General features: G+C 38.6%; 1 protein-coding gene and 3 pseudogenes across 2 annotated transcripts; all 4 read right to left on the bottom strand.

The window, feature by feature from the left end:
* Positions 1-157,116: 157,116 nt before the first annotated feature.
* Positions 157,117-405,925, bottom strand: LOC149249092 (uncharacterized). 2 transcript variants are annotated; one of them, XM_089458634.1, is made up of 8 exons: positions 405,298-405,925; positions 332,626-332,659; positions 332,090-332,326; positions 257,427-257,516; positions 181,263-181,328; positions 181,033-181,124; positions 157,559-157,606; positions 157,117-157,441 (listed from the first exon to the last, which is right to left on the bottom strand). In XM_089458634.1, exons 1-8 carry the CDS (start codon positions 405,702-405,704, stop codon positions 157,327-157,329), a joined length of 1,089 nt encoding a protein of 362 aa, XP_089314760.1. In that variant the 5' UTR covers positions 405,705-405,925; the 3' UTR covers positions 157,117-157,326. The 2 variants fall into 2 exon arrangements, with proteins under 2 accessions (XP_089314760.1, XP_089314761.1); XM_089458635.1 differs by lacking the exon at positions 405,298-405,925 and adding an exon at positions 381,751-382,648.
* Positions 405,926-483,419: 77,494 nt separating this feature from the next.
* LOC149249091 (mannosylglycoprotein endo-beta-mannosidase pseudogene) lies at positions 483,420-484,710 on the bottom strand (annotated as a pseudogene).
* Positions 484,711-485,174: 464 nt separating this feature from the next.
* On the bottom strand, positions 485,175-485,591 carry LOC149249090 (protein DJ-1 homolog D pseudogene; annotated as a pseudogene).
* Positions 485,592-487,924: 2,333 nt separating this feature from the next.
* Positions 487,925-524,713, bottom strand: LOC149249089 (mannosylglycoprotein endo-beta-mannosidase-like; annotated as a pseudogene).
* Between the last annotated feature and the right edge of the window lie 4,157 nt (positions 524,714-528,870).

Raw genomic sequence — 528,870 nt, 5'->3', positions numbered from 1 at the left:
AGTAGTGTGTCAGTGTAGTTTGGTCCCTTTTTAGGTATATATATATATATATATTTAGAAATCCAAAAAACATGTTTTAGACTTTTAGACTTATTTTATATAACATTCAAAAATACAACTTAAACAATGAAAAATTACCACATTGTATTTTAGACTGTCAAAGAAGTTTGCACGTGAAGAAATTTGATCCCTCTGTGCTCATCTTAGATCAGTGCTTAAAATGGATCTATGCTGGTGGATAGAAGTTTTCAATAATAACATGGATTGTAAGGGAGCAACTTAACAGGGGAGAGGGTTGGGTAGTTAAGCATATGATTTATTTTCTGTGGTAAAAAGTGGGAAAATGGGACTAGTAAGAGTAACATTAAAAGTGGAAGTGGAGGAACAGACGTATCTTTCAGGACTGCCGCCTGCCGCTTGCTTCCATTCTTCCTATAATTTTGGGGTCTATGCCCGCTCCGCTCTAACTGGCCTCTCTGCCTCTTCACTATCAGGTACACTTCTTATATAGACACTTAACTCATCTGCATATTTGATACTTTTCTACCTTTCTGGCGCTTGGAACTTCTGGAAGTGGAGGAACAGACGTATCTTTCAGGGCTGCCGCCTGCCGCTTGGTTCCATTCTTCCTATAATTTTGGGGTCTATGCCCGCTCCGCTCTAACTGGCCTCTCTGCCTCTTTACTATCAGATACACTTCTTATATAGACACTTAACTCATCTGCATATTTGATACTTTTCTACTTTTCTGGCGCTTCCTGAATCAGCTCTTTCAGCACTTTCAGATCTTTTTGGGAACTATCCTATTTCTGCATGCACTTTTGGCTCTTTCCGCCTTAGTTGGCTGAGAATATATGCTTCTAAGTCTACATGTTTATTATATATCTTTTGCTCAATATGTCTTGGTATTACTGGCAGAGGCTTTACGCCTTCAATGTACTCCTGAACATCATATCTTATGGCAGAGGCATTTCGCCTTCAATGTACACCTGATCATTATATCTTCTTAATATAATCCATCTAGCTTTTTCTCTTTGAAAAAGAGTAACATTAAAAGTAACACATGAGTTTAAAAAGTTCAAATTGTCCAGCATTGAAGTAAAAAGTTTTTAGTATTATGATGTGTGATATTCATATTTATAAATTATAGTATAGTAGCTAGCTATACAAATTTGATCCCTTTGTGCTCATTTTAGATCAGTGCTTAAAATGGATCTATGCTGGTGGATGTAAGTTTTCAATAATAACATGGATTGTTAAGGGAGCAACTTAACAGGGGAGAGGGTTGGGTAGTTAAGCATATGATTTATTTTCTGTGGTAAAAAGTGGGAAAATGGGACTAGTAAGAGTAACATTAAAAAGTAACACATGAATTTAAAAAGTTCAAATTGTCCAACATTGAAGTAAAAAGTTTTTAGTATTATGATGTATGATATTCATATTTATAAATAATAGTATAGTAGCTAACTATACAAGTTAAATAAAGGCGTCAATTCATAGCAAGCATCAAAACACTTCATTATAGGTTTCAAGTTTACCAAAATAAAAATAAAAAATCATAAAATTAATTAAATTATAACTTCATTTAAAATTACTATTATTATTATTAATAGTAAAAATGATCAATATATAAATGGATCTATGTTGGTGGATATGAGTTTTCAATAATAACATGGATTGTTAACGGATTCTACAACCTAGTATGAGGGTGATACAACCCAGTATGAGGGTGATGTCAATTTTCTTTTACGTATATATTGTATCAAGCTATTGAAAAAAAGAAAGTTTTTTATGGTTAAAACGTTTGAAGTATTGTGTCAATGTAGTTTGGTCCTCTTTTAGGTATATATATATATATATAGAAATCCAACCAACATGTTTTAGACTTTTAGACTTACAAGTTTAAGTTATATATTTTATATAACAATAAAAAATACAACTAACAATGGAAAATTACCCATTGTATTTTAGATTGTCAAAGAAATTTGCACGTGAAGAAATTTGATCCCTTGGGCTCATTTTAAATTCGTGCTTAAAATGGATCTATGCTGGTGGATATAAGTTTTGAATAATAACATGGATTGTTAAGGGAGCAACTTAACAGGGGAGAGGGTTGGGTAGTTAAGCATATGATTTATTTTCTGTGGTAAAAAGTGGGAAATTGGGACTAGTAAGAGGTCCTCCAAAAAAAAGGATGGTTCGGTTCGAGCAGGTGTCACCTATGCTCAGCACAGCAAGAAACAAACTTCCACATGTTTTTCGAGTGTGCTGCCTCTTCTACAATCTGGTACGAGCTCTCTCTCACTTATGGTTTCTCTCATCGGTCTTTTCCTTCTATACAGGATGGCTTCTTCTGGTGGAGCTCACAATGCCCAACCTGGCGTGCTCTCTTCATCCTTACTTGCTGGTTCATCTGGAATTGGAGGAACCAACGTGTCTTCCAGAACACCTGCCAACCTCTACACTCCATTTTGATCTCTATTGCGGGCTTCTTGCCCCCATCGGATTAGCTCGATTCTCTCCACAGGTGGTTTCTCTCCTGATCTGATCCTAAGTTTCTGTAACTCTACAGGCGGTTTCTCTACTGATTTGATCCTATCTTCCTGTATTTTTGCGCCAACTGGGCCATCACTTATCTTTTTTTGTCAATTGCTGGACCCATATATGGTTATTTATCGGGTTATATCTACACTTCTGAAAAGAACAATCCCAAGACACATGTCTTTTTGCGGCCTCTGCGGCCCTTCATTACAGGTTTCTCTCCGTCCTCCTCACGGGGGCCATATCATGTCTTATAATGCTCTTCTCCATCTGCTAAATGTCTCCTCTGAGACATCTGTAATGCTGACTGTTATATTATCTTAATATAATTTATCTTGATTTTTTCCTCTGAAAAAAAAGAGTAACATTAAAAAGTAACACTTGAATTTAAAAAGTTCAAATTGTCCAGTATTGAAGTAAAAAGTTTTTAGTATTTATGATGTATGATATTCATATTTATAAATTATAGTATAGTAGCTAGCTATACAAGTTAAATAAAGGCATCAATTCATAACATGCATCAAAACACTTCATTATAGATTTTAAGTTTACCAAAATTAAAAAAAAAATCATAAAATTAATTAAATTATAACTTTATTTAATATTATTATTATTATTATTAATAGTAAAAATGATCAATATATAAATGGATCTATGCTGGTGGATATAAGTTTTCAATAACAACATGGATTGTTAACGGATTCTACAACCTAGTATGAGGGTGATACAATCCAGAATGAGGGTGATGTCAATTTTTTTTATGTATATATTGTATTAAGCTATTGAAAAAAAAAAGTTCTTATGGTTAAAACGTTTGAAGTAGTGTGTCATTGCATTTTGGTAATTTTTTAGGTATATATATATATATATATATATATATATATATAGAAATCCAACTAACATGTTTTAGATTTTTAAACTTACAAGTTTAAGTTATGTATTTTATATAACATTCAAAAATACAACTTAAACAATGAAAAATTACCCATTGTATTTTAGATTGTCAAAGAAGTTTGCACGTGAAGAAATTTGATCCCTCTGGGCTCATTTTAGATCTGTGCTTAAAATGGATCTATGCTAGTGGATATAAGTTTTCAATAATAACATGGATTGTTAAGGGAGCAACTTAACAGGGGAGAGGGTTGGGTAGTTAAACATATGATTTATTTTCTGTGGTAAAAAGTGGGTGAACTTAAAAAGTTTAAATTGCCCAGCGTTGAAGTAAAAAGTTTTTAGTATTTATGATGTATGATATTCATATTATAAATTATAGTATAGTAGCTAGCCATACAAGTTAAATAAAGAGGTCAATTCATAACAAGCATCAAAACACTTCATTATTTATTTCAAGTTTACCAAATTTAAAAAAAAAAAATCATAAAATTAATTAAATTTTAACTTCATTTAAGATTATTATTTTTATTATTGATAGTAAAAATGATCAATATATAAATGGATCTACAATGGTGGATATAAGTTTTCAATAATAACATGGATTGATAACAAGCATCAAAACACTTCATTATTTATTTCAAGTTTACTAAAATTTAAAAAAAAAATCATAAAATTAATTAAATTTTAACTTCATTTAAAATTATTATTATTATTATTGATAGTAAAAATGATCAATATATAAATGGATCTATGCTGGTGGATATAAGTTTTCAATAATAACATGGATTGTTAAGGGAGCAACTTAACAGGGGAGAGGGTTGGGTAGTTAAGCTTATGATTTATTTTCTGTGGTAAAAAGTGGGAAATGGGACTAGTAAGAATAACACCTGAATTTAAAAAGTAACACATGAATTTAAAAAGTTCAAATTGTCCAGCATTGAAGTAAAAAGTTTTTAGTATTTATGATGTATGATTTTCATATTTATAAATTATAGTATAGTAGCTAGCTATAAAAGTTCAAATTGTCTAGCATTGAAGTAAAAAGTTTTTAGTATTTATGATGTATGATATTCATATTTATAAATTATAATATAGTAGCTAGCTATAAAAGTTCAAATTGCCCATCATTGAAGTAAAAAGTTTTTAGTATTTATGATGTATGATATTCATATTTATAAATTATAGTATAGTAGCTAGCTGTACAAGTTAAATAGCGGGTTCATAACAAGCATCAAAACATTTCATTATAGATTTCAAGTTACCAAAATTTAAAAAAAATCATAAAATTAATTAAAATATAAATTCATTTAAAATTACTATTATTATTATTAATTGTAATTACTATTATTATTATTAATAGTAAAAATGATCAATATATAAGTAAAATACATATGCATTTAAAAAAATATGTAACCAGATTATTAACCATAAAAATTCAACTTCACTTTATCATGAGATTCATAATTTGTAAATAGACTTTGTTACAATACCATAGCTTATAAATACCACATCCCAAAAAAACAGTAACTCATTTAATATGACCATACGATATTTTTTTAACTAATGAATTTAATTAAAAGGGAAAAAGTATAACTACTTTGGAGATAAATCTCAACCTTTGATTTGTGTATATTAATAAGAATATTCTAAAATATTCTATGGAGGTTAAGTTGCTACCATTCATCCAATAATTATTAGTTATTAAATTAAAATTGTATAAGCTTAATAAAAGAATCAAATTTTTAATATAAAAAAATGTAACAAAATATCAAACAGTAATACATTGACAGATATATCACAATCTAGATCCATCGTATTTGATATTTTTGAGGGTCAAGATATTTTTTTTTGCTTTCTTACCATGCTTACTAGATGTTGAATATGATGGATCTAATCTAGTTAAAAAAAAAAAAAGTAGTACATGCATATTAACTATTGGAATAATGTTGAATAAATATCTATGTATAAATAATGAATATGATATTGTTTGTTTCGTTGCTATTTATGTTAGAGTAAAAAAACATTCTTAACAATTTTAGTAAATTTCAAAATTTTGTCCAATTTGAATGTTTCATTTCTTTTTAGTGAGGGTATATGTCTTTCATTGAGGCCTCATGATGTAGTCATTTGTTTAGAAAGTGTCCTATAAGGGATGTGGAACACTATGCATCATGGAGGAGGGGTTCAAGCCCATATTGACATGTGGTGACTTTGGTTTTTCTTCAAAGGATCAAAGATGACTTAGGGTGTTGAATTTTGTAACTATGGTCGGTCTTCATAATGTATATTTTGGCCCTTGATGTTATGTTGATTATCGTAAAGCATGTTCTTCATGCTAGAGTCAATTTTATTTATTTATTTATGAGTCATGTCCTTATGGATTTTTAAAAGAGAACAATTTGAAATTTTGAAATGAATCTTTGGCTCCAAAAATAGTCAAGTCGGCCTAGGCAGAAGGCACACCCATTTGACCCAACAAATCACTATATAAAGATAATTCGACCTCCTCCATAAGGCAACAATTTGATCTCTCTCAAGGAAGAATATTCTAGGCATCCAAGCGAAGGGTAAGGGCAATGAGGATGAAACATGACAAATTCATCTCTCTCTCTCTCTATATCTCGCACATGTTGAGGAACTCTCTCTCTCCAGTTCACATCTTTTTCTAGGCAGTTGCAATTGCAGGGCCGAAATTTTATGGGCAAATTGTAGGGTCAAAATTTTGGGATTTTGCGCAAGTTTTGGGAGGCCAAAATTCGGCCTAGGGTAGAACAAAAGGTCAAGTTGCTGAGTTAAATTGGAGGCTTGACTTGGAGGGTGTTGACTAGGCTTGACCATATATTTGTTGAAGGTTAATTTGACCTAGTTGTTGACTAGAGGTTTAGGTGTGTCTTATTGAAAAGAAGAATTTCTCTATTGAAAAGGTTGCTGGGTTTTTCCTCAAGTGGGTTTTCCTAGGGTAAATCTTGTGTTCTATTTGTGCATTGTGATCTCTACTATTCTATTGTTTTATCTTTGAATTTCTGAAGTATAATTGTTGAATGATATATCGGAAAAATTAAAAGAAGAGCAACATCATTAGAGGTAATTATTAGTTTAAATATTGTGCTCGTATCTATTGCACTTGAAAAATCAACATGGAATCAAATCTTTGGTGAAAGAAGGGACATTGAGATCACCCTTAAAGAAGCTTACATTAAGATCACTACTGTTGAGACCTTCTTGTTGATCTACATCCATGGCTTCCTCTATGAAGTTAGAGAACAAGTTAGAAGGGGCTTCAAACTTAAGAGCTTGGAAAACTAGGATTGATCTTATTCTTGTAAAGAATAAATTTTTGGATATTGTGAAGGGAAAGGTTGTAGAACCAACAAATAATGTAGGAAAAGAGAAGTTCAAGGAAGATGACATCACTATTGTGAGTCTTATTGTGGATTCCCTAAGAGATCACTTGATCTTCTATAATGCAAAGCTTGAAACTTCAAAGGCGGTGTATGATGCCCTAACTAGTCTATTTATAGTCAACAACATTGGTTGAAGAATGAGCTTCGTGATGTGAGGATGACAAATGATGACATCGTGGCCTCATGTTTCGTAAGAATCTCTTAATTAAAAGACCAACTTCAAGCAATTGATGAAGTCATCTCTGAGAAGGAACTTGTGACTACAACACTTAATGGACTACTTAGATCATGGGATGCATTTGAAGCGCATTTCAAAAAGAAGAATGGAGAAGAGAAGTTTGGTTTCCAAAATAGAAAGCCAAAAGGAAGACCCACTCCACAAGGGAATAAAGATATGTCAAAGATTCAATGCTATCATTGTCGTAGATTTGGTCACTATATGAGCCAATGTCCTGAAGGAGAGAATGATAGAAAGAGGAAAGGAAAATAACATGCTTCAACAATAGACATTGATGAACATCCAAAGAAATCTAAAGGTGACAAATATTTCTTTTACTTTTATGCTCTAACAGGTTCTATTGCAGATGATGATGGTATGTGGCTGGTAGATAGTGGTGCTTCAAGACATATGATAGGAGATCATGGCAATCTCACTAGCATGATGGAAATAAGATTAGCACAAAGGGTAGAGCTTGGAGACAACCACAACTATGCAGTCAAAGGAATTGGAAAGACATCCATTGAGCTGGAATCTGGTAACAATGTTCATCTCAACAATGTGCTATATGTGCCAGGTTTGAGAAAGAATTTAGTCTCTATTTCATGTTTAGAAGATAAAGGAGATAGAGTAGCATTTGTTGATGGAAAAGTACTTGTATGGCCTAAGGGATCTGGTACAAATGATGTTAGAGTTATTGGAATTTGTGAAGGAAGATTGTATAGACACTTGGGTCAACCAACACAAGCTTTAGTACATGATGAAATTAATCCATGTGAAATATAGCATAGGATATATGTTCACCTTCATTATAGAGCCTTTCCTACTTTAAGTCAATTTGTTTGAGGTGTGCCTAAATTGCAGATAGAACATGAAGGTGTATGTAAAGGTTGTACATTTGGAAAGAATGTCAAGAAGTAATTTCCAAGTAGTGATAGTAGATCCAAAGAAATTTTAGTTTTGATTCATTCTGATGTATGTGGTCCCATGTCAATGTGTAAGTGAGATCACTTGGAGGGTCCTTATATTATGTAACTTTTATCGATGACTTCTCTGGTAAGACGTGTTTATATCTCATGAAGACTAAGGATGAAGTCTTCACCAAGTTTCAAGAATTCAAGGCTGAAGTAGAGAACTTGACAGGAAAGAAGATCAAGATTTTGACATCTGACAATGGAGGAGAATACACTTCAAAAGAACTTGTTTCCTTTTGTAAAGAAGATGAGATTAAGAGGGAGTTGATTGTCCCCTATAATCCTCAACAAAATGGATTGGCTAAAAGGAAGAACAGGTCCATTGAAGAATATGTAAATGCTATGATGCATTGTCAAGGATCATCTATGTTCTTTTTAAGAGAAGCATCCTTAACAATTGTATACATTCAGAGTAGAATTCCTCGACGAATTTTGGAATATATGACCACTGAAGAAGCATTCACTAGACAAAAGCCAAATCTTGGGCATTTGAGAATCTTTGGTTGCCCTGTTTACATCCATCTTCCTAAGGATAAGAGGAAGAAGCTAGAACCTTCAGGAAAGAAAGGAATATTTGTTGGTTATAATGAATCATCAAAGGCTTATATAATCTACATTCCAGAGCAACGAAAGGTTGAGGTCAGCCAAGATGTTACCTTTGATGAAAAGATTGCATATTGGAAGTCTAAGGAAGTTTCCATGGACTCCAATGATGAAAAATATCACGAGGCTTCTTAGGAATACAATTCAGGTTCTACATGACATCTTAAAGAGCCAGAAGGGCCTTGTGAACCTATTGAACCAGTTGTTGTTCTTGAGATCAGGAAGAGACCAACATGGCTTAGATCTACCTTGGAAGAAGTAGAAGGACATGCAACTCCACATGGCACATCTAGAGAAAGTAAGAAACTTAGAATGTTCTCTAGTTATGCAACTCTTATGACTAATATTATTGATGCAGAACCCTCTGCTTATGAAGAATATGAATGAAGACTACCAATCCATCATGAATAATGATGTATGGGAGATTGTGTCGAGACGTGAAGGGAAGTTAGTGTTGAGTTCCAAATGGATATACAAGATCAAGCATGTTGTAGTTGGAAGCATTGACAAATGCAATGCGTGCTTTATGGCTAGAGGGTTCTCTCAAAAAGAGGGACAAGATTATGATGAGACCTTTGCTCCAGTTTCTAGGTACACCTCTATTAGATATATTATTTCTCTTGTTGCTTATTTGGGTTGGAGTTTACATTAGATGGATGTAAATACAACTTTACTCAATCATGTAATTGAGGAAGAGGTGTACATAGAGAAACTTCAAGGTTTTGAGGTGCATGGGAAGGAGTCTCACATTTGCAGGTTGAAGAAAGCCTTGTATGGACTCAAGCAAGCTCCAAGAGCTTGGTATGCTCAAATTGATAGCTACTTGACAAGACTTGGATTCTCTAAGAGTGATGCTGATCCAAACCTCTATTTCAAGGTTGTGAAGAATGCACCTGTGATTCTATTGCTATATGTTGATGACTTATTTCTGACAGGTGCTGTGCCTCTTGTTATTCAGTGTAAGAGGGGGTTGGCCTTTGATTTTGACATGAAGGATCTTAGCTTGATGCATTATTATTTGGGATTGGAAGTATGGAGAAGCCTGGTGAGATTTTCCTTGGTCAAGGAAAGTATGCTATTGGGATCCTTTAGAGGTTTGACATGATGGACTGTAAATCCATGACAATTCCCATAGTGACTAATTTGAAGAAGTTGAGAGACTCTAAGTCCAATTTGATAGATCCATCCATGTATCGACAATTGATTGGTGCATTGATATATTTGGTTAATACCAGGCCGAACATTTTCTTTGCTGTGAACATGTTGAGCCAGTTCCAGGTGGAACTAAGACATGCACATTGGATTGCAGCAAAGCACATATTGAGATATCTACGTCATACTATAAATTATGGTTTCAGATATGTATCAAACAATGATGTACAACTGCAGGGATATGTAGGAATTTATTGGGTAAGTTCCTCAGGTAGAACACCAAAGGACACCGCTCACAAATAGATCGTAGATCAATACACCAATATTCTTGACGTGGTTAAAACCCTCAAAGAGGGAAACAGTGCACGGCCTGAGCCAACGTGGCCACTTTAGGAAATTTATTAATAAAATAATGAAAATTTACATAAGCTTCTCTCATGAATGGCCACCCTACAAATGGCCCTCCACGCTCTTTAAATAGAGATCATGGACCAATCGGGTGTTAAGCCATGGATCAAGTGTCGGTAATACCGAGGAGAGAATGAACCGTTGGATCACTTCATTTCTAGAACATATCGTGATCGTCGGATTGTAAGTTACAAATGTACATAGTAAAGAAACACACTTTACCTAACTCTACACTGGACCAAGTTATACTTAACTATTTCCTATGTGTCGAAATATCCTAACAGCCCCCCTTAAGAACAACTTGGGATAGGATTGAAGGATGTACAAATATGACACAATTGGAGAAGGAAGGAGGCACTAGAGCCTATCCCCCCTTAGTGACAACTTCCTAAACTCCAACCATAAATTGAAGTTTAGTAAACTTCGCCTGTGTGAAAGCCTTTGTAAAGATGTTTGCAACTTGATCATCGGTTGAACAATATTGCACTTCAAGATCATGGTCATGAATGAGCTTTCTGATGAAGTGCATGTGTAGTTCAATGTGTTTGTTGTGCTAATGTTGGACTGGATCTTTGCATAGTTGAATGGCACTTTGATTATCACACCAAAGTGTAGTCAGATGCTACTGTTGAAAGCCAAACTCTAACAGGATCCGACGAAGCCACATGGATTCCTTACTAGTTTCTACGGTGCCATGATACTCTGCTTCTGCCGAAGAAAGAGAAATGTCACTTTGTTTCTTGCAAGCCCATGTAATAGGTCCAGAACCAAGAGTGAAGACATAACTTGCAATAGACTTCTGATCATCAGGGTCACCAGCCCAATCAGAATCAGTGAAACCAACCAATAAAGGAGATGCTTTTGCACTGTAATGAATCCAAACTGAATTGTACCTCGAACATAACAAAGTATTATTTTAGCTGCTTTCCAATGACTTTCATGTGGGTTTTGTATAAACCGAGCAATAAGGCCAACAACAAAGGAAAGGTCACGACGAGTATGGGTCAGATACAAAAGTTTTCCTACAAGTTGATAATATAAGGTAGCATCAACTTTAGGGGAAGTACAAGTGACTGAAAGTTTAGCTCCAGAATGAAAGGGAGAAGGGGTTGGCTTACAGTCTTCCATGTGAAAGTGGCATAGAAGATCACATGCATACTTGGACTGGGAAAGGGAAATACCTTCCTTGGATTGCAAGACTTGAAGACCAAGAAAATAATGCAAGTGTCCTAAGTCTGTCATTTCAAACTTCTTTTTAAGGTTGGACTTCACATGGTTTATAAGGTTGGGCTCACTACTAGCAAGGATAAGATCATCAAAATAAAGAACAAGAATGATAAGAGATTTATCCCCTTTCTTGGTGTAGACAATATTGTTAGAATGACACCTAGAAAAGCCAGTATCTAAAAGAAAGCTATCCATTTTGGCATACCAAGCCCAAGGGGCTTGCTTGAGACCATAAAGGGATTTCATAAGCCGACATACAAGTCTAGAGTCTGTTTGAATAAATCCAGTAGGTTGTTCCATATAGATTTCTTCATGCAAGTCCCCATACAAGAAGGCAGATTTAACATCCATCTGATGGACTTCCCATTGGAAAGAGGCAGCAAGGGAAAGAACAAGGCGAATAGAGTTTATTTTGGCAACAAGGGAGAAGGTTTCAGTATAGTCAATGCCTTCAACTTGTGAAAAACCCTTAGCAACAAGACAAGCTTTATGTTTATCAACTTTTCCATCTGGTCCATACTTGGTTCTGTAAACCCATTTGCATTTAACAAGTTTTCGTCCCTTTGGAAGAGGAACAAGATCCCATGTATCATTTGCCAATAATGAACGATATTCTTCATTCATAGCTGCGTCCCAATCTGGATGGCCTGAAGCTTCTGCAAAGGTGTTAGGATCATAATTCGCTGAAGCTTGAGCTAGTAAAGAAGAGGCTCTATCGAACTAAGAATGTGTACGTCACCGATCTGTAGGATCACCTACAAGAGCACGGACCCATTTTGGAAGTTGAGGAGCTGAAGGAGGATTGTCATCCTCGCTGTCATCATCTGAAGGAGAAATATTTTCAGAAGTAGAAGGGATAGAGAGATGTGGCACATCCGCCGAACTAGGCTTGTAGGCCGATATATTTTCAGCAAAATTTACATCTCTTCTAATGATAACATTTTTGGACTTAAGTGGAATAAGTCTATATCCTTTGATATCTTCAGAATATCCAACAAAAATACATTTTTTACTCTTAGGTTCTAAAGATTTATGTTTCTCATCTGGAATATGGGCCCATGCTTCACTTCCAAAAACACGAAAGTGACTTATATCTGGTTTAATTGAGCTCCATGCTTCTTCTGGAGTGATATTCCTTTAAAACCTTAGTAGGAGTGTGATTTACTATGTAATTTTCACAGTTAATTGCTTCTGCCCAAAAATTAATACTAAGTCCTTTAGATTGAAGCATACAATTAGCCATTTCCTTTAAGGTGCGATTCTTCCTTTCAGCTACACCTTTTTGTTGTGGAGTATATGGAACAATATGTTGCATTTGAATTCCATTCTCAGTGCAAAAGTTGATGAATTTGTTGTTAACATATTCTCTGCCATTATCAGATCTTAGCTTAAGAATTTGATGTCCAGATTGTTTTTCAACAAAGGCCTTAAAGGTTAAGAACATGTTAAATACTTCACTCTTGAGTTTTAAGAAGTATACCCAAGTGCGTCTGGATAAATCATCAATGAAAGTTAAGAAATACTTGTAACCAGAGAATGAAACAACTGGAAGTGGACCACATAAATCACTATGCACAAGTTGTAAAGGGCTTGAGGAGTGCCAAGAGGCACGTTTTTCAAAACTATCCTAATGATGTTTTCTGAGTACACATCCGAAACAAACACCATCTTTGCAAGATACCATAGGAAGACTTGTCACCATATTTTCTTTACATATATTTTGAAGGGAGCGATAGTTTAAGTGACCAAATCGCTCATGCCAAAGTTTGCTCACTTCATCATTATGAGAAACAAATACCGAGGGAAGAGTTGATGACCCAAAGTTGTTAAACTTATATAACCTTGTAGAATCATCAGCAATTCCAGTAGCTAAAATCTGTCTAGGATCTCTTATGTCCTTAATTACAACATCGTGAGGTGAAAATTCAACAGTTTTACCTTCACCTGAATGAGTTATTTGATATATAGATAGAAGGTTGTAGGATAAGGTTGAAACACATAATACATCATTAAATTGACCATTGTCTAGATAAATAGTTCCAGTCCCTACAACACTAAGAGATTTATCATCACCAACATATATATTTTTGGTGTTACAATCATTTAAAGAAGAAAACATGGCTTTGTTTTTGGCCATGTGATAAGACTCTCCAGATTCAATGAGCCACTCATGAGAATGAGAAGAAGAAGATACATTTAGTGCATAACCAGACCGAGATGCTTGACAACCACATGCAGAAAGTGCTATTCCTGAAGATGAAGTTGAAGTTGAAGAGTGCTCCATGTTGTAGCATTTTTTGGTTTTGATACGATATAATATTTAAAAAATGTTAAGTTAGGATATGGACATAACAATAGTGAATAAAATGTTTTTGAAAATATCTTGATGATGATGTCCATATCAAAGAAAATGTTAGGTTAGATGTCCTAAAAAATCAAGACAAAAAGAAAATGTTAGGTTAGAAAGAAAAGAAAACAAATAAACTCTGAAAGTGAGCAAGTCCAAATGCCACTACTATTTTTCTGCAAAATAATGGTTGTGTGCAGCTTGTCTTAAATGCCACAACCCATGACAGTCAAATAGTTTAATCTTGACTGCTTCATGCTTTAAATTTGATGTTATAGTTAGAGAATAAAGATCTGACCAAACTGTTTAATCTTGGCAGATCAATAGTTAGGTAGAGAATAATAAGGTGCTCATCAATTTAATTTGAGCCCTTGGATGTTATAAGGTTAGAATCAGATAGTTTGCTTTTGTAAATTAAAAAGAAAGGAAAAGGGTTTGCTAGCTTAAATGCACCCATTAAGTGAAGAAAAAATGATAGGATAAGCAAAGGGTAAGTAGAAGAAAGGTTGCAGAAGTTTGATTATTGATTGGACAAAATGTACATTTATCATGTTTCTATGTCCATGAGGCAATTACACAAAGCAAATGAAGGTCTACATGATCAATTAATTAACTTCCATCATCCCCATTCATCCCTATATTACTAATTTCCCATTCCCACTTTCTTTTCATACAATTCATATTCATTCATTTTCCATAAAAATCCCTTTTCCTAAGGTTAAAATCCTTTTTACCTAGGAAAAGTGAAAACCCCATGTTAAATCCCTTTCTACCCGAAAAAACCCACAAAAATATGTTTAGCCTAAGTATTGATGTATATATGCGAAAAGCAAATAACCCACAAAAAGCATTATACTTAGTGTATTTCCCCTTTCCGCATTATATTTCATATATTTCTCCTTTCTGCTTATATTTGATATATTTACCCTCTTCCGCTTATATTTCATATTAATTCTAACTTAGCATATTAAACCCCTAAAAGCCCCTTTCTCGTATATATTAACTCCCTTTAATAAAAAACCTCGAAACCATAAGTTTTATAATAAAACTATGTATTTAATAAAACATCGCATTGGCGGATCGCAAGCCTTTCAATGTGCATGCACTCTTCTCCGATTGCGATATGCAATACGTGATGGATCTGGACCCGACGCAATATATTTCATAATTTAATGCCATATCGCATCCGCCCCTCATCGGAAGTCCCGGCTAAAGCATGACCCTCCGCCATTGCGATCTCTGATATGTGATTGGGACTCGGACCCGATCACATGTCATACATGATTTATTTCCCACGTCGCGTCTTGCCCCTATCATATTCCTTTGCGATGGGCCGTCCTTTGCTATCTCCGATTACGATATGCGATGAACCTAGACCTCATATCATTATCCGCCTGAATTTATATTATTTCAAGTTATGATTTTAACGAAGAGTCTGCCTAAACCTCCATTTTACCCACTAATCTCAGTTTTTAACCCATAATTAAGCGCCATACCACTATAATTAATCATGGGTCCCTCCATACTGCTCTTTCACTCTATCACCGCCCGATTTAAGGCATTCAAATCTAACGGCCCTCGGCAATTTCGGGTTGGCTCTCTGTACGGGCATTACCCACCCGAAAAGTGGTATTCCACTGACCTCCCTTGCTACGTGTTAGGCTCAGATCATATCGGGTGACCCGTCCCAAAATTGCCCGCACTTCATAAGCGGTGCGATGAAAACCAAAACCGCCTCCCGCATAATGACAAAATAGCTACTGCTCATTTTGCACCATAATTCAAATAGAAGATTGCTTCTCTGTTTAGACACATAAATCACCATTTTGCTCTGTTTTGCCTGTTTTCACAGTAAAACCTCCATAAGCCGTTGTGGCCAATAAAACCATCATTTTACCTTCCGATACGCTCTGGACTCCTTCCAATGTCGTTTCAAGCTTAATAAAGCCATTGACCACCTTCTCTGTCCCCCATGTTTTTCTTAACAATTACTGTGTTTTGCAGGTAAAGACTCCTGTTCTAGGCTTACAAAGGAAAAAGCCTGCGTATAGTTGGAAGACAAATACAAAGATCATATCAGATTACTTTACCATGTGACATAAAATCTAAAAGGATTTACTGTTGAAAAACATAGTAAAAACCTGAAATGCACAGTAAAGGTAAAAGAACACAGTAAAGGTTACTCAGCAGGGTCAAAGGATATTTACAGAGTTTAAAGAGTATCAGATGAAAGATCAAATGAAGGAGTCAACCAGCACAAAGGATTCAAACAATCTAGCAGCTTAAAGGGAAAAATATCAAACAACAAAGCCAGCACAACCTGAATAAAAGGGACAACAAGAAGCAGTTCAATAGCTGCCCCTATCTTCTTGCATGAAGATCTTTCCTTTCCTAGAATAAATCTCAATCAGTTTTAGGATATTTTCTTAGTTTCATTATTGTATAAATAAATCTCTTCTCAAGTTATTGTGGGTTCGAAGTTCAAGGCTCAGGGTTCATTGCTTGTAAAGTCTTGACTATTCATTCTACTTTGAACCTGGAAGCCACTTTTGAAGGAAGATTTTCTAGAAACTTGATGTACTCAGTCTTTTTGGAACCTTAATACAAAGTAGAGGATTCTGAATTTGGTTCTACATAGTTTGTGTTATCATGTAAGTTTTTCTAGTTATCAATCATTATGTTTTTCTTCATATGTTTATGACTTATAGAGATATCTAGGTAGGAATAATTGTGTCTCAATTTATTCCTATAAGCTCTTGAAGTGATCATCTATTAAGAGAATGGATTAATGAACTGTCTGTTTAGCTAATCCCCTCTAATAAATAAATCATCAACATCTTGTGTAAGCTTAAATATACTGCCTTGAAACTTTGGAATGTTGTTTAGAAGGTTTTCACACTTATGATTATTCTGTTTTACAGTCTGGAAACTGTGATAATCATATTATTTTCTGTCTTCTTCTCACCACTATTTTGATCTATATCACTGTGTAAAGCTTTATAGAAGCCCTTTGCTAAGATATTAATATTATCCAAAGGATTAAGTATTTCAATTCTTCATTTGTCTTCATTCATTGGTCTTCCAAAACTAAAACCAAAAACCCCAATACAATTATTTTAGATGCTCTGGAATTGGTAGCTGACCTACTACTATCTCAAAGGTACAACATCAGACTGGCGCCATTGCCGGGGATTCGAATTTCATTTAAGTTTCCCTTGGGACAATGATATTGATTCATTCTTTTCCTTTAAATGTGATTAAAGGTTTAGAAAGGTTAAAATCATTCACCTAGGCAACTCCACACTCCCAAGCTGACACCTTTTAAACATACCAAATCTCGTTTAGAAGCTGATATAGTTAGCCCTCTGTCAGATCCTGAAAGGCTTATGAGAAAAGCCAGTTCTAAAAGTGGACACCATCCATATTCTTCTTCCTCTTTAGTCCTACAGTCTGAAGAATTAGAATCATTTGACCCCTATAGTAATATCCCATCTGATCTTGATTACTCCTATTTATCACCTAGGGTTGCTGAACTTCTAAATAGAGGAGTTGATTTTAAGTCAGCCTACCTTATTCATTCATTAGAATCTCATCCAATACCCACACTACCACCAGGATCACCTAAAAATGAATTTGAGTTGGGTGTTGATCTACCAGAATATAAACCCACAGATTTCATATCCCCTACCACCTATCCATTTCCTTCCATTTTTGACCGACCTGAAGCTTCTTCTTCTAAACAATCTGAGGAGACCTTCTCTATATATACCAATCCTCTCTTTGAAACAAAAGAAGGTATTCCTTTACAGGTCCCAAAGCTAGTTCTTAAGACTCCTTTGAAGTCTTTCAGGAGATCTCCTCCTCCTTCACCTCCAACTAGTTTATCAACCCCTAAATCACCATCTTCTTCCTCTACTTCTTCTTCATCCTCTACATCCACACAAACACCTCATACTCCACCTGGACAACCTCATATACCTCAAGCACCTCATACACCACCTACTATCATGGCTTTCCGACCTATTTTACAGGCTAGATATGCTGCCTTAGTCTTACCTAATAACCTTGATGCATTCCCAGCTGGATACTTAAAATACCTTCCCAAGTACAATGGAGAAATTGGTCCCTCAGCTGAGGACCATCTTCAACATTTCCTAGACTTTGCAGAAAACATGAATATTGAACAAGAAAACGTTTATATGAGATTGTTTGTACAATCACTTGAAGGAAATGTGAGGATTTGGTTTAGGAAGTTACCAGCAGCTTCCATTAGAAATTGGGAAGAGCTTACAACCATATTTAAAAATAAATGGGGTGTGAAAAAGGATCCTCTTTACTTCCTCACAGAATTTGAAGAGCTTAAAAGGAACTTCGGTGAACCAATATCAGATTTTATCAAAAGATTCAATAAACTCTATCACAAAATGCCTGCTAATTGTAAGCCCCATGTAGCAGTAGCTAAGTCTAGATTTTCTAAAGCTTTTGATGATGACTTTGCTGTTATGCTACGAGAGAGAACTTCAAGAACTCTTGAAGATATGCAAACAAATGCTATAGAAGTAGAAGCAAATAGGGCAGCCTCAACTTCTTTAAAACTTAAGGAAGAAAAGGCCCAAAGAAAACTAAAATCTGTTCAAGAAGCCTCTAGTTCCTCTAAGACTAAATCAGAAGATTAAAAAATAGATGAAATAACATCTCTTCTTAGAAACCTATCAAATAGGATTTCAAAGATTGAGACCCAACCTAGAACAATACAACAAACAATTACTAGACCTCAAAACCAAAATTAGGGTCAGTATAAAAGAAATCCACCACTACAAACTCTTCAGAGACCTAGCAATGATCAACAGGTTCCTACTCCTATATTGATAGATGATAAACAACCTGATGATAATACTATGACAATTACTGAAGACATTAGTAGTATGGATTCTTCTTCCAATCAAACAACCATCATTCCTCTCTCACAACAAAATCAGGTTCAAGAAGATCAGGAAGCTTCACAGGTTTCTAAATATCATGCTTTCTCTGAATTTTTAATCGCAGAGTTAAACAAGAGGTATGATCTTAGGTCTAGGCCTGGTCTTGGGAGACCTCCAAAGGAAACTCCAATAGTTGATCCACGCACCAAAACTGCTGAAGCTCAAACAACTCTTATTCAGCGCTTAGATCACTCAATTAATACTACCTAAATTGGTAAAAACATTTTGACTACATTTAATGTTGAAAAAGAATTAGAGAGGGTTAAGATCCCAATTCCACTGTCAGAGCTTTCTAAAAACGGTGGTTACAAAAGCCAAGTCACAAAATGGATACAAAATACCTCGGTTGATGTTGAAGGTGATGTCATAAGTCTATAAGATGAAAAACTAGCAGTAGTTTTTGGCCCTAGTTCAGACATGATAGATGAGACAGTGCCTCCTTTCTATGTAACTCTTAAAACAAATGACTCCATGTTGTATAATTGTATGCTTGATTTAGGAGCATCACACAACCTTATGCCAAAATCTATCACGGACCATTTGAAACTCGACAGAACTAGATCCTACCATGACCTATACACCTTTGATTCTAAAAAGGTGCCCTGTTTGGGATTGATCAAGGATATGTGACCCACTTTTATAAATAAGTGAAAGTCACTTTTACAATGGTACTTTATGAGCTACCCATTAAATTGTAACTTAAATAAAAGATAAAGAGACTTTAGAATTATAAGTGACTCACTTTTTATAATGGGTGAGAACACTTTTACATAAAGTAACTTTAAAACATAAATTACATGTGCTTTTTGAAAAAGTAACTCAACAAAAGAAAGACTTGAACCCAAGACCTCTATTCTCATAAAGTAACTTTGGACCAAGTGAGTTAGTTTAAAAGGCTAGTAAGTTTTGGAAAATAGGAAGGGTTTTTTTTTTTGTTTTTTTTAGTCACTGAAGCTTTGGAGTGCGTGCTTACTTAAAAAAGCTCTTTTTGCCTACAAAACAAAAAACCACACAACCCAACATAGAAATGCAAAAAAAAACCAAACCTTATGGCTTGAAGTTAGCTTTCGCCAGAAACTAAATATTTTCCTCAATGTTTCTGATTTTCTGAGATCACAGTAAGGCGCAGTGGAAAAGCGCATACACATGAGAAAAATCCTTCCTTTATGTTTCTAATTTTCCAGATCGCACAGAGTCATGGGGCAAAGAGCATATGTAGAAATGAAAGGTATAGATCCAGTAATAGAAAAAAGAGAGCTAAATAAACTGAAATAAACAGAGAGATGAATAACTAAAACTGAAAATAAAAATTGTATACCTCCAGATCATAAAAATGATGTAGCTGGGGCTACCGGAAACCTTTTCGCGTGAAAAGAAAGGGGTTCCTCACTTGAACAAATGCTCATAACACAATAGAGTAGTCCTGTCGGCTCGAAAGTAGCCAGAAACAGTAGATCTAGGAAACGACAGTCAGATGCAGTTGTACCGACTTCAGATTTGGATCACTAATGGATGCGGCCCTCAAATAGCTCTGATACCATGTAGGAATTTACTAGGTAAGTTCCTCATATAGAACACCAAAGGACACCGCTCAAAAACAGATCACAGATCAATACACTAGTATTCTTGACATGGTTAAAATCCTCAAAGAGGGAAACAGTCCACGACGCGAGCCAACGTGGCCACTTGAAGCAATTTATTAATAAAAGAATGAAAATTTACATAAGCTTCTCTCATGAACGGTCACCCTACAAATGAACCTCCATGTTGTTTAAATAGAGATCATGGACCAATCGGGTGTTAAGCCACATATCAAGTGTCGGTAATACCGAGGAGAGAATGAACCGTCAGATCACTTCATGTTTAGAACATATCGTGACCATCGGATTGTAAATGTACATAGTAAAGAAACACACTTTACCTAACTCTACACTAGATCAAGTAATACTTAACCATTTCCTATGTGTTGGAATATCCTAACAGGATATGCAGATTCTGACTAGGTAGGGAGTGCAAATGACAGGAAAAGTACTTCAAGAGTATGCTTTAGTTGGGATCCACTATGATATCTTAGATGATGAGGAAGCAAAGATCTGTCACACTTAGCACTGCAAAAGCAAAATATATCACAACCAATGAAGCTTGTAATGAAGTAACGTGGCTTCAAAACTTATTTGCAGGATTGTTTGACCATAAGCTCGAACTAACCATTATATATTGTGACAATCAAAGCTGTGTGAAGCCTTCAGATAATCCTGTGTTCTATGATAGGTCGAAGCACATTGAAATCAAGTACCACTACATTCGTAACATGGTGTAGAAGAGAGCAGTAAGACTCGAGTACATCTCCATTGAGGAGTAGACTGTAGGTTTTAACCCCGTAGAGAATTTACCTGCATACGAATTCTAAAACACAGAAAATAAACAATGCGAGAGCATAACACATAAAACACATATACAAAGAGATTTTCCCCTAGATCCCAAAACTGGGACTACCAGCTTGATTTTTCATTATGTTCCTCTCAATGTTACAATACATATCTATACATGCCGAAGCATCCAATACCATGGAACGAAAACCATCGCGTCCAAAACCATGTGTGAAAAATCACGCACAAAACCATAGGTAGGTCCACCCAACCTAATATAGGGTCCAAAAACCTAATATATGGGGTTACATGCACCCCTCAAACCCCCTGTGACCCCCCCGCTACGCAATCCGTACAACGAAAGGGGGGCTCCGCCCCCTTCTAATCCCCTGGTTAACTACGTCGACTAGTCATGGAAATAATATAACACAATCCAACATTTTCCCACTTGTTGTTTTCTTTCCATAGGGGGCCACATGAGAGCTTAGTCATTTATCTAGCCCTGCAACGCCCATTGTTTCTCTACACCAAGAGAACTTCTCAGAGCTCACAGATTTTGTCAATGCATCTGCAGTATTCTTGAAAGTGTCCACCTTTACCAACAACACTTTTTTGTGTTCTATCATATCCATCACAAAGTGATACTGAACATCAATGTGCTTTGTCTTTGAATGATATGCAGGGTTCTTTGCCAAAAAAATTGCATTTTGGCTGTCACAACCTATCCTTATAGCTCCCTGTACTAACCCCATACTTGAACACAATCTCTGCAACCAAACTACTTCCTTGCTTGCATGAGTGACTGCCATGTATTCTGCCTTTGTAGTTGATAGTGCCACTACAGATTGTTTCTTACTCATCCAACTGACTACACCTCCAAATAGGGTAAACACATACCCACTTGTAGATCTTCTTTGATCCAGATCTCCACCCTAGTCTGCATCAACAAAGCCACGAATATCCAACACTTTGTCCAATCCTGGTCTTCCTTGGTAGCACAAACCATAATCACTAGTGCCACGCAAATACCTGAAAACCTGCTTCACTGTTGTCTAGTGCTCCTTCCTTGGTTTTGACATAAACTTGCTCAATACTCCCACTACATGTGTAATGTCTGGTCTAGTATAGACCATCGCATACATTAGGCTGCCGACTGAACTTGCATATGGAACACGGGACATGTCCTCTTCCTCTTCTTGTGTCTTGGGACACTGTTCAACAGATAACTTTACACCTACAGGAATATGAACCTTCACTGGTTTACTATCCTACATATTAAACCTCTGCAATATTGTCTCGACATAATTCCTCTGGTTTAACCAAAGCTTCCTCTTTTTCCGATCTCTTTTAATTTCCATGCCCAACATATAGTTTGCAGCACCAAGATCTTTCATGTCGAATTTGGAGGACAAATGGGTCTTCAAATCCTGGATAATTCTTTGTCATTTCCAACTAGCAACATATCATCCACATACAAGACCAGATAAATAACACGACCACCAATTAATTTAAAATACACATAGTGATTTGCTTTGCTTCTGGTGAAGCCAAGTCCCCGTATGAATGTATCAAATTTCTGATACCACATCCTTAGCGATTGTTTTAACCCATACAAAGACTTCTTTAACTTGCATACCAGTTCTTTCTTACCCTTCACCGCAAAACCTTCAGGTTGCTTCATGTAGATCTCCTCTTCCAGATATCCATGAAGAAATGCTGTCTTCACATCCATCTGTTCTACCTCAAAATCAAAAGCAACAACAACATATAGAAGTAATCTAATATAAGCTACCTTGGCAACATGAGAAAAAATATCACCAAAAACAATTCCCAGCACCTGGGAATAACCTTTTTCTACCAACCGAGCTTTGTATTTCTCCACATTTCCTTTTGCATTTGTCTTCTTCTTGAACACCCATTTGCTGCCAATCGGTTTCCTTCCAGTCGGCAACTCCACTAGATCCCATGCCTCATTTTTGTGCAAAGATGCCATTTCATCAACCACAACCTCTTTCCAGAGTTTTCCATCCTCTGAATCTACTGCTTCCTTCACAGTTCTGGGATCATCATTAGGAATAGATAAAGCAAAATTTGAACAGAAATAAGATGGACTATACCTTTTTGGCTGCCTTCTTTCTCGAACTGATCTTCTCACACCCGAAGTTTGTGGCTCTTCATCTTTTGATTCCTCCTCTGCTGTAGAGTCTGAATCTTCCTCCTTAAGCTCAAACTCTATCTTCTCAGGTTCCTTTGGTTAGACTTCATGTTTAATAACATCTTTCACCTCTCTAAACACCACATCTCGGTTGTACACAACCTTTCTTGTTACTAGGTTCCAAAGCTTATAACCCTTTAAACCATCCTTATACCCAATAAAGATGCACTTTTCAGATTTACTATCCAACTTTGTTCTTTTCTCCTTTGGAACATGTACATATGCATCACATCCAAATACCCTCAGATGTGAAAGAGAGGGTTTCTTACTAGTCCATACCTCTTGTGGAGTCTTATCCTCCAACACTGATGAAGGTGATCTGTTGACTAGGTAACATGCAGTATCCACCGCCTCTTCCCATAATTCTTGTCCTAACTCGGCACCACTGAGCATGCTTCTTGTCCTTTCCATCAGCGTCTTGTTCATTCTTTCTACAACTCCATTTTGCTGAGGTGTATATGGAGTAGTCTTCTGCCGTGCTATACCACACTTCTTACAGAATTCTTCAAATTCCTTACTGCAAAACTATCCACTATTATCTGTCCTTAGCACCTTTATCTTCTTCTCTGTCTGGTTTTCCACCAAAGCCTTGAATTCTTTAAACCTATCAAAGACTTCATATTTCTTCTTAAGGAAATATATCCATGTATTCCTTGAGAAGTCATCTATAAATGATACATAGTACATAAACTTACCCAGTGATGGAACCTTCATAGGTCCAAACACATCACGGTGCACAAGCTCTAATATCTATTTCGCCCTCTTACCACCAGAGGGGAAACTCACCTGATTCTACTTCCCATATACACAATTTTCACAGAAATCAAAATCCAGAGCTATTACTCATACCTTCTACCATACCTTTATCATGAAGTATTCGAAGGCCCTTTTATCCAATATTTCCAAGCCTTTGATGCCACAACATGGTCTTCTCTCCAGAGACCACTAGATTTTCTGCTCTACTTTCAGGAACCACAGAACTGTTGCACCCATCAACAACAGTGCTAACTTGTAGCTTGTACAAAGTTCCAATCCAAACTCCCCGCATCAATACCAGTGCTCCCCTAACCATCTTGCAGGTATCCTTCTCGAACACTGTTTTTACACCCACACCATCTAGCTTGCTTATAGAAATTAGATTTCTGGCCAATGCAGGAATATGCAGAACACTCAGAAGTGTTCTAACCCTTCCACCTTGCAACTTCAACTTTACTTTTCTACGACCAATGATTCTAGCCTTCTTATCATCCCCTAAGAATACATCACCACCATCGTATTTCTCATACTCGCATAACCACTATCTATGGGGAGTGAAGTGAAAGGATGCACCTAAGTTGATCAACCATGCTTCATTATCTACATGTGTACTTGAAGAAGCCAAGTACACATCCCCACCTTCATCTGAGGTGGTTTTTAGCTCTGCAGAAGGAGCATCATCAGATCCATTTCCTTTGTCAGGAGCTTTAGATTTACAGTCCCTTTTGTAGTGCCCTTCCTTTCCGCATTTCCAGCAAACCGCATTTACAGGTTTTCCTGGAGATTTAGATCTCCCACTCAATGACTTCTTTGTTTCTGTTCTAGGATCGTCCTCGTACAGACAAGGCATCACCATTTTGGCTCTCCATATTTTTCCGCCTCATCTCCTCCATTAACAAGGATGAGACTATTTCATCAAACTGCAAGGTAGTTGCATTGATACCTATTGCAATAACCAGACTATCCCACGAATCTGGTAGAGAACACAACAAATTGATGCACTTATCTTCATCTGAAATTTTAATATCAATAGATAATAACTGACTTACCATAGTATTAAATGCATTCAGATGCTCTGTCACCGAGTCTCGATCTTTCGTCCTCAGGTTATATAGCTTTTTCCGTAGGAATAGTTTATTCACCAGAGACTTAGATTGGTACAGAGTCCCTAACTTTTCCCACAAAGACTTCACCGTAGCTTCCCCTGATACATTTAGCAATATTGAATATGAGACACACAATCGTATTGTGCTCTTTACCTTCCGATCCAACTTCTTCCATTCTTCATCGGACACTTCCGTTGGTTTAGTACCTGGATCTACTGCGATCAACTGATCTTTATCCACCAACAGATCCTCCATCTTGAGTTTCCACAACTCAAAAATATGACCATTAAATTTCTCTATCTCTATCTTTCCACTACCCGCCATCTTCTTTTACCACTAGAATCGATCTTGCAGATTACCCACTAAACAGGGTCAACCATAGGCTCGAGCGAAACCCTTTAGCAACAAAGGTGTCCCCTTGAAGCCAAAACAGCTCTGATACCAAATGTAGGTTTTAGACCCGTACAGAAATTACCTGCATATGAATTCTAAAACACAGAAAATAAACAATGCGAAAGCATAACACATAAAACACACGCACAAAACCATAGGTAGGTCCGCCCAACCTAATATAGGGTCCCCATAGAATGGGGTTACCTGCACCCCTCAAACCCCCTATGACCCCCCCTAGCTATGCAATCGACGCAACGAAGGCATGGATCCACCCCCCTTCTAATCCCTTGGTTAACTACGTCATTTAGTCGTGGAAAGAATATAACACAACCCAACATAGACAACTAATATTTTGACAAAGTCTCTGTCCATAGAGAAGTTCATATACTTCAGGGACAAGCTAGGGCTTGTGGAGATTGCCCCTCTAGTTGAGAGGGAGTGCTGATATGATAACATCATGGATAGTCATCCTCCCTGTGTCAAAGATGTTGATCAGCTTGGGAGAATGGTCCTAGAAGCCTAGGATCACTCATCTGAGTGAGTGGATTTTACCATCAAGCTTAGTCTCTCTAGATTAGATGAGGGGCTCATTTAGCATTAGGCTTAGTTTCTCATGTAGAGTAGCCTTTGGAGTTTCACCACGAGTCAAAAATATTGACCAGGATGGTGAACCAAAACTAGTCTAGGTTAGGAGTACCGACCAAGATTATGGGTCATTGGTACTGACCAAAGTTATGATAACTAGTTGATGCTAAATATTATGCCATGTGTCAACCCTCAGTTTTGACCCTTTTTGACCATACATATTCCACCATTTTACTATCCCTTACCACTGTATTATGATTATATTTGTCATATATTTGCCTCTTTTTGCACGCCAAGGTAAATTAATTATGTCTTTTTATTTTTAGAATTTTTAGTAAAACTTGAGCATTAAAATTTCTTTTTGGCAAAAACAAAATTTCCCGTAATGGTTCCATTAAAGTTGTATTTGCATGACACCTGGCCACGAATGAAGGTATATTCGAAAAGTACAGGAATCGAGGATGGAGAGACTCCTATTGGCTCGCTCAAGATCAGTTAGAGCATGCCTGGTCAAAGTGGGTCAAACTTGACCAGTCACTTAGGAAATCATCTGATTTAGGGGAAATTTTGGGATTTTATGGGATCTTTCCATATTTTATGTAACAAAGGGATGATTTTGACCCTATGAGGTGGAATAGGACTCTTGTTAGTTGTTACAACCATTATAGCTGATTTTGTTACATTCTTAGCCAATTTAAGCACAACTACTAAGCAACTATGGGTACTATTATCATTGTGATTGTTATTTTTCTTAATATAATTGAAGACTCACTTTATATTTCTTTTGGATCATTGCTGTGTGATGTGAATGGTGAATTGTTGTAGCTGATTGTTTTAAAGTGTACCAAGCAAAGGTGGAGGGTCCCCATACTAAGCTAAGTACACTATATTGTTGATTGATGTGCATAATTGTGAATATGTTAGTATCTTAATTTTCTATATATTTCTATTGTAATCTCTTGTGAATATTTTCTGTATAAACTCATTAGTATGTCATGGTCATTCAAATATTGGAATTGATTTCTTTTCAGTGATTAGTTTGAATAAGGAAGGACAACCCATGTCTCTAAGTTAGAGCCTCTTCTTTGTGAGCTAAGATTGAATTGAATCAATATTCACTCTTTCCATGCTTTCTTAGAATAGATTTACATGCTTTATTGTTATTCTTTGATGGTATAGATAAGTGAAAATGATGTTGTTGAATGAATATAAGGAATAAGGAAGGACAACCAAGACCTTTGAGACAAGAGCCTCTTCCTTGTCTTCTAAATCAGAATAATATCATTGATCACTCTTCCATATGCTTTCATAGGTTATATTTGAATTTTTTTCCTTATATGTTCTTTTAGAATAGCTTTCTTGCTTTACTAGAAAGAATATTGTTATTTTTTAGACTGTAGTATGTATTCATTTTTGAGCATCTAAGCAATCACTTTTTAAACTAGCTAGATCTAAGATCCATATACTTTGGTGTGTTTCTAAGTTTACCAACCCGGATTGATATTAAAATATATGCTCTAGTTTATCCCAATAAATTGGACTAACACCATGTTCCAGGAGTACCAACCAGTTGTGGCAACTAGTTTATGTTAATGTCAAAGATGTTGACTAGATGATGCTAATTATTAACCTTATGTCTGAGATGTTGACAAGGTTGATGACGATTTGTTATAACTTTTTCATAGAGAAAATTTCAACTTGAGAACATCTATGACAAGCATTATGAATACCTCCTTATTTAAGAGGGTGTTGAATTTTGTAACTATGGTCGGTATTCATAATGTATATTTTGGCCCTTGATGTAAGAATGTTCTTTATGCTGGAGTCAAAAGAAAAATTTATTTTTGAGTCATGTTCTTATGGACTTTTAAAAGAGAAAATTTGAAACTGAATCTTTGGCTCCAAAAATAGTCAAGTCGACCTCCCTCCAAGTCAAGTCGACCCAAGCAGAAGACACAACCATTAAACCAATAGATCACTATATAGACAATTCGACCTCCTCCACAAGGAAACAATTCAATCTCTCTCAGGCAAGAATCTTATGAGAATCCAAGTGAAGGATAAGAAGGACAAGGAGGACGAAAAAGGAGGAAAAATTCATCTCTTTCTCTCTTTATTTAGCTCGCATGTGTGGAGGAATGCTCTCTCTCCAACTCACATTTTTTTCTGGGTAGTTGCAGTTGTAGGGACGAAATGTTTTGGGCAGATTGTAGAGCTGAAATTTTGGGAGGCTGAAATTCAGCCTAGGCCAAAATAGAAGGTTGAGTTACTGAGTTAGATTCGAGTCTTGACTTGGAGGGTGTTTGCCATAGATTTGTTGAAGGTCACTTTGACCTAGTTGTTGACTAGAAGTCTAGGTGTGTCTCTTGTGGAAAATAAGATTTTCTCTATCAAAAAGGTTTTTGGGATTTTCCCCAAGTGGGTTTCCCAGCATAAATCTTATGCTCTCTTTATGCATTGTGATCTCTATTGTTTTATTGTTTTATGGTTGAATCTTTGAAGTGTAATTTATTAATGATATACTGGAAAATGTAAAAGAAGAGCAACATCATTAGAAGTAATTATCAGTTTTCAAAAATATTGTGCTTGTACCTATTGCACTTGAAAAAGCGACATAGGGATGCCTAGGGCTTCGATAATGTTCTTGTAGAGTGGAACTAACCTAGCGAAGTACATTACTTTGGAGGATAGAAGGGTTTCATGGATTTGTGTGATACCATGTTGTGGAATTTCCTTGTGTAATTACATCACCTTGAAGTCATTAGTGTACAACATCATCATTGGAGCTTGACACTTGTACTCTTCAGTGGACATCTTACTTGTGTGGCCTACAAGGGCTTCTGTAAGTTGGTTGTAAGGGTTAGGTCTACATAGTATTTTGGTCTCCCTTACATCTCATATAAATAGAGGAAATAGATGTTGATTTTTGTGTAGCATCGAGAAGTATTATCGCATGGCTAAAGGATCTTCAAGTCGGCCATAGATGCATTATGCAAATTATTTTTTGAAAAGTCAAGTTGGCTAGCTAGTGAAAGGACACGTCCCTTGGGTTGTCACACCCCCTGTACATGTATAAATAAGATGTTAATATGACTCATTTAGAGACCAATGAAGAGAAAATATTTCTCTCTCTTCATCATTTCTATTCATCTTCTTGAGGCTACACGTATGAGAAGGACAATTTTTACCAACAAGTCTGATCTTTGTTTGACCGAACTTTGACTAGAGTTGACCGAGTTGTACTTGACCATAGGAGGGTTGCACGTGTGGACTATTGACTATAGGGCCAAATTTTGATTGCAGGCTAGTTTGATTAGATCGAGTTGACCAACGTTCAATTTTTTATTTTTGGCCGGTTTGACCATCAGATCTTTTGATCAGGATTGACTGGTATTTGACTTGGATTATTGTCATAGATTTCTATATAAATTGCTGATTTGTAAACCTTGCTGAAGAATAATTTCTCCTACAAAAAGTTGCTGGGTTTTCTCCCAAGGTTGGGTTTCCCAGGGTAAAATTATTGTCTCTATTGTGCATGGCTATATTTCTATGATCTTTACTATTTTCACTGCATTTATGATTAAAAAAATTTGGGTGTAATTATTCAATGATGATAGTGGCATGAAAAATACTGTTTGAAAATCATTAGGAAGTAATTATCAGGAAAAAAATTGTATTCCACTGCTCTAGCCTTAGAATTTCAAAAAGAGAGTGTTTCCACAAGACGAGATGTGACTACAAGAAAAGATTGTGAAAATTGTTTCTCTCTCCTCCTCTTAAGTTTTCATTTCTTTCTCTATGTTTCTTGAGGGACTACGATTTTTTGGTCTTCTTGGAGTCTTTTTGAGAATTTTGAAGTTTTATAGTTAAGGTTTATTCCTTGGAGATTAGAGATTAGGGTTCTGAGCAAAAACATTAGGGTGGATTTGTGAAGAAAAACAAAAAAGGAGGATGTCTTGCCTTGAAGGTTGCGTTGGAGAGATTCTTGCAGTTGTATTTTCTTTCTTGAGTTAGAATTTGATGATTTATTGTTAGGGGATTTAGATAGTTGGAGTTTTTGAACTACCTTGAGAAAATGATAGCATATGCACTTTTATTTCATCTTGAGCTTATATATGAAGTTTCTAGTTGTCAACACCTTGTGTTATTTTCACATTTAATTCTCAATGACATGCTTTTATGCATTGTTATTTACAACCATTTATGTTTTGTTGATAGGACATAGGTAAAAGGGAAACGTTTTAATTGATTTTAAATCTAAGGGAGAATATACAAGGTTTATTTTACTATTGCTATACTATAGTAATTACTATTGTAAAAGTGTATTTTCATATTTGATTATTGGCTAATAATTTCACCTAGAAGGGGTTAAATCTTATTTCTTTATTTGGTATCCTTTTTCATTGAATTGCTGATAACTTTAGGGTTGTTTGAATTCAATTATTGTGCTCTTTCCATTGATGTTCTATACTCTAATTTATAGTAGTCCTAAAATTCAAATTCTAGGGCTAAAATCCGTGAAACCTTATATTAAGAAGGTGAATTTTTGTATTAATTACGAGAGTGCATGCGATTTCCACATGAAGGAAATATTTACTACAATTAAAATCCATGCTCATAGGGGACATATTATGTTATCTATGATGGTGTAAAAACAACCATTTGTTATTTATGATGGTGTCCAAAAACACCATTAATGACATTACCATTGAACATTTATAATTGTTGAGCCTTGTTCACCACATTTATTCCTTTTACTTTGTCTATTATATGCTGTAGCAACACTTCTTTTCCTTTGTTTCAAGAGCTTCTATTGAAATTGTAAAACCACTTTGTAGTATATTAGTCATTTCAAATATATTTACGTTGTTAATTGAATATACTAAAAATAAAAGCATGGTGCTGACACTAAGTACTATATTGAGTTATTTCTAGTGATTAGTGAAGGGGGGAGTGACTGTGAATGGTTTTACCTTATTCCCTTTGTTACAAAATGTTTTATAATGTGTGATTCAAGAACATTCACTTTAGTAAATTGGCTTAAAAACCTCAATTGATAAAGCATTTTATTTCATACATAAGAAAGGATAAATAAAATTTTCATTTCATTGGAAATTATTAAATAGAAGAAAAAATGCTATCTATAAATGAAATTGATCTACTTTTGTGGGCCTATTATATGTTTTCTTAGACAACTTGACACATGATTTAAATAGTTGTTTCCCTTTGTGTGGAGTGACACTATTATTAGAGAAGTGAGAGGAAAACTCTACTGCAATATCCATACCATATGTAAATCAATTTTGATCAAATTCAACGCGAGGTTAACTTCTAATTATATGATGGAAGATTTTTCTTTGTTTCCCCTTTTGATCTCATCACAAGCTTGAATGTAGACAATGGATGCTCTCATCATATGACAAGAGATAAGAGAAAATTTATCTCTCTAAAGGAATTCAAGCATGGCATATTATTCTTGGAAATGATACATCAACCAAAGTGATAGGAAAAGTAAAAGCTAGCCTTGATAACAAAAGGACCAATGATTCCAATGTTATACTTGTCAAATATTTAAATCATAACATCTTGAGTGTACGTCAAATAGTTGATAAAGGACATGAAGTCACATTCAAATCTAAAGGATGTAGAATTAGGAAGGAAGACTTGGGAGAATTAATAGAAAAAGAGATAAGGAATCCAGATAATGTATATGTGCTGAAGGGAAGCAACGACAACAATAAGAGATTAAAGAAAATATCTTCTTCACAATATCAGTAAGGAGAAACATCTAGTTGTAGTCCATCACATCATGTCATATTCACAAGGTTCACTGTAGAAGGCATATTGATAGGTCCATAAGAATCCCAGACAAGCACAAAAAATGAAGCACATGTCTAGGGGGAGTCTAGAGAAGCATGCAAGAGGAGGAGCATGCACATTGGGGAGGAACCCTAAAAAACAAAGAAGAATAAATTATAATGATGCATGGAAGAATAATTGGTCACATCATTGACAAGGGGATTATAATTGCACAACTATGAAAGTTTTGTAAGGTATTGATATCAAGTGGGACCTCTCAAAGAAAAGTAGCCAACATTGTCTTAGGGGGAGTATATTGCAATTGTAAGATTATGTTGAAATATAATTCTTTGTTGAAATGTCAAAGGGGGACAATGAAGTTAGTAAGGAAGCATCTAAGCCCTTTTCCATTGATGTCAAAGGGGGAGAGTAAGAAAACATTGGAGATGAGATGAAATGTGTACAAAGATATTGAATATGGAGAGTGAGCAAACAATGATGTTTATTCAGCCCAATAGGGTAAGTGTTTCCAAGTGGCGGTGTTGCCATCAATTACCAATAATATTTGGTGGTGTTTCCATCAATGCCAAAGGGGGAGACTGTTGATCAAGTTGGTAGTGGTTGTCATTGATGTTAAGTCTAAGTCATTGATGTCAAAGCGTTGTTTGTGACAAGTTCATGGGGAGGTTGGTAAATGTGTTGTCATTGATGTGTTAATGTGTGCCACATGCCTAAGTTTAGGCCATGGATGAAGATAATATATTTAAAGGGATTTATTATTCATTTCCTTAGCCTAAATGAGGAAACTAAGTGTTTGGTTAGATAACTCTCTTAGAGAGATTTCCAACAATATATGGTACTTGACCTAAATCCCAAGGAATGAAGATAAAACTCAGTTTGAAGTGCTGTAGTTTAAGCAAGGTTCTAGTTGGTCATAATTCCAACATGGGTCCCTCATCAGAACAACGCCAAAGTTTAAAGAAGCTCAGGAGAAAGTGCGAAGGTTGGCGAGAAATGAAGCGGTAAGCTATTATATTAGCCCTTGATCATAGGGAGCTAGTCTTAAGCACCCAGGTGCTTTTCAGACCACCTGACCCAATTGGTGTCCACACAATAAATGGGTGGTGAGCAAAAAGTAGTGGTTGATAAGGCTCCTGTTCACAACCCTAGTCACAAGGTGCTTGGCCTAGGCACTAAAGTGCTTATTGGACCACTAGGTTTAACCATGTGCACACAAAGAACATAAGAGCGAGGTAGTAGGAAACAAGTCTTGACACATTTTTTGAGGTGCTATGTGGTAGATATATGTAGCGCTTCCACATAGATGCCAGGCAGAAATGACATGGAAAACAAGTGAGTGATGATGTGATAACATGTGAGAGTGAAACGTGGCAGATGGATTTGGCATTTTTTAATGACCAAATGGATTGTTGACGAGTGATACGTGACACTACACATGGAAGGTACACATCAACATAGAACACATGACAAGACTTGATTAGTTGTCCAAGATAATGTGGATGAGACATGGTCGATGATGTGGATGTCACATGGCATGTGATGTGGATGAAATGTGGCATGCGGTGATTGGCACACGTGGACACATAACTCATACTAGTTGGAGTATGTGGACATGACATGACAATTTTGAATTCCCTGGGATCTGTTGTAGGACTTCTTTTAGAAGGTTTTTTTGGGTTAATTGACTTTGGAAAAACAATGGGCCTAACAACCATTGACCATTGCCCACTGCTCAGATAGAATAAGTGTGCATTAGATGAACAGTGATCCAACAACGAGCATAAGACAAAGAGTTTTCCTATCAATCGATAACACATAGAAAGCGACATAGCGGTCCATTGGCGCAACAAGCAATGATCATAAAAACATATTAAAGGTGGTTAAGTCTGCAGTCACACCCTAGTTCATAGGGGGATTTAGTTTGAATGACTGAAGAATAAGTCCATCAACCATCAGGCCATTGGGATATAGCATTGCATGGAGATAAATGATGATCTCGACACCCGAGAATTGACAAAAATGTTAAGATTGTTGTTCTCGTCATCAGTCTTGAGGAGATAATGTTAAGTTCTCACTGTAGCCACGAAAAGTGGTCTGAGTGCCATTAAATTTGTGAAGAGTTATGAATGAGGAGGTAGTTGAGGGAAAGGTTTGATAGAAGGGAGCATGGTTTTGCTAATTTAGTCATGCGATAAATACCATGGATTGATACCCATGGTAAATAAAGGGCCAAAACCATAAAATATGATAATAAAAATGTAGTATGTGTTCAACCTGTGTGTATGATAGAGTTGATCTGTGAATGTAGTGGAAGGTACTGCAGAAGATGTAAATGAGCAAAGTTCCTATTTGAATTAAGCTAAAATAAAAAGGTAGACCTAAATATGGCCTAAATGTGGAATGCAAGCATAGTCTGAATGTGAGATATCGAGGTTGCTATAGAAAAAGTGAGAAAAGAGTTGCCAAAACATATATGAAAAGATGTGACCAGATACGGGCAAGAGAAAGACATGCAAAATAGAGACAATGCCTGCAAATGTGATTGAGTTGAATGTTTATAGTTTGAGCATGTCTAAGATCTAGTTAAATATATATTTGAGTGAGAGTTGTATTAGAAATCTAATAGGTTTGATGTTAAAAATGGAAAGAAATCTTGTGGGTTCGAGTTTGAAAATGGATGAAAGAGGGACCTGCTAGGAAAAGTAGGTTGGTGCTTGAAGATTAGAGGGTTGGTGTCTGCTTTAGGTTGGTTCCTGTAAAGCTCAGGAAGTGGGTTCTTCCTTCAATTTGGTGCTTGTAAAGTTCAGGGGGTTGGTGTCTACTTAAAGTGGGTGCTTGAAAATTTAGGGGATGGATGTCTCCTTCTAGTTGGAGTCAGAAAAGCGGATGTAATAATAGGTTGCAACCTACAATAACATTCAAACATAAGTTTTGTGGTTTTCTCCTTTTATGGGTTTCCACATACATTTGGTGTTTTATTTTTTGCTTACTTGTGTGATTGCTAAATGGTTTGAAATATTGTAAATTGTTAATAATGTTTAAAATTGGACATGATACTGATTCACCCCTTGTTGAATTTTGTAATTATGGCTGGTCTTCATAATGTATATTTTAGCCCTTGATGTATTTATATTTATCAATGTAAAGCATGTTCTTCATGCTAGAGTTAAAATTAAAAAATATTTTTGAGTCATGTCGTTATGGACTTTTTAAAGAGAAAAAAATTGAATTTTTGGCTCCAAATATAGTCAAGTCAGCCTCCCTCCAAATCAAGTCAGCCTAGGAAGAAGAGACACCCATTCAACCCAGTATATCACTATATAAATATAGTTCGACCTCCTCCTCAATGCAACAATTCGATCTCTCTCAAGCAAGAATCTTTTGGGCATCCAAGGAAGGAAAAGAAGGAAAAGGAGGACAAATTCATCTCTTTCTCTCTCCATATAGCTCGCATGTGTGAATGATCTATCTCTTTGCAGTTCACATAATTTTCTAGGGAAGTTGCAGTTACAGGGCCAAATTTTCTAGGCATATGTAGGACCAAAATTTTGGGTTTTTGGGTAGTTACTAGGAGGCTGAATTTCAACTTACGGGAGAACAAGAAGGCTGAATTACTGTATCATATTAGAGGCTTAAATTGGAGGGTGTTGACCATGTTTGAGCATAGATTTCTTGACTTTCAAGTTTGACCTAGTTGTTGACTAGAAGTCTAGGTGTGTCTCTTGTTGAAAATAATAATTTCTTTATTGAAAAGGTTGTTGGGCTTTCCCCCAAGTGGGTTTTCCTAGGGTAAATCTTGTGTTCTCTTTGTCCATTGTGAGCTATATTGTCCTAATGTTTTTATATGGTTGAATTTCTGAAGTGTAGTTTCTTAATGATAGATTGGAAAGATTAAAATATTAAAAGAAGATCAACATCATTAGAAGTAATTATCAGTTTTAAGAAATATTGTGCTTGTATCTATTGCACTTGAAAAATAAACACCCCCCTCTTAGTATAATCATATTTATAACATGATATTGACCCAATGTCAATTTCACTTAACAACATTCTTTAGGTGTAAGTGAAGTATTTTTTCAATTTTCACCAAACATTATTTAGGATACCTTGTACCTTATCATTATTTGTCCGTACCACGAATATGTTTTCACAGTAGCCAATGGATCACCATTTAATGTTGGATCTATGCCTATAGTGTGTGCATCCACATTATCTTCCCATCCCTTGATTTATGATTTGAATTCAATTTTGAGATGTAAAACTATATTTGAATTCATAATTTATACAAAGAAAGAAGGAGATGGATTTAATTGATATTAGAAAATAGTTTCCTATGAATTTATATTACATGGAGCTATAATTAGTATTGCTACTTAAACTATACATCAATAATTACAAAATAACCAGTTACACAACCTAGACTTTATAAGTCAAGAAAATTGCACTCCTTATATAGGAATTGCATGCCTAAATGTTTTTGAAACAATTTTGACATGTAGTATATCATAAAATAACATCTTATGTGTTTAGAAATTACTCAAGATGATCAAATGCATGTTTTTTAAAAAATAAATGAATTTGTATGTAAAAATATGATATTTTAACCAGCCTAAGATGGCTCTATAGAAGGCATGCTAAATCAATCAATGTACACACAATTGACACTCAGAAGTATATGGACATCCTATTTGAGGTCAATACAAACATCAATTTTGGGAATTCTAGGAAATTTATTACTTATATAGTTCCCAACTGCAACGATGATGCCCCCTTCACCAATATCCTGAGTTAGTTTCCCATAATAACATTTTCCAACTTCATTATGTTTTTTCTTTACTCCCTTGGATTCCCACCTAACCCCATTAAGGTGTAGTGATTTTTTTTTGGTCCTTTAGTTGAAGGCCTACTAATTTGTGTAGTTTTCACTTGTTTTGGATATAGAGGAGCCATTCTAACCATTAGATCTGTTGGACATGCTCCTTCAAGACTTTTGTCCTTGTAAATAAAATTGTAAATAAGTAGGAGAATTTGAAGACAAGCATAATCTTGGATAATGAAATGAAGAGTCACTTAGTTCTACAAATTCAATCAAATTTTAATAGAATATCATTAAATTTGGGAGTTACCTCTAACAGTGGTATCAAATCTATCTTAACTCCTTGAATCTTTCCTACTTTATGAAATTATCCCTTATCATATCTGAGCTTTGTAATTCTGTTGGTGTGTGCAATTCTATGCCTGTAAGGACTTTACCCTGCCATATCCACACTCATTTCCACTACTCGACACTTTGATTCCTTTAGTCTCAGCTATGTTCTTACTCCTCATCTGGTGATCCTCACAAGTTTTGTGGTTTCCTACTCCTAGAAGTTGCTTATGTTTTTTATCATCAGTATTTGAGAAATTTCTTGGGCTTTATCTAGTATTGTGTTTGTAATTTTCCATTTCTCATCATCAACATCCCATTTGTATTTATTGGGTAACCACTTGCAATGCATATTTTCCACCATCACATCTAAAAAGAGTTTGAGCCCTCTCATGCTTATTTTTTTTTCTCAACCCATCCACATGTATTTGGTAAGTGACATATTGTGGCGAAAAGTCCTTTTAGATAATTTTTTCAAAGTGCTCACAAAATTCATCTAGTCTTCTTAACCTACAAAGTTGATGAATTGACATGTTGCAAGTTGCAAGATTGACGATGTGTTAATATGTTTTAGTATTGATTTGGGCTACACTGTCCATTTAATTATCAAGCAGGGATAGTAAGCTTGCATGGCCCACTATGCTAGATACACAGGAGGTAAGACCTCACACTTATTACAATGACCTAAAGAAAATCCACAAGTATTTTAGGTCTCATGAGAGGATCTACCTATTAACACAACTCAATTACGTGACACTATAATCACGTAGCTTTTCTATGGGTGAGATTAGTATCACTAGATGTAAATTAGGTAGTTCTTCAACATTCAATTTTGTAGTTGGTATTATTGCAATGCTTGCACATAGGGAAGGGCACAAAATACCTTAAACTATGATTAAATTAAACCATGCAATCATACCAAAAGAAGTTCACACTAGTTGGAAATAAAGTCCACAATACTTGAGAAGTAAAACTACACACTCTTGTAATGGGAATTAAATAACAACTAGGATTCAAGAAAATAATATAAACCTATTTGAAAATAATCAACAAAGAATTATTGGCACTAGAACGTACCTTAAGTGGGCCATGCTCAAGGCTTGACTTGTGCCTATAATATTTCTAATCGCTTAACATCAACAAACTAGCAAGCCAAAAAATTCATATCAAATCGCTAAACAATGAATGAGAATCCAAATAGCCACACACAAAATGATATTGATATATTATGCATGCGAAATATCAGAGTATCATCTCTTTTGCACTTAGAGAACTTGCACACACACATATATAGGATTCATGAATTCTAAATTTAAACACACATAACAATCAAGTTCACTGAGCGAACTGATCAACACTAAAAAATTAAGTTTTTGAACAATTGTCTATTAGTTCTAGCCATGATATAAATAAACAATGCTACAACCCTGTAGATATTTGGGAGTGGAGATTTCCACAATTATTCATATTGCTTGAGACTTCCAATAATTTCAATAGGGAAGATGACTATATGCTCAGCCACTCCTATAAGCCTATAATCCATCAACTTTCTTTTCCTTAAGCCCCTCTACCTCCACCCCCCCACTCGCTCTCCATTCTTTCTTTTCCTATTCGCGCCCCCCCCCCCCCCCCCCCCCCACACTTCTTTAAACCCCCTTAAAAACAAATTTTATTATTTCATTTATAAGGTTGAATTTTTTAACTTTATTTTTTTCCATCTCCAAATAAAAATATATTCCTAAATAATTTTAGCTATTAATCCTATAAATAATATTAATTAAAATTCTTCTTATATTAAAATCATTCCGAGCCTTGACTCTACTTTCTTTATATATATATATATATATATATATAAGCTATTAATCTAAATATATATATTTTTAGGTTATTATAAATAAATTTATTTATAAAACTTTCTCTTTTGTCCCTTACTCTTAAGTCTATTTATTATAATTTAGCTAAACTATAAACCATTTGATAATATTTTTTTTTGGAAATTCTTTTATTTTTTTGAAATTATATATATATATATATATTGACTTAATTTATTATAAATTAAGATTTAAATTTAAATTTCTACACCATGTTTCAAAAGCTTTCACCGGTTAATAATAATTATCAATGGAATATACCTTCTAATTTATTTTCGTCTAATTTCTCATTTATTTATTCATTTATAATGGTATGTATTTCTTTGACCATTAATCTCTGTCATTTCCTTTAAAATTTGTTGACCCTCCATCCCTTGATCGTTCATAATTTTTAAATTTTTAATAATTATTAATATTTTTAATATTTTCGCTCTAGTGACCGCTATGCCAGTCTTTCATTATTTAAAAGGTTGATCAACTCTCACGCTTAATATCTATTTTCTTTCTAGTCCTTGAAGATGGGTGGAGTGTCCACTCGGACAAGGAAAATGTTGGAGTTAATGCTTACATTCCATATTTAAGAAGTTGGTTTGTGATGGTTGAGAAATTCTCTCAACCTCTCTATCTAATTTGGGAATAAGTTGGATCTCAGAAACTCTATTTAATAGAGTAATCTGAATGTAAATCTGTGTGTGAGTGTCTTTGCACATACACCATTTGTGCATAATATATGATTGAGTTTCAGTAATTGTGTTGTTTTAGCTATTTTTATCATGGTATCAGAGCTAGATCTGAACCTGTGTTGTGAGGAGGTGCATCTGGATGTTAATCGGAGCTATTTTTATCACTGGGACTGTCAATTCTGATGCGTCGTTATCCGAGATTTTGCCAGCTGGTTTTCTTGATCAGATCGAAGATAAGGGTGTCGTCGCTTCTAACTGGTCCCGCCATCATCATTTGGCATTGCTATCGCATCGTTCCGTCGGTGGGTTCTTCACGCCCTGTGACTGGAATTCGATCTTGCAAGGTCTCTGCAATGGCGTTCCGCTGTTGAGGTTTCCGCTTCATGCCGACCAGTACACCAACTGCAAGCTCGTATCGGATGAGATGGGAATCGCTATGAAGGTACGACATTCAGGAATCGAAGGAGAAACAATTGGGCGCAAAGAAATTGCGAGGAACGTGTAAAAGCGGACCTACAGTAATCACGTGGCTATGCTGCACTCCTCCTATCTTAGCTACACGGCCAAACAAATTCTTAATTCCGTCTGTGGCGTTTGAAACTGGGCGTTTCTCTGTTCTGCCTGAGCAGCGATCTCCTGAGCGGTGCTGTTTTTGGCCTCCAACATCTTGACTAGAAAAGGTATTATCTTTTATCATGGAGTTTATGGTGTTAGACAAATTCAGTGGTTTGAATTTTCCCTCGTGGAAAGTAAAAATACAACTGCAATTAATGAATAAAAATTTGTGGGGAATAGTGAATGGTTCAGAAGCAACACCTACAGATGCCAAAGAGTTATTTGAATGGAAAAATAGAGATGACAAAGCTAAGTCTATTATTGGACTTGCTCTTTCTGATTCACAATTACATCATGTAGATCTTACTAAAACATCAAAGGAAATATGGGAACATTTGGCTCAATTGTTTGGTGTAAAATCTACAAATGCAAAATTTTCCCTAAAGCTGCAATTATTTAGTCTGAAAATGAATGAGGAGACACCTATGTCCAGTCATATAAATAATTTAATGTCTCTTTTAAGACAATTAAGTGAAGCTGGGACTAAGGTGAAGGATGGAGATGCTAAAGCTGTATTATTAAATAGTCTTCCTTCAAGTTATAGTAATGTTGTTTTCACTTTGAGTCAAATATCTACACAAACATTGCAAGAGACAATTGCAGTACTTCTGGGGGAGGAAAAGCGACTGAAACCAGAGGATGCCGAAGAGAACTCTCATGTATAAAATGCCTTGTGGACAAAGTCAAGGATGAGAAAGAAAAATGCAAACAAAGGTGACATTGAATGCTACTATTGCAACCCGGATGCGGGTGTTAGCACAGGAGAGAGTGCTAGGCCACATGGCTAGCAGGTGATGACACGAGCCAGCCAATGGAAGGATACCAGGGACGCCGCCAAAGACATAAATGTGGAGGCCCCTGCTCAGAACCCTTAATGAAATTAAAGACGGATTGCTGTGAGGGCAGGGTGCATTCATGGCGCTCAAGGTTCAAAGGAATGTTAATGGATTTAAGTTGGATGAAGGTATGGGGTCACGCCATTCTCAGCAAGATAGGCACGCTACGCAGTCAAGCCTGGACATTCTCTGCCTTCAGGCAGACGCTGAGGACTTTGAATTCTCTGCTATTCAAGGAAGGGGCATCAAAGCACTATCTTCAGGTGCCGAGAGGAGAAGCCCTGCATTGGCAGCTCTGTTTCACTCAGCCTGTTCCATTGCCAACATGGCTAGGCCAAGAGAAAGACAGCCGTGCAGACGCGGAACTGGTCGTGGGGGCTCCTCACGCCCTCCAGCAGCGGATGCCCACCACCATTGTTGTTGCTGCTACTGTTATAGACGAGCTGGAACTCCCCACCTGCAGGCATCACAGTTCTTGGATACGGGCAACCCAATTGAAGGACCACCAGCGCTTCCAGCGTTTGGCACCGCAGTGTTTAATTTGGGACACCTCAGTGCACACATTTCAGTCCTCTTCGTTAGGGACACAGAGGAGGATGATGCCGGGTCGAGCAGCAGAGAATCGCCCTCCGATGACCAATCGGGAAGGGCTGAGGAAAAGACAAAGGGAGCACCTGAGAAGGCACCCGCCCAACCTCAAACGCAGGAGGCGTCGACGTCCAAGGCAGGAGAAGAACGGGCAGGACTCCAGGAAGAATATGGTTGGGTCCCGATCATTGAGGAGGAACCGGAGGAGTAGCAGACATTGGCTCTGTCATCCATCTTTTTGTCCAGGTCCAGTTTCAAGGTCTTCTGTCTCGGTCGCTTTCTATGTTTGGGATAAATCAAATGTTTTTGTATGGGTCTTTTAGTTCGTCTGCAGGTCTTTTGTGACTTTGTTTCAGTTAGTAAGTCTTTTCTGGGCGATTGCACATGTCCACGGTCGCCCCTGCGAGGGTGGTTTCTTGTGTCACAGCCCCTGCGTGGGCAATGTTAAATGTTAAAAGGAAAATCTTGATGAGTTTTGAGGCAGCTTGGACACATCTCTTTGCTAAAGCCAGCTGCCAACCCACAGTGCCACAGATGGCCATGGGAAACATGTTTTACTACCTGTAATGATCTTTTGTACATAATATAATTACTTAGCATAGTTTTACTGAGAAAAAAAAAAAATGCTACTATTGCAAGAAAACTGGGCATACAGCGTGGAATTGCAGAAGTCGTGCTAGTGATGTGTTAAAAGGGAAAGAATCAGCAAATATAACCACAGTTGAATACCAATTGAATTCCGATGATGAATTTAATGAAGAGAGTGAACCTATTAAACTCTTTTAAAAATAACCAGCAGTTCAACTATGTGTCTGATGCCAGTACTTAAAGATCAAGTAGCAGTAAGGCTCAATATGGATGGTTGTCCAGATAGTATGGCAGTTGCGGATCTAGGGAAGGATCCCTCATTAGTGGTAGACGTGGAAGTGGTTTCCTAATGAGGTTATGCGACAGATTGGGATGCTGTCCAGTAATTGACTTCGGGAGGTCCTTGATTCGGGAATTGAGGAAGGGAACTTGGGAATCCAACTTGCCAACTACACCTTTCCAAGGGTTATGAGGCAACTTGATCGAGCATCTACTGATAAGCTTGATTATTTTGTTATTTTCATGTAATGTAATCATTAAGGGGGGATGTTGGAGTTAATGCTTACATTCCATATTTAAGAAGTTGGTTTGTGATGGTTGAGAAATTCTCTCAACCTCTCTATCTAATTTGGGAATAAGTTGGATCTCAGAAACTCTATTTAATAGAGTAATCTGAATGTAAATCTGTGTGTGAGTGTCTTTGCACATACACCATTTGTGCATAATATATGATTGAGTTTCAGTAATTGTGTTGTTTTAGGTATTTTTATCAGAAAAGATCCACACAGTTCATATATGAAAGTCTCAAGCAATATGGAAAACCTCCACACAGTTCATATATGAAAATCTCAAGCAACTATATAGATGGTCAAAACTAACCATGTCAAGTGGATCTGATTTTTCGCACGGACCTGTGAGTATTTAGGAAAAAGTATCTCAGTTAAAGTTGCATACAAGACTTGGTTATAACTGTTTGAAGTGCTAGCTATGTGTCAGAATATCAGAAGTATTCCACCAATTTTAAAGAAAAAAATCTTTGAAACCATAACCGATCCATCTATGGTAATTTCACATGCTTATTTGTTGAACCAACAAGCCACAATTTTAAGGAGTCCAAAAATGACGCAACCCTATCCATGTTATTTTGCAAACATGATTCGCCCCCACCAAGGACACATACTTGATCGTGCCTGGTATATAGGCTTGGTTGCAGTGGAAAATCCTCGTATCATAAAAATATCATAGAGACTGTCCTGTTGACATATGGTCGTGGCATATAAGGCCAAAAATTGTCCAGTAGACAAATTATCTCGAATGTTGATTAGTATTCGAAACCTTTATTGTTACAAGCCATTATATATTTGCAAACTATTGTGCAAGATATAATACATGCACCTCCATTTAACTGAACACATCTAAAAATTTCTTCAACAATCCTTTACCCATTTGATTCAAGTGAAAGAGATAAAGCACTAAAGAAAATAAGAATATATATATATATATATATATATATATATATATATATATATATATATATATATATATATATATATATATATATATATATATATATATATATATATATTGAGTGATAATTGACGAAATTAAAGATGATTAAGGGCAAATGATGGAAAGTATATAATAAAAAATGGATATTTTGATAAGCAAAAGAATGCCATATGGAGTACCCATCATCTCCCCCAAACCTATCTAGTTACATGTTCCTATTCAACCTACTTTGTTTCAGGTAGTCTGACATGAATTATACCCCAGTTATAGGTTGGGTGACCAAACCCTCGTATGTTATAGTATCATAGAGTTATGTCCATAAATGTCCAATTAGAACACTCTTCCTCTTTATCCCATTGAGTAGGAGACCTATAAAACTAAGTAGGACACCAAATAAGTGGGTAATGGAACAAAATTTCTATCTCTCTTGATCCATGCTTGAGCAATGAATAAGTGTAGAATGATGCTCAATTAAGAGCTAAACTGAAGTATGGGTAGTAGGTTGTCTTTCCTAATGAAATGTTGGAAGACCTTCCCATATTCCATGGGTGACCACAAGAGATTCTAGGGAGTGGATTCATTCCATCTCATGATACTCAGTAACAACATAATTTTGGTTGTGTCGGATAGTAGCAGAATCCCCAGGATCTTCTCATAGCTATGTTAAATCATTAACCACAAGACCAAGCTATGGGTACTCTTCCCGCACCATTAACTGGGCTTCTAAATCTGTCTTCCCACAAAAGTATAAGTCCCTCTTCCATTTTATCAAGTTAGCAATGTAGGATATCTGGCAGAAAAAAAATTGAATAGATAAAGTTCACATAGTAAATTTTGATATGATGCATTTGAAATATGGTAAAATTCTATGAAATTTTCTAGCCGAATTATCTCATGAGGTTGGTCGTCCTAGATCTGTTTCATTTTAGAATATGCCCATAGTTCATGTAGGAAAATTGGTAAACTCTGGAAGAGATTCAACAAGAAGATATTTCTAGTCCTATTTCACAATTTGTCTCTTTCAATTTTTGTTCCTTTTGATATAGATCTTTCCATTTAGTAATTTGGATTTTCTATTTCTCTTCTTGACCAAGGTATACCAAAAACCGATGTTGCTTTAGCTTCTCATTCACCTTCCTATGAATTTATTTATTAATAATCCCTAAATCAAATAAATCATCTTTTGTTTGCCACTATGGCATATCGGTCTTGAGCTGAAGCAAGGCATAAGTGTTAGTTAAAATGTCATTTAGGATGATGTTGATGACTTGCTGGGATTCCTTAGTATAACCTTCAGTAAAGGTATTTGCTTTACTTTCAAAGTCCTCTTCTTATTATATGGCTTGGAGTAGAGTTCCCAAATTATTTAGCTTGGGATTCTGTTTCTTTAGTTTGGCCTTAATCCTCTTAATTTTCAAAATTAACATTTTGTTTTTCTTAAGTAAAGTTTGATAGCTAGGATTGTAGAATTGAAAGGGTTTAGTGTTTATGACTTTACCTTTTTTATGCTTTCCTTTTGTCGGTTTTTTGCTACTAGCTCCAATTTCAAAGATCGATGGTGCTTCCTCCATAGTGTTTTCAATAGGGTCTGCAACTGTCCTCTTTGTGCACATAATCACAAGGTTCTTCAGTGACAGTCTCAAAATTTGTCTCCTTGGATGCTACTGTTTCTCCTTCTGAGCCAGAAGTTCTAGAGCCATGGGTCAGACCCTCCCCCTTTTGAGATAGCAAAGAGACTCTAGTAGAATATCGACACTTAGTGGTTGAGGGAATCCTTAGATTTAGTTGTCCTTTCCGAATAAAAATAATTGCTCTCGGTTTCCTCCTAATTCCATGTATGAAAAAATCCCAAGGAATCTCCAATCTGTGTAACTATGCTACAATCAACATCTTTATCAACCCTTGGTGATATAGCCTGTAGTGTCCTATCTAGGGTGCTAGACTAGGCTATATTTATTATCGACCAGGATGCGTAGACTTAGAGGCATGCGTCTAAAGTATATAGACATAAAGGATTATTAGCTAAGTGGTTATGATGGTAGGTCATAGGACTTCTTTACGGAAGATTGAGGTATGTTACCTATCACCCAAACACCTAGGTCACTCAGTTAATCTACCTAATTACCACACTGTCACTCAATTCATTTATCAAATTAAAACACTGTGTATCACTTCAAACCAAGATTCCAATCTCCTTACAGAGACACCATGCACGAAACCCTTGTTTAACAAATACTCAGCATTCACTAATATTCATGCAAGCTAAAGACATCTGGAAATTATAAACATACTTTGAAATGAAAACAGAGTTCATAACATTGCTTTAGAAGACAACAAAGGATCGAATCCCTTACAGGATACGATTCAAGATCCCAGTGATGAACTGTTCAAGCGATATCATAAACATAAACCATATGCATTCTATTGAAATCAACAACCAATTCTAATTACTGTGCATGTCATGTAGTACCCTAAGTTGCGAATGAAAAGGAAATAACAGTATACCAGTTTAACGCAGGGCCCATCTGCGTTCCAGAGGTATACTGGACTGTGGTTAACCGATTATAAAATCAACGCAACAAGACAAAGATCGTAACTGCAACTGTGTTCTTGATATTAAGTTCAAACTTTGTTTCAAATGATACAACGATTACCAAAAACATTGATTACACAGGACTGTATTTACATATGTGTTTACAACCCTTACATTTCGAAAACGAATGTACATTCATGATATGGCTGTTGCCGCTTTTATCATGTCGAGATTTTTAAAATGTTTCTATCCTAAACTGATTTCAAAAAGGAACAAAACTAAATCAATTTAGAATGCTTTGCTGTTGCTGCCTTTGTCGCCAACATGCTATACTTTGACCACTGTTGACGGCGCATGTAGGAGGGTCGATTCTGCGCTAGGATAGGTATTCGTCCATGCTTGGACATTCTACTTTTCATCCCTACCCTTCGTTCTAGCCCAGCTGTCATGCCACATGTCAAACAATGAACCAATTACAGGATGTTGGAACTTCCTGTAGCCATTTTACCAAAAATCCCTAATTCTTTAACATAAAACTCCTAAATCAATTTCAATGCATTTTAATAACTATAGGACTATTAACTAATCAATTTCCAAGGGTTCTAAGAGATATATGATGGAAAGAAGTAGGCAAATGATATGTTTTAGGAGGAAACAGGAGGTCATAGGATGGTACCAACATCTCTCCCCGACTTAATGAATTAGCATGTCCTCATGCTAACCCCGAAGTGCTTCCCTTGAACTCTGTCCCTGCCTGGACCTCTGCTGCCTTTAACAATGTGTCCACATTCTTTTTCACCTGGGCATCTTTCTGACCATTGAGCTCCTGCTTTAATCTTTTATATTTTTCTTTGAGGGTCTTCTTCTGGTTGTACCACTTGGTGGCCCATTTACAAATATCCGTTTGCTCAGCCTCAAGTTCACTGATTCGCTCCCTTAACTTTTCATTCTTCTGCTGAGTCTCTTTACTCTGCGCTCGGAGCATCTCATTTTCTTTCTTGATAACCTTTTCTAACATATTAGCCTCCATGAGTTCTTCCTTCAATTTCTCAATTTGTTTCTCCAGTTTCTTCTGTTTCTTAATGGGAGGTGGTGAACCTTTTTCCTGCCTGTTATGGCTTTCAACTTCTATATCAGCTCCTGGTCCTGGTGGTGAGTGGTCACTACTTTCAATATCCATTGGTATAGGTGCATTGGATTCAAGCTGGTCTTCTTGTAACTGGGCTTTCGGTGCTCTCCTTGTTCTTCTTGAATAAGTGGTGAAAATTTTATCTTGCTCTGCCTTCTGAGCATCTTCTTTTCTCATTTTCCTAGTCCTTATGCTGCTCATAGGTGGAGGTACCTTGCTGGCTTTGGATACTGGGATCTCTTCATCGATATCCTTCATGAAACCTGAGTTCTCCTGCAGTTCTTCTTTGTCTTCCTCATCTTTAATTTGATTAGCAGCTAAGAACTCCTTCCACGGTTTCCCTCTTCTCTGCAATTCATGCTCAATAAGAATTTTAATTAAGCCAAAGTGATATAGGCTCTTGTCCTCATTTCCCTTCTACTTTTGTATGGTCTTCGACATCTTGGTTAAGCTTTGTAATAGAAAATATGGTAGGCTGATAACGCATTGCCTTTTCAAGTGTAGCAGTAAATTAATATGGTATAGATAGACAATACTATAACGGCCTTCGCAGGTTACGAATTTTTGGAGAATATAGACCATCTCATCCCAGGGATGCATCAACCAACTCCTTGGAACACCTTTCTTCCAGTTAACTAATGAGACTCTGGATCTAGACATAAATTGAGTCCACGATTTCTCTTTAAATTGCTTTGTTTTAAAGTACTTCTCCCCTTCTGGGCTAATCCCTATTGACTGGGCTATAGTGTCCTCTGAAACCCTGAATGAGAAGTTACCTATCAGGGCTTTCTCTCCATTGAATGTGAAAGCAAATTGTTTGGTAACCTCTTCATTACTTCCATGAAATTTCTCTAAAAAGGGCAACCACTGTATCTCTCTGAGAATCGAAATGCAATCTTCATGATATTGAGAATTGTCAAACATGCTCGGCTGGACCCTATTGGTCATTTTGGCAGAGGGTCGTGCTCTAGCAATTTCAACAAAGAAACTTCAATTTGTTACCTGGTGGTGTCGCTCCCTTAATATCCAGTATGATGCTCGGTCGGTCGACTATCTTGTGATTTTGGTGGGAGTCGAAACCGAATGGTTATATTTCCCTCTTGTGGCGCTCACTGCTTTCAATCCTTGTTGAAACCAAATGGTTATATTTCCCTCGTTGTGGCGCTCACTGCTTTCAATCCTTACTGTGGAAGTCACGGGAGTCAAATGCTAGCGTAAAATAACTGAGAATGATGGTGAAATAACCACTATACTTACTTCATAGCGTATTCATCCTTTGGAACAGAGGAATGGCTGTACCGCTTGTATAGATGTCATCATAGGAGCGCTGGAAGCGTATATGCAATACTGGGGTATGATTTCAGGGAGTCCTCTGAATCATTTGACCACGTCGGGTGGTGGAATCATAATTCGGCCGTGTGGAATACAATGAATAGGCCCAATTTAACATTTGTTCCCTTCCCTTTTTTTTTAAAACACAATCCACCACGTGTCCTATTTCTATTGGTACTCGGCCAAATGGAAGATGTAGATGTTGGTATGACTGTAGGGTGCGGTTAGCATAACAAGGTTGATATGAAAAGGGGTAATGGATTTAGAAGTATGAAATAGGTTGGGGTATGACAGATGATAAGAATTAACAGTGAGATAAGGGATGATGGAAAATGTAGTGCCCTTGAAATCGATCATAACAGTCACAGTCATTAAAATTAACATTAAAAATTAATCTAAGAAATTAAATGTTAAGAATAAGGAACATATTACACTTTTGTTGGTTATTGTTGCATTGGCATGCTGAGTAGGATTGGCATTGGCATTGGCATTGCTGACTATTCCTTGCTGTTCATCACAGGTCCCCTGAATAGATTCGAATGCAACAGGTCCCTCTGAAATCTTGAAGATGTTCATGCAGCTCCTTATATGTATACAGGTTCCTTGAGCTTGAGTATTTGATGGAGTCTTGGTGCCCAACAACCTGTGAATCCTTGTAGAAACTTGATGAAACTTTGTTGAAGTAGTCCTGAAGTAACAGTCTCTTTAACAGGTCCCTTCTATGTGTCTTAAACAGGTCCCATTACTGCTGGTGTTGGTAGCATGGTCTTCTGGACAGAACAGGTCCCCCTGCATAATGTTTATAACTAGGTCCCTCTGAGATAAAACAATGACAAAACAACTTATTTATTGAGATCTGGAATGCTGGAACAAACTGCTTTGAAGATGTATAGTGAGGAGATGAGATAATAAATCTTTAAGAATTTACAATGGAGAGATAAGAGAACAAAATGCTGAATGCTGATGCTTCTCTCCCTGACTAAAGTCTTGACTTGTCCTCAAGTCATTACTCAGTGGATAAATCAAACAGTGAACAAAAGAAAGAGAATTCTTACCCGCCAACGAATTGGTTTTCAAGTAGGAATTCGGGGTTAGAGTGTGCCAGAGGCTAGTTTTCACATCTAACCCATTGTTATTATATTTTTATTTTTATTTTTTTTATATATTTTTTTTAGTTTTTGTTTTGTGTGTTTTTTTTTTTTTAATTTTCTTTTTGAATTTCTAAATTGAAAGGAAATGAACTAAGGCAGGGATACTGCAGCTGAGGGCTGCAGTATCTCAACCTCTCTTTGTTGAGATACTGTTTGGAGAAAATCTTGCTTGCTGATGGGCTTGGTGTATAGTTTCAGGCGATGACCATTGACAGTAAAGGAATGACCTTCTCCATCAATAGTTTTGAGCTTGACTGAACCATTGTCGTAAGCCTGAATAATTTGGTATGGGCCCATCCAATGGGTGGTAAACTTGGCTTTATGATCTCTGAATCTAGAGTCAAAAAGTAAAGCCCAGTCACCTTCCTTGAACTGCTTCTTCTTGATATGTGCATCATGCCACTGCTTCCTTTGTTTTTGCATGAGGATTGTGGTTTCCTCTGCTTGCTGCGTCATTTCATCCAGCTGGTTTAACTGCTGAATTCTTTCTTGTTGTGCTTGGTCCAAGTCAATTTGCAAATCTGCAGCCAGTTTAAAAGTATGTATTTGAAACTCAATAGGAAGCATTACCTCTTTGCCGTACACCAACTGATATGGTGTAAATCCTGTAGTATCCTTCCACGTAATTCTGTAAGCCCAGAGTGCATCTTTGAGCTTCTCTTCCCAATTCTTCCTGTTCATTGCCACAGTTTTAGTAATGATCCCTTCCAAACTTTTGTTTGTGGATTCCACCTGCCCATTGGCCTGTGGATGGTAAGGGGTACTTTTCTTATGCTTGATTTGGTATTTGTCTGTGATGTCCTTCACTAGCTTTGAGGTGAATTGAGTACTTTGATCAGTGACTATTTCCCTTGGTACTCCATACCTGACAAAAATCTCTTCAAAAAGGAAATTTACCACTGTGTGTTCGGTGGCTCTAACCAGTGCTTTTGCTTCAGCCCACTTTGTGACGTAATCAGTACATACTAAGATGTACTTCTTACCATTGGAGGTTGGGTTAATGGGTCCTATAAAGTCTAGAGCCCATTTGTCAAATGGCTCTAGGTGAACTTGGGGCTGAAGGGGCATCTCATATGTAGCTGTTGGCCTGCCCATTCTTTGGTAGCTGTCACAACTCTTCACATACTTCTTGGCATCCTTGAAAATGGATGGCCAGTAGTATCCAAGAGTAAGAACTTTGAATGCTGTCCGCTTAGCTGCAAAATGCCCACCACACGGTTCATCATGGCAAGATTTTAAAATATCAATTACCTCATCATTTCTTACACATCTTCTAATGATCATATCATAACCAGTGTAAAATAAATCGCCATTAAGCCATGAATATCTAGCACTTTGTTTGACTAGTCTCTTCTTTTCCTTTGCAGTAAAGTGTGGAGGTGTCCTTCCTGTAGACAAATAATTGGCCAAATCAGCATACCAAGGATTTACTATGGAAATTGCAAATAAATTTTCATCTGGAAAAGAATCTTCAACCGGAACAACCTCACCTGGATTTTGCAGTCTAGAAAGAAAATCTGCCACCTGGTTCTCTTTGCCTGGTCTATCTAACACTGTGATGTTAAATTCCTGTAACAATAATAACCATCTGGTAACTCTGCCACTAGTTATTGGTTTATTCATTAAATGTCTAATGGCAGAATGATCAGTATGTACAAAGACCTCATAACCAGTTATATAATGTCGGAATTTATTCACAGCATATATGATGGCAAGTGTTTCCTTTTCTGTGACTGTGTAGTTTAACTCTGCAGGTGTTAGATTTTTGCTAATGAAATAAATGGCATAATTACAAGATTCCTCTTTTTGGCCTAATGAGGCACCCACTGCAGTGTCAGATGCATCTGTAAAGATATGAAATGGTAGGCTCCAATTAGGCCCTCTCAAGACTGGTGCGGTTGATAACTTCTTTTTGAGTAGTTCGAATGCTTGTTGGCAGTTCTCATTCCAGTTGAAAAGTACATCTTTGGTTAGAAGTTTAAACAAAGGTAAAGCTATTTTACTAAAATGTTCAATAAACCTTCTGTAATAGCTTGCGTACCCAAGGAAACTTCTTACCTCTCTTTGATTCTGTGGAATTGGCAAATCAACAATGATCTGGATCTTTGCTGGGTCAACTTTGATGCCTTGAAAAGAAATATAGTGGCCTAATACTATCCCTTCGTTTAACATCATAAAGCACTTTTCATTGCTGAGGGACATGTTAGCTTCAATACATCTTTTCAAAACTCTCTCAAGGTTTTCTAATGCATGTTCAAATGAATTGCCATACACTGAAAAATCATCCATGTAAACTTCAACACAATCATGAATTAAATCAGCGAAAATAGCTAACACAGCTCTCTGAAATGTAGCTGAAGCGTTGCAAAGTCCAAATGGAAAAACATTGTAAGCATAAGTGCCCCAAGGATAGGTGAATGTGGTTTTGTCCTGGTCTTCTGAGGCTATCATGATCTGGTTGTAGCCACTGAAACCATCAAGAAAAGAAAATGATGATTTCCCAGCTAGGGTGTCTAACACTTGGTCAATAAATGGTAGTGGGAAATAATCTTTGAGCATTGCTTTGTTCAGCTGTCTGTAATCAACACAAATGTGCCACTTACCATTTTTCTTGGGCACTATAACCAATGGGGATACCCACTGACTGTCAGAAATAGGATATATAAAATTAACTCTCAATAGTTTTTGCAATTCTTCTCTGACAATATCTTGGAGCATGGGGTTCATTCTTCTCTGTGGTTGCCTCACTGGTTTAATGTTGCTATCTGTATAAATATGGTGAGTGCATGTGTCAGGGTGAATCCCATGCATATCGGTGTAGTCCCAAGCAAAGGCTTTCTGGTATTTTCTCAATAGTCGAATCAATTTCTCTTGCTGAGATGAATCTAGGTGATTGCCTATGTTCAGAGTTTTCCCTGGACTAATCTCTATGGTCTGAATCTATGTGTTGGTGATGGATTGAACTGGAAAAATATCGTGAAATGTGGTTTGCAAAGATTGGATGGTGCATGTTTCCTGAAAGTTTTGGGCCAAAAGTACATCTGCAGCATGATATTGGTCATTTCTCAAATTTTCGGAAATATCAGGTTGAGAAAGGAATAATTCTACCAAATCATTATTGTCTTGTTCTTGGAAATCATAGATTTGGTCAATGCTAAAAACAGATTGTACTTCTTCTTTATCATTAAATTTATCATCAAGCCACAAATTGTGTGTTACTGCTGGTGATTGTGCCGATGGATAAAGAGTGAGTTGTTTTCTTTCGGTCCCTCTTGAAATGATCATGTTGCCTGATCGACATCCTATGAATGCATCAGCAGTCGCTAACCATGGTCTACCAAGGATGATAGGGTGCCCTCCTAAATTGGATTTGGGTTGAAGAACTAAGAAATCCACTGGATACTCCCACAAGTCCAGTGAGACAATTATGTCCTCCAAAATCCCTTCAGGAATCACTTTAGACCTATCAGCTAGTTCTAGAACAATCGTTGTATGTTGCAAATTTATGAGCTGGAGTGTTCTCATGGTTTCAAGAGTCATGACATTGATTGCGGCCCCAAGATCTATCAAAGTGTTTGGAATTTGTATGTTGTTAATGATGGTGGTCACTTTGGGAATGCCAGGATCAACATACTTTTCCATGGAGATGGTATTGGTCATAAGGCCTGCTAAATGTCCTATAACATGAATGGTTTGAGGATCAATCCTTTTTCTAGCAGGCTTCTTGAGGCATATGTCTTTGATGGCTTTAGTATAGATGGGAATGTCTTTTATAGCTTGCAGCAGTGGAATTTTTATGTAGACATTCTTGAGTTCATCTAAGAGATCAAACTGTGGTATAGACAGTGGAGGTTTTATTTGGACCAATCGGTCTGGAAAAGGTGGATGCAGTGGTTGCATCTGCTTATCTTTGGTATCATTGTTTGGTTTTCTTTGATTTGTCATTTCATTTTTATTTTCTGTGTTTTCTTCTTGCTTATCTGTTATTGGAGAATCTTTGTGAAGTACCCTACCAGACCTCAAGTTGATATTTTGCAAGGGTAGTGTGGAATATGAGGTTCCCTCTTCTACATTGTAGGCTGGCCTCTCTGCTCTATTATTTGGATTTGGGACAGTTTGAGCAGGAATTTGAGTGGGTCTGGGAGGTTGTGAGTTAGCTGGAAATTGCAGTTGTGGTGGATTTATTGGTGGAGGAGCAGGCAGTGCTTGTTGAGTAGGTTGAGGCTGATAAACAACTTGCTGAGGATACTGTGGATATGGTTGAGAATGTGATGAATATGGCTGTTGGTATTGTTGATATGGTTGTGAATATGGTGGGTATGATTGAGGATATGTATGATAAGATTGAGAGTACTGTTGAGACAGTCTCCATTGTTGTTGTGGTTGGTTTTGGTGCTGCCATGGCATGGGTACATTCCATGAGTTCTGTGCATACATTTGATCATTTATAGGAAATTGCAAATTTTGATTTGGGAACATACCTTGAGGTGCTGGCCTTGGCTGCCATGGTTTCTTTGTGCCCATGTAATACACGTTTTCAATCTCTGCATTGGCTTCCATATTACAGTTCTGCAAAACCTTAACTTTAGGACAGTTAAACATATCATGATGTTCAGTACAGAAAGCACAAACTTGGATGTTTTCTAGTGGGTAGTCTTTTAATGCATGTTTCTTCCGGCATTTTGGGCAGAAAATAGCCATTATCTGATCTTCATCTTCTTGTTTCTTCTTAGCTTTTAAAGTGTCAATTTGGTTCCCTAGGGTGCTTAACAGATCTGTTTTAAACTCTTCTAAAAGATTCCCTATTTCAGCCCTTGTGACACTTGCGGAGGCAGATTTTGTGACTTTGGATGACAGGGTTCTTTTTCCCATTTTAGCTTTGCTCCTTGAATACTTTTCGCACAACTCAGCGATTTCTTCAAAGGGTAAGGCAGAAATGTCACCTTTGCCCATCAAGTTAAGATCATCCATGTATTCCTCTCGAATACCTTTCAAGAATATTGTGCAGATCAGATCAAGAGGCATAGTTCGGTGTTTGGATTTTTGTAATTTGTAGACAAACCGTTCTAAGTATTCCTCTAAGGTTTCATCCTCTTGCTGGCTCATTCTAAAGATATCATCTTTAGAATCTTTGGATCTACAATAAGGCTGATATTTCCTCAGAAATATTCTCCTCATGCCATCCCAATCAACTATAGCATGCTCACCAAGCCTCATGAACCATCTTAAGGCTGATGCCTTTAATGTCGCTGGGAAGAGTCTAAGCCTATGGGCATCATCTGTATAGTCATATGTTCGACATACAATGTCAAACTCGAACAAGAATAAGTCTGGATCTTCCGAAGCCATACCATAGAAGTTTGGTAGCACGGATGGGGGTATGTTTTTCATTTTGATCTCATCATCTTCTTGTGGTTCATGTATAGGAAACTTAAAAGTTGACTCCTCTTCATCTCCCTGTCCTTGATGTGGTACTGATCCAGCTCCTTCCTCAGCCATTCTAATAGGTCTCTCTGTGTCAGTGTCACTTGTTTGAAAGAGGAGATTAAAGAAAGATTGTTCGGTCACTGTGCTACTTTCTCCTTGTGTGGAAGATCTAGGAAAGTGCTTCTTCTGCGATTTATGTGTGAATAAAGTTTGCCTTTCGATGAGAGTAAGTCTCTGTCCTGACTTTTGTTTTTCCTCTAATGCTTGGATGACTTCCTCAGCTGGTGTTGTATTCCCTAAAGAGTCTGCTCCTGATGATGATGGGTTAGTTTTTAGATGGTGGGGGGTTTTTACGAATCTACCCTGACTGTCTCTAAATCTAGGCATAAATGAACATGATTTCTAACTGTGTTTTTGTTTGTTTTTGTTTATTGAATTTTTTTCTTTTTAAATCCTTTAAGTACGCCTCGCCGGCAACGGTGCCAAAATGTAGTGTCCTATCTAGGGTGCTAGACTAGGCTATATTTATTATCGACCAGGATGCGTAGACTTAGAGGCATGCGTCTAAAGTATATAGACATAAAGGATTATTAGCTAAGTGGTTATGATGGTAGGTCACAGGACTTCTTTACGGAAGATTGAGGTATGTTACCTATCACCCAAACACCTAGGTCACTCAGTTAATCTACCTAATTACCACACTGTCACTCAATTCATTTATCAAATTAAAACACTGTGTATCACTTCAAACCAAGATTCCAATCTCCTTACAGAGACACCATGCACGAAACCCTTGTTTAACAAATACTCAGCATTCACTAATATTCATGCAAGCTAAAGACATCTGGAAATTATAAACATACTTTGAAATGAAAACAGAGTTCATAACATTGCTTTAGAAGACAACAAAGGATCGAATCCCTTACAGGATACGATTCACGATCCCAGTGATGAACTGTTCAAGCGATATCATAAACATAAACCATATGCATTCTATTGAAATCAACAACCAATTCTAATTACTGTGCATGTCATGTAATACCCTAAGTTGCGAATGAAAAGGAAATAACAGTATACCAGTTTAACGCAGGGCCCGTCCGCGTTCCAGAGGTATACTGGACTGTGGTTAACCGATTATAAAATCAACGCAACAAGACAAAGATCGTAACTGCAACTGTGTTCTTGATATTAAGTTCAAACTCTGTTTCAAATGATACAACGATTACCAAAAACATTGATTACACAGGACTGTATTTACATATGTGTTTACAACCCTTACATTTCGAAAACGAATGTACATTCATGATATGGCTGTTGCCGCTTTTATCATGTCGAGATTTTTAAAATGTTTCTATCCTAAACTGATTTCAAAAAGGAACAAAACTAAATCAATTTAGAATGCTTTGCTGTTGCTGCCTTTGTCGCCAACATGCTATACTTTGACCACTGTTGACCGCGCATGTAGGAGGGTCGATTCTGCTGTAGGATAGGTATTCGTCCATGCTTGGACATTCTACTTTTCATCCCTACCCTTCGTTCTAGCCCAGCTGTCATGCCACATGTCAAACAATGAACCAATTACAGGATGTTGGAACTTCCTGTAGCCATTTTACCAAAAATCCCTAATTCTTTAACATAAAACTCCTAAATCAATTTCAATGCATTTTAATAACTATAGGACTATTAACTAATCAATTTCCAAGGGTTCTAAGAGATATATGATGGAAAGAAGTAGGCAAATGATATGTTTTAGGAGGAAACAGGAGGTCATAGGATGGTACCAACATAGCCCATGTTCAAGGTTTATTTTTCTTTATCCAAACTAGAGAAAACATTTTCTTTAAGCTTTTCAACATGAAATATGGAATATTGAGTAGTTTATGTCTTGCAAAATGCATTAGAATTTTGATATGGTAATGATAAACTAGACTGAACCTCCCTTTGCATGTTACAAATTTTTGAATGACGTAGATGGAATCTTACCATAAAGGAAACAAAGCTTATCTGCAAATGCCATTTCTCAAGTTTGGAAGGGGAGATGGCACCTACAAGAAAGGGGACTAACATTCCTTGTCAATCTTAAAGTTATTTGTGTTGAGAAATGGCAACAAGAAATTCTAGTTTAATTTTTCCTTGAATTAAACTGTGAATTAAAATCGAATTCTATTCTCATAGCAACTTGTAAATAGTTAATTAAGTTTAATTAACTTAATTAGCTTAGGAATTTCGAGTTGGAAGTCTTTCTGAAGTCATGTATATGTTCTCCCTATATTATAAGGGTCCAGGATGAGTTAAGTATGAGTTGTAATTAGTTAACTCAGTTTATTGAGTTAAGTCCAGTTAAATTAGTTCCAAATTGTTTGAGGAACTAATAGTGAGTTAACAGTCAGTTGGTGCACTAATGCATTAACTAGTGCTACTCCAGTTAACTAAAGATTCCTTCATCAGAAACTCATGCATGTCGATTCTAAGAAAGACCCAGTTGAGACTAGAGTGCATGGACAATGTACTATTTGTTGTATAATTTTCTGAGTTGTACAGATGGTGCATGCAATCAAGAACTGAACCTATAAGGGATTGCATAGTTTTGGATGCACTCATTTCCCTTTAATATGATCTAATCGACCATAGGAATTACACAAGGAAATAGGGACTTGGAGAGCTGCAAAATTGGTTAAGTGTTGGCCAAGAGTTTTCTTGTGAGTTGGAGATTGATTTTACTGAGTGTTGGGATTGTTCTTGTGAGAACAAGCATTGTAATCTCATCTTGATTTTCTGATATATGCAATACAGATAGTGGGGTTTTGAGCTGTGGCTTTCCACAGATATTTATTGTGTTATGTGTATTTTATTCTCTTCCTATTGTCGATTATTATTTTTCTCTATCTTTATGTGCTTTCGCTATAAAGAGTAGAAGTAGATTATTGTCTCTTGCTTTAGTACATTGCATGAGCTTGTGAATATATAGGAAAATATACATGGTATCAGAGCTGAGAATAGTATACTAGAGGAGATTTCGAAGTTTTTGAGTTCAGGGTTACAGGTGAAATTTGAATTTGCATTTCATACTTCAAGATCGACATATGGCATTCTACGATTTCCAGCTCGAGTATTCCTTGGAAGGCAACTCAAATTTTATAGCTTGTAGGGACATGGAGGTTGTGCTAGAAAATAATGGCTTGAAGGAATTCATTGATCAAGAATTCCCCAAGCCAACATCATCAAATGCACAAAACTTGGACGAATGGAAGAAGTGTGTGGCGAAGGCAAGGTAGATAATCTTTGAGGGAGTTCGAGACCACATTGTCTCGAGTCTCCATGGCAAGGAAACTCCACATTCTATGTGGAAAACATTGACGGATTTGTATCAGAACAACAGTGACCAAAGGAAATTGGCACTGAAGGACAAACTTTGAAAAATCAAAATGGAGAAAGGCGAGACTATTTCCAAATACTTGACCAAGTTCACTCAATGTCGTGATGAACTTGGAAGTGTTGGAATCACAGTTTCCGAGGAGGATATGGTGAGTCTTTCTCTTCTCGGACTCCCAAAGAGTTGGCATAGTTATCAGGACTCTATCAATGGTCGGGAGAAACTACCAGATTGTGAACGACTGTGGTCGGATTTGGTGCAAGAGGATATCAGGATGAACACCTGTGATGGCTCTTCATCAAAGACTGATGATGAAGAGAACTATGCCTTAGCGATTAAGGTGAGGAAGGGGAAAGGGAAATATTCCCATTCCAAATCGGATTCTTATCATGGAGTTAAGAAGAAATATATGACGGAAGTTAAATTCTTTCATTGTCATAATATGGGACATTTTGATACAAATTGTCGACTCAAGAAGTCCAAGGATAAGTCCTCAAGAGGAGCGGCGGGTGAAGCTTTTGCCTCTCAATTCGAATTGGAATTTTCCCTCATTGCATGCATGGTGTCATCAATGTTGGGAAGTGTATGGTACTTAGACAGTGGAGCTTTATTCCACATGATTGGTGACAAAGAGTTATTCAGTGACCTGGAGGAGAAATATCTCCGGATGCATATCGATATGGGTGACGATGGGAAGTATAATGTTACTGGATTGGGCACGATTGCTTTTCAGAGGGAGCATGGGGCTCCGCTCACCTGATGAATGTTATGTATGTACCCGGGCTAAAGAAGAACTTGGTATCCATTTCCATGCTTGAGGATAGAGGCTACGATGTGATATTCTCGAAAGGAAAGGCGTTCCTTCCTGACATAGCCACGAGTCAAGTAAAGTGTTAATCTAGGTTGTCATTGATGTCAATATGGCAATATTCTAGACAGTAAACAATGATGTGAAGCCAAGCAGAGTAGATCCATGAAGCAACAGGAGCATGTCAATATGACAATATTCTGGATAGTAAATAATGATGTGAAGCCAAGCAGAGTAGATCCATAAAGCAACAAGAGCAGGAAGAATTCATCGGAAACCACAAGAGCAACAAATCAAGACAATGCAGATCTATCGCATATGCAAAGAGCTATCGGAGTTGAAAGAAGAGCTATCAGAGCAGTGTATCGAAAGTCATAAGAGTAAAAAGATCAGAGATATTGCATGAAATATCGAAGGAGTTAACATAATAGAGGAATAGTGTTATCGGAGGAACACTATCAACAATATTCATCAACGGACCTATTATGTGCCACTACCCAAAACCCCCGATGCGATATCAGTTATGGACCTGAATTTATCAAAAACAGTTTATTAAATAATCTCGTCCACAGTAACTGCAAAATCTTAAGGGATGTCATGATGGAAAACCACCGATTGCGATTGAACTGTGGACCTGACGGAATCATTAAAAAGATATTTAATATCATATGGCATTCGCTCCGGCAAGAATCAGCTATTTCATGTGTAAACCTCCGAAACTACCGATTGTGATTAGAGCTATGACGTGGTGTGTGGGGACCTCCACTAATGTGGCTTTCCATAAATAAACAAATCGATGAATAATTAAATGAAGAATATATAGGTCGGCCTCCCCCCAATAGATGTGTCCTTTGGTTACTGACCCGTCTAAAAACAAGTTCAAACAGTTCACTAAAGGTATGTATCTCAGATATTGATATAAAAAAAGGATCTTGGGCATCAATCATAGAAAAGAAGCACAGTTCACAACTCGTGAACATAAAGCAGCAAAGCAAAGGAGGAATCTGAAGGTCCAGCGAAAGAAGAAGGATGCCGAAGGTCTGATGGATGCAGAAGGAACAATAGAAGCCAAAGGCTGAGCAAAGAAGGAAGATGAAGACTGAGAAGCTGAGGGCCGAAAACTGAGCAAAGAAGAAATCCGCAGGTTGAACAATGAGCAAAGAAGGAAGCCGAAGGTCAGACATTTTTGTTGATTGGGTTAATTATTGAAAAAGCTCGGATCTATGTTTGAACAATAGTTTGTCAATTGAATAGCAGTTTGTCAATTAAACAACAATTTTGTCAATTGAACAACAGTTTTGTCAATTGAATAACAGTTTTGTCAATTGAACAACAGTTCGTCAATTGAACAACAGTTTTTCAATTGAACAACAATTGAACAACACGTGGTCAATTGAACAACAGTTTTCCAATTGAACAACAATTGAACAACACGTGGTCAATTGAACAACAGAAAGTCAATTGAACAACAATTGAACAACACGAAGGTCAATTGAACAGCAGAAGGTCAATTGAATAGCAACTGAACAACAGGGTCAATTGAACAACAATTGAACAATAGGGTCAATTGAACAACAATTGAACAACAGAGTCAATTGAACAACAAGTGAACAACAAGTCAATTGAACAAAAAGTGAACAACAAGTGAATAGCTGTTTGGAAGACCTTTGCATATCATGAAGTGACTTGGGAAAATTGATTGGGTACCATGAAGAACAACGAAGATACCTTCATGTGAAGAGAACAAAGTTGTCATTGATGATGTGATGTGAATGATAAGTTGACAACATTGCTGAAGATTGAAAGGGCTCGTTGAAGAAGATATTAGGAGCCGTGAAGTACAACCAAACATACCTTGACAAAGTGAAAAGATAGGGTTGGAGCCCTATGGGGTTGGTGCCCCAGAATTAGCAAGGTTGGAGCCTTGGAAGTCCAAGTCAGTGCTTGGCAAATACAGGTAGAAGACTAGAAGATTGAGGATTGGTGTCTTTGGAGTCGGTGCTCCTAAACTCAAGGTTGGTGCCTTGGATAGGGTCGAAGCCCTAGAGGTCGGAGCCTCACTAAAGTCCAAGTTGGTGCTTGGAAACAATTATTGTACTCATTCATTTGTTATTGATTCAATTAATAAAAGAATTTATTCTTATCATTGTTTTATTTTTGTGTTCTGAATATAAGTGATCTAACTGGTAAAATTAACAATTGAAAAGGAATACTGATTCACCCCCCCACCCCTCTCATTATTTCCAACAATTGGTATCAGAGCCAGTACCTTCACTCAAAGCCTAACAGCTTGAAGGTTGATCATTAGAACACAAATGGCGAAGCCAAGGAAGAAAGTCTCTAATCCTCCTAAAGATGTGTCTCCCTTAACCACCAAAATTGATGACAATCAATTTGTGGAGGCTCCATTGTTCAATGGAAACTTTGATATATGGGAAGAAAGAATGAGGAATTTCTTAAAGACTCAAGGCATTGAAGTCTGGAAATCAGTGATTGCTGAGAGCATGATGGATGGAAAATCCAAGGAACATAATACAAAAGAAATGAAAGCAATCTTGAATGGGCTAACTGATTCTATGAAGGTCAATTTTGAAAAATGTTCGTCAGCAAAAGGCATATGGGATAAACTTCATGAGCTTCACTCAAAAGGAGCATTGATCATGACCACTAGTCAAGAAGATGATGGAAACCAAGAAGGAAATCCATAACTCATTATAGAAGCTGAAAATGAGAATGATGACATCAAGACTAAAGAAGACCTAGAAGATGAAGAGAATGAAAAATATTTTGAAGAAGATCTCCTCACTAAACTTATGACTGCCATGGAAGAAATTATCATTTTGAAAAAGGAAAACAAGGTACTTAAGAAGAGAGCACTGGCTGGTGACCAAGACCAAACAAGAAAGGAAGCTGACCTTGTCAAGCTTCTAGTACAAGAAAGGGATAAAGAGCTTGCCAAGCTTAAGGAGGAACTTCATCAAAACAAAAGAAATCATCATGAAGAATTCATATCTATGACAAATCAATTGGATAAGGCAAAGAAATAGGAAGGTATCTTGTCAAGCCACCTTGAACAAAGGCACAAAAACTTGAACAAACTTGAAATAGAGATTGGTCAATACAAGGAAGAGGTCTCATCCCTTAGATCTAAACTAGAAGAAGCAAGGAAGCAAGCACAAGGAGCTGAGAAGATTGAAGCTTTGACATTCATAGAAGGACAAGTTGATGAAGCAAAAAAGGAGATAAACATCATGATATGCCAACTAGAAGAAAAGGATGATGACATCACCAAGTTGAAATCAGAAATCACATCTCTTAAGGCCCAATCAAGTGAATCAACTAAGATGAAGGAAGAAATGGAGCTCATAATATCAAAGAAGGATGAAGAATGCAAGAACATGGAAGAAGAAATTGTCTTTCTTAAAAGGGAAGTTGAATTGTTGTATAAGAAACTAAAAAGTCCTCAAACCCTAGATGACATCCTAAGTCATCAAAGGTCTCCTCTTGACAAATTAGGTCTTGGCTATATAGGTGAATCCTCAAGCAAGAATGATGCAGACCCTAATGCTTCAAACAACAAGGATGTAAGGATGTCTGGAAGAAATTTTGATGCTCCCAGTTCCAACAAAGGCAAGGAGAAGAGTCAAGACAACTATGGAAGAAACCCTCCCACAAGAAGAAATGCAGATGGTGTCAAGGATGGAAGAAGCAATGGTTATTATCAAGGAATACCAAAGCAGAAAGGCTTTAGAAGTACATCAAGGAAATGTCCATCTCCCAGGTATCAAATTTTATTTCTTAGTTATTGTTATTCTTGTACAAACTTTGGACACATGGAAAAAGATTGTAGAGCTTATCATAAAGATAATTATTATGGTCCCCGTCAATCTCCAAGAAGCAATTCTGCAAGAAAAAGTCATGAATTTTTGTACATGAACAATATAAAGTGCTTCAAGTGTCATAACATTGGACATATGGCATGAAATTGTAACTTAACTTGGGTTCCTACACAAGCTAGAACCATGCCAGAGAAGAAAGTTTCACAAGTATAGAGGAGAAAATCGATGCAATCTGAAAATCTCCTGAATTCTCCAGCCAACAACACATGTTGTTGACTTGATGAATATATCCTTAATATTTCGAGTATTTGATGATGGGATTTTGCCAAAAGAGATGACGCATATAGTCAGGGGGAGGAATGTTATTATAGTAGCTCGGACTAGTGGACAAAATTCCAACTTATCAATTACAGTATCAGACCAAGACTTGAGTATATTTTTTGTGGTAGATCCCGGTCTGATTCTAATGAACTGAATCTTGGACAACACCACATCTACAACAGCTTGGATCTGTGTCATGACCCCTACAATAGTTTGATCTGTGTCATCTTGTGAAGCTTAGAGCATCTACAACTCAGATCTATTGAACAGTAAGCATTGTTAGCTCTGACAGTGACTTTTTCAAAGGCTCAGATTATTCTTGTAAATCTTGGACAGAAGCTTGGACTACAGGAGGCATAAACACAGTAAACAGGTAGTCAATGAGGGATATTTTTGTGAGAAAACAACTACCAGTAAAAATGATAGTTGAATTAAAACAATATTCTTTAGACCTGTTACTACTCGATCAGTCCTGTAGTGGTAGTCATCTCGGTGGAAGGATCGGTAAGGAGAATCAATTGTAGTGTCTCGGACTAGGAACTGTGGTGTTGGAATCTTGTTGAAGGACTCTTAATTGTTGTGCAGAAGAAGATCTCTTTGAAGACATTCTTAGCCTTGTTGAAGCAGTCTTATAGACATCTTATTGAAGAAGTTTTTTTACTACTTCTTGGAGCAGTAATTTGAAAGGTGGTGAAGGGTAGTATACAACAAATTGGATGGCAGTAACTTAAGGAGAAGAACAGAGAAACAAAGGAAATCAGATCTGAATAAAGATAGCACTTTCAGTGGAAATTTTTCTCTTGATTCGGATTGCGCATGCCTCCCAATTTTGATTGTGGAGACAACAGAATATGGTGTAGAAGCGTAAACACTTGGACTTGGACATTGGTGTCTGTTTTTGAAGCATTGAAGTGGAGAATTCTTTTAAGAATTGTTGAAGCCATGATGAAGAAGTTCTGAGAGATGAAAAAGGGATAATGTGCTAGCTGATTATGAGGAAGAAATCTTTCTATCTTGAGTAAAAAGTAGAGCACCACGACAGGGGGAGTAACATACCCATAAATATCTAATGTTCAAAAAGAGCAGAAGCAGTTTGACAGAGGGATCAACTTGACAGGGGGAGTAGTTCGACAGGGGGAGTCCTTGTGCACTCCTTTTCTATTGATGACAAAGGGGAAGAGAAGAAGAATATTGCCATCAATGACAAAGGGGGAGATTGTTAATCTAGGTTGTCTCAATATGGCAATATTCTAGACATTAAACAATGATGTGAAGCCAAGCAGAGCAGATCCATGAAGCAACAGGAGCATGTCAATATGACAATATTCTAGATAGTCAATAATGATGTGAATCCAAGCAGAGCAGATCCATGAAGAAACAAGAGCAGGAAGAATTCATCAGAAACCACAAGAGCAACAAGTCAAGACAATGTAGATCTATCGCATATGCAAAGAGCTATCGAAGCAGTGTATCGGAAGTCATAAGAGTAAAAATATCAGAGATATTGCATGAAATATCAGAGGATTTAAAATAATGGAGGAATAGTGTTATCGGCAGAACAATATCAACAATATTCATCAATGGACCTATTATGTGCCACTACCCAAAACCCCTGATGCGATATTAGTTACGAACCCGAATTTATCAAAAACATTTTATTAAATAATCGTGTCCGCAGTAACCGCAAAATCTTAACGGATGTCATGATGGAAAACCACCAATTGCGATTGAACTGTGGACCCGACGGAATCATTAAAAAACTATTTAATATCATATGGCATTCGATCCGGTAGGAATCAGCTATTTCATGTGTAAACCTCCGAAAGTACTGATTGTGATTAAAGCTATGACGTGGCATGTGGGGACCTCCACTAATGTGGCTTTCCATAAATAAACAAATTGATGAATAATTAAATGAAGAATATACAGGTCGGCCTCCCCCCAATAGACGTGTCCTTCGGTTACTAACTCGTATAAAAACAAGTTCAAACAGTTCACTAAAGGTATGTATCTCGGATATCGATAAAAAAAAGGATCTTGGGCATCAATCATAGAAAAGAAGCACAATTCAAGTATAGGGAATTTTATATGTTTTTTGATAGTGAATGGGGATGGAGGAGTAGTTAGGGAGCTACATAGTACAATTAGGAGTTAATATGGATTGTGAGGTGAAAGTAAAACAAAAGGCTAAGTTTCAAAAGTAAAACTTAGACACAGGGGTAAATGAGAGTGAGAAGTGATTTTTCACAAGAAATGTGGCTTCTTTTCATTTGAACAAAGCCAACATTTACCTGATATTTCACAGAAATGAGAAGAAATTAGGACTTATTGGGTAGATCCCAAGGTCCTTTAAGGGGATGTTAGTAAGGGACTTTGGGGGGAGTGAAGGGAAGTTAGACATGCTTCCAGCATTCTGCCATCAAACACTGCTTTGCTACCTCTGCCACTGATGAGATGAGCTTCCTTTCTCAAAGCCAAAACTGAAGATGATCTTGCTTTTGCAACCCCAGGCTACCTACCCAGCCTAATACACCTAGCATTTTTTGTTACTTCAGGAAGGGTGCACTTAGACTTGCAAACCCTGATTGCTTTTTCTTTTAAACTGCCTTCCTATCTAAAAACTAGCCTTATTTCTTCCAAGGGCCCAGATTAAGCTGTTGGGTGCCTTCATTCTCTACCTAACTACTAATCTGCCAAGCTTAAACTGTTTGGACAGATACTAATTTTTTCTATCATCTAAGACAAGCAATTTAAACCTAGGGAAACCAAGCTTAGGCTGTTTGGCTTTCCCTTAACTGAGAAATCTTTCAAAAATGGAACTTTTGCAGCATAAAAAAGATGAATATTTTTGGCACTTCCACTGTCAATCATGAAATATGAAACCTGTTGTAATAGGAGGCTAATAGTGGCTCCACTTGGGGATGGCTTTTCCTTGTGAAAAGCCAAGAACATCAAGTCAGACTGCCTTAATCTTCAATTATTTGTTGTATTCTAAAAACTTCCCCTTTGCTGGCTGCTTTATTTATATATATAACAGCAGACTTGAAGAGCTTAGGGCCTTCACTTCGGGCTTCAACTGCATCAAGATGCTATCTAAACAGAAAACTGAAATCCTACCTACCTACCCTAATCAGCACCTGTTTGCTGGTTAGGTAAAATGAAACAACTAGTGCAACCACTTAAGCATTTGTAGAAAGAAACAAATAGTTTGTCTGACCATTGGTGAAATCAAAAACATTGTTTGTTCATGTACCCCCATAATCAAAATTTTGACATATAAAGGCCACTGCTGAAGTACCTGGTCCTCATAGATAAAATATGTTAAAGACTTTGAGTTGAGAAGATCCTCCATGTAATCAGCTACAAGATCAACAAAAGCATCATGTGGGGGAGTTTCTTCTAGGCCTTCTATGTCTGAAGGGACCGCTGCATCCTTAGTAACAAACTCCACAGCCAATACTTCAGTCTTCCGCTTGAAAGCATGATTGACCTCAAGCTGTAAGTCAAGAGGTAGCACAATTTTCTCATGACCCAGAGAAGGCAGATTTCAGAAGAACTCTTTAAGATCAGGAAAATCATATGACTGGATTTGAGAATGCAAAAGTCGAATCTCATTTTCATGTTCTTCCACAACTAAATCAAGAAGACACATTTTGATTTGAGGTTGTTGTATTGCTTTGACCTTTAACAACACCAATCTAAAATAAGTTTCATCAAGTTCATATTCTGATAACAACTTCTTGAATTCATTTACAGCTTGTTTAACTTCATTTTCCACACACCCGGTCATCCTGTCTGACTATTAACACTTTGAAATGGGATTACTTGACTGTAAAACTGCTCAACACTTTGAAAATTTCTCTTTCAGGTTCGCTTCTCCAGTGGAGTCTTGATTGTGAAGATGATGTGGAGTCGCTAGGTGGATGATCAACTTTGGAGTGCCTGATCTCTGTCCACCATCACAGATCAGAACTAAACTTGTAAAAATGGTTGTAAAGGAAATGATGACCTTCTCCAGAGAGCTAGAAAGAAACTCTTGAAGGTTTGTTTCTTTCTGAGGATTGGTCCCCAGTAGAGCTTTCCAACTTGATTTATGAAATTATCTGAGGATTATTCCCCAGTGGAGTCGCCATTATGTTATCACTCAGGTTGTCCTTAAGCTCCTGAAAGGATACGGCCGAGGTAACCACAAACCAATCTTTGGACTGCAGGTTCTAGCCCACCTGCAGTCAGAGAGGGCTCTCTCTTTCTGATTTAGCTTTGTTGATAATGATTTTTGGCTAGCTATTGAGTTCAGGGTTTTTGTTTAAGTTTGGTGGGAAGGATGATGCCTTCAAGTAGAGAGGAAAAACATAGTCTGTTAAATTTCAAACCATTGGGCGTGGAGTCATGGAGTAAGATTGCTGGTGCGTTTGCTTGGTCACAAGAAAGAATATGGAGCAAGCTAGCCGCATATGAAACAATCATTCAAGGTAAAAGATGGATGAAAGGCTACGGAATGAGAGGCAACAAAGAATCTCTCAAACAGGTTAGCAGAGAGAAGATGAATGAATTCTACCTGGGAGCACCTAAGAATTCCTAGATAACAGTCATTCATATATGAAATAGATCAAACATGAGCCATAACAGAATTCATATTTATGTCTAGATCAAGAGGAAAACATTAAGAGACCACAGAATCTGGGCATAGAGTGCAGCTAAGAAATTTCTAAACCAATCCTTTGTTCTGTGACTTGAGCATCTATGAAATTGAAATAACAGAGGGAAGGAGCACTTATTGATTCATAGTGCAGCACAAGAATTCCACATTCAATTCTTCAGAACCATTAATAACACATAAAACAGTCCATTCTCCAAGCTTGTAAGCAGTCTTCGATTATAGAAAAAGTATCAGACATACAGTGCGAGTCTCTTCAGGAATACATTAGCCGACCAACCCTTTTCACAATGCAGAGGGTTGTATATATACAAAAATTGGATACAAAAATATCTAGATGAGAAGTTAATAGGTCATAACTTCTTTACCAACTTCTAAGGAGCGGTTGATGAGAAAGTAAATGCTGAAATAAAGATAAATGTAACAACTGCTCTTTCTGTCAGTGAATATTGACTTTTGAGTACAATTAAGTCGGTTGGGGTTGCGCTTTCACAAAATCCGTGCCTTTAAGCTTGCCGTCCTGACTCTTTGCTTCATCATTGTTTTAGCCTGCCCTGCGCGTTCCTTAATTGCTTTGTTCGGTTCTTTCATGCCTTATCCTGCGCCTGCTGCTGACCTGTAGCTGACTGAGATTTTGAAATAAACAAAAAGAGGCAAAAACTGAAATCACCTGGGCAATACGGCCAGCATTGCCTGCCACCAATCCTCGGGAGGTAATTGATGCTGTTGTATTTTGACAAGTGTCTCATCAGCCTCTGTATACTTGTAATAATTTGGTGGCATTTCAAACAGGTGATTAACTTCATGCTCTATGTAAAATAAGCTTTCCAGCTTGTCATAGAGGGTTTGTCCTGAAGGCGGTCCTGCCTCTGCTGTAGAACTTGATGCAGCAGTAAGCTGATTGGTGACATAATTATTAAGCCTGGTTGCATATTGGTCACGTGTCAACAATTTTCCAGCGCTGGTCAGTAGGCTGGGCAATCCTCTAGTCTGTAATGCTGCAAGCTTTGTGTCGAAATTGTCTACATCCCTCTGTATTTCCCGACATCTTGCTTCCAGAGTTTGCACAAAGATTCTCAACGTGGGCACCCTCTTTACTGTTAATAAGGCCTCTGTTCGGTTCATGATATGCAGCGCTGCCAACTCTTCCTTAGTCTGATGATTCAGAAAATTAATCATTCTGTTGGCCTGCTCAGGCATATTTCCCAATGTTGCTTTGGCTCTCTGAATTTCAAACTTAGCAAGGCCAAGTAATTCTACCTGTTCATACATGGCCTGAATTGACCTCCATTGGCTAGTGATTGACTGATTAATCTTGGCCCACAGGATCTTCTTTATTTCAGCCAGGGTCTTGTCCAAAGACAACTCTTTCTCCAAGGTTTTAATTTTGTCCTTCAGGGCCTTAATTTCCCTTGTTTGCTCAGCCACTGTCATTTTGGACTTATCATATTTTTCTTCCAGTTTGGCCAGCTTTTCTTTGGCCTCCTTTATCTCTGTTGCCTGCAGCTTTAACTCATTGACAGCTCTTGTCAATTCATCCATGCTCATGCCTATTTCAGGTGCTACTGTTGTTGATGTTGTGGCTTCTGTAGCTGTTGTGGTAGTTGCTGGAATATTTGGAGGAGTTACCGCTGCTTGTGCAGATGGAATAGCAACAACAGTTGGAACTGTTTGAGGCAGCTGGGAGGTCGACTCCCCCTGCTTTCCTTGTAGTGCTCTCTCCAACTCCCCTTCCAAATCAATTACTCTCTGGTTCAATTTCATCATCAAATCCAATTGATCCTCAACTTCTTTCTCTTTTTGTATTTCTCCTGTTTGAGGGTGCTCAGTAGGAAGCAACCTCAATCTCTTTTTCAATGCAGCTATATCATCATCTTTCTTTTTCGTAAGGGCCCTCACACCCTTAGGATCCTTAGGATCATGTCCTAAATCAACAATAATGTCCTCTAATGTTTTGATTCTATTGTCTTTGGCTGTGGAGGATAATCTTTCAAAATCCAGTTGAGTGTTAGTATTCTTCAATGATTCCTTCAACTCATGGGCCAATGTGGCCTTCTCTGCAAGGGTGGCATAAACCATTTCCCCTGTTTGCTTATGTAGCTCTATTTGATCCATGGGGTGAATGTCCTTGGCCAGGACCTCTAACCTTGTCTTAACAAAATCTGCAGCTGACTGTGGCTGCTGAATCTTGGGCTTGAAGTGGCTGAGAATCATCTTTTCATGTTTGATGTCAAATGCTGCCATCAATCTTTCCTACTTGGCGGGTGTTTCTTTTAGGAATTGATCATATAGTTGCACTCTAAGTAGCTCATTTTGAGCTTTGATTTCTTTGAAGCTAGCTTTGACGCTAGCTGGTCTCTTGCCTTGTTGTGTGGAGGAAGACACCTCCATGCCGTGCTGTCTGTCTTGCTCTTGCTGAAAAGAGCTTGTAGGTGTGTGCTGGCTTGCTTCCCTTCTTGGGCTTTCTATGACCTCCTCACTGACCTCCTCCTCAATTGGAGGATCAACTCTTTGCCTCTTAGATTCAGGCTGCTGTATAGACCCACTAGCAGGTGTGGAGTCTTCTCGGTCTCGCTTTCTGCCTCTTTCTTCATTGACCGGAGTTTGCAGAGGTGGCACTTGTAGTGCCTCTGTTTGTTGAGGAGGGGTCTGCCCTTGAGTTTTTTCGGTTGAAGTGACTGGCTGTTCAGTGGCCATTGGTTGTTCTGTCTCCATTGGCTCTTTTCCTTTGGCTGTACCTGTTGCTGATGTAGATGCTCCTTGGGCAGCTTGTGAAGCTGCAGCTGTAGATGTGCCTTCTTCCACTTGGTATGGCAACTTTAAAGTCACCTGGCCAGCAGAATCCAAGTCAAGAGTTTTTTCAAGATCTTTAGCAGTTTGCTCCAAAATTTCCTCTTGAGTGAATTCTTCAACTAAAGTGCCTTGTGCCCATGCGTCTTGATTAGCATATTTTTCGATGTGTGGGTTTTTGCAGTGGTCATAGGGTGTCAATCTGTATTTGACCCTTATGGCATTAATAAAGCCAAGCGGGTCATAAGGGACCCACCAGAAACTTCTTTTCAATTTGAGTTGATCCTTGAGTATCAGTTCAGCATCTTGCCACCCTTCCTTCTTGTTCATGATAAAGGGGCCTAGGTGGTCTTTGAATTTGAGTTGTGCCTTCTTCTTGGTGCTGTGAAAATGAGTCAAATCTGAATTTATAAGCTGCCTGTAGTATTCCAAGGCAAACAGCCTCATTGGCACATATCTTGGGAGCCTGTAAGGACAAAGCTCGTAGCTATAGATTCTAATCACAGTGTGGTTCTGATATAGGTACCAGTCACCTACTTTGTAGCTCTTAGATAGCTGCAATAACTTCTGCATCTCATAAGTTATTCTGGGAGGGGGAGCTTTCATCAAGAGGCAGGAGACTGGATAAACGAACTGGTCAATGAACTCACAGTATGAGTAAGGAGAATGCTGGACTTGATGGAAAACAGATGACCAGAAGACAACAGATCTTCTTTCTCCCTTTGAATTCAATTTCTTGATGGGGCATTGGAAGCTTTCGGACTGATAATACATGAGAAAATGATAGATATATGAGGAATATTTGAAAACTCCTTGCCTATCTAGCCTAATGAGCTGGTCATGGATTTTATTTGCTATAAACTTGGCGTAATTATACTCGACAACAGGAGGTTGTCCTTGGCTAAATGAAGACAACAGAACCAACATTGTCTCATCCACATGTTCACTTGTTGTGAAACCCAGCACATAAGATATCATGTCTATAAGTAGCTTACCCACCTCATTGAAATGGTCATATGGGAATGGAGGTGGCTCCTTAGGTTGACAATCTGCCCTCATAAAGGTCTTAGCAATTTTTTCAATCTTGGGGCCAGGGAGCCAAGAGGCTTCTTCCAATAAGTTATTCATGGAGAAGGGCAATAGTATCTGAGTCTGTTTGAAATTCAACATCTGGTTGATGGAGTCAGGTGTGACATGAAAGAGTATGCTCCCAGATGGAGACTTAACTGCCCTCTGAGTTGGCTCATAATTTGCAGCACACAGGTGAATAATTTCAAGAAAAATATTGACAGAGGGGAGGAAATAGTGTGGCAAATTGGACTCCCATATGCCATACATGTCGGATTTATTTATGAAACTGTTTCTCAGCTGGCAGTAGGTATGCAAATGATTTCTGTTTCCAACCAGGTCTTGAATAAGATAGTCTGTATCGGCCAAGGCCATTGACTCAAGTTCTTTACTTGGTGGATTTATGGGAGTGATGTTCAAAGCAGATGGAGAGGCCATTATGCAACTTTTGAATGATTGAGCTGAAACTTCCCTTTTCTTAGTGAATTCTCTAGGGCTAAAGGCTGTGAAGAATAATGCAAAGGGGTAGAGGACAATTACAGTTTCAGAGGACAGACTTAAACATCGGAATAGGGTAAAACAGGGCAATGCTGAGCTACTGCAAGACTTTTCCTGGAGGCCGAGCTCTAAAACAGAACTCGCCAGTGAATTTGTAAGTGGGCACAAGGTTTATGAGGCCTTTTCTGAGGTGAAGGGTTTCCAGTGAGTTTAATGGAGTCTCAGGCGTAGCAGCGTTGCAAATTGGGAAATTTCGCAGGCTTATAGTATGTGCAGTGGATAAAATGAAAGAACAGGAGCGAAAATGGGGGAGATATGACAAATACCTGGTTCAAACAGCGCCAAGAGTGGACGAGCAGGTGCGACGGTAGGCTATGAAGCCGAATTTGCAGGCCGCGGCAGCTCAACTGGATGTTTTAAGCTTTGGGAATGCGAAAATGAATAAAACAGTGAGCCGGAGCCTTCAAATGAACCAATAGAAATGAACTACAACGGTCGTTTGCGCGCTCTTTAAGCAAAAATTGACATTTTGGCGCTTTTGGCGCTTTTTCGGGATGACGTCATCGGCGGGTTCGGGGTATGGATAGATGACGTGGCAGCCGACGGGGCGGTGACGTGGCAATGACACGGTGGTAGGGCGCGGGCACAAAAGGGATGAAGTGGCGGCAACGTGGCACAGCAGCGGAGGCGAGGAGATGACGTCATGGGGCAAACGTGGCACTTACGTCATATGAAGGAGAGCGGTAAGCGGTTTCATGGCGCACTGCTTTAGCGCCCGGGCAGTTTGGGAGGAGGGGGCTCCGCCACACTCGGGAGGGCGACGCGTGGCGGGAGTACGACGGGAAAACCGCCGAACTCCCGGACGCTAACCCTCGGGCTTTCGGCGGGTAAAACACCCGACGAGCGTAGATCTTGGGCGGGCCAAATCTAACGGCTGGCGGGCGGGTAAGTCGGTGGAAGGTTAGGGCAGGGACCCGCCCGCTATTTTATTTAATTATTCATGCGGCGGCGGGGGGGGGGGGGGGGGTTTAAACTTTAATAAAGTGGGTTTTTGGATTTATATGCGCGCGGGGGTCAAACATTTGGTTTAATGTTCAATAAAGCATTTAAACATTTAACCTTTGGGAAAAAATGACTGCGGAGGGCAAAAATATGAGACTTTTGATGAGCGGGGAATTGGGTAAAGGTTATTAGCCCAACGAGAGGTTGGGTTAATTCCGAGGTTAGGAGACAAAAGGGTTAATAGGAGCCCCAAATGGACTGCTATTTCCCGGACTAGAAGACATATGGCTATAGTGCCAAGGGGAGGTTATTTAATATTTTAGGGAATTTTATATGTTTTTTGATAGTGAATGGGGATGGAGGAGTAGTTAGGGAGCTACATAGTACAATTAGGAGTTAATATGGACTGTGGGGTGAAAGTAAAACAGAAGGTTAAGTTTCAAAAGTAAAACTTAGACACAGGGGTAAATGAGAGTGAGAAGTCATTTTTCACAAGAAATGTGGCTTCTTTTCATTTGAACAAAGCCAACATTTACCTTGATATTTCACAGAAATGAGAAGAAATCAGGACTTATTGGGCAGATCCCAAGGTCCTTTAAGGGGATGTTAGTAAGGGACTTTGGGGGGGAGTGAAGGGAAGTTAGACATGCTTCCAGCATTCTGCCATCAAACACTGCTTTGCTACCTCTGCCACTGATGAGATGAGCTTCCTTTCTCAAAGCCAAAACTGAAGATGATCTTGCTTCTGCAACCCCGGGCTACCTACCCAGCCTAATACACCTAGCATTTTTTGTTACTTTAGGAAGGGTGCACTTAGACTTGCAAACCCTGATTGCTTTTTCTTTTAAACTGCCTTCCTATCTAAAAACTAGCCTTATTTCTTCCAAGGGCCCAGATTAAGCTGTTGGGTGCCTTCATTCTCTACCTAACTACTAATCTGCCAAGTTTAAACTATTTGGACGGATACTTATTTTTTCTATCATCTAAGACAAGCAATTTAAACCTAGGGAAACCAAGCTTAGGCTGTTTGGCTTTCCCTTAATTGAGAAATCTTTCAAAAATGGAACTTTTGCAGCATAAAAAAGATGAACATTTTTGGCACTTCCACTGTCAATCATGAAATATGAAACCTGTTGTAACAGGAGGCTAACAGTGGCTCCACTTGTTGATGGCATTTCCTTGTGAAAAGCCAAGAACAGCAGGTCAGACTGCCTTAATCTTCAATTATTTGCTGTATTCTAAAAAATTCCCTTTTGCTGGCTGCTTTATTTATATATATAACAGCAGACTTGAAGAGCTTAGGGCCTTCACTTCGGGCTTCAATTGCATCAAGATGCTATCTAAACAAAAAACTGAAATCCTACCTACCTACCCTAATCAGCACCTGTTTGCTGGTTAGGTAAAATGAAACAACCAGTGCAACCACTTAATCATTTGTAGAAAGAAACAAACAGTTTGTCTGACCGTTGGTGAAATCAAAAACATTGTTTGTTCATGTACCCCCATAATCAAAATTTTGACATATAAAGGCCACTGCTGAAGTACCTGGTCCTCATAGATAAAATATGTTAAAGACTTTGAGTTGAGAAGATCCTCCATGTAATCAGCTACAGGATCAACAAAAGCATCATGTGGGGGAGTTTCTTCTAGGCCTTCTATGTCTGAAGGGACCGCTGCATCCTTAGTAACAAACTCCACAATCAATACTTCAGTCTTCCTCTTGAAAGCATGATTGACCTCAAGCTGTAAGTCAGGAGGTAGCACAATTTTCTCATGACCCGGAGAAGGCAGATTTCGGAAGAACTCTTTAAGATCAGGAAAATCGTATGACTGGATTTGAGAATGCAAAAGTCCAATCACATTTACATGTTCTTCCACAACTAAATCAAGAAGACACATTTTGATTTGAGGTTGTTGTATTGCTCTGACCTTTAACAACACCAATCTAAAAAAATTTTCATCAAGTTCATATTCTGATAACAACTTCTTGAATTCATTTAAAGCTTGTTTAACTTCATTTTCCACACACCCGGTCATCCTGTCTGACTATTAACACTTTGAAATGGGATTACTTGACTGTAAAACTGCTCAACACTTTGAAAATTTCTCTTTCAGGTTCGCTTCTCCAGTGGAGTCTTGATTGTGAAGATGATGTGGAGTCGCCAGGTGGATGATCAACTTTGGAGTGCCTGATCTCTGTACACCATCACAGATCAGAACTAAACTTGTAAAAATGGTTGTAAAGGAAACGATGACCTTCTCCAGAGAGCTAGAAAGAAACTCTTGAAGGTTTGTTTCTTTCTGAGGATTGGTCCCCAGTAGAGCTTTCCAACTTGATTTATGAAATTATCTGAGGATTATTCCCCAGTGGAGTCGCCATTATGTTATCACTCAGGTTGTCCTTAAGCTCCTGAAAAGATACAGCCAAGGTAACCACAAACCAATCTTTGGACTGCAGGTTCTAGCCCACCTGCAGTCAGAGAGGGCTCTCTCTTTCTGATTTAGCTTTGTTGATAATGATTTTTGGCTAGCTATTGAGTTCAGGGGTTTTGTTTAAGTTTGGTGGGAAGGATGATGCCTTCAAGTAGAGAGGCAAAACATAGTCTGTTAAATTTCAAACCATTGGGCGTGGAGTCATGGAGTAAGACTGCTGGTGCGTTTTCTTGGTCACAAGAAGGAATATGGAGCAAGCTAGCCGCATATGAAACAATCATTCAAGGTAAAAGATGGATGAAAGGCTAAGGAATGAGAGGCAACAAAGAATCTCTCAAACAGGTTAGCAGAGAGAAGATGAATGAATTCACCTGGGAGCAGCTAAGAATTCCTAGATAACAGTCATTCATATATGAAATAGATCAAATATGAGCCATAACAGAATTCATATTTATGTCTAGATCAAGAGGAAAACATTAAGAGACCACAGAATCTAGGCATAGAGTGCAGCTAAGCAAGTTCTAAATCAATCCTTTGTTCTGTGACTTGAGCATATATGAAATTGAAATAACAAAGGGAAGGAGCACTTATTGATTCATATTGCAGCACAAGAATTCCACATTCAATTCTTCAGAACCATTAATAACACATCAAACAGTCCATTCTCCAAGCTTGTAAGCAGTCTTTGATTATAGAAAAAGTATCAGACATACAGTGCGAGTCTCTTCAGGAATACATTAGCCGACCAATCCTTTTCACAATGCAGAGGGTTGTATGTATACAAAAATTGGATACAAAAATATCTAGATGAGAAGTTAATAGGTCATAACTTCTTTACCAACTTCTAAGGAGCGGTTGATGAGAAAGTAAATGCTGAAATAAAGATAAATATAACAACTGCTCTTTCTGTCAGTGAACATTGACTTTTGAGTACAATTAAGTTGGCTGGGGTTGCGCTTTCACAAAATCCGTGCCTTTAAGCTTGCCGTCTCGGCTCTTTGCTTCGTCACTGTTTTAGCCTGCCCTGCGTGTTCCTTAATTGCTCTGTTCGGTGCTTTCGTGCCTTATCCTGCGCCTACTACTGACCTGTAGCTGACTGAGATTTTGAAATAAACAAAAAGAGGCAAAAACTGAAATCACCTGGGCAATACGGCCAGCATTGCCTGCCACCAATCCTCCGGAGGTAATTGATGCTGTTGTATTTTGACAAGTGTCTCATCGGCCTCTGTATACTTGTAATAATTTGGCGGCATTTCAAATAGGTGATTAACTTCATGCTCCATGTAAAATAATCTTTCCATCCTGTCATAGAGGGTTTGTCCTGAAGGCGGTCCTGCCTCTGCTGTAGAACTTGATGTAGCAGTAAGCTGATTGGTGACATAATTATTAAGCCTGGTTGCATATTGGTCACGTGTCAACAATTTTCCAGCGCTGGTCAGTAGGCTGGGCAATCCTCTAGTCTGTAATGCTGCAAGCTTTGTGTCAAAATTGTCTACATCCCTCTGTATTTCCCGACATCTTGCTTCCAGAGTTTGCACAAAGCTTCTCAATGTGGGCACCCTCTTTACTGTTAATATGGCCTCTGTTCGGTTCATGATATGCAGCGCTGCCAGCTCTTCCTTAGTCTGATGATTCATAAAATTAATCATTCTGTTGGCCTGCTCAGGCATATTTCCCAATGCTGCTTTGGCTCTCTGAATTTCGAACTTAGCAAGGCCAAGTAATTCTACTTGTTCATACATGGCCTAAATTGACCTCCATTGGCTGGTGATTGACTGATTAATCTTGGCCCACAGGATCTTCTTTATTTCAGCCAGGGTCTTGTCCAAAGACAGCTCTTTCTCCAAGGTTTTAATTTTGTCCTTCAGGGCCTTAATTTCCCTTGTTTGCTCAGCCACTGTCATTTTGGACTTATCATATTTTTCTTCCAGTTTGGCCAGCTTTTCTTTGGCCTCCTTTATCTCTGTTGCCTGCAGCTTTAACTCATTGACAGCTCTTGTCAATTCATCAATGCTCATGCCTGTTTTAGGTGCTACTGTTGTTGATGCTGTGGCTTTTGTAGCTGTTGTGGTAGTTGCTAGAATATTTGGAGGAGTTACCGCTGCTTGTGCAGATGGAATAGCAGCAACAGTTGGAACTGTTTGAGGTAGCTGGGAGGTCGACTCTCCCTGCTTTCCTTGTAGTGCTCTCTCCAACTCCCCTTCCAAATCAATTACTCTCTGGTTCAATTTCATCATCAAATCCAATTGATCCTCAGCTTCTTTCTCTTTCTGTATTTCTCCTGTTTGAGGGTGCTCAGTAGGAAGCAACCTCAATCTCTTTTTCAATGCAGCTATATCATCATCTTTCTTTTTCATAAGGGCCCTCACACCCTTAGGATCCTTAGGATCATGTCCTAAATCAACAATAATGTCCTCCAATGTTTTGATTCTATTGTCTTTGGCTGTGGAGGATAATCTTTCAAAATCCAGCTGAGTGTTAGTATTCTTCAATGATTCCTTCAACTCATGGGCCAATGTGGCCTTCTCTGCAAGGGTGGCATAAACCATTTCCCCTGTTTGCTTATGTAGCTCTATTTGATCCATGGGGTGAATGTCCTTGGCCAGGACCTCTAACCTTGTCTTAACAAAATCTGCAGCTGACTGTGGCTGCTGAATCTTGGGCTTGAAGTGGCTGAGAATCATCTTTTCTTGTTTGATGTCAAATGCTGCCATCAATCTTTCCTGCTTGGCGGGTGTTGCTTTTAGGAATTGATCATATAGTTGCACTCTAAGTAGCTCATTTTGAGCTTTGATTTCTTTGAAGCTGGCTTTGACGCTAGCTGGTCTCTTGCCTTGTTGTGTGGAGGAAGACACCTCCATGCCGTGTTGTCTGTCTTGCTCTTGCTGAAAAGAGCTTGTAGGTGTGTGCTGGCTTGCTTCCCTTCTTGGGCTTTCTATGACCTCCTCACTGACCTCCTCCTCAATTGGAGGATCAACTCTTTGCCTCTTAGATTCAGGCTGCTGTGTAGACCCACTAGCAGGTGTGGAGTCTTCTCGGTCTCACTTTCTGCCTCTTTCTTCATTGACCGGAGTTTGCAGAGGTGGCACTTGTAGTGCCTCTGTTTGTTGAGGAGGGGTCTGCCCTTGAGTTTGTTCGGTTGAAGTGATTGGCTGTTCAGTGGCCATTGGTTGTTCTGTCTCCATTGGCTCTTTTCCTTTGGCTGTACCTGTTGCTGATGTAGATGCTCCTTGGGCAGCTTGTGAAGCTGCAGCTATAGATGTGCCCTCTTCCACTTGGTATGGCAGCTTGAAAGTCACCTGGTCAGTAGAATCCAAGTCAAGAGTTTTTTCAAGATCTTTAGCAGTTTGCTCCAAAATTTCCTCTTGAGTGAATTCTTCAACTAAAGTGCCTTGTGCCCATGCGTCTTGATTAGCATATTTTTCGATGTGTGGGTTTTTGCAGTGGTCATAGGGTGTCAATCTGTATTTGACCCTTCTGGCATTAATAAAGCCAAGCGGGTCATAAGGGACCCACCAGAAACTTCTTTTCAATTTGAGTTGATCCTTGAGTATCAGGTCAGCATCTTGCCAACCTTCCTTCTTGTTCATGATGAAGGGGCCTAGGTGGTCTTTGAATTTGAGTTGTGCCTTCTTCTTGGTGCTGTGAAAATGAGTCAAATCTGAATTTATAAGCTGCCTGTAGTATTCCAAGGCAAACAGCCTCATTGGCACATATCTTGGGAGCCTGTAAGGACAAAGCTCGCAGCCATAGATTCTAATCACAGTGTGGTTCTGATATAGGTACCAGTCACCTACTTTGTAGCTCTTAGATAGCTGCAATAACTTCTGCATCTCATAAGTTATTCTGAGAGGGGGAGCTTTCATCAAGAGGCAAGAGACTGGATAAACGAACTGGTCAATGAACTCACAGTATGAGTAAGGAGAATGCTGGACTTGATGGAAAACAGATGACCAGAAGACAACAGATCTTCTTTCTCCCTTTGAATTCAATTTCTTGATGGGGCATTGGAAGCTTTCGGACTGATAATACATGAGCAAATGATAGATATATGAGGAATATTTGAAAACTCCTTTCCTATCTAGCCTAATGAGCTGGTCATGGATTTTATTTGCTATAAACTTGGCGTAATTATACTCGACAGCAGGAGGCTGTCCTTGGCTAAATGAAGACAACAGAACCAACACTGTCTCATCCACATGTTCACTTGTTGTGAAACCCAACACATAAGATATCATGTCTATAAGTTGTTAGCGCTTGAATTTGGCCTCAGGCTGAAAAAGACAAAATCCAAGGCAACATCAAACCACTTAGCCTCGTAGCTAGCCCTACGGGGCAGGAGAGGGCTCTCTCCGGGTCTATCTCGGCAAAAGGTCTTCAAAGGGCGGAGATGACCAATAAAGAACACTGATTTTAGGCTAGTAAACTGATTGAGAAGGTTTGATTTCAGATTTTTAGGGTTTTGGTGGAAAACAGGGGGAGAGCAATTTTGGGTGCGGGGATGGGACACAGCTTTTGCAGAGGTCTTTTTGGGGCAAGGCAGGAGATTGTCTTGATGCCTTTGATTTAAGTGAATGGATGGGAATGACTGGTGAGGAGCTAAAGAGAGCAAGAAACTTTCAAGAGTTCTCTTTAGACAGAGGAAAACATAGATATTAAGCAAACTTAAAGGCAAAGCATATAAATTATGAATTCTACCTTAACACTTCATTTACTTAATGTGCAGAAAAGAAAAGTGGGAAAATGATACACATAACACACTTACAAGTACATGAGAGAAACACACCATCAACACAAATAACCATAGGAATCCCAAAAAGTGCTGCAAAACCCTGGTCTTTCCTTTGCCAAAATTGCAGAGATACAAAGTGTAATACAATAGAAGCTTATCCCTCAAGAGTCCAACCATGAAAATGACTAAGAAAGTACATAATATAGGCAAGCTAACACACTTCCTTGCCTCTAGGGGTCGAGCTCATCATCCTAGGAGCTGTTTCAACCAATTCTAAACTGAGCACTACAATCTAGGCAGTCAAAACAACTTGCCTCTATAAGCTAGGAAACCAATTCATTCATTAAATTTTTGACTTTTTATGAATGAATCTTCTAGAAGAGATAAATAAGTGTCATGACATCATAAAATTACATCAATTACATCAAGGAGGATGAAAAATCACTCCAAAAAGTCAAAACTAGTCAAATCTGCGTTTTGCTGAGCTGTAGGTGAAAATCTGGCAAACTTCCCTGATGCGTAGCGCCCCAATCCTGAACGCGTAGCACGCCTTTGAGCCAAAATTTGAGGCACTTCCCAGTATCCAAATGAGGCAAAAGTAGGCTTGTTGGAAAGGTCTAGATGTCTACTTTCCAGCCCAAGTGGAATTTCTCAATTTGGTGGTCATTTGCCCCTCCAAAATTGCAATCTCCCAAGACTGCTCCCTGTGTGTCCAAAAAGTGGCAAAAAGTCATTTTTTGCATGTTTTTTGACCTTCTGAGGGTTCAAAAACTGATGAAATGTCTTGGTAATTGCTGAGAAAGTGTAATTTGTCATGAAAAATCCAAAAATGCTGAGGTTTTGAGGAATGGACTTGCCCATCTTCAGGGTAGCGCGCGGCGCGCTACGCGTTGAGAGCAAAAACCTGTGTGTGGCACAAAAAAAGTCAAAATTGACCAAAATTGCTCAAAATTTCCTGAAATTTGAGCTGGAAGTGCATCATTGAGCACCAGGCTCCTTCAAGGTAGCCTCAGCCAAAATATGAAGGGGATCGGGCATTTTCCTCCGTTTTAGTGCCTTGGCCAACCGTCCTTTGAGCACCTTCATTCTTGCTTTACACACATGCATTCGAGCCCAATAGTGATTCTTCATGTGTCGGAGCATGTCCTTGTCCCTGTTTGCCTTCGATATCAACCTCTCTAGATGTGTGTTCACCTGAATGAGCATAGAGTTTTGCTCCTTAGGTGTCAAATCACCGGGTCTCTTGCGAGCCAAGTTCCGGTCTTCTCGGATCCTCCGCAACTCATCAAGAGAGTGTTCATCCTCTAATTGCTTGTTGCGCTGCTCTAAATAAGTTATTGTCCAATTTGCCATCTCCAATTTTTGCTGCAACAAGTCATTTTCAGCCCTTAACTGCTAGATGATCTCCTCTGACTCTAGGCTAGGAGAAATGATATCAAGATCAACAACATCTATGCCTGGAACACCTGATGGCCCCTCATCAATCTTGGGTTGCTTGCCTCTCTCTGGTACCTGTGCTGCTATCGAAAGCGAGGCCCCTTCCACCTGATGTGGAGATAACACTCGCTGTGCTGATGAAGAAGGCGAGACCCCTTCCACCTGATGTGGAGATAATACTCGCCGTGCAGATGCAAATAAGACCCTGTGGCCTCTCTGATATGTAACATAAGGAGGAGTGCTGACATGCTCGGGCTCTGGAATATCAAACTGATGTGAAGGCCCTCCCTCATCATGGACAACTTCAGGAGGTGGCTGTGGCACTGTGAACAAGTCACGAGAAATTAAATCCTCCCATGGAATACCCTGTTGTGCCAACTGATGCATGACCACAATCTTGATCAGTGCATAATGATAAATGCTCTTGTGTTGCTGTGCTGGGCTCTTTCTTTGCACCAAGGGCACCATCCTCTCTATATTTCGGCACATGAAAAATGGAATGTTCATCATTCGTACCTGTGTGAAAGGCATCAAAAAACGGATATGGTACGAATACAAACGTGAAAATCTGCCCTCACAAGTGAAATAGCGAATGATGATCTTCATCATAGGTGCATACTCGTCTCTTAAGAATCTGAAGGGAAAAACACTAGTTAGGTACCTCATATATGCAGGTTTGATATATGGATCATAATGAAATCTGTCCAACGGCTGGCGCTTGCTCCATTCTTCTCCAATATTGGGTATCCCTGTTGCTTGAGAAACAATTTCAGGTGACAATGTGAAGTCCACTCCTGCAAGATTCACATGCCCATTGTGCAAATGTAGGACAAACAAGCGGGCCAATTCCTTGTGGTGTTGAATTTGGGAGATTCTTTCACAATATTCATAGCATGATAGATATCGGAAACATGACACTGCAAGTGGACAAGCTTGTATATAAGCCAAAGAGGTGGGTTCCTCCCTGACATGCTGACCACCCTTACCACCCCTGTGATGCCTCCTTGGCACCTCTACCTCTAGTGTTGATTCACGGTCATCACTTTGCTCATAATCTGTTTCGGTTTCTGACATGGTTTTGGAGGCAAGTGACTGAAAAATAATGCTGACTGTGCACCCAATGAACTGTTGTTTTGACTTGTTTAAATGTTGTTACCAAGGGGACAAACACACATGGGAAATGTTAGGGAAAAAGGAAAATTGAGGGGATTAGGGAAAACAAATGTGGAAGGAAATGTTAGGAAAGGAACATGGAACATATACAATCATAATTTGTAGGATTGTAATGGGAAGTAGGGTTTAGGAAATTTACATAGGATTTTAGGAATTAATAAGGTTTAGGGATTTTAATGATTTTTAGTAGGGAAATTATATGATTTGCATGGGAAATGTCAAGGAAAATGGTGAGGAAAATATGGGGAAAGAAGAATGGGAAAATAGGTAACCTTGGGCAGCAAATTTCAATGAAACCCTAACACATTTGCATTTTTAATATTTGATACAGCAAGGTAGGGTTTATTCCATATTAGCATGGCATTTTTGCATTTTCATTGCTCATTCATCTTAGCCAAACCAAAAATCACCATGATTAGAGGCCTACCTGAAAAGATTTGGAGAGAAAAGCAGTTTTGGTGGCTTGCTGGCGATTTCCTGAGCAAGAAACCCAACGCGTAGCGCGCCCAGCCTGATGCGTAGCACGCCTCCCAATGCATAGCGCCTGAGTTAAATTGAACTGGAAACTGCGCGCTGATGCGTAGCGCGCTCCCCAACGCGTAGCGCGCCTCCTCTAATGCGTAGCGCGCTGCTGCAACTGCTCAATTCGCCCAATGAACTTTGAAATCGACTTGACAACTATTCTTTTGGAGTGTTGAGAGGCAAATGAATTACCAATGAGGGATGGCATGCTTTTATAGGATTCCTTTTAATTTTTTACTTGCCCAAAACCCACTTTGTAATGTTTGAATGTTGACACTTTTTGCTTTAATTGGCTCTGACCTTTAATTTCATTTCTTTGAAAAATTGGTTGAAATGATGATTTCTTCTGAAAATTTTTGCAGGGATAGCTTCTGGGATGCTTTGGAAAAGGAGACCAAGGCTGCACTTCAGCATTTGAAGAATTTGAAATTTTGAGAAATTTTACAAAAATGAGATAATGACTTTGTTTTCAAAAACAGAGTTTTTGAGAACAAGGCAAAAATTTAGCTGTACAATGATAAGAAATGTTTAATGAAGGACAAGCCTCTGGCCTACTGGTCCTTGATGACCTCTCAAGACAAAATTAGACTCAACCCTAGACCTAAAACCTAAAAACTTAAAGCAAAATGAATGACCCTTTGAGGACTTTATTTATTTGAAGAAACCTGAACCAGCAGTGCCAAACAAGAGGGGAATAACGACATAAACTCCTTCCACCGAGATTATGGCATGCCTAACGGAATGCAACATGATCACACTGATGAGACACCTAACTATGAAATGCAAAGAGCTTTGATCTCTGGTGGAGGGCTACTAGACCGACTCTAACATAAGTAACTTACCCACCTCATTGAAATGGTCATATGGGAATGGAGGTGGCTCCTTAGGTTGGCAATCTGCCCTCATAAAGGTCTTAGCAATTTTTTCAATCTTGGGGCCAGGGAGCCAAGAGGCTTCTTCCAGTAAGTTATTCATGGAGAAGGGCAATAGTATCTGAGTCTGCTTGAAATTCAACATCTGGTTGATGGAGTCAGGTGTGATATGAAAGAGTATGCTCCCAGATGGAGACTTAATTGCCCTCTGAGTTGGCTCATAATTTGCAGCACACAGGTGAATAATTTCAGGAAAAATATTGACAGAGGAGAGGAAATAGTGTGGCAAATTGGACTCCCATATGCCATACATGTCGGATTTATTTATGAAACTGTTTCTCAGCTGGCAGTAGGTATGCAAATGATTTCTGTTTCCAACCAGGTCTTGAATAAGATAGTCTGTATCGGCCAAGGCCATTGACTCAAGTTCTTTACTTGGTGGATTTATGGGAGTGATGTTCAAAGCAGATGGAGAGGCCATTATGCAACTTTTGAATGATTGAGCTGAAAACTTCCCTTTTCTTAGTGAATTCTCTGGGGCTAGAGACTGTGAAGAATAATGCAAAGGGGCAGAGGACAATTACAGTTTCAGAGGACTGACTTAAACAACGGAATAGGGTAAAACAGGGCAATGATGAGCTGCTGCAAGACTTTTCCTGGAGGCCGAGCTCTAAAACAGAACTTGCCAGTGAATTTGTAAGTGGGCACAAGGTTTACGAGGCCTTTTCTGAGGTGAAGGGTTTCCAGTGAGTTTAATGGAGTCTCAGGCGTAGCAGCGTTGTAAATTGGGAAATTTCGCAGGCTTATAGTATGTGCAGCGGATAAAATGAATGAACAAGAGCGAAAATTGCGGAGATATGACAAATACCTGGTTCAAACAGCATCGAGAGTGGACGAGCAGGTGCGACGGTAGGCTATGAAGCGGAATTTGCAGGCCGGGCAGCTCAACTGGATGTTTTAAGCCTTGGGAAAGCGAAAATGAATAAAACAGTGAGCCGGAGCCTTCAAATGAACCAATAGAAATGAACTACAACGGTCGTTGCGCGCTCTTTAAGCAAAAGTTGACATTTTGGCGCTTTTGGCGCTTTTTCGGGATGACGTCAGAATGATGTCATCGGCGGGTCCGGGGTACGGATAGATGACGTGGCAGCCGACGGGGCGGTGATGTGGCAGTGACACGGTGGCAGGGCGCGGGCACAAAAGGGATGAAGTGGCGGCAACGTGGCACAGCAGCGAAGGTGAGGAGATGACATCATGGGGCAAACGTGGCGCTTACGTCATATGAAAGAGAGCAGTAAGCGGTTTCATGGCACACCGCTTTAGCCCCCAGGTGGTTTGGGAGGAGGGGGCTCTGCCACACTCGAGAGGGTGACGCGTGGCGGGGGTACGACGGGAAAACCGCCGAACTCCCGGACGCTAACCCTCGGGCTTTTGGCGGGTAAAAACACCCGCCGACCGTAGATCTTGGGCGGGCCAGATCTAACGGCTGGCGGGCGGGTAAGTCGGTGGAAGGTTAGGGTGGGGACCCACCCGCTATTTTATTTAATTATTCATGCGGCGGGGGGGGGGGGGGTTTAAACTTTAATAAAGTGGGTTCTTGGATTTATATGCGCGCGGGGGTCAAACATTTAGTTTAATGTTCAATAAAGCATTTAAACATTTAACCTTTGGGAATAATGACTGCGGAGGGTAAAAATACGAGACTTTTGATGAGCGGGGAATTGGGTAAAGGTTATTAGCCCAACGAGAGGTTGGGTTAATTCCGAGGTTAGGAGACAGAAGGGTTAATAGGAGCCCCAAATGGACTGCTATTTCCCGGACTAGAAGACATATGGCTATAGTGCCAAGGGGAGGTTATTTAATATTTTAGGGAATTTTATATGTTTTTTGATAGTGAATGGGGATGGAGGAGTAGTTAGGGAGCTACATAGTACAATTAGGAGTTAATATGGATTGTGAGGTGAAAGTAAAACAGAAGGCTAAGTTTCAAAAGTAAAACTTAGACACAGGGGTAAATGAGAGTGAGAAGTGATTTTTCACAAGAAATGTGGCTTCTTTTCATTTGAACAAAGCCAACATTTACCTTGATATTTCACAGAAATGAGAAGAAATCAGGACTTATTGGGCAGATCCCAAGGTCCTTTAAGGGGATGTTAGTAAGGGACTTTGGGGGGGAGTGAAGGGAAGTTAGACATGCTTCCAGCATTCTGCCATCAAACACTGCTTTGCTACCTCTGCCACTGATGAGATGAGCTTCCTTTCTCAAAGCCAAAACTGAAGATGATCTTGCTTCTGCAACCCCAGGCTACCTACCCAGCCTAATACACCTAGCATTTTTTGTTACTTCAGGAAGGGTGCACTTAGACTTGCAAACCCTGATTGCTTTTTCTTTTAAACTGCCTTCCTATCTAAAAACTAGCCTTATTTCTTCCAAGGGCCCAGATTAAGCTGTTGGGTGCCTTCATTCTCTACCTAACTACTAATCTGCCAAGTTTAAACTGTTTGGAAAGATACTAATTTTTTCTATCATCTAAGACAAGCAATTTAAACCTAGGGAAACCAAGCTTAGGCTGTTTAGCTTTCCCTTAACTGAGAAATCTTTCAAAAATGGAACTTTTGCAGGATAAAAAAGATGAACATTTTTGGCACTTCCACTATCAATCATGAAATATGAAACCTGTTGTAACAGGAGGCTAACAGTGGCTCCACTTGGGGATGGCTTTTCCTTGTGAAAAGCCAAGAACAACAGGTCAGACTGCCTTAATCTTCAATTATTTGCTGTATTCTAAAAACTTCCCCTTTGCTGGCTGCTTTATTTATATATATAACAGCAGACTTGAAGAGCTTAGGGCCTTCACTTCGGGCTTCAACTGCATCAAGCTGCTATCTAAACAGAAAACTGAAATCCTACCTACCTACCCTAATCAGCACCTGTTTGCTGGTTAGGTAAAATGAAACAACCAGTGCAACCACTTAAGCATTTGTAGAAAGAAACAAACAGTTTGTCTGACCGTTGGTGAAATCAAAAACATTGTTTGTTCATGTACCCCCATAATCAAAATTTTGACATAAAAAGGCCACTGCTGAAGTACCTGGTCCTCATAGATAAAATATGTTAAAGACTTTGAGTTGAGAAGATCCTCCATGTAATCAGCTACAAGATCAACAAAAGCATCATGTGGGGGAGTTTCTTCTAGGCCTTCTATGTCTGAAGGGACCGCTACATCCTTAGTAACAAACTCCACAGCTAATACTTCAGTCTTCCTCTTAAAAGCATGATTGACCTCAAGCTGCAAGTCAGGAGGTAGCACAATTTTCTCATGACCCGGAGAAGGCAGATTTTGGAAGAACTCTTTAAGATCAGGAAAATCATATGACTGGATTTGAGAATGCAAAAGTCCAATCTCATTTTCATGTTCTTCCACAACTAAATCAAGAAGACACATTTTGATTTGAGGTTGTTGTATTGCTTTGACCTTTAACAACACCAATCTAAAATTTTTTTCATCAAGTTCATATTCTGATAACAACTTCTTGAATTCATTTAAAGCTTGTTTAACTTCATTTTCCACACACACGGTCATCCTGTCTGACTATTAACACTTTGAAATGGGATTACTTGACTGTAAAACTGCTCAACACTTTGAAAATTTCTCTTTCAGGTTCGCTTCTCCAGTGGAGTCTTGATTGTGAAGATGATGTGGAGTCGCCAGGTGGATGATCAACTTTGGAGTGCCTGATCTCTGTCCACCATCACAGATCAGAACTAAACTTGTAAAAATGGTTGTAAAGGAAACGATGACCTTCTCCAGAGAGCTAGAAAGAAACTCTTGAAGGTCTGTTTCTTTCTAAGGATTGGTCCCCAGTAGAGCTTTCCAACTTGATTTATGAAAATATCTGAGGATTATTCCCCAATGGAGTCGCCATTATGTTATCTCTCAGGTTGTCCTTAAGCTCCTGAAAGGATACGGCCGAGGTAACCACAAACCAATCTTTGGACTGCAAGTTCTAGCCCACCTGCAGTCAGAGAGGGCTCTCTCTTTCTGATTTAGCTTTGTTGATAATGATTTTTGGCTAGCTATTGAGTTCAGGGGTTTTGTTTAAGTTTGGTGGGAAGGATGATGCCTTCAAGTAGAGAGGCAAAACATAGTCTGTTAAATTTCAAACCATTGGGCGTGGAGTCATGGAGTAAGACTGCTGGTGCGTTTTCTTGGTCACAAGAAAGAATATGGAGCAAGCTAGCCGCATATGAAACAATCATTCAAGGTAAAAGATGGATGAAAGGCTAAGGAATGAGAGGCAACAAAAAATCTCTCAAACAGGTTAGCAGAGAGAAGATGAATGAATTCTACCTGGGAGCAGCTAAGAATTCCTAGATAACAGTCATTCATATATGAAATAGATCAAACATGAGCCATAACAGAATTCATATTTATGTCTAGATCAAGAGGAAAACATTAAGAAACCACAGAATCTGGGCATAGAGTGCAGCTAAGCAATTTCTAAACCAATCCTTTGTTCTGTGACTTGAGCATATATGAAATTGAAATAACAGAGGGAAGGAACACTTATTGATTCATATTGCAGCACAAGAATTCCACATTCAATTCTTCAGAACCATTAATAACACATCAAACAGTCCATTCTCCAAGCTTGTAAGCAGTCTTTGATTATAGAAAAAGTATCAGACATACAGTGCGAGTCTCTTCAGGAATACATTAGCCGACCAACCCTTTTCAAAATGCAGAGGGTTGTATATATACAAAAATTGGATACAAAAATATCTAGATGAGAAGTTAATAGGTCATAACTTCTTTACCAACTTCTAAGGAGCGGTTGATGAGAAAGTAAATGCTGAAATAAAGATAAATGTAACAACTGCTCTTTCTGTCAGTGAATATTTACTTTTGAGTACAATTAAGTCGGCTGGGGTTGCGCTTTCAAAAATCCGTGCCTTTAAGCTTGCCGTCCCGGCTCTTTGCTTCGTCACTATTTTAGCCTGCCCTGCGCGTTCCTTAATTTCTATGTTCGGTGCTTTTGTGCCTTATCCTGCGCCTGCTGCTGACCTGTAGCTGACTGAGATTTTGAAATAAACAAAAAGAGGCAAAAACTGAAATCACCTGGGCAATACGGCCAGCATTGCCTGCCACCAATCCTCGAGAGGTAATTGATGTTGTTGTATTTTGACAAGTGTCTCATCGGCCTCTGTATACTTGTAATAATTTGGCGGCATTTCAAACAGGTGATTAACTTCATGCTCCATGTAAAATAAGCTTTCCAGCCTGTCATAGAGGGTTTGTCCTGAAGGCGGCCCTGCCTCTGCTGTAGAACTTGATGCAGCAGTAAGCTGATTGGTGACATAATTATTAAGCCTGGTTGCATATTGGTCACGTGTCAACAATTTTCCAGCGCTGGTCAGTAGGCTGGGCAATCCTCTAGTCTGTAATGCTCCAAGATTTGTGTCAAAATTGTCTACATCCCTTTGTATTTCCCGACATCTTGCTTCCAGAGTTTGCACAAAGCTTCTCAATGTGGGCACCCTCTTTACTGTTAATATGGCCTCTGTTCGGTTCATGATATGCAGCGCTGCCAGCTCTTCCTTAGTCTGATGATTCAGAAAATTAATCATTCTGTTGGCCTGCTCAGGCATATTTCCCAATGCTGCTTTGGCTCTCTGAATTTCGAACTTAGCAAGGCCAAGTAATTCTACCTATTCATACATGGCCTGAATTGACCTCCATTGGCTGGTGATTGACTGATTAATCTTGGCCCACAGGATCTTCTTTATTTCAGCCAGGGTCTTGTCCAAAGACAGCTCTTTCTCCAAGGTTTTAATTTTGTCCTTCAGGGCCTTAATTTCCCTTGTTTGCTCAGCCACTGTCATTTTGGACTTATCATATTTTTCTTCCAGTTTGGCCAGCTTTTCTTTGGCCTCCTTTATCTCTGTTGCCTGCAGCTTTAACTCATTGACAGCTCTTGTCAATTCATCCATGCTCATGCCTGTTTTAGGTGCTACTGTTGTTGATGCTGTGGCTTCTGTAGCTGTTGTGGTAGTTGCTGGAATATTTGGAGGAGTTACCGCTGCTTGTGCAGATGGAATAGCAGCAACAGTTGGAACTGTTTGAGGCAGCTGGGAGGTCGACTCTCCCTGCTTTCCTTGTAGTGCTCTCTCCAACTCCCCTTCCAAATCAATTACTCTTTGATTCAATTTCATCATCAAATCCAATTGATCCTCAGCTTCTTTCTCTTTCTGTATTTCTCATGTTTGAGGGTGCTCAGTAGGAAGCAACCTCAATCTCTTTTTCAATGCAGCTATATCATCATCTTTCTTTTTCATAAGGGCCCTCACACCCTTAGGATCCTTAGGATCATGTCCTAAATCAACAATAATGTCCTCTAATGTTTTGATTCTATTGTCTTTGGCTGTGGAGGATAATCTTTCAAAATCCAGCTGAGTGTTAGTATTCTTCAATGATTCCTTCAACTCATGGGCCAATGGCCTTCTCTGCAAGGGTGGCATAAACCATTTCCCCTGTTTGCTTATGTAGCTCTATTTGATCCATGGGAGAATGTCCTTGGTCAGGACCTCTAACCTTGTCTTAACAAAATCTGCAACTGACTGTGGCTGCTGAATCTTGGGCTTGAGGTGGCTGAGAATCATCTTTTCTTGTTTGATGTCAAATGCTGCCATCAATCTTTCCTGCTTGGCAGGTGTTGCTTTTAGGAATTGATCATATAGTTGCACTCTAAGTAGCTCATTTTGAGCTTTGATTTCTTTGAAGCTGGCTTTGACGCTAGCTGGTCTCTTGCCTTGTTGTGTGGAGGAAGACGCCTCCATGCCGTGCTGTCTGTCTTGATCTTGCTGAAAAGAGCTTGTAGGTGTGTGCTGGCTTGCTTCCCTTCTTGGGATTTCTATGACCTCCTCACTGACCTCCTCCTCAATTGTAGGATCAACTCTTTGCCTCTTAGATTCAGGCTGCTGTATGGACCCACTAGCAGGTGTGGAGTCTTCTCGGTCTCACTTTCTGCCTCTTGCTTCATTGACTGGAGTTTGCAGAGGTGGCACTTGTAGTGCCTTTGTTTGTTGAGGAGGGGTCTGCCCTTGAGTTTTTTCGGTTGAAGTGATTGGCTGTTCAGTGGCCATTGGTTGTTCTGTCTCCATTGGCTCTTTTCCTTTGGCTGTACCTGTTGCTGATGTAGATGCTCCTTGGGCAGCTTGTGAAGCTGCAGCTGTAGATGTGCCTTCTTCCACTTGGTATGGTAGCTTGAAAGTCACCTGGTCAGCAGAATCCAAGTCAAGAGTTTTTTCAAGATCTTTAGCAGTTTGCTCCAAAATTTTCTCTTGAGTGAATTCTTCAACTAAAGTGCCTTGTGCCCATGCGTCTTGATTAGCATATTTTTCGATGTGTGGGTTTTTGCAATGGTCATAGGGTGTCAATCTGTATTTGACCCTTCTGGCATTAATAAAACCAAGCGGGTCATAAGGGACCCACCAGAAACTTCTTTTCAATTCGAGTTGATCCTTGAGTATCAGGTCAGCATCTTGCCAACCTTCCTTCTTGTTCTTGATGAAGGGGCCTAGGTGGCCTTTGAATTTTAGTTGTGACTTCTTCTTGGTGCTGTGAAAATGAGTCAAATATGAATTTATAAGGTGCCTGTAGTATTCCAAGGCAAACAGCCTCATTGGCACATATCTTGGGAGCCTGTAAGGACAAAGCTCACAGCCATAGATTCTAATCATAGTGTGGTTCTGATATAGGTACCAGTCACCTACTTTGTAGCTCTTAGATAGCTGCAATAGCTTCTGCATCTCATAAGTTATTCTGGGAGGGGGAGCTTTCATCAAGAGGTAGGAGACTGGATAAACAAACTGGTCAATGAACTCACAATATGAGTAAGGAGAATGTTGGACTTGATGGAAAATAGATGACCAGAAGACAACAAATCTTCTTTCTCCCTTTGAATTCAATTTCTTGATGGGGCATTGGAAGCTTTCGGACTGATAATACATGAGCAAATGATAGATATATGAGGAATATTTGAAAACTCCTTGCCTATCTAGCCTAATGAGCTGGTCATGGATTTTATTTGCTATAAACTTGGCGTAATTATACTTGACAGCAGGAGGCTGTCCTTGGCTAAATGAAGACAACAGAACCAACACTGTCTCATCCACATGCTCACTTGTTGTGAAACCCAACACATAAGATATCATGTCTATAAGTAACTTACCCACCTCATTGAAATGGTCATATGGGAATGGAGGTGGCTCCTTAGGTTGACAATCTGCCCTCATAAAGGTCTTAGCAATTTTTTCAATCTTGGGGCCAGGGAGCCAAGAGGCTTCTTCCAGTAAGTTATTCATGGAGAAGGGCAATAGTATCTGAGTCTGTTTGAAATTCAACATCTGGTTGATGGAGTCAGGTGTGATATGAAAGAGTATGCTCCCAGATGGAGACTTAACTGCCCTCTGAGTTGGCTCATAATTTGCAGCACACAGGTGAATAATTTCAGGAAAAATATTGACAGAGGGGAGGAAATAGTGTGGCAAATTGGACTCCCATATGCCATACATGTCGGATTTATTTATGAAACTGTTTCTCAGCTGGCAGTAGGTATGCAAATGATTTATGTTTCCAACCAGGTCTTGAATAAGATAGTCTGTATCGGCCAAGGCCATTGACTCAAGTTCTTTACTTGGTGGATTTATGGGAGTGATGTTCAAAGCAGATGGAGAGGCCATTATGCAACTTTTGAATGATTGAGCTGAAACTTCCCTTTTCTTAGTGAATTCTCTGGGGCTAGAGACTGTGAAGAATAATGCAAAGGGGCAGAGGACAATTACAGTTTCAGAGGACTGACTTAAACAGCGGAATAGGGTAAAACAGGGCAATGCTGAGCTGCTGCAAGACTTTTCCTGGAGGCTGAGCTCTAAAACAGAACTCGCCAGTGAATTTGTAAGTGGGCACAAGGTTTACGAGGCCTTTTCTGAGGTGAAGGGTTTCCAGTGAGTTTAATGGAGTCTCAGGCGTAGCAGCGTTGCAAATTGGGAAATTTCGCAGGCTTATAGTATGTGCAGTGGATAAAATGAAAGAACAAGAGCGAAAATGGGGGAGATATGACAAATACCTGGTTCAAATAGCGCCGAGAGTGGACGAGCAGGTGCGACGGTAGGCTATGAAGCAGAATTTGCAGGCCGTGACAGCTCAACTGGATGTTTTACGCCTTGGGAATGCGAAAATGAATAAAATAGTGAACCGAAGCCTTCAAATGAACCAATAGAAATGAACTACAACGGTCGTTTGCGTGCTCTTTAAGCAAAAATTGACATTTTGGCACTTTTCAGGATGACGTCAGCATGACGTCATCGGCGGGTCCGGGGTACGGATAGATGACGTGGCAGCTGACGGGGCGGTGACGTGGCAGTGACACGGTGGCAGGGCGTGGGCACAAAAGGGATGAAGTGGCGGCAACGTGGCACAGCAGCAGAGGTGAGGAGATGACATCATGGGGCAGACGTGGCGCTTACGTCATATAAAGGAGAGCGGTAAGCAGTTTCATGGCGCACCGCTTTAGCGCCTGGGCGGTTTGGGAGGAGGGGGCTCCGCCACACTCGGGAGGGCGACGCGTGGCAGGAGTATGATGGGAAAACCGCCGAACTCCCGGACGCTAACCCTCGGGCTTTTGGCGGGTAAAAACACCCGCCGACCGTAGATCTTGGGCGGGCCAGATCTAACGGCTGGCGGGCGGGTAAGTCGGTGGAAGGTTAGGGCGGGGACCCGCCCGCTATTTTATTTAATTATTCATGTAGCGGGGGGGTTTAAACTTTAATAAAGTGGGTTCTTGGATTTATATGCGCGCGGGGGTCAAACATTTAGTTTAATGTTCAATAAAGCATTTAAACATTTAACCTTTGGGAAAAAATGACTGCGGAGGGCAAAAATACGAGACTTTTGATGAGCGGGGAATTGGGTAAAGGTTATTAGCCCAATGAGAGGTTGGGTTAATTCCGAGGTTAGGAGACAAAAGGGTTAATAGGAGCCCCAAATGGACTGCTATTTCCCGGACTAGAAGACATATGGCTATAGTGCCAAGGAGAGGTTATTTAATATTTTAGGGAATTTTATATGTTTTTTGATAGTGAATGGGGATGGAGGAGTAGTTAGGGAGCTACAGAGTACAATTAGGAGTTAATATGGATTGTGAGGTGAAAGTAAAACAGAAGGCTAAGTTTCAAAAGTAAAACTTAGACACAGGGGTAAATGAGAGTGAGAAGTGATTTTTCACAAGAAATGTGGCTTCTTTGCATTTGAACAAAGCCAACATTTACCTTGATATTTCACAGAAATGAGAAGAAATCAGGACTTATTGGGCAGATCCCAAGGTCCTTTAAGGGGATGTTAGTAAGGGACTTTGGGGGGGAGTGAAGGGAAGTTAGACATGCTTCCAGCATTCTGCCATCAAACACTGCTTTGCTACCTCTGCCACTGATGAGATGAGCTTCCTTTCTCAAAGCCAAAACTGAAGATGATCTTGCTTCTGCAACCCCAGGCTGCCTACCCAGCCTAATACACCTAGCATTTTTTGTTACTTCAGGAAGGTTGCACTTAGACTTGCAAACCCTGATTGCTTTTTCTTTTAAACTGCCTTCCTATCTAAAAACTAGCCTTATTTCTTCCAAGGGCCCAGATTAAGCTGTTGGGTGCCTTCATTCTCTACCTAACTACTAATCTGCCAAGTTTAAACTGTTTGGAAAGATACTAATTTTTTCTATCATCTAAGACAAGCAATTTAAACCTAGGGAAACCAAGCTTAGGCTGTTTAGCTTTCCCTTAACTGAGAAATCTTTCAAAAATGGAACTTTTGCAGGATAAAAAAGATGAACATTTTTGGCACTTCCACTATCAATCATGAAATATGAAACCTGTTGTAACAGGAGGCTAACACATGATATCAAAGCCACTAAGGTTGAATTGGATATTCCTCTGATTGCTTTTCTCAAGGCACTTTATCCTACTTACTCCAATTATCTTGAGTAATTGCAAGCAAATGGAAATCTCAAAGATATTACCTTTGACTCTCTTGTGAAAAAAATTGCTGAAAGAGATAAAGCTTTTGGAAAGAAGACAGCCCCTGAATCTTCTGAAGACGCTGTGTGCCTTGCTCATAAAGAAAAGAATTGTGCCCAAGATTCTTCCAGAGGAAGAGGTGGTCGAAGAGGAAGAGGAAGATATTTCAGAGGTAGGGGGGGCAGACACTCTCAAGGAGAAAAGGCAGATTTGCACTGCATACGCTGCAAAAGAAATGGATCACATGATGCCTCCACATGCAAGTTACCATGGGACAAAATTGAGCAACAAAGAAACCAACCCAAAGGTAAAACTAATGACACAGACAAAGGTAAAGCACCTGAATCCGCTCATTATGTTGTGGCACAATGTAATATTGGAGTAAATGAAGATTTATTTAATGCTTCACTTGCTTCTTGGAAAAATTATTGGTTGCTTGATTCAGGAGCAACTTGCCACATGACTCATAGAAAATATTTTTTTGAAGAATTTACTAACAATGTTGATGGAGCAGTATACTTTGTAGACCAATAAAAACTCAATCCATCACGACTTGGCACAATCAGGCTTAAATTGCCTGGTCTTCCAGACTTCCTTCTGCATCATGTTCTATATCTCCCATAGTTGAAGAGAAACTTGCTGTCCTTGGTCCACATCTGCCAGCAAGGTTACTCCATTCATATGTTTGATGGCAAGCTTGAGGTGAGAAAAGCATCTGACCACTCACTTGTCATGAGGGGGATAAAAGAAGAAAGGCTTCTCAAGTTGCAGGGCACCTCTGCTCGTGCACAACATTTCTCGTACAATTATCATTATGAAGAAGGTACACTTCCAACAAGTTTATTATGGCATGCCAGATTTGGACATTTGAATTATGACAACCTCCACTTGTTGAAGAAAAATGGTGTTACTGGTTTGCCTACAATTCCTAGGAAACTTAAGCAATGTGATGCTTGTATTCTAGGAAAGCATAGCAAAAAGTCTTTTCATGATTCACATTCAAAAGAACATAGAAAACTTGAACTCATTCATTCATATTTATGTGGTCCAATGCATTTTCCTTCTGCAAATGGAAATAAATATATGATGACATTTATTAATGACTACACCATAATGTGTTGGTTTTATTTATTGAAGAACAAATCTGATGCTTTTCAAACATTCAAGAACTTTCATACATGGATTGAAAATGATGCACAATCTCATATTGGCTCTTTTCGCACTAATAATGGAAAAGAATACACTTCAAATTAATTTGAAAACTATCTTCGCCAACATGGGATCAAACATCAAACAACTGTGCCTTTTAATCCCCAACAGAATGGTGTAGCTAAAAGAATGAATAGGACAATCTTAAATATGGTGCGCTCCATGATGTTTTTAAAAAATGTTAAATTGATGTTTTGGGCTGATGCAGTTCTATGTGCTATATATATAAAGAATAGATGTCCATCTAATGCTATCAGAAACAAGACTCCCTATGAAATGTGGTATGGGCACATTCCTTCAGTAAAGCATCTCAGGGTCTTTGGTTCCACCTGTTATGCCTTGATACCAAAGGTACATAGAAACAAACTTGGTGCAAGAAGTCATAAGTGTATCTTCCTGGGGTATTCAAACACCTCTAAAGCATACCGTCTCTATGATGAAGTCAATAAAAAGTTTGTTGTATCTAGAGATGTAATCTTTCTTGAAACATCCAAAACTGACAATGTTGTTGAGCGGCAACTTGATCGCTTGGATAGATTCGCAAATGCAAAATCATTTCAAGAATTTGATAATCAGATTCCACATCTTGAAGGGGGGATTCCTATACTAGATCAACCTGTGGAATCTTCTTCTGAAGCACTCTCTCCCTCGCATGAAACTCCAACAGATGATACTTTAAGTGATGTGACTGATAGAATTGGGAGACTCAATCTTGATTCAGTCCCAACTCAATCAACGGAGCAGTCTGGACCATTTGAGAAAGGTCCCCAAAAGTGGCTAACAAAGACACTTGAAAGTGTTCATCCTGATGAGGTTGGAAAGATAGGAACTAGAAATTCAAACTGGCAAAATGGAGGTGATATAGATGACTCTGATTCACCTGTTGATATGGATGTTTCTTATGATTGTGAATTGAATCTGTCTACAGATTTCGAACCAACCTCCTTCAAAGAAGCTTCTTCTCATGATGAATGGAAAGAATAGATGCAAAAGGAGTATTATGCCTTGATAAAGAATGGCACTTGGAAGCTGGTTGATCCTCCATTAGGAACCAAACCAATTAGCTGCAAGTGGGTCTACAAGAACAAGTATAAAGCTGACGGCTCACTTGACAAGCACAAAGCCAGGATTGTGGAAAAAGGTTTTGCACAGAAGGAAGGGGTCGATTATGAGGAGACTTTTGCCCCCATAGCAAAATGGGTTACCATCCGGACAATCTTTTCCCTAGCAGCTCAGAATGGTTGGAAAGTCCATCAAATGGATGTAAAAACTGCTTTCTTGAATGGAGATCTAAAAGAGAATGTTTTTATGTCCTATCCTGAAAGATTTGTTGTGAAAGGACATGAACATAAAGTATGCAAACTTGTGAAATCCTTGTATGGCCTCAAACAAGCACCACGAGCCTGGTATGAAAAACTAACTGAGCATCTTCTAAAACTCAATTTCAAACATTATGATCTTGATGATGCAACTTTGTTTGTCAAGAAGGTTGGAAAAACAGTTGTATATCTTGTGGTATATGTAGATGATCTTTTGATGACAGGGAACAATGAGAGCTACATTGCATCCATAAAGAAGGAATTGAGGAAAGGTTTTGAAATGACTAATTTGGGCTATGTTCATTACTATCTTGGTATTGAACTAACTTACCATCTGAAGTCCATATTCCTTTCTCAAAATAAGTACATTGGAGATCTATTAATGAACATGTTTGGCGTGACAGAATGCAATCCTCTTACTAGTCCAATGGAACAAAACATAAAGCTCACATCCATTGAAGGAAAAGAATTTGAGGATGCAACAAAGTATAAACATCTTGTAGGAAGTCTCAACTACCTAACTACTACCAGACTAGACATTTCGTTTTCTGTTGGAATCCTCTCCAGGTTTATGCAAAAGCCTTGTGAGGGACATTGGTTTGCTGCAAAAAGAGTTCTAAGGTACTTGAAGGGAACTCAAGACTTTGGTATCAAGTATACACAGGTGGACGACTTCAGCTTGATTGGATGCTCTGATTCAGACTCCAATGGAGACAAAGAAACTGGGGTATCTACTTCAAGTTATGCTATGAGTCTTGGATCAGGAGTTGTCTCCTGGAGATCACGCGAACAATCAGTTCCAGCAGATTCCACAACAGAGGCAAAATATGTGGCAGCAACTGAGGCAACAAAAGAAATTGTGTGGCTCAGGAAAATTCTTGAATATTTGCAGATAAAACAAATACAATCGACTCCACTCATGATTCACAATACCTCGGCAATAAATTTGGCCAAGAACCCAAAGTTCCATGATCGAACGAAGCACATCAATACTAAATATCATATGATTCGACATCATGTTGAGGCCAAAACAATCCATCTCCACCATTGTTCCACTAATGAGCAAATTGCAGACGTCTTCACCAAAGCGCTTGGAGGAGAAAAGCTTGAAAGATTCAGAATGATGCTTGAACTCACCAACATCCCTTCAAATTAAGGGGGGAATGTTGACACCTAATCATCAGGATTGGGTGAATAACTGAAATTGATGTAAATAAATAATAGAAAATATGAAGAGTCACCGAGAGATGAAATGAATAGTCTCTCCCTCATGTATATAATAAAGACCAACCTGAATGACTATCATGAATTGTTTTGAGGAGTTACCCCCTGATCTAACAGAAAGGGTGAGGCCTTCATACCCTTTTTAGAATTTGAGAGATAATAATAGGAAAATAAAGGCTTCTAGCAAGAGTTTTAGGTAAATGTGGATGAAGTGATCTAGGATTTAGGGATAAAAACTTTTAGATAGGTTAAGTAATTTAACAAATATCCAAGTATATGTACTATTTTCTAAGTAAATCTAAACTCTTTGCTTAAAAATATAATTAAATATTGAGAAAGAAAATGCCTAGTGGTTGGCGAAATCATGATGATACCAAGGTTGCTTGATCATTATGCCCACGTTCTCTAAATGTAATCCCATAATCTTCCCTGGAAAAATAATCTTCACATCATTAGGTGCTTTGGTGAAAGATAGGCATGGATAGCCAAACAAATCTTTATTTCTCTCTCTCTATATATATTCTCTTTTTTCCTTCCTTTTTTTCTACTTCCTCTCTCTATCTCTATCTTCCCTCTTTTAGACTTTGCCAGCCAATCACTTGGTTTTCCAGTGAAAGCCTATCCTAATGTGCCTTCGAAAAAGTTTTCACAACAAGAAGGGTTTATTTTCATAGTATCTTTGCCAAAAATAGGGTTTGTAATGCTATTAGGTGCTGGAGGTGCCCAAGACTAGGTTTTCACTGCCAATTTATTTTTTTGACAAAATAGGATTGGAAAATAAAAAATCCATAAGAGAGGATGGACTAACCAACTTCTATATGGCTTCTAAATAAAATTTCTTCTTCAATTACTCAATAAATTCCTCCTTAGATTTAGGCTTCCAACATAGGTTTAATCGATGTCCATTGGCCATCAATGGTGTCCATGCATCGTTGATAGTGCAAAGCCTTACAGATCCATTTTCAAACATAATTTAAAGCTCGTATGGACCTATCCATCGGGTATGAAACTTTCCTTTGAAGTATTTATTTCCCGAATCAAGCAAGAGGGCTCAATATACTTCTTTAAACTACTACTTCTTGATGAACTTATCATGTCATTTAGCTCGTTGATGTTGAATAATAATCACTTGTTGAATGACGTTTTTGACATATTTCATCAAGCTCATTAAGTTGGTCTAAACGATGCTTTTGAGCCTCAGAGAGGTCCATTCTAGCTTGTAGGGATGTCCTTCATGTCTTAACTTCAAATTCAATAGGAAGGACAACCTATTTGCCATATACCAACTCACAAGGCATGAAATTGGTGGCGTTCTTAAAAGTGACTCTATAGGCCCATAGAGCTTCTGAATTTTTTTAGCCCAATCTTTATGACGGTGCTCTATTTTCTTCTCAAGATAGATTCATGAACTTTGTTGGTGACCTCCACCTATCCATTCACCTGAGGATGGTATGGAGTGTACATACAATGTTTTATTTTAATTTTTTAGTGATAGATTGGACCAATTTAGAAGTAAATTGAATCCCTTAATTGGTGATAATCTCTTGTGGTATGCTAAATTAGACAAATATTTCTTCATATAAGAAGTCGGCCACTACATGTTCCATTTTCTTTAGTAGAGCTCTAGCTTCAACTCACTTGGTTACAGAGTCAGTACATACTAGAATGTATGCCTTTTGTCTTAATGGTGGGTTGATAGGCCCTACAAAGTCAAGAGCCCATTTCTCAAAAGGCTTAATCATAACTTGGGATTTTAGAAACATTTCTTCAACCTGTGTTGTCCTTCCCATTCTATGACACTTATTACAACTTCAAACATACTTTTTAGCATCCATGAAAATTTTTGGCCAATAATGCACTTGTCACAGAACTTTGTTTGCAGTCATTTTATCTACAAAGTGCCCCCCACAAGGATCATCATGACATGCTTTCAGGATGTCATAGATTTCATCCTCCCGAACACATTGTCAGATTATATGATCAGTGCCATTTCAGAACAAGTACCATTGAATCCAAGAGTACATAGCACTATTTCTCACAACTTGATGTCGCTTTCTTGGTGACAAGTGTTGTCGAAGTTTATATGTGTCCAAATAATTAACAAATATGAAATCTAAGGCATATTAGTAGATAGGGAAAAAATGGTCATAAGGGAAAACATCTTCTATAGGATTAAACTTCTTAGATAATTAAGTCAAGATAAGAAATGAACAACTAAATTCTCCTTCCCTCGTTTATCAGTGATGGTGATATCAAATTTTTGCAGGAGGAGAAGCCATTTGGTCACTCTACCATGCGTAATAGATTTATTCATGAGATATTGTATGGCAGAGTGATAAATATGTACAAAGATAAGATACCCAATAATATAATAATGAAATTTATTTATTGCATGAACCATGAAAAGGAATTCGTTTTCAGTTATTGTGTAATTTAATGAGGTCGGGGTCAAATTTTAATTGATGTAATAAATGATGTAAGGTTTTTGTTCCTCTTTTTAACCTAATATGACTTCAATGGATGTATATGAGGCATCAATGTGAATATGGAAGGGTAATGACTAGTTAGGGCCCCAAAAAATAGGGGCAAAAGATAATTTTTCTTTAAGAGCATTAAGTGTTGATTGGCATTGGGAACTTTGTAGTTTTTGTTAAAAGATGAAACAATGGGGAAGCTACCTTTATAATTTTTTCTATAAACCTCTGGTAGTATCCCACATAACTCAATAAATTGCAGCCATCCTTTTGTGTAGTTTGGGATGATGACTTAAGGATTACCTTTATTTTGGCAGGATCCACCCAAAGTCCTTCAGGAGAGATATGGTGCCCTAACATGATGCCTTTTGTGAGAAACATTTGAAATTTCTCATTACTAAGAGAGAGATTGGTTTATTGAAACCAAATTAGTACCTTTTTAGGATTCTTCAGAGCTTCTTCAAAGGTTTCCCCATATACTGTAAAATCATCCTATATATCTCAACACAATCATTAGTAAAGTCAGAAAATATTCCAAGAACATCCCGTTAAAAAGTCATTGGAGCATTGTATATTCCAAATAGGAGTACTTGATAAGAGTAAGTTCCCCAAGGGTAAGTGAAAGTAGTTTTCTCATGATATTTAGGAGCCCATTCAATTTGGTTATGGTCATTGAATCTGTCAAGGAAGGAGAAAAAATACTTCCTTGCTAAAATATCCAAAACTTGATCAAAACTTGATAAATGAATGGAAGAGGAAAATAGTCTTTTAGAGTACACTAGTACAAATGGGGAAAAAATAATACATATATTCATCGGCTATTTCACTCATGGTCGTAGAAGATTCAACGCATTAAATTCATAATTTTTATCGGTGACATTGTGTCGAATAGGCGACGTTTTAATATCCGTCAGATATTCAACGACACAGACATCGAATATGCCAAGCCAAAAATGGAAAAACATAGTTCCATCATAAGATGCTTGAATGTTGAATATTTGATGGCTTCTCCTCTATTTCGTTTGACATTAGGCATTGGATAACCGTCGTCATCGCCAAAATGTTTCGACGCTTAACCGTCAGCTATCTGACAAAGAAAATGTTTAATGCTGTTAAAAGGGGTGAAAATTCGATGGTTGGTTCCACCGGATATCTATTGAATATCCGACGAAGGCCAACAATTCGGTGTGACAAATTTTTTATGGATCTGATGGTTGGTTCTGTCGGACAACAGTTGGATATGCAATGATGCCTAGCAGTTCGGTGCGATGAATGTTTTATGGATCCGACAGATAGTTCCTTCTGATCTCCGTCGTATATTTGATGACGGCTTACAATTTCTTGATGATGGGTCATGGTATTGATTCAAAACGTCGAAAAATCAAAATGAAAACTATGGAAGTTCTGAATTCTCATAATCTAAATCCTTACTACATAAATCTCCAAACTGCTTACATTTTTAATCATCGAATAACCTATGACTATTGATTATTAAAAAAAAACATGATTGGATATTTTGCCTACCTTTGTGGGTTCAACACAGCGGATCATAAGGAAGGCATTATGGCCATGTCTTTGAAAACTTCTTAGACTGGCCTAAAAATAAAAATGTTTGAGTTCTAGTATAAATAGCCCTAAGCATGGTCTGAACTGAATGCACAAGTTTACAATACAACAATTAAAGTGATAAAAAATGGGAAGAAATCCTGCAAACCACTGAAAGAATCAGAAAAGAGAAAGTGGATTTTCCAATCTCTTGTTAGATTATTCGTGCAAGGGTGGACCAAAATCCTATCTATTACAACGTTATTGTTACATCATGGAACCAACAAGTATAATTTTAGAAGGGTAAATGCATAAAAAAGAAACAATGTAACTATTCCTATGAAAGAACATGAGACACAAAGCAAGAAACAATTGAAAACATAAAAGAAATGAACACAAGAATTTGGGAAGGAAAATCCTCTTTATTGCTTGGTGTAAAGAGATACAAAATCATCTTAGAGACACTGAAGGGTGTATATAGAGCAATGGCGTTTTATGATTCTCCTAAAGGAAGGGCCCTCTTCCCTATCCTTTGCAAGAAAAATTCTCTCCTCGAAGATGAACTATCTCAATGGAAAGAAATGCTTATTGACTTGGAAATTTTGGATGTATAACTTTGCATAATATTCTATGTTATTTTGGTCCCAACTCCATTGATATTTATAGGACTACGTCCAATCCTTTGTTCCTCATATCTCATTAATGAGATATGAACTAGTGGGAGATAAGAGGAGTCCTTTGGAGCATCCTTAAGGCTAATTCAAGAGTGGATTGCTCAAGATTGAACTATTAGGACTTTTCCTTTTAGTATAGGGAAGATCATTTAATTTAAGGTGGTCCATGAGATATTGAGTAGTCACTTTTGCAGATCTGCATGGCTATTGAAGAAATAGTTGCCACAATATGTGCAAAAACCGTTGAAGTTCCTTTGCACGGTTCAAAATTTTAAATGAAAAATTAGGAACCTTTGGTTTATCCTTGTTCATGATGCTTTTTAGTCTCACTAGTAAACTTGAACATGTCATTTTTTGGTGTTTTGCATTCTTGGTGAGTGAAATTGGGTGTATATAATTTTTCTGTGATAACAATCAACTAATGATATGCACTCTTCCACTCACTTTTGCTACTTTTCCTACCTAACACATACCCTTTCCACATGGAAAGTGGATGGGCATCTACTTATCTAGTAATCAATTGTGTTATTGTGCTTTATTTAATTATCACTCACTAGTACACGATTCCATCGACATAACACCTATCTCCTACACATGGCCCATAGTCGGTCATGCTAATGATATGTGTTTATAGAAAATTATATCACACATAACACTTTGCTATATTCCTACCTTGTACTACAAATGCATTTCCTTGCCATGCATCATCTTTCTTGAGATAATCATGCCATCCACTTTGTCTCTATCTCCCAGGTCACTGATGTAAGGTACAAATCAACCAATATTATTAGTATACCCCATGTATCATTGAAATACATCCCATGATGAATTCTTGAGGAAAACAATGATGGTATCACATAAGGAGATAAGTAATAATAGCCACACCAATGATGATATTCCCACAAATGATGGATGGGTGGGGGATGGTGTATGTATAGATACGCCAAGGATGATATGTACCCCAAAAGGATGAAATCAAAAACTAATAACTAGAGTCGTTCTCATGCTTGGGGAAGAACATCATGATAAAATATCAAAATAACCTATAATTACATGCCATACAATCCAAAAAGTAAATAAAATTTTATGAGAGGAAAAGGTAGAGCGTCAAACATAAAGGGTTAGAGTAGGAGTATAAGGCTAGGGAAAAGATAAAATTCCTGAGTGCTCAATTAGAAATTGATAAGAAGAGGGAGGAAGCCAAGGATTTTACTTAGGCCAAAATAGAAAATGAGGAGATTATAAGAAAAATAGAATAGGAGAAGAAGAGAGCACAAGGAAGGTAGGTTGTTGAGGGATGAAGAAAAGAAAAGGGAAGAATTGTGTAGGCAAGTAGCCATGGAAGAATTAAGAAGGAATGAGTAGGAATATGCTCACCAAAAGGAGGAGGAACATAAAAGGAAAGAATGCTAAAAGTAAGAAGAGGACAAAAGTGGGAGACACAAACAAGGAACCCAATACCCCTATCACACCAATAACAAAATTTTCCAAGGCACACACACCTATTTTCCTCAAGATTGATTGCATAAATGACATCCAGGAGCATGTAGTATCCTTTGAGGAGTACTTCTACTCTAGATAGTAGTGAAGCATTTTTAATATATATATGATGTGAAGAAATATTGCATCTCCTCTATACATGTAAATGGTCAATGAAGTGATGATATGTGACCTATCAACCCCAAACCTTAAGAAAAGGGTGACCAATATGACTTTAATCCTATGATAATTCACTCATACAAATGCATATGTATTCAAATAATTAATTGATGACTTAAATTGACATTGAGGCTTGGTTTCTACTTTAGATGAGTAGATAAAATGAAAGGAATATTCACAAGATGTGGTACTCAATAAACAAGTTGTGGCCTTGAATAAGAAACTTGTGATAGAGATGTAGTGGCTTCCTCACAACCATGTACACTAATCCACCATCATAGTCGAAGTAGAAACACAACATACAAAAAGTTCAGAGCTACATAATAATATTCTACAAGAGACAATGGAGTAGCATCAACAAGAACTATCCATATTGAGGGAGTAGTTGGACTTGACAGATATGGAATGAGTAGGATTGAAGGAATTTCAATACCTGGCTCCAAGATCATCTGATGATTTATGAAAATCTTGACAAAATTTATATATCTAAATGCAAGTTCATTAACTTCACCATGAAGTGGTAGTCAAATTACAAGACAAATGGGAATCATGAAAGGCTAAGTAATGCAAGGTTCAAGAAAACCTATAGAGAATTAAAGAATACCAATCAAAATACAAGGAAAACCCTACAAGCATCACTATATTAGGTTGAAAGGATTTGATAAAATATCAAACCTTCAACAACTCTTGGAAGGAGACTACCCCTAAGTTATATATAAGCTAAAATAAAATGGTATAGCTAGATTGTAGGAGAGCATTGAGCAACTCACCACTAGATCCAACATGGCTACCACAACTGGATTAAATCAAACCTAGGATCAAGAGAAATATGAAGAATATAGTCAAAGATTGGAAGAGAGGGCTAGTGAATTGCACCAATTGAATTGGATTGACTAAGTTTCCCTCTTAAACTTATTCGTCGCTTGTTCAAAATAGGTCCTAAGTCTGACATTTTGTGGAAAAATCATTGAAATGAAGCTAGAATCTATTTCTCAATTTTGAAATAATCTACATAAAATGGAAAGTAAATGTGGTTGAAGATGCACCATCTAGAATAGAATAAGCATTGAATTATATTCCATTACATCTTCAATTCTTGTGTGGTTGGAAGTAGCTCAACATCACTAGCGAGAAGATAATAATAGTAGCCAAAAAATACAATGTCTAAAAGAAGGGAAGAACTCTATGGAACAATGTTAATGGAAGAGAGATATCAATCAAATTTGAAACAACAAATAATAAAGGATTCTCGTATCTCCCCCATAGAGTGACATTTTTTATTCCTTAAAACATGTCAAAGGTTAAAATAATAATTATTTGGGGCAAGAATTAGGATAGATATTCAGAAATTTGTAAGAGAATGTCAGGTATGTAAAATAATGAAGGAGAGACTATCTAGAATCTAAGGTTACCTCAACCCTTACACATAACCAATTATGAGGAAATATATCAATCAAATGGATTACATGTTGACCACATTCTAAATGTAAGTATGCCATTTTTGTTGTCATTGATAGTCTCACAAAATATTTACAATTTTCTTGGAATTCAAAGTACAAATAATACAATCCAAGTAGAATATGTTTTCATGAAATCAACTCATAGGAATGGTATATTTATTGAAGCAATACTGAATAATGGAGATCCAAATTCATAAGAAAATTTTGGAAGGATTAATGGAAGATAATAGAAAAAACACTAGTGTAATTCCCCAAGGATGATCATTGTGTATATTTTACATGTCATGTTTAGGTTGGTGAGCCAGGAAATATTTTAGGGTCTACATGCCCATGCAAATATGACATGGCACACTAAGGTGATGACAAGTGATATTGTGATGGCATGGAAATATGACATATCAAAGATAGGTGGTGGGATGATGACACGAAACCCTATGGTCATGACAAGTGGCAAGTGCATTTGGAATTTTTGGGTGGCCAAGTGGCCCCTTTTTGAGTGACACATGGTAGTGTCATGACTGTGATGTGGTATGATAGGTGGAATAGAGTGATGTGGGAAGTTAGGTGGTAGAGAGTGATGTGGAAAGCTAGGTGGCAGAGAGTTATGTGGCAAGATAAGTGGCAGAGAAATGACATGTCAAATGACATGGAAGGTGATGTGGCTTTTCTCGGGATTTGTACTAGGATGTTGGTTTGGCAAGGATTAACAGTGTTAATGAAATTTGTTTTGGGATTTTTTGATGTTAATCACCTATATGTTAGATCTAGGGTCTCCTAAAATGCCCGTTTTCAATTTACCACTCTATGTTTGTGGGTTTAAGGATTTATATTAATTTATCCCATACTTAGACTAGATTTGCAATGTCGAAAAAAAAATCTTGAAATAAAATGCAATGTAAAAATAAACCATGCGCCTCATAGCCAAGAACTTGGTGAGATAAAGTTAAGAAATACTTGGATGGCTCCAATCCTAGTTAATCTTTCAAATCCATATATGTGAATGAAAGTGCCTGCAAAACAAAGGAAGGAGGAGAAGTTAGATGAGATAAATAATTAATAAAATAGAAGAAAAACCATACCAATGCCTTATGCCCAAATAATGGAGTAAGAGTTTCTCCTACTACCCTGCATGAAAAATGAGAGTTTGTGGTATTTCACTCAAATAAAATCATAACGGTCAAAGAAAGAAAAATACTACATGGTTTTTTTTCATGGAAAAGTTTGTTATTTCACTCTATTTCTCTCATACAAAACTAAAAGAACATGAAAGAAAATAACTAGAAATGAAATAACTCTACCATAAAAACCAGTAGTACATAATGAGAACATCATCATGACAATACATAAGCAAGGGGGAATCCAACTCTCAACAATTCTGGTAGAAATCCGACAACATCTCAATATAACCAAATAATTGTTGAAGAAAATGTAACTAGGTTGGATAGTTATACATGCAATTTTGATCTTTTTACTTGTAAAGAAAAGAAATATTATTTTTGTAAATCATATGAATGAGTTTCTTGCTCATTCCATAGGTCTAGGAAAGTCAAAGAATCAAAATCATGAGCTCTTCTTGAGCATATTTGTAATGTATATGAAGTTACCTAGTTTCTAAAAAAAACCCTCCAAGACCAACATAATCCTCCTGAAGACAAGCAAGCAAAACGATGGAAAAACTCTGTCACGTTGGCCAGAAAAATAATTGAAGTCATGTCAGCTAGCAAAAGAGACACAATGGATCACTTGGTTATGTCATCTCATTATGGAGGCATGACCACTATATATACCCACCTAGGGTCACTGCAAATGAAAAAAATAGAACCTCGCATTCTCTGAAGCAACTCAGATAAGAAAAAGGTCTGCAACTTCGCATATATTGAAGAAGTATATTATCTCGGATGGGATAATTAGGAGTAGGATCTTAGTGATAAGGTACTGTGATACCTTCGCATTCCACTATGAGATCTCAGTTAAGTTCAATATGCTGGAACTCAGATGGGTACTGGACTACGTCTCTTCGCATAAGGATCAATCTTCACTATGATTTCAGATAAGTACTATTATGATGATTACATTATCGACATAAGATTAAAGACAAGGGTCTCGGTGATACTCTCTGCAGTCATAACCTTAAGCATAGTTATGATCTCAATGGTGACTCTGTCTCAAGGATATAATCTCATCGAAGGGGAAGCTATGGTGAAAACAAAGAAGATCTCGATGGTGCAGACACAGTGATGATCTCAGAAAAGGTGCAGTAAGATGATGATGATCTCAACAGTATGAAGAAGAGGATTGATGTCTTGGTATTGGAGTGGCTCAGTCAGTCAAGGATCATGGTGTTGGTTTTCGTCATTTGGAATCTCTAGAAGAAGAGTTTAGTACAGGTTTTCCTCTCCAAGAGGGAGAGGTTTTGGAAGAATGCCTACATCTCGTGTTCTTGTCTCTTTATTTTTGGTATCTATTTGATGAAATAGGAAACACCCACTCTAACAATGTTAAAGAGAAGATTATGTTAACAAGAAAATTAAAAATGTCTCACAAATAGTTATCAAGTCAAGAAGAATCTCATTAACTACATGTGCCTCAGATTCTTCAACATGGTATCGGATCTATGGTTTTAGTCTAAGGAAGGGCATAAAAGAGACACTTAAAAGATCAGTCTTCAACCAGAAATAGCAAGACAAGTCGATATCAATCTCAGTTAAGGTGAAGGAGGACTTCTCTGTAACTTCGTATGAAGAACAGAATTCAGATAGCATACCTTTGAAATCTCTGTGGTAATCACAGTGACACCCTCGTATATATCTGAAAAATATTGGATAAGGAACAATGGTACAGTCTCTTCAACATAAAGGTTCAGGCTTCGAATGATCATCATCACTGTAGTTTCAGATGGATGTCACTGAACTGGCTATAGTCCTGGCATAATCATCATGACAAGGATCTTAGGGATCCCACATTAGCATAAATATGATGATGATGGTATGATGAAACAATCATGATCTCAGTGGATCTAGATACAAACCTCATGAAGACTTCAGTAATATAATGAAGCCTAGGTGGGGATAAAGTATTCAGTCTTGTAGAGATGAAGAGGATCACTGAAGCATTCATGGTCTCGGCATAAATTATAATCTCAGTTTTGATACTAAATTACAAGAGTAAGTATGGGGTTCCTTACTACCATGATCTCAGTCAAACAAAATATTGTTGAAAAAGGCAGTCTCGGTAATAAGACATTCTCTCTATACAAAATTCAGTTACTATCTCTGTCGATGTTATTCGATGGTAAGTTTAGGATCACATCAAAATACCTCTCTACATACTTTGTATGTCCAAGCTTCATAACTCTCTACATACTTTGTATGTACAAGCTTCATAAGTACAATTTCACAACTATATACTTTTCATATCTATAAACATAGCATGATGCTCGATGCTTGGATCAAAGTATGAATTTGTTGGTAATAATTGTAATAAGGTCCACTTGCGGGATAACAGTATCACGAGCATGTCAACAATGTGTTCAAATAGAGAAGGAATCGAAATTACCAAGAATATGAATTAGGAATCAAGATGATCTCAAGATCATAAAGCAGTTTCAGTGATGACAAGATCGAAAATGTCATCGTGCTAGAAGGTCTCCAAAGAATTCTTGGTATAAGAATACTAGCAGTTCATGATGGGCAACTCAAGCAAAGGAAGCATCAAGGTGAAGATCTCCTCTTCACATGCCAAGTAAGTATCTCTCATCTTTAATCAATTTTTGATTTAATGACTTTGGTTTGCAAGGGAATATAAATGTTAGAGGATAGTCATAATCCTCATAACAAGGTCCTTGCATGAAATAAGGACAATAATTATGATCATCATAGATGAATGGAGTCATTGAATAAGGTCTCTTTTGAGTTCATGAAGGTAGGCATTAGGGAAGCTAGTAGAGGAATCATGAATATTATAAGAAAATTCATGTCACTGGATATGATGGAAGAAGCTGAATAAGAGGGAGTAGAAATCTTTAAGTTAGTCTCTCTCTATAAGTCTCTTTTTGGGCTCCTAGATCCTACATAGAATGTGACTACAATATATTATAGGATGTGGTGTAACATCATGAAAGAAACTAGATCTCATGACATCATCATGAGGGTGACTAAATTTTCAAGGATAAGTAAGATACCCCAGTCAACATATTAGGGTTTTATGAAAGAAGACAAGGTGTAGACAACAAATTTGCAGAAGTCAAACGGTGAAAGAAGGCTCATCATACAACAAAAGGGAAACATATGCAAGATATGGATCTTTAAGATCCTCAAGATTCTCTGATGGAATCTTCACTAGAAGATTCACTGATCCAGGGATGAAGCAAGTGTTTCAATAGAAACTCCAACTTGTGAAGTTCATGAATAATGATATGATGACGTAAGATAAATTCAAGGAGTTGAAGATATTTCAATCAAGGAAGATGTTGAAAGAAGCCTGGACAACGTAAAAGGTAAAATGAGGTATGTATACTTGTATTTAATTTTTATAATGAAAAGTCATATGGTTGTAGATCAATACCTCTATCTTGAGAAACATGATCGAAGGAAAAATATCTCCTCCTCTGAAAGGATGCAGAAAGACATAAGTCACACTAGATGACATCAACATAATATGTCCTCATATGAAGTATGAGGTGATTAAATACAATGATGAAAATCTAATTAAAAGATGTTGGGAATGGAATGTGTGAGGAAGGAAGATATCGTGAGATATGCAACCATGATAAAGGAAATCAACATCCAAAATACCAAGAAGATTTGAATAGGAAATCTCTCGGAAATATATGAAGACTATGATGAAAGTATGAAAAATATGAAGACCCTTGAAAATGGATATCTTTGGGAGATATGTTAATATGTGTGTAGGATGATGATACCTATAGAAAGATGTCGTGATGAAGATCCACCTAGTAATGTATGATTTAATTTAATGATATACTTGATTTCTTGAATAATATCTAGATATGTTCATGCAAGGCTACTTACAAGTACAACTAGCATTCATGTGATGAATGGAAGAAGTATGATGAGAAATAAGTAGTCATATGACGAAGGTTCCAGTTATGAAGAAGGCCACTTTCCATGAAGAAAGGAATGACATGATGAACTAATAAGGAAAGTGATCGATGACAGTTTCCTTACAAGAAGGAAGATCAACTAAACTTTCATGACATCAAGGAGAAAAGTTGATCAGGCAGCTAAAGGACCCATGAAGAAGAAGTAGCTAATGTATAGAAAAGTCCCTAGCTAAGAGGGAGCTTGGATTAGATCACCCCCGACTACAAAGGAGTGACAATTGTTTTTTTCTATTTCGTGTGTCATGCACTAGACCAGGACTAACAGTCGTAAGTCTAGGTGAAGGGCATGGATGGAAATGAAGACGCATGATAGAAAAAAAATCATTGTCTTCACCTCGAAAGAAAGAATGGGAGGATTGGGTAGGGAATCCAAGATAAGAGTAGGCAAGAGGACTGATATTCTTTGAGGGTTGGGAATCCAAGATAAGAATAGTCCTATAAGGTCATACTTAGTGAACACCCAAGTGGGTATGTACCTTGAGAGACAATGATGAAGGCATATGTAAATCATTGGTCTCGCCAACATTGTAGCTCATGGTCTCGTTGAGAGATGGAGTTGTTAGTCAAGGCCGTGCACTGTGACAATGCTGGTTGATATGATGTTATACAAATGGGATTACCAATCCGATTCTTCTTACGAGAAATTCTTCAGATTGAGAATGACCAAGTACCATTGTAAATACCTCCCTAGTTAAGAGGGAGCGTTGAATAAAATGTAACTAGGTTCGACATTTATACATGAAATTTTGATCTTTGTACTTGTAAAGAAAATACATATTATTTTTGTAAATCATATGAATGAGTTTCTTGCTCATTCCATAGGTCTAGGAAGTCAAAGAGTCAAAATCATGAGCTCTTCTTTAGCATATTTGTAATGTGTATGAAGTTACCTAGTGTCTAAGAACAACCCTCCAAGACCAACATAATCCTCCTGAAGACAAGCGAGAAAAATGATGGAAAAACTTTGTCACGTTGGCCAGCAAAATAATTGAAGTCATGTTGGGTAGCAAAAGAGACACAATGGATCACTTGGTTATGTCGGCCAATTATGGAGGCATGAACACTATATATACCCACCTATGGTCACTGCAAATGGAAAAAATAGAATCTCACATTCTTTGAAGCAACTCGGATAAGAAAAAGGTCTACAGCTTTGCATATATTGAAGAAGTATATTCTCTCGGATGGGATAATTAGGAGCGGGATATCTGTGATAAGGTACTGTGATACCTTAGCATTCCACTTTGAGATCTCAGTTAAGTTCAATATGCTGGAACTCAGATGGGTACTGGACTATGTCTCTTTGCATAAGGATCAATCTTCATTGTGATTTCAGATAAGTACTATTATGCTAATTACATTTTCGACATAAAACTAAAGACAAGGGTATTGGTGATACTCTCTACAGTCATAACCTTAAGCATAGTTATGATCTCAATGGTGACTCTATCTCAAGGATATAATCTCATCGAAGGGGCAACTATGGTGAAAACAATGAAGATCTCGATGGTGTAGACACATTGATGATCTCGAAAAAGGTGCATTAATATGATGATGATCTCAGTAGTATGAAGAAGATGATTGATGTCTTGGTCTTGGAGTGGCTCAATCAGTCAAGGGTCATGGTCTTGGTGTTCATTAATTGGAATCTCTAGAAGAAGAATTTAGTGTGGGTTTTCCTCTGCAAGAGGGAGAGGTTTTGGCCCTGGCAGAATGCCTACATCTTTTGTTCTTGCCTCTTTGTTTTTGGTAGCTGTTTGATGAAATATGAAACACCCAATCTAATAATGTTAAAGAGAAGGTTGTGCTAACAATAAAGTTAAAAATGTCTCACAAATAACTATCAAGTTAAGAAGAATCTCATTAAGTACATGTGCCTTAGATTCTTCAACAAGAATAATCGATGCAATGCACAAATCCACTTTATTATTTTGTCACTGCTTGACCTATCTTCTTCTAGACTATAGCACATCCCCGCTCATGACTATTATTTATTTAAAAAAGGCACAAACATTGATATAACTCCCACTCGGCTAAGACATACAACACAAATATCAAACAAATTTTGTTGTTTCACCTAAACCCTTACCATTTTGAGCTATTTGCTTCAAATAGTTGTTCCACTTCAACATCCAAATTGATACTAGTTTTCCTACACATATTCATGGGACCATTGAGGCAAACTTAGATTAAATTTAACCAAATATTAAATTTAATTGCATGAATACTTGAATGAGCTCCTCTCAGTTTCAAGAATAAATTGTTGGAGTAGTTTATTCTTGGAGAAAATTAAAGTCAACATTGACTTTGTTGTTGCTTTGTTGGATCAAGGGTGTTTTTCTCCAAGGTTTTCCAAATCCTAATTTATTCTCTACTGAACAGGGCTAACCACATGAAGGTGGAAGTTCTCATGGACCCTTCCCCACCTCACATCATGTTGACATTGATGATGCAGTTGTTGGTGCAGTTGCTAGTTGCAGTGATTGATGGTTGACATTGATGTCAACCTGAACAAAAAAATGATTATGTTTCTTGTGGTTATGCTTCTTGACTTGTTAGTTGTAGGGTGTTTACCTTGGTATTGACATTACAATTATTGGTATTACTATGGTATCATTAACTTGGTATTGGTTTGTTTTTGGTCCAAGTCAACACTTGATATTGGCATGAGAGGTATTAGTATTACCTTGGTATCTGCCTATACTATTGGCTTGGAGATTACCATGGTACAAGGGTCCATGGTATTGGCATAACCATGGTATTGAACCGTGGTATTGACCTGGAGTTTACCATGTTATAGGAGCCCGTGGTATTGGCATAACCATGGTATTTACCTATGGTATTGACTTAGAGTTTACCATGGTACATGGGTCCGTGGTATTGGAATAATCATGGTATTTACCCGTGGTATTGACTTGGAGATTACCATGGTACAACTGTCCATGGTATTGACACAACCATGGTATTCACTTATGGTATTGACTCAGAGATTACATGGTAGATGTGTCCATGGTATTGAGATAACCATGGTATTTTCCCAAGGTATTGATTGGAGATTGTTGAGGATATTTTGACATATATTCTTGTGAGTCAAGAAGCATTGAACCAAAACAACTTCTAGCATATGAATAGAGACCACTATAGAATTGGAATTAATTAATTTAATCATCTTCAGAAATTACAAATATGTGGAGAAATATTGCTCATTTGGTTGGTTCTCTTGTGTGAGAAAATTGTCATAGTGTTTTGGAGAGCCAATGGTGAGGAGTGTGAATTTGTTGTAGCAGAGTGGGCATGGAGGTATAGATGTAGCAATGATAGAAGTATGCATGGCTGAAGATTATTTTTATGCATAAGAAAAGTGATAGGGTTAAAAAGGAGTTTGCTAATGCATTTGTGATTGCAGGGGCATATTTTTTATTTGAGTTTATATGTGATGCTGATATGATTGTGATAGATTGGTTTCAATAGTGTCTCATGTTTTAATATGGCAGTTATATATATTGCATCATTGAGTTTCTGCATCAAGCTTATTTGTATAAAATGTATTGAGGCTTTGTTAGTTGAGGATGATGTATGAAAGTGAGAGAGGGCTATGATTTGAGTTTGATTCAGTGATTGATGTTTTGTGTTGAGAGTTTTGATTATGTGCTATGAATATATTGTTGTTGTGATATTCATGTTGAGCAGCTCAAGGTTCTAGTTTGAAAATGTATGAAAAGTGAACCACATAGAGAAGAGGGTTGGGTGCTTTGGCAATCTAGTATTGAGAATAAATTTCTTCATTAGTCCAATGGGTGTTGGGAAAGGCTTGTTGATCAGATGGGTGTTTGTAGATTCATGAGATGGAGATCAGAGTTCCTTTGAGATATTTTCCATATTGTACTCTCTATGTAATGATTTGCTTTACATATATTAAAATATATTGAGCAACATAACAACAACAAGGGTGGTTTTTGACCTGGAGAGGGTTTTCCACTAGAAATCATGTGTTCCTATGTAATGTAATGATTTGTGTCTCATTGTGAATGTTTATTTCATATGTTATGGCTCTCATGTGTTAATTCTAGTTGAAGTTGCATGTTCAAACATATTGCTTGTTTGTTAAGTAATGAATGGATTAATATATTGGTGAAATAATTGTGAATTGTGGAATTGTTATCACTACTGATTCACCCCCCCCCCAGTAGTGGTCCTGGTTCCAACACATCACTCTCAATTCCCCAGTACCCAATGTATCTACTAGGAAATAGTTGAAAGAAAGACATTAAGATACATAAAGAAACAAATAGAAAACATTCATTCATTCGTACATCCACAAAATATTTTATCTCAATAAATTTTATCACAAAAAATATGTTTACATAATATGAAACAAAGTTGTTCTAATTTTTTTCAATGGAAAATTTGCAACTTTTTATTAAGACAGTCAAAAGTTACACGTGCACATGCCATGAGGCATTCAACCTCTTAGTAAAAAATGTGGTACTCAAAAAATAAGGCTCTAAATAAAAAAGTATAGTAATTTATTACCAAGTTTCTTTCTCTTTTTAAATATGCATTTAGCAAGGACATCTTGATCTTGGTCCCCTTCAACTGTTGTGGGCTATGTATGTCTTGCTACTAACCTGGTCCTACGTCTATGCTGTTGCAAGTGTTGTGGGATTTGTATGTCTTGCTACTAACCTGGTCCTACGTCTATTCTGTTGTAAGTGGGGTCGAGCATCATTTGTAGTAAGAAAGAATTTTTAAATACATATTTATAGTTATTATTATTTCAAGTCTTTTATTAATAAAAAGAGTAGAAGATTGTTCTTTATCTGCTTCGATAGTTGAGGGAAGAAAATTATAGTTACAGTTAAATATAAAATAATTAAAAAGCGTATTCCAAAAAGGAAAAATAAATGGATTCTCGCCAAAAATTCAAAACATATAGTTAAATATAAAATAGTTAAAAAATGTATTCCAAAAAGGACAAATTATTGGATTTCAACCAAAAATATAGAATATATAGGTAAATATAAAATAGTCAAATATAATTAAATATAAAATAGTTAAATACTTAAAAAAACATATTCTAGAAAGGACAAATTACCAGATTCTAGCCAAAAAATATATGGTGAAATTGTGGCTTTAGCAGAAAATGACGTTAAAAAAACACCAAAAAAATTAGTTAAATATAAAATCTATATTTATAGTTAAATATAAAATATAAATATAGGCAGTTAAATTTAAATATAAAATATATATAGACATTTATTGTAATAATAGTGTCATATATTGAAGGATTTAAAAGTAAAAAATTAGAAATAATAGGAGTTGTCTTTAGTGCGACTTTTTGGATTTTCCGGTGTCGTAATCCGACGAAAATATTTGAGGTGAAATCTTTATTTGTGTTATTTAAATTAGCTTTTTGACTATACATATGGATTCAACACCCTGAAAAACCCCTAGGGCACTTCGATTGTGCAGGGGTTACCGATCAAGCTTGTGATTTCAATAAATTCTTGCCGGATTTTAGAAAAAATAGACCGAAAAAGCTTTCAAAAAGTCTCACTAAAGACAACTCGGAAATAATATATTAAAAATATTATTAAATCCTGTGCTAATAAATATTGTGGAACATAGATAAAAGTAAAGTAATATTAAAAAAATGTCTACATGTCATTTTTTTTATTAATTTCTTGATTTTTCCTTCGGAGGCCACTTTTAGGCTGAAATTTCCTCTAATGAAAGGACTTCAAGTTATGCAAAGCAAAGGTATGGTCAAAGGTTTTAGTGGTAACCCTCTACAAGTCTATTTCTATGAACATTGTGTTTATGGGAATTAGAATTTTTTACGTTTCCATTTGGTGCTACAAGGGAAAAAGGAATTATGGAGCTAATTCATAGTGATGTATTTGGACCAGTACTAGTGTAGTTGCTAGGTGACAAGATATATTATATTTGCTTCATTGTTGATTTCTCTAGGATGACATGGGTATATTTCTTGAAAAATAAATCAAATGTTTTTGAGAAGTTTCAAGAATTCAAATATCTTGTGGAGAACAAAACATATAGGAAGATAAAGGTGTTGAGAACTGACAACGGAGGTGAATTTTGTGGTAATGAATTTAGGAAGTTCTACAAACAACATGGAATAGAACACATATGAGTTTTAAAAATACTCCTCAGTAGAATGGAGTTTCAAAATGGATGAATAGGACGTTTCTAGGAAAAGGAAATGAGCATGCTCAATAGTATGGGGTTTGTTAACACAATAAAATTGTACACATGTTGACACAATCCAGAAGACTCTAAAAGGTGACTAGCAGAATGCACATGTGAATATTTTCCAACTAAATACATCATGAAGTTTAAAGAATTAAATTTCTCCTAAGGTCCAAAGTTTATAAAGATAAAAACAATTGATGTCGCGTGACTATTTCTTTGATAAACGCGTGCATGCATAATATCCTTCAAAAGTTGCGCAATCGCAGAAATGGATGACTCAGCTATTCGGGACCACTCCACACACTTGGGGCTAATTCTCTGACATGAGCTCATTCTAGTAGAACCGAATTCAAGTCACCCTGAAGATATGCATCCCTTAACGGAATCATCTTTTCCTACTCATGTGTCATTATCATGCATGAACCAAGAGGGGGAAGATGGATTCAAAAAATTCTATATTAACAAGTCATGGGAGAGCCAAAATACGAGACATTGTTATGTTGGCCAAATTACTATTAGAGTAAACCACCATTCCATTGTTGAAGCCAAAGAAGGGAAGAGCAATAGCATGTTGGTCATATTGCTTCTAAGCAATCCATTATCCTAGTGAGAAAAGAGGAATCCACCATTGGAGAATATTCATACTTCTTTGAAAGAGAGGAGAAATTTGCAAAGAGATTGGAAAAGAAACCCCCTTGCAGAGGATTTTTTAGCACCATAGTTCAAATAATTCTCTTCAAGTGTCTAAGATTCATCTATTGTATTCAACCTCTATTATCAGAAGTCAATAAAGGGAGCTTTTTCCATTATTTTGTTGACTTGTTTGCTCCATTAAGCATTGTTTATGTATTTACCTCTTTCTTTAGTTTATGCTTATGTATGCATTGTTTCCACTATTTACAATGTTGTGTTTATTTAAGTTTTTCCACTAACAACACCAATTCTGCCTGTGATCCTTTGTAGGGAACAATCAACTGCTAAGGAGTTGTCTTTTGGTACACCATTGACACAAAAACACTACCACAGGAATGATGACCATACTATTGTCTTTTCATTAATCTAAAGATTGTTTTTGCAGGACCTTCTCTCTGAAATATCATCCTACAAGGTGCTCAACACCTATCTGGAATTTTTACAAACCTTAGGGACCTGTTCTTAGCCCACATAAGTGAAATTTTCTTTTTCTTTTCCTACTTGCACGGCTTTTTCTCTGACAGATGCGTGCACACATCTGTGTGCGACTAAACTTGTGCAGTCACCAGAAAGCAAAAAAAGAGCCTTGTATTTTCCATTTTCTTAGGTGATTGGCAGTCTTAGTGAATTGTGTTCACCTCTGCATTCTGTATTTTCTATTTAATATCTCTGGTTGCTTTAATAACCTCAATTGGTGGAGTAATTGTAATATTTTTCATTTTTTATTTGCAATACACACATAGCTTAATTAGGGAGAAAAGTAAGTGCCCAAATTCCACATATGTTTTTCAAACTATTTTGCTAAAATTTTCTGCAAATCACATAACTTAATTAGTAAAGAAGCAAGTGACCCATCATCCACAAATCTTACTACTAACCAAAGCATTTAGTTCTTCATTTTTTGGGACTAGGAGAAAATGTTATTAGAGAAAGTAAGTAATCTCTGCTTCCCTTGCGTCTCTTAGATGAACTTGGGCTTGCATATGAAAACTTTCTTAAAATCATTCAAATTTACATCTCCCTTGTTAAACTCCACATAGTTTAATAGGAAAAGAGTAAGTGGCCCATAATCCACAATATATTTCTTTTTCAATGCAAGGAACAATCAACAATTAGTGTAATTAGAAGGATATTGTAAAGGATCACCACATATATGCATCTTATCACACTTTGTATGCTCACTTGCATCACACACTAAGCTTTCATACGCTTTATACTCAAGGGCATCCAGTTTGCGGAGCTTTGGGTACTTAGTCTATTTTTTCTTACAAAATCACTCCATAAGTGAACTAAGACTCCTTAAAAACAACCATAACTTGAACCAACTGAGTTCCCCCAAAGGGGCCACCAAAAAATTTATAGTTTAGGTTAGGACCATTGGGGGTAGGCATCCCATAAGCCTCCATGGTCATGTTACACCTTTGAAACATAATTCTTGACTTTCTAGGGAGCTTAAAAATCCTTCAATCATCCCATGGAAAATAATACCCGAGCATGGCAGAGACCCAATTCAGAGGGGGTTTGACTTAGGTCCAGTGCGTGTGGTACTCTTTGGGGCTACCTAACCCATCTAGTGCTTGGTACTGGTAACTGACTACCAATAAGCTAAAGACTCGAATGCTCACGTGGGACGAAGGTACTTTAATGGCCAAAATCTAGGGAATCCTTTCCCTATATTGACAATGCAGACAACACTTGAGCCTCATTACCATTACCTTGGTTGATTCTTCGGCTACTGGAAAGCGTCGCCAGTTCTTTCGAGATGTTGTCCCATGACCCATCAGAAGATATCTTCACAAGGCCCAGTTACTTTGAGAGTGGTAAGGACGATTAGGTCTACATAGGATCTTTTATCATACACAACAAACACAAAACCTTTTTTCTTGTTTGCTTGATCACATAACTTAAATTATAAAAGGAAAATAACCATTTATATTTTTGCTTGTTTTATGTATGTGATATTATTGCATTTATGCTTATCTCCTTCCCTCACCATATATAAAGTAGCACACATTCTAATCGAAACCATAGGGGTCCCCACGACTCCCCATCGATCTAGACGTTTTTTAAACCTCTCCCCATTACCGGGAGGTGTGCTAGGAATCCTGCCATTTAGGCGTAGAGGACATCGCGCGACCACCACTATTGGATCTTCTTTTATTGGTGCATCTTTTCTCAGGACCCCTCCCCGTCAAAGTACACCCTTCACCACCCTAGAAGGGTCCCTATGTGCTATGCCTTTAGGGACCCCACACACCACTCCTCCGGATAGTCTGCGAGACACCCATTAAGGTAGTTCTCCTGAAACTTCCCCACAGAGGACCACTTTGCATATAGCTATTCGAAATCATTTCACAATGGAAGGTAACTCGCAAATCCCATTTTTAACTTCATTAAACCTACAAGATTTAAGCAAGCTAACCAATGACCTGATCGCCCATGGCTAAAATTGGCCAACTATGCCCACCAGCTCCTTTGGACATTCCAAAGTTCGAAGGAAAACAAGGTGAAGACCCAAGAAACCATGTCATGAATTTTCACCTGTGGTGTTCATCTAATAGTATCACCGACGATACTATTAGATTACGACTATTTCAATGCACCCTGACTGGGGCTGTAGTGAAATGGTACATCAACCAGCCTTTTGCATCACATGGAAACTTTAGCTCATTAGTTATAAATTTCCTCACCTTCTTCTAGCTCCCGGTTGACCATGATTCGTGTCTAGAACTCCTCACCCACTTCAAGCAAACACCCTCTACCCACATATCAGAGCAAAAATATGAATGGCGAAAACGCCATAGCCTGTGCAAAACCCGGTTTGAAGATAAAGTCCTCTTGGACTTATTCTTGAGATCCCTCACATCAGAAATATCCAAAGATGTGGAAAATTCATCCTTGTAGATTGAAGAAGAATCCATCAATAAAGCTCAATAGTTGGAGCTTATTTACACCCAGTCTGGGTACATCTATCATGTGCTTCCAAACGCCCTGCGCCTGCAAACTTATAAAGAGATCCCTGGGGCATCCAATGTTACTGATGGATTGATCAAGTCCATCACCCAAAACCAACTCAGTAACAGCTACCGGTACGCTGGATATTCCTTCAATGGACAATAATTTAATGCTATGCAAAACACACCACCATTACAACATACATGATACTACCCCGGTCAACCCACACCTATGTAGAATACGGTCAACAGGGTTAGCCAAAATCATCCCCCTCAGGGGGGATCATATCCTCCCCCATAGGGAAACCAATACTCCTCTAGGAATACAAACGTAATGTCCTCTTCCCAGAATCCATACATTAACCAGGGAGAAGGAAACCAATATTCTCCTTTCCCCGCACAACAACAGTCGAAGGAGCGACTGAATCTAGCTAACCCCCTGAATGTTGCTAAGAGAAAACCTAAAAATAAACCAAAGGCAGAGCCCGACCAGGGGGGAAGCAACCAACAATAACCCCCATGGGTGCCAGGAAGGGGCAACCCTACCCGAATCAAAACCAGGGATAGACCAACAATAACCCACAAAAACAAGGCAAGAATACAAGTCTACGGACTAATCATTCATGTGCTATTTGTGGGGAATACGATCATTATACCCACCACTGTCCTTAACTTCTTGACTTAAAAATGATGAAAGAAAGTAGGGGGAAAGGAGTTAAAAAAACTGTAGTGATGCAAGACCCCTTCCCCCATTAGGGAGTGGTTAATGCTCAACAACGAGCACCCCACTGTCACCCATTTGGAGGGAACCCCCATGACAATACTAATCATGAAATTTTCATGACAGGAGAACATATCCTCCTGTAAACACGAAACTGAAGTTATGAAGCTCCCCTAGAGCCTAATCCATCCACCTCGACTACAACAATACCTACAGGATTGTTGACCATTCCTCGACCTTCTATAGAATCTATGCCTAAAATGGTCAAAGGACCTTTATGGCACGTGAGACATAACTCAAAAGCTTCTCATAGCTACAACATAGTCGATGACTTAGCACAATCACCATCAGTTATGTCAGCATTAGAAGTCCTACAAACATACCCAACCCAATGGAAAGCCTTAATTTCCTCTCTAGGTGCAATTGACCCATATGATTCTCGCCTAATGGTCTTCGACTTGGATAAAGCTACTCCATAACTACCATCAACCGTTGCTTTCCAAATTCCAGTCTCATTCCAAAACATTAACATTCATCGTTGCATTGTCGATGAAGGGGCCTCCACATGTATCATGTCCAAATCTATTTGGCAGAAACTAGGATCCCCCAAAATCAAGCCTTATGAAATTACACTTAGAGCATACGATGGGTACCCTTCTGCTCCCATTGGTCTATACCCTAGTGTGCCAGTTAAGTTGGCTAGAAAAATTGTGTTAATATACATCGAAGTACTAGACGCCTGGAAGATTACAACATCCTACTAGGCCAAAGCTACATGTACGAGATGCTAGCAGTTGCCTCATCAGTGTTTAGAATAATGATGTTCCCCCATGATGGAAAAATAATTACTATTGATCAACTCACATACTATGAGAAGGAAACCTTACCCACACCTGACGATGTGTTACCCTTAGTCTTGTCTTCTCACAAGTTGATCACTACTTACACTGAGCTTAGCCTTGGCTAGTTTAAGCCATCAACACTCCTAGGGACATTCCCAAGAGACCCTTCGGTGCTACAGAACTTTTCCCAAACACCAGAGCACTGGTGTGCATGATGACCTCATCAAACACCACCCAAAATCAAGAACTAGTTCTGGATGCTAACAACGATGTTGTTACCAATCCAACCTTCTTACCTAATTCCATCACTCATTTTCCCTTCTTATATCCCCCACTTGGTTTTGTCTCACACCAAGTCATCGCAACACTCTCATTGCCCCATATAGATCTCGTAATATCGGTCTAGTATTTGGCCCCATAGGCCACACCAGCAAGCACATGTGTCACTGCAATAGGGGTCAGTCCTATTCCTCCTCAGGACAATGTGACACCCCAAACAACGCCTACTCAGGTAGTGCCCACACCGCAAGTAATGCCTGCACCGACACCAGCCAATGCAAAAACAAGGGATAATAAAAAAGGTAAAAAGGTGGAAGCTTCAAACACTCCCTCCTCTAGGGTCCCTCAACCCTGCGCATTGTGTGAAACAATAGGGAACCCCACCAATAGGTGCCTCAAGTTAAAAGAGCTCAAATCTCTTCTACATGCCCCAAAAGCGCTAGTGAACCCTCCTCCCCTTGTCGGAGAAAAGAACACACCCATGCGTCTTAAGGCATTACGCATCAACCACGCATGTGCCATATGCGCAGATTATGTGCATTATACTCATCATTGCCCCGAAATTCCTCAATATCAGGATGTGTTAGGTGTGCTCACCCAATCTAATACCCTATTACTCTCCACAAAGGATGCCTCCAAAAACATTTTTTATGTTGTAAGGGAAGAAGCTTCTTTCTCCTATCCTTCATCTGGTCCATCAACCTCCTGCCATGATCATAGACAACTTGAACCAAAAACCACCTTTCCAACATTGACTTGCGCATTATGTGATGTACCAGATCATTTGAACAACCAATGCCCTGAATTAAGGGCATTTAACTGATTATATCTGGTACCCCATATTGCTCAAAGCACAAAACCAAGGCATAGGCATCACACTTGTCATATTTGTGCAGTAAATCATCATGTGCGACACTGTCCCCATCTTTCTCGATTCCATTCTTTGTTAGGATTCATGTGGCAGTTCATCGCTGAGAATCCTGATTTAGTCGGATTAGATACTGAACCATCAAATCATTCACCACCATCCAGGAATGAAGCGTCTAGGTCTGTTATATGTGTGTTTGAGGAGAAATAGAAGCCAACAACAAGGTAGGGCCCTTGTCATTTCATCTCCCATCACCACCATCAATCTAGATCAGAAAAAAAAAATGATCTAAAGCCACTTGGAAAATAAGATCACCCATCACATGCGCCCTATGTGATAAACCCAATTGTTTGGTGAATGCATGCTGCGAACTAAGTAATTTCAATGACATCCTTTGCTTAGTGGTCCAAATTCCACACAAGCATATCTCCAACCAAGAGAAAATCACACACTATTATTGTCACATCTTCTCTCAATTACACCACTCAAGGAATTGTTAGTATCTTCCACATTTTTGTGCAGCAAGAACAATGCTAAGGCTAACCCACACCAAGAAGCCACATCATGCCAATAAAAAAACCCCAGAGATGGATACCACTTGATCAGAATCTGGACTAAGGGAAAAAACTTGCTCAAAAACCACAGTTCTCATAATTGCTCAAAAATTGAATGACCACGTCCATGTTGGCGACACGATCCCAGCGCAACTTGTTTCAATCAAAACAAAGTTTGTATGAAAAAGATAAAGACTTCTGTCTGCTTTGTCAAACATGCAAAATTTTGCATACAGGCTGACTGGGATGTTGACTAGGCATTCGTACAGCCCAGTCATCAAAAAGAGTATTCCAAGGAATATTCATTAGAATATTCCAAGGAATATTCATTAGAATATTCCTTTTAATATTCTTGGAATATTTTGATAGGTGGCTCAATCGCATTGTGACAAGTGTCGTCATGTTATTGGTCAATGGAATTTTAGGTGGACCAATGAAAGGCTGACATGTGGCAAGCCCGGAAGCCGCCACGTGCCCTCTCAAAGGTCGGGTAAAATGTTATTTGGGAGGCCCAAGGGGACCAACCCTTATTCTATGGGCGCCATATGACCCAATGCTGATGCATAGGATGCTAACTGGAAGTTGGCAGTAGTTTTAGCAGGTCCAACAAATCCATCATTGCTCCAAGTTTGGCGGGGTTAATTGGAGTTTCTCCATATTTGGTAGATTTTTCCTAGGGAACACTGAAGAAACCATAACTTCTTTAATTTTTGACCAATTTTGGCTCAGAAAGAGTCATTCATAGATGATTTGGATGTTATGAACACAATGGAATAGGTTGTAGAGGTAGAAAGACACTTATGTACGTGATATTTCTACGTTGAAGTTTAAGGAAGCCTAGGGCCACCAGGAGAGGAGGTCAAGCCTAGATCAGCTGAAGTCCAATTGCAGAGCTTGGTAGTCATTTTTTAGGTTTTTGGGTCTTTTGAATCCAATGGAGTAGGTTGCAAAGCCATTGGATTATTACAGGTGCATGTAATCATAGAATTGACCATTAATCCAAAGAGGGCCTAGCCATTGAAGCAGGTCCAAGGAGATGTAGCCCAAGAGGGGTGAACTCCTTTATCAACTTTGTGTTATGAATTAATGTGTTTTATTTCTTTGTAATTTAATTGTTGTATGTGTTTTAAATAGCTAATTAACTTCATAAATTTCTCATAAAAGACACTCAACACTTTATACATAATTCCTCACATTTTGGTTAATTTGAGATGATCCTAAACACATTTTTATTTAATATTGATGAGGGAGCTTGCATAGCATTAACAAGTTTTCCCAACATTCAGATCAAGTTGGTATCAGAACATCCAAATCATCTAGGAATGACTCTTTCTAAGCCAAAATTGGTCGAAAATTGAAGAAGTTATGGTCTCTTCAATTTTCCCTAGGAAAACTCCACCAAATCTAGAGAAACTCCAGTTAACCCTGCCAAATTTGGAGTAGTGTCGGATTTGTCGGACCTGCCAAAACCGCTTCCAACTGTCGGATAACACCTTCTACATCAACACTGGGTCATATGGCGCCCATAGAACCAGGGCTGGCTCCCTACCTCCAAAACTTTGGTGCTTAACATTTAAATATAAAGCGTGCCCATTGTTTGTTAAATGAAATGGTTGTGGCATAGCGGTAAAGCTTGGGGCTTGTGTGGGTGAGGTCGTGGGTTCAACTCCACCAGCCTCCCAAATAACATTTTACCCGACCTTTGAGAGGGCACGTGGCAAGCCTCCGGCCACATGCCCTCTCAAAGGTCGGGTAAAATGTTATTTGGTAGGCCGGTGGAGTTGAACCCACGACCTCACCCACACAAGCCCCAAGCTTTACCACTATGCCACAACCATTTTATTTAACAAACAATGGGTGCGCTTTATATTTAAATGTTAAGCGTAGAAGTTTTGGAGGTAAGAGGTCAGCCCAAGGGGACCAGCCCCAGTTCTATGGGCGCCATACGACCCAGTGATGATGCAGAGGGTGCTAGCTAGCAGTTGGTGGTGGTTTTGGTAGGTCCGAAAATCCGACACTACTCCAAATTTGGCGGGGTTAACTGGAGTTTCTCTAGATTTGGTGGAGTTTTCCTAGGGAAAACTAAAGAGACCATAACTTCTTCAATTTTTTACCAATTTTTGCTCAGGAAGCATCATTCCTAGATGATTTGGATGCTATGAACATAACGGACTAGGTTGTAGAGCAGAAATACACTTTTGTACGTGATATTTCTATGTTGAAGTTTAAGGAAGCCTAGGGCCACCAAGAGAGGAGGTCAAGCCTAGATCAGCTGAAGTCCAATTGCAGAGCTTGGATAGTCATTTTTGGGGTTTTTGGGTCTTTTGAATCCAATAGAGCAGGTTGCAAATCCATTGGAGCACTGCGGATGCATGTAATCAGAGAATTGACCATTAATCCAAAGAGGGCCTAGCCATTGAAGTAGGTCCAAGGAAATGTAGCCTAGGAGGGGTCAAATCATGACATGAGAAGAATGTTAATACTGGAGGATGATGGCATCAAGAAGTGAAAGTGGACAAAAATGAAAAAAAAAAAAATTGTAGCCATTGTAGACCATTTGATGTGTTGACGCCAAGAAGCAAAAGAGATTGCGAATGCATTCTTCCAGATGTGGAATTTGGAAACGTGGAGGTCAAAGAATTGTCATTTATTTTCTTGTTATTACTGATATTGGAACTCATTGCTATAGTTCACTCAGATGGGCTTAACTTGGAAAAGTGATTTCCAAGGAGAAGCTTGCATCGAATGCATGTGTTGGAAAGGAGGAACATGATTCTCAGTGGGAAGGCCATCAGTCAGCTTTCCAAGCACTGAGGAATCGCTTTGGTACAACAGGGTGTTTAATCAGCAAGCGACCAACAAGTGTTGGATTAGGAAAGCAACAAAAAGAAAACATTGATCAACGTAAACTTTGAAACGGGAACTAATACTGTTACCCGTTTCATAGAGATAGCAAAAAAGTAACCTGATTTTGAAAAGGGGTGATGCAGAACACACATGTTTTTTTTAGAGCTTAGTTTTTGGCACTTTAATTTTTTTTATGTACATGACGTTTTAGAATGATAGTGATTTTCATGCTGATTTAAAAAAGTGACTATTCTGCATCACACCCTTTTTTTAAAAGAACTGTTTTTTGACTTTAAATTTTCTAATGTATAAAATGTAAACAATTATTTTGTAAATTTGACAATTTTTGAAGTGGTCATTTTTTTCATATTTTCTTGTTTTTTATTTTAATTTTAATTTTCTTTTAGTGAGGTTTTTATTGTTTTACATTTTTAAATTAGAAGATCGATATTTAGAATTTTCGATATTCTACATATTTATACATCCTTAATTAATTTTTCAATCTACATGAAATAATTGTCTCTAAAAAACAAATATACAAATATATATGAAAAAGACAAAAAAAAAATGTAAAAAAAAAAAAATTATCTCATAAACCATAAAAGAATTTGGAAAAAAACAAAAAAAAAAACAAAATTATATATATATATATATATATAAGTAAGTAAAAATTGAAAAAAAAAAAAAAAAAACCACTAGCAAAAACTAGGAAAACAAACCAATAAAAAAAAAAAAAAAAGAAAGAAAAAAACGAAAAAAGAAAAAGAAGAAGAAGAAAAAAGTAAAATTAATATTAAAAAAAAAAAATTACCTCACAAAACATAAAAGAATTTGGAAAAAAAAAAAAAAAAAAAAAAAAAAAACGAAAAAAAATTAAAATCTATATATAAAATTAAGTAAGTAGCAACAAAAAAAAACAAACAAGTAAAAAAATAAAAATAAAAATAAAAAAAATTAAAAAATTAACGAAAAAAATTAAAAAATTGGAAAAATTAATATTAAAAAATAAAAAATAAATTTAAATTATTTATTAAAAAAAATGCGTATTTTTTATTTAAAAAAATGTAATTATTTTTTATTAAACATACATATTTTATTAAAACAAACAAACAAACAAACAATTTTTATTATTATTATTTTTTTAAACATTTCTATTATTGTTATTATTTTTATTTTTAATTTAAAAATACAAATGAAAAAATAAATAAATAAATAATTAAACCTTCATTTTATATTAAAAAAAAATTACAATTTTTTTAAACAATCTATATATATATATAGATATATATATATAAATATAAATCATAAAAAGTAGTTTAATTTTTTCAAAGCAAATTTTATTTTTAAATTTAAAATTTAAAAAATTATTTAAAAAAAAAAAAGTTGATGTTTTTTTGATATATATTTGGTGGCCCTTTATAAATTTTAATTATAAATATGTTTTTTTTAATTGTTTTTATTAAATATTTATTAATAATTATTATTATATATCTATATATATATATATTATTATTAATTATTATATATATATATATATATATATATATATATAACAATTTTTTTTTAATATTATTAAAAAAAATAAAAAAATTCGGCCCATAGCCGCGCCACCACTGGGCGGTGGGCGGTCCGTTGGGCCATTCCGTGAATCACCCAACGGCCCACCCGCTGCCCGGTGGTGGTGCGGCCGTGGGCCGAGGGCTGCACGGAGCCCCTCGGCCCACGGCCGCGCCACCACAGGGCAGCGGGCGGGCAGTTGGGCGATTCCGGGAATCGCCCAACAGCTCGCCCGCCGCCCGGTGGTGGCACAATCATGGGCCGAATTTTTTTTTTTGAATAAAAATAAAATTAAAAAATATATATATTAAAATTGTTTAATAATTTTTTTTAATTATTAATAAATATTTAATAAAAACAATTTTAAAAAACATATTTATAATTAAAAATTTAAAATGTTTAATTTGGGGCGGTCGTGGGCCCAATTTTTTTTTTTTTAATTATTATTATTATTATTTTATAAAAATAAAAATAAAAATAAATAAATTTAAAATTGTTTAATATTTTTTTTTAATTATTAAATATTTAATTATAAATATGTTTTTTAAAAATTATTAAATACATTTTGTTTAGTTTTATAATTTCTATTAAAATTGTTTAATAATTTATTTTTTTCAAATGAAAAAACAAAATTTCGTTTTAAAAACAAAATTATATTTAAAATTTATTTTTTGGTTTGTTTTTAAATAAATAATGAAAATTTAATAAATTATTATTATTATTATTTTTCAATCAAAAACACATTTCTTTTTTAAGTTTAAAATCTTTTTAATTTAATTTAATTTTTAATTTTTTTTTAATTGGAAAAAACATATTAAGTTTAAAATCTTTTTAATTTTATTTTATTTTAATTGGAAAAAAACATATATTTTTAAAATTTTGATATATATATTTCAAGGTCTCCAGAGCCTCAAGGAATTAAACATAAAAGAAGCTAACGTCATAGGAGATTCCCAGATCATCATCAGCGCAATGGCTACCAAATCCTCAGCTTCGGATCTTAATCTAGCAAGATTGATAACCAGAATCAAAGGCTTGGAAAGCCATTTCCAGAATTTGAGATACTACCATGTGTTGAGAAATCACAATAAAGAGGCGGACAGAGAAGCCAACAAAGCTGTCCTCCTCCCTGCCGGAACCAAGATGAAAGACGGAAAAGAAACATGGGAACCCATTCCATAGCCAGATCACCGTCATGTTTTATTGCTGGTTATTAAATAAATTCGTTTGCATCTTCAAGGGGGGGAAAATCACTGATTTGGATTTCATGGACCCAATTGTACTCAGGAATTCTGCAAGCTCCAGCTGCACACTCAGTCACTACAGAGTGTGGCATCAGGGCAATGAGTTTCCCAATGTAACAAGTTTTTCGGCATTCAGGCCAAGATGAATACAATCAACCCATAACGGTTACTGAGCTTATTTTTGTCTTTTTAGTTTTTTTTAAATGTTTTTAATATTAATTTTACTAGTTTTTATTCTTTTTTTTTTTTTGTTAATTTTTAAATTTTGTTTAATCTAGTTTGTTTATAATTATTATTTTTTTTCGTAGTTTACGTTAATGATTTTTTTAATCTTTCTGTTTTTTCTTTTTTCTTTTTTTCCGAAGAAAATAGCCAACTTTTTATTAAGCAAAATAAAGAGTTACATACTGTGAGCCACTTGCAGTCCAGATGCAAGATTGTTCTGCTGAAGAAAACACAAAAATCACAGTCCTTTTTGACTGTTAGTAGAAAGTTCAGATATCTGACATTCCTCTATTATGGTCATATATATTATTGTTTGTTCTTCCTCCTTAAATGAGTCTTTGAACACTAGACATATATACATTTTTGCTGTTTTGAGGTCTCCTTCAGAGAAAGAAAACAACCTCTTACAAATCTGTTAGCAGTTCTTCAGACGTGCTGTTATGTTCAGTAAGAAAAGGAAAGTATACTTGTGTTCTGACATATAATACTGAAAACAAAATAAAATGTGAAACAGAGAAAGGAAAACTGAGATGACGGACATGTCCATGATCAAAAAGCGAAAAGAGAGAGGATGCCGCTATCACTGAGACTGTTCGAAAGGAGGATCTGTCGAACTGATGGTCTGCCCCTGCCTGTATTCTTCTGTTTTTTCTTTTATATATATATGTATATTTTCCCAAATTCTTTTATGGTTTATGAAACAATTTTTTTTAAACATTTTTTATTTATTTTTTGTCTTTTATATATATTTTTTTACATTTATTTTTTTAAGTAATCATCATTTTTATCTTAATTTCACTAGTTTTTAATTTCTTTTTGTTAATTTTCCCTTCTTTTTTTTTTAATCTAGTTTGTTTTTAATTTTCAATTTTTTTTTTAGTTTTTTGTTAATGTTTTTTTTTTTTTTTTTTACCTACTTAATTTTATAGTTTTTTTTAATGTGTTTTTTTTTTCTTTTCCCAAATTTTTTTATGGTTTACATATTTGTTTGTTTGTTTATTTGTTTTTTTTTTTTTTATAAATATGTTCTTTGTACTATTTATTTGTTTATAATTTGTAATTTTTTACTAGTTTTTTAATTATTATCTTTATAGGTTAATTTAGTTTTTTTTTTTACATTTTTATGATTGATTTTTATTTTTGATGTTTGATTTTTTTTTGTTTTTTATTTTTATTTTATGTTTTGTTTTTAGTATATATTTTTATTTATGTTTTGTTATTTTTATTTTTTTGTTGTGTTTTTTCATTGTTTTAATTTATTTTTATTTTTTATTTTTTTGAAATTTTAATGTTTTTCGGGGTCATGATAAAATATTTACGCTATTATTTCAAAATGTTGAAATTTTACTCCAGCATCAACACTTTTCGTTTTGAGGGTGTTTTTTGCACAAAATTTACCATTGAAAAAAAAATGTTATTCGAACATCAACACTTCGTTTTGAGGGTGTTTTTTGCACATTTTTTGCACAAAAATTTGGTTTTCATCGCCATTTTTAAAACATGTTGAAATTTTACCCTAGAAAAAAAAAGTGTTATTTCAGCATCAACACTTTTCGTTTTTAGCACTGTTTTTGATGTTTTTTCGGGGTTTTTTGGCCAGAGTTCCCGTTTCAAAGTTTACATAGTTATTGGTTGAAGTGCCATGCCATTTGCAAGGCAAGGCATGTCAGTGAACCCAAGTGGTTGTCATGGAGATTTTTCTGAGTAGAATCAATTGATATAACTTGGGAACAAGAAGAGTATTTAGCTCTCATCAGATAACCAACTTTTGTGGGTCCAAAAGGCTGTCAGTGGGAATGAGAGATCGGACTCTGGATTAGGGGCAAAAATTTGTTCAAAAATAGAAGTTCTCAGAATCGCTTGAAAACTGAATGATTGCATCCGTCTCGGCGACACGATCAGGTTGTTTGGGATGTTGACTAGGCATTCGTACAACCCAGCCAGAAAAAAGAATATTCTTTGAATATTCTAACACGTCACTCAATCACATTGTGACAAGTGTCGACATGTTGTTGGTCAATGGCATTTTAGGTGGACCAATGAGAGGTTGCCACATGGAAAGCTTGGAGGCCACCACGTACCCTCTCAAAGGGTGAGTAAAATGTTATTTGGGAGGCCAGTGAAGTTAAACCCACAACTTCACCCACACAAGCCCCAAGCTTTACCATTATGCCACGACCATTTCATTTAACAAACAATGGGCGAGCTTTATATTTAAATGTTAAGCGCTGAAGTTTTGGAGGTAAGGGGCCAGCCCAAGGGGACCAACCCCGGTTCTATGGGCACCATACGACCCAGTGTTAATGCAGAGGGTGCTAGAAGGTAGTTGGCGGTGGTTTTAGTAGGTCCAACAAATCCGACATTGCTCCAAATTTGGCAGGGTTAATTGGAGTTTCTCCAGATTTGGTGGAGTTTTCCTAGGGAAAACTGAAGAGACCATAACTTCTTTAATTTTCGATCAATTTTGGCTCAAAAAGAGTCATTCCTAGATGATTTGGATGGTCTGAAAAAAATGGAATAGGTAGCAGAGGCATAAAGGCACTTATGTACGTGATTTTTCTACGTTGAAGTTTAAGGAAGCCTATGGCCACCAAGAGAGGAGGTCAAACCTAGATCAACTGAAGTCCAATTGCAGAGCTTGGATAGTCATTTTTGGGGTTTTTGGGTCTTTTGAATCTAATGGAGCAAGTTTCAAAGCCATTGGAGCACCATAGTTGCATGTAATTAGATATTTGACCATTAATCCAAAGAGGGCCTAGTCATTGAAGTAGGTCCAAGGAGATGTGGTCCGAGGAGATGTAGCCTAGGAGGGGTGAACTCCTTTATCAACTTTGTGTTATGAATTGCTATGTTTTATTTCTCTACAATTTACTTGTTGTATATGTGTTTTAAACAACTAATTAACCTCATAAATTGATCATAAAAGACACTCAACACTTGACACATAATTTCTCACATTTTGGTTAATTTGAGACGATCCTAAACACATCTTTATTTAATGCTGATGAGGGAGCTTGCATAGAATTAACAAGTTTTCCCAACATTCAGATCACCACCACAGGATATTCCATCTTGTGACATCAATGAGGCATCAACATCCCATACTATGAGAAATATCGCCTCCCATATGATCTACTCGGTTAGTTCTGCACCAGTATGTGGAATATGTACCAATACCTATCATAGCACTAAAGAGGCCCCTATATCACACACATTTTTGCCACGAAAATCCCTCCAGAATAATGAAGCACACAAAAATAGGGTCAAAGCCTCATTCGATCGCAACATCACCCCTCAGACATTTACTGAGGGGGAGTTAGTCCTCTGCTATGATGTTGCCCAAGAAACGGTAGGACCTGGGAAGTTTGAAACCCTGTGGAAGGGCCCATACATCATCAAACACTGCCTCCTTAAGGGGGCATACATATTGTCAGAGCCTGATGGGACTTGCCTAAAAATCCCGTCAATGGTCTCTACCTCAAAAAAATTCACCCATAAAATGCTAGAATAGACATGTATGCACCATGAATTATTTTTTATGATGATCACCTCATCATGGATTCACTCTAAATATCATTCTCTCATCATGTGTCAGTAGATGGATCCTCCACCAGCTTATCATCATGGGTTTGCTGATGGCGCATCTCGATGGTCACAAAACCTCACTGCTACAGCCTAGGCCATATACTCTCCTGACCGGACACCTCGTCTCTTTAATGGACTTTGTATCAGGTCAGCCACCAACAATCAAGAAGAATATGACGTCGTCATAGGCCTCTTGGCCAATGCCCACCACCTAGGTATCCATCACCTGCATGTATTCCTTGATTCCCAGCTAGTTGTATCACAGTTAAACAAGACCTTTCAAGTCTGTGATACACACCTTTTTCGGAAGTATTTGCATGCACAAAGGTTAGCTCGAAATTTTGATCATATCACATTTACACATATACCAAGGGATCAAAATCACACAACTGATCGCATCGCTAATCAAATCCTAGACTGGCATGCATCACATATATATAACCATCAAGATACATAAAACATCAACATAAGATACATCTCAAACAAAATGTAGAAATACTAAAAAAGTATAGATACATGTGACATATCATGAGAGCCGCCAAAAAATAATCTCGTATATACATAAAAAAATATGTATGAGTACAAAAAATATCCACATAGTCCACTGGCTCACGACCAGGATAAATAAGTCAAAAAATATAGGGGAGCATCCTCATAATGGGTGCTTTCCCTGGTACATACATAATCTCATCCAAAAACAAAAAGACCATCAAGTCTATCTAAGGCTCCCGCGGACCAATCTCTGTGTCAGGAGCCAAAATCGGACCAACCAGCACCATCACCATGGCTATACGACGCAAAACTGGTCAGTGCGCTCACTCCCATGACATTGTTGTCTCTACGATGACCTCCCCCAGCCCTGCCCATCCATCAGTGGCCAAACCTCTAGTCAGGGCCTGCGCTCTGCCCTAAGTATCTTAGTAACCCTGCAGCTCAGCCTCTGTAGCTTCCAAATGCACCTCTGAGGTCTAAACCCGCTCACACCATTGCTCTGTGTCCTTGACTATCGTTGTGTTGCTACCCTTTCTAGAGGGTCCACCAATCGCTAACTGACGTCGCTGCGCCCGTCACTCAAGCCCAACTAGTGGCCTTGCAACCCTCAGTATTTGTGGTACGGTTGCATCCCCTGCAACACTTATATATCTAGGATCATGGCCTACCAAATAGGCCAGTGGTCACCCTCACGACCCTGCATCTGCATGTAAAAAAACATGGTATCAATATCACCATAAATAAAACATCATACCAATACATGCAAATAAACATATGTATAAAAATGTGGAAAGCAAAATATACCTACTAATCCCCAGGAATCCCTGGAGGAAGCCCCATGTCTGGATCTCCTCGGAAGTCCACGCCATGATAGAGATACTCCATAATCAACTGAGGATTTGATTTAAACCAATCCTCTACAGTGGCGTTCTAATAACGCCCTGCCACACCACCCCAAGCTCGCGACATCGCAAGTGCCTAGTGGCGTATACGTGGGTCCCTAGCAGGCCCTGCCATCACTACTAAGATCAAACGTATCATAACCACCCTCTCATACATAATACTGTGAAGTACACTCGCATAACAAAAACTCCGAAGTGTACCATGACACACCTGCGTCAATTGAGACAACATCCCCCGATGCAACCACTGAGCCCAATAAAAAAAGTGGCCTACCTGTAGCGGTTGGAGGACCATTATATGTGGCCCCAATGCTCTACAGGGGGATGCTAATCCCACCAACCTCACAATCATCACCAACGCCGCTCGTTCAGCGAGATCCAACACAACCACAATCCTGATGCATCCCTCCTCATACAGGTTATGCCCATAGTGAGCATCACCCTCAACCTATGCCCACCGATGGATATCAACGTGCCCAACTAGCAGTGGATAGGGAAAATCCTCCCCATGAGGGAGAAAAATGGTAACAAAATAAATATCGATACATACTGATATCATCAAATATGTCAAACGAATAACCATAACTTGTCAGTCCACATCCCAAGATCAAATAAAAAAGCGTAGGAACCTATCCTGCGACCTCAAAAGGGGGTTTTGAAGAAACTTCAGAATCCCTTGCTGCACCAGCAACTAGCTAGCAGCTAGATCCCCCACCACATCCACACAGAGGTGCTCCTAGTCTCTCTCCCTCCAAATCATCCTACCATCCAAGATACCATGTATCAAATTTATAGCTCCCCAGGTTATCAAAAAAATAAAAAGTAAAAGAGAAAACCCATTTTTTCTCATAGCCGCATGCCTATGAGTGTGGCAGATGTGATGTTGCGCGCATGTTTCCCCAACAGACGTGCGAAGGGGCGTATGTTAGGCACTAAGCCGTGGCATCCAAGGTGCTAAGGACCGCACGCCTATTTTCCACATAGGCACACAATTCACGTGTATGTGTTTCACACACACGTGTGACCATCGTGCACTTCATTGGCCAAGCCTCAACGACCCCCAAAGGGTTTCGCAGCAAAATAACTGAGGTTGATTTTTGCACAGAATCGCCACACAAAACCTTTATTTTTGCACGGTGACCGCGCGACTCCAAAGGAGTCACCCACGTAGCCAAGAAAAGTCAAACTTAAAAGGTCATACATGTGAAAATTCCTACACTTGAAGGAACCCCTACTGCAACAAATACGAATCTACTTCACCTACTTGATTTTTAACATACATTAACCAAGTTATTCTTCTGAATATTGAAGCAAATTACTTCTACAGCCTACACTAACTAAATGTTTGATCTCATGAAACAGAAAATAGAACAAAGAACAAGATAAATAGGACGCTTATTTTTGGACACAATAGTCCCCGGAAAAACCCAATGGGGAAAAACAGGTGCAACAGTTCTGAGGGTTTATTATTATGCATGAGAAATATTTGAATACAAATCTAGGATGTTCATCTAGCAATCCTTTACAGAGAATATACTAGTGGAAAATCTAAGTGAGTTTTACCTCACTTCACTCTGCAAAATTTCGGTTGATCCAGCACAACAATGGCTAACCCTGACTATTTATGCATTGGCCTTGCGTAGGCTCTACATCAGCCTTTCAGGCCCTGTGCCAGCTTCTATGCCCTCTGCGTCAGCTCTCTCGGCTGTTCTGACAGTTCTGCATTCTGCATGACAGGTAGCTTTTCTGCGCTGCGATGACCCTTCTGGATCTGCGTAGGGACTGCATGGGCACAAACTGGCCCAACTTCAGCCTTTCTCGGCGACTGCGCTACCTCTTTGCAAGATCTCTCCGCCTCTCTGTCAGTATTCTTTGGAAATTCCTTCTCCTAGATTCTCACTACCCCTATGCTGTTGAATGATCACTTAGTTCGAATTTCTCAGCTTCCTATCCCCAGAAATTGAACTCCAGATTAATTCTCTGCCTCTTTGTGTGTGTTTCCAACTGAACCCCAAGCCTCCATTTTATAATTTTCCTATTGAGTCTTTAGAGATTAAGTCTCTAATCAATGGCTAAGCTTAAAACATTACTCGATATACCTTCTAGATCATTCTCGCCCATATTTCGATTAATACCCATTAATATTTTAATTTCCCTAAGTTTAGACTTAGGAACCCCATTAAAAATATTAATTATTTTAATAAAATACAATCAGGGTGGAATTTGACCAAATGGTTTCTCGGTTCTTTAGAACTCATGCGCCTTAGCCTCTCCACCAATTTTCAAGGCTAGAGCACTTCCGATGCTACAAAAACTAGCACTCCCTCTTAGCGAGGAAAGTGGTCTAGCAACAATGTCCACCTGGATGCTGCTCTGTTTCTGAAGCACCACCTTTCTGCACTATTGCGGCCACCAACATTGTGCTACTACTACTACTGCACTGCTTCCCATGACACTGCCACTACCACTTCTGCATCTGTACTACAACTCCCTCTCAAATGTTGCATCTACTATGCTGCTAGTGTTGCCACTTCTGCATCTGTACTACAACTCCCTCTCAAATGTTGCATCTGCTATGCTGCTAGCGCTGCCATTGTTAACACTGCATGTGTACTAAGTTGCTAAGAGAAGCAACTGAAAAAAATCCAAAATTATTTGAACTTAAATATGTTCAACATAATATAATGAATGTTGGAATCTAACTGCTACTAGTCTCTGACCCTCTGAATCTTCTGCGCTGCTGCTGACTTCTGCACTGTGCCAACTGCACTGGTGCCAACCTTGCTCTACGCTGATCATTCTCTGGTCCCAAGCCACTGCATCTATCCTCCAAACAGTCCACTGCATCATCTGACACTAATCCCATCTCGCTACTACTGAATCTTGGGCTCTCGTAGCAAGGAATTGAAACAAGAGGTGGACTCCTCAAGGATCTTGCCCACATGTAGTCCTCTTGACTATAGCTCAATATCGCCCCATCTCCCTCCTGGAGATGCGTGGGCACTCATGGCAAACTCCTCCGCGTCAATCTTTGCTGATGCAGCCTTCGGATCATGTTTCTCATCCTTGTCCTTTTTCTTTAGAGGACACTAGGAGGCATAGTGGCCCATCTCGCCACAACTGAAACATTTCTCCTTCAAAATGTCCTTCTTCTGCTTTGGCTTCTACTATCCCTTCGATGCTAGAGTTGTGTTTTCCTCCTCCTCCTTCGTCTTTGTGCCACTCCCATTGCTGCCTTTGAGTTTGACCTTCACTAGGTCCCTCCTTAACTCCTCTTGTTGAAGAGACACCCACATCTCCTCCCATGAAGGTAGTTTTTCCCTGTCCAATATGCTTTGGACGAAAACTTGTCATTCATCTGAGACTCCATTTAGGGCTATCCTCACCATCCTGATTAGTTGAAGAGTGGACCCCACTGTAGAAAGATGGTCTTTAGTGTCCTGAAGACGTTGAAGATAGAGGTTCACACCTTCTCCTTTCTGCTTCAAGGTCCACTGCAACTTCTTCTCTAAGTACATCTTCCGTTGTTTGGGAGAGCCTTCATACAAAGAATACAAGGCTTCCCACATCTCTTGGGTTGTATCCTTGCCCTGCAAGTGTGAGGCCACATGATCTCAAACTCCATTGAGAATGAGCCTCTTTTCCTTCCCCTGCTCAGCGTTGTACTTCTTCTTTTGATCATTGTCAGTAGGAACATCTACAACACTTTTGACGTAGGCCTCGAGATCATATTCCTCCAGAACAGCTACAATTCTGGTCTTCCATATGACATAGTTGGAGGCTTTATCCAACCTATCCTGATCTCTGAGCCCATGCGATGCCATCTCACCCAAATGTCGAACTGACTCCTCTAGTCACTGCTTAGCACTACTTGACTACTCAGCAAGTGAGAAATTCAAACTTTCTGGCGGAAAGTTATTTGAGGAGAAAATTCCCTTCTACGTGTCTTTGTTATTTTCCAGCGGATTTCTGCCCCGACAGAAACTGCACCCTTCAATTACTATGCTGAGGCTCTACGTCACTCCCTCTGCCTTTGCAAACTCATGAACTGGAAATCGTTACCTCTCTATCATTTCACTCAGAAAGAGATTTCCTCAGATCTGATTCCTGGCAAGGACTGCACAATCCCTTTAAGGGGATTCGAATTGCTGCCAAGTGCAGCTTTCGGCCTCATTACTCAACACCTGATTTGCTCTTCTTGTTTCAAAATCAATGCTCTGATACCATGTGAAAATTCCTATACTTGAAGGAACCCCTGTTGCAGCAAATCTGAATCTACTTCACCTACTTGATTTTTAACCTACATTAACCAAGTTATTCTTCTGAATACTGAAGCAAATTACTTCTGTAGCCTACACTAATTAAATGTTTGATCTCATGAAATAGAAAACAGAAAAAAGAACAAGATACACAAGACACACTTATTTTTGGACACAATAGTCCCCAGAAAAACCAATGTGGAAAAATCGGTGTAATAGTTTTGAGGGTTTATTGTTATGCAGGAGAAATATTTGAATACAAATCTAGGATGCTTATTTAGTAATCCTTTACAGAGAAAATACTGGTGGAAAATCTAAGTGAGTTTTACCTCACTTCACCCTGCAGAATTCCAAATGATCCGGCAAAAGACTGGCTAACCTCGACTATCTACGTTGGCCTTGCGTAGGCTCTACGTCAGCTTCTTTGCCCTCTGCGTCAGCTCTCCGGGCTGTTTCGGTAGTTCTAGCTGTTTCGATAGTTCTAGACTCTACGTGACAAGAAAATTTCCTGCTTTGCGCTGACCCTTCTGGATCTGCGTAGGGATTGTGTGGGCCTAGAATGGCCTAGCGCCAGCCTTTTCCGACTACTACGCTGCCTCTCTCCAAGCTCTCTCCGCCTCCCTGTCAATATTCTCCGGAAAGTCCTTCTCCCAGATTCTCACTACCCCTTTGCTGTTGAATGATCACTTAGTTCAAATTTCTCAACTTCCTAGCCCCATAAATCGAACTGTAGATTAATTCTCTCTCTCTCTTTGTGTGTGTTTCCAAATGAACCCCAAGCTTCCATTTTATACTTTTCCTGTTGAGTCTTCAACGACTGAGATTAAGTCTCTAATAAACGACTAAGATTAAAAAATGACTTGATCCACTTTCAAGATCATTCTCACCCATATTTTGATGAATACCCATTAATATTTTAATTTCCCTAAGTTTAGACTTAAGAACCCCATTAAAAATATTAATTATTTTAATAAAATACAATCGGGGTGGAATTTCACCAAACAGTTTATGGGTTCTTTAAAACTCATGTTCCTTAACCTCTCCACCAATTTTCAAGGCTAGAGCACTTCCGATGCTACCAAAAACTAACAGTACAGGGGACCCCTGTATGGCTTGTCTACGCTAATACTACCAAAATGAAAAAGAGTAGGGTACAAACCCTTTTTAGCTCTCCCCGCGTGCCTCCCTGGTGCTCTAGCTGACGGCAACAACAAGAAAGGTTCCAACACCTCGCTCTGACCCCTACAACTTAGCAATGCAAATGAAGTGATATTTGGCCCCCTTAGCCCTATATATAACCCTTTTCACCATCTTTTGGAGTCCATTACAGAAGCGTGGGACATCCATTGACAAAATTGGAAGAGACTCAAGGATCAATACCACACCATCTTCATCATAGAACTCTTTGTTCCAGTACATGCCAAAACTCATTTTTGGGCCCGTCGCACACTCATAAATTCATGTCAGTTACTCCTCTCGTTCTTTAATTCATAGCATTCAATCAGTCATAGATTATATGTATGTTTTAAACTGATACTTTCACTTGGGGTATTGGTCATGTATATTGCAGGTACATCACACTCGATCCGCTTTGGCCAAACAAGCAAATAACATAACATGTATCATTCTCCACTTAGCATGATAGACTTCCTCTTAAGCTTTGCATATCTTGACATCATTTCTCCAAAATGCATCATAGGGTCCCTTATCTCGACCATGTTTATCACCATTTCACCTCAACATATGATAAACATTTGCGTTGATCGATAGAGACCTCCCACTCATGGCTCGCTTCATGTTTGTAGACCCCTCTTCACTATTAGAGCCATGACCACTAACTCCGCCCTGGGAACCACTCCACTTACATGCCTTGAAGTTCAGCCTCATTATGCTACACTCATTTCACATACACCCCATTTCCCGGGCCATCCCTAGTACTTTACGACAGATCAAGATGGATGCACCTTTGCATCCTACATTTGGCCTATCATTCACATTGCATAGCCCATCTATGTCACTTCATCTGCCTCATCAAACCCAACATGGAGACCAACCAATGGGGCCCCTGCCCTCAGCAAAAAGCACCACACCTCCATACAGATCACCATCATTATGGGGCACCTGCCTCCGTGGTTGTACATCTAAATCACCCTCATATTATTTTGGCAAGCGTACACATAATTTTTTAGGAAATAGACTCCCACCCACATTTTTGTTATTCATGTATTTTACCCAACGATAGTTTCTAGTCACCCTTGGTTGGAGCTTGCACATCACCAACAATCATTTCCCATCTTCACGCTAGTCAGAATATACTCACACCCACCCTGGAAATCCTACTGACTCCAAGGCCATCCCTATCAGTAAACATGTTTTGACTGCTGCTATCTGCACAAAAGCTCCAACCTCAGACCAATTTTCCATATCCCCTTATATCTTTAGCTCTCACTATCATGTCTTATCTGACCCACACTATTATAGTATGTTTACATCTTACATTGATTCCTTGACACAACGTGCTGGGCGATTACCGCTCATTTCCTTTCGACCTCAACATTCGTATTCCAGGATAGGGACAATACCTTCGATACTCCCCCCTTGAAGGGATATCCTCGGGTAGCATAATGGGAATCACTATTGCCTACTGATGTCATCAGTCCCCTTGACATTCGACACCAACACAAGCTTTCATGTCAAGGTCGTGTCGTACTTAGCTACCATTACAATTATTTCATTTAGTCAAAGACCCCCGCATCACTAAGCACCTCATTCAATAGTGCTTACACCATAATACGGGGGAGGTACCCGCAGTCAAAGACCCATGCATACTGCAACACCTCTTTCAATAATGCTTCACCTCTGTTATGCACGGGGGAACCAAATTCAATCTATTTGACCAGGAAGCGCCCTTGAGGGCATCAACAATTATCATCATTAGCTATCAGCACGTCAACCACCATAATGTTGACTGGACAGGACCATTCTTTGTCTGATTGTAATAATTTAAGATTAGTCATCATAACGAGCATGGGACATGCCTGCCTCGTATAGACACATTTTTTCACTCTTTAGGTTTTCACTAGAGCATGGTTACCATTTATACTCAGTCAAGGGGTTTCTCTACTCATCTCCATAACAAGTTATCCTCTCTCTCGAAAATTTTATTAGACTCTTCGTTAGAAAAGAAAATGTGATGTATTTTGGCTATACGTTTGCTCCTAACCTCATACCTCAGGGGGCAACTGTTAACACCAGAAAATCATACACATGTTGGCACAATATAGAAGGCACTAAAAGGTGTCCAAAAAAATGCACAAGTGAAGATTTGCAACTGAATACATCATGAAGTTTAAAGAATTAAATTTCTCCCAAGGACCAAAGTTTATAAAGATAAAAACAATTGATGTCTTGCGACTATTTCTTCGATAAACATGCACGCGAAGAATATCCTTCAAAAGTCGTGCAGTTGCATAAATGGTTGACTCAACAATTCGAGACCACTCCACACACTTGGGGCCGATTCTCTGACATAAGCTCAATCTAGTATAGTCAAATTCAAGTCGCCCTGAAGATATGCTGCCCTCAATGGAATCATATTTTTCTACTTATATGTCATTATCATGCATGAACCAAGAGGGGGAAGATGGATTCAAAAAATTCTATATAAACAGGCCATGGGAGAGCCAAAATATGAGACATTGTTATGTTGACCAAATTTCTATCAGAGAAAACCACCATTCCATTGTTGAAGCCAAAGAAGGGAAGAGCACTAACATGTTGTCCATATTGCTTCTAAGCAATCCATCATCCTAGTGAGAAAAGAGGAATCCACCATTGGAGAGTCTTCATACTTCTTTGAGAAACAGGAGAAACTTGCAAAGTGATTGAGGAAAAGAAACCCCCTTACTGAGGATTTTTTAGAACCATAGCTCAAAGAATTCTCTTCAAGTGTCTAAGATTCATCTATTGTATTCAACCTCTACTACCAACAGTCAATAAAGGGAGTTTTTTCCATTCTTTTTTTGAATTGTTTTCTCCATTGAGCATTGTTTATGTATTTGCATCTTTGTTTAGTTAATGTTTATGTATGAATTGTTTCCACTATTTACAATGTTGTGTTTATTTAAGTCTATCCACTAACAACACCAATTCTGCTTGTGATCCTTTGCAGTGAACAATCAACTACTAAGGAGGTGTCTTTTGGTACACCATTGCCACAAAAACACTATCACAGGGTTGGTACAAGAGTTTTGGGTAGAGGTAGTCAAGATTGTGTTGCCTTGTGAATATGTTTCCATCATCAACGTTGGTTGAAAAAACTCCATATGAAGTCTGGTTTGGTAAAAATCCATCATTAACACATCTCATAGTCTTTGGTTGTGAGGCTTATGTCCATATCCCAAAGGAGAAGAGGACAAAGATGGATAACAAGGAAGTCAAGTGTATTTTCATTGGCTACAAGAATGGAATAAAATGATATAAGCTATGGGATCTAGTGACAAGGAAGATAATTTATAGTTAAGATGTGATAATCAGGGAAGTTAGGTGTACTTCCAATATTAAAAGGACTCCTAAAAAGGAGAAAGGAAAACAAAATATGGTGTTTGACTTGGAGTCAAAAGAAAGTTACTTAAATGACTCGACTAAGTGAGATGAAGAGGAAAAACGTCAAACTTTAGTTCTGAGGAAAGAGGCTAAAAGGTATACTCCACCCCAATTCTAGACTATTTTTATATTGTCTACTATCGATGGTGAACCCAGGACAGTCGAGGAGGTAGTCGATTCAACATAGGGTAAACTCTGGTCGAATCCATAAGAGAAGAAATGGGTTCTTTGCACAAGAATGAGAAATGTGATTTGGTCACCTTATGGAAGGAAGCATATTCATTGCAAGTGGGTGTTCTAGAAAACACTAGACACAACAGGTCAAGTGACGAAGTACAAGGCTAAACTAGTGGTGAAAGGTTATTCCCAAGTCGAGGGGGTAGACTTTGGTGAGATATTTTCCTCTGTTGCAAGATCAATTTCCATTAGAGTATAGATGTATCTCATTGTAGCGTACAATCTAGAAATAAAAAAAAATGGATGCATAGATAGCATTTTTGCATGTTGATTTGGAAGAAGAAATCTAAATGAAAGAGCTTGAAATATTTGTAGTAAAGGGCAAGGAGAAATTGGTCTACAAGCTTAAGAAGTCCTTTTATGGTATAAAGCAATCACCCATGATGTGGTACCAGAAGTTTGACACGTACATCCAAGGATTGGGATTTGTGAGAAGCCAAGTTGATAATTATGTATATCTCAAGTTGAAAGGAAAGTGTTTCATATATGTAGTGTTGTATGTTGATGCCACATTGCTAATGGGGAAGAACATGGGAGTGATAAAAAAAGGTGAAGATTCAACTATCCTCCAAATTTGACATGAAGGATCTTGATGCTGCACATTTCATTCTTGGAATGGAGATCACGAGAGACCACACAATTATGAAAATATGGATAAATGAAGAAGTATGTCGAAACAATTCTGAAGCATTTCAACAGGATTGTAAACCGGTGAAGGTACCAATTCCTATTGGGCCAAGATTAACTTTTGAACAATGTCCAAACAAACAGGAAGAAATAGAGGACATGGCCAATGTTCCATATGCAAGTGTTGTAAGGAGTTTGATGTACGCAATGGTCTGCACTCAACCGGATATTATGCATGCAATGGGAGTATTGAGTGGATACATGACAACATATGGAAAATAGAATTAGTCTGTTGTCAAACGACTATTCAAGTATTTTCATGGCACAAATGATCATGTGATCTGAGACCATGAAGAACCAAGGGATGACAATGAAGTAATTGTGCAAGTATTTGTTGATGTCAATTGCATTGGTGATTTAGACAGAAGAGGTTGACTAGTGAATGTGTTCAAGATGTTTGGTAGAGCTATTAGTTGGATGAGTAGGCGATAGTCAGTCATGGAACTATCAACAATGGAGGTTGAATACATGACAACCACTCATGCAAGCAAGGAAGCATCCAACTTGCAATGATTGTGTTTGGAGATTGGTTTTGCTCAACAAGCAATAAAAATAAGTAGTGATAGTCAAAGTGCAATATTCCTAGCAAAGGACTTGACTTATCATTCAGAGACATAATCTATTGATGTACTTACCATTTCATTAGAGACATGGTAAAAAGCAAGGTGTTGTTGGTAAAAGTAGACATGGTAAAGAATGTTGTAGACATTTTAATAAAGTTGGTGAGTGCTAGTAAATTCTCTTGGTGCAAGGTGGAGTTGGGCTTGGGAGCCCTGGTTCACTAAAAGCACAGTATTAACATTTCATGCAAAGAAGACAAGTGGGAGAAGGTTAAGGTGTTTTTCTATTTGCAAGTAATTTAAGTCGAGTGGAGTTCAATCAGTCAATGGCCTAGTCAAACAAGACAACTAGGAAAAACAAATCGATGAATCAGTGGTTGAATCTAAGAATGATTACCTCGCTTGAAGTTGATGGGAAGGCGAGCAATTGAGGAAATCCAATAGTCAACTAGATCAGTCGAAGGGATCGTAGTTAGGTGCACATGCATAGTCAACTTAGACTAGTGGTTGAAAGGGAATCTACAACAGTCAAAAAATTATTATGAATCTCGAGATTCTCAGGATCTTAACCAATAATCTTCAACCACCTGTATTGATTCGAGATGCTTTCAATTACAGTTTTCATTTTCCTTTAAGTAGAGCATGATGTAAGGTTGATGAGAGATGATGACCTAGGATGAATGTGTTAATCATAGGCGTAGACTAAGCTTGACATTCATTCTAACTTGTTGTAATCTTCAATTGAGAATATAAGAGTGATAGATCTCAAAGGTTAGTTGGATTCCCAAATTAAGTGTTCCTAGAGAAAAATATTTGTGTTGTGTAATTCTTAATGTTGTGTCATTGCTTATTTTATGATCTTTAAGTTCTCTTAGGCTAAGTTAAAGGTTTATGTTTTTTTTTTCTCCGTAAAAACTAGCTAAGTCATATATTAACTGTACAAGTAAAAATTACAGACTGTAAGACGAGTTTTCCAGGGCCTCTGGTAGCACCCTGGGAACCTTGACCAAAATTCTGAAGGCTCCCACGCAGGGAAAGCCTTATCAAAACCATTCAGACCATGCTCGACACTAAAAGCTCCCACGCAGGGGCAGCACCGGATCAAATTTGCAAAAACAGTTCTAGAAATCAACGGACTCCCAGTGGAGCCACAGAAAGAGGACCCAACACATTACTGCCCATGCAGGGGCTAACTGCCAAAAGGGACTGACTCAACAACCAGATAGAAGTGAGCAAGACAGAAGCGCTCGACGTGGACCAATTGAAATTAAGATCAGACCAGAGACAAGGCTTAATTACATATGGCGACGATGCAAGCATCAGCTGCCAGCAAGCAAAACGAAAATGCAAGAGAGAAGTACCCGCGTCTGCGTCTGCGTTAATCCTTGTGATGAGTTGAAGATGAAGGAAGGGTCGCGAAATAGGCATCAGCTTCTTCAGCGAGGCTTTTGTCCTCCACAACATACGCCCAGCCATCCCCCTCTGGTCGTCCCTCCCACATCTTTCTCCATGTCTCTTCATCAATATCTGAGGGAGCTGGCCCCACCGGAGGAGAGGTATCGTGCGGTCCAGCCTCAGACGCTGGTGGCTCCATAGCTGAGCTCTGTTTCCCTGCTTCATGTTCTCCTTTGTCAATTTCTTTGCTTTTGCCTTCCGCTTGCTTCTCCTGCAAGTTCTGAGGGGTGTTCTCCCCATTTCCTTCCCGAAGTTTTGTGAACATGACTGAGATGTGGGCATTGAGCCCTGGGTTGCTCTCAGAACTTTGCAATGTGAAAACCACTGAGCCAAAGGAGGGAAGCTCGGATTTTTCTTCATTAGCGCTCCCAACCTCCAAGAACTGACTGATGGGGAGTGGGGTAGCTCTGGCTCTCCTATGGCAATAGCAGCAGCAGCAGTGGTGATGCTCATCCACTGCTGGGGCTCGCGAGGAGGAACCTCTTGCTGGACCTCTCCTACATGGCTGTCGTTGTCGGAGTTTAACCATGGTGATTCTGAATCTTTTCTTGTGTGTTTGCAGGTGAGCTTGGAGTCGAAGACAGAGCCAATTGTTTCCCAGATCTCTCTCTGGTGCCCAATTTCCTTTCTGAGACCCGTCCCTTGGTAGCAAGGTGGACCAATTCTAGTTCTTACCCTGCAATTGAGCCAATTGCCGCCGTCTACATGACCAGCAACCAGAGTGGCAATGGCAGTGACAGTGACCACGAGAAACCAGGCGTCGAGGTGAACGAAGCTGCCACCGCCTCGGCTCTCTGTAATTTCCCCTCTTCCAAAATTCTTCAGACAATAATTCCTTGCGCACTCCATCGCGCCTGATAAACTCTGCCTTATGCCCTCGAACCAGGCGCGCATTAAGTGCTCTCTGCAGATCCATAAACCTACCACCCTTGCCATTAACTGCATTAACGCAGCTGGGGGGTTCATGTTAAGGTTGACGGCCTTCCCCTGGTGGCCGTATTGTTTACACGGGGCAGCCCATGCGTGGCATGTGGCGTGCCCATCTCTTCCGTCCCTCCACCCGCATCCGGGGTCTCATTGTCCATGTGGATGAGACTCTCACATTCCTGTTTTCTTTGATTATTTGGAATGATGTTCAGGTGTCCCTCAAGGAAGGGCTGATCTGAGTCAACCCCTATGTTGGCAAGAAGATCAGCCACCTTATTACCTTCTCTTTTAGTATGATGAAAAGAGATGGCATTGTAGTTGCCAATTTCCTCCGCCATGCTGCTGAGTCTGGCCTCTAGTCTCCAACTATTGGCTATTTTCCTGGCCTGCGATCCATTCTGGATTCGAATGGCCATGTTTATGAGAATTTGGGAGTCCCCCTCCACTATCAATGGTTGAAGATTGTGTCTCCTTGCAGTGAGAAGTCCTTGCCACATGCCCTCCAGCTCTGCTGAATTGTTGGTGTCCCAACCTAGGTTGCCAAAGTAGATCTGTTGCAGAGTTCCGTGATGATCTCTGATGATTCCTCCAAATCCTGCAGGTCCTGGATTTCCCTTGGATGCGCCATCAAAGTTGAGCTTGTATGAATGAATAGGTGGGGCCTCCCAGCTTTCCTTCTCCTTGCTGTTGCTATTTGCTGCTTGCTGTGTGGTTGGTTCTTGTGTCAGTTGCAGTCCCCAGTTTGATAAGATGTTTTTCTCATTGTCTTCAGTTGGGAGATCTTGTTGGGTCCAGGACTGCAGAAGCATGGTTTCTTGGATGTTGGCGTGCATCCTGTTCCATATGTCCTCCTTATTCAAGCTATAGTTTTTGAATATGCGCCTATTCCGTTCCTTCCAAATATTCCATAGGAGAAAACCTGGAATTATGTTCCACAAGTGGTTAAGCAGACCACTTTTGTAGGGGCTTTTTGGCCATTGCCTAATGGTATTTATTATGCCTCCCATGTCTCTGCAGCGCCTTTGACTTCTGAATTCTATCTTCTCCCATAGTTGAGTAGCAAGCGGACATGAGTCTAGAAGATGCTGCAAGGTTTCTTCATTCTGAAAGCAGTTGTGGCAAATCGAGGGCCCGTGGAAGTTGCGTTTCTGCAATTTGTCCCATGTAAGAATCTTTTTGTGTCCCACCAACCAAAGAAAGTGAGTGATTTTGGGCCATATTTTGAAACTCCAGATTCTAGACCAGAGAGGATCAGGGTTGACGGGAGGATCTTCTAAAAGATTGTAGGCTTCAGAGGTGGAGTAAGAGCCCTTGGGGAGGTAGCCCCATCTGAGAATGTCGTCGTTGTTGTTGTGCCTAATTCTTCTTTTTGCCAATTCAGTGTCAAGGGCCTCTGCTTCCTGCGTTCTGTTGGTGTTGATTATTTGGTTGCTAGAAAGCCAATTCCTGAAGCCTCTTCCCGTTTCCGGATTCCAGTAATGGTGGACTTTGGCATGCCGTTGCTCTTGCCCACCTGGAATAATGGCTGCTGGAAGTACATTGGTTAGTTTGGGAAGTTGGTTCCATGCATCGTACCAGAATCTGGCATGTTGACCATTCCTTATTTCCCAGAAGCTATGTTTCTGAATCAATTGGTGATGCTGCTTGGCCGCATTCCAAATGAGTGAACCTGTGCTTGTGGGCGTGAATCTAATAAGCTCTGCATGCGGCATATTGTTGGTGTATTTGGCGATCCAAATTCTGGCCCATGGTTTGTCCTGATTTGTTAACCATTGCCACCAGATTTTGGCGGTCATGATGATATTGCTGTGCTCAGGGTCTCGGAGGCCAATTCCACCTTTGTGCTTGGGCTTGCTAGTGGTGTCCCATTTTACAAGCGCCCATTTATGGTTGGTAGCTGAACTTCCCCAAAGAAAATTGCGCTGTAAATTTCTCAGCCTTTTCAGGACCCATTTTGGAGCGGCTAGGATGGAGAACAAGTAGAGGGGCATGGCTTGAAGGATGGCTTTAAGGAGCACCGCTCTACTTGCTAAATTGAGGGAGCGGTGCGTCCAAAGGTTTAGTTTAAATTCCATTTTCTCAATAAGACGCCTCCAAGCTGGTTGCTTTATGGCGGAGGCAGTGAGAGGCGCTCCTAGGTAAGTGGAGGGGAGAGAGGCAGTTTGAAAACCCAGAATGCGAGAGACAGCACGTTTGACAGAGGGAGGGGTGTGGAAGAAGAAAATTTGGGATTTGGTGTTATTGATTTGGGTTCCTGAAGCTTTTGAGAAGTCGTTGAGCAGAGATTTCAGACATGAGGCTTCCTGAGCAGAGGGATGGCCATACAGCATGGTGTCGTCCACAAACTGCTGGTGGGAGGAGGCAGGGGAGTTGTGGATTGAGATTCCCCTAATATGGTTGGCTTGCCTAGCTTGCTTGATGTGCCGACCTAGGCCCTCCGCCATTATCACAAATAAGAAGGGGGATAGAGGATCCCCTTGCCTGATGCCCCTGGAGGGTTTGAAGGGGTTAGAGGGCAGCCCATTGACAAGAATGGAGAAGTGGGAGGAGGAGATGAGGCTCATTATCCATCTTACCCAAGTGGCACAGAAGCCAAAGGCTCTCAGCATGTTCTGAATATAGGCCCAGCTGAGTTTGTCAAATGCCTTGGATAAGTCAAGCTTGAGTAACATGCCCGCTTTTTTGGAGAGCTTGAGCGAGTGAATGATCTCATGGGAGAGTATTATACCATCCATTATTTGTCTGCCTTCCACATAGCCTGATTGCTCAGGTGAGATGATCTGAGGGAGAAGGGGCTTGAGTCTGTTGGCGATGACTTTGGTAATGACTTTATAGAGAACATTGCATAGAGCTATGGGCCTGAATTTGTCAGGGGTAGTGGAGTTCTCTTCCTTGGGAATGAGAGTGATGAAGGTAGAGTTTAGAGAGGGCAGCATCCATCGAAGGGCTCGAGATTCTTCTACAATTTGCCAAACCTCTACCTTAATCATATCCCAGAAAGCATGAAAAAAATCAGTGGTAAAGCCATCAGGGCCAGGAGCCTTACCTTCTTTAAGCTGCGCCATTGCTTCATCCACCTCTTGGCTGAGAATCGGGCTCATGAGCAGATCGTTTTGCTCCTCCGTTATTATCCTGGGAATGTTGTTTGTGATTTTCTCGATAGCTGCCTTCCGATCCCCTGATTGTTCTTGGTGGACTTGTTTGAAGTGATTGAGGAGGGTTTCTTCTATTTTCTCATGCTCCTCCTCTTTACCTCCCTCCTGGTTCTGGATGAATGAGATCTTGTTGTGCATTCTTCGTTGCATTGTTGTATTGTGGAAGAATTTGGTGTTACGCTCTCCTTCTTTAAGCCATCTAACCCTTGATTTCTGTCTCCAATAAATTTCTTCTTGCTTTCTCCTTTCTTCAAGTTGATTGTTGATGTGCTTTTCTTTTTCTAGGGTAGCCTCTGTATGCCCTGAATTGATGACTGTCTGGTGGAGTAGCTTGAGCTCCTGATTGAGTTGCTGTTGGGCTTCGAAGATGTTCCCAAAGATCTCCTTATTCCAGTGTTTGAGGTGGCTTTTCAGGTGCCTTAATTTCTGTTGGAGTTTGAACATTTTGGTGCCTTCTGGAGGGACAAAGGAGGCCCAAATAGATTTGACGAAGTCCTTGAATGCCGGGTGGGTTAACCAGAATTTTTCAAATCGAAATGGCTTCCTGGTGCTGCTCCCTGGTCTTTGCCATTGCAGGGCTATTGGCCAGTGATCCGATCCAGAGTGGGCCAGAATCTCCGCATTGAAATCGCCCCCGATGTGCACTGCGTTGTCCGATATCAGAAATCGGTCCAGCTTGGAGGCTATCTGATGCTTCCCTTTTCTGTGATTGCTCCAAGTGTAGATTCCATTACAAAAGGGCATATCAATAAGGGAGGCATTTAGGATGAAATCCTTGAAGTGTTCCACCTCAGGTTCCAATCTGGTTCTACCCCCTGTTTTGTCCTCTAGTTTGGTGATCATATTAAAATCCCCCGCCACAATCCAGAGAGGATGTTGTTTGTTAATGCTGAGGGCCTCGATGGTGTCAAGGAGTATTTTTTTACTGCCTCCATCCTGTGGGAAGTAAACATTAGATAAGTTCCCATGAACCTTTGTGCCTATAATGTGAAAGGCCGCTTGAATGAGATGGTGGGCTGCATGGAAATCAGTGAGAGTTATGGCTTGAGTGTTCCAGGCTATGGCGAGTCCTCCCGAAGCTCCAGTCGCATCCACAGCCACTGATTGGCAGCCCGGCCAGGCCTTGGAGAGTATTCGACCTAGAGTAGCGCTATTGCATTTGGTTTCTTGAAAGAAGCAAATGTGCGGTTTCTCCATCTTTATCATGTTTTTGAGCATTCTATATTTTGCAGGGCCGTTGAGGCCTCTAAGATTCCAAGAGATGAGCTTCATTGATAACTGGGTTGAGAGGGGCTGAAGTATTTCGTAAGCTTCGCATAGTGGCCTGAATCCACTAGGACTTCTCCAAGCTCTATTGTTCTTTGAAGAACTGTTTTCCTTCCTCTTTTTTTGAAATCTTTTGGACGCAGTCTACCATCCCAGGTGCTTCCCGCTTGAATCCCTAACTGATGTTGTTGGTAGACTTTGGAGATGACCATCTCCAACTTTTCTAGGTCAGTTTCAGCGATGGATTCAAACGCCTTTTTCCTACATGCCAACTCTAGTTCATTAATGTCCAGTCCGTGAAGGTCCACATTTTCAGCTTCTTCCTCCATTATTTCTATGACACTGGTGTCTTCCTGTGTAGGCTCTGAAGTCTGGGCGGGCTTCTGTTTCCCGTCTATCTCCATATTCTTGGGGTTATTCATCGGATCCTCCTGATTCCTGGATAAAATGGTTGGTATTATGAAAGGGGTTTTCGAGTTGGGGGGGGGGGGGGGGGGGGGGGGCGGCTTGAGGAGGATGGGAGATCGGCTTTGCTGGGATTTTCCATGGGTCGTTCTTCCGGAATGCTATTGAGGATCTCAAAACTATTTTTGGATGCTTGATCTTTGTGATTATTCTGCTGAGACTTTTGCCCGCTGGCGTTTTTCCGGTGCGAGCGCCTTCTGCTTGTTACTTTGGTGAACCCATCTTGATTGGGCTTGGCGGAGGAGTTCTGAGACAGATCTGGGACATTTAGAGGACAGTCCCTGAATAAGTGCCCCAGAGCATGGCATCGTCTACATCGGAAGGGCACATGCTCATAATCCAAGGGCTGGGTCCATTCTTCATCCCAGTGGGAGAGTGTTATCGATTCTGGTAGCGCTTCATTCAACCTTATGAAGACACATATGCGAGCATATGAAATGAATCTGCGGGATTTGGTTTCTTCGGCCGTCCTGATGTATTCTCCCACACCATTTCCAATTCTTCTGAGTGAATCTTCGTCCCAATATTCATCAGGGAGTCCATATAGTCGGATCCATACTGGTGCCCAGGTTAGGTCTTCTTTATCTGGATTAAATCTGGGTTTCCAGTCTCGCATGTACAGCCCTGCAGCATTGAAGAAATGTGGGCCTGTACCTAACACCCTGAGTTTGTCTTCCACGCAGTAGAAGATGACTGTAAAGAAGCCTTTCGGTCCTAGTTGAAGCTGGACATCTCCCTTTGGTTTCCATTTGGCAGCTATCCAACCAGAGAGAGCTTTTTCCGTTGGCCATAAGCCTATGAATTTCCCTATGATTGCATGCTCTTTCATAAACTCTATTCTAGCATTTACCAGGTGACCTTGTAGTTCGATTCTGGGCCTTTCTGCAGCTACAGGTTTGCAGGTGGCTGAGGTGACTTTTGGCGTCTCCTTTTTGTCGTTTTTCCCTTTGTCCTGAGGTCCATTGTCCTGACCTTGCGGATCTTCCGGCTTGCTGTTCTCTTGCCTTGTTGAGCTTTCATTGTTCAATATTTCTCTGCTAATCGATCCGAAGAAGAGGTCAGAGTCCTTCTCCTGCTGCATTGGGGAGGGCCCTGTCGCCCCCCCCCCCCCCCCCGGTGTTTCCATAGCGCCTGGCTGGCGCAGAGCTGATGCGATGTGGTCTCAGTGCCTGGAATAGGTCAGGGTTTGCAGGAGGCTCCTCTGTCTGGAAGCGCCGTCACGGGTTTCAGAGGAACCCTAGTCGCCTTGCAGAGCCGAGATTTTGATGCCCCTTCGTGATATGATACTTGTTTTCATCAGTTAAAGGTTTATGTTAATTGAGCTTCTAGTATGGTTTAAATGTCTAGTGAACTTTGTATTTGGACTTTCCGCATCCTTACTGTAAATCAGGTACCTTAAGCCCAACAATCATCCTGTAGGACAACCTCTAAGGTTTGCAATGGATTACCTTAGGGTTCATCCAAGACCCATTCTTCATGATTTTCAAGGGAGTTCATAATTTGACTCCATTAGTCCTAAAAAATAATAGGTTCTAGTTTCAATTCCCATTAGTGAATCCTTGAAATCAAAATTGACATTTTATTTCATTGTTTTAGGGTTATATTAGGGTTTATATGCAATTGTTCTTAATTTCTTTAGTCATAATTAGAAGATATGTATAGGGTTTAGTTAGGATTTGTCATAAAAAAATGCATCTTTCTATCATTTATTGCATTTCTAATTGAATTTTCAACTCTCTATTGCTTGATGTCTTGCATTGTTAGGGCTATTATGTGCCCTTTATATTTTATAAAATAATTGTTTATAAAACCCTAATTTAACTCGTATTGTTAACTCCAGCTGATTGCATGTTTGCTTGTTTAAAGGTCATAATTATCTCTATTGTTATTACTTGATACATTGTTGAAAATTGGCATCTTTCACACAAGTTTACACAATGACATCTTTTTCTCTTATTTATAGTGTTTGGAGTACCCTCTTGGCCTATCTTCACTTGATAAACATCACAAATTGTCTTGGATATTTCTCTCACATAAATTTAGAAATTAATTTGATTAAACCTTGTTTTCACCTTGATTGCTTAAACTTGGTATTGGTATGTGTGAACATTGAATAGCTAATATAGGAGGTTGTAGGCTTGATCCCATCTTGCTATAGGATTCCTTGAAGTTACTAGGGAAGCCTCCCTTATGTTAGATTTCATCCTTCACTAAAATGAGGGAAGTGATTACTAAAGTGACAGTGGTAACACTTCCCTATTACACTTGTCTTAGCCCTTGTGAAAGGCTTTGCACTAAGGTGCTAGATATTGTGATAACAAGACTCAAGCACTATTAGAGACTATATAAACAATCATCAATTGCACAAGTCCTTGTTAACAATATATAAAATCTTAAATGAATATGATTTTTATTTAATGTAAATCTTGTGCTAATTCTTTTACTCTATTGAAAATTGCACTTATTGTCATAAGGTCATTATGATTCAAAATGCACATTATAGAAACTTTCAATCAAAGATAAAATCTCATTACTTCGTACCTTTATACTCAAATAAAAAGTAAAGCCTAACTATACAAGGGTAGGTCATTTGTCTACACTGAAATCTAATGAAAATATGTAAAACTTAATAGTATTTTATATATAATTTACAATCGTTACCTTTCTCAATGTCATATTTTCAAAATTTTATGCTAGTATATCATCAAGTTGACTTGCTTATTAATAGATAAATTAAAATTTATATTTGTCTTTTGAAACACAAAATTGCTCCAATGCATTGCCCATGCCATGGTTTGTTGAAAGTGTTGCTTTGTTCAAATTCATACATAGTGATTTGAAAATGTGTTTAAAAGTAAAATATATTGAATTCCAAAAATGATAATATTACTCATGATGAATAGAATATGTGACAACACGTAAGATGATCAAATATTGATCAAATATTTACAAAAAAAATAATACCAATTTATCTCCGGTAGCACGACAATTTCGAAAACGAAGACGACATTTTTGAGTTCAAAATATTTTTTGCTTGCAATGCATATAGCTTATTACAGGTTTCGATATGCATGAGGAAACCATTTTGGGAAATAACGTTGCTTGGCCTTTATAAGCAAAGCATATATTCCATAGCATGGGATACACAAAAGTGCCAACGCAAAATACCTGCAAAACGTTGTTTTGCCTTCCAATAATTAGTGGTTTAGAACACTAAAAGCTTTGTAATGCCGAGGAGCGCTGCAAAAGAAGTATCAGAAACTTGTGCTTATTTAAGAAACATACCATAATGGAGCCCATGGCGTCGAGAGCTCAAGAAATGGATATGGCCACCTAAAACCAACGAGAGCAAAGTGTTTTATTAATAATGATATATAGAAATTACTTATGGAAGGAAGAAAGTACAATGTACCCGAATCCCTTAGTTTAGGATCAGAGATCAATAAACTGGGTCCAACCAACCAAGAAATTGCAGTAAATACTGGAATATCAAAGCTGAGGATTTATAAAAACATTTGGACTAAGCAACTCAAATAGAATGTGAAATTGCATTTTTTTTTTAACCCTCATGCTAGTGCCTATGGATTTTATGGCTTTTAACTGGAACCAAAATTCTTAATGGCACCAAATAAGAGAACGATATTATTGAGCTCATTCTACTGTTCAGTATGAGAAGATGTGTAAGTTTGTCTTTCCACCCTTCCCCTTTAAAAATAAAAATAAAAATTAAAAATTATGTTTTAAATAGAAAAATAATGTATATTCTACAGCTCAGTATGAGGGGATTTGTCTCTCCACCCTTCACCTTCAAAAATAAAAATTATGTTTTAAATAGGAAAATAATGTATGGTAAAATGTTTAAATCTTATACTTTACAAAAATATTTCAACAAGAGATTTAAATAAACTATTTGAAGATCTATATTAACTAATATATGGCGATGTCAATTTTATTAAAAAAAAATAAAAATAAAAAAATTATCAAAATAATACATTTTAACAATGAATCGCACTAGCATGTTCAAAATATGTAGGCAATATTTTCTCCTATGTGATTCCTACTGAAAAGACTCTTCTTAAAATAAAACATTCTAATGTTGTATATAAAAAAATATTCAATGTGGGTTATCAATAAAATATTTTAACAAGAATTAATATGGACATATACTTAAAAATATACTAATAATAAAAAAACCATTTTAATGTGTGTGATAAAGTGTCTAGATATACATGTGCTGTAAATTTTTTTAATGTAAATTAAGTATATATAGGACCAAATAAACATTTTAACCATAATATTTAATTTTTTCATGATATATACATACTTTTTTAAATAAACATTTTAACCATAATATTTAATTTTACCATGATATATACATACTTTTTTTAAATGATATATAATATATACTTTATTTAGCATTCAAAAATGCAATTTAAACAATGAAAAATAATACATTGTATTTTGCATTCTAAAAAAGTTTGCACATGAAAAAATTTGATCTCTCAGCTCATGTTAGATCCGTACTTAAGATAGATCTATACTGTTGGAAGTTTGACAACTAATTATGTAAATTTGAGTAAAATATGTTAATTAGTAACAAGTTAGTTTTATACTAAAACATCGATTATGTAACTGAAGAGGGTCATATAAAACTGATGAATGCTCGAACTATTGTATGGAGAATCATTTATTGATTGAATAGAGATTCCAATCCCTTGCCTCGTGGAAGTTTCTTTGACACTCTGTTAGGGTTTTACCACGTAAATCTTGTGTTATTACTTGTGTGTTTGCATTCAGTTTCCCTGTTAGTTATATTCTTTTCTTGGTCAATGTATAACTACAAATGCCTTCTTTCTTTACTCATTCACCTATTCGAATTACAAATGGTATCGAAGCTTGGATTGATTAAAAATGCCCAAATGTTTTCGTGGAGCGGGCGTTGAGATCCGAGGACCACGCTCAGTAGAGAGGTTGGAGCAGTGGACTATGGTTTCAACTTGGGTATCCTGCATGTAGACTTGGCAGTACCCTTGCTTCTCGAGACGGGGAGAAAGCCCTAAGTTGTTGGCGTGATTGGTGACTTGGAGGGAGGTGAAACCGTTGGTTTGGAAGGCGGTGCGAGGTGAGAGCCCCTGCTACATTTGCAGCGTTCGATTGCGGTGAGGTGAAGACCCGAGGAGTTTGGTCTAGTGCTGTGGGGTAGAGTGAACTGTTGCATCTATGGTGCGGAGGTGCTGATAGTAACCCACTTCTCGTGTGAGGTTTCGCCAAGAATAAAAATCGTGGAGGTGTGTGACAACATGAACTGGTGGCCATTGCAGGCCGAGTGAAGCTCATTCCCCTAGTGTGATCGGGGTTTGGAGACGTTGAATCTGTAAGTTAAAACAAAGAACATTTTTTTTTAACAAGGAAATGTGTGCCTGGATCTGCGTGGACTAGAGCCATCTCTGAGTCAAGTGCTGCCAATATTGTCCAAAACCTGCGTGTGAAGTGAGGCCGCTCTGTCCAGCGTGCTGCCAATACTGTCCATCTCTGTGTGAGGAGAGGAGGACGTGCTACGTGTTTAAAAAAAAGGACCAGATCCATCTCTGCGTGAAAGAGAGGTCCAGTCTGGTGCTGTGTGGTGAGAAGGCTCGAAGTCTGCGTGCTGTAGTAGAGAGGAGTTGTGACTGCGCGCTGCCAGAAGTGCTGCCAGAGTAGAGCCTACATGCTACCAGAGCCCTGGCTTGTGGATCCGGGTAATTTTTTAAATTTGAGAGAAAATTTTTTTTCAGAAATTTGTGAAAAACAAAGGGGTGGATTTGTTTAAATTGAAGGCAAGAAAAAATCAAAGGGTTTTTTCATTAAAATTGAAAGAAAAAAACAAGGGTTTTTTCATTAATTTGAAAGAAAAATTTGTTGAAGGGTTTTTTTTTTTTTTTAAAGGGGAATTATTTTTTAGTACAAAGAGTTTTTTTTTAAGAAAGGAAAAAAATATAAATCCTAGTTGGAAGGTTGAAGATTGAAACCCTAGGAGGAAAAAAATGGCCAAGATGTTGATTGCAAAATTCGAGGTAGAAAAATTCATCAGCAAGAGCAATTTTTCTCTTTGGAAATTGAAAGTTAGGGATCTGCTAGTGCAACAAGGGTTGCACAAGGCATTGGACGGGGCAACTAAGAAACTTGCAACCATCACTGATTCGGACTGGGAGGACTTGGATGCCCGAGCTTTCAGTACCATTAGGTTATGTCTGGCCGATGAAGTTCTCTTCAACATTGTTGAAGAGGGTACAGCTTTAGGTTTATGGGGAAAACTGGAAAAACTCTATATGACAAAGTCGTTAACCAATAGAATTTATCTGAAAAGACAACTGTACAGTCTTCGAATGAAGGAGGGTTCAAAAGTTGCAGAACATTTGAATGTTTTTAATACACTCATATGCCAATTAACAAATATGGAAGTTAAAATTCAGGAAGAAGACAAAGCTATAACCTTGCTGTGTTCTTTGCCCGAATCATGGGACCACTTTGTAACTTCAATCAGCTTGAGCACCGTTGATTCTTTGAAATTTGAATCAGTTGTGGGAGCTCTCTTGTCTGAAGAAGTACGAAGGAAATCCAATACTGAAACAGCTGCATTAGAAGCCATGATAGCTAGAGGACGGTCAAAGGAAAGAGAAGAAAAAACAAGGGGGTCTTCTAGATCTAAATCAAAGGGAAAGAAGTGCAAGGCAAAATGTTGGCACTACAATAAAATTGGACACTTGAAGAAAGACTGTTGGAAACGAAAAGAATCTGATAGCCCGAAGAAGGAAGCAAATAAGGTCGATTCAGGTACGATAGACGAAGTTTTATCTGCTAAAGAATTATGTATGATAGATGAAACTTCACCTGAATGTAATGTCTCTCAGGGTTTAGAAAGTTAGTTGTTAGACTCTGGTGCTTCCCATCACGTGTCCACACAGAAATTGGTTTACTTCATATGAAAATGTAAATGGTAGTTCTGTGTTTATGGGTAATAATGTATCATGCCAGACTGTTGGGATGGGAAATATCAGGATTAAAATGTATAATAACACAGTTAGAACATTAACTAGTGTTAAACATGTACCTGATTTGAAGAAAATTTGATTTCTTTGGGAGCGTTGGATTCAGATGGTTATAAGTTTACAGGTCAGAATGGCGTGCTGAAAGTCTTCAAAGGCGCCCTAGTTGTTATGAAAGCAAAAAAGGTCGGAAATCTTTATAGACTCAAAGGAGGTACTCAGGTCAGTGAAGCAGTGGTTGCGTCAAAAAAGGAAGAAGCAGGTACGCATCTATGGCATCAGCGATTGGGTCACATGAGCGAAAAAAGTCTTTAGATATTGATGAAACGTAAATCTCTTCCCAACTTGAAATCTTTGAAGTTAGATTTCTGTAAACATTGTGTGTATGGAAAACAATGTAAACAGAGATTTAAAACTGGAAATCATAATAGTAAAGATATTTTGGACTATATTCATTCTGATCTGTGGGGACCATCTCCTGTTGTATCATATGGAGGTGCTCTTTATTTTTTAACGTTTATTGATGATTTCTCCCGTAAAGTTTGGGTCTTTATGTTAAAAAGAAACGCTGATGTATTCAATGTCTTTAAACAATTTAAAGCAATGGTAGAGAAAAGAACAGGGAAATCAATTAAATGTTTAAGAATTGACAATGGTGGTGAATTCACTTCAATAGAATTTGAACAATACTGTAAGGATGAAGGAATTATTAGACACAAAACTATTGTTTATACTCCTTAGCAAAATGGTGTTGCTGAACGTATGAATCGGACTCTTATAGAAAGAGCCAGAAGCATGATCAGCAATGCTAACTTGCAAAAGGAGTTGTGGGCAGAAGCAATATCCACTGCTTGTTATTTAGTTAATAGATCACCTTCAATAGCAATTAATTGTAAAATTCTTGAAGAAGTTTGGACAAGTTAGTCTTGTGATTATTCACATTTGAGGATATTTGGTTGTGATGCTTATTCTCTTATTCCTAGAAATCAGTATTCAAAATTAGATCCAAAATCGAAATGTTATGTCTTTGTTGGTTATGACTATGCAGTGAAAGGATACAGGTTGTGGGATACTACATTGCGGAATATAGTCATTAGTAGAGATGTAACATTTGATGAATCTTCTCTTTTAAAATCAAATGTTGAAAGAATTAAACAGGAACAGGTATCGCCAAATCAACAAGTTCAGTTGGAGGCTAGACCTTTCGGTGATAGTCAAGAGGATGGAGAGACTTCTAGAGAAAAAGGTGTTGAAGATACAAAGGAAGCTGTTGAAGTTTCTGAAGCAGTTCAACAACCAGTCACTCTAAGAAGGTCTATAAAGGAAAGAAAAACTCCCAAAAGGTATGAAGATTCTGCTTCATCTTTTGCTTTGATTACTGAAGATGGGGAACCTTCTTGTTATCAGGAAGCAATAGATGATACAAATAGCAAAAAATGGAAAACGGCTATGAAAGAAGAAATGGATTCCTTAGCCAAAAACAACGCCTAGGATCTTGTAGAACTCCCTGAAGGGAGAAGTGTTGTTGGATGCAAGTGGGTCTTCAAACTGAAATGGAAAGTTGATGGAAGTATCGAAAGGTATAAGGCGAGACTGGTAGCAAAAGGATATTCTCATGTTGAAGGTATCGACTTTCATGAGATTTTTTCTCCAGTTGTAAAACTTGTTTCTATTCGTACTGTGTTGGCACTCACTGCATTACTTAACCTTGAGTTAGAACAGTTAGATGTTAAAACAACTTCTCTAGATGGTGATTTGAATGAAGAGATATATATGGAACAACCAGAAGGTTTTGTACAAGGTCGCAGCAGAAGATTAGTTTGCAAACTCAGGAAATTATTGTATGGTCTTAAGCAGTCTCCCAGACAATGGTACAAGAAGTTTGATTCCTTCATGGTGAGCCAGAACTTTATTAGAAGTGAGTATGATCGTTGTGTATACTTCAAAAGTTTCAATGACATATTCATTATCTTAGCTTTGTATGTTGATGATATGCTTATTGCAAGCAAAAGCATGGAAGAGATCAACAAGTTAAAGGCTCATCTTTCTAGGACGTTTGATATGAAGGATCTTGGAGCAGCAAAACATATCTTGGGCATGGAGATACACAGAGACAGGAAAAATGGTAAGCTTTGGTTATCACAGCAGAAGTATGTGGAGAAAGTACTTGAAAAGTTCTGTATGAACAATGTGAAACCTGTTAATGTTCCATTAGCTTCCCATTTTAAGCTTTCTTCAGTTTTGAGTCCTAGAACTGATGAAGAAAAACAGTATATGTCTCATGTACCATATGCAAATGCTGTAGGCAACTTAATGTATGCGATGGTATCTACAAGACCTAACATTTCACATGCAATTGGAGTTGTCAATAGGTTCATGGCAAATCCAGGTGAAGAACATTGGCGAGCAGTGAAATGGGTGCTTCGATATCTAATAGGCACAAGTGACCATTGCATCATCTTTAGTGGTAGTGAAGGATCAATGTGTGGATATGTAGATGTTGATTATGTAGGTGATTTGGACAAAAGAAGATCTACTACAGGTTATGTCTTTACTCTTGCAGGTGGAGCAATTAGTTGGATGTCAAAGCTTCAAGAAACAGTTGCATTGTCCACTACCGAAGCTGAATATATCGCTGCTTCAGATGCCAGTAAAGAAGCAATCTGGTTAAAGGGTCTGCTCAATGAGATTGGAAGGACACAGGAGAAAGTGAATGTACTTTGTGACAATCAAAGTGCTATTCACTTGGTTACAAATCCTGCTTATCACAGCAGAACCAAGCACATTGATGTAAGGTATCATTTTCTGAGACATGTGATCAATGGCGGAAAAATAGCTCTTCAAAAGGTCCATACACGAGAGAATTGTGCAGACATATTCACAAAGCCAGTTACAGTAGAGAAGCTGTGATGGTGTTTAGCTTCTCTTGGCTTGCAGAAAAGATGATGAATGGGCATGGGCAAGGGATTAGGAAAATTGTTGTCAAGGTGGAGTTTGTTGGAAGTTTGACAACTAATTATGTAAATTTGGGTAAACTATGTTAATTAGTAACAAGTTAGTTTTATACTGAAACATTGGTTATGTAACTGAGAAGGGTCATATAAAACTGATGAATGCCCGAACTATTGCATGGAGAATCATTTATTGATTGAATAGACATTCCAATCCCTTGCCCCGTGGATATTTCCTTGACACTCTGTCAGGGTTTTACTATGTAAATCCTGTGTTATTACTTGTGTGTTTGCATTCAGTTTTCCTGTTAGTTATACACTTAAGATGGATCTATACTAGTATTAAAACTTTCCCCTATACTCTTAACTGTAAGTGCAATAATCCAACACATTATGAACTTTAAAAAACACAGTATATTTTCTAAACAAATATCATTCTAAATCATCTACCAGCATTTTGAAAATTGAACTGTTCGAAGGAAACATATAACAATCATATTACATGCAAATGCATTCCTATGTAAGATTACATTACAAGCTCAACGTGGCTTTGATACTTATAATATCATAGTCATCAGCATGGCTTTGATACTTATTATATCATAGTCATCATTTACAAACAGAAGCATGGAATTTATTGAAGAGAGGGTCTTTAATTGATAACATATTTAGAAAATATCACATAAGAATGAATTGGGAGCATTTCCCAAAATTGATTCGGGCATACTTGAAAACCTATATATGTGTAAGAAATACTCTCTAAAATGAAATTAAGGGTAGATAGACTACCGAAGATGACTTTGAAATGGTGAAAGGTTTGATTAGAGAGTAAGAAGGGACCAACTTCTTTCTAAATATACATAAGTTTTTAAAGATAATTCATCTATTTAAAGGCTACTAAGCTTTAAATCAATGGTGCCACCCAATTAGGTCCACTTGGCACCCAATTAGGTCCACTTGTTCAAGTTTGTTTCAAGGGTATTTAGGTTAGAATTAGCCAGGTGCATCGTCATCTTCGTATATTTGGATCTATTCAAAGTGTAAATAAGCTTATTTAAGGTGTATATATCTCTATATGGAACAAATTAAGCCTTACTACGCCATATTTGGTCGCACTGCAATAAATCTAGGACGATCTATCTACTAGAATTGGGACAAATTGATAAAATTTGTATTTCTAGTTGAATGAATAGATAGTTTATGTTTTGTTTTAATTTCGCCACAACAAGCATCCTTTCCATTGTTTATCTTGGGAACACTCATGCCATTCTTATGAACACGGTCTGGAGACTCTAGTAGTTGTGTTTTACGTCTTTCACATCGAATGCCTCTCCATGCAATTTCCCTAGTTAAATGGTCTTTCGTAAAATGTTACATAAATTGATTGAGTAGAAATGTTCTTGTACTTACAACCACGTTTTCTTTTGGCATTGTCAAAAATTGTACCGGTACAGCATATCATCATCATCTCCACCAGTGGGGATACGAGAATACAGTTTCATAATGATCAATTCAAACATAGACAGTTATGTAATGTCACTTGCCTTTTGTATCTGATTTGATGACCTTGGTTGTGCATGAGAGCCAGCTTGCTATATATGATGCTTCCAAGTTGGAGCGCTTGCTCTATGTAAATAATTGTAAGCAGTGTTGAATTCAAACATAGACAGTTATGTAATGTCACTTACCTTCTGTATCTGATTGGATGACCTTGTTACATGGTTGCATTGCAGTGGTCTCCTCATGATTCCCTATCTGCTCCTATTTCAAGTGCTATATACTCATGTGACAACGTCCTAGTTTATGCGAGCTTCTGTGATGGTGCAGTTGGAGTGATTGGATGACCATGTTAGATGGTTGCATTGCAGTGTCCTTCTCATGATTCCCTATAGTTGATACATCTATTTTTTAGATTATACTCATGTGACAGCGTCCTAGTTTATGCGAGCTTCTGTGATGGTGCAGTTGGAGTGATTGGATGACCATGTTAGATGGTTGCATTGCAGTGTCCTCCTCATGATTCCCTATAGTTGATACATCTATTTTTTAGATTTGGATTTTCACAGGGTATATTGTTTGGTTATTTATGCAGCAGTAATGCCTATCCTCTAGTATTTGCATCCCTGCATCACATCCATCCGAACCAATGTTGTGAAAATTGCGATATTATCGTTTTATCGCGAGTTTTTCATCAGAACGAGAATATCGCGAGTAGTACTCGGAATTATTTTTTTTTGCCCGATTTTTTGGAAAAAATTGCGATTTTTTCCCAAAAAATTGTGGGATCTATATATATATATATATATATATATATATTTTTTTATTTTTTTTGAGGAGGAGGTGACCCAAGCTACCCCTGTCACACGTAGAGGACATGGTCTACCTCCTGTAGCTCCTAGTTCTTCAGCTTCTAGAGCACAGCAGACTCCATAGTCTACTGCGGCCTGCCAACTCCACCGACATCTACATCTAGAGGGGCAAAGGAAATCAGTGGCATTAGACTTTAGTTATTTGGTTCATTTCATTGTATATGACATTATGACTCATGATATGAGATACATTATTATATTTTTTGTTGATATTTTGAGGTTGAGTTGGGACTCAGGAGTCAGGACTTACTATTCAGGACATGATTCACTGTTATGTGTGATTTTAGCACTAGAAATGATATTAAACATCTTATATATTAGTTCTTTTATCATATTTATGTGTCAATGTATTTATTTTATGTTGTAAATGGTTTAGATATTAAAAAAATTGAAAAAAAATGAATATTTTTGTACCAAACGGTTTTTTCCTGATTATTACGATTTTTTCTAATTTTTTCCTCGCGCCGATATTATCCCGATAACGATTAGTGCAACATTGATCCGAACCGAACCGAGTCAATTTTCTCTTAAAATAAGAGATGGAGGAGCTCATGTTATTGAGCCTTCAGAGTAAGAAGGGAAATGGGGTGTTGGAACACCCCCAGATAATGGAACTGTCGGATCAAATCCAACATTAAGTAACCACTCTCAAGGTAGTTCAATGGAAACATAAGAAGAATTTGAAGTACACTACTACTTTGTGTCAACCGACTCTTTATTTACAAGAATACCATTATTCAAGAATACCATGAATAATGGTAGCGTTTTGTGAGTGAGTGAAATGCCTCACTTGGTTCCAGTTGTTGAGGCATTCTATCAAGATAGTAATTTTCATCAGATATTGTTCAGCACTGTAGATGGAGGTTAAGCAACTGTAAATGATACCTAAATGAGTATCTCGGTGCAATCCTAGTCACTATATTCTTTCTGGGTCGTGTAAAAATTGAAATTTTGTCATTGGAGCATAATTCATCAATGTTCTTTCCGAGGGTTTCAGTGTCTATTTTTGAAACCCTCCTTTCTACCACGAGTTTTTTTTCCATATGTTCATGTGCATTCAGACCAACCTGGTTTATGCGGAAGCTTTATCATTGTCAGACTCGGGAATATTATATTTATCTACTGAATGACTCTATTGTATTGTTTAAACTTATGGACATATCTATGGAAAGAAAAAAAAAATAGTTGATGGGATAATGTTCATATTTTTCATTGCTGCAGCATGTGTTTCATTTTTTAAGGGGAGAGATCATTCCTTTGGAAGTTGTAATGTGTCTTGTAATATCTCACATTTTGGATATCGGTTTAACAGGAGACCTCATATTGTTTAAACATATTGAGACATATCTATGGAAAGCAAAAATCTTTCAGTTAATGAGATAGTGTTCAGATTTCTCTTCTCCCTTTGGAATTTGTAATGTGTCTTTTTGATGGACTTAAGGGGAGAGATCCTTCCTTACATGTTTCGTTTTTGAAGGGGAGAGATCCTTCCTTTGGAAGTTGTAATGTGTCCTGTATCTCACATTTTGGATATCGGTTTAACAAGAGACCTTATATTGTTTAAACGTATTGAGACATATCTATGGAAATCGATTTTGAAGGGGAGAGATCATTCCTTTGGAAGTTGTAATGTGTCTTGCAATATCTCACATTTTGGATATCGGTTTAACAGAAGGCCTCATATTGTTTAAACATATTGAGACATATCTGTCGAAAGCAAAAATCTTTCAACAGGAGGCCTCATATTGTTTAAACATATTAAGACATATCTATGGGAAGCCAAAATACATAATGGTGCCAAGGTGGATATTGTCCCTCGTGGAACCAAATTTTAATGGATAGAAAAACTAATTATGCTTAGGAGTCTACACAAGTTATAAGAATACATGCTTATAAGCTATATCAGGCATACAACTTCGTTACAAATATGGTGATACTGGCTAATGTAGATATTCACACGTGCATACGAAAAAGAATAACAAACATACAATTTAGAGAAACATAAATTTGAACCCCTAGCAAAAGTCCTATAAAAAATTATAATATACATGGAGACACACAATGAAGATAGAATATGAGGAGAGTTTATAGCGTTTTTGAAGGACGCAGATGTGGAAGCACGTGATTGATTGGTGAGGAAGGGAGGTTAGCAGTGGGATTAATTTGTGGTGTGGGTGATCCATTGTTTAGGGTTGGAAATAGTGATAGTGGTTTTACAAATATTTTATTACATTTTAGTTTTTAGTTATTATATTACTTTTGGAAAATCGAAGTTGAGTGTCTCAAAGTATGCCACCATACAAATTTCTAGGTATCATTGAGCATCTTAACTTTAAAAGGTCATACTTTTTATGCGGATAGTTATTAAACAAGAGATAAAAAAAAATTAAAATTGGTTCCTAGTTAGGGATTATGAACCCTAAACAGCAGTGGATATTCCATTGGATAGTTTGTCATAACAAATATGATAAATTATACTTTAAAATCTGAAATCTACACTATGAGAGTTTATTTCTCTTTAGATTATGGATCTGTAAATTACTATTTATTGCATATGCATGCAAATTATAATTATGCAAAAATAGAAAATAGCGAAATAAAAACTCACAAACCACAATTTGACACAAGATATAACCTGGGAAACATTTTTGAGGGGAAACCCAGCTGGCAGGTGAGGTCACTCTGCTCTTTTTCTTTGAATAGAAAATGGCTATGAGTACAAAGAATTAAGGCCTATGGCCCGTAGGCTACTAAAGTGCACAAATCCTCTCTCACTATCCCTCTCAACTACTTTTTTCGTCTATAGAACAAAAATGCACTCGAAAATAATGGAACCTCTTTTCTTCCCAGTGGCCCGGTTATAACACAACCTGATTGCCTACTAGTGGTTAGGTTTGACTCCCTCAACTCTTAACCATAGTTACAATATGGAATTTTCTAAAGTCTTCTTCATCATGATCATGTGGCTAGCCCCTTTTCCATGAGTAATGCAGGCTGACATGACATCCTTTCGAATTATGGTGGAAAAAAATAGGAACTTCCAAGTGGCATAACTTTTTCATACGAACTATGTAAGGTGATTCTTGCATTGTTGGAAAGGTCTTTGTGTGCACCATAGGTAAAAAAAGTGATGTGCTAAAGCAACAAAGTTTTACCCACAAAAAACGTCATTTGATGCCTCAAAATGCTCCTGAAAGGTTTCAGACCCCAATTTGCCACACTGGGTCCCACTGGTAAAAATGGTCTTGTAAGCTCATTCATCCACTTTTTCCAACTCTGAAAGCATTGAGATGGATGACAAGCAATATAACAATCCAATCTGAATCAGATTAAGAGTGTATGCACAACCATGAGAGCTAGAGGAAAAGATTTGAAAAGTGATATGAACTATATTTTGATTCTAGGTGGATCAGTCCTATATTTTTCATACATAATATTAGAAATATGTTGAATTGCCTTGGAGTCGCCCTCTCATAAGTTGATTGAGTTCTATTTTCAGAGATTGTTAAGTTAAAAAAATGAGACAAACCAATTGTCAAAAAATTGCAAAAAGTCAAACTTACTGTTTATCAAATAAAACAATAAAAAATGAAGCTCACAATTCCCTTGTAGCTTGAAAAGTGTTGCAAGTGCAAAACATGTATAACCCTATAAAAAAAACTTGATTTTCTCACAAGAACTTACATTAATTATAACAAACACAAGAATAGAAAGGTACATTAAAGTCAAACTGATGTACCTAGCTGAAGTGATTCTAAAATAGCTATTCAAATCATGAGCTCGATGGGAAAGATGACAAAGCATAGACATTTCCATCATTTGTTGGAATCGCAATGAGTATTTTTCGTCACTGTCAGGTCTCATGAATGATGCTTTGAGGTTGTCAGATGTCCTATTTATCACCAAGACTCATGAGAACCATATTTAGCCTCTCTTGGACATCACAGGGTACTATTAGTTCTCAACATGCACACAAGAGATGAGAACCCTTGGTGGTATTCAGGGCTCAAGCAGAGTATTGTTTTTTGTTAGAGACTCCCTTCGAAGCAAGTTAACCTTGGTGGTTGTGGATGAGTATGCTATGTTTATGTGGGTTTGGGTCAGAAGTGTTTACCTTGTCCCCAAGGACATTAAATTGTAGTTTGTTACATCCCTCCAGTTTCTTTGTCATTTGCTATTCATGGCCCTAATAGGGACCCCTTTATAGATTTGTATACCAGTATCACCTCGTACTTCGTGGTTGGGGAAGTTATCCTTCTAGGTGACTTAAACACCTACACTAGAGCCCCTCGAAATCCCTCTCCACGACCAGTTAGAGGAATCTTGCATCCAAGAGTTAGATCTAATGTTAGTGGACCTTCATTGGATGTTCGACGATAAGTCGGGACCTTTCACAACCTATGGTCAACACCTTGTGTTAGTTTTTGGTAGCCTAGACAGGTGTTCTAGTCTCTATTGGTGTCTAAGAGGCTAAGGAACACAGAAGGATAATTATCTCCAAGACCTAGAAAAAGTTTCTAAGGAAAATGTCTTAATTAGATTAATTAGCCAATTATTAATTATTTTCCTAACGCTGACTTAGGAAAAGTGGTTAATTAAATCAAATTAATTGAGACAAATTGATTTTTCTCTAGTGACTTCTAGAAAAATCATGAGATGGGTTCAAGATGATCTTAGCCATTGATTGGAGATAGATCGTGGTCGTTAATTCGTCAATGAGAGATTATAAAGAGCAAATCGATGGGGCTTTGGAGATCACTTAGAAGCAACAAATTGCAGTGATAGCAAGGGCATAGTGGAGGACACCAGCAACAAGATTTCAGTAGAGAAATTAAGAAGAGAATTTCCGAAGAAATTCTTCACAAAGATTCCAACATTCTAAGAGAAGGAAGAGGCCAAGTTATTCTGCAAGAGCGAGGTCGATTCAACTAGTGCGCATTGACAGTTTACCCAATGCGAGTTGCAGAGGCTACAGTTTGATTTATATTTGTCAGGGACAACTACCAGAGGAGGTGTGAGTGGCTTCAAAGTGTTGCTAGAGGCAATGTATTTTTCAAAACGAATTTCCAGAGGTTGAGAGAATTTCCAGAGCAGGTTATGTGCATTTTCCAGTTGCCAGTGTGAGTTGCAAGAGGGGGTACGAGTAGCCTGGGAGAGGACAAATTGTTTTTGCAGAAGGAAACTTTGTGTTTCCAATTCGATTTTGCTAGTAGGAGTGGAGAAAAATATTTGTCGGAGCTTAGCCATTGAGAAGCAAGCAGTTGTTGTAATTCTCAATTTGTTAAAGATTTAATAAAAATAAAACCCTCATCTGCAGAACTGGTTTTCCCCACACGGGTTTTTCCAGGGACTATTGTCCAAAAATATCGGCGTCTAAATTTTGTGTGTGGATTATGATCTCAGATCCTGTTATTATTTGTGAAAATTGCAATAGTGATTTTATTTGTTATTTGTCGTTATCAATTTCTGGAGACAAATAATCTGAAATAGATAGAAGAATAATTTCCAGTTGTTGCAATTAAGGAAATTTCACATGGTATCAGAGTAGATCTAAAGTGCAAGGTTTTGCACGAGTAAATCAACGCAGGGCACAGGAAAATAAAGCGAGGGTTTGTAAAACCCATATCAAACCTCACAAGATTCAGATGGTTTTTTCCAGTTCCAAAAGAGTTGAAGTAATGGCCTCAACTAGTTTGAGAGATCAGGAAAGGTTAGATGAAGCCTCTAATTTTGGCGTCTAGAAAGCCAAAATTCTCTTGTTGTTGGAGGACAATGGTCTCAAGGAGTATGCGACTAGTGTGATAGCCATTCCTACGGATCCACAACAACTTTCAACATACAGGAAGGAGGATGCCAAAGCTAGGAGGATTATCCTTGATGGAGTCAAGGACCATATAGTTCCTCATATCGCAGAGTTAGACACAATGAAGAAGATGTGGGACAAAGTTATGAACCTGTACTAGAATGCTACCACCAACAGGAAGTTGATCCTCAGAGAAAAGTTGAGAAACACGAAAATGAACAAAGGAGAAAGCATTGTGAGTTATCTCGATTCTCACCAAAATCAAAGTAGTAAGAGATGTGTTAGCAGTTGTTAGTGATAAACTAGATGATGATGAGATCGTGAGGATCGCATTGAACAAATTCTCAAAGCAGTGGGATGTAATTGCCAATTTATCAATGGATGAGACTAGTTACCAGTTTGGTATCGCTTATGGAGTGATTTCACTCAGGGGGAGCTTAGGTTGAGCCTCGTTAGTGGCAGCAGCAGTGGAAAAACTCAGAAGCGTGAAGATGATGAGAACGTGGCCCTAGCAAGAAAGGGCAAGGCCAAGAAGGGATCGAATAAAGGGTCCAAGGGAGAGAAGAATAAAAAGGACTTGAGTAAAATCACATGTTATGGTTGCGGTCATAATGGCCACTATGTTAGCCAATGTCCTAACCAGAAGAAGGGAAAAAAGAAGAAGGGGAAGAAGCAGAGAACAACTTCAATGGACATTCAGGATTTGTCTTCGAGAATAGAGGACGAGTTCGTTCTCATAGCTTGCCTCTCTAGCTCTACATCTACAGGTGTCTGGTATATCGACAATGGAGCATCAACACATATGATGGGAGTTAGAGAATTATTTTCTAGTTATCAAGAAGAGGAGATGGGCTTCCAGATACAAATGGGGAGCAAGTCCAAGTGTACTCCAGTTGGGAGAGGGACTATCAACATTCAAAGGGAGTCAGGCAAGAGTACTAGGGTTACAGATGTGTTGAATGTGCCAGGTTTAGGAATGAACCTGATTTCAGCTTCTACACTTCAGGACAATGGTTATCATGTCTATTTTGTTGCTTACAAGGTGTATATTAAACACCAGAGTTGGAAGAAGGTGAAACAGATTGGGGTTCGGAGCAACAAGTTTTACAAGTTGTAGTTCGACTCTCAAAAGGCACTGATAAGCAGCAGCAGTAGCAAGGACATGGGAGAACTATGGCATAGGAGGATGTGACACATACACCATGGAGAACTTAGGTTGTTCAAGGAGACAGCGATGGGAGTTTATGAAATCAACACAAAACATGATGATGTGTGCAGAGGGTGCGTGATTGGGAAATGCGCGAAAGAAAGATTCCCAAGGAGTGATAGTAGAGCCAAGGGTTTGCTTGATTTGATACACATTCTGATATATGTGGCCCATTGTCTACAAAATATCTCAGGGGTTATTATTATTTTACAACCTTCATTGACGACTTCTCCAAGAAAACCTGGATATATTTCTTGAAGACAAAGGATGAAGTTTTCAGTCGCTTCCAAGAGTTTAAGGTTCTTGTGGAGAACATGACAGGAAGAAAGATAAAGGTGCTTCATACATATAATGGAGGTGAGTACACAGATAAGGTCTTCACGGGCTTCTATGCGAAGGAGGGCATCAGGAGAGAATGGACAACTCCATACAACCCACCACAGAACATGATTGCAGAGCGGAAGAACAAGATGATAGTTGGAGCAGCCAGGGCGATGTTGTATGACTAGGATTTGCATAAGTTTCTCTGGGTAGAGGCGTGTAGTACAACAATGTATATTCATAACAGAGTTCCTCAAAGGGCACTGGGGAAAATCACACCTGAGGAGACTTTTACAAGAAAGAAGCCAGAGGTTGGACACTTCAGAATCTTTGGCAGTATAACTTATTGCCATGTGCCAGATGACAAACACACTAAGTTGGATAGGACTGCAAAGAAGGGATTTTTCGTTGGATACATCGAAACGTCCAAGGCATATAGGATCTATATTCCTAGCAGCAGGAAGATCATCGTGAGACGGGATGTGAAATTCTAGGAGGAGAAAGCCTTGAAAAGATCTCGTGAGTTACTAGCAAATGATCAGAGTGGGCCAACAAAAGCTCCAATAGTTGAAAAAGGATCTCAATCTCAAGGCATTAGTATGAGTACAGGTGCAGAGGAGAGTTCACAGCAGATGGAGCAATAGGGGAAGAATGAGGAGCATGAAGCTCCACCCACCACCAGCGGAAGAAGAAATAGGAAGTGCTTTGTTAGTTTTTGGAGTAGCAACGAGGAGGTGTTCTAGTTTCTATCGTGTCTAAGAGGCTAAAGAACACGATATCTCCAAAACCCAGAAATTGTTTCGTTAGAAAAGCCTTAGAACTATCTCAATTAGATTAATTAGCCTATAATTAAATATTCCTAAGTCTAACTTAGGAAAAGTGGTTAATTAAACTAAATTAATTGAGGGAGGTCGATTTTGCTCTAAAGACTTCCAGAAAAGTTAATTGACTGAGTCAAAATGATCATAGACATCGATTGAGATGTGATCATGGTCGTTAGTTGCCCAACAAAAGATTATAAGAGCAGGGTCAATGGGGTTGGAGAAGACAGTTTATTAAGAGCAGTTCGACTACCCAATTGCAGTGTCTCAGCAAGGGTGCAGTTGAAGTAAGGGAGAGAGTCAGTAGTAGGGGTTCAGCAGAGATTTGGGAATAGGATTCTAAAGGAGATTTCCTCAATATTTTCGAGTGTCAAAATGACAGGAAAGGGAGGCCAAATTCATTTGCAAAGGAGGCCACATTAGCTAGTGCAAGTAGTCAGTTTTCCTAGTGCGAGTTGCGGGAGAGACCATGTTTCAGTTGCCAGTTGTCAGATCTCTTTACTTGAGGCAGAGCGAGTGGGTCTAGGAGTCAAAGGGAGGCAATACGACTTGCTGTGAAGTAATCCCATTGGTTGAGTGAATTTCCAAAGCCAATAGTGTGCATTTCTGGGCAGAAGTGCGAGTGTTAGGAAGGAATGTGAATTGGCTGGGGAAGGCCAGATCAGTTGCAGAGGGAGATAGTAAGTCTCCATTATATTTTTCAAGTGGAGACTATTATTTGTCAGAGGTTTGCCAGTGTAAGGAAACCAATTGTAATATTTCTCAAATTGTTGAATAATAATAAAACCCTCATCTGTTGCATTGGCTTTCCCTTTAGGGTTTTTCCAGGGACTGTTGTCCAAAAATAACAATGTCAAAATTATTGTGTGTGCATTGTTTTCTCAGTTCCATATTTTATATTCCGTAGAATATTTGTATTTGTGAAGATTGCAGTATTGAATTGTTCGTTATTTGTCATAATATTTATTTCCAGAAGACAAATAAATTGCACAAGTTTGGAGAATAATACCCATTCACTACAATCGTGGAAATTTCACATGGTATCAGAACATATCAGATTAAAGAGGCTCTAGAGCAAGATTGGTGTAGATAGGGAAATCAGAAGCACTAAAGAGAAGATCTGTGCAGGCCAGCCAGGCAGTGCAAATTGCAGAGCCAACATTTCAATTTCCAGTCTAGGGAGGTGATCTGGAGAAAGTGCGAGTTGTATCAATAGCGGGCAACAGGCAATGAGGTTGTCAGAAAGGGTTTTTGGAGGTAAATCATATTTCGCAAAGTAGAACTAGCGCAGAGGGTTTGTAGCAAAAGTGATTTGCAATAGCAGATCAACACAGGGCAAGGAAGAGAAAGCACACAAGGGTTTCAACCCAGTTTATTCATTTCTCTAGTACTCTCAGGGTCAAAGAAGGACGAATACAACCTAGAGAGAGAAGTGTTGATTTGGGGTAGCATCGGATGTGCTCTAGCCACGAAATTTGGTGGAGAGGTTGGGGCACATGAGATCTCCAATACCCAGAAAGGGTTTGGGCAGATTCTAAATAGATCAAGAGATATTAAAATAATTAATATTTTTAATGGAGTCCCTAAGTCTAAACCTAGGGAAAATAAAATATTAATGTGTATTAATATGAATTTGTGTTAGAATGGTCCAAAAGACAAGGATTAAGCCAGATCTAATCTTAGCCGTTGATTAGGGACTTAATCTCGGCCGTTGAGATGTCAATAGGAAAAGTATAAGAGGAAGCTTGAGGTCACTAGGAGAACACACCAGATGATCAGTCATTCTATTCTCTAGAGCGGGGTTTGCTAAGAGAGATAAAATCAGTGATCGAGAGAGCAACTGAGGGGCATTGAGTACAAAGAAACAGAGAAGGCAGAGATTGTGCTAGGAGAGCAACACATCAGCCAAGGAGAGTGACGCAGAGCCAGCAAGGGCTCACGCAGGGCCACGCAAGGCAGCCAAGTGCCGCGCAGAGCACCAGAGGGGCCAGTGTAGCTGACGCAGAGGCTTCTAGAGCTGACGCAAGGCCTCCTGGGGCTGACGCAGGCTAAGAAAGGCTGACGCAGGGCCAGTGTGAGACAGAGAGGGGCTGACGCAGTCCAGATTGGGCAGACGCTAGGGTTGCAGAGCAATTTTGTGCTGATGAGCTGCCGAAAGGGTTTTCCAAGGTTTCAGCCAGGAGATTTCTCTCAAACTGTGAGGTATAGCTGCTAAGGAAATTCTTTGTTGGGTAGGCCAATTTCGACACCCAGATTGTACTCTGATATTGCTTAGTAAGAAACCCTCCGATAGCTGCACCAGTTTTCCTGCATTGGGTTTTTCTGGGGACATTGGTCCAAAAATAATGGTGTCATGTGGTGTGTTTATTCTTGTTTCTTTTAGTTGTTGATCTGTAATATGTTGAGCATGCACTGGTGTTTATTTTTAGTATTTACTTTGTAAATAACTTGTTAAAGAAAAATAACAAGTAGGTAGGAATAAATCAGAAAAGGTGCATGAAAGGTTTCTAAACTAAGTAAACTTAGAAACTTCAACAAGAGGGTTGTAGCAAGCAGTACGAATAGCCAATTTACCCAGTTCGCATTGCTAAAGCAGTAATTCCATTTCTAGTACTGGAAGGAGGTGTGAGTAGCTTCAGAGGACAGAGGGAAGCAATGTATTCGTCAGAACGAAGTTCTGGAAGCATTTCTCAGTTGCCAATACGAGTTGCAGGATCTAATGCAAGTTACAACATCTAGTGCAAGCTATAGGCAGAGGATGAGAGTTTGTAGGAGTCTGATTTGGTTATTGCATAGGAAAATTAGTGTTTCTAGATCGATTTGCCAGTTATAGTGAGAACTCTCCAGTTTATAGAGTTTCACAGATTTTCCTGAGATGGCCGCAACAATTGAGGGACCAAGAGAGTTTGGATGGAGCCTCCAACTTTAGCATCTAGAAGGCCAGGATGTTGTTTCTAATGGACGAGTACAGTCTGAAAGAGTTTGCTATAGCAGTTATTATTGTGTCAACAGATCCCATCCAGTTTCATGACTACATAAGGGATAATGAAAAGGTGAAGATGATAATTCTTGATCATATACGAGATCATATTGTTCTAACTTCTGCATATCGCAGAGAAGACTACTGCAAAGATGTGGGATGCCATAGGAAATTTGTACTGGGATCCTTCCGAGAACCAGAAGATGATACTCAAGGAGAGGTTGACAATAGTCAAGTTGAACAAGGGTGAGAACGTAACGAGCTATCTCACCAGGATTCAGTTGGTCAGAGATGAATTTGCAGCAGTTGGAGAGAAGCTAGCAGAAGATGAGCTTGTGTGGATAGCTCTCAATAGGTTTACCAAGGAATGGCGTATGTTCATCCAAGTGATCTATAGGCATGACAAGCTTCCAAATTGGGAATGCCTGTGGAGTGATTTCACCCAAAAGGACCTGAGGCTCAGCCTCCTCGATGACACTACCAGTAGAAGTGGCAAGGGACTAAAGGTACAGGAGTTGGAGAACGTCGCTCTTACAAGGAAGGGAAAAGCAAAGAAGAGTCCCAACTAGGGACAAGACTCTAAAGGAGAAAAGAAGAAGAAAGATCTGTCAAAGGTCAAGTGTTTCGACAAAGGTGAGCTCGGTCACTGTATCAACCAGCGTTTGAAGAGGAAGGAGGACAAGAAAGGGAAGCAAACAACAGTTTTGGCAGAGATCAAGGATTTGTCTTCCAGATTGGAGGATGAATTCACACTTGATAGCAGTTGTACCTCCAGGAGGAGTATGACACTCCAGTATGTCAAATCGAGCGGTCTGAGGATATAGCAACAAGGAGATCTAGATTGTAGCCAAGGAGGCTTTGATCAATTAGATCAGATCCAATTGTTGCATATGTGATTTCTCAGTTGGATCATTATCTTTGCTACAGGAGCCCAAGCATCATAGTAGCAGTGAATCAGTACATAGAGTTGCAGTGAGAGATCAGAGTAGCACAATGGAAGCACAACATGGTTCAGCTACAACATGTAGCAAGAGAATCAGGGATTGTGTTCAGTGTGGATCAGTTTGGCTACAACATGTTCCTATAGATTAGTAGGCTACAGATATACTCACAAAGGCCTAGGGTAGGGTAAAGTTTGTCTACTTCAGGAAGCAAATGGGTATAGTGGAGAACATCTTCCTCACTAAGAGGGGAAGACCACATGTTGCTGGCCACTGAGCTTTCCATGGAAGCTATGAGCGAAAACTCCTCAAACTGAGAAGTGAACCCCTCCACCTTTGTTGGTGTAGCAACATGATCCTTCTTGGATCTCGTCTTCCTTTTTGGACACTTGGTGGAATAGTGCCCAAACTGATGGCATGAGAAGCACTTCACTTTGTTGAGATCTTTCTTCTTCTTTCCTCCTGAGCTGGACTCAACCACTCCTAGATTTTTCTTGCCCTTGGCCTTGCTCCCTTTGCCAGCTAGGGCAAAGTTTTCCTCTTCCTCAGTCTTCGCATGAGACCCAAATTTAGCTTGCTTCCAGATCTCCTCTTGCACGCAATTACTCCATAGTCTCTCCCAATCTAGAAGCTTTTCTCTGCCACTCATTGCATTAGTGAAGTTTTCCCATGACTTGGGAAAGCCCAATAGTGCAAAACTGACAAGATCTCTATCTGAGATACTCTCCAACCCCAACTAACTCGTCCTTCACTCGGGTGAATCTGGTCAGGTAAGAAATCACAGACTCAGACTTAGTCTTCCTGGTCTCCCTCGAACCCTGGTATAGCTATAAGATAGTTTTCCACATGGCCTGAGTTGTCTTCTTTCCGAAAAGGTGAGGTATGATGTGATCCTTGACTCCTTCAAGAATTATTCTTTTGGCCTTTGCTTCCTTATTATGCTAGGCCAGGGTCTTCTAGTTGGGCTAGTGGACTGTCCACAAATTCCCACACTCCTTGCTCCCCAAGCACTACACCAATCCTCTCTTTCCAAGAACAGAAATTTGAGGCCCCTTCAAGGTGGTCCTCAAATCTCAGCCCCAAATACGTCATTCTGCAAGTTCAAACTGCTCAGAACCCTCGAGCAGAGTCTACTTGAAAAACCCTTGCACAAATTATACCTTGGTCACACAGCCATAAACTCTAGCACAACCCTGAAATGAACTGCATCCCCTTTCCTGCATTTTTTATTTGCTCGGGAAAATAACACACTTTCTGATCTTCGATCAGAGACTCACTCTGATACCATGTTAGCTTTCTAAGACTCGGCTGCTAATTTAACAAAAAATTTGAGATGAGAAAACTGAAAACTGAACTCCAAACTCTTATACTAAATATGTTGAGTATTCTAACAAATAATAGTAGCAGAAAATAAAATCACGAAGACACAAGCACACAATAAATAATACACCGGAATTTACCCAGGAAACCCCAAGTGGGGAAAACCTACCTACTTGTGTGTTTTATTATTATTCTGCTCAGCAAAAATCTCAGAAAATTGATTACTAACACTGTGAAAAATTCCCCTTCAATTCGTTGTCCCTCAACACAGTGTTCTGCGTCTTTCTAACCAACTCGGCCTCTACATACGCAGCTATATAGACTCGTACAGGCTATTTGGCCCTCTTGCGTATGCTGACTCGGCCTTGGAAAGCGATCACGCTACTAAAGAAAACCCCAAGGCTATTTGGCCTTTGTCTCTCTGCCACTGAACTAGAATCTCTTCTTGCTGAGCTAAAACACACAAGTCTCTAGTGCGTAATGATTGATAGCAATCTCTGCACCGTTCCCTTTTTATAAAATCAAATTGGCCCATCAAATCAAGTCATTAACTCAAATCGAACTGGCTCATTAACTCAAGTCGAACTGCTGAGATCGATTTACTTTTTGACTATACGAAAATTAGAATTCCTAAGTCAAAATTAAGTGAAAGTATAACTGTGTCTTAGCTTCACTTGTGGGTTCCACTACCAAATTTTGCGCACCTCTAAATTTAGCAGAACCCTTCCATCTCTAACTTCAATTAACAGTGCATTACTTAAGAAAATATTCAGACCTAGGAAATGCATAGAAAAACTAAGCAAAGAGACCATAAATGTATCATGGGAGTTGAACTTCGACTTGAATGGCTATGGATATAAGAAATAATTTTTTCCAGCAATGATACAACTAACCAACAGAAAAGAAATAAGACGAATTAACTTTCTTCAAAAATTTGCAAAAAGAGGCCATTATTTTATCAGCTTAGAAGTTTTTTATTTTCTCAGAAAAAAAGAAAAAGGAAAAATACAAAGTAATTTACCATGTGAAACCACAGGCATGGAGAATCCATTGGAAAATGACGTACACTGCAGTCCACAGCACAAAATATGCACCTCGGAACCAAGGGAATTGCTGTCATCAAAACCAGCTCCACCACATAAGATTTTAAAAGGTGCTGCTTCTTAGAAAGGGAACTTCTAATGTAATCACTTAGCCAAAACCCATACTTTTATCGAAATCTAATTCAGTTAATGCATACATTATACATACCATACTATTGAGACAAGAGTCAACAATAAGAAAGAAGGCGTTAACTGTATGCATACTTCCCATCAACTGCCAAGAAAAGATTAGAAAGAATTTACATCAAGATAGTTATCAAAACTTATACTATAGATGTTATAAACTAATAACAAATGGATATAATAGACATGCATATGGATAAAGGATTATATGGAAATATAGAACAGAGAAAACTATGAGAAAACCACACCAGTGACCATTTCAAGTTTCAGGTGCATACTTATGAAATATTTATACATAATACAACTAAATCTTTTTCATAAGCAAAATAACTGTTGGACTGATGAGATACAGAAAGAGGCGCTTTCTTGGGATCAAAGTTACATCAGGGCATTATCTTCGTGAGTGTGCTAGAAGAATACATACCATGGGCAGAATTACTGTTGTTTATAATGTTAATTAGCAAAAAAAGTGGTAAGAAATAGTGTTTTTGTGCTCTTCAAAAAAGCGTGAACTTTAACAGGGCAGTCCAACAAATTATGTAGGTGCAAATAAAGGATAAAAGCTCTCAAACATGTCAAGTTCCTTGTATCTTATCCCAAATATAACTACTGACAAATATTTGAATGCAAATTCTCTTCCAATTCAGAGTTTATCATTGTAACAACTTATTTGGGGAAAAATATTTTCAATGAAAGCATATTTTGTTCATTCCTTCAGCTGGGTAGCATGCTTCTATACTCTGCCAAAGGCCACCTTCACCATGTTGTGGAACTGTGTTGGTGTTGGAGATATCACATTCATGGGGTTTATATCTTTACTATATGGTTCACATTCAACATTAAGGGGGAAGTTGTGTTGTAATGCCTTTTCTCCAAGGCCTTCTTTTCAAATTAAGTAGGGATGTTGTGAATAGGGCTGACCCTTGTTAAACCTTCCTAACCCCAGCTGCTGGCAAATTGCTAACTAGTAATTACCTTGCAGTTAAATAAATTAAATTGCAGATTACTGAATAAAATGCATTGCTGAGATTTTAACAGGTAAATCAAAGATAAAACAGCAGAAGCAAAAATTAGCCAATCTCATATGCATGCATACAGAAAAATTTGGCCTTAAAATCTGCTGTCCATTAACTTCAGTTCTATAGCATACAAGGGATTCCCTACCTGGGAAATTAAATGCCCATTGAGGAAAATTATGAAAACCTGACTTTAATCAGCTGAGAAAAACCTTCCCTGCTGCAGTTATATGGTCCAGTGTTGCAGGATCCACCCCGGCCCATGCACAGGTGATGGGACCCCAGAGCCGTGCACCATGCAGAACTGTGGCAGAAGTGTCCCCGGAACCACGCTCCCAAAAAACAGAACCACACTTCAGGCTCAATTTGCACAGTTCCTGCAAATTCAGAACTGCCACGTGTTGAACCATTCTCTCATGTGCTGATCTTTGCTTCTGCCATACTTCCTGGATGCTCTCTAGATGCTTCCTAATGGTAATGTTAAATTCTTAAAGTGACAATTGACTCCAAATATTTGAGACTGGTTCTGACCTCATTAAATTTCATATGGAGAAAGTACAATTTTAAATCCCACTCAAAATCTAGCAGACTTTAACAGTTTTCAAGATTTCAGGATCAATGGAATTCCTACATTTCATTAGATTCCATCACATATGAGGGTATGTGATTGGCATTTGATCAATAGCATCAAGCCATATATGTATCCCCGTGTTGGTGGTGTTGATTTTTAAACTCCTTTGTCATGGCCTTAGGAAAAATGTCTCCCTTCACTCAAATCAAAATCATTGATCAGGCATCTTAAGGTTTTTCTACTATATTTTAAGGATTGGATTAGGCAATTTGATCAAAATTGGGTGGTGTTGATTGATGTCCCTAGAGAATCGACGTAGAGACAAAGGCTAGACAAGAGGAGAAGAATGAAGGGTGATACTAGTGATGAGGATCCCAATATAAGTGATGGTGGAACATTGTTTGTCAAGGAGTGGTGGAACATGCATGGCGGTGCTACCCCATAGCTACAATATTTGGCAACATGGGTGCTTTCACAATTGGTGAACACTTCTTCTATAGAGAGGTGTTTAGCAACTAGCTCAATTTATTGTTTTGGACCTTTTGGTCTTCATATTTTGGCATGTAGACGATCTATTTTGTAAATATAACGATTTGATCATGTTATTGTTGACAATTGCTAGATAACCTACTATTTCATTCTACATCTTAATGATCTACTTTCTATTATATGACTTAAAACTATGTATGTTTGTTTGTAATCGATAGAATCTAGATTCTATATGGTTGATGCTCAAATAATTAATCATTAATATACTATGGATGCCATTTCTATCTTATGTACAAATATGCATGCTTTCATATATTCTGCAACTAATTTGGCAGTATGGACATATTTTTTGAATATAAACATATGTATAATAGATGCTTCCAAGATGCTTCGCTTCTGAGGAATTTTGTAAAATGACACTTTCAACACTTTGCTTATCAAAAATGCACCTGCTTCGTACAACATTGGTAATGTCCTTGCCCCTAATCTCTCTTTCTCTACCTGCGTAAATGTGATAGTCTGCAATTTGTAAGACCTTTGCAGGTGGCATGTGTGCATTGTATGGCCCCTACTACACTATCTATGACTTCAAAAGTGTTGCCCGAGCCTCTTCCTATCCTTGCCCACACACGTGTTAAATTCTTGGGAACTGTACAGTTTCTGCCCACCAAACTTGTGTGTTGTACGAACTCAAATCTGCTACAGATCACTCAAGATCTATCCTATGATCTTGTTGGCTGCAAGATCTTTTTCTCTTGCTATCCTTTGCTCTCTTCCTTTGAAATCTGCACACTTGGATAAATGTCCTTTTCCACCCAATCACTGAGATCCTCACTATCTCACTGTGTTGTGCTCACTTGATATGTCTTTTCCTTTCACCTTGTTAGTTTTTGTAGTATTGAATGGTGTTCTAGTCTCAAACTTTGTGGAGAGGCTAAAACACAAGTTCTCCAAAACCCAGAAATTGTTTCTGGAAATTTCACGTAGAGACAACTCAATTAAATTAATTGATCAATAATTTAAAAATGCCTAAGTCTAACTTAGGGAAATCGATTAATTAATAGCAATTAATTGAGAAAGGTGAGAATTCTCCATAAACTCACACTGATTGACTTGGAGATGATCTCAACCATCAATTAAGTTTTAATCTTGGTCGTTGAAGTCTCTGTGAAAATTTCATCTATTGCAGCAACTGGAAATTATTCTCCTAGCTGTAAATTTAACTATGCAGTTTATTTGCTACGACAAACAATGAATAAAATCACAACTGCAATTTTCACCATAAAAATACTGCAGAAAGTAAAGAACAGGAAATTGAGAAATTCTAGCATACACACAAAAATTGTGACACTGTTATTTTTGGACAATTGTCCCCGGAAAAACCCAATGTGGGAAAACCAGTGCAGCAATTGAGGGTTTTATTATTTATGCAGCAGCAGAAATTCTGAGTATAATAAAATGACGTCAAGCATAAATTTCTATCCAAAAAAAAAGAAATATATATATATATATATATGAGGGAATTTACCCTCAAGCAATCCCGCAACAAATTGAGCCTCAGAACTGGCTCTAGAACCCCCTGCATTAGCCTTCTCCGCAGGCCCCACTCGTACTGTCCAGAAGTTGCCTCTAATGTGACATATAGCCTGTTGCTACTACTAGAAGCGATTCTTCTGGCCTCCTAGAACTTTTCCTGGCCTCTGGAAGCTGAATCGAACATCCTTCTTGCAAAATCGAACTGCCTAATTAGGTCAAGCCCCTCCTTGGTTGATCAATTCCACTTCCTTGAGCTAACACTGGGTCCACTTGGTCCCGTGTGGTCCCACAACTTTACAACTTCAACTCCGCAAAGATCACATAAAGACCAGGTCTCCATAAGGATATCTAGGCCTAGGAATCATCTTTATAAGATACATTCCCAAAACCTAGCCTCGAGAATCCTCTTATCCCTTCCTAGTGAGCCTATCACCTTGCTTTCCAAGCAAGAAAGCCACATAATTGAGTCTCTCTTACAAATAGGCCTTGGGAATCACCCTTTATCCTCTCATTGACACATCCATTATTGTGATTCTTCTTATACTGAGTCTCCTCCCGTTGGTGAAAGTCTGTAAAGCACAAGGAGCCTTAGCTGAGGTGACAGTGGGCTATCGCTCCATTGTTACCCTTGACCTAGTAGTTACCCTATAGGATCCCCTCTTAAGATCGCTGCTAGTTTGAGCAGTAACATTTTTTGGCAACATTACCGGGAACACGAGACGTGTGTCTTGTTTCCCTTACAACATCATTGACATATCATTCTTGGTGACTCCATTGGAAGAACAAAGCCCTAGTTCTTCATTGAACTTCAAAGTTAATGCTTGTAGGGTGAAGCAAGCATCTATCAAGGCATTTTAATTCACCCTGGCAACTCCATTTTGATCCTAATATGCAAAATCATGAAAAATGGATTATTGTCAAAGAGAAATTACCCTTGGCTCTCCATTTGCAAAACTCAATGATCAAGATCTTCAAGAACTACAAAAGAATGTGGACAAATATGTTGAGTTTTATGAAGATTTATTGGAAAACATGGATAAGGAATTCATGCTCAAGTTTCATAGGTCAACACAAAAACAACTCTACATAATGATGTGTGCCTATGAGAAGGATCCTAGTTGTCTCTTTGACTTTGTTGCCTAACTTGTGCTTTCAATATTCTGACTGACCTAATCAATGAAAAATATTATAATCAGTTGCAAAGCCCCACACAATGTAGTCAATTGGATGATCAAGGTGACAATGAAGAAAGTTCAAATGTGAAGGATCATCATAAAAGTGAGGAATGTATAGAAGAAGGGTGTTGACACCTAATCCTCATGATTGGGTGAATATAATGTAAATAGATAAATAAGTAATATGAACAGTCATCGGGAGATGAACTGAACAATCTCTCCCTCATGTATTCAATGAAGACCTACCTGAAGCAATAAGCACGAATCAATTTTGGTTGAGGAGTTACTGCCTGGTCTGACATGGTATTAGAGCCAGCTCCATTTTTGGCATAGTCTTGTAACTCCCTTCTGCTAGTTTCATGCAGTCTGTCCACTGTTGGGCTCTCTGTCCCTTTGTCCCCTCCACAGTCACTGCCACTGTCTAAACGCTGCGCATAGACCAGTCCGCCCTCTAACGGTTCTTCTCCGTGGTCTAGCTGGTATTGCTGGAAACCACGTCGCTGAATAGCAGGTGCATGCACAGTGAGATTCGAACCTTGGACTTTCTAAGGTCATGCACAGAATTCCTGTTGGGATCTTAGAAATCATGGATCCGGTACATGAGATTATTCATCCACGCTATCTCCATTCCATCGAATGAATCTCTGCTGCATTGGTAAAGAAAAAAACAGACGTCGGGAAGCCCACACTACCATCGGAGAAGAATAACTCGTTTTACCATCTGTGCAGTAGAGAAATCCTCGAACGAAGATTCACGCGTACGACAATTGCAGACAGTATTTTTGCTACTAAGAGTAAATGTGACAGAGTGAACCGTTTTTTAAAGCTGCATTAAAATTTTGATTACTGTTGTAGCCCGAAATATTTGTAGAGGCGTTTACAGAAGTTTTATGTGGAGTTGGAACAAGTCTACCCTAACAGAAGCGCACTAATGTTTCCAGTGATTTTTTCCTGACTCAGACGTTATTGCCCTAAACTAAGTGAAAAGAAGACGTCACTTAGTGGGATCAAGAAAAATCAAAGTCGGAAGACATAGCAGAGGTATTTTTTTTCTATTCAAAATAACTTCTTTAAAATAAGCAAAATTTACCGAAGTGTTGGGCTTGTTAATTGTTTGTACATTTTCAAGAGGTATATGCACAAAAAAAACTTAAAAAATCCATAATCAATTTTTACAGTACACAGATTTTTGCCAACAGAAGTATTTTTTTTTTACAAAATGCATTCAATCATATCCATGGTGGGAATAGTTCTCACTGGCAAGGACAACTATCCTGAATGGTCCCGGATGATAAAACACACCCTCATTTTCAATGAGTTGTGGAAAGGAGTGTGTGTCGGAGATGGAGACAATGAACCAGTACAGCCTACCTCAGACAAAGAGCTCATCATTTGGGAAAACAAGAACAGCAAAGCTTATGCATTAATCGCAGCATCTGTAAATGAAGAGGTGAGTCGCCATATTTCGTCATATTCAACTGCCTTTGAAGCCTTACAAAAGCTGAAAGAACTCTATGACTCACATTCTGCACTTGAAGTTGTTCAACTCATGATTAAACTCTTCACTCTTGAACTGCAAAATAATGATCCTCTTGCTCTTGCATCTGAAGTAAAGTCTATAATGCATGATATCAAATCCACTAAGGTTGAATTGGATATTCCTCTTATCGCTTTTCTCAAGGCACTTTATCCTACTTACTCCAATTATCTTGAGTCATTGCAAGCAAATGGAAATCTCAAAGATATCACCTTTGACTCTCTTGTGAAAAAGTTTGCTGAAAGAGAGAAAGCTTTTGGAAATAAGATAGCCCTGAATCTTCTGAAGAGGTTGTGTGCCTTACCCATAAAGAAAAGCATCCTGCTCAAGATTCTACAAGAGGAAAAGGTGGTCGAAGAGGAAGAGGAAGATATTTCAGAGGCAGGGGGGCAAACATTCTCAAGAAGAAAAGGTAGATTTGCACTGCATTCACTGCAAAAGAAATGGATCACATGATGCCTCTACATGCAAGCTACCATGGGACAAAATTGAGCAGCAAAGAAACCAACAGAAAGGTAAAACTGATGATACAGATAAAGGTAAAGCACCTGAATCCGCTCACTATGTTGTGGCACAATGTAACATTGGAGTAAATGAAGATTTATTTAATGCTTCACTTGCTTCTTGGAAAAATGATTGGTTGCTTGATTCAGGAGCAACTTGCCACATGACTCATAGAAAAAAAAAAATTGAAGAATTTACTGACAATGTTGATGGAGCAGTATACTTTGCAGACCAATCAAAAATCAAGCCATCAGGGCTTGGCACAATCAGGCTTAAATTGTTTGGTCTTCCAGACTTTCTTCTGCATCATGTTCTATATCTCCCACAGCTCAAGGGAAACTTGTTGTCCTTGGTCCACATTCGCCAGCAAGGTCACTCCATTCATATGTTTTATGGCAAGCTTGAGGTAAGAAAAGCATCTGACCACTCTTGTCATGAGGGGAATAGAAGAAAAAAGGCTTCTCAAGCTGCAAGGAACCTCTGCTCGTGCACAACATTTCTCATACAATTCTCATCATGAAGAAGGTACACTTCCATCAAGTTTATTATGGCATGCTAGATTTGGACATTTTAACTATGACAGCCTCCGCTTGTTGAAGAAAAATGTGTAAAAATTTCTTATTTCCCACCCCGATTTTCAGTTTCCCCTTATTTCTCCCATAATAGTTAAATGCCCTTTTCCATATCCATACATTCAACAACTGAAAAATAAATTTTGCTGAAAACACAAATTCTGAAAATTTTACAGAATGCTGGAAAATGCAGAAATATAAAAATCAGTACATATAAACAGCTATTCAACACATTTAAACACAGTAATTTTTTGTCAAGGTGACCCTGGAAAAACCCCCTACAACTCTTGGGGAAAACCAGTTCGAGAGCTCTTTCTTATTTCTGAAAAATGCTTTTTACAGTGAAAAATATTCAGCAAAAAATCAACAAGTAAACTTTTACCACTGTTGATAATATCGGCGATATTCGGAAATATCGCGATATTTTCGGCAAAACGATATATCGCCGAGAAAATATCGGCAAATATCGGCAAATATCGGCAAAATATCGCGATATTTTGAAAATATCGGCAAAATATCGGCTATATTTAAAAATTTGAAAAAATTATTTTTTATGCTTGCCGATATTTGCCGATATTTTGCCGATATTTTTGCCGATATTGCCGATAAGATATTTTCTGGACCCTCGCCGATATTTTGCCGACACCGATATTTTCAACACTGACTTTTACAACTTATCTCGTTTTCCGTGCCTCACAGCGAACTGGAAAAACTTGTAAACAACAATAAATGTTGTACGTCCTCCTCGATTTCTGTGCCAATTTTCAACCTTAAATTCTGTTGTACAGCCTACCTAGAAAACCGTGCAAGCTGCCAGAAATTCTACTGTACGATTTCCTCGATTTCTATGCCGAAAATCGTTGTGCGGCCTCCTTGAAAATCTATTGTACAGCCTCCTTGAAAATCGTGCCAGCAAACTCAGATTTCTGCTCCTCGATTTCTGTGCAAACTGCTGTACGGCCTCCTTGAAAATCGTGCCCAAAAATCTGCCTTTCACTATATGCTAACTCAGCTGTATGGACTTGCTGGAATGCTGCCTTGGAATGTGTGCCAAGCTGCTGTCTCCTTCTCCTCCCTGCCCAGAAATCTCCCTTGCTCTCTTGCTCTCCTTCTCCCAATCTGCTCATGAAAGAATGAATGAACTTTTCCTCCTTTTCCTCCTTTAATCTAACCCTAAGTGAATTTTTGGGTGATCCCTAAATCCAATGGCTGAAATAGATTGAGATCTAGGGCTAAGATTAAATGCTCATTTAAATCTCACTTTCTATTTTTTAATTCACCCCACTTTAATAAAGACCCACTTAGTCATTTATTTCCAAAGTCACTTTTCTTTTCTAATTTTGCATTGACTTTATTAAAGTCACTTTAAAATTAGACTTTAGTGACTTTATCACTTAAAGTCACTTTTAAATTAGATTTGACTTTATAAAAATTATAAAGTCACTTTAGGAGAAAAATTAAATTCTTTTGGACATTTTTCCCTAGGCCAAAGATCAAAGCCTTAGGGAACCACCTGTCCTCCGGTACCAAATTTCAACAAAATGGTATTGTTGGTTTCCCTACAATCCCTAGGAAGTTTAAGCAATGTGATGCTTGTATTCTAGGAAAGCATAGCAAACAGTGTTTTCATGATTCACATTCAAGAGCACATAGAAAACTTGAACTCATTCATTCAGATTTATGTGGTCCAATGCCTATTCCTTCTGCAAATGGCAATAAATATATGATGACATTTATTGATGACTACACCATAATGTGTTGGGTTTATTTATTGAAGAACAAATCTGATGCTTTTCAAACATTCAAGAATTTTCATAAATGGATTGAAAATGATGCACAATCTCATATTGGGTCTATTCGCACCGATAATGGAAAAGAATACACATCAAATGAATTTGAAAACTATCTTCGCCAACATGGGATCAAACATCAAACAACCGTACCTTATAATCCCCAACAGAATGGTGTAGCTGAAAGAATGAATAGGACAATCTTAAATATGGTACGATCCATGCTCTTCTTAAAAAATGTAAAGATAATGTTTTGTGCTGATGCTGTTCTATGTGCTGCGTATATAAAGAATAGATGTCCATCTAATGCTATTAGAAACAAGACTCCATATGAAATGTGGTATGGGCATGTTCCTTCGGTAAAGCATCTCAGGGTCTTTGGTTCCACCTGTTATGCCTTGATACCAAAGGTACATAGAAACAAACTTGGTGCTAGAAGTCATAAGTGTATCTTCCTGGGGTATTCAAACACCTCCAAAGCATACCATCTCTATGATGAAGTAAATAAAAAGTTTGTTGTATCTAGAGATGTAATTTTTCTTGAATCATCCAAAACTGAGCATGTTGTTGAGCGGCAACTTGATCGCTTAGATAGATTCGCAAAAGCAAAATCATTTCAAGAATTTGATAATCAGATTCCACATCTTGAAGGGGGGATTCCTATACTAGATCAACATGTGGAATCTTCTTCTAAAGAACACTCTCCCCCGCATGAAACCCCAACAACAAATGATGCTTTAAGTGATGTGATTGATAGAATTGGGAGACTCAATCTTGATTCAGTCCCAACTCAATCAACGGAGCAGCCTAGACCATCTGAGAAAGGTCCCCCAAAGTGGCTAACAAAGACACTTGAAAGTGTTCATCCTGATGAGGTTGGAAAGACAGGAACTAGAAATTCAAACCGGCAAAATGGAGGTGATGTGGATGACTCTAATTCACCTGTTGATATGGATGTTTCTTATGATTGTGAATTGAACTTGAATACAGATTTTGAACCAACTTCCTTCAAAGAAGTTGCTTCTCATGATGAGGAAAGAAGCAATGCAAAAGGAGTATGATGCCCTTATAAAGAACGACACTTGGAAGCTGGTTGATCCTCCATTAGGAACCAAACCAATTGGCTGCAAGTGGGTCTACAAGAACAAGTATAAAGCTAATGGCTCACTTGACAAGCACAAAGCTAGGCTCGTGGCAAAAGGTTTTGCACAGAAGGAAGGGGTCGATTATGAGGATACTTTTGCCCCCACAGCAAAATGGGCTACCATCCGGACACTCTTTGCACTAGCAGCTCAGAACGGTTGGAAAGTCCATCAAATGGATGTAAAAACTGCTTTCTTAAATGGAGATCTAAAAGAGAATGTTTTTATGTCTCAGCCTGAAGGATTTGCTGTGAAAGGACATGAACATAAAGTATGAAAACTTGTGAAGTCCTTGTATGGCCTCAAACAAACACCGCGAGCCTGGTATGAAAAACTAACTAAGCATCTTCTGAAACTCAATTTCAAACATTATGATCTTGATGATGCAACTTTATTTGTCAAGAAAGTTGGCAAAACAGTGGTATATCTTATGGTATATGTAGATGATCTTTTGATGACAAGGAACAATGAAAGCTACATTGCATCCATAAAGAAGGAATTGGGGAAAAGTTTTGAAATGACTAATTTGGGCTATGTTCATTACTATCTTGGCATTGAAGTAACCCAACATTCGAAGTCCATATTTCTTTCTCAAAAGAAATACATTAGAGATCTGTTGAACAGGTTTGGCATGACAGAATGCAATCCTCTTACTACTCCAATGGAACAAAACTTAAAGCTCACATCTATTGAAGGAAAAGAATTTGAGGATGCAACAAAGTATAGACAGCTTGTAGGAAGTCTCAACTACCTAACTACTACTAGACCAGACATTTCGTTTGCTGTTAGAATCCTCTCCAGGTTTATGCAAAAGTCTTGTTAGGGACATTGGTCTGCTGCAAAAAGAGTTCTAAGGTACTTGAAGGGAACTCAAGACTTTGGAATCAAGTATACATAGGTGGACGACTTCAACTTGATTGGATACTCTGATTCAGACTTCGATGGAGACGAAGAAACTGGGGTATCTACTTCAGGATATGCTATGAGTCTTGGATCAGGAGTTGTCTCCTGGAGATCACGCAAACAATCAGTTCCAACAGATACCACAACAAAAGCAGAATACGTGGCAGCAACTGAAGCAACAAAATAAATTGTGTGGCTCAGGAAAATTCTTGAAGATTTGCAGGTAAAACAAGTACAATCAACTCCACTCATGATTGACAATACCTCTGCAATAAAGTTGGCAAAGAACCCAAAGTTCCATGATCGAACAAAGCGCATCAATACTAAATATCATCTGATTCGACATCATGTTGAGGCCAAAACAATCCATCTCCGTCATTGTTCCACAAATGAGCAAATTGCAGAGATCTTCACCAAAGCGCTTGGAAGAGAAAATCTTGAACGATTCACAATGATGCTTGGACTCACCAACATCCCTTCAGATTAAGGGGGGGAATGTTGACACCTAATCCTCATGATTGAGTGAATATAATGTAAATAGATAAATAAGTAATATGAACAGTCATTGGGAGATGAACTGAACAGTCTCTCCCTCATGTATTTAATGAAGACCTACCTGAAGGAATAAGCACGAATCAATTTTGGTTGAGGAGTTACTACCTGGTCTGACAAAGGGGATCCATCTAGAGAAGATCATGATAGCCATAATACCACAGAGGACCTTCAAGATGCATACCTAAGGATTGAGAATGTGCATGACATAAGTGAGAGCCCCATTGAAGATCATAAGGATGAACATGATGAAATGGAGGCTTACATTCAAGAAAGGGGGTTTGAAGATGAGTATTGTAGCTTACTATGAAGATGACATTTCTCATTTCTTGTGCATTAATGATGGAAAATGAGATGTGGGAAAAAGTCATTTTCACAGTGACCCAATTTATGACACTGACACAGAAAATGAGGTTGAAATTGATTCTCCTTTTCTCCAAAACATTACTCATAATGATATCCCTACTCACACCATTGAAAGGGAGGATTGTGGTTTTCCCTCACACGAAGAAGGTTTATTGGAAATGACAGGCCCCATTTATGACACTGATGATGACACTGACGAAGGCCTTGTTTTCCCATACCTTCCCAGGATCCCGATAGCATAGCTACATTACCCCTGAGCCCGCACCTTTCCCTTTCTCACATTAGCACCATCATTGATGATCCTTTTTCCCCTCCTAGGTATGATGTTGAGGAAGATCTATCCATTAGTTGTATCCCTCCTCCCACCTCGTACCCTCAGGATTCTGAATATGATCATCATGAGCAACCTACTTGTTGTGTCTCCCCTTGTCATCAGTCTCCCTTTCCTCCCAGTCATGACCCTATGGTGGTCATAAAACATGACATTAATGATGGGGACCATAATGGGGATGATATGCCTGAGGTTGCTATCCACTAGAGGTTTATGAGCTTAATTGTTGATATCTCTATATTTTGGTTGGAAGAAAGGATCCTGTGGTATAGATTGCATCCCTTGGCTCCCTCTTTCCCCGTGATACTCCATGCGTGCTCACTTCATTTTCCCGCCTCCTGCCCTTGTGACCTTCCATGTTGTCATTCCTACCCCTGCCTTTGGATCTATTGCATGACTGAGCATAAGGGCAGTTGCTTTCATATTGACTGGATGATATGCTGGTTACATTGGGTCTATGATTACACTTAGTATTTGGGTGATCTAACATGCATGTTAGGGTAGGATGCATTGCATGCTCATTTTTCTCATTAGAACTAACATCATGTGATATTTTCATGATAGATTAGATGCATTTAAATTAAATTTCCATTTTACTTTCTTGTTGATTTTTATGGCCTAATACTAAGCATGGGTGATCATAAGACACCACAAAAACATGTTTCCCCATGTACCTGGTCTTTGATATGTGCAGGTAACAGGTCTATGGTACCAAGAGATTGTTGGTGTTCTCATGACCTCCCATTTGAGTAGCTACATTCACCTCTCTGAGAGCTCATGTCGTAGTTGGAGCCAAATGTTACCCACCACCCATGGGTAGTGTATATAGGAGAAATTTTTTCTCGTAGATGGTCCTCAGCCGGCAGCCCCTTGCAGCCACCAGATAGCTCGATGTGCCATTATCTCCACCACCTGAGTCAGCCATGTCGTCCCTCACCCACTTGTTAAGATTGTATTTTTGAAGGTGGGCCTCCCAACCCCAAAGGTATGGCTTTTCATTAGTATAGTTGAGTAATTTCCCCTACTTTTCATGGGCACTTTTGGGCATGGATTGGTGGGAGTATTCGGCGGAAAGAGTGGGTTGTTGAGAATTCAATAGGGCAATGAATATGTTAATTCTCTTAAATTGATAATTGCTTGTGTTACCTTTTACTTATTAGCTTTGTTCTTTTATTATTCCAATGTGCAATACATCAAACAACTAAAAAAACAATAAGAAGAGTGACATAATATATAGGTTGCAACCCAGAGCCAAAACCCCTCCTCTTGAGGGAAGAACCCGTAAATCTCTTCTTTATCTTTCAGATATTTCAATTGACAAATACCATGACCTAGACTCAGACAAATACCCTCCAAGATCAAGTCTACCACGACCTCCTGCTGCAATCTCTTCGACCTCCCAATAGATCCAAAAAATTTCTCCCCAGCGACTACTGCAATTGTTGTTGCTTCTCTAGGAGACTTCGATCTCCCTCTAATAGCCTTCCTCTTGACTTCGCTTGCCTCGACTTGAGTCCTAGGGCTAGTAACATGCCCTAAGAGACCTTCGCTTGCCTTCCCTTCTCTTTTGCTTCAAAATTGAACCACTAGAGATCCCAACGCAGAAACCCTAACTTCGATCTTCCCAGAAGAATAGAATAGGCCCAGAACACTTTGACTTCTTTGACTTCCTCTTCTTCGCACTTCCTTCTTCGACTTCTTCTTCTTCTGCTTCTTCGCATAAGAGATGAGTGAGTGAGTGATCCAAATGGAGGATGAGTTCCTCTTATATATAGGCTTCTTCAAGGTTGGGTGTGGCTCTTCATGTAGGCCGACTTGACAGCTCATTAGGCCAACTCGATCTTCGAGGTATTTTGACACTTTAAAGACAAAATTAATTTTTCTTTACACTTTTTGATGTGTCCATAGGGTCTTCAATATATGACAATGACTCTTGTACCTAGGCAAATCCTAGAAGCACTCAATGGGTGCTTGACCTATAAAATAAAAAAACTTGGGCATGAAACTCATGCTCCAATAATAATAATAATTTCTCTTTCATTTTATACTTATGAAGATCGAACCTAGTTACACATTTTCAACACTCCCTCTTAACTAGGGAGGTATTCATAAAAGGTGCATGGTCATTCTCAATCTGAAGAGATCTCATAACAAGAATCGGATTGGTAACCCATCTATCTAGCATCATATTAACTAGCATTGTCACGTAGCAAGGCCTTGACTAACAACTCTATCTCTCCACAAGATCAGAGCACAATGCTAGCGAGACCAATGCTATATATAGACACCATCATCATTGTCTCCCAAGGTACATACCCCACCCGAGTGTTCACAGAGTCTGACCTCCCAATGGACTATTCTTATCTTGGGTAGTTAATCCTCAAAGAATATCGGTCCATGACTACTCTTTTCTTGAATGCTCTACCGCATTCTTAAAGAGTATCGAATGCCAAATGGTTACCCAATCCTCCATTCTTTCTTCCTAAGTGATGACAAGAATGTAATTTCTATCTCTCCCTCTCAATTAGGGAGGACAAATCCACCAAACCAAGATTGTCCCTTAAGTATACAAGCTTCTTGTTCAGAAGTGATTTTGTCAATATGTCAGCTACCTGTTCATCAGTGGAGATACACTGTAGCTGCAACACACCATTTTGTACTAGCTCTCGAATATGGTGATACTTGTTGTTTATATGCTATGTCTTTCCATGAAACACTGGATCCTCAGACAAACAAATACAACTGATGTTATCACAAAATATCACTATAGGGTTCATCGGTCCTTCAAACAAGTTGGATAGAAACTTCCTTAACCATATTGCTTCCCTGCTTACTTCACATGCTGCAACATATTCAGCCTCAGAACTACTCAAAGCAACAATGTATTACTTTTTTCTCATCCATGAGACCATGGAGGATCCTAAACTGAAACATCCTCCCGTAGTGCTTCTTCCATCCTATTCACTGCCTCCCCAGTCGGAATCTATATACCTAATCAATTGGACATTATTCCTTCTATCATATTTCAGACAGTAGTTGATGGTTCCTCACAGATATCTTAGAATATGCTTTGCTGCTATCCAATGATCATGCTTTAGCTCTACTTGGAATTGACTAAGTACATTTACTGCAAAGCATATGTCTGGTAGAGTATTCACCAAGTACATCAATGAGCCAACAAGTTGTCTATACCTGGAAGGATCCACAAGACTTGATTCAAAACTCCTCCGTCTCTTCAAGTTTGTGATCATTAGAGTGGTCATAGGTTTACAGTCCATAATGTTGAAATTCTTTAGAATCTCGATTACATACTTTCCTTGAACCAAATAGATTTCATTCGGTTCTTGCCAGACTTCTATTCCCAAATAGTAATGCACCAACCCAAGATCCTTCATGTCAAATTCTGCTGCCAGTTGCTTCTTACATTCTTTAATTCAACTTTCAACACCTTTCAAGAGAAGATCATCTACATACAGAGGAATAATTACAAGTTCATTGTTTACAACCTTAATATACAAGTGTACGTCAGCAAAACTTTTTGTGAAGCCTATTCTTTGTAGGTAGCATCCATTCTAGCATACCATGCCCTTGGTGCTTGCTTGAGACCATATAATGCTTTCTTCAATCTACAAACATATGCCTTCCTATCTTTGACTTCAAATCACAAGGGTTGTTCTATATAGACTTCGCCGTCTATAGTGCCATTCAGAAACGTAGTCTTGACATCCATTTGGTGGATGTTCCATCCCATCGATGCTGCCAGAGAGACTAATGATCGAATCGTTGTATATCTTGTTGTTGGAGCAAATGTTTCTTCATAGTCGATGCCTTCAAGTTGAGAGAACCCTCTAGCCACAAATCTTGCTTTATACTTATCTATACTTCCATCAACTACATGCTTGATCTTATAGATCCACTTGGAAGTAACCACAGATTTGTCTTCGAGCCTAGGTACGATCTCCCAAACTCCATTCTTCATTATAGATTGATACTCTTCATTCATGGCATCCTTCCATTCTCGATGTTCTACAACCTCTTCAAAGGTGGATGGTTCTACTTCTATTAATTTTGTCATGTATGCAGCATACCCAGAATATTTCTTGGGTCTCTTACTTTCTCTAAATGATCCTTGTGCTGCCCCATGACCTTCTGCATCAAGTAGTGTGGATTTCAACCAATTAGGTATTTTCCTTGTTTCGAGAATGACCACGGGTTGAACAGGTTCACTTGGCCCTTCTTCTTCATGGTGTGATCCTTCTCCTTCCTTGTCAACTTCTTCCTCAAACATCGGAAGTTCTTCATCATCAAAATCTATGAAAAGTTCTTTTGACTTCTTGAATGCTATAATCTCATAAAATATGAACTAACTTCAATGTGATATCCATCTCTCGTATAGATTCTATAGGCCTTTGATGAGTTACTATACCCAACAAAATTCCCCTTCATATCGGAAGGATCCAGCGTCTTTCTTCTGTCCTTTGGTATATGAATATACATAGGACACCTAAAGATTTGAAGATGATCTACAAATGGCTTCTTCCCAGTGAACACTTCTTCCAGAGTCATGTTATCTAGAGATCTATGAGGACATCGATTTTGAATGTAGACCGTTGTCTTGGCTGCCTCTCCCCACAGAAATTTAGGTAGATCTTGATCGTGTAACATTGGTTTTACACTTTCTTCAATGGATATGTTCTTTCTTTCTGCGACTCCATTTTGTTCGAGATTGTATGGGACTATCAACTCCCTCTTAATCCCAGACTCCTTACAGAATGCTATAATCTCTTTAGATGTATATTCTCCTCCATTATCAGATCTTAGTATCTTGATTCTTCTTTCTGTAAGGTTCTCCACTTCAGCTTTGAATTCTTGAAATTTTGTAAATACTTCATCCTTGGTTTTCATTAAGTAAACCCAGTCTTTCTTGAATGATCATCTATGAATGTGACATAGTATAGATGGCCTCCAAGTGATTTTGGAGTCATAGGGCCACATACATCAGAGTGAATAAGATCCAAGATTTCTTTCGACCGTGAAGCACTGCTTCCAAATGGTCTCTTGGTATTCTTACCCAATGCACATCCCTTGCAGACACCTTCATGATCTTCCTCTAAATTCGGGGTTTCATCTACTATGGAATTTAAAGTTAGAAGAATTCTGAAATGTATATGACCAAACCTTCGATGCCAAAGTTCATATGGACTAATCTCAATGTGAACTAGGGCTTGGTTTACAAGAGATATTAATCTGTAAAGCCTTCCTTCTCGGATACCAATAACTTTAGCTTGATCTATGCTTGAGTCCTTTCCCCAAACAACTACCTTTCCATCAATGAAGGCTACTCTATCTCCTTTATCTTCTAAACTTGAAATAGAAAGTAAATTTTTGTGCAAACCTGGAACAAATAGAATGTTGTTGAGGTGGATGTTGCTTCCATCCTTGAGTTTTATGGAAGTTGATCCAATTCCCTTCAACGGATAGCTTTTGTTGTCTCCAAGTTCCACGGAGTAAGTGGACTTTCCTTTTGATAAGGTCTTCAATTGGTTGGAGTGACCAATCATGTGCCTTGATGCACCACTATCAATTACCTAGATGTCTTCGTCTTGGAATGTACCAGAGAGAGCCGAAAAGAGACCTTCATCCCTTTCATTGATTGATGCCTTCTTTGAAAAGAATAAGAGACTCCATGCTTTCTTGATGCCTTTCTTAAGATGGCTTGCAATCTTCTTGATGAACTTCTTCATTGTAGAGAACTTCATGATGCCCTTAGAGAACCAAAGCTCTGAAACCATGTTGAGAATTCAATAGGGCAATGATATGTTAATTCTCTTAACTTGATAACTGCTTGTGTTACCTTTTACTTATTAGTTTTGTTCTTTTATTATTCCAATGTGCAATACATCAAACAGCTACCAAAACAGTAAGAACAGTGACACAATATATAGGTTGCAAGCCAGGGCCAAAACCCCTCCTCTTGAGGGGAAAACCCGTAAATCTCTTCTTTATCTTTCAGATCTTTCAATTGACGAATACCATGACCTAGACTCAGACAAATACCCTCCAAGATCAAGTCTACCACGACCTCCTGCTACAATCTCTTCGACCTCCCAGTAGATCCGAAATTCTGCTCCCCAGCAACTGTTGCAACTGTTGTTGCTTCTCTAGGAGACTTTGATCTCCCTCTAATAGCCTTCCTCTTGACTTTGCTTATCTTGACTTGAGTCTTAGGGCTAGTAAGATGCCCTAAGAGACCTTTTCTTCCCTTCCCTTCTCTTATGCTTCAAATCGAACCACCAGAGATCCTAGGCCAGAAACCCTAACTTCGATCTTTCCTGAAGAATAGAATAGGCCCAAAACACTTCGACTTCTTTGACTTCCTCTTCTTCGCACTTCCTTCTTCGACTTCTTCTTTTGCTTCTTCGCATAAGAGATGAGTGAGTGAGTGATCCAAATGGAGGACGAGTTCCTCTTCTATATAGGCTTCTTCAAGGTTGGGCGCGGCTCTTCATGTAGGCCGACTTGACAGCTCATTAGGCCGACTTGATCTTCGAGGTATTTTGACACTTTAAAGAGAAAATATTTTTTTCTTTACACTTTACAATGTGCCCATAGGGTCTTCAATAATGACAATGACTCTTATACCTAAGACAAACCCTAGAAGCACTCAATGTGTGCTTGACCTATAAAATAAAAGAACTTGCACATGAAACCCATGCTCCAATAATAATAATAATTCTTTTTCAGTTTATATTTACAAGAATACATTTCATACTTATGAAGATCGAACCTAGTTACACATTTTTCAACTTGGGCTAGGTTTGTACTTGATCGGGATCTTGGGGGGAGGCCCCCAAGATCTAAAAAATTGAAATGCCAGAAGAAAAGAGGAGAACACATAGTAAACAAAACCACAAAGAAACTTTTTATTAAAATAGAGAATAACTGTAAAAGCTACATTGTGTTGGACAATATGTCCTTTTACAAAATGCGACTTGTTACTTCTAGCTTTTTTTAGTTACAATACCACAGATAAATTCCATGGGTGGGTAATAGCATGGGTGGATGCCACTTACAATACCATGGGTGGATAAATACCATGGATGGATGAATACTATGGGTGGATGCCACTTACAATACCATGGGTAAATACCATGGATAGATGAATATCATGGGTGGATGCCAATTACAATACCATGGGTAAATTCCATGTGTGGATAAATACCACGGGTGGATAAATACCACAGGTGGATGTCACTTACAATACCATGGGTAGATGAATACCATGGGTGGATGCTCCTTTCCATTCGGATCAGTACTCATTTCCATTGCATGATTTTATGGTTAGCCTTGTATCCTAGTCCCGTGGGATCTCCTTCACTGGCCATTAGCTTTAGGGTTGGCACTACATGGGAAATCCAGATTTTGGTTGTGTAGTCCCACTCCCCGACACCATATACATCACTCCCTTCTACTTATTTTAGCCCCTTTCATCTCTTTTCCCATCCAGGTCCACATGTGTTCATTGGGTCCACATAGGGTTAGCCTCCTACTCCCCTTGTCCACACCTTGGGTCAGGCCTAGAACAATACCGGAGGTTAATGTAGCTAAAAAGAAAAGAAAAAGCATAATTTGGCCACTCTCAATAGGAAATGTACCACAAAATGCAAAAGATGGTCGAGACATACAAATTTAGCATGTGAGCAAAAGCCAAGCATGAGCTCTACCTCTTATTCATGGCCATCACCCTGGTTCCTATGGGTCCTAGATGAGCCCCCTCCATCATTAAGGAACCCATGATTGTCCCAACCCTTGGTGAGTGATGAATTGCCCCACCTTAAGAGGGTATCCATTGCTATATATTGCACAACATGCTCTCATCCCTTGGAGCCTCGAGAAATTATTAAGAAAAATCAAAAGGAAAAAGGCATATGAAAAAGGGTGGAAAAACAAAGGTCAGGGTAATTCATGTACCACAATTTGCTCCCTCCTACACTCATATACCCAGGTGTGGGCTTCCCTTATTATAGCTATCCGTGTACCATGACATGTGGTCAGGATGATTTCCTTGATGCCCACTTCGTTCCATTACCATATCATTTGCCACCTACCACTTGGCGGATGTACCATGGACATGTCACCCCCTTTAAGGGTTGAAACCATCGAATAGGGTCCTTGATTAACCCTTTTATTGAGCTTGGAGACACTTGTACATGCCAAAGTCCACTATGGAAGGGCATGCTACCATGAAGTGCCCCATTGGTTCTATGACTTGTAAGCTCTTTTAATTGATTATTCTAATGATCTATTGTATTGGAGGCAAGGGGATGCATCGGACCTTATGCAAGATTGCAGGTGCGTCTCCATTTGGGGCTTGGTCTTCCTATATGGGGTCCTAGCCCTCCAGAGGGCCACATTGGCACTTGTAGGGTGAGCATTGAGAGCCATGGGCCTCCACCATAGCAAAGAGTACTTCATGGATCCCCAACACCACTCGTTGATTGCTCATGTTCCACCTTTTGGATGAGGATGATGCACCTGGTTCACCATGCCCAATCAGCTCCACACTTGCATCATACACTTGGCAGATGATCCAGGGTCCAAATGAGGGCTTATGTCATCATTCTAGCCTTTACATATGGTTTACAGGCATTTTCGATCCACTTGGAGACCCATGAGGATGTCCTTGTGCCCCCACCCCCACTTGGAGCACCACAGGGATTTGTTTGGAAAACATGGAGCCAACCCCTTGTCCACTATGTTTGAGATCCATTCTCACATCATAGGACCCTCTTGACTTCATTAGGCCTCCTCAAAGGCCCAAGGACTCACTTTATTAATCATTCTACCCTCTTGAGAATCTTGGTGGGCTTGTCACCAAGGGATGTTATTATTGCACATTATTTTATTATTTGGGACTCAATTATGCAAATTAGGCAAATCAAACTCATTAGTAATTGTATAAATACAAGTGAGGTGATTCGTTTTGATCATCATCACTTGGATTGGATTAGTATCTCTTATGAGATTATCGCACTTTTTGCTAAGATGATTTTTTGGAGCTTTTCTTGATGCACTATGATATTTGGATATGCTATTGTCTTTGGAACTTCTTTAATGCGAAGTTGACAAATGGATATACTCTCTCTCTCATGTAAATCGAAATTTCAATGTTATTCTTGTTATCTTACTAATTAACTGCATGTATGTTGTTATCTTTATTCTTGTATAGGTTAAATGTCATGCGAAATTCTTTTGGGACATTGAATAAGTGATTAAATGAATGCGTAGACCTTTAAGGGATTGGGTGAATGTTCCTAGAGGCACCTCTTAAGTTAAAAACTTCGAAACTTTGTCTCCTTCGCAAATTCAAAGTATAAATCTCTATTGATCTAGTTGTTGCCCTTGGAGAGGCTAGCAAAGATCAATTAGGGCTCCTTAGCTCACGAAATTTCATGATCTATGTGTATCTTGACTCGATTAAGCCCATGCAATAAGGCACTCTTCCTCGTATCCCTTTGGTGGTCAACATAACATTTATTTTCTTCGTTTCTTCCAATTCTAGGCCTAACCCCAGAAGGTCTCTTAAGGCATCACACGAAATCATTTGTAGCCATCCAAAACCTTTGAAAATTGGTCCACTACTGCGTTGTAGTTTCCTCAAGAGATCCTCCAAATTTCAAGCAATTCCGACAGTGGAATCCCGAGATACAACAAGCCCCAGCCACAAGAATATTTCTTTCCCTATGTTGATTTTGGGTTAGTGACCTCATTAAGATCATTGCATCTAAATCTCAAAAGAAAATTTGTCCTTTGATCCTCTCCTCTTCTCACCCCTCCTTGGTTGATCAATTCCACTTCCTTGACCTAATTTTGGGTCCACTTGGTCCCGTGTGGTCCCACAACTTTACAACTTCAACACCGCAAAGATCACATAAAGACCAAGTCTCCATAAGGATTTATGGGATTTGTGGTCCCACAACTTTACAACTTCAACACCGCAAAGATCACATAAAGACCAAGTCTCCTAGAGAGCCTATCACCTTGCTTTCCAAGCAAGAAAGCCACACAATTGAGTCTCTTTATGAATAGACCTTGGCAATCACCCTTTACCCTCCCATTGACACATTCATTATTGTGGTTCCTCTTATACTAGGCCTCCTCCCATTGGTGAAATTCCGTAAAGAGCAGGGAGCCTTATCTAAGGTGACAGTGGGCTATCGCTCCATTGTTGCCCTTGACCTAGTAGTTGCCCTATAGGATCCCCTCCTAGGACCCCTGGTAGTTTGAGCGGTAACAAACCCCAAGTCAAGTTTTTGCAGAGATGGCTTCAATAGGACTCCGATCAGGACAAATTAGAGGGTGCATCAAACTATTGTATCCGGAAGGCCAAGATGTCCTTCCTACTAGACGAGTATGGTCTAAAGATGTACGCAGAAATAGTTGTAGTCGTGCCTACAGATGCAGCCCTGCTAGCTACTTACAATAAGGAGATGGCCAAGGCAAAGTGGTTGATTCTCGATGGAGTTCAAGATCATATTGTGTCACATGTTGCGGCAAGAATACAGCCAAATAAATGTGGAACATTATTGCCTCACTATATTAGAATCCTTTCGGGCAGTAGAAGATGTTCCTGAAGGAAAAGCTGAGGAATGTTCGAATGCAAAAGGGTGAAGGAATTGACCCCTTTCTCACCAGAATTCAGCTTATCCATGACGAGCTAGCATCCATAGGAGAAGCGCCTCAAGCTACAGAGCTTTTGCATTTGGCCCTCAACAGTGTAACCGAGTGGGAGACCTTTGTCCAGGGCATTCTAGGATGAGATCAGTTACCTGGGTGGGACCGGATGTGGGCAGATCTAACGCAAGAGGAGATGAGGTGAACTCTAGTAAAGAGTTGCATCAGCGACAGTAGGAGCAAAGGGTCGAAAGGTGTGAACAAGGAAGAAAATATGGCCCTCGCATTGAAAGGGGAAGCAAAAGGTCCTAGTCAAGGACAAGGCTCGCAGGCAGAGAAGAAGAAGAAGAAGGATCTATCCAAGATCAAGTGCCTTTGATGTGGTGAGTTTGACCACTAGTAGTAGTTCAATGTCCTCGAAGCAAGAAGACAAGAAGGAGAAGCAAGATCAAGCGACCACATCTGCAGAGATAGACCAAGTTTCCTCCAAATTGGAGGAACAATTCGCTTTGCATACCTCCAAGAGAGAGGAGGGAGACATCGAGTTCTAGACTCCAAAGTTGCGCAAAGTTGGGCAAGGTCGTTAGAGGAGCAGCAATTGCAATTTACTTCTCACATGGATCATTACCCTTGCTATAGGGACCCACAATATTCAATAGCAAGAGGATCAATGTCAATTGGTGCAGTCAGTTCCAGAGTGAGTTGCAGTCAGATGTTGAGGGGCACAGAGCAATGTTGATAGTAGTGCAGGAAGCACAGTGCAGAGTCGACAATAGCGCAAATATCCCAGTGGGCAGTGCCAAGGCTAGTAGCAGTTAGAGACCTAGGAGACAGTTGCAGCTCAAAGACAGTTGATTCAGTATTTTGATGCTTCTCAATTGCAGTAGCAATAGCAATAGTGAGAGGGAGTGTTAGTTGGGTTGCAATGCAGATGCAAAGATGACAGCAATACAGGATGTACATTGCAGTGTCAGCAACAACACAGATGCAGCGTGGTACAGCTATAATCAGTGACAAATAAATTAGAGTTAGCATACTGGTTGAGGGACAGTGGCAGATAGCTACAGTTGTCAGATATTAGTAGCGTGTATGGAGGATGATGCAAATATAGGGTGTTGTAGCAATGCAACGATAGAGAGAACACCTTCCTCGCTAAGAGGGAGTGTTAGTTTTTGTAGCATCGGATGGTGTTCTAGTCTCAAATTTTGTGGAGGCTAAAACACGTGTTCTCCAAAACCCAGAAATCATTTCTGGAAATTCCACATAGAGACAGCTCAATTAAATTAATTGATCAATAATTGCCGAAGTCTAACTTAGGGAAATCTATTAACTAATATCAATTAATTGAGAAAGGTGAGAATTCTCTAGAAACTCACACAGATCAACTTGTAGATGATCTCAGCCATCGATTAAGTTTTAATCTTGGTCATTGAAGTCTCAACTCGAGATTATAAGAAGAGGTCAATGGGTAGATGGGGAACACACCAGTGGCAGATACTTAGTGATCTAGACAGTTCGATTTTCTAGTGCAGGTGATTAAGCAAGAGAGATCGAGTAGCAGGTGGCAGAGGGGCAAAATAGCAAAATTCCGAAAGAGATTCCAGTTCCATAAGAGTTAGGAGAGGAAGCTGTATTATTTCTCCAGGAAGTTGCACAAGGGTTGTGCAGTGCCTCGAGAGGGGCAATTAGATTCAGCAAATAGAGAGGTCCATTAAACTTCTAGTGGCCGGGAAAATTTCCAGGAGGTCAGGAGAATCACTTCTATAGGCAACTTCAGGCTAGACGCCATCATCAGAGGCAGTCTCTGAGTAGCACGAGTGGGGTTGATGCAAAGGAAGAGCAAAAGCCTGCATAGAAGTGTTCCAAAGCCAGTTCTGAGACTTAGTTTCTTGTGGGATTGCTTGGAGAGGAGGGCCATTCCCCTCAGTTGATTTTGCCAGTATTTCTTTCAGATAGAAACGCTAGTTTGGCATCATTTTATTGAACTCAGAATTTCTATTGTTGCATAATAATAAAACCCTCACTGTTGCACCAGTTTTCTCACATTAGGATTTTCTGGGGACAATTGTCCAAAAACAATGGTGTCATATTTTGTGTGTGCTAGCATTTCTCAGTTTCCAGCATTTTTATTTCCGCGGCGTAGTTTTTATTGTGAAGAAATTGCAGTGTGAATAATTCATTATTTTGTCGTAAACAAAATAAACTGCATAATTCATTTATTAGTTAAAAGAATTTTTTCTAGTCACTGCATTTCAAGGAATTTTCACACACCTAGCCTGGCTTTTATAAGTTTGATTTATTCCCTGAATCCACAACCCTTAGTAATCTCCAAAGTGATCAACAGTTGAAATTAAATCTCAACTTCACTTGAGATGAATAATTGATATTCATCTAATTCACTAATGCAAATAACCTTTGCATTTCATTAGATTACCTTATTTTTTCTTATAAAAAGCAATTAACTAAATAAGCCCTTTAATTAAAGTAATTTTCTAAGGTTAAAGGTCCTTGGATGACTTCCAACATCTAGACACTTAAACATATGTGGAAGTACTTGTTTGATGTTACTATCATCAACACTCCCTCTTAGCGAGGAAGGTATTTCTCGAAGAGCCACCTGGAACTGACTTTCCCTCTAGTCGTGGCACAATATCCAAAGCATCATACTTCACCATGTATTTTCTCCAAACCTCATGGTCAATTGCCTCTTCTATGATGCTTGATCATGTCTTTTCTCCAAACCTCATGGTCAACTGCCTCTTCTATGATGCTACTCATTAATGCCATATCATCTGGAAACTTCTTCAGAGCCCTGTTCTCCCTAAATGAGCTTTGAGGAGCTTCAACACGCACTTCAGCATCCTTTAATGTCTACTTAAACCATTTGGGTCTCCTGATAGAATTGGAAGGTGCTACTCACTCCTCCCCACCAAAAGGTTGACTCCCTGGATTGGAAATCTGTAAATGCTATTCTCCATTCAGAGCCTCCTACTCCTCATCATTTGTTACTGCTAGTGGCAACTCATGAGACTTCCTAGATGCCAAGTTCTCCTCGAACTTAACATCTTTGCTCACAATTGTCTTCCTCTGCACTAATATGAAATCCTATAAATATTTGAAGTTTCATTGTATCCAAAAAATATGTCCTTTCTGGAAGGCTCTAGCTCCATCCTCTTCTCCACAGGCACATGTATGTATACTGAAAAACCAAAGATCCTCAAGTGTCCTGTCTCTAGCTTCACCTCTATGAACGCTTCCTCAATAGTCTTATCTCCCAACATCCCCTGAGGACTCCTATTATGCACATATACTACAGTGTTACATGCCTTTTCCTAGAGAACATAGGCAAATCCTCATCATATATCATGGCCTTGGCAAAACTAATGATGGACCAATTCTTCCTTTCTACAACCTCATTCTGCTGAGGGTTGTATGAGACTACAAGCTCTCTCTTGATCCCTACTTCTTCATAGAAAATACTTGAATTCATTGGAGGTGTACTCACCCCCATTATTTGACCTCAAGAGCTTGATCCTCCTCTCTATCTAGTTCACCCCCCAAAATTGACTAAAGACCTCAACTTTGGTCTTCATGAAGAAGATCCAGGTTTTCCTAGAATAGTCATCAATGAACGGGACATTGTATAGCACTTCCTGCACTAATGGCACTAACATCGGTCCACACACATTTGAATGAATGAGATCTAGGATCCCCTTGGACTTGCTCTCGCTTCTTGGAAAAGTAACCTTGGCATTCTTTCCAAGTGCACATCCTCTACACACACCCTGTTGCTCAACACTGAACTCTAAGAGACTAGTGATAATCTCCCTCAAGATTGGCAATGCCCCGTAGTGGAAGTGTCCCATCTTCTTGTGCCACAACTCGAACAGGTTGTCACTGTCATGTATTAAAGCCAGAACAAATTTACCCCTCAACCCGTATAAGTCGCCCTCTCTATCCTCAATGGCCAATATTGTGTCTAGGTTAGAATCCTCTGGACAAATAAGCACCTGCCCATTCCTGAACATGACTATATATCCTCTGTCCTCCATGACTAATATTGAGAGCAATTTCTCCTTCAGCCCTGATACATACAACATACCCTTGGCCTCCAATCTTCTTCCTGACTCAAGCTAGAACTTAATGGTTCCATCTCCCTTCACTGCATGCTTGGCATCCTCACTAAGCTCCGTATGAATCCCTAATTATTTCTCCATCAAACAGCTAAATAACTCCCATGATTCTTGTTGAAATTTCTAAGTCTATTCGTTAGAAATTTAATCTGTATTCCTCTGGTTTATTTTCTACTTGTTTATTACGAACAAGTTATTTAAAACATATAAATAACGAAATAAACACAATACAGTCTCAACCATCTACAGATCAACAGCAGAAAGAAAACAAACACACAAGTGACACCGTTATTTTTGGACAACTCTTCCCTGGAAAAACCCAACTTGGGAAAATCGGTGCAGCAATTCTCAGGGTTATATTATTATGCAGTATATCCTTGAGTACAACTGGGTGCCAAATTGGCTCACCTGATAGAGAAAAATAACCAGCAGTAATGCCTCTCTATTCAGAAGCACGTATTCAGAAAACCTGCCCCACAAAACCCTCTCCAACAACACTGAAGCACTGCCTCAACCCTCTTGGACCCTGTGTTAGCCTCAGAACCCTCTGCGTCAACCCTCTGAGGAACTACGCAGCCTTTGGGACCCTCTGTGTCACTCCTGTTGCCCTCTACGTGGATGATGCAGGCCCTCTGGCCTCTACGTTGTCTCTGTTGGGCTCTGCGTGGCCTGCTCTGGCTTCCGCGTCTGCCTCTGGCCTCTACGCTAGTCTCTCGGCACTATCTCTACCTCTTTATCCAATACTCATTGCCCCTCGCTGTTGATCACTGATTCGACTTTACTTAGCAACCCCGCTCTAGTAAATCAAATGACTAATCATTCTGGTGTTTCTTCCAACTGACCCTCAAGCCTCCTCTTATACTTTTCCTGTTGGTCCTTCGACGGTCGAGATTACATCTATAATCAACAGCTAAGATTAGATTTGGCTTGATCCATGTCATTTGGAACCTTCTAACCTAGTTTTATATTAATACCCATTAATATTTTATTTTTCCTAAGTTTAGACTTAGGAACTCCATTAAAAATATTAATTATTTTAATACCTCCCAAACCGGTTAGAATCTGCCCAAACCATTTTTGGGTCATGGACATCTCATGTGCTTTAGCCTCTCCACCAATTTTCAGGGCTAGAGCACATCTGATGCTACACCAAATCAACACTTCCTCTTAGCGAGGACTCTGCTCTAGTAATACTCCACACTGAGCATCACTTTGATTATACGGCATCGGTACCTGTGCTGATGCTAGGCCTCCCTGCCCAACATCCTCTGCACTGATGCATCCTATATTGTTGCCCATGGCTCTGCCACTGCCACTGCTGCATTCGTACGATAGCTCCCTCTGCATCCATATTGCTGCTGGTCCTTTCTCCCAACACTGCAACCCCCTCCCATCATGCTGCATCATGCTGCTGCACTGCAACTCAGTTATTGAGAAGTAAGTAATTGATCCACGCAACTTCTAACATCCCTGTCAGGCTAGAAACACTTCCGATGTTGAAGCTCTCTCTACCGCTAACAAGTGCTCCCTCTATTGACCTCTGCACTGCTGCAACAACTCCCTGCATCTCGCACTGTTGCAAACCTCTCTATGCCATCCTGCACTATTGCAACACTCTCTGTACCTCTCACACTGTTGCAGCGTGCTAGCCTCGCGCTACTCGGGGACTCCTGCACTGTAGCACTCTCTGTCGCTTCATCTGCATCCGACTCTATCAACATCCACCAGTCCTACTACTCTCTCTTCGGGGCTCCCGTAGCAAGGTATAATCCAAGAGCTTGGGTACCTCAAGGATCCTACCCGTCATCGCCTGTAGTCTCCCTGACTACAGCGCGATGTCTCCCCACCTCTTCTCTAGAAGTACATGAGCACTCATGGCACAATCGTCATCCTCCTCTACCTCCTTTTCCGCCTTCGCTGGTGTTGCCTTAGAGTCAGACGCCTCACCCTCGTTCTTCTTCCTCGGACATTAGTTCGCATAATGACCCAGTTCCCCATAGTTGAAGCACTTGACCTTGGAGAGGTCCTTTTTCTTCCACTTCTCCTGCTTTCTCGCAGATGCCAAAGCTACATCCTCTTCCTCTTCCTTATTGATCCGGACTCCTTTGCTGCTACCTTCCGTCTTGCTCAACCTTCTGATCTCCTGTTGGCAAAGAGTTGCCCACAATTCTTCCCAATATGGAAGATCCGCCCTGCCCAGTATGCTCTAGAAAAATGTCTCCCACTCCTTGGAGATTGCGTTAAGTGCAATCCTCACCAACATCTCCTCATCCGACATGGCCCCTATGGAAGTCAATTGGTCCCGGATCTCCTTCAACTGACCGAGGAAGTGATTTATCTGCTCCCCCTTCTGCATCTGAAATGACCACAGTTGATTCTCAAGTAACATCTTCCTCTACACAGAAGTATGTTGGTACAATTTCTTCAAGGCGTCCCACATTTCAATTGTCATTTCCTTCTTAGTAATATGTTGGACCACATGATCCTTGACACAATCAAGGATGATGCATTTCGCCTTGGCCATTGCCTCCTCGTACTTCGCATTTTCAGTCGGGTCAACTGGGATCGCCACTATTTTCAAGGCGAAGGCCTTGATGCAATGTCTATCTAGAATGGACAAGATCCTGGCCTTCCAGACCACAAAGTTTGATGCCCTGTCCAGCCTATCCTGATCCCTCAGCCCATTCATGGCCATCTCTCTGCTCTTCTTGTCGACTCCTCCGAGTCTCTCTACTTCCCTCTGGAAGTTCTCTCTTCGACTCCTACTAAGTCTCTCTACTTCCCGCCTGGAAGTTCTCTGCTAGACTCCCTCTGAGTGCCAATTTCCCTTCTAGAAATCCTCCTACCAATCATCAAGTTGGACCTCTCCGATCTTCTGTGCACCTGCAACACTGATCCAGATTCCTTGGCTAGAAATATGCCTCGATAGCGACTCCCTCTACCTTGGTTTTTCCCTGTTATGTACTGTTCTGCCCATAGTACCCCACTAGCTTCACTCCCGCAAACTGCCCACAGCTTCCTATGCCCCAACCACTGAAGGACTGAGCTTCTAGGCTCTATGCAATCCCGACACTAGCAAAAATGCTCCCTCAGCCAACTACGCCAACCCTCGTGGTCTCTGCGTGGCTCTTTGTGAGCCTTTTTCTGCCCTTCTCAGCCTCTGCGCTGGACTTTCTCTGACCCGGACTATGACACAGTTCCTTTGTGTCAACCCTTCTTCTGTCGCTTTCTGCAAGGATCAGCTTCTGTCACTCGGGATAGCTGATTCTGCTACAAATGATCTGCTTCAGCTCTCCTATGATCTACAACCACCTTCTGATCCGATGTTGAAATTTCTAAGTCTATCCGTTAGAAATTTAATCTGTATTCTTCTGGTTTATTTCTTCTACTTGTTAATTACGAACAAGTTATTTAAAACATATAAATAACGAAATAAACACAATACAGTCTCAACCATCTACAGATCAATAGCTGAAAGAAAACAACCACATAAGTGACAACGTTATTTTTGGACAACTCATCCCCGGAAAATCCCAACTTGGGAAAACCAATGCAGCAATTCTGAGGGTTATATTATTATGTAGTAGATCCTTGAATACAATTGGGTGCCAAACTGGCTCACCCGATAAAGAAAAATAACCGGCAATAATGCCTCTCTATTCGAAAGCAGGTATTCAGAAAACCTGCCCCACGAAACCCTCTCCAGCAACACTGAAGCACTGCGTCAACCCTCCTGGCCTCTGCATCAGCCTCAGAACCCTCTGCATCAGCGCTCTGAGGCACTATGCAGCCTCTAGGACCCTCTGCATCACTCCTACTACCCTTTGCGTCAATGATGCAGGCCCTCTGGCCTCTGCGCTGTCTCTGATGGGCTCTGCGTGGCCTGCTCTAGCTTCTGCGTCTGCCTCTACGCTGGTCTCTCAGCACTATCTCTGCCTCTCTGTCCAGTACTCACTGCCCCTCACTGCTGATCACTGATTCAACTTTACTTAGCAACCCCACTCTAGTAAATCGAATAACTGATCACTCTGGTGTTTCTTCCAACTGACCCTCAAGCCTTCTTTTATACTTTTCTTGTTGGTCCTTCAACAGCCGAGATTACATCTCTAATCAACGGCTAAGATTAGATTTGGCTTGATCCATGTCATTTGGAACCTTCTAACCCAGTTTTATATTAATACCCATTAATATTTTATTTTTCCTAAGTTTAGACTTAGGAACTCTATTAAAAATATTAAATATTTTAATATCTCCCAAACCGGTTAGAATTTGCCCAAACCATTTATAGGTCTTGGCGATCTCATGTGCTTTAGCCTCTCCACCAATTTTCATGGCTAGAGCACATCCGATGCTACCCCAAATCAACAATTCTATCATATTGCATGATGCACCATTTTCCAAGTACCAAGCATTCCTGGTGATGGTGTTGATAGGCAGATAGATGACCAATGAGAATCCCTTATTGAACTTTGTTGCAAACTCATCAAGTTGTACCTCTATTGATGTTGTTGTCTGTTGCGACTTCCCCTTCCCCTTCTTATTCTCTAAACACAATGATGCACAGTACCCATTCTTGTGGCAAAAGAAACACTTGATCTTACTCAAGTCTTTCTTCTTCCTCGGCTATAACCCCTCCGTTACCATTGAAACCCTTCCCTTTTCCCTTCTTGGCCTAACTGACTAGGGCCAAGTTCTCCTCTTCATCTCTTTGTCTGTTGGACTTAAACTCCTCTGGAGCCTATTCCCAGATGCAATCATCCCAAAGCCTCTCCCAATTGGGAAGTTTCTCTCAAGCAAAAACTCCATTCACAAATGGTTCCCATGGTTTGGTGAACCCATTCAATGCCACATTAATGAGTTCTCTCTCATCCACTTTCTCCCCAATGGCTGCAAGTTGATCCTGTATCTGGGTGATCATCATAAAGTAGTTGGTAACATTATCAGACCTCAACATCTGGATGTATCTAAGCTTATTCCTCAAGATCATCTTCCTATTCATGTTATCACTCTAGAACAAGTCCACCAGAGCCTTAAACATCTTTGTAGCTGAATGCTTTTTTGCCAAGTGTGTGATCAAATGGATCCTTTATGGCATCCACGATCACTGTTTGGGCTCTGATGTCCTTCCTCTCATGAGTTGCCATGAGTGTTGCATCTATTGGTAGAAGAACAACCTTTTATGTAATCTCCCAAGGTCATGTTCCTTTAAAAGCTTATCCTCACCTTCCAAGATAGGAAGTTATATGCTCCATCCAACCAGTCTTCAAATCTGAGAATGGTTGTTGCCAGACTTAGATTTGATAAAAATATGTCATGTTATAAGTCCTTCTAGCACTCACAAAAATAAAATGCAATTGATTTATAGATTTGCTGCAAGTATCTATGGACCTGTGTTTTGGTCCATTAAAACGCCCTTAAAAAATTAATTTCTGCCTAATCCTTGACTAGTATGACCTCCCTCTTTCCCTCTAAAGAATGACCTCCACCAAATAATTGTTGGTTGATCTATGCAAAACCTAGAAATTGGCCTTCCTCTTATAATGTAAGCTTTGATACCATGTTAAACGTTCCTAATCCTAGCTACTGCAAAATTACTAACTAGTTCTTTTCTAGCAGTTAAATAAAATAAATTGCAGATAACTGCATAAAATACATTGTTGAGATTTTAACAGGAAAATACAAGATAAAACAACAAAAGCAAAAATCGGGCAATCTCATACACATGCATACAGAAAAAATTTCCCTTCAAATTTGTTGTCCATTAACTTCAATTTTACAGCATCCAAGGGCTTCCCTTCTTGGGAAATTAAATGCCCATTGAGGAATATTACAAACAGCAAAACCTGACTTTAATTAGCTAAGAAAAACCATCCCTACTCTTTTTGCAGTTGTACGGTGCCTGCCCACAGTCCATCCTTCTCTGTCCACACACATGTGACAATCCGCAGCTTGTACAGCTTTTATCCATGGTGCATGTGGCCTGTGTAGCCCCTGTTGTGCTGCATGGGACTTCTACAAACTTTCCTTCAGCTTTTATAGACCTATCCAAGCCTCTTCCTATCCCTGGCCATGCACATGTGAAGTTCCTGGACATTATACAACTTATGCTCATTAGACCTGCATGTTGTGTGGACTCAAATCTGCTACAAATCACTCAAGATCTGTCCTTCAAACTTGTTGACTGTTAGATATTTCTCTCTTGTTGTCCCTTGCCTTCTTCCTCTAAAATCTGCACACTTGGATGAATATCTTTTTCCACCCAATCACTGAGAACCTCACTATCTCACTATCTTGTGCTTACTTGATGTGTCTTCTCCCTTCACCTAGCCTTGCTTTTATAAGTTTGAGTTATTGATTGAATCCACAACCCTAATCTCCAAATTGGTTGATAGTTAAGATTAGATCTCAAAATGTCCATTGAGGAAAATTACAAACAACAAAACCTAACTTTTATTACCTGAGAAAAACCCTTCCCTACTCATTGTTGCAATTGTACAATCACTTCCCACGATCTGTCCTTCTCTATCTGCGCACGTGTGACAATCTATGGTGCATTTTACCTGTTTGGCCCCTACTGTGTTGAAGTTTCTAAGTTTACTTAGTTAGAAACCCTCCATGCACTTTATCTGATTTATTCCTACCTACTTGTTATTTTACTTAACAAGTTATTACAATGTAAATACATGCTCAACATATTACAGATCAACAACTAAAAGAAACAGAAACAAACATGCCATATGACACCATTATTTTTGGACTACTGTCCCCGGAAAAACCCAATGTGGGAAAACTGGTGCAGCTATCTGAGGGTTTTCTTATTAAGCAATATGAGAGTACAATTTGGGTGCCGAAACTGACCTACCCAACAAAGAATTTCCTTGGCAGTAATACCTCTCAGTTTCTGACAAATCCCCTGGCTGAAACCCCGGATAATCCTTCCGGCATCTACTCAGCACAAATCTGCCCCAGAAACCCCAGCGTCAGCCTCTCTCTAGACTGCGTCAGCCCCTCTCTGTCCCACGTTGGCTCTGCGTCACCCCGGATGGGTCTGTGTCAGCCCTCTGGCCCTTTGTGTCAACAACGCTGGCCTCTCTGAGGCTCTGCGCAGCTCCCGGTTGCCTCTACGTGGCCCTGCATGATCCCTGGCTGGCTCTGCATCACTCTCCTTGGCTACTGCACTGCTCTCCTGGCACTATCTCTACCTCTCTGTACTCAAATGCCCCTCAGCTGCATCTCCCGATCACTAATTCTATCTCTCTTAGCAAACCCCGCTCTAGAGAATAGAATGACTGATCACTCTGGTGTATTCTCCAAGTGACCCTCAATTCTCCTCTTATACTTTTCTCATTGACATATCAACGGCCGAGATTAAGTCCCTAATCAACGGTTAAGATTAGATTTGGCTTGATCCATGTCTTTTGGACCATTCTAACACAATTTCATATTAATCCACATTAATATTTTAATTTCCCTAAGTTTAGACTTAGGGACTCCATTAAAAATATTAATTATTTTAATATCTCCTGAACAGTTTAGAATCTGCCCAAACCCTTTTTGGGTATTGGAGATCTCATGTGCCCCAACCTCTCCACCAAATTTCGTGGCTAGAGCACATCCGATGCTACCCCAAATCAACATACTGTGCTACATGCGACTTTTGCAAACTTGCTTGCACCTTCTGTAGACCTTCCCAAGCCTCTACCTATCCTTGTCGTTGCACATGTGAAGTTTATGGGCATTATACAGCTTCTACTCACCATACCTGCATGTTGTGTGGACTCAAATCTATTACAGATCACTCAAGCTTTGTCTTTTGATCTTGTTGGTTGCTAGATCTTTCCCTCTTGTTGTCCCTTTCTCTCTTCCTTTGAAATCTACACACATGGATGAATAATATTTTCCACCCAATCATTGAGATCCTCACTATCTCACTATCTTGTGCTTACCTAGGCTTGCTTTTATAAGTTTGAGTTATTGATTGAATCCACAACCCTAATCTCCAAAGTGATTGACAGTTGAGAGCAAATCCCAAAATGCCCGAGGAAAGTTACAAACAACAAAACCTAACTTTAATTAGCCGAGAAAAACCCTTTGCTACTCAGTTTTTGCAGTTGTATGGCCCCTACCAACGGTCTGTCCTTCTTTGTCCACGCATGAGTGACAATCTGCGGCTTGTACAACCTCTTCCCATGGTGCAAGTGGCCTTCATGGCCCTTGTTGTGTTGCATGCTACTTCTGCAAACTTGACTGTGGCTTCTGTAGACCTGCCCAAGCCTCTTCCTATCCCCGCCCATGCACATGTGAAGTTCTTGGGCATTATAGAGCTTCTTCTCACCAAACCTGCATGTTGTGTGGACTCAAATTTGCTACAGATCACTCAAGATCTATCCTTCAATCTTATTGGTTGCTAGATCTTTCTCTCTTATTGTCCCTTGCTCTCTTCCTCTAAAATCCGCACACTTAGATGAATATCCTTTTCCACCCAATCACTGAGATCTTCACTATTTCATTGTCTTGTGCTTCCTTGATGTGTCTTCTCCCTTCACCTAGCCTTGCTTTTATAAGTTTAATTTATTTATAGAATCCACAACCCTAATATCCAAAGTGATTAACAACTGAGATTAGATTTCAACTTCACTTGAGATCAACAGTTGAGATTCATCTAATACACTAATACAAATAATCATTCCATTCCATTAGATTAACTCTCTTTTTCTTATAAAAAGCAAGTACTTAAATAAATCCCTTAATTAAAGTAATTTGCTAGGGCTAAAGGTTCTTGGAAAACTTTCACACTTCTAGACATTTCGACTTGTACAAAATTACTTGTCCAATGCTACTATCATCCTACCTTTGTCCACACTTATGTTGAGTCCCAAACTTGCATCTTCCCTATACACCTTTTCAGCCTTCTTTTCCATTTACTTGACCCACCAAGCTGTCAAATCATTGCATATTAGTTTAAAAAGAACTTATAAAATGGTTTCCTAACTATGTTGTGATTGCCGTTTGATTTAGATTTTTGTTCAATTAGCTGCGGAAACTTGTCACTTTCCGCAGCTAGCTCAAGTTTCCGCAGCCATTTTGTTGAAGACTATGTTACAGGTGTCCAATGGAGAATCCAGCCACATGGGCAAGCTGCAAATGGCATGTACATGGAGTGTGTCCCCTTGGTTCAGCCGAATCACTCACAAACAACCATGGTCAAAGACGGTCAAAGGAGTGGCCAAAACCAAGAGTTTTGTGGTGGCACGGCTCTGTTTTGCTCACGTGAAGTTTTGCGTGGCAAGTTCCTCAATCTCCGGAGGTGTGCTAACACCTGTGGATCAATCCGTGAACCAAATCGAGCAACCACCACTCCATAGATTTATTTGTCATGATTACCATACTGCTAGATCTCAGGACGTGGAGATTTACGTGTCTGTTTGGCAACGTAGAATTTAGGAATCAGTTATAGCATCTTCAGTTATAAATAACGCGTTATCATACGCTTGATAGTTAGCTTTTACATAATCTTGACTGTGTTTACGAGCCCACTGTGCCATGCTCTATTTTTATGTTTTGACTGCACTTTAATATATGAAAAGACAGCATTCTTAAGTTCAATTTGTGACTGAGTATTGATTGGCCGAGGTTGTAGAGGGCCCCTGTACACCAAGGCTCTGTATCTACTGTATAGTTTCTTACTTGCTTTCATTATGTTACTGTTTTTATAATCATTTGCTTGTATATATTACGCTGTCATGATATTCCTGTTAACTGCTGTCCATCTTTTCTTTTATGCTTTCTCATGATTGTTAGCTGATCAGTATTTTTCTTTCAGGTTCCTGTAGGCAGCCCGGGCAAATTACATAGTTTTAATGACTAATGACATGAGATCATCTTGTCCTTTCTGTTGATTCATTTTCTGAGTTTTAATTCCAGCATTGTCATTTCTTTCAGTTCTGCTTTGCTTATTTACTTTTTTGCAACTTAGATATCATATTACTCCTTTGTTTATGATTTCCTTCCTATAGCCAAGCGACTCAAATAGTGAGGAATCAAAATATTACTTGATGTAGTATGATTTAGTTTACTTTCCTGCAAGTTAGTGATTAAATTACTTATGTCATTTTCAGGAATTGAAATATGAATGAGTAGTTAAATCTTAGTTTCATTTTATGCAATTTCATTTCCTGCAATTTAGATCTCATATTACTCAATTTGTTTATGATTACTTCCTATAGCCAGAGCGAGTCGAAAGGTGAAGGGTTAGAATATGAGTTGAAGTAGTGTGATTTAGTTTGCTTTGCTTACAGTCTTTGAATTGCTTTGAGTTCAGTTTTTATTTTCTTTTTATACAGCAGTAAGGATACTGGGCTTCATTATCACTAGTTCACTGTTTTGGTACATTTTTATTTTCTTTTGAGAATCGATTTCATTACAGTCAGTTTGAAACCTTATTTTTGAGAACTTTAAAGTTTGGAAAATCATTGTAGAAATCACCATTGCCATCCATACTTGACTTTCAATTCTGCCATCTCACATTAGGGAATCAACAGAAGATAAACCCAAAAACAAACCAAAAACTCAAAAATGACAAAGAACTAAGAAATCGATTATCTTGCATATACAGTGCACTTCACTTCAGCAGTTTACGACTCTCGGATTGACATTTTAAATAGCAATTTAAGACACACTAAATTGACAAAACAACTTACACGCTCTTTTCTCCACACCTTGAGAGTAATTATGCCTCCTCACTTGGATCTGTTCTCCCACAGACCTGTACTCTCAATCTGATGCACAACATCCCTCAAAACAGGGATAATCCAACTCATGTAAGATTTTGGCCCTCTCCACTTGTACATAGAAAACAAGGAATACCTAACCAAGTATTTAGGGCAGACTTTAGGGATGAATTGCGTTGATTTTCCATGTACCAAAGTAGCCCTAAACTAGGGCATAAAACATTTGCCCTAAATACTTTAGAACAAACCCTTCCATTGTTGTTTTTCCAAGATCTTGGTGTCTAGGATAGAAACTTAAATCACTGATGCTACCAAACCAAGAATCACAACAAAACTACTTTGCACAGCGGAATATAAACAACAGTAAATCTACTAGTGCACAAAATATAGACAACTTTAAAAACAATTTTGTACAATAACCCAACTTCGTTATATTAATCCAACTGAATAATACAACAGTCTAGGGCTCCCATACCAGAGATAATGGCCCTCATACATCCACTGATACAAGATACAAAACTAGGGCTTGGTGTCAGTCCATTGACAACCAATCTACCCTCAACAAGATACTCTGACCATATGGATGATGTAGCACACAATCACAGCTCCTCTCGGTAGTACCTTGTACCTACTCGGTCATTCGACTCAAGATCTGGCACATTGCCTTTATTAACGATCCAAGTCCATCTAGTCACTGAACCTCGACTATCCAATCTGCTCATTAGTTGCGCCTTAGTCCATCAAGGGCACAACACATCCAGACTCTTGTTGAGATGTTCACAACTCCATTTGTGAACAACTCACAACTATCCACTGTTGCTCCTCAACTACTTAGGGACTTCAGCCCACTATAGTCTTCATGTGTTGCTCCAATGAATACTAACATAGGGCACGGAGGGTTGCCAACTATCACTACAAGATGCCCATCTCTCACAATAAACACGGGCTAAAAGGACTGCCCATCTTCTGTTGTAGATTTCCTTCTCCACACACAAGTTTAGGGTTGCTCAAAACTGCTCCTGGCTTATCAGACCCTTGAGCTCAATGACTACCACTCTAACAAGTACTTTTTTCCATCAAAGTGCAGAACACTGAGCTCCAACTTGGGCATTATCATGATGCCCTCCACTAGGCCATAAATTCCCAATCCACTGTCCACACTTGGTCCACTCTCACGCTACCCTCCAATAGACCACAAGTGACCAATACTTCCTGTAGCATCTGCTCCTAGCTAGGGCATCCAACCACCTACGAAACCCTTTCTCTTGGCTGCTAACAGACTTCCAAACTGTCCTCTCCTACGACACTCATCCAACTAGCAAAACAACAAATCAAGAAGGCTAAACATACAGTGTTTAACAGAGATCTTCTGCCCTTCTTGACATAGGATCTTGTGCTTGTAATCTGACATTTTCGGCCCTTCTAGGGTTGACTGTAACTATTGTTGCAGCCCCAAACCCATGACCGAAATACCCCCAAAACACCTTGTTGGGGTCCTCCCTTTATTGCCCCTTAACTTGTTGCTACTCGGCCTCTAATAGGGAGTTGTTCTAGCTCCTTTCCTACCTCGACCTAGCCCAGAATTGCCACAATCCTGATATGGGACAAATCTGTTGCCTATACAAGAGAGAACACACCCAGAAAGCACAAGAATACTACCCAGAAATTCTCCTCCTCCACAACTTTGGCCTGCCGTCACAAGAAACTAAGGCACAAACCAACCCTCTTTCTCTCTTTCGCTATGGCTAGAAATTTGCAGCTACCACAGAGGTAAGTATCATTTGTTGTGCTCTTTTGGATGCTCCAACTAACTCACAATCACCTCATATTTATATCCAACATGAGGTCTCCATCAAATTCGTCTAAGAGGGCTTGTCAATCTATCGTTAGACCTCTTGACACTAGGCCAACTTGACTTCTTCATAAACAAGCCCACATAATATCTTCAAAAATTCATATCTCCACATAGACAACTCAAAATTTCATGATTTTCATTGCGTTGGATTCCTCTCAACATCCTCTATCATCTCCATCCATCACATTGTTGAAGTTTCTAATTCTACCAATTAGAAACCCTCCATGCACTTCACTGATTTATTCCTACCTACTTGTTCTATTACTTAACAAGTTATTTCCAATGTAAACACTGAAAATAAACACCAGTGCATGCTCAACATATTACAGAACATCAACTGAAGGAAACATAAACAATCACACCAAATGACACCATTATTTTTGGACCAATGTCCCCGAAAAACCTAATACGGGAAAACCGGTGCAGCTATCTGAGGGTTTTCTTATTAAGCAATATTAGAGTACAATCTGGGTTCCAAATCTGGCTTACCCAACAGAGAATTTCCTTAGCAGTAGTACCTCTTAGTCTGAGACAAATGTCCTAGCTGAAACCCCGGATAAACCTTCTGGCAGCTCCTCAGCTCCAATCTACCCTAGAAACCCCAGCGTCTGCCTTTCTGGACTGCGTCAGCCTCTCTCTGCCCAGTGCTGGCCCTGTGACACCCTGAATGGGCCTGCATCAACCTCAAGAGGCCTTACATCAGCCTTTTGGCCCTCTGTGTCAACTATGTTGGCCTCTCTGAAGCACTGCGCAGCTCCTGGCTGCCTCTACGTGGCCCTGCGTGATCCATGGCTGCTACTACGTCACTCTCTCTAGCTCTCGCGCTGATCTCCCAACACTATCTCTGCCTCTGTCTCTTTGTACTCACTACCCCTCAGTTTCAACTCCGATCACTGATTCTATCTCTCTTAGCAAACCCCGCTCTAGAGAATAGAATGACTGATCATTGGTGTGCTCTCCAAGTGACCCTCAAGCCTCCTCTTATACTTTTCTCGTTGACATATCAACGGTCGAGATTAAGTCCCTAATCAACTGCTAAGATTAGATCTAGCTTGATCCATGTCTTTTGGACCATTCTAACATGGTTTTATATTAATCCACATTAATATTTTAATTTCCCTAAGTTTAGACTTAGGGACTCCATTAAAAATATTAATTATTTTAATATTTCTCCAACTGTTTAGAATCTGCCCAAATCCTTTCTAGGTATTGGAGATCTCATGTGCCCCAACCTCTCCACCAAATTTCGTGGCTAGAGCACATACGATGCTACCCCAAATCAACACTCCCTCTTAGCGAGGACTGTGCTCTAGCAATACTCCTCACTAAGTATCACCCTGATCATCTGGCATTGGTACCTGTGCTGATGCTAGGTCTTCTTCCCAACATCCTCTGCACTGTTGCATCCTGTACTGCTACCCATCGCCCTGCCACTGCCACTACTGCATCCGTACTGCAACTCACTCTACATCCGTGTTGTTGCTGGTCCTTTCTCCCAACCCTGCATCCGCACTGCAACTCCTCTCATTATGCTGCATCGTGCTGCCCACCACTGCACTGCAACTCAGTTACTGAGAAGTAAGTAACTGATCTCCCAAATTTGACCTCTCTGTTGGGCTAGAGACCCTCCTGATGCTGAAGCTCCCTCTGCCGCTAACAAGTGCTCCATCTATGACCTCTGTGCTGCTACAACAACTCCCTGCATCTCGCACCGTTGCACACTTCTTTGTGCCATCCTGCATTGGTGCAACACTCTCGTGCCTCTCGCACTACTGCAGCCTGCTAGCCTCACGCTGTCTCGGGACTCCTGCATTGTAGCTCTCTCTATTGCTCCATCCGCATCCATCTCTACCCACATCAACCAGTCCTGCTACTCTTCGGGGCTCCTGTAGCAAGGTCTAATCCAAGAGGCTGGGTACCTCAAGGATCCTGCCCCTCATCGCCTATAGTCCGCCTGACTACAGCTCGATGTCTCCCCACTTTCACTCAAGTGGTGCATGTGCACTCATGGCATAGTCATCGTCTGTCTCCACTTCCTTCTCTGCCCTTGCTGGCACTGCCTTAGTCTCAGAAGACTCTCCCTTACTCTTCTTCCTTGGACACTGGGTCGCATAATGACCCAGCTCCCCACAGTGGAAGCACTTGATCTTGGAGAGATCCTTCTTTCACTTTTCTTGCTTTCCCTCAAATGCTAGGGCAACATCTTCCTCCTCTTTGACTCTGATCCCCTTACTGCTGCTTCTCGCCTTCAATTGCCGTCTAATCTCTTCTTCGCGAAGAGTCGCCCACATCTCATCCCAAGGTGGAAGTGTTCCTCTGCCCAGTATACTCTGGACAATACCTCCCAGTCTTCTGACACTACATTCAGGGCTGTCCTCACCATCAATTCCTGATCCTACGTGGCTTCTATGGCAATCAACTGATCTCGGATCTCATTCAATCCTCGGAGGAAGGTGTTAATCGGTTCTCCCTTCTTCATCTGATATGACCTCAACTGATTTTCTAGTAACATTCTTCTCTGCATAGAAGTATGTTGGTACAATTTCTTTAGGGCCTCCCACATCTCATTTGTTGTTTCCTTCTCAGCAATGTGTGGTACTACATGGTCCTTGACCCCATCAAGGATGATGCTCTTGGCCCTCGCCATTGCCTCCTCGTACTTGTCGTTCTCAGCTGGGTCGACTGGGATAGCTATCGTCTTCAAGGCGAAGTGCTTGACACGATTTCTGTCAAGTACAGATAAGATTCTGGCCTTCCAGACTGCAAAGTTTGACACTCCGTCCAGCCTGTCCTGGTCTCTTACTCTGTGTAGTGCCATGATGCTCTTCTACTTCCCTCCTGGAAGTTCTCGATGAGACTCCCTCTGAGTCTCGATTTCCCTCCTAGAAATCCTTTTGCCAATGTCGAGATGCCCCCTACTCTGATCGTCTGTGCAACTACACCACTGATCCGGATTTCTCGGCTAGAAAACCTCGATAGCAACTCCCTTCTCTTGGCCTTTCCCTGTCAGATACTGTTCTAACTACAGTACCTCACCAACTCTACTCTGCAACTTTCCCACGGCCTCCTAAACCCCAGCAATCTGAAGATGAGAGCTCCTAGGCTTTGCGCAATCCCGGCACCAACAACCCGACCTCCTTAGCCAACTGCATTAGCCCTCCTAGCTTCTGCATGGCTCAGCGTGAGTCTCCCTTTGCCTCCCTTGGCCTCTGTGCTGCCTCTTCCTAGCTCACCCTTGATGACGCAGGCACTACGTCACACTTCCCTTGTTGCTGCTCTGCTAGAAATAGCTTCTATCACTCAGGACAACTGTTTTCTGCTGCTATTGCTCCGCTAGGCTAATGTCCTCAGTTCTCTTGTGATCTGCAGCCATGCTCTGACACCATGTTGAAGTTTCTAAGTCTACCAGTTAGAAACCCTCCATGCACTTTACTGATTTATTCCTACCTACTTGTTCTGTTACTTAACAAGTTATTTACAATGTAAATATTGAAAATAAACACTAGTGCATGCTCAACATATTACAGATCATCAACTAAAGGAAACAGAAACAATCACACCAAATGAGACCGTTGTTTTTGGACCAATGTCCCCGGAAAAGCCCAATGCGGGAAATCGGTGTAGCTATCTGAGGGTTTTCTTATTAAGCAATTTCAGAGTACAATCTGGGTGCCAAATCCGGCTTACCCAACAGAGAATTTCCTTGGCAGTAGTACCTCTTAGTCTAAGACAAATGTCCCGGCTAAAACCCCGAATAAACGTTTCGGCAGCTCCTCAACTCCAATCTGCCCTAGAAACCCCAGCATCTGCCTTTTTGTACTGCCTCTGCCTCCCTGCCCAGCACTGGCCCTGTGTCACCCTGAATGGGTTTGCGTCAACCTCGGGAGGCCTTGCGTCAGCCTTCTGGCCCTCTACGTCAGCTACACTGGCCTCTCTGAAAGCACTGCGCAGCTCCTGGCTGCCTCTACGTGGCCCTGTGTGAGCCCTGGCTGCTACTGCATCACCCTCTCTGGCTCCTGCGTTGATCTCACGGCACTATCTCTGCCTCTCTATCTCTTTGTACTCACTGCCCCTTAGCTGCAACTCTGATCACTGATTCTATCTCTCTTAGCAAACCCCACTCTAGAGAATAGAATGACTGATCATCTAGTGTGCTCTCTAAGTGACCCTCAAGCCTCCTCTTATACTTTTCTCGTTGACATATCAACAGTCGAGATTAAGTCCCTAATCAACGGCTAAGATTAGATCTGGCTTGATCCATGTCTTTTGGACCATTCTAACACAGTTTTATATTAATCCACATTAATATTTTAATTTCCCTAAGTTTAGATTTAGGGACTCCATTAAAAATATTAATTATTTTAATATTTCTCAAACTGTTTAGAATCTATCCAAACCCTTTCTGAGTATTGGAGATCTCATGTGCCCCAACCTCTCCACCAAATTTTGTGGCTAGAGGACATCCGATGCTACCCCAAATCTACACACATGTCCAATTCTCTCCATGGTTTTGGCCCCAACATTGATGGGTACTGTTAACCACCATTTTGTGGGTGATACCCCTAGGAGAATTTTTTTTCCTCCAAGATGGCCCTCAGCCAACAACCCCTTGCAGCCACTAGCGAGCTCATTGTGCCATTTCTCTGCCACCTGAGCCAGCCATGTCATTCCTCACCCATCTGCCATGATTGTATGTTTGAAGGTGGGCTTCTCGAACCTAAAGGTATGCCTTATCATGGACACTTATGGGCATGGATTAGTGGGGCGATTCGGCGGAAAGAATGGGCTAGGTCTGTGCCCTTGTCCCCTAAACCCCTTTTGGATATGAACCTTGCATTCTAGTCCCGTGGGATCACTTTTACTGACCATTTGGCTTTACCGATGACATTTCATGGGAAATCTCAATTTTGGTTGCGTTGTCTCGCTCCCTTATCTGCTTATATTACCCGTTTTCCACTCATTATTACCCCATTCATCATCTCTCCCACTTGGGTCCACATTCCTCCACTGGGTCCACATAGGGTTAGCTCGCCCCTTCCCTTTGCCCACACCTTGGGTCATGGCCTGGAATGATGCCCGGAAGTTGATGCAGCTAAAAAGAAAGATAAAAGCATATTTGGCCACATTCAACAGGAAAATGTACCACAAAAAGAAAAAGATGGTCGAGACAAACACATTTAGCACATGGGCAAAAACCAATACATGAGCTCTACCCCATCATCATGGCCATCACCCTAGTTCTTACAAGTTCTATGAACCTCCTTCATTTTAAAGGAACCCATGATTGTCCTAACCCCTTGTGGATAATGAACCGCCCTACCTTAAAGGGGGTATTCACTGCTATATCTTATACATCATGCTCTTACCCCTTGAGCCCCGAGCAGTGAATTAAAGAAAATCATAAAAAGGCAAAAGGCATATAAAGAAGGGTGGAAAAATCAAGGTTGGGGCACCTCATGTACCATGATTTCTCCCTCCTATACATTATAAACCCAAGTGTGGGCTTCCCTCTTATTAGCTACCCTTGTACCCCAGCATGTGACCCAAGGATGCCCCTTTGTCATCCCCTACTTCATTAACTTATCTCTCACATGCCACCACCTTTTGAAGCCTGTACCTTGAATATATTATCCCCTTTTGAAGTAGAAACCACCTAATAGGATTCTTAATTAACCCCATTTGGAGTAGGAGACATTGGCATATCCTGAAGCCCATTATGGAAGGGTAGGCCATTATGAAGTCCCCACTTGTGGTCCATGATTGGTAAGGTTATTTATTCGATTTCTCTAATGAATTAATGTACTTGAAAGCTAGGGGACGCATTGGATCTTATGCAGGATTGCAGATAGTCTCCATCTTAGGTTCAGTGTCCCTATACAGGGTCCCAACCCTCCAGAATGCTACATTGGCACATGTAGGGTTTGTGTTGAGAGCCATGGGCCTCCACAGCAGCAGAAATCATTCCATGGATCCCCACAGCCATTCAGAGATTGCTCGTGGTTCACTTATTGGACGAGGAAGATGCACCTGATCCATCATGCCTAGCTAGCCCAAGATTTTCACCATACACTTGGCATATGATCTAGAACTTGCACGATGATGTGTCATCACCTACACCATCATCCTATCCCTTGCAGGGATCTACAAGCATATTTGATTTTTTGGGAGATCCATGAGGACACTTGTGTGCCCCCACGTCCTTTGGAGCACCACGGGTTATTACAAGGGGCCAACCCCTTTGCCCACTGCTTTTGAGGGTCCTAATCTTCATTATGGCACCCATGGACCTCACTAGGCCTCTTAGAGGGCCCTACTACATGCATAGATTATTACTTGACCTCTTGAGAGGCTTATTTTTTCATTTATGAGCTAGTTTGGTGGGCTTGTCATCAAAAGTTGGATTATTAGAACATTATTTTATTTTTGGGGCTTATGTAGGCCAAGGAGGCTAATTCGAACTCCTCATTAGTGTATAAAGACAAGTGAGATGAGTTCATTTGCTCATCATCACTTTGGATTGGATCTTTTCTCTCTCTTGAGAATTTCACACTTTTTCTAGAGGATGAATTGGAGCTTTATGGATGAATTTTGATGTGTGGATATTGGTCTATCTTGTCTTGGAGCTTCTCTTTTGTCAATTGTGGATGGTTGGATATATTTTATTACATGTGAGTACATGCTTTTAATGTTATTTTTGTTTTAGTTTGTCATATACATTGGACCGAGATTTTTGCTATTTTTAGGGCTAATTGCTGCATGCATTTATTGCTTTAAATTGTGGAATTTTGCCTATATTATAACATCTCTCAATGTATGGGCCATGTAATGTGAACGAAATCTACTAGGGGTAATTTTAATAGCGAATTGACCTTGATAAGACATCTCCCTTGTGCATCGACGTATAAAAGCTGCAAGATTGCTTCTCTTTGACCTAGAAGGCTAGCGAAGTAGTCTTGAGGCCTCCTTGACCAAGAATCAAAGGTCCTCACTCATATTCATCATAGACTCCATTCTCCCAAGACTAAGGCACTGATCTACCAAGATGTGGTCACCTAAAATCACATCTTTTTCACCTTTTCCTAGGTCTAGCCAAGTTGGGTCACCTAGGGCATCATTTTTCCGACAAACTACCCATCCAAAAAGTTTGATCTCTTAGGGTCTCCTGCATTGGTGTTTCCTCAAGACCTCCAAATTTGAAGACATTCCAATAGTGGAGTTGTGAGAAAAGCCAAGCCCTAGCTTCAGGATCAAACTTTTCCCTAGCATCCCATAGGCTAGCACCTTATTGGATCAATTCAAACCTTTAAGTGGATATTCTTTCTTTGATCCATTTCCATACCTTGTCCAGGTTAGGGATAATCATTAGTTGCCATACTCTTCTCCCCTACCCTAGACTAGGTCCACTTGGTCCCGTGTGGTCTTGTTCCTTTGAAAAGACAATTCTTCAAGAACCATCCGGGATACCAATTTCAATAAGGATTTTAGGGATTGGGAAATTCCTTCATAAGTCATATCTCATAAACCTAACCCTTAAATCCTCCCTTCCTTTCCCTAGAAGATATTATACCTTGCTTAGAAAGCAAGCAAGCTCTATCTTTCTAACTCTTCCGGAAAGGGATTATTTGGGGTCACTCCACATCCTTTCATTGACTTATTCTTCATCGGCGACTCCATAATATATCGGGTCTCCTCCCATCGGTGAAAGTTCGTAAATAGAATGGAGCCTTAGCTGAGGTGACAATGGGCTAAGTCTCCATTTGTTGCCCTTGGCCTAGCATTTGCCCTTTAGGGATCCCCCTTAGGTCCCCTGCTAGTTTGAGCAATAACAGGTACAAAACCCAAAGTTTGGGTTTCAAGCCTAGAAAAGACTTTTGTGTGCCAACTTCTCCATAACCCTCAAGCCTAGGGTTTGGAGTACCTTCCAAGCTACAAATCTCAACATCCATCACCTAGCAATGATCAACATTAAGAAGCAATTCAACATACCTTATAACAGAGTTTAACCACCGTTACAAGGTTTCAGTTCTAGAACAAGATATTGAGGTTTTGTTGCCCCTAGTTAGGGCACCTATAACACATACGTCAGCCCTTTTTCTTGGCCTTAAAACCTCCTATGCAACCCTCCCTTCTCTACGTTGTTCCTTGAGTATACATTGTTGATTTTGGGTAGCATCGGATGTGCTCTAGCCTTGAAAATTGGTGGAGAGGCTAAGGCACATGAGATCTCCAAGACCCAAAAATCGTTTGGAGAAATTCCACCCGGATGAGGAATTATTAAAATACTTAATATTTTTAATGAGTTCCTAAGTCTAAACTTAGGAAAATAAAAATATTAATGTGTATTAATAAAATATGGGTGAGAAAATTCTAAGTGACGAGGATCAACTCAGTTCTAATCTCAGCGGTTGATTAGGGACTTAATCTCGATCGTTGATTAGTCCACAGGGAAAGTATAAGAGGAGGCTTGAGGGTCAGTTGGAGACACACCAAGTGATCAAAGAATTCAATTTTCAGGGGCGAGGTTTGCTGAGGAAATCGAGTTAGTGATCAGAATTCAGTGAGGGGCAGTTCAACAAGGGATTTTCATTCGAGGCTGAAGAATACATAGCAGAGAGTTAGCGCAGTGCCTGGAGAGATAGCGCAGGCCCTAGAAGGGCTGAAACCGAAGCAAAAGAGCTGACACAGAGGACGCAGAAGCCGTAGAGGCTGACGCTGCACCATAGAGGCAGCGCTAGGGAGATTCTGTGGGGCACACTAGGAGCAGATCGGCAACTTCTGAGCCAGGAGAGGGTGACGCAGCTCCTGGAGGAGTGATGCAGCTCCAGAGCAGTATTTGGAGCATCTTTCGCTGTCTAGCATAGGGAACAGCCGGAGTCACTGTGGGGTTTGATCATCAGGATGTTGATTTGTCAGAATATCTATCTCTGGATAGAGGTACTACTGCCAAGGATATTCTCTGTTGGGTGAGCCATTTCTGGCACCCTAGTTTTATTCACGAAATCTATTAAATAATACAAACCCTCTATATGCTGCACCGGTTTTCCCGAATTGGGTTTTTCCAAGGACGATTGTCCAAAAATAATGGTGTCCCTTGTGTTATTGTCTCTGTTTATTTCAGTGCGCGATCTGTATATTTGTGAAGCTGCAATAGTGTTTACTTCTATGTTTATGCAATTAAATAATTTGTTAATGTAAAGAACAAGTAGGAGATTGTAAACCAATAATTGCAGTAGGGGTTCCTGATGTGTTAGACTCAGGAATTTTCACATACATGGTCCTTACTCCTGCAACAAACTGGGCCTCATAGCCCTCCTAACCACACATTACAAGGATCTCTGCCCTTTCTCAAAACTAGAACACCTATGACTAGAATCATAGAGGGTTTGCAGACATACGTTTTCCCAAAACTACACCAAAACAACTCAGCCAACAGTCCCTAATCTCGGCCTCAAAAAAACAGAAGAGAAAGATACACACTCGTCCTTTCCTTCACTTCAGATCAACTCCTTAGGTTTACAACTGCCTCAAATTGTCGCTTAGCCCATGATTGAATGCTCTTGGATTGATGGATGAATGAGCTCAACACTTGCCTTCTCTTTATAGTACTCTAAATGGGTTTCTCTAGCCACCTAGGGTCACACCACTTGACCAAAGCTGACCTAAAAAAATTGTTTAAACACTAATAAAACATAAGACAAAAATTCCTTCCATTCATCCAATGCCACGTAATCGATGCCTTTGGTGCCCCTTAACCCTTTAATGGTGCTCCACATGCCTTCAATGACCAAACCATCAAAATCTCCACTAGGCTTCGCACCCACAACTTTGGGTGCAAAACCCACTACTTGGGTACACTGCCCACAAACCACCTATGTGTCAACTTCTCCCAAACCTATTACCCTAGGGTTGTGGGAGTACCTCCCAAGCTACAAAAATCAACACTCCCTCTTAGCAAGGGAGGTACTTCCACTGCATAGAAGTAACCATCATCATTGTTGGCGACACTAGCCCAATTCAGCGTTCACCACTGTAGCATACCCTATAGAACGAACCACACTATCTTGGTAGTGTCTCTGCCTCCTCTCATCAAAACCTGAAGATTTCAAACTTCCATAGGGCATCTCCCTTTAAAGCTAGACTCCCTCCGAGCCTACACAACCTCCACTGGCTCACATTGCTACTAAAGTTATCTCCTTCCAAGGCCAATCCAAGCTGCGGTCGAACACTGGGCCTCATCAACACCGCAACTCAACTTGGCAAACAATCTCATCCTCCTGAGTCAAACACCACATGTGCACATTACTCCACTGTCAGATGTGCAACTTCACAACCCAATGAGGAAACTAGTCTGCCATTATCTTGTCTATCACATGAAGCCAACTCGTCCAAGCCATAGCAACCCTTGAGCAGTCCCAACAAACCATGACACATCATTGGAAGCCCATGATCGACAATCTTCCATACAATAAACTGTTGTTCACCAAGTTCTCCAACAATCCACCAGAACTCCCAACCTATCGCGCCACCTAGCCGGTCGAGACCACATCTTCACATCTTCAACTGAACCTTCTACTCCATGCTCTAGACAATCTTAGCTTCCTCTAAGTTGCTTCGCTGTGCACACTCTAATCCACTGGACCTTCAAATTTGCTTTGATACCATGTTGATTTTTCCACAACACAAGCACTTTGCACAACGGAAAACAATATAGCAGTGAATCACTCTCATGCACTTGACAATTTTTTTTTTATCTTTTAACCCTCAACTTGTTATATTACAAACTTTAATACAACAATCATAGGGCTCTCGTACCAGGGATCATGGCCCTTACATGCAACCCTAATACAAGGACACAACTAGGGCTTGGTGTCAACAACAATGACCACCAATCTTTCCCTGAACAAAGTACACTTGATATACTTGCTGAAGGAGCGCTCTACTCAGTGCTTTCATTCTATGTACCTTGAACACATCTAGCGGGTACTTTGCCTCCCCATCTGCTGATCACTGCAACTTTTGCAGCTTCAAAATGCTTGCATCTCCAACTGCCCAATCTGCCACTATCATCTCTCCCCACTGCTCCAAGAGTGACTGAACATAGAAAACTACAATTCTGCCCACTAGTTGCTCTCCTGCTCCACCAAGAGTGCCAACTCTTAGGGTCTTCACAACTGCCCACTTCTTGCCTCTCTACTGCCCCAAAGAAGACCAAACATAGGGCTCAACAAGTTGCCCTCTTATCACTGGTTTTCCCACCTGCAACCCACTGAACTAGGGCTCACAAATCTACCACCTAACAGTCCCTTCGTTGCTCCAAGGATCACCCAACATGAGGTGGTTGAGCTTCCCACTTGTCAACGTCCTAGCTACTCCAGAATGTTTCTCCTAGGGAACCGATCAAACTGCCCTCTTAAAAGTACCAAGCTTGCACCTTGATCTTTGTACTAGGGCTCAATATCAACTAGCCCTCTTAACTCATTTTTGCTCCTCAAAATATCAGTCCTTAGGGCACATTACCAGTTGCCTCCTAACAGTGATTTCAACCCTCAATCATCACTGTACTTAGGAAACACTGAATTGTTGTTCAAACTCCCATGAACAGACCTCTTTATAATACCTTTAGTTTTTCATGACAGCCTTACAACCATAACCAATTCATCCTACCTCTGTCCACACTTGCACGCTCTTCTGTCCACCTTGAGAGTATTTTTGCCTCCTCACTTAGATCTATTTTCCCACAGACATGTACTCTCAATTTGTTGCACAGCATCTGTCAAAACAAGGATAATCCAACTCATGTACGGTCTTGGGCCTCTCCACTTGTACACAGAAAACAGAGCATACCTCACCAAGTATCTAGGGCTGACTTTAGGGCTGAATTACATTAACTGTGCACGTACAAAAGCAGCCCTAAACAAGGGCATAAAACCTCTATCCTAAATACTTTAGAACAGACCCTTCCATCACCTAGCAACGATCAACATGAAGAAGCAATTCAACATACCTTGTAACAGAGTTTAACCACCCTTACAAGGTCTCGGTTTTGGAACAAGAGACTAAGGTTTTTCAGCCCTAGTTAGGGCACCTGTAATAGTATACGTCGGCCCTTTTTCCTGGCCTCAAAACTTCTTGTGCAACCCTCCCTTCTCTGCGTTGTTCCTTGAGTATACATGGCCCTTACTCCTACAACAAACCAAGCCTCACAACCCTCCTAACCACACATTACAAGGGTCTCAGCCCTTTCTCAAAACCATAACACCTACAACCAAAATCACATAGGGTTTACAGACATAAGTTTTGTAAAAATTTCTGTTTTCCCACCCCGGTTTTCAGTTTCTCCTTATTTCTCCCATGTAGTTAAATGCCCATTCCCATAACCATACATTTAACAGACTGAAAAAAATAAATATTGCTGAAAACACAAATTCTGGAAATTTTTCAGAATGCTGGAAATTGCAGAATTAAAAATCAGCAATCAAAAACAGCCATTAAAACACTGATATTTTTGGTCAACTTGACCCTGGAAAAACCCCCTACAACTCTTGGGGAAAACCAGTTTGAGAGCTCTTCTTTATTTCTGAAAATTGCCTTTTTACAGTGAGAATTATTCAGCAAAAAATCAGCAAGCAAATTTACAACTTATCTCCTTTCCCGTGCCTCTCAGCAATCTGGAAATTACAGCAAACAGAACAGCAATAAATGTTGTACGGCCTCCGTTTTGTGTGCAGAAAAATCAGCAAACTGCTCCTCGATTTTTGTGCAAAAATCTGTCTTTCACTATGTGCTGAATCAGCTGTACAAATCTGCTCAACTGCTGCCTTGGAATGTGTACCAAGCTGCTGTCTCCTTCTCCTCCCTGCTCAAAAATCTCTCTTGCTCTCTTGCTCTCCTTCTCCCAATCTGCTCATGAAAAAATGAATGACCTTTTCCTCATTTTCCTCCTTTAATATAACTCCAAGTGACTTTTGGGTGATCCAAGTGACTTTTGGGTGATCTCTAAATCCAATGGCTGAAATAGATTTAGATCAATGGCTGAGATTAAATGCTCATTTAAATCTCACTTTCTATTTTTTAATTCACCCCACTTTAATAAAGACCCACTTAGTCATTTATTTCCAAAGTCACTTTTCCTTTCTAATTTTTCATTGACTTTATAAAAGTTACTTTAAAATTAGACTTAGTAACTTTATCACTTAAAGTCACTTTTAAATTAGATTTAACTTTATAAAATTATAAAGTCACTTTAGGAGAAAAATTAAATTCTTTTGGACACTTTTCCCTAAGCCAAAGATCAAAGCCTAAGGGAACCACCTGTCCTCCGGTACCAAATTTCAACACTCCCTCTTACCGAGGAAGGTGTTCCTCACCACACCCATCTTGTCTCTGAAGTAGACATGCTTGCCCCGTGGTAAGGCTTTGGTAAGGATATCTGCAACCTGCTCATCAATGGAAATATACTCAAACTTCACAGCTCCCTTCTGAACATAGTCTCTGATGAAATGATATCTGATCCCGATATGCTTTGACCTGTCATGAAATACTGGATTCTCCGTGAGTTTAATGCAACTCTGATTATCACAGTAAATCACTGAAGGTCTCAACGGCTGACCAAATAATCCAAACAACATCTTGCGAAGCCAGATAGCCTCACAACTAGCTAGACTGGCTGCCATATACTCTGCTTCCGCTGAACTCAGTGCTACTGACTGCTGCTTCCGGCTGAACCATGACACTACTGCTGAACCCAACCCAAAACAGCACCCTGAAGTGCTCTTCCTATCAGAAGCACAACTTGCCCAATCAGAATCAGTGTATCCTGCCAATCTCACTCCATCTCCCTGCCTGTAGTCCAGACCATAATCCACTGTCCCCTGCAAGTACCGCAAAATGTGTTTTGCAGCCACCCAGTGAACCTTCCTAGGCTCACACATAAACTGACTCATCGTGTTGACTGCAAAACAGATATCTGGTCTAGTGTTGACCAAATACATCAAGGAACCAATCAGCTGCCTGTACAATGTGGGATCCACCAACTCGGAATCCGAAGCATGAAGCTTCTTCCAGTTGGTGATCATCGGTGTCGACATGGGTCTACAATCCTCCATGTGGAATCTGCTAAGGATGTCCACAATATACTTCCCCTGCCCCAGGAAGAAATGCCCCTCCTCCTGCCACACCTCCAAGCCCAAAAAGTAATGCATCAAGCCGATGTCCTTCATCTCAAACTCCGCCGCAAGATCTCTCTTGCAGTGCTCTATGAGTCTCTCTGCACCTGTAATGATCAAGTCATCCACATACAGCACCAGAATGAGAGGCTCCTCACCAATCACAATAAAGTAAAGGTTCGGATCTGCCTCACTCTTTGTTAAACCCATCCCCTGCAAGTATGTATCTATCCTGGAGTACCAAGCTCTGGGAGCTTGCTTCAGGCCATAAAGGGCCTTCTTCAGTCTGCACACATGGGACTCCTTCCCATGCACCTCAAAGCCCTGTGGCTGCTCAATGTACACCTCCTCCTGTATGAAGCCATTGAGAAATGCGGTCTTCACATCCATCTGGTGGATCTTCCAACCCATCTCTGCTGCTATCGATATAATGGAGCGGATCGAAGTATATCGAGCCACGGGAGCGAAGGTCTCCTCATAATCAACGCCCTCTACCTGGGAGAACCCTCTAGCCACAAACCTCGCTTTGAATTTCTCAATGCTGCCATCTGCAGCATGCTTTACCTTGTAAAGCCATCTGGAAGTAACCACGGATTTGCCCTCGGGCCTCGGCACCACCTCCAAAACATCATTCTTCATGATAGAAGAATACTCCTCCTGCATGGCCTCTCTCCAGACCTGCTGGCTAGCTGCCTCCTCATAGCTAGAAGGCTCAGAGTCAAGGATGATGGTAACCATCGCCATATAGCTACAAAACCTCTCAGGTGGTCTACTCTCTCTGACCGGCCTCTTTGGCTCAGCAACAGATGTGGCATCTCTCAAGGTGTCCTGAAGCCACTTGGGCTTCCTCTTCCCTGAGCGCACTTCTCCCACCGGAGAATGAAACTCCTCCTCATCATCATCATCAATAGCCTGAACTCCTGACTGTCTGTCTGCTGTCCTCCTGCCTGCACCTGAACCTGTAGAAGCTGAGGTACCGTGTGAACTGTCCATCAGTGGACTCCCTAGTGAACTGCTCTGCATGCTGCCCGGAGCACCACCCCTCTAGCTCGATGAGCCACTGCTCACTGACGGACCTGACATCCTCATAGATGTACCTCCTGATCCTTCTGATCCCTACCCACTGGATCCCTGCGACTGACTCAACTGCTGCTGAGGGTCTGGCTGATCCAGATACTCTAACTCCCGTGACCGCCTAAAGGCCCTGTCCTCCTCGAACTTCACATCCCATCTGACAACAACTCTCCTCTGTGCAGGGATGTAAATCCGAAAGGCCTTTGAGGTCTCACTGTAGCCCACAAAGATACCCTTCTCTGCGGTGGGCTCTAGTTTGGTCCTCTTCTCCTTGGGTATATAGGAGTATGTAATGCATCCAAAGATATGAAGATGACCAATATCAGGCTTCTTCCCAGAGAAAGCCTCCTCCGGAGTCATGTGCCCCAAGGCACGATGCGGACTCCTGTTCTACAAGTAAACAGCTGTGTTGCAGGCCTCTGCCCACAAGAACAATGGCAACCCCTGATCATGTAACATGGCTTTGGCAGCCCCTATGATGGATCTGTTCTTCCTCTCTGCAACCCCGTTCTGCTGGGGGTTGTAAGGAACAGTGAACTCCCTCCTAATGCCTGCCTCCGCACAATAGTCAACAAACTCTCCAAGGGTGTACTCTCCTCCATTGTCCGACCTCAAGGACTTGATCTTTCGACCTGTCTGAGTCTCCACAAGAGCTCTGAACTCCTGAAACCGCTTGAAGACCTCACTCTTGGTCTTCAAAAAATAAATTCAGGGTTCTCCTGGAGTGATCATCAATGAATAACACATAGTACTCATATCCACTCAAGGAAACATGAGACATCCGACCGCTCACATCGGAATGAATCAAATCAAGTATCCCCGTCGCTCTGCTGTCACTGCTGGGAAAAGGGGATTTGGCAAACTTGCCCATCGCACAACCTCTGCAAGTATCAAAGTGATCAGTACTGAAATCTGGCACACCTGTAGTGATCTCCCGCAATGTCCTCAAGGCTCCATGATACATATGTCCCATCCTGCGGTGCCAGATCTCACACAGCTCAGAACTGCTAGCTCTGCTGTCGGTACTACTGCTCAATGCCAAAAGGGGTTGGAATGCAAACTTGTACACCTTTGCATGGCGTACACCTATCACTCTAGCTGAATCAGCTGGAGCGCCCCTGGGATACATCAACACCTATCCTTCCCTGAACAGTACCTCATATCCTCTGTCCTCCAAAGCTGAGACGGATATGAGGTTCTTCCTCATCCCTGGCACATAAAGAACCTCTGACACCTTCAAGGGAGGTTTGGACTCCCTTTGAAATGTCACTGTCCCCACCCTGACTGCTCTAACAACTTTGTCATCACCGAGTACTACCTCAATATCAGTGCCACTCTCTGAAAGCTCTGAGAAGTACTCCCGGACTCCTGTCATGTGACGTGAAGCCCCACTGTCCACATACCAGATACCTGTAGATGCTCCGCTAATCGAGGGAAAAGCATGCTCCCTCTGAACCTGTGTGGCAGGTGATCCTGCACTAAAGGACTCACATGTAGTGAACGCAAACTCCCAGTCAAAACGACCTGCAAAGTCCTCAATCTCTGCTGAAGCTGCCCCGTCCTGGTTCTTCCCCTTCTTTTTCTTCTTCTCCGGACACACAACTGCATAGTGTCCCATCTTTTGACAATTCCAACACTTCACCTTGGAATAGTCCTTCTGTGTGTTCCCCTGTTTACCTTTACCTTTGCCTTTGCCCCCACCACTGCTTGTGGAAGCCTGCTTCTTCCCTTTGCCTTTCTTGCCTCCTGCCACCAGTGCTACATCCTCATCCTGCTCAACTGGCTTGGCTGCCCCAAGCTGACCTTTCCTGATCTCTGTCTGAATGCAATCATCCCAAAACCTCTCCCATGTGGGAAGGGTCTCACGTGCACAAACCCCATCAGCAAAGTTCAACCATGAACGGGGGAGGCCATTCACTGCAATCCGCACCAACTCAGTGGGTGGAATGGCCTCTCCAATCGCTGCCAACTCATCTCTCACATTAGTAATCTTTGTGAGATATCCAGCTGCACTATCATTACCCATCTTAATGTTCTTCAGCTTCTCCTTCAGGACCATCTTCCGGTTCTCATTGGTACTCTGGTAGAGATTGGACAATGCTGTCCACATCTCATGGGCATTGCTCTTTCCTCTCACATGAGGAATGCAATGGTCTTTGATTCCGTCTAGAATCAGCCTCTTACCCTTATTGTTCTTCTTTTTATACTCAGCCAACTAAGTAACATCAGTGGGCACAACAACAGGGTTCTGTGCGGTATGCACCATGATATCCCAAACTTCTGCCTCCTCAAAGATACTCTGCATTCTCTCCTTCCAAACACTGTAATTTATATGCCCATCCAACCTATCCTCCACCCTCAATCCCAATGACATCCTGCTGTCCTAAAACTGAAAAATAGCACTGTTGTAGTAAAGATAAAACTGATGTTTATGAAAAAATCAGTTTGCTGGAATTTTCTGAGAAAAAAATCAGCAACTGTAATTTTTCCTTTTGCTGTCCCAAACTGCCCTTCAGCACTCAAGCTCTGATACCATGTAAAAATTTCTGTTTTCCCACCCCGGTTTTCAGTTTCTCCTTATTTCTCCCATGTAGTTAAATGTCCATTCCCATAACCATACATTTAACAGACTGAAAAAAATAAATATTGCTGAAAACACAAATTCTGGAAATTTTTCAGAATGCTGGAAATTGCAGAATTAAAAATCAGCAATCAAAAACAGCCATTAAAACACATTAAAACACTGATATTTTTGGTCAACTTGACCCTGGAAAAACCCCCTACAACTCTTGGGGAAAACCAGTTTGAGAGCTCTTCTTTATTTCTGAAAATTGCATTTTTACAGTGAGAATTATTCAGCAAACAAATTTACAACTTATCTCATTTCCTGTGCCTCACAGCAATCTGGAAATTACAGCAAACAGGACAGCAATAAACGCTGTACGGCCTCCGTTTTGTGTGCAGAAAAATCAGCAAACTGCTCCTCGATTTTTGTGCAAAAATCTGCCTTTCACTATGTGTTGAATCAGCTGTACAAATCTGCTCAACTGCTGCCTTGGAATGTGTGCCAAGCTGCTGTCTCCTTCTCCTCCCTGCTCAAAAATCTCTCTTGCTCTCTTGCTCTCCTTCTCCCAATCTGCTCATGAAAGAATGAATGACCTTTTCCTCCTTTTCCTCCTTTAATATAACTCCAAGTGACTTTTGGGTGATCCAAGTGACTTTTGGGTGATCTCTAAATCCAATGGCTGAAATAGATTTAGATCAATGGCTGAGATTAAATGCTCATTTAAATCTCACTTTCTATTTTTTAATTCACCCCACTTTAATAAAGACCCACTTAGTCATTTATTTCCAAAGTCACTTTTTCTTTCTAATTTTTCATTGACTTTATAAAAGTTACTTTAAAATTAGACTTAGTAACTTTATCACTTAAAGTCACTTTTAAATTAGATTTAACTTTATAAAATTATAAAGTCACTTTAGGAGAAAAATTAAATTCTTTTGGACACATTTCCCTAGGACAAAGATCAAAGCCTAAGGGAATCACCTGTCCTCCGGTACCAAATTTCAACAAGTTTTCCCATACTAGAAAACAACTCGGCCAACATTCCCTAATCTCAGCCTCAACAGAACACAAGAGAAAGATGCACACTCGTCCTTTCCTTCACTTCAGATCAGCTCCTTAGGTCTGAGGCTACCTCAAATTGCCTCTTAGCCCATGATTGAATGCTCTTGGATGGATGGATGAATGAGCTCAACACTTGCCTTCTTTTTATAGTGTTCTAGGTGGGTTTCACTATCCACCTAGGGTCACAACACTTGACCAAAGTCGACATAAACAAATTGTTTGAACACTAATAAAACATAAGACAAAAATTCCTTTCATTCATCCAATGCTACGTCATCAATGCCTTTGGTGCCCCTTAACCCTTTAAGGGTGCCCCACATGCCTTTAATGACCCAACCATCAAAATCTCCACTTGGTTTCACACCCACAACTTTGGGTGCAAAACCCACTACTCGGGTAGACTAGCCACAAACCACCTGTGTGTCAACTTCTCCCAAACCTTGTACCCTAAGGTTGTGGGAGTACCTCTCAAGCTACACAAATCAACATTCTCAATCCTGCTAAGCCATTTCTGAAAACCCCTCTGGAAATTATAGCAAAACCCAAATAAATCTAAAGAAGTCGAAATGGGTTTTATAAACCCTTGATTTTATTTTTTTGTGCTTGCATTGAGCCTCTTCTGCCCTCAAACCTACTCTATCACTATGTGAAATTTTTAAAATTGTTGCAATTAATCTGGTTATTATTCACCTATCGTTAAAAGATTATTTTTCTTCTGTAAATTATATACGGCAAATACTGAATAAAACACTATTGCAACTTCACCAAAATTAAATCACAGGAACTGAGAAAATATCACACACACAAAATAATAGACACCGATATTTTTGGACAAATTGTCCCTAGAAAAACCCCAATGTGGGGAAAACCAATTTTGCAGATGAGGGTTTTATTATTCTTCAACAAATCAAGGATTACATAAACTGCTTGCCTCTTACTGGCAAAGCTTCGACAATATTTTTCCTTCACTTCTACTGGTTAAATAGAACTTCTGCAAACAAACTCGTCCCTCTCTGTGTAACTCACACTTCCTCCAGCAATTCACACTAGCAGACTGGAAATGCACATGTTCTCCTTCTGGAACACGCATTGCCTCCGGAAAATCATTCCGACAGAATAAACTGCCTCCAACAACTTGCTAAAGACACTCGCACTTCCTCTAGTAATTTTCTCTGGCAACTGGAAATTGATCTGTAACTCCAACAACTCGCATTGGCTAATGCAGCCTCTCCTTGCAGGAATAATTCGGCCTCCTTCCTTCTCTTGGAAAACTGGAATCTCAGTGAAGAATTTCTCCAGAAATTCTTTCCTCAATTTCTCTTGTAGAAACCTCGCTGCTAGTGTCTCCCATGCTATCACTATGCCCTTGCTATTGTTGATTTTCGGTAGCATCAGATGTGCTCTAGGTCCAAAATTTTGTGGAGGGGCTAGAACACCTGAGGTCTCCAAAACCCAGAAATCATTTGGAGAAATTCCACCCAGATGAGGAGTTATTAAAATAATTAATATTTTTAATGGGTTCCTAAGTCTAAACTTAGGAAAATAAAAATATTAATGTGTATTAATAAAAATATGGGTGAGAAGGTTCTAAGTGATGAGGATCAAGCCTGCTTTAATCTTAGTCGTTGATTAGAGATTAGATCACGACCGTTGATTCATCAACAGGAAAAGTATAAGAGAAGGCTTGAGGGTCAGTTGGAGATACACCAAGTGATCAAAGAATTCAATTTTCTAGGGTGAGGTTTGCTGAGGAAATCGAGTTAGTGATCAAAGTTGCAGCGAGGGGCAGTTCAGCAAGGGGTTTTCATCCAAGGCTGAAGAATACATAGCAGAGAGGCAGCGAAGTACCGGGAGAGACAGCGCAGGCCCTAGAAGGACTGACACAGACGCTGAAGAGCTGACGCAGAGGGCTGACGCAGAAGCCGTAGAGGCTGACGCAGAAGCCGTAGAGGCTGACGCTGGGCCTTAGAGGCAGCTCTGGGGAGATTTTGTGGGGAAGACTGGGAGCAGATCAGCGGATTTTGAGCCGGGAGAGGATGACGCAGCTCCTGGAGGAGTGACACAGTTCCAAAGCAGTGCTTGGAGTAGCTTTCGATGTCCAACATAGGGAACAGTCGAAGTCACTGTGGGGTTTGATCATCCGTTTGCTGATTTGCCAGAATATTTGTCTCTAAATAGAGGTATTACTGCCAAGGATATTCTCAGTTGGGTGAACCATTTCTGGCACCCTAGTTGTATTCACGAAATCTGCTTAATAATACAAACCCTCTATATGTTGCACCGGTTTTCCCGAATTGGGTTTTTCCGGGGACAATTGTCCAAAAATAACGGTGTCCCTTGTGTTATTGTCTCAGTTTATTTCAGTGCATGATTTGTATATTTGTGAAGGCTGCAATAGTGTTTACTTCGATGTTTATGCAATTAAATAACTTGTTAATGTAAAGAACAAGGAGGAAATTGTAAACCAGTAATTGCAATAGGGGTTTCTAATGTATTTAGGAATTTTCACATGGTATCAGAGCGATTGCAAATCATAGGCGACTGAAGATACCAACCAAGAAATCTGAGAACTTGCAGCAGAGAAGCAGTTGTCCCAAGAGACAGCGTTGTTCCAGAGCTGAAGAGGCAAGAGGAGTGACGCAGTGCAGAGAGTGTGATGCAGAGGCTCACGCAGTGCCTACGTTAGCATTCTGAGTCGAGAGAGGAAGACGCAGTAGCTAGGAGGAGCCCACGCAGTAGCTGCGTCAGCCATCAGGGCTAGCACAGAGGCAGAGGAGGGCAGATCAGGCTCACGCAGAGCCACGTCATCCTTCTGAGCCAGGAAGGATTGACGCAGTTGGCCGGGAGGAGCAGATTCAGCCCATGCAGAGATTGTGCAGAGCCTGAAGGGCTCAGATTCTTCGAGTTGTCGAGGCTAAGGGAGTTGTGCAGATTTTGATTTGTGGAGCTGGTGGGACGTTGTTTCTGTCGGTGCAGAACAGTGTCTAAGGAGACTGAACCAAGGTAGAGGGAAGCACTACCTCGACAAATTTCTAGCCAAGAAATCTAGATCCGAGTTGCAGCGACAAAGGAGGATTGGAGAGGAGTGATTCAACGGTTGGCCGAAGGAATTCCGAGAGGGAAATCAGGACTCAGAGGGAGTCTAGAGAAGAGGAGCAGAGATGGCAGTGAACAGATTGAGGGATCAGTACAGATTGGACGGGGCTTCCAATTTTATCATCTGGAAGGCCAGGATCCTGGCAATCGTGGATAAACATCACATCAAGGACGACGCCTTGAAAGTAGTAGATGTCCCAATTAACGTTGATGCAGCTGAGAAGTATGAGGAGACCCACGCAAAGACAAAATGCATGATCCTAGACAAGGTCAAGGATCATGTCATACCACATATTGCTGAGAAGAAGATAGCAAAGGAGATGAGGGAAACCCTGACCACCTTATACCAAGGCTCTTCCGTGCAGCGGAAGATGTTATTGGAGAATCAGCTGAGGTCATATCAGATGCAAAAAGGGGAGGAGATAGATCCCTTCCTTAGGTTGCAAGGGATTCACGACCAGCTTACTTTCGTGGGGTCTACTCCAGATCCAGAGTTCTTAGTCAAGACTATCCTGAATGCAGTATACAAGGAGTGGGAGACACTTGTCCAAAGCATTTCGAGCAGAGCAACTCTCCCCAGTTGGGAGGAGATGTGGGCAGCTCTTCGACAGGAAGAGTTCAGGAGATTGACCAAGGCAGGGAGTAGCAGTAAGGGAGTTCAAATCAAGAAGGAGGAGGAGGAGGATGCAGCTCTTGCATCAGCGGGAAAGCAGGGGCTACAGAAGGGGAAGAAGAAAGACATCTCCAAGGTCAAGTGCTTCAACTATGGGGAGCTAGGACATTATGCCTCTCAGTGCCCCAGGAAGAAAGGCAAGGGAGAAGCTTCTGACTCAAAGGTTGCTCCAACAAAGGCGGAGAAGGATGTCGAGATTGATGATGATTGTGCCATGAGTGCTCATGCACCTCTAGAGAAGAGGTGGGGAGACTTGGAGCTGTAGTCGAGAGGACTACAGAAGCGCGAGCAGGATCCTTGAGGTGCCCAAACTCTTAGATCACATACGGCTATGGGAGCCCTTAACGACTGTAGCAAAATGACGGGTATCGGTTGGAGCGAAGTGTGATGGAGCGACAGTGGCAGAGCTAGAGTGCCAAAATCTGAGGCGGCGCAGTGTATGTTGTAGCAATGCAAGAGGCACAAAGCAGTTTGCAGCAACGCAGTGGCAACAAAGGGTCAGCACAGATTAAAAGCAGAGGTAGCTTCAAGATCACAAGGCATCCATACTGACCAGGATGTCAATTTTTCGGTGAAGTATCAGTTACTTACTTCTCAGTAACTGAGTTGTAGTGCCGTAGTTAGCAGTGGCAGTGCTATGGGCAGCATGATGCGGCATTTTGAGAGGGAGTTGTAGTACAGATGCAGCTATGGAAGTGGCAAAGTCATGGGCAGTAGTACAGGAAGCAGTTGTATAGTGGATGAAGGGCAGCATGCCAAGCATCAACAGCACAGAGGATCGATCCAGTGGATCGGTGTAATACTTATGTTGAGAAGTGTTACTAGAGCACATTCCTCACTAAGAGGGAGTGTTGATTTTGGGTAGCATCGGATGTGCTCTAGCTCCAAAATTTTGTGGAGGAGCTAGAACACATAAGATCTCCAGAATCGAGAAATCGCTTGGAGAAATTCCACCCAAATGAGGAGTTATTAAAATACTTAATATTTTTAATGGGTTCCTAAGTCTAAACTTAGGAAAATAAAAATATTAATGTGTATAAATAAAACTATGGGTGAGAAGGTTCTAAGTGACGAGGATCAAGCCTGTTTTAATCTTAGTCGTTGATTAGAGATTAGATCATGGTCGTTGATTCATCAACAGGAAAAGTATAAGAGGAGGCTTGAGGGTCAGTTGCAGATACACCAAGTGATCAAAGAGTTCAATTTTCTGGGGCGAGGTTTGCTGAGGAAATCAAGTTAGTGATTGGAGTTGCAGCGAGGGGCAGTTCAGCAAGGGTTTTTCATCTGAGGCTGAAGAATACATAGCAGAGAGGCACCAAAGTGCCAGGAGAGACAGCGTAGGCCCTAGAAGGGTTGACGCAGACGCCAAAGAGATGACACAGAGGACGTAGAGGGCTACCGTAGGTAACGCAAAAGCCGTAGAGGCTGACGCTGGGCCTCAGTGGCAGCGCTGGGGAGATTTTATGGGGCAGACTGGGAGTAGATTAGTAGATTCTGAGCCGGGAGAGGACGCAGCTCCTGGAGGAGTGACATAGTTCCAGAGCAGTGCTTGGAGCAGATTTTGCTATCCAGCATAGGGAACAATGGGAGTCGTTGTGGGGTTTGATCATCCGTTTGTTGATTTGTTGGAATATCTGTCTTCGGATAGAGGTATTACTGCCGAGGATATTCTCTATTGGGTGAGCCATTTCTGGCATCCTAGTTGTATTCACGAAATCTGTTTAGTAATACAAACACTCTACATGTTGCACCGGTTTTCCCGAATTGGGTTGTTCCGGGGACAGTTGTCCAAAAATAACGATGTCCCTTGTGTTATTGTCTCAGTTTATTTCAGTGCATGATCTATATATTTGTGAAGGTTGCAATAGTGTTTACTTCAATGTTTATGCAATTAAATAACTTGTTAATGTAAAGAACAAGTAGGAGGTTATAAACCAGTAATTGCAGGAGGGGTTTCTGATGTGTTAGATTCAGGAATTTTCACAGCTATCACTGCAAATTGTTGTGCTTGAACTTTAAATGATCTTCAAAGACTGCATAGACCTCCTCTTATAATCTCTCATTGAGCAATCAAAGGCCATGATCTAATCATAATCGATGGCTAAGATCATCTTGACTTCATTCAATCACTTTTCTAGAAGTCGCTAGAGAAAAATCGATTTGTCTCAATTAATCCTGATTAATTAACCACTTTTCCTAAGTTAGACTTACAAAAATAATTAAACTAGCTAATTAAATCTAATTAACACAATTTTCCTTAAAAAAAATTCTGGGTATTGGAGATAATCAATCCATCTATGTTTCTAGCCTCCTAGACACCACAGACTAGAACACTTATCTGAGCTACACAAACTAACATTTTTGACTATCCAATATCTACTGCATTATAGCATCTTAATGGCTCCCAAAAAGAAATTTATGCTTTAAAGTTCATCCATCAGAATTAAACATAATTGAGTGTACTCGTGTCTCTGTTCCTGGTGATCCAATAAGGTCAAATGCCTCAAGGTTCCAAAATTTGACAATCTTGTCTGTTGAACCTGTCACAAGAAAAAATCATGACAATGCAAATCTAAGCATTGGATCTGACCCATGTGGCATTTAAAATCATACACAAGCGTTCCTGGAGTAAGATCCCACAACTTTACTGTATTTTTCTCGCCACCAGAAACAACCCAATGACCATAAGGACTGAATTTCAGTACATTAACATCCCTAGTGTGCAGGTTGTAAGTGTGAATGCAACTCATCGGTTTGCTAGGCGAGCTATTTTATTACTGCTAATAACAGAGGCTAGCCATTGTGTTTGAAAGCCTTCTCAGCGAACAAAGTAACAAAGACATCAATTCTCTGCACATACACAATGTCCGGAGTGATAACGTGATCTTCCAGCTCGTGATCACCATGGATATAATAAACAAGTCCAGTTTCCAGACCCATGATTCCACACATACTCTTCAACAGACAAGTGGTAATTTTTCCATTCATGCCCCTCATTCCAATTACAATAAATTTCTGCGATGGATTACCATAGAGTGCTATGTTGCATACCTCTTAATTTAATCATATTTTGACACAAGTTGGAGATTTATTGCATTCAACCACTTTTGCGAGTGAACGAACACCTGAAAGCACCCTACTTACTTCCATCTCCTTTTATGTCTTCCCAAGTCCATTACTAACCCTTTGTATATCAAAGTCATAGTGAAAATTTTTAAGGGCTTGGTTAAAGCTTACACATAAATGATTGACATAATTCCTAATGGCCCTGATGGCTTTCCTACCTCCACCATTGGGTATATTTACAGGAATAAGAGCACTTCTAGATCTTGCCCAAACCTTGACAGCTCTGTTTCAGGAAAAGGCAGAATCTGGTACTCATCCCCTGGTCCAGGTATGACAGGTGATGAGGGATGAGTGCAATATGTCAACTTTTGTACCCATCACACTCAAAGAAAGGATCCAACTAAATCTCCTTCACATGCAATCTCTAGGATGTTGTCACCAAATCCTTCTCATACAAACTAGTGGATAAGTCATAACAGGGTTGACTATCTAGGCCTTCATCAGAGTTGCAGCCATTGTGCCAACATTGCATTCATGTACCCTAACAGGTAGAACCACTTGAGAACATCTTTGAAAGCATCCCAAGTACCAATTAGATATTAGTTGGAGGCTTCCAGATGTTTATAGCATGTTTGCCACCATGCAAGGGCTTGTTCTCTGACGTGGACCTCGATGACCAAGAACTTTTATGTTAGTCAAAGTAGACTAAGTTTGTAGGAGGCTTCCACACTACAAATCTAGGAGCCTATCCCCCTTTTTAGGTCCTATTACCCCTCATTGCAGCAGGGATACCTATGGTCATATTTTCTTTTGACAACACCAGAGAAATGCAAGTCTAAATCCTTGTAGGCCATGTGATGATTATGTATTATGGTATCCTAGACCTATTGTGGTCAACCATGCCTAGCTCCCTCTAGTACCCGGTCTCAACTACTTTCATCCTAGATAGTATTGGACGACTTGGGGTGGATCTCTTAGGATACATGGTTTAGGGGAGCCATTGGTTTTGTAGGGGTGATCACATTACGTGGGGCCAATCTAGCCCATGTCTTGAGCACACCTATTTCTTTTCCGCATCATCATGTATCATAGAGTTTGTATGCATTTCTTTGGCCTTGGTGCAATATTATTTTACAATTCTCAACATGGCAGTCTCATAGTGCACAACATTTCATGTTTACAAAGGCAGTTCATGGATCCCAATTCACAAGGTCCTAGGTCCAAATATTAACAAGGGCTCAAAATGTTCAGAATAATGTGTACTTGAATTCCAAGTACAAATTTTGGCAAAAGGTGAAGGCATCAAACAAATATTCCAATTTAAAGGTGGTTGTATCCTTTTTTTGGCACATGTGGTAAAAACAAGGCAAATCAAGGTCCACACTTGACATTCAAGTACAAATGTTACATCAAAAGTTATGTCAATTTTCTTTCGAATAAAGCCCATGTGTTAGATTCCTCAAATCAGCAAGGGCATTGGAGATCTAGGAAATCACCTCTCCATGAAAGGTAATGTCCCATCCAAGCCACACGTGTTGGTGGAATCTAGTTGTTGGAAGGTCAAATCTAGCCATTGATGATCAAGTGAACATTGAAGATGGTCAAGAAGTCAAAGTACGTTGATTCTTCAAGTTGATTTGGTGAGGGACATTAGAGATCAAGTCAACAAAAGCATGTTCCCTCCTCAACTAGCCATTTTCTCTCCTAAGGGGAAGATTGAGGTGGTTAGGGTCAATTAAGTTGAATGTTGTACTTTGAGGATGCAAACTAGCTATTGCAAGAAATCGTACCACAAGTCAAGCAAATCGATGCCTCGTCAAGTCAATTTGGCCCATCTCTACTAGTTATTTTCTCCCTGAACCCTCTTGTGGGAAAATTGTAATGAAGAATTTTTATTTTCTCTTGAAGTGACTTCATCTCTGGTTTGTTGATTTTTCAAATGCATTATAGACTAACACTTATTTCTTAACATTGATAATTACTTCTGATGATTATATATCTTCTTTTAGCATTTACAACTTCTTCATCAAGCAATTATACTTCAAAAATTCAACCATACAAGAATAAGAAAAAGTAGAGATCACAATACACAAAACCAACACAATGTTTACCCTGGGAAAACCCACTTGGGGTAAAAACCCAACAATTCTTTCCTTAGAGAATCAATTCAACAAGAGATATCAAAGTCATAGACAAATTCACCAAGACGATAGTCCAACAAGTGCCAAGTCAACCCTCCACAAAATTCCAAATCAGAACGTCCATAAGTTGTCCACAAAATACTCTTGATCAAGGTCTGCTTTAGATCTGAACTAGGGCCTCTTTCTTTGCCATAGGGAGCTCACACTTCACCTCAGAAATGGTTTGCTACAAGAAAGTACTAGGGCAGAAATTCAGCCACTTTCTGTGCCATAGGAATCTTGTACTTCACCACAAATTCTACCACAGAGAAAACTTTGGATCTCAGAAATATACCACAAAAGCTCTTGACTGATCCCGACCTCCTATAAACAATTTGAACGAGGATAGAAAGATAATTTGTTCTTCTTCTTTTCGGTCTCCTTTATTTGTTGTCTTCGTTCATTTATTGCAGAGATATATTTTGTGAATGTAGTGATGCGAAGTGACTTGAGGGAGGACGAGTTACTCAAATATATAGTCTTCATAATAATTGAATGGGTTTCTCCTTGGTCAGGCCGACATGATCATAGGAGGGTCGACTTGGCTACTTGTTGAAGCCATAAATCATCAACGATAGATTTATTTTTTCTTTTCATAAAGTCATGAAAAAGCATGCCTTTTACATTTGACAAATACATGAGCATGAAGAACATGCTAGACAAATAATAATTTTTATACATCAATGATAAAAATATAATTTATGAAGACCAACCATAGCTACAAACTTCAACACTCCCTCTTAGCTAGGGAGGTATTCATAATGACTATCAAGATGATCTCAAGTTGACAAATTCTCTAAGGAAAGATCAAGATTAAGATAAACATCATCATCAATATCATAATCACCAGCATCAACCATACATAATCACGGTTCACCATCAAACAACTATAGACATAGTCTAGGTGAAACACCAGAGGCCTCATTAATGATAAACAAGCTCACTCTAGAAAGAGATCCGAGCATGATGTTGGGAGGCTCCTGCTCACTCTAGAAAGAGATATGAGCGGCCTCTAGGACTATTCTCCAACCAAGGTCTAACCAACACAAGGAGAATAACCTTTGTCGAACCATTCTTCAAACCAGTATCAAAGTGACACAGGAACAATGTCTTCTATCGGATCATTCTCCAACCAAGGTCATAATGACACAAGAAGAATGTTAGTCTGTCGAACCATTCTTCAACCAAGGTCATAAAGACACGAAAAGAATGTCAATCCATGATGCTATCTAATCTGTCAAACCATTCTCCAACCAAGGTCATAATGACACAGGGCAAAATTTCTCCAACCAAGGTCATAATGACACAAGGAAAATTTCTCCAAGCAAGGTCATAATGACACAGGGAGAATATCGGACCATTCTCCAACCAAGGTCGCGAAGACACAAGGAGAATGTACATTCGTAATGGTGTCTCATCAGCTCTCTTCACTGAGAGAGGCAATCTCCACAAGCCCAAGCTTGTCTTGGAAGCACACAAACTTCCCTCTAGAAAGAGGTATTGTAAGAATATCAGTTATTTTCTCATTGGTGGAGATGTACTAGAGCTTCACAACTCCCTTCAACACCATGTCCTAAATGAAGTGGTATTTGATCCCTAATGTCCTTTGACCTGTCATCATGGTCATCGCCAACACTTGATCAAGATAATCCTGCAAGTAATCATATTGCTTCTCAACTTTCCAATCCAGCTACAATATATTCGGCCTGAGACAAATGACTACTTCATGCTCATCCAAGAAATTATAATAGAGTCCAAACTGAAGAAACATCTTGATGAATTTAATCTGTCTTCAAAACTTTCTGCAAAATCTGTAGTTGTACTTCTCAAAACAACCATGACAAACTTGTACCATGCTAGTACTCCAACACATGTTGAGCAACATATTTAAGCTCAACCACAAACTGGTTTGCTCCCTTCATTGGATCACAGATGCTTTTCGGTCACCCTGGGTGCTCCCTCTTAGGCTTATACATATCATGTTGAAGGTAACACATGCAACTCCCTTTGTCGCTCTTATCTTTCTTATATATTAGCTATCAATGACAGTCCGTCGTCACGAACTCACAGGTCAACTCCCTCTAAAGTTAAAAACAGGATTCCTAAGAAAGTCTTGACTGCTCCCTCTAAAGCAATGAGCTCTTTTACTTTCGTCAGGAAACAAATCATATAGAATCAACCGGACTTCAAAATATTCTCCTTCTTACTGAGATAATCCTTCACTATGTTCTTCCATTTCTTCCATCTTCCCCCAAAAAATTGGCAACCTTCAACATGTACCTGAAATCCACACTAAGAGGCCATGGAAGAAACCATTATAACCACACAAAGGATACAAAGACAAAAGACTAAATACTAGTAAAAACAACAATAGTAATAATCAAGGAAGAAAGATATAAAATACATATCTTTTAAAAAATAAATGCCAGCTCCCTCTTGATCTAATACTTCTTGCAACTAGGTCCTTATGATGTCATTTTTTCCTTTCACAAGGTAAGGTTACATCTTTCAGCAAAAATATTGAACTAAGTGATCGAAGGCTTCCATAGTTATTCATATTGTTGGAGATTTATGGAATTCTCTTTTGTGATTTTGATCAAATTAAAACTTTAACTGTCATTCTAATTTATTCCTTTAATTACTAAATATCAATTAAGTCAAAATTAGGTTTGCTGAACAATTATTTTTACTAATTTGTTACCATTTTGACCCTAACCAAGTTTATTCTTTAAAGGATACTTGGTTCTCTATCTCCAATAAAAAGGCTCTTTCGCACTCATTGACTCACAAGCTCTTTGGTCCCTGATGATGGATGGAGTAACCATCCAAAACATTATCTTCGTTTAATCGAACCTTATATAAGGACGAACTAAATCAATTACATAGTTCTCTTCTGGAAATCTCCAACAATATTAAACTAGGTCAAACACTAGGGTTTTATCCACAAACCCTAGAGTTTTCTCATCAAGAATTCTAGATTTTCTAGGGTTTACTAAACAATTCTAAGAAGGGCTCGATATAACATCTCATTCTATGTGAGGGTCCCCTTTAGCTCCTCCTTGCTCCTAGCCTACTTGCAGTGATTTTAGTAAAAGAAGTCCTTATCACCAACTACTAAAGCTTTTGAAGTATCATTCTTGGATTTCTTCTGATGAGGATGCTCATCACCATCATCATTGTCCTTCCTTTTCTTATCATTTGATGCTTTAGGACAATTATTTCTATAATGTCCAAATTTGCAACATCCAAAACATTGGACTTTTGACAAGTCTTTCTTTCCTTGTGAATTGGGTCTTCTACCTGCACTTTTATTTTGAGAGCCAAATTTCTTCTTTCCATTATTCCTTCTAGATTTTGCAGCAAGAGCTTGAGATTCTTCTTCATTAGGACTTTGGATCTTTCCTTTAGCTATAAGCCTAGATTCTTCTTGAGTGCAAGAGGTCCACAATTCTTCAAAGCTTGGAGTATCCTTTCTAGCACATATCCTAGCGGCAAATGCATCCCATAAATTTGGTAGTCCATTGATTGTTGTAGTGATCAATTCAAATTCAAAAATGATTTCACCAATGCTTTGGAGCTGATCTCTTATGCGAGCTATCTTCATGAAGTAGGAGGCCACAAGTTCATACTTTGACATCTTAATATCACAGAGTTGATTCCTTTCTTTGTTGTCTTCCATCATTTATTACAGGGATATAATTTGTGAATGTAGTGATGTGAAGTGACTTGAGGGAGGACGAGTTCATCCAATATATAGTCTTCATAATGACTGAATGGGTGTCTCCTTGGGCAAGCCGACATGATCATAGGAGGGTCGACTTGGACACTTGTTGAAGCCATAAATCATTACTATAAATTCAATTTTTCTTTTCATAAAGTCATAAAAATCAAGCCTTTTACATTTGACAAATACAGGAGCATGGAGAACATACTAGACAAATAATAATTTTTATACATCAATGATAAAAATATAATTTATGAAGACCGACCATAGCTACAAACTTCAACTTGGTTGTGGATGACAAGTCAAGTAATTATTTTCTTTAGGAGAGAATTTTCAACTAGTTGTTACAAGAAAAGCAATATAAATCTAGTCCCTCCATTTTTTGGTGGTTGAACTATGAGATCATAATGTCATAATAGAACTATCATTTTTGAGTGCAAACATTTTCTTGAGGGTTGAATTTTCTATTCTTCTTCTTCTTAGCTATTGTTGAGATAAGTGTTGATAATATCGTTGATATATTGGCGATATTTGAAAATATCGCGACATTTTCGGCAAAACGATATATTGTCGAGTAAATATCGCGATTTTTTCTGTTTTGAAAATATCGGCTAAATATCATTATTGCTTTATATGTTTAAAAATCTGCAAAAAATGATTTCTTATATTTGCTGATATTTTCGCCGATATTGCCGATAAGATGTTTTCAAGGCCCTCGCAAATATTTTGTTGATACCGATATTTTCAACACATGCTTCATAAAATAGATACAGGTATGCCAGGTTACACAAAGCTTATTGGGTTGATCCATTGAGGGGCAATGAATCACATGGAAGGGAAGATTATGGTGCTAGTCCTCATCTACTTTTTTTATGGTGATTGGGTGTTATTAAATTTATTTTGTTGGACAAACCCTTATCGGGGGTTCCTTCAATAAGGAAAATATCTCACTCAATGTCACAATTGACTCAATGACCAGTGACATTTCAAAGGAAATCGCTCCTACTTGGATTTGGGAACCAGTACAACTATCTTAGACTAGAGTGTGTGCGATAGTCTTTTTGACTCCAATCTCACTTCCTAGTCCAAATCACAAAGTTGATTTAGAAGGGCTTGTGATCGCAATCTTACACTCGAAAAAGGAAAATTGCTAGGCGAAGGCAGGCCTCACCGCGGCAACCAATATATATTAAAATCCAAAACTCTTTCATCTTTTTCTTCAAATAAAATAAATATACCAAAATATTATTACTATCTTGTGTTTCAATTTTAATCTGAAGTTAGTGGATCCTTCGTGTTTGAGACTTAAATTTTATATTTTATCCAAGGAATATTTGCCTTCTCATTTTCTACACATAACACATATATTTCATGAAGGTATTTCTATCATTTTGCAGATTTGTAGTTTGTTTACAACATATTATACATCAGATCTAGAAAAATACTACATACAAAGGGTGCTTCCAAGTAGTACAAATCACATACACTACTAGTTTATTTCCAAAATTGTTTTCATCACATATCTTTAGTATTATGGGGTTAATACAGACATATTCCAGCCATCACAAGTATCAAATACTTGCTGGGATGATTTTCTGGGTTTTGACCCAAGGGGGATTTGACCCCAAGTCTCTGCAACTAGTTCCAGCTACCTGGAAACCCCAATTTAGTTGCATATTTGAAGCTTTCGGTGATAAATATTGTTATACTATTGCTTCCCTAGCTTCCTGCGCTCCTAGATCTTTGATCTACAATGTTTCCATACTTGTGGGTAGCCCCCAAAGGGGGTTTGTTTATCTTGTTGTTTTCTGAATTTTTTAGATCTCTGGAGATACAGAACAGCAAGCTATTTTATTAATCACGGTCGCTTACAGTTACCAATGGTACAACTCACGGAAACACTTCATATTCAGTAAGGGTATTACTTGTTCACTCATATGTGTTTATAATAGCTAGATATTCCAATTTTGAGTGATTTCTATTTGTTGGTCTGCATTAAATATGATTTTCAGATATAAAGGAACAATTAACTCTTCACCCTAGACTCCATTATTAGGCACTGGTCTTCTAATTTCTTTGGTGAAACATCTTGTGTAGAGAATCCTCCCATAGCCTTTCAATAGGAGTTGGGCTTAGAGTGTGGACTCATGCCGAAGTGACAATGGGCACTTGTCCTATTTGGTACCACCCTAGCATCTCGTGAGGATCTTGACGACACTGTTATTTTGGGCGATAAGTTGGTAACAGGTCCGTCAAATGCAAGGACAGAAAGCTTTGTCTAGTAGGAAAGACTATAACCTACAGGGCAATGGGATGGATATAGTTGGATTGGGTTACTATAGGGCCTATTTTGTTGGTTAGTTGTAAGGTTTGTTGTTGAGTGGTCATTAGTTGTTGGAACATGGTCCGCTTGGTTTGGATCATTTGGGTCTAAAACTGCTATTGTTAATGGGCCTATTGGCAATTTGGCATTGAATAACAGGGGTTTCAACTAAGACAAGCAATTGCTCCCGCATTTGTTCGTCCAAGACTTGGGCAAGGCTGGAGTTCTGGGAGCATCCAAAGTCACTGGAGTTCTTACAATGAGCTATAGGACATAGAAAATGTTGGAACTTGGAACAGATAGGTTCTGACATCTGGGAATAGTGAATTGGAGTGGCAGGTATGGAATGTTATTCCAAGCAAAAATATGCAAGTGTTGAACCTTACCAAATATTAAATCAGTGTAACAGAAAAATTAAATAAAAAAATTAGTGTAGCAGCAACTTGAATCAGCACATCAGTATAACAATAATTTAAATCAGCAGAGAAAACTACTGTGCCTAGGGTGCACAATAGTAAATAGAAAATTACAAAAATACACTACGGAAAAGCAAAGAAAAATGGTAAGGTCAATCCTGTTACCTGTGTATCACATGAATCACTTGAAAGGATCTTGAAGAAAAATTCTGACAGTAGATCCCAAAAGAGACAGAAATGAGGAAGCTCTTTGGAAGTCCTAACCTTAAGGTTCTAATACCAATTGATATGAGCAGAACGCCAACAATTGAAATGACTCACACACACGAGAACAAGATACAACTATGCAAATATTAATTGAATTATCGAGACTGTGCACATATGTTATACACTCATTTATATTAGCTATATGTAGAATACAAAATTGTGGGGATAGTTATAAAAATTGACGAGTCTTCAATAAAATACAATAAAGTGGGTGAGAGATCAATTGAGACCAAGTCATCCAATTAGAATAAAAGGATAAAGAAGAAATGTGTACTGAAATACAAAATAAATGAAGTACAATTATGATACATGCTCACACATGTTCACTAGACTAAGTCTTATCAGTTATCCACTGAATCAATTCTGGAGTTTAAAAAAGGTTAGTCTTGATTGACTGCCTAATGGTCCAAACAACAACTCCAATCACTTCTAACACATCTAGTTCTATTAATCCCACAAATTTATGGATAACACCAAATGCGGTACAAAAGGTTCCACCCTCATGATAATTATCAATGGCCATATGTCCCGAATTGAGGCGGCCTGCGAATGGCCAGTTTTGGGTGGTCATAAACTCATCAAGCTCAAATTTACTACAATTCAGGGTTTTGTATCCTAGGATGCTTTCTCGTCTCCACTTGATTGTAATTACTACAGCTAGGAGACAACTTAGAGATTTGAGATGGAACCATGACCAAGTTCTTTCAAACCATAAAAAGGACTTCAAACTCAAATGACTCGGGGAGGGGGGAGGCACTATTATTTTGTCTATTGATATCCATCACCATAATTATCGCTAGGTACCATCATAGGTCCTCTTCAATATGACCATTGTAGATGGCATAAACACACCAGTTTACTTGGTAATTATAAATTATTAATACTGGACAGGAGATACGATTTGATCTACTAGTTTTATTAGACGTCTAACTACATAACTGCAACACCAATTAGAAAATACAAAGAACTGATTTGTGGTTTGCATCCTACTGTATTTTTATAGGCACTTCCTTTACGCTTAGGTTTCAGATATCATATTAAGTTATTAACACATCAGATCAATATAAAAGAGGATGACAAGAAACTACAGGCCAGAATGGGAAGCTTTAACAGTTTAAAATTGGCCCTGAATTCAGAGTGGAAAACTAATCTCCTATGTCCCTCCCTCTTTTGCAAAGAACAGAGAGGTAAAAAATGAACAATCTCAATTTTGTTGGATTTTTGTTACATTGTTTTGTAGCTTGTTAGATTGGAACTTTGATTCTTCACTAAATAGAAATTGTTTATTGATGAACATGTGTACTCATAATCAATGAACTGCTATAGGCAAGAAAGAGAACACAAGAAGACTCTGCAAACATAGTTGCTAAATTCAAATAAATTGTTTGGATGATAAGTATAAGAAACAAACAAATCTGTCTTTCATTTTATAGGAAAAGTAAAAAGGTTCTCAAAATTTTATTGAATTTATCTTATATGTCTGTTCCAAGATTCCATCATATGAGTTTTGTTTTTCTCCAGGAAAAAAAAATTGAATAGAAATGTATTTTGCATTAACAAAATGGTACTAGCAAGCACAGATATTTGTAACTATGTTAACAATAGTTATGCTCACCAATAAGGATGCCATCCACAAATGTGGGGAAGCATCCTTTGGGTTTCCTTGCAAGGTTTTCCTTGGAAAAAAATAGTTATGCTCACCAAGTTCAAGCTGAAATGGCTAGTTGACAGAAAGGGAACAATGATGACCCAAAAGACAATGTCTGTCATCACCACAGCACCTGCACATGTCTGTTCAAATTAACAATCAACTTTCAGAAGCTGTATTTACGTTACATTTTGCAGGAAATAGTTGCCCATGGACTAGAGAGTTCACAGAATTTTTACCATATTTTTGTTAAACATTAGAGAAGGTGCATATGAAAACTAGCAAAATTAATCATCTCATCAGGAAAAATGACTAAAGTATCCAATGCCAGGCTTTTTTTCAAGCTATTTTTGGAATCTTGGTACAAATATTCTTTCTTAATACAACAGAGGAACAATTTAACTTATAAAAAATTTTCAGAGACACAGACCCGAGAAAATGTTGAATCTTCTAATTTTTTTCACTGCTTCAGCAAATGATTCTGCATGCTGGAGTTCTATAATAACAAGAAGAAATAATGGATATTCATATGGAAAACATATTATAACATGTGCATAGCTTTCGCAGAGGCAACCAAAATCAACCTCAAGAGTCAAAATTCCCATCCTCAAGATAAAACACAAAGAAAACCCATAAAATCAATGGCCAACTATGATAAATCATATTTTTTACGAAGTTTTATGGAGGTATACAGGACTGGAACATTATAAATTATTAGAAGATAGATAAGAATTTTTCCTTGCAAGATTCTGAAACAAGTACTAAAGAATAGACCATTTCCAAAAGTTAACCATATATGAATTTTTAACCCCATTTTTTCTAAGTACATCTTATATTTAACAAAAAATATTTACAAACAGCAATGCAAAAAGTGGAAGGGAATATACAATGGAAATCATAACCTCTTCTGCAAAACAATTAGAGTTGAAATAAAATCAAAATAAGATGTGGGGTCAAGAGATTGAGCATTTTTGCCGCAAAATCTAGGAGGCCTTGTAGGGGGGACTCACAAGGCGAGGACTAGAAACTATGGCAACAATGAGGAAGGGTTGCCACTGTCACCTCATCAATCTTCATCCTGCTGCTTAGTTGAATCTCACCAAAAGGGAGGCTTCCCTATATTCACCTATAAGGGTATTCTATTTAGAGCAATGTGGAAAAAGTCGAAGTCGGGATTAATTTGGCTAGGGTCCAAAAGTTGAAAAACTCGTCAAAGTCGGAAGTTTTTTGAAAAAGTCGGTAAAATTAAAAAAAAACAAAAAATTATTCATTTTTTATTATTTTTTTAACATCTAGAGTATCCACAACATCAAATAAATGAATTTCCACATAAACATGTAAAGAAAGCTAATATATAATATGTATATGAAGTCTAGTGCTACATCACATATCAAAATAGTGAATCAACTCCTGAATTTTGAGTCCTGTCTGAGTCTCAACTCACAAGAGTCAAAATATCAACAAAAAATATCATAAATGTATATCATGAGTCATATAAAAGTCATCAAGTAATCAGTCACTGAGATCCTCTTCCCCTTCTAATTTTTGCTTCCGCTAATTGTATTAAGAAATAAGTCAAGCATTTATTCAGTAGATTGTAATCTGCACGGGTAATATGGTGTCAGGTGGTAGGTTCAATGAAAATTAACAGTGAGTATCACAATAGATGTGAAAATTAGCGCTTGGTGACTCCAAGCTGCTTATTTTCTGAGAAAACAGTAGATGTCAGATTACTAACCTGGCCTTGGCATCTATTATTCAAAAACTCTTGGAGGTAAAATCCACTTCTGATACATAACCTTTCCCCACATTTACAGGGAGTTCACCACTAAAGAAGATTCCCTTTCAAAATGTGCTCTCATTGCAGGAAGGATCTTTGTTGTCACAAGATTTCACAGGTACTTTGTTCCTGTCTAAAAAATGGGTTCTTTTTTGAGGCACTGGTTTTGTTTTTTTTTGGACAGGTTGTTGCTGTTTGATCTTCATGACCTCCTCTTTGTTGTTTCTTCTGGAAGCATTCAACAACTGTAACAATGTTTTTGATGGTGTGGGGTTCTTTCTATGGAAGATTGTTGTATGCCTGTCTTTTTGGTTCTTTTGTAATCTTTTGAAGGGGCAGTTGTTGTTAGAGTCTGGATCATTGAAAGCCTGGAGGCTTAGCCAATGTATACTTTGCTTTCTAACTAGAAATATGAAGTATAAAGATTTGTTTTTCCTTGGAAAACAAAAACATATCTTAACCTCAAAACTAACAGATTACAAATGAGATTGCTATGCTCGCAAGAAGTATGACAAACAATACAATGCAATAACTTGAAAATGCATGGATGGAAGCTTCAATTTACAGTTTTTTCACCTTTGCGGCCTGGGAAAGGAGGCAGACTTTTTGGGTCAACTCCCGATTAAATCGGGAGTATAAGGAAAAAATCGCGATTTTTTCCTTTGTGAAAAAGTCGCCAAAAAGTGAGGGGATTAAATCGGTTAGTTAAAAAAATCGCGTTTTTAGGATTAAATCGCGATTTTTTGCAGACTTTTTCCACACTGATTTAGAGGGCTCAAGGTGATACGAATAGCCTAGGGAAAGATACCTTGAAACTGAAATAGGCTCAAATCTTCTTTATAAACGAACAAGTATACTAACCCTATACTGGGTAAGGACTACTACAAGCTAGGTTTTATTGATATGCAATGATAAAGGAGTATCTAGGCATGTAGAAGTCAAAGAAGTGTTTCCTCAATGATTAAAATCAACAAAGTAATAGGGGAAACCCTCAAATAGGCTTCAAGTTGAAGCTTGGCTAGGGATTAGGGTTTTAATGGCACAAAGGAGTTTAGAAAGGATGATGTCAGCCCTATTTAGGGAGGTTTTACCACAATCAATGCTATATTTTGCATTTAAAAGGTTTATGGAGGCAAACCTTGGAATTTCATCCACAAGCATCCACTCAAACTTATCCTATTGGCAAATCGACCCTAGAAAAGCCCTAGCGGCTTGCCTTAAAAAGCCTAGGAGAGATTTTTAAAAAGGAAAATATTTAAGTTTTCATAATTTTTTGATCAACATAACCTTGGCCAATGCCTAATCCTACTTTGGCAAATGAAGTTTTAGGGAAAATTTCATAGAAAGATGAAATTTGATTGGAATAAAAGGGAGGAAATAATTTTCCTCTTGTAAAACCCTAGCTATATTTCTTGTGAGGGGAGAAATTAAATATAGAAGATCCACCCTATGGGTTCTTCTATAGGTTTCAAGGAACAATAACTTTAACATGCAAAATTTCACAAAGATTTCCAATAAACAATATGCATTTAGTCATGGAACATTTGGAAACCCCAGCATAAATTCATTCACATGCAAAATATACAAAAATCATCAATAAATTTATAAATTCCTCCAAGTAAAGCCTTCTTTCAATCCCAAAACGACATCTCCAATGTAAAAAATCAATCTCCAATATAAAGATGCTCCACAAAAATCAAAGTTATACCAAGTAGCAAAATAGACAAGGCAATTCGTACTCTCTCTAAGGAGGCCGAATTTGCACGTGATGACAATGAAAAGACTAAGTGAAGGGATCCTTTATTTATCGGAGCTCTATCCCTTCACTTTTCCAAAATAATAAGCCTACATGCCCTAAAACAAATTTGACTAAGTTTTTGACAAGACAAGGGGTTACAAGCCAATCCCATAGCTCAAAACAATAAAATAATGCCATAAATGCCCATAAGTGTGGGTTGATATCCTCCAAAAGCATGACACCATCTCCTTTTTGAGCAATAAATGCCACAACAAGGTGCGGAATGGGTTAAAGAGATGCCCCATCATCATAATCAACTCCACATCCTAAGCGTAAGGTTCAAGAAGTGCTTCAAAGTTCAAAGTTCTTCCATGTCCGAAACCATGCTCTAGGTGCCCCACATCACCCTCTCAAGGGCTAGATGGGTGACATGGCACTATCTCTCTCCAACATTGGGGCTCCAAGAATGAGTACAAGTCCACCATTTTCATCTTGATGATGATTGTCATCATCTAGACTTTGCACAAGCAACACCATCAAACAGTGTAAAGGCCATCCTTGAAGGCATCCTAGCTCTGTTGCGTACAATATCAAGTAAACCCAACACAATGCAAGAGGAGCTCAGTGTTTTAGCATATAGGGGTACTTCGGGGTGTCTTGCATCCTATGTCACAAGGTTCGTCGAACTTTAACCTTGAGGTTCGAATTTTGGCGAACCTTAAAAAAAAATTGAGGTTCGATGAACCTCATCGAACCTTATAGCCATCGACCAAGTCCATAGATCAAAACTCATAACTTCATGTCACAACTCAAGCTTGTAATTTATCCTAGCAGTTTCCATGTTCGTGATAGCAATTTTTATGTTTACTGATGTTGATTTCTTACTATTTTATCCTATAATTCATTTTAAATTAATATATATACATATAGACGAACCTAATGGCAAACCTCATCCAAACCTCATCAAAAAATTCGAACTCAAACCGAACCTAATCATTTGCCAAACCCAAACTCGAACTCAAACCATGTGACATTGCCTGCATCATCTCCAAGGGGGCTACAAAGAAAACATGGTGTAATCTCTCTCAAGAATTGGGGCTCCAAGAGGTAGTACAAGCCCTCCTTTGTCATCCTGGGGATGACCATCATCATCTAGAATTCAGATCAAGCTATGACCACCAAACAAAGTCAAAGCCATCCTAGGGGCATGTTCGGTCTATTGGGTACATCATAAAGAATCTCCAACACTAAGCCAAGTAAGCACAGTGTTTCAACATCTAGGGATGCTCTGAGGTGCCAATCTACTACTAGAATCACCAAAGTGCCCAACGCTTTGCTATGGAAGGGCAACGCTACATCTACAAGGTCATCGTTGGTCTCCAAAAGTGTGGTATGGCCTAGGCATCATGTAGAGTGAAAGCATGGAGTGTGTTCCCTCAAGGCCTCTACTGATCTATGAAAGACCACCTGGAAAAACCATCTCAAACTCAAGTGAAAGTAACCATTCATTAGAGACAATGATCATCATGGATAGGTGCTAGTCATGGGACCAGTTGATGGAGGTTCGTCTTCCTAAGTGTATAGATGTATGGAGGGAACAATAGTGGAGGCATGAGTTACTTCTTTCCTCGGCCTTTTTTCCCACCCTCTAGTGCACCTTTTACTTTTTTTTATAATGCTTCGATAAGGAGAATAGATTAGGTGTCCAAGCTTGCTTTTAATAATGTAGCATTTATTTACCCCTTAAGGATGAGTAAATGTCTCACTCATCGGGGTTGGGACATGCAAGGATTCCTTTCTTATGTGTGAAGCATCTAGAGCTCAGGAACCGAATGATGTCTAATGAAGGGGGTTGAGATCATGCTAGGCTTTTTCCCATGCATTGATTATTGTCCTGGCCATATTTTGCATTTTAACTTTTCTTTCTCCTTTGTTGTGGCCACCTTATGCTTTTATCTTTCTTTTAGTTGCATCAACCTCCAGGGCAAAGTTTTCCAACCCTAACTCAAGGATGTGGATATGAGGGTGCCAAATCCAAACGAACCAATGACAACAAATCCAAAGGATGGATGTGACATCAAGGGAATGACAAAAGGTGTTAAGTATGGAACAATCATGGACACGCTACTTCAATTCAAGTTTCTCAAGTAGTGCCACTCTTATAACCTGTTGATGCCTCGAAAATCGCTGCAACAACATTGGGGATAACCACCCGGTCCGGACCTTAGTACAGCTCCTTTTCCGTTTGGAATAGTGGCTCTGACTGGGGATAATGGGACCAGTTTCCCAAAAGTGGATAAACGGGATGAATGGATGATTTATAAACTAAGCTAGCGGTGAGCGAATAACTAAACTATTAACAAGAATACATAAATTATGATCTACCCTGGGAACTTATTGAGCTTTAAAGTGCAGCGCTTGATGATCCGTGTCTATAAACAGGCATATAGATGACTCCATCTAACAGACAGGGACATTATTTCATTCATGATTACTGTGCTTAAATAGTTAAGCAAAGCGATTAAAGCAATATTACCACAATTATCATTTATATCATTGACATATACATGATTAAAAAATAACACATCATAAAACATCCAATAGTGGAATGAATATAGATCTGCTGTCACAGCGCATGCATATAATCAATAATAGCAAGAATAATCACATAACAATTCATATGAAAAGAATGAATTCAGACATAGATAGAAATACCATATGAGCTGCTTGACATTCCCAATATCAATCACTACTTGTAGTTCTTCCTTCAACGCAAAAACATTCTCAACAAAGACAATAGTGCACAATTGCATAAAAAGCTTCCTTGTCGAATTAAGAACAACTGGTCCAGTTTCATAAAAGAATATTGACTGAAGCACAATAGTGCAAACTTCAGTCTTTTAAGTCTGGTACAAAACTTTACGACCCTCTCCAAAACAATGAAAGGGTCTATAAATACTAAATTAATCTAAATATCTATTAAACTGAAATACTACTAAATCGGTATCAATAAATCTCGATCCTATTTCCCTCAGCGATCTGGCAATCGGCGGCATGATTCATCAAGTAGGCTGCTTGCCTTTAAATCTGAGCTGACTTATCGCAAGCATTGGCTCTACTTCAGGAGGTTTGTTGAGGCGCGAACTGAGCTGGGCGGCATAGGTGGCATCCTGAATATCGAGAATTATATACCCGATCGCATCTGTTAGGTACTTAAGGGCGGCTCTCTGTGTATGCGGCTTAATCAGGAAGAGCCAATATGCCTCGAAGGTTAAACTGTTAATCCCGGCGATTAATCTCCCCTTTTCCTCTAAATCAGGATAACATGATTGCTCCAATGTGTTTGTTGTTGTCAACTTTCCTGGTGTACATTGGGAAATCATATTTGATAAGTAGAGAGTGTTGTTAACTAGTTCAACTAGATTGCTGGAAGTTGATTTACATCTTGAAGCCGCCCTCTCTGCTTTCATCATCTGAGACTGCCATTCTGTGAAGAGCATGTCTTTATGTGTTTCTAAGATCCTGGGCAGATTTGCTGCTCTCCCTTGATCAGAATCTTGCCAGTCAAGAAATGCAATTATGATCTCTTCGGCTTGATCTAATTCATTTCTGGCCTTCTCTCCCTACTGATTTATGGATGTCGTTAAGTCACACAATGGCTCTGCCTGAGCGATTTGTTGACACAGGAGCCTAATTTGGGATATTAATGCAGTGTTTATTTGTAATGCTTCTGCCCTGAATTCATCCACTTGTGGAGCGCCCTTTATTTTTTCGAGCTGCGATGACAATTGAGCGATTTGCTCATCCTTTGTTTTCATCATTTACTCGTTTGCTGCCCTTAATTGTCCCAATGCCTCTGATAATTCCTTCTGTTTCTGGATCGCGCTTTGGTCAATCCTTTGCTTTTCTGCCTGCAATTGCTGAGTTAATTGACTGTTCACTTGCTGTTGTGTCAACAATTGCTGCTCTGCCTGTTCTGCCTTCTGCTTTGTCTCAGCCAACTCTGCCTGTAATGCGAAAATTTCTTGATCCTTGGTTTTCAGTAGAAGACTTACCTCCGATGCCTTATCGATTGTCGCTGCCGAATAGGCTCCCGCATACTGCGACAGTTTTGTCAGGTCATCGGAGGGGTCAAATTCCTCCTTCCAAACCACACTGCCCGTAACAGTTTGCTCTGGGAAAAGGGAAGGTTGATCAATCTTCCTTCTTTTCCTTTGTCGTTTTACCACTGCTTTATGCCTCGGGCTGTAGAAAACATCCAAGGGAGGAATATCTTCTACCTGAAGAATGATCTGGTCGGAGGGGTCTTTTGGTATTACCTCAACATCCTTAGAAATGGGTGGGCCGCTGGTTCCACTTAGAACCTGAGGTGAAGTGATGTCCTGTGTATCGTTTGTCTTGGAAGTGTCTGTATCCTTGGAACATTCCAACCCACTGATGATAGAGTCAAATTGCTTCCATTCCTGGAGCAATTTAGGGTCAATACGAGTATCTATATTGACATCAATGGTGGTTTGTTTTTGCTTTTCGGCTTGGGACTCCTTCTGCACTTCTTCCTGCTCTTTCTTTTGTTGCTCCTCTTGTTCTTTCCTTTGTCTTTCCTCTTGCTCTTTCATTTGCTATTCCTCTATCTCTTTCCTCTGTCTTTCCTCCTGTGCTCTCTTCTGCTTTTCTTCCTGTTCTTTTCTCTGCCTTTCCTCCTGTTCCTTCTTATGATCCTTTGTTATAACAGGAGGTTCCTTTGACTGTTGCCGACCAGGCTCGCTTGATGATGTCGCTGGGGTTGTTGCTAGTAAATCTAGAGGCAGAGTTTGCAACCTCTGTTCTCTAAGTTTATTAAATTCAGTCAACCCTTCATCATTATATTTCGCTATGGCGAATGATTTAACCTGACTTATTGACTCTGCTGAAGAGAACAGGTCGTCAAAGATATCTTCCTTATGATCAAATCTTGTTAGTTTGGCCTGTTCTAATGCATTATAGGCAACTTTATTTGGATCAAAATGCCTATTTGGGAGAGTCGCCAGAGTCAAGGATTGAATTTTAGTGGCTTCCTTTTCTGCATGTTTGAGGTCATGCAGCGTATATACACCACACTTCAAAGGAAAAGAGGGCCAGCCTTGCTTCTTATTTTTCTTGAGCGTTTGTGTAACACTCTCTGCAATGATTTGGTAAGAAATTTCCCTCGCTAGCAGTTTATCCGGTATGTACAAAGGGAGGACATGCAGTCTGGCTTGGCTACCGAAAACTCTTATGTAGGTAAATCTCTCCTCTCCAAACCATCTACCTATTCCGGTTAAATCAATTCCGGCTTGATAGGAAATCTTGGGAGCAGGTTTATCGAAAATGGAATAATAAATAGGCAACATAAAGCCATTACAGACTTGGTATAGATGATGTTTATAAGAAGATTTCCACAATTTCTTATGGTATATATGAATAGGCGTGGGGTCTTGTGCAGTCCACCTCCAGCCGAGTACGGGGAATTCAGAGTTAAAACAGAGGGTATCTAGAATATAGGCACTGTAATAAAATGGGGGAATTACCCTTTCAGAAATACGGGTCTTGCTTCTAAACTCAAGCACAGCTTGTGCTAATTTGTCAGAAAGGATAGTGGCCCAATCCATAATTATACTGTTGCATGCTGCTTCCATTAGAGGAACCATTTCTATGGTAAAATTAGCAGAGTCATGCAATCCCCATAATCTACACATCATTATTCCAGCATAGCAGTAAGGAGAAGACAGAGAATCAACCGAGTACTTACCGGAAGATTCGTGTTTGTGTTTGGCCAGATTTTGTCTCCAATCCCGGATGGGTTCAGATTCAACTTCGTTTTCGTTTGCAAATTTCTCCAGGAACGCCTTATTATATATCTTCTCTGGCTCGGGCAAATGATACATTTGCCTTAGATCATCCGCCCTGAATGACCCGAAAATTCTCCCGTCTCTGGTGCTGAAAGTTCTATCCAAGATTGGGATTTCTTCAATCGCCCACCGCACGACGTCTGTGTATGGGAGAATTTGCTCCCTGGCCGCTATCCTGTGAAGGAAAGAGTCGGCTAAATCCTTGAGAGTACTCTCAGACTTCCGAAGTAAGTCCACAGTAGCTTCTACTATTGTCCTTGCTGGTTCTTCGGCTTCAATCAGGTTGTAAGTGCCTTGCCAAGTAACTCTGGTGAGACCCGTACATGTAGTATCAGATATCAAGCCCTTCTTTTTGTCCACGACAGCTTGTCCTGCAGTTGGTGTAACGGAAGCGCCCGTGGTCCTCTTGGATTTCTTCCCCATCTTGCTTGAGCTTTCTTCTATGGATGAATTCTGCACAGCGGCGAAAATAAACGTAACACAGAGATATGCTAATGAAAATCCAATATGGGAAAGATATATTGATCAAAGCGTGCTGAGAGATTAACTCTTAAAAATGGCTGCGGATAGAATCCATGGGAAGATCTTACGATTACATTAAATGGCCGTTTAAGACCTGCCACCCCTTAAATGCTCATTACACCATTATTCGGCCGAATGGCCCGCTTAAGCGTGCTATGGATATTTTGGCGGTTGAGTGCAGGTGATCGATTTCTTAAGAGATCAGGCTTTAAATATGAATAGATCGTAATATCCCTCCATTTTAACGGTTTTTTGAAATCCATGCTATATCATAATCGGGCGTCGGGAACACTTAAATCCTTATGTTGACAATTTCGAAACCCCGATCGCCGATAGCGATATCGCATCGCATCGGGAGAATTGATGTTATATAAACATATGGATAACATACCACCGCCCGCCGATAGCGAAATCGCATTGCATCGGAGTGAAAGGGCATAACAATGTGCATAGATAGTGTATCGCCGATTGCCGATTGCCGATATCGTATCGCATCGGGGGTATGACCTGGGCGCCTTATTATTGTGCATAGGATAGTGCCGATTGCCGATTGCGATATCGCATCGCATCGGGGGTATGACCTGGGCGCCTTAAGACTGCGTATAAAGTATCGCCGATAGCCGATAGCGATTTCGCATCGGCGGGAACCCACATGTCACTTATTTGTGTTTTCTATGTCATTGCGATATGCGATCTTGCGATCGCTTTATCGCAATGATAAAAGATTGCTTTATTTGATCAAAAATGGGTTTTTCAAAAGGTTTTATATAATGTCTTCATTCGGTTTGCGGACCTTTCTCGAATAATGCAATATTGATACCAATTAACTTCTAAAGGGACCCATTTCATATAATAATTTTGTAAATATAAATGATATGAAAATGGGGGGTTGTTGTAGGGCACAACAATTGGCGATTCGCTGGAAGAACCAGTTATCTCTGAAAAGTACAGAAATACTTAAACTTTTGCAAAATAAAGTTCTAATCAAAGGGGAAATTCTAATATAACTAGGTATATATGCATTCCAAGTAAAATGGATCTATTTTTGCTAATTTCCTCTCTTTTTTAAGAAAATAGATACATTTTAAGTTTTAAATAGGCCTCTATGGGTTTATAATGGCAAAACAGAAAACTTCTCCAAATCAGCTTTTAAAGTGAACTCCTCCGTTATAGGTAGAGCCTTTGCTGCCAGCAAACGTTTATAGTTTCGATAGGGATACCTTTTAACCATGCTATTGTCCATTGTTCCATCCAATTAAGAGTGTGATTAACAGAATGAATTCAAAACATGTTTTCATATTTTGTATTTCATTTCCTTTTTCTGTTATTGATAAGATAAAAAGCCATTGTCCTGGTTTGGTGGCCAGCTGTTGACAATGCCATTTACTGGTAGTAATCTAACCGAACAAGTTGGCTCGTGATGAGACCCCTTGTCTTATAATTTCAAGCCATTACCCTGTTTTGGTATGCAGTATTGGTAATGTCGGTTAAACTATTTCCCTATGAACATGGTAAGCAGGCTTGTAATAAGACCTCTTATCTTTAATATCAGATATTTTAGAATTACACTCTGAATAATCATAAACTTTAGTGAATGGGATGAACAATCTTCTCCTTAAGAGTAAATGGATGACAGGGTAAGAGTTGAAGATGCTGAAATTGGATTAGCTTCTATCTTGATATTGATAACTTTTTGAGACCAATTTGAAACAGAAAATGATTTACAATACTTTTAAACTTTTGAGAGGAGTTCACAAAACTTGAAATATGGTTTCAGAATACAATGATACCTAATTTCCTAGAAATTATCCCTTTTGGTTAAGAGTTCTATTATTTTAAAAGCAAATATCACTGTACTCCTGTAGATCAAATTTTCAAACACAGCAAAGGTCAATAGTAGATACCTTACAACATTATTTTCTGCAAATCCTACAAATTACAAAAATCTATCAAACTAAAAGGAGAAGGGGTTACCTCCTCAATTAAAGAATTTCTTCAAGATAAGGCCATTAACAGGGAGAGAATCTCTCAACCCTGATAAGTCTTGCAATATAAAGGTCGAATGCCCTATCTTTTCACAGATTTGAAATGGTCCAAGCCACATCTTCTGGAACTTGGTGTGCTTTCCCTTGTCCTCATGGGCTTTGTCCCATTTCAGAACTAAATCACCGACTTGAAATTGTTTTGAACCGGATGAGACTGAATCAAAAGCTGCTTTGATGATTTGCTGATGTTTGGCATGAATAACTTTGGCTTTTTCTCTTTCCTCTTCTAAATTTAGAATTTGATCATGTCTAAGCTGAATAGAAGAAGGAGTTTCCTCAATGTACTGTACTAGGGCTAAAGAAGGAAGAACAAGATTAGTGGGTAATACTGCTTCTTTTCCATACACAAGATTGAATGGGGAAGATCCTATAGAAGCTTTCTGTGTTATCCTATCAGCCCATAATGCAAACATTAAGGATTTGTGCCAGTTTTTATGATTTTGTTCTATAGTTCGCTTAATGATTTTGATCAGATTCTTATTAGTGGACTCCGCTAAACCATTACCCTGGGGATAGTAATTAGCAGAATACTTTAATTTAAATCCTCTTTTAATAGCGAAATCAAACATAGCATTGCATGAGAAATAAGATGCATTATCAAAAACAAGAGCATTTGGGACACCAAACCTGGTAATGATGAATTGATCTATGAACTCAATGATTGCTTCAGAATTTGCTGTCTTCAACGGAATGGCCTCCACCCACTTAGTAAAATAATCGGTAGCAGTAAGGATATACTTATGTTGTTTGGAAGATGGTGGAGTAATCTCCCCAATGATGTCCAATCCCCATTGCTCAAATGGTTGTTCAATGTTGACTGGTTGCAGAGGGAAAGCTGATTTACGTTGTCTTCCACTAGAAGTCTGGCAATTGAGGCATTTCCTTACATATTCGTGGGCATCTCTAAACAGAGTGGGCCAATAATATCCAGCACGAATAATTTTGTGAGCTGTTGTGTCAGCTCCAAAATGTCCTCCTGCTGGTCCATCATGTAACTCCTGCAGAACCTTTTGGGCTTCAGGTTTCTCAAGGCATCTTAATAAAATAGAATCATAATTCTGCTTAAAAAGCACATCATCAATAATTGTGAAATTCTTTGCTTTTAACCTAATGGCCCTTTTGTTTTTATAAGACAGGTTTGGAGGCGCATAACCATTCTTTAAATAAAATATTAAATCTGCATATTGAGATTCAGAATCAGTGACACTTATCTGGTTGATTTCTTCAGTTTGATTTGTATCGCCTAATTCTGGAATGTTGGATGCTCCTGCCAATATCCTGCAAAAACCTTGACCCCTAACAATCTTTGCTGGTTTAATTTCTAAGTCATATTCTTGAAGCGCTGTGACCCAATTTGCCCTTTTTTCACCTAGTTCTTTTTGGATTAATAGTTGCCTAACTGCCGGGAAAGGAACTATAACTTTTGTGTGGGTTTTCAAAAGGAAGGGTCTATAATGCTTGACTGCTTTAAATACAGCAAAGGCTTGTTTTTCTACATCGGAGTAATTCAATTCAGCACCCTGAAGATTTGAGCTAAAAAATGAAATGGGTGCTTCCAAATTGTGATCATTTAGTTGCGTGAGTACTGCAGCATAAGACAAGTTGGATGCGATGGTATACAATGTAAAATGATTAGAAAAATTTGGAGTATTTAAGGCTGGGGCATTGATTATTGATTGCTTGATTAAATCAAAAGCTTCTTTTTCTGCTGATCCCCACTTAAAGACTGAATTTTTCTTAATCATTGTTTGAAGTGGCAAAATAATTTGAGAAAAATCTGGAACAAATCTTTTAACAAAATTGATCTGGCCTAAAAATGACTGCATCGATTTTTTATTGTGTGGGAAAGGGATTTCAGAGATTTCTTTGATCCGATCAGAATCAATATAAATGCCATCTTTGGACACAATAAATCCCAAGAGCTTCCCTTGATCAAGAGCAAAGAAAGACTTTTTAGGGTTAAGAGAAATACCATATCTTTTGCAACGTTGAAAGATTTGATTTAGATCATGCAAATGATTATACCTCTCCTTAGAGAATACAGTAATATCGTCTAAATAGACGACTACTGTTCTATTAATCAACCCTCTAAAAGCTATATCCATAGCTCTTTGGAATGTCGCTCCTGCATTTATAAGTCCGAAAGGCATTTTCTGATATGCATATGTTCCCCATTTTGTTCTGAATGTAGTTTTAAGCTGGTCATCAGGATGAACCAGTACTTGGTTATATCCTGAGAAACCATCTAGAAAGGACATTAATTCAGAGCCAGCTACCGATTGAAGTATTTGCTCCATAGTAGGTAATGGGAAATTGTCTTTCAAGCTCGCTTTGTTCAAATTTCTGAAATCAATACAAATTCGAATGTCGCCATTTTTCTTTCTGACTGGCACCATATTAGAGACCCAGTTTGAGTGTCAGACAGGAAAAATAATCTTGGCTTTCAAGAGTTTGTTAAGTTCTGATTTTATCTGGCTCTCTAAGTTTGGATGTATTTTCCTTAACTTCTGCTGAATCGGTTTCTGGTCGGGAAGCATTGGAATGGTGTGCTGGATAATGGATGTATCATACGTCTTCAAATCATCGTACTTCCAAGCAAAGACCTGTTTGTTTTTCCTTAACAGTCTAATGAATGCCTCCTTCTCTTCCAAGGAAAGTCCTATTCCTAAGTTAATGTTTTGAGGAGTTTGCTCAGTGCCAAGATTTATCAATTCAAACCTAAGGGTAGAACTTTGGAGTTTTGCATTAGTCACAGGTTTAAACCTGTCTTGAATATCATAAAGATCCTCCAACTTTACTACAGGCTTAGGAATTGCATTTTCTTGAGGTGTTTCTCTCATTTGGGAGTCATGCTCATCTTCCTCAATGATTTGATTATCATAGGACTTTTCAGAAGTTAAGAATTGTAAAATATCGTCATCATGGTTGAATACTCTCCAATTAGTGACATTGTCAGGAACTGAAGGCCTAAAAAGCAATTCTACGGAAAATCTATCTGGGCTGTAGTCTTCAGAAGGTAGGAACTTGGAAGCTACATTAGCTAGGAGATCGGCTGCCGAATTTTGAGACCTGGGAATGGAGGTAATGTTGAATGCAGAAAAGTGCGAGGTAAGTTCCTGTACTAGCGATTGATAATGTTTGAGGTGATTTGAAAGACAATGGATTGCATTCCTCACCTGTTTAACAATAATTTCAGAATCGCCGAATACTTTTAGATATTGCACTTTAAGACCGATTGCTTTATATAATCCTTGGACTAAGGCTTCATATTCGGCTGTATTGTTAGTGCATTCAAATTCTAGTCTACAGGACAGCATTGTCTTTTCTCCTTGTGGGCTAACCAAAATACATCCTGCTCCTGAGCCCTCGCTAGACTTGGACCCATCGAAATATAAAGACCAAAATAAAGAGGTATTAACAAATGCATTTACAGACTTCTCAGTATCATTGAAACATCTAGACCTATCTGTTTGTGCAAAATTCTCAATCTGAGATGTAAAATGATTAACTGAGAAAGGGGATGGTTGGGCAACGAAGTTGCCAAAGAATGACTCTGATGAATAATTCCCCAAAATGTTGTTGTTGAATGCTACCGGCTGGTTTTCTTGTTCGAATTCTGTAACTGTATGGGTCATATGTTTCTCTCGATCGACCCTTATTTGATTTGGCTTACCCTTGTAGGGAAGCCACATATGTGACCAATCAGTGGAAATATACCCATGCAATTTCTCAGACCAATCCCTACTCAAAATTAAACCGTAAAATTCAGGTATATCAGCTATTAGGATATCAATCCTCTGCACTATTCTTGGATCAGCAGATAACCTAATGGTTACAGAATTAATTTCTCCTAAAACCTGTACTTTGGTTCTGTCCAACTGTACAATATGAATAGCAGACTTTTGGGGTTCAATGTTCAGTTTAGAACAAACTGAAGCTGGCATTATGTTAGATGATGCCCCTGAGTCAACTAAACAGTTGTGCAAGTTTCTGTTGTAAATCTCGTAGGTTAGAAGGAAGGGTGGAGTATGAGAATTTGATCTATCTCCAATCAGAACTGAATCGGTAGCTTCAACCATTCCTGGAGGAGGTTGGCCTGAATCATTAGCAGCGTTTGCACTGGGAAGAGGTGTAGAAGGAACAGCATTCAATTCTTTAAGAAGTAATTTCTGTTGATGCTTTAATTTACTAAGCTCAAACATAGTAATGTTTGCTTTAGTTTTCTTCATGTCATCAACAATATTATACTCCATTGAATCTGATACCACTAATGTTTTAGATGTTGAAGGAGTATTAGAAGTTGAAGGTTGGTTTTGGGGAACAGCTGCAGGTGATTTCTTTGCAGGTGTTTTTTCTTTGGTTGTAGTGGCACCAGCACTCCTTTTCTTTGATGTTACCTGAACGGGCTCGGAAGTACTTTTGCTTCTAGTAGTGACCGGGAATGCTTCTTCTTCGTTGTCGGTATCGGAGTTGGGGAGTATAAAATCCCACATTCCATGACATTCTACTACTTCTTCTTCATCGCTAGTTTGTGAAATCGATTCCTCTTCCTCTTCTTCTTGTTCTGAATCAGCATTAGATATGACATTTGGTGGCTTTGATTCATTTTTCTTAAAAGTTCTAAAGGGCCTTTTGGTTGATGTCTCAGCTACCTGTTTCTTTATTTCAACCATTTCATTTGATAAAGTTTTTAGGACTTTTTGCAAACCTTCCATGTCATAGGGGTCTTTTGAGGTTTTCTTTCTTGAGTCATCTTTAAAAGAGACCTTTTTGGCTTTTCTGTCTTCCAGGGCAGCTTTCTTTTCCAGGGCATTGATGCGTTTCTCCACAGCAAGCGCTTCTTTCATGTTTTCGGCTAAGGTAGGTTTCCCGGCTCTATCTACAAAGATGGCTATATTGGCAGGCAGAGCTGTTATATACCATTCGCTCCGAATTTGTTCACTTGGTTTGGAGGCTGTAGGGATTTTATTTAGGAGTTTATTGAAGCGAGCATTAAATTCCTTAATTGGTTCCCTATGCTCTATTCTCAAATTGGAGAGGTCATTTATCAGGGTAGCCAAAGACCTATCATCTCCATATTTGGTAAGAAACTGCTCTTGGCAAGTGTTCCAACTGGTAATGGAACCAGAGGGTAGAGAAAAATACCAGGATCCTGCTGATCCCTGCAAGGTGTAAGGAAAAAGTCTAACAACAACATCTTGTTCTGTTACTCCTTTCAAGTTGATTGCCAACATGAAATTATTGATGTGTTCCTCAGCCTGGGTCCCATCATCTGGATTAAACTTGGGTAGCCATTTTTCAGGAGCATCTGGTAATGGATGCAATGGTGCAGGCATATTGACTGCACCAGGTCTGGTCCATGGATCTGCCATTATAATAGCAGTAGTAGTTGATACTACTGTCGGGACTACAGATGTCTGGGAAGGAAGTAATATTGAGGAGTGAGCAGGTTGGGATGCTGAAGCTCCTAATCCCTGGTGAACAACAATATGTAAATGGGGAGTGGATGGTTGACTTTGCAGAGGAGAAGATGCAATGGAGGATATGGATGAAAGCTCTTCACTGTCAGATCCTTCAGTATATTTCTTCGCCTTTTTCCTTTTGGGTAAAGGGAACTCAGTGGGTTCAATACCGAGCTTTTCGCTCTGAAGTCTGGTGAGAGGGTGAGGTAAATTGAACTGCGAAGTCGCACTGCTTTGTGATACCTCAGATTTCTGTGGTGAAATCGAGAAGCTCTGAAGTTTGTGGATAAGAAACTGGACTTCAGGTGATTCAAGACTTAATTGTTCTGGAGTATGATGAGTTTGAGCAGTGGTAGTTGATTCTTCTTCTTCTTGTTTGGATACTGGAGAACCAGCATGCGAATGAGAAGTTCGAGGGGATTCGGAGGGAGAATTACTCTTAGAATGGCTTGCAGATTTGGGTTTGTTTGCCATTCACAGTCAGGCCCTCCTTCTAGCGCCAAAAATGTTGATGCCTCGAAAATCGCTGCAACAACATTGGGGATAACCACCCGGTCCGGACCTTAGTACAGCTCCTTTTCCGTTTGGAATAGTGGCTCCGACTGGGGATAATGGGACCAGTTTCCCAAAAGTGGATAAACGGGATGAATGGATGATTTATAAACTAAGCTAGCGGTGAGCGAATAACTAAACTATTAACAAGAATACATAAATTATGATCTATCCCGGGAACTTATTGAGCTTTAAAGTGCAGCGCTTGATGATCCGTGTCTATAAACAGGCATATAGATGACTCCATCTAACAGACAGGGACATTATTTCATTCATGATTACTGTGCTTAAATAGTTAAGCAAAGCGATTAAAGCAATATTACCACACTTATCATTTATATCATTGACATATACATGATTAAAAAATAACACATCATAAAACATCCAATAGTGGAATGAATATAGATCTGCTGTCACAGCGCATGCATATAATCAATAATAGCAAGAATAATCACATAACAATTCATATGAAAGGAATGAATTCAGACATAGATAGAAATACCATATGAGCTGCTTGACATTCCCAATATCAATCGCTACTTGTAGTTCTTCCTTCAACGCAAAAACATTCTCAACAAAGACAATAGTGCACAATTGCATAAAAAGCTTCCTTGTCGAATTAAGAACAACTGGTCCAGTTTCATAAAAGAATATTGACTGAAGCACAATAGTGCAAACTTCAGTCTTTTAAGTTTGGTACAAAACTTTACGACCCTTTCCAAAACAATGAAAGGGTCTATAAATACTAAATTAATCTAAATATCTATTAAACTGAAATACTACTAAATCGGTATCAATAAATCTCGATCCTATTTCCCTCAGCGATCTGGCAATCGGCGGCATGATTCATCAAGTAGGTTGCTTGCCTTTAAATCTGAGCTGACTTATCGCAAGCATTGGCTCTACTTCCGGAGGTTTGTTGAGGCGCGAACTGAGTTGGGCGGCATAGGTGGCATCCTGAATATCGGGAATTATATACCCGATCGCATCTGTTAGGTACTTAAGGGCGGCTCTCTGTGTATGCGGCTTAATCAGGAAGAGCCAATATGCCTCGAAGGTTAAACTGTTAATCGCGGCGATTAATCTCCCCTTTTCCTCTAAATCAGGATAACATGATTGCTCCAATGTGTTTGTTGTTGTCAACTTTCCTGGTGTACATTGGGAAATCATATTTGATAAGTAGAGAGTGTTGTTAACTAGTTCAACTAGATTGCTGGAAGTTGATTTACATCTTGAAGCCGCCCTCTCTGCTTTCATCATCTGAGACTGCCATTCTGTGAAGAGTATGTCTTTATGCGTTTCTAAGATCCTGGGCAGATTTGCTGCTCTCCCTTGATCAGAATCTTGCCAGTCAAGAAATGCAGTTATGATCTCTTCGGCTTGCTCTAATTCATTTCTGGCCTTCTCTACCTGCTGATTTATGGATGTCGTTAAGTCACACAATGGCTCTGCCAGAGCGATTTGTTGACACAGGAGCCTAATTTGGGATATTAATGCAGTGTTTATTTGTAATGCTTCTGCCCTGAATTCATCCACTTGTGGAGCGCCCTTTATTTTTTCGAGCTGCGATGACAATTGAGCGATTTGCTCATCCTTTGTTTTCATCATTTGCTCGTTTGCTGCCCTTAATTATGCCAATGCCTCTGATAATTCCTTCTGTTTCTGGATCGCGCTTTGGTCGATCCTTTGCTTTTCTGCCTGCAATTGCTGAGTTAATTGACTGTTCACTTGCTGTTGTGTCAACAATTGCTGCTCTGCCTGTTCTGCCTTCTGCTTTGTCTCAGCCAACTCTGCCTGTAATGCGAAAATTTCTTGATCCTTGGTTTTCAGTAGAAGACTTACCTCCGATGCCTTATCGATTGTCGCTGCCGAATAGGCTCCCGCATACTGCGACAGTTTTGTCAGGTCATCGGAGGGGTCAAATTCCTCCTTCCAAACCACGCTGCCCGTAACAGTTTGCTCTGGGAAAAGGGAAGGTTGATCAATCTTCCTTCTTTTCCTTTGTCGTTTTACCACTGCTTTATGCCTCGGGCTGTAGAAAACATCCAGGGGAGGAATATCTTCTACCTGAAGAATGATTTGGTCGGAGGGGTCTTTTGGTATTACCTCAACATCCTTAGAAATGGGTGGGCCGCTGGTTCCACTTAGAACCTGAGGTGAAGTGATGTCCTGTGTATCGTTTGTCTTGGAAGTGTCTGTATCCTTGGAACATTCCAACCCACTGATGATAGAGTCAAATTGCTTCCATTCCTGGAGCAATTTAGGGTCAATACGAGTATCTATATTGACATCAATGGTGGTTTGTTTTTGCTTTTCGGCTTGGGACTCCTTCCGCACTTCTTCCTGCTCTTTCTTCTGTTGCTCCTCTTGTTCTTTCCTTTGTCTTTCCTCCTGCTCTTTCATTTGCTGTTCCTCTATCTCTTTCCTCTGTCTTTCCTCCTGTGCTCTCTTCTGCTTTTCTTCCTGTTCTTTTCTCTGCCTTTCCTCCTGTTCCTTCTTATGATCCTTTGTTATAACAGGAGGTTCCTTTGACTGTTGCCGACCAGGCTCGCTTGATGATGTCGCTGGGGTTGTTGCTAGTAAATCTAGAGGCAGAGTTTGCAACCTCTGTTCTCTAAGTTTATTAAATTCAGTCAACCCTTCATCATTATATTTCGCTATGGCGAATGATTTAACCTGACTTATTGACTCTGCTGAAGAGAACAGGTCGTCAAAGATATCTTCCTTATGATCAAATCTTGTTAGTTTGGCCTGTTCTAATGCATTATAGGCAACTTTATTTGGATCAAAATGCCTATTTGGGAGAGTCGCCAGAGTCAAGGATTGAATTTTTGTGGCTTCCTTTTCTGCATGTTTGAGGTCATGCAGGGTATATACACCACACTTCAAAGGAAAAGAGGGCTAGCCTTGCTTCTTATTTTTCTTGAGCGTTTGTGTAACACTCTCTGCAATGATTTGGTAAGAAATTTCCCTCGCTAGCAGTTTATCCGGTATGTACAAAGGGAGGACATGCGGTCTGGCTTGGCTACCGAAAACTCTTATGTAGGTAAATCTCTCCTCTCCAAACCATCTACCTATTCCGGTTAAATCAATTCCGGCTTGATAGGAAATCTTGGGAGCAGGTTTATCGAAAATGGAATAATAAATAGGCAACATAAAGCCATTACAGACTTGGTATAGATGATGTTTATAAGAAGATTTCCACAATTTCTGATGGTATATATGAATAGGCGTGGGGTCTTGTGCAGTCCACCTCCAGCCGAGTACGGGGAATTCAGAGTTAAAACAGAGGGTATCTAGAATATAGGCACTGTAATAAAATGGGGGAATTACCCTTTCAGAAATACGGGTCTTGCTTCTAAACTCAAGCACAGCTTGTGCTAATTTGTCAGAAAGGATAGTGGCCCAATCCATAATTATACTATTGCATGCTGCTTCCATTAGAGGAACCATTTCTATGGTAAAATTAGCAGAGTCATGCAATCCCCATAATCTACACATCATTATTCCAGCATAGCAGTAAGGAGAAGCCAGAGAATCAACCGAGTACTTACCGGAAGATTCGTGTTTGTGTTTGGCCGGATTTTGTCTCCAATCCCGGATGGGTTCGGATTCAACTTCGTTTTTGTTTGCAAATTTCTCCAGGAACGCCTTATTATATATCTTCTCTGGCTCGGGCAAATGATACATTTGCCTTAGATCATCCGCCCTGAATGACCCGAAAATTCTCCCATCTCTGGTGCTGAAAGTTCTATCCAAGATTGGGATTTCTTCAATCGCCCACCGCATGACGTCTGTGTATGGGAGAATTTGCTCCCTGGCCGCTATCCTGTGAAGGAAAGAGTCGGCTAAATCCTTGAGAGTACTCTCAGACTTCCGAAGTAAGTCCACAGTAGCTTCTACTATTGTCCTTGCTGGTTCTTCGGCTTCAATCAGGTTGTAAGTGCCTTGCCAAGTAACTCTGGTGAGACCCGTACATGTAGTATCAGATATCAAGCCCTTCTTTTTGTCCACGACAGCTTGTCCTACAGCTGGTGTAGCGGAAGTGCCCGTGGTCCTCTTGGATTTCTTCCCCATCTTGCTTGAGCTTTCTTCTATGGATGAATTCTACACAGCGGCAAAAATAAACGTAACACAGAGATATGCTAATGAAAATCCAATATGGGAAAGATATATTGATCAAAGCGTGCTGAGAGATTAACTCTTAAAAATGGCTGCGGATACAATCCATGGGAAGATCTTACTATTACATTAAATGGCCGTTTAAGACCTGCCACCCCTTAAATGCTCATTACACCATTATTCGGCCGAATGGCCCGCTTAAGCGTGCTATGGATATTTTGGCGGTTGAGTGCAGGTGATCGATTTCTTAAGAGATCAGGCTTTAAATATGAATAGATCGTAATATCCCTCCATTTTAACGGTTTTTTGAAATCCGCGCTATATCATAATCGGGCGTCGGGAACACTTAAATCCTTATGTTGACAATTTTGAAACCCCGATCGCCGATAGCGATATCGCATCGCATCGGGAGAATTGGTGTTATATAAACATATGGATAGCATACCACCGACCGCCGATAGCGAAATCGCATCGCATCGGAGTGAATGGGCATAACAATGTGCATAGATAGTGTATCGCCGATTGCCGATTGCCGATATCGTATCGCATCGGGGGTATGACCTGGGCGCCTTATTATTGTGCATAGGATATTGCCGATCGCTGATTGCGATATCGCATCGCATCGGGGGTATGACCTGGGCGCCTTAAGACTGCGTATAAAGTATCGCCGATAGCCGATAGCGATTTCGCATCGGCGGGAACCCACATGTCACTTATTTGTGTTTTCTATGTCATTGCGATATGCGATCTTGCGATCGCTTTATCGCAATGATAAAAGATTGCTTTATTTGATCAAAAATGGGTTTTTCAAAAGGTTTTATATAATGTCTTCATTCGGTTTGCGGACCTTTCTCGAATAATGCAATATTGATACCAATTAACTTCTAAAGGGACCCATTTCATATAATAATTTTGTAAATATAAATGATATGAAAATGGGGGGTTGTTGTAGGGCACAACATAACCGTAAGGCCTCAAAGGAGGTCCCACTGTACTAAGGTCGAAGACTGACTCCCCTGGTAAGGTGAGAGAACAAGTTTACAATCAAGATCAGTCGATCATCCAAAACACTCTTTTATCCATGTTAAAATTCCCAAAACATTAAGTAAAATCACTTGATTTCAAAATAGTTAAAGTACCTATTGAGTGGTAACCCACCTTCCTTCGAGAGGAATTCTGAATGGTGAGCGGTGTATAAGCAGTGCAAATGGTAGAGAAATGTGGCATATCATCATAACTAAGCAATGTATATGGTTGTTGGCTAGTTGGCTATCCAAGATACGAGAAAATTTTTCTCCTATGGGGTTACCCACTTTTGGTGGGTTACAAGGATGGTAACAACATTTCTCCCAACCACCCGAGCATATTGTCGATTGGATGTAGCTTGGGTGGTTAGAAGAAATGTTGTTATACTCCCCACTCGGGTATTGTCGATTGCATATAGCTTGGGTGGTTGGGAGAAATGTTGTTATCCTCCCCACCTAGGTTCAATTCTCGTATGTTACATGTTGACCTCATAATGAGTATATCCTTGTAATGTGTTTGAATCCTAGAGGCATAGTTTTTTTTTAAATATAAGTTTGCAAGATATATATATATATATATGGTCAATTGGATGTAGCTCGGTTGGTTGCGAGAAATGTTGTTATCTTCCCCACCTGGGTATTGTCGATTGGATGTAGCTCTGGTGGTTGGCAGAAATGTTGTTATCCCCCCCACCCAAATTCAATTCTCACATGAGACATGTTCAGTTCATAATGAGTATATCCTTGTAATGGCTATGTTGTCAACTGGATGCAGCTTGGACGGTTGGGAGAAATGTTCTAATCCTCCCCACTCAAGTTCAATTCCCACATGTGACATGTTGAGCTCATAATGAGTATATCCTTCTAATGGCTTTGAGCCTTAAAAATAGTTCTTTTTTAAATACAAGTTCTTTTTAACAAGTGAAATTAGCAGCAAAACTACTTATACCTGTATATTTAAAAAATAATATAATTAATAAATTTAGATATTATAATTAAATATATGTGGGTATTAATAACAATTAACAATATTATAAGTGTAAATTGAAATCTTCAAAAAATTTAAATAAATTAAAAAGGGTTTAGAATTTAAATATTTCAATATTGTAAAACCTAATTCGAATATATTTGAGTATTTAAAACACAAATGTTGCTGTTTATGACTTTAACAATAATATTTTTGTATTTTTATAAATAATGTTTTTCTTAATTAAACTTATAAATAGAAAGCAAAATAAGACAATTCTGCAAAATTTAAAAAACTGAAGCTCTAAAATTTTAATAGAAGAGTTTTTATTGTGTAGGGAACATAGTTAAAGTTTTAGTCTAGTGGATTTACTATCAAATTCTACAAATTCAGCACTTCATAGTATTTTCATTTTCTTTTAGTCGTTTTCCTTTTTTGAATTTGTAATTTGCTAATGACCTACCCCTCTTTTTTTTATGACATCTTCAACTCTTTTATTTATAATCTTCAAATGCTGGAATAAACTGAATTTGATTAAATGTTGATCTTGTGCCTTGAATTTGGAACAGATTTCTAAAATTAGACTTGTAGATGGCAGTGTGGAACAAGGCAGCAGGGAATGACAAAGGGCACTGGGTATCATGGTTTTATTAAGGGAGAAAGAAGGTCATCTCATTCAGTTATAAAAAGAAGACTCAAATAAGCAATTCATTTGGTTTAAAATATCAAAAAATGGAAACCACATCAGAATTGCAGCATGCTATTTTGCGCCGCAGGTTTCAAAAATCTACAAAGATAGAGGGCTTGACCACAAAAATCCATTTTCAGCCTTAAAAGCAGATATTGCAACATATTCGCAGCTAGGTGAAGTCCTTATAGTGGGTGATTTCAATGCTAAGACTGCAAGTGAGCAAACTAGCATTCTTTGTTGTAAAGATGATTGTGACCCTATTTGGCTTACAGAAGAAAGTAATCATCAAAGGGAAATAATTCCAGAGGACAAGGGCTGCAATCTCTTTGGTGTACAATTGCCTACTCTGTGGGGCCTTTGATTTAGTCATTTGTAATGGCTTGACTAGATGGGCAAAGTCCGGTAATTTCACTTGCAATACTTACAATGGGGCAAGTATGGTAGATTATGTAATTTGCTCGCATGGCTTGTGTGAGAAAATGGAGGAAGTTTTGATTGGAGATCAGCTGTGGGACTTGAAATCAGATCACAAGCCAATTTATTTATGTTTCTCTTGGATTGGAAAGAAACAATTAGAGTCAAAAATTCAGCATGTCCAACAAAATATCCCACGGGGCAGAATTCTTTTGACCCCAGAAAATTGTAATACCTTCAAAATAACGCTTGAGAGGCTCTTCGAGAAGGAGAAAATTACAATTCACAGCCTTCATAGTCATGAATTAACACATTTAATTCAATGCGCACTTGCAAAGTGCAAAAGAGCAAAAATTAAGAAGTCTGAAACAAATTTCTTTCCGATTAATGCTTGGTTTGATGAGGAATGCAAAAAGGCAAGGAGAATGTGGAAAGAGTCAAACAAGGATAACATAAAGCTCAAAGTTTACAAGCAGTTATTAAGCAAGAAAAAGGCCGATTTCATGGTTTCAAGGAGGGAAGAACTAATCTTACTTGGGGAAAATAATCCCAAATTATTTTGGAAGGAGCTCCAACCGAAAAAGATACAAATTGGAAATAATATTACAGAGTTTAAATGGTTTGACTATGCAAAACAACTCTATGAGCAAGTTCCCAAAGTTGACCCTCCCCCCTTGGTCAACACTGATACTGATCTCTTCATGGTACAAGAGGTAGAGATGGATATCAAGAAGTTGGGTGTTGGAAAAGCAAAAGACTTAGCTAAACTCCAAGCAGAATATCTAAAGTGGAGCTCAAAGATTCTTGCACCTCACATTACAAAAATCTTCAACAACATCATATAACAAGGGCTCCCCAGAGATTGGACAACTAGTCTGGCAATACATCTTTTCAAGAGCCATGATGTCAAGAATCCCTCCAATTATAGGACCATCATGATAAACCCTTTGTTTGCAAAGCTATTTGGAAGCATGTTGGAAAACAAAATTAGTAAGTGGGTAGGAGAAAGAGATAAGCGTGCTAAAGGGCAAGCAGGTTTTAGACCTAAACATTCCACAGTTGATCATTGTATAACTTTAAGGCACATCATTGAAAAAGCTTGGGAGAAAAAGGAAGAAGTCTTTTGTTGCTTTGTTGACTTCAGAAAAGCGTTTGACTCGGTTCCTAGGGATAAGATTTGGCACAGAATGGAGGAACTTGGGGTTCCTAAACATTTGAGAGCAGTTGTGCATACGCTGTATGAAGAGGTGAAAGTCAAAATTAGAACTTCAACAGGCATTTCTGAAAGTTTTAGAAACAATATCGGGGTCAAGGTTGCCCACTGTCTCCTACCCTTTTTGGTTTATATATCGACAAGCTTGAGGAGTGGTTAAATTCGCAAGGGGGTGATGGTATCTATTTGGGCAAGTTTGTTATAAGGCTTCTTTTGTATGCAGATGACCTTATTCTGATTGTTAAATCGGCTCTTGGTTTGCAAGAGCACTTACTATCCCTTGAGCACTTTTGTAGAAGTGTGGGAATGCAAGTCAATATCAGCCAAACGAAAGTAGTGGTCTTCTCTAAGAAAAGAAAACATAACCAGCATAAGTTCTACTTTGAAGACAACATTCTAGAAGACGTTGCGGATTACAAATACCTCGGAATTGACTTCAACAAAAATCTATGTTGGAATGGTTGTAGAAAGAAAAGGACTTTGGGGGGTTGGAAAACATTTTATGCTTTTCAAAATAGGTGTAGAGAGGCAGAGTTATGGGACTAGAAAACCACTCAAACTCTTTTTGGGCTTCTAGTGATTCCAGTGATTCTCTATGGTTGTGAACTATAGGCCAGCAGTGCATCCGACATGCAGTGGAGACAAATTGAGAAAATTCAGAGAGATTGTGCAAGAGCATAAAAACTTGGATGCAACAAAACAACAAATGGTTTAGTAAATGGGGTATTTGCTTGAACGCGTGTCCCATAGACAGCGAAGAGATAAAAGCTTTTGTTATGGAAAAGTTCCACAAGTGGACATGGGATAAGGAGCTAGGAAGAAAGAAAAATTATTATATTGAAGTGTTTAATCCCACTCATAGTCATCAACCAAAAGCATACATAGAGGCCAATATCTCTTGGAGAGCCAAAATTCTTATTGCTTAGTTAAGGACTAATTCTCATCAACTCCGTTGTGAAATAGGGCGCTAGAAAAGGCCAAAGGAAGTGTGGGAGGAAAGAGTATGCATTTTTTGTTCTTCCGGAAAAGTGGAAACAGAAAAACATTTCATTTTAGAATGTGAGGCCTTCAAAGACAACAGGGAAAGTTATGCAAATATGTTGGCAGCTAGCTCTTGGGATAATCTATTTAGCGAGGGGTTTGTCGAGAAGCTGGGAGCATTTATTTTAAAGCTTCACAGAAAAAGGACCGAATATATCAAGTAGATTAAGAAGCAATCTATCCCATAAGCTATCTTTAGCCTCGTGGACGTTAAAATTATTTCTTTCTTTCTTCTAGCACGCTCGATACCTAACCTATCCCAATCTTTTACAAATGAGGAATCTGTTTATTGATCCTCTTTACTTTGCCAATTGTCCTGTTTCCAAAAGGTTATGTTTCTATTGCTTTATCTTGAGTGCTTCCTCCTTTTAACCTTTTTCTGCATTCTGAATTTGAACAGCCGGGAACATATCACGCTGTGTAAAGGGAAGTTCCTCGGCCACTGGTCATATTATCAATATTTTGATCCAAAAAAGTATTCCACAGACCAGCAATCGACTTCCAAGTTCCTGGAAATCATTTTATGGAAATCGAAATCTGTGACCACCAGCCAAGAGCCTGATATGGAAAATCATGCCAGAGAACCATATTATTAACGATCTCTGAAGAACCGAAGGCTGGAGAAAAAAAATGAAACATCCATACCTGAACCAAATGATGTAGGCCTTGTTACAGATTTACAAACTTGGATGCAAAGTGAAAGCAATGAGGAGCAGATTGTCCATAAGCCTCAGATAGGAGAGGAACACACCATATTTCAGGAGATACAAAAGTTCAACGTTGTTCTTCACATTTCTCTGCAGTGTAGGGACTGGAATGACAGTCATAAATAATATGGGGGCAGATAGGTATTGCAATGGGCTTCTCTAATGTCTCCATTTCTTGTAGATGATCTATAAATCTTCCAGGTATAACAAAAGCAATTTCCACTCCAGCTCTCAGCTTTGATCTCTGCATAGCAATGTTTGTTCCTCCAACAACAATGACAGTCCTCAATGACTTTAATGTTAATGCTAAAAGCCTTAGCCTGTGGCATTTTTATTTCCACCTCTAAGCCTTTGCCTTTGTTACTCATAAAGTCATTACAATAGCTATCCTTTCTTCATGTTGGTCACATGGGTTGGCAAGAAATTAAACTTTAATAGACCTTCCAAATTCCACATGCACGCGTTTAAATCCTATAAGTTGCCTCTGTGCTGCTCCTCGGTGAGTTGCATGAGATTTGGCAAACATTAACACAGCATGAATTCCATCCATGCGACCATAGTTATGAACAGATATCTGTATGTTAAATTTCCCTTTTTCACATGACGTTGTACAGTTATCAACATAGACGTGCTTTGAAGCCATTTCTCTGTTTGGTGACACGATGTGATTGCTAAAAGATGGAAGATTAATCCGATAAATAGACGTTGATGCAAAAGTATAAGAGTAGTTTGAATAACTAAGTCCAAGTCCGAACTCAAATACAAAGCTCCCTATATCGAATTGGCATGTTCGGCCTGGGTATCCTGCGGAAAAATTTGGACGCACATTCATGACGTTCATTGGGACTTTTATAATGGCTTGAGGGTTCCATGTCATAGGTAATTGGCCACCTGGATTGTAATCTCCAAAAATAATTTGTGCCAGTGCCTGGCCATCACATTCCCCGGGGTACCCAACCCACACAATACTGAAAATGCTTGGATCTGTTTTGGCAAATGAGATATCAACTGGCCCTCCACTCGTAAGAACAAGCACCACTGGTCCTTTCAAAGTGCGTGCAACTTCAGATACTAAATTTTGTTGTTCTCCGGGAAGATTAAGGCTTACCCGATTATGACTTTCTGTTTTTTGTGATAGGTCCAACCCAACCACCATAACCTTTTGCTGCAAGCCTAAACCCTCTTTGGAAGAATAATTGACATAATAACCTCCCGGGGTGTATAAAATTCTGTGGGGGTAATTCTGAAGGCCTAATGGGGAGTTGTAATTTTGCAAGGAATTCCTTGTAATATGAATTATTTTAATTATTTTATTATTATTGTATTGTGTGATACGTATTCAGTGACTTTACTGCATTCGGAGTCAGTGCTTCATGATAATTACTCAGGCTGCTACATGATAATTACTCAAGCTGCTACATGGGCGTTTGGATTCACACTCTCCAATTCAGAGATTAGTAAATTTATTGTTTTTGTTATGTTGGAGGTATGTAATTATTGTAGGAGTAGTTTTTAAGTATGAATTTTTGGTTTATTTTCAGATTTAATTTGTCTAGAATCTGGTAGGGATTCATTGATATCACAAGTTTGATTGGTGGATTTTTCGTAATCGAAGTGTCCAAAAGGTTTTTGAAGGCGCTAAATCCATATAAATGGTCAAAAAACCAGTTTAAACAACACAAATCAAAATTTGGCCACAAATTTTTTTACCGGATTCCAGCCATAAATTCACCGAGAACTCTAATAAGTCGCGCTTAATGACTACTCTATTATTTCATTTATTTAATGTATCAAATATTATTATATCTTTTTTTCAGAGATAAGCATGTCTATTTTAAAATAATATGTTTCAAGAATTTTAATTTAATTATCAAGCCAATAAGCATAGCGCCTCTAGGAAGAAGAAAATGCAAGTGATCACAGAGCACAAGAAATAGAACAAAAAAAAAAAGACAAGACATAAAAACAAACTTTATTATCAAGAGAATAAGAGATTATGAGAAGAATAAAAGTACTCTCAATTTGACAAGAGACTTTCTGAAAGAGAAACTACATTGGAAAGGGCAAATTTGCTAAGCAAGAAGGGTTGGGAGGATATGTGAAGAGAGGCCTCGACCCATAAAAGTCACCATGGCAAGCGTACAAGAAAAACGACAGCTTTTGGGCAAAAAGAAACTCTTGAAAGGCTCATACTTCTTCCTCGATGAAGATTTAACCCAAAACAACAAGAGGAGAAAAGGGATGAAGTGGAGAAAATTAGAATAGCAAGAAATGAAAGGAAAAGGGCATGGTTGTACAATGGGAAAGCCGTTATTGCAGTGTTTGGGCCTCCAGGAAAAGCAGAGCAGCAAGCTGACAGTAAAAAAAAAATGGAGAATTCAATAATAGAGACAAAAACAACAAGAGCAGCATGGACAAAAAGGGGTGAAGACTCAAATTTGAGCGTTATGTGCCAAACTGCGTAGCAGTGAAATCCTACCAGGTCTACCTAAGTTTAGTTTGTTGGAATTCTAGAGGTTACCCTTAGAGGAAGGGACCTGGGTTAGGGCCTATTGCGGAAGGTAGAGACATAATTTGTCTCACGGAAACTCATGAGCATGATGGTTGCAAAACCCCTGTGTTGGACGGTTATTTGAAGTTGGCAGAGTGGAACAAGGTAGCAGAAAATGGCAAAGGGTATGGGGGAATACTAATTTTAGTGAAAGAAAGAGAAGGCCGTCACATTCAGTTAATTAAAGAAGATGCAAATAAACAATATTTATGGTTGAAAATATAAGAGAATGAGAATCACATAAGAATTGTGGCATGCTATTTTTCCCCTCAAGTCTCAAAAACTTACAAAAAATAAGGGGCTTGACAGCAAGGATCCATATGTAGCTTTAAAACAATATATTACCGTGTACTCTCAATAGGGAGAAGTTCTTTTAGTGGGAGATTTCAATGCTAGAACAACAAATAATCAAGCTAGCATCATTTGTTGCAAAGAGGATAACAATCCTATTTGGCTCACTGAAGAGGAGAATCCCCAATGGGTGAGGTGTTCAAAAAATGACAAAGTTAGCAATCATTTTGGAGATGAGTTGCTTACACTGTGTGGGGCTTTCAACTTAATTATTTGTAATGGTCTAGATAGATGGAAAAGGTCTGGGAACTTCACTTGCAACACATACAATGGGGCAAGTGTCGTTGACTATGTGATGTGTTCACAAAGCTTAATAGAAAATATAGATGAAGTTAGTATTGGAGAGCATATTTGGGACTTGAAATCAGACCATAACCCAATTTTTATAAAGTTATCCTGGTTAGAAGAAAGGCAGCGTAACAATCACTATCAAGGGGCAAAATTCTTCTAACACAAGAAAATGGTACTATCTTCAAGACAATGTAAGAGATATTAATTCAGAAGGAGAAAACTGGTTTCAAACGTTTCAACAGCCATGAGTTAACAAATATAATTCAAAGTGCACTTGAGAAGTGCAAAAAAGAAAAAAATAGGAAATCAAAATCAAATTGCTTTCCTATAAATGCTTGGTTTGATGAGGAATGCAAAATGGCAAAGATAACCTTGAAAAAGCAGGAAAAGAGAAGATGAATGTAAAGTTATATAAGCAAATACTAAAAAGGAAAAAAGATGAGTTCATGCAAACAAGGAGAGAAGAGTTAATATATTTAAGCAAGAATAATCCAAAGCTTTTCTGGCATGAACTGCAGCCAAAAAAGAAGCAAATTGAAAATAATATTACAGCCAATCAATGGTTTGAATATGCAAGGCAACTCTATGAGAAAGAATATGATGAAGAGTCCCCCCCTAGGATCAACACAAATTCAAAGCTCTTCACATTACAGGAGGTGGAGAATGGAATTAAGAAGCTGAAAACAGGAAAGGCAAAGGACTTGGTTGAACTTCAAGCAGAGTATCTAAAATGGGGAATGAACGCTCTTGCACCGCACATCATGAAAATATTCAACAACATCATTCAGTAAGGATTCCCAAGAGACTGGATAACTAGCCTAGCAATACCCCTTTTTAAAACTGAAGACATTAATAATCCATCCAACTATAGAACAATTATGATCAATCATTTGTTTGCAAATCTTTTCGGCAGCATGGTAGAAGACAGAATTAGCAAGTGGGCAGAAGTAAAAGAAAAGAGGGCAAGAGGACAAGCGGGTTTTAGGCTGAAACATTCTACAGTGGATCATGGCATCACGTTGAGACACATTGTTGAAAAGGTTTGGGAGGACAAAGAAGAAGTATTTTGCTGCTTTGTTGACTTCAAAAAAGCATTTGACACAGTCCCTAGGGATAAGTTGTGGCGTAGAATGGAAGAACTTGAAATTCTTGTGCATTATAGAGCCGTTGTCCATAGACTTTATGAAGAAGTGAAAGTCAAAATTAGAACCTCAACAGGTATTTCAGAAAGCTTTAGAAGTGACATTGGAGTCAAGCAAGGTTGCCCTCTATCCCTCACTATTTTTGTTCTATATATTGAAAAATTGGAAGAGTGGCTAAATCTACAAGGTTGAGATGGTGTTCGGTTGGGGGAGTTTGTGATAAAGCTTCTTTTATACACTGATGATATTGTATTGATTTCTAAATCGGCCCATGGATTGCAAATGCACTTATATGCCCTTGAGCATTTTCGTAGAGTAGTGGGGATGCAAGTCAATACTAGCAAGACCAAAATAATGATTTTTTCTAATAAAAGGAAGCAGAGCCAGCATACTTTCTTCTTTGAAGACAACATTCTTGAAGAAGTAAATGAGTACAAGTATCTTGGGATTGATTTCAACAACAAACTCAATTGGGAGGACTACAAAAAGAAGAGAATTTTAGGAGGGTGGAAAGCATTATATGCTCTTCAAAACAGATGTAGAGAGGCAGAGTTATGGGATTGGAAAACGATTAAAGTGTTTTTTGGACTCCTAGTTTGTCCAGTGATGCTATATGGGTGTGAATTGTGGGCTAGCAACACTCCCGTCTCAAAATGGAAACAAATTGAGAAAATCCAAAAACGCTTGATCATGAGCAAGTTCAAAATAAAAAGTTCAGTACCTTATGAGATAATGTTGAGTGAAACAAGAGCAACTTCCATTGAAGCAATTGCTATGGTGCGGCTCATAAGATACCTAAAAAGAATTGAACAAATGAGAGTAGGTAGATGGCCTAATGTTATCTTCAATGAAGGCATGAGTGAAAGAAAGAAAACATGGATGAAACAAAACTACACATGGATGAAAAAATGGAATATCTACCTCAATGCCTGTCCCACAAATAACAAGGAGCTAAAGGATTTTGTTATGGAGAAGTTTCGTAAAAAGGTATGGGGAAAAGAGTTGGGTAGAAAGAAGAAATATTACATTGAGGAATTCAACCCTACGTGTGATTTACAACAAAAAGAGTTCATTGGAGCTAGCATTTCGTGGAGGGCAAAGGTTCTTATTGCTCAATTAAGGACCAACTCACATCAACTTCGGTGTGAAACAGGACAGTGGAAAAGGCCTAAAGAAGCTTGGGAAGAACGGGTGTGTACATTTTGCACGTCTGGGGTTGTGGAATCGGAAAAACATTTCATTTTGGAATGTGATGCATTCAAAGACATCAGAGAAAGTTATGAGAACATGTTAGCATCAGTTTCTTGGCATTGTCTTTTTAGCGAGGGGATTGTTGGAAGGTTGGGTCAGCTCATCATCAATTTGAATCGGAAAAGGACTGAATTGCAAAGAGTGAAAAACAGGGAACTAATGGTCTCATAAACTATTTTTAGTCTCGTGGACCTTAAAATATCATTTCATTTCATATAGGTTCCCAGAATTTTCAAAAAAATTATAAATTAACGTACATGATTGAATTCTAGAAAATATTCTTCGCCCTATCGCGTGATCAACCGTTGTGGTTTCACAGAGGATAGTTGGAGGGTCGTCTCTTGCGCATCACACAATGTTAAATATTTAAAGAATTTGAATCACCTAGCAAGTCACCACGTTACAAGATGCGTTATGGTATCATAGCAAAGAAAACATACTTTTTCAGCAGTCTGTGTCGAAATATGGCCAAATAGATTTTTATGGTTCTTAATACTTATCAATCCAATGGTGTTTAGGTTTTCCTGAGGTTATTGTTCAAGGTTGTGGGTTTTAGGTTTCCCTGTTGTTACTGTTCATTTGTGACAAAAAAATCCTTGGTATAATGCCCCAAATCAGTGCAGGGACGGAAATCATAATTTATGGTTAAATTGCTCTTAGTATTTAATATTGTGCTTATGGTTAATTTAATAAATGTTATATAGTATTGGTTTAATATATCATAAATATATTTAATAAATGTAAATGTTATATGATATAATAATATAATTTAATAAATGTTGCTATTTAAATTAAATGTTATATATAATATATTATTTTAATAATTTAATTGAATATGTTTGTGCATATATTTAATATAGCTTTATTCTTGTATATCAATTATATGATATACACATGTGTTAATGTGGCTGTTTTAGTTGTTAGGTGGATGGTGGAGATTTAACTTCCACAAAATATTCTAGAATATTCATAGTAGTATACACAGAATATACACAGATCAAAGGTTGAGATTTATCTCTAAAGTAGTTATGCCTTTTGAAGTGAGTTACGATTTTTTGACATGTGGTATTGATAAATCATGGTATTGACCAATGGAATTGTAACAAAGCCTATTTATAAATTAAGAATCTACATAGTAAAGTGGGGTAAATTTCCATGGTTAAAAATCTTGTTCCATGTCTTTTTAAATGTGTATATGCTTAACTTATATATTATTTTTTTTTTAATAATTATTAATAGCCCCAAGAGTTAGCTCAATCGGTCAAATCAAGTGCCTCACCAATGGGAGGTCACAGGGTCGAATCCCGAAAGCTCTTGGGGTTAGGTCAGTAAATAGGCCGAGGGGTGTTGATGCCCTTCGGGTGGCGTCCACTCAGTGTTTAAAAACCCTGGACGTAGCGGCTACCCACTGACCCGGGTATCCGTGAACCAGTAAGTGAAAAAAAAATAATAACAATTATTATTATTTAAAATAAAGTTATAATTTAGTTAATTTTTATGTTATTTTTAACAACATGAAGTTAATATTTTGATGTTCATTATAGATGAATGCTTATATGCATTTATTAGCCATTTAATTTATATGACTATACTAATTATATTTATTTACAAATACAATAATATTAAATAAAATGACTAAATGGCAATTTTAAAAAATTTAATATTTTTTAATTTTTATATTAATATTTTATTCTGACAATTTCTATTTAAAACGAGATAAAAACTATCCTATCATTGCTATTAAATAACAGTGCTTTCAAATTTTATAAATTAAAATTAATTAAAAAAATTTACAAACTTTAAGAATCCTTAAATAGTGTTGGTAAATTAATAGAAAGTCAAAACTATTTGACCCTAAAGTAATTAGGGTATGCTCTGCCATAAAATAAAAATAAAAATAATAAAAAATAAAAAAAAAAAACTTATATTTTTAATATTATAAATTTATGATGTATCTAATAATATAAATCCTTTTAATATATTATAAATCATATATTATGGTTATTAATATAGCAACGACAGGTATGAATGCATTTAACGTTTAACCAATATATCCATCTCCCTCCAAAGACTTTTGTCTTTTTGGTCAAATGTCCCGTCAAGTCCCATACCAAACGAATGGTCAAGTCCCAAGTTTCGATTCAAATCCATTCATTTGAATAGAGGTAGAGATGGATATCAAGAAGTTGGGTGTTGGAAAATCAAAAGACTTAGCTGAACTCCAAGCAGAATATTTAAAGTGGGGCTCAAAGATTCTTGCACCTCACATTACAAAAAACTTCAACAACATCATACAACAGGGGCTCCCCACAGATTGGACAACTAGTCTGGAAATACCTCTTTTCAAGAGCGGTGACGTCAATAATCCCTCCAATTATAGGACCATAATGATAAACCCTTTGTTTGCAAAGCTATTTGAAAGCATGTTAGAAAACAAAATTAGCAAGTGGACAGAAGAAAGAGATAAGCGTGCTAAAGGGCAAGCAGGTTTTAGACCTATAAGTGTTTAATCCCACTCATAGTCATCAACCAAAAGCATACATAGAGGCCAATATCTCTTGGAGAACCAAAATTCTTATTGCTCAATTAAGGACTAATTTTCATCAACTCCATTGTGAAACAAGGTGTTGGAAAAGGCCAAAAGAAGTGTGGGAGGAAAGAATATGCATTTTTTGTTCTTCTAGAAAAGTGGAAACATAAAAACATTTCATTTTAGAATGTGAGGCATTTAAAGACAACAAAGAAAATTATGCAGATCTGATGGCAGCTAGCTCTTGGGATAATCTATTTAGCGAGGGGTTTGTCAAGAAGCTGGGAGCATTTATTTTGAAGCTTCACAGAAAAAGGGTTGAATACATCAAACAGATGAAGAAGCAATCTGTCCCATGAGCTATCTTTAGCCTCGTGGATGTTAAAATTATTTCTTTCTTCTTTCTTTCTTTCCACAATTGATCATTGTATAACTTTAAGGCACATCATTGAAAAAGTTTGGGAGAAAAAGGAAGAAGTCTTTTGCTGCTTTGTTGATTTTAGAAAAGTGTTTGACTCGATTCCTAGGGATAAGCTTTGACACAGAATGGAGGAACTTGGGGTTCCTAAACATTTGAGAGCAGTTGTGCATACGCTGTATGAAGAGGTGAAAGTCAAAATTAGAACTTCAACAGGCATTTCTGAAAGTTTTAAAAGCAATATCGGGGTCAAGCAAGGTTGCCCACTGTCTCCTACCCTTTTTGGTTTATATATCGACAAGCTTGAGGAGTGGTTAAATTCGCAAGGGGGTGATGGTATCTATTTGGGAAAATTTGTTATAAGGCTTCTTTTGTATGCAAATGACCTTATTTTGATTGTTAAATCGGCTCTTGGTTTGCAAGAGTTCTTACTATCCCTTGGGCATTTTTGTAGAAGTGTGAGGATGCAGGTCAATATCAACAAAATGAAAGTAGTGGTTTTCTCTAAGAAAAGAAAACATAACTAGCATAAGTTCTACTTTGAAGGGAACATTCTAGAAGAAGTTGTGGATTACAAATACCTTGGAATTGACTTCAACAAAAATCTAAGCTAGAATGGTTGTAGAAAGAAAAGAAATTTGGGGTGTTGGAAAGCATTTTATGCTTTTCAAAATAGGTGTAGAGAGGCAGAGTTATGGTACTGGAAAACCACTCAAACTCTTTTGGGCTTCTATTGATTCCAGTGATTCTCTATGGTTGTGAACTATGGGCCAGCAGTACATCCGACATGCAGTGGAGACAAACTGAGAAAATTCAGAAGCGTTTGATTACAGACAAATTCAAGATTAAAACTCCAGTTCCTTATGCTATCTTGTTAAGTGAAGCGGGGATTGCTCCTATTGAAGCAATTGCTATGGTGCGAGTCATAAGGTATTTAAAAAAAATTGAGCAAATGGAAGAGGGTAGATGGCCTAAGGTTGTCTTTAATGATAGATTGTGCAAGAGCAAAAAAACTTGGATGCAGCAAAATAAAAAATGGTTTAGTAAATGGAGTATTTGCTTGAATGTGTGTCCCATAAACAGCAAAGAGATAAAAACTTTTGTTATGGAAAAGTTTGACAAGTGTACATGGGATAAGGAGCTAGGAAGAAAGAAAAAGTACTATATTGAAGTGTTTAATCCCACTCATAGTCATCAACCAAAAGCATACATAGAGGCCAATATTTCTTAGAAAGCCAAAATTCTTGTTGCTCAGTTAAGGACTAATTCTCATCAACTCCGTTCTGAAACAGGGCACTGGAAAAGGCAAAAGAAGTGTGGGAGGAAAGAGTATACACTTTTTGTTCTTCCGGAAAAGTGGAAACAGAAAAACATTTCATTTTAGAATGTGAAGCCTTCAAAGACCACAGAGAAAGTTATGCATATATGCTGACATCTAGCTCTTGGGATAATCTATTTAGCGAGGGGTCTGTCGAGACGCTGGGAGCAGTTATTTTGAAGCTTCATAGAAAAAGGGCTGAATACATCAAGCAAATGAAGAAGCAATATGTTCCATAGGCTATCTTTAGCCTCGTGGACATTAAAATAATTTATTTATTTCTTTCTTTCTTCTTTCTATGGGAAAAACCCGCCATTGTGCCTTCTGAATGGCGATTATAGGTGGCCCACTAGATCCAATCAAGCCATCTCAATTTCTCCTCTCTGGAGTAAATAAACTGAAATTCGGCCAATATGAAATGGCGGGGAAATGTTTTTTTCCCGTATATTAAAACCCAAAATTGCACATTCCACAAATAATTCTTGGGATGTGTTTTACAGGGAAGTAAACATTTATGTAGTAGTGCCGGAGCAGATCCATTTGCATCTACATCTGACCTGTGGATCCAATAACACAAGTTTCTTGGGATAAATGTTTATATGCTAAGTTAGATTATTTATTATTGGTTGCATTGTTAGTTGTTAAGCTAAACCTTTCTTTCAAGTATTTGAGGAATAGAGATGGTTTTTTATTTCATTTGATCACGCAGAAAATTTGAGATTCTAGATCTCAAACACTAAGATAAGTTAGTTTATATGCCCTAGTTTTATTTAGATCTAATTACCACTCCAAGAAAACCCTAGAATGGTTTAAATCCTATACTCCAAGAAAACCCTAGAATGGTTTAAATCTTATACTCCATATGCCTAGATTGAGAAAGTATTTGTCCATCTCTCGTGTAATCTCCTAATTTACAAAATCGTTTTTCTTCTCATTTTATCGTAAATCAGGGTTAAATTTCAGTGAAATCTATTATTTCCAGTATTTAATGACATTGATTCATGTCCTAGGGTTGGACATTGTTGAAAAATGCAATGGATAAGTGAAATTATTGTTTTACATGCATTTTTCCAGCGATTTTCTAGGACTGACATCAAGGTTTATTTGCTATTATATGCCTTAGTAACTATCAAATTTTGTTGTAATTTTGTTCCTTGTTTATTCTCAAATTTACCATTCATTTACATTGTTTAATCATAGTTTCCACAGTTAAATTTGTTATTGTTATAAATTGTTTATTTAAAAACCTAGTTTCTAGCATCCTTGAGTATTTTTTTCATTTGGTGCATTCGAGAAACCTATTTGAGCTTCTTTAGGTCAACCATAGCCTTTAGATTGAGTCAGCTAACTTAATTCCAAATCCAGAGTTTACTCCATCCATCCCTAATTAGTTGTACCTCATCTAGTGGATTTTCATTGTAGGATTCGTAGGGAGCACTTAACTTAAGATCTTTGGGTTATTTGATCCCTAAGGGCTACCAAGGAAGACTCCCTTGTGTTGGATTGCATCTATCACTAAAATAAGGGGAGTTGTTGAGGTGACAATGGTAACACTCTCAAGTGTTGCACATTATCTAGGTCACCTAGTGGGGTTTTGCAGTAGGTGCTAGATTTTGCATAATAGGCTCAAATGTGAAAACGCCTCATCTATAAAATGAAAACCAAGTACACTTCCGAAAGAATGGGATGTGTAGCACCTCCACAAGAGGACACATTCATTGATTAGCTCAAGGTGTGGTCTCCAAGGCATAACTAATACCCAAAAATAGTCTCCCTGTGATCATCAAGTATAACAACTCTATATATATATATGTATATATATATGACTAGGTACAAGGAAAAAGAGTCAACCATCAAGTAACAACTCTCAATCATTGTGAAAAGAGGATACAAAACCCAACCAACTCTGACCATCTCACTCAAGAAGGGGACAACCTCATCATCAATCGATAAAAGACAAAGGCATTGTTGCCTCAATGTATGTACTAAGTAGGTGAGCACACTACCTCATCAAGCCTCGATAAACATAATAAACATATCTAAGTGGGAAATGGTAGCCAAATATCCTAGGGCACTCCCTTTGCAAACTAGGATTGAGGTCAAAAGGAGGTCAGACCACTGCAATCATCCTCCACATGTGTACACTAGGTGAGTGCTCCATCTAGGAAGATAAAATGGTCGTAAGAATGTATGCAACCATGAAATACACCAAGATCCCTAGGGCACTCACACTAGGAGGCCTCCCAACCATCTAAAACACATCTAATACATTAATAACCATGTTGGAACCATATGAAAAGGGATCAATGCTAAGAACCCCACCTCCATGTGACATCAATCCATACAATATATCATCGTGTTAGGGAAGTTGTCTCCTAGGCTATCAACCACCAAGGAACAACCACGACATGCCTATGCACTAGAATAATGTTATGTTATTGTTAATCAATAGGAAGACATCATACATGTGTGCAAAGGGTAATACCATCTAAACATGATGACTAATATATCAGGAACAACATTATGATGCCAACATGAGTCACCTGAAGTAGTAAGTATCACTACCATCCACTAATATGTTGATCCATCAACCAAAGATATGCAACCATAAAGAGAGAAACCAAGCCATCACAATCCATTGCGAGGGAGAATAATGTTATGTTACTATCAATCATTAGGAAAACATCATACATGTGTGTTGTTACCACACAATGTAGCAAGGCCCTAAGGAAGGGAAACCTAAGGGACAACTACTATACTAAGTGACAACAATGGGACAATGACCCACTATCACCTCAATCAATGGCCCCTACTCTTTATGGACTTTCATCGATGGGAGGAGTCCCGGTACGAAAGGAATCACTTAGTGTTATGAAACCAGCTCAAGAAAAGATAGAAAAGATAGATCAACGCCTTAGAATTCAGCCTCTTCGAGGGGGCAACCTCCTTTACATTACATAAATGAACAATTCTTCGATGATACAAATGAAAAGACCTACTTTCTATATATAGGAGTCTAAGGGGTCATAACATAATCAGAGCCGACATAACAATAATAATGTAAGGGCACAATAATAACAATAGTGGGCTTTTGTGGGGCACAATAGTAATAATATGGGCACTACATGGGTACATAAATATAATAAGTGGGTTATACTAATAACAATAAGGGGTTACACTAGTAGTATAGGGGCTTAACATGCCCCTCTCCTTCGAAAAGTGTTGTCCTCAATGCTTGAGTAGTTCTTGATTCGTCTGTATAAAATTCTTGTCCTCCCATGTGGAATATTTAGCGGGTAAGTTCTTCCACTTGATGAGATACTCTGAAATTGATCGATTTCGTAACTGTCGGGTTCTTGTTTCTGTGACTGCTCCAGGTTCCAATATGATTTTTCCTTCCTCTTCAATTTTTGGCAATATTGTTTGAATTGGGATCTTTTGCAACTTTTGAATTAGTGGCCATACTTCTTCGTCCTTCTTCCATTCATCCCTTGCTTCATTTATCCAATCTGGTTGGATAATATAAATAGCACAAAACAATGCTTCCACATCCTCATCCTTGAAGAGTCTTCCCATTCGGTAAGGTTGCCATTTTTTAAGTGCATGTAGTATTGCCAACATTTCCTTCTCATAAATAGCTTGCTTGAGATGTAGCGGTAAAAATAACCAATCACCTACATCAAAACATTTTTCACTACGATGTTGATCTACCTGTTGTTTCGTTTGATTTTGCACCGAAGTGGCGTTATCCTTTAAATGTTGGAGAACTTGTTGTTGATGCTTGATGTGATCTTTCACTACTTGAACCTTTTTCTTCTTGATATGTCCTTCTATCTCTAGAGGTTGAGGAGTGGTAATTTCTTCCAATCCTTTACAAGATATGGTCGGATTCATTTCTTGATGCTCGATGTGATCTTTCACTTCTTGAACATTTTTCTTCTTGATATGTCCTTCTATCTTGATAGTTTGAGGAGTGGTAATTTCGAACAATGAATTACAAGATATGGTTGGATTCATTTCTTCTTTCTTGATGTGATCTTTCACTTCTTGCACCTTTTTCTTCTTGATATGTCCTTCTATCTTGAGAGTTTGAGGAGTGGTAATTCTTGCCAATGCTTTACAAGATATGGTCTGATTCGTTTCTTCTTTCTCTGGGGTGGGGTCCTGGCGTATATCTTCTTCTTTTGATGTTTCTTGATCCTTTTCTTCCTCCTCTTCATATTCTATGTAAAATAATTTCTTCTCAGCACACTTATGACCTTTAGTGCATTTTCTATCACAATTGTAACAAAGCCCTTTTTCTCTTTTTTCTTCCAATTGTTGTGGTGTAACCCTTGTAGGTTGTGGAAGGCTAGGAGAAACAACACTTCCATCTTTATATTTGTGAGGGGTACGCTTCCTGGTTTCCATAATTTTGCTTTCCACTATGTCACAAAGCCCTTTTACTCTTTCCAATTGTTGTGGTGTTGCGCTAAAGAAGGTGTTGCTCTTTGTATCCTCATAATGTGATATCATTTCCTCCGTGAAAATTGACCACGTAACAAGTTGTTTACGAGAACAAAGCCCTTTGTACCATAAAAATTGATCTGGTTCTAAATATGAAGATGCAATACATACCTTTTGTAATAGTTGTACACCATGTAGATCAAAATATTGCTCCATCTGAAGTATCCAATTTACCGGATCCTTGCCATCAAACTTCTTCATCTTGCTTTTTCTTGATTTTAGGAGCTCGACTTTGAAACGACTGTAACTCTGTACTTTTGGATCTTTAAGTTCTGAAATTGCAACTTGTAGTAGCCTTCTGTGTCCTCTTTCCAATGCCACTAGTCTGATCCAAATTGGATTCTCCAAGAAAGAGTTATGCACAATCTCCCTCAGTAACCTGATTATAGACTAGTTCAGTAGAGCGAACTTGTATGAAGTGCCACGTGTCACTGTCTCAACCTTTGACTCTGAAAAATATATAAAAGAAAACTACAGTCCGTCCTCTTTCTGTACCTTCTTACGAAATTTCAATCCGATGCTCAGAAAGGAAGTTATGACAGTTTTCCCCGGGTCAACTGTTTTGAGTGTAATTCAGGAGTCTGCAAAAAGAGCAACTTCCTCAGATCATATCTCCGAAAATATCACGCGAAAAGCTCTGAAATTCGGACCCAAGGTTCAGCGCGATTTCTTCTCAAATGGGTTTTTTTGGCGACTTCTGAAACGTCACAAAAAAAAAGTTATAGCGAAAATGCCACGATGACCTGTTTGGAGCAGCGAAACCCTAGAATCCAAAGCTCTGATACCAAATGTTATGAAACAGCTCAAGAAAAGATAGAAAAGATAGATCAACGCCTTAAAATTCAGCCTCTTCGAGGGGGCAACCTCCTTTACATTACATAAATGAACAATTCTTCGATGATACAAATGAAAAGACCTACTTTCTATATATAGGAGTCTAAGGGGTCATAACATAATCAGAGCCGACATAACAATAATAATGTAAGGGCACAATAATAACAATAGTGGGCTTTTGTGGGGCACAATGGTAATAATATGGGCACTATATGGGTACATAAATATAATAAGTGGGTTATACTAATAACAATAAGGGGTTACACTAGTAGTATAGGGGCTTAACACTTAGCATGAATAGATCAATGATTTAGGAGTAAAGTGATTCCACAAAACCCATTCAAGGAGAGACACAATAATGGTTTGATGTTTCAAAGAAGCTAAAATCTCTCCAAGAAAAGATTTAAGATGAAGAGATTAAGACCTAGGGTTTTCAGAAACGATGACGATAATTAGTATTCCTAAGGTCAAGACTCTAGGAGATAAGGTAGGACCTCTCAAAGGAGCTCTATGTGATGATTTTGTTGAAGTTTCTAAGTCTAACAGTTAGAAACCCTCCATGCACTTTACTGATTTATTCCTACCTACTTGTTTCGTTACTTAACAAGTTATTTACAATGTAAATATTGAAAATAAACACTAGTGCATGCTCAACATATTACAGATCATCAACTGAAGGAAACATAAACAAGCACACACAATGACACTGTTATTTTTGGACCAATGTCCCCAGAAAAACCCAATGCAGGAAAACCGGTGCAGCGATCTGAGGGTTTTCTTATTAAGCAATTTCAGAGTACAATCAGGGTGCCAAATATGGCTTGCCCAATAGAGAATTTCCTTGGCAGTAGTACCTCTCAATCTGAGACAAATGTCCTAGCTGAAACCCTGGATCAACCCTCCGACAGCTCCTCAGCTCCAACCTGCCCCAGAAACCCCAACGTCTGCCTCTCTGCACTGCGTTAGCCTCTCTCTGCCTAGCATTGGCCCTGCATCAACCTGAATGGGTCTGCATCAGCCTCAGGAGGCCCTGCGTCAACCTGAATGGGTCTGTGTCAGCCTCAGGAGGCCCTGCGTCAGCCTTCTGGCCCTCTGCGTCAGCAACGCTGGCCTCTCTGAAGCACTGCGCAGCTCCTAGCTGCTTCTGCGTGGCCCTGCGTGAGCCCTCACTGCTACTGCGTCACTCTCTCTGGCTCCTGCGCTGATCTCCTGGCACTATCTCTGCGTCTCTGTCTCTCTGTACTCAATGCCCCTCAGCTGCAACTCTGATCACTGATTTTATCTCTCTTAGCAAACCCCGCTCTAGAGAATAGAATGACTGATCACTCTGGTGTATTCTCCAAGTGACCCTCAAGCCTCCTCTTATACTTTTCTCGTTGACAATTCAACGGCCGAGATTAAGTCCCGAATCAACGGCTAAGATTAACTCTGGCTTGATCCATGACTTTTGGACCCTTCTAACACATTTTTATATTAATTTCACATTAATATTTTATTTTTCTTAAGTTTAGACTTAGCGACTCCATTAAAAATATTAATTATTTTAATATCTCCCAAACTATTTAGAATCTACCCAAACCATTTCTGGGTATTGGAGATCTCATGTGCTTTAGCCTCTCCACCAATTGTCCTGGCTAGAGCACATCCGATGCTACCCCAAATCAACAGATTTAAGACCTCCCAAAGGCTCTTCGCTCTCTTTGAAAGACCTAAGAAGGTCTTACGCTAAACCTAGGGTTTTATGAATAATTGTGGGAAGAAATGCTTCCAAGGTACTCACTAGGTAAAGGCAAGGGAGGAGAAAGGGTTTCTTGAGATTTATTCCAACGAATACTATGCTCATACAACCCTAAAGAAATCCACCTATCCTAGGAAATAAAAGCTAGGTTTCCCTTCCAAGGCACAAGAATTTATGGCCGGATGACTATGAGAAATCCACCAAAATTGGAGATCCTTTAGGCAAGACCCTAAAGAAGAGTCCCATCCAAACAGAATCCAAAAATTCAGCTTCTATTAGATTTCGCTTGATGTCGTAGCTAGCCATCCAAAAAAAAGGGGCTGAAGATTTGAGGAGGAGAAAAGACGGGGGAAAGAAAAGTTGATCACCAAGCAACTTAGGCCAGTGTCTTCTCCCCTGGGTTAATGGAGTCCTAGATGCATTAGATAAGCCAAATTTGTCCTCGAGGAGGTTAAAAGATGATGCCCTAGCTACCACCTTTCAACAATTACCTACTATTAGAATTTGGAGTTTCATGAAGAAAAATAGCATTTCATCACTAGGAACACTCATTACATGCTATACTATGAATAACATATGCAAAAGGCAACCAAATAGCTTACAAAATTAGGGCACAATAGCATTTACTTTAGTTGCAGCAATTACATACATTAAACAATTTACAAAGAAAGATTTCATCAACAAGGGAACTTACAAAATAGTCATGTAATATTCATCCATATTCAAGAAGTAGCTCCAAGACAAGATCAAAAATAAGCTTCCAAATATTACAGTGCATCCAAGATACTCCAAAGATTCCAAGTAAAAAAGTGTGAAATTGCTTAAGAGGGTCGAAAATCCCAAGTAATGTTGATGAGTTCTCGCAAATAAGACTCACTTGTATTTAAATGTGTGAAAATTCCTTGAATGCAACAACTAGAGTTTAATCTTCTCACTATTTGCAGTTTATTTGTTCTTTGAATTATTATTCATCAAATAACGATTAAATCACTAATGCATTCTTCACAATATAAATGTCGCGAAAATATAAAAATACAAAACTGAGAAATAGATGCACACACACAAAAATTGACATAGTTATTTTTGGGCAATTCTCCCTTGAAAAAGCCTTATAGGGAAAACAAGTGCAGCAGATGAGGGCTTTATTATTAAGCAACAATTTGAGAGAAATATTACAACTGGTTTCCTTACTGGCAAACCTCCGGAAATCTACGGGCAAAATATCTGGAAGACACCCTTGTCTCCCTCAACAATCAACTTAACCTCTCCTAGCTTGCTTGCACCTCCTCCTGGCCACTCGCACTGCAGCCTAGAAATGTGCACTGTCTGGCTGAATAAAATTGTACAGCCCCGGAACTGCCTCCGGGTGAGAAATGTAGCCTCCCTCTGCCTCTAGAACCAACTCGCTCGCATCCAGGATCCTAATTTGGCAACTAGCAACTGAAACAAGTCTCTTCCGACAACTTGCAATAGGGTTTCTGTAGATAATTCGGCCTCCCTCTTTCCTGTCTCCCGGACACTGGAAATACTGAGGAAATCTTACTCTGGAATCTCTACTCCCAAATCTCTGTTGCTACCTTTTTTTGATGCCTTCCCTAGCTTCAACTATGCCCTTGTTAAATGTTGCAAACTGGGTAAGTCGAACTGCTCAAACTCACTCGATGTCTCTTCTCCAAGCCCTCGACTTGCTCTTATAATCCTCTATTGGGCTACCAACAGCCAAGATCTAATCTCGATCAATGGCTTAAATCACTTTGACTCCATCAATAGAAGTCTTTAGAGAAAAATCGAATTACCTTAATTAGTTTAACTTTAATTAACCAACTTCCTTAAGTTAGACTTAAGACATAATTAAATTATTGGCTAATTAATTTAATTAAAGTGTTTCTAAGTCTTATCTCGCGAAACCTTTTCTGGTTTTTGGAGATCTCGTGTTCTTTACACTCTTAGACATCATAGAGACTAGAACACCTATTTGTTGCTACCATAAACTAACAATATGAGTCTCTCTAAATCGAATTAGCCTAATGAGCACCCAAAATTATAAAATAATGTGCTAAAACCAAGTCTTGGTCACAAGCCAGCCAAGTAGCTTTTTCAACTTATGAATTAGCCCTCCAAATGCTAGTCAAGTTGATGATGTCATGCTAATATAGGGTCGTCGGAGGGCCACGTTGAGTCCTCTAGGTGCCAAAATGAGAAAGAGGGCTCCATAAATCACCAATTAGGAGATGGCCCCTAATTTTTTATGCAAGTCATTATGTAGTGCCCCATAGTGGGTTTGGGGCACAAATGTTAGTCTCATGGGTCTCCTGATGAAAGATAAGTCTGTAGACTACTCCAAATGAGGGCTCAAATGATGGTGCTTGCCCTCCCAAGTCTCAAAGGTGAGATAAACCCCCTTTGGGCGTTGGATCAGCTAGCAAGTTCATGCTAAGCCGGTTGGGGCACGCTAGTCCAAATGCATCATCTTGCGAATAATGCGGGGCAATGAACAAATTACTGAAGGTGTTGCAGGTGCCCATGACATGAAATGATGCTCAAATGTTGGAATTTCTAAGTCTAATTGTTAGAAACCCTTCATGTACTTTACTGATTTATTCCTACCTACTTGTTCTATTAATTAACTAGTTATTTACCATGTAAATACTGGAAATAAATACAAGTACATGCTCAACACATTACAGGTCATCAACTGAAGGAAACAAAACAAGCACACAAGTGACACTGTTGTTTTTGGACCAATGTCCCCGGAGAAACCCAATGCGGGAAAACCGGTGCAACTATCTGAGGGTTTTATTATTATGTAGTTTCTTAATACAATCTAGGTGCCAAAACCGGCTCAACCAACAAAGAATAATCTCAGCAATAGTACCTCTCAGTCTGAGACAGATGTTCTGGCTGAAACCCCGAATAATCACTCCAACAGCTTCACAGCTCCAATCTGCCCCACGAAACCCCAGCGCCAGCCTCTAGGGACAGCGTCAGCCCTTTCTGGCCCAATGTTTGCCTAGCGTCACTCTGGCTTGGCCTGCATCAGCCCTTTGGCCCTCTGTGTCACCCACGTTGGCCCTCTAAGGCACTGCGCAGCTCCTCGTTGCCTCTGTGTGAGCCCTGGTTGGCTCTGCGAGAACCCCTGGTTGATTCTGCGTCCTCCTAGTGCTATCTGTCTCTCTACTTATATATTCACTGCCCCTCGACTGCAACTCTGATCACTCTCTCGACTTCCTCAGCAAACCTAGCCCCAGAAAGTCGAAATCTTGATCAACTCGGTGTGTTCTCCAAGTGACCCTCAAGCCTCCTCTTATACTTTTCTCGTTGACAAATCAACGACCGAGAATAAGTCCCTAATCAACCGCTAAGATTAGATCTAGCTTGATCCATGACTTTTGGACCATTCTAACACAGTTTTATATTAATTCACATTAATATTTTATTTTCCCTAAGTTTAGACTTAGGGACTCCATTAAAAATATTAATTATTTTAATATCTCCCAAACTGTTTAGAATATGCCCAAACCCTTTCTAGGTATTGGAGATCTCATGTGTCTTAGCGTCTCCACCAATTTTCGTGGCTAGAGCACATCCGATGCTACCCCAAATCAACATCAAACACATGATAGAGTCCCATGGCTCTCAACGCATCCCCTAGGGGTGTCACTATGATCCTCTAGTGGGCTTGGACCCTAGTTAAGTTGCCCAGCCCATGATGAAACCACCTGCTAATTACATATAAGATCCATTGTGCTTCCTCACCATCAAGTACAATAATTCATTAGTGCATCTAAGTGAACCAAGTTTGTTAATCAAGGGCACATTGAAACTTCATAAGGGCTTCCTTTCCAAATTTTGAGGATTTAAGCTTGTAATAGTTTTACCCCCTTAGGTAGGAGTGGTTAATAAACAACCCTCTTATGTGTTCCCAGCCACTAAGGGGAAAGACAGGTCCAAGGTACATCCTTCAATTGATGGGGGTCATGTGAATAATGATGAGATGGAAAGGGACACAGTGGTCTCAAAGCCAAATGTCGTGGGCTCAAGGATGGTAATGATGATGGATGTCCACATATTAAGGTGTATAAATGTAGGAGAGAAAAATCACGGATACATGAGTTACCTCAACCTTTGTTTTTTCACCCTTCTTCATTTTCCTTTTGCATTTTCTTGATTTTTCTTTGTATTACTGCTCGGGGCTCCAGGAGATGAGAGCATGTTGTATATGATATAAGCAATTATTACCCTGCCCACCAGGGGTTGGGACGTGCATGGGTTCCTTAATAATGTGGGGGCACTCATGGGGCCCTAGGAACCAGGGTGATGGCCATAATGATAAGGGGTAGAACTCATGTTTGGTTTTTCCCCTGTGTTATTTTTTAATGTCCCAGCCATCTTTTGCATTTTATAATATTCTTTTTTTCCTTGCTTGTGGCCATGATATGCTATTAATGTTCATTTAGTTGCATCAACCTACAGGGAAACATTTCCAGGGCCGACCCAAACATATGGACAAGGGGAGGGGGTGTACCAGTGCCTTGTGGACCCAGTGATCATGTGGACCCAAAGAGGGAAGATGATGAAATAGGGCTTGTAATGTGCAAAAGGGAGTGAAAAATGTGAAAGGAAAACGTGATCGCACTACCAAAATCAGGGTTTCCCAAGTAATGCCCTTCTTAAAGCTATAAGCCAATAGAGGAAATCCCACGGGATTAGGATAGAGGATTAACCCCCATTTAAGGTGAGCGAACAAAACTACACCCAAAGCCCTTCATTCTTCCAAGTCACCTAATAATCCATGCCCAATATGCCGAAGGAAAAACAAACATAAGCACCTGATTGCACAATGAAGAACATACTTTTAGGATTGGATTGTCCACCTTCAAACATGTGCTCTCGACAGATGGACGAAGGGACATATGATTGTGTTAATTTTAGGCAACAATGGTATGTTCTATGCTTTAGAGAAATTTTACTTCAATTTCTTTATTAGCCCAGTATCAATATTTAGATTAGCAATCACATCAACATGATAGTAAAATGCAGATAGAACATAAACATAAACAGTAGAAGACAAGCCAAGACAAGAGGACACAAGATGTGGCACCAGCCAGGGACAAACCCCAATGTGGGGAAACCCTTGATCAAATCTTCTTTTAGTCTTCAATAGTTCAGCAGAGAGAGATAGTACAATTTACAAATCTGATCATTTATAACAGCAACAAAAGAGCCCTAACCAGAAAAGTCAATGTTGGTCAACAAGGAAGATTTGACCCTCAGCAAATCGGTCAACTTCAGTCAACTTTGGCCTCCAAACAGCAAGATAAAACAACCCTCAAAACAGTCAAATTCAGCCCAGTCAAAGTCTGGTCAAACAGCCCACCTACGGTCAGCCCTAGTTGCAGTCAACGCTGGTCAACAGTCAACGTTTAGCCTCGATTTCTGTGCCCAAAAATGTGTCCTGCCGAAACAGAGATAGCCCTCACAAAAACGCAGTCAAAGGAGGTCAATGCTTGGTTAAACTGTCCAGAAATTCGATCCCCTGAAATTTCGACCTCCTGAAATTTCACTCTCCTGAAATTTCGGACGTGTGGAGAGAGAGAGGCCCAGAAATCCGTACCCAATCAATGAGGGGGGAGAGAGAAGTGTGAAGATGAGTGTGTCCAAATGAGGCTAAGTCACCTTCTATTTATATGCAACGTTGAGGATGAATAGACGTGACTGTTGGGCTTCTGAGCCTACATAAGTTTGTTGGTCGACCTTGACAATTTGACCATAATCAAAATAAATTCATAACTTCATTTGTACATGTCAGAATCGGATGATCTTTAGATTAATCCTACACCTCTCAGAGAGAGGAATCCAAGAAAAATATCAATTGTCATAAATAAGATGACCCATGTGGAGTTTGGCCCTAGTTGCCAATTTTAACAAACTGGCTTAGGGAACAGAGATAAAATGGCAAAATACATCGGCTACATCGGTGATTGTCAGGGGCTACTGACTACTGGTTGAAAGCAAATCTAGGAAAAAAAATCTCCTATGGGGCCACCCACTTTTGGTGGGTAACATGTGCAAGGGGTAATTTGTTGATCCATCAACCAAAGATGTGCAACCATGAAGAGAGAAGCAACGCATGACAATCGATGGCAAGGGAAAATAATGTTATGCTACTATCAATCACTAGGAAGACATCATACATGTGTGCAAAGGGTAATATCATCTAGAAATGATGAGAAATATATCAAGAACAACATTGTGATGCCAATATAAGTTACATGTAGTAAATATCATCACCATCCACTAATATGTTGATCCATCAACCAAAGATGTGCAACCATGAAGAGAGAACCAAGCCATGACAATCCATCACGAGGGAGAAATGAGTCTCCTCCAATCCAAAATACTCAAGCAAACCAATTGTAGGTACCATCCTCATGAAGTTTTCATCGTGCACACCCTTAAATTGTGTGATGAAAATCACATGTGCAACCCTCAAGCAATATGAGGTGTAACACTAGTAAAATGGCTTTAGGGGATAAAAAGTTGTAATGTTTGGGTTATGTTGTTGGAACCATTCCAATGAAATAGGGTGTAAGAAGACAGTGATTTAGGTTTGGATTTCAGACAAACTGTGTGAGTTGAGAGTTAGTTTTTAGAACCTCTGCATAGGGGATGCTTTGAAACTCGAGAGTAGGACAATTGGGAAGAATGTGATTGCAATGGCTACAATTTTGCATGGAGAAAACCTATCCAAAGGAGCACCAACCCAAGCTAATCATCATCATCTACAAAAGTGGATCCAAGTACACCATTTATATTTTTATACCTTTTGTTGTTTAATTTGGTTAGAATAAAAAATTATAAGCTTTGGACCACTTTATGTTAGATTTGTTGTTAAAAAATTTGACAGACGTTTGGTAAATTTTAGATTTCTATCATGTACTCAGAAAGCTCAATCATCAAGCCAATAACCTAGCCAACAAGGCAACTCTATTGGAATATGGAAAAATAAGGTTAAAATGAGGGGGAGGTATATTACCTTATCCCCAAAGTTATATTTCATTAAACATCATGATGCAACCTCGCATCTCAAGCACTTGGCATGAAAGTTCAATGGGGATGCACATGTTCCATAGTCCATGGACAACGCATAATTAATGTGCAGTCCCCTCACACATGCAAATGTTTATGAGGAATCGACTTCTTCAACCACTCTAGATCATGATCTCCCCTACAAGTGGGATAATGGCACTGAAGATTGAGGAATTGTGGTTTATTACAAGGTCATGGCTCCCATTTATACTACATTCAAGTTTGCATTGGGGTTAAACTTTCGATCTTCAATGTTCCATAGTCAATGGATAAAGCATACTTAATGTGCAGTACCCTCACACATGCAAATGTTTATGAGGAATCGACTTCTTCAACCACTCTAGATCATGATTCCCCCTACAAGTGGGATAATGGCACTGAAGCTTCAGGAATTGTGGTTTATTACAAGGTCGTGGCTCCCATTTATACTACATTCAAGTTTGAATTGGGGTTAAACTTTCGATCTTCATCCCCTTGGACTTCCCTTATGGGATCCCAACTCTGAAATTTGGTCAACTTTTTGCAATCTATCCCTCGCTTGAGAGGAACAAGTGGACCTGAGCCGACATTTGACCTAGGTACACTTTGTGTTGACTTGAAAATTCATGAATGTAAGACTGCTATAGTGGGAATTGTAATTCTCCATCCAACTCATGGCTAGGCAATTTAAGATTCCAAGGTCGAATCCATGTCTGCTCAACACCAACGATCTCATTGTATGATAGAGATAAGGTTCTAGTCATTTGACTCCACCCTTAATGTGAAAATTCCTTAATCTAACACATCAGAAACTCCTACTGCAATATCTTGTTTACTATCTCCTACTTGTTCCTTACATTAACAAGTTATTTAATAATATAAACATCGAAGTAAACACAATTGCAGCCTTCACAAATATACAAATCAACAACTGAAATGACTGAGACAACACAAGGGACACTGTTATTTTTGGACAATCATCCCCAGAAACCCAATTCGGGAAAACCGGTGCAGCATATATGAGGGTTTTATTACTAAGCAGATTTCTAAATACAACTAGGGTGCTAGAAATGGCTCACCCAACAGAAAATGCCCTCGGTAGTAGTACCTCTATATGGAGACAGATATTCCAGCTAATCAGCAATCGGATGAACAATCCCATTGTGACTCTGGTTGTTCCTTGTGCTAGACAGCGAAAGTTGTTCCACGCACTCCCTCTAGAACTGCATCACCCTACTGGATCTGCATCACCCTCTCCGGCTCTGTGTTAGCTAATTAGCTCCCAGTCTGCCCCACAGAATCACCTCAGCGCAGCCTCAGAAGCTAGCCTCTTTGGCCCTATGTGTCCTCTGTGCTGGCCTCCTTAGCCTCTGCGTCAACCCTCCTAGGCTCTGCGTTGCCTCTCCCGACACTTTTATTGCCTCTCTGCTATGTATTCTTCGGCCTTCTACCGAACTGCTCCTCACTGCAACTAATCACTTGTTTGATTTCCTCAACAAACCTCGCCCCAGAAAATCAAACTAACTGATCTCTCTTGGTGTGTCTCCAAATGACCCTCAAACCTCCTCTTATACTTTTCCTGTTGACGATTCAACAGCCAATATTAAGTCCCTAATCAACGACTAAGATTAGAATTGGCTCGTCACTTAGAACTTTCTCACCCATATTATATTAATACACATTAATATTTTAATTTTCCTAAGTTTAGACTTAGGAACTCATTAAGAATATTAATTATTTTAATATCTCTTCATCCGGGTGTAAATTCTCCAAACGATTTCTGGGTCTTGGAGATCTCATGTGCCTTAGCCTCTGCACCAAGTTTCATGGCTAGAGCACATCCGATGATACCAAAAATCAACACTCGCTCTTAGAAAAGAATGTGTTCTAGTAATGCCTCACCATAGAAGCATCACACTGATCCTCCGCATCGGTACCTATGCTGATGTTTGGCCTGCTGCCTCACATCCACTGCATTGTTGCTTCCTGTACTGCTGCCCATGACACTGCCACTGCCACTGCTACATCTGTACTGCAGCTCCCTCTCAACATGCTGCCCATAGCACTGCCACTACTAACTGCTACACTGCAACTCAGTTACCGATAAGTAAGTAACTGATCTCACCCAAACTCTAACATCCTTGTCAGTGTGGAAGCCTCGTGACGTTGAAGCTACCTCTATTGCTATCCTGTGCTCCCTCTGCTGCCTATGCACCGCTGTAAATGCCTTTGTGCCTCTCCCACTGCTGCAACCTCCATTTCGCTGCTAGAGACTTCGGCACTCTAGCACTGCGACTGTTGCTCCATCACACCTTGTTCCACCCGACACCTACCATCATGCTACTGTCGTTAAGGGCTCCCGTAGCCATATGTGATCCAAGAGTTTGGGTGCCTCCAGGATCTTGCCCTGCATCTTCTGTAGTCCTCTCGACTACAGCTCAATGTCTCCCCACCTCTTCTCTAGAGGTGCATGAGCACTCATAGCACAATCGTCATCAGTCTCGACATCCTACTCTGCCTTTGCTCGAGCTGCCTTTGAGTTGAAAGCCTCTCCCTTGCCTTTCTTCCTGGGGCACTGAGATGCATAATGTCTCAGCTCCCCACGGTTGAAGCACTTGACCTTGGAGATGTCTTTCTTCTTCCTCTTCTGTAGCCCTGTTGTCCCGCAGATGCAAGATTTGCATCCTCCTCCTCCTTCTTGACTTTGACTCCTTTACTACTACTCCCCGCCTTGGTCAATCTCCTGAGCTCTTCCTGTTGAAGAGCTGCCCACATTTCCTCCCAACCAGGAAGAGTTTCCCTGCCCAAAATACCTTAGAAAAATGTCTCCTACTCCTGGGAGACTGCATTTAGGGCAGTCCTGACCATGAACTCTGGATTCAACATAGACCCCACGGAAGTAAGTTGGTCACAAATCTCCTGCAACCTGAGAAGGAATGGATCTATCTGCTCCCCTTTTTGCATCTGATGTGACCTCAGTTGATTCTCCAATAACATCTTTTGTTGCACGGAAGAACCCTAGTATAAGGTGGTCAGGGTCTCCCACATCTCTCTTGCTGTGTTCTTCCCAGCAATATGTGGTATGACATGATCCTTGACCCCGTCTAGGATCATGCATTTCGCCTTCACCTGGGCGTCCTCATACTTGCCATTTGCATCAAAGTCAACTAGGACAGCTACTACTCTCAAGGCATAGTCCTTGATCCGATGTCTACCCAAGACTGCCAGGATCCTGGCTTTCCAGATGACAAAATTGGAAGCCCCGTCCAATCTGTCCTGATCCCTCAATCAGTTCACTGTGATCTCTGCTCCTCTTCTAGACTCCCTCTGAGTCATGACTTCCCTCCTGTAAATCCTTTGGCCAACTGTCGAAACACTCCTCTCGAATCCGCTTTTGCTGCTGCAACTCGGATCTAGATTTCTTGGCTAGAAATCCGTCAAGGTAGTGCTTCCCTCTACCTTGGTTCTGTCTCCTTAGACACTGTTGTGCATTGACAGAACTAGCATCTTACCAGCTCCTCAATTCACAATCTGCACATCTCCCTTAGCCCCGACAACTGAAGAATCTAAGCCCTTCAGGCTCTGCGCAATCACGGTGTAGGCTAAATCTGCTCCTCCCGGCCAACTGCATCAATCCTTCCTCGCTGAGAAGGATGGTGGGGCTCTGCGTGAGCCTATTCTACCCCTCTTTGCCTCTGCGCTAACTCTTCTCCTGGCTCAGAATGTTGATGCAAGCTCTGTGTGAGCCTCTGCGTGACCCTCTTTGCACTGCGTCACTCCTCTCGCCTCTTCAGCGCTAGAACAGCATTGTCTCTCGAGACAACAGCTTCTCTACTGCAAATTTCAAGTTTTCTCCTGGCTGGTGTCTTCAATCCTCCTTGATCTGCAATCGCTCTGATACCATGTCAAAATTCCTGAATCTAACACATCAGAAACCCCTACTGCAATATCTGGTTTACTATCTCCTACTTGTTCCTTACATTAACAAGTTATTTAATAATGTAAACATCGAAGTAAACACAATTGCAGCCTTCACAAATATACAGATCAACAACTGAAATAACTGAGACAACACAAGGGACACCGTTATTTTTGGACAATAGTCCCCAGAAACCCAATTCGGGAAAACTGGTGCAGCATATATGAGGGTTTTATTACTAAGCAGATTTCTAAATACAACTAGGGTGCCAGAAATGGCTCACCCAACAGAAAATGCCCTCGGTAGTAGTACCTCTATATGGAGACAGATATTCCAACTAATCAGCAATCGGATGAACAATCCCATAGTGACTCTGGTTGTTCCTTGTGTTGGACAGCGAAAGTTGCTCCACACACTCCCTCTAGAACTGTGTCACCCTACTGGAACTGCGTCACCCTCTCTGGCTCTGTGTCACCCTCTCTGGCTCTGCATTAGTTGATTAGCTCCCAGTCTGCCCCACAGAATCACCTCAGCGCAGACTCAGAAGCTCTCTGCGTCAGCCTCTTTGGCACTCTACATCCTCTGCACTAGCCTCCTTAGCCTCTATGTCATCCCTCCTAGGCTCTGCACTGCCTCTCTGCTATGTATTCTTCAGCCTCCTCCCGAACTGCCCCTCACTGCAACTGATCACTTGTTTGATTTCCTCAACAAAACTTGCCCCAAAAAATCGAACTGACTGATCTCTCTTGGTGTGTCTCCAACTGACCCTCAAACCTCCTCTTATAATTTTCTTGTTGACGATTCAACGGAAGAGATTAAGTCCCTAATCAATGGCTAAGATTAGAACTGGCTTGATCCTCGTCACTTAGAACTTTCTCACCCATATTATATTAATACACATTAATATTTTAATTCTCCTAAGTTTAGACTTAGAAAATCATTAAAAATATTAAGTATTTTAATATCTCTTCATCTGGGTGGAATTTCTCCAAACGATTTCTGGGTCTTGGAGATCTCATGTGCCTTAGCCTCTCCACAAAATTTAATGGCTAGAGCACATCCAATGCTACCAAAAATCAACACTTAATGGAATGCTAGACAATAAGAATTGAAATGTTGGATTTAGCATGGTGAGGGGTGAAAAAGGACTTATTTAGGTGTCAGTGTGGGAGATCAAGATGGAGCATGGGCATGTTGGAAGATGCCCTTTATGTGAGACATTTGAAATACATAAAATCTCGAGAAGACAAAAGGCATGTCTTACTAGAAATAAAAACACAATAAATCCATTAACCAACAAAGTGAAAACCCGGGAAAAGGCGAGATACTAAAGCTACATTTATGATGGAAACCCTACACAACAAAAAATTGAGGAGTTACAAGTTGAGTGTGTAGCTCTCTGACAAAAGACTGAGCATTTGGTAAGAATTAACTCTAAGGTCCACTCAATGGTTGGGCTATCTATTGGCTCTTCTGGGGTTAAGAAGAGACAATTCAGAACGAGCACAAGCATGTTAAAATGTTAAATGCAAATCGAAATTCCATGACTAATGAAGGGCATTGGGAAGAATCCAATAGTCTCTATGGCTTCATCTAGTAATGTTTAATGTATTTTACAGTTTGCTTGTTGTTAAGAAAGTTTGTTAAAATATATACATCTAGTAGCTTACAAAAATCCCTTTTGAAGGTTTGTTTTGTTATTGTGGCTTGTGTTGCCTTAAAATCTAGCAGGCCTTGTGAGATGTCTCACAAGGTAATAACTAGACAAAGGGACAACACTATGAGGTCAAGTCCCACTGTCATCACAACACACCACATCCTGCTCTTTAGTGGACTTTCACCACAAGGGAGGCTTCCTAGTATTAGTCACCTAATAGGTATTCTAAGTATATGGCTTAGAGTTGACAAAGGGATAGGATCAGTAAGGGCACTCGGCTTAAGGACAAGACTCAATCCAACAAAGACAAGGCAAAGTATGCACCTTTAAAGGCCTATTTAGGTCACTTATGACCTAGGGTTTAATGAATAGGCAAGGACAAAGGCTTACCAACATGCATAACACAAAGAAAAGGCTTGCTTAAGATTTATTTGATCAATAATTGGAGCAACAAACCTTCAAGAAGCCCTAAATTGAAGCCTATGGTTAGGTTAGGGTTTACCCAAGGGAAAAATGTCCTAGGGCTTTAGACGTCAGACCCTAAAATGGAAAAATTCACCATAGAAAAAGGATGGATTTTGATGCAATGAGATGACTCAAACCACGTGTATAACCTCACCATAGACCAATGCACTCCTAGTTGAATTCAACCCTATGCCCTAGCCTAACGGCTTCCCTTGAAGTGTCAAAAATGTGACGAAGAGAGAAAAATGTTTTTCAAATGTTTTTCAATGATTTTGTGATAACCTATGTGGAGGTCAATGTTTGATCCTTGGGAGATGGAGTCTAAATGAAACGTACTAATGAACATAGCAAACCCTAGTATGGAGTAAGGGCAAGAAAAACCCTAGTTTTCAAAAACCTAACTATCACTTTATGAGGGCACAATGTCGTGAAGAGAGCTTAACATGAAGATCATTCAAGGGATTGTTATACTCTTTTAGTTAAGACATGCAATACTTTGCCAAGATTCCATAGAAAAATATTCAATAAAACTAGCACATAGAAACCCTACCATCAATCATTACATGCAATAACCATTCAAAAGACAATCAACAATAAGAGTACTTAAGAGAAATGCATGAACAAGTCCTTTATTATCCCAAAATGATGTCTACACAACAAAAACTTGTCTCCTAAAGGAAAAATTTCCACTATTGACCACTTTGTGTCAACTACCCTATAGCAGTACACATTTTTCCAAAGGCATCATGTTCGAGCAGTTAGATATCCAAAATTCATCATCATCATTCATCAGTTTATCAAAGAAGTAACTCCAAATTTTGCAACCCTGTGGGCCATTGTAAAAATGATTCTAGTATGTCTATAAAGCCATGTAAAACACCTAGGTAAGCTTAAGAATTTTAGCTAAAGAGTTTCATCCTATGAGTTTTTTAACCTCGTTAATTATTTTGTGTTTCTAAAAAAGAAATAGTTAATAAATTTTTTCTTCCAAATATACCCCAAAGCTAAGTCACCTGACATGGGGATTCAGGATTCGTAGGATTCGGGTTTCGTGGTGTCGGATTCGGACACATTGACCCCACGGAACAAGACACGTAGGATTCGTTATATATTATTTTATTAAAATATATATATATATATATTTAATATATATATATAGATATATTAAAAATTAGATATTTCTTACACAAATTTTAATTAATGATACAAATTTATTGATTTCAAACATAGATCTTCATCTATAGCTATTAGCATGCATAGTACATACAAAATTCAAATACATGTCAATGGTACTGGTCACATAAATCATGATTCATAATTCCTAACTGAAAGACAACTTACAACTACAAGATAGTAAGATAAACACACTGACAACTGTAGTTTTCTCATTAAGTCATCAAATCAAAATGTGTTACATAGGTAGTGCTGGTGCAATGCCAATGGCAAATAGAAATAGAAAATATAAAACAACTACAGGTATACAAGCCTCAAGGCATCAATCAGCGTCAGAATCAGCATCAATGTCCTCATCATCATGGTCCCCACTACTCTCCTCTGCATCCTCCTCCTCCCCTGTATCCATAGTCGCCTCTGCATCTGCTGGTGTGGAGGATGACCCCTCTAAGTCATCAAATCTAACAGGCTTTAGCACTGGATAATTGAGATCCATGTTGGCCAATGCCAACTCAACACTGGTGTCCAAACCCATATCATCAGGAACAGTGTTACTTGGGAGCGGGAGCGAAAGCGGGGAGCGGGAGCGACATATTCAGAAGCTCCTGGTTTGGTGCTCTTGATTAAATACGAGTTCCATACCCTAATACATGACAAAATTCAATGGAAACATTGCAATCCCCCAATCCTAAAATCCTGAAAAACTGATAAGTCTGCTGGATTTTGAATGAAATCTAAATTCTACTTTCTCCATATGAAATCCAATGAGGCCAGAACCACTCTCAAACATCCTGAGTCATTTCATGGTAATGTTAAAAATTTAAGTAAAAGGATGAAAATGAAGATTACCATGAATAGCATATCAATACTAGGGCCTAGACGTGATCATGAAGCTGCCAAAACGCTTGCCAAATGAAAATATGCGTGGCTGTAATGACCAAATGCGGCCTTTTCATACCCGCGCAGGTCACTTTTTGAGCCTAGCGAGTCCTGGAAAACAGGACACGATTCCCAAAATCGTGACACGCTGAGAAAATCGTGACACGCAGTCGGATTCGACGTGTCAAAAAAGGACACGACGTGTCATGGGTTTTGGACACGAATCTGGAGAGAATCGCGTCGGACACGATGGATTCGGGATTCGTGGGGCCTATAGGACGAATCCGGTTACATAGCCCCAAAGCTAGGGTGGAACTCGATGGTGATGTCTTAAGTGAGTCCTAACGTATCGAGTCTATGTATTTTCAACATACTAGATCAAGTCTTGAATCTTGCAGAATTTGCCTGAGTCTAAGTGTCTATTTTTAACTATTAAATTTCCAGATTAGGAAATTTAATAATTTGGATGTAAATTGTAAAATCAAATGATTGTAAAAGTTGAAAGAGGTAGAGTACTCATAATTAGAACCTCTACACCTCAACTTTGTGTTTAGACACCTTTTGAGGGTTGAAATTATGTCTTTTCCCTCAAATTGTTTTTACTTTTGGTTTTCTAGCAAAAAATTAGCCAGAAAATGGTCAAAAAATTAAAATTAAGAGAAAATAAAATTCTCTCCAAGTGGAAAAATGAATTTATGGAGAAGGTGGTCATTCCCAAGGAAGAATTAAATTGACAAACCCAATGCCAAGGTAGAAAAAACCACAAGAAATTATTTGCGGCCAGAAAGAATTATTTTTTCAATAAAATTAATTTTCCTGGGTCCAGTTAGTTGAAGAAATTTTGTGGGTCCAAAAGAAGTCAAATTTTCAAGGTCCTCCATCAAGTAAAAAATCAAATTTTTAACAAAAATTGAACTTATGGACCAAGGTGGTTAAGTCAAAAGTTATTTTTTGAGGAAAAAATGTCAAAATAATATGTTTTGGACCAAGAAAAAAGGGAATTATTATGGAATTCGAATTTCTTCATCAAGATCAAAGCAGGGGATTTAATTTTGGCATGGATCACACATCTAGCGGTTGTTATTCTCTAGGATCAAATCAAAATTTTGCAACTTCTTAACTTCTAAATTAGCCAGTTTTTAAATATTTCCTAAGTCTAAACTTAGGGAATATGGTTAATTAATCAAAAGTAATTACGTCACAGTGTGAATCATCTAGAAACTCACACAGATCGACTTCAAGTTAATCCTAGCCATCGATTAAGATTTAATCTTGGTCGTTGGAGTCCCAATAGAGGATTATAAGAAGAAGTCGATGGGCACTCGGAGTATACACTTGTGAAGTTCGATTTCATGAGCAAATCGATTTCCAGAGTAGCAGCAGTCAGTTGCCAGAGAGAGATCCAATGAGAAAGGGGCAGAGATAGTGAGTGCATTTGTAGAGAGGCAGAAGAGCCACAGAGAGGCTGATGCAAAGCAGCGCAGTAGCCTCTATAGGCAATTTTGATTCTGCTGCAGAAAGCCGAGTTTCAATGCCAAGAGTTGGACAAAGGTTCCGGAGGCCAGGAGAGACAGTTTCCCAGATAGCAGCAAATCAAATGGCTTGAGGAGAAGCTGGTTCGAGCTAAGTGCAAAAGTGACTGCGTTAGGGTGACACAGTAGTTGTGCAAAGGTAGTTTGGATGACTCAATTTGAGCTGATGTCAGAGCCCAGATTTGCCTATTGAGTGAGGGAATTCCTCACTAGATTTTTCTTGCCAGTTTTTCTCTGTAGGATGGCCAATTTCAGCATCCAATCATACTTGGATTATTTCACTGCTTCTTAATAATAAAACCCTCAGCTGCTACACCGGTTTTCCCAAGTTGGGTTTTTCCAAGGACTTCTGTCCAAAAAATAATTGTGTCATTTTATGTTGGACACCTAATCCTAATGGGTTAGTGTGGAAGTCGAATGGACAAAAGCAGTCCAAGAGACCTTGGGATCTGAAACCCAAGAGTCACATAATGTACTATAAATGTAAATCATTTGTCAATAAAAATTGTATTGCATGTTTTATCTTTCACATTGTTTTACTGTCCATGTGTGTTTAACATGGTATCGGAGCAACTTGTTTTTCTGTGGCCTGTTATGTGCATGTCATGTCAGTCCTCGCCCTCTGCCATATTCTTTTCCAGCGCTCCTGACATGCTGCCTCTGCCATATAACGCATCTGTCCAAGCCGTTCTGAGATGTCTGTCTTCCCTATTCTATTTATGAGACCTGCGTTCTCTGTCCATAAATGTTCACTGTTCATAAACGTCTGCCAGTAGGTGACTGTTCGCTCATCTCTGCCATATGGTATTTTTAGTATGCTATCCCTATGCATGCGCTGCTCTGTCCTGTCAGATAACAGTTCACGCCTTTGAAACAGTCTATTCGGCTTGGTAATTTCGCAGGAGGATATGCCTTGCAATGTCTAAAGGCTTTCGTAGTTTCCGCAGGTTAAATCATTTGTTTCCACAAACAGTAACCGTTTATTGTGTAGATCTTGGCCACACATCATTGCTCAGCTACTTTGAACCATCCTTTTGTGCCAAATAATTTTCCATAATTCACTGAACAATGTGCATGCCATATCGCTGGACTCGCAGGTCTTTTAAACCAAGATAATTTTCGCAACTCAGTAGACAATGTAATTGTGCACGCCATGACTTTCTCTTCCCCATATTAACAAAGGTTATATATGCAGCCTCGGCTTCGTATTTTTCAGTATTGAAAACTGCAACCATCTTGGCTGATGTCCCACGAATTGATTTCACATCATTTAGCCATGGATCATCGTCCCATTGTCTTTCGATTCTGGAAATCTTCATCACTGATCTATTCATCTTGGTCTTGACATTTCTCGTCTCTTGTCGATTGTCACTCTTTTTATACGCCACCATTCCTCCCTCGACTTCAATTGACTTACAAATTGCAGCGAGTAGAGCAGACGAGTAAAACTGATCTCTGGCTTCCGTTGAAGCGTTCAAAGATTTTGCTTTTCCTCCGAATTTTAGCAGAAGCGTGGATTCGCGGTTGCATTGCCGGTCGCGGATGGATGATTTTGTGAAAATTGAGGAATCTTTGAGGCGGTCGGAAGGTTAAGATTCGTCGCCGTTGGAAGGAGACCTGGTTTAATGAAATGCGGAGGAGGTCGGGGCATTCTTGCTGATTTCCTTGAATTTCTTCTCTGCGCCAGCTTCTTTGTTTACATCTGGATGAAATTGTCTTGCAAGTTTTCGATAAGCACTTTTTATTTCTGATTTACTGGCATTCCGCGACACTCCAAGAATACTATAGTAGTCCGATTCTGCCCTGACAACCAGTCTATGTCCTCTTTGTTGAGAACACCGATGATATAAGCTAGGATCAAATATTGAGTTGACAGATTCTTTTGCAAAAAAAAACCTGCATTTGATGAAGCCAGGGAATTTCCTCTACTCCAACTGCTGCATTGACGATTAGTCAATCTATGTGACTGTGCAAGAGCTGAAACATGAGGCAGAGAGCATTCTAACAAACACTGACGATGTTGGCTCCAGTGGACTGACAATGCCCCTCCAAATGGCACACACGCCATCAATTAGTCTTTCAAGGGAATGTAGGCTTCACAATTTTCTTTCTTAACCTTTAGAAAGGAAGGTTTACTTTTGAAGAATGGTGTATTCACAGCTCTGAGACCCAACTATCGAGTTTGTGAATGAGAGTAAATTGGAGTATGGAATCGAACCTCCTCCGACTCCTTCACCTCCTGCTCTCCGAGGGCGTGGTTTTGTGTTAGGAGGTGTTGTGATGTGTGCGAGTTTTTTGTGGTCCGACGTTAAAGATTCGGGTGAAGCTTTGTAAATTAGTATGTTCGTTTTGATTTATTTGCTTGTTTTTCAATCTGATTGCTAAGGAGAAACGAAAATGTGTTCGATATGAAGAAAAGGGAATTTGATTTCCTCCGGTTGGGCTTTAAGTTGGGTATTACAGCTATCCTGAAGCTTATTCTCTGAGTATTGTATTGCTGGACAGTGCCATAAAAAAAAAAAAAAAAAAAAAAAAAACACACCAGGTTCCTCTATCCTCCTTAATATTCTTTGTGCATGCTGGTAACAAGTTAGTGAAGGATTGTTGCTGATTAGTGGAGGTCAAACTACCCTATGAAATGCCTATTCGAGCTGCCTCTTAAATCTGGGTTATTTGCTGAAGTTGGGGTCTCTGATATACATATATTTCTTGCTCCAAAAGCTTGCTGCTGATACTATAAAAGGAGGACTATAAACTCAGATCTTTATAGTGCCAGAAAGTGCCCAGTTGGATCCTGCTGAAGAATGGAGCTTCTTTGATGTTATAACACTTATCTACAGCCACTGTTCTTCCGAACATTTGCCGGTATATTCTACTTCAGATCTCTGTTATTATTAGAGTTGATATATCAGAGGTATATGTAATCCATTCCTGTAGTTGAAGTTCGAATTTCAAAGAAGGAAGAAGTTATTTAGTTGTGCATCCATACAAAGCGTATCTTGGTATACCTGAGCATTTTAAGGGTGAAACATATCTATTGTATCAGTGATGGAAGGACTTTGAGCCTCTCATTCTTGCTGGACACAAATCTGTTAGTGATTGGCTAAATTCCTAGCTGGAATCTCTGTATTTTAAGGGCAGAATACATAATAAAGCCCTGCTGAAGTTTTTAACACATTGCTACAGAATTTAAAGAACAGAATCTCTGAAAGTCTGGTATTGGACAATGTATTTTTCAAACTGATATTCTTAATTTTTGAAATCTTCAATAGCTGGGGTTTGTCTAGACTTGCTATAGTCTCCACTAGGATTGTTGAGTGTTCATTTCTTTGTTGAGACAATGGCTAGATTTGATGATGTATTAGAGTTACTGAATACACTAATACACTCCACTATTGGTGGGAAGGTAAATGTTAGCAAAGACACTCTTTGTGACATTCAGACCTGCCTGCATGATGCACAAGAAAAGATTGATTTTTTGTAACTAGAATCTCAGTTCCAGCAAGATGAGCTTCAACAGATTTGTCATTCCAAATTCTTTTCTGCTCAAAACAATATGTTGTTCAAGGTTAAACCAGCAATTGGTGAAATTAGTAAGATTGAGGTTGAATCAGATCCAGAATCCAATAAAGCAGCAGTTGTACATGTAGATGCAGAAACTCAGTCTGCACTTCCCAAGCCCATCATCAGACCTTGGGAACAGCTTGTCCACAACAAGCACAGAACTGGTCTTGGATATGACAAGGACTTGTCCTTTCATATTCCAGACTATGCCAAGCCCATTCAGTTTCAGAGTGCTGGATTCATTCATGACAGTTCACCTGCTCTTCATGACAGTTCAGCTTCAGCTGTTCCAGACTCTTCCCCTCTTCCACAGCAACAACAACAACAGATCGTGAAATGCCAACACTGTGATCGAGTTGGCCATTTGAAAGATCACTGTTTTGATCTTCATCCATGTAAGCACTGTCATAAAACCAGCCATTCTTCACACAGATGCTTCAGAAACAAACGTCTGCAAGAACAAAGATTCATCTTGGATGGATCGCTTCTTGGCAATGGGCATCAACAGCCAAGAAGATATTCCAAACACATGTCAGAACTTGTCCCAGAATATTGAACAGTCTTGCAGTTGAGTTTTCTCCATCATCTCACCTTGTATCTGACAGGGGGGGAAATGATGGTCATCTACAAGCTTCAAAGTCACATCAAGCGAGCCTGAGCCACACCCTGCCACACTAGTTTCAGAGTTGTAGCCAGAGACAAAGATGCCCCTGAACATGCCTTCAGTTGGCAATCTGGGACACTTCCTCTAGCAGAAGACTCCAGCTTCTTGCCAGTTTTGGAAGAGTTCCAGGAATCGCAGAGTTGTTGGTCATCCTTAAACCATCACAGATTAAGGACACTTCCTCTAGCAGAAGACACCAGCTTCTTGCCAGTTTTGGAAGAGTTCCAGGAGTTGCATTAAGCATTCCAGAGTTGTTGGTTATCCTTAAACCATCACAGGTTGAGACTTCCCTTTTCAGGTTGAAGTTTTACCTTTTATTTGGGGTGAGACCTCCCTTTTATGGTTGAAGGTTTCCCTCTTTAAAACAATAGGATCACTTCCTCTAGCAGAAAACTTCAGTTTCTTGCCAGTTTTGGAAGAGTTCCGGGAACTGCACTAAGCGTTCCAGTGTTGGTGGTCATCCTTAAACCACCACCCTTTATACCAACATTTCATAGAGCACATTTAGCGTAGTGCTGCCATGCATTTTTGCACATTTTGTATTACAGCTCTCTTCTTGGACTCATACATAACCCTTCGGATTAAGGGGGGGAATGTTGGACACCTAATCCTAATGGGTTAGTGTGGAAGTCGAATGGACAAAAGCAGTCCAAGAGACCTTGGGATCTGAAACCCAAGAGTCACATAATGTACTATAAATGTAAATCATTTGTCAATAAAAATTGTATTGCATGTTTTATCTTTCACATTGTTTTACTGTCCATGTGTGTTTAACATTTTATGTGTGTGTGCTAGCATTCCTTCCAGCATTTATTCTTCCGCAGTTTTAATTGTGTAGATTGTAGTGTGGGTTACTCAGTATTGGTTGTAGGAAACAGTAAATAAGTTGTTAAATTAAATTAACAATTAGGAGAATAATTTCCAGTTGCTGCAATAAGATTCTTGTTTGTGGAATTTTCACATGGTATCAGAGCACAGATGATCAGCCGGAGAGCTCAGTAGCGAAGACAGAAGGAGTTTCGTTGTTCAGTGTGGGCAGCAAATCGAAACCCCAGAGGCAGCGCAGTCACTTTGCCGAGAGACCGAGTTTCTTGAGGAGATTCGATTTTTCTGAGTGAGGAACAGAAAAAATCGATCCCTCCAGATCGAGAGATTCCAGAGGCAGAGGGAGAAGCCCAGTATTATTGCAAAGCAGATCTCTAGTTAGACGCAGTAGTTTGCTAGAGCAAAGCTAGCGTCGGGTGGAAGGAAGAAGAGCACACATTGAGGGAAGATTTTTCTCAGGGAACTTCTAGTCTCAAGAAGTTCGATTTCCCTTGCATATCAGCAGTCATTGTGAGCAACGATTCTCACTCCATAAGGGAGTGTGAATAGCTAGGCAACAACTGAGCAGAAGGGAAGAGGAGATTTTCGACATTTGTTGAGATGGCCACTACTAGAATTTGTGATCAGGATAGGTTGGATGGTGCTTCCAACTATGTCATTTGGAAGGCTAGGATATCCTTCCTTCTGGATGGATATGGCTTGAAGCCATATATTGATGCAGTGGTAGCAGTTCCCCAGGATGAAGATCAGTTGAAGGAGTACAGAAAGGAGATGGCATTGGCGAATAGGTTGATCCTAGACGGAGCCTAGGATCACATTGTTTCACACATAGTTGGCAAGGGTATTGCCAAAGAGATGTGGGAGACTCTCTCCACGCTATACCAGGGCAATTCCGAGTAGCGGAAGATGTACTTAGAGGAGAAGTTGAGGTGCATCAGGATGCAGGAGGGGGAAGGCATAAACCCCTTCCTCACCAGGATTCAGGAGGTCTGAGATCAGTTGTCAGTGGTTGGGGCAGCGCCTCAACCCACAGAGCTAGTGTGATTGACACTAAACAGTTTCTCCGACGAGTGGCGGGTATTCATCCAAAGTATCTTCGACAGAGAGACCTTGCCAAGTTGGGACAGGATGTGGGCTGATTTGTAGCAAGAGGGGTTGAGGCGAGCTCTTTTAAAGAGCTCCATTAGTGGCAGTAACAGTAGAAAGAAATAGGTCAAGGAGGAGGATAATGTGGCCCTCGCATCAAAGGGTCCCAGTCAGGGACAGGGGGGGCAGTGGAAGAAGAAGGACTTGTCGAAGGTCAAGTGCTTTAGGTGTGGCGAGTTTGGCCACTACAGTACCCAATGTCCTCTCAGGAAGAAGGACAAAGAAGAGAAGCAGGACCAAGCGGCAGCTCATGCCGAGATTGATAGGTTGTCCTCCAAGATGGAGGAAGACTTTGCGATGTTTGCAGACATGCCTCCAAGAGTGAGGTGGGGAGATTTGGTGTTGTAGCCCCAGAGTGCTATAGTTGGGAAGGATCCTTGAGGAGGTCCACCTCATGGGACAATACCTTGCTACGGGGGCCCACAGTTTTCAGTAGTAGGATGGATCAGTGGCAGTTGGTGTAGTTAGATGTCAGAGTGACAGTTGCAGAGACTAGTAGCAGTCAGATGCCGGGGAGCGCAGTGCAAAGTTGGCAGCAGTGCAGTCAGTACGGTGCAGAGTCAGCAGCAATGCAAATTCTTCAATGACATTGCAGATACTAGCAGCAGCGAGAGACTCGAGTGACAGGTGCATCATACTGATCACAGTTGATTCAGTATTTAGGATGCTTCTCAGTTGTAGCAGCAATAGATGAGAGGGAGTTGCAGTGCAGATGAAGTGTTGGCAGCAGTTCAGCAGGATCAGCAGCAGCATAGATGTAGCATATATCAGAGTTGCGTAGTGGTTGGTAGGCAGCAGTAGCCAGACATCAACAGCGTGACAAGAGATGATGCAGAGACATGTCGCTGCTACAGGGGGAGCAAGAGAGCACTAGAACACATTCCTCGTTAAGAGGGAGTGTTAATTTTTGTAGCATCGGATCTGTTCTAGCCACGAAATTTTGTGGAAAGGCTAGAATACAGGAGATCTCCAAAACCCATAAATCGTTTCTGGAAATTCTACCTAGAAATGACTTAACTAGATTATTAGCCAGTTTTTAAATATTTCCCAAGTCTAAACTTAGGGAATATGGTTGATTAATCAGAATTAATTAAGTCAAGGCATGAATCATCTAGAAACTCAGATGGATCGACTTAAAGTTAATCCTAGCCATCGATTAAGATTTGATCTTGGTCGTTGGAGTCCCAACAGAGGATTATAAGAAGTCGATGGGCACTTGGAGTATACACTTGTGAAGTTTGATTTCATGAGCAGATCGATTTCCAGAGTAGAAGCATTCAGTTGCCAAAGAGAGAGCCAGTGAGATTGAAGCAGTGAGAGAGGGGCAAAGATAGTGAATCCGGAGGAAGATTTCCAGATCCAGTGAGTGCATTTGCAGAGAAGCAGAAGAGCCACAGAGAGGCTAACGCAGAGTAGCTCAGTAGCCTCTAGAGGCAATTTTGATTACGTTCGGGAAAGCCGAATTTCAGTGCCAGAAGCTGGACAGAGGTTCCAGAGGCCAGGAGAGACATTTTCCCAGACAGCAGCAAACCAGACGGCTTGAGGAGAAGCTGGTTCGAGATGAGTGCGGAAGTGACCGCGCTAGGGTGACGCAGTAGTTGTGCAGAGGCAGTTTGGACGACTCAATTTGAGTTGAGGTCAAAGCCCGGATTTCCCTGTGGAGTGAGGGAATTCCTCACTACATTTTTCTTGCCGGTTTTTCTCTGTAGGATTGCCAGTTTCAGCGTCCAGTTGTACTCAAATTATTTCACTGCTGCTTAATAATAAAACCCTCAGTTGTTGAACCGGTTTTCCCAAGTTGGGTTTTTCCGAGGACTTTTGTCCAAACAATAACTGTGTTATTTTATGTGTGTGTGTGTGTCATCATTTCTTCCAACGTTTATTCTTTCACAGTTTTATTTGTGTAGATTGCAGTGAGTTATTCAGTATTTGTTGTAGGAAATAGTAAATAAATTGTTAAATTAAATTAACAATTAGGAGGATAATTTCTAGCTGTTGCAATAGGATTCCGGTTTGTGGAATTTTCACAAGTTTTCCATGTAAGATCTTACTAGCTTCTCCCAAAGCTCACAAGTGATTATATATTGGGACTCCTCCCGTCGGTGAAAATCCAAGAAGAGTAGGGGACTTGGGTTGTGGTGATAGTGGGCCTCTGTCTCAAGTGTTGTTGTGCCCTCTAGCTCCTGCCTCTTTACAAGGCCTGCTAGTTTGTGCAGCAACAGGAACCTATAGTCATTTATTGTGATAATTAGAGTTGTATCAAACACTTTAAGAATCCAATGTTACAACTAGCTTCCTGGCTCTTTACAAGGCCTAGTAGTTTGTGCAACAACAGGAACCTATAGTCATTTATTGTGATAATTAGAGTTGTATCAAACACTTCAAGAATCTAATGTTTGATGACAAGTCCAAGCATATAGAGATCATATATCACTTCATACAAGACAGGGATCAGAACGAAACAGTGAAGCTCCATCATATTTCCATGGACCAACACGTAGCTAATATTTTGACCAAGCCCTTGGAAAAAGAGAAGTATGAGGCATTAAAAGACAAACTTGGATTGGTGCAGAATTCCGTCTTTGCTAAGAGGGAGTGTTGAGAATTATAGCTCGAATAGAAACTTTTACACAAGTTTAGGGTGAATGTGCAAGAAGTAGTTCAAGATATTTTCAAAAAGTATTTCTATTTTGAAATTCACCTTGGTAAAAATGTGAGTCTTATATTTAGCAGTTGAGTTTAAAAGCATATCTCATGCATAAGTTAGACTAGGAGTAATATCAGCTAAAAGTATGAAGATAGATCAAGGTAGAGGCTCTTAACACACAAGCAGTTGAGCAAGTTGAGTGACCGAGAGAGAGAGAGAGAGCCAAGAAAGTGGCGTTTCTAGGCAGTGCACAGTTCTATACAATCATACAGAATAGTCTAGTACGGCCATATGGACGTACATGGATCCATATAGTCATATGAAATCCATATAGTGGGGTCCTGTGACAGCCATATAGTCCATACAACAAGGTTGTACAACAAATAATTGATGTTTCTGATTTCTCAGCAGATGTAGCTCTCAAGCAGCCAGTAGAAGCTCAAGTTCAGGGTGATTTCAGTAACCATGCGGTGCTGTTTTCGTGGGCAGCATGTGGAGATTTCCCTGTAAGTTTTTCTAAGGAATGAAACACTGATCTGAGGGAGTGATTCCCTATATATGTGTGAAATTAAATTTTATGCTTTCGCTATTTAATTTCTAGCTATTGTGTGATTGACATTATAGTCTGAAATCTAATTTTAACATTAATTAAATTCAGAAATCTACTTATTTGACTGACGTCATTAGGACATTATTTACTTAGGGCTTGAAAATTTCACAAGCCAACCTCGCTATCCTCCTCCTAAAGGGAAACATTATGAAGATCCTCCTCCAAAAATATGTGGAACTCCTCAAGCCAGAGACAAATCGCCCACAACTATTTTCTCTGCTTGTGGGCCATCATCTGCCCCCACTCACATAAACTTAACAGTACAACAAATCGCCTCCCACCAAAGAATCCATCCCTGAGCTCCCCACTGGCCTAGGGGTTAGGATCCAAACCCACTGCACTAAGGCATGGAAATCCTCTGACTCAAAGTGTGAAACATTCAATTTGAACAATGGAGTCAAAGATGAATTTTTTGCATGAACCAAAGAAATCGGCATCTAAATTGGAAAACGATCTAGGTGTTGTCACATCCATCAACATAGCCATGAGTTGAAGGCTGCCTAAAAACAACATACCCCACCGAGTTCCATACTTAGACTTAAAGAAATAAAGCTATGGCTTCTGTAGAAGTCACCAATGGAAGCAGGAGCAAAGAATATCTGTAGGGGAGCAATAAAGCATAGATAATAACTGAATTGTTGGGCGATGAGGTCAAATGGAAAAAAGTGGCATCGCAAACTAGCAAGATCACTAATCAAAACAGTATGTATGCATGCAATTATTATTATCAATATGATTATTTTGTTGTAGAAAGGAATGAATGGCAAAGCAAGGTGGAAATCATAAGAAACTAAAGAATTATTAGGCACTGCAGTGACAATTGTTATAGTTCACATCATAGGACACAATATATCTAAGATAGATATATAAGTATACTGAATATAGCCCAAGAAGGTTGGCTCAACTGGTTGTCACCAATGTTGTTGGGCATTTGGCTAGTTACATGCCATCCTGTGCCTAGTTTGAATCCCCCTGGGTGAGATGCACTAATCTACACTAGCGATTCACTAGGACTGCCATCCACAAATGTGGGGCAGCATCCCTTGGGTTTCACCACAATTTTCCTTGGAAAAAAAAAATATTGATCAAGGCAAGATATAAGTGTTATTAGATAATGTTAGGGTGTGTATGTGTGTGTGCATAACAGTTGTACCCCAAGTCCGAAAGTCATGGCTCAGTATCATGACTATTGATTAATAACCATTTTACAATTCCATAGGCTATAGGTGGCAGAAAAAGGGGTAGATTTGCCCCTTATTTTATCCTCAGGAAAAGTTATTTCAAAGAAAGAAAAAGAAGATCCAAGAGATTTGTATCATCACACAACAATTAGCTGGGATAATGAACAAAATTAGGATTTATTAGTTCATGATAAAAACTATCCAATCTAGCCAACAGTGAATCCAGCTTGGAGATTGAAGAAGAACAAGAAGTTGAGGACGTTGTTATTGATTGAGGATGTGATGTTCCTTTTTCTGGTGTTCCTTATGGCATGGTTAGGATGGACTTTGAAAGTTGGGGGCAGACAGGTCACAGGTGCAGGTTGGCGACATTAGTGGGCCCAGGGGCTTTTGGAGGGGTTTTGAGGAGTTTTTATGAGGTTTGATGGCATTCGCTTGATATATTCCATCATCCGCACAGTTTGCCTTTCATTCCGTTGCATTCTGACAACTTTCAAAAAACAGAGCTATTAATGGGCCTGACTCAATTAATTACGCTTAAGGTGGCATTTCGAGACGTTTATTTGGTAGAACACCTTAGTGTAATAGTTTGTTGGAACCGGAATGAGAAGATCTACATGATGGGATAGTTAGAAGTGATTTTCAGCGGCATGAGGAGGCTTGATGGCTAATTTACCATTTTCCCACATTAAAAAGAATATTTTAATTAAGGGAAATGTGCTCAATGATTAAAATAATAATAAAATAGGAGCTTCTAGACGCGTCAATCATATCTATAAAAAGAGGAGGAGGCCATTAGAGCACATCTTAGATTTGTGTTTTATTCTTGTGGAAAGGTTTGAGAACTAGTTCTCTACTTCAACAGTAGCCCCAGGACGGAAACCCTTAGGTGATTTAGAGAGATTGAGCGAGCACCCATCTCCCCTTGGTGAATTCATCCAAAATTCACATGAGAGCTTAGCAGTGGCAGTTCAATTCAGTTTTTGTGGAGGGCCGGGCCAGCATTGGAGCAGATTCTTGAGGCCAATTCTATCTCAGCTATATAAGTTGTTTTGGCATGGAAACCCCAGTTTATATATATAAATAACGCTGAGATCTCCTTCTGCTCATTATTTTTATTTGCAGTTCTATGTTGTTAAATTTTACATGGCAATCTTCTATTTATGAATGGTAATTTTATCTGAAGTATTTCTGAGTTAAAATTTCAAGAAAACCCCAAATTTTTTCATTTGGTATATTACAAAGGATCTTCCATTAAGTCGAAAAGAGAACTTCAAATCTCAACAGTGAAGTTTGAACTGGTTAATTCCACAAGATAATTCTCAATCTTGAGTTGATTATAGGCCAATGGGCTTTGAACTAGCTAAATATATGGAAGCTCTCTAATTGTTCATGACAATAATTTGTTGTTGCCTTTAAATGTTTATTTCATAGCTAAAAATTTGTGCCTGGGTATTTATGGTCTTTAAATTTTTAGCAGATTCATCTTTATTTCTGCCAGAGTTTTATCAGTTACTTTTTATTTCTAAAAAATGCCATGCTTTATGTTAGAAGTGCGTTTTAATCCATATATATTTATTAAACAATATTATCTTTAAGTACATAACAAGCTACAAACAACTAAGCAAAACAATCATCTTATTAAAAACAATAAGGAGGCAATTAAAAGATACCCAAAAAGATCACAGGTATGAAAGAATGGTTCTCTCCATTCCGCATGCTTTGAAGTATCATTGCGTTTGTCTTTAGACACTAGGCTTTAGTCAACCAAAAAACATCCCAGCACTTAGGTATTGAAGGATAAATGGACTTTCCATATATCTGGACACCTCCTAATCCAGCATATTTCAACGCCCTTAATGGTGCATCCTTTATTTATATCAAAAGCCCAACTCCTTGCCATTCCACTCAACTAAAACAGTCTAATAGCTTGAAGGTCAGAAAAAAAGTATTACAAAAGCATTAGAGCAAAGAGATTGAACTAAAATGAGAAAATAAATGATACGAGACTCTTTGCATTTAGATCACCCACATCTATTGGTATCCAAGTCCAACATGATAATGTGTCAGAAAAAAAGTATTACAAAAGCATTAGAGCAAAGAGATTGAACTAAAATGAGAAAATAAATGATACGAGTCTTTTTGCATTTAGATCACCCAGATCTATTGCTATCCAAGTCCAACATTATAATGTAAAAACGCTCATACAATTGCATGCATCATAAACGTTTAGAAGTCCAAGTCTTCAGTAGTTCTTTTGCAAGTAAAGCAATGAAGGGATTGGACAAAGAACCATTCCATTCTACCAACCTGGAAAATAATTTGCATGGCATAGCCCCAAAATCCAGCTTTCTTTCTATTTTCTTGCCATTCATTATAATTTTGTAATGCGACTGAAGTTCCACTTATATTCTCTCTAGCTCTTTCAGCTGCATATGTTTCTTGTTCTATATCCACTGTCAGAATATTGGTTCTCTCACGATGATCTATAATGGAACCTTGTTTGTACCACTGATAGCATCCTTCCATAGAAATCAAAGTAGCAAGCTACAGCAATGAAAGATGAAATTGCAAGCATGTCAATGTTTGTTCTTCCAGCTTTTTCATTTATAAAAATGAAAGAGTAGTGAGACATTCCATTCATTCAAGTTACTAAATATACATTATAAGCAATCAGAAGAAGAATGAAAAATAGAACAAGTTATTCCTGGAATGACTATTGGAGTATTCTATGGAGTGTACTAGGGCAACGAAAACAAAAACAAAAACAAAAAACACTACTAATTTCAATGAAACTAAAGATGAGAGTGAAAAAAAAAGTGTGTTTAGAGGAGAAAGAATGTTACCCCAAAGTAAAGAATGACTAACGTAAAGGTCCACCTGTTGAACAACAAAACCGTGAGTAGAGTATTTTAGATATCTTACAAAGCACATATATTACAACTTGCACGTCTTCACATATGAGATTTAAAAACAAACAACTTGCTCATGGAATTTCAAAGGATATTACTGATAAATTGCTTTCGCAAAAGATGTATTTTTTATTTGTTTGTATCAAGAATTGAAGGTAGATTTCATTCAACTAAAATGATCAAGGGCATTACGTCAAAAACATTAAATTTGACCATTATTTAACTCTAAGCTGAATAAAACGAAATTTCCTTCTAATATTTGCACAGAGTCTCCAGCAAAAGTCGCGTCTTATATTTTTTTAATCTTTTCATTTTATTGAAATACCTGTTTAGCCTATCACAAACTTTTTTGTCAGTCTTACAAGCTATGTAATTTCTTGTTTCTTACATTTGATATAACTTGTGCCGTTGAGATATAGTAAATGTTCAAGATAAGCTCAGGCAAGCCAAAAGTATATATCAATGCCCCTTGTTTCCACTCACAAAGTGCATGTCGAGCCCAAGGGCTTAGCATCAATAATCATTAATTAGAGATAGAAAAGCATCGTAAGATGAAACACACACGATGAGTGCAAGAACATAAACAATGAATTGTGAGAATCAAACACAAGACCAAATGTAAATTGTGGAATAATGTAATTGAAATAGTCAGAATCAGGATTGGATCAGACTTGGAAAGCCTTTCAGTTTAGAGTTGATTTGGACTTGGTCACAAAACTCAAAATCCACTGGGAAGAAAAATAGAATAAGACTAAAAATATTCAAAATTTACTTTAAAAAGATATATTTTCATGCACAACAATGGAAATAGGAACACTTAGATACCAAATATGCAAGTTTGCCCATTTATACCGCATGGAAGGAAGCAAATAGGCAAAATTGCATTGAGACAAATTAAAATTTCTGAGGAACTAATTATTTTAATGAAACATAATACATAAACATTAAGACACTAAATGGCTTCCAAAGTCCAGAACTCATCAAACTCTAGTCTAAATAGTAAATCATTCATCATAAAGATAAGCCTGACCCCTGAAATCAGTTTCGTGTCAGTGCCAAATCAGCTCCTATTGGAAAATGTAATTAGTTTTGGTCTTCATAATCGTCATTGTACTCATGTCATTGTATATTTTATGTAAAAAGCAAAAGAAAAATTAATTTTCAAGCATGGGTTTCATGCTCCATTTGAATGGTCAACTAGATCAAGCATGCATTTCATGCTCCTAGGGTTTGTCAAGTAAAGAAAATATTTGTCATGAGTTAGTCATTATCATATGTATAAGACCCATTTGGGCCAATGGTAACAAGAAAGAAGCATTGCTTTTGTGTCTAGAAAGTCAAATTTGACCTCCAAGACCAAGTCGGCCTTGTCAGTGTAATTCGGCCTAGGAGAGGCCTATTCGACCCTTGAGAAGGGTATATATAGAGGAGACTTCGACCTCCTTGGATCACAATCATTATTCGACTTAGAAACAAGAGAAGAAAGAGAAGAAAAAGAGCAAAGGTAAAAGAAGGAGATAGAAAGTCAAAGAAGAAGAGAAGAACTCGTTTTTGTGCTTACTCTCTCTCACATGTGCGAAACTAGGGTTTTTGCAGCTGCTGGTAAGCCGAAAATTGCAGATCTGAAAATCAGACCTAAGGTAGAGGGTCGGAAAGTTTGACTAGAGCAGAATTTTGGAGGTTTGACTTTGAGGACTTTGACTTGCTTAAGGAAGGACTTGTTGGAGGGCTGACTTGGTGCTTGGAGGGAGGTCTTGGTCTTAGAGTTTGGGTCTTGGATTTCTCATTTGAATTGATTCTATAAGAAGAGAAGAATTTTTTCTGGGTTTTCCCCTTGGAGGGGCTTTGCCCTGGCTTGGAGCCTATCTCTTGTGTTCTTTGTGTTTTGTGATCTTCATGTTTTGGTAATTGCTTGATGAAGAAGAAATAAAAGTAATAAAAGGCCAACTAACATCACAAGTAATTATCAAGGAAAGTCAACTCTAATCTACAAATACATTGATTTTCCAACAGCTGACAGTACTTCCTAAGCAAATCAGCTCCAAATTGTCCAAACATAACCAATGAGAAGGGAAATGAGGTGAATGTGAGTTAGAGATCAAGAAGGGCCGGGCTCTTTGTTTTGCTCTTTTCTATGCCTAGGCCCTGCCAACAAACTATCATGTTTCTAGATCAAAAGATGAAGAAGATCAAAAGGTCAAGAAGGGGTGATTATAGTTTATAAAGTAAGAAAAGAAGAATTTTCTTATTTAGGAGAAAGGATCTCTTATCAAATGGTAGTTGCTTGCCTTTTCCAAATGATTGTTGCAAACCCACAACTTCTTTTTCCAAGTTGTTGTTCTCTATTTGCATTGGAACAAATATAGGCCACTTTTAAGGTGTCCGTCTAAACAGTGGAAACTTTATCTCTACCATGGGAATTCAACCCTTCAATGAACCATATCACATAGAATTTCTAATTTGTCTTAAGCATAATTGGACAAGGTCTCCATATTGAACTTTACTCTCTTAGAATACTGGTATGCCTCAAGCTCATCAATCCCTAAAATTATTACGAAATTTATCCTCGGGGGCATATCAATTGGTTAACATTTAACTCGTAGCAACCGATGCATCTATTGATTCTATACAATGAGCTTCCATATCATTCCATTGTTCGCTAGCCAAGCTTTTCATTGCGCAAGACTACCAAATCCTAATGCAATCTCTCATGATTATCCATTTGAAAATAGGAAGAACATATAAATAGCTCTTAACCAATCAACACATAGCACCTATTACAAAGTCAGAAGGTCCCCTTTCTTACTTGGGCCCATTGTAGTTTTCTCTTTATGTAGTTTCCTCCATCAGTGACTCCAAGTGGGAAAGTCGACCCCTTCCATTGCCTTTGAATTAATCCCATGTCTTGTTGACGCTTTGCAAACACCTCCCTGATTCACTCCATTCCATGTCTTCTACTACAACAAGGGAAAACAATAAATAAAGCCTTGACACCATTATTAATGGATCAACTTTCCTCACATATAACACATGAACTGAACATTAAGTTTATGTTAGCATGCAATGCAATCCTACTCAATCAACTAAATGGATTGTACTTATCAAGTCAATGCATCATCTGCATGGTGAACAACCCCATGTCATTATGTAAAGTCATAATGCCAACTCCCAAATTGCTTGATGGATACCATATCTTCATTACTCCACGATCCAATAAAAAGTACAAGATGCCTATCTATAATGCCTTGGAGCTCGTCACCCCCAAATTTCCTAATGGATACCCTAACTACATGGGGTGAGACCATATCTTCCTTACTCCACAATCCAATAAAAAGTGCAGGATGCCTATTTATAGTACCTTGGAGCTCATCCCCCTTCCTTTTAGAAAGTAGAGTGATCATGAAGCCATTAAAATTTAGGTCCTCCTTCCAACCTGGTTGGAATTTCTATTATCGCCTGTGCGGAAAACCGAAGTAACAAGGTGCTAATTGACACTCCCAAGACATAATCCCACCAATTGGATCATTACCATCCTTCAATCATAGTAGAAGGATCATCGAAAATAGCATCCATTATTTCCACAAGCTAGATAGTCCATGGAACTAGCATGAACATGACTGTGATCCTCCATGTGCATAATAACTTCCAAACCGAATCAACATCCTAGGGCATTCCATTTATAGCTCACAATATCATGTATGCAAGAAGTTAAAACTATTGCATAGCTCTAGAGGATTGAGCATGATCACTACATACATGAACATATTATATCCATATAGCTATGCAAGGAATTGGAAATTATATCGATGTCACTGAACCCTAGAGTCATGCAACATATTATATTTTATGTAGAGTAATCAAAAAATAAATCAAACAAATCCCTTAAAAGGGTAAATATACTAAAATGCAAAGAAAAAACAAGTTATAGCTCCAGCCTGTAGCTTTCTACTTCACATCGACTAAAATTAAAAATGTGTAGGTCAGCTACTGAATTCCCTATTGAAGTTTGTCTAGTTATAGAAATTGCCAAAGTTCTCCAAATCAGAATTATGCAATTGTGTGTAGAAGTTCACTTGTTAAGTTGGGTGGTCAGTGTGTTCCTCTTACAAACATGTTGTTACTTTAAATTCAAACTTAGATGGAATCAGGGAAGTCATTGCCCCTCAATTATGATTTTGTTACCTCATAAATGTAGGCCACACCCTCTCAATTCTGAAATTTCTTATTTATGCTTGATTGTTGAAATATTTGTAGGGTCAATTTCCTTTTGCAAAATTTCATGAAGAAAATGCTTAAAAGTGATAAGAATTCACCTTGCGATGGTAATCTCATATTATTCCTCATCAACCTCCTTCTTGGTGTTGAAATCATAATGCTCTAATTTAATACACAAATGATGAATAATGTACAGTAACGAAATTTTGGGGTATTTATAAATTTTAGTGTTATCTAGACAATATTACATTTCCCTAAATGAACCTCGCTAATGTGAAGTTTAATTGTCAAGCACCCATGGTTAGGGCCAACAAACCATGTTTATGGCCAAAAGAGGATCATTATTGTCCAGAAGAGATGAGCTTCTTTACCATGATTGATTTCTTTGTTAATCATGAAAACATTAATTTATGACCTTAAATACAGTAATTGCAGTGCCCATAACAATTAATTATTCAATTTCTTCTACTGAATCAAGTTTTAAATTAAAACCAAATCCAAAATTTATAGCTGATAGTAATGTTTACAACTAGGTCTAATAGGTGCCTTAATTCACATGGGACAAATGGACCATCTGTCATAGGGCGATTGATGATTGACCTACCAAGTACAAGTTAACATCCACTAAGTCCCACAAAAATTATTATTAAAAAAACAAAAACTTGTTTCTATCTATTGCAACTAACACCTAAAATAACCCCCCTAACATCTAAAAACAAATTTACCCACTCACATAAAACAGATAATAACTTATAATGTTTGCATATTTATTTAATTATATTTATATTTGACACTTTTTATAGAGTTCAGTGTTCAATGCAGACAGACAGACACACACACTCCTTGTAAATAAATCCTTGAGAAACTTCCAAGAACTTCCCTCCATTTCGAGGATGGTACCAATGTAAAGCAAGCGGTTTAGACTTAGTGCACCTAACCCAGCTGGAATCAAATTAGGGACCTACACAATGCATCAAATTATCAATAACCTTCTAGCAACAATCACACCAACCAATTGAGCTAACCCTTGGGGCTCTCTCTCTCTCCATATATATATATATATATATATATATTTCGAGGATGGTACCAATGTAAAGCAAGCAGTTTAAACTTAGTGCACCTAACCCAGCTGGAATCAAATTAGGGACCTACACAATGCATCAAATTATCAACAACCTTCTAGCAATAATCACACCAACCAATTGAGCTAACCCTTGGGGCTTTCTCTCTCTCTCTCCCTTTATATATATATATATATATATATATATATATATATATATATATATATATAGTGTTTTATTTGTTACCATTTCAATTTTTCCATCCCTTTATATCATTCCTCAAAATTTGGCCCTATGTTAACCATATTTGAAACTCATTCCCCTTCCTCAAACCTTGTTGCAGTGTAGCCTTCAACTTGTCCAAAAAATGAAAAAGAGAAAATATGCAAAACCAAAGGCTTTGCAATCTACAATATTCAACATTACGTTATGACACCATGCATAGATACTCCTTCCTTAAGCTATCTCAATTTGGAAACACTGCTATGTTTTATAATATTGTTCTTCAATCAATGAGATTTTGATTGTCATTACATATTGGGATCTTTGTCATCTCTCGCTACTTTTCATCCTCTTTTGTGTCTTATTTGGATTTATATGTTCTTCATTATATAAGGCCACATTAGACCTTAGATTGTAGAAAAAGAATTCTCTTTCCATATGAACCTATGCTTCTTCAATTCTTCTTTGGATGAGATCAGTGGGCATTATCATATTGTGATATTAATCTCTTAAAGAAAGTTTCGCAATCTTCTTTTTCAATATAACTTGCTCATTATGACCTAGAATTCTTCCATTGTGGATCACTCCCTAAGGGCCTATTGCTGCAAAATCTAGCAAGTGTTGGAGAGGGGTACCCTATAAGGCTACCTCTAGAGCAAGTGACAACAATGAGGTAGTAGCTCGTTATCACTAAAATCTAGCAGGTGTTGGAGAGGGGTACCCTACAAGGCTACCACTAGAGCAAGTGACAACAATGAGGTAGTAGCCCGTTATCACTATAGCTATTACTGCTTTCTCTTTATGAACTTTCACCAATGGGAGGAGTCCCGGTATATAGGTCACCTAATAGGTATTCCAGATTTTAGGGTATGAGGTGACTTGAAGGCTTCTAAGGAAGAGACTCAATTTAGCTACTAGGCTCCCACAATGAAGGGGAGGCAATTTGCTTTCCTTGTAAAGGCCAAAGAAAAGCAATATAAGAGCTAGGGTTTGATTGATAGGTTGATAGTTGGGGTGACCCAAGGTCAAGGTGCCAAGAAAGGGTTTCCCACAATGTGCTTCAACAAGGTTATGGCACATGAAATCCTTAAGAAGCCCTCAAGTTGAAGCTAAAACCAAACTAGGGTTTTATCCTAGGGAAAACAATTAGGGAAAGAGAAATTATGGATGAGATTCAAACGAATACCCACCAAAGGGAGTGATTTTGAGGCATCCACTTTATCCTTTGATGCTTAGACTTTCCAAGACCCAAAATATTCCTTCGTAGCCAATTCACACTAAGCCCTAGGTGGCCGCATAGCCTTAAGAGGGCCGAATTAGGTAAGAGAGAAAAAGAGTAAAAGTTTGTGGATAAAATTGACTTGATCACCAACAAATGGATGGCCAGTGCCTAGTCCTAGGGTTGATGGAGTCTATGGATTCTTTAGGTTGGCTAAAACTTGCAAAGGAGTAAGGATATTTTGATGCCCTAGCATCAAAACCCTAACTATTACCTTTGTGAGGGATCAAAATTCACTTGGGAGAGCTAATGTAAGATCACCAAGGGGATTTTCATTCACATATCATACAATGAGTAATGCATGCAATAATATGACCTAGCTTCCATACAATTGATATTCAACAAAATTAGGGCACAATATTTAACCTAGATCACCAATTTATTCCATACATTAGACATGAAATCAGAAATTTTCAATAAAAAAACACTTACAAGACAATATGCATGTACAATCCAATCATTGATCCAAGGCAACTTCTCCAAAGACAAGAATATAGCTCCAAGACAAAATATGCTCCATAGATCACATCTCTCCAATAGGTACAAGAGGCCGAAATTCTCAAGTAGAGAGGCCGAATTCACAAGTGATGATGATGACAAATGAAAAGGTCCTCTCCTCTATTTATATGAGAAGGACTAGTCTAATATTACCTAAAAGCCACTCAAAGACAAGTAAAATCATAATGATGCATTGTGTTACAAGCCAACCCATCTAGATTAAATAATAAATCAAATGAGGCCTCAAAAGGCTAATGTCATCCAGTAACTGAGCTCCATGTGGCATGCTTTGAGGCTTTTGAGTGCCAGGTGTGGTGTAGAAGCCTCCAAAAATCCTCATTTGAGGGTTGGCCTTTCAATCTCCATCAATATCCCTCTATTGTCCCCAAAATTCACTTGGATTACCAAAAGGTGGTATCCTAAGTCTCCAACTACTCAAAATGTCCATCTCTGCTCCAACTTTGAGGGCTTTCTAGGTGGTACTAACCGTCCCATGTCTCTGAAGGTAAGACCATCCTCATATGGGCCCTGAATCAGCTGCCATCCCTCATATGGTGCTAAATTGTCCTGGTGTCATTCTGGGTCCAAGTGTATTATCCTGAAGAATCATCAAATGTAGTGCAAAGTGGCAGAATGTCCTAGGTGCAGGAGGTGCCCAGGGGTAGGTATGATGTGTTGTTATTGCTCGGAGACCCAAGGCTTTGAATGCTTCACCTATGAGTGCCAATATACTTCTCTAGGGCCTGGGTACCTGTGGGTATGGTGCCCAGGTCATGGGTTGTTGAAACACCTCAAAAACACAACATAAAGTCTAGTGAAAGCAACCAGTCATCAGAGACAATAATCATTTTTGCATCTAAGTGAACCAAGCTTGAATGTAAAGGGCTATTTAACACTTCAAATAAGGCTTCCCTTCCAGCATTAGGGCCTTAAATTTGCAATGTTGTTTCCTCCCTAGGTAGGATTGGCTAAAGGACAACCCTATTAGGTGTTTCCAACCCCCAAGAGGAAGTAACATTTCCTCAGTCCACCCTTCAATTGTTAGGTGTTAGCGAATAATGATGGCACAGAGGGGAGAAGACTTCATGGCCAAGTGCCATGGTTAAAGGGACTAGCACGATGGGAATCCACGGTGTATATGTTAGTTTGTGTAGCTCAGACAGGTGTTCTAGTCTCAAATTGTGTTTATGAGGCTAGGGAACACATTTTCTCCAATACCCAGAAAAGGTTTCACAAGAAAATACCTTGATTATATTTAATTAAGCAATTAATTAATTTTCCTAAGCTTAACTTAGGGAAATAGCTTAATTGATCAATCCTAATTGGGGTAAATCGATTTTCCTTTAGAGACATCCAGAAAAGTCATGTGAAGGGGTCAAGATGATCTTAGCCATCGATTGAGATTAGATAATGGTCCTTGATTTGTCAACGAGAGGTTATAAGAGGAGATCAATGGGTCATTTGGAGAACTCACAAGATCAGTGAGAGATCGAGACACAGCATTGCAGTGAGAGCAAGGGCGTAGAGGCAGTGCAAGGACTCCAACAGAAGGGTTTCAATAGAGATTGAATATCAAAGTTCCGAAGAGAAAAATATTCACAGTGATTTCCAAATTCTCAGTGACAAAGCGAGATCAATTTTCTACAGAGAGGTTGAATTTCCAGAAGTGGTGTGAATTGAATAAGGAGGCTGAGTTGCCGGAGGAAGGATGAAATTCCCAAAAGAGGGTCGATTTGCCTAAGGAAGTTCAATTTTCTACTGATATCAGATTTTTCTGTGGAGACTAAGTGAATTTCTCAGCTAGTGCGAGTTGTCAAGAGGGTCGAATTTATTTGCCAGGCTGCACGTGTGTGTGAAATTTCCTTGAAATTGCAGCAATTAGAGTTTATTCTTCTAATTTATTAGCATTTTAATTGTTTATGACAAACAACGAACAAAAAATGAGAAATATATGCACACACATAAAAAATCGACACAATATTTTTGAACTAATAATCCCCGAAGGGAAACCGTTGCAACAAATGAGGGTCTACTTTATTATGCAGCAATTCAAGAATAATTACAACTAGATGCCCAATTGGCAATCCTCCAAAAAATATACTAACCAAATCAACTAGAGAAAATTATCTCCTCTCCAAATGTATTCGGCCTCCTTTGACCTGCTTGAACCCCACACTGGCAAACACGCACTGCTTGGAATTCGCACTAGCTGACCCTGGATAATTTGTACTCCCTGCAAACTGACTTTGGATGAGTCATCCTGCCTCCCTTTGCCTCTGAAAAATATTCGCTTTGCCTTACCTACTTAGATCTGGCCTCTTGCAACTGAAACAAACTTCTCCTGGCAACTTGCACTGGGGTTTTTGGCTGCTCGCACTGGTTGTACAGCCTCTCCGCAGATGAATTTCGGCCCCCATTCTCTTGCCTCTCTGGCACTGGAAACTACTAGGAAACTCTCTGCAATCCTGCTCCCAAATTAATTATTTCTCCCTTGATCTCTGATGCTCACCCTCTGGCTCGAAGTCTTCCCTCACTAAATCTCTGTGCATTGGGAAATTTGCACTACCTTAATTTCACAACTATAAAATTGTATCTCTCTCCATCCCTTCGAGTTGCTCTTATAATATCTCATTGAGACTTCAACGGCCAAGATTAAATCTCCATCAATGACTAAGATAAATTAGACTTCATGAATAGAAGTCCCCAAAGCAATCTCGAACACCCTTAATTAGTTAACTTTAATTAACTAGTTTTCCTAAGTTAGACTTAGGAATATTTAATTACTGGCTAATTAATTTAATTAAGTTGTTTCGGAGCCATATCTCGTGAAACCATTTCTAGGTATTGGAGATCTCATGTTCCTTAGCCTCTCTAACACCTTAAAGACTATAACATCTATCTGATGCTACCACAATATACAAAAACTAACACTCCCTCTTTGCGAGGAAGGTGTTCTCTCTTTCCAACATCTCTCCTCTACAACCTGTAGCTGGACAAACCACGTTGGCTGATATCTGACATCTATTCCACCTCCTTTCTTCACATATCAACTGACTCCCTGTCACTGGAAATCACTGTGAAGCACTGAATCTGGCAAATATTGTCTATCAACATTGTGCATACTCTAATTCACCTCACACTATTGTTGCTACTACTCTGCTTCTATTCCGGCACTATTGTTGCAACTACTGCAATAATGAATCTACCCTTGATTCCCTCTGAAACATAACTGGGAAATCTCTCTTGGATTGAAACTCCTCTATGGAGTCTCCCTATGGCTGGAACTACACCTGCAACATGCAAATGGGCAATTCACACTGGCTCCCCCATAATACGAGTTTCCTACAACTACAATAGGAAACTTGACCTCTACTAATCTACTACATCCCTACAATTGTCTCTTGAGTCTCTGAATGCAACCAGCTTTGCATTGTCTGTTGAGCATCTGACTGCACCCAACTGTCCCTATGCTTCTCTAATATCTGACTGCAACTAGCTCTGCACTGTCCATCAAGATCTGACTACGCCTTCTAAACATTTATCCTCCTACTACTAAATATTGTCGGCCCCTATAGCAAAGGTAATGATCCATCATCCATGAGGAAACACCTGTCCGATGTTGTGCCTCCCCAAACCCTGCCCCATCCTGCAATTGCAAAGCATCACACTCCTCCATCTAAAGGTATAGTTGTTATCAATGCAAACTCCTCCAACCTGGAGGTCAATTCATCTATCTTTGTTGAAGTTGTTGTTTGTTGCTGCCCCTTCTTGTCCTTCTTTGTCTTTGGACATTAGGTGACGTAGTGGCTAGATTCACCATAGTTGAAGCATTTGACCTTCGACGGGTCCTTCTTCTTCTTCTCGCCTCCTTTTGAGTTTTGTCCCTGAGTGGGACCCTTCTTCGGCTTCCCTTTACTCGCAAGGGCTACATTCTCTTCTTCCTCAACCTTCGGTCGTCTGCTGCTACTGCTAATAGAACCTTCAGTGAGACCGAGCCTTAGCTCCTCTTGAGTGAAGTCACTCCACAGGCATTCCCAATCTAGTAGCTTGTCTTGTCCAATGATTCCTTGAACGAAAGTTCGCCATTCCTTGGTAAACCCATTTAGAGTTGTCCTCGCCAGCTCACTTTCGTCTGGCTTCTCCCCTACAACTGCAAGTTCATCACGGACTCCCTAAATTCTGGTGAGATAGGAAGTCACGCACTCACCCTTCTATATCTTTGTGGTCCTCAGCTTCTCCTTGAGAATCATTTTACGATTCTCAGATGGATCCTGGTATAGCACAACTGCATCCCACATGTCCTATGTTGTTGCCTTCTCTGCAATATGCGGGACTATGTGATCCTAAACCCCGTCAAGGACCATCCTTCTGGTCTTGGCCATCTCTTTCTTGAAAGATGCCAACTATTGTGGATCTGTTATTTCTACCATGACATCTGTCACGAACTCCTTCAAGCCATGCTCATCCAAAAGGTATTGCATCCTGGCTTTCCAAACGCCAAAATTAGAGGCTCCATCAAGTCTATCCTGATCTCTGAGACCTGTTGTGGCCATCCTTACGAAACTCAAAAAAACTAGAGACTAATGCTAGAAATCTCTTTTTTCCTGCTTGGCTTTCCTTCTGCGACTCACACTCCATTAGGAATGCGCGAATCTACCTCCAGAAGTCCTTCTCCGGCTAATATACTGCCTTTAGTTGCTTACTGAGACTACTTGCTCCGCCTTCTGGATGTCCTTCTCCGGGAACTGGCACACGAACTGCAACCTTTGCAACTTGAATTGACTATTCTGGCAAACTCACATTAGCAAATTAATTTGCCTGCTATGGCCTTCTGTTACTGGAAATCTCGGATCTCCTCCTAGAAACTGGAAACCCTCTGAGAAATTCTAGAAATCTCCTTAGTGTGCATTTCTCTTCCTACCCAGTGCAGATTTACAACTGCAACCCTTGATGCAAATCTACTGCACCCAAATCTACCCAGTGAATCATTTGATTTGCTCACCGAAACCCTTTATCTGGCAACCACACTGCCTGCAAACTCTACTTCTGAGCAAATCGAACTTTTCTTGCACTCTGCCTCTGGAAATCGATTTTTGCCCAGCAATTCACACTCTTGGCCTGGCCTACGCAGATCTGAATCTTTTGTTTCAGATTACCCTCTGAAATTGCACAATCTCTTGATCTTCCGCCATGAGCCTCAGATCTGATCAATAATGCTCTAATACCATGTGAAATTTCCTTCAAATTGCAACAACTAGAGTTTATTCTTCTAACTGATTAGCAATTTAATTGTTTACGGAAAATAACGAATAAATCACACTGCAATTCTTCACAAATAAAAATACGCTGCAGAAGTATAATCAGGAACTAAAAATAGATTCACAGACATAAAAAATCGACACAATAATTTTGGACTAATTGTCCCCGGAAAAACCCCGAAGGGAAAACCAATTCAGCAAATAAGGGTTTATTTTATTATGTAACAATTTGAGAATATTTACAACTAGATGCCCAACTGGCAATCCTCCGACAAAATACTGGCCAAATCAACTAGAGAAAATTATCTCCTCTGCAAATGTATATGCCCTCCTCTGGCCAGCTTGAACCCCACACTAGCAAACACATAATACTTGGAATTTGCACTAGTTGACCTGGATAATTTGCACAGCCTGCAAACTAGCTCTGGATGAGTCGTCTTGCCTCCCTCTGCCTCTGAAAAATATTTGCTCTGCCTTCCCTGCTCAGATCTAGCCTTTGGCAACTGAAACAGACTTCTCCTCGCAATTCGCACTGGGGTTTTTGGGTACTTGCAATGGTTGTACGACCTCTCTACAGATGAATTTTACCTTGCCTTTTCCTGCCTCTCTGACACTGGAAAGCTATTGTGAAACTCTTCAGAATCACGCTCCCAAATTATCTGTTGCTCCCTCGATCTTTGATTCTCTCCCTCTGGCTCAAATTCTTCCCTTGTTGAATCTCTGCGCACTGGGAAATTCACACCGCCATAATCTCACAATCGTAAAACTTTGTCTCTTTCCATCCCTTCAAGTTTCTCTTACAATCTCTCGTTGAGGCTTCGACGAGATTAAATCTCCATCAACGACTAAGTTCAATTAGACTTCATCAATAGAAGTCTCTAGAGCAATCTCAAACATCCTTAATTAATTAACTTTAATTAATTAGTTTTCTTAAGTTAGACTTAGGAAATATTTAATTATTAGCTAATTAATTTAATTAAGGTGTTTCGGAGCCATATCTCGCGAAACCATTTCTGGGTATTGGAGATATTGTGTTCCTTAACCTCTTTGGCACCTTAGAGACTAGAACACTTGTTCGATGCTACCACAATATAGAAAAACTAACAGTGTGAACCAAATCGAATAGTTAGAGGAAGGTCGAATTTGATTTGAGGGGTCGAGTTGCTTCCACAAGGTCAAATAGACTTGTAGAAGTGAAGAAATTATTTTGTCGGAGGTTTGTTATTTTACAGCAGCCAATTGTATTATTTTCGCTAAAGAATTAATAATAAAACCCTCATCTACAGAACTGGTTTTCCCTTCGGGGTTTTTCCAGGGACATTTGTCCAAAATTTTGGTGTTCATTATTTGTGTGTGTGTGCATAATTTTCTCAGTTCCTATGGTTATTTTTTAGCGAAGTTTCAATTTTGTTTTATTTAGTATTTGCTGCAAATTGATTGCAAAAGACAAATAATTTGTTTAAAAATAGGAGAATAATAACGAGTAACTGCAATAGTCTTAAAATTTTCACAGTATAGATGTGAGGAGGGAGAAATCGTGGATGAATGAGTTACTAACTCATCCTTTGTTTTTCCACCCCTCTTATGTGCCTTTTACTTTTGCTTGATTTTTTTTGTATTACTTCTCGTGGCTCAAAGGGTTAGAGTTTGCTTTGAATGATGTATACCAGTTGTATTACCCCTTGAGGATGAGTCATTTCATTGCCCATTGGGGTTGGGACATGCAAGGGTTCCTTTTTATGATGTAGTGGAGCAACATGTGCTCAAGAACCAGGTGATTGATCCAGGGGACGAGACCAAGATGTGCCGGAGTTCACAAACATTTTTCATACCCTTCGCACACAATTGGGTATCAAAGATTCTGAGCTGCATCTGGTACTCAAATACCGCGGCTGCCTACACAGATACATCCAGGAAGAGATGGAGTTCTTGAACATCTCCTCACTCGTCATAGCATACCGATACGCTGTCAAAATCGAGCAAAAGTCCAAACAGAAGAAGCGAGACTTTGGATCTGCAAACCCAAAGCCCAAAGGACAAAGCCAAGGCAGGGTGACCCAAGACAACCCGTCGAAGCCGCAAGAAAAGAACAACACCACGAAGCCGAAGAAGGACACAGGAAAGTTGTGTGAGTTCCACAAGAGTCCCACTCATAACACAAGTGAGTGTCGGACCAAGCAGTCGCTGGTGGCCGAGTTGAAGGCTTCCGAATCAGATGCATGTTCCGACTCTGAGTCAGAACCCGACAAGGGGAATGACAAAGGGAAGCAGATCATTGATGCGGACCCCAGCGCCACTGTTGCTACTGCCAAGATCCAGAAAAATGAGCCCGAAGATCCAGAGGAGGGGGAACATCTGTTCCACTCACAGATGTGGGTGAAGGGTTCGCCGCTGCAATTCATTGTTGACAGTGGCAGCCAAAAGAACCTCATTTCAGCAGAGGTCGTGAAGCGGTTGGGCCTAGCAACTACACCACACCCACAGTCGTACAGTATCGGTTGGCTTCACGAAGGACGAGATCTCAAAGTTCGCCAACAATGTCGCCTTCCCTACAGCATCAAGCCCTTCACAGACGAGGTATTGTGTGATGTTACACCTCTGGATGTTTGTGATGTACTATTAGGCCAGCCATACTTGTGGAGGCGACATGCTGTGTATGAGTCAAGGCCTCGCGCTGTCATCATTTCTTTGGATAATTCATTATACAGGATATCGGAGGTAGCCCCACCTACCACCACCTCTTTGATCACTGCTAAGAAAAGTAGCAAGCTCATCTCACAGACTAGGAAATTTATTTTTTGTCTAGTTCGCTCCCAAAGTAAGGGGAAGATCGTTGCTACATTCATGACCCTCGCGAAGGATTCCTCCACACAACAGTAGCAACAGAGGGATATAGTCGTGACAGAACGCAGGAACAACTTCTCCTTACCCGGAGGGGTGCCACACAAGATTCAGGTGGGCGACAAAGTTTGGTTACATTTGCAAAGGGAGCGCCTTACCAGAACCCATCAAAAACTCAGACCAATTCGACATGGTCCTTACACCAGTAACAAGGCTACGGGAAACAATGCTTTGAAGCACAGCATTCCTCCATTCCTTCGCTTGCACCGAGTGTTCAATGTGGACCATCGCCGACCATGCTCCCCACCATTTCTGGACACATCAGAGATTGCAGAACAGCTCACCAGAGACCCAGCTCAGCAGAAGCTTCCTCATCACAGGGAGGAACTCAACGCAATGGGGACCATTGCTTCCTAAGGGGGGAGGAATGATCCAGGTGGATGTTGGTGGCCACCCACCTATCCCATTTGGACCCCCACAACTGTCTCTTTCAGTTTTTCTGTTTCCTTAATTATAGCACAGTTTACTATTTTTAGTAGTTTTTCGGGTCCTAAACTTCCGGAGCTGTTTTGAGGCCCTAAACGACGTTTTTTGGGAAATCCACCGCCAGCAATTTTTCTGACTAAAAATCGTCTTTTCCGTCGTAGTCCTCGGAGAGATCTTTCCAACAAGCTATCATGCGCATCAAACGGAGATAGTACAACCAATTCGCAATCCCGGGAAGTTGATGTACCAACTTACCCAAAAACGGGGCCCACAATTTAGCGTTTCATATTCTAGGGTTAGGTTTTGAAATGTGAAGGGTTTTCCATTGTTTCTCAACAATAAATAGGCCCTCGAGCCTCATTGTAACACAGTTTTTGGAGAACAATTCAGAGGCATGTAGCCGACACATCTCTTCTCAGAGATAAGCTACCATCGCCCTAGTTGGGTTATTTCCATTTCTATTTGTAAGCATATTTCAGTATTTTACATCAATGAAACGAAGTATTATTTCCGCTGCATATTTGTCTTTATGGTTATCTCTGTATTTTATTGCGTTCCTATTTAAATCCGGATCAGTGATGGCCATAATGAGTGAAGTAGAGCTCATGCTAGGCTTTTTCCCATGTGCTAATGTGTATGTCCCAGCCATTTTTTGCATTTTGATATTATTTTATTTTGTTCTATGGCCATGATATGCTCTTTCTTTTTCTTTTAGCTGCATCAACCTCCCAGGGTGAAAATCCGGGCCCTACCTAGGTATGAGAATGTATGGGTGTTAAATCCTAGAGAACCAATGGTCAATTGAACCTAAAGAATGGAGGTGGAGTATGGGCTTAGAACGTAAGATGGAAAGTGGCAAGTATGGAATAGGGATAGATGGAACTACGCTATCTTAATTAGGGCTTCTTGAGTAGTGCCCCTCCTATACCCATTGGCCATTAGGGGAGGTCCTACTGGACTCGAATCGAAGATTAACCCCCCATTTAAGGTGAGGAAACAAGTCATGGTCAAAACCCCTCCTTCCAAGTCAGCCCATAATCCATATCAAATGCCCATATACAAACAAGCATAAGCACCCGATTGCAAAATGAATAAAGTGCCTTTTGATCAGAAGCACACCTTCGTCCATGTGCTCTTGTCTAATGGGTGAGAAAATATATGATAGATGCAAGTGGCAAAGATAAAACGGCACATTGTCAGCTAGTGGTGGTTGTCAGGGGTTGCGCCAACTAGATGTGAAGAATGGGAGAAAAAAATACTCATATAGGGTTACCCATTTTGGTGGGTAACAGGACCCATCAATCTAAACCATTCTCCCAGAAACATTATCAATCATGTCCTTAGGGTGGATATTACCATTGTTGACTTACATTTCTTCTTACTTGCAATTTATTCCTTTACTACTTGAGATTGTGTTTATAGATGCCTCCCTACAATAAGTCGGATTTTCCTTTTGCTCTTCTATTTCTAAACTTTCTTTTGTACTCTTGAGAGATGACTTTTGCACTTTCCCTATTTCCCTTTTTTTTGTGTTGTACTTTCTAGTCCCATTCACCAATTTTGGTCATCAATGAACATTAATATAATTCTATTTGATCATATCCACCATGTTAGCCAATCTTTTCATCTTGTAATGAAATTTTGTCATAAGATTCTTCATCTAGCTAATGGTGTTTCTATATGTTTTCTATTGAATCGGATACACTTGTGCATTTAATCTTATCAACCATGGTTTCCAATGTAATTGTGATATGTCATGTGTTATATGTATGAGCTACAAATTATTAACTTCCATTAGTTTGTTTAATGTGCTTCTACTTAAAGGAAACTTCAACACCACACTTCATAAACCCAGAGCTAGCTCAATCACTCTCAGCAATGATCATGTACTTGAACACTAATCATGCTAATGGAAACCCTATTGTCACCAAGATATCAACTCGCATGATTTAGGTGTTTCCTATTTCCATAAACCATAGCTCTCATTGTTGGCAAACTTTTATAGAAACTAGTCTAGGAATTGAAATGCTATTGCATAAATGAAAACATACCACACCTTCTGAAAAAGTAAATCACACTTGCAAAATTGAAAATACTTGAATTGAAGCTCAAGAAATGGAAAACTATTGAATCGCACAATGCTATGTTCTACTTCTCGTGGAGTGAGCTTTGCCTCCCAAAAACAAGATTGTGAATTAAAACTACATCAACATAAAGCCAAACCAAATCACACACTATGGAAAACTATAAAACTAAAATCTATAATGAAACAAAATCTTAAAGAATTTTATTCTATACCATCATAATATGGACTTGTGCTCTAAGAGTCCCTTCCTTGGAATCGAGATGGCACTCCCTTTTATACATAAACTTGCTTAGAGAGCATGATGGCCTTGCATATGTAGTGTTTCTCTTCTACAGCAAAGCGTTGAGTACTTTGGTGATCTTGGCAATTGATTTACACCCTAGAGCACCCCCTTATGCCAGAATGTTGAGCTCACTTTGTTTTGCATTGAGGATTCTTGATGATACACCCAGTGGACCCAGCATGCCCCCAAGCCAGACTTGACACTACTTGGTGGGCACGCCTTAACCTGGAGCCTAGATGATGATGATCATCCCTAGGATGATTAGGGAGAGCTTGTATTGCCTCGTGGAGCCCCAACGCTAAAGAGAAAGTACACTACATTGTCTAGACGGCACCAATGAAGATGACAGGGCACCCAGAGCTAGCTTTTGGACACATGGAGACGTTTTGAAGCTTGATTTGAGGACCCTTCCTCAAATGGAGGTTGATCGTGATGCTTAAAGACACGCCCAACCCTTGCATTGCACTTTTGGAGCATTTTTTCCCCTAAAATGGCTTGACATCATGCTTAGTGATGCCTTACAGCTCACACGTGTGGGAAAATGTTAGCATATTTTATGTTGTTGAGCTATTGGGTTGGCTTGTAAGTCTGTAACCCATTTACTTTATGTCTACTCAAAATTAAACTTGTTTAGTGGCTTTTAGTTGGATTAATGGAAGTGATAGACCTCCTATAAAAGGAGGATCACTCCATTCATTTGTTTATCATCATCTTTGTGGATTCCAGCATTCTTAGTGTTAGTTTTTGTAGCATTGGATGGTGTTCTAGTCTCAAGACTTTGTGGAGAGGCTAAAACACAAGAGTTCTCTAAAACCCAGAAATCGTTTCCGGAAATTCCACCTAGAGACAACTCAATTAAATTAATTGATCGATAATTAAAAAATGCCTATGTCTAACTTAGGGAATCGAATAATTAATAGTAATTAATTGAGAAAGGTGAGAATTCTCTAGAAACTCACATTGATCGACTTAGAGATGATCTTAGCCATCGACTAAGATTTAATCTTGGTCGTTAGAGTCCCAACTGGAGATTATAAGAAGAGGTTGATGAGTAGATGGAGAAACACACACCCTAGTGAGTGAGAGCTAGCAGTGTGAGTTCCTTGGGCAATTCGAGGTAGCTAGCAGCAGAATTCGAGCCAGAGAGGGGACACAGGGCTAGAGAGGGGCAGAGATAGTGGTCCAGAGGAAGATTTTCCAGTTCCAGAGAGGCAAGAGAGGATGCTGAATTATTTCTCCAGGAAGTAGCATTGGGACTGCGCAATTGCTTCAGTGAGCCATTCAATTTTGTTGGGGAGAAAGTCGTTTCAGGTTCCAGAGGCTGGGAGGATTTTTCAGGAGGTAGGAGAGACACTTTCCCAGTCAAAAACAGGCAAGACATCTTGATTAGCATCAATTTCGGGTCGAGCGTGTGACAGGTTGCACAGAGGTGACACAAGGCCTATGCAGAGAGTTTGTACAGTTGGCTTTTCAGTTGTCAGTTTGAGCTGGGATTGCTTGCAAACGAGGGTAAATTCCCTCAAGTGATTTTGTCAGTACTTCTCTCAAATTGGATAGCGAGTTGGGCATCCAAAATTATTGTACTCAAAATTCATTGTTGCATAATAATAAAACCCTCAGTTGCTGCACCAGTTTTCCCACATTGAGTTTTTCGAGGGACAACTGTCCAAAAATAACTTGTCAAATTTTATGTGTGTGTGCTAGCATTTCTCAGTTTCCAAATTTTTTATTTCCACGACATTTATTTTATTTGTGAAGAAATTGCAGTGTGATTAATTCGATATTAATCAAAAAACTAATAAACTAATAATCAGTTAGGAGAATTAATTCCAGTTGTTGCATTTCAAGGAATTTTCACACTTAGAGAGAGCTCGACTTAGCATTTGTATTTCGCTACTTGTGAAGATGTGATCTTTTGTGGAGCTATTGTTATTGGAGACTGTTAAATTTCCATGAAGCTCTGCAACTACTTAGATGAATATCTAAAAACTGGAATTTAGTTTACTTTCACCAGGATACAAAGTCTCTTAACCAATGTTGATAATATCGACGATAATCGAAATCGCGATATTTTCGGCAAAACGATATATCGCCGAAAAAATATCGCAATATATTTTCGGTTTCGAAAATATCGCAATATTTTGATATTTTCGGCAAAATGATATATTGTCGAGAAAATATCGGCAAAATATTGCCATATTTTGAAAATATCGGCTATGTTTAAAAAAAAATTGATTTTTTATGCTTGCCGATATTTGTCGATATTGTCGATAAGATGTTTTCTGGACCCTCACCAATATTTTGCCAATATCGATATTATCAACACTGCTCTTAACAATTCATAAGTAGCGGAATAAAAACACATGCACAAATTGACACACTTATTTTCTCAGGAAACCCAACAAGGAAAACCTACTTGCTTGATGTGGCTATTTTATTGATTGCTCTTGAGCTATTGGATCTATTACAAAGCAATTTGTCTCTTTGAGAAAGCATTATGCTTCTCTTTCAAATCTCAATTGATAGAATTGATCGTGGTTGGCCTTGATCTTGCTTGACTCTATTCTTGCACACAATTGATCCTTTGCTGCCTCCTTGACTTGCTCTGCAAACCTTGCTATATTGCTTCAATTTTTCTCCTCCTTCCTTGCGCACTTGGCTTCCTTATTCTTTGTGCTAATCTCCTACTTCCTAGTGCACTTGTTCCTCCTATTTCTTAGGAAACAATTCATGTGCTCTCCACAATCAAGGCTCTCTCACAAACTCGTGAGCTTTGTCTTGTCACACAGACCTTGTGCACAAAACTCATGAATTCTTTGTTCCGCCTTTGTCCTCCTCTTTATAGGCCCAATTCGAACATGCAAGAATACCCAGTTCAAATTTAGAACTCGAGTTTTGATTGATGAGTTAACTGAGAGAGTTACTCTTTCTCTCTCCAATCAACATTGGATTTCTTAACTCATTCTTCCCTCAATCAAGACTGGAGGCTAACTCTAACTGAACTACTAACTGCCACCTTATTCAGTAGTCAAACTAATGAAGACCCCACTTGACTGGATCTCTAACATTATGGATGAACTCTTAATGTTTATTCCCATAAACCAGAAATAAAGTCGCCATCACTAAAGTCTAAATCATGAGGGAAATTCGAGGTCTTCACTGGCTAAGGCACAACCCAGAAGACCTTGCTCGCTACATTTGCAACAGAGACTAGTTTATGTATTGGAGACATCTTTTTAGGATACAAAGAAGGCATTTTCTTGAAAAAATTGTGACTATTATTGCATATCTTTTATGTTTTTACATGTAATGAAATATTGTTAGGGTTTTCTATTGTTCCTTGTCATAATTCAATTTTTTGTTGGAAGGTCTTGGTTAATTATTGCATGTTAAATCTATTTTCCTTAAAATGCCTAGAAGATCTCCTAGAGAGCCTTTTTTCTTGTTAATTTCTCGCCTCATAAAATGACAGTTAGTGTTCGCCAAGTGAAAATTATGGTTTTCCCCCTTACTCCATGCACAAATTTGACTCTTAAATTTAGCCTGTAAGACTCCATCACCCAAGCAGGGAAAGGCACTAGGATCCTTGTAATGGTCAAAGCTCTTTGAAAATTTTATCCTTTTCTCCCTTTCCTAATTTCCTAAGTCCTTTAAGACAAACTCTCAAAGATCTTCGTTCAGAGATGAAGAGCATAAACAACTATAAACAAATTGATATTGAGAAGCAAAGAGCAGAGATTGAAGAGTTGAAGGACAAATGCAAGCATTTGTAGGATGCAGTAGACTACATCAACTCTCTGAATCAAAGCCAACAAGGGGAAACTTCATCCAGATACAGCAAGAAAAAGGGACAGCAACCAGAGGAGTCCGTGAACCAATTTTGGTGAACAACATGCATCCATCCATCAATGCTATGTAAATTTTGTTTGCTGCTTGGGCAGTTTGTCAGACAATATGCTTTTTTAAATTTTCAGTACTTTAGAAACAAGGTCTCACAAGCTGAGGTAGGGACTGCGCTCCCATTTTGTACCTCTAGAAAAGACCAGTTGCTTCCGGAATGTAACAGGACTTAGTCCTTCTTCTGTTCGTTTTATAATACAAATGTAATCAACCATGTTAAAAAAAAATCCTAAGTCCTTTAAGGCAAGCCGCTAGGGATAGGCCATGGGCCGAATTCAAGTAGGGCTTGAGGAATCAAGTTGTTGGAACTACTTCAGCTTGTTTTCACCTTTGTTGACTTCACACACTCAAAATCTAACCTCTTCATGGTGAACATTGCTTTTTGTAGGGTTGACATTGTTGATTTGGGGTAGCATTGGATGTGCTCTAGCCACGAAAAATGGTGGAGAGGCTAAAGAACATGAAATCTCCAAGAACCAGAAATGGTTTGGGCAGAATCTAACCGGTTTGGGAGATATTAAAATAATTAATATTTTTAATGGAGTTCTTAAGTCTGAACTTAGGAAAAATAAAATATTAATGGGTATTAATATAAAATTGGTTAGAATGGTCTGAAAGTCATGGATCAAGCTAAATCTAATCATTGATTAGAGATTTAATCTCGGCCGTTGATGGACCAACAAGAAAAGTATAAGAGGAGGCTTGAAGGTCAATTGGAGAACACACCAAGAGAGATCAAGAACTCGATCTTCTGGGGCAGGGTTTGCTGAGGAAATTGAGTGAAGTGATCTGAGTTGCAGCTGAGGGGCAGTGAATACATAGCAGAGAGGCAGAGTCAGTACCGGGAGGATCACCGCAGAAACTGGGAGAGGTTGACGCAGAGCCATCTAGAGGCCACGCAGAGGCAGACAGGCGCTGCACAGAGCCAGAGAGGGCCAACGTGTGAGACGCAGAGGCTCCAGAGGCTGAGGCTGAGCCTGAGAGGTTGAAGCTGGGCAAGATAGGCTGACGCTAGGTCAGAGAGGCTGTCACAAGCCCTAGAGGCAGCACTGTGAGATTTTCGTGGGACAGATTGGAGTTGGAGAGCTGGATAGGGTAACGTAGTCCCTATCAAAGTGATGCAGAGCAGCGGAAGCTGCATTGTCGCTGTGGGATCGTAGATCTGATGATTTATCCGGAATATCTGTCTCCGACTGAGAGGTACTACTACCGAGGGCATTCTCTCTTGGGTGAGCCATTTCTGGTACCCAGGTTGTATTCTAAAACTACATAATAATAAAACCCTCTGAATAGCTGCACTGGTTTTCCCGCATTGGGTTTTTCCAGGGACATTAGTCCAAAAACAACGGTGTCACTTGTTTGCTTGTTTCTTTCAGTTGATGATTTGTACGTGTTGATACTGTACTTTTACTTATTGTATTTACATGGTAAATAACTTGTTAACTAACTTAACAAGTAGGAAGAAATAAATCACATAGTACAAGAAGAATTTCTAACAAATAGACTTAGAAATTCCAACATGGTATCAGAGCATGGTTGCAGATCACAAGATAACTGAAGGCATCAGCCGAGCAGAGCAGCAACAACAGAAACAGTTGTCCCGAGTGACAGAAGTTGTTCTTAGCAGAAAGCAACAAGGAAGAGGTGACGCAGAGAGCCTGCATCATCAGTTCGACCCAGGAAGAGGATCAGCACTGAGGCAAAGAGCAGACTTGACCTACGCAGTTCCCGGTCATCTTTCTCAGTCAGGAAGGATCGACGCTGTGGCCAGGAGGTGCAGATTGTGTCGGTGCCAGAATTGCACAAAGCCTAGAGGCTCTAACCTTCATATTGTTGGGGCATAGGAGGATGTGGGTAAGTTGCAAAGCGAAGCTAGTGGGGTACTGTGGTCAGAACAATACCTAACAGGGCAAGACCAAGGAGGAGGGAGTTGTTGTCAAGGATTTCTAGCCAAGAAATCCGGATCAGTGGTGCAGCTGCACAAATGATCAAATGGGGCATTTCGACATTGGCAGAGGGATTTCCAGAAGGGAAGTCGAGGCTCAGAGGGAATCAAACCGAGAACTTCCAAACGGGAAGTTGAGAGAGTCAGCAGGAGTCGATCAAAGGACTTCTATAAGGGAAGTAGAGTGACTCGAAAGAGTCGAAAGAGGAGAAGCGAAATGGCAGTGAATGGGCTAAGAGATCAAGATAGACTCGACGAAGCTTTGAACTTCATAGTCTAGAAGGCCAGGATCTTGTCCATTCTAGACAGACATCACATCAAACACTTCACCTTGAAAACAATAGCGATCCCAGTTGACTCGGCTAAAAATGAGAAGTATAACGAGGCAATGGCCAGGGCTAAGTGCATCATTCTTGACGGGGTCAAGGATCATGTGGTACCACATATTGTTGAGAAGGGCACGGAAAATGAGATGTGGGATGCCTTGAAGAAGTTGTATCAGCATACTTCCGTGTAGAGGAAGATGCTTCTAGAAAATAAGTTGCGGTCATACCAGATAGATATCTTCCTTGGGCGATTGACAGAGATCTGGGACTAGCTGACTTCCATAGGGGCCATGCCGGCTGAGGAGATGTTGGTGAGGACCGCACTAAAAGCAGTCTCACAGGACTAGGAGGTATTTGTCCAGAGCTTACTAGGCAAGTCAAACCTTCCGAATTGGGAGGAACTGTGGGTGGCTCTTTGTCAAGAAGAGATCAAACGGCTGACCAAGGCGGGAAGCAGCGGCAAGGGGGTCAGAATCAAGAAGGAGGAAGAGGACGATGCTACCCTAGCATCTGCGGGAAAGCAGGAGAAACGGAAGAAGGACCTCTCCAAGTTTAAGTGCTTCCATTGTGGGGAACTGGGTCACTATGCGAACCAGTGTCCTAGGAAGAAGAGCAAGGGAGAGGCTTCTAAGACTAAGGCAGCGCCAACGAGGGTGGAGAAAGAAGTGGAGACAGATGACGACTGTGTCATGAGTGCTTATGTGCCACTTGAGAGGAAGTGGGGTGACATCGAGCTGTAGTCAGATGGACTACAAGCGATGAGGGGCAGGATCCTTGAGGTACCCAAACTCTTGGATTATACCTTGCTACGAGAGCCCTGAAGAGAAGTAGCAGGATTGGCAGATGTCGGTAGAGATGGATGCGGATGGAGTGATAGAGGGTGCTACAATGCAGGAGTCCCGGGACAGTGTGAGGCAACAGTGCGAGATGCATGGAGTTGTTGCAGTAGCGCAGAGGTCAGTAGAGGGAGCACTTGTCAGCGACAGAGGGAGCTTCAGTGTCAGGAGTGTTTCTAGCCTGACAAAGATGTCAGAGTTGGGAGGATCAGTTACTTACTTCTCAGTAACTGAGTTGCAGTGCAGCGGTTAGCAGTGGCAGTGCTATGAGCAGCACGATGCAGCATGATGAGAGGGGATGCAGTGCAGATGCAGTGGTGGCAGTGCTATGGGCGGCACAATGCAGCATGATGAGAGGGGATGCAGTGTAGATGCAGCAGTGGCAGTGCAGGGCCATGGGCAGCAGCACAGATGCAGAGGGAGTTGACATATAGATGCGGCAATGGCAGTGACAAGGCCATGGGCAGCAGTACAAGGTGCAGTAGTGCAGGGGATGGTGGGCGGGGAGGTCTAGCACCAGCATAGGGACCGATGCTGGATGATCAGGGTGATACTCAATGAGTATCACTAGAGCACAGTTCTTGCTAAGAAGGAGTGTTGATTTGGGGTAGCATCGGATGTGCTTTAGCCACGAAAATTGGTGGAGAGGCTAAAGCACATGAAATCTCCAAGACCCAGAAATGGTTTGGGCAGAATCTAACCGGTTTGGGAGATATTAAAATAATTAATATTTTTAATGGAGTTCCTAAGTCTAAACTTAGGAAAAATAAAATATTAATTGGTATTAATATAAAACTGGGTTAGAATGGTCCAAAAGTCATGGATCAAGCTAAATCTAATCTTAGCCTTTGATTAGAGATTTAATCTCGGTTGTTGATGGACCAACGAGAAAAGTATAAGAGGAGTCTTCAGGGTCAATTGGAGAACACACCAAGAGAGATCAAAAACTCGATTTTCTAGGGCAGGGATTGCTGAGGAAATTGAGTGAAGTGATCTGAGTTGCAGCTGAGGGGCAGTGAATACATAACAGAGAGGCAGAGTTAGTACAGAAGGATCAGCACAAAAGCTGGGAGAGGTTGACGCAGAGCCAACTAGAGGCCACGTAGAGGCAGCCAGAGGCCACGCAGAGGCAGCTAGGAGCTGTGCAGAGCCAGAGAGGGCCAGCGTGTGAAACGCAGAGCCTCCAGAGGATGACGCAGGGCTAGATAGGCTGACATTGGGCCAGACCGGCTGATTCATGCCCTAGAGGCAACACTGGGAGATTTTCGTGGGACATATTGGAGCTGGAGAGATGGATAGGGTGATGCAGTCCCTATCAAAGTGACGCAGAGCCGCAGAAGCTGCATTGTTGTTGTGGGATAGTTCATCTGGTGATTTAGCTGGAATATCTGTCTCCAACTGAGAAGTACCACTGCCGAGGGCATTCTCTGTTGGGTGAGCCATTTCTGGCACCCAGGTTGTATTTTGAAACCGCATAATAATAAAACCCTCTGAATAGCTGCACTGGTTTTCCCGCATTGGGTTTTTCTAGGAACATTAGTCCAAAAACAATGGTGTCACTTGTGTGCTTGTTTCTTTTAGTTGATGATCTGTATTTGTTGATATTGTACTTGTATTTATTTCCAGTATTTACATGGTAAATAACTTGTTAAGTAACTGAAAAAGTAGGAAGAAATAAATCAAGTAGTATAGGAAGAATTTCTAACGTATATACTTAGAAATTCCAACAGACATCATCAAACCTTGGTAATTGTTGCCCTAATAAACCCTAATCCTATACCAGGCTTCAACTTCAGGCTTGTTTGAAGGTTTTCCATCTCCTATTGTTGATCATATCTTTAAATAAACCTTTTCCTTGTGCTTGCATGCCTAGATGCACTTTTTTTGAATTGTATTTTTAAACCCTAGGTATCAAGTAAACTTTTCAAGGCTTAGCTTATAATACATTGCACCTTTTACATAGAGAATTGTGCCCTAATCCATAGAAGAAGTACCTTGCTTAGCCTCTCATATATTTCACCTTGAGCTAATTGACTTGGAATATCCTTTAGGTGGAAACTGGGGAGCCTCCTATGTGGTGAAATTCCACTAAAGAGCAAGAGGTGGAGTGCTAAGGTGAGAGTGGCAACCACATCATCATTGTATCTTGCTTTGGCTTTTGCCTTGTGAGGCCTCTGACAAGACCTGTTATATTTTGAGGCAACAAGTGTTGATTTGGGGTAGCATCGGATGTGCTCTAGCCACGAAAATTGGTGGAGAGGCTAAAGCGCAAGAGATCTCCAATACCCAGAAATGGTTTGGGCAGATTCTAAACAGTTTGGGAGATATTAAAATAACTAATATTTTTAATGGAGTCCCTAAGTCTAAACTTAGGGAAAATAAAATATTAATGTGAATTAATATAAAACTGCGTTAGGAGGGTCCAAAAATCATGGATCAAGCCAGAGTTAATCTTAGCCATTGATTAGGGACTTAATCTCAGCCGTTGAATTGTCAACGAGAAAAGTATAAGAGGAGGCTTGAGGGTCACTTGGAGAACACACCGAGTTGGTCAAGATTTCAATTTTATGGGGCAGGGTTTGCTGAGGAAGTCGAAAGAGTGATCAAAGTTGCAGCTGAGGGGCAGTGAATACATAAGCAAAGAGGCAAAGATACTACCGGTAGGATCAGTGTAGAAGCTGGGAGAGAGGGATGCAGAGCCAGCCAAAGGTTCACGCAGAGCCAACCAGGAGTTGCGCAGTGCCTCAAAGAGCCAGCGTGGGTGACACAGAGGCTCGAAGGGCTAATGCAGTGCCTCCAGAGGCTGATGCAGGAGTAGCTAAGGTGACGTTGAGCAAACGCTGGGCCAGAAAGGGCTGACACAATCCCTAGAGGCTAACGCTGGGGTTTTCGTGGGGCAGATTGGAGCTGGGAGTTGTTGGAGTGTTTATCCGAAGTTTTAGCCAAAACATCTGTCTCCAACTGAGAGGTACTAATGCCAAGATTATTCTCTATTGGGTGAGTCGGTTTTGGCACCCAGATTTTATTCTGAAACTGCTTAATAATTAAAACCCTCGGATAGCTGCACCGGTTTTCCCGCATTGGGTTTTTCCGAGGACATTGGTCCAAAAACAACGGTGTCACTTGTGTGCTTGTTTTGTTCCCTTTAGTTAATGATCTATAATGTGTTGAGCATGTACTTGTATTTATTTTCAGTATTTACATGGTAAATAGCTTGTTAATTAATCAGAACAAGTAGGTAGAAATAAATCAAAAAAGTACATGAAGGGTTTCTAACAGTTAGACCTAGAAATTCCAACATGGTATCAGAGGGTGGTTGCAGATCACAAGAGAACTGAGGACATCAGGCGAGCAGAGCAGTAGCAGCAGAAAACAGTTGTCTTGAGTGACAGAAGTTGTTCCTAGTAGAGAAGCAGCAAGGAAGGGGTTCAAGCCAAGAAGAGGCAGCATAGAGGCTGAGGAAGGCAAAGATAGGCTCACGCAAAGGCCAGGAGGGCTGACGCAGTTGGCTGAGGAAGCTGATTTGCTGGTGTCGGGATTGCACAGAGCCGAGTGGCTCAATCCTTTAGTTGTTGGGGCATAGGAGGCTGTATGGTAAGTTGCAGAGTGAAGATGGTGGGGTACTGTGGTCAGAACAGTACCTAACAGGGCAAGACTAAGGAGGAGGGAGTTGTTGCCAAGGATTTCTAGCAAAGAAATCCAGATCAGTAGTGCACGATCGAAGTAGGGGCATCTCGACATTGGCAGAGGGGTTTCTAGGAGGGAAATCGAGGCTCAGAGGGAGTCACACCGAGAACTTCCAGAAGCAAAGTAGATGAGCAGCAAGATGGCAGTGAATGGAGTAAGAGACCGGGACAGACTGGACAAAGCCTCAAACTTCGTAGTCTGGAAGGCCAAAATCTTATCCGTTCTAGACAGCAACCGTGTCAAGCACTTCGCCTTGAGGACAATAGCAGTCCTAGTTGACCCGGCTGATAACGATAAGTACAAGGATGCAATGGCGAGGGCCAAGAGCATCATCCATGACGAGGTCAAGGACCATGTAGTACCACACATCGCCGAGAAGAATACGGCAAATGAGATGTGGCAGGGCCTAAAGAAGTTGTATCACCATACTTCCGTGCAAAGGAAGATGCTACTACAAAATCAGTTGTGGTCATACTAGATGCAAAAGGGAGAATAGATCGACACCTTCCTTGGTCGATTGAAGGAGATCCGGCATCAGCTGACTTCCATTGGGGCCACACCGGATCAAGAATTGATGGTGAGAATAGCCCTGAACGTAGTCTCAGAAGACTGGGAGGTGTTTGTCTAGAGCATACTACGCAGGGCGACCCTTCCAGATTGGGAGGAAATGTGGGCAGCTCTTCGCCAAGAAGAGATTAGAAGGCTAAGCAAGGCGGGAAGCAGCGGCAAGGGGATCAGAATCAAGAAGGAGGATGATTTTTCCCTAGCATCTGAGGGAAAGCAGGAGAAACGAAAGAAGAAGGACCTCTCCAAGGCCAAATGCTTCAACTGTGGGGAACTGGGTCACTATGCGACCCAGTGTCCAAGGAAGAAGAGCAAGGGAGAGGCCTCCAAGACCAAGCCAATGCCAGCAAGGGCGGAGAAGGAAGTGGAGATAGTTGATGATGACTGTGCCATGAGTGCTCACACACCACTTGAGCGGAAGTGGGGAGACATCGAGTTGTAGTCAAACGGACTACAGGCGATGAGGGGCAGGATCCTTGAGGTACCCAACCTCTCAGGATATACCTGGCTACGAGAGCCCCGAAGAGGAGTAGCAGTGTTGGCGAATGTCGGTAGAGACGGATGCAAATGGAGCAACAGAGGGAGCTACAGTGCAAGAGTCCCAGGACAGCATGAGGCAGCAGTGTGAGATGCACAGAGTTGATGCAGCAGCGCAGAGGTCAGAGAGGGAGCACTTGTCAGTGACAGAGGGAGCTTCAGCATCGGGAGTGTTTCTAGCCTGACGGAGATGTCAGAGTTGGGAGATTAGTTACTTACTTCTCATTAACTGAGTTGCAGTGCAGCAATTAGCAGTGGGAGTGCTATGGGCAGCACGATGCAGCATGATGAGAGGGGTTGCAGTGCAGATGCAGCAGTGGCAGTGGCAAGGCCATGGGCAGCAGCATGGATGCAAAGGGAGTTGTCGTACTGATGCAGCAGTGTCAGTGGCAGGGCCATGGGTAGTAGTACACGATGCAGCAGTGCAAAGGATGCTGGGCAGCAGGCCTAGCATCAGTATAGGAACTGATGCCAGATGATCAAGGTAATGCTCAATGAGGAGTATTATCAGAGCACAGTCCTCGCTAAGAGGGAGTGTTGATTTGGGGTAGCATTGGATGTGCTCTAGCCATGAAAATTGGTCGAGAGGCTAAAGCGCATGAGATCTCCAATACCCAGAAATGGTTTGGGCAGATTCTAAACAGTTTGGGAGATATTAAAATAATTAATATTTTTAATGGAGAGTCTAAACTTAGGAAAATAAAATATTAATGTGAATTAATATAAAACTGTGTTAGAAGGGTCCAAAAGTCATGGATCAAGTCAGAGTTAATCTTAGCCGTTGATTAGGGACTTAATATTGGTCGTTGAATTGTCAACGAGAAAATTATAAGAGGAGGCTTGAGGGTCACTTGGAGAACACACCGAGTTGATCAAGATTTCGATTTTCTAGGGCAGGGTTTGCTGAGGAAGTCGAAAGAGTCATCAGAGTTGCAGCTGAGGGGTAGTGAATACAGAAGCAGAGAGGCATAGATAGTACCGGGAGGATCAGCGCAAAGTCAGAAGAGAGGGACGCAAAGCCAGCTAGAGGTTCACGCAGAGCCAGCCAGGGCTCACGCAGAGCAGCCAGGCACTGCACAGTACCTCAAAGAGCCAGCGTGGGTGACGCAGAGGCTCTAAGGGCTAATGCAGTGCCTCCAGAGGCTGACGCAAGACGATCTAGGGTGACGCTAGTTAGACGTTGGGCTAGAAAGGGCTGACGCAAGTCCTAAAGGCTGACGTTGGGGTTTTCGTGGGGCAGATTGAAGTTGAGAGTTGTTGGAGTGTTTATCCGGGGTTTCAGCCGAAACATCTGTCTCCAACTAAGAGGTACTAATGCCAAGATTATTCTCTGTTGGGTGAGCCGGTTTTGGCACCTAGATTGTATTCTGAAACTGCTTCATAATTAAAACCCTCAGATAGCTGCATCGGTTTTCCCGCATTGGGTTTTTCCGGGGACATTGATCCAAAAACAACAGTGTCACTTGTTTGCTTGTTTTGTTTCCTTCAGTTGATGATCTGTAATGTGTTGAGCATGTACTTGCATTTATTTTCAGTATTTACATGGTAAATAAATTGTTAATTAATTAGAACAAGTAGGCATAAATAAATCAGAACATGAAGGGTTTCTAACAGTTAGACCTAGAAATTCCAACAACAAGTAACATCATTGAAGAGGAAGTAGACTAACAGTTTGGAGGGATGTCATGGTGAAGGATGATGCATGGGATATTGTGCCAAGACTAAAGGGAAAGCCAATTCCAAGGGGCTCTTTAAGAAGTTTCTTCCTTGGTAAGAGGGAGTGTTGACGTTTGTAGCATCAAACAAGAACTTTTGACCAGGTCTAAATGTCAATGTGTGTGTGTTACTGACCAACAGTGGGTGACCCCATCGGAGGATTTTTCTTCTAGATTTGTCATCAGCTGGCAGCCAGTAGCCCCTGACAGCCACCACTGTAGCCGATGTTGTGCCAAATGTCTCCACTCCCTAAGCTAGTCATATGTCCCATTGACAATCTATCGAGATCGTATGTTTGAAGGCAGGCCATCCAATCATAAAGGTTAGATTTTTCATTATGTAATTGGGTGCTCATGCTTGCTTTTATTGGGCACACTTGGGTATGGATTATTGGGTGACTTGGAAGGAGGAAGGATTTTGATTGTAGTCTTGTTCCTTTACCTTAACTGTGGGGTTAATCCTCAACCCCAGTCCCGTGGGATCTCACCTACTGGCTTACATCTTTAGGATGGGTACTACATGGGAAACCCCAATTTTGGTAAATGGTCCCCTCTTCCCATTCGACATTTTTCACCCCCCTCTACACATTACATGCCCTATTTCATCATCTTCCCTTTCTGGGTCCACATGACCACTAGGTCCACAAGGTCCTGGTATCCCCCTTCCCTTGTCCACATGTCTGGGTCGAGCATGGAACGATACCTCGAAGGTTGATGCAGCTAAAAAAAGATAAAACCATAATATGGCCACATACGAAAGGAAATGTACCACAAAATGCAAAAGATGGTCGAGATAATAAAATTTAGCACATGGGAAAAATCCAAACATGAGCTCTACCCCCTATCATTATGTCCATCAACCTGGTTCCTAGTGCCCCTTGTGTCATTAAGGAACCCATGTATGTCCCAACCCCTAGTGGGCGATGAACTGCCCCACCTTGAGGGGAGTAATCACTATTATATTATACAAATCATGCTCTCATCCCCTAGATCCCCGAGCAGTAAAATAAAAGAAAAATCAATAAAAGGCAAAAGGCAAATGAAGAAGGGTGGAAAAACAAAGGTCGGGGTAACTCATGTACCACGATTGCTCCCTCCTACATTCATACACCCAAATATGTGGACATCCCTCATCATTACCACCCTTGAGCCCATGTCATTTAGCCTTGAGATCCCTATGTCCCCATCCACCTCATCATTATCCACATGACACCTACCACTTGAAGGATGTACCTTGGACATGTCCTTCCCTTTAGGGGCTGGGAACACCTAATAGGGTGGTTTATTAACTACTCCTACCAAGGGAGGTAACACCATTACATGCTCAAAGCCCCAAATCTGGAAGGGAAACCCACTATGAAGTGTCCATTTATGCCCTTGATTAACAAGCTTATTCACTCAATTGCACTAATGAATTATTGTATCTGAAGGTGAGGAGATGCATTGGATCTTATACAGGATTGGCAGGTGGTTTCACTTTGGGTTTGGCCTCCCTATATGAGTCCAAGCCCACCAGAAGATCATACTAACACATATAGGGGAAGCATTGAGAGCCATAGGTTTCCATCATGTAACGAAGCATTATCTCATGCCATGGGAAGCCTCAGCACCTTTAATAGCTTGTTCATTGCCCCTCATTATATGTGAGATGATGCACTTGGACCAAAATGCCCCCAGCTGACTTAGCATTGTATACAGGGTTTGGTAGTTGATCTAAGGCCCAGAGGAGGTTTGTCTCATCCTTGAGACATGGGAGGGAAAGCACCATCTTTCGTGCCCTCATTTGCAGCAGTCTACAGGCTTGTTTTACACCAAGAGACCCATGAAACCACTACTTGTGCCCCAAAGCCACTTTGGAGCACCACATGATGTTTTGCTTGAAGATCAAGGGGCCATCCCTTTGACCATCATTCATGGAGCCCTCTTCTTCATCATGGCACTTGAGGACTCGATTAGGCCTTCCAATGACCCTCCTACACCATTGCTACATCATTTTAGCTTCATTTTGGATGGCTTATCTTACACTTTATGAGCTATTTGGTGGGCTTGTCACCAAAGTGATGTTATTTTGCACATTAAAATATTTTTAGGGGCATCTTAGGCTAATTCGAACTCTTAGAGGCTCATATAAATAAAGTTAAGCCTCATTTGTATCAAATATCATCATCACAATTGGATCTCTCTCTCTCTCTCTCTCTCACTCTCTTGAGAATGTCACACTTTTTCCTTGGATGTCTATTGGAGCTCTTTTGATGCATTTTGATATTTTTGGGAGCTGAAATCTTGTTCTTTCTTGGAGCCGCTATCTTGATCTTGGATTGGATATATCTCTTGTTATCTTGTAAGTTTCCATATAATAATGTCTAATGTGTGGAAACCTTGCAACTAGCTAGTTCTTCTTGCACCCTAATTATTGAATATCATTGAAAAGATTGCTAGATTGCAAATTTGTGCATGTTCCTCATTGAATAGCAAGTAGATGAATGTTCCTAGTGGATTAAAACTTGTTTTTCTTCAATAAAAATCCATTGATTTTGGATGGGTAAATGCTAAAGAGTAATTGCTAGGGCATCATAATTTAGCCTCCTTGAAAACAATTTCGACCAAATTTCGAATCACATAGACTCCATAGCCCAAGGGTAAGGCACTAATCCAAGTAAATTTGGTGACCACCCCTTTTTCCCTTCTCTTTTTCTTCTCCCAAAATTTTTAGCCTCCTTCCTAGACGGCTTAGCTAGGGCTGCATGCAAATTCCTTTAGAGGGGGAATTTTTCAACTCCATTTGGACAAGGTATTGTGTTGGTGTCTCCTCTAGGAATACTAAAGTTTCAGGCAATTCCCACAGTTCATTTGTGAGAAATCTCAAGCCCTAGCTCTGTTTTTGAAAGCTCATCTTGAACGTCTTAGGTTGGTGGTCTTATCAAGGGTTATTTGCACTCAAAGATTTGAGGAATCAATCATCCTTGACCGTTTCCCTTCCTTGCTTGACCTAGTGATCACATTGGAGGACTTCCTCCCACGATTACTCAAAAACCCTAGGTCTCACTTGGGCTTCCTTCTAGGTCTCTCTAGTGGAGCGAAAACCCTATTTCAAAGAAGAGTCATCTTGCAAAGCCCCTAGAGAGGTCTTGCCTCATCTTGGAAGTCTTGATCTTAGGCATACTCATTATTATTTAAATATCTCTAACCCTAGGTCTTGGTCTTCTTCATAGGTCTTTCTTGGAGAGCCCTTAACTTCTCTTGAAGCATTGGGCCCTTATTTGAGCCTCTCCTTGAATGGGCCTTGGAAATCACATCATACGTTGTCATTGATCCTATCATTATTAGTTATTTACCTCGTATTGGGACTCCTCCCATGAGTAAAAGTTCATAAAGAGTAGGGGACATTGACTGAGGTGATAGTGGGTCTTGGTCCCATTGTTGTCAATTGGTCTAGTAGTTGTCCCTTCGGTACCCCTCCTAGTGTTGATTTGGGGTAGCATAGGATGTGCTCTAGGCCTCAAATTTTGCAGGGAGGCTTGGGCACATGTATTCCAAAGAACCCAAATAGCGTTTTGGGAAATTCCACCCAGAGACAATTTTATTAAAATAATTAATATTTTTTAATAGGACCCTAAGTCTAAACTTGGGAAATTAAAAATATTAATGGGTATTAATCTAGTTGTTGGTGTAACTTCTAGAAGAAGACAAGGATCAAGCTAAAGTGATCTTAGCCATTAATTAGCTTTTAATCTCGGTCGTTGAATGTCAACGAGAAGATTATTTAAGGGAGCTTGAGGGTCATTTGGAAAACACACCAAGAGATCAAAGATCAAATTTCTGAAGTGAGAAGTTCTCAGGAGGAAATTTTGATCGAGTAGATTTCTTGTAGTTGAGGGGCGGGGATAGTTGGGTTGGAGTATTTTCTCCAAGACCCTGGATACTCAGCAGAGAGGCAGAGAAGCACCAGTGGAGGCAACGTAGACCTAGGAAGGACTGATGCTGAGCCAAGAGGGCCCACGCAGTGCTTGATGCAGAGCAAGAAGGGCTAGCGTAGAGGCAAAGCTGCCTTCCAGCAGAAGTCTGAAATTTGTCGGGGAGTTGTCGGATCAGCAGGGAGGGTTGACGTTAGAACTCCAAAAGGCAAGGAGACCTAGTGCAGAGCTGATGCAGAGCCTCAGAGAGCTCCACGCAGGCCCACGCAATTATTGCGAAGGGGCAGTGCAGTTGTAGATGGGGATAGTCAGTTCAGCTGCCTGATCAGCCGGGATTTGCTGGGTGGAGTGAGGTTATCTCACTAAGTTTTTTGCCAGTGTATTTTTCTCTATAACTGGATTGACCGGAAGGGTATCCAGAGTTGTATTCAGAACTACTGCTTAATGATAATAAACCCTCATAACTACTACACCGATTTTCCTGCATTGGGCTTTTCCAGGGACATTTGTCCAAAAATAACGGTGTCTATTGTGTTGTATTTTCCTTCTTGCTCAATATCTTGTTTCCGCTTATAATTTAATTAAGTGAAGGTTCTAGTGTATGTATTACGATATTTGTCGTAGGAAACTGCAAATAATTTGTTTAAATGAATTTAACAAATCGGAGTAATATCATCAATTGTTGCAATAGGGGTTCTCTGTTGTGGAATTTTCGCACCTAGGACCCCTGCTAGATTGTGTGACAACAGTGTGGAAGTTGTCCAAAGTTTTTACCTTAGTAATTCACTTTAATTAAAGGAATAATTAAAGTGCTTTTTATAAAAAGTGAGCTTAATGTAATGAAATGCAAATTTTATTACATCAATGAATTAGATGAATCCTAGACATTGATCTCAAGTTGAGATATAATCTCAACCATCAATCACTTTGGAGATTAGGGTTATGGATTCGGTCAACAAATCAAGCTTATAAAAGCAAGGCTAGGTGAAAGAGAAATACATGCAAAGAAATTTGTGGACAAGGGAGTGATAAAGGTTCTTTGTTCTAGTGTTCAAGAGCGTGATAAAAGACTTCCACTCACAGGAATTTAGTCCAAAAGAGGAGTATACAAGTAGGAAGTGGCAAAAGGAGAAAACTCAACCACCAGAGATTGAAAGATAGATTTCTGGGTAGCCACACATCTAACAGAGGGTAGTTTGCAAGGTCGTATAGGCCATATTTTGGTACTGTCGCACCATACAACAATACAGTTGCATAGTACAGCAAGGATGTGGGTCATACAATAGTTGCTGACAAGCCAAAAAGAGGTTGCAGGATATACAATTGTTGTGGGCAGCAGGAAATAAGGCACAAGAAGGTCACAAGCAAGTCATACAAATCGTATGGGCAGTTGTAGCAGGGGTTTCTTCAGCAAGAAATTCACCAGGTTTTACTGTAGTTTGTATTTTCCTCAATGGGCCATTTTCCCAAGAAGGGGCCCCTTGTATTCTTTGGTAATTATTTTAATGGAAATCACATTTGAAGGGAAAAAATATTTTGTGTGCATGTGTGGAGATTGGCTTATTTGCTTCAAATGGAATTTTTTTATTTTACTAGTTAAAAATCTCAATGTTGTTTTTTCTTCTTCTTTTTTCTTTTTTTTTTATGACTAGAGGAATCACAACTAGACTGGTTTCATACTCGTGTGACACAGGGTCAATTATGACTGCTACCACTATAACCACTAGGTGCCTAGGAATGCCCCTTTCGCAAACACGAGTAAATCGGGGGAATTTGAACCTCGAACCTCCTGATACATAATGCTTCATTTTCACAGTCATAGCCAATTAAGCTGCCCCCCGAGGCAATGTACTCAATAGTGCATTTTATTCCGTAAGTTGTAATTTAAATTAATTTTCAGCAACGAAATTACTAGGAATTATTTTGTTGATTTACTAGGGGTAAGAAATTTAATATTAAGCATCCATCTCAAGTGGATATAGTGAAATATCTCCCAAAGGGATTACATATTGTGTGGCGTTTTTTACATGTAGAAATAGGTCCCCATGTATTTTTGCACTCTTTCTAGTTGACTTCACTTGTTTTTATAGATGCTCGAACCACACATCTCACACCACCTCACACCAATAAAGTATTATCAAGATTAATAAAAAAGCCTAGAAGAGGGCACTAATCATTCCCCAATCCCAAATCTCATTTGCCTTGCTATTTTTTGCAGGAAAAAGGTTGCTTTCCAACCCCCCTTGTAATCTTTTCCTTGTACATTCATCCCAACTAAGCCTATCACTAAATTCCAACCCTCGGTATTTGTAGCCTTGGAGGATCTCTAGAGGTTCATTGTCAAACTTTATTGTTGGAAGCTACACATTGTTCTTGTTGCTAGAGTAACATTATCTACGTAGAGTAGGATTTGGATTATTAACTCAATTATCTTCACCCCACCACCTCCTTTCTCGTTTATCCATTCCTCCAAGTGGTTGATGTAGAGCCCAAGCAACATTGATGAGAGAGAGAAACCTTGTTTCACCTCAATATTGTTGCTAACATTATGTAATAAGCCATCCTAAGCTATAATCCTAGTGTTGACTTACCCGTACTATGTAATATGGACCTCCAGATATTCAAGATCCCCAACTCTATAAGCCTTGCCCACAATTTCTCCCTTGATATCTTATTGAAGGCTTTTTTTAAGTCCAAAAAATGACACCAAAGTTCCTTTTCTTTGGATTACCAAGTCTTCTCTACCTTTGTCTTAAGGTATTGCAGTGATCCACGATGCATTCCCTCAAGCCCTTTTCCCTGTTGATTTCTGGTAGCATCGGATGTGCTCTAAGTCTCAAATTTTGTAGAGAGGCTTAGACACATGTATTCCACAATACCCAGAAATCGTTTTCGGAAATCCAAGTCTTCTTCTAGTAGTTATTTTTATTTTTAATGGGTCCCTAAGTCTAAACTTAGGAAATTAAAATAATTAATGGGTATTAATCTAAACTGTGGGTGTAACTTCTAGAAGAAGATGAAGATCAAGTCCAAAAGATCTGAGCCAGTGATTAGAATCTAATCTGGGTCGTTGGTTCTCAACTAGAGGATTATAAGAAGGACATCGATGGGCATTTGGAAATTACACCAGAGGCAAATACTCAGTGACCCGAGTAAGTTCGAATTTCTCACTGGTCAAAGTTCGGCAGGAGAAAATCGAATCAAAGGGAGAGTTGCAGTTGAGAAGGAGAGAGATAGGTTATCAGCATCAGTTTGGAGGTCAGTAGCAAAAGACGTAGAGCAGAACGAGGATAGCGCAGAGGTTGTGACGCAGAGGACAGCGTAGAGGCAGTGTGACGCTGGGACAGCATAGTTCTCACATAGATGTTGACGCCGTGAGACGCAAAGGGGGCAGCCTCTCCTGGATCAGAAACTCGTCAAGAAGTGTCTATAAAAATTCTCACAAAGAATCCTCTTCTATTCTCTTGGTTGTATCTTGTATATGAGATTTTTGCCGAAGAATAATAAAGAAACCCTCATCTGCTGCATCGGTTTTCCTGCATTGGGTTTTTTCGAGGATATTTATCCAAAAATAACTTTGTCATTGTGTTGTATCTTTTTCTTGTTCAGTTTCTTGTTTTGGCATATTATTTTAAATAGTGAATGTTGCAATTGTATTTACTTTGATATTTACCGTAGAACACAGTAAATAACTTGCATGGTTTAACAAGTAGGAGAAGTAATATTAGTTGCTGCAGTAGGGATTCCAAGTTCAGGAATTTTCACATGGTATCAGAGGAACAAGTGAAGCAAGAAGAACAGAGTCAAAAGACCCAACACTGAAGGAAGAAGGGAATTCAAAATTTCTGCAGAGGCAACAATTCGAATCCCTAGAGGGTTTGGGCAATTCAGGCTGGAGGGCTAGATCTTCGAAGGAAATCTCTCTCTGAGTGAGTCAACAGAGAGGTAAGGTTCCAGATCGAGATTTGTCAGTGGCAGAGGGAGCAGTGCAGCAAAAGGTTCAACGAAGAGGTTTTTCTGGTGGGACATAGTTTTTTGCAGGCAGTTGCTAGGGCAGGATAGCGTCAGATATCGTTAGAAAAATAGCACAAATATGGAAACACAAGATGTCTCTGAATTATCTTCCAAATTAGAAGAAAAATTTACATGCTTAGCAAGTTCAGCGTCAACAGATGTTTGGTACATTGATAGCGGGGCTTCAACACATATGACTGGAGTGCGAGAATATTTCTCGAGCTATCAAGAAGAACAAATGGACTTCCAGATTACTATGGGAAACGGAACGAAGTGTACTCCAGTAGGGAGAGAAACCATAACATTTCAGACAGAAGCAGGAACCAACATCCGAGCCTCCAATGTGTTGCATGTGCCCGGGTTAGGAATGAATCTGATTTCAGTGTCCCAATTACAAGACAAGGGATACGATGTATACTTCATCGGAAAGAAAGTATATGTCAAGCATCCAAGATGGAAGAAGAAGAGACAAATTGGAACTCAAAGCAACAGACTGTATAGGTTGCAGCTCGAGTCTCCAATAGCAATGATAGGCAGCAGTCGTAATGGTGAAAAGGAACAGAATGAATTATGGCACAGGCGAATGGGACACTTACACCATGGAGCATTGAGGATGCTCAGAGAGACTGTTACAGGAGTTCTAATCCTTAGTACTAAGCATGATGATTTATGCAGAGGATGCATACTAGGGAAGTACGCTAAAGCAGCGTTTTCCAGAAGCAACAATAGAGCAAAATGTGCATTGGGATTGATACACTCAGATATCTGTGGTCCAATGTCCACAAGAGCTCTTAGTGGTGATGAATACTTTGTCACTTTTATTGATGATCACTCTAGAAAAACCTGGATCTATTTCTTAAAGACCAAGGATGAGGTTTTTGATCGATTTAGAGAGTTTAAGGCTTTTGTTGAAAACATGACAGGGAAAAAGATAAAGGTATTGCGTTCAGATAATGGTGGATCATATACGGACAAAGACTTCACAGAATTCTGCGCAAAGGAGGTCATCAAAAAAGAATGGACAACTCCATATAATCCGGAGCAGAATGGAGTAGCAAAGCAGAAAAATAGAACTATTGTTGGGGTAGCAAAAGCTATGTCATATGATCAGGACTTACCTAGATTCTTATGGGCAAAGGCTTGCAACATAGCCGTATATATCCAAAAAAGAACTCCTCACAGAGCGTTGGGGAAGAGAACGCCTGAAAGTGTCTTCACTGGGAAGAAATCGGAAGTAAGTCATCTCAGGATATCTGGAAGCGTGACATATTGTCACATTCTAGACAAAAAGCGCAGAATACTGGATCAGACTGCAGAAAGGGGGTACCTCGTAGGATATTGCAAGACTTCAAAGGCATACAAAATCTACATTCCTAGCAGCAGGAAGATTGTAGTGAGATGGGATGCGAAGTTCATGGAGGATAGAACTTTCAGGAAATATCGAGAGATGCCAGCAGAAGGTCAGTTAGTAGATGTTCCATTAGTCCAGTAGCAGCAGGGGCAGCAAGGAGAACAGGCAGGAGGACAAACACTTGGATCGAGTACAGTGACCAGTACCAGTGTTTCCTCAGAGGAAGGAAATCCAGGTAGTTCTCAGCAAATGGAACAACAGGGCCAAGACGAGGAGTTGATTGAGCCTCCCACCACCAGTGTTAGAATTAGCAGGGAAGTACGACAGACGTTGAAGGATGCAGAGTAGTTTGTTGGAGCTCCTAGAACGGAAAAGAGGCAGCGTAGACAGCCTGACAGATACCAGGCCTTGGCAGCTCAGGTTAAAGAACCCTCTAGCTTTCAGGAAGTCGTTCAACACCACGTGTGGGTGGATGCCATGGTAGAAGAGTATAGTTCTATCATGACAAATGATGTCTAGGAAGTAGTACCTAGACCACAGGATAGATCAGTTGTAGGATCAAGGTGAATCTACAAGATCAAGTATGTTGTAGATGGCAGTATAGAGAAGTACAAGGTTAGGTTCGTGGCAAAAGGGTACGCACAAAAACAAGGAATAGACTATGAAGAGACCTTCACCCTAGTAGCCCGATATACCTCTATCAGATTCGTTATATCCCTAGCAACTCAGATGGGATGGGAGATTCACTAGATGGATGTCAAGACAACATTTCTAAACTGGGCGATAGAAGAAGAGGTGTATATACAACAGCCTAAAGGCTTCGAAACGCATGAAAAGAGAACTCATGTGTCACATTAAAGAAAGCCTTATATGGGCTCAAGCAGGCACCTTGAGCATGGTATGGGCGGATTGATAGTTACTTGCAGTAGTTGGGATTCGTCAAGAGTGATGTTGATCCCAATCTCTACTATTTAATGGTAGAGAATGAGCCACTTATTTTGGTATTAAATGTGGATGACTTGTTTTTAACAGGGTCATCTAGGCTCATACAGGACTGTAAGAAGAATCTTGAACTAGAATTTGACACAAAGGATATGGGGTTGATGCATTATTTTCTAGGGTTGGAAGTTTGGCAGAAGAATGGGGAGATATTCCTTGGGCAAGGACTACAGAAACTCTTAAGAGATTCAGAATGCAGGATTGTCGGCCCATGGCTACTCCCATGATCACCAACTAGAAGTAAATAGATGCATCAGGAGACAAGGAGGTGGACCTCACCTTGTATAGACAGCTCATTGGGTCACTCATGTATCTGGTCAACTCTAGGCCAGACATTTGTTACGCTGTCAACACCCTTAGTCAGTTCATGGTGGAACCGAAAAGGGTGCATCGGGCGGTAGTTAGGCACATTCTAAGGTATGTGCATGGAACAGTCGGATATGGGTTGAAATACTCCCGAGGGGCAGGTGGTTCAATAGATTGGAAAAGTACCTTTGGGTACTGCTTCAGTGTTGGATCAGGAATGATCTCTTGGTGCAGCAGGAAGCAGAAGTCGGTAGCTCTGAGCTTAGTAGAAGTTGAATATATGGAAGCCAAAACAGCTACGTGCGAAGCTATATGGCTTAGAAAATTGCTTGTGAGTTTATTAAGGAAAAGGATGGAAGCAACCAGGATTTACTGTGATAATCAGAGTTGTATCAAACTCTTTGAGAATCCAATATTTCATGATCGGTCGAAACACATTGATGTCAGATGTCACTTTATCAGAGACTCTGTTTAGCGTGGGGCAGTATCGTTGCAGTATGTTCCCACAGAAGATCAGGTAGCAGACGTACTCACAAAGGCTCTAGGCAGAGCAAAGTTCATTCAATTCAGGGAGCAAATGGGTATGGTAGAGACTCTGTTTCAATACCAGAAACAAATGAATTCTCAATTACAGTGTCAAGGAATGAGAGGGAGTTGCAGTACAGATGCAGTGTTGGCAGTGGCAGGGTTAGCAGTAGTACAGACGCAGCATTTTCGTAGTAGTTGGTGGGCAGTGATGTTAGACATCAGCAGCGGAAAGGGAGATGTTATAGAACAAGGTGATGTTTCGACAGGTTGAATTGTTAGAGCACATTCCTCGCTAAGAGGGAGTGTTGATTTCTGGTAGCATCAGATGTGCTCTAAGTCTCAAATTTTGCAAGGAGGTTTAGGCACATGTATTCCACAATACCCAGAAATCATTTTGGGAAATTCCGCTCGTAGACAGTTTTATTAAAATAATTAATTTTTTTAATGGGTCCCTAAGTCTAAACTTAGGAAATTAAAATAATTAATGGGTATTAATCTAAATTGTCGATGTAACTTCTAGAAGAAGACGAAGATTAAGCCCAAATGATCTGAGCCATTGATTAGAATCTAATCTGAGCTGTTTGTTCTCAACTGGAGGATTATAAGAAGGACATCGATGGCCATTTGGAAATTACACCAGAGGCAGAAACTCAGTGACTCGAGTAAGTTCGATTTTCTCACTGGTCGAAGTTTGGCAAGAGAAAATCGAATTAGAGGGAGAGTTGCAAGTGAGAAGGAGAGAGAGGGTATCAGCATCAGTCTAGAGGTCAAGAATAGAAGATGCAGAGTAAAAGGAGGACAGTGCAGAGGTTGTAACGCAGAGGACAGTGCAGAGGCTGTGATGCAAAGGACAGCGCAGAGGCAGTGTGACGTTGGGACAATGCAGTTCTCACGCAGGGACTGACGCAGTGAGACGCAAAGGGAGCAGCAGGTCTTCTCCTAGATCGAAAACTCGTCGAGAAGTGTCTGTAAAATTTCTCACCAAGAATCCTCTTCTATTTTGCTGGTTGTATCTTGTATATGAGATTTTTCTGAAGAATAATAAAGAAACCCTCATCTGCCGCACCGATTTTCTCGCATTGGGTTTTTCCGAGGACATTTGTCCAAAAATAACTGTGTCATTGTGTTGTATCTTTTTCTTGTTCAGTTTCTTGTTTTGGCATATTATTTTAAATAGTGAATGTTGCAGTGGTATCTACTTTCATATTTACAATAGAACACAGTAAATAACTTGTATGGTTTAACAAGTAGGATAAGTAATATCAATTGCTACAGTAGGGATTCTGGGTTTAGGAATTTTCACATTCCCTACATATTCTACCCACTTGCTAAGCTTCCTTTCCATCACTCCACCCATTAGCTTTGCAAACACCAAGCTAATCATTATTGTTCTGTAGTTGCCCAAGTCGTTCTTCTCCCCTTCCATGAAGATCAAACTATTCAGACTTCTTTTCCAACATGATAGAAGGCCTTCTGACAGCATTTGGTTGACTATGGTTGTTAAGTGGTGGTTGATATATTCATGCCCCCACTTAATGCATTCAACATGAAGTCCCTCAATGTCCTTTGCTTTTCCCACTACCAACCTTTTGATACCTTCTTCCACTTCTTTTGTGAAAACCTTCTATTGTAGGGAAATCTCCAAGGGTGCATAAGGTTGATACCTTCTTCCACTTCTTTTGTGAAAACCCTCTATAATCTCCAAGGCTGCATAAGGTTGGTACATTCTTACACTTATTTTGTGAAAACCGTCTATTTTAGGGGAATCTCCAAGGGTGCATAAGGTTGGTACCTTCTTCCACTTCTTTTGTGAAAACCTTCTATTTTAGGAGAATCTCCAAGGGTGCACCTCATGCAGTTATGTTTTTGTAAAGTTGCATGGCATGTGCCAGCCATTGCAGCCCTGAGATGTCATTTTCTTGCACCTATATTTTGGTAGGTAGTTGTTTCCAAAACTCTTTTAGGGTTTTTTGGCCATCCCAATAGTGCCTCTTGTCTCTCCTTTACATATCTACCCTTTTGAGCTCTTATTAATTACAACTTGTTTATAGGCTTTTAACTTTACGCTAGTGAGGTCCATTTTGTACATCTTCTTTGCCTTTTTGCATGCCTCATCTTACCGTGGGTTGACAAGGAAGCTATTCAATGATTGCCTAATCTACCCATGCTATGACTTGCACTTTTCCAAGCTAAGTTTAATCACTCTCTTAAGTTCCTCGCACTTCTACTCTATTTTCATAACAACGCTCATACAATCAAGCTGGAAGGTGATTCATTCTAATGTTTAAAACTTTTCCTTGCTCCTATTGTTGATTTTTATTGTAATCATTCTTGTTGTTTCTGTTGTTTTATCAACTATTTTACCTTCATGGTGCAAGCTACCTGTATAGTGATTTCTTAAAATAGAGGCTCGTGGTCTGAGGACACGGCCTTGTGGCATTTGTTGATAGAGAACTGTTGAATCCTTTCAATACCTCCTGTCAAGCAAAGGATATAGTCTACTATGCTCCTGCCATTGTAGATGAGGCATGTGTGCCCTCCTAAGTTATCCAACCTTCTCAACCCATTACAAATTATTAGGTCGTGGACATTACATATAGTCAACAACACTTCACCAAAATGTGTCGCTTCCCTATCTCGATCTGCTAACTCCCTTTTCCATTCCTTACCATCCACTACTAATCATAGGGGGTGCTCACTCTCTACATAGTGTGCTAGCTGTCGATCTCTTGTTCAACCATTGAAATGCCCAACTATCATGATTTCTCCTTGGTTTTTTAATTCCTCTGTCTTCTCAGAGGTGTCAGTAAGGCTCCTTACTATTTAGACCCTCTTGATTGTAAATATCTGACTCTTGGGGAGAGAAATACCAAATTGAGATGAATGTGTTGCAGGTGCCATTTTTGAGCTCCAACCAAATGTACTATTTGTGAATATCAAATTATTTTAGTGAAAATTGGTGGTTGAAGGCATCCTTTACAAAGTAGGGAAATCCTCCATGACCTTTATTGTTTTAGGTTGCTTTCTTCTAACCATTTCTTGTATCCAATGAGATACTATATTAGAATAATTCGAAAGAACCAAAGTAGTCATATTGGAATTTTGTCGACATTTAAGATCACTAACCGAAGCAAGCAGTCGAGTGTGAGAAGAGGGCTCATCAAGGCAAGCAGTCAAATGTGAGAAGAGGGCAGCTGAGCAATAAATACAATAGAAGATGCAGAGAACAAAAGAGAGACAGATAGTTAGCTGGAACCAAGGAGAAGAAAGCTGACCTAAAAATCCTAAAGGATAAACAAAATATAAAAAATAGGTCATAATCTACAATGAATATTATACTGTGCTATACCTAAGACAAAACTAAACATATAATTATTATTAGTACAATAATTGTATTATTATCTCATTAATACAATAGAATTATTCTTATATTATATTAACAGTATTTGCACTATGATAGTTTTATGGGTCACAAGGGTCGACTCTCCATATTTCTTCGTGGTATTCGAGAATTCAATTGTTCTTATTTTCTATTCGATAGAAATGCCCATTTACCCTATTGCCTTGCTTCCTTTACCTTCTACCATTCCTTTTATTTTTCTTCTAGCTTGATAGGTGTTAAGTTGTTTCCTTTACCTTCTTCCATTCCTTTTATTTTTCATCTAGCTTGATAGGTGTTAGGCCCTTCTCTAGAAACCAATTCAAGCCTTTAAGTTCTTTCCTCTCAAGATCTGATTTATGTCCTATCCATTCGAAAGGTTGGTCCCCATCGACCAAATCAATATTTCTCCCACTCTTACCATTGTTCAGATCTGTCCTATCCATCCTATTTTTTCTTGGAGAAAACCTCTTGCTACCTCCATCGGGTCCTCTTTTACTCCTCTCTCCTTTACCCTTTTGGTTATGTCGTCCATGCACCTATTTTGCATCTCCTATTCCTCCTGCGTGATGACCTTCACATCCATCACCATGAGTATCTCGCTTCCTTCTGCCCCCTAGTGTATGTTCGCTGTCTCTACCCAGATTTTCTAGTTTTATTTGTGCTTTGAGCTCTGTTTCAATTTCTGACTTTAGCTATGAGGGATTCCATTTCTTCTACGGTGGTTATCTCAAGTTTGTACTCTCCATTTTCCCGAACTGGATATGTATTCCTCAATTCTTGGCTTAGTTTAAATTGGGCAACTAAGGGGCTTTATTTGTTTTCCTAATGTAGAAAAGGAAATTGAATGCATGGCCTAGATCACCAAGACCGTACTCTTTTAACAAAAATTGTCAATGCATACCTCCAAAGACATGAAGAACAAGGACAACTAATAAGTGTAGAGTTGCAATTAAGCCTAGAGTCTCAATATTTTAATCAAATCTACCTAAGACTATATATAGAAGCTGAATATCATTTCTTAAAAGTAAGGGAGTGGCCTGTTGATTTTCAATCCTGTGCTTCTTCTTAATCTCCCGTTCCCTTCTCTTTCATCACAATCTCTGAGAATTACTTTTAAAGGGATCAATTTTCGCTCTTTCACATAAAAGTTGCAATTCATTTGAACATTTATAGTCCATTTGTCAATTTGTTATACAAAGAACCATTTACTTAGAGTCCCCTGCCCGCTTTATGCTTTATGGACGATTTTCTGTCCCTTTGAAGCTCCTAGGGAATGGTGATACTTTGCTTTAAGATTGTGCATTTCAACATCCTCCTTATTTTGTTATAATATTTTTGTGTTTATTACTGCGTCATATTATTTCCTATGTTCAAGGCCGGAGTGGGTAAATTTGTACCAACAAAAACAACATTCAATAAGGACAACAGACTATTTGGATATAAGCAAACTGATGCTGACTCAATCTGTAATCACTTCAGAATTGCCATGGCGTCATGCAATGGGCGCAAAATGGTGCCCAAAATAGCAATGCACATATTCACATACAAGAATAGAAAACAGAGGATATCAAACATGAAGCAGTGAGAGGAAATAATTATGATGTATATATATGGACACTCTTTTGTTGCAGTTTGAGGAAATAATTATAATGTATATACTATATATATGGTACAGTCTTTTGTTATACTATCTATTTTGTAGAAGTAAAAATTGGTAGGAACTGTGAAGTGATCATTTTTTAACAAATTTATAAAGTTACCAATAAAATATACATATTTTCATGGCTGAAATGAGTGTAACTAAACACTTTATAAATTATTTATCAGGAAATAATAAGACATAAGTGATAATTATAATTAAAATACATAATCTAGGTAAGCCCACTAAAAACTTAAGATCTAAGTGTAACTGTGAATGCATATTCTACCAATGTCTAAGATCAACTTTAACTAAATCTACTATGATTAAATTAAAATATACATATTTTGTAGGTGATTAAGCGTGACCGAGCACCACACCCCATAAATTCAGTACAATGAGACACTCCAAATAAAGTGAAAAGTGAATTTTTTTATAATAAAATGTAAAATAACTAGGCCCACTAGGAACTTGGCGACTAGGTCCCATAGGGCGAATTCTATCCATTTCTGGGATTGTACGAATTTTACCTATATCTGAGCTTGTACATTCCAATATGGCAGGCTGTATACCAGACGATGAAACCCCTACCAATTACCTATAGAACCTTGCGCAATGAAATTTCTGTTGTGTCATAATTCCCTATAATAATATCGGTCTCACGTGAATTAGCAGTCTAAACTAGAACCTCGCCTTCTGACATATACTAGAAGACTGGTATTCAAATATATTTACTGCAAGTGATATTTATGGGGCGTGTTAATTATTAGATATTTTTATTTTTGGTTGGAATTTGGTTATAAAAAGTTGGTGAAGTTGTAAATTTTTATCGTTTAAAATGTATTGGGGTCCAATGTCAATCTTAAGACGACTTCAGCAGAATAGATAGGTCCATTCATGGCATATATACCGATGGGATTCTCTTTTCAGTGTTTTTAAAGGATTCTGTTGGAGTATTTTTAAGTCAGTTACATTCCATTGTAATACTCCCTGAATTGGAAAAGGGAACTCTACTGCAGCAATAATCAAAAGCATCTTGGAAAAAAATTGATCGAAGACTATTTATCCCCATTAAAAATGCTTTCAACTGATGCACAGAAGACTTGCTGCCAAGCATATAGGAAAAAACAAAACAAAGCAAATTATTTCGCAATGTTGCTAAAGGATGAAGGCCGGAATTAACTTACTGTGTATAAAAATAAAAGAAGAGAAATCCAGACTCCCGCAAGTAGCCGATTAGCAACCCCGTCAGTAAAAAGAAAAGAATTCCTCGGTAAGCCAGCAGCCCCAGCGGGCTAATTGTCCTCCAACAGGGCCTCCAAAGCTCATCCTCGTAAACCCTCGTGCCTTTTCTCCGCTGTTCGTCTGAACTCCGCAACCTCTCGCATTTAAAAACCAACACCAACCTCTCGCATTTAAAAACCAACACCAACCTCTCACATTTAAATATCACAACTACTGCTGCAACGAATGCCACAAAGACTATGAATTCGCACAACAGAGACGGCCAATGTAACCAATACTCCAGACTGGAGGCCCTTTCCATTAATCTTAATTCTTAAGGATTCCTCACGAATCCCCTTAACAGTTCAACGCCCTAAATACTTCGCATCAAATCCTGTGAATTCTCATTATGAACACCATGAAGCTTCAGCATCAAATGCATCCCAGTCAAGCTTAATGAAGCATAATATTCATCAAATACTGCAGGATTTATCCTGTATTTCAATTGACTTTCGCCCCAAAAGAAGGAAACCCAAGGGAAATAGGCGGCTTCGGTGTATATTTTGAGTCATAACGGTTGTGTATTTTCCTGAAGTCTGAACCAGAGTTAATCGAGATTGGACCGTTTTTATCACAAATTTCGCTAGAAGTTGTTTGTTATTTTTGTGGGTTAGGCTCAATTGTAAACTAGTATTTATAAATCATGAAACTGCGGGTCCGGAAACACTGGGGTGCGGGTTGCAGAAAGGAACATGGAGAATGGGTACCCATTGAGAGCTGCAACTGGATTTCATCGTAAAATTCATAAGTCGTACGAGGACAAGAAATCCCCTCAGGCCCGGTCGATCCGACCGGTGTCGAATCGCAATTACGTAATGCATTGTAAGTGCTATTTTAATTAGCAAATAATCGTGTTAATTCGAATTTTATTGGGGGTAGGCAGCGACTGAAAGCTGATCACATGCTTCCAAATGCGAAAGCATTAGCCACCTGACAGAAATTCTGTTCGGAAGTCAAGCCTCCTTTCTCTATGACTTTAAATCCCGACCATAATTTTTAACACACGTAAAGTGGGGGCTTACAGACGATTTCTTGATTTTGTATTATTATGGTTTTAATTGTCATAAGATTCCGAATAGTGGATCTGTCGCATAGTGGATGTGACTATCCAAAAAGTTTAGAGGAAGATTTTTTTTTTAACAGTGGATCTGTCGGATAGTGGATGTGACTATCCAAAAAGTTTAGAGGAATATTTTTAAGTTTAGAGGAATATTTTTTTTTTAATAATATTGTGTATTGATAAGTCAGAGTTTAGTTTGATTAGTTGGAGAAATTGTTGGGAAGTTATGGAAATTCCAGTCATATTTAAAGAAAATCGATATTTGTAAATCCAAGTTATAGTTGTTAAATTTTAAAATTTTAGGTGTTTTAGACGTTTTTGATGGTGCTGAATCCATTTCTACCCTTTATAAGATTTTTTGAAATTTTTTGCCTAGATTCCCGCCACTTTTAACCCTCCGAGCAATTCCTCAACCTCAATAGATGAATCTTATAGATAATGTTTTAACTAAAAAATATAATCAAAATTTTAAATTTTTAGAATTAGATGTATTATTAAGCATTTTTTAATATTAAAATTACTTCAAAACTTATGGGTAATATCTAATTTTTTAATATCAAAATTCAAAATGGTATGTGAAATTCTTATTTATAAAAAACAAACTTATTTTTTAATATCAAAATTCAAAATGGTATGTGAAATTCTTATTTATAAAAAACAAACTTACTTTTGTTATAGTCAAAACATACTTTTAACCAACAAAAGCAATTAAATTCAAAGTTTCTTTCCTCGGTGAATTTATTTCCCGAGTCCGCAAATCTAAAGCAAAATATGAACCTAAACACGAATATGGATAATTTTTTGAAATCTAAAATTTGATTGAAATTCATTTCAAATTTATTATAAAATTATAGGAAATTCAAAAAAATTTGCAAAAAAAATCTAAGAGTTAAAATTTATTGGTTTAAAAAAATCTCAAGTTGCTTATACTAATAGAATATTGTCTTTAAATATCAAATTTGATAACGAGGGAAATACTAATATAGATTAAGTTAACTTTGAGAGGATATTAGGATTCATGTTCTTAATTTACATAGAAGATAATTTTTGTAATAATATTTTTCATTTTTATTTATTTATTTTTATTTTCACAATTTTGATGTGTTAATTTGTTATTTATTTCATAAGTTCATAAATCTCAAGCACAATATGAACAACCCAAACACAAATATGGATAATTTTATGAAATCTAAAATTTGATTGAAATTCATTTCAAATTTATTATAAAATTACAGGAAATTCAAAAAGGTTTGTTCAAAAAAACCTAAGACTTAAAATTTATTAGTTTTAAAAAAAAATCCCTACTTGCCTATACTATTAGAATATTGTCTTTGAATATCAAACTTGATAACGAGAGAGACCAATATGGATTAAGTTAACTTTGGGAAGATATTAGGATTCATGTTGTTAATTTACATAGAAAATGATTTTGTAATAATATTTTTCATTATTTATTTTTATTTTCACAATTTTGATGTGTTAATTTGTTATTTATACCATACACACCTATATAAATTTATAAACATTTACAATAGAAGAGTGAAATAATAAATAAGTTTTTTAATCTTTAAATTTTATAGTTATTTATTGTTTTTGAGTGTATATATGTGTTAATTTTTTATTTATATTATAAACAATTAATTTATATAAATTATGTATTTATAAACATAATAATTTTTTATCCATACCATATACAATTATATTACATAAATTTATATATTTATAAACAATTATAATATAAGTGTAATATTTTGTCCTCTAGGTTTTGGGTGCTCTTAAAGCACTTCTTGATGTGAAATCACCTCTTCAATTCCTGCGAAGCTTACAAATATATATATAATATATATGAAAATCAAAAAAATATTTTAATCTTTATATTTAGTTGCCATTTATTATTATTGAATATATATTTTTTAAAATTATAATATTTCAATTAAAAAAAAACCGAAACATATTAAAAAAATATTTTAATTTGTATATATATAAACCATTATAGTAGAAGTGTAATATTTCAATTATATATAAATCATTATAGTAGAAATGTAATATTATATATATATATATATATATATATATATATATATATATAGATAGATAGATAGATAGATAGATATATATATATATATTTCTTGATGGGGGTGAGTAATGTGATAGAACAGGCATGAGGTATAATTCTACCTCAAGTGATTCTAATAGGCTAGAATGAAACGTGGAGAATGCAAAAGAGGCAGGCACCCTAAGTGGCATCGAACGAGCCGAAGCATCAAGAAGGCTGAAATGGTTTGTAAAAACTACAAATTAACAACCTTTTGCTGCATTTGGATGTTGGGTATGGAAGTGTGGTTTAACAGGACTGCGACAGTTGAGTGTGCATAGGCCCTTCACCTGTGCATGCTCGTTGGTTTGGGCTTATCTTGGTCGAGAGGAGTTGGTGGGGGGAAGAATGTGGTTTTTGTGGGCCTAGTTCATGTGAAGGCGAGAATAGTGTGGGATCCTAGAGACTGTGACTGTGATTATGTTTCAGAGAGTGTCGTCGTTAAATTCCACATTCAGGTGATTTTGTACTGCTCGAGAGGTAATTGTTGTCTTGGTGACAACATTTTAGCATGTCGTTTAAGTTCCACCTCCACTACTTGCAGGTGGTCTCTAGCTTTTGTGAAGTATTGGAACCCCCCAGCCAACCTCCCTTGTGGTGAAGTTGTCACTCTAAAGTAGCAGGGAGGTGCGTGGAAAAGTTGGGGCTAGAAAATTGGGTGGCTCTTAGGTTCAATTCATCTAGTTGAAGGCTCCCTCTTAGTGAATTCGGGTGACAGGACTAAGAATTGGTGGAATAGCCCCATTAGTTTTTTGTGCGTCTATTGGGCAGGTGTGTCCCCTCTCCTAGGCAGGCCTAGAGGGCATAGCGGCCCTATTGTAAAGAGTTTTACATAGATAGCCATCATGTTGAGACAGTGAGGGAGGGCTCAGCGTGGAGTTAGCCCCTGCAGGCAGCCTGGGTATTGGGCCAAGCGAGAGGAGGAGCAAGTTGAGGAGAGCGTAGAGCAAAAGGGGGAGGTAGCCAAGATCCCCACTCCATCCCCCAGGTAGGTGGTGCAGCCTCCAACATTGGCCTCAACTACTGATCAGTTGCGCAACATCCATGTTAGTTTGGACATTCTCCATGAGCAAACTATGAGGATCGAAACGAGACTATAGCTTACATTAATGATGTGCAATTCTCTCAAGGAGAAATTCTGGAATGCCTCGCTTCAGTTCATTGCAGTCAACGCAGATTCTGTGAGAGGCTAGATGAAATCGAAGTGAGGTTGGCTCATATTGATTTTCATGTTCATGAGGGGCACGACCCCCTTGTTGTCCCTGGAAACACTCAGGTGTTGAATCCTCCAATGTAAATGATCGTTTTTGGTTATTTTTTGTTGTCCGTGTTTTGGGCGATTGGGCTAGTATGTCTAGAAACGACTTTATATTTCAAATTTTGCACTGCTCCCTGGCCAATAAATCCTGTGAGAGAGAGATCATGAGGGCAGAGGAATTATGACATGGAAGTAATCAATTTTTGAAAAAATAATATAAGCCCATTAATCAACACACAAACACACACACATATATGCATCTTTTATTTATACTATACACATTTAAATTATATAAATTTATATATTTATAAATAATTATAATATATCAATAATATATAAAAGTTAAATATATGAAAGAAAGTATTTGTAGGCAAGATAAAGGTTATTTCTCTTGGAATATATTAATTTTTCTTCAAAAAAACCTGAAACTAAGAGTGTTTGAGTCGTTTTTTTAATGGTGGAAATGGGTTCAACACCCTCAAGAACCTTGGAGCACCTAAAATTTTGAAACTTGATAGTTATAACCTGGATTTCAAAAACATGAATTCAACACCCTGAAGAACTCTGAAGCACCTAAAATTTTGAAACTTGACAATTGTAACGTGAATTTCCAAAAAAATTAAAAATTTTCATTAAAAAAAATCATTTTTTTTAACAAAATTATCACCTATTTAAACTATATATATTAAATTTTATTATTATTTTTTATTTTTTAATTAATATATATAAGAGATTGTTATAAATTTTTTCATAAATTAATTTTTTCAAAATTTTAATTCTCAATTTTTTTAATGAAACTTTAAAGTAATCCAACTCAAACTTTAAAGTAACCAAACTCAAATACAAATAACTTAACTTATAAATTAATTAATTATGAACGACTTATATTCCTTCAAAATAATTAAGAACAACCTTGGATTAATCCTTCATGAAAAATTTTGAACAATTTTATGTTTTTTTAATAACTTCAAACTTGGTTCATGTAATTTTGAATCCATATATATATATATATATATATAATTATTTTAAAAATGGTTTTTTGTTTGTAATTTTTTGAAATTTATATTGGGTTTTTCTGGTTTAATTTCTCTAAAATCTGATAAGAATTTATTGAAATCACAAATTTAATGGGTAATCCCTACACAATCAAAGTGCCCTAAAGTTTTTCATGGTGCTAAATGCATATATACAGTAAAAAAAACTAGTTTAAATAACACAAATCAAGATTTCACCTCAAATTTTTCTCATAAATTCCCGCACTGAAAGTCCAAAAAATCACACTAAAAACAATTCCTTACTTCAATTGTAAGATTCAAATTCAAATCATTAGATGTTTACTCCACAATATATAAACACTAAATTTACAAGTAATTAAAAAAAAATACAATTTTGATTATTAAAAATGAATATTATATAAATTGTAAAATCCAAAGTTTAAATTCCTATAAATATTTACTCTAATATATATATATATATATAAATACATTTTTGGTTACTAATAACATGTATACACACCTGATGCAGATATAGAATTAGTCCTATTAAAGGAGATCTTACTATTTTCCTTTTCTTTTACAAAACGTCATGCAGCCTTCCATTGGTGGTGCTCTCAATGCGCGACAAGGCGTCCCCTTCTTGTTATCATGATATGGTATGCTTGGAAATGGCGGAACCATAAAATCTTTAGAGATTCCAAGACTCCCTTCTCTGCCATTTTGCAATGTATCTGCACTAGCTTTGATGCTATCTCAGGCATACAGGCCTAATACATCTGCCTTAAAATGTTTCTGTTCCCTCTATTTTGACTTAATGTCTAAGTATATGTACATCCCGAGCCCATCTAGTATCATATGTTCTGTATCCATCATACTCTGAGATTTGTGCTATATGACATCCTATCTACATGATCCATCTCTATTTTGACTTGATATCCTCTCAAGTCCCTTTCATATGCTTCCAATTGTAGCTTTTTATATTGACTTAATATAATCTATATTACTTTTTCTTCTGGGAAAAAACAAACAAACAAATAAACAAACCTTCGAGGAGAACATTGAGGAAACACAAATTAGTCCATTCAAATTAAGAAAGGCAAAGAAAATCTTTAAATAAATTATATATCGTGTAATTAATTTATTGGAATGAGAAACCATAAAAGGAACTAAAATAAATAATCAAATTATATAAATGGAAAGAAACAGGGAAAGAAGTCAAAATATTTAATTAAATTATATATATGCTAATTAATTTATTGGAATATTTTAGTTAATAGATTTGGTTATTTTAGTTAATAGATTTGGTTTTTAATGGTTAAGTTGAAGTTACCTAATCTATTTTATGTGGTTGTAATTTGTTTATTTACTAATGAAAACAGAAAGATCTATTAAGCTTACAAATATATATATATATATTGGAACATTTAAATTAATTTGTTGAATTGGAAAAAAGAAAAAAAAACATTACAATTAAAAAACCTTTGAAGAGAACATGGAAGCAATACAAATTAGAGAATTTAAATTAAAAAAAAAAAAATACAAATTTTAATTAAATTATACGCAGTGTAATTAATTTATTTGAATGTCCAAATCAATTAGTTGAATTGAAAGAAAATATAACTGTAATCAAGTAAAATTTGTAGTTAAAAATTTTTACTCAAAAAATGGTTAAAAGTTGAATATCTAAACTTTGAGGTGTGGAGGTGAAAAGATGAAAATTAAATCAAAAAAATATTTTAAGAATGCATGTAATATTATGCCACTTAAAATAGTTTGATGAAGATATGGGATTAAAATATATGAATCATTTTATGAGGCTTTTATTAATAGATTGTGGATGGAGTGGTTTATAATCTATTCATTACATGTTCAAATTTTCTATGTGATTCAAATATTGATTGATGATATAAACGGAAGGGAGGGATATGTGGGGTTAAATATATATAATATGACACTAAGGGGAAGTTATGGAGTTAAATGTGCATGTAATGTGTTAATGTATATGTAATGGGGTCGCTCTAATAATGAGGGGGCTTTAGATCACTTTTCTTTATTCATGTGGTAAGGAGTTTGTAACTAGATAAATCTCAAAAAAAAAGATATCAAATTATTTGCAATTGATAGTTGTTCATCTTTATATCTTGCATTTAAGCTCATTCATTTTCAACCTAAAATTATTTCATATGCATGAGAAAGTCAAAAATTGATATGATCTCATGTGGGGCATATATGGGGTTAAATATATATGATATGACACCAAAGGGAGCATATATGGGGTTAAATGTGCATGTAATGTATAAATATATATGTAATGGGGTCGGTCTAATAATGAGGGAGCCTTGTCTCTATAATAGGGTGGGTCTAATAATGAGGGAGGAGTCCCCTCATTATTAATGGGGTGGGTCTAATAATGAGGGAGGAGTCCCCTCATTATTAGACCGACCCCATTACATAAACATTTACAAATTACATACACATTTAACCCCATATATGTGTCATATCATATATATTTAACCCCACATGTCCCACTTGAGATCATATCAATTGTTGACATTCTCATGCATATGAAATAGTTTTGGATTGATTGAAAATGAATGAGAATAAATGCAACATATAAAGATGAGCAACTATCAATTACAAATCATTTGATATATTTTTTGTAATTTATTTAGCTACAAACTCCTTATCACATAAATAAAAAAAGTGATTTAACTTTATTACATATACATTTGAATGATGAAAAATTTATTAAAAACACATAATTATAAATTATAGTAAAGATTCTGAAAAATAATTTTTTATAAAAACTTTTGATTATAAATTCATAATTTTCACAATAAATTAATTATAATTTAATTTAAATTTACAAATCTTTTAATAATATACATTTATCCAATAACATTATTATTTTCAATTTAATTAAAAACAAAATTAAAAACATATATTCTTTCTATCAAACATCAATGAACAATATTGGGGATCCACATACCTGTTAAATTATCAAATAATAATAATTACATACCTCATAGTATTTTGTCTTGCTACACTATAAGGCATGTAATCATTATCAGGTGATAAAACATCGATTTAACTCCAACCAAAATTCACTCCCAGTTTCTTGAGTTTGATTTATTATAAAAATAGATTCTTGAGTTTGATTTATTATAAAAATAGATATGACAATTATACTATTAATAATCACAATTCATGACACAAGAGGCACCAATCATATTCGAATGCATCCATTGGATCTGAATCCATTTTGGTTTCATATTCTGTATTAGATGTGTGATCAGAATAGTATTATTTTGTTGTTTGGTTTCACCTTCTTGCTTGATTGTGGCAGGCAGTTTTTCTGTCCATTTTCTGATTTGTGTTTGTGTTGATATGGTTGGAATTTCAACTTTCTGAAATACAGAAAGACTATTACATTTATTGAACTATTTTTGTTGTATGGAGTTTTATTCAGATGCATCTTTAAATATAATAGAAAAGTTAGTAAAGTTAGTATTTGTTTCTTCTGAAAAAAAAAAAATCAATATAATTAGAGTAGTGTTTTTGTATTTAATTTTGATTATGGCACGATTAAATTAATATAAATTATAAATTTATTTTTATAATAATAAAATTTAATTTAAGTTACATGAGACAAATTAAAATTATCATTTATATAAATAATGTAAATATTTTTATGGAAGTTTAGTATGTGATTTAAGGTTAAAGTGCATAAAGTGTACTCTAAAACAAGTGCTTCTGCTTGGTTAAGAGCTTTTCTTTCTTGGAAAGGAAAAGTGACTCAAGACCCAAGGGCATCTGGAAGGAGTGAAAGCATGCCCCCTTATTAGTGGTGTGGTTTTCTTTGAATAAAAGTGATGAGTCAACCTACATTTGTGGATAGCAGTCAGTGATGGCTTTCCCTATTGTTGGTTTGACTACTAAGTTATGATAGGTTTTCCCACTATTAAAAAAAAAACTTATGTTTAAGGTCTACTAGTAAATGGTAAGCATTTAATTGCGATAATTGTGATTTATATGTATGAGGTAGTAAATCTTTCATGGTATGCTCAAGATATATAAATATTATTTCAAAAATTAATATAAAAATCTAGGATGGCCACGAAGACCATGTGTGGGGTTATGAGTCCAATAAAGGGGATGAAGAAAGAAAGGCCAAGAGTGGAAGAAATAACATTATGTTCCATAGAAACTCTTACCTAATTTTGCTTCCTAAGAACCCAATCATTGAATGCATATAGTGATTGACAAAGAAGTTTACCTCACGTAGTTATGAAGTCGTGGGGGTGGGGTATAATCATCACGGGGAAGTGTAAGAGACCCTATCCTCATGGAAATTCTAACCTCCTCCATTCCCACACTCACACTTCTATTTTAAACTTGATTTCACTCATACTCATGTGACCATTCTCATGTTACAATGCCACGAAGTTCTGAAAATTGCCTTCTCATGCTTTAGACTAATATTCAAACCTATAAATGATCAAATATAGTGGTGTGAGACTAATTTCTAGACCAAATATAAGAGATGGATGGATGTAGAGGAGCATAGAAGTTGGCTTGTTCAAGAAACCTCGTTTTCCCATATTAATTGCTCCTTATTGGATGCCTTAAAGCTAAGGTATAATTCTATCAGGTTATTCCAAAGGATATGCAATAGGATGAGATTTCCTGCCTAAACTGAGAACATTGGAGGGGAGAATGTTCTTGAAGGATTGTTGAGTAGAGAAGGTAGATGTCTTCCTTTTGTTGCATGTGTAGTGGTTGAGAATGTCGTGACTATTTGATTGTTGTATGGTTGTTTGGAGTGTTTAGTGTTGAATAACTTGGCTAGGCCTAAGAGAAATTGGGTTGTGTGAGTGACTTGGCCTCATAGCTCAACCCAGGTGTGGCATCTATAGTGGATGCCTATAGTTGGGTGGAAAAGCTCATATGTAGCCAATTTCTTGGACCATCTTAGTGAAAAGATAAGTGTTCTGTCCATGTTTTGTCTATACTCTTGAATCCCTATTTACAACTTTGAAATTAAATTTGGATTTCTACTAATAAATGAAATTCAATATGGAGTTTGTTTTGATATAATGTTTTTGTTCTAGGCAATAGAGGAACTTAGTTATATTGAGACATTTGGCCTAGATAGTGATGGGCACTCCCTTTAGTTTGAGGCATATTTTGAAAATTTTATGAGAGACATATTGGTTTCTATTCACATAATACACACCAATATTTTTTTCCTATGAAAAAAAAAATCAATACGAAGTCCTTAATTTATCTGCCTTATTTTGGAAGCACAAACCTTACCTTACTTCGGGAATACCCGCTTTCCCCTACGTCTGTACTGAATCGCGGAACCAAAATGAAAGTGCAGGAACTTACACGATGGAGCCCCAATATCTGACAGAAACCACGTTTAAATGAATTTATACGTGTTTATTTCCATTGAATTATCTAATTTCATGCATGTGTGAATTTGAATGCTTTAGAATTTAATGCATTCAAATTTGTTATAAGATTTTTGAATCTATATAGTATGACAACTTTTGTGTCATGTAATATTTGAAGGGGATATTATGAGTACATCCTAAATATATAGCATAATATATGGGCACAAACTTGTGCAACATCCAAACTCACAAAAGGGGCCCCAACATTCTACAACTACAATCATTTTTTCACCTTCAATTCACCTTTAATAGAAATCCTTAATTCTTAAAAAGTGATGACACTTTTAGAATTGGTTATTTCACTTCATTCTTGAAAAATTGGTAGTTATTAATCATATTGAACCATTTATTTTCAATATTATCCATTTTGCTGTGAAAAACAAAATTACATGTCTAATCCATTTTTTGTAACTTTAGATATTTCTAGAAAACAATTTCTTTGTCTGAAGATGGTGATGCCTAATATTTTTTACACAGAGTACATCATTCTAATGAAATGACCTTTCTTGGAAACAATTTATATTTTCTAAAGATGGTGATACTTAATATTTTCTACATAAATTGCATGAGAAATGACCCAAATTTTACAAAAAAAAAAATATAATCTAAAATAAATAAAAATCACTTTAATAAAAACATTAATTATATTCCTTTAAAAATTAATTATATCCTTAGTAATTAAATTGATAATAACTTAATATTAAATATGTTATGTTTGTTTAGTCTAATTCTTTAATTAATATTTTTTAATTTCATGAATATTTAATTAAGTTTGCAATTCGTCCTAAAGCTCATTGAAGCTTTATAGTGTGTAGTTGCATTCCATGAAAGTTTCACTAAGTTTTTTTCGATAAATGTTCAACAAGTAAGTATATGGGTGTCCTAACTTCTATGTGAGTCAAATGTATGCCGGTTGGTTACTTCAATATTCAACTTTTCCACTTCTTTATATTATAATGATAAGCTTTCACATGTTGCTCTTTATTATTTAAATGTTTCTCGATCTTTGAAACAATCATGATTGGTAAAACTCTGTTTTAATGGTGTATGTACTTTTACAAGTGTTTCATCTCATAGGTCACTTGGCCTCATGGATGTTTTAATAAAGTTCTCTTTTAAAACAATTTAAATGCAACGCATGGGCTTGAGTTCTATATCTATTCATGAGAGGGTTTAACCTCCTTGATTAGTAAATTTATCTTTGTCAAGATCTAGGTATGTTGCCTACAAAATAAAAAGGCATGAACTCCATAGGAAAACAAAGTAATGGATGAAATGAAGTAGTGGATGAGGGTTTCTTTTCGGAATGTTGTGCAGGCTCACGTGGTCATGCCTATATGAGATCCTAAAAAAATTTCAAAGGGCCACGGGCTTACAAATAAATGAAACAAAGTCTGTTCTTTTACATAATGATGGAAATCCGGATCTAATAGAGTGGATATCCTCTCTCTTTGGGATGGAGGCACGGTCCATTGACCAGGGAATGAAATATTTGGGTTTTCAGTTAAAAGCAAAAGGATACTCCAAACTGGACTGGCAGTGGATAATAGAAAGGTACTTCAAAAAGATTTCAGTATGGGAATACAAATGCCTGTCAATGGCAGGAAGAGTCATTCTGGCTCAATCAGTCCTCACTCAACTTGCGGTATATTGGGCGCATCTGTTTTTTCTTCCAGCAAGCATTATCCAGAAAATGAACAAGATAACAACAAATTTTATTTGGGGTGGCCAGGTTGAGAAAAGGAAATATCATTTGTCTAAGCTATCATCAATCTCGCTGCCGAAAAATCTGGGAGGTTGGGGTCTGCTGGACCTTAGGAGCTTCGGAAAGGCCCTTTTATGCAAATCCCTTTGGAGAGGGATGTTCGGGGAGAGCCCATGGAGTAATACCATAAAAGAGAGGTATATGGGCGGTAAGGATATCTCATATTGGTTCAGAATGGGAAGGATTGGTTCCATCTATGGTTCTGCAATATGGCTAAGCTTCTATAAGATAGAAGGGTTATTCTTAAAGAATTTGATTTGGAATTTCCAAACCGGCAGCAAGATTCTCATTGGACTGGATACTTTTTTGAGCGGACAAGAGGATATCATCCTGCCAAAGACTCTCCTTAATTTTTTACACAGGAAAGGATATTTCACCTAGGACAAGCTCATTGAAAAATGGAATGGACCCCTCCCTATTTGGAAAGGAGATGGCAAAATGGGGATGTCTGAAAATGTAGCAAGGCAGTGGAGATCTGTAGAAGTTTGTCTGAGAAGCTGTGGAATATATCGTTCTTTAGATGTCGATGTCCTAACATGGAAAGATAAAAAAGGGATTTCCCAGGTTCGAGTAAAGGATATTTACTTAAAGCTGATATCCTCAGAAAATGCTATCCCCAACTCCTTTTTTCCATTATCTTTCTGGAAAACAGGTTGTCTTTCCAAAGCTATTCTGTTCTCGTGGTTGGTTTTCCACAATAAAAATTTATCCTGGGAAAACTTAAAAAAGAGGGGCTGGCAGGGCCCGGGCCTTTGCCCATTGTGCAGAACTGAGGAAGAATCAAACTGTCACATGTTCCTCCTCTGTCAGAAATCGCGGCAGATATGGCAAGCTCTGGAATTTCAATATGGTTTTCCTCATGTTTCTCACACCTCTATTCAAGAGGCCTTTACATGGTGGAGCAGGCAAAAGGATTCATGGAGGCCGATTTTCATCATCACTTTATGGTGTATATGGAGATGGAGAAACAACTATATTTTTAATGATAGTAAGGAGCCTTTTATGGGAATCGTCCAAAACATATTTTCTCTCTTTGAATCCATTCCTGAAAAGCCTCAAAAGGAGAAGAGATCAAATCCCATCATGGATGATCTATGTCGCGACAGTTTCCCGAGAGCGTTCTTTGATGGAGCGGCTCAAAACTTTTCTTGTGGCTGTGGATTCCACATCATCTTGGATGAAAATACTCAGTATTTTATTTCATGGAATGGCGGAAAAGGATCCAGCTGCAAAGCGGAGGCGATGGCTCTTGCGGGGCTCCTCTCCTTCTGTATTTTCTTTAACATCCAGTCTGTTTCAATATTTGGGGATTCCAAAGTTATGGTTGATTTCGTTCTGGGAAAAATCCATATTGGCAACCCTCACCTTGCTGGTTGGATGAGCAGGTTAGTTTTTCTTTGGGAAAGGATGGAAGGATGTTCCATACAGCATGTTTACAGGTCTCAGAACAAGATGGCAGACAGTTTATCAAAGGAAGGCCTGGTAATGTCTCCAGGTATTTGGCACATGAAGTTAATTTCAGATATGCAGGTGTTCTCTTTCACAGATTTTTCCTTTCCGGATGCTTTCTGAGTTTGTCAAGTATATTTTTGTTTATGTCTCCTTTTGTCCCTGCTGTCCTTATTATGATTGCTTTTTTGGTTATCCATTCATCGATGCTTTCTGCCTTGGGGGATCTCAGCATTCCAAATGTTTGTACGCTTCAAAATATTTTCTCTGCGTCTTTCTATAACAGAGACATGGCTGTCAATTTAGAAGATCATCAGTCTTATGTGTTTTTGGGGATTATTTCCTCTTTTTTCAGTTTCGGTCTGAATGGATTGCCCCCAGTCCGGTCACGCCTCATATACAGGTTTCTATATGGCAAATGTATTTTGATCATTATATTCCTTATATAATATATTTATGCTTTTTCGTTCCTAAAAAAAAGTAGTGGACGAGGGTCTCAAATTTCACTTTGATTGTATTCCAACAACATCATTTCAAAAACTTTGGTTTCTTTACTTTTCCTCACTTGAATGGATAGATCTAAATATTTATAGCTTATAATAAAATCATTAACCATTATCCACTATCATGGAATTAAGAGATATGTAATAACAATATGGAAAATTGAATTTTAAATGTAATGATAGGAAGTTTAGTGAATGGATATGTATAAAAGGATTTCTATTAATATAAAAGGTTTATATTGATTATATAGATATAATAATATCCCTTTAAGGATTTTGACACAGGTTTAAAGAAGAAATTATCATGGAATAGATACATTGTACAACATCACTCAACTTGGCGTTTGTTTTCAGAATGACTTTTCTTGCTTTTTTTCTTCACAACCTTGGTCTAACATACAGGAGGCGGATCAACCAAGGTAATATGTAGGTTATTGTTGAGAGTTGAAGGTGTTTCCTTGTCGGGGTCAAAAGAAGCATATTCATGAACACACTTCAACGTACCCGAAGAAACATCTTTCATAACCAATTCCTTGTTTACAGGGTGAACTAGGTTCTCAACAAAGTCCTCATAAGGTTGATGCGTAGTAACAGTTTGATCCTGATATCCCATAAGCATATCATCATCGGTGCCCTCATCCTCTTGATCAGAAGGAGAAGAAGGCTCATCCTCCATAAGGGGGTCGGTCACAAGGTTTCCAACTTTTTGGTTTAGACACTTTGTTGTGCCACTTCTTAGTGAAGATTGACCTCGGGTAGGAATTATGTAGATGCCTTGTTTGAAGACAAACACGGCATTAAAATGTTGTATCCTCATAATCCAGGGATTGGGTCCAACCGTAATCACCGATTTTTAAATTTATTCTATCCAAGAGCCCTTTACTAATGTCAATTTCCACACAGATTCTTTCATAGGTGTACAAGCCATACTTTCCTCGGGAGGTATTTGTGGCAAAATAACAGCCTAAGGAATTACCAATGCCCTCAAATACTAAAAAATGCCATAGATGGGTAGGCAAATTTGGAAGTCAAACCCAGATTGGAATTTTGGTGATGACTGTTGTAGAGTGATAGAAATCTGGAAACCAAGGGGTAATGAACAGACCAGCTTTACCCCAAAACCACGGTCCACCAGTTTGGGCCTTCTGGTAATCCTCTAGTTCGTTGAACAACACTATAAATAAACCCTTTGAAATGAAGATAACCTTGCATTTTGAAGTCTAGGTCGCATGAATCCACTTATAAAGGTTTGTTGAGTGTGGCCAAAATCCATTGAAGAAACAAATGAGGCCCTTCTCAGAGTAGATATGAAGGTAGTTCCCTAGAGTAGGGTTTGAAATTTCTACAAATGGAACATCCTCAGCTTTGTTTGCCTGGTATGACCTAGGTGTAGCTTGGGCTTGTTAAGAGTGATAATGTCTTGAGGGCATCCTTAAAGGAAAGCGACTTTGAATCTGAAGAGGCCCCACCACCCTTGGCACCGTCATTTAGGCACACAACAAGAGATATGGATGCATCCTTCAAAATGTTGTAATCTTTGAGTACATGATCTGTATGTAGCTACCTTCCTTTGTAAAGGAGCCTAAATTCACCCTTCTGAATTTTCGTCAACGCTTTAATTTTGTCTTTGAGCATAAATACACCATCAATTGCATTGACCATGACACAAAGGGATTTACCAGACAAAGATTGGACAAAATTTGGGAAATTTTGGGGAGAATTGTCCATGTTTCCTTACCCAACTGATTGATGCATTTTGTCAAACACAATGCTTTCTTCCTCACCCCATTTTTCAAATCCAGGACATAATGCACACTTATTGGATGCTTGAAGGTCAAGTGTTCAAGCATCAGTTACAACCTCTTCCTGTTATCGGTCCACTTCAACCTGGTAAGCTTTAGGGCTTGACCAGTTGCCTTCTCATCCATCACCCATTGTTGGGACTTATCATGGGCATTCGTATGGACCAAAACGGTAGGCCCATTATGGCTCACAAGCCAGCAGTCAAGATTAGCCTTAGTAAGAACCCTCATGACCTACCCTCGCGGTAGAGCGGGCTCGTGTCCAAACCACGGGAACAAAACCTCCGTAGGCCCATAGCCAGGCAACACCATCGAACCCTTGGAAATCTCAGAGCTAGGTCAGGGGAATGAATCAGAGGGAATGTCACTCTCTGTCTCTAATATGGGCAACTCATGTTTTTTCAACTTCATCTATATCGTTAAGTTATGTATGTCTTCTCTAAATGAGATATAACATTTTTTTGGCATGCGTAAATATTTTTTATTACTTTATGGGGAGTTTTAAATTTTAATTAAAGATTAATATGGTGTAAATAACCAACAAGATGTAAAATAATGAACATTGTGTTTACTAAAATAATCATTGTGATCTTATAAACAATAAATGAGAATAATAAGAATGCAAACCATGAGCTATATGCCCCTTAAGTCCCATATTTTACAAATGGAACATGACTAAGAGATGGGCATTAATAATAATAAGAAAATGTTACTTAGTATCAAAAAACAAGTTACAATAAGAGGTGTTATTTTGCACCATTCCTTTTATCCTCTTATAACTAGTCGTTCCAAGCTATTAATTGTTATTTTGGGGGATTACTCTGAAAGTGTTTCACCATGCTTGGGGATGATTCATGTGATGTGGAGCACATGGTGTGTTTGTTATCCTTGGTTGTTTTATGATAGGACATACACATTAGAGTTTGTTTACTTATTGATGTCCAAACCTTATGCCAATGCTTGTGTAGCACTAAACCATGGATCATTGAAGACCTATGTTGCTTATTGGTTTTCTTCGTGGTGCATGCACATGTTGATTGGTTGCTTACTTGGGAGAATAATTTACCTTAGAGGAGTGTTGTGCATTTTGGAGGAGACATCAACCCATATACAACATGGGGACACTAGGTTGCTTGCATAGAGGGTTGTATCGGACTTGATGATAGTTGGATTATTGAGTGATCATGTAGGTGTGGTGGAATCAAAGGTAAACATGACTTGGGAGTTAATGTCGGATCTTTGGAGGCCTTTGAAGGAAGAGCATTGGATACATCTCATAAAGCATTCAACCATAGAACCTTGCTCATTGGATAGTAGAGTTAACTTGCTTGCAATAGACTAGGCCCCCTTTATATTATTAGCCTCCCTAACCTCTCATATATATAAAGGTTGGAGTGAGTCTTTCCATGATATGCATTATTGTTCAATCATGTAATCACATGCTTTTATTATAGATGTTAGAGCTAGATGAAACTTGACTTCTTATATCCTTTTTGGTTTATATTTACTCTCTTTGTATTGAGCACTAAGATTGTTGAGGTAATTCAAGGGAATGCTTGGGTTAGGGTTTTCCCCTAAGAAGACAACAATAATACATGTTTGGGATAAACCCAAGAGGAATAAGAGATCACTTGATATATTAGTTTGTGTGAGAGAAGAAGATTAGGGTTTTGTGGCAATTGGAAACCCTCATAGTACTTAAAGTGCTTGAATTGGATAAGATGATATACTATCTTGTACACGTGTGTGATGCAAGTGAAGGTGCCAAGGAGGACTTTTCAATATGTTATACTTTCTTGTTGTGGATTTTTGGTGGAGTAGCTAGCTTAGGTTGGGAGAGTCACATAGTTAGGAGGAGTTGGTGGCTAGGGTTTGTTATTTTGGTGGATGTACTAGCTAAGGTTTGGAGAGATTGACTTGTACCAACTTGTATTAAGCTATGGTACACATTTTTTATTTGCTTTATATATATTTGTGAAGTGTCCTTGCATCAAAATTTTGTGTACTTATACATTTGAATTTCATCTTATATTACATTCATGATTGAGTAGCTTCTAATGTTGGTTATGCTTTGACATGACATTGAACAGATTTTGTTAAATGATTTAACAAACATCTAGAAGCTTATGCACCAAATTTATTACTATAATAATTTTCTATAATGCTATTTTTAGATATGTAATTTGCTTAGGAAGTGTGCCCTAAGGGATGAAACATTGTTGCAATGAAGTACACTTATGCTATTAGAATTTTCTTGAGTTGCCTTGTGACTTGGATTAAAAAGAAGAGATGTATTTGCTACTACCATTTAATAATTCAAACTCAACCCTCAAGCTAAAAGCTCATTAGAAGGTTGAAGTAAAATTTCTAAATTTGCATTCAACAACCAATTCTTGAAATTTCCACAGTAATGATCCCTTTATTTACATATAACTCATTGAGATTGAGAGGAGATAGTGACTTATTTTGTAGGGAATTTTTGGGGTTTTCTTATTATGCATTATAATGGTCATTCATTTAATCAACTAATCATCCTCATAGTCCTATGTGCTTCATGTGTAGGTTATTTCCATGATCTTGTAGGTCATTTTTAACGTGTTGTGTAGCATTACTGGTTCACTTTCAAGATAGTACCATTCTTTAGGAGTATAATCTCATCTTACAATCAATAAAGTAGCTGGATCAAAGATCATGTCAATTTAAAAGATGTCTCTAAGTCTACTCTAATTGTTGCTTGATTTATAGCCTAGTGTGTTGGGTTTCTCCATGTTGGTGTTCTTTTGTTAATATTTATCGTTCTTCAAAAGAGTGTGAAGAAGATTTAGGCAACCAAGTTAAGTGCGGTGCCTTCTTTTCACCATTCTCTATTTTTATGCACCTTTTTAAGCATTAATGTTACTCTATTTTGTTGGTTTGTTTGTAGGACATAATTTCTTCTATTCTACCTTTCTCATTCTCTTCCATTAGTGGCATACTTATTCAATTTAGTTTCACCTCAATGTTTTCTTGTCTAAGATTTCTTTTTATGTTTCCTTTTCGGTTGATTAATAATATAAACTTAATGTGTTCCTTGAGCAATTCCCCTAGATGCAAGTGGTCATTTTAGCTTAGGATTAAGGCAAGCTCAGACATTTCAAATGTCTCTTGATTTTCAGCCTCAATCTCTAGAGGCTATATTGATATCCTTCATAGATGATATTTTTTGTTCGATCATCCATCATCAACCATTTACATGAATCCCCTTCACCATCATCTCTTTTGCACTATATTATTCAATAATTACAAATTTCCTAATTGGATTTATCTAAGCCTTAGATTTGTTGCTTTGCATTGGACAATATCAATTTTGGTATTATTGATATCATACGTGCCCTTTAAGTTCTAGTTGTGTCATCTCAACATAGTCAATTCTTAATAATTGTTGGTTCCCAAATGGATGTTCAACACTTCTATGATTAACCATGTCACAATACTATCCTCTCCCTTTTCCTACAATGTTAGTGTACTTTTTTCAAGAGGTGAGTAAGATTAAAACTATGATCTGCGTTGCAACCCTCAATCATCGACACTTGTCACATCAATAAGGTTCTTCCTTCTCAATGAGTCTAATGTTATTTTCAATGTTACATAGTGTTGAGCATGGCTCTCATCGAGTTAATGGGATGCTACAAAGCTCTATAGTTATCGCATTGTCAGTCTAACCATGGTGAGAAGCACTTTTCCATATTTAATGTTGTACATAGTCTCTCCAACTAATATCCTTTTGGTTAGTTCGCATACATATTTTATGATATACCTTCAAATCATGTTGATACCATATATTCAATTGTGTATATCTCCACTACTTTGGTGGGATCCCCCTAGATGGTTAAATCTTAAGGACTATATGTTTTACGTGGTTTTTATTTATAAAACAAATATAACTAATGCAATTGATGCTATGTTATATTTTGTAAACAAATAACAATTACAATTTACATGGTGGATCAAAATCCTCAAAAGACATTTGATAAGTCAACTTAGGCTACTAAAAAGGAACACACATTTGCAAAGTTCTCGGGCTATGCATCTTGTCATCTTAAATATCACAAGGAGAGGTGAAGGATTGTCATCTATATTGTTATGTTCGTGCCTACTCTCTTCTATCCATGTTATTACAAGCATTTCTCTTTCTTGGGATTTGATCTAGCACTAATGTTTGATGTATAATATGAATTGATTCATAAGGATTTCCACTTTTAAAGCTACCTGGATTCAACTCATGATTGTTTTCTTTACATTGAAATGGACTTATAAAATTAGATAGTGAGAATTTTCAAATTGTAAAAAGAATAGGGTTAACTCATAAAGTTAGATATTAGAATTTTCAAATTGTAGAAAGAATTAAAATGATAGAAAATTTGGATGAGAATTACTTTCCAATTAAAACTAAATACGACGTTTATATTAATAGTGAAATAAAATTATTTAATTTAGAATTTACATAATATTTAATCGTTCTATTTTGAAATTGAAGTGAAATTTTTGAAACATGAAAATCCAAATTTTATTTAAAGATAAAAGAGAAACATAATAATGATAATAATAATCTTAATTTCTTAAAAACATAATATTTAATAATCAAATATAATTTATATTTCAATTCATTGCTATATAATATATTTTAATTTTGATAGATTTAATTTTTAAAAATAATTAATTAACCATTAAAAAATAACTTAAATTTTAGAATTATTTTAATAATTATTATAATGAGTTTTTAATCCATCATTAAAACATAACCTAAATTTTATATTTATTAACCTTAAATTTTATATTATTTTGACGAATTATTAGAGTAAACTTTTATTTTTAATATTCTTCTCAACAATATTTAATATAATGGATATAATTTTTTTTATTATTAACCACCGACTTTTACCACAAATAACCAAATTTGATAATAAAACACACATTTATATAATGGATATAATTTTTCTTATCATTAAACATTGAGTTTTACCACACCCTTGCATAACCAAATTTGATAATAAAACTCACATTTAATTGGCTGAAGGATTAATACAAGGAACTTCATTGAATTGATACCGAGAGGTTCTTATAGATGCAATGAATTGATGCCAGAAAATCCATTGACTTGATATAACAGAGGTTCCATTGACTTGTTAATATGTAATGCATTTGGGTGTAATGGATTCATACAAGGAAATCCATTAACTTGATATAAGATAGGTTCCATTTACTTCTTATAAATAAATAAGTTAGAATTGATGTAAAAAAAGTTCTTGCAGTGTAGTGCATTTCGGTGTGAGGGATTCCTACAAGGAAACCCATTGACTTTATAAGACAGGTTCCATTGACTTGGTATGAGAGAGCTTCTTCTTGATATAAGAGGAGAGGATAGGTTCGTAGAGAGATTTCATTGACTTCCTATAAGAGAAGTTGAATTGATAAAGGTTTTATTGAGAAGTTAAATGGATACAGGAAAGGTTTCATTGCCTGACTTGGTATAGGGGTTGAATTGATATAAGAGAAGTTTTGGTAAATGTGTGAACTTGGGTGCGAGAGATTTTGATAAGAAATACATTGATTTTACAAGAGAAGTTTTATTGATTTTACAATTGAATTGGTATAAGAGAGGGTTATAGTCTATTCGTTATAAGTTTTGGAGTTTTTTTTTATGATTTTCTTTTTTTCTAATTTGTTCAACAAAATTGGGCAAGGATTTTTTGGAATCACAAGTTTGAGTTGTGAACTTTCCACAATTTGAATATCTCAAAAAAATTTCATGATGTTGAATCCATATATACAATTAAAAACCTATTTTAAACAACAAAGATAAAGACTTGAGTGAATAAAATTAGCCAAATTCCAATCAAAAACTCCAAAACATCTATAGATTAGAAAATGCCTAATTAGAAGTCTTGGTTGATGCAATATATCTAAGAGCAATGCCACATGGTTCGGGTTCGGCAATGATTAGGTTCGGTTCGAGTTCAAATTTTTTGATGGGGTTCCGATAAGGTTCACCATTAGGTTTGTCTATATACATTTTCTATATGTATAGATATATTATCTTGAAAATGAAATATGGGATAGAATTGTAAGAAATCAACATCAATAAAAAAGGGTTCTGATAAATTTGTCTATATACATTTTCTATATGTATAGATATATTATCTTGAAAATGAAATATGAGATAAAATTGTAAGAAATCAACATCAATAAAAAAAATGCTATCACGAACATGGAATTTGCAAATATAAATTATAAGCTTTAATTGTGAGATATGGGATAGAATTGTAAGAAATCAACATCAATAAAAAAGGGTTCTGATAAATTTGTCTATATACATTTTCTATATGTATAGATATATTATCTTGAAAATGAAATATGAGATAAAATTGTAAGAAATCAACATCAATAAAAAAAAAGCTATCACGAACATGAAATTTGCAAATATAAATTATAAGCTTTAATTGTGACATAAGGTTATGCGTTTTGATCTATGAACTTTGTTAATGAATCTCATTGAACCTCAGAATCTTTTAAGGACAGCCAAAATTCAAACCTCAAAGTTGAAATTCAACTAACTTTGTATCATAGTTTGAGAGTGATTAAATTCAATTCGGACAAAATTTATTGTTTAAAAGAAAACATCTTTGTGTTTGATATTTAAAATTGTGAACCTACATTGCATTGAACGAAATTGGAGCTTTAAACAAAATGCTAAGTCATGAACGATGTCTCTATGCATCCAAGTCTCTGTTCCTAATTTTAATATCATTTTGCAGCAATGCAGTCTTCAGTATGTGTTGCCTTCAGAGATCTTTGTTTGTTCAATCGTTGATCTGACTTCAGATTGAAGACGAATTTACGCCACACAAATTATGATTAATCTCAGTTTCAAGTGAGATCCATGTGTATCATTTCTCTATCATGCATTCTATGTTGTGTTTGCTATCAGTAAACAAGCAGATATGAAATTGGATTAGATGGAATTCATGAAGCGTACTCTGGATAATAAACATGAAATTGGATTAGATGGGATTCATGAAGCGTACTCTGTGTAATAAACGTAAATGAGGCCGCCCCAGATCTTGATGTCCCAGGCCAGAAGCAACACCATGACCACGAACGCCACAAACCGCAACACTAGCAGATAGGCAGGATGAAGGCATACCCAGCAGCTCATCCACATCTCTTGCCCTCTGATCAGCCCCGCCGGCTCCTTGGCTCTCGCATCTTCCTGCCCCTGCTCCTCCTCCTCGTAATCTTCAAGAATTGGCAAAAAAAGGCTCTCATACTTGAAGGGCTCTCCCTCTGCTCTCGCCCTTTTAATGCGCTTCCGCCATGAGAGTATCCCCTCGGCCGCACCCTCCTTTCTGACGAGCACTACTGTCCCTCCCAACACTGCTGCCGCTACAATTCCGAAGCATATAAAGTCATACCAATATACTACCAGCCCCATCCTCAATGTTCATCACAGCTGATACTAATGAATGGTATCTCTGCTCTTTCTGCTATGCCAGGGGCGAGTTTCTCATGTTTTAGTAGTAGCAGGGGATTAGGGTGAGATTGAGCATCGTCAATTCCTCAATCCCCAATCTGCAATTATGGTGCCTGTTTTTTTTCTTGCTTCTTTTTGTCACAGTCAGCTATGAGGGACTGAAAGAACGGTAGAGAGGAGCAACGACTTAGCACCTGCTAGTCCATGCTGATCAGAAAAGATAGATGCGGGGTAGGTAGATTTGAACGGTAGTTGACTCTAATTTCTATTTGTAATATTGAAGCCAAAAAAAATAACAGAACTTTTAAGAGTTCAAAGGTATTGGTCGAAAGTTCGAAATTGTAGAAAGAGAGAGCTTATGACGATAAATCTTTTTTAACAGAATATCCTTAATTCTAACGACCCTAATTTTGGGAAAGGGCTAACCAGCCTGCTATTGCGCATTAAATGCTTGCTTAGTTGTAAGTTCGATAGCCATATAAAACAGACGGCGCGGTGCTTTTCGAACACTCCATCCCCACCGAAAGCTATATGGCTATCGAGCTTGCAGCTAAGTGGACATTTAATGCCCGATAACAGGCTTGTTAGCCTTTGCCGTTAATTTTATTCCAAACCCATTTCATATTTTTTTTAAATCTGTATAACATTAACTTGTTTAATTTTTAAAATTTTAAAGAGAGAGTGATTTAGAAATGTTTTAATGGGTTAGATTTATTTATATATTTAATAGTATATTTTAAATAAATAAGAAATAATAATTTTTTAAAGAATTATATTACCAAATTCCAATTAATAAGGTCATTTAGTTTATTAGTTAAAGCGACATCTTAAATGATAGTATTAATACTACATACACACAATTAGCATGTATATGTCTATACAACGTTACCATTTGATATGATCAAATTATATATATATATATAGTTTGATCTTATCAAATGATAACGTCATAGAATTGTGTGTATGCATTATTATCATTTGAAAACAATTTATTCATATCATGGTATGAAAAGGTAGTTTCATAATGAGTTTCTAATCTTTTATATATGTACTTTACAATTAAAGCAAAGAGAGCATAGCACATGTCTCACTTTTTCACTTGGTTTTCTCCCATATTGGGTTCTCTAGGATAAATTTTGTGTTCATTTGTGTGGATGGTGTGTAATTTATTTCTATTTTTTTATTTTCATATTTCATAAAATTCAAGCAAATCTAGTGGTTTATTAATCTTAGATCCGACGAAAAATAAATTTGCATAGTCTACGATTTTACAATATTATAAGATATATTTTGACAATTTGTTCTAGTGGAATATCCATGATATTTTATAGATCATATTAATAGCGAGGTGGTTTTTTTTAATTATTTGTGGGAAATTCCAAGAAGTAGGTGTTGGGTCAAGAAAAATGTCATAACACGCTAGCCATCATGGATGAGTTTGTTCACAAGAACCCTCAAGGTCTATCAAGAGAGACATTTAAAAGCCTGAAAGAACAAGTCATTGATATCTCTCACAATATGGCCCTCATCATGGTCGCTTTAACAAGCAAGCTCGTACCATTCGGGGAGGCGACAAGCTCTAATTTAGAGATCGGATTAGAGGGGAAACTAAAAGAAAATTGAAGGCTCAGAAAAGGATCAAAGGATAGAGCTCGATAAAGAGAAGCCAAGTACTAGTGTATTGTTACCCCCTTCACAGTCCTTATTTAAAATGAAAATGAAAGTGGATATCAATCCATACCAAGGTGAGATCAATGCAGTAAAGTTGAATCATTGGTTGCAAAAGTTAGAGGTCCATTTCAGTGTCCACCATATAGAAGAAGAGCAAAATATTTCATTTGTTGGACTAAAATTAGAGGGTCATGCATTAACCTAGTGGGAAATTCACACAAAGACAGTTAGGTTGGAGGATGAGCCACAAGTAACCAAGTGGGAGGATTTCAAAACCCTCATTATTCAAGTTCTATCATATTGGTTGTCTAGAGGACCAATAAATTCATTGGCATTACTTTAAGCAAAGTGTGCAAGAGTACACCATTGAATTTAAGAAGATGGCTATCATGTAGGGTATCTCTCCTAAGAACCCGAATGTACTCCTAAGGTATTTGAGGGGTCTGCACAGTCATTTGCAAAATCATGTGATGGTAATTAATGAAGCATGTGTGTAAGCATAGTGTTTGGAAAACATAGTATACAAAAATGGATAATCAAGTGGTTCTTGACAAAAAGAGCATTGAGATGCTTCCAAGGAGAGAAAGATGAAGTAGAAATGTGAAGAGAAGAAGACGATAGCTATTGCACATTAGTGCAAGTATCCAAGAACCACTACAACCATTGCAATATTGATGGTCACGCTGAAGAAAGTGCTGGAAATTACATCTAGAGCTAAATCCTAAGACTCCTAAGAAGGTTTCCAAGAAGAAGAACCTTCTAGCCACAAATTCAAGCAATCAAGTAGAAAGCAACTTAGATTTGGTTGAGAAGATTACCTACAGTTTGGTGCAAAAGGAAATGAGTCTAAATAGCCTTCATCATCGGGGATAGAATGAGATGACAAAACTCTTCCATATCAAGATCTAGGGTAAGAAGAACAAGTTAAATGCTCTATTTGATTTTAGTTTGTAGGTCTAAATAGCCTAATAAGCAAACTTGGATTGGAAGTTCACGATTATCCATGCCCATACCCATTGGGGTGGCTGAACAAGCATGCATAAATCAAGTTTATGAAACAATGCAAAGGTCAAACTTGTTGTAAGTGAAAAGTTTATTGATAAAGTGGAAGTAGATGTAGTACCACTTGACATGAGTGGTGTTGTGTTTAGAACCCCTTACATGTATATGAGGAATATAATCTTCATGTAGAGATATAATTGGAACTGCTTGATCAAGGATGGGAAGTCTTAAATCATTAATGCACACAAAGGTAAATCAAATATCCTACTAGTAAAGCCCAACAAAGAAACACATGTTGTTTATCTTAAGACAGAATCAACTAGGTGATGGATCCATAAGGGAAAAGGCATCCTTAGAGGGATGTACTGTAGAGCAAAAACGATCCTTAGGAGGAATGCATCTCATATCTCATGTAGGTGTTAGAGACTCTAAAGAAGCATCAATTGATGGCTAACCTCAACAAATATGAGTTTTATTAACAATCATTAGTGTATGGGATATGTGATTGATGAAGGGGAACTCGAGATAGATCCTGCAAATATTGATGCCTTAATGAAATGACCAATTCCTACTAATGTCACAGAAGTTAGGAGCTTTGTTGGGGAAGCACAGTATCCATGGAAGTTCATAGCATCATTTTTAGTGGTAGTTACAACACTCCATGCCATAATCAATGAGTGATAAGAGTTTACAGTGTTGAAAGAATTAGCACAATTCTTTTGATGAGCTAAAATTAAAGATTAGTCAAGCACCAATCCTTACATTTTCAAACTTGTAGAAACATTTCAAAGTGTAGATGAATGCAAATAGGTATGCCATGGGAGCAGTCTTGACACAAGGAGGTAAGTCGATATGTTATCATTTGAAAATGTTCAATGGGGGAGTCTTAAAATACCCTACCTATGATAAGGAACATTATTACCTAGTGCAAGCTATTAAGAAGTGGAAGTAGTATTTGATGGGCAGTGAGACCATTATCCACATAGATCACCAACCACTGCAGAAATTGTAGGCATAAAGTAAACTTCAACAAACCAAACATTACAAATGGATGAGGTTTTTACAACAATTTCATTTATTCATAAATTACAAGAAGGGTAGCACTAATAAGTTCAAAGCCATGTTTTCAAGGCCACAACCTACATCAAATATTATAGCTTTGGGCATTGTTATGCATAGAGAGCCTTTTACCTGTGATGCATACAAAGAGGCATACATAAACGATGAGGACGTCAAGGAGGTGTTTCAATAACTACAAGGCCAAATTCATGTAGAAGAAAATGATAGCAAGGTTGAATATCTTCTCTAGAATGGGTTATTCCACAATCAAGACAATATCTATGTTCCTAAAGGTGAGATATTGCAGCTTAACAGAGAGGCTCACACCTCCAAGGTTGTAGGACATTTTGGTACTGGAAAGACAATAACTAACTTACAAAGTTATGTTTTCTAGCTCATAATGCAAGAAGGTGTAGCATTGAATTATTATAAGATGCATACTTTGTTATATCAACAAGATTGGTAATAGAAATAAAGGTTTATACCATCTCTTACTTGTACCTGCATGACCTTGGGAAAACACTTCAACAGATTTTTATGTGTGGTTTACCAACAATTTAGAAGGGACATGACTATTTATTTTTGTTAGTTGATAGATTCAACAAAATGTGATTCTTATGCCCTATAAAGGAATGTAAAAGGACAAGAAGCGGGAAGCATGTTCTTTGAATAGATTTGGGTGCACTTCGGGATATCAAGGAGCATCATCTCAGACATGGATACCATATTTATCATTGCCTTTTGGACTACACTATAAGAGATAATGGACATCAAGTTGAATGGATCTAGAACATTCCATCCAAAGATAGATGGCAAACAAAAGTAACTTTGGTCCACCTTTTGATTGATTACAATCAGAATCCCGAAGACCTAGGATGAAAATCTAATCTATGTTGACCACTCCTATAACAAAGCAGTCCACACTTCTATAAGTAAGTCCCATTTTCAAAATTGTTTTGGGTATTTGTCACCTTCACCAATACATGTTGTATATGGACAACAGGGAGGAGTGAGGGAAGACATCATAGAAGAAGCATTTAGAGTAGAGAATTTCATTGAAAAGATTAGGAAAATCCATTTCCAAGTATGGGAGACATTGAAAATGTTGCAAGAAAATTATAACATCGGACATGATTAACAGGTAACCAAGAAGTCATTCAATGTAGGAGATAGAGTTTGGCTATAATAGAATAAGAAAAAAATATAGGGTCCTAGTAAGAATATCAAGGCTTTACGGTATGGTCCTTTTGAAGTACTGGAGAAAGTGGGAGATTGTAATAGCCCCGGTGAAAATTTCATGTAATAGAAGTTAATAAAGGAAAAATAAGACCACAGTTAAGGGACACTTATTCCAAGCTGAATGTTGGGCAAAGATATCCTAGTGGGCATCACTGGATGTGTTTATGGCTAAAGGAAATTGGCAAAGGCAATGGAAAAGTCATTAAAAAGGCAAAAAGGCATTTTTGGCACATTTAATTATGAAAATAAAGGAAATAGGAGAAAAGGGAGGTGAAAGGTCACATGTTTCATGTGAGGAGGAAATTGAAGGAAACTAATGGAAAATGAAGAAAATGGAAGCCTAATTGATAAAAAGACTTATGAGGATCAGTTGGCAAGCTTTTGGTCAACGAAGCTTGGTTAGTTTAATTTTGGAGCTCTCTCATTATTCTCTCCCTCTCTCACACTCTTGGACACCTAGAATTTTCTTGGAGCACGGAAGGAAAGCAAGGATCAAGCAAGGAGAGCAGGATCAAGCAGCTTCAACAGGAATACTTGCAGGTAACATATTTCATGTGTGATTTCCTAGATGGTTTTGGCATGCATGGATTTTCATGTTGGTGTATGGTTCTCTTGTTGTCGGTGGCATGGTTTTGTCAGGTTATGACAGTTGTTTTCAGCCTTGCCTTGCATTTTTCCAGATTCCATGGTGTGTTGGGATGCTGATCTCGGTTTGGAGCTTTGGAATTACCGGATGGATTTCAGAATCTGGGGCGGAGGTGGTCTCGAGGTTCATTTCCAAAGGCCTAGGAATCCCTTGACTGGTTTTGGTGGGATACACGGTAAAGCCTGAGGGAGTTTTCTCAGTTTAGGGCATAGTGATCCGGGATTGGATTGTGGTAAAGCCTAAGAGATAAGGAGACAAAAAATTCCTTAAGGATAGTGATGTATTTCGGATGGCATTTTGTAGGTTTTAACCCGTTACAGAAATTACTTGCAAACGAATTCTTAAAAGAATAAAATAAATAAGGGCGAGAAAATAAAACATATATACACAGATATTTTCCCCTGGATCCCAAAATCAGGACTACCAGATTGATTTTTCATTATATTCCTTTCAATGTTACAATACATATATATAGATGTTGAAGCATCAATAAACCCCAATCCATTAACCCTGGATTAGAACATAACCGTAGTTCCCTTAACTGGATCTACAAAATACCATGGACATAAAACCATCATTCCCAAAACCATGCGTGAAATCCATGCACAAAACCATAGGTAGGTCCACCCACCTAATATAGGGTCCAAAAAAAATTCCCAGGGCATTGCCCCCCTGCACGTGGAGTAGTTGTGGAAAGAATATAACACGTTCCAAGTTCGGTTTGGTTTTGTGATCATAGCATCGTTTTTGGTGTGATCACGATTTGGTGAGGGTGGAGGTGGTTTAACCTCTGGATTCCCTTAGTTTTTTTTGGATTGGTTTATCCATGAGATCCCACACTCATGCTTGGAATATGGCATGGGGTGACTAGCTGAAAGAGAGATTTGGTTCAACCATGTCTACGGTCGGGTGGTACGTGGAAGTCCTGAACCTAGTCAGATTTGCCTATGTTTAATAAAAGCTAAGTTCTCTTGCTTTTGTACTTATTAATATGTGGATTTAATGGCTGATATCTCACTATTATTTTCATGGTTTAATGTTGGTTATAATCATGGTTATGTGACTGATTATTGTCATGGTCATTTCATGTATTTACTTGTAACTAAAAGGATAATGGATGCAAGACCCAATTGATGTCATAATAGTTCAAGGGAGAAGGTGGTGATCCTTCTTGTCATGTATCATAGGAGTTTTCAGTCATTCATGCTCTGTCTTGTATCCTAGACTTGTAGATTGCATTAATGCCAAGTGTTTAACAGAATGTTAGTCACCGTTGGGGATGGTCAAGCCTAGTCATGGGTTAGTTTTTGGTTTATTAGTCTTGTCATCATGTGTTTAGTGGATTCCGGAAGTTACAACAAGTTCTGGGAAGTGGTTGGAATTATGGGCTTGAAATGTGCCTTAAATCCCGCAGACTTTGGCAAAGGTCTATTGGAAATAGTCCCTGGATGCATGCATGCAGGTTTGTGGGAGCGTCCAGAGCTCTCTAAAGGCTGGCATGCCCATAGCATGGGAGTGTCCAGAGGTTTAATAGCTTAAAAATTCAGTGGGACCTAGGGGTATGATATTTGTGTGGTTGGGATGGCCTCTGGGAGTGTCATTGCTGATGTGGAAGGTATGTTTGATGTGTTTCCATTGAATCTACTTCCTTAAGGACACCAAGGATGTTGAATCATATCATATTAGCCTCTCACCACATGTCTAGCCTGGTTGGTCGGTTACTTGGGTAGATATTGGGGGGTGGGGGGGGTACAGAGTGGTATCAGAGTGGGTTGTGCTCTCCTTGGGCCATATTTGATACCAAAGAGTGGCATCAAAGCGGTTTGCGCTCTCTTTGGGTCATATCTGATACCACAAAGTGGTATCAAAGCATGGTTCACCCCTCAGACTGGATGGGCGGTGTGTTGGTCATGCATTCATGTCGGTTGCATATGTGTTTCTTATGCTTGTAGTCCATGTGTGTGTTGCATTTACATGGTGTTGATCATGGTTGTAGTGATGTCGCCATGTGAAGTTTGAGGGCGTTGTTGTGGGATGTGTCGTCATGAGTGTATGGTTGTATATGCATTTTTTATGCATGTATGGTAGGTCGGACATGCATTGTGAGGTCATTGTATGTAATTAGGTCATCATGATGTTGTTGATTGTTATGATGTTGATGTGTTGGCTGAGATAGAGTAGGAGATGTAGATAATTAAAGTGAAGTTGCAGTGTTGGACCTCGAGGCAAGAGCATGTTAGCATACAGGTTTAGATGTTGGGAATGCATGTATGTTAGTTAATGGATTGTTATATGCATTAGGGTTATATACATTAGGTTTATGTACATGTCTATTGATGTTATGGTTACATACATGATAGATGCTAGTTGATTAGTGTAGTCATATACACATGTGTCAGATAGTCATGAGTGGTAGTATCATGTGGTTGTATGCATTTCTCTTGTCGTTTTATGTTAGATAACTTGATGATTATGTCATAGGTTAACTTGTTGTTGTTGTTGATGATTAGGTTATATGTTGTTGATGAGCATGATATATAACTTGTTGTTGTTATATGCTAGTAACTTGATGATTAGATTTATTACATTAAGATCTTGATGTTATATGTATCATGCTAAATTGGATTGGCCTATGCAAATGGTTAGGGTTATGACATTTAGGTATGAGTCGACTTATTTGTGACATTGTGTTGTACTAATCTAGATTGATCGTACATATGTGATTTCTATGCATAAATGACAAATGTTTATGAGTTTATGATGTGAACATGTTAGCTAGTGACTATTATGGATATCATGACCTTATTTATTTTTTAGTTGATATGTCGTGAAGTTATATCATGCTAATCTAGATTGATTGTGCAGACAATATAGCCTACCTTGAGATACATTAAGGTATGCGCTAGCTTATGTCATCTACTTTGTGCTTGAATATTTGGTTATTTCGTTTAATTGGTGTTTGAGTGTTGGTGTCTATTATGCCACCTAATTGTTGTTTGAATGTTTTATTACTTGCATGATATGAGTATGTGTCTGTAAGATTTCCTGAATGAGTGACATTGTTTTAAGATGATTGTACTAACACATATGTGTTGAGATAGTTGGCATGTACTTGAGTGTAATAGGTGACGGTTGTAGTATTATGTCTAATGACTATGAGTTGATTTTGAATTATGACATGATTGCTAGCCTTGGTAAAGGTTGATTTCAACTTGATAGATATGATTGTCTTGATATTTGAAACATGTGTTTGACATGTGTAAACATTGCAAGAAACATGCTTGGTATTAACATGACAAGGTAATACTTGATGTGTTTATGTAACTAACAGTTGGGTGATGTGATAGTGCATAGTAACACTCAATTGCAGCAAGGAAAAGGTCAAAGAAAGGAATTGGGCAAGAATTCTCTTGGCTATGTTTGGAAACCCTCATTCCCAACAAATGTGTGCTTTGAATACATGAAGTCTTCTTGACCTTAATCTTGTATGATATTATGTGGATATGTGCTAGATTCATGAACTTGTTTTTGACAAGTATATTAGCTAGTCTCTAGTTACAGGTGGGTTTGTCAAGGGAATTGGAGTCCCTTTAGAGATGGCATGGATGTGTTTAGCTGCAAACAACATGATTGGCACAACAAGGTAAGATAACCAATGTATTGTTATGTTTTTTTAAGCACTGACAGTTATGTGTTGATGGCGGTATGATGCAAGGGATTGCATGGAAAATAAATTGCCATGGAATCTTGAAGAAGGATCAAGTTGAGCTTTCCCTTGGAAGCACTGGGAACCATGGGGATTGAGTCATAGTGTTTGTTGATAGTCTTATGCTTTTGGTCTTTTGGTGATTTGTTTTGCTTGGTTGCAGTTTTGTTTGCATCTTGTGCATGGCCATGCCACTTTGGTTGTGTTGTCGTATTATTGTTGGTTTGCCATGGTTTTCTTCTTGTTTGTTTCTTGTCTTTCATTTTATGTTTGGGGTTTGGGGAATTGGTTGGGAAAGAGGAAAGTTAATGGAGCCAGGGAGAGATGAATGAAACCCAACAGGTGATGTAAGGCTTGGATGAATCTCAGTGCATGTATAAGGGAAGCTGAAGGCAAGCTTATAACAACTATTTGGATTGGTTGAATCCATTGGTGTAAATGGACGATGACGGGACAGTCATGAGAAAAGTAATCAAGAAAGGTAAAGTAAATAGATTTGAGGTGTCAGATGCCTTATCTATGTTGGGAATTGTTGTTCTCGATGTTGTACATGCGTTGCACAGATAAATGAAGTTCTCTTAACCTTGACCTTATGATATATGGTAATTATGTTGTGATCATGATTGTGTCGATGTATATATATATACATGTATGTATGTAGGTATGTCATTTTTTGACGAGATCGTGACTATTTTGTGCTAACATTATATATATGTATGCATCTATGTATCTATGTCACTTTATGACAAGTTAATCAAGAATTGTTCTTGTGGAGGAATGATTGCTTATGCAGGTGAATGGCATGAAGAGATTCTTGGTTCACGAGGAATCATGTGGGAAGAGTAGCTTGACAGATCTTTGAGGTAAGTATCATGTGGATATGAATTGATATTATGTGATTATACTATGTCTATGTTTATGTTATGGACATGCTAATGCTTAGAGATACATCAACAAAATGAAAACAATGTGATGTGTGACATGCTAGGATAAGCATGGATGGCAAAGAGACAACGGAAGCAAGGTTGCTTGGTAGAGACAGGAAGGCCCAACACTTTCAATCACGCAAATGCAATATTGAAGAATGATGTAGCCCTATCTAGGAAGAAGAGAAATGATGTGGAACAAAATCAGAAAGGAAATTCACTTGCTCCTCATTCGATAGGTGTTAAACGACTGTATGTTTATGATGATAGAAAGGATGGAAAGTATAGAGGCATTAAAGCTACACCAGGTAATGATGTCAAAAGATTTAAAGTTACAGAGCCAACAAAATCCATGGATCAGATCTTAAAATACACCGAGACTCCTGTTGAAAGATGTACAGGGAGTGCAATACTTGGTTCTCCTAGAACTGAGCTTGACAACAAAGCTCAGAGGAATAATCCGTTGAACATGGTGGCAGAGGAAAGACTAGAAACACATGATGAAGAGTTACTGGCATATCATTCTGTGTTAGAGGCCTTTTATGCTCAGTCTGAGCATCCCCTAATTGAAGGTGGAAAATATCTGGTCCGAGAGGTGAATCCCCTAATTGAAGGTGGAAAATATCTGGTCCGAGAGGTGAAGACAGTGATGGCATCCCTAAAGCTCATCGACCTCTTCATTAAAGCCTGATCGCTCTGCAAACAACAGGATATCACCATAATCACAATGAAGAAATCGAAGGTCGAATGCAATTTTCCTGACGAGTTGAGGTGTAGACGGACTGATAACAAGAGCTGGCGTTGTTCAAAACACCGAACAGAGAATAGTAGTTACTGCGAACATCATCGTGACAACTTGCGAGAAAATTACATGAAAAGTCATGTGGGAAGTGTCAAGTCATTATGCCCACTGTTCCGACAGAAGGCCACCAATCATGCCACTATTCCAACAACTAAAAGTTCGCGGCCCAACAAAATAATTCTAAAACCTGAAAACTATCCATCCAACCTGGTTTCAGAATTACTTTTTATGCTACAGTGGTTTCCCGATCAAAGAAATCAAGATGGGAGTGTCCCTGTAGTACCCTATTCCTTCTTCAAGACCCACAGTGGCGACACGTCTACTCCGCAGCGTGGACGACCAAACCACTGTGCCTTGCGCAGAAAGCCGACATCGTTTCCGGTGGAACAGGCTCAAGCGGTGTCTGAGGTCAGAAACGATCGAACAATAGTCAAAGCCGTCAAACAGTGTTCGTAGCTGGATATCATCGCGAACGAAGTTGTTGTCAACAGACGTTACCGTATCGATAAGAAACGACGGTTGTGTCGATATAATAGAACAATATATCAATATATATATATATATATATATATATATATATATATATATATATATATATATATATATATAATTTATAATTAAAAAAAAATATTATTATATTAAAAAATTAGAGTTGAAAAAGAAAATAAAAAATATAGAGTTATAAAAATAAAAAAATATAGAGTTAAAAAAAAAATAGAAAAAAAAAATTAGACTCGTAAAATAAATAAATAAATAAATAATCAGTATTAAAACAAAATCCAAGGAAATAGTATTGATAAGCTACGTGACGAATCAATGACCAAGTTGTATACATCAACAACAAGTAAGTGAAGAAAACCCTAGTATTAAAGTTTGAGGACAAAGCTTCCGAAGGGAGAGGCTATGTTATGAATATAATTCATAACAATTAGCTAAATAAAATAAACATACATATTAAATAATTAAATATTATTTAGGTTAATTAGTCATTAAATTAGGTGAAACGCATGTCTAAAAGACATGCCCATTCACAAAAGGTCACCTGCTGAGGTATAAAAGCAGGGTCCTCATTGTACATTCAAATCATCTTATACATTTTTATATAATAATAAATAATTATTTTAAATACCTGTGTGTATTTTTAACAATTAAATCTACAAGCTATCAACATTTGTGTTTTAGCATAAGTTTTTATGCTACAGATGTGTGGTACTATTGTTGTGCATATATTGTATATGTTGTACATGTTGCATCTGTGATGTTGTGCGCATGTGGTGTTGTGTATATATAGTGTGTGTACATGTTGTTATGCAACAGGGTGGTACAGATAGTGTTGTGTGAATATTTCATATGCAGTGTTGGGCATAGATGGTGCTATGTAAATGTTGGATATGCGGCGTTGTGTGCATATGGTGCTATGTGCATTTTGTATATGCAGTGTTGTGTACAGATGATGCTATGTACATGTTGGATATGCAGTGCTATGTACATATGGTGTTGTGAGCATGTGGTGTTGTGTACATGGTGTACATATGGTGTTGTGTGCAGGTGGTGTTGTGCATATGGTATTGTGTACATGTGGTGTCAAGTACATGTCGTGCATGTGGTGTTGTGTATGTCTAGCGTTGTGTACACATTGTATAGGTGGTACAGTGTAAATGTGGCATTGTGAGCATGTGGTGTTGTGTGCAGGTGGTGTTGTGTACATGTCATGCATATGGTATTCTGTACATGTGGTGTCATGTACATGTTGTGCATGTGGTGTTGTGTACATCTAGCATTATGTACACGTTGTATAGGTGTTACAATGTAAATGTGGCATTGTGTACACGTTGTACAGGTGGTGTCGTGTACATGTGATGTTGTGTACACGTTATGCAGGTGGTGTTGTGTATAGGTGGTACTATGTACATGTTGTACATGCGATACTGGTGTACATGTGGTATTATGTGCATGTCGTAAATGTTGTGTTGTGTACATGCAGTATTATGTCTGTGCATGGTGTAGTAGTGGTATCATGACATGTGTATTCATTGTGTTATACTCCGTGTACATATATGTGTTGTGGTGTACATTGGGTGTAGGTGCATGTATTGCATGGTGTTGTATGCCATGTGTGGTTGTATATGCGTGATGTACACTATGTGTATGTGCACATGGTCGAGGAGAAGGTATTGGGTGTTTGTCGAGTGTGGGAACCGATCTGGTTTGCGTACGGAATAAAGATAAACGTAGACACTAAGGATTGATTAAAGGATAAGTATCAATATTTGATTTTAGTTTTATTATTCACATGATCTATGATTCAGGTATATGATGATTACATGTGATCTATGATTCTAGTTTATGATGGTTACATGTGATTTATGATTTTTATCTATGATGGTTGTGTTTTGGGCTAACCTGACGTGATATACTTATACATGAGGATTTGGTAAAAGATGCTAGTTTGACTTCTTGTGACAGTAAGTAAACATGATTTCAAGTGTACCTTATTGACGAGCTACCAATGAGGTAAGATTTGAAATTATTTCAATTTATTTTGAATCTAATGGAAATTATGTGCTTGGAACAAGAATGCATGAACATGCTTGGTTGAGTGGTTGAAATCGACTACAAGCATTAGCAGAAACGACAAAAGGAATTGGAATATGCAGCAATATACTCGTAAATCACTTTAGGAGTAGGGCCATTGTGAGACGCTGGTACCCAATAATGTCCATTGATTGCCATGAGCATGCTATGACCGATATGATGGTTTGAGGTAGGAATATTCCTTGGCTGTTTGACTTTCCGATGTGAGGAAACCTTGCCAAGGGATGGATTGGATGGGATAGGGGATGGCAGGGAAATTGGAATGTGAGTGAAAACACGAAAGGGGTGATCGGATTTCTCGAGGGACTATGTAGCAGAGAAGGGAAGGTCAAGGATGGATTTTTTTTTGTCATTAGCATTGCTAGATGGAATCATATGCACGTTAGGAGTGCGCCTTTGAACAATGCCGGTAATTGTTCACTGAGAGGACAGGTGGTGCAAGATTATAATGCTCAACATTGGATGCAGTTTGACTATGGTAGTGGATTCTAGACTTCCTGGGAAGTAGGTGAATCTCGCTATTACTTCGAGAGTGGAGGTGTGAGCCTCTAGATTCCCTTGTTGTGGATGCAAGCATCGTATCCTTTTATTTTCTGGTTTAGCAAAGGTGCATATGTGTTTATTGTAAATATCGTAATGAGCTATGTTATAAAGCTTCAGTAAGTGGTATGGTTGTTATCTGGACATCTTGTCATGATGTTTTTCTTTTGAGCAGGTCTTTCATTGTAAATACTGCAACGAGCTAAGTTATAAAGCTCCATGGGCAGTATGTTTTCTTTTCGGTGGTTTTGTTGAGGCCTTGGTGTGGTTTAACATCAAGGACAATGTTCCCCAAGGGGGAGGGCTCTGTAATAGCCCTGGTGAAAATTTATGTAATAAAATTTAATAAAGGAAAAGTAAGACCACAGTTAAGGGACACTTATTCCAAGCTTAATGTTGGGCAAAGATATCCTAGTGGGAATCGCTGGATGTGTTCATGGCTAAAGGAAATTGGCAAAGGAAAAGGCATTAAAAAGGAAAAAAGGCATTTTTGGCACATTTATTTACGAAAATAAAGGAAATAGGAGAAAAGGGAGGTGAAAGGTCACAGGTTGCATGTGAGGAGGAAATTGAAGGAAAATAATGGAAAATGAAGAAAATGGAGGCCTAATTGATAAAAAGGCTTTTGAGGATTGGTTGGCAAGATTTTGGTCAGTGAAGCTTTGTTAATTTAGTTTTGGAGCTCTCTCATTATTCTTTCTCTCTCTCTCTCACTCTTGGACACTTAGAATTTTATTGGAGCGCTCTAGCTTTGGAGCAAGGAAGGAAAGCAATTATCAAGAAAGGAATAGAAGGATCAAGAAGCTTCAGTAGGAATACTTGTAGGTAACCTATTTCATGTGTGATTTCCTAGCTGGTTTTGACATGCATGGCTTTGCATGTTGTTGTATGGTTCTCTTGTTAGCGATAGCATGGATTTGTTGGGTTATGATAGTGGTTTTCAGCCTAGCCTTTCCTTTTTCTGGATGTCATGGTGTGTTGGGATGTTAATCTCAGTTTTGAGCTTTGGAATTGTTGGATGGATTTCATAATCTGAGGTGGAGGTGGTCTTGAGGTTCATTCCCAAAGGCCTAGGAATCCATTGAGTGGTTTTGGCGAGATACATGGTAAAGTCTGAGGGAGGTCTCTCGGTTTAGGGCCCAATGATCTGGGATTGGATTGTGGTAAAGCCTGAAGGAGACGAAAAATTCCTCAAGGATAGTGATGGATTACGGATGGAATTCCAAGTTCAATTTGGTTTTGTGACTAGAGCACCGGTTTTAGTGTGATCATGGTTTGGTGAGGGTGGAGGTGGTTTAACCTTTGGATTCCCTTGGTTGTTTTTGCATTGGTTTATCCATAAGATCCCACATTCATGCTTGGAATATGGCACGAGGGTGACTGACTGAAAGAGATATTTAGTTCAACCATGTCTACTGTCAGGGTGGTATGTGGAAGTCCTGAACCTAGTCAGATTTGCCTATGTTTAATAAAATCTAAGTTCTCTTCCTTTTGTACTTATTAATATGTGAATTTAATGGTTGATATCTCACTATTATTTTCATGGTTTAATGTTGGTTGTAAGCATGGTTATATGACTGGTTATTGTCATCGTTATTTCATGTATTTAGTTGTAACTAAAAGGATAATGGATACAAGACCTATTTGATGTCATAACAAGTTAAGGGAGAAGGTGTTGATCCTTCTTGTCATGTCTCGTAAGAGTTTTTAGTCATTCATGCTCTGTCTTGTATCCTAGACCTATAGATTGTATTGATGCCAAGTGTTTGACAAAATTCCAGTCCCGGTTAGGGATGGTCAGGCTTAGTCCTGGAGTTAGTTTTTGGTTTATTAGTTTGTCATCATGTGTTTAATGGATTCTAAAAGTTACAACAAGTTCTGGGCAGTGGTCAGAATTATGGGCTTGAAAAGTACCTTAAATCTCGCGAACTCTGGCACAGGTATGCTGGAAATAGTCCCTAGATGCAAGCATTCAAGCTTGTGGGAGCATCCAATGCTCTCTGGACACTTGCATGCCCACAAGATGGGAGTGTCCAAAGGTTTAATAGCTTAAAAACTCAGTGGAACCCAAAAGCATGATATATGTGTGGTTGGGATGTCTCTTGGGATTCTTGTTGTTGATGTGGAAGGTATGTTTGATGTGTTTCCATCGATTCTACTTCCTTAAGGACAGCTAGGAGGTTGAATCATATCATAGTAGCCTCTCGCCACATGTTTACCCCGATTAGCCGATTACTTGGGTAGATATGGGAGGAGGGGGCTATAGAGATAATGCCTATAGAGTTAATCTACCCCAATACATGTGCATTTAATCAAAAGTAAATCTGGAGAATTTGGAAATCTATGAGCCTTCCATGTTGATCAGGTGGTGGAGCAGGTCCTACATATCATAGAATAATTAGCACCATATGCTCAAGAAAAGTTGAAAGAATACATCATTTTGCAGAAGAAATCCAAACCTATAAAACATGGCCAGCGTGATGTTTGGAAAATTGGGTTGAAAGGAAAACTTCTAGGGAAAGAAAATTGGTACTTTAGGGAGAAGGTACAAAAAATTCTCCTCACCTCATTCATAAAGCTTTTGGTGGCAAATTTTGTCATCTATCTTAGTACTTTTTAAGTGGACAAATAAGAGGAATTGGCATAAAGTGCCCATTTTAATGGCAAGACTTTTGAAAATTGGGGTCCATAACCATCTAGAGCCACTTGAGGCATCAAATGATATTTTTTTGGGTTTTAGTGTCCATAACTTGTGCTCAAACCCTCAACATTGATTTTCACACCAACACCATTCCAATAGTGTGAAAATCACCTCAATCAAAGCTTGAATGTGAAAGTTATGCCTCCTACAAGTTGACCTATATTATTGACCACCACTGTATGAGTGGATGCCATATCAACCCCTCATTACTCGTTGTTAGGAGGACTAATCCTTCTTGCGGACAAGATGGATCTCCCTAGACCTCAAAGAAATCTAGTAACAAACAAGAAAAGAACTACTACCTTTCATTATCTTATGATTGCAAACAATATGAGAGATTGCTTACCATTTAATCGAAATGCATGTTGAAGTCCCTTTCAATGCTTTTGACAGTTAGCTTCCCCTTGATGCTTTAGAGACCATTCTAGTGATTTCCACAACTTCTCCATGATGTTTCAAAGGAGATCTAAATAGACAAAAACAAACAAAGGATAAAATCATCTAGTATATAGAATGAAAGATAAATGAACTATTTAACTCAACATATATCATAATTTGAATCAATAACCAATCATAACTTATGTGAGTGATCAAGGAATTTCACAAATGATATTAGAAAATACATAATTAAGAAATAACAATGTCTTTTTATTAAATAAAAAGGAGAACAAACTTACAACCTCAAAGCCTTGATGTTACAAACCTCTTCTCACAATCTCCAACCCTCTCCTTAGAAGAAAAGCATCCTAGCCTTATTTCTGCAACATAAGCCTACCTTCAATAATCCTCTCCAATACTTTGGTCTGTGTTTGATTTATAGGCCAAGACGAGGAGGTTTGGGATCCTCTTCCTAAGGAATGAGATCCACAAATGGTGGGATAGGGGGTCCACAAAGAAAGGGAAGTAGCTCCATGATGGGGGGGATCAGGCTTCAATAGACATCCATTCGAAGTTTTTAGTTGGGAAAGATTCGACTAACAAAGCTTCTAGACTTTACTTTTTATTTTGTACTTGCGTTAAGTCATGTGCACAGGCCATAGTGTTAGACAAACCACACTTTTGTGCAATTTCTAATGGCATCTTCTACGTATGTGTAAAAATGGACTAGGGAACTATGCAGGAAACCAAAAATAGGTTTTTGAGCCTTAAGATCCAGGAATTTCATTCTCTTTGGGATTGTTTGGGTTCTAACCTTACAGGAGGATGATTTGGGACACTTTGATGGATAACGACAGATCCAAATCAATGGTCATTTGCCTAATGTGGAAAATGGCGTGTAATAGATTGTCCCCCAAAGTGAAAAGTCAGAAAAGATATTTGATGACTGTAGCACTTTAGCTTGCCAAAGTTCACGTTAGAGACTGCAGTCGGAGAACTCAAACAATCAATCAAATGTTCCAATGCAATATAAAATCATCACTGAGGTAGGCATTCCCTTACTCAGAGCATAAATGTCTCAAAGAATCAGTACGAAAATACATCTGAAGATCCATGTCAATAAATGATATAGTATGGATACGACCATCAATAGATCTATGTTTAAAATCATAAATATTTAATAACTCCACGTAGCTTGGATGGATGAAACTAGATCCAGGGTCTTTATCTCCATCTCTCGAGATGTAGTACGAATATAACCAGGGGAGTGAATGTCTCGTAGTCGAACATGGTAGAAACCACTTGATTACCAGTCAATGATGTGAACCGTAACAAGCGCGAGAGAAACCACCAATAATGACAATGGTTGTCAAGGTACTTCCAATAGAATCTATGAAGTGTGAATAGGTGTGTTGAAGTTGAACAATCATAGAATCATTCGATCAAAGGTCAATCATGAGAACTTATCATTGAAGGTGAAAAACCTGCCATTAAGACATGCAACCTCCAAGGTACTGAAGGTTTCTAGATCAACTTCCTAGATAATGAGCTGAAGTTGATAGGAAGCGACCCATCGTAGGAGGGCCTATGACACGAAACTCATGTCAAGTTTTGAAGAACAACAATTTGGAGTAATCCAAGGCTGACTCAGGGATGGTCAAAATGGTTGAAGACTATAAATATCAAAGTAGTTTTGACAGAGGTTGGACTTCTCTTGAACATATCAGCGACATGACATTCTGACTTGGTAACATTTGACTCAAAATAATACCCAAACCAACTGAATACTTTCAATGAGGTATGGTAATTTAGGAGACAAATGGATTTGCAAACAAGAACATAAAAGTGACTAAGCGTCATGTTCAAGAGTGATATACTGACTTTTACAATACAAAAGCAAAGATTCTTTCCCAATTTCCCCCCACCATTATTGGCAAGTGCCTCTTTATTTTTTGCAAGCTTGAGGAGGATAACATATGCTTGTCTTGTAAGCTCATCCTTCATATGAGTCCTTCGAAAGATTTTTAATGAACCTTAGGAAGGAGTGGTTCGATCTCGTCATGATTGACGAGTCCTGCACTGTTTAAGTTTTACGATTCCAGTGAAGGGGTAATTCGATGTCATTTTCATGAAAAAGAGTTTGAAAAGAAAACTTGTTCAGTTCTTTCAATGTAAAATTTTAACGAGCCCGAGGAAAGTAAAGCTCAATGCTTTTCATTATTAAGGAGTCAGGAGAAAAACACAGGTAAACTCCACAATGTCCTTTTTCGTAAGTTCTCTCTCAAACTCGAAAAAGGGTAAAGTAATGCAGGAGAGAACTCTATTGACCATGATTAGTCAACATATACCTTTTTCGTAAATAGTCTAGTTCAATCCATAAAAGGGGTAAACTTACACTGAATAGACAACTGTTCATTTACTTTTACGAGTTCGAATATTCAAGTACTCAGCGATCTTTTCATGTCTAGGGAGTCTGAAAAGGGCGTAAAGATAACTCATTATTTCGATTTTTTGTAAGTTTTTAACGAGTTCGAAAAAGTGATAAAAATACACTCATCACCAAAATGATTCGTTTTCATAAATAACCTATGTTTCGCACATTTTTCTCTCAAAAAATATCGTCACTGCTCAAAAATATAGTGAAAAACATTAAAAATTTGCACTTCAGAGGCTAATAGGAAAAATATGATATTTTAATGGGCCTAAAATCTTATAAAAAACCAAAAAAGTAAAAAGTTTTTACCATTTGTGTTTTTTTACCATTCGAGAGTGATAGAGTGTATTTTTCACCAAGAACTTCAAATGCAGATTCTCAACAAACCGTTGGACCAAATCACGAGTCGTTTTCTCCAAGTAAACCATCTCTCTGATATCTTCGTTTTTATTATTTTTATTTTTCATTTGACAATGTATTTTTGGTTTTTTGTGGGGGTTTTTCAAATCAAAAATCTCCCTCGATGTGTGCAGTTCCACTTCATCATGATTGCGCACACTGACTTATTTTTTAACACAGAAAAATAGGATTTGCATGGTTTCCAGGGCTAGAATCGCACAAATCTGCACCGGTTTCCAAAATCGGCCACGCATAACGCCGAGGGCTTTGAAAAATTAATGAAAAACACCTAATTTTTTGCAAAGAATTACCACAATGTCTTCTAATGGCCCTCCATGTTTATTTGCAGGGTTTTGAGCTAGAAAAATGGAGTGGAGAGAGCGTGAACATGAAGAACAAGATATAGCTACTTTGAACCACCCAGAGACATTACAGGATTTGACAAATTGTGGCCTATATAAATTTTTTACAATTCTAGGAATGAAGGCCCAGTTAGATTTACTGGAATGGATGGTGAGAAAGTGGAATGTACAGGAAGAGTGCTTCATGATTGGAGACCATAGACTCACTATCGATGTCGATGACATCTATTTCTTGTCTAGGATCCCACGTCATGGAGTGGACATTTCTCTATATGGACATAGACGAGGTGGTGAAACAATTGCCACCTATCTAGTGCAACATTGCTTTCAAGGAGCTGCTCTCAAAGATGGGAGAATTGATATCAAAATAATTGAGAGGCTTTGTTTGAGAGCTATCGTTTTTACTGTTGCAAGATTATGCAGGAGTGCATCTCTTCACTTGCTTACCAAGGCTCAAATTCATATCTTTGTAGAGTGGTTGCAACCTACAATATTCAACTGGTGTGAAGGGGTAGTTGCCAACTTGAAAGGGAAACTAACTAGAGTGAAAACCGACAAACTCAAGAATTTTGGGTATGGTGCCTTTTTTATCTTGTTCGCTCTAGAGAGGATCCCCCTTCTTGCCCCATAGGTAGCCATAGATGGAGGAGGACCACGAGATCCTCACATGTTGAAGTGGGTCACATTGATGGCTCGCCACGGAGGTTGTGAAGGCCCAACGATTCGATATACTCTTGATTTCTTTGGATGGCTAGAGCATCACATTGTTATGATTGAAGACTTTCCATATGCAATCATAGATTACACAGATGATCTAGATATGCCACTACCAGTTGGGATGCAGTGGGGTGACCTAGGTAAAAAACTTCACATTTTGGTTTTTTTGTGTTTTTCAATTTTTTGGGATCCAAAACTAACTATTCGAAATGGTCATGCCTATGTGGGCCTGATGAGACTAACATGACTATGCCTATTTGATAGGTGCAGTGAGTAGCCAACAAATCCCACAGTACAAAACCCCAATGCAAGAGAGGCATTGAATGAGTTGGAGCACAACCTAGAGAGGTTGACCCTAGACATCCCAGATGCTGGGATTGATGATTTGCCTCTCCGCTATTAGAGGCACATCATGGGGATTCCTGGACTGATTAGTCACTTTCTATGATGAGTAGCTCATGCTATTGTATGCTACCATGATAATCATGCGTAGCTGCTAGTCTTAGGGATAGATTTTGTTTTTAGATGATGTATCAACATGTTTGGATAATAAAGGCCATGGGATCTCATGTCTTGGATGATAGTTTCATAAAAACCACAATTTTTGCAGATATTTTACTTAATGAAAGCTACTACTTCTATCTCAATCTATCTTGTACAATATATGAATAAATATTTTTTTTGCTTTCTTACAGATGTTTACAAATTCCAATGCATCAGTAGTCAAATGCAACGCAAGATAAATAGGAAAAGTAGTAGAAAATCGTAAAAATATGCTAAAAAAAATTGTTGCACACGAAACATAATTACAATATACCCATGGAGAGGCACATGCTCCCCGAGCTTTGCTTGATTGCTTAAGTAAACGGTAAGTTACTATTAGGCAAATGAAATAAAGGTTAATTGGTAAAATTACGTAAAATACTTGGTTTAAAAAGGGACTTGTTTCATTTTTTAATGAGCTTGAAATAGAATTATGCTCCTTCATAAATTGGTTTCATTTTTATGCGAGCTTGAAACGGAAATAACTATACTCACAGGAAATTTATTTAATTTTTTAACGAGGTTGACACAGTAAAAGAACTATCCTCATAGTCAATTGTTTCATTTTTTAACGAGGTTGAAACAATAAAAGAAGCATCCTCACAAGTTTTTGTTTCATTTTTTAACAAGTTTGACACAATAAAAGAACCATCCTCACAAGTATTTGTTTCATTTTTTAACGTTGTTTACACAGTAAAAGAACCATCCTCATGGGTTGTTTCATGTTTATGCGAGCTCGAAACAAAAATAACTACACTTTAAGAACCCGTTTCATTTCTTAACGAGGTTGACATAGTAAAAGAACCATCCTCACAGGGATTTGTTTCATTTTTTAATGAGGTTGACACAGTAAAAGAACCATCCTCATCATGACTTGGATCATGGATTCCATTTGGAAGAAACACATGCGAAATCAGAAGGAAGAATAGTTCTCCAGAAAGAAGACATGTGAAGAGAATCAAGAGGGGTAAGAAAATCCATTTCAAATTCCCCGATAAGGTTCCCTATGCCAATTACGGATTTAAGTCATAATAAGTCGAGCAAACAGTGAGAGGCTCACTTGCATTGATAACTGAAAACATGGGATTGGTTGCCACATAATTAACCCGTGGCGGGGAGATACCACTTGCAGATAAGGAACATTCAAGGATGTCATATGGTTGGTAGTCGAATCAAGATCAATGAATGAAAGCTGGTTAATAATCACAATGTTTCCATTATGAGGAAAGACATACTCGAAATAGTGTGGACACGACTGATTTCATGGCATAGACATAGCCTCTCCCAAGGATCAAAAGAAATATGAGGGGCCTTGGATTACCATAAGATCAATACAGACAATCTTTCCTTCTAGAGTAATAGGTAAATTAGGAAGGATCCCTAAAGGATCATTGATGGTTTTGTTAAAAGCTAAAAGATTATGTGTAACAGGCACAAGCTGAGGGGAACCCAAAGATTGCCAAGCGGTTGAGGATAAAATAATGACATAAGCACCTTCATCTACATTTGTGACCCGCACATTCTTACCATGTGCTTTCACAATGATTTGGAAAGGGGTGGAAGAAGGAAGACGAGGTCCTGTCAGTCTACTCCAATCAAAGGAAATTACATCATTACTTGGAGGGGGATCAATGGAAACAGGTGAAATGCCCCCATGTGTAGAAGAATCTGAAGTAACAAAGAGAACCCGAGTAGTGTTATTTTCACTCTCTAAAGGGAGAGTGGGATCAACTGAAGATGGTATCAATTTAACCACTTGATCAACCAATGGATCATCAACTTGAGTGATATGTGTTTCACTCTCTAATGAAAGAGTGGGATTGACTGTACTTGGAATCAGATCAATCACTTTGTCAACTAATGGTAGCTTGGGAGAAAGTTTACGGTAACCAGTCAGAAGTTGTTGTTGTGGAACAGTAAGTTTTTCCAACAATTTCGAGTCTTTGTATATATGAGGGAAAAGGAGGCTATGACAAGGAAACCTAACTTTACCCTTTTTCCCGGGAACCTCACAATCACTGGTTGATGGATCAACAATAAATTGATAAGAATTTTCTAACCATACTTCCAAGACCTTAGGAATACCAGGACAAGCAATAAGGAAGTGGTCACCCTTACAAAGCTTACAAGGGTATATGGGCTTGCGATGCATGTTGGAAGTTTCCTCAACATTACCAATACCTACAATACCTACAACCATGGTTGGTTGGTGGACTTATTTCTTATCTTGCTTCTTCTTCTTAGTCACCTAGTTATCAACATCAAGGATTTTAGTAAGAGAAGAAGAAGAATGAGAGGAGGACATGTTGGGTGAAGAAGGTAAACGATTAACATGAGGTTGGTGATGTTGAGATGATGAACTCAGTTGAGGTGGAATAGTTTGGGTATTTGGGATCAAAGAAGTTGAAAACAGCCACACCATTAAACCTATTGTGAATCTAGGAAGTGACAACAAAGCCATATAAGGAGGACCAACATTTGCAAAGTCAAGGAAAGGATTAGGATTTCCATTAAAAGGGGGGTCTTTATCGGTAACTTCCGGCAATGCTGCCATTTGATTCAACTTAGATCAATTTATTATCAATATTAATAACTGAAAATCACAATCCACACCTAAGGTATTTAAAAAGTAAAAACAAGAAAATAACATGCGCTAGTAAATCTAAGGAACCAAACCATGCAAACAAGTTTTTCATAGCAAAATCACTAGTTGGTGATGAAACCCAAAATCATGGAGATAAAATTGAAAAGTGGCTAAAGATAGAGCAGGTGGAATCAGTTACACTAACAACATGCTTAATGTACATGATCTAGTGCAAGTAAACTTCATTTATGCCATCTCGAATGAAGAATACCCTCCAAAAAGTTCCAAGTGAGTCTAGCCAATGTCTGTTCCAAGTACAACAGAGACTTCCCCTCCATCGTCACCTTGGGTAATAGCCCTAAGATTATGGTCTCTAAGGTTACCACGTAAAATAATTTAACCTGGGGGGACAGTTGCAGATCAGACGTACATGCAAGGGTAGAGTAACAAAGCTCAATCCCCTTGAAAGTTCCTCAACATGGTTAATCTGAGGTTTACTTCCAAGTGACTCCAAAGTACCTTTCGGAATTGTTTTTAATACGTGTAAATCACTCTACCGTAACCAATGAAGTGGGGTCGATCACTCCACTGGGTCCGACATGATCTCGTGCTTAACTCCTTTATAAGGGGAGCTTCCCATAGCCAAATTACAGTAAATAGATTTAATCCCTATCGCAATATGCTAATGTCTGTTTGCAGCTTCAGAGAGTTAACTCACTTCCCTATTCCAAAGCCCTACAACTTGGTCTAATGTAAGTGGAAAAGAGCCCTAAAATCATAGAAAATTGTAAATTGATTTTATTAGCACTATTTTTAAGAGTTGTTACTTACTCAAAGTTAATTGACGTGACACGCATGGTGTTATGAATTGACTCTAAACCTAATGCAATCGAACATGATATTGTAATCTTTTCATTTCTATGAATTGTAACTAAAATAAGGGAAGAGGCTTCATTAAATTTTCAAAAATACAACAATCGATGAATCATTTTCAATACAAAAACCAAAGAGAATGAAAAATACATGATTCTTAGCTCTTCTTCGAGAAATGCAACCTAAATTCCTCAAAATCTAAGTTACTAAAAGAAAAATTTTGAGCTTATCAACTTCTTTCATACCCAAAGAGAAATAATGAATCCTTCCATCAACATACACAAGATATAATTTCAATTTGACGTAATGAGTCGCAAACCATTGTAGAAATTCCCACTGCAGATCAACATATTATGCAATATACTAAAGCAAAATACCAGATCTACTTCTACAACAAAATTGCGGAAGCTTAATCGATTATGAGCAAGATCAAATAGAACACATATAATAGAGAAGAAGGTTCAATCACACATGAAACACAGAAGAATAATCTGGGGAAAGCCTCAGCTAAAAACCTCGCTATCTATATTATCATACAAGTGGAAATATCTCAGGATTACACAAAGATTTAGCTCACAAGCTATCCAAATCTCAGTATAATCCCTCACTGCTGCTCATAGACAGTCAAAGGCTTCTCACAAACCTTCTCCTTTTCCCTCCAAGCCTCCTATTTCCTTGCACAGTTTCTCCTGGGTACTCCAGCTGCAACCTATGTGATTCTCACTTCACACACAACATTGACCTCTGAAATAACTGCGCAATCCTGAAGGAGATAATTCCTTCTGCATGGATGAGTTTCCTTTATAGGAAAAATCCTCCAACTGATAGTACATTGTCCCATCCTCTAATCTCATCTGGGTCTCTGACTGAACTGACATGCATGAGTTATTTGTGAGATAATATTCAATTATCTGAAGTGTAGCAGTTACATGCATGCAAGCATTAACTAACTGAACTCACAATTAATTCAACAAACTGTTTGAATTAATCTAACTGGACTTGACTCAGTTAACTGAGTCAACTAATTACAACTCAATATTACAACTCATCCTTATCTCTTTAATTGATGGATAAATTCCTCAATTAACGGAGAAACTGTTGCATGTCCCCACATAGACTTCATGTTTGATTTTCCACAACTAATTAACTCAAGATGAATTAATTAATTATTTTACAAACAACTGCTAAGATCAAATTTGAATTTTACTTCTCTATTTTAGTTCAGGGACTAACTAAAATTGGAATCTAACCTGAAATGCTATTTTTAGCACTTCCATTTTTCATTCCTTGTTGCTATGTCCAACACTGGTACCCAAACTGCTATTTATAGCAGTGCAATTTTTAGCACTTCTATTTTTAGCATTTCTTGTTGCTATTTTCAACACTCCCTCTCAACAGGAAAGGCATTCAACTCAAACCCGATCCTGAACCTTTGGAATGTTCTGCATGCAACACTTCTCCCAAGTGTTATTGCTCCAGCAACTGTAGAAACAAAAAATCTCCCAATTGACCTCCCTGTTGGGCTAGAAACATCCTCTGATGCTGAAGCTTCCTTTGCCACTGACAAGTGCTCCCTCTCTGACCTCTAAGCTACTACAACACTCCATGCATCTTGCACCATTACACACCTCTCTGTTCCATCCTGCACTGGTGCAACACTCCTGTGCCTCTCGCATTGTTGCAGCCTACTAGATCTGCACTGTCTTGGGGTTCCTGCACTATATCTCTCTCTACCGCTCCATTCGCATCTGCCTCTACCCACTCAGCCAATCCTGTTACTCCTCGTCGAGGCTCCTATAGCAAGGTCTAATCAAAGATGTTGGGTACGTCAATGATCCTGCCCCTATTCCAGCCTTCTTGGGACTATCACTCCACATCTCCCCACCTCCTACCTGGAGGTATGGATGCATGTGATCCCTCTGCCCACTTGGCTCGAAATTTCCCCCTATTGGAGGCCTCTACATGAGTGGATGCCTCCACTCGATCTCCTCTCGGCTTCTCTAGTTGTGGCTTCTCCACGACCTCCTAAAGCTGCTTCACCAATTGTGGCTCCTCCACAATTGTCTGAGACTTCTTCTGGCGCTGCATGTTGAGAGGTAATTTACTCTCCCTCTCAACTACCAAGTATTTAACCTTTGCCTTGCTCCTCAAGGCTTTGCATACATCTTGAACCTCAAGAGCATACAGGTTCTTGGATAGCACACCAATCTATTTCATCTTTCACGCCATCACAAAATTTTCTAGAAAAAGAGTTGATTTTAGATCAACGATATCTCCCTCATCCGAACTCCGATTCAGTCGATTTTTTTTTTTGAATTTGGGTCTTTTTTCCGCAAGGAATCCAGATTTGATATTTATTTCTAAAAATTTTGCACAAAAATTTTCAGATCTGCTCTGAAAACTTGCGGCCCAATTTCTTTTTACTTCGATTTCTATTCTTTGTATACAATTCTTAGCTTTTATCACCTTTGCTCCGATACCATGTAGAGATTTTTCTACAAAACCATGCTCTGATACCATGTAGAAATTCCCAATGTAGATCAACAGATTATGCAATATACTAAAGCAAAATACCAGATCTACTTCTACAAGAAACTTGTAGAAGCTTAATCGATTATGAGCAAGATCAAATAGAATACATATGATAGAGAAGAAGATTAAATCACACATGAAACACAAAAGAATACTCTGGGGAAAGCCTCAGCTAAAAACCCCGCTATCTGTGTTATCATACAAGTGGAAATATCTCAGGATTACACAAAGCTTTATCTCACAAGCTATCTAGCTCTCAGTACAATCCCTCACTGCTACTCATAGATAGTCAAAGGCTCATCACAAACCTTCTCCTCTACCCTCCAAGCCTCCTATTTCTTTGCACAGTTTCTCCTGGCTCCTCCAGCTGCAACCTGTGTGACTCTCACCTCACACACAACATTGACCTTTGAAATAACTGCGCAATCCTTAAGGAGATAATTCCTTCTGCATGGATGAGTTTCCTTTATAGGAAAAATCATCCAATTGATAGTACACTGTCCCATCCTCTGATATTAATAGGGTCTCTGACTAAACTGACATGCATGAGTTATTTATGAGAGAATATTCAGTTATCTAAAGTGCAGCAGTTACATGCATGCAAGCATTAACTAACTGAACTCACAATTAATTCAACAAACTATTTGAATTAATCTAACATGACTCAGTTAACTGAGCCAACTAATTACAACTCAATATTACAACTCATCCTTATCTCTTTAACTGATGGATAAATTCCTCAATTAATGGAGACACTGTTGCATGTCCCCACATAGACTTCATGTTTGATTTTCCACAACTAATTAACTCAAGATGAATTAATTAATTATTTTACAAATAGTTGCTAAGATCAAATTTGAATTTTACTTCTGTATTTTAGTTCAGGGAATAACTAAAATTGGAATCTAACCCGAAATGCTATTTATAGCAATGTTATTTTTAGCACTTTCATTTTTCATTCCTTGATGCTATGTCCAACACTGGTACCTGAACTGCTATTTATAGTAGTGCTATTTTTATCATTTCTTGTTGCTATTTTCAACAACCACTGCAAGAAGAAGATTGTGTTGTCTTATAGAGAGAAATAATCAATAATCACTTTGGAAAAACAACAAAACTCCCAATCACAAGTGCTCTCTTGAGAAACCCTAAATTTTCCTAATACTAATGACACTTTTCAATTGAGAAAACAAAGTACTTAATCTGATGCTTTGACATAAAAAAGGACAGACTCAAACTATCTCAACAATTACTAGTCCTTACATTGATTAATTAGCAATTCACCAGATGAAACTTCGAACCCTAATTTTCAAAAGGATAGAAGTCTTCAAAAAGGAAACCCAAAAAGTTAAATCAAAATAAGTAGGAGATTTTTGGAAGGTAAACAAGTGTATTTAAATAGGAAAAAACAAAAATTTATGGATTTGATGAAGAGAAAACTGAAATTTAAAAAATTCCAGGTATGTTCGCAGGCAATAGATCAATCCAGTGTACATACGCAATGTTGCAAAGGAAAAACTGTGAAGAAACACGCTTTGTGCCTAAAGATAAAGTGCACATAATGAGAAATTTTTATAAAAAATAAAAGCAAGTGAAATAAATCATAAAATCCAGATTTTGAGTATTTCCAAACACTCATAGAGGATTATGACAACAGGGTCAAAGGTAAAAATAAAGAGAATGAAGGAGAGTGAGACATTCCCCAATGAAGTCACCAATTTGTTATGCAGACTAATCCTTCTTGCTGACAAGATGGATCTCCCTAGACCTTAAAGAAATATAGTAACAAACAAGAAAATAACTGCTACATTTCCTCAGCTTGTGATTGATTGAAACAAACAATATGGGAGAGATCACTTACCATTTAATCAAAATACCTGTTGAATTCCCTTTCAGTTCCTTCGACAATTAGCTTCCTCTTTATGCTTTAGAGATCATTCCATTGCTTTCCACAACTTATCCATGATGCCTTGAAGGATATCAACATAAACAGAAACACACAAAGGATCAAAGCATCTAGTGTATAGAATGAAAGATAAATGAACTACTTAACTCAACATATATCATAAATTTAAGCAATAATCAATCATAACCTATGTGAGTGATCAAGGAATCTTACAAATGATATTAGAAAAAACATAATTAGGAAAGAACAATTTCTATTTATTAAATAAAAGGGAGAACAAACTTACAACCTCAAAGCCTTGATGTTACAAGCCTCTTCTCACAATCTACAACCCTCTCCTTGGATGAAAAGCTTCCTAGCCTTATCTGTGCATCATAAGCCTACCTTCAACAGTCCTCTCCAATCCTTTGGCCCGTGTTTGATTTATAGGCCAAGAGGAGGATGTTTGGGATCCTCTTCCCAAGGGATGAGATCCACAAAGAGAGGGAAGTAGCTCCATGATGGGAGGGATCAAGCTTGAATAGGTATCCATTCGAAGTTGTTAGTTGGGAAATATTCAACTAATAAAGCTTCTAAACTTTACTTTTTATTTTTTACTTGCGTTAAGTCATGTGCGCAGGCCATAGTGTCATGCAGAGTGCACTTTTGCGTAGTTTCTAATGGTCTCTTCTGCGTATGCATAGAAATGGACTAGGGAACTACGTAAAGCCAAAAATAGGTTTTAAATCCTTAGGATCTAGAAATTTCATTCTCTTTGGGATTGTTTGGGTTCTAACCTTGCAGGGGGATGCTTTGGAACACTTTGATGGATAGCGAAAGATCCAAACCGATGGTTGATGGTCACTTGCCTAATGCATAAAATGATGTGTAACACTCGCACATGTGGGGCTATCCCATGTGGACTTTCAATAATATTTTAGAAGGTCTAAAAACTTACCACAATTGAGGTATGAAGGAAAAAAACCTACCCCTAAATGGCTATTGGGCTACTAAGAGGAGAAGGGGTTCCATTCTTTAGTATTGTAACTTAATTCATAGTCAAGGAAAACATCCGTGAGTGGTATTTTGTGAGCATAATAAAGGAGGATGAGGATTTCTTAGTATTTTTTTGGGCTACAATGTCAAAAGGTAACTCCACAATGAGTTTTCATCTCTTTGTATATGGATTTTACAACTGAAGCAAAGACAACATAGCATAGGCCTCACCTTCAAGTTAGATTTCTCTCATATTAGGAGTCTCAAGTTAATTCTTCTGTTCATTTGTGTGGACAATGTGTAATTTGTGGGGAAAATGTATAATTTGTGCATGCTATTTCATTTTTGTATTTCAAGTATTTCATAAAATTCAAGCAAAGATAGTAATTAATTAATCTAGGATCTAAGGGGAAAAAATTGCAGTCTAAAATTTCATAATATTATAGGCTCTATTGTGATGAATAGTTCTAGTGGAATATCCATGACAATTACATATCATTCTAACACATCAAAAGTAGGCTCTGGCATGTATGATTTCTTAATGCATTCAATTAATGATGGCAAGCTCCCAACTTCCTTCTTCCTTAATGTGACTGAAAAACGACTGAACATCTGATCAATATGGTCATGAGTGTGCCCAACAAGAAGGAAACCAACCTTTACCTTCTGAAAAATTCTCAATTAAACAAACATGTTTAGATATCCAAAAACAACCTAATTTTTGTTTTCATGGCAAGTGTTGTCCAATTGTAGATACAAAACTTTAGGAAGAGTACCAGACTAATGAGAAAGCACATCATGAATTATGGTTATTGTCAGATTTGCATCATTATGAATATTTGGACCTGTGAAGTACACCCTTGGCAACATTTTCCCATTGAAGACCATACAACTGACCAAGTGATACTGATTAAAATTTTCCTCCTATAAATTTTTGGGTGTGCAAACAAAATGTGGTAAAAGTGTTTTCTTCTGATCCATATCGTCAATTATCAAACCCAAATATTTATTCGGATTATCATAACACTTCTTTCGATGCTTGTACAACTTTTTCCTTTCACTTTTTTGTTGTTCGCGATGCTCTTGAAGTTCTTTGACAATGGAATCTACACAACATAAAGGAAAGTCATTAAGAAATACGTTAAGGAGCTTATCCACAATGGATTAACTTGGAGAATTAGATTAGGGGCTAAGATTCAGATAGGTTCAGACCCTTGGGTGGGCTGCGGAAACACTCATACACTCTCAGATGGCCTGCGAGGACACCTGCAGGAAAATGGCATTACACACATCAATCAGATTGCAGATGGGGTACATTCCACTATATTACATCAAGCATGGAAATCTACAAACGCTCTGAATATACCTGGATGCTGGGTACATGAATGGAACAACTACACAAATGCATTATCGGAAGCTCACATTAGGATCACTGATGGAGAGGACGAGCTTATATGGGTGCATGCTAAACATGGATCATACTCCCCCAAGGATGGTTACCTGGTACTGTTGGAAGGACACAAGCCACCGGATCTGGCTCCATGGTGGAAACACCTATGGAAGCTGAAGGTGCCCCCCGGACAAAATTACTCATGTGGTCTATACTACACAACAAAGTCCCGACCGGGGCCAACTTGATGAAAATATCTTATGCGGGGCCATTCTGGTGCCATCTCTATAAAAGTGAAAATGAAGATACTGAACACCTCTTTCTTCACTGCCCGCTCACACAAGATCTCTGGAACGAAATTCTTCTCTCTATCTCTATTAACTTGAAATGGCAGGGTCCTCATCTATTGGATTCTTGGAACGTGTGGTACACCTGTAAATCTTCAAAACTCAAAAATGTACCACTTCTTATTAGCTGGGCTATCTGGATTGCTAGAAACCAAGCCATTTTTTTATAGAGACCGCCCCACTAGCCTTCTATCTCTTCAAGGATTTTAGCTGATTATAAGTCCATCCCTGACAAGGAGGAGCCTTAGAACCGAAGGAACATTATCCCTGAACCCATCGATCATTCCCACCCTTGGGCTTATTTTGACGGATCAACACAGGAGAGGGGCTGTGGGGGTGGAGCTATACTACACTTATCTGATTCCCATGTTTACAAAATCCAAATGGGTTTGGGAAGGGGAACAAATAATTTTGCAGAACTAGTATCGGCGAAAAACATCATTCATTTTGCACTATCCAAAAACTGTAAACAATTACAACTTTTTGGAGATTCTCAAATTATTTGTAACTGGTTGAATAAATCAACACACTGTAATTCATACTCTCTTCAACATATATTGGATGAAGCACATCGACTCATAACTCATTTTGACATCTTCTCTTGCCGTCACATTTACAGGGAACGCAACACAGCTGCCGACAGCCTATCCAAGGAGGCAGTGCACAGGGACGACACTAGCTGGTTAATTATGGAGGAAAGGGACGACAACTGTTATCAGTACTTCCATAGGCCGTTCATAGAGCTGGAAACTTGACAGTTTCACAGAAATGACTTTTTGTAATTTTGCAATTTTGTCTCTTTTGAACAGTGGTTGACAGACACATGTAAATACTCACTGTTGACTTTTTTTTTTTTTTTTTTTTTTTTCAGTACATATAGCTACAAGGCTCTTTGCGTAGAGCAGTACATATATTTATAGTCTCTTTTATGTTACTTTAAAAAGCCTTAATTGGCAAACATAGTTTTGACTGGGCAAGAAGGACAGGCTATGACTGAATATTGTATATGCTATGCATATGCAAAATGCAGTTTCTTTACTAATAAAGGAAGTGCGACTTTTTCCACGGGAAAAAAAGTCATTAAGAAATACGTTTTCATAGTTGATGACTATACACTTTTAAAAGTTAAAGTTATGAATGCTTACCTCTTTCTGACCTTTCACATTTATGCCTTTTTGATTTAAGAGAAGCACATGTACTGCAAATCCCCATCCTTGTATTTTTAGGAATACAGACATTGTTGAATTATTTCTTCAATACCTTCACAAAATATTGATATGTAATAAATCGACCATGTCCCTCAGAACCTTCTGCATATTCTTTGTATAAGTTGTAGATTTCTCGTCTTGAAAAATTATCTGGAATATGTATTGTCTCTCTATTTAGCATACACTCTCCATGTTTTGAAAAGAAATCTTTCATCCATGCCATTGCAGTATTTGATAATGGCCCAAATTGTCGTTTATGACGTACTTATGAGTAAAATGTGGGATCTTTTTCCAAATTTTCTTGATTCTTAAGAGAAAAAAATTACCCATCAAATGAAACATTTTGAAAGCCTTTCTACAGATAAATAAAGGCCCAATATGATAATCATAACCTGACAATGTAGATTGCATGCACCCAACTAAATATGAATTTTGCATGCTTTTATTCATTGACAAATTGCTCTTCCTTTTCTCTAATGCAAACTTAAAATCCATATGTTTCAAGCAATTTTTTTGACAGCATTCACTTGAAATGAGAGCGTTGATAGAACTTCTTCTCATCAGATATTCTGATCTACCCCTTGTTCAAGTAGAACATCTTGGATTGATACGAAAAGGTCTGCTCCTACTCCTCGATACAATATTTCTTGGCAACATCTCCATAACTGGAACATCATTTGTATAAGTATTTTCATCATCATTCTGAGGAATTTTATCCTCACTATGATCAACTGTGCTTTTGAAATACTAACTTGGAGGATATTCTTCATCTTCCCCTTATTCAGTGCTACTGTCAGAGTCCTTAGAATTAGGACTAAATGGAAAATTTGACTCGATTTTTATTGGATATTCTTCCTCATGTGCATTTGCAGTGCTGCTCTCATAGTCCATAGGATTAGGACTACGTCGAAAATGTGACTTTTTACTTATTGAAAATTCTACATCCTGTCCTTTGTCACTGCTACTCTCATAGTCCTTAGGATTAGAACTAAGTGCTTGATATTGTCCTTCGTCCTTACTATTCTCATAGTCCTTAGGATTAGGACTAAGTAGAAACTGCGAATCTTTATTTATTTGAAAATCTTCATCATGTTCTTCATCACTGCCACTCTCATAGTCCATAGGATTAGGACTAAGTGGACACCGTGACACTCTATTCATTTGAAATTCTTCATCATATTCTTCATCACTGCTGCTTTCATAGTCCATAAGATTAGGACTAAGTGGGCACTGTGACACTCTATTCATTTGAAATTCTTCATCATGTTGTTCATCACCGCTGCTCTCATAGTCCATAGGATTAGGACTAAGTGGAAATCGTGACACTTCATTCTTTTGAAATTCTTCATCATGTTCTTTATCACTACTGCTTTCAAAGTCCATAGGATTAGGACTAAGTGGACACTGTGACACTCTATTCAGTTGAAATTCTTCATCATGCACTTCATCACTACTGCTCTCATAGTCCATAGGATTAGGACTAAGTGGACACTATGACAGTCCATTTGTTTGAAATTCTTCATCATTCTCTTCATCACTACTACTCTCATATTCCATAGGATTAGGACCAAGTGGAAACTATGACACTCCATTCTTTTTAAATTCATCATCATGCTCTTCATCACTGTTACTCTCATAGTCCATATGTTTAGGACTAAGTGGACACCGTGACACTCCATTCTTTTGAAATTTTTCACCATGCTCTTCATCACTGTTGTTCTCATAATCCATAGGATTAGGACTAAGTGGACACTGTGACACTCCATTCTTTTGAAATTCTTCATCGTGCTCTTCATCATTGTTGCTCTTATAATCCATAGGATTAGAACTAAGTGGAAACCGTGACTCTTTATTTATTTGAAATTCTTCATCCTATCTTTCATCAGTGCTGCTCTCGTAGTCCTTAGGGTTAGGACTAAGTGGAAGAATTGACTCTCTATTCATAGTGGAAGAATTTCCATTATATTTATCAATATGAATAGAGTTTTTATGCAATGAAAATGTTGATGCTTCACAAAGCGAAACTTCACTATCAGAAGAATCCATGCCTTTCAAATAGAAGAGGCTGAATGATACAAATGCAGACTCTCCTAATGATAATATATAGCTTAAAGAAGGAAAATTTCCCTTCAAAAATCTTCGCCAAAATTTTTCCCTCCAAAAATTTCGTTTCATATATTTCCCTCCTTTCTTTTCTTCTACAATTTATTGAAAAATTTTAACTATATTTTTTTTTATGAAATAAATATTTAAAATTAAAATTGTAAACTAAATCTTTTACCTAAATTAATTTATTACTTAAACTATATAATATTTACTAGACAATTGAATGTTTTTATTTTTTATTTTATTATACCTTCTAAAACAAATTAATCTCACATTCACCGTGTTGTAAAACAATTCTGTAATGTTCGCTTTATCATAGTTTCCTATATCACCATAACAAAATTTACATGTTAAAATTTATAAAAACAAATTAATCCCACATTAATCGTACGGTAAAACAATTCCGTAATTTCTCCTATATAATAAATTTCATTATCACTATTCCTCACATCACATCAAGGTTTTCCGAGGTTCGTTAAGAGACTTGAGTGAATTTGTGGAGCAGCTACATTGTTATTAACAACATATTCAATGGAGGATTATCGCATTTGAAAGGTTAGTTAATTTTTCTATTGTGCAAATTTTAAAATTAAATAATTTTAATGATTTTTTTTTTTAGAAATTAAAAATTTTTGTGGGACAGATTTACCCACTACGTTCACAGTGGGCGTGGTGGGCCCGATCATGCTACCGGCAGCCCAACGGGCCCGTGGGTGAGGGGCGGGGGGGCTGGCTCTCAACACCCCACCCCACCCCGGCCGGCCACCGGGGTGGGGCGAGCGGGCTAGCGTCTGGTCCCCCGCCCCACTGTGGTGGCCCAATGACTGATTGGGGTAGTAGGCCGTTGGGCCACCAGGGTGGGGTGGGGGGGTCGGGAAGGGCTGGGGATGGGTGGGGGGGCGGTTGTTGGGCCGTCAGGGTGGGGTAGGGGGTGGGCCCAATTGCTGGTCCGGGTGGCTGACTGATTTCCGGGGTGGGGCGGTAGGGCGCTATATTTTTTAAATTGTTATGTTCTAAAAAATTAATTATCATTTATCGTTTTGTTTGTTAGTTTAAGCTATTAATTTTTGTAATTTGTTGATTTATGTATGTGTCTTTTTTTCAGGAAAATGGCATCAAAGAAGATTTTGTGAAGCTTTTTAGACCAAATACTGTTAAAGGTGGATCTTCAAAAAACATTGTTGAACAAACCAAACCTGAGCTCATAGCTACAAACATTTCAAGTGCCTCAAACGATAAGAAGATGATTTCATAGTGGAAGAAATCAAAAGAAGTGAAACTTGCAGCAAATGTTTGGTATTGTTGAATTGAGGCTTCTGAGATCCATATCAAGGTTATGAGAGATTTTTGGGTGTACATCACAAGATATTTCATTTGTCGACACATTTCAAACCAACTAGTGTGGTTCATCGTCAGACAAGTTGAAGAGTTAGATCTAGATTGCAAGTTAAACAGTCAGAGCAGAACATCCAACAACAACTATATTTGACTAGGAAATGGCTATAATGACTAACTAACGGCTATATTTGACTGGAAACGACTAGTTGGATCGGACCCAGGGAAAATGTCTGGTATGTGAAAGAAAGAGAAAGTGAAGATGTGCAGATATATCTATATATTGATATACCTAATGGTAATGGAATTTATGAGGTGTTGGGAAAGGTCATAGACATGTGTTCGGTACTGCACAGTGAAGTTGTTTACTTACTTACAAAACTGCCCAAGTCACATGAAATGATTAAATATCAGTTATTATATTCATTATATGACACGAGAGAGGTATCTTCAAAGTTTTGTAAACAAATTGTAAATGAGATGACACAAAATATCGTAAGTATTGTTATTTATATTTGTGTTTTGCGTTATTGTAACTGTCTCATTATATTTTTATAATTTTGTTTTTATTGAGATATGATATTTTATTGGCAGACTTTTGTTGAAAGTGTTTCAATTATGTTGGGAGGCATGATATTATGAAAGTTGTCAGCAGTTTCTACTAAGTGTCATAAGAAGATATGGAAAACAAGGGATCAGAAAAAAAGCCTCTAGTGGATAAATCTAGTAAAGGTAGATAGGTTACTTTTGAAGGTGATGAAGTTGAAACTGACACTGAAGAATATGTTGCCGTTACTGAGGATGACATTGGAACTAATGTTAGAAAGGAGAAGAGTCGTAAAAGACCAAAAGTAATAATGCCCAAGAATAAATCTGTTCTAGTTAATGATGAGAATGTTATGAGGAAGAAAAGTAAGGTTGAACATTCTCAAGTAGTCATTACCAACAGTGAAGATCCTAGTGAATCTTCAAAAGAAAGGAGAAAAATCATTACACCAGGAGCTGATTAAGAGGAGGCATTATTAAAACAAAACAAAATTCCATTCGACATAACTTGACAAAGAGAAACTTAATTGAGGGTGGTCGTACATTTCAGCTTAATGTGAGACAAATCTATAAGGCAAGTGAAGGACAATGTAAATATTAAATTAGAAAACCACACCACCTGCATGTTCACAACTTGAAGACATTGATGAGGTACAATCCATATGTTCATGTGGTTAATTATGTGCTTCTTGATGATCTAGTTCAAGTTCCCAATAAAGAAGCATTTGATAAGTAAAAATGTTTTGAATACAATTATTATGTGCTTGGGGGGGACCATTATGTAGAAGCTCAAAGACAATTGATGGAGGAATATCCCAATAACCCATGTTTTGAAACAATGAAATGTATCATTTATGTTGGTTTATCAGATACAGAAGCAAAGTTAGTGGCATGGGATCATAATTCAGATAATGAATATAGGATGTCTATGACTTTCATCCAAAAGGTTAGATTTATTCATAGTGAATTTGAAGAAAAATGTGGTGGGGATAAGATAAATGTTACTGTAGATTTCCGAAAGGAATGTTGTATGGAAATAGGCTATCAAATTGAGGAGAAAATCAATTCAAAAGGAGATAGAGTAAACACTGATTTATTTAGAGGTATTGATAACATTTTCCAGTTGGAATTTAGAACTAGAGAGATATGGGAATCTATTAATGATATTTTTAGCACGTGGGAGAATACTGGCATTAAAAACCAGAAGGTCAAAACGTCTAAACAATTGAATGTAGCAACAGTAAATCAGGTCCTGAAATGAAACAACTTCTGGAAGATATGCCTATCACACCTTAGAGAGCATTGCAAGGAGTGAAGGATAAAAAACTTGTCAAAGCAATATTATCTCGTGTGGGGTCAAGGGAATTATCATTGGAGGAAATGTCTGAGGAATTTCGAAGTAAGTTTGTTGAATTATTTTTATTAATTTCTAGATTATAATTTTCTTTTAAATATAACATATTGTTCTTGGTAGTATTTGTTATACATATCAATATATTAACTTTTTTTACTTTATCTATGCATTCACAAAGTTTACATGAAAATACAAGAACAAATGGTTAAATTGTTGAATGAAGATACTTGGGATGATGCTGTATGCAACTATCCAGGTTCAAGTCCTACATCAACATTAAAAAAATTTATCTTGCATTTAAAAATGTATGTTGATTTATACATTCATTTTTATTCATCTGTATACTATTTTTATTTTATAACTTATACATATATTTGTTTATTTTATTAAATATGAGGAAGGATGCAAATGGAGCATGTGATAGTTTCAAAACCTTTATTGAAAAAATTAAGATCGAAAGACTGAAGAAGAATGTCTTGAGAATGTTGAACTTGATCCAACTCTTACTCATTTCATTTGAAATGGGCTTGGCATTATTCAATATCAAGTAATACAAGGCGACTATGAAGACATTGTTAAACTCATACATAAAAGGGATTATGCCTCAGTTATTGCAGATATTCCCCATGGTTTCAATATCCCAAACATTGACTATGATATTGACCCTTATACTTATCAAGCTCTTAGTAAAGTGGTTGCGGGATTTCTTGAAGTTACATCATCACCATTATGGAGATTTGTGACATTTCATTCAGACACACAATTAACAATGTTATTGTCAAGCTTCAAGGGGAAAACAAACTCAAGGATGCAACTTACATGGTAAGACGTTGAAAATGTATATTTGATTAATGTTAAAAAATTCATTTATGTACAAGTTAATTGAAATTTTACTATTTCATGTTACAGGCAAAAGACAAATCTTCTTAACGGTGAAGATCAACCATTTATAAATGATTGTGAGTTCATCCATATTGATAGTTGGGAAAAAGATGATAGCTATATGTTTATGATTTTTAATCAGATAGATGGAAAGAATCATAGCCAAGCACTGGCTTATGATGTTGTTGTGAGAAAACTAACATATGAAGACAAAGAAGCAAAAGGAGAGATAGTTAACATTTATAAAAAACCACAGTTATTGATTAACTATCTTATAGACATATGTTCAAATGAAGGAGATTGGGTTCTGGATTTATTTTCTGACTTAGGTAAGTTTTATTATATGGAATTGAATTTCAATGTTTTATTTCTTAATTTATATGTCATTGTACTAATTTACTTCATTATTTATTTTGTGCTTGATAATTAGCTACCATGCTATCATGTTGCCTTCAAAAAAGAAGAAATTGCATTGCCATTGAAAAAGATCCAATACAGTGCAATTTTATTCAATAAAGAATTAATGCTCTTCAATTTCTTCCAGATGTAATGCAAGAAATTGGGTTGAATAAAGGGGACTTTAGTGAATCACATGTGGCAAAAAATGCAAAGGAACCTCAACCACCATTATATGGAATGATTGGAAAGGCATACATTGGGAGATTCACAGACATCAAAGATCCATTAGAAGAGAAAATGATGAAAATGAAGCAGAAAATATTGTGGAAGAAGACAATGATGAAACTCTTAAAGATGAAGAGTTTGGATTATGTGATATTGTTGATTAAATTTAAGTTATGCTTGGAAATCAAGCTCATTTGTTGTAACTATTAATTAGTTATACTTGTAATGTTTTGACTTTGACATTTCATGAGAAGAATAATCATTCCATTAATGTTGTTATGTGTTTAATATTTGTATTATGTGATTTTCACATTAATTTTTATGTTAATCATTATTTTTTGAAAAAAATGTGATTATTATTATTTTTTTGACATGAAATTTATAAAAAAAACTATTATTTAACCATTTTTAATAAAAATTTCCTATAAAAATTGTGATTTTGACATGTTATTTCTAGCAAAAAATTACAAAAAATATTAAAATGTGTACTTTTTTAGTTATATTTATGTTGAAAATGGTTATTTTTATGTCAATTATTAAAAATTATTGTTTTCTAGAGACAATTATTTCATGTGCATTGAAAAATTAATTAACGATGTATAAATATGTAGAATATTGAAACTTCAAAATATCGACCTTCTTCTTTAAATATGCAAAACAATAAAAACCTCACTATATAAAAAAAAATTAAAATAAAAACAAGAAAATATGAAGAAGAAGACCACTTCAAAAATTGTTAAATTTAGAAAATAATTATTTACATTTCATACATTAGAAAATTTAAAGTAAAAAAATAGGTCTTTTAAAAAAGGGCCTGATGCAGAATCACCACTTTTTTAAATTAGCATGCAAATCACTAACATTCTAAAACGTAATGTACATAAAAAAAAATTTAAGTGCTAACAACTATGCTCTAAAAAAACAATGTGTGTTCTACATCGCCCCTTTTCAAAATCGGGTCACTTTTTTGCTATTTCTACAAAATGGGTAACAATATCAGTTCATGTTTCAAAGTTTACATTGTTACTACTCAAGGTCACTATAGTAGCAGGTTTACAATTAAGTCCTATGACCAGATTTATCTAAGAATCACTGATTTTGGTTGGACTATGTGAAAATTCCACCATTGGGCATGGAGTCTAACTCAATGAGGCTTTATATGATTACAATTTCAATGAGAAAAACACAAAAGCAAGGTAGTGGTAATTCCTTTGACACTTTAAGGAATTTGGAAGAAAATAAAGGAAATTAGTGCAATGGTTATGTGAACAAAAATGATTAAATGCCTGAAAATAAAGAAAAAGGAGCATAAACATATGAATCCTAATTTTCAAACACTCGATAACGTTGACACTCCCGTTGTCAGTGTATTTTTAAACTTTCAAAACTACAATAACACTGATACTCCCATTATCAACACTTTTCCCTGTTTATTACAAATTTATCGCCATCACCCCTGTTGTCAGCGATTTTAAAATATTATTGCCTAAATTTGTGATAACAGAAACCATCTCAATTCTCTTAGTAAATCTATTGGATTGATTGGAAAAATCTTTGTCTTCAAGAATAGGCACATAAACAAATGTTTTGCTACCCATAAAGCCTAGTTCTTCTCCAAGTAGTATAGAGAAAAACCTCCATCAAAAAATGCATATCCATCCTAGTCGAAGTTTTGGATATGTTAACTATGATGGTTAAGAATTCTCCCTTGGTTTAATTTTTAAAAGTTACTATCTCCTCACCACTTAAACCTACTACTTTTGCACTACATAGCCATACCTTGAAATCAAGCCCCATAATTCTCTACATGTAACAAGGTAGGATAATATGCATGATGGGCGTGTGTTGTTTTCATTGGTTTTGCAAGATATTTCAATCTATCTGCTACCACTTTGGGAGAAACACTAACTAAGGAGTGAAACCGTTACTTTTAAGAAAGTATTATATGCTAAAAAGAGGATGGAATAGTGGTACAGATCAATAAAATGAATAACTTCCATCAAGCAAAACCCAAGGAGGAGTCAATCTAAACAATCAAATAATTTTCTAAATGAAAAGAAGTCATCCTTGAATATCTCCATTGATGTATCTGCTAGAGACAACATATAAGTCCTATTAAGCACCACATTACCCTGAGCCATTGGTTTCACTACATAAGGATGTCTCAATGCTCTCACAAGGCACAATGTAATACCACATAGCCATGAAGGGTTAGTTATCTAGAGGAGACAAAATGATTGCATCACATTGTGAAGTCCAAGTGGCATACATTCAAAACATAAATATGTTCTCTAATAGAGATCTAATCAGAGTGAAACAAATGTCACCCTCATTCTTGAGAGTTTCAAAATATTTTCCCTTATGGTATTTGTAAATAATGGGAAGCTAAAGAGTTGTAATTGACTTCAGAGAAGTTCAAAAGTTATAGGAGGTAGTTACTAACTGGATTTATAAATGTTGTAAGACTCTCTATAAAGAGGGTTGCAATTTTTTTAATTTTGTTGATATAACTTGCAGACTAGAGATTGGAAGCTAATGACTATGTGTTTCTTTGGTTAGTTAATATAGAGAAGCCTTGAAGGCCATTGTTGAAGTTCCACTTCACATGTATGGTGTCTATGTTTCTAACTACTCTTAAGCAATTAATTTATGTATGTCTTAGTGATATATATTACTGTTAGTGCTTGGAATAATATGTGAATTGGTTTTTTATTTCTTTCTTGCGTTTTCAATCATGTTGTTTTCTATATTGAGTACTTACTGGTTCAAGACCTGACTAATATCTATTTTGTTCTCATAATTTTAGCATACAATGTTGTCCAAGATATCAAGTAACCATTTCCTTTATTGTATATTTGCATTATTTTTCACTCATCACTTCCATTTTATTTTCCACCTTTCCCTTTAAATAGGTTAGAATAATTGCATTTATGCATGTAGAATAAATTCTGGCTCAATACGTGCACCTCATTTTTGTGATAGTCACACACATCTCAAAACACTCACACACAACCGAGAATGGTTATCAGACCAAAATACGGATGGATCTCTTATCCCAAATAATGTGACATCTAATTGGGACCTCATACCAGAGATAATCCCTTGATTATTTCTGAGTCATTTCCCCTGTCAACATCACCTTACATATTGTTGATTCCATGAAGTATCATTTCATCTCTGAAATTGCGAAGAAAACAATATGTAAGGACATGTTTGATTCTCTAGTTGAGTTATTTCATAACCCTTATGCTTCTCAAACAAATTATTTTAGGAAACTAGCTATCAACTATGTGCATGAGTAAGACAGATACAATGAGTTGCTTGACCAAAATCAATGAAGTGAAATATCAATTCATAGCAATTGAAAGTAAAGTGGAAGATATTGAATTAATGTCCATTACTTTCAATTTGGGGCTTACTTCTTCTTGGATTCCTTTTGTTCAATATGTTTGTGCTAAAGAAATTATACCAAAGTTTTCCAAGCTCTGGGTTGACCTTTTGTAGGAATAAACAATCTAATTGGGAACAAAAAGGGGAAGTGTATGCCCTTGGTCTTGCTTATAAGACGAAGAAGAATAAAAAATAAAGGTTTCAATAAGACAGATGGGATAGATAAATGGAAGAAATACTTGAGTGAGGTGGTGTGTTGTATCCGATGTCATGAAATGGAACATTATGCAGGATCGCATTCATTGAATAAAAAATGAAAAAGTGCAAGACATGTTGTAACTGGGATTGTTGTAGGTATTGAGGAGATGAAATCCAATTTTGAGACTACCTTTTCCATGAATTATTGGTTATCTTATAACTCCATGTCTATTGTAGGTAGGTATATGGAAATTCAGCTTTGAGACACATAAAATATGTCGAGTATATATTCAATAGTATTTGAGAGAAAAATGCAGGCATGGGTGTGGAGTTTAATGATAATGCCACTTACCTAGTGAGAGGAGTGAGCTCCATTTAATTTTGGATGCATTCAAGTGATGTTCTAGAGTTGAATCACATTTTATTGGTTCCTAGTTTGAGAAAGACCCTCTCAATTTTTTGTATGAGAAATATACATTTGAGAGTTACCTTTCAATGATAATAGTAGAACATCAATGATTGTATTCATGCTAATCCAAGGGTTTTGGCCAAATGGGTTGAGAGAGGGTGGCCCTTATAGGTTACATGCTAATATGGTAGCACATGTTTATCCTAATAGTAGGTTGGAATATTTCTAACTTTGAGGAGGCACATGCATGGTGATAGGTCATAGAACTATGTACAACAATGATTGAAAATACTTTGATAATATCTTATGTTTATGAGGATATGGAATCTTTAGTTCATAGACTTATCCTTTAGTGATTGAGGAGAATATGGAGGTTGATTTTTTAAATTTAGAGGCTCAAGAGCATGTAGGAGAACACAAATCTTTAGTGAGAGTGATTGTACTTCCTAGGAGATATGCTAGTCATGTTGCATTGGTTTCTTCCATCCATGAAGCTTCCAATTGTATAGAGGAGGAGAGATGTGATGATTACATTGAATTGTTCTGGGATTGCATGGTGAGGAGAAATGCATTGAACAAACGAATGACATTAGCTTCCAATATCAATTTCGTATCAAAAAATTTAATGGGAAAACAATAATATGGGGCAAGAAGTATTCAACTACTGCAGAATGAACACCATCATTAGGTTTGAAATTTTTGAGGTTCATTCTAGATCATCCAATATTTGCATCAAATATATTGTTATTACAATCAGTTGGTGAAGTTCATAATGCACACAGACATAATAGAGATACAAATTATTTTGATTGCCTAGAAGAAATTAAAAAATGTAGTAGATATACATATGAGTACTTTGACATCGCTGATTAAGTTTGGTGGGAGTGATTTTTCAATAATCAAAGTGATATCATTTCAAGAACAACAAATGAAGATATACCTTTGAAAAATCCATTTACTTGGCCACAAAATGTGTCAAATGAACATGAGGAAAGAAACATTGTTGAACAATAACAATCTCAAGGTATTATTAGTTTTTCACAGGCAGGGGAAAGAGAGATGTATATTGGTTCCAGAAGATCTCGTGCACAATGTGAAGCCATGGAAGACCTTTACAGGGGTTCAATACAGGATATTAAGGAGGGTTGCATGATCGCAGTGCTAGCAGATGGAGATCCTAATGGCTATCCATTCTGGGTTGCTAAGGTTATAAAGGCCTTTACAGAAAATGAAGATGTTACAGGTGTTGAAGTACATTGGTATGCCACAAATACACACCCATTCATTGGTGTATATAAGCTAAAGATGGTAGTTGATAAAAAAAATTGGCGGAAAGAGAAAAAGAAAGGGTACAAATATAAATCATCGCCACATAGATCTCTTAAAATTGGAGGATGTTGACATACTTGTTTATGAATTCAATTTAACAAAGAGAGGAACTCTTCGCTTCAAGATGATAGAGATTCTTAAAAGGTTGTTACTAGAAGGAATAATGTTGAGATGGGAATTTTTTGAAACCGATCGTAGATCCAGAAGAATTTTGAAACATGAAATGGTGGGCATGCATGTGGACTTGAATGGGGCACTAGTTGATGAAAGAGAAGAATATGTAACATCTTCGTCTGCATCTAGTCATTCATCTGAAGATGTGAATTCTGATGGTGTGTAAGAAAATAGGAGTGATTTTGAATAATTGTCTAAGACAGTTTATATAACTAATGTTTGCATCACATCTTGAAATAAAAAAAATTGATTTCCATATGGTGTTAAATCAGAGTTTATGAGTCATTTTTAAGTTGTTGGATTATATGTGTTAATTATGATGATTTTTATTGTTTAGAATATCTACAATGCAACAATAAATTAGAGATATAACGTATTTTTCATTCAATCTACAAATAATGACATTTTGATTAATTTAGTCATGTAATTTGTTCATAATGTCATGGTTTTTTAGTTTTATGGTTGAAATTTTTCCAATTTTTTTTGTATCTTTAATGTTATGGTTGAAAACAATTAGAATTTTAGCGATCTTTATTGTGATGTTAATATATATTGAACAACATGGATGAAAACTAATAGAATTTTAATGTGTTTCAGATCCCATTATTTTATCTTTATCATCATTACTAAAACATGTTGAAATTATACTTAGGAAAGAAAAAAATTATTCTACTAAAAACATTAGTGTGTTTTTTCCTCAAAAACAGCTGTTTTTTTGCACAAAAAAATTTGGTTTTACTGTCATTTTTTTTAAATTTTGAAAATTGACCCTAAAAAAAAACCTTCGTTCCAGCGTCACACTTTTCATTTTCAGGGTGTTTTTTGCACAAAAAAATCGTTTTCACTGCCATTTTTAAAACATGTTCAAAATGGAACCTAAAAAAAACCATCGTTCCAGTATACACACTTTTCGTTTTTAGCATTGTTTTTGATGTTTTTTCGGGGTTTTTTGGCCAGAGTTCTCGTTTTCAGTTTATAGTTCTCGTTTCAAAGTTTACATTGTTTAGTTGATTGTAGGGATAGATCCCTCTCTAGGTTGAAGGGGCATCTTTCAATCTCAAATAGGTTTGAGGTTACCTTAGAGTTTTTTCCACGACTAGGGTTTTCCCTAAGTGATAACATTTTGGGGTCGTTGCCAAGGAGGCAAAAGCTTCAAGAAAATATCTCGAAAGAATGACAATGATCAAATTTCACTTCTGATGGTGAACAAAGGTCAAACATAAAGTGTTTGTGCACCATTCACCTGGTGACTCCATTTTCAAACAATCCAAAGTTCATAATTTTCACGGCGACTCCACTGTTTGAAGAAGTCATAGCTTGAACTGTAGATCCAGTTGCCTAGTCAATCAGGATGACAAGGTATATTAAACTTCCTATTTCTATTGAAGGTTTTAAGGAGTAAAGGGGCAATTTTGACGATGATCATATTGATGCAACTTTTCCAAGGTTTTTACCTATGTATTTACATTCATGCAAATGTTATTTCAAGGACAAGATCTCTTTTTTTAGAAACATTCACTAGAGAACTTGAGAAGGTTATTAAGATCTTCAAGGCTCAAATACAATCCCATAATTTCCATGATCAGAATCAATCCTTTGAAATCCTTATTCATCTGATACAAAAGGATGTGGTGCTAACCTTTGATAATGAGTTTGAGGAATGTTTTGTTTTTTTGAATGATTTTGACAATTCACAGTTGAAGTCATGGTTTGACATAGAATAGATATGATAAATTCAATCATGATTATCTAGTCATTCAATACCTTGAGGGTCATCAGATAAATAATCATTTTTATGATCCCATAGTTGATTACATGGAGGGTTTTTTTAGTTTGAATTTTCAACCATGTTTTCCCTGTGGAGACAAATTGTTGGAAAATACTGGGGGGGCTGAATCAGTATTCCTTAGCAAATAAAACTTTTAAATATTTTCAGAACATTAGTTAATATTCAATTATTATTCCCCGGATGTGGGTGGCACAAATGAATTAAATGATAGTTATGACAGTTTGTAAAACCCGGTACCGCCAGCTGCAGGGCAGCGTGGCTTCCCAGGCTCTCACCTCGCGCAAGAGGGATGGCATTATTAAGGATGGATACTGTGGGATTTCTGCATTAATGGAGTACGTTGTTCTAGGCAAAACTGTGGTTGTTATAATCATGGCGATCCTGTATGTTATCTTCACACCTCGCGCTCAGTCTTATTGCTCCGGGCTCTGGTTTGATGTGGTTTGTGGTGACAGGCAGAACCTTGCAGACAGAGGTAACCTCCAGGCCGGCTCTCTGTTTTTCTGGAAGAGACACTATTTTGCTAAGGCTCCCCACGGCAGGATTAGCACGGCTTTAGGGGGTAAGCTATCTAAAGCTCTTGAATTTAGAATTGGGCGTGTTGCATCTCCGTCTCGGGCATTCTCTGTGCGTTTGATTCGGTCTCTGTGTCAATCATTTTATCCCTCGGTTGCTGTCTCTGGTTTCTCTGTGCCTTCCCCTTCGCTCTTCATAATGGTTCGCCAGGGTGGTAGGAACCGTTTCGGGGGGCGACGTGGAAGCGGCAAACGTCCAACCGCTAGTCATTATGTGGACCCTGAACAATTGCCCATCAATCCTCCCTCCTTTCATGTGAATTCACCTTCTCCAAGCCCTGTGCGCAAGCCAATTCCAAACAGTGCTTTCCAAACCACGCACTTTAAATTCCAAAGCAATCTGAATAGGCCTCTGATTACTGCTCACATCACTATAATCCTTTCGGAAGAAGAAAATCAAATTTCTCCTCTGTCATGCATGGCTCCTGATCCTTCTCAAAGCAGTGAGCATTCAATGGGTAAGGGAAGCCAGGAGAATTGGACGAATGATAAGTTTGTTCAGGATGAAATGCCCAAAAGCATTCTGCCTCTTGAAGACATAAATCCAGTGGCCGGGGAAGGGACCTTTGGAGCTTCAGGTCATTCCCTGGCGAACCCAGCAAGCGAGACGGGTGGCAATGAAAATTTAAGGTTTGGCAGCGCGTGCCTGGTAGCGGAGAAGACTCCTGGTGAGGATGTGGAAGGCTAATGCCACCTGTGTCTGTTTTTTCTCCTTTTTGGTTTTGATATCGTTCAGATGACCACTTCCAGGCAACTATGCTCACAGTCAAGGTTCAACATCTTTAACATGTTGTTTTTGCTTCCCTTTGGGGAAGTGGTTGTTTATTTACCGGCTGGTCTGCCAAGTACTTAAGTTTTTTGCTGTCAATGTCTCTATCTACGTTCTACGAGTCTATCTCTGGGTTCTATATATGTCTTCTAGATCTTTGTAACTGTTCTCCCCAGGTTCCTTTTGTACGGGGGCAGTTCTGCTGTGTTGAGTGCTCTGGGATTCTGTTCTCTGAGGCCTCAACTTTTTGTAAAATTATTCCTCTTTTCAGTTAACAGATTTTAGTCTTTACAGAGAAAAAAAAATTCAATTATTATTAACGTTTATGCAGTAATAACAGTAAATAAAAGAACACAAGAGGTACAAAAATTTTAGGTGGAAAACCCCCTTCGGGTCAGAAACCACCGAGCGTTTTTCTAATCAATTATTTAATCTTCAACCCCAACTGAAATGAAAGCAACAACTTCCTAGAATTCTAGAAAAGCATGCTTCTCCAACTCCCACTAGAAGGACGCCCCAATGCCTTGGTTTCTTCAGTAATTAACTGAATGGATGCCCCAACACCCTAGACCAACCTACCACCCTGAAGTGTTCATAGGCTCCAACCTGTAGGCAACTTCATGCACCTGCCTAACACCTCCCTACTACCCTATAATGACTGAAATGAGACAAGAGTGTGGAGTCTCGTACAAGGGACAATGATCCAGATACAATATGATTTACAATTATTTTGATCGAACACTCAATCACACTATGACCTGCAACCCAACCATGACATCATCCCAACAGAGACACCTATACCGCCCAACAATGCCTTTTTGACTCTAGGAAAATTGATTCTTTTATAATAATGAATCTTCCAATGATGACACTTTTACAAATGACTCTTTTATAACTTTATAATGATGACTCTTGGCCTTGACACTTCTTCACAATATGCAGATGGTTGTCATGTCTTCATAGGATATCCCGTTGATTCTTGGCCTTGATACTTCTTCACAATATGCATATGGTTGTCATGTCTTCAAAGGATGTCCCGCTGCAATGCCTCCTTTGATTTGATACTTCAGCTTTTCAATTCTTGCTTGAAGTTTTATTTGAATCTTCTTCTACCTACATGCAAAATTTGCTCGATGAAACCAATCCCTAAACAAAACAAAACACCCTTCAACTTATCTCTGCCTGTAAAACACATGTAAGTGCATAAAATTACAATGCATACCTGAAGTGTGCTTGTCACTTTTGTTGTTGACTTGCTGTAGTAGTAGAAAAAGACTCCCACTCTTGACATAGACCTGGACTCTATGCAAGACTATATCCAAAAGTGACCTAAAGATATATACAATAAAAATTGATGACAGATCCTAGACTTGTGATGGACCAAGTTCTAAGTACAACAACATAGACCATTCCATCAACTATGACAAGACAAGTAACATGAACTTACAACATCATATAGATTTAGCAAACTTGGTGTAGCATCAAGAATATGTAGCATAAAATGTGTAGTATCTAGAATAGGACATCCAAGAAACTAATTGTGACATATAGAGATACAATTGAAACACTGTATATACTTACATTGTCCTGCAAAAACATATGTGAGAGATGATATTAAAAATTCAAATGTAAACACTAATCATACATACCTTGTTGTAGGAGACTTACCCTTGATTGTTGATGTGTGGTCCTTACTGCAGTGATCCTTGAATGCATGTTTTTTCTTGCCTTCTAGGAGCTCTATATTGAATCTGTTGTATCTATGTAATTTTGACTCTCTAGGGTTTGATATTCCGTACTGCGATAGCCCTCTTTCCAACCCCACAAGTTTGATCAAGATTGGATTTTTCAAGAAAGAGTTATTCAACAATGTAAACTTTGAAACAAGAATTGATACTGTTACTGGTTTTGTAGAGATAGCAAGAAAGTGACCTGATTTTGAAAAGGGGTGATGCAAAACACACATATTTTTTTTAGAGCATAGTTTTAGGCACTTTAATTTTTTTTATGTACATTGAATTTTAGAATGTTAGTGATTTGCACGCTGATTTTAAGAAGTGAAAATTCTGCATCATGCCCTTTTTTTAAAAGACCTATTTTTTTACTTTAAATTTTCTAATGTATGAAATTATAATAATTATTTTCTAAATTTAACAATTTTTGGCACTTTAAATTTGTTAATGTATTAAGTGTGGATATTTTTTTTTAAAGTTCCAATTCTTTACACTTTAATTTTTTTTTTATGTCAATTTTTTTTGACATAAAAAAATCAAATATAAAAGTATCTATAAAAAAAGACAAAAAAAAAAAACATAAAAAAAAAATGTAAAAAAAAAATCTCTAAACAAAAAAGAAATTAGAAAAAAAAAACAAAATTAAAAAAAACAAACAAACAAACAAACAAAACAAAAAAAACTAAAAAAATAATAAAAAATATTAAAAACAGTGAGCTCTTTTTTAATTTTAAAAGTTTTTTTTGTTTTGTGTTTTTTTTTTTGTAATATATATATATATATATATATATATATATATCTAAAATATATATTTTTGAAATATTTTAGACATATTTTTTTAAAATCAAAATTATATATGTGTGTGTGTGTGTGTGTTTTTTGTTTTAAATCATATATATATATATATATATATATATATATATTTGAAAATATGTAGGTTTTTTAAAATTTTAAATGGCTTTTTTTGGTTAATTTTTCTATATTTTTTTAATCTAATTTGTTTTAATTTTTTTTTCTTAGTTCTTGTATATGCCTTTTAAAAATTTTCTATTTTTACTTCTTAATTTTATAGTTTTTTAAAATTTTGTTTGTTTGTTTGTTTGTTTTTTTGTTTTTGTTTTTGTTTTTGTTTTTTTTACGAAAAAGAAAATAATAATAATAAATAAATAAAATAAAATAAAATTGTATTTTTTTTGAAAATATGTTTTTCTTATTATTTAATTCTTGATATATATATATATATATATATATTTTAGTTTTTTAATTCCTATGTTTTATAGGTTAATTTGTTTTTTTTTTTTGGTTAATTTTGTTTTTTATGTTTGCTTTTTTTTTTTGTTGTCTTTTTTGTATATTTGATTTTTTTTTTTAATATATATATTTTTATTTACGTTTTGCTATTTTTTTATAACTTTTTATTTTTCTTTTTTTTCATTGTTTTAATTTTTAATTTTATGTTTTCATTATTCTTTTGAAATTTTAATGTTTTTCTGAGTCATGATAAAATCTTTTACACCATTATTTCAAAATGTTGTAAATTTACCCTAGAAAAAAAAATGTTATTCCAGCATCAACACTTTTCGTTTTGATTATGTTTTTTGCACATAAAAATTCGGTTTTACTGACATTTTTTAAAAATGTTGAAAATTGACCCTAAAAAAAAAAGCCATCGTTCCAATATCAACACTTTTCATTTTCAGGGTGTTTTTTGCACAATTTTTGCACAAAAAATTCATTTTCACTGCCATTTTTAAAACATGTTCAAAATTGACCCTAAAAAAAATACCATCGTTCCAGTATACACACTTTTCGTTTTTAGCGCTGTTTTTCATGTTTTTTCAAGGTTTTTTGGTCAGAGTTCCCGTTTTGAGTTTATAGTTCCCGTTTCAAAGTTTACATTCTTATTCCCAATCTCCCACGATGACCTGATTATAGACTGGGTCAGTAGAGTGAACTTGTACGAAGTGCCATGTGTCACTGTTACGAGATTAGGTCCTGAAAATGCTACTCAACAAACTACAGTATGTCCTCTTTCTGTGACTATTTACAAAATTTGAATCCAATTCTCAGAGAGAAAGTTATGACGATTTTCCCAACGTCACCTGTTTGACATGGAATTCGGGAGCCTGCAAAACACTAACTTCCTCAGATCATATTGAAGAATAACAATGATCAGATTTCACTTCTGATGGTGAAGAAAGGTCAAACACAAAGTGTTCGTGCACCATTCACCTAGTGACTCCATTGTCAAACAATCTAGAGTTCATAATTTTCACGGTGACTCCACTGTTTGAAGAATTTAGAGCTTGAACTGTAGATCCAGTTGCCTAGTCAATCAAGATGACATGGTATGTTAAAATTCCTATTTCTATTGAAGGTTTTAAGGAGTAATGGGGAAATTTCGACGATGATCATATTGATGCAACCTTTTCAAGGTTTTTACCTATGTATTTACATTCACGCAAATGTTATTTCAAGGACAATATATATTTTTTAGAAACATTCACTAGAGAACTTGAGAAGGTTATTAAGGTCTTCGAGGCTCAAATACAATTCCATAATTTCCATGATCAGAATCAATCCTTTGAAATCCATATTCATATGAAACAAGAGGATGTGGTGCTAACCTTTTCTAATGAGGTTGAAGAATGTTTTGTTTTTTGGAATGATTTTGACAATTCACAGTTGATTTCATGGTTTGACATAGAATAGATATGATAAATTCAACCATGATTATCCAATCATTCAATACCTTGGGGGTCATCAGATAAATAATCATTTTTATGATCCCTAAGTTGATTACATGGAGGGATTTCTTAGTTTGAATTTTCAACTATTTTTTCCCTATGGAGACAAATTGTTGGAAAATACTGGGGGGGGGGGGGGGGTGGCGCGGCACGGGGGTGAATTAGTATTCCTTAGCAATTAAAACTGTTAAATCTTTTCATAACATTAGTTAATATTCAATTATTATTAATGTTTATGCAGTAATAACAGTAAATAAAAGAACACAGGAGGCGCACAAATTTTAGGTGGAAAAACCCCTTCAGGTCAAAAACCATCGAATGCTTTTCTAATAAATTCTTTAATATTCAACCCCAATTGAAATGAAATCAACAATTTCCCAGAATTCTAGAAAAACATTCTTCTCCAGCTCCACTGGAAGGACGCCCCAACGCCCTGGTTTCTTCAGTAATTAACTGAATGGATGCCCCAACACCCTAAACCAACCTACCACCCTGAAGTGTTCACAGGCTCCAACCTATAGGCGACTTCATGCACCTGCCTAGCACCTCCCTGCCACCATATAATGACTGAAATGAGACAAGAGATTGGAGTCTCGTACCAGGGAAAATGATCCATGATACAATATGATTTACAATGATTTTGATCGAACACCAAATCACACTATCACCTACAACCTAACCATGACATCATCCCAACAAAGACACCTATACCTCCCAACAATGCCTTTCCGACTCTAGGCAGATTGATTCTTTTACAATAATGACTCTTCCAATGATGACACTTTTACAAATGACCCTTTTACAACTTTACTATAATGACTCTTCCAATGATGACACTTTTAAAAATGACTCTTTTACAACTTTACAATGATGACTCTTGGCCTTGACACTTCTTCACAATATGTAGATGGTTGTCATGTCTTCAGAGGATGTCCCATTGACTCTTGGCCTTGATACTTCTTCACAATATGCAGATGGTTGTCATGTATTCAAAGGATGTCCCACTGCAATGTCTCCTTTTATTTGATACTTCAGCGCTTGAATTCTTGCTTGAAGTTTTACTTGAATCTTCTTCTACCTACATGCAAAATTTGCCCCGCGAAACCAATCCCAAAACAAAATAAAGCACCCTTCAACTTACCTCTGCCTATAAAACACATGTAAGTGCATAAAATTTCAATGCATACCTGAAGTGTGCTTGTCACTTTTGTTGTTGACTTGTTGCAGTAGTAGAAAAAGACTCCCACTCTTGATATAGGCCTGGACTCTATGCAAGACTATATCCAAAACTGACCTAAAGATATATACAATAAAAACTGATGACAGACCCTAGACTTGTGATGGACCAAGTTCTAAGTACAACAACAGAGACCATTCCATCAACTATGACAAGACAAGTAACATGAGCTTACAACATCATATGGATTTAGCAAACTTGGTTTAGCATCAAGAATATGTAGCATAAAAATGTGTAGTATCAAGAATAGGACATCTGAAAAAATAATTGTGACATATAGAGACATAGATATATAACCGAGACACTGTATATACTTACGTTGTCCTACAAAAACATATGTCAGAGTTGATACTCAAAATTCAAATGTAAACACTAATCATACATACCTTGTTGTAGGAGACTTACCCTTGACTGTTGATGTGTGGTCATTACTGCAGTGATCCTTGAATGCATGTTTTTTCTTGCCTTCTAGGAGCTCGATATTGAATATGTTGTATCTATGTAATTTTGGCTCTCTAGGGTTTGAAATTTCGTCCTGTGGTAGCCCTCTTTCCAACCCCACAACTCTGATCAAGATTGGATTCTTCAAGAAAGAGTTATTCCCAATCTCCCACGATGACCTGATTATAGACTGGTTCAGTAGAGCGAACTTGTACGAAGTTCCACGTGTCATTGTTGTGAGATTAGCTCCTGAAAACGTTACTCAACAAACTAAAGTCTATCCTCTTTCTGTGACTATTTACGAAATTTGAATCCAATTCCCAGAGAGAAAGTTATGATGATTTTTCCAACGTCACCTATTTGACATGGAATTCGGCAGCCTGCAAAAACCCTAACTTCCTCAGATCATATCTCCGACAATATAGCGAAAAAGTGAAGCGAACAAAGTTCCTTCTATAAATTAATTACTCCAGAAGACTTGGAATATGAGGTTATCCATTGAGGATATAAATATTATATTAAAATGTGTGAATAAGAATGAGAATGATGATAATGATTTACAATGAGAACGAGAGGCTTGCTTTTATATCAGGCAAGTGTCTCTTCACGAAGAGTCATGTCTCATTTAGACATGCCTCTTCAACCTAATTAGTAGTTTAACTAATCATTATTTACAATTATTATTATTTACATTATTTAATATATTTTATTCGTTACATTGCCTTCTTCCTCAAAAAGCTTTGTCCTCAAAGCTTGTCGATGAAAAAGGCTTGATCTCTTTTTTGGCTTCGAATGTGCTTCTGTATTGGAATAGTCATTTTCATCGATACAAGCTGATATGATATTCTAAGTGACAAAAAAAATTGTCGCACTGAGAAGGGATCAGACGATCCAAAATTAATCCTCTGTGGAATATTCCGATCACTGGGATTTTGTAACGACTTGTTAGCATAAGACTGGATTGAGATTACATTACTATTATCTGGAACATCAGTTTGTTGATTTGGTTCTGAATGTTTCAGATATGTAACATGGTTGATTCGTCTATTCTCATGATTTAGATGCCGATATGGGACTTTACTTTCCCTTATTGGGCATGTGGCAATTTTTAGATTTTCTTCTCACAAAGACGTTGTTGAGTTGGTTATGGAACATTCACTTGGGATGTTCATTGTCTGAACTGCAATGTGTGTCGTTTCTTCAACTAACTTGTCTTCTTGAGTTGTCATATTGATTGGATCGTTATTCATTGTTTTGTCATCAACTTGAATTCCTACACTTGATGCTTCTTTCTCGATAAGTTATTGTACCTTGTTTTCTCATGACTTCTTATCCTTCTTAAGTTTCTTAATTTGAGTCAATAATTTTTTGTTATGGTTTTTAAATCGAGAAATTTCTTCATTTTTGACAACAGTGATTTTGTCAATTTCACTTTGCATATTTTGTAATACTTTTTTTCCTTCTTGAGACATTACTTTTGAAATATCCGATATATCTTTTGGCATTACTGAATTAGGTTTCAGTGTAACATCTTGGATTGTTATTTTCTTCTTCTTGTAAAAAAATGTTAAAAACTTTTTCTTAGTATTTAGAGTAAAGGAACCTAGAGTTTCCATCTAGGGTGATCCCAAAACAATGTCACTATCATTAAAACATAAAGTTTTCATGGTGAATTGCGAGGTAAAAGTGTAATCTCCAATACTTAGGTGTAGATTGCTTATGTCATATTGTTTATCATCTATGCCAGAACAATTTGTTTCAATTATATCTGATTCAGGAATCACAAATTGGTTAGCACATTTATGACTAACATAATTATTTTCTTCAGCAAGACTGATAGAGATTATGATATCTCTTCTTGCAAGGGATCCTTTGACTTTAAATAATGTATCAACTCTTTTACTAAAGGTTCTAGGAAACCTTTCAATACTAGCCTCCATTTTACTTCTTAAATAAATTTCAAATGGAACCTTTCCACTTTATATTTCAAGAAGCACCTTTTTTCTATTATATATTAATATTAAAGAATACCTTTGCTTAATAATCTCTCTCTTCGTTTTTAATATTATTTTTTTCCTTTTATGAAGTGAATTTTTAATAGGATAAGTTAATCCTTAAATCTTACGATAATCCACTTTTCCTCCAATAGTAGATATCTTTATTTAAATTTATTTTTTTAAGCACCTAAAAAACACTTCTTAAATCCACTTATATTCTTCTTAATATAAGTTGTCTCTTTTAAAAAGTCACGACTTGCAATTTCCTTTTTCCATAGAATATACAGACACGAGTGCACGAACACGACCTTTGAATTTGAAAAATTGTGACGCAAATTTCAATCAGCAATGATCCCTTCACAGGAGCGGATTAGTAATGTCTTGACCGAAGTAGCCTATTCAAATGTATATTTATTTTCTTTTGGTGCAACGCCTTCGTTTAGGTCACACTTCCGAGGTAGAAACTGCAACAGTCAACCTTTATTTCCCTGATTGGAAGCTCACTATGTTTGTTCACAGGTGCAGCGGCTGATGGCGGGTTCAATCGAAGTTGGATTTCCTACAGACAACGATTGATTTAGAAGACTGTTGTGCGAAGTGATGAAACAGTTGTCGAGAAAACAAAGGAACAGAGTAGCGTGGGAATTGGGGTTAGAGGAGGGATACCGGTGATGACAGACGCAACAACAGAACAAGGAAATCGACGTGTGTGGGAAGCGGCGGAATTGCCAAGAGATTAACGCAATGTGGTAGGGGAAAGGAAACGTAATGCAGAGGCACGGAACAGACAGGCGAAAGCAGGAAAGCAGAATGGAGACTAGGATAGTGGAAAAAGAATGCAAAAAAATTTATTCCAATGGCGGTGGTTATTCGACTGTATGGTTGATACGACGTCCTGCTGGCTCCAATTTTTTTTGTATGTATATATTTTTTTTAAATGATATATATATATATATATATTATTTCACTATAATTTTTATTTTATTTATTTACTTATTTTCAAATATTTTAAATGGCCAAAGGCCTGACAGTAGTATGGAGAATCTCCAGAAACTGGTAGCGAAACGCTTTTAACGGCAACGACGTTGACAAATTTGATGGTCAATGACCTAGATCGGAGAATGAGCTTTGTGCACTGGTTAAGCAACCTAGAGGACCGAACTGCTCTGATACCAAATAAAGCGAACAAAGTTCCTTCTATAAATTAATTACTCCAGAAGACTTGGAATATGAAGTTATCCATTGAGGATATAAATATTATATTAAAATGTGTGAATAAGAATGAGAATGATGATAATGATTTACAATGAGAATGAGAGGCTTGCTTTTATATCAGGCAAGTGTCTCTTCACAAAGAGTCAAGTCTGATTTAGACATGCCTCTTCAACTTAATTACTAGTTTAACTAATCATTATTTACGATTATTATTATTTACATTATTTTACCTTATATATATATATATATATATATATATATATATATATATATATATATTAATTCATTACAACAAGATTTGAAATTCGGTCATGTGGTTCATCAAGATTTCATATCAAATGGGTTTTAATTTCAGCTTCTGAAGCTTCGTAAAAAAAAAGTTGTAGCGAAAATTCCACGATGGCTTGTTTTAAGCCACAAAATCCATAAAAGAGGAGGATATGAGGGTCATTATTTATATGAATGTCTTGAGTTGAGAGGGTCCTCAACAAGTGGACGTTGGAGGGATTTTAGGAGAGAAAAATATTATTAATTATTGAATATTCAATGACCACAGCCAATTATGAGTGCCATGCCACAACCCCATAGGGTTTTATCCCACTAACTGGGTTACTAACTTCAAACGTAAATAACTCTCAAACCTTGAAGAACTGGGAGGCGTACCATATATCAATGGAAACATATCGACGAGTAGAACCCATCGAGAAGATATTTGACAAAAAATAATATGAGTTGTCAAGTAAAAATTCCCTTGCAATATCGGGGTAGCCCCTGGTGCTACTTAGGTTGACATCAATGACAACCACTGATCAACATGAATTACATCATGAATTGCCTTTACCACTATACTTTACAATTTTGATTTTACTAAAGCAAGTAAAAAATCCACGGTATGTGAGCATCTATTTGATTGGTTGCATTGGAAATTTTGTATTATTTAATTGAGCAATTATTTTAGAATTTTAGTGTAGGATGAGTGTGCAAAAAGCTCGTTGGCCAAGCATTTATTTTCAGCAGTCGTGTGAATTTATAGTTTGGTTTTAAGGTACAAAATAAGTGCATGTTGTATTTGTTAAGTTGGGATCATCCCAGTGGATCAGGGCTCGTGTCTATATGGGTTCTTGCTGCCATCGATGATCGACAACATCCCCGTGAAGCTAGATGTTATCACAATTTTAGCCAATATTTTTTTAAAAGCACTAACAATGGGAGTGTTAGTGATAAATTTATCATAAACAGGGAAAAGCGTTGATAATGGGAGTATCAACATTATTGTAGTTTTGAAAGTTTAAAAATGCACTGGCAACGGGAGTGTCAGCGTTATCGAGTGTTTGAAAATTGGGATTCATATGTTTATGCTTCTTTTTCTTTATTTTAAGGCATTTAATAATTGTTTTTCACTTAACCGTTGCACTAATTTCCTTCATTTTCTTCCAAGTTCCTTAAAGTGTCAAAGGAATTATCACTACCTTGCTTTTGTGTTTTTCTCATTGAAATTGTAATTATATAAAGACTAATTGGGTTAGACTCCATGCCCAATGGTGGAATTTTCACATAGTCCAACCAAACTCAGTCATTCTTAGATAAATCTGGCCATATGAATTAATTGTAAACCTTCTACTACAATGACCTTGAGTAGTTTAGTTTAGGGAAAGATCCCTGAAGGGCCATCTTTCAACCTCAAAGAGGTTCGAGGTTACCTTAAAGTTTTTCCCGCAGCCAGGTTTTTCACTAAGTGATAACAATTTCATTACATGAAACCCTATGGGTTATGGTGAGGGGAAACCTTGGGTGGCTAAAGAGGAAAATATATTGGAGTTCCTAGGGCCATTACAAAAGAGTTTTCATGAGTTTTTATTTGCATTAGGTAATCCTCTCTTTTGACTTGACTCTTAGTCTCAATTAAGTCATTGTTACACAAGAAATGTCTCGGAAAAGGCATCATAAGTGAGATAAAATCTTAATGGAATCATCTTGACTCATGCTTGAAGCTTAAGGAGATGTTGTAGCACTAGAATAATGGTCAATGTTGCACTATAGCACTATACTAATGGTAATTGTTGTGCTACATAGGTTTGAAGGGGCTAAAATTGAGGAAAATGATGGCATTTTAATCCTATAGTGTTGTGAATTAGGGTAAGGGAGATCTATAGCACTGCAAAGACGGTCAAGGGAGAGCTAAGGCACAACATTAATCCTCATTGTTGCACTATAGCACTATAAATATTGTTAGTATAGTGCTACAATAGTTGTAAGAGGCACAATTTGAGGAAAAGACACCCAAATAAGCCTTGTTTTGGAGTTGTAGAACTATACTAAGGGTTGATGATGTGCTACATCGCTAGATAAATGGCTATTGTTTCACTACAAAAAATCCAAAAGAACCAAAAATTGCAAGAAAACTCAAGTTAAAACTTTCCATAAGGATTATCTTAGTATGTTATGAGTTGGAAGGTGTCTTTATGTTGTTAGATTTACTATGTACATACTGGAAATAAATACAAGTACATGCTCAACACATTACAGATCATCAACTGAAGGAAATAGAAACAAGCACATAAGTGACACCGTTGTTTTTGTACTAATGTCCCCGGAAAAACCCAATGAGGGAAAACCAGTGCAGCTACCTGAGGGTTTGATTTATTAAGTAGTTTCAGAATACAATTTGGGTGCCAAATTCAGCTCACCCAACAGAGAAAAATCTCAGCAATAGTACCTCTCTACTCGGAAGCAGATATTCCAGTTGAAACCCCGAATAAACACTCCGGCAGCTCCACAGTTCCAATCTGCCCCACGAATCCCCAATGTTAGCCTCTAGGGACTGCGTCAGCCTCTCTCTATCCCATTGTTAGCCCAATGTCACTCTAGCTTGGCCTGCATCAGCCTCTGGAGGCACTGCATCAGCCCTCTGGCCCTCTGCGTCACCCACGCTGGCCCTCTAAGGCACTGCGCAACTCCTAGTTGGCTCTGCGTGAGCCCTTGCTGCCTCTGCATGAACCCTTGGTTGCTTCTGCGTTCCTCTCTCCAGCTACTGTGTTGATCCTCCCAATGCTATCTTTGCCTCTCTGCTTCTGTATTCACTGCCCCTCAGCTGCAACTCTAATCACTCTCTCAACTTTCTCAGCAAACCCAGCCCCAGAAAGTCGAAATCTTAATCTCTTGGTGTGTTCTCCAAGTGACCCTCAAGCCTCCTCTTATACTTTTCTTGTTGACAAATCAACGACCGAGATTAAGTCCCTAATCAACGAATAAGATTATATCTGGTTTGATCCATGACTTTTGGACCATTCTAACGCAGTCTTATATTAATTCACATTAATATTTTATTTTCCCTAAGTTTAGACTTAGGGACTCCATTAAAAATATTAATTATTTTAATATCTCCCAATCTGTTTAGAATTTGCCCAAACCCTTCCTGGTATTGGAGATCTCATGTGCCTTAGTCTCTTCACCAATTTTTGTGGCTAGAGCACATCTGTTGCTATCCCAAATCAACAGGACACAGAGGTGCAAAGGAGCACAGATAGGGGGAATTGGCTAATGTGGAAGGCACTAATCCTAAAATTCGGATGTTTGACTCTAGAAAGAAAGCATTAGATGCAAAAAATCCTTGGAGAATTGCTTTAGTGCTTTCAGGAAAGGTAGTTATTCGAGTTAGTTTCATTTTTTTGTTCCCTAGAAATTAAATTAGCTTATTGTAACATAGCTTAAATTTAAATTCATATGCAATGCAAAGTAACATCAACTCTTAGATATGTCATATTCATGTCCCCTCAAATAAATGCAATGCCTTACCAGAATGGTATTTGAAAAGAAAACTATAACAATTATATTATATCAAAGTTAGTAAGCAATTCAAGTGCTTGCTTCAGTATTTGGGTTATTTAGCAGGTATCTTGTTAGAAAGTTCTTGGAACTTTATGTTGTATGGAATTGTTGGGGATTCATGTTGTGACTAGCTAGCTTCCTATCCAATTCGACCATTCGACCCCCACCCTCCATTGAAATATTCAAAATCATTCTATTTCCAATGTTATCTCTCTCTCTCTCTCTCTATATATATATATATATAGATATATATATATATATATATATATATAGATATATATATATATATCTATATATATATATATATATATATATATATATATATATATATATATATATATATATATATATATATATATATATCTATCTATATATATATATATATATATATATATATATATAGATAGATATAGTCGTAGTATCGGCGAATGATGTTATCGGCGCTTTTTGAAATGTGTCTCAAAATGAAAACCCCGGTATCCATTACCTCCGATATGCAGGAATAAAGAAAATGACATGGAATGTGGATCCTTTACTCTGACAGTTGATTATTATATGTTTTATGCCCTGGCCACTTAATAATATACGTTTATTGAAAAGAACCACATTAATATGATGGACCAGACTTTGGGTTTCAGATCTTTCCAAAAGGATTCTTCTAATGTCAAAGTCTCAATGCCCAATAAGCTCCAATATATATTTAATCAATATGCCACATTGTTTAATGATTAAGCCTTAAAGCCTATGCACGGATCTTGGTCTCGGCGACTATTTTTTTCATTAATCTAATTAATGGACCGACTATGTGCATTTATTCTCACTTTATTTTCGCTCGTACAAGGATCATGTGTTTTATGCCCTGGCCACTTTATAATATACGTTTATTGAAAGGAGCCACATTAATAGGATGGATCAGACTTTGGGTTTTAGATATTTCCAAAAGGATTCTTCTAATGTCAAAGTCTCAACGCAAAAAAACTCTGATATATATTTAATCAATATGCCACACATTTTTATGATTAAGGCTTGAATACTATCCACACATCTTGGTCTCGCAGGCTATTTTATTCAGTAATCTAATTAATGGACTGCCTATGTGCATTTATTCTCACTTTATTCTCGCTTACCCGAACATATCTATCATTAGTAGTGGCAAGCTCTATGTTATCTTTCATTACTCTCATTTATTTCTCCCTCTGCTTAGTTGGTGGACGGGCGTGTGCTCTATTTAGCCTCTTCACCTCAATCTATTATGTTGTTTTCCAAGTTGTAATTTTTGTTGTTCCCGTTGTGTTGTTGCTGCCCTCTTGCTTTTGTTGTTGCACGTCCTACTATTGTTGCCTTCGTAGTGATACCTATCCCAAAATTCAATTAACAAGTAGGTGAGAATCGAGAACCTGCTAACCATATCGCCTTGTAAAATCAGATGCCAAGTATCAATGTTGTCATGCTGCATATATAGCTTTTTTTTCCATGTTTCTACTATAAGAAGAATATCTGCATTGCTAGGACGTAAAAAACAATGGGGTGTGGAGTTTCTGAAACGTCATATATAGAGAGGCAACTTTCTATGATTAAACATCTCATGATTTATTTCCCCTTACCTTTCAATGTTAGCAGCAATCTAAATTGTGAATCGTTCTTCTTTCATTTTCCTACAAATATGGTAATCCTGTGAACGAGAGATCGCTGGCTGATTTATTTCCCCTTCCCTTTCAATGTTAACAACATTTCACTCGCTTTCACCTTTCAGGACACCTCCTTTCCTCCTCATCATGGATCCTACCTTGACAATGAATGCCATCACTTTGTTGCTAGTTGGCTCTACAATGATCCAACAATTGCTCCAAATTGTTGAACTCGGCCTTCTTCCTTCAACAAAGACATTGTCCCAAAACTACCGCATTTCCCTCTCTGATGGTACCTCTCAGCACATAACTTTTCTTTTGTCTGTTTACAATGTCCATGTCGTATTTTGTGGCCCACAGTTGGGGTTGATTATCATTCTCAAAGAAGCCACTTGCACACTTTTGCAAGACTATGTGTACGTTCACACCCTTCACCACATCCTTTACGTTTTCTTTTCCTTCCCTCTCTTCACCGTTGACATTTCAACTAATATCACATTGCTTTCCTCTTTCTTTCCTTCTTTCTATAACTATAAAAGTTCTTGAACTCAAGGTTCTCGAATGTCATGCAACTTTGATTAGGGACCCAAACCTTCTTCAAATTGTATAGACGTCCACATACCAAGCAAGCTCTTCAACATCACATAGCCCCTACTCGCATACTCCTGCTTCAACACAGGTTTCTGCTTCATCATCAACTTAGTTGTCCTCTGCTATGCTTATTTTCATTCCATTCATGGTGCTAAGCCCCTACCGTAAACAATGGTCGATCCAGGGTAGGGTGCTTGCAAAAAGAAACCCTTTACTCATAAAACAATGCTCGAGCCTCCTGAAAGGTCTTTGGATTTGACCTCATTGATTATGCCAATGATGCAATCCATCTCTTTGCCTTCACCGAGTTAGCAGATTCCTCGCATGACCTTGTCCAAATTGGGTAGATTTACATGGTTTCAAATGGGACAGTGAAACCAACAAACACAAATTACAACCATCTCGATAGAAAATGGGAAGTCTTCCTCTTTGCAACTTCCACCGTTGAACCTTTCTTGGATGATGTTTCAAAAATTCCTTTCCACCCTTTCCGCTTCAAATCTATAAGTGAAATTAGATATGCAAACCTCGGCTCAATTATGGACATCATTGGCGTGGTGAGGTCCACTTACCCAACCTCCACCATGAAACACCTAGAAAAACTCTCAGCTTGGAAGACATGTCTAGGTATAGTATCGACATCACCCTATGGGGCGAGCATTTCCACACTGTAGGCAAGGAAATCGTTGAAATCATCTCTTATGGTGCTTCGACCATGCTTTCAATCAAATGGGGCCGCATAACCAAATTTAATGGAAGAACTGTAGGGACTATCTCCACCAACAACCTTGCTGGATCCCAACATTCCATAGACCCACCAGCTTTAGTCATGGTTTCATGAAAAATGTTGCTTGGGTTGTTCACCATCATTAAGTAGAAAGTTCTCGGGGTCTTCCAAGCGAGGCCACCCACAACGTACAATTGTCGACCTCATAGACTTGCATCCCCTCAAAAAAGAAGCATGGTTCTCTGTTCATGGAACCATCACCTCTATTGACATGCAAGATTTCTAATTCCTTGCATGCCCTCTCTCATCTGATGGTATCCAGTGCATAAGAAATGTTTTCAACCACTCAAATGGAATGTGGCACTCCACAAAATGTGGTGGGGACTTCCCAGAATGTGACTATCGCTATGTGTTGAAATTTGAAATGCATGACCAAACAGACCTACTAGAAAATGTCACATATTTTGATGATGTTGCAACTAAACTCATGGGTGTCCAAGAAAAATACTTTTTCATACTCTCCCATGATCCTAGTGCTATCCACGAGCTTCGTTCAAGGGTTTCATGTTGTCATTTTCTCTTCACATTGTCTGTAAAAATAGATAACTTCAATGATGTTGACCGCTTGAAGCTTGTACTAATCAATTCATAGGAAATCAATTATGGCTCTGCATGTTCCCTTGTCCTCCAAGGTATCAAAAAAATGTCTACTGATTCAGTTGTTTGCCACCTTTGAAACTGCCTTTTCTTCCCCCGTGTCAGACTGAATTGTCGACAAAAAATTCTATATGCTTCTCCATTCATTCTCATTTGTTCCCCTACCACCCTCTTCTCTTGTTCACTTCATCATTATACTTCTCTCCTCCATGTATATACACCTGTGTTACATGTTGCAGCTTCCACCTTTAGATAGTGTTGCGTATTTTGCCTTTAAATATAATATATATGTTCTTTTGTTATTCCTTCTAAACAAGGTATTATATTTGCATCCTTTTAAAGTGTGTTTTGTGCGATTAAATACGAGCACTGGCTTGTTAGAAAAGGTTGTTGTTTCTTTACCTTAAATCTATTTGATCTTTATTTATGTTGCACGTTGGATCTTTATACTTCTTGCCTTGGATGTACACACTCTTTCCCGATTTGCAGCAATAAACACTTCTCCTTCTACGCACACTCCTCCATATACTCTTTCTTTGTGCTAAATAATACTCTCTCTCATCTCCTTTATTCATTAATATTCATGTCCCCATGTTTGTATCACGATGGACATCCTAGATTCTTCTAGAAACCCCTCAAGAAATGTTCACAGGAGACTCCTCTATGCACACAAATAAAGACACCTACAACAAAAAACAACTTCTATATGCTTCTCCATTCATTCTCATTTCTTCCCCTACCACCCTCTTCTTTTTTTCACTTCATCATTATATTTCTCTCCTCTATGTATATATACCTATGTTACACATTGCAACTTCCACCTTTAGAAAATGTTGCGTCTTTTACCTTTAAATAAAATATATATGCTCTTTTGTTCTTCCTTATAAACAAGGTAGTATATTTGCACCCTTTTAAAGTGTGTTTTGTACAATTAAATAAAAACACTAACTTGTTAGAAAATGTCGTTGTTTCATTACCTTAAATCTAATTGAACTTTATTTATGTTGCACCTTGGATCTTTATACTTCTTGCCTTATATGTACACACTCTTTCCCGATTTGCAAATATTTATACTTCTTGCCTTAGATGTACACACTCTTTCCCGATTTGCAAATATATATATCGCATTTTGAATCTTTACACTTCTTGCTTTGTGCATATATTCATGTCACACAACTAATATGTGGTTGTGGACACTCTTCTTCAATTTCCAAAATATTAAAAAAAAAATTATGTGGATGTACACACTTTTTTCACAAGTTAAAAAAAAAAAAAAAAAAAAAACAAAACAAAACAAAAAAAAACACTTTCTCCTATTTCCTTCCCTTTTGAATTTAGAATTCTTCCCTCCCCTTCCATTAAACATTCTTCCTCCTATGAACACTCCTCCATGTACTATTTCTTTGTGCTCAATATTACTCTCTTTGATATATTGTATTCACTAATTTTTGTGTCCCCGTGTTTATATTGGGATGGACATGCTAGAGTATTTTGGAAACCCCTTAAGAAATGTTCGCAAGATACTCCTCTATGCACAGAATAAAGACTCCTACAACAAACAAATATGTCTCAAATATAAAGCTAGTGAAAACCCTCAAACCTTTCCAGCAATACCCCCATATAATGTTTCTCTTCCCCAACATCTCCAAACTTCGCTTGCAAACCCATCTCCTTCAACATTCCCTACTCCCAATATACCTTCCCTTAAGCTTCCTCATTCATGGCCACTTCTTCCCCATATGTTTTGGGAAGTTTTAGTGTTCTTGGATAAACGCCTAACCCTCTAGACTAGTAGCTTAGTCTAGAAACAACAGTACAAAGCATTCTCTACCTTTTCTATAAACAATAGATAAAATAAGAGAACAGAGAACCTACTTGTAGCTTCCGCTTGTTCCTTATCTCCCTTGACCGATTATGTTTCTCCTTCCCGTACTTAAGCCACTTGAGGAGTACCTACACATAGATAGAAAGAAGAACCCATCAAAGCATATGATAATGATCTATTGATTAAACATAGCATGGAATCAAGTATATGATAAGCATATGAAAGCATCAAAAGAAAATACAAGCATATGGAAAAAGCTTTGAACACTTTATTAGTGAAAGGAAGAGTTACACCCCAATTTGCTTGATTCAGCATCACTCCTCCAATTCAATCCCATCCTCTCCTCACAACAAGCAAGACACTTTGACATCATTACAACACTTGCAATCAACTCAAATCTCATACCAACAACATCTCCCTACAATTCAATAATTTCCAGCCCCTGATCACTTAGATGAGTGGTCTTTTTATAGGTGAATGAAGGAAGTTATGCCATGAATGGTGATAATGAATGCCCTCCCAAATTTAGAATTCAGTTCCATGGAAGAAGGGATAAGGGGATTGATGTTCCTTAACTCCCTTCCTCATCCAAATACGAACTCAAAGGAGTGGATAGCCTTGAGAAACTTCTAGAGGCATCCAATGGATAAGGAATCTTTCAAACCCTCATGGAAATTCGCTCAAATTCGCCCAGCGCAGGTGTCATGCGGAAATAGTCAATTTTGCGGACAAAACCGACCTCCCTAGAAACTAAGGTGCTTCTAGTGACAAACAAAACAATCAAGCACTATCTTTCCCTAAATATGCATTTAAAATAAAAGCAACCAGGTGTTTAAGGCATACCTTTAGTCCAACGCTGTTTGTAGGGGCCAAACCTCTTGGATCCATATGAGCTCCTCTCCTTGAAGCCTGCATACACAAACAAGCAAACGATTACATAGCACCTGAATAACTCATATAATAAAACATATTCATCATAAAGACCAAGGAGTTTATGAAACAAATTATATATAACAACTTGTTGAGAAAAATGAACTTAATTGTATTAATTGGAAACAAAAGAAACCTTACAACCAGTGCCTTGGTGTTGTGCAGGTCCCTCCCAAGGTCCAGCAAGAGTTCTCCTCTACTTTGATCAGCTCACCCACTTCCAAATGAAGCTAAGAAAGGAATCTGATCTATCCTCTCAAACTCTATAAGGGAGTCCTAATTTCAGCAGCATCTACCCTTAGGAATGTTCAGCTTTCAACCTCTCCTCCCTCTAGCCCAATGGCTGTATTTATAATGCTTTGGAGGAAGTTAAACAGGTCCACCATCAATGGGATAAGCCCCTCTTTCAAAGGGATAGCTCCCCTCTTCATGGGATAAGTTCCTCTTTCATTGGGATGCATGAACCATCTGGAGGCGCTCAATCCACGTCAAACCATCTTCTAGAATGCTCTAGAATCGACCGCAAGTAAGTTTTTTGAAGTAAAACTTGCGCCTTTTGACTTTTACAGGGGTACGCACCCACCCCTTTACAGACAGAGCGTACAAGTACGCAGGTATTATGTACTTGAGGTGCGGGCCCGCAGGTAAGAGTAAGAGAAAGTGCGGAACCAGAGTTATATTGATATTTAAAAGGCTTTCTCTCTTTTTTGGAGTTTGACATGAGGAGCAGAGGTATAAGACTTGCCAAGGAGGACAGTATGGTTATTGATGGAGCCATACTGACTGCAAATAGTCATGGTGACAAATTTTAGTGTAACAGATTGCCCCCTAAAGTGCGAGGTCTGTAGTAGATCAGGGTTTTATATCATCTAGGAAGGGTGAAGCACTTTATCATTTCGAGGATTATCTTGTGGAGAGCCCAGTCGGAACCTACAAATATTCAACACAAAATACATATATGAGATCATATCATCGCTGAGGTAGGCATTCCCATACTCAGATCAAAAACTTAACTAACAAACTAACTACTGCTCTGATATAGGAATGATTTCACAATACATCATAATCATAGACATATGTAGAAACAGTATGGACGCAGCCATCTGTTTATAATTAGTCTACTGTATAATGAATACAAAACTCCTCGCAGCCTGGATGGCAGAAACTAGATCCAGGGTCTTCATTTCTGCTTCCCGAAATAGTACGATTCTATCCATGCGAATAAATGAGTTGAGGTCGAACATGGTAGAAACCACTTGATTAGCAGTCAATGATGTAAACTGTTAACAAGTGTGAGAGAAACCACCAGTGATGTCAATGGCTCTTAAAGTACCCAGTACAATCCATGAGATGTGAGTAAATGTGTTGACGTCGAACATGTCACATAATCCCTTGATCGAAGGTCATTGATGTAACCTGTCGTCAAAGGCGAGAAACCTGCCATTGAGGCATGCAGATCCCAAGGTACTGATGATTTCTAGATCATCTTTCTAGATAATGAACTGAAGTCGATAGAAAGCGATCTGTTGCAGGCAAGCCCACAACACGAAATCATAGATCAAGTTGAAGAAATGTAGCTGTAAGGACTGACTCAGGGATGGTCAAGATGGATGACAGATATTTTGTAGATGAATAGTTTATTTGCAAGACTCCTCTTGAACACATAACGACACTACAGATGGTTTGGTGACAATTGTCCCAAAGTTAATACCCGGAAACCGGCTGAAGACTTTCAATGTGGTTTGATCAACTATTAGGCAAAGGATTTCCCAACCCAGGTGAATGAAAAGTGTCGTGTTCAAGAGTGGTGATAAGGTTTTTCCGAGACAAAGTATAACAAATAGGCTCATTTTCCTCTCTTTTCCCCCACCATTTCTGGCAAGTACCTCTTTATTTTTTACAAGCTTGAGGAGGATAACATTTGCTTGATTATAAGCTCATCCTTCGGATGAGTCCAACTTAGTTTAGATTCGAACCCTAAGAAGGAGTGGTCCGTTCCTGTTTGTAATCGAACAGGTCCTTTACTGTGAAATTTTAACGAGTCCAGTATAGGAGAAACTCGGCATTTTTCAATTTTAGAGAGTCTGAAAAACTTAAGAAGACTCCAGGGTTGACCTTTTTCGTAAATTTGTGTCTCCCAAACCCGAAAAAGTATAAAATAATACTTGAGAGAACCGCTTGATCTTTACGACCAAGGAGTGCTTTTCGTAATTAGTGCCCTTGATCCGAAAAAGTAAAAAAGAGATCAACGACACGTCGTTTTATAACCAATATCGAATTTGAAACGAAAAAAATCCGGCAATCTTTTCATGTTTTTACGGTCGGAAAAGAGCTGTAAGTGGACCATCTTTTAGTTCCGTTTTAACGAGTTTAAAATAAAAACTCGAAGATCTTTTCATATTTTGAGAGTCTGAAAAGGTCTTAAAAGAGAATTCCAAGGTTTCACTTTTTCGTAAGTTTTAACGAGTTCGAAAAAATGATAAAAATGTTCTCATGGTTTTCACTTTTTCGTAAGTTTTAATGAGTTCGAAAAAATGATAAAAATGTACTCATATGGCCAACTTTCAATTTAATTTACGAGTAGGAAAAGACGGAAAGAACTCGGCATTTTCATTTGTTTTACGAGAATGAAAGATGGAAAAATAATCTTGGGATTTTCATGAGTTTAACAAGTCTTGAAAATAACTGAAATTGACTCGAGATAGGTTTCATTTTTACAAAAGCTTGAAACAGAGAAAAACTATGCTTCATGCCCCCTAAGCGTAACTGCTAGAGCGCATTCCCCCCCCCCCAGCTTCATTTCATTCAACTAAGTACAAGCTGGATGGAATGAAGGTTCATGTACGAGATCATTTGAAAGACTCGACCTAAAACTGTAAGAAAATTATGCAAAAAACTGAAAAAACTAACCTAAATATACAACTTAACATTTATGAGATCTAGTCAAACTCTCGACTCAATTAGAGGAGGATTTGTTTCATTTTTTAACGAGCTTGACACAGGAAAAGAACTATGCTCGGATTCGGTTTCATGTTTACGCAAGCTTGAAACGAAAAACCATGCTTGTTATAAGTTCGCATGCCCATAGCATAATGACACAAATCGAGGTACATGCCCCCCAAGCTTCATTGCATTCAACCAGGTGGATGGAATGAAGGTTTACTTTCAAGTTCTTGAAAAGATTCGACTCGAAAAGGGAGTTGTTTCATTTTTTAAGGAGGTTGACACAAGAAAAGAACTGTCCTCAAAACCACCTATATAACCTAAATCTACCTGATTCATTTTTTAATGAGGTTGACTCAGTAAAAGGAACTGTCCTCATGGACACCTGTTTCATTTTTTAACGAGGTTGGCATAGGAAAAGGAACTATCCTCACAACATCCAGTTTCATTTTTTAAAGAGGTTGAGACAGGAACAAACTATCCTCGCGACAGCCTGTTTCATTTTTTAACGAGGTTGATACAGGAAAAAACTATCCTTGTGCAACTGATTATGGCTTCCAACTGGAAGAAAGACATGTCAATGGACACACCTTGATCATGGCTTCCAAGAGGTCTTCATCAGAAGGAAGAATAGTTCTCTGGAAGGAACTCATGTCAAGGGACTCAAAAGGGATAAGAACATCGCGTTCAAGTAATCCCATAGAGTTCTCCATGTCAATTACCGGATCTAAATCAAAGGAAGATGAGCAAATAGTGAGAGGCTCACTTACATCCGTAACTGAAAACATGGGACCAGTTGCCACATAATTAACCCGTGGCGGGATAGATACCACTTGAGAATCAGGAACATTTAGGGCTGTCATATTGTTGGTAGTTGAAACAAGACTAGGGAATGAAAGCTGGTCTACAGTCACAATATTTCCATTGTGAGGGAAAGACATTACGCGAAAGAGTGTCGATACGACAGCTTTCATTGCATAAACATAGTCTCGCCCAAGGAGTAAATTGAAATCCAAGGGACCTCGAACTACCATAAGATCAATACAGACAGTTTTACCTTCCAAGGTAATGGAAAAATTAGGAAGGATCCCTAAAGGTTCACTAATGGTTCTGTTAAAAGCTTTCAGATTCTGCGTAATAGGCGCAAGTTGAGGGGAACCCAAAGCTTTCCAAGCAGTTGAGGATAAAATACTAACAGAAGCACCTTCATCTACCTGTGTGCGATGCATGTCCCTACCACCAGCCTTGACAATGATTTGGAAAGGGATGGAGGAAGGAAGACGAGGTTCTGTCAGTCTATTCCAATCAAAGGAAAAGACCTCAGTACTTGGAGGGGGTTCTGTAGAAACAGGTGAAATGTCCCCCGACGTAGAAGAATCTGATGTAACAAAAAGAACCTGAGCGGTATGAAGTTCACTCTCTAAAGGGAAAGTGGGATCGACCGAATGTGAAATTGAATCGACCACTTGATCAACTAATGGATCATCAACCTGAGTGACATGAGTTTCACTCTCCAATGGAAGAGTGTGATCGACTGTACTTGAAACTAGATCAATCACTCCGTCAGTGGACGGTAGGTTGGGAGAAAGTTTACGGTAACCAGTTGGAAATTCTTGCTGTGGAACAGTAAGGTTTTCCAACAATTTTGAGGCTTCATCCATGTGAGGGAAAATGTGAGTTTGATGACTCCCTTTGCATAACTTACAAGGAAACCTAACTTTACCCTTTTTCCCAGGAACCTGACTATCACTGGTTGATGGATCAATGGAAAGTTAATGAGATTTTTCTGACCATACTTCCAAGACCTTTGGAATACCAGGACAATTGATAAGGAAGTGGTCACCCTTACAAAGCCTGCAAGGGTATTTGGGTTTACGATGCATGTCGGAGTTTTCCTCAACACAACTAACACTTACAGCCATGGTCGGTTGGTTGACTTCCTTCTTATCTTGCTTCTTCTTCTTCTTCTTCTTCCCTTTCTTCTTCTTCTTAGACACCTGGTTACTAGCGTCAAGGCTTTTGCCAAGCGAAGAGGAAGAAATGGAGGAAGAAAAATTAGGCGAAGAAGGTAAAGGGTCAACAGAAGGTTGGTGATGTTGAGATGGTGAACTCTGTTGAGGTGAAGCATTCGGTTGAGGTGGAACAATTGGAGTATTTGGGGCCAACGAAGTTGAAAATAACCATATCGGTAAACCTATAGTAAATCCAGGTAATGACAAAGTAGCCATATAAGGAGGACCAACATTTCCAAAGAAAGGAAAAGTACTAAGATCCTCGTTAAGAGGGGTTCCTAAGTTGGTAAATTCCGGAACAGTTGCCATTATATTCAACTTCAGTGAATTTTATTAACAATTTAAAACTAAAATTAACAATTCACAATTCACACCTAACAATTAAAATTCACAATTCACACCTATGGTCTCTAAAAGTAAAAACAAACAAATTAACACGCACTATCAAATCTAGGAGTCAAACCACACACAAATAGTAACTTTTTGTACCGAAAACACTAGTTGGTGATGAAATCCAACGTCGCAGAATTCAATACAGAAATAGCGGTTGGAACAGTTACCCCGGCAACCTGCTTAATGAATAGACTGGCACAAGCTTCTCCACTAAACCGCCTCGAGTGAAGAGAACCCCCCAGAAAATCCAAGTGAGTCTAGCCGACGTCTGCTCCAGGTACTTCCCACCACTGTCACCTTAGGAAGAATCCTAAAGAATATGGTCACTAAGGTTACCAACCGAAACAAATATACCTGGGGGAATAGTCTACGATCCGATACGCACGCAAGGGCAGAGTAGCAAGCTCAATCCCCTTGAAGGCTCCTTGACATAATCCAAGGTTTACCAACAAGTGACCCCAGGCTCCTCGACAATGGTTAATCCGAGGTTTACCGTTTTTAATACGTGAATATCTGGCGTCTTTCCCAATGAGGAAGGATTGATTCCCACACTGGTTCGGACACGATCTCGTGCTTCTCCTTTAAGAGGAGCTTTCCCAGAGCATAAATGCAACAATTGGATTTCTTCCTACCGCAAGATACAGCTACTTGTTTGTTTTACTGTCTTGGAGAGTTAACTAAAACCTATTCCAAGACACTAGCCTAAGCTAGATTGGTGGAAAGAGCCCTAAAAATGTAAAAATTACTAGATAAATTTTAATTAAGCGTTGTGTTATTAAGGCTGTTATTACTCAAATGGGTAAATGGATATGAAACCAATGGTGTTATGACCCGACCCAAAACTGAATGCAATCGAATATGATAATGTAATCTTTTCAATTCGATGAATCCTAACTAAAGTAAGCAGAGAGTTTCCATTTACTGCCAACAATGCAAAAATTGATCACTAAGAGAAAATATAACAAATTCTCTAATGCACTAATTTCATCAAGAAAAACTAATGCAAATCAATTTCAAAACTTTTTTTTTTTTTTTAATTTTTATGTGTTAAAGACAAGCATAAAAATATGTAAATTCAAATCAAAGAAACTGATCTAAATCTATGATTGATTTTTTAGAATGTAAACTATGCACAGTTCACATGAATAGTATGCAAATGTAATCTATGCACATTTTTCATTCATATTCTGAAAATGAGAATTCTAATTATGCAAACGTGATCTATGCAAGAGAATTCTCAAACACAAGATGATTCTAATGTAATCTAAGAACCAATCAAGTGCAAGTCGAGAAAATTGGGTGAGAGTTCCAAAGATCAAAAATAAAAACACTCAAAGGCGATTAACACTCATACACAATTTAGCCCGGGGAATTTTTTTTGCAAAAACAAAAGAAAAAAGATGCAAAATTGTGAAAAGACTGAGACAAACCTCCAAGTAATGACCAAAGGAAATCAAATTAAGAATTTCTCAAAAAAGAGACTCAAAACACCAATTGATAAAAGCTTAAAGCAGGAATGCCAATGAAATTAACCAAGGAAAGTTTTTGACAAGGAACAAGCAGGTCTGGGCAATGGCTAAAACCTATAAACAAATTCTAAACTGATAAAAAAGAGGAAAATTTGAAATTCTTCAAATTTTTGACAGGGTACGCAGGCAACCTGTTTACACAGGTTCTTCTACGCTCTGTGCACAAAGCAAAAGTGCGTACAGGTACGCACTGTGCTTAACTCAGAGGGTGCGTACCTCTCCCAAAACTATGAAAAATAAAAACTAACTCAAACTTAACTAAATTCACCCAATCCCACAATCATCAAGTCAAAAACAGAAACAAATCAACGTTTCTCAAATCAAAGTATCAATCAAAAGAGAAATCAATCAAATCCATGGATTCCCCAGTGGAGTCGCCATTTTGTCATGCGGAAAGAGTCAATTTTGCGGACAAAACCGACCTCCCTAGAAACTAAGGCGCTTCTAGTGACAAACAAAACAATCAAGCACTATCTTTCCCTAAATATGCATTTAAAATAAAAGCAACCAGGTGTTTAAGGCATACCTTTAGTCCAACACTGTTTGTAGGGGCAAAACCTCTTGGATCCAGATGAGCTCCTCTCCTTGAAGCCTGCATACACAAACAAGCAAACGATTACATAGCACCTGAATAACTCATATAATAAAACATATTCATCATAAATACCAAGGAGTTTATGAAACAAATTATATATAAAAACTTGTTGAGAAAAATGAACTTAATTGTATTAATTGGAAACAAAAGAAACCTTACAACCAGTGCCTTGGTGTTGTGCAGGTCCCTCCCAGGGTCCAGCAAGAGTTCTCCTCTACTTTGATCAGCTCACCCACTTCCAAATGAAGCTAAGAAAGGAATGTGATCTATCCTCTCAAGCTCTATAAGGGAGTCCTAATTTCAGCAGCATCTACCCTTAGGAATGTTCAGCTTTCAACCTCTCCTCCCTCTGGCCCAATGGCTGTATTTATAATGCTTCGGAGGAAGTTAAACAGGTCCACCATCAATGGGATAAGCCCCTCTTTCAAAGGGATAGCTCCCCTCTTCATGGGATAAGTTCCTCTTTCATTGGGATGCATGAACCATTTGGAGGCGCTCAATCCACGTCAAACCATCTTCTAGAATGCTCTAGAATCGACCGTGTTAGCGCTTGAGATTTCACCTCAGGCTGAGAAAGGTAAACCTTCAAGGCAACATCAAACCATTCAGCCCCGTAGCTAGCCCTACGGGGCAGGAGAAGGCTCTCTCCAGTCTATCTCGTAAAATCTTCAATTAGGGAGATGACCAACTAGGTAACACTGATATTAGGCTAGTAAACTGATTAGAATGATTGATTTGGGGTTTTTAATTAAATAACAGGGTTTTTCTGGGCTGCATGGGCAAAATCACAGCTTCAAACAGAGAAATATAATGAACAACACAGGTTGACGACTGAGGCAAGGTAGGCAAGGAATTTAGCATCAAATCTAGATTTTAAATGGGATGGCAAGACTGGTGAGGAGCTGACAAGGGCATAGAACTGAATCCTTGTCAAACAGAAGAAAACATTGAATTGAACAAACTTATAGGCAGAGCATATAATACTATGAATTCTACCTAAACACTTCATTTGCTCAATTAGAAATGATCATGAAGTGAATGAAACATAACAGTTTACATATGAAACAAAGAGAAAACTTATGCTAAATTAACATACCACATGAATCTCAAAAGTTAGAGCTGTGAAATTTTCATTAAAAATCCCTGCAGGAAACTGTACATTGAAAGCTCTATTCCAGCACTCAGCACTCAGAAACTCTCCCTCTCTTTTTTTTTTACAAATAAAAATTTTAATATAATAAATACATGCTGCTAAAACAAATCGACCCAAAATCAGCGATTTGTTTTATCATTATTAATATACAAAAACTAAAAAAAACGATCGACGCTGCTGAGATGGAATAACGCATCCTTTCACAAGTAGCGTTCACAGGTGTCAATCTGAAGATATAGGCAATCTAATCGTATATGCCATTTTGCAACTGCTCCCCAAATCTTTCCATCTTGCAATGCGTTGGCCATTTTACCGAACTTAGGAAAAGATTTTGCTGATCTGGAGTAAATCCACCGCATATTGAATTGAATGCCGGAGTATTCAATTGCCAGAACACAGAATCTTTCTTATCCAATAATGATGGGCATATATGTTGAGCATGGTGCGATACCGATGAAACTAACACATGAAACTACGCTTTCAGGCATCTGCGGCTTTTGTTGAATGAGAAACGGCAAAGACTGCTCTTTCCAGATGTCCCCAGCCCCTTTTATCTCTGTCACTTAAATGTTTTTGTTCTTTCTAAAAAAAAAACTTGACACCCTTGAACGCAATCCCTCTGTTGTCTCCGTTGCAGGTTCTTCTACATTCATACTTCCATATTCACAATTATTCTCGATGCTAATGGGCTCGTGTTGGTTGTCATGATCTTCAACATTAGGGAGAGAATGACTTGGCAAATGGAGCCAATAAAAGTTCCTCGATAAAGGTTTTGCTGATGTATCAAGAAGCATGAGGAGAAGAAAATAAACCGGCTTTGCATTATGTGATTTTGGATACTGCATTTCAAAAACTGGAAGTGTTATTTTTGATGGCACTGATATATTTTTGTTGATTTTGTGGTATGGACAGGTCCCTTCCAAATCCCATACTGAGACCTCCACTGTAACATTTGACCGGGGACTTGATGTTGTGTTCACTATCTCAATAAAATATGTTGCCAGATTCAACTGCACATGGATTGGTTCTGCAGCTGAACGGACACCATAGAATCCTGCTGTCTGTTCATGAAAATAGTCATAAAATTGACCTCTCAAACCCGGCCATGGATTCTGGGTTTTCCAAATTAGAACACCTGTGTATTTTGTCCACATCCTTGACGTCCACCCTTCCAAAGTGCCTTATATTGAACATAGTTGACAAGTTGTGCCTTCTCACAGAAATCATCCAGACTCTTTGGCTCTCCATACATTTCAATTTGATCATGGACCGTTCCAGGGTTAGAATATGGGATATACTTGTAATAGTCCCAAACAGGATTTGGCACTTCTTTAATGTAGCCATTTGGGAGCTTCTGAAACAGTGGAATTTGCCATGCTTCTGGAGGCATTGTTGCTCTGATAGTGGTTGCAAGTGGCATACCTACAGAACCCACCTCAGGATTAAACCCATATTTATAAAAGTCATCCTTGAAAAAGTCTTCTGGATTTTGGATATTATAGGGGCCATCTGTAAATTCTCCATCTCCACTGGCAAATCCATCCCATAAAGATCCTTGTATGTATACACGGGTTCCATCAAGGTATCGGCTAGGATCTTCAGAGGCTTTGGGCCATGTATGTGAATTCATTAAATTTGTTCCAATGTCAGGGGACTTCGAATAAGGATGAAGCTGCAAGTCATTCTTTAGAGCTGCATTGATGTCATCTGGTGGGTGTTGCTCATTACCTCCAACCCATAGTGCCAAAAGGAATGGCAGCCAGAGAACCATAGAATGATGTTTCAATACAAATCTAATGCCAAAGCGAAGAGAGATGCCGTAAGAACCATTGGCTTTGTCCAACGCTTGCCATCATTTACAATTGAGCAAACTCGGGTAGCATATGAAAGAAAATTATGGGTCTCATCCATAATGGATTCCGCTGGGGATATATTTGCAAACATTAATGTTTTGGCATCGCCACCAAGTGCATCACTCATAAGCATCGTGAGCTTGTGATTTCTGTATGCCGCCCTTCAGAAGCCAGTGCACTAATAACATCCCCCAGGGCTGAAAGAGACCGATTGATATTTTGAGCCACTTTCATTTGATTGCCTGTTGATCCCTTTATTTTATGTTAACTTAATGAAGACATCAACTTACACTGCAACTGCAACTTATTATATCTAGTGGTCCTCTACAGCATAGTAGTTTTTATACACACGGAGTAGAAATTGAGTAATGCGCACAACTCCTCAAAACGACACTTTAATTCCCAATGATGCCATGATCTGAGAGATAAATTGTGGGTGTGCAGGCCAAGCTGGTGCTGTCACTAAATTCCCATCTCTGAAACACGTAGTTATAGGTTCTGGCTCTAACCATTCACCGCCAGAAAGCAATACATCAAGCTTTACAGCTAGATACGCAGTACATGTTTTCTCTTTCAATATACCTGCACCAGCAAGAATCAATTGCCCATGACAGATAGAAGAAATGAGCTTGTTTGAATCAGAAAACCGCTTGACCAATTTAAGAACAAATTCATTTAGAGCTAGGTACTTGGGTGCCCTTCCTCCAGGAACTATCAACCCATCATACATGCTTGCATCAATGTCATCGAAAGATGCTGTCAAAACAAAATAGTGGCCTCGTAGTTCTGAATAAGTCATGTTTGTTGTCTTCAAATTGTTATATTATCAAAACATAAATGAATTTGCAGCAGATTGTTGAGTGAAGCTAGAATGCGGGCTTGTTGAGCTCTTGCTCTTGCTAGCCACCAATTTGGCCTCTCTCTATAGTAATGCATGGTCTAGTCCTTGTTCATCAGCTGCGGAGAATGTAAATCCATGTCTAACTTTTGCAGGGATTGTCTCATCATCCACATCAAAACACTGTCATTTGAAGAGCTGTAGAGCTATAGAACATCATGACAAATTACATATTAATGATTTCTTCTTCAAAACAGGGTTTTGAAGAAGAATATATCTCTGACATGAGACGGAGTCTAACATCGGATCCACTTGGGATGGCAGCTACCGCTCCTTGGAGGTGCCAAGAACCGCAGAACTTTGGGAGAGCAGACAGTGCCTCCACCCATTGGGCAATGGAGTCAATATTTACACAACTGAAACTGAACTCAAACTGAAAATACCTTAACAATCTTCAAGCAAACTAAAACAAGATGCTGCCCTTATGGCTGCTTATTTATTCACATAGCTACCCTACTTTGCTATACAAACAATAGATCAGGTAATGCTAAAATGCCATATTAACCATTCAAGTAAACCTGAGATTGACGCCGGTTGAGAAAGCTTCCACCAGGTCACAGATGCAGTTGCCGGCAGCCCTTCATGCAAGTAATGACCCTGGTCACGGAAAAGACAGCCTGATCTGTCAATCAAACTAAAAAATGTGTCCATGTATGCCGCAAAAGGATCACGGAAGCTGGACTCTGTTGGCTGCCCCAACTCTGCATTGCATACTTCCAGCTGCACACTGTCAATGTAAACGACTGTAGGCAATTCTATGATATCTTGTTTCGAATGAGGAAGGATTTCCAAGAACTTTTTAGGGTCTTGGAAATCATATGACTGAATTTGCTCGTCGAGACACTGAATCTCCTTTTCAATTCTTTCAACAATTAACTCACAGGCACCAATTTTAGCTTCAGGAGAGAACTATGGAGATTTCAAACTTTGAAAGAAGTCACTGAAAAATTCTTCATTAATTTCAATATCCACTAACAATTCTCTAACTCCGTTTAGAGCTTCACAAAATGCAGGGTTTGCCCAATACCCTACCATTGCATGAATGGATCAGCAAGCGTTGGAATGTCTGGATCGAGTTGGAGTCACCGGGTGAATGGTTCAGTCTGCATAAGTGTCTGACTGCTGTTCACCATCAGCATCAGATCTGCACCTTGATTACATGTACTGGGGTAAAATGCGAATGAAGTGTTATATCCACAAGCTCACAGAGATTGACTGAAGCAGCGTTTATCTACTAACGCTGATGTAAAACAAGAGCGTTTTCGAAGGCTACCTGGAGTATCTTCAGGCTCTGTCTAAGCTTATGAATTAAAGACATCAATGAGAAAATAATCAATTTGTTCTTCCCCAGTATGGTCGCCACTATGTTAGCGCTTGAGATTTCACCTCAGGCTGAGAAAGGCAAACCTTCAAGGCAACATCAAACCATTCAGCCCCGTAGCTAGCCCTACGGGGTAGGAGAAGGCTCTCTCCGGTCTATCTCGTAAAATCTTCAATTAGGGAGATGACCAACTAGGTAACACTGATATTAGGCTAGTAAACTGATTAGAATGATTGATTTGGGGTTTTTAATTAAATAACGGGGTTTTTCTGGGCTGCATGGGCAAAATCACAGCTTCAAACAGAGAAATATAATGAACAACACAGGTTGACGACTGAGGCAAGGTAGGCAAGGAATTTAGCGTCAAATCTAGATTTTAAATGGGATGGCAAGACTGGTGAGGAGTTGACAAGGGCATAGAACTGAATCCTTGTCAAACAGAAGAAAACATTGAATTGAACAAACTTATAGGCAGAGCATATAATACTATGAATTCTACCTAAACACTTCATTTGCTCAATTAGAAATGATCATGAAGTGAACGAAACATAACAGTTTACATATGAGACAAAGAGAAAACTTATGCTAAATTAACATACCACATGAATCTCAAAAGTTAGAGCTGTGAAATTTTCATTAAAAATCCCTGCAGGAAACTGTACATTGAAAGATCTATTCCAGCACTCAGCACTCAGAAACTCTCCCCTGACTAACTCTCCCTCCTTTTTTTTTTACAAATAAAAATTTTAATATAATAAATACATGCTGCTAAAACAAATCGACCCAAACTCAGCGATTTGTTTTATCATTATTAATATATAAAACTAAAAAAAACGATCGGCGCTGCTGAGATGGAATAACGCATCCTTTCACAAGTAGCGTTCACAGGTGTCAATCTGAAGATATAGGCAATCTAATCGTATATGCCATTTTGCAACTGCTCCCCAAATCTTGCCATCTTGCAATGCGTTGGCCATTTTACCGAACTTAGGAAAAGATTTTGCTGATCTGGAGTAAATCCACCGCATATTGAATTGAATGCCGGAGTATTCAATTGCCAGAACACAGAATCTTTCTTATCCAATAATGATGGGCATATCTGTTGAGCATGGTGCGATACCAATGAAACTAACACATGAAACTACGCTTTCAGGCATCTGCGGCTTTTGTTGAATGAGAAACGGCAAAGACTGCTCTTTCCAGATGTCCCCAGCCCCTTTTATCTCTGTCACTTAAATGTTTTTGTTCTTTCTAAAAAAAAAACTTGACACCCTTGAACGCAATCCCTCTGTTGTCTCCGTTGCAGGTTCTTCTACATTCATACTTCCATATTCAAAATTATTCTCGATGCTAATGGGCTCGTGTTGGTTGTCATGATCTTCAACATTAGGGAGAGAATGACTTGGAAAATGGAGCCAATAAAAGTTCCTCGATAAAGGTTTTGCTGATGTATCAAGAAGCATGAGGAGAAGAAAATAAACCGGCTTTGCATTATGTGATTTTGGATACTGCATTTCAAAAACTGGAAGTGTTATTTTTGATGGCACTGATATATTTTTGTTGATTTTGTGGTATGGACAGGTCCCTTCCAAATCCCATACTGAGACCTCCACTGTAACATTTGACCGGGGACTTGATGTTGTGTTCACTATCTCAATAAAATATGTTGCCAGATTCAACTGCACATGGATTGGTTCTGCAGCTGAACGGACACCATAGAATCCTGCTGTCTGTTCATGCAAATAGTTATAAAATTGACCTCTCAAACCCGGCCATGGATTCTGGGTTTTCCAAATTAGAACACCTGTGTATTTTGTCCACATCCTTGACATCCACCCTTCCAAAGTGCCTTATATTGAACATAGTTGACAAGTTGTGCCTTCTCACAGAAATCATCCAGACTCTTTGGCTCTCCATACATTTCAATTTGATAATGGACCGTTCCAGGGTTAGAATATGGGATATACTTGTAATAGTCCCAAACAGGGTTTGGCACTTCTTTAATGTAGCCATTTGGGAGCTTCTGAAACAGTGGAATTTGCCATGCTTCTGGAGGCATTGTTGCTCTGATAGTGGTTGCAAGTGGCATACCTACAGAACCCACCTCAGGATTAAACCCATATTTATAAAAGTCATCCTTGAAAAAGTCTTCTGGATTTTGGATATTATAGGGGCCATCTGTAAATTCTCCATCTCCACTGGCAAATCCATCCCATAAAGATCCTTGTATGTATACACGGGTTCCATCAAGGTATCGGCTAGGATCTTCAGAGGCTTTGGGCCATGTATGTGAATTCATTAAATTTGTTCCAATGTCAGGGGACTTCGAATAAGGATGAAGCTGCAAGTCATTCTTTAGAGCTGCATTGATGTCATCTGGTGGGTGTTGCTCATTACCTCCAACCCATAGTGCCAAAAGGAATGGCAGCCAGAGAACCATAGAATGATGTTTCAATACAAATCTAATGCCAAAGCGAAGAGAGATGCCGTAAGAACCATTGGCTTTGTCCAGTGCTTGCCATCATTTACAATTGAGCGAACTCGGGTAGCATATGAAAGAAAATTATGGGTCTCATCCATAATGGATTCCGCCAGGGATATATTTGCAAACATTAATGTTTTGGCATCGCCACCAAGTGCATCACTCATAAGCATCGTGAGCTTGTGATTTCTGTATGCCGCCCTTCAGAAGCCAGTGCACTAATAACATCCCCCAGGGCTGAAAGAGACCGATTGATATTTTGAGCCACTTTCATTTGATTGCCTGTTGATCCCTTTATTTTATGTTAACTTAATGAAGACATCAACTTACACTGCAACTGCAACTTATTATATCTAGTGGTCCTCTACAGCATAGTAGTTTTTATACACACGGAGTAGAAATTGAGTAATGCGCACAACTCCTCAAAACGACACTTTAATTCCCAATGATGCCATGATCTGAGAGATAAATTGTGGGTGTGCAGGCCAAGCTGGTGCTGTCACTAAATTCCCATCTCTGAAACACGTAGTTATAGGTTCTGGCTCTAACCATTCACCGCCAGAAAGCAATACATCAAGCTTTACAGCTGGATACGCAGTACATGTTTTCTCTTTCAATATACCTGCACCAGCAAGAATCAATTGCCCATGACAGATAGAAGAAATGAGCTTGTTTGAATCAGAAAACCGCTTGACCAATTTAAGAACAAATTCATTTAGAGCTAGGTACTCGGGTGCCCTTCCTCCAGGAACTATCAACCCATCATACATGCTTGCATCAATGTCATCGAAAGATGCTGTCAAAACAAAATAGTGGCCTCGTAGTTCTGAATAAGTCATGTTTGTTGTCTTCAAATTGTTATATTATCAAAACATAAATGAATTTGCAGCAGATTGTCGAGTGAAGCTAGAATGCGGGCTTGTTGAGCTCTTGCTCTTGCTAGCCACCAATTTGGCCTCTCTCTATAGTAATGCATGGTCTAGTCCTTGTTCATCAGCTGCGGAGAATGTAAATCCATGTCTAACTTTTGCAGGGATTGTCTCATCATCCACATCAAAACACTATCATTTGAAGAGCTGTAGAGCTATAGAACATCATGACAAATTACATATTAATGATTTCTTCTTCAAAACAGGGTTTTGAAGAAGAATCTATCTCTGACATGAGACGGAGTCTAACAGACCGCAAGTAAGTTTTTTGAAGTAAAACTTGCGCCTTTTGACTTTTACAGGGGTACACACCCACCCCTTTACAGACAGAGCGTACAAGTACGCAGGTATTATGTAGTTGAGGTGCGGGCCCACAGGTAAGAGTAAGAGAAAGTGCGGAACCAGAGTTATATTGATTTTTTAAAGGCTTTCTCTCTTTTTTGGAGTTTGACATGAGGAGCAGAGGTATAAGACTTGCCAAGGAGGACAGTATGGTTATTGATGGAGCCATACTGACTGCAAATAGTCATGGTGACAAATTTTAGTGTAACAGCAGGCCAAAGAGGGACCAAGTGCACTGCATAGCATCTTGACAGTGTATGGTTTGCATTGCAGTGCACCCTAATGAAGGCCTACCTGCGCTAATCTTCTTAGAGGCAGTTTCTGGATGTTTTCAGTGATGGAACTTCTTAGGACGTGAGTCATTCTGATGTTTAACTTCTTTAGGGCATGTAACAACTACATTAAGGGTTGATGGGCTCTAATAGTATCGATTTGTAAGTTGTGGTTGATGTGCCCAAATGGGTTTGTAACAGTTTCCCCCTAAAGCATGAAGTTGTAAATATATATGTTGAGTGAAATGCTTTATCATGAGGAGAGGAGGTTTTGAAACAGAAGGTGACCTGCATCAATTACAATACATATATCATGATAATTTGATTTTTCTCATGAACTAGTTAAAGGAAGGCATACCCATGCTCATCTTATAAGCTTTCATTACATGTACAAATATAGTCGTCTACAGATATAGACCCATGATTGGATGACCATCAATGTAAGGCCATTGTACATTTGATTTGGTACTCCTGAAAGTATCGCAACCCGTATGGATGAAACTAGATCTGGGGTCTTCAATCTCGTTCAATCTTTCGCTCAAGTACAAGTCTAACCATGTGAATAGATGATCTGAAGTCGAACATGAGAAGACATCGTCTGATTACTAGCCAATGATGTAAGCCGTTAACAGACGTGAGAGGAATCACCGATAATGATAATGACCCTCAAGGTACTACAATACATTTCGCATGGTGTGAATAAATGATTTGATGTCGAACACCATACAAAGTCTTTCGGTCAAAGCCCAGTGATGTGAACCTATCGCTGGAAGCAAGAAACCTCATTGATGTATGCAAGCCTCAAGGTACTGAAGGGGTGTTTCTATGTCAACTTCTTAGATGATGTGCTGATGTCAACAAGAAGCGACTCGTCGCAGGAGGGCCTGATGTATCCCACATCAACGACACGAAATGAGGTAAATGACTTTGGAGATGAGAATCAACTGACGACACAAGGTTCAGGAATGGAAGTCATGAAAATGAAGGTTTACGGTATTGCAAAGGATGAAGTTTTGAACTGAATGAATTCTCTTGAACATTTCGATGACACTAAGATGAATTGGTAGCATTGACCCACAACAAAGTAATGGATGGTATGATAGACCAACAGTGTGATAACCATCAAGCTGAATGACCCAACCCACATACTCACGGTGATGAGGTGAAAGTGTCATGTTCAAGAGCGACTTGCTATCATAAAGTGTTTTCCCCTTTTTCCAATTTTCCCCAGTCATTACTGACCAATACCTCTTTATTTTTTATCAAGCTTGAGGAGGATAACATATGCTTGTTGTATAATTTCACCCTTCGGGTGAATCCATCACTATTTGATGCTTTAACGAGTCTAGCGAAGGTGAAACTCGACCTTGTCTAGATGGACAAGTTTGTCGCTATTTGATGTTTTAATGAGTTTAACGATAAAGACAACTCGGTCGTTTTCATGTTTAGAGAGTTTGAAAAGGGACAAAAAGGAAACTCCACAAGTTCTTTTTCATAAGTTAATCTCTAAAGTCTGAAAAAACGTAAAATAATACAAGAGAGATATCATTTCCAATCCTTTAACGAGTTGGAAACGACAAGCGCTCGACAATATTTTCATATTTAGAGAGTCTAAAAAGAGCTTAAAGAGGACTCCATTTTGAGGAACGAGTGGTGTCTAGGGTAGCAACTGGTTCCGGTGATGTTGGAACTTCTCAAAACATGTTGATTGATGTGAAGAGGTTGGCTAATAAGACCACTCATTGCAATTGTTCCTCAAAAAAGGTAAACAACCAAGTGAAAGTGGGCCAAAGGGATGGTGGCGATGGGATGAAAACAACCAAGGCTAATCTAATGAAAGAGGCTGATAGAATGGCAATCAGGAGGGTTAAATGGAGATGGGTTCATTTTTACACAAGCTTGAACTATGGGAAACTATGCTTGGATTCAGTTTCATGTTTACACAAGCTTGAAACGAAGAACTATGCTTGGATTCAGTTTCATTCTTATACAAGCTTAAAACGAAGAACTATGCTTGAATTCAGTTTCATTTTTAAACAAGCTTGAAACAAAGAACTATGCTTGAGATTGGTTTACATGCCCCCAGCATGATGAAAGGGAGAGTCTTCTATAACCAAATGGAAGTCATTGTGGTGAAGCAGGATGGTTATCCAACACCTTTTTGGCTTCGTCCAGATAGGGACAAAGGCGAATGGGGTGATTCCCTTCACATAACCTACAAGGAAACTTAACTTTACCATTAGGTGCATGCCCCCCAAGCTTCATTACATTCACCTAAGTATACTACTTGAGGATATCAGGTGGATGGAATGAAGGTTCATATACGAGATCAAGTGAAAGACTCGACTGGGATTTTACGAGATCTACTCAAAGACTCGACTTGGAACTTGGGACCTTTTTTCATTTTTTAATGAGCTTGACACAAGACAAGGAACTCTGCTTAGATTCCTTGTTTCATTTTTTTAATGAGCTTGACACAAGACAAGGAACTATGCTCATACTCCTTGTTTTATTTTTTAACAAGGTTGACACAAGACCAGGAAATGTCCTCATGGGAGCTATTTCATTTTTAATGAGGTTGACACAGTAAAAAAAATATCCTCATATTCCTTGTTTCATTTTTTAACGAGGTTAACACAAGACCACGAACTATCCTCATGGACTTGTTTCATCTTTTAATGAGGTTGACATAGTAAAAGAACTATCCTCATTGACCCTTGTTTCATTTTTCAATGAGGTTGACACAAGACCAGGGATTTTCCTCGTACTCCTTGGTTTCATTTTTTAACAAGGTTGACACAAGACAAGGAACTATCCTCGTACTCCTTGGTTTCATTTTTTAACGAGGTTGACACAAGACAAGGAACTATCCTTGTACTCCTTGGTTTCATTTTTTAACAAGTTTGACACAAGACAAGGAACTATCCTCGTACTCCTTGGTTTCATTTTTTAACGAGGTTGACACAAGACAAGGAACTATCCTTGTACTCCTTGGTTTCATTTTTTAATGAGGTTGACACAAGACAAGGAACTATCCTCGTACCCTTGGTTTCATTTTTTAACGAGGTTGACACAAGACGAGGAATTATCCTCATGAACCTGTTTCATTTTTTAACGAGGTTGACACAGTAAAAGAACTATCCTCATAGACCCTTTTTTCACGACCGATACGAGGTCATGAAGGAGATATTTGGTTCCAATGCCCCCAGTACATGATGTAAAACATCACGGAATTGATCGTCAATTGATGTAGGTATGGAACAGGTTGCCACATAATTAACCATGGCGGGGATGATACCATTGGTACAAATGGAACATTTAGGGAAGATGGTTGAATAGGATCCATATTTGAACTGGGAAATGAAAGCTAGTCAATGGTGAAAATTCTGCCTTCATGCGGGAAACAAATCACTCGAAAGAGTGTTGAAACAATAGCTCCCATGTCATAAACATAGTCGCACCCAAGAAGTAAATTGTAATCTAAAGGGCCTGGGACTACCATCACATTCAGATAAATGATTTTTCCTCCCAAAGTAATAGGTAATTGAGGGAGGATCCCTAATGGTTGATTGGTTCCTCTGTTAAAAGCCAACAGATTCTGGGTAACAGGCACAAGCGGCGGCGAACCGAGCGCTTGCCAAGCAGTTGAGGAAAGGATACTCACAGATGCACCTTCATCTATAATAGTGCCAGATACAATCATATTACAAACTTGTACTATGATCTGGAAAGGCACATAGGAAGGAAGGCAGAATCCTGCCAGTCGATTCCAATCAAAGGAAGTGACTAGACTACTTGGAGGGGGTATCGTAGAAATGGGAGAATTAACCCCTTGAGTTACGAGAACTGGAAGATTTTCCTCCTGTCTTGATGGAATAGGAGGACTGCCCCCAAGCTCATTAGAATCTGAAGAAACAAAAATAACTTGAGTGGTATCATGTTCACTCTCTTCGGGAAAGGTACGATTAGCTGAAGGTGAAATCGGGTCAATTGTTACCTCAAACTGTTGATTTGGATCAGGTATAGACTCATAGGATTCACTTTTAGAGAGAGTGGTTTCGATCGATGGTTGATTTTGGTTAGTCAATTCACCAACTAGTGAAGGATTTATGGAGAGTTTCCTGTAACCAAATGGAAGTCGTTGCGGTGAAGCAGGACGGTTATCCAACACTCTTTTAGCTTCATCTAGATAGGGACAAAGGTGAATGGGGTGATTCCCTTCACATAACCTACATGGAAACTTAACTTTAGTACCCTTCTTTCCATGAAATTTACTACCACTAGTTGATGGTGTGTCACCAACATGATCTCCAGAGGTTGATGACACAGGATGATGTGAACGGGAAGACCATTCTTCTATGATCTGAGGAATATCAGGACAATTTCAAATAAGATGGTCTCCCACACAAAGTTTGCATGGATATCGAACTTTGTGAGGCTTGATGGAAGATTTCTCATCAGATGTTGCATTCAAAGCAATGGTTGCTTGGTTGCCCCTTTGCTGAATTTGCTTATTCTTCTTCTTCTTCCCTTTCTTCTTCTTCTTAACCACCTGGTTACTAGCACCAATACTTTCACCAGGCGAAGAGGAAGAAGAGGAGGAAGAAACAATCGAGGAAGAAGGCAATGGGTCAACTTTAGGATCAACTGGAGGTTGATTTTGTCCAGTTGGAGGTGTACTCAATTGCAGAGAAATCATGACATTTTGAACAAAGGAGGTTGAAAACAAACATACCGGAAAACCAAAGGTAAATTTCAGAAGAGACAATGTAGCCATGTAAGGAGCACCAATATTTCCGAAAGAAGGAAAAGGACTAGGATTCCAATCAAAAGTAATTCCTTGATCAGTGGATTCCGGATTTGTCGCCATATGCTTCAACCTAAGATAAACTAAGGAGCGAGCATGGAGGATGTTATCCGCGGTCAATTAAATTGTTTTAATCAAAGTAACTTAACAAAACAAAAGAGGGATAATCTAGGCAAAAGGTTTACCAAGTAACTGTGAATTGCATAATACCTCCTGGCGAACCAAGAAGTACGGGCAGGCAATCTCCTCGAATGTTGTGTTCGGTGTATCACACTTGCAAGGCGGACGACACGGTTACTTAAGGATGGCTAGCAACCTAGTGTTGTCCTCCCATATATACCCGAAGGTACGTGGAGGCCTAGTCCGTATAAGCGTTGTCTAATGCAAAACCGTACAGTGAGAGCATTCCCATATACTTTACGTACTGTAACACCACCCTATATACCTGAACGTACGTGGACAAGCTACGATATACTCACATACTAGAGATATCACACTTGGGATGTATTGCAGACAAGTTAGCGACAACTGCTTTGTTTTACGACGCCGGAACACGTCTCTAGCCTAGATCTCTAAATGTTTTTCATTAGGTGACAATGCTCCATTAGGTAAATTCAGATAAATTTTAAGTTGATCTTCTTTAGAATTTTCCTTTCAAGGTTCACCATGTGATGTATGTTTGAAATTCCTAAAATGCAACTAATATGATGAGCATTCTTTCCATTCAATTTAACAATGAAAATCCTTAGCTAGTAGGGATAGAGCAATCAAGTCTTTGAAAAAGAGCAAAGAGCACAACTAATGCAATTTCCCTAGCTATTAATTTCAAGCATTCACAAACTACAATATGAACGATGCAAGTTTTTCTTTTCAAATCCCTTAATTTTGTGATGAACAAAAAGGAAATATGCACAATCGATCAAAAATCTCTTTTCATAAAAATGACGATTTTGCGACAATTTCTTTTCAAGGAAAGGAAGAATTTACGACACTTTCGATTTCAAAGAAATGAGGAATTACGACACTTTCGACGAAAAGACAAACCATATGCACATATAAATCAATCGATCTTTTATGAATGAAGACTTTACGACAATTCAGTTTTCGAAGGAAAAGACGATTTTACGACACTTTCTTTCGACAAAGATCAATCAACCAAAAACTAACTTTGACTATAGATTGATAATGACAAAGAAAACATTAAAGAAACATTAATCAATCCAATCAAAGTAGGGTTGGCTAAGGAGATTAAAACCTATTTTCTGAGACATGACATCATTGACATTCAACAACTCATTCAAGCAAGAGAAAATTGGCAAAAACTTTCAGTTCCTAGATGGGAAACTAACCCTCAAGGGATCAGTGCAGGTAGCAGTTAGAGACAGTGCACTGAATCACATTGGATCTATGCAGGAAGTGCACTGCAGTGCACTGTGTCCTTCATTGGACTGCGCTAGTGATAGTAAGCCATTCTGAAGGCAATTTTGACACAGTTTCAACTCAATTTTGAATGAAAAGAAGACTGAAATTCAATCAACAACCATAAGTACAATATGTAGAAATGTCTTAAGAGGATGATAAGCTACTAGGATGGATGATCGATCCCTAGCGGAGTCACCAATTCGTTTTGGGAAGTTTTAGTGTTCTTGGATAAACGCCTAACCCTCTTGATTAGTAGCTTAGTCTAGAAACAACAGTACAAAGCATTCTCTACCTTTTCTATAAACAATAGATAAAATAAGAGAACAGAGAACCTACTTGTAGCTTCCGCTTGTTCCTTATCTCCCTTGACCGATTCTGTTTCTCCTTCCCATACTTAAGCCGCTTGAGAAGTACCTACACATAGACAGAAACAAGAACCCATCAAAGCATATGATAATGATCTATTGATTAAACATAGCATGGAATCAAGTACATGATAAGCATATGAAAGCATCAAAAGACAATACAAGCATATGGAAAAAGATTTGAACACTTTATTAGTGAAAGGAAGAGTTACAACCCAATTTGCCTGCTTCAGCATCACTCCTCTAGTTCAATCCCATCCTCTCCTCACAACAAGCAAGACACTTTGACACCATTACAACACTTGCAGTCAACTCAAATCTCATACCAACAACATCTCCTACAATTCAATAATTTCCAGACCCCGATCACTTAGATGAGTGGTCTTTTTATAGGTGAATGAAGGAAGTTATGCCATGAATGGTGATAATGAATGCCCTCCCAAATTTAGAATTTAGTTCCATGGCAGAAGGGATACTGGGATTGATGTTCCTTAACTCCATTCCTCATCCAAATATGAACTCAAAGGAGTGGATATCCTTGAGAAACTTCTAGAGGCATCCAATGGATAAGGAATCTTTCAACCCTCATGGAAATTCGCTCAAATTCACCCAGCGTAGGCTAAAGAGGGACAAGTGCACTGCATAGCATCCTGATAGTGTATGGTTTGCATTGCAACGCACCCTAATGAAGGCCTACCTACGTTGATCTTCTTAGAGACAGTTTCTGGATGTTTTTAGTGATGGAACTTCTTGGGAAGTGAGGCATTCTAATGTTTAACTTCTTTAGTGCATGTAACAACTGCATTAGGGGTTGATGGGCCCTAATAGTATCGATCTGTAAGTTGGGGTTGATGTGCCCAAATGGATCTGTAACACCATCTACATTGTACACCCCACCATCGACCCATGCTTCTTTGCCCTCCCATCCCCATAATTTTTTCAACATTTCCCTTAACCATGAACACCACCGATTTCATGAAAGGATAGGTGACCTCTCTCCCTTGAATGTCTTCTCTTTATGCAAGGAATCATACCCAAATATGAAAACAAGATTCTTGCATGGTAACATCTATTTCTCTCGATGTGCAACTATAAATTCCACCCACCGCTTCTCCCTTGCAAACAACATGGACCCTGGCAACCAATCGTTTTTCCTTACTGCTCTAACACAAATAGAGGAAATGCTCATAGCGTGTTTCAACCCAATCTTGCAAGTCACCCATGCACGAGGTGGGTAGTACAAGTATGCTACTATTGCCAACATCTTGCCACGCTTGGTTTCAGTATTGGACATCGTAGTTGTTACTAGGCATGGCTCTAACTGCAAAACATATGATTTCATTATAAGTAGGACACGTGTTTTTGCAGCTTTGGAGTACAAACTAGCCCATGATCACTACTACAAGGATTTCATGTGGACCAAGCTGCAATATCTACCTTGCCGACTCACCCTACCGATATCTCTTCTCTCCTCTGTCGCATCACCCCCTCCTCTCCTGAACCAGGACTTGCCTTCCCTACTTTCGATGATGACATTCCTGCACAACCCACCCCAACAAACCTCCAACCATCCTCTTTTGTATCAACACTCCCAAATTCCCATACTAATCTTGAAGAAATATGCAACTAGCTACACTTTCCTCATCCTGATTCCACTACTTCACTTTCCTGGCCCTCTGTTTCCCTCTCTTCTGTCAATGAATACACCACGGAAGGCCTCTTTGCTATGGCCTTCCCCACACCCTTCCCCACAAGGGTTGCCATGATTGGTAAACCATGGTTTAGAAAAGTTTAAATGCAATAATATGCTTTGCACCTTATATGCTACCATGATAATTGTTTTGGCTAGCATCTAAGATTTTGGTATTACTTGTACAATCTTATGTTGCGACATCGTAGTTAAGTAACTGTCGTTTTTTTTGTGAAAAGAAACCTTGAAGAGGGCTTGCCAATGACCGTTGCATACCTTCATGCACGCCTCCATGACATGCATGATTCCATGGTTCCTGACTAGATTATGCGCTTCAGGTTAGGCCTTAGGGGGACACGCTCGTTCTGGAACAAACACAGAGGTGAACTCACTAATATGGTCACACAAATAGGTAGCCCTACTTTCTTCGTCACCCTTAGTGCAGCTGATACCAAATGGCATGACCTACACATGGTCATGCTTGACGATTCCCCCCCAGATTCATAAGAGGTGTCTCGATGGAAATTCCACAATATAATCAAGAATCCACATCTTACGTCACAGTACATTCATTGTCGATTCACAGTCTCCCTCGCAGAGGTCTTGCAAAAATGTTTCCATGCAAAGGACTTCTGGTGCAAGTTTTTGTCTAACCATTCTTCTCCTCTTTGTTTTTTTTCCTAGATGTGCACTCGCCTCACAAATTTTCCTTTCTGGTCTTTGCAGGTATAAATGGAAATATAGGGACTCCACACACATACATGGTTTCCTCTTACTGGAAAACGCACTTGATATGGACAGCCTCCATTGGCATGACCAAGCTGTGGTTGATAGAGCAAAGTCCTATTTCAATCAACACATTTCTACATGTAATCCTCGGCCTGCTGAACAACATGAACCTTATGTACACCACTCTACAGAGCATGACCCATGCATCCTTCCATCACCATTAATTTTTGCATCCCCTCACATTCAGGACTATGAGGACCTTGTTAGTTGCGTTCAACAGCATACAAAATGCCATCGCTCTTCCTGTCTTCGCGAAAAGGGTCATGCTCTTGTTTTCCGCTATGGAGTTCCATGGGATTTTCATCCCACATCTTCTTTGATGATTAATGACAATGGATGAAAGAAATATGTCCCCGCTCGTAATGACGACAAGTTAAATGTACACAACTCTGACATGTTATCCATATGGAGAGCAAACATTGACTGTCGACTGGTTTTGTCTTGCCATGTTGTTCTCCACTACATCTCGAAATATGCAGCGAACCAGAGACAAGATCAGAAAGCTATCACAAAATGTTGTCACGTGTCTTGCATGTTGTCCACCTTGAAGCATTTCTTGTTAATGTTGTTCAAAAAATCTTGACAGAAACAGTTATCAATAGGGACATCGACGCATAAGAAACATGCCACATGCTACAAAAACTTCCCCTTTTAGTTTGTAGTCACTGATTTGTTTCCCTCAATGTTAGTCGAACTATTTTTAGGTATTTTTCTCATGCTTTGGGTGCCGCCTTCCAAACACCACCCTTTATTGTATCATACATGGATAGACCTCCTTCTCTTGAAATGCTAACTCTTTTTGAGGTTGCACGTTCCTAGTCCTTCTCTACTCACTAAAAACATAACCAATGGAAACAAATAAAACCTTCGAATATTTTTCATGTCGTCCCTTGCTATTCCTCGATCCCTTCTCTGGATGATGCATGCTATGCTTCTTTCTACTATAGTGAACTACTTTTGTACTTCCCTTTTCGCACGATCCCATCAAACATTGGCTCCACTGATGAAGAAATCATTTCACATTGGGAACAAAAAAGATTGTGTATGTTTCATGGCATGTTCATCGTGCCCCTAAAGACCCCCTTTCCCTTTGCTCTGATGACACCTCCACTAATGCTATGTTGAATCCCCCTAAATCCATAAACATGAATGAATGGCAATTCCTTTCTCAGCTACGCCCTGGAAACAAAATGGAAATTGATCACCTTGACATGATTGGCCATCACAACTTTGACTCAAACCACAATTGGGTCCATACTACTATCCCTTCCACTTTGAGAGAGACAATCATATGTTTCATAGACTTCAGTCGCTCATCCACCCAAATCCATTCTAGCCCCTTTCTAGTTCCCCGCTCCCTCGCCTCACTATCGCCCACCCAACAATTTTCTTTCAACATTTTCCTCACCCACTTTAGGACACTTCCTCCATTCCTCCAATTAGAATGCTCATCCAAAGTACTGTTGGCATGGGGAAGTCTCACTTAATTGATTGCCTAAAAGATACATTCCTTGTTGAATCTGCTCCCAATTCAAGCTCATTGATCCTACTCACTCCAACAGGTCTTGGAACATTTAACATAAAGGCGCTTACAATCCATTCTGCCCTTCGGATTCCTTTAATTTCAATGCATCCTCTTGAGGGCCACTTTTACATCTGCAAGAGCAACTTTTTCCTGCCAAATACATTTTAATAGATGAAATGAGATTTATTGGTCCTAAACTTCTTTCATGCATAGATGATCGTTTAAGGGAGGTATTCCCTTTGTATCAGAATGTTCCTTTCGACAATCGGTCTATCATACTTGTTGGTGATCTTGGCTAACTACCTTCTGTGAAGTACATCCCCATATATGTTGACACCTCATGTGGCAATGCCCTTTGGCGCAGCTTTGACACAATCGTCACACTATCTAACATCTTTCTTCAACAGGGGACCAACCCTCTTCAAATTGCATTCCGCCAATTCCTCACAAATCTCAGGAATGCAACACCAACTATGGGGGAGTGGAACATTCTCATGTCAAGGAAAAATTCCTTTTTTTCAGCGATGAGCAATAGGATTTCGACAATGCAATGCACCTATATCCAACCAACCTGAATATCACATTGCATAACAAACAAATGATAAAAAAATTGAACATGCCAATTGCACGATGCGACACAAAGAAAAGGAGCCACCATCTTATTGGTACACATGAACAAGATGAACAGTTGGATGCAAAATTTCTTATTTGCAATGAGCAACATGTTTTCCTCACATGTAACTTGTGGGTTGAAGCAGGCCTTATCAATGGAGCACTTGGAAAAGTAGTTTCCATTTTCTATGCACCTGGATCAAAACCCCCTCAATTTCCATCCTTTGTTGTTGTTGACTTCTTCTAATACAAAGGCCTACCATGGGATACCTTCATCCCATCTTATGTTTCAATTCCCCTAATAACATAGGGGTCTCGCAGGCAAATTCCCCTTCGAATGGCATGGGGCTTGACAATACATAAATCACAAGGCATGACATTACCAAAGGCGACAATGGACATTGGCAACACATACCGACAAGGCTTAACATTCACTTCCATCTCCAGAGTTAGAACCTTGGCTGATCTTCGCATCTCTCCACCATTTCCCTTCAATCGCTACTCCTGCATGCAAGGCAATGCTTACGTCAAACGTAGGCAACAAGAGGAATCCATGTTAGCATCAAAGTCTTTACAACCAGCTACAGTTTGATCACTGCATCTACTCCCTTCTAATTCCCTTTCAGTAAGCATAATTTTTATTCAATTTCAATATAGTTTCTTTCTTTTACAAATATTTGCTGCAAAACTCACTTGAAATTTCAATATTTTTCCCCTTTCTCAAATAAATAAAATCTTCCTCCTCCACAACTTCCTATCCTTGTAGTGATTTTGCATTTCATCAATGTTTTACACTCTCCTTTACTTGTACTAATAATATTATGATTATGATTTCCACTTATGGAATTCAAATAATTCAACAACTCTTGTTTTCTCCTTTTGCGGACTATCAAGATGGATAGCGAGTACATGTCCCTACTATATGGATACTATAAAGAGATACGTGTCGAGCAACTTGATCTTCTTGACATAAGGGTCAAACACCTTCCGCGCCTAGTCTTCCTTCTTCATTGTCTATAGTCGAGTATTAACCTTCTCAATAAGTTGATGGCCTTCCTACAACGCATTGTACATATTCATCAAAGACATAATGTAAAAAACTTTCTGATGCATTGGCAATCCCATAATTATCGTCTTCGTAATGTTGTAGATACAAATTGGTGTTGTTGTTGCCTTTGCTCTCACTGTATATATGAATAGCAGTGCTAGCAAATTTTTTCACTTTTCTTTGTAACTGTTCCATCACCAACATTTGTGCAATTTTGTTTGCACCTATTCCTCTATTTTAGTACATGTTAAACAAATATATCTAGTATTCAAAAAAACAATTTTATAAGCTTCTTAATATTATAATTGCATAATCCTTCCTTCTATTAATTTGAATATCAAGTCATAACTTCTTTCAATTTGGTAAGGCCTACTATTATTGTTAGCCCTTTAAAATGGAAGTTCATTATTAAATGTAATGCCATCTACTCATCATGCCTTCAAAAAATTGCCTACTATTCTTGTCTCTGTCTAACTAGTTTTATATTCATTTCAATTAAATACTCTTTCCAAGTTCATTATAGTATTGTTACATGTTCATTGCATGTTCATTATACTATTGCTAGATGCTCCTTTGTTGTATCTGATTCGATCTCAATCATTTCACTGTTATTTCACTACTATTTTATCGTTCCTATAAAGTTCTAGAAAGTCAATATTATAAGGTTCTCAGCCTGTCTTTTGTGGTTTTTCTTTGTGATTGCTTTCTGTTTGTGTTTTTTGGTTTTTCTCACCCTTTCGAATATATATATATATATTAAAAAAAAAGGGTTTCTAATATTTCACTAGAGAGCAGGGGTTGAATGGTCAAATGGGCTACAAGGTTGGCTAGTCACAACACGAATTCCCAACAACTCCATACACCAAAAATTTCTAGGAACTTTCTAAACAAGATACCTACTAAATAACCCCAATATTGAAGCAAACACTTTAATTACTTACCAAATTTGATATAATATAATTGTTATATTTTTCTTTTCAAATAGCATTCTAGTAAGACTTTTCATTTCTTTGCAATCCACTTGTGTGCAAATTTCATCTTTGTTTGGGATTAATCCTAATGATATTCCCAAACTTTTATTTGGAGGCACTTTTCCACCCACCTTTGGTATGATCCATGGGAAATTTTTACTTTTAGTTAATACAATTCATTGGTAAAAGGAAGAATATCAAGTTAATTATCAAATTGTTATATTTTAGATTCAAATTTGAAATTCTTATTATATTTTCTTTATCATTTTGATAATCTCACTTTATAACATAAGAGATAAATTTGTTTTTGCAACAAATTCTATTACAAACAGCTCTTCCTAAATTTAAAAAAAACAACAAATTTTTTTATTACTTTTATACTTCTAACCCATCCCAATCTCTTAAGGAAAATATTTGTCTCCCCATTTATGACAAAAAGTATCAACGTGCAATTTAAAAGCTATGTAAAATACTTGAAAGATAGGGGATCTCAGTAATGAACCAACCAACCATGATCATGGGTATTGATTATTATGACATTATCATATCTGGTCACCAAACCAGGATAATGGCTTATCACAATTCGTTGTAAGCTGATAGGTCTCATCACGAGCCGACTTGTTCATAACTATTAATGCTTGTGAATGGCATTGCCAATAACATGTTACCAAGCTAGTACAATGGCTTTCAGAGTTATTAACGAATTATGTCTCATCTGAAATATGTAAACATAAATGGGATACTGACATTTCTTTTGGGTTGAGAGCTAACCCTGTTGAGCCTATGAACACCTGCTGGCAATAGTGGCTCTACCTATGAAAATGGAATTTCATATTCTTACTAAACACAATGATAGGCTCTTGTTCTTTAAGTTTAAGCTTATATCAATTAAATAATTGGTGTCAAACATGACACTTATAATCAATTTTGGAGATATACAAAGTGATAAAACTTTGTTATTTGCTAATGAAATTCTTATTATTTTGTTTTCCTTTACCACTTTGATAATCTCACTTTATAACATAAGAGATAATTATGTTTTTTCAACAACTTATATTATAAACAACTCTTCATAAAGCAACAAAAAACAACAAACAATTTTATTATTTCTAAAATTCTTCTAAGTCATCCCAATCTCTTAAGGAGGAAACTTGTCTCCCCATTTATGATAAAAGTATCAGAGTGAAAATTAAAATATTTGTAAAATACTTGAAAGATAGGGGGTCTCAGTAATGAGCCAACCTACCATGCTGATGGGTCTTGGTAGTTACGGAATTTTCGTATCTAGTCACCAAACGAGGATAATTGCTTGTCACAATTCGATGTAAGACGAGAGGTCTCATCACGAACCGACTTGTTCATGACTATGTTGGGTGTGAAGCCTGATTATCTTATGTATTCAAAGATATCGCTGCATTGGACCTGTTGAAGCCCCGAAAATCGGGTCGACAATAAGGGGGATACCCACCTGGTCCGGACCTTGGTTGGCAGCTCCTTATCCGTTTGGTATAGCGGGTCCGACTGGGGATAATGGGACCAGTTTCCCAATCTAAGGGTGTGTGTGTGCAGAATTGGATGTTGCTGATCTAAGAATACTTAAAGCTAATCTAATTCAAACTTTTAAACTAACTTTACGTTATTGTAATCTAATGAAAAACAGCACATCTAATCTATGCTAACCCGGGGTGTATTTATTCTATTATGCGATCTAAAGAGATTTCAAACAATAACTGGTAATAAAGATCATTCAGCTATCATAAGAATAGAAATCAATTAAGATGAACTACTTTGCATAAAAAGTTAGGCAAAATAGTTGTGAACAACATATCGCATAATAAGTTATTCATATATCAGACATAAATAAATGGCTCCACCGTACAAAAGTGCCAAATGGTAACTCACACATTCATGCAATAACATATAAACAACTAAAACTGTATATCACTTTAAGAATATAAGCAGAAATGGTCAAGAGATAAAAGTACCATTTATGACTGATCCTACTCATAAGCTTCAAGCAACAATGATTTATCTCTCCTTGCTCTAACATCTACTAAGAGTACAGAAGTGCAACATCAGTAGCAGATATCAAATGCAAACATTAATAAACCTTGATCCATCCATTCATCAAAACCCCCTCCGAGGGTGCAAAATTGCATGTTCTGAGGACAAGTTTTTGACAAATTTCTGGACCCTTCTCCAAATGCATGAGAAGGGTTTAAATACTGCTAACTAATTAACTTAATTACATAAATTTAGGATACAGTTTAAATGACCGCCCTTCTTCTAAAGAAAAACTATTTCTAAAAACTGAATCTAATTCCTAACTATTTCTGCATTTGCTCCTTAAATGTTGCGAGCATTCACATTCGCCTGGGAAGAGTCGGCTGGTTGCCTTCTGCTTTTGTTTGAGTTATGCAAATAGAAATGGCAAGCGCTGGCACCACTTTTTAGTACACTAGAAGATATTTTTGAGAATTATCTTCTCGTTGGGTGAATTTACTGCGTATATACTTGGCAACAACCCAAATTTCCCTCAAATTGTTTCTGCTTTTGCTATTTCAGTTTCCGGACTTGCGAATGACTAAGCAAGTTAGGGGCTTTGCTTTTTGAACAATTTTCTTAGCGATGCGCGATTAGCGCTAGGCGCTAATCACGCATTGAAAACTGCCTCTGTTCTTTGATCCGAGCTTTTCTGGTGCGTTTTCTTTCTTTAGCGCCTTTTTCCTTTACCGGGTAGAAGTTTCAGGATTTTTTGTAAACATGCTGCTTTTGTGAGCTTTCTGACCCTGAATCTTGAATCACCTATCGACCTCAGCATCTGTTGAGTGATACTCTGGAATCTGTGGTTCTGTTGCATGCGGCATCCGTTCATGAAGGCATCTCTTCTCTATTCTCCGAGCATTGACGCTTTCCCCTTTTCCTTAGATGTTTCCTGCTCATTGCTTCATATTGTTTCCTGTTTTTCATTCCTGCAGTTCACGCAAAGGAAAAGAGTAATGATAATAAATACTGATACGAAAGCTCTAACCTCTATGAATGTATAAAATCATGACACCCATCGTGAACTGACTCTTCGAAAAACACAAAACTGTCCTTCACTGACACTTTGGCATATGTTCATTAATTTCCTTTAAGGCGCGCACCTAATTTTGGTTTATAGACAGCTTTTCTAGAATGTTGAGCCGAGGAAATTTGCGATGGGCGATAGCAGCATCGCATTATCGCATTACCTAGATGTGTCATCGCAAATTTTTTCAGATCGGATTATCGCAGATCGCGTTTATCGCAGATCGTGTTTATCACAGATCGCAGATATCGCAAGATCGCAGCATCGCGGATCGCATGAGTCATTAAATCATTGTGTGCTGCTTATACGATATTGCGATATGCGACGTCGCACATCGGCCGTCAGAGATTTCTTAAGATTTTCATTTAAGAGCGCTTCTTAATGTGTGCGATGCGATGAATTTCGCGTCGCTTCTTCGCAGTTTTTATTATGCTCATAAGGGGGTGTTTTATCTTCTCCACGCGATGCGACATAATTTCAAGGAGTAGAATACAAAAAGTTTTATAAAATGTTTTTTGAATTTTTTTATTAAGGGTCCCCATTTGCTTAGTGTTATTGCTAATACTAAACAAAGAGGGGGGTTGTTGGTGGCCACAACAATGGCGATTCACTTGGAAGAACCAGTTATCTCTACTTTTCTATTGAATTTTTCTAAACTTTCAAAACAGAAAAATTTTCATAAATCTAAGCTTTGTTATGGACAGATAGAGTACATTATGCCTTATCCTATCAATGATATTTTGTTTCAACCTTTTTCTATTCTAATTGTTTGCTTCCTCAGGCTTGTTCTTGTACTTATATCAGCCACTACTTGGTCTTTTTAAAGATAAAATAAAGTCTTCTCTGTGTGCTGGCTTTAAAATATGCTCATTTGTCGTAGGTAGAGCCTCTGCTGCCAGCAGGTGTCCATAGCCTCGACAGGGTTACCTATTACCCAGCAATGGTCCTTTATCCTGCTTAAGGTTATCTACAACTTTTCAAAGAAAAACCCATTTTGACACTTTTTCCCTTTTTTATTCTCAAAGAACAATGTCTTGGTTTGGTAGCCAAAATTATGACACAGTCATTCACTTGATTTACACTTTTGCTGAACAAGCTGGCTCGTGATGAGACCCCTTGTCTTTTGATTGCAACAATCTTGAGTCGTTGCCCTGTTTTGGTGGACAGTATTGGCAAAGTCAGCAAGTTATAATATCTGTGATCATGATAAGCCGGCTCGTGATGAGACCTCTTATTCTTTGAGATATAGCGTTTCTCGGATTGTTCCTCTGAATGCTGCGACTTTCTTTAGCGGGGAGGAAGTCATTGTTTTTCCTTAAGAAAGCTCTGGACGACAATAATAGAGTTTGAAAACAGCAGTCTTACAGAGAAGCCTTATTTTGCTATTGATACCTTTCATTGTTCTGATATAAAACAATTCCTTCGCTAAAGGTTGCTTTCATCAAATTTTTTGAAGTTGAAACTAGCACCATATCTAGGCTAAAGTTTTTAACTTTATCTGTCAATAATAAAAATCAGATTTTCAAAAAAAAAAATTTGCTACTTATACAAGCGAAAGCTCAAAATCTGAAAGAGAATTGGTGTCTTTTCCGCGAATACCTGTAGTAACCACTCCCAACTGGTTTTATTATGAAAAAGAAAAGAAAAACTATTCTACAAAATAGAAGAATAATCTTCTATGGAAAATATCTTTTAAGGATTTGTCCATTAACAGGCAAAGAATCCCTTCTACCTGCTAAATCCGGCAACACAAACGTTGATGGACCTATGACTTCAACAATCTGAAAAGGACCAAGCCACATCTTTTGAAATTTCGTATGTTTGCCCTTTTCTTCATGAGCCTTATCCCATTTCAAAACTAAATCTCCCATCTGAAAACTTTTTCTGGTCATTATGCTTGAATCGAAAGAGGATTTTATTAGTGCTTGGTGATGAGCATGGGTTTTCTTAGCTTGTTCTCGTTGTTCTTCTAATTTAATTATTTCCATTTGTCTTAGTTGTATGGAGGAAGTAGATACTTCATCGATGTATTGTACTAAAGACAAAGAGGGGATGACTAAGTGAGTTGGAAGAATCACTTCTTTCCCATAAACTAAATTAAAGGGAGAAGTGCCGATTGAAGCTTTCTTCGTTATTCTATCTGCCCATAAAGCATTTACCAAAGCTTTGTGCCAATTCTTTTGGTTCTGGTCAACTGTTCTTTTAATAATCCTGATTAGGTTTTTATTTGTTAACTCAGCTAACCCATTACCTTGCGGATAGTAGTTGGCCGAATATTTCAGTTTGAACCCTCTTTTAAGTGCAAACTCAGTCATTGCATTTCCAGAAAAGTCTGATGCATTATCAAACATTAAAGCCGTTGGCAATCCAAACCTAGTGATTATAAATTGATCTATGAATTCAATAATATTTTCAGAATTGGCTGTCTTGAGAGGAACTGCTTCTACCCATTTAGTAAAATAATTTGTTGCCGTGAGGATGTATCTATGCTGCTTAGAAGAGTGAGGAACGATCTCACCTATGATGTACAAGCCCCACTGACTGAATGGTTGCTCGATGTTTACCGGCTATAGTGGCAGGGACGACTTCTTTTGTCTTCCAGCAGTTGTTTGGCAGACTTGACATTTCCTTACGTAACTGTGTGAGTCTTTGAACAGCGTAGGCCAGTAATATCCTGCACGTAAGATCTTATGTGCAGTAGCATCTCCAGCATAGTGCCCGCCTGCTGGTCCGTCGTGGAGTTCCTGCAAAACTTTTTCAGCTTCAGTTTCCTCAAGACATCTAAGAAGAACAGAATCATAATTCTTTCTAAAAAGAACATCATTTTTGAGCTGATATTGTTTAGCTTTCAATCTCAGAGCTCTTTTCTTAGTGTGATCTAGGTGTGATGGAGCATATCCGTTCCTAAGATAATAAATGATGTCAGCATATAATGATTCTGCATCGTTTAGGCTTACCTCATACAGTTGTACCTGTTCAGATGAATTTTCAGAAATCTAGGATGCTCCGGCCAACATTTTGCAGAAGCCTTGACCTCTTACAATGCTTGCTGGCTTGATCTCAAGGTCGTATTCCTGTAAAGCAGTGATCCAATTTGCTCTTTTCTCACCCACATCCTTCTGTACTAGAAGATTTCTTACCGCTGGAAATGGTACTATGACCTTAGTATGGGTTTTAAGTAAGAAAGGTCTGAAATATTTGACTGCTTTGAAAACAGCATATGCCTGTTTCTCCACGTCTGAATAATTGAGTTTAGCACCTTGTAAATTCGAGCTAAAAAATGCGATTGGAGCTTCCGTTTTTTCTTGATTTGCTTGAATTAGAATCGCAGCGTATGATTTCTCTGAGGCAAATGTGTATAAGATAAAAGATTCTGAAAAATTCGGGGTTGCTAAAGATGGAGCATTAATGATAGCTTGTTTGATCAGGTTGAATGCTTCATGTTCATCTTGACCCCATTTAAAATTTGAATTCTGTTTAATCATGGTTTGCAAAGGAGACACAATTCGTGAAAAATCTGGGACAAATCTCTTTACAAAATTGATTTGACCAAGGAAAGATTGCATGGCTTTTTTATTATGAGGTAGGGATATTTCAGAAATTTCTTTAATTCTGTTAGGCTCGATGTGAATACCAGATTTTGACACTATGAATCTTAGAAGTTTCCCTTCACTTAGTGCGAAAAAAGATTTCTTTGGGTTAAGTGAAATCCCATACCTTAAACATCGTTGAAAGATCTGTTTTAAGTCTCTGAGATGGTCGCTTCGCTTCTTGGAGTACATTGTTATATCATCCAAATAAATTACTACGGATTTATTGACTAATCCCTTGAATGCAATGTCCATGGCTCTCTGAAATGTAGCACCGGCATTGATCAAACCAAATGGCATCTTCCGATATGCGTATGTGCCCCATTTAGTTCTGAATGTGGTTTTCAACTGATCATCAGGATGTACCAGCACTTGATTATATCCTGAAAATCCATCCAAGAAAGAAATCAGTTCTGAGCCTGCTACTGCCTGTAATATCTACTCCATAGGTGGTAGAGGAAAATTGTCTTTTAGACAGGCTTTGTTGAGATTCCGAAAATCGATGCAGATTCTAATATCTCTGTTTTTCTTTCTAACGGGTACCATATTGGAGACCCATTTGGAATGTCAGACGGGGAAAATTATTCTGGCTTTTAACAACTTATTTAGCTCGGTTTTTATCTGATTTTCTAAATTGGGGTGGATCTTTCTCAGTTTTTGTTGGACAGGCTTTTCGTTGTCAATCATAGGGATAGTATGCTGAATGATAGAAGTGTCGTACGTCTTCAACTCATCGTAATTCCAGGCAAATACATTTTTATATTTCTCAAAAGACGAATATACGCTAGTTTTTCTTCAGGGGCTAAGCTAATGCCTAGATTAATGTTTTGTGGTTTATCATCGGTTCCTAGGTTTACCAATTCGTAGTTCAGAGTTGAACTGTAGAGCTTTGAATTGGCAGACCTTTTGAACCGATTTTTCAAATCATATAAGTCTTCTAACTTAACCACCGATTTAGGTATAGCATTATCAGTGCCATTTTGTTGTATTTGTCGATCGTGATGGTCTTCGTCAATTATCTGATTGGAGTAGGATCCTTCGGAAGTAAGAAAATTTACAATATCGGGATCGTCATTGAATACTCTCCAATTGGTAATGTTGTCAGGGATGGATGGTCTAAAGATTAATTCTATTGAGAATCTATCTGGACTAAACTCTTCGGAGGGAATAAGCCTAGAGGCTACGTTAGCCAAAAGGTCTGCGCTTGCGTTTTGGAGTCTCGGGATTGAAGAAATATTGAATGCTATGAAATGCTCAGTCAGATCTTGCACCAAAGATTGATAGTGTTTTAAATGACTTGATAGGCAATGAATAGTGTTACGTACCTGTTTGACAACAATCTCAGAGTCTCCGAAGACTTGAAGATACTTGACGTTCAACCCGATTGCTTTGTATAGGCCTTGCACCAAGGCCTCATATTCTGCTGTATTGTTTGTGCAATCGAATTCGAGTCTGCACGTAAGCATGGTCTTATTTCCTTCTGGACTAATCAGAACGCATCCTGCTCTGGCTCCTTCGTTAGATTTAGAGCCATCAAAATATAATTTCCAAAACAAAGATGTATTTACAGGTTTATCTACAAAATTAACACACTTTGAATTATCAGTTTGGGAAAAAATTTCGACTTGGGACAAAACTGAATTTTCTAAGTAAGGTGATGTATGAGCATTGAAATTGCCGAGAAAAGAATCTACCGAGTAATTGCCTATGATACTGCTGTTATATGCTACTGCTTCATTTTCTCCCTCCAATTCCGTTACTATGTACTTCTGGTGTAACTCTCGTTCAACCTTTATTTGATTCGGTTTACCATTGTAGGGTAACCACATGTGTGACCAGTCGGTTGAAAAGTATCCATGGAGTTTCTCGGACCAATCCCTGCTAAGAATCAAGCCATAGAATTCTGGGATATCAGCCACTAGAATGTCAATAACCTGACATACCTTTGGGTTGGATGACAATCTTATGGTTACTTGATTAAGTTCACCAATCACTTCGACTTGAGATCTATCAAGCTGAACTATGCGCACTGTGGATTTTTGTGGTTGAACATTTAACTTGGCACATATTGATCTGGGTAAAATATTCATTGAAGCACCAGAACCTACCAAACAATTGTGCACATTTTTATTGAAAATTTCATAAGTGAGAAGGAACGGGGGAGTGTGAGACCTTGATCTTCCTCCAATCAAGGCGATGTCATCAGGATCAATCTTATTAATCGTGTTGGTTGGAGGTTTTCCCATGTTGTGGGAAGCTACAGCTGTAGGGAAAGATGTAATAGGCACAGCATGTAATTCTTTCATCATTATCTTCTGTTGATGTTTCAATTTGCTCAATTCGTAAAGGGTAATATTAGCCCTAGTCTTTTTCATGTCGTCAATAATATTGTATTCCATTTCATCCGACACTATTAGTGTTTTTGATGGAGTTGTTTGATCTGATTGGACCGGGCTAGGTTGAGTCGCTTTAGTGGTCGTTTTTTTTGTTGCGACTTTATCTTTTGTTGTAGAGCTTGTGCTCTTCTGCTTAGGGGTAGTTTGGGGGGGATCAAGTTGATTTTTGCTTCGTGTGCTAACCGGAAATGCTTCTTGATCTTCTTCTTGTGGGAGGATGAAATCCCACATTCCTTGTAATTCCACAACTTCTTCGTCATCAGTCTGCCCTTCAGTGGTATTCTCTTCTTCTTCCTCTTCTTCGGATTCGACATTTGAAATAGCGTTGGGTGGTTTCACATCCATCGAAGGACCTCTTTTAAAAGCTCTGTAGGGCTTTTTCGAAGAAGTTTCTGCTACTTGTTTTTTTATGTCAATCATCTCATTGGACATGGTCTTTAATACTTTTTGCAATCCTTCCAAATCGAAAGGGTCTTTCGTTTGTTTCTTCTTGGAGTCTTCCTTGAAGGTGACTTTTTTAGACTTGCGTTCCTCTATCGCAAATCTCTTTTCCAGGGCTATTACGTGTTTCTCTACTGCTATCGCCTCTGTCAAGTTTTCAACTAAGGTTGTTTTATTTTCCCTATCCACGAAGATTGCTAAGTTTGATGGTAAGGCCGTAATATACCATTCACATCGTACTTCTTCGCTGGGTTGGGAAGCAGTGGGAATTTTGTTGAGGATCTTATTGAACCGTAAATTGAAATCTTTGATGGGTTCTCTAGCCTCGGCTTTAAGATTGGATAGGTCATTGATTAACGTTGTCGTTGATCTATCATCACCAAACTTGGTAAGGAATTGACTTTGGAAAATGTCCCAACTTGTGATAGACCCGGAGGGTAATGAAAAGTACCATGACCCAGCTGTTCCTTGCATTGTATAGGGAAAAAGCCGAACAACGGCATCTTCGTTAGTAACTCCGTTGAGATTGACAGAAAGCATGAAATTGTTTATGTGTTCTTCAGCTAGCATGCCTGCTTCTAGATTGAATTTGGGTAGCCATTTCTCAGGATGGGCCGGTATTTGACTCAAGGGTGGAGGCATTAAGACTGCCCCAGGATTATTCCATGGAGACTGGGCCATCGTTGAGTTGCTAGTGAATGAAAGTGCAGAAGATGATCCCTGTGGCTGGGAAGATGAAGATACTATGATCGTAGATGATTGAAGAGGGGTTGTGGGAGTTCCAGTAAGCGGATGGATGATGGTTTGGAATGAAGATGTGGGTGGTTGACTTCGCGGTGAGGGAGTTGAAATGGAGGATGTAGATGAAAGAGTCTCACTGTCAGACTCTTGTGGTGTTTTCCTCGCTCTTTTCCTGGTGGGGAGAGGCAATTCAGTTGGCTGGATGCCAAATTTTTCACTCTTTAATCTGGTCAGGGGATGAGCAGGATTGTACTGCGAAGTCACGCTGCTTTGAGATTTATCAGACCTCTGAGTAGAAATGGAAAATCCCTGGAGTTTGTGAATCAAAGTTTGAACTTCAGGGGGTTCAATGGTAGATTGGTCTGAAATATTATGGTGTGTAGCAGCGGTTAATACTCGAGCGACTTCTGACTCTGGATTTAAACATACTGGGGAAGTCGGGGGAGTTGATGAGGGTGATTTACTCTCAGAATGGTATTTAGATTTTGATTTAGGTGCCATTCATAGTTTGGGCCCTCCTTCTAGCGCCAGATATGTTGAAGCCCCGAAAATCGGGTCGACAACAAGGGGGATACCCACCCGATCCGGACCTTGGTTGGCAGCTCCTTATCCGTTTGGTATAGCGGGTCCGACTGGGGATAATGGGACCAGTTTCCCAATCTAAGGGTGTGTGTGTGCAGAATTGGATGTTGCTGATCTAAGAATACTTAAAGCTAATCTAATTCAAACTTTTAAACTAACTTTACGCTATTGTAATATAATGAAAAATAGCACATCTAATCTATGGTAACCCGGGTGTATTTCTTCTATTATGCGATCTAAAGAGATTTCAAACAATAACTGGTAATAAAGATCATTCAGCTATCATAAGAATAGAAATCAATTAAGATGAACTACTTTGCATAAAAAGTTAGGCAAAACAGTTGTGAACAGCATATCGCATAATAAGTTATTCATATATCAGACATAAATAAATGTCTCCACCGTACAAAAGTGCCAAATGGTAACTCACACATTCATGCAATAACATATAAACAACTAAAACTGTATATCACTTTAAGAATATAAGCAGAAATGGTCAAGAGATAAAAGTACCATTTATGACTGATCCTACTCATAAGCTTCAAGCAACAATGATTTATCTCTCCTTGCTCTAACATCTACTAAGAGTACAGAAGTGCAACATCAGTAGCAGATATCAAATGCAAACACTAATAAACCTTGATCCATCCATTCATCAAAACCCCCTCCGAGGGTGCAAAAGTGCATGTTCTGAGGACAAGTTTTTGACAAATTTCTGGACCCTTCTCCAAATGCATGAGAAGGGTTTAAATACTGCTAACTAATTAACTTAATTACATAAATTTAGGATACAGTTTAAATGACCGCCCTTCTTCTAAAGCAAAACTATTTCTAAAAACTGAATCTAATTCCTAACTATTTCTGCATTTGCTCCTTAAATGTTGCGAGCATTCAACATTCGCCTGGGAAGAGTCGGCTGGTTGCCTTCTGCTTTTGTTTGAGTTATGCAAACAGAAATGGCAAGTGCTGGCACCACTTTTTAGTACACTAGAAGATATTTTTGAGAATTATCTTCTGGTTGGGCGAATTTACTGCGTATATACTTGGCAACAACCCAAATTTCCCTCAAACTGCTTCTGCTTTTGCTATTTCAGTTTCCGGACTTGCGAATGACTAAGCAAGTTAGGGACTTTGCTTTCTGAACAATTTTCTTAGCGATGCGCGATTAGCGCTAGGCGCTAATCGCGCATCGAAAACTGCCTCTGTTCTTTGATCCGAGCTTTTCTGGTGCGTTTTCTTTCTTTAGCGCCTTTTTCCTTTACCGGGTAGAAGTTTCAGGATTTTTTGTAAACATGCTGCTTTTGTGAGCTTTCTGACCCTGAATGTTGAATCACCTATCGACCTCAGCATCTGTTGACTGATACTCTGGAATCTGTGGTTCTGTTGCATGTGGCATCCGTTCATGAAGGCATCTCTTCTCTATTCTCCGAGCATTGACGCTTTCCCCTTTTCCTTAGATGTTTCCTGCTCATTGCTTCATATTGTTTCCTGTTTTTCATTCCTGCAGTTCACGCAAAGGAAAAGAGTAATGATAATAAATACTGATACGAAATCTCTAACCTCTATGAATGTATAAAATCATGACACCCATCGTGAACTGACTCTTCGAAAAACACAAAACTGTCCTTCACTGACACTTTGGCATATGTTCATTAATTTCCTTTAAGGCGCGTGCCTAATTTTGGTTTATAGACAGCTTTTCTAGAATGTTGAGCCGAGGAAATTTGCGATGGGCGATAGCAGCATCGCGTTATCGCATTACCTAGATGTGTCATCGCAAATTTTTTCAGATCAGATTATCGCAGATCGCGTTTATCGCAAGATCGCAGCATCGCGGATCGCATGAGTCATTAAATCATTGTGTGCTGCTTATACGATATTGCGATATGCGACGTCGCACATCGGCCGTCGGAGATTTCTTAAGATTTTCATTTAAGAGCGCTTCTTAATGTGTGCGATGCGATGAATTTTGCGTTGCTTCTTCACAGTTTTTATTATGCTCATAAGGGGGTGTTTTATATTCTCCACGCGATGCGACATAATTTCAAGGAGTAGAATACAAAAAGTTTTATAAAATGTTTTTTGAATTTTTTTATTAAGGGTCCCCATTTGCTTAGTGTTATTGCTAATACTAAACAAAGAGGGGGGTTGTTGGTGGCCACAACAGGACCCTAGTTCGTAATGGGGCGGCAATGCCACCCATAAAATATTCGCTGCAGGGGGGTCCAAGGGGGGCGGCTGCGACCTTTGGGAGCCCCCCCCTGGCGGGGGGATCGGGGGCAGCGCCCCCAAAGCAAAGAATAGATGTAAAATTTCCTTGTCAAATGTTGTAATTTCGTAGTCAAACTAGGCCATTCATTAGGCGGATATCTGACAGTAGAAGTTATGTTTAATTTAGGGTTTTTTTTCCCTAGAAGGCAACCCCTCGCTATATATGAGGGAATTGTATTGTGTCTATGTATATCTGTATTCTGAGTGAGGAAGAGAGAGGGGATTGAGAGCAAAGAGGGAATTACAACGGATCTGTTGTAGGTTGTATCTCTTCAGTTTGTTGGATAATATAAAAAGAAGGACTGGCTGTTTCTCCATGAACGTAGCCCAAACTAGGTGAACCATGTATATCTGTGTCTCTCTTGTTTTATGTGTTTTCTGTGTTTATATTTCTGCAATATTTTATGTGTTCCATTGCTTTGTAATATATAATTTTCTAACAACTAGTATCAGAGCCGAAGGTCTATTTGGTTGATAAACTCGCAAGAGAGAAGGGTTCTTGGTTCGAGTGGGAGTAATGGCGAAAGATGGTAGGTTTAGGGTCGAAAAATTTAACGGCCAAAACTACCAGTTGTGGAAGATGCAGATGGAAGATTGTTTGTACCAGAGAGATATGTACCAACCATTGAACGGAAAGACAAAGAAGCCAACGAGTATGACAGACACAAAATGGGATATTCTAGACAGAAAATCACTTGGAACAATACGGTTGTGCCTAGCGGTGTCAGTAGCGTTCAATATTTCAAAGGAAACGACAATAGAGGGTTTAATGTCGACATTGGCCAAACTATATGAAAAACCCTCAGCCTCAAATAAGGTATTTCTTATGAAGCGTTTATTTAATAAGAAGATGTCAGAAGGTGGATCTGTTGCTGATCATTTAAAAGAGTTTAATACAGTTACCAGTCAGTTAAGTTCTGTAGGGGTAACTTTTGATGATGAAGTTAGGACTCTATTATTTATGTGCTCATTGCGAGAAAGTTGGAATGGTTTAGTTATGGCCATTAGTAACTCTATCTCTGGATCTAGTACTTTAAAGTTTGATGATGTTATCGGTGTAATCCTTAGTGAGGAAATGCGACGGAAAAGCTCCGGTGAGACATCAGGTAATGCTTTGACTGTAGAGACTAGGGGAATAAAAATGGAAAGAGGAAAGAGCCCTGAATATCGCAATAAGTCAAGAAAAGGTAGATCCAAGTCTAGATCGGGGATAGTGTGATGGAAATGCAGGAAGAAAGGACACCTCAAGAAAGACTGCAAATCTCGAAAGGGAAAAGAAGGAGACATGCAGCAAGAAACTAATCATGAAGTGAATGTAATAGGTGATGTGTTGCAAGATGCTTTGATTCTTTCATTAGAAAATATTATTGATGCCTGGGTGGTAGATTCAGTAGCCTCATTCCATGCCACACCTGATAGGAAACATTTTTATGATTATGTTCAAGGAGATTTTGGACAAGTTCGATTGGATGATGATAAACCCTGTAAAATCATTGGAATGGGTACAGTTTTCATAAAACAGCAAAATGGAAATCAATGGCTATTGAAGGAGGTGATGGCCTGGGTGCAGGCGATATGGACAAACGGCTGAATCCTGAGATAATTTCTTCTAATTCTGGCTGAATTCCCCTTCTACTTCCGCTGGTGTATCAGACATCTACTATTAGAATAACTATAATAATAATTCCCTTGCTCCTTCATATAACCATTCTTCCTTTTTAAATCGCCCCAACCCTTGTTATCGGGCATAAATTATACCACAAGCCTTGTTTCTTTTAAAACAACGAAAATGTGTTGAAATCGCAAGATACACGGGCGGAGGGCTTTCGTTCCAAAGGAACGAAAAATACACTATCGGCGCTTTAAAATCACTATATTGTTAATTCAAAAGAATTAACTATTGGCGCTTTATATTTCAAACTGTGCATTAGAAACGCAATTAACAATATCGGTGGACTTTTATTACAAAGGGTCGGAACAATACTATTGGTGCTTTAATATGGCGATTCCCCGATGCGATCTGCCATGTGGCTATCGGCAATCGCTATCGATGATTCCGAAATTCCACACAATGGGCTCCTCCCCCTTCAACCTTGTGATGTGATAACCTTGCGGACTCGAAAACTTATCAACCCAGCTATATAGTATCTTGGTTCCGGACTGTCGGGGTTTCAAACTTCGACGGCTCCAGAGGACCTTCCCACTCCACTTGTGATTCTTTGATGCGATAACAGTTCGAACCCGATACGGGTGTGAACCAAATTCAATAGAATTTCAGGTCCGGAACTCTGTTCCGACTAAGTATTTTTATGATTTCCTGTGTAAAACAAGATTTTGGCCGTGGAATTCTATAAGGAAATTAAAGAAGCCTGTGCTCGGCGATATGAAGGGAACACACAATCTGAGGCTTCAACCAAGATATTAATTGGGAATAAGGTTAATTCATTAATATTTAGACTCAAAAAAAGGCCATTAAAACTGATACACGCATCTAATTAACATTCAACAGAGAACCATATAATCAGATGCAAAAAGAGGTTTTTCTTCAGATGATAATGCTTTCGGGCACGACTCTCACTCTGAGCATCCTGTTATTTTATTTATAATTAATAGATAAATCTTTCTCGGCCATTATCCTTTACAAAAGCATGACTTTTTACATAAAGTGATTTAAAGCAATAAAGCTACTACAACTTATCATAAAGCGATTTATTACAACTTGATCTTATTCTTAATTTTATCATTATTCTAAGCTATAAAAGCATGAAAATTGTGGTCTAAAGGACCCCACTCCTTTACCTGTAGGTTTTTTTGGATTTTTGGAATAAGTTTGAAGATTTTCCCTCTAAGTCACATGCTCCTGCATCAGACTCCTGAGGACAAAATTCTTCATGGGCTCCTGCCCATGAGTTCATCTACAGAACTGCCCAGTTTCTATAGCATGTCTTTTTTAACCCAAGTAGCTTCAGCGGTTGGATGATCCTTCCACTTTACCAAATACTATAAGTATTCTTGTCCCCTTGTTTTCTTAAACACCTTCTTTTCCAGAATTCTTTTTGGCTACAATTCTTTGTTGTGGGTAACTGTTTTACCCAGTCAATCTCTTGCATCTCTTGATCTTGTGTTGTATCATCTGCATTTTCACCTTCACACTTGTACAAGTCTGCAACATTAAAAATTGGTGATATTCCAACATTAGGGGCTAACTCAATCTCATAGGAATTTGCAGAAAATTTCCTCAATACTCTGCATGGTCCAATTTTTTTTAACTTCAGTTTGTTATACTCCCTCTTTGGAAACCTCTCCTTTTTGAGATGTGCTAAAACCAGATCTCCAACTTCAAATTTCACCTCTCTTCTTCTCATGTCTGCTCTAGTTTTGTACTTGATGTTGCTATCCTACAACTGTTGTTTCACTTGTTCATGTATTGCTTGCATTTCTGAAGCAAAATCTTCACCCTCTGCACTTCTCATCTCTTCTTTTCCCAAGTTTCTTAACTCAGCTACTCCTCTTGGATGCATTCCATAAACAATATGGAATGGACTATGTCCTGTACTCCTGTTAGGTGAGTCATTATATGCATATTCAGCTTGTGCCAATACTTGATCCCATTGCTTTGGATATTCTGCAATAAGGCTCCTTAAAAGATTTCCGAAACTCCTGTTCACAACTTCAGACTGTCCATCAATTTGTGGATGATAGGAAGAACTGAAACTTAATTTAGTTCCCAGCTTCTTCCATAATGTCCTCCAGAAATGTCCAACAAATTTGTAATCCCTGTCTGAGACAATACTCTTAGGCAACCCATGTAATCTTACAACCTCCTTAAAAAACAAATTAGCAATGTGAGAAGCATCACTAATCTTATAACATGGAATAAAGTGTGCCATTTTTTAAAATCTATCCACTACAACAAAAATTGAATCATTACCTCTTTAAGTCTTTGGTAAGCCCAAAACAAAATCCATACTTACCATATCCCAAGGCCTATTTGGAATTGGTAATGGGATATACAAACATGTCTTTTGGCTCCTTCCCTTTGCATGTTGACAGACTTTGTAAGTTCTCACATGCTTCTCCACTTCAGATTTCATTTTCGGCCAGAAATAAAATCTGTTTAGTTGCTCATAAGTCTTCTCTATGCCAAATGTCCTACAAGTCCTCCACTATGTTTTTCTTTGATTAAATTCTCCCTCATTGAACAGTTTGGTATGCACAGCTGATTTTTCTTAAACAACAGTCCATCTTGTAAGAATTAATCCAACCATCTACTCCTATCCATCAAAAGAGGATTTTTACAAGCTTCAAATGCCTCTTTAAAATCTGGATCTGTTTCATATAATTCTTTAAGAAAATCAAAACCCAACACTTGGATTTGACTCTCTTGAAATAATACATTCCTACTTAAGGCATCTGCAACTTTGTTTGATTGCCCATTTATATGCTTCAAAACAAAATGGAAACCTTGAAGATACTCTACCCATTTAGCATGTTTCTCGCCGAGCTTTGATTGCTGCATTATAAACTGTAGTGCATGGTTATCTGAATAAAGGATGAATTCCTTTGACATTAGATAATGCCTCCATTTCTACAATGACTGCACAACTGCATAGAACTCCTTATCATAAGAAGAAAACTTCATTTTTGAATCATTCAACTTTTCACTAAAATAGGCTATTGGTATATCTTCTTGGCTTAAAACACCTCCAATTTCTTCTCTGTTGGCATCACACTTCACTTGGAAAGGCTTACTAAAATCAGGTAAAACCAAAATAGGATTTTTAGTGATTTTCTTCTTTAAAAGCTAAAAATTCTTCTCTGCTTCAGCAGTCCATCTAAATGGTTGTTTGTCCTTATTTATGATCTCAATAATAGGTGCATTAATATTACTAAAATTCTTAATGAATTTTCTATAAAAGCTAGCAAGACCATGAAAACTTCTTACCTCAAAAACACTCTTGGGTGAAGGCCATTCCATGATTGCCTTGATCTTATCTGGATCCATCTTCAGCCCTTCAGCAGAAATAACAAAACCCAAGTACACTAGCTCCTCTTTCATGAATGAACACTTCTTCAAATTCAACAATAATTTCTCCTGCTACAACCTTTGTAATACATAATTCAAATGCCTCATATGCTCCTCCTTAGACTTGTTGTAAACTAATATATCGTCCAGATATACTATTACAGATTTACCAATGAAATCTTTAAAAACTTCATTCATGAGTCTCATAAATGTACTTGGTGCATTTGACAACCCAAAAGGCATTACTCTCCACTCATATAATCCTTCATTTGTCTTAAAAGCGGTTTTCCACTCATCCCCTTCTCTTATCCTTATCTGATGATACCCACTTTTAACATCTAGTTTTGAAAAATACTTTGCTCCACTCAAGAAATCCATTAAATATTCAATTCTACGTAATGGAAATCTATACCTGATTGTGATTTTATTGATGGTTCTTGAATCTGTACACATTCTCCGGCCTCCATCTTTCTTTGGACTCAACACTGTTGGTACTGCACAAGGACTTAAGCTTTCTCTAATCAGCCCTTTGTCAAGCAATTCTTGCACCTGCTTCCTAACCTCTTCATTTTCTGTAGGAGTCATTCTGTAAGTTGCTTTGTTAGGTAGACTTGCTCCAGGAATCAAATCTATATGATGGCTAATTCTTCTAATGGGTGGCAACTCATTTGGAAAATCATCAACAATAATATCACAATATTTCTCCAACATTTCTTGAATTTCAATGGGTAAATCAGAAATTTTAGTAGAAGTCATTATTACCTTGGGCTTGCAAATTACAGCAAAATTTACCTCATTCTCTTCAATCTGCTTCAAGTATTCCTTTCCTCCTAATAATAGAGTTTTTGGATCAGTCTTCTTTCTTGGTACATCTTCTTCTTGCAGAGGCAGCAACGTATGATTTACACCATCCTTTCCAAACTTGTAGGTGTTTCTTTTTCCATCATGCATGGCTCCTCTGTCATATTGCCAAGGTCTTCCAAGCAATATGTGACACACATCCATTGGCATCACATCACATACAATTTTATCTTTATACTTTCCCACCTGAAATTCCACTTCACACTGTTCATTCACTAACAGTTGATGTCACTTTCGCAACCATGACACCTTGTAAGGTGTTGGATGTTTCATTGTCTTCAGCTTCAATTTCTCCACCACTTCTATAGAGACAAAATTATCAGTGTTGCCACTATCAATGATCATCTGGCAACATTTCCCTTGGACTTTACACACTATCCTGAATAAAGTCTTTCTTTGTGATGGTTCAACTATCTCCTTTGCTGGCTTGAGAAAAACTTTATTAACTACCAAAGATTCTCCCCTCTCTAGTATATTTTCTTCTTCTATCACTGCTGTTGTTGGTGCTTCTCCCTCCACTGGAGCAACAATGGCATTCCTCTGATTTGTTTCTGCATTCGCTGGGCACTCAAAAGCTCTGTGTCCCAATTTGTTACATCTGCAACATCTTATTTCTCTACCTCTTCATCTGCCTCCTCTTCCTTTAGAAAAACTGCCTCTGCCTCTTGTATCACCTCCTGTGGGTGCATGCTAGGTTGAGCTGCTGCTAGCTCCATCTTTAGGTGTTGTAGATCTCCCTCTACCACCTTGACTTCCCCTTCCTTGGAAAGTACCTCTCCCTCTGGTAGACTGCTTCCTCATGAGTTTTTCTTCAGCTTTCAGTGCTATCTAATAAGCTTCCTCTACTGTTTTAGGAGACAGTAGACTTATTTCATCTTGAATGTCCATCCTAAGGCCATTCACATATCTAGCCACCTTCTCATCTATATCCTGGGCTTCTCCAGCTCTTATGCTTACCTTGTAGAATTCCTCTGTGTATTCTTTTACTGTCAAAGACCTCTGTCTAAGATTCTGCATTTGTCTGAACAAGGTTTGTTGATAATTACTTGGCATAAACTTACCTCTTAGCTTTGCTACCATCCTGCTCCAATTCTTGATTGGTTTCTTGCCAAGTCTCTTCCTTTCTGCCTGCACACCATCCCACCAAAGCGCTGCATGGCCTTTTAACTTGGTGACAACAAATTTTACTTTCTTCTCATCTTTTGTTTCTTCATAATCGAAGAATTTCTCCATGCCATTAATCCATTCTATTAATTCTTCTAGATTCAGTCCTCCTTCATATTTTGAAACCTCGGTCTTTGGCCTAGCTGTGGATCTCACTACTAACTGAAAGAACCTCATCTCGGGAGTAACTTCTATAGCTTCCTCCTCTGCATCTTCAACCTCAAGTTCACTAACATATCCATCATCTATGTTTCTGCCTATTGTTAATGCATCTAATCTAGCTTGCATTTGTTGCATAGCTTCCATTACTTCAACGTTTGCAATAGGCCATTCTCTTCCACCACATCCACATCCTCATCCTCTTCCACCTCTGAAAGCCATATTAACTTTCCTTCTCCTGCTTCTGAGATTCAATTCAGTTTCAAAAGGGGGTTCTGATACCACGAATGGTGGCCTGGGTGCAGACGATATGGATAAACGGCTGAATCCTGAGATAATTTCTTCTAATTCAGGTTGAATTTCTCCTTCTGCTTCCACTGGTGTATCATTCATCTACTATTAGACTAACTGTAATAATAATTCCCTTGCTCCTTCATATAACCATTCTTCCTTTTTAAATCACCCCAACCCTTGTTATCGGGCATAAATCATACCATAGGCCTTGTTTCTTTTAAAACAACGAAAATGCATTGAAAATGCAATATACACGGGCGGAGGGCTTTCGTTCCAAAGGAACGAAAAATACACTATCGGCGCTTTAAAATGAATATATTGTTAATTCAAAAGAATTAACTATCGGCGCTTTATAGAAACGCAATAAACACTATCGGCAGACTTTTATTACAAAGGGTCGGAACAATACTATCGGTGCTTTAGTATGGCGATTCCCCAATGCAATCTGCCATGTGGCTATCGGAAAATCATTATCGGTGTTATAGACATTTTTGTGCCTTACAGCATTGAGCATGAAATTTCCATAATCCAAGGGATCCAAAGTTCCTAAATGAGTTGTTCCTACCCCTAAAGGAACAAGGTCAACCAAAGACAGCTTCTCCCAGAAGTTCTCCACCAAAAACCACTCAGAAACAGTGAATTCAGGATCAATTCAGAGGCTCCACTAGCTGTCTGCGCTGAAATGCAGAGATTACACTGGCTAGGTGCACTGCAACGCAGGTAGAAGCACTACCAGGGTGCGCTGAGCGGGAAATGACAAATGGCAAGTTCATTCAACGAAGTGGAAAGACCCTGGAAGCTTCCAGAATCTTCCTCAATGACACTTGCCTCAATGAATTCGACTAGTGATGAGTAAGAGGTTCTCAACCTCCAAGTGGAAGCAAGAACTGACAGAGAGAAGCCACAAGTCAAAACCTAAGCTAACTCATCCTCTCTTCTTACATCTATATATGGATCTCTCACCTAGAGGTTCAGGAGGCTGGAATTTTGTACTTTGCAGAGAATTGCTGTTGGTTTGAGATTGAGATTAGTACATTGGGTGATTTATGCTTTGTTGGAGGAGAGGAAGGGATTCCTTTGCTGGGAGGTAGATGCTGGATCGGAACTCACTTGGTTGTATCTCCTCTTGAACTTTCTTATTCTATCAATAAACTATTTGAGTTTCTCCTACATGCTGTGTACCAATGATGTTTTGTTATGCTTACATGTTTAGCTTAATCTGATCTTGAGCTTTTTATGAATGTATATCTATATCTTCGTGTAGTTTCTCTCTCTTGTGATCTTGCAGGAATTCGGTGAAGCTGGGCTCGTGAAGGAGCAAGGAGCTGAGAGCCACTGAAGAGAGGAGTGATTTGGATCAACAAACTAGCGGAAGACACAGGTTAGTTACATTCTTCCTCCTCATTTACATTTCATAAAGAAGAATACTCAATTAGTTTACCTCGTTTGTTGCTAAGGCACTATCACACCTTAGAGTGGGATAGGGGCATTCCGAATGGATACTTTTCCCAACAACAAATTGGCGACTCCGCTGGGGAACGTATCTTGTTAGTTTATTTGTGTTTCTATTGTTGTTCTTCTCATAAACTCAGGAGTGCCGAATCGAAATGCATTTGCCATTTTCAAATGCAAAGTAGAGATCTGCCACTCTAGTCCACTCACTGGGCCTATTTTTATGATCTGAACAGCTGATCCACAAGTGCTCTAATAGCCCTTTGTGGTAGATCTTAGTCCTCCTTTAAATCATCCTCCTAATTGTACCTAATTGATAGCTTTTATCCGGCCAAAAACTGTAGATTAAACTGCAAACAGTGACCCAGAACCCAGAAACAACTCTCGTTTTTGCTTCAGCGCAGACTCTGTGAAGAGGTTCTGCATTTCAACACAGGTCCCGTGAAGGATACCTGCGCTGAAGTTCAGTTTCTCTGTGCTGAGGGTGCGCTGATCAGCCTTTGCCTTGTGCAGCTGTGGTTCCCTGCTTCCTTTTGCTCAGTTTTATCTCTGTTCTTGCAGCCTGTTATCAGTCAGTGTACCTATCTGAAACCCCTTTTCTTTGCCTCAATTCCGCCTCAGTTGTATAAAGAAATTGTATTTGTTCTTTGTGTATTTGTTACATCATTTGCAATTTCCCATTACAAAAGTAAACTAGTCATACTGTTGCCCTTAGATCTAGACCTGTCGTAAGTGTCGTTTTGATCTTAGGAGTGAGTTTGTTTGCTTTTCCCAGTTGATTAAGCTTTTACTTTTGTCTTTTGGTTTGAATTTATGCATTTCTAGTGTCGAAACAAGTAAATCATAAAGTGTCGTAATCGTCTTTTTGATTTCGAAAAAGGAGCTTGTTTATGTTTTTCACTTGAAATCGAATTCAAATTTGTACAACAGCTTTTTTTTTAGGCATCAATATTAAGAAAGTGAAAACAAATACATGCATATGTGCATTTGCATTTTGGCAGTTTGTATGTTGATTTAGGAAAAGTGCATTTACAGTGTGCTCTATGCTCTTTGAGAAAAGATGGTGTCTTTCTTTTCCCCTTGTAGCTAGGATTTTCATTGTTGAAAAGATATAAAAGCTTGCTTATCATCTTTAGACTGCATTTAGGAATTGTATCCTACATCTCGTGGTGATCCAAAAAGGCAAACTTCTAAGAAAGATCAACCTAAAATAAATTGAATGAACTTAACAACGCTTTGTAACTTAACGCACAACATAGAGGTCTAGGCTAGAGACGTGTTTCGGCGTCGTAAAACCTGGTGACTATCGATCTCGCTGATGGTTGGGTGATTCCTCCAGAGAGACGATAAGCGCCAGTACGGATTGTGCTCCCACGTAGGGTCGAGTATATATTGGGAGACCCCTATAGGTATAAAACCTTTATCCTTAGGAAGCCGTGTCGGCCGCCCTACTGATCGCAATGCACTGAACACAGCATTCGGGAAGATTGACCGCCCATACCTTAAAAAGTATTCTGCGGTTTTGCGAAAAGTTTGGCACACCCTCTACCTAGAACTCCAGAGCAGTTCCTTTTGGCCTTTTTCAGACTCTATAACGGAAAAAGTCCATCCGAGCATTTGTCACTTCGGGCTCGTTAAAACATCGAAGGCGACTAGAGTCATCTTTTTGCTTTTTCTCGACTCTTTAAAATTGAAAAAGCAAGTTGTGTATAAGCGTCGTTAAAATTTATTTTAAACGGAATATTCATACCCTTCTTCCTGCGTTGATCTTTAGGTTGAGAAAATGGAGCCTATCAACCAAGGAATTCCCCTTGGTGGAAATCCTAGTCCCTTCTCCTCTTGGGGAGATGTTGGTGCGCCCCATATGGCCACATTGTCGCTTCCAGGACTGAAAATTGGCTTGCCGGTCTGGCTCTTCTCAACCAATGTCGTTCAGAACACCACTATTCCTGAACAGTCGAATCAACAGTTAGACCAGTCCAGAGTTGCCCACCAGCCTTCTACTTCCTCTAATTCTTCCTCTCCTCCTTCCTCTTCGCTTGACGGAACTGGTAAAACAAAAAACCAGGTTCCTAAGGAGAAGAAGGAAAAGAAGAAGAAAGAGAAGAAGAAGAAGGAGCCAAAAGCGACTGGGGGCAAACAAGTGTCGTCTGACAAAAATCCACACACAGCACTGACTAGGCCTAAATCTCCATGCGTCATATGCAAGGGAGACCACTTCCACAGAGATTGTCCCTGCATCCCTCGGATACTAAGGGACTGGTCTCCCCGTTTGCACAATTCGGTGGCATCAACCTCTGATAGCCATGTTGAATGCATACCGTCGACTAGCGAAAGTGAAGTCCTTGGACAAAAAGGGAGAGCTAGATCCCCTTGTAGACTGTGCGAAGGCAACCACGCCATCCACCATTGTCCCTTCTTAGACGAAGCGAAAAGAGTTTTGGATGATCGTCCGGTTTCACCGTTACGACTTCCTCCTGGATATAAAAAACTCTTGCCGAGTCCTTCGTTAGTTGAAAATCCAGCTGGCCCGCTCAAGTGGTCAACTGAAGCGCCGG

The sequence above is a fragment of the Pinus tabuliformis genome, chromosome 7 (assembly GCF_031772625.1).
Source record: "Pinus tabuliformis cultivar Carrire ecotype Pingquan chromosome 7, CPIR1, whole genome shotgun sequence".
In the NCBI taxonomy this organism is placed as follows: Eukaryota; Viridiplantae; Streptophyta; class Pinopsida; order Pinales; family Pinaceae; genus Pinus; species Pinus tabuliformis.
Note: the sequence above shows the minus strand (reverse complement) of the source record. Positions and strands in the feature narration are given on the sequence as shown.

Coding starts and splice junctions, on each gene's coding strand:
- LOC149249092 (XM_089458634.1), bottom strand. CDS start 405,704: ATGGGGCTGGTAGTATATTGGTATGACTTTATATGCTTCGGAATTGTA. Junction 332,660..405,297: donor ATTTACGTTTATTACACAGA/GTACGCTTCATG, acceptor GTTGTTCAACAG/GTGGACCTTTACGTTAGTCA. Junction 157,607..181,032: donor CATGCCTGTGGTTTCACATG/GTAAATTACTTT, acceptor CGTTGGTTTTAG/GTGGCCATATCCATTTCTTG.